Raw genomic sequence first — 484,795 nt, 5'->3', positions numbered from 1 at the left:
TGGCCTTGCTTGGAGAGTCCTGAGGTGGTGCAGGACATTGTCCAGTGACAGGGACTGCACACGTGTGTGCATGTGCTCTGGTGTCTGTCCCTTCTCTTATAAAACCACCAGGGTTCAGTCATAGGGACTGCTTCCTGGGGCTTCGCCCCCGACCCTAATCACTTGCCATAGGCCATCCTCTAACATCTCGGTCAGAGGAACCTTCTCTCCTCTCAGTACCTTACCCTAAGCACTAAATTCCAGCCTGAGTTCCTTTTATGGGGGAGGGGATCAAACTATACAAGAGCCACAGCTGATGCAGCACCTGGTCAGGGCTGGCTCACCACTGTGCTGTCCTTCCCTTGCTCACCCTGGTGCCCCTGGTCATGCCTGTGCCCACACATCCAACCCAGCCATGAACATGTGGAGCACCCACAAACCTCCTGCTGTGCTACCTCAAAATACCCCCAGTCTAATGACAATCAGAGTTACTAACCAGTGCAGTGGCTTTTTCTCAGTACTAGGGTTGGACCCAGGGCCTTGGCACTGACCTACATATCCAGCCCTTTTTATTTTTCATTTTGAGACAGGGCCTCACTAAAGCACCCAGTTGCTGAGGCTGGATTTGGATTTGCAGTCCTCTTGCCTGGGCTTCTCAGAGTGCTGGGGTTATAGGTATGTCATCCAGCCTGGCTCCGTGGGGGCTTTTTATGTACCAACCTCTTTGCAAACTATCCATTGTCTCATTGAATTTTCACAAGAATCTCATGAGATGCTATTTTTAACTTCTACATTATAAAATAAAAAATAAAGAAGTACAAAACATGCTGTTCAATGAATGAACATAAAGCAAAACTCACATAACACCAAGAAGCAAAACATTTATTATCTAGCACCCAGAGCTCACTCCTGACTTTCCGAAGGGAACCGACAGTTGTGAGTGTGAATGTGTGTGTGTGCAAGTGTGCAGGAGTGCACATTAAGGATCAAATCTAGGACCTCACACATGCTAAGCACATTTTCCACCTCTCAGCTACACCCTAAAGACCTTGCGCTCATGATTTTAATGATAATTGCTTCTTCTTTGTCTTTGTCTTTTAATATTCTTACTTAAGCATCACCTCTAGGACTCTAGCTTAGCGTTTCCTGCTTTGGGACCCTACCCACACGGAATCAATCAGGAAGTATTCTCTATTCTTTAGCTCCCACTTCACGCTCTTGCTCATAGCCTTTGCCAAAAATCATTTCCGTGTTTTCGTACAATTAAACCTCACTATTCCCTTCATGGAGGGGTTTCTGTGTCTTATTTTTTAAAAATCACTTCTCATCTCAAGGTTGTAAAGAAAACATCCATATTATTTTTAGATGCTTTATTGTCTTGCCTATTACATTTAGAGCTGCAATTCACTTAAAATTGTCTTTGGGGTTTTGTATAGAAGCCTAGTTTCATTTTCCCACCATATTGATGACTAATTTTTCCAAAACTATTGAAGAACTTGCCTTTCTTCGCTGTGCTAGTGCCTCTCTTCAAATCTTTGCAGCATGATTTTAGCCTGGCTGTTGCCACTGGCAACCAGTTTCACCCAGGTGTGTGCTAATTCTCAGGTGCACAATCTTGCCTGACGCCCTGGGGCCTATTTGATACTCGCACATGGGCAGATCTGGAATTGCAGAGGAGTTTGTGTCACCTGTGGCAATGCCTAACCAACTGTGACAGGATTTGGTGGCTAATTGCTTCTCTCTCCTTCTCCCTGTCGGTCTTCCTTTTCATCCCTTTGGGATTGCTGCCCAAAATAAATGACTCATCCTTCTGGAAGGAACTCAGACACCGTGCTGGAAGTGGCTGAGGAAAGCGGCCCTAGCTGGGTGTGATGATGTGTGCCTATAATACCAGCAGTCTGGGAAGCTGAGGCAGGAGGATGGCAAGCTTAAACCCAGTCGGGGCAACTTAGTGACTTAGTGAGAGAGACCCTGTCTCAAACAATAAAAAGAGCTGGGGACTTGGCTTGGTGTGAAGGCCCCAGGTTCAAACCTCAGTTCATCCAGACAGAAAGAAAGGGATGGGGGAGAAAGAGAGAGGCCCCTGAGGACAGGATAAAGGAAATAGAACATGCACTAGCTAGGACACAACGAGGGCCCTCTGCTGCAGCTGAGTCGAATGTGGACAGCCATGGTGGCATGGGGCAGCCACGTGGTTATTAGTTCTCTCTCCTCCTGGCATGGCTGGGGTTGAGATGCAGTAGAAGGGGAAGCATCTGTGCCAACTGGCTGCCCTGGAAAGACCTGGAAGCCATGGAGGGTGAAGGACTGTGCTGCTGGCTGCTTCCTGTAAGCTGCTTGGAAGACTTGAGAGGAGCAAATGCAAGCTCAGGTGAACCCACCATCATGCAAAGCCAGCTCCCGAGGTGCCAAACTAGGTAGACCAGATGGCTGTTCTGTGGTCATGCAGCCTCACTCCTGAGTTATCCTGGATTGTACGGTTAGTCTATGAACTGCACAGCAGAGCTTCTCCTCAGTGAGGCTGGTGTTTTTACTGCAGCTGCTGAAGGCACGACCTTACTGACCCTTGATAGAGCACTGTCCTATTCCCGGAGGCCAGGCAGCCTCTTGGAGGCAGGTTGATTGCATTGGTGCCTCTCCTGCAGCTGCATTGATCTCTTACTGGAGCTGATACCTACCACATACGGGCTACCCTTCTCTCTCGCCCCTGCAGACAGCATTGCTTAAGGGCTGATTTACTGACTGGAGAGCCCACAATTTTCTCTTCAAACCAAGAGATCATTTTATGGCAAAGGAGAAGCAACATACCGAGAGGACTGTGCACCATGGTACCTAAACTCAGCTGAGAGGTATGGAGTAGATCCTCAGCCTCTTAGCTGAGGTGACCGCTGGGAGACAGGCGCTGAGAGGTGGGAGGGACATATATGCCCCGGGTGTGGAATGTGCCCTGCACTGCCTTAAACCTAGGCACAGCAGGATGAGAAATTCCGATTCGGGGGTGTAGGGAAACACCTCCCATCAGTGTGGAAGCCAGGGGACTTGAAGCAGAGATTCACTGAAGCTGCTCATTTTGGAGATTTTACTGCACTGAGACAAAGTTCAAGAAAGGGATGGGACTACTTGGCGCTGATGAGGAGGAGGAGCTAGATTGTTACTACGTGAGGTTCTGGGGGAATAAATTTAGAACCTGAGGGATTTATTTGGGACCAATTTTTATTTTGGTGGAATTGGTGTCTAAACACAGAAACTTTACATTAAGCTACCTCTCCAGGCCTTCTTCATTAATTAATTAGTAAATTTATTTATTTTGAGGATCTCACTAAGTTGCCCAGGTTGGGCTTGAACTTGTGATCCTTCTGCCTCAGCCTCCCAGAATGGTGGGACAGCAGGCATGAGCACTGGGGACCATTTCTTGATGCTTTTAAATCTAATGATAATTATAAGAGGAAAAATACAGCAAGTAGAGCCTCATATTGTGGGAAAAAAAGTCACAGATGTGACTTCTCAGGAATGAAAGTATGGGTCACTGCACATGTCAAGGACGAGAGAAAGGAGGACAGAGCAGGGAGATTATGTATCTCAGTAACACCCCTGGGACCAGTTAAAGCAGTGAGGACTTCCAGGCACAGTGTTGCACAACTGCAATCCGAGCACTCAGGAGGCTGAAGCAGGAGGATTGCCATGACCAGGCTGGACTATATAGTGAGACCTTGTCTCAAAAAAAAAAAAAAAAAAAGAGAGGTGCAGTCATTTCTTGCTTACTTGCTACCTTCTGCCTGCCATGATCTGCTTCTCCTCTGTAATCTTTATCTGCCATCCCACCCTACCTTGGAGTCAGCTGGCTATGGACTGAAACCTCCACAAACTGTGAGCTAACTAAACGTTTTACCCTTTAACTTTGGGTGCTGGGTATTTTGTCCCAAAAATGACAGAAAAATAACTAGAACAGTCTACTTCAGTTCTTCTGTCTCCGAACAGCTGCATAGATGATACCATGGCACATCTGGCCTCAGCATAGTTGCATGTGTCTTGTTTTCATCTTTGTAGCTTGCTTGGTGCTCCAACACTCACAAACCTGAACTGGAACTCTTAACCAGCACATGGGAAACTTTCTAAATAAAAATAAAAAATAAAAAAAACCTTTTTTGCAGTAATAGGAGTTGAACTTAGGGTCTTTGCAGTGTGTCACCAGCCCTTTTTCAATTTCAAGATATGCTCTTCCTAAGTCACTAATTTGCCCAGGTTGATCTTAAATTTTTATCCTTGGGCTTCAGCTTCTCGGAGTTGCAGGATTACAGGGCGGTATCACCACGCCTGGACTTGGCAATTCTTACGTAGCTGGGGTGAAGAAACAGTGGAAAAATATTCGCTTCCCGATTTCTGGGTGGACAGTTTTGAGGCACAGTCTACATTAGCTTCTCAGACCTTGATCTCAGTGAAGTCAAATCCAAAAACAATGATAACCAGCTCTATTTTGGCTTTCCCTACTTCCTTCCTTCAATATTCTCAAGTACACATCAGTTTCCTGGGTCCAGACTTAATCTAAAATACCCACATGTGCGCTCCTGTCTCTGCTCCGCCAGTGTCTAGGCTGAGACACTTGGTAATCTGGAGTTACATATTAAAAATTTCTTAATGTGTGGGGGTTTCCTATTTATAGCTTTTGTTGTTGTTATTGATTTCTAGCCTACTTGAATTGTGGTCAGAGAATAAAATCTGTTTCTCCAATCCTTCAAATATGTTAAGACTACTTTTTAGCCTAGCATATAATTTTTGTAAATGTTTCATGTGTACTTGGAAAGAACTTGCGATCTGCAATTAGATATGGTTTTTCATGAGCAGAGATATGCTTACAAATATTTAAGAACTGGCTTCCTGGGGAAAGGGAGGATATAAAACCCTGATTTGAAACTTTTGCCTACCACACTATAAATATTCCCATCACATATTTAATTTCAATTTACTAAGAATGTGTCAATTAGTTCAGAAAAATCTTAAAAATTTAAAAACTGCTTCTCATGAAAGGATTCAGGCCCGCACTAACATTTCACTGTGTTCATATCCAAAAGTTTAGATTGCTCAAATCTTTCATATCCTAATTATTTTCTACCTATCTTGTCAGTTCTATTGAAAAACATGATGAAATAGCCTACTGTCTTTTTTCTTATCGGTACCGGGGATCGAACTCATGACCGCCTGCTTGCAAGGCAGGTACTTATGCCGCTGAGCTAAATCCCCAGCCCCAGCCTACTGTCTTTTGATGCAACTATTTCTTCTTGAAGATCGGTCAAATTTGCTGTATTTATTTTAAAGTTTTGGTGCATAAAAATTTAGTCTATTGTTTTTACTGGATTTCTTCCATAGTATCTTGTCTCCTAGTATGCCTGGTTTTTGTGGTTGTGGGAAGCAAATCTGGGGCCTTGCTCATTCTGGCAAACCCTGTACCAATGAGCTGCACCCCTAATTCTGCTTGCTTATTTTTTAAGTGAGAATTTAGGATTAAGTTAGCTGCCTCTGAAGAGGATTTAAATTTTGTTTTGGCGGGGAACACATTGCTAAGGGTTTGAGAGTTCTAGAAGTCTATGACTACTTTCATTCCATTTGAAATGATTAGAAATTGGGCTTCAGCGCCCGTGAGGGCTGGTCTATTTCTGTTTCATTCTGACTACTAGGATATATTCCTTTATTCCACAGCATAAAGACTTTAGGGAGGTCCTGTTTTCAAATATTAGTTCCCTAACCCAGCAAGGCTGTCAAAACCCTTCTCAGCTTTTTAGACATTCATCCCCCTTGGATGGCAGACAACCCCAAGAAAAAAAGTCTGAAATGCTGAGCTCACCTTTCTGGATTTCTGCGTTTTCCCAGACCTCCGTGATTCTTCACTACCCCTTTCATATTCAATTGCCTTCAAACAGATTTTTTAAAATATTCTGACCAATTTTTCTTATTCAGTGGTGGGTTGGTTGGGTTATTAATGTGCCATCTCTGGGGATGAAAGTCTTAGTAGATGCTATTTCTTTTACTTCTATTTTTCAGATGAAGAAACAGGACTCCAAGAGGAAAAGTAATCTATCTGAAGTCACACAGCAGTAAGTGGCGAGACTGTTTTGCTGTTTGTTTGTCTGTTTTAAGTGCCGGAAAGTAAATCCAGGGCCTTGCATGTGCCACACAACTGCCGTGCCACTAAGCTACATCTCCAAACCAGGACTAGGATTCTAGTAGTGTCTGATTCTGAAGAATATCCTCTTTAATTACTGTGCTATCAGGTCACCAGGCAACCCAAATCCTTGGCTTAAAGTTTTTGGTTTTTTTGGATGGCAGACAACCCCAAGAAAACAAGTCTGAAATGTTTGTAGTACTACATTGTTTTTAGTACTGGGCTAGAACCTTGAGCAGTCACACTGAGTTGTGTGTCTGGCCCTTATAAAAGTTTTTATTTTGAGGCAGGGTCTCATCAAGTTACCCTGGAAGAGCCGGAACTTGCGATTCCCTTTGCTTCAGACTCCCAAGATGCTGAGATCACATGCATGCATGGCATGTTTATGCACTGGGCCCTGGTTCCTCCCTGCAGCTGGCCTCAACTGTCCCTTTTCTGTTACTCAGGGGCCTCACAGAACCTATCATATCTCTGGTCCTTGTGCAGGTCTCTCCCCAGGGGCAGAGCAGAACTGTGCAGAAAACAAAAGTCTAGGTGGGTGGGGACACAATGAGATGGGCAGGTGGGACTCGGCTTCCCCTTCCCCAGCTCGGGGTGCAGGAAGTTTGCATGCTCTTTATTTGGAAACCCTGCATGTCCTGCTGACTCCTGTGCAGCTTGAGCCAGCTGACTCCAGATTTTCCCCACTGTGAGGGGACCTCATGAGAGACCCAGCCATCTCCCCTGCTGAATTTCCTCCGTGGGCCACCTCCATCTCCCTGGTGGTCAGAACATCTTGGATAGGGCACGTGACTGATCAGTCCTTGGTCCGCAGTGGCCTCTGGTGGGAACAGCAAGGCCTGTCCTCATCCTGTTCCTCCATCCAGCTCCACAGGGCAAAGAGGCCAGTGGTCAGGAAGGCTGCACCTGCTGCTCCCTGTCCCGCCTCCAGAGGTTTTGCATTTTGCTCTCCTTCCTTCCTGTCTTGGAGTAACGGAAGGTGCGGTAAGTTTTGGAAACATAGCAACCTGGGTGAAAATCCTCTATCTGCCACTTGCCAGGGTTAATCGACCCTGGCTGAGTCATTAAGCTTTTGGAGGTCAAGTTTTTTTCTCTAAAATGTGGGCTCCAGGCTGGGTGTACTGGTGCATAAAGCCAGCTTAGGCTACACAGAGAGAACCTGTTCTAGAAAATTAAACTAAACAACACTAAACTAAACTAAAATCTAGGATCTAACCCAGGGCCTCATGCTAGGCAAATGCTCTACTTCTCAGCTGCACTCTGAGGCCTAAAATTGGAATATTTATACTCATCTCATGGAACCATCAGAGGAGCCAATGAAGATCAAATAGGCAAACCCACACTATATTTGGAAATTTTAGAACTTCTGCTTCAGCAATTAATCAATTATTATTTTTTGTTTTGTGGTACTGGGAATTGAACCCAGGGATTTCTCACTAAGCTATCTTCCCAGACTTATTTTATTTTTTATTTTGAGACAAGTTCTCCCTAAGTCACTAAGTTGTCCATGCTAGGCTTGAATTGACACCCTCTTGGCTCATCCTCCCAGAGTGCTGGGATGACTGGCATGTGCCATGCCCAGCTAGCATTTTTTAAAGAAAAGAACAAAGACTAATAAGAATACATAAGCAACCAATGTGATCTCATTGATGTTTAAAGGTCCAACAAGAGCAGAATATATTCTCTTCAAGTTTACACAAAACAGTCACCAAGACACATCAGATACACCAAGACACTTGGGCCGTAAGACAAATCCCAATTTCTTTGAAAAGAAGAAAATCAAGTCAGGTGTGGGTGGCACACATCTGCAGTCCTGGCACTCTGGGAGGCTGAGGCAGGAGGGTCAAAATTTTGAACCTGGGAAATTTAGCAACTTAGTAAAAACTAAATAAAAAAATAATAAAAAACAACTGGGGATGTAGCTCAGTGCAAAGGACTTTTTTTTTTTTTTTTTTTTTTTTTTTTTTTTTTTGTCTTTTTGAGACAAGGTTTCACTGTGCCGTTCAGGCTGATCTTGAACTCACAATGATCCTCCGGCCTCAGCTTCCCAACTGCTGGAATAACAGACATGTGTCACCATGCAAAGCACTTTTAAGTTAAACTCCAAGTGGTGACTGGGGCGAGCGGTGGGAATCATATCAAGCATCTTTTCTGACCACAGCAGACCAGGCATCTTCTGGTCCTGCCATTGGCCACCTTCCTGTAGTGCAAGCATCCCGATGGGAAAATCCTGTGCTAACCTGAACATCTGGACACCAATCACAGCTCAGGGCCATGTCTTTTTAGCTCCTCTCAGCTGTGATGGTTTCTCAGGCCTTCCTTGCTATCAATGACTTTGACAGTGTTGAGGGACTGGTCAGGGGTTTGTAGCATCTCCCCAAGGGGATTAGTCTGCTACTCTCAAGTACAGTGTCTGATGCTTTTAATTTATTGCTGTCATTCATCCTTTTTGAGGCTCAGATTGTTGCCCTTTTGACCAGCAGGAGCTCTTTTTTTTTGGTACTGGGGATCAAACTCAGGACCATGCGCTTGCAATGCAGGCACCAATGCCGCTGAGCTAAATCCTCAGCAGCAGGATCTATTTCAAATTAACTTCTTTGTCTTTTTTCTCCTTGTATAAAGAAAAGTTGTCTGTTGTGTTTATTTGGGACACCCAGGTCTAGAGATCTGACCCAGCCACGGCCTTCTTGCTGGCAGAGCTCCGGGTGATGCAGACCACAGTGTGGCAGGAGACAGGGTGCTCTAGTGCGACATCTTCTACGAAAGCCCTCCCTAGTACTCAGTTTGTCTGATTTCTGGCATGACTTGACCTTCTAGGCTCATGGGCTACATCTCTGCCACAAACCCATCCAGTCGTTTCTCCAGAGCCCTCAGCCTTCCACTGAGATATAGGCGGTGCTGAGGATTTGGGTATTTTTGCTTCAGAGTTGCTTATAGAGCTTGAGATTTTAATTTATTTATTGATTGATACTGGGGGCTAAATCTGGGGGCCTCATGCACAGCTTTGACTTTAGTTTTTTTTTTTGAGACAAGATTGCACTAAGCCATTAAATCTCCCCCAAGGGGATTTGTCTGCTACAGGGCTTGAACTTAAGATTCTCCTGCCTTAACATACTGAGATGAAAAAGTAAATGATTTAGAAAATGAAAAGCAAGACTTCCAGGAATATGGGGGAGTGGTGAACAACAGAGAAACAGCCTCTCTGAGATTTGGAGTCCAAACACTAGAATATAGCAACATGACAAGGAGAAGGAAGGTGGGTTCTTGGGACCTCAAAAGGATCTGAAGTGAGAACTGAAGCCCACAGGGAGAGCAAATAGAGAGACTTCAATGCAGAAGAAGGAGGTGGCAAGCAGTGCTTTCTCCCTGAGGCGCTGTGTGGGAGGAACAGCTTGAACCTGCAGACTCACAGTGACCCCTGCCAGCCCCAGAGGCTTCCAGAGAAGCACACAGTGGAACAGAGCGGTAGATGCAGTGGACTTCAGTTTTGGGAAAGGTATTTGGGTTCAGACGTCCTAAGGGAGAACGATTAGCCTATAGCCATCTTGGAGAGAGGCCGAGGTCAGACCTAAGAGCAGCTGCCAGCTGGCTCCATCTAGTGGCTCCCAGTGTCAGGGTGAAGTGGAACCAAGTTCAAGTCACCAGAACTGCAAGCCAACAGGAGACACATGGAGTGTTGAAGGCTCAGTAAACCGGGTTCCAGCCTCAGAACCTGAACTTCATTAGGACTAAAGGTGCAAGACTGCTGGGATCGTCCACTGCCCTGCTGTAAACCTAGCTGGTTTACTGGGACTAGTCAACATGGGTGTGGGCTCTGTCTGCCCATTCCGTCTACCAGTGACAGTAGAGGTATACCCTGAAGTGGACATTTTGTTCTTTTTCTCTTAGGTTTTTGTTTTGTTTTATGTTTTCTTGACTGTTTGTTTTTATATAAATGTGAGCATTGTTTCTAGTTTTTGTTGTTGTTCTGTTAGTGTTAGTGTTTTTTTCTTCTCTCTTTCCTCCTGTCTTCACCAGTTTACCAAAATTCATGTAATCTTCCTTTGTCTTCCAGACCTGCTTCTAATCTTTTCCTCTTCTTCTATTTCTCTATTTTTCCCCAAATGATTTTAAATTTTCTCCTGTGAGGGTAAAATTGTGATATCGAGGGCATATTCACTGTATACAATTTTCTGGTTCATTTTAGAACAGATAGAAGTTCATACAGTTAAAGGTGGCAAATTAATAGTTACCATGGTTTGCCATTTTATATGCCATGTTTAATGCTACTTTAATTTCCGATTGTACATAATTGTTCTAATCAGGTGTTCTTCCTGGTGCGCCAAGACTGAGATTGCCTAGGGGTCATGAGCAATACAATAGTGCAGTGCCAAACAGGGTCAGTCCATACAGGCAGCAGCTTCTCATCCCCAAGACATTTAAGAGGTATGACAGACTCAAAATTCAAGAGCCAGCTCCTCCTGGAAAACATCTCTGGGATGCACTCATTTCCTAAGGGTTCTCAGTACTAGCGATAAAGCTACCTGCCATAAGCAATTTGTAACCATCAACCCAGGAATTAAACTTAAAAAAAGGAGAAAAGAAACAGGAAGACACTTAAGCAAGATACAACCTCAGACATCCAACTCACATAAGGCAAACCCAAGGACCGGTGAGGTAGGACAATTTGAAAGCCATCCACCCGGACTCTCTGAAATGGTAATACCACAAGTAATAAAGCAGATAAATAAGACTAGAAGAACAGCAAGCCAGAAATAATTTCTCAGATAACTACAGAGCTGGCAACCATAATGAAAGACATGGTTAGTGATTTTAGAGCAGATACAGACAAAAAAAAAAATAGAAGACTTTAGGAAAATGATGCACGCTGTGAATGCCCAACATAGGAAAGAAATGGAATCCAAGAAACAGATCTCCAGGAGATGAAAGTATATGCAGCAGAATGAGCCTATGTGAGGACAGAATATCAGATCTAGAAGACAGGACTGCAAGTAGCAATCATGAAAAAAAGATTTTTTTTTCTTTGTCTTTTTGAGACAAGGTCTTGCCATGCAGGTTGGGCTGGCCTTAAGCTCACTTTGTAGCCCAGGCTGGTCTTGAACTCACAACAATCCTCCTGCCTCAGCCTCCCAAGTGCTAGGATTAAAGCCATGTGCCACATGCCTGGCTAAAAAAAAAAGATTTCTTAAAAATACCAAGGGACCATGAGAAATCAATCCAACAGCTGCAATGATGCAAAGAAGAATAACATAATATTGATTAGAATCAACAAAAACAAGAAAGCACAAATGGCATTAAAAAAAAAAAAACCTGTTCACAAAAGTAATGGCAGAAAACTTCCCAAGTACGAAAAAAGAATTTGATATACAGATAAGTAAGGCAAACAGAATTCCAATTAACCATAATAAAAAAATCTACACCAAGACATGTAAGATGTCAGAAATTAGACATAAGAACTAAATATTAAAAACTGTTACAGAAAAAAAAAAAAACCCAGGTCACATGTAAAGGGATCACAGCAGACCTCTCAACACAAAAGCTCAAGTCAAGTCAAGTCAAGTCAAGGAGAGTTTGGAGGTAAGTATTTTTTTTTTGTCTTTTTCCTTTTTATTGGTACCGGGGATCGAACTCACAACTGCTTGCAAGGCAGGCGCTTATGCCGCTGAGCTAAATCCCCAGCCCCTGGAGGTAAGTATTTCAAGCCCTAAAAGAAAGCAACCTCCAGCCCAAATTGATGTATCCTACAAAACTATCTTCCAAAAGTGATGGAGAAATAAGTTATTTCCATGACAGAGAATGTCTAAAGAAATTCAAGACCACCAAACCAGCCCTCCAAAATGTTCTGAATGACATTCTAGAAAGAGATATCAAGGACTGCAACTCCATGAACCCCAACAGAATGAATCTGTCAAGCAAGGCAAGTAATTAAACAAAGGGAAAAAAAGGGGAACCAACAACAGGAAAATAACATGACAAGGATATGTCCAATATATGTTAGTTATAACAATGAATGTAAATGGTCTCAACTCATCAATCACAGGAAACAGAGTTCCAGAATTGTTCCGGAAACAACATCCAACAATATGCTGCATACATGAAACACATTTAATTCAAAAAGAAATTCATAGACTGAAAGTCAAAGAATGGAAAACAATACTTCATTCAACAGGAACTGAGAAAAAAGCAGAGGTAGCTAGTCTATTTGCAGACAAAGTGGATTTCAAGATGACTGATTGAGAGACAAAGAATATCTCTATATGCCGTAAAGGGAACAATCCAAGAGGAAGTGATAACAATCATAAATATATGTGTACCAAATACCAGCACACATAACCATATCAAACAAATTAAATGACATGAAAAATCAAATAAGCACTAATGAGATTGTAATGGGGGATCTCAGTACCCCACTGTCACAAATAGATCAAGCAGACAAAAAATCAGGAAGAAATATCAGAACTGAACCAAACTTGTGACTGGATGGACTTAGGAGGTGTCTACAGAGTGTTCCACCCCACAACGTCAGAATACATATTCTTCTCAGCTGCGTATGGGACATTCTTAGAAACAGACCACTTCCTAGCCCATAGAATATGCTTAAGTAAATACAAAGGAATTGAAATCATCCCATGCATATTATCAAACCATAGTGAGATGAAATTAGAAATCAATGGCAAAAGAAACCACAAGAACTTCATAAACACCCTCCTGAACAACCAATGAGTCACAGATGAAATTAGAGAAAATGTTAGACAGTTTCTACAATTACATGATAACACTAATACAACATACCAGGACTTATGACATGCAATGAAAGCAGTCCTGTGAGGGAAATCTCTAGTGGTGAATTTCCATATCAGAAAAACAGAGCAAGCTCAAGGAAGAAAAAGCACAAGTCAAGCCCAAAGCTTATACAAGGGAGGAAAATATAAAGATTAGAGCAGAAATTAATGCAATGGAAACTAAGAAAACAATACAAACTTTAATCGCAGAACCAAAGAATTGGTACTTTGAAAGATTAAATAAAATTGACAAATGCTTAGCCAATCTTATCAAAAAGAAAGAAAAGACTTAAATCCTTGCAGTTAAGAATGAAAAGGGTACAATCACAGCAGATCCTGCAGAAATCCAAAAGGTCATCGTTGAGAACCTGTACTCTAATAAGATGGAAACTCCAGAAGAAATGGACAGATTCCTAGATGTATATGAGTGACCAAAGTTGGATCAAGAAATAAAAATTCTAAGTAAACCAGTATCAGTCAATGAAATTGAAGATGTAATTTAAAACTTACCAACAAACCTACCAATCCATGTCCTGATAGATTCACTGCTGAATTCTGTAAGAAATTTAGAGAGTATCTCGTGCCACTACTTCTCAAACTCTTTCATGAAATTGAAAGGGAATCATTACTCCCAAATCATTCCTGAAAGCAAGCATTACCCTGAGAAGGACCCAATTAAGAAAGAAAACTACAAACCCATTTCCCTGATGAATACAGATGCAAAAACTCTCAGTAAGATATTGGCAAACAGAATACAGCAAATCATCATAATTATACATCATGACTAAGTGAGATTCATATCAGAGATGCAGGGATGGTTCAACATACATAAATTAATAAATGTAATGTACCATGTTAACAGATCCAAGGACAAAAACATTTGATCATCTCAATAGATGCAGAAAAAGCTTTTGTCAATGTCTAGCACCCATTCGTGATAAAAAAAAACCCCACATAAAATTGGAATAGATGGACTTTATCTTAATCTGATAAAAGTCATCGCCTTACTTTTCTTTCATTGCTGGGACAAAATACCTGATGCCCAAAATTAAGGAAGGAAAGGTTCATTTTGCTCACAGTTTGTGGAAGTTCAGTCCATAATCTCCTGGGTTCAAGGCAGGGTGGCTCATGGCAGAGGCCGAGAGTTTATAGCAGTGGAAGACAGCAAAGGCAACAGGAGAAAAAGGGAAGAGCACGTGAAAGGAGACCCTTCCTGTCCCTTCCATTGTATGTAGACTATCCACCCTAGGGTGGGCGTAGCACTCATACGCATAAACCCAGCATTGGACCATGAATCAATCACAAACTCCAGAGGCCTCCCTCTATCTCTGCATGAGGCTTTGGGGAGACATCCAGACACAAACCATAACAGCTATCTCTGAAAAATCAACAGCCAATATCATAATAATGGGTCAAAAACTGAAGTCTTTCACTTAAAATCAGAAACAAGACAAAGATGTCCTCTATTACCTCTCTTATTCAACATAGTTCTGGAAATATTAGCCAGAGCAATTAGACAAGAGAAAGATATAAAAGGAATAAGGAGAGAAAGAAGTTAAATTATCACTATTTGTGAATGATGTAGAAACCCTCAAAAATTCCACCAAAATACTTCTAGATTTAATAGCCAAATCCAGTAGCATAGCTGGATACAATGTCATAAATCAATAGTCTTCCTGTACATGAGAGACAAACATTTTTTTTTTGTCTTTTTCCTTTTTATTGGTACTGGGGATCGAACTCAGGACTGTCTGCTTGCAAGACAGGCGCTTAGCCGCTGAGCTAAATCCCCAGCCCTGAGAAACAAATTTATTAAGAAAGAAATTAGGGAAACAACACTTTTCACACTAGCATCCCCAAAACATATAATGTCTAGGAATCTAGGGGCTGGGATGTGGCTCAGTGGCACAGTGCTTGCCTGGCAAGTGCAAGACCCTGAGTTCAATTCCCAGTGCCACATCAAAAACAAAAAACCCTAGGAATTGGGGCCGGGGATCTAGCTCCGCGGCATAAGCACCTGCCTTGCAAGCAGGCGGTCGTGAGTTTGATCCCTGGTACCGATTACAAAAAAACTCTAGGAATCAATCTAATGAAGGAAATAAAAACTTTTACACTGAAAACTACAGTACGCTGAAAAAGGAGATTGAAGAGAATATCAGAAAATGAAAAGCTATCCCTTGTTTTTGGGTAGGAAGAACCATTATGGTGGAAATGACCATACTTCCAAAACTGTTATACAGGTTTAATGCAATTCCAATCAAAATACCAACAGCCTATCTCATAGAATTAGAGAAAAGAATCCTAAAATTCATTTAGAATCAGAAGAGACCTAGAATAGCCAAAGCAATTCCGGGTAACAAAGGCCAGGCATGGGGCATTGCAATCTCTGACTTGAAATTATCCTACAAAGCTACTGTGTTAAAAACAGCATGGTACTGGCAAAAACAAAAACAACAACAACAACAGCAGTAGCAGCAACAACCAAACAGACCAGAGGATCAGTGGAACAGGTTAGAAGATGCACAAACAACTCCAAACGCACTCAACCACCTTATCTTTGACAAAGTAGCCAAACATCTTCACTGGAAGATATCCTCTTTAATAAATAGTGCTATAACACTGGCTTTCCACATGCTGAAGATTGAAACTAAGACCCATATCTTTTACCATACACTAAACTAAAATCAAAATGGGTTGAAAATCTAAATATGAATACCGAAACACTAAATCTATGAAAGATAGAATAGGTAGAACTCTTGAAGTCATTGTTGTGGGCAAAGATGTTATGAACAAAACCCCAATCTTACAGGAACTATCACAAAGACTCCACATCTGGGATCTCATCTTGTTAAAAAGGTTTTACACAGCAAGAGAGACCACCAACAGAAAGAAGAGACAGCCCACAGCGTGGGAAAAGTTTTGCCAGTTTTTTTGCCAGTCCTTAGGCAAAGGACTTATATCTAGAGTACATAAAGAACTCAAATGAGACCCCCAAACTTAAAGAAATGAAACCTAGTCTTTTATATCTTTTATAAGATACCTTTTATATCTTTCTCTTGTCTAATTGCTATAGCTAATGTTTCCAGAACTATATTGAATAAGAGAGGTAATAGAGGTCATCTTTGTCTTGTTCCTGATTTTAAAGTGAAAGATTTCAGTGTTTGACCAACCTGAAAATGGGCCCCTGAAATGAATAGACACTTTATAAAAAAGGAAAAAGGGCAAATAAATATATGAAAAAAGTGTCCAAAATCACTGGTCATTCGAGAGATGCCACTTAGAACTACATTGAGGATCTCACTCCAGAAGGAATGGTGATCATCAGGAAATCAACCAGCAGCAAATGCTGGGTGGGGGCCTACGGGCAAAAGGAAGCAGGAACTTGAGCAGACATTTGTACACCCAGAAGGAGATGCTTGGGCTTCTCCACTGTTGGAGGGGGAGTGGACTGATGCATATCCGCTGAGACGGGACTGCAGATTGGGACAACCACTGAGACCTTTTTCTGGTACTGGGAATGGACCCCAAGGCTCATTCTTTCCCCCACCTTTTTTGGGGGCGGGGGGAGAGCACACCAGGTATTGCTGAGTTGCCCAGATGGGGCTCAGACTTGCCCTCTTCCTGCTTTAGCATGCCAGAGTGCTGGCGTGGTAGGCACAGGCATGCACCCCATGCTGCAATTCTGAGTTTTAACAGAGAATTTTAATATCGCGTTACCCTCATTCTAACTTATTTATCCCTTTTAAGTCTGTTTCCCTTTCCTTGGCGAACCACAGGAAAGAAAACACCACAGGACAATTCCTAAAATGGACACCAAGATGACGCAAGCGGCCATACATGTCAGTTTGCACAATTAAGCACAGAAATAAATACCACATCTCTAGGGGACCCCAGGGCAGAAGAAATACAGAGAAATCTTAAACAGTGCTGATGATCATGTTGGACCCTGTGTTGGGATTTCATGCCTTTTTAAGGGTGCCTAGTGTCCCCTTATTTGCTGTTGTAAACTGCATTTTATGCATCCGTCCTCCTGGGGATGGATGCTTGGGCTGCTTCATTCTGGCTCCTGGGAAGAACATCGCTGTAACCGTGGGTGTGCAAATGTGTGTTTCAGTTCCCTTCCAGCTGTTAGACACACACCTAGGTGTGGCATCATCGGGTCATATGATAGCTCCATAGTTCTGTGTGTGGGTTTGTTTTATTTCTTGCATTTGTTTTGGTTATATTTTGCTTTTGGCTTTTTGAAACAGGGTTTTGCTCTGTGGTCTGGGCTGGCCTTAAACTCACAAGGATCTTCTTGCCTCAGCCTCACAAGAGCTGGGATGACATATGTCCCCCACCATGCCCAGTGAAGTTTATGTTTTTAAAGAGACAGAGTTTCACTAAATTGCTACATTGCTCAGGCTTGGTTCAAACTTGAGACTCTTGTCTCAGACGCTAGGGTTACAGGCAGGTGGCACCATACTCTACTGTCCTCTTGATTGCATCATTTTTGATGAAAACCCATTGTTATCTTTATTCCCGTGTACCTAATGTGTCTTTTGTCTCCATCTACTTTTTTTCTTTTTGCCTTTTTTTGCCTGGGTGTCAAACTCATGACTCTGAGTTCACCAGGCGGAAGCCCACACTGCTGAGCTAAATCTCCAGCTCTCCATCTGCTTTTAAGATTTTCTCTTTATTGCTGATTTTGTCACTTGATTATGATGTGGCTTGATTTAGTTTTCTTCATGTTTCCTGCACTTATCATTGGTTGAAGTTATTGGATCTGCATTGTTAGTTTTCATAAAAATTTGAAAAAATTTTAGTCAGTACTTCTTCTATGATCCAGCTGAAGCTCCTTCTCCTCTTTTGGGGACTCAAATTCCATACATATTTAGCTGCTTGTTGTTGTCCCATATGGTTCTCTGATGCTCTGTTTATTTTTTAAAGTACCTTACCTTTTATTATTTTTCTTATTGTAGCATAAAATTTGACATTTTAACACTTAAAAGTATGTAATAAAATGGAAATAGTGTCTGTAATCCAGTACTCTGGGAGGCTGAAGCAGGAGTGCTGCAAGTTCAAGCTCAGTCTGGGCAACTTAGTGACCCAGTGAGACCCTATTTTAAAGGAAAAACTTAAAAAGAGCTGGACTGTAGCTCAGTGTGAAAGCCCTAAGTTCACTGCACAGTAGCACACACACAGAGGAGTGTTCAGTAGCCCTCCCCTCATTTAGTTTCATTTAGTTTTCTGTGTTGATTACCTGTAGTCAACTGAAGCCCAAAAATAGTAATGGAAAATTCCACAAATAAAGAATTGTAAATTCTAAACTGCTGGTCTGAGTGGCATGATGAAACCCCATGCTGTCTCTCTGGGTCCCACACAGGATGGGAATTATCCGTATACTGCATGCAGTATCCATGCAGTATATGCTACCTGCCCTGTATCAGTTGAAAGAGACGACGGAGACTGCATTTACATAGCTTTTATTACTCTTCATTGTTATAATTTTCCTATTTTATTATTTTTCGTTAATCTCTTACTGTGCCTAATATAGAAGTTAAGTTTTATCATAATCTGTAGGCATAGGAACAAATACAGAGTACGTAGGGTCAGTATTAATTATCTGATGTCTCAGGCTTGTCCTGGGTGTCCCGGAACAGGGGGAGCTATGGTTCCACTCAGTGACATTAGTCATTTTCATGATGTTGCACAACAATCACACTATCCATTTCAAAAACCTTTTCATTTGCTCAAACAGAAACTCCGACCATTAAGCAATAACCCCTCATTCCCTCCTCTGCCCAGTGCTTTACAAGCTCTGACTTCTGTCTGCATTGGCCTTACACAGATATTTAAGAGAGTCACAGATGATGTGTCCTCTTTGTCTGTCTGTTCAGTCTTATTGTCTTTTTTTGGTCTGTTTCTCACTTTGGTTATTTCTATTGTTATGCCTCCAAGTTCACTAAATTCTTTACTCTTCTCAGGCTATTTTTTTTTTTCCCTGCACTTTGTATTTGAATTCTCAGGCTAATTTGCCACAATCCCATATTCTGAGTGCTTTTCTTGTGAGTTATTGTTTTTGGCTCAGAAGTTGATTTGGGCCTGTGTGTGTGTGTGGTACTGGAGATTGAACATGGGGCCTTCACACTGAGGTACTTCCTCAGTCATTTTAAAATGTTTTTTAAATTTTGAGACAGGGTCTCAGTCTCAGAGTCTCTAAGGCTGGGCTCAAACTTGCACTGCTCCTGCCTCCGCCTCCCAGAGTGCTGGGATTACAGGTGACTGCCACTGGGCCTGGCTGAGTTGGGTCTTTGTTATGTCTTCCATATTTCTTTTTTTTTATTTTTTATTTTTGTCTTTTTCGTTTTTATTGGTACCAGGGATCGAACTCACGACTGCCTACTTACAAGGCAGGTGCTTATGCCACTGACCTAAATCCCCGGCTTTCTCTACCTTCTTAACATGAGGTAAGTTTACCAACTGGGTTTCTCTTTTTTTTCCGCATGCTGGGGATTGAACGCAGGGCCTTCTGCAGGGTGTGCTCCACCACTGAACTACACCCCCAGCCCTACATCTATTGTTTCATTGTCCTGTCTGCAAGTCTAATATCTGTGCTATTTCTAGGTCAGTATTAGCTGATTGCTTTTCTCCTTATTATGATTGTAGTTTTCTCCTTCTTCATGGGCCTGACAATTTTCAATTAGTTGCTGGAGTCTGTGACTCTTTGTGGGTTTTTTTTTTTCAGTGTAGAAGAACAAACCCAGGGTGTCACTTGTGCTAGGCAAGCACTTTACTACTGAGTTACACCCTCAGCCCTGCCCCCGCCCCTTCAGAGCCAGGGTCCGAAGATTATGGGATACTCCTGGTTTCCTCTAAAAGTTTTTTGAGTTTCCTTTTGGCATTCGATGTAGTTCCTGAAAACAATTTGTTCTGACCTTGCTTTTGAACTTTGTTAAGTGGAGGAGATTTTTTTTCTCTCAATTTCGGGGTTTTCCACTGTGGCTGTGGAAAGCATGCATTACAGTGACCTGTGTGGACGCCAGGACAGGTCCCTCGAGCCCTCAGGACAGACTTGCCACTGGTCAGAGTATTTCTTCACATGCTTCTGGTGATGAACAGTCCACTGGGGACCCTCTCTAAACCTCCAGGATTCCCTGGAAGTGCCTCTTGCCTGGTACTTGTCTGGAAAAGTCAGGCCACTTGGCCTTCCTGGACTTTTGGCTCAACTAGAAAAGGCTGAACTAGAAGAGGCTGCGGGGCTTTTCCTGGTCCTTCAACTCTGTATCACAGCCAGGAGCTTTCCAGGAAGTAAACTGGGGTGACTGGAGCGCTGACCTCATTTGTTTCTTGTCCCCAACTCCCCTCCCCTCGCTGATATTGGGGATAGAAACCAGGGCCTTTGCACTGAACTACGTCCCAGCCTTTTTTATTTTTGAGACAGAGTCTTGCTGAGTCACTAAGTTGCCTAGATTGGGCTCGGAATGGAGATCTTCCTGCCTCAGCTGCCCAGAGTGCCAGGATCATGGGTATGTGCCGCCATACCCTGCTGCTTCTTGATTTTGAGCCTATACTATACTTCACTGCCAGATGTCCAATATCCTGACCAGCAATATTTTAGGGCAGAAGGATACTTGGGGTTCTGTCACTGCTCTTGGCTAGAAGCAAGACCCTATTACCTGTAACTCAGTCTTTTCATGAATCTATTTCAATTTTAAAAATTTTAAGAATTAGTGTGGAGCTGGGCATGGTGGTATGTGTCTGTAACCCTAACACCTGGGAGGCTGAGGCAGTAGGATCACTGCAAGTTTGAGACCAGCCTGGGCTACACAGTAAGTTCTGATCCAACCTGAGCTATACAGTCAGACCTTGCCTCAAAAAACCAAAGTGGGGAGGGAAAAAAAACCAAAGTGGGGGGAAGAATGAGTGTGATTTTCTAGTATTTAACTTGAACAGATATTATGCATATGTTGTGTGTGTTATGAATTTTGTTTTCAAACTAAATATTCTAGAATACGATTTATAGCACACTGGTCTAAAAGCCTGTTATTTCAAAAGCTCAAGAAATTCTAATCTTCCTCTCAGGACGCAGGAAAATCAGAAGGTACAAAACTAAAATGACACGGGTGGGGGAGACTGTGCACAGGATCCCCAGCTGTTTCCATCCTGTGGTGGCAGTGTTACTGCTGTTGCAATGAGACGTGTGTGTGCCTGTGTGTGTGTAATAAAGAATAAAGCAGATGAGTAAATAAAAAATAAAACTAAAATGAGATTATACTCGTATCTAATAGGATGGATATTGTCAAAAAATGTTTGTAAGGATGAAGAGATATTGGAACCATAATTTGTGTGTGGGAATGCAGACTGTTGCAGTCACATTGGTAAGCAGTCTCTCCCTCTCTCCCGCAGGTGGCCATCTGGGTTTTTCTGGGGTTTTGCAATGGAAATAGAGCCCTTGGCAGCTTGTATTCCCCTGAGCATCTTCTGGACAGGTGGCTTTTTGCAGGGCTGGGTGAAACCCCACCTCTGAGCTGTCCCAACCCACCTCTTCACTTTAACCTCTAACTGGAAAGCACATGCCAGTATTAGCTTTACAGGCTACTTGAAGCCAGGGATGTCATCACAGCACAGTTTGGAGGTCGCTGTAGAAACTCTTCAAGTATCATTTGCAACCCCAGCATACTTTGAAATTACTGTGATTATGAGAACCACAACTTGGTATTTAGGGTGTTAAAAAAAGAACCATGTATACTACTGTATCACAAATTTTAAAACTATTTTAATTACTTTTTTATTGTATCTAATATTTTAAATGGACTTGCACTATAACTGGTTTCCTTTGCAAGGCTATTTAATTTCATAAATGGTAAATATTCTTTTTGGCTGGGCATGGTGGTGCATGCCTGTAATCCAGCACTGAGGAGGCTGAGGCAGGAGGATTGCTGTGAATGTGAGGCCAGTCTGAGTGGTGTAGTTAAAGGTCACCCTGAACTGCATATTGAGGCCTTGTCTCAAAAACAAAAACAAACAACAACAACAACAACAATCCCCTCCCCCCAAAAAAAGAAGAAGAAGAAGAAGAAAAGAAAAAAGCAAAAGATTCTTCTGAGCACTACAGGTTTCACCAGACTATTAAGGTGCCTGAGGCACAAGAGTTTAGTTCTGGATCTGTAATCTCAGCATTCTGGGAGGCCAAGACAGGAGGATCACAATTTCAAATCCAGCCTGGATAATTTAAGAGAGTTAATGAGGTCCTGTCTCAAAATAAGGAAACAAAAAGAGCTGGGATTGTAGCTCAGAAGGTGCTGGGGTCATCTCCAGTGCTGGGAAAAGGCGGGGGATGAGGGGAGATTAGAAACCCCTGGTCTAGAGGCTTGCGGGCGGAAAGGGCTCTGCAGATGACTTCCCACCCACAGAATGGCAGTGCTGGCTAGATGCGTTTTTTTAAATAAAGGGATTTTAGGAGAACGATTGAGATTCATCGCTCAAAATTCCCATCAATACTCTGCTTCACTTTTTTTTTTTTTTTGTCTTTTTCCTCTTTATCGGTACCAGGCATCGAACTCACGACTGCCTGCAAGGAAGGCGCTTATGCCGCTGAGCTAAATCCCCAGCCCCCTCTGCTTAACTCTTAATGTCAGCCATGTCAGAGCCTCCCTGGGCCCCAGGAAGTTTATTTTTGTTCCAAAGGGGCTCCAGTTTTCATACATTAGAAATAACCAGCACGGGGAACCCTTTATTTCAATCACGCCTGGTATGCCAAGTCCATTTCCTTAGGAACTTTCTGCCTTCTAGGCCATAAGTGTGCCTTCCCTGCTGACCGGCAGGCACAGGTGTGGCTTCTCCCCTCCCCCAGATGCACGTCGGTTCCCATGGGAACCATCTGCTGGAAGCAAGTTTATAGGGCATTTCCCCACTTCCGATCTGGCTGGGGGGTTGCCGAGGAAAGAAAAACTCACTCCTTGCGGTCAGGCCTGGGAGCCTTGGAAGGCAAACCTTGCACTGCTGGATCACTACGGAGCACTCTGAGAACAGGTCGCCTTCAGGCAAACCCCAAGAACCCAGCAAAGTCTGGACCCAGGCCCCGACGAGTGCAGTGTTGGCCTCGCACTTTCCGCAGCTAAAATGACCGTCTGCGTCTGGTGTGGGGAGACCCCCAACGCCACCTCTTAGGAGGAAGCGGAGAGCAGGGCAGTCGGTTTTGAGATGTGCCCTGAGCTGGACAAAGGACTCCTGCCCCTGGGAGCCCCCTGCTGGGCCGTCCAAGTTCCTCCTCTTCTCCCCAGCCGCAGAGATCGCCTTCCGGGTTCCCCTCCCTGCAGGCGCCGGTGGGTGGAGCTATCTGCCTGGGTCCTGCAGGCCTGGTCGCTCCACCCAGCAAGACCTGCACACTGCTGCTGACCTTTCTTGTAGGGCTGTTCTCCTCCCTTGCCCTGGCCCCTCACTCCTCACTCGTACTTAACTTCGGGCTCCAGGTCCCCTGGATTCATCTGACCTCCCCATTCCCAGGGCTCCAGGGCGATCTGGGCTCCCATTTCCAACTACTGCTGGCTTCCTAAGCAAACTCCTTGCCTGGTTTTCAAGGCCCTCTCCACCTTGCTACCCCTGGCATCCGCTCTCCTCCCCATCCTCCTACATAGCCAGAACCCTGGCTTTTTTTTTTTTTTTTTTTTTTTTTTTGAGACAGGGTCTTGCTATGTAGGTCAGGTTGGCTTCAAACTCGTGGTGATTCTGCCTCAACCTTCTGAGTGCTACGATTACAGGTCTGTGCCACTATGGCCAGCCCTCCTGGTTTCTTGTGCCTATCACATAGCCATAGGCCTGCCTGGCCACCTCTCTAGTTACCCAATGTGCTGGCCCTGGCACAGAGCAACATCTGAAGTGCTTCTTGGAGAGCAAATGAAACCACACTGGAAATGCTGCTGCCAGGTGTGCAACCACTGTGATTTTCCCCGAGGAGTTTTCTGGAAGCAGCACACTGAGTGACAGGCTGGAGGGGCTCATCTAGGGGCCACACTGGGGAAGAAAGAGGTCCCTTCCATTTGACCTCTTGCTGTATCCCTTGGGAGGGCCCAGGGTTACCTTATCATCTTCCAAGCCCCCTGATTTCACTTCAGCGTAGGAGCATGGAGGAACACTGCCTGACTGCCATGCTTAGGGTACACAAAAACACGACTGAATGTTCTCCTCTGAGTCCCCACTTTGTTGTCTTTTTGAGACAAGGTTTCACTGTGCAGTACAGGCTGGCCTTGAACTCACTTTGTAGCCCAGCCTGCCCTCAAAGTTGGCAGAATTCCCCTGCCTTCCCGCCTCCCCACTACTGGGATTACAGATGTGTGCCACCACAACTGGCTGTGATCTCCTAATTTTAAATGTGACTGCCATCAGTTCCTTTTGCCTGTTTCTGTTTTCTGTTCCATTCTGAGTGCTAACCATGCAAGTGACCTCTGCAGTGGCCGACTGTATCTGAGGGAGGAGCAGGAAGCTGCAGGTTGGCACATCCTGTGTTCAAGTCTTCATGTCATCCTGGAGGCCATCTTGGGATACTTGTGGAGGTCACATCCTCCGAGGGAGTGGGAGAAAAGCTCAGCCTTCTCCCCAGCTGGCTGAGAAGCAGGTGGCATACAGATATGCCTTACTAGCCTGGCCTCCTCCTGTGCCCGCTGCTCCTGAACAGGTATGATGGGGACTGGCACAGACCTCAAACCATTAGGGCTCCAGCCAGGCAGGGGGCCCCAGCCCAAGGTGCTTATGCCTCCCTTGTGGGTGTCTCAGCTGCAGTCCTTGAGGTTTAGCTGCCTGGGGGTCTGTGGTACACACCACTGGCCTGGTCCTTTGAGGCCATTCCTGAGCAGAGGGGATTATGAATCTGTAGCCCCAGGCTGGGGGACAGTTTGGAGTAGGGGAGGGATGTGGGCTCTGGCCCTGCAGGAGTAGGCCCGTTCTGGGAAGACCATGGCCTGAGGCCTGAATACTAGGTGCAGCTGGGGATATGGAGCTGAGCAGGCACTGGATGTACCCATGAAGGGTGGGAAGGTCCTCACCCCTTCTAGGTAGAGCTGGGAAATCCAACCGTTCCCATTGCCCAACCCCCTGCCTTGCCACCCTTCCACGCTGCCAGGCCCACACTGACCTGCAGGAGGACACCTTATTCTCCCAGCCAGGGCCAGCTCCTCACCCTAGCATTCAAGGCCTCTGTGACCTGAACCCTCCCCATCATTCACTGCCTCCCACCTCTCTCGCTCTCAGTTCCGCTAAAGCCGCCTGCCCTGGACAAACTCCCTGAGCCCACCTCTTTATCTCTGTTGACTTCCTTACAACAGAACTCAGCCAGGACAGGGCAGGCACTAGGTCCCAGTGGGCTAGACTGGGCCTGTGTGGGGATCTCTGGCTGTCCTTGAATGGAAGGAGTCACTCTCACGGTGGCAAAGCCAGCGAAGTCAAAAAGGACGACAGGAGAGCCGGGTGCAGTCCCTAAAACAGGCTCTTTAATAACATTTATGTCTTCACTGAAGAGCTTCGCTTTTCCCCCAGCGGGGGCTGGGCTGGTGGGCGGGGCCGCGCCGGTGGGCGGGGCCTGCGTGCCTCTCCCCTCCCCGCGGCCGGCGGCGCCCCGCTAGTAGAAGGAGTACTGGTTCTCCACGGCGCGGGTGCGCCCTGGCGCCGCCTCCGCGCTTTCTTCTACCGAGCCGGCCGCGGCCTCCAGCAGGCGCTCGGCGCTGTTGCTGCGGCTGCGCGCGCTGAGTGGGCCCTCGGGGACGCGCGGGGGCGCGGGTACGGACGCGGCCGAAGACGACGAGGCGGAGGAGGACGAGGCGCCTGCGGCGTCCGAGGGCGAGGCGGGAGGAGGGCAGGCGGCCGCGGCCAGGCTGGAGAAGTAGGGCTGGGTGGCGGGCTCGGCCCAGCAGGCGGACGCCGCGGGCGCGGCGCTGGGCGAAGGTCCCGGGTCTGCAACGTGAGGCCGCGCGGCGTCAGTATCGCAGCACAGGACCGCGCCAGACGCCAGGCCCCAGTGGGGGGTACCGTCTGGGTGAGCCCACCTCCTGAGATGGCACACAGCGCCCCACCAGCCTAGTAGGCTGAACCCTTTATGCACCCTGCCAGTTCTTCCGGGGCTGACCCATAGCTGTGCTGGGCTCCAGGGAACCCTCCTGTGTCACCGTGGGCCCCTTTGCCCTGCCAAGGATCACTGGGACGTAGGTGTCCAGTTGGCACCTTCTCCATTCCCTACCCCTCTCCGGAGATCACAGTCCCTGTCCCTAGGGGAAAGGGGCACCCTCGGTTCTGGTCAGGGATCTTGGTGCTTAGCATCTTCTCCCCCATCCATGCTGCGTGGCTGCCTGTCCAGGGCTATCGCTGGGGCCAAGTGGAGACATCTTACCAGATGGGGGGCCCTGGGCCCGCACATAGCTTCGGAGGGTGATGTCGGCGGAGCCCCCTGACTCCAGGGGTATGGGATGTGTGTGGAAGTGTCGAAGCATGTCCAGCACAGACTGGAACCACAGGTGTTGCACGTGGCACTGGCCGTGGCCATTCAGGGAGAGGCGCAGGTGCTGTGGACACAGGCAGGCCAGTCAGTAGTGGGTTCCTGGCTTGGCCATCTGCCAGGCAAGTGCCTTTCATGAGCCCTACCTGGGAGTGGGGGCCACACGTGGGGGTGGGTGGGGGTGGGGAATGCAGGTGCAAGATCCAGGCTGGGACAGAGGGCAAAGGTATTGCCCCCACCCTAGCAGCAGCAGCTGTGTGCCTGTGCCCTTGTCTGTCACTCCCTCCCCCCAGGAAGACCCAGGAGGGTCTCCCTCCCCCATACTAGAGATGTAGGAGAGTGACTTGCCCCATATTCAAAGAGCATTGTGCTGGGACAGGAACTCATTCTGTGTGATCCTGACAGCCTAGCAGGCCAGGGCTGCTACTGTCCCTACAGTGAGAAAGCCAGGGGGGTGGACTGCCTGCCTGGCTCCTCAGCTGTGCTGCAGTGGGAACAGCTGGACGACGTGGGGCCAGTTTCTCTGTGGGTCCCCAGAGCCCACATGAAGTGGGCAACTCGCTGAGAAGCCACGGGCCTGTGGTCTCCAGTGGGGGCCATGTGTCTCTCATTGCCATTCTCTTTGTCTAGCATGTATCCCACAGGAGGAAGAGTGGCTGTAGGGTATGCAAGGCAGGAAAGGAGGTGCAGATGGAGTTCCCAGGGTGTGTGTGTGGCCCAAAGTCCAGGAAGGGGAGCTGGCCTAGGAGCCTACACAGAGGGCAGAGAAGCCCTTGGGGTGCCCTTGTAGGAGCAAGTTCTGCCACTCGGTGGGGCCAGGAACAGTGTGAGCAAACCCTGGGAAAATTAATAGCAGGCCAGGGCTGGGACCCAGCTTGGAGGAACATCATAGGAGGTCCCACTGTGGCTATAGGTCTGGGCAGGGCCTTTGGGGGCAGAGGCCCAGGGCAGAGCTGGGCTGCCAGGGCAGGAGGAAGCAAGGCCAATGATTTGGATTTGGAAAACCTTCCAGACTTTTGTTACCTGAAGGTTGAAAAAGCTGCTGCTTCTGGAAGAAGTGATCTCCCTTCCCAAAAGGGTGTGGCAGCAGGGTACTGGGGCGATGCTATACTGCACCCCTAAGTTACCCCTAAATTAAGGGGCAGGGAGCTGAGAGCAGCAGCTGAGTGAGGGGGGAAGGCCACATCCAAGGCTGTCTCTTCCTGGCTCTGCTTACCCCTCCACACTCCTCGGCAAACTGGGAATCATTTCCGCCCCTGGCTTGGGTATTAGTCAGATCCAGGCCCTCTGGGGAGGCAGCACTGGCCAAGAAGCAAACCGCCATCCGCCCAGGATGGTGCTGAGCGCCTGGTTGTTGGAGGAGCTGCTAAGGATGGCTGCCTTCCAAGGAGGTGTCACCTCCTCCATGGTGGGCCAGCACTGCCATGGAGAGGCCTGGGAGCCACTGCAGGGCCAGCTCAGAGCTTGCAGACGGCCGCTGACTCCTCGCTGCCGGCCTAGAGCAGGAATCCTAGGGTGTCCCCTCCTGCAGGGGCCACTGGGAACTTGGGTCCCAGAAAGAGCCAGCACCTGGTCTGTTTCCTTATTGGAATCCTGGGGATGGCGCGTGGGTGCTGCCCACTCGGGCCACATGCTGTCACACCCAATAGTCCCCTGACTTTTCTGTCATCTTTTCCTTTGCCCCGTAGGTCATTATGGCCTGTGACTCCTTTGGCACCCAGCTGTGCTCATGGCCCTGCTTGGGTCACCCTCCCCACCTGTCTCCGTATCAGCAGTTCTTCCCCTGAACATCGCAGACCAGGGTCCCTGCTGGTTCTGTCCCCAAGATCCTGTGTGGCCCTCTTGTTTCACTACAGGACCTGCGTGTGTCTCTGGAGATGGGTGTATTCCTGTCCTTGTCCCTTGTCTAAGCACAAGGGGCTAGAGAGTGGCCAGGCGAGGGAACCAGAAGGGACTGTCCTGAGGTGTGGCCCTTAGGGCCTCAGCTGACCTCAGCCAGTAGCCACATGGCTCTGGGCGGGGACCCCTGGAAACCCCAAGTGCCACAGATCCTCAATTCATAAGGACCAAAAGGACCCACCAAGTTCGGTTCTCAGAAGGACCTGGCCTTGGGTGAGCCTGGCCACCAGCACGAGGCTCCCCTACGGCTGGCACAGGCCTGGCCTATGGGAAGTCCCACCACACCAAAGCTGCGGGACCAAGGCCACCTCAGCCTGCCCCCCAGGGCTGGCTGTTCCACTTTGTGCGCCTCCCCGTCCCCCACACTTGCCTTGGCTTTGCCCTGGAAGTTGAAGGTCAGCACGTACTCTCCCGGCCGAGTCTCACTCTGGCGGATCACGAAGAGGCCGTGGCTCCGGGGCCCTCCTGCCAGCACCAGCTGCGCTGCCTTGACCCGTGAGAGTGTCCCGTGGAACCAGGGGTAGTCAGAGAGTTCCAGCTTGGATTCTGCCTCAGGATCTGGCTCAGCACCCTCTTCTGGGGGGAAGGTAACAACATAAGGGAAATGTTGGGTAACATTTTGTTGGTTATTCAGTTTCATTTTAGGAGTAGGCATGGAGTTGACCCTCCGATGACCATGCATGGGCAGTAGACTGACCACAGGAGGGAAAGGGTGACGAGGGAATCACCCTGCAAGTCAGCAACCAACTGAGAACACATCAAGTCTCCCGGGTTTGCCTGTGGTTCCCACCTCTGCACCCTTTTCTATAAGTGTGTTTTATGGGAACCGGCCTGATGAGAGGGTTAGGCTAGACTGGCAACAAAATACTGACTCAAGCTGGGTACACTGGCACAGGCCTATATCACTGTACCCTGGGAGGCTGAGGCAGGAAGCTGGAAAGCTCCACCCCAGTTTAATGATGTTGCAAGATCCTACCTCAAAAATAGAAAAGTAAAAATAAAACAATATAATATATACGAATGGCCGAGGATGTAGCTCAACGGGAAGGTCCTGGGTTTTGAGTATTTTTTTTTGTACCATGAATGGAACTCAGGACCTTGTGCTTGCCCGGCAGGTTCCCGGGCCCCTGAGCTATAAGCCCGGCACTGTTCCTGGTTTTAATCTCCAGTACTGCCAAAAAACAACAGTGTAGCACACTTTGATGTGTGTGTGGGAAGTCACCCCATCTGGGGCCCAGCAAGGGTTCTGGAGGGCACTTGGGGGTCTCTGGCTGGGGTACAGGGACCCAGGAGAGGAGGGGCATGGAAAGCCAGCTGCCCACTGGTACCTGCATTATTGCTGTCACCACCACTGGTGCTTGGGGACTCCAGGGTCTGAAGGAAGGTCTCTAAAGGGACGTGTGGCAGGGACTCTCCAGGCGTGTCTCGTGTACGGCTGTGTGGGGCTGTCACCACGGTCCCCACAGTTGCTGATGTCTCTGGGGGCCGGGGGAGGTCTGCTGTCAGGGAAGTGGCATGTGAGAAACATGTCCCTCTATCTATGTATTCCAGTGTCCACCTTCTCCAACCCTGTCCCCTCCCAGCTCTGTCCCCACCTACCGTCTGTCAGGAGCTCACAGCTACAGGAGGCCACGCGGCTGGCCAGACAGCTTCCCTGGGCACAGGACAGCTCAGCATCTTCCTCGCTGTCACTATGAGGTGGAGAAAGGACAGCCATGTCCTCTCATGGGACTGGCCTTGGCCCTGGGCTGCTTCCAGAGGCTGGACATTGGCTGGCTGACCCACTGATCAGTAAACCTGGGGTGCCTCAGCCTCACCCTCAGGTAGCTCTGTGACCACTTAAGTAACCAGAGAGGCTACCACCAGGTAGGGAAGGTGTCCCCTACGGCTGCATGACAGCTACTTGTTAACCTGAGAGACCTTCAGATAGGGGCGGGCATGGTGGTAGGTGGGGCCTTTGTCTCCCAATCTGTGCCTCGAGTGATAGCTCTCACATTCTCTAGAGCCAAGTTCACCCTTGTGGGCCAGGACAAGTTTGCAGAGCGGGTGGTGGGCTGGGTGGCAGAGGAGGGGTAAGGAGCACTTTGGGGAGTGGGGCCAGGGAGGTACTCAGGACTTTAATTGTGCCTCCTCAAATGAAGCTGTTAATTACAAGGTGCAGCCCCTCCCTGAGGCCAGCTCACCCCATTAGCTTGAGAGCTGCTGCCAAGAGCTGGGCTGCAGGCCCACCGGCCGCCTTCTGCCTTGTGCTCTCTGCACACAGCTCAGGGAGCTGCCCTCCGCTTACTGGCCACTGGCTCCCACTGCCCTGGGCCCTCCAGCTTCCCAGACTCCCATTCCACCCCCCCTTATCAGCTACCTCGAGGCCTCTGCATCCTCTCGGGCCCCAGGCTCTGGTACACCCCACACCTTTGCTGGGCTCTTCTTTACTCCTGCCTTCTGGCCACTTCAGTGTGGTCTTTTTTGTTTGTTTGTTTGTTTGATTTTTTTCCTTTACATACTGGGGATTGAATCCAAGACCTCTGCACTGAGCTACATTCCCAGATCTTTTTTAAAATTTATTTTGAGTCAGGGTCTTGCCAAGTCACTAAGTTGCCCAGGCTGGGCTTAAACTTGTGGTTCTCCTGCCTCAGGCACCCAGAGTGCTAGGAGTATAGGGCTGTACCTGGGTAAGGCCCACTTGATTAGGTGGGCATGGTTACAGCAGGCTTTCCCTGGGTGGGGGCTGAGTTAGGGGCCCAGCCCCATCCCAGTCTCCTCCCTGTCATCTGAGGCTTCCTGGAGTGAAGACAGGAAGGGGTTCCCACGGCCTGGCCCTGTAGAACAGGCCTCTCAGAGTCAGCTGAGGGTGAGAGGGGGGCTGGGGCTCGGCAGTCCTGGTGGACACCAGCCAGACGGGACCAGTCCATGATTGCCCCGAGGGCAGGACAGAGGACCTCCCAGCTGCATCCCCACCCTGGGCCACATGGCACTCACCCAGGGTCCACGCAGCCCTGGATGTCAGCCACCCACGAGTGCTTCTGCAGCGAGTCGATGGTCTCCAGGATGTACTCCGCTCCGTTCTCTACCTGGTGGGGGTTTGGGTGTCCAGACCTTGGTCATGCTCCAGGCCCCAGAGCCCAGGATGAGAGTCCCAGTGGCTCCTATGGCCCCTCCCTCCCTCTCTGTTAAAGCTCAAGGATGGAGACTAGGGTCACCATCAGGCATTACCCAGCACCCAGCCTGAGTCCCAGGGGAGTGGCCTGTACCCCACACTGCAGAAGCCAGCCCCACAGACCCCGGGTCCTCATGCACTGGAGCTAAAGCTTGGAGAGGCCACGCTGGCGGGGGGATATGAGGTCCAGCATCCCCTGCCAGAACCCTGGCACCTAGAGATGGAGTCCAAGTCAAAATGGGAAGCCAACTGGCTCAGCACACAGAGCACCTGAACTCTAACATGACGCCAAGTCTCTCCAGCCAGCCTTGGGAGCTGGTGATCTGCTGACCCTGTTTTATAGATCAGAAGATTGAGGTTCAGGGAGGCCAAATAACCTGCTGAAAGTCACGCAGTAGCTAGTGACAGGGCTGGAACCTGAACCCAAGTCTGCAGGGTGCTTGGGCTATATGCCGTCAGCTTTCCATCCCGTGCCTCCGTCCAAATGTAGCGCTAGGCTGCGAGGGTCCTCAAGACCCCTCCGGATCCCCTCTCCGAAGAGATGGGTACATTGAGATCTGCAGTGGGGCTGGCAAACTCATCCCTGTGTCTCAAGCCTCTCAAGCATAACCAGCAACACTGGGGTCATCCTGGGGATGGAGTGACATGTGGGCAGCACCTGTGGCCTCAGCCACCTGCCTGGGGTACTCAGGGCCCAGCGCTGGCAAACCTCTGCCCAATGAGTCAGTGAGTTCATGCCAAAATGAAAAGGGACGGGTGAGACTGTAGCCTGGAGAGGAGGGTGGGGAGTTTGTGCCGTTTCCATTGGGGACGCTGCCCTCAGACACTGGCTGATTCTTCCAGGAGACACAAGGACCTTGGCCCTGGTGGCCAGGAGCTGCGTCCTCACTGACCCTTGCAGGCCACCTTACTCAGGGCCTGGGAAAGGACAGGCTGTGCTTGGGTGGGACAGGCAGGCTCCCACACCCTAGCACGCTGCTGCAGGGCCAGCCCTGCCACAGGGCCATTTGCATAACCGCTCCTGGCTGCCAGCTCTGGCCCCTGTGGTGGGTGCACGCTGGCTCCTGTGGGGAAGGGAAGGGAGGAAGTGAAACTCTAATGGGCTTCGTGGGACAGGAGGAAATGGGAACAGGGCCCTAGATAGCCATGGACGCCCAGGGTACATGGTTCCGCACCCAGACCCAGATTCAGATGCTAGCCATGTGCCAGTCATCTGCTGGGGGATCCTGGGAGTCTCTGCACCTGCAGGTGCTTGTGTCCCACTTCCCCTGGGTGACCTCTAGCTGAGCTACCTATGAGGGATGTGGCCAACCCTGGCAGACACAGGACCTCAGGGCCAGCATGTGGTTCACCTTGAGCACAAATGTGTTGTCCTTCTCCGGCATCTCCAGGGGCATGGTTGTGCGAACCTCGATGATGGCCGACAGGGGGATGCTGACCTTGGGTCTGGAGGCCTGCGGGCCAGAGGAAGAGAGAGCAAGAGGGTCACCCTGTGGCCTGCGGGGGTCACAGCAGTCCCCAGGACAGGTTCCAGGACCTCCCTAGCAGAGCATGGGAAGTTGAAGAGACCGGCCGGGGAGCATCTCCCATGGTCACACAGCATCAGGGACCAAGCTGGAATGGACCCACAAGTCCCGATTACTGAGCCTGTGGGGTGAGCTCAGCCAGGCTGCCCTCTGCCCAGTGCGGCCCCCAGCCCTGCAGGTTGCTTTTTCTTTCTTTTCGTTTTCCTTGTAGTATGGACCCTTTGCATGGAGCTACAGCCCTGGCTCTTTTCTATTTTTTATTTTGAAACAGGGTCTTGCTAAGTTTCCCAGGCTGGGCTCCAACTTTCCATCCTCCTCCCTCAATTTTCCAGAGGGCTGGGGTGACAGAGTACACCCCAACACCCTCCTTGGCTTTCCCATTTTTGATCTGGACCCATAGTAAGAAACATATGTAGCTGAGATTGAGCCCAGTGTGTACCCACATAGGTAAAAATATCTGAAACGAATGTTTCACCGGGCAATATTTACCCTCACCGTGTGTGATGGAGTGTGATACTTTCTATTCTGTTCTAGATCATTAAAAAAGAAACAAATGCTGGCTTCCTGCTTCAGACTAGACTTTCCGGACACAGCGCAGCTCCTGACTCAGAATGGGACTTCAGGTTTAGCAAGGCCTTGGCCCAGGTGTGGGTAAAAGGAACTAGTGACCCCAGAGAGACTTCAAGGCTGAAGCAGGGTGAGCTGGCCAGGTGCCACTCGGTGCCCACCCTGTGTGCCTGCCCCAGAGCTCCCAGCCATGGCCTGAGGTCCCCTGGGACTGGGATTCCTGGCAGCACTTGGGCTCTGGGACAGGGACTTTCTTAGAGGAAAGGGAAGAGACATACATTTGGTGGGCAGGCGCATGGGAGTTCCTGGCAGCCGGGGCCACTGTCCAGCAGGCACGGGGCTAGGCTTGGGGCAGTGACCTAGGAGCCTGGCTGAGCTGGTGGGAGACTGTCACAGCAGCCTGAGGGGCTGAGGCCCATGGGTGCAGCAGAGCTCCACACTGCAGGCCTGGCCTGGGCTCTTCTGCTGGGCTCTTGTGGGCTGGAGGTGCTGTGGTCCCTCGGGCTGGCGTCTGAGGCTACACACCCTGGTCTCCTCTGTCCCTGCCACCACTCTGAATCTACTTCCAATTACTAAACACGAAACCCAAGCTCCCCCTCCTTGGGACCCCAGGAGCTCCACCTACTCAGGTTTGCAACTTGTCCTGCAAATGTGGATTTCCTGGTGGCTCCCCAAGTGACAGGGGCCAGCTCTGTTACTCCTTGGGGCTTGGGGGGGGGTTACTTGTTAGGAGCAGGAGATTAGAAGGCAGGAAGGCGAGAACTCACTGAGACTGATACACAAAGGGCTGTGGAGAGGAGGCATAAAACCCTGGGTGTGCCCCTACACTCCTGACTGCCCCAAGGGGATGGGGCCTGTGGGGGGATGAACAGGTGGCGGGGTGACTGGCAAGCTGCTCTGGGGGCCCCATCCCCCTGGAGGCCAGGCCTTTGGGACATCTGGGAACTCTTCCTGACTCCTTACTACGAGTGATGGCTGGGACAATCAAGGGCCCATGTTGGGGAGGTCTGGTCCCCAGTTTGGCAGCATTCAGAGGTGGTGGGACCCTTAGGAGGTGGGGCTTCGTGGAGAGCAGGTGGTCACTGGGGCGCTGGCCTGGTAAAAGGTTAATGTGGTCCGCAGAGAACTGGGTTAGTAGTTTTGGGGGTGGGTTTTTATAAGTGAGGTTACTCCTCTGCACCTTTGCACATGTCTGTCCTTTCCCTTCCTTTTCTGCTGTGCTGTGACAGGTCCAGAAGACCCTGTCAGACACAGAAGACTTGGAGCTCTCTGACCTTGGCCTTTCAGCCTCTTAAACTATGAACTAAACAAATCAAGATATAAAATCCAGCCTCAGGTATTTGGTTATAGTGACAGAAAACACACCAATCAATAAATACATCACTGCATGACCCACCCTTTCATGAGGACCATTCTGAATACCAAGATGTACTCCAATATCTGCATGAAAATACAGAGGGCTTGAAGCCAGGGTGGGTTAGGAACCCACCTGCCTTCCTCAGAGGGTGGGGGAGGGTACCGTCGGCCCGGGAACCCTGCCTTCTGCCAGCAGTGAAGTTGGTGGGCTCCGGAGGGACCAATTGAGAGGGCACCAGCTGCTGTGTCCCTTCTCCCAGGGCAGCAAATGCAGCTATTTAGAGACTGGCAGCTGGGACTGTCACTCAGGGCTGGAGGTGGCCTCTGTCCCTGCCCTCTGGGTGACCCTGGGGAAGCCCCGCCTCTCCCCAGGCCTTGGTCTCTGTCTATCCAGAAGCAGATTTGAGGGTCTACAGTTTCTCTTAGGGAACCAAGCATGGTGTCTGGAGAGGCAGAGAGCCCTTAGGAAGTCTTGGGGTACAGGGCTCCGGGAGAAAGCTGTTCAGAGCACTTCCCCCAGGAAGCCACTGTTCTAGGGCCCATGGAAATCACAGGCACCAGCTTTGGAAAGCCCACACCCCTACATCTCTAGGATGGGAAGGGAGGGGGCCAGTAAGATCCCAAAAGACAGGTCAAGTCTAGGAAGGCATGGCGGTGGGAGGGGCTAGGTTGTCCCTGGAGGCCTGCACAGCTGTGGCATCTCAGTCCCTCCCTCCTCCCCTGCACCAGAGGCTGGTGCATTTCATCAGCCAGCTGTGCAGCGTGAGTGGCCTGCGTACCCTTGTCCAAGTACCTGATGACCTGGGTTCCACGTGCCTACTTTGCTCAGGTACTGAGGGGACAGCTTGCATGTGCAGGTCACCCGGCTGACGCAGGACATGCTCTTGGAAAGTGACCACTAGTGGGACACTTATTCCCACTTCCCAACAAGGCAGCTTTGCTTCCTGGAGAAAGTGGAAAGCTGCCCAGGGCTCTGTGGGCTCGTGCCCAGGAGGCTGAGCAGGCAAAGGGCCACGGGAGCAGCTGCGCGGGGGCAGCGTCTCATGGAGTCAGGCACAGACCTCGGAGGGACCCCTCTCTCAGTGGGCTTGGTCACTACCACCCCTCAGCCCACAGACCTCAGCCCTAAGAGGTGCCTGCCCTGGCGCAAGGGAAGCGGGGTGGGACAGCCGGTGGTGGGTTCTCATGACCAAGTACAGCACCCAGGCCACCTCTGTGTAGAGGGCCCCTCCCCCTGCTACCCACCCTCCTGCACTGAGTTACATTTCGGGCCCTTTTTTGAAACAGGTTCTCATAAGTTGACAAGGCACCCAGACCTGACTGGAGCTCGTGATCCTCCTGCCTCAGCCTCCCAGAATGCTGAGATTACAGACCTGTGACACCACACCTGGCTCCCCTCTCCGACTTCAGGTAAAAGAACCCAGCCTGAAGGGATGACTTGCTAGCCGCAGGCCCAGTGGCCTGCCACACACCCTTCTGTCCCCCAGATAGGGGCCACACTCACCTTGGGTGGCACAAAGAACTCCAGGCGGAATCGCTCGCCGGCGACGGCTCTCCGCAGGAGCAGGCGACACTTCTGCCACTGCGCCGCGCCCCCGGGCCCCGTGGCCGCGTCGTCGGCCACCATGAAGCGCAGCGCGCCCTCGCGCTGGATGTCCACCAGCTCCACCTTGGCTGCCAGGGTCCGCGACAGCCGCAGGCGCCGGGTCCACTTGTCTCGCGGCTCCGCCGGAGGCTCCGCGGCCCGCGGGGCGGCGCTGGCGTCGGGCTCGGGGGAGGCGCGCCGGTGCCACATGTCGCGCACGCCGTCCACCACGCACAGGCTCATGTTGCGCAGCGAGAAGCCCTTGCGGGCGCGGGCCTTGGCGGCCGAGCCGGACACGTCCTCCGAGCTGCGCGAGTGGCCGCAGGCGGCCGCCCTGAGGGCTGGGGACGCCGCCGCCGCCGCCCCTGGCTCCATGGCTTCGTGCTCCGCTGGCCCCCGCGACGCCGATGATGCCGGCGCGGCCACCAGCACGCGACGCACCTCCTCGCCGAAGGCGTCCAGGAAGTTGGCGGCGAAGTGGCGCGAGAAGGAGGCCCCGGCGTCCGGGGTGTCGTAGGCCGGGTTGTCCCGCAGGAAGCGACAGAACTTGTGCGCGAAGTCCACGGCGGCCACCTGAGCGTGCAGCTCGCAGAACTGCCGCCAGTCGGGGACCGGGGCGGCGGGGGCGGCGCTAGGGCCGGCGGCGGCACCATTCATGGCTCCCGTCCCATCGCAGCCCCCTGCGGCTGTGGGAGAGCAGCGGGTGACTTTGGGACCTCAGCCTGGGGCTGGCGCGGCATGGTGGGGCAGCTTGGGTGGGGGGAGATAAAGAACAGAGGCGCTGTCTGCAGGGAGCCCCCCCCCCCTAGTTCCAGGGAGCCCCAGGGCCATTCCTGTAGCTGGACAGGAGGCTGCAATGGCAGAGGTCTTCAAATGGGGTCCCTGGTAGTCTCCAGTGGCATGACTCCCTCTCTGACCTCTTGTGAGGACCCTCAAAACCCAGTAGAAGCCGGGCATAGTGGCTCAGGCCTGTAATCTTTGCATTCTGGGAGGCTGAGGCAGGAGGACTGCAAGTTCAAACTCAGTCTAGGCAATCTAGCATGACCCTGTCTAAAACGGGTGGGTGTGGGGAGAGGTCTGAAGATGTAGCTGCTTAGTGCAAAAGTCCTCCTTGGGTTTGATCTCCAGTAAGAGGTGGGGGGACAGGGAGAAGTCCTGTGCAGTCTGGTAGGCCCAGCCCTCTCCCACCCCATCTTTTGCCGGCATGGTTTCACAGCTGTTTCACCCGGACCCCTCATCTTGACCTCAGCCCTCCAAAGTCTGCTTTCCACGAAGGAGCCCAGTTGCCACTTCTCAGTTACAGGCAGATCAGCACTCTCCCCTCAGAATCGTGCAGCTGTTCCCATTACTCTCAGAGTAGGAGTCAGAGTCTTGCTGGTGCCCTGGATGACCCAGTGTTACCAGTAACCATTTACCTCTTGAGCTGCTCTCTCCTGCCATCATTCCTAGCTGCACTCACTTTCTTGCTAATTTGGAGCCTGGCAAGCTGGACTCCCACCCCAGGGCCTTTGCACATGCTTGGAATGTTCTTTCCCTTACCTCTTTGGGGTTTTGCTCAGATGCATAGCCTTTCCCCACTGATCTGTTGAGGCTAGTTAATTCTCCCACTCCCCCTGCATCGGGGACTCTTGGTATCCCCACACCTGCTCACTTTTCTCCACCATGCTCGTTGTCATCTGACTTACATCTACTGGCTTGGTGTGTCCTCCTCCACTCTCTTCCTTGAAAACCCAGTGGGAACTGTGCTAGTCCTGTGTCGAGTGTAGCTGTGTTCCCAGCGCTGGGCACGTGGCAGGTGCTCAGTAAACACTGACAGAATGGACAAATGAATGTGTTCAGCACACCAGGTGCATCACAGCTGTCACGGCCTCAATCCTCACACTGGGCCTGAGGACACACAGCTTTCTAATGACAAGCCTAGGATTCTCACCAAAGTCAAGTATGCCCCCCACCTTTTAGTGTTTTGGGGGACTGAACTCAGGGCATTTGCACTAAGCTACACCATCCTCAGTACTTGTTTGAGACAGCACCTTGCTAAGTTGTTACATTGCACAGCTGGGCTTAAACTGGTGATCCTCCTGCCTCAGCCTCCTCGTGTGCTAGGATTACAGGCATGTGCCACCGTGCCCAGCAGTTACCAATGTTTTGCACCAGTGCTGAAGACTCTGGGTCCCCAGGACTTACTTCCATCATAGCTGCTGTTGCCAGGCACCCCTTCCTTTGGCCCCGCGGATGAGAAAACTACATGGTGTGCGTCCTGCCTGGCACTTGGCAACTTTCTCCCTTGGGGAGAAAGCTTCAACCTTGGGGCACACCAGCCAGGGTGAAATGCAGCAGAGAATAAGTGGGGAGATGTGGCCCTGTGCTGGGCCCATTGGGGGGCCAGGCATGTCGGGAGACAGGACTGATCTGGAGGGCTGTGGCTGCACCCACCCTCCTGGGTCCCTTGCTCCCCAGGTGCCCCTCTCTCTCCTCCTGAGTGCTCCAGGATCTCAGCCCTGTAATTAAACGCCAGGTAAAAATAGCTGCCCCACTTCCCCGAGATCCTCCTCCAAGCACTGTGGGAATGCCCTCCTTGGGACTGTTGTGACCTTAGGACTGACGGGGCCACCTGAGGAGTAAGTGCCCCCAGCTTTCATGCAACCAGGTGTCTTCAAAGACCCCTGTCAGGGCAGCAGCAGGGGAGAGGAGTCCTCCAGGGAGTAGGGCCTGCTAAGAAGACAGAGGTCCCCAACCCACCGTAGGCTAAGCAAGGACTAGGGCAGGGCTTCTCAGGACACTGGGAGCTAGGGGGTGGTATCCAGAGTCCACTAAAGTGGAGAACTTGGGGAGCTATCTCCCTCCTCCGGCCCTGCAGTTCCCTCCCTCACCTGACAAAGTCCTACCCAGCCTTCCATGGTGAATCCATGAGTCGCTTCCTCCAGGAAGGCTTCCCAGACTCGCCCGGTCCCCTGCCAGGCTGGCACAAGCATCTGCACTGAGCCCCTCCAGTCCTCCGTGTATCCCTCCAGCAAGCTTCGAGCTGCAAAGTGCCCCAGGTGTTGGGCTTCCAGGGTTGTGTCCCCAGCTGGCACAGGCAGTCCTGGTGGGTGGAGGGAGGCTCTGGCAATTGTTCCTTTGCCCAGAGGTGCAAGTGGGAACACACCTACCACCACCACCACCGTGGCCTTCTGGGAAGGTGGAGAGCCCAGGTCCAGGCCTCGCCTCATCCACAGGGTGACATTTCCTGGGGAGTGCAAGGCCCGGCCACTCACCCAGCAGGGCGCTGTTTCTGCCTATGCCACTGGGACCATCAGGGGTGAAAGCGGTGGCCACCCCCTTGTGAAACAATTCTGGGGAAGGCAGGAAGTGAGCCCGTTCCCGGGGTCTTTCCCTGTCCCTTCTGCTCTTCCTGATGCTGATACTGCTGGGAAAAGCCCTCACAGAGGGAAGGGCGGGAGTCCCAGACCAGGCCTGGCAGGCTCTCCTGGTGGCGAAGGCATGAGGGAGGGCGGTTTTCCAGCTGGCCCAAGGTGGGCTTGGGACTGGGAGAGGACTGGCAGGTGGGGGCCCACTCAGACACTGACCTGGGCTGACAGAAGTGGGGCTGCACTGACCTGCCCTCACCATCTCGCTGCCCACAGGGAGTGGCCAGGAAGAAGCAGGGGTTGCACAGCCAGCGGTAAAAGTCACCAAGTCGAGCTAGTCATAGTGGGACATGCCTGGACCTCCCGAATTCTGAGAGGCTGAGGCAGGAGGAGGACAAGTTTGAACCCAGCCTGGGCAACTCTGTGATTTAGCTAGAACCTGCCTCAAAATTTAAAAGGAAAGGAAAGAGGAAGCAGTCACGGTGGTTGGATATTGAACAGGGGACCAGCGGCAGGCGAGGGTGGCATCTCACCTGCAGAGGCTTCCTTCTTGAGGACTAGCATGGGGGACAAAGGAAGCCTGTTCTGTGCAGAGTGCTGGGCCCCCAGGGACCACGGGGTGGGCCACCCCTGCCCCTGCCATCACTCCCGGGCTTTCCTCACCCAGGCCTGCCTTCTGATCCCACCGCAGGAGCCCAGATGGAGACCCTCGCCCACAGGGGAGGAGACAGCGGCGGCTTTCCTCCCTCCGGTGGTAAAAATAGCACTGACAATTGGAAAAGAAAACAAAGGGGCCGGGCTTCAGCCCCGCCGCCCGCGTGCAGATCCGGACCCCAAGGCCCGTTCATCCTTAAAATATTGATGAGGTGGCTTCGCAGCTGCCCCCACTAATGGGCCTGCACCAATCGATTCAGGGCGCAAGCGGGCGGGCAGGGTCTGGGGCGGCTCTGCCCCCTCTCCCTGCCGCGGTTTGGGTTTGGGGAGCCCCAGTTCCAGCAACAGTGGCCTCCCCTCTGGGCCATCTGTCTCCACCGGAGAGGAAAGCAAAGCCCCTCGGACTGTAGAGACAGCCTGCGCCCCGCAGTGTGAACTGGCCACCCAGGACCCTGCGCCAGGATGCCAGGGTGTGTGCCTCCTCCTTTCTCTGGCTCCCTTGCGGAGGAACACCCCACCTGACTAGCATGCAGTGTCCCCCAACTTAGGGTCCTCTACTCTAGGCTGCCCAGTGTCCCCTCCAGTGAACCAGTCACACGGGGAAACAGGCCTTTTCTGGGTGTCCCCAACAAGGAGAAGAGGCAAGGCCTCACACTGTTTTTCCTTCACCACCCTTGGGGGCACTAGCCCCAAAGGGCACCTCATGGCACCTAGCCAGCGGGTGACAATGGAGGCTTTTCTTCCTGGTGGTCCACTAGCTGCCCCAGGCCTCTGGCAGTTGCTTCTACCCCTGACACAGACACCCATATCTCCAGTCTGGATCGCCAGGGAAAGACACATAGGCACTGGTTCTCCAGGTGCCACACCCCTCACCTTTCCAGGCCCTTTGCGCCCCAGGCCCTGTACGCCCCAGGCCTGTGCTGGAGTATGGACATTTCCCAGCTCTTCCCACCCCAAGAATCTTGCTCACCTCATTTTCCCAGCAGAGGGCAAAGTGGGCATGAGCCTGTGTCTGCTGGCCACTGGGGGACGGCTCTGCCCTGAATGGGTGAGTGGCAGCCTAGAAATGACTTTCTAGCACAAGGCCTGCTGGGAGGGGTCAAGCCTGTGCCTCTCACCCCCTAACTTTTACTGACACCCTGATCTAGGCGAGCCCTGATGGCTCTGGAGCCTGAAGACCCTGGTTCCTGGGGGCCACACGGCTGAATCGTACAGTTACTTCCCACAAGGATCCCACTGCCCAGGCGTCTCCCTGGTCATTTGATGCATAGGGACAGAGGAGGAGCCCCAGCCCCAGCCCCAGCGATAGTAGCGCCCCTGTTAGAAGTCTGACATCTGGAGCTGGTTTCTGCTTGACTCTCAGCTCTGTTCCTTCCTAGCTGTGATCCCCAGGCCTCTTGGGTCCTCGGTTTCCCCATCAGTTAATATGGAAGGTCAGAGTAGCACCAACTCCCTGAGGCTGTTAGGATTAAGTAAGCAGTTTGTTTAAAAGCTGAAGCTGAAGCTGGACACCGCGGCACATGCCGATCAGCACTCTCAGAGGCTGAGGCAGGAGAATTACAAGTTTCAGCCCAGCCTGGGTAACTCAGTGAGACTCTGTCTCAAAATAAATAAATAAATTAAAAAATAGGGTTGGGGGCTGTGGATGTAGCTCAGTTCAAAGGCCCTGAGTATGATTCTCAGTAACATAAAAACAAACAAACAAACAATAAAAAACCAAACTCCCATTTTTGCTTCCTAAATATCTACTTTACATCCCCCCTCCCACTTTTCCTGCAGCAGCTGGGGGCAGACAGCTGCCTCTGTCCTCCCTGGGCTATTTCCTGCTGTCCCCACCCACAAATCCAGGCTCCCCAGTGTGAAAAGATCTGCTTTCCAGGACCCCTTCTGACTGGATCATGCCCCGACTCCTTTCACATCTTCCCTCCGGGAAAGGGGTTCTCTCATGGCACCCATGGAGAATAGGATTCTGGAAGGGAGGTGACCAGCTCCTCACTTGCTGGATCTCCAGGCTCCCATTGCATGCCAGGCGCCACTCAGGCAAGTCCAGGGTCACAGAATGGGCAACAGTGGAGCAGAGCTCGCACTGCTCTGAGCAGGGACCTGTTCCTGGGGAGGACCCCCCCCCCCCAATTTAGGGCACAGCAGGGAACCTCAGTCCTTGCTTTGGAGGATAAAAGGGAGCACCTGGAGATGCTGAGAGGCAAGGAAACCCACAAGTAGGGCCCTCAAGAAGTGTGGGGTCACAGCAGCAGGAGTGGGAAACCAGGACAAGCTAAGCCCAGGCCTGGGGTCTCAAAAGTAGGTGGCCTATGTTCCTTCAGCAGCACCCTGTGCTGGACAGTTCCCCAGTGGGTCCTGCTGGTGGAGAGCAGGCCTGGCTGGCACCAGCTGCAGTTGTCCTGCTGTGTCCTCTCTACCCTGCCCTCCTGAGGCTGAAGAGCAGAGGGGTCCCCTCTCTAGTGCTGGCTGGAGTCTCAAAGCCTCTCCTTTGCTAGGTGTCATGGACCTTCCTTGGGCCCTATCCTGACCCCTAGACCTATGCAATACGCTTCTTAGTCACTGTCAGTCGTCTGTCAGTCTGTCTTCTAGCCTTTTGATGACACATACCAGTGATGCCTGAGACCTCTGTGTTCCCTCAGTTCTGGTCGCCCAGGAGCTTAATGAGCTGCAGGTGCTAGTTAAGGTTCTATGCTTCTTTCCCTGAATTCCTCAGCACCCGGACTACTCCCCCCCCCGCCCCCCCGTGGCTGGCAGGTCCCTGCTTACAGAGGCCAGGAATGCCCCTTGGCCTGTCCGGCCTCCACCCTTTCCTCTCCACAATGCCACCTGGCTTGAGGCCTGTCTCCTCCACCAGACTGGATGCCTAGGTGGGTCCTGTCCTCAGAGGGTCAGACGTTTCTAAGAATGGAATACAAACCCTGTTCACCCAGAAGAGGCAAATGATGCCACACTCCGACACAGTGTGCCCTGCCCTGCTCTGTCCAAATAGAGTGGGCTGTGACCTTGTATCGAGATCACATCTGCTGTCTCCAGGGACTGAGCAGAGTCATAAAAACAGCCTCAAGCAGGTAAGGGGCAGAGAAATCTCCCCAGGCCCAAGAACACTTGAGTGTCCTGCGGCCCCACTGGGAGAGTAGAATCAGGCCACGAGGGGGCTCCCCTTGTTCTGGAGGCCCTCATTCCCTAACCCCCTCCAATCTCTGCAATGAGGGCTGCAGGTAATGGAAGAAATTGGGAGTAGGTCTGGGCTCTTGTCAGAGAAAAGGGGCTTTCTGAAGACCTGGTCTATGACTTTGGGCAGGTAATTTCATCTCCATTAAACCTACTCCTGCTCTGTAAAACAGGGATGACAGCAGGTCTGAACCCACAAGGTAATAATAGCACTGATGCCCTTAACCTGGCACAAGTCAGATCAAAACCAGAAGCAGAGCCCTGGGTGGCCTGAGCTCCACCTGGGTGGACATGCCACCTCCAGCACTCCAAGGGAAGCTGGCCCCCTAACTCTGTGCTCCAGAGTACTCCCTGGGAGACCTGGAGTACAGGTAGGGAAGAGGGGCTGGAAACTTCAGACAGACTTTTCACAGTAAGGTATAAAAAGCATGTGCCTTCATTATCAAGAACCAATCAACTGAGTGGCGAGTGGGGTTCCCAGAGGTTGGGGAGAGACATCCAAGGACGGGCGATGGGAAACTTCTCTCCAGACCCTCATCCTAACAGGATCGCTGTGGTACCCTTCCCAAACTTACTGCAGCTGCAAAGTTCTAAGTGGAATCCCAGCCAGTGGTTTCCTGGATGGGGCAGAGAGGCCAGGAGGGAAAAGATTTGTTCTAGAGTATAGAGCTTCAGATTGTCCCAACAGCCTCCTGGGGAAACCTGGCCCCTGGACCCCCTCCTAGATGTGGGGCTCAGCCTGGCCCTCTGCTGTGTTAGAAGGGGACGACTCCCACTGGTCACCCGGCAGGAGGCAGGAAACACCACCTCACTTTGCAGGGTGGATCATGCTGGCTGGAGGGAGGGTTCACTCCAGGTCGGCCAGCCCACCCTGCTGCTCTCCTTGGCACCACCTCCGTGCCAACGGAGATTCTGGCTTATTCATCTTCACCGATACTCCTGAGACTCCTCGGTCTGCACTGCGTGGCTGCGCAGAGGCCCCGGTCACTGCTGACTTGTTCCCCTAAGGATCCTACTTTTAGGGCTGCTGGGGGCCTGGGTGCGTCCTGCCCCAGCTCAGCCTCGTCCGCTGAGCCGGCGCGGATCTGGCCCGCGAAGCCTGCAGGTTTCTCAATGGCCGAGGCCGAAGGGCCTGAATGGAGGGCACGAACCCGCCCCTTCTTAAAGGCACCCGCCTCTCGAGGCACCCCAGGCGATGCACCCCACTAATGGGGGCTGCCCCGGCGCTTCAGAGAGGTCGATAATTTGGACCGTGGGAAAGGGGTTCTAGGCCCAATGGAGGGCGTGCCGGCTGGGAGACTGGGGCCTGTGACCCCCCCGCCCCGCCCTCCCTATGGCCTTAAGAGACCTGAGGGGCCCCTCCCCCCAGCCAGAGACCCCTCCTCTTCCTTCAAGGGGACAGCGGCGCTCGCCTCACCACCCAGCCGGGTCGTAGCAGGGGGCGGGGACGCAGCTGCTCCAGAGGCAACTTGGCCCCTCCCGCCACTCCCCGTCCGGCCCTGGATGGGGGTCGCCAGTCGATCCCAGCGGGGGCGCATCCCCTCCCTCGCGCGTCCTCCTCCTCCTCCCACCCGCGCACACAAAGGCGACACGCTCGGACAGGGGCGCGTGCGGCGGCGGCGCTCTCCTAGCAGCGGCGCGCACACGGGCGCAGCCCTGGGGACACTGGGGTCTGGGGTTGAAGGCCCGGAGCCGGGGACAGGGAGGCCGTACCTACGAGCGCGCAGCAGCGGCCGCGCGGGCCAGGGCGCCGGGGGAGTGCTGCTCGGACCGCGGCTGGGCTGGCGGAGCCGGGGGACTCATGGCTGGGGCAGCCTGGGCTCTTTCCTGGCGGGCGGCAGCTGGCGGCGGCGGCTCCTTCCTCCCGGGTCCGCAGCCTCCGAGGCTCGCGCGTTCGCTGCCGTCCTGGCGCGGCCCCCGCGCGGCTCTACGGGCTGCCGAGCCCCGCGCGCTCCGAACCCAGCTCCGCGCTGCGCGCGCCCCGCCCGCTCCTCTCGCGCCCCCCGCCCGCGCGGTGCGCGTCTCTGGGCCCCGCCCCTAGTGTGCCCCGCCCCCAGACCAGGCCCCACCCCCGCCCGGCCTTGCGACGCCTGGGCCCGCCCCCTTTTCCCCCCGCCCTCCGCCGAGCCGGATCTTCGCGCGCTAGGTCTGCTGTCCCAGGGGTCAGACATCTGTGGGTTCTGGGGATACAGCGGGTTGGAACTGGCTCAGAGTCGCCCCATCAAGAGCTGGGGTCTCCGTGTCGCGGAGCCGGCCCCAGCCTTGGTGCCAGGATCCCTCCCGGTTCAAGGGGTCTTCTGGAGCCCGGGGGGTGGGGCGGGGTGAGTGTCCTGCAGGGAAACGTGGATCAGGCCCCAGGTTGACAAGCCAGGCCGGGGCGGACGCTGTGGCGAGGCCCTACGCTGCGGGGACAATTGAAGCCTCGAAGAGGCCCAGATGTCGCAACGGAGGAAGTCTGTCTGGTTCTCATAAACCGGAGGGCGGGCACCACGCCCCCTCCCTCAACCCATCAAGCGCGGGAAATCGCCCCCGGACCACAGGGTGCAGGCTTCCTGAGCACACCCCAATTTCTGCGTGGCGGGGAGACTGGTGCCTCTGGGATATGTGTTGGAGGCCGTGTGTGCACAGGGGGGCCACACCCCTGGTTCCTCACCTCATCTGGCTTCAGAAATCGGCCCCTGTTTAGGCAGAGAGAAACCGGCTACGGGCTAAGGAATCATCCCGAAGGGTTTCACCTGCGTTTATGATCTGAATCTGGGGTGCTGGGGCCTCCACCAAACCTTGAACCGGTGCAGGGGAAAATGGGTAGGCAGAGGTGAGGGCCCTCCCTGGGTGCCTTCTCTCCTGTCCCTCCTTGCTCCTTGCCCAGGCCCTCAGTCCCCAGTGTCCTCTGGCAGTGTCCTCTGTTATATGCTGTTGGCTCCCTCATGGCGGGAGTGCCTCCATCTGCTGCCTTCCCCGACCTGACCTCTGACCTTTTCCAAAGCTTTTTAACCTCTCCCAGAGCCTTCTTATCTCCTTCAAGGGAGCAGGACCCGCAGGAACGAGATGGAAAGGGTAATTCCTGGAGGGGTCCTGTGGTCTGGTGACACTGGACCCCTCACCTGCTGCCACCACCATCCCTGGTACTGCCTTCCAAAGGGGCACTGAAGCCACCTAGTCCTTGACTGAGGCTCTGTACCAGCTGCCTCCTCAGAGGAGCTAGCCAGCAAACACTTAATGAAAGCTCAGGCGATGGTCCAGTCATTGATCCCAGCAGCACACAGCCTGGATGCCTGCCTGGGAAGCAGGACACCCATGAATGAGGCTGGGCAGGGAGGGGTGTACTGGGGGCTAACTGCCAGGAGGAAGAGGAAGAGCAAGAGAGACTCCTTTAACCTGCCTGGGGCAGCCTGGTGGACCCCACCCTCCTGGGAGAGGGGCAGTCTTCCCAGCAGTGGACTGACCTGCTTCCCAGATGTGCCCCAAGCTTGCTGGTTTGTGGCCAGAGAGGGTCCTGGGATGGGGAAACCAGGCAAGACAATGGCTCTGATTCCTGATTCTCCAGGAGGAGGAAGTGAGGAGGGGCTGTCTGCCTGGTGAGTCTGGCCCACAAGGAGGAACTGATGGGAGGTGTGGAAAGGGGGTGGTGAGGGACTATGATTGGCCAAGAGCCTTGGGGACAGGAACCTGGGTTAGGGAGGACAGGTCTGTCCTGGAGTCCCTGAAGGCAGGAGGCTCCTGAGGAAGTTCTGAGGGGGCAGACAGTGAAGGGTACTGGTGGTGGGACCCCAAAGAGGATGCCCCATTTCCAGAGAGTTCAGGATGAAACCCAAGACAGAGATGGTTCAGAGGGCTCTGGCTTGCTGGACCACAGGGCCAAGCAGATTTGCAGACAGCCTCGTGGGACACTGTGATGGGGGATGGTGCCAACTATAGCCTAAAAGAATGGACTGGGTTGGGCTGTGGTAGCCCAGAATCAGTGGCCTCATGCAGTCCCCAAGCAAGGCTGCCACCAGGGCCTTGGTGGATGTGTGCTTGGCACAGGGAAAAGGGCAGGACACAGACACAGCTTTGGAGGGTACAAAAAGGGAAGGCACTGACATGGATCTGCTGAAACATGTCATGTTCCCAGCCACAGCCAGTCGCATTATGTTTGAAGAAGGGAACAGGTTTCCCCTTCCGATGGGGTTGCCTGCCTGCTTAAGAGTCAGCTAGTGCAGGCTTGGCTTTTGGCCAAGCTCTGGATGCGCTCACAGAAATCTTGGAGATAGGAAGATGGGAGAGATGTATGCCAGGGCCATGCCCCAAATCACCGGGCCAACCCAGTTCCCTGGCCTCCAGACCCCCATGTTCCAGAGTTTAGGGGTCACAGAGCACGGGACACTAGTGTGGCTGTAACTGTGGTTTATTTATTCTGAATTTGCAAAGCTGAACGTGCAAGCACAAATCTAATTTAGGAAGACCTGGCCTGGCCTAAAGAGGTGGCCACACCAGGATGGCCCAGGCCTGCCTTGGACCTGTCCTTGGAACTGAAGGCTCCAGGACTGAAATGCTTCCTCATCTAGAAACCAGACCTTGCTAAAGAAGAAAGCAGAAATGATGTGACAAGAACAGGGAGGGGTGCTAGAAACTGTCCCATTCTGGGGGCTCCCCTGTGGTGGCAGTGAGCAGATTAGGTCTTGCCTAACCCATGCTCTCAGGGTGGGACTGATGACCAAGGCAGGTACAATGGACTCAATGCAAAGCCTGCTGGCCTGGAAGGAAGGGACACCTTGCTTTTGGGGTGTGGGGTATCCAATGCCCCAGTGCTGCCAGGATCAGTGGTGTCACAGCCAGGGCCCACTGCCACCAGGGCTAGAGGTCTGGCTGTGGGTAGAGTCCAGGCTAGGTCCCCAGCCTAAGACCAGGGCGATGGTTCAGCCTGGCTGGGCCCTGGGGCTGTCTGGACTTACGGGGCCTGATGTGGTGGTGACATTCTTCCAAGGGGCCCAGGACCTCTGGTGGCTGTTGGGCTGAGGATGAGGACAGTTTCCACGTGGGGGTGGGTTCTGGAAAAGTCTTTAGAAGCAGTTGCTCAAGCAGGGGTGGGGAACACAGCCATGACTGTCGTGGGGAGGCCTCCAGGGTCACTGCCACAAGTCACCAGCCCCTGCCCCGTTGTCATTCTCATGGAACTTGTGCAGATGATCAGCGAACCTGGGGACACAGAAACTGTTGCTGAGGCTAAGGGTAAAGAGGGGTCATGGGGCTGGGGTGGGGGAGGGAGGCTGGTGCTGGGGTACACTGGCATGAGGGTGGAACAGGGATCATATTGGGGAGCCTGAGGTTGCAGAGGGTGCGGGGGGGGGCTTGGCTTGGGGTTGTAGGGCTGGGGATCCTCACTTCTTGGCACAGGTGGCAGTGCAGTCCCTCTCCATGCTCTCGCTCCAGGCCAGCTTGTAGAGCACCTGGTAGAACAGGGACACTGTGAACTGGCTGCACATGGCCTGGTCTGCTGCCAACTCCCCCACGGTGGACCCAGAGGCATTGCCAGGCCCCTTCTTGGCCTCAGCTTGTGACCATGCCCCTGTGCACCTCGGGACAGCCAGGCCACTTCCCCAGAGTGACCAGGCTGTGTCCCAGCCAAGGGACACCTCCTTGTCCTCAGGGCAGGTTGAAGCCCTTGCAAGGGAGAGCCATGGCCCAGGGCTGAGGGTGTTGCTGGGTGGAGCGGGGCAGTGGGGTGATACCCCGGGTGGCCACTCACCAGGAACACCAGGCAGTGCAGGAAGAGCATGTAGAAGAAGCTGATGGTGCGAGCCACCTTGTTGGAGAGAACCAGACGGCCCTGGGAACAAACAAGTGTAGGGTGGGGGTGGGGCCCAAGGCCTAGGAGGCCTGACAGGCCTGGCACCGGGCTGTAAGATGGCTAAGAAAGGGCGCCTCTTGCAGCTCCATCCCAGAACCTGCAGAGAAAACTCCTCCAGAGCCGCTGGGAGGGGAGAGACCTTGTTCAGGTCACTCTTGGCAGGGAATGGGAAGCACCGAGTGGTCCCTGGGGCTTCTCCAGGAGTGGCTAAGGGGCAGATGCCCAGGTTCCAGAGAGGAAGCTCTGGTCTGTCCTGGGTAGGCTCAGGGGCAGGAACCCACCATGCTGAGTGTGGCCTTGTCCCACGGGCTCAGGCTCAGGTATTTCCTCTGCCGCTCCTGTGGGGAGGGGGACAATGAAGAAAGGACCCCAAAAAGCCCATGCAGACAGGGGCACTGCCCATGTACAGGCTGCTCTTCCTGCAGAGGCTGGGACCCCCCAGGAACTCCTCGAGTTCAGTGCCAGTGTGTGACACTTGAGAGCTCCCCGCCCCATCTACTCGGACAGAGTAGGGCAAAGTTCACTGCTGGCCATTTGACACTGGGTGCTAGACCCCTGTGCTAGTCTACTGTCCCCAAAGCACACCCTGGTGTCCCCTGCGGTGCCCTCAGTTTGACACGGACACCAGTGTTCTTGGGGAGGCCCAGGGCCCCCATGGCACTGTGTATCTTTACGGCGCTGTCTGCCCTGCCCATCTGCCGGCCTCACAGGTGAGCTGGAAGTGGGCAGGTCCACACAGTGTCTACACAGCCTGTGACCGTCCCCTCCCGGCCTGGAGGCTGGGCTCTCGAACCCGCTTGCTGAAGGATGAGAAGGGGTCCAGGCGCTCCTCATACTGGGACGAATACCGCAGCTCTGTGTCGTCACTGCTGCCGCCCTGTGCAGGGGAAGGAGGGGGAGGGACTCATTTGCTTGAGGTGAAATGGGAAGGGCCAGGGTCTAAGGGAAGGCAGGAGACAGAACCACAGCACAGACACAGTTTTCTCATCTGCAACGCGAAGGTGGGACGGGGCGGCGGTATGGCTGGTGACTAGTGTCACAGGGGCATGGCTCAGGGCCAGAGTTCTTTGCTCAGGGCCAGGCCCACCTCACCTCTGGGCACCTCCAAGGAACTAAGGCCCAGCTGGGCTGGAAGGTACAAGCCAGCTGAGATGGGGTCTGTTCTTTTTTGTTTTTGAGTTGAAATCTCACTGTGTTGTCCAGGCTGGCCTGAAACTTTTGGACACAAATGATTCTCCTGCCTCAGCCTCCTGTATAGACAGGATTGTGGGTGGGCAGGGGTTCGGGTGGAGGCAGGCACTGGGGAGAGACCTTCACCAAGTTAACAAGAGCAGCTGGGCAAGGCAGCACATGCCTGTGATCTCAGCACTCAGAGGAGACTGAGGCAGGTGGATTGCCAAGAGTTCAAGGCCCAGCCTGGACTATATAGTGAGCTCAAGACCATCCTAAGCTACAGCGTGAGACCTTATGTTTTTGTTTTTGTCTTTTTCCTTTTTATCGGTACCAGGGATCGAACTCACGACTGCCTGCTTGCAAGGCAGGCGCTTATGCCACTGAGCTAAACCCCCAGCCTCCTTATTTTTTTTTTAATTTTTTAAAATTTTTTTTTAAAAAATAGTAATAAATACCAAAACAGCGCTAGTTTGCGGAGTCCGGGCGCCCTCTGGTGGCCAACAGTGCTCCAGCGCCAATGGTGGGATACAAGGCTGGGATGCAGGGCTGGGATCCCAGGAGGCCCAGGGGCCACAAGGGTCTTAGCTCACTCTTTACCACCCACGAGGTCTCCCCTCAATCACGGAATGGTTTCCATGCACATACTGGTCCCTGGGAAGGCCAGGGACTTAGAAGCTAGGGACAGCATGGGAAACAGGGCACAGATTCTGGGGTGGACTACTGGATCACCTCTACTTCACAGGGCAGCTGTTCAGGCTGGTGGCCCCTGGGGTGGCCCCTGCCTCTTGCTGTGACTTGGCACCTCCTGGCTGACTTTGGTAAAAATATTTTTATAGGGTTCCACTCTGAGGAGCGGAAGCAGGGATGGGGCTCCAGGCCCAGCACTGGCAGCAGATCACTGCCTCTGACCCTGCAGTCTCTCCCTCGCCCCTGTGCTGGGTTGGTGCTCACCCGGCCAGGGTAGCTCTGCAGGAACTTGATCTTCTCAAAGAGCTTGATGTTGTCTGCTCGAAGGCTGTCCAGCTCGCCCTGCAGGGCCTGGATGGTGTGCTGGGCCAGGCGGCTCTCCTGTGGGCGGGAGGTGGGCACATGGGCACAAGGCTGGGTACTGCTGGCCTCTCCCTGGTCCCCTCTGCCTTTGCCTGCATGTGGACCTGCCAGAATTGGGAGAACTATCTCTTCCCCTGCCCCAGGCAGCTCTCCTACAGGGCTTCTTCAAAGTTTGTTTTGGATGTTATTAACCTGCTAACGATTATTATTATTTTGCAGAGCCTGGCACACAGTAGGCAAATACTTTCACAGAATTGCAGCTCCGGCTTCCCTAAAAATTATTATTGAGACATTATTCATATAACACAAAGGTCACATCCTGAAGTGTACAGTGCAGTCATCTTTAGTGTATTCACAGTGGTTTTTTTTGCTTCCCAGTCCTATGGATTGAACCCAAAGTCTTGTGCATGTACTCTACTATTGAGGCAAGTGCTTACTATTGAGCCATATTTGTAGTCATTTTTAATTCAATTAATTACTTTTTATGGTACTGGGAATTGAACCCAAGGCCTTCACACTGAGCTATAGATCTATCTCCCCCGCCCTTTAAATTTTGAAACAGGGTCTCTCTGAATTGTTGAGTTGCTCAGGCTGGGCTTGAATTTGCCATCCTCCTGCCTCAGCCTCCTAGATAGCTGGGATTACATGGGTGTGCCCATGCCCACTATTTAACTCCAACACATCACCCCAATAAGAAGCCCCAAACCTGTTAGCAGTCACTCCCCATTGCTCCCCCACCCTCTCCTGGCAACCACTTGTCTCTTTCCCGTCTCCAGGCTTTGCCTGTTCTGGGTATTTCATATGAATGGAATCAGACTCTGCATGGTTTTAGGGTTTGCAGTGTAAGGGAAGGTGAAATGGAATCATTCAGATGTTTGAAGGAACTTTCCCCTAATGCCACTCAGAACTGAAGCAGTACAAAAAGGTAGAAGGCAGTATGGCAGTTCCTTGAAGAATCAAACAAAGAATTACCATATGATCTGGCAACTCCACTTCTCGAATATATCGGCAGGAGCAGAAAGACAAGGTCTTGAAAGAATATTTGTACACCTGGCATTATTCACAATCGCTTAAACCTAGAAGCCACGCCAGGATCTGATACATGAATGGATAAACAAAATGTGGATGGCTGTGTGTGGTGGTGTAAACCCAGAATCCCAGCACTCTGGGCGGCAGAGGCAGGAAGACCATAAGTCAGAGCCCAGTTTGGGGAACTCAGCAATTTAGCGAGACCCTCCTTCAAAACAAAGGGCTGGGGATGTAGCTCAGTGGGAAGGCTTGGGTTCAGTCCCCAGTACTAAAAAAGATAGTGACGTTCACCTGCAGTGGACTGATATTTAGCCTCTAAGAGGAAGGATCTCTGACCCTGTTACGACCTGGACAAACCAGAGGACATGATGCTAAGTGAGATGAACCAGTCACCAAAGGACACCTCCTATACAGCGCAGTCACCTGCGCTCCCAGTTCAGTCAAGGCAGAGACAAAGAAGTGGAACAGCGGTTCCCGCGGGCGGGGGAGAAGGGAGGTGGGGAGTCCCTGTTCATGGGCGGGGTTTCCTCAGGGGAAGGCTCAGGGGTGGGGGGTGGCGGTGGCTGGACAGTGCGCATGGACCACCCTGTATCTGGTGTGTTTTGTCTTCTGTTAGCCTGTTTTAGCACAAAGTTTAAAAAGGACTTGGACAAAGATTAGGTTTGGAAAACAAAAGCTGGGACACTACACATACTTTTTCCTCCTCTGATAGCCCTTCCAGAATGGGCTGCAGAGTATTCCACAGCACAGTGTCCCCAGTCCCCAGGCCTCGCGGCCCCTCCTGTAGAGCAGCTTGCTCCGGAGCTTGGGTCCCACCCACCCTGCCATGGCACAGGCCTGGCCTGTGGGCTGTCCAGTTCTGTTCCCACTGATCGTTGGTCAGGCTCCCCGGGCATGTGGGCAGGCCCCCTCCTTATGCCCCTTCTGGAAGGGACTGGCTGGGCCCGTGGCAGCAGCGCACTTTTGGGGCTCCTTGCTCTCCTGAACCCGTGCAGCTCACCTACTCCCAGCCAGCCGTCTGTCCTGCACTGGATCCCTGAGAGCCTCCACTCTTACAGCAACACTCCCATGCATCAAGCCTTCACGGGTGTCCCAGCTTGGCAGGGGGGAGCCCACCTGCAGCTCTGTCTTGCGTCTTGTGCCTTCTCTCTGCACCCTGTGGTCAGTCCTGTGTCCTTGAGTACTTGCTTCTTTCAAGCCCCACCATGGCATGGCCTCCTCCAGGAAGCCTTCTCTGACTGCACACAGTAATTCTAACCCCATAGTAGTTTAGGGGCTGTGATAGTTTTATCCCCCAAGCCTGTGTCTTTCCCTTCTGTGTTCTCATGTCTAAGGCATATAGTGGACAGAGGGACAGAGGGACGTCACTCACGGCCTCTAGCTCCTGATTCCGGGCCCGGAAGCGCTCCCGCTGGCTGGAGATGATGGAGAGCAGCGAATCGACCTGGCCCTCAGGGAGGGAGCCACTGGCTGGTGCCACTGGTCCTAGGAGGTACCGAAGAGTAGTGAGGGATGACAGGGTGCGTGGAGCCCAGTGGGAAGCACCAGGGAGCATGGCCCAGTGCTGAGGGATCCCTGTCCCAAGGCTATGAGGCAGAGGCTGGTGCAGGTTGGGGAAGCCGAAGGGACAGGCAGAGAGGGCTGAGAGCTAAGAATGAGGCCCAGGGACCCCAGAGCTCCCTTTCCCATTGCTGATCTGTGCTTGGATTGAGGCCCCTGAATCCATCAGACAGGGCCTGGGCCTTGCTGAAGCAAAAGGAACCCAGAGGGACTTGAGAGGTTCCCCGCATGCCCTGGCTCAGCAGCCTTGGGCTCTAGCCTCAGCACCCACAGAGGCTGCTTCCCCTCCACTGCTGGGCCACCGGCAGGGTTAGGGGTCAGTGGGGTAAGCCTGCTGTGTTGTAAGGCCGCTGCTGCACTGTGGGGGTGGGGCCCTGTTCACATTCTTTGGGATCTGGGGCCCCCCGCTCCCCATTCCTTGCTTACCATAGAACAGGGCCGTCGCCTCCTTGATGGGCTCCGGGATCTTTTCAGCAGCGCCCTGCCGGTGAGAGGAAAGGGGCACTGCGTCACCCTTCAGGGAGGGCAGGGAGCAGGTGGTGGGCCTGGCCGAAGGAGGAGCCTGCGTCAGGACCCCAAAGCAGACAAGGCCGGGCCAGCATGAGCCCAGAGGCATGGCCAGCAGCACCTCTCAGTCAGCCCAGACCCCTCTGGTCTTGGGGCCTTGCCCTTGAGATCCGGGATGTGATCCTGGCTGTGCTTTTGCTCAGAGTCCCAGGGCAAGGGACACACCTGTGCCTGGGGACAGGGCATAATGTGCCAGTCGGAGGGATCCCTGGAGTCGGTGTCGCCAGCTGGAAATGGTCAACTACATGGGGTAAGCAGGGAAAGTGGAAAATGTGGGAGCAGCCCCTAGGCTTGGGGAACAGCTGCTGCCCTTGCTGCCTGGAAAGTGGGAGTCAATCTGGGAGGCTGCACAGACACTGGGAGGTAGGGAGGGAACAGCGGGGCTCACCTCGGCGTCCGGCCGCTGGATGGACTGGATGGTGCTGAGGTCCTGCTCCAGCCGGGCGATCAGCTCCCTCTGCTCCGTGGTTGTGGCCATGGCCTCGGTGACGTGGACCTGTAGCTCCGCGCAACGCCCTGCGACCAGAGGGAGACGCGGCATCAGAGGAGCCTGATGGGACCCTTGGTGCCCTCCAGCCCCATCCCAAGCAGGGGTGCCCCTGTTAAAGGGCCTAAAAGGCCACTGTTAGGCACCGAGCAGTGGGGTCTCCAGTGCCGAGCACCCTCCGATCCTGAAATCCCCAGTGAATGGAAGGAGAAGCAGGAGCACCCTGGCTCTCCAAGACTGTCTGGGTGACTCCGAGGGCCCCTCCCCTCCCTGGGCTTTGTTTTGTCTCTGTAAACTGGGCAAGGAGCCCCATTTCTCCCAGTGAGCCCCAGGTTTCTCCCAGCGCTGACACTCTGAGATAATGACCAGGGTATCTGGGGGTAGGAGGGGATGAGGAAGGTGGAGACATGCAGTGGGAGTGCAGAGGGAGGGGGTCCCTCCCTGAAAGAGGCACCAGATACAAAGGAGGAGACGACGGCCCCTGGGACCCCCTGACCCACAGCCCTGCCCTCTCTCCCCATCCAGGAGCCAGCAGCTGTCTTAGCAACCGGGCAAATTCAGACTGTCTGGACTTTCTTGTTCTTCAGCAGGGTGGGCAGGGTGGGAAGGTTGTCAAGGCTGGGTTTGTGGTGCCACCAGTGGCCACAGTCACTCAGCTGTGTGGCAGCCAGGTGGGCCAAAGAGTGGAGTTTGGCTCCACTCCACTGAATCTGGGTAGCTGGACCACCCTCTCTGATCCTCTGTAAAATGGCCACAGCCATCTTTGGTCAGGGTGAGCTATGAGGGTCACTGAGAATAACAGACCCAGGCTCAGAGCCTTGTATTTTGGAAAGGGCTTCATGCCCACCAGGGGGCACTGTAGTCTCAGAAATGCCCAAAGGATCTGCGCTCCAAGCGCCAAGTGCCAAGAACTAGCCTAGGTTCCTGTCCCCCACACAGGATGGTGTGCACACAGTGTCTGACCGGGGGCAGCTCAGCCTCACCCCACTCCATCTCCTGGTGGCCACTGACCACCAAGCACTTCCCTCCCACACCTCCTAACAGTGGAGTCAGTGGGAAGCGGTGGTCCCCATGTTACAGGTGAAGAACTGGGGTGTCCCCATGTGGGACCGGACCCAAGGGAATCCCTGCCCCAGCCTTTTCCACACACTCTCACTGCTCAGGCTCCACGTGGGCTTCTTTTTCTTGTACTTGGCTAGACCAGGTCACAGAGTGAGACCTGTTGGTGACACACAGGGCTTTAATAGCCCTTAGTGGGTAAAAAACACAATGCATGGCCTGCTGGCCTGGCCACCTTGCTGTGCTGGGCATGCTGAGGAGGGCAGGTGGACAAGAGTCACGGTGAAATGCAGGTGAGGGACAAGCAGGAAGCTAGGGGACCTCCAGGTAATGGTTACACAGGTGAAGAGCCTGGGCTGAGGGAGGGCGCCAATCAGTTCCTGGCACTGGTTGTCAGCAGGAGAGGTGCAAGCAGGAGTGATCTTGTGGGTGGGGAGACAGTGCCCTGGATGAGCCCTGATGAAGCCCATGGAGGGACAGGACTGGATGTGGGGACTATCACCTTTGCAGAGGGAATGCTAGTTCCTGTAGTCAGTCTGCTCCTTGCACCTGCCAATCTGTGGCCGCCCGGCATGGCCATCCAGGGAGCACACAGGTCTGCCGTGGGATGGTGGCACGGCCCCTGCCTGTGCACATAGGGGACAGTGTGCGCATGTGCAAAGACTGGAGACCAGTCCCTCCGTCCTATGTGGCCCTGCTCATCTTGGTGATGGCCTGTGGGCCTACAGCAGCCAACACTGACAAACCTGGGGCACAGCTAAGAAGATCCCCAGTGCACAGCTGATGTTTGGGGAGCTGTCCCTGAAGAGGGGGCTCTGCAGAATACTGAGGGCTGGCGGGTATACGTGTGCAGCAGAAATGGGAGAGATTAGCTGTGTGTGGTGATGCACACCTGATATTCCAACACTCTGAGAAGCTGAGGTAGGAGGATTGCAAGGTTGAGCTTGGCCTGGGCAATTTAGTGGCTTATGGAGAGACCCTGTGTCAAAATAAAATTGAGAAAGGTCTGGGATGTAGCTCAGTGTGAAGGCTCTGGGTTTCCTCCTCCATGGTGGGGCCTGCACACTGTCCCAGAGCCCAGTGGCCCAGGCTGTGCTTGGGATTCATCACCCTGCACTGGCCAGGGCCTCACTACAGACCTTATTGCAGAAGACATGGGCCTTCCCAGCCTCCTCTGCTGCAGGACAGGACATTGCAGGCCAGGCTGTGGTCACATCTCTGGGTGGCTGTGTGACATCAAAGGAGGGTCCTGAGCTGCACACTTCCAGAGCTGAGCTGGATTCCGGGGCTGACCTCTAGGAAGTTCATGAATATCCCATTGGACCTGGGGAGCACAACCTGGGTGACAGAGGGACCCCATTGTTGTGCAGAAGCCCGGAGGGGAGGTACAAAGTGGGCAAGAGGGGACAGCCGTTGAGTTGGCCTTGAATACATAAAGTGTCAGGGGACAGTTGAGGGGACATGTGTGACGGGGACATGAACTTGGGGCCTGAGGCTGGAGAGACCCAGGCTCAGGAGTGACTGAGGTCCTAGCAGCAGACAAGAAGTCCGAAGTGTTACAGTGACTGTGGCCGGAAGCTTAGGGGGTGATTCCCGGAAGAGATGGCAGGACTTGGGGGAAGAGTCAGGAGTTAGCAGGTCAGACTCCCAGGGGAATGGGGACTTGGGGGTGAGTGATGAGATCACTGCCAGAGTGGTCCAGGGGGTGGGGAGTACAGTGCAACAGCCATGTTGAGGCTGGGTGCCCCCTCTGACAGGTCTACACTGAGACACACGGAGCCACTGAGCTACATCCCCAGCACGACCCTCCCTTTTTTTTGCCAACTTTTTGAGACAGTTTCATGATTGCCCAGGCTGGGGCTGAACTTGTAATTCTGCCACCTCAGCCTCTCAGAGTGCTGGGACGCCTGATGCACACTGCTGCACCCTGCCAAGAGAGGGGTTTTGAGAAGCATGAAGCATGGGGATGGATGAGGACAGCCTGCTATCAGGAAAGGGGGGGCAGGCTGGCCCTGCCTCTGACAGGTGAGGGAGTCACCTTCCTCCGTGGAGGTTTATGGGACCCTGTCCTTCTGGAAGACGCTGGAACGGCTTTCTAGAGGATACACTTCATGGAGGGAAAAAGCAATTAGAACAACACTGAGCTCAAGGCTTACGGTGCTTGCTATATTCTGCTACTTTAAGTCAAGGCATAAGGGTGACAGTGGATGAGGGTCAGGTGGCACAGCCTGGGGTGCTGTGCCCCTGGCTTTCCTGAACAGGGAGCCTGTCATATTAGATCAGCCACCTGCAGGCTGGGTGGGATGGTAGACTTGACACCCACTCCTCTGTGCATGGCCCATTCCCACAGTGTCTGGAGATGCTTATGGGGCCTGTGCCACTCCTCTCCTTGGGGCCCTGTGCACCTCTTTGCAAGGCGTCTTCAGCCAATTTCCCTTCTCCTGTGGCAGCACCTCTTGGCTCCTCTTTTGCCCTAGCATAAAAGCATAGTGTCCACGCTTGCTGGCCCAGCTAACTCGACAAGTCCATGATGTTCTGCCATGCATCTCCCACTTACACCCCTCCTTACCCTCATCTTTCCCTTCCTGTCTATCTGGCATCTCAACCTTAGCGAGCCTAAACCAAAGCCTGACCTAAGTCAGCCTCCTCCCAAGAAACCTGTTGTCTAGGGGCCCAGGCAAGGCTGCTGCCAGTGGTTCAGACCAAAGCTCGGGACTTATCTGCAGTTCCATCACTTCACTGCACTGCTCTGCACTTCTGGCTGCACCTTCCAAACAGACCCAAATTCTAGCCCCTTTCTACCACGGCCACCACCTGGTCTCCATTACAGCTGCCTCTTGTCCCAGAGATGGCAACAGACTGGTGCTACCCATGGTCTAGTCCTGGAGCAGCAGGCAGAGGGAGAGAGGCTTAGACCAAGTGTGGCCAGACATCCTCGGCTAAGCCTTCCAGTGGCTCCCTTGTACAGGGTGAAAGCCAGAGCTCTGCAGGGCCTACGGGGCCACGGAACTCTGCCTTTCCCTCAGCTCTCTGCCCATCCTTGCTCACACTGCTGCAGCCATACTGGCTTCCTTCCAGACACGCTGGCACCATGGGACCTTTGCCCTGCTGGGATGCTTCTTCCTTTGGCACCTGTGTGGCCTGCTCCCTCCCCTCTGTTGAGGCTGTGCTGATGCTAGGTTCTTAGACTGCTGACCCTGACTGAAGTTTTATGCCTCACCTGCTCTTCCTTCTCTCCTTGCCTTATTTTTCTCCCACAACACAGATCACCTTCTAAGCCACCCTGAGCCTCACTTATTTATTACGTCTTTTGTCTATCTTCTCCTACTGGAAGGTGAGTTCCTGGTTTGTCCCCAAAGGACAGGGCAGTGGCACACAGTGCAGCGGATTCTAACAGCAGGGGCATCTGTCTCCTCTAGCTAGAAAGCAGAGGGTTCCCAGGACTTTAGGGTCTCTGGAGTGGGGGCAGAGCTGGCCAGGAACAGGCATCTGGGGCCTGGTATGGAGACACTACCACCTGGTAAGCACTTGATCCACATTTGGCCCTGCCCAGGTCAGACCTCAGATCTGCCAGTGCCACAGCCCAGGGTCACTCTGTACCCACGCCAATAAGTGCACACCTCACCCCAAGCCTGGCTGTGGATGGTCAATTACACAAGAATCCTAGATGTCACACAGAAGGAACAATTTCACCTAGCATACCTGCCCTCCAGATCCAAATCCCCCCCCCGGAGATTGGGCCTTCATTCTGAACTACATCCCTAGTTACTAAGTTGCCCAGGTTTGGCTTGAACTTCAGATCCTCCTGCCTCAGTCTCCCAGAGTGCTAGGATAACTGATATGCAACACCACGCCTGGCTCTACTCTGCTGCTCTTATCAGTCACACAGTGGAGGCAGTGAGACGTCTTACTCCTCCTTCTCTGGCACACTGCTTGTTCCCAGCATGCAGTTCTGTGGCGGACTGTGCTACTCAAACTTGTGGCCATGTCAGGCCCTAGCATTGGCTCTCTAGGTAAGCTGAGAAGTGCCTGGTTTGGAGGGTAGATTCCAGAAGATCCAGGGGGACTTCCTGCACTGGCACTCTCCACCTGAAGGAGCTGCTCTAGCGACCAAAAGACAATGAAATGACACTTATCAACTGCAACCAACATGCATGGAGACACTGCTCAGCAGTTTCTAGGTGTGTCCCTCAGTTCTCCCCTAAGCGCTTGTTAATCTTTCCTTTGCACAGAGATAGGGATTAAACCCAGGGCCTTGCAGGTGCTAGGCAAGTACTCAGCCACTGAGTGAGAGCACAGCGCTGGCTTGGCATTCTTACAGTCCCCATTACAGATGGAGACTCCAAGGCCAGGAAAAGATGTCCTGAGTGTCAGCTGAGACTTGTCCAAGGTGATCAGCTGGTAGGAGACCACTGGGTTTCCTAAGCAGCACCTCATGACCACAGGCCTGACTTCAGTGCCTCCCTGCACAAGAAGTGGTCTTCAGACCTCATTCTCTGTGGCACCCACCATGGCCCCCAAGAGAGCAGCTCTGCTATGACTTGTTTGTACATTTTTTGTTTGGTTTGGTTATTTTGTACTAGGTCACACTGAACTATACCCCTAGCCCTTTAAAAAAAATTTTTTTTAAAAAAAATTTATGACAGGATTTCACTAGGTTGCTAAGTTGCCCAAGTTGGCTGAACTTGTGATCCCCTTGCCTCAGCCTCCTAGAGTACTGGGATTATGCCACCTTGCTGTGTCCAGTTTTACTTGTGGGATACAAGGCTCTTCCTGTTGACATTCTAAGAGTCTGAGCTATTTGGAAAAGGCAGAAATTCAGCAATGCTTGGTCAAGGCCAGTGCAGGTTATGTCTCCCACTCTGGTACAGCAAACTGCTCCACACTGGGTGGTCAGGCTGGAATCAATGGCCTGCAGGCGGGGTCACTGCTATGTTCCAACAGTTTCTAGAGTTTCCAAGCTCCCTGGGTGGCTGGGCAAGTCAAGGGCCAGGCCTCTGCCATCTTGTGGGAACCAGTGGCAAGTGCTGGGGGACCAATGGGGACCAGCAGGCTGCATGCACCCTAAGCTGAAGTGCTATAGGACCATGGAGGAGCCACAGCCCAAGGGGACAGTGGAGGTCCTGGGGGGCACAGGCAGACAGAATGCTTGCAGGGAGCTCCTGGGTTCCAGCATGCCACACTGTCACACAGCCACCTGCTAAACTGCAACTGTGTCTCCTTGGAGCACTGAAGTTCACAATTTTTGCAGAATCACTTAGCAGTGGGGAAGGCAGAAGGCCCCGGGCCCGGAGACTGAGCAACTGGCCTGGTGTAGGGCGCCCTCCAGTGATAGACACAGGGTGAATTCTGTTTCCTTTCTCTGCTAGCCCTGGTTTCCAGATCATTGCTTCCATCTGAAGGGCTGGTACTGGGAGATAGCCCTAGCAATACCCACATCCCAGAGTGGTTGTCTCAGTCTCGTGCTGAGTCTTCCTGGAGGCAGGAGTGAACTAGCTTCATCCAGAGAGGGCTCACAATTATGTATCACACAAGGGAGCTTCACATTCTAAAATCTCCAAATTATCACACAACCAAATAACCCACCCAGAATAGTTGCACATCACATGGGTAGCGATTCCTTTTTTACCCAGTACATCACAAGAACCATCCCGAATCACACACATGTGCAGAGCCTCACAGCCAGCTCTGCAGGGCTTTGGTACCTCTCCCCCAGCACCAGCCAGAGAGAGGGCCCACCTCAGAAGCCCCATCATTGCAGAAACCCGCAGCCATCATCCCTCCTTCCTCTTCCCACTCCCTTGCCAGTGTTAGTTGGCACTCTTGGCTTTACTTCCTTCACATCAGCAGACAGGGACAAAGCTAGACATTCCTGCAATAGGTGAGGCCAGGCTCCCGACCAGGTCCCGCAAGCCCCAGTTCCTGGGCAGCTACCATCACCCCAGTACTAAAGTCAGCCAGGCAGGCCACCATTCCTAGTCCTCACAGCACGTTAAAGGACAGGTAACGATATCTACATTCGACAGACAAGGAAGCAGATGCCAATAAGGGGAAGTGCACAAGTTCAAGGGCACACGGACAGTTAGGGTGACAACAGCAAGCGGGAAAGCAGGCCCTTAGGGAAGGCTTCCGAGGACAGAGACCCGAGGAGGACAGGCAGCCAGCGCCCACACTCCTGTATCCTGTGCTTTTGCCAACACCTGCCCAGAAGCCACACGCTAGAGGTAAGTACGGGGGAGAACAGCCATTCTTGAGGTGCCCCTGAGACCCAAATGAAAGTGTTTGCTGCTTTTCCTCAGGCCAGAGTACTTTATTTTTGTTTTTTATCGGTACGGGGATCGAACTTATGACTGTGCGCTTGCAAGGCAGGCACTTATGCTGCTGAGCTAAATCCCCAGCCCCCAGAGTACTTTAAATAAAAACAACCCACACATTATTGTGTTTGTATAAAAGATATTTACTTCAATTATCACACCTAGGGTGCTAGTGAATAATAATAATACATGGTGTGAGTTTCAGTGATATTGCTTCTCCATATCATATAGGGACCGTTGTACAGTGCTGAGAACAAACATCGTATGGCTAACCAAAGACAGAAGGGACGACGCTGAGGGGCCGACGGGTGTCTTCCCCACCCCCACGCCAGCCAGATCAACTTTGACTCTGAATGTGGAAAACAAGTAGCAAGAACTAAAATGTTATCAGAGATGAGTCACAGCGACAGAGGCTTCTCAAAGCTATTTGTACAAAAATGACGCCTTTTATTTCCTCTCTCTTCTTTTTTGGTCAATTGGGTCTTTGTGAGGATTAAGGGGAAAAAATCTGTGATTGTATTAACAAACAAGTTCTAGAAAACATCTAAGACTTAGTGCGTTACAGAAAATATAAAATACTGCTAAAATGTAAGACACCACAAAGCACTGCGAGCTGAGCTTATGAAGGGCCGTCTGCAGAGGTCACCGCTTGGTGACAGAGTCTTGTGCTGTGTGTTAGTAGTCTGGACAGGAGCGTGGCGCTACCCGCTCTCACCGCAAGTAGTTATTGCACAAATGCAAAGAGCTAGGTCTCTTACTCCATGGGAAGGGATGTGGGGGAAACCATCTTGTCTTTTTCCTCACTTCTTTTTTTAATAACAAACTATTCTCAAATGCTTTAAGAATTTTGAATGAATTCTCACGTCTCCAAAATGCACAGCATTTTCTGAAAGGTCTTAAGGGGTGGGAACATGAGATGCCTGTTAAAAGGCAGAAAATGGGGGTGTGAGGGAGGAAGGGAAGGAAAGAGAAATGCATAGACTAATAAGAAAAAAATGAAAACCCTTTGGGGAGATGGAAGAATCACCTCAATGGAAGGCTTTTTCCCCCCAAAGAGATAGGAACATAATTGGGACCCCAAAGATTTCTGACAAGGGGACAAGTCACAGCAGGGAGGAAATGCTCTGCCATATGGGTCTGGGGTAGGTGACCCTTTTGGGGCAGAGGCAGTAGTCCAGCCTGCCTTGGGGTGGGCAGGGCCCCCAGGGAGGTGGAAACTCCTCACCCCATGCCTGGGGAGCAAGCAACTGGGTGTTTTTGATGGCTGTGCTTCTAACCACAGTTAAGTTCTTTTGCCGTATCCAGGCTTCTTCCGTGTTTCCCTCGCATTGGAGGGAAAGGGGCTCAGGCTCGTGATTTCCCAGCTGAGCCCTCTAGCCACTGACAGCGCTAAAAAACACCTGTCACTTCACAGGATGCTTTTGACCAACTTTGTGTGCCAGGACAAGGACAACAGAAACCAACTAAAATATAGCAACCCGTGCAGACCTGGCAAGAAACCATATTCCTGCTCAGAGGTGATGGTCTCGGTTCGACCGCTGTACTTCTCTGACCAGGGCTCACTGAACCTTCATGAACCCAGAAGTCTTAACAGAGGCTCTAGGAGGCTTTGGGGAACTGAACTTGGCTTTCCTGTTTCCTCTGCAGCTCCTCGTGAGCAATCTGCTCCTTGGCACTTCCTGCCCGTGGTAGCTTTTCATTCACCAACTCTCATTTAAACAGTTGAGACCACCAGTTTTTGAGTGGCTACTCAGGAGACAGGTGTTTGACTCTGCTGGAGAGCCCCTCCTCCTACTGCCCCTCCCCCATGCAAATCCGCAGGTTAACTTTTTTGGGGGGGGGCGGAGCAGAGGACAGTAACCACTGGAGTGAAAGCAAAAAGCATTCACAATGACAGCAATACAAAACAACACACTCCTGATAAGTACTTAAATGATTAACCTAACAATAAATAGAAGAGGATAGACATTTTTTTTTCTTTTCTTTTTTTTTTTTTTTTTTTAAAAGGAAACAACCTTTTATAACCATCCTCACACACACTGTTGGGTCAGTAGCAGTCAATCCGTCTCAACAAGACAAGGTTAAGTGCTGGAAGGAATGGTTGTGGTCTCAGATACTCAGGAAGGCTCGCAGCTGCTCAGTTACAGGCGTCCTGACCTTGCTGCACCCAGGCTGGCACATTCTGGCCAGAGCCCATGGGCTCTGTATGCTCAGCTCAGCAGGGGCAGCTGGGCCACTATAGGGGCCGCCAGCCCTGTTTTCCCTTCAGTTCACGAACACACGGAGCTACAGTGAACACAACTCAGCCACAACCTGAATCATCCTGGTCTAAAGCTTACTTTGAGTTCATTTGGTGTGCAATGCGCTATCTTTCAAAAATGAACAAACATTATTTCTATTGCACAGAGCTTTTACACATAGTCATCTATTTAAGTGCTTTCTGTTTAAAGCAAACTACAAAATAAAAAATTGGGGAGGGGAGGAAGGAATTCTAAAACGAAAAACAGCCCCTTGCCACCTCAGTGCGTCTTGCTGTATTGTTTTGCTAATGGAAGTCCCAATGCTTCCGTACACTGTGCTTCTGATTATTTTCCATAGGGATAGGACTGTGACATTGGGATTTAAGGCACCTTTCCTTTCTGATCTCAGAAAGCTTGATACATAGCATACAGCATATTTTGTGGTAAAAATTAAAGCCCAAACACTAAAGAAATTACAGTAACACAGACTACCAACTCCTTAACATTATGAGGAAATGAAAATGATCCATTAAAGGCATTTAAAAAGTTGAGTAACAGGGAAGGGGAAGTGTACATTTATGCATAGCCTAACGTCTTTTTCTCCCTAGCTTTTCTTCAGGATTCTTTGCCTATGCCGAACTTTAAAAGTTAGCATTCTGGAGGAGACCAGGCGCTTTGGAAATGTCTTGTTAAAGCTAAATGTCACTTCATCCAAAAATGAAAATTTGAGGTGCCACTGATGGCGTGGACATGGGATCTTTGGAGAGGTGATGGCAGAGGAAGGGTGGTGGGTGCAGAGTGGGTGGGGGTAGGTCTCAGGAGTCAGGTAGTTGGGAGGAAATAGCTTTTTCTTTTACTTCCCCGATTAGGCACACAGACTGCCAGGGCTTTTGGGCCCAGGAGTCATTTTATGGTGGCTTGTTGCTCCCTCCTCTTCTTGCATCTTGATTGATCCCCCTGGGTCTTGGCCCTTAGCTTTCAGCTCATCTCAAAGGATTTATAGACTGGATCTTTTTTGGAATTTTACTTGGAAATGTTTTCCTGGTAGTTTTCATCTACAAAAAAGGCAAAATTGATGGGAATGAAAATGACTGTCAAATTGGACCTCTCTCTCAGCATGCAAGTATGCTAGCCAGACTGGCTGAATGCCCACTGGGAGATACAGCTGAACCATGTTAGAACTCTGGGTCACCACTTGGCCAGGTAGGACAGGAGTTTTGCCTTGGTGGTCATTAGGCTTAATATCAAGGTCCCAGTGAAACCACAGCAGAAGCACTACAGGGATATCCAAGTGAGCTTCTCCTGGTAGGTGCCCAGTAAATGAGGACAACACAAATCCTTAGCACGGTCCCACTGCCTATCATAACACTCTGGCCACCATAGTGGGTGGACTCATCTCCAACTAGCAGCCCTAGGAGCTGGTTGTTTTTGACACTGAACAGAAACTAGAAAATTCTTTTAGGAAGAAAAGAAGACCTGACTGGCAGGCTGCAGAGAGCCCTATGTCCTCTTCTGTCCTTAAGATATTTGATGCCTGCCAGAGAGTTCTGAGGCCCAAGTCATGATCCCAGCATGAGACAACAGACACGGAAGCTACAGAGTTGCTGGGGAAGCATGATCATGTGGCTGTCTGGGACAGCCCAGGACAACAGGGAAGGCTGAGACAGACCTCAACAGCTGTGCAGAAATGTGCAGGACACAAAGGCAGACCAAAGACAAGACCAAAGACAAGGCCTGAGATCACCCCTGCCTACAAAGAGAACAGCTGCAGGAACTTAGGAGAATAGTGCCAAGAAAAGCCATGTCTTACAGGGCCAGGCGTTTGGTCATATCACGCTCACAAGGGACAAAGCCTACCAGGCTGAGAGGCTCGTGTCTGCTATTCTTCAAGCTCTTTTACCTCCTAGCCCACTTGGCCTTGAGAAGTGACATCAAACAGACCACAGGTGAGGTAGAAGGGGACAAATGAGGAGTGTGAAGATGAGAGGGGACATCCAGGAAGGGACAGGAGCATGCCAGCAGTGAGAATATGTCCAGCCTAAAGTACTGTAGCTAAGAGCCCAGCAAGCTCACTATGTATCTTTAGCCTCTTGTGTTGCTCTTTCTCCTGCATAGCCGGTTTGAAGGAGGCTAGCCTTAGAATGACTAAGGGCAGATGCTTGTTTCTGTAGGTACCTGTTAAGGCAAAGGCTCATGCTGTGGTCGGTGACTAACTCCATTTCATTTTGTGTTAATCCCAGATGGGCATGTGTAGATCCCTGTGGCTCCTCTGCTATTTTCCAGGTAGATTTATTTTTCTAAAAGCAGAGGAATAAAAGCCATTGCACAGACTGTCCAGAGCTCATTGATCACCCTGGCATGAAAAGATGTGAATTCCAGAGGAACACAGACATCCAAGTCCAGCTGCAGCAGGAAAGGAACCTGCCTACAGCTGGGCTTGCTGGTAACTTTAGTTCTCATGTGAGGGCAGGCCTGTGGCAGTCCAGAGCTTCTCCTCCATGTCACATACAACCTACTCTCTGCTTGGTTTGCTCATGAGCAGCACTATGATCTTAGCCCTGGCCAGGAGGCAGACATGGTATAAGTATGGGCCATGTGGATCTGCGGAGTGCTGGGGGTCAGGGAGGGTCTCTCTTGGCCACGACAGGAGCAAGGAAGAACACCAATCCCTAAATTTGCAATGTGCCTGTACCACCAACCAGAGCCACATCTGATAATTTTTTACATGGGGGGGAAGTACAGAGGCCAATAGAAAGGAAGTTGGGCAGGAAGGTGTTTGTGCTTCAGAGGCACAAGGAGCTGTTCTAGGGAGGCTGAGAGCTGTCATCTTTTGTCTTGATTGCTTTCCCAGAGCAGCATGCTTTGCAGTAGTCCTATGAGTCATGATCTTGGCATTTCTTGGAGATTTCTAAACCTATGTCCCAGGGCACCTGCCCCAGGATGGACACAGAAGCCACCTCATGTCATAAGGCTCCATAGGCAGGCTGCCAAGAATAAGCAAGTTAAGTGGCTATGCAACCCTTTCTAAAGAAGGTAAATCTAGTGGATAAAATCAGACATGCTGACTGATCAAGAAGTTCCAGAAAGGAGGTAAACCAGGGAGCTAGGCTGGGCCAAAAGTGAGGAGATAGGGGTCTAGGACAGAACCACACATCTCAGATATCACAAGAGGACTTGGGCAGGAAGCAAGGGTCAAGAGGCCAGATGCAAACACCAATTTGATACTGGGCCCCCATTTAGCTAAGTAATGGCAGAAACCTCCAGTTATAGATGATGTCTCCAATTATCAAAAAGGAAGCTGTTTAAAATGGTATAATGGAGCTTGGAATAATTAAATGTTAGTGTTTTATATGGAACTGTTTCCCCTGGGGAGAGGTACAAATCAGCTTTTTAAGCTGACCGAGGATAAAGAGGAGGGGATTGGCTGCCTGTGGAGCTGCTGCTTGGATGGCCAGCCAGTGGAAGGTAACCACTTGGAGGGGGTGCTGTTCAAGGCACTTGAATATTGCTTATCAAGGATGAAAGATGAACCCTTGTACTCAAACTGAGGGGCCCAATGAGGAGGGGGCTGCTCCCCCTCCACAGGTTTCTGTGTTACTTAGTGACAGATCTTAGAAGTACTACAGATAGTGCTAGCTTAACACAAAAGATCATAAGGTTGGGATCTCAATAAAAACAAATAAATAATAAAAAATATAAAACAGATCCGTTCACAAGCAAAATCTAACCCACTGATTGTATCGAGCACTCAGATGTAAGTCTGGCATAAAAGACAGAATGAGGATGAAGTCAACAATAACCCAGTTCAAAAGCAAAGAAGCACAAAATGAAAAACAAATCAATTGCTTGGAAGAGCCAAAGTGGCTGTGGTAGACTGCTACCATTTGGCTACGAGGATAGACAGATCTAGATTTTTCCAATTGCCTCAGATTTAACACCTTGGTAAGTAACAGTCATGTCTTTGAAAGTAAAATACTAGCCTAACAGTTAACTCCCTGCTTCTCATTCTAATGAAAATTAGGTATTCAGAGGTTCATCACACATGATGACAAAGTTCCCTTGAGGTTTTTGTGGAGACGACACCACAGTACCATCAGTGGCTCTGCCCTTCACTGTCCTAAGGGTCTCTGGTGTGAACTCACTCTTCGCAGGGCACCTGCAGCCAGCCAGATGTTAATCCGCTTCCCCTTAAGCGCCTCCATTGTGGATTCTCTTCTCACTGAACCGAGATGTCAAGTTCAGATATAATGCAACCATCCAAAGACAAACAAAGGGTCTGCCTCCCAGCCTCCTAGAGCCTCCTGAGAACTTCTTATTCATGAAAAGGCATTGTCTTTAGTGTAGTGACTCTTAAATTTGTGAAAACTTGAACTAAGTGCTGCAGTTGCAGGTTAAAAAGACTGTAAATGAAATACATAATTTCTAAAACATCATGCAAGAAATGTGGTTTCACATCTTACAGTCAAAGTCCTACAAGTTAAGTAATAACAAGCACACTGAGGTGTAATAGTGGGAGCATACCTTTAAAATTAGAACTCCCTCCCACCCCCCCAATCAAAAAAGTAATATTAATTAAACTTAAGAAATAATGAATGCACCATTAAAATGTCATCCAAAGATGTTGACCTAAGACAAAGGTTTCAATGATACACAATACGGTCAAAAAGTTTCAATCAGTAATATACAGTATGACAACTACATCTTGTAAATTATACCCAATACTGCCGGCAGTCTATCCCTCTAAAGAATATTTTGCCCCTTTCATCCCTTCCTAACAATCAGATAATAAAATACAGCACCTATAAATAAGCAAAAAAAAAATATATATATATACCGAAATCATCTATTGTTAGTTTAAAGATATGGCAATAAAGGAGTCTAAATTAGCAAACTTGTAGAAGCCATAACTGATAAAACAGCTTATTGAAAAAGGTGGCAGTAATGCACTCTATGTGTGCACAGGTACTTAAGAAAATACACAGACTTATAAAATTGCACACACGCACGCACGCACACTCTCATCCACCTCTGTTCTCACGCATATACACATAGACAACAGGAGGAATCAGAGACAAGTTAGACTTCTGATTGGTACTTAGACTGCCCTAAACTGTGCATAAAAGAACTTCCCAAGAGGTGAAATGAATGAAGGGCCAATGGTCTGGTCTGGAAGTGAAGAGTGGTCAACGTTTTGGTGAGTTTGGGCCATCTCTGCAGGGTGGGAGCGGGGCCCAGACTGTCACGTCCTCTCTTCTGCAGGGAAGGAAGCTTCCCACGAGTTCAACAGGATCATCAGTGCTTGTGGTGGGAAGAAGGGGAAGAGGGAGTGCGCGTGTGCACCAGCCCTGCCCAGGCCCAGGGAGCATCTTCCCCGGGGGGCTCAGTCCATCAGATGCCCAGGAAGAGTGGTGTGAGGTGAGGTGCCTTCTGTGCCAAGGAAAGATAGGGTGGGGCCGCTGTGCCCCAGGACTGCTTGCCGTGACCTTGCTGGCCTACTCTTTCCTGCCTTTTAATGCTCGCACATGCGCGGACGCACGAACACACACGGAGACACCATAAATTAAACAAAATGACGGGTGGGTACATGCTACAGTTCTAACTTGTCTCCTAAACCTCCGAGATATGAGGTCTGATCAGCGTGCTCTGCGGTTAGAGGTTAAAAAGCAGATTATAAAATACCTAGATTCGGATCTTTTCTTTTTGTCCTGATTTGGCCTAGAATGGAGTGTATTAAACAAACCCTGGGCAGCAAAAGCCCCGGGTCAGTTAAAGCTATGGATCAATGTGCACTACATGTCAGGATTCTATTCACGTACAAGAAAACACTACATCAGCTACCACAAAAATCAGATAAGTTTCCTGATGTGACTTTGTTTTGTTAAAAAATATGTGGAGTAAATGCGTTCTTATTTTAATTCAAAGTTTCAAACAAGAAGATTCTTTTCTTGAAAATATTTAGGAATCCAAACTAGTGTGTTTAGAGTCGGTTTGACTGTGCAATCTCTTAGTGGCAACTGAACAGCTACAAAAACTTTCTTTTTTAATTTTTTTTTCTGAAAAATCCCCCTCCCCCCTTTTCCTGGTTTAAGAAGATAATAGTGTATTATCGCTCTGAAGCCATTAGATGGCAGATAAAAAGCCCCCTTTTAATATGTGGGTTTGATTTCTTTTCTTTTCTTTTCTTTTTTAGCCCACACGAAAGAGGAGGGCACAAGGCAAAAGCTGTAAGACTTATTCCAGAACCTGTGGAAATCACTTTAGGGCAATTAAAAAAAAAAAAACACTTTAGGGTACAAAAAAGCTGGACTACACATTTTCCGTTTTCTTCCTTGAAAACACGACATAGATTGGGCTTAATGCTCCTTTGTTTTCTATATGCACCTTGGCCTATGGCGATTTTGCCCTGTGGCCCGCAGGGCTAAGTGCGCAATGCGGGGCTCTGGCCTCGGCCCACGGCGGCCCACGGGGCTGGCCTGGACCGACCCAACCAGACCCGACCCGGTGCTCTTGCCGGCCCAGCCCGCGCCCTCAGAACTCCCATTCGATGGGCTCCTCGCGGCTGGCAGCCTTCTCCAGGCGGTGGATGATGCTGTTCAAGTTGGCGGCCTTCTTCTTACGCACAGGGTTGTCGTGCGGGTCCCGGGCACCCGCTGCCTCAGGCAGGCCGAAGAGGCTCTGCAGCGAGCGGGGCCTGCGCGCGGCCGCGGGCGCGCTCCCGCCAGTGCTCGTGCCCGTGCTCGTGCCCGGCGAGGCAGGGCTCCCGGCGGCGGCTGAGGTAGCGGCGTCCTCCCCGGCTGCTGCGGTGGCGGCGGGCGCGACAGGCGCGGCCGGGTTTGGCACGGGCGCCAGGCGCTCCGCTGGACTTTCAAGGGGCAGTGGAGGCGGCGGCGGCTCCGCCCGGCCCGCGTCCTCGGCAGCGCCGGTGTCGTCCGGGCCCGGCGTCCCCGCTGGCGGTGGCCCTTCCTCGCGCTCCGCCGCGCCCGGCCCTCCCTGAGACTTAGTGGCGGCTGCGGGGCCGCCTGGCTCTTCTGCGTCGGCGGTGGCGGTGGCGGTGGCGGTGGCGCCTGGGCCCTCGGCAGCCTCCACGCCGTCGCAACTGTCGCCCTCTGAGCTGGGTGCGGCGCGGCCACTCCGCGCCGATGGTGAGTCGCTGGCGGCGGCCTGGCCCTGGCTTCCAGCCTGAATTTCCTCAATGAACAGTTCTCTGCGGATCCGAGACCTGCAGGTGACAGAGGCGGGACAGGTATAAGGCCCTCGCGTGCATGGCCAGGCTCTCCCGTGCCCGCTGCCTGGCTCCGTCTCCTGGGTACCGGGCATCCAGTCTCTGGGTTCCTGTCTACCACCATCGGCCGCGCTAGTTAGTATTGGGATATTTGCAACATCCTCCTCTCCACCATGCACAAGGTGTCATCAAAAAATATGGTGAATGTGTAAGTTAAGAAAGTAATGATTACAGTAAAAGACACTGCTGTAGGTCCCTTCTTCCCTTGTTTTGAACACACTTACCCCACTGTCATTGGCACTTTCTGAAGCAGTTCTGGATGGTCTTTCATGTCTCTTAGTTGTGCTATCGTCGCTGCCTCTATATCCAGAATTGATTCAAAGTGAAAACTAAATTGATCTTTTATTTCTATGGTCGTTTTGACTTTGGGCAAGAGCCAGAAGTCCACCATGCCAGATCCAGTGAATAAGGTTGATAAGGATGCACTGTAATGCTTTCTGATGGACGGCAGCAGCATTTACCATAGTTTTGATTATACCTCCTAGACTCATGAAAGAGGACTTCCAGAACGGCTTCAGAAGGTGGCAAGCATAATGGGATAAATATTTTTGAACCGAGGGGAGTGTTTCGAGGGGAAACAATGGCAACAATAATTTTTTTAAAAATTCACCATATATTTTGATTATACCATATATTTACTGAATATCATGTCTTTCATCACTACCTCCCTATACCCCCAACTAGACTGTGCAGGTAAGGTGACTTTTATACTGTTTACCTGGCCTGGTGCTTAGCATACAGTATCATACATGTTGGCTGAATTAATAAATAGATCTGTGTGGTAATCACTGGGTCCTCATCAGGAGTACCCCCAAGAAAATCAACTTGGCCAGTGTCCAAGGTGGAAATCTTTCATTTCCAACTCTAAGCCATGGAGGGCTGGGAGGCTTCTAGTAGGATTCCACCAAATTGTACATTCTTTTGACTCATTCCTTCCTCCAGCGAAGAAGGGTCACTGGATCAAGCAGGAAGGAAACCAGTACATGTTCCAATACATCAAGCTGATTTTAACTGTGCTGTGTCCAACTTACAGTGGGAAGTGCTCTGAAATATTTTGCAGAGACACTGCTATCTATTGCACTCTCCCTTTTAAGAAAGGAAACTGCCTTACCAGGCCCTGGCCTTCCAGCTCATAGTACCAGGCCCAAACACTTCTCCAGGTATTGCGTTCCAAGGGCTGAGAGAGCCTCTGATAATGTGCACACATCCCCTGGTGGAAAAGCATCTTTGGGCAAATTAGCACCAAGCTTGGCACAAAGCCTTAGGGATAGGTATGCATGAGAATGTTGTCTGAGGGGCATCTCATCAATAAATGGAATGCTTTTCAAAAGCCTTCTGTAAATCAGGTTGTGTGCTGGCCGTGGGCTCTGTGTGGAGCTAGGGAAAAGACAGTTGTGGTTTGGTCTAGGTCCTCAGAACTCGAGGTGGCTGTTAATATGTTTCATAGATATTTCTCGCACAGAGTAAGCTTACAACCTTGTCCTGAAGATATCTTTTTCTTTTTGTCTTTGAGACAGGGTCTGGTTATGCAGTTTAGGCTGGACTTTGTAGCCCAGGCTGGTCTCAAACTCACAAGATCCTCTTGCCTCAGTCTCTTAAGTACTGGGATTATAGGTGTGCACCATCATGCCTGGCTTTTGTCCTGAAGATTTCTGAGTTTTGGTTCAGAAAGAGAATCCTAATCAAAGTTCCCAGGGATAACAAGACTTTACTCCCTCCCTGGGGTGACCTTGGGAAATGGCAACTCCTATGACCATTCTCTGGTGTTGTGCTAGAAGGGTAGTCCTGCTTTTGACCAGCTTCCAATCCTCTAGCAATGAGGATGCCAGTGGGGGAGGTGCACCCCCCCCCCCCCCGCCCCAAGATACATAGGTCCCAGCTGGGTTCAAACAGACCACGGGCATTTGGGGGCAAGGTGAGTTTGGGTCTATAATCTGACTTTGCCACCTTACTAGCTATGCAACTTGGACAAATTAACTTGACCTTTTGAACTTGAAGTGTCTTGTCTGAAAAACATGGAAGACAGTGTCTTTCTTGCAGAAATATTATAAAGATTAAATATTAAATGTGCAATATTGGGCACAAAGTGGAGAAGAGTAAGTCACTACCTTTAGCCTCAGCTCCTTTCTGAATGAGAGAAGCTAGCTCCAAGCACTTGATAGGGGTGAAAGCTGGGCCTGGGGCACTGGACCTGGGGTTCTGCCCACCCCTTTCTGTAAAACAGGATGCACACTGTTTGAGTGCTGGCTGGAGGATTAAGTGAGCTGCTACAGCTGTAAAACTTGTGGCCCAGTGTCTGGCACATAAGATGTGCTCAGCAGATAGTAAACTTATCCTTTTTAGCCTGGACTTGTCTTCATGTTAACGAGGAATATTCTCTTCTCTCTAGCAGGATGAGGTTCTAGAGAGTGGTTCTGGTTATTTTTTAAATTAACTAGTTTATTTATTTGGGTGCTGGGGATCAAAGTCAGGACCTTACCAGGAGCTAAGCATGCTCCCTACCACTGAGTAACACCTGAATGACCCAATACACGCTTCTCATTTGCCCTGCTTTGTTGCTTGTCAAGTTCATCTCTAGTTCAGTTCTCCTTTTCAGCCCTGCTCATCTCACCCCTAACCCTTGACAATTTTTCAATCCCTGCAGCCAAGGGTTATTCTGCCATTTGACTTGGCCCAGCCAGCTTTGCTGTGATTAGGAATGGAAGACCCACCCTTGGCTCATCTGCTTGGTGTGGAGGTCCTACTGCTATTTGTCCTCCCTTTCCTCCCCTCTGTGTGTTTTTTTTAAATTATTTTTATTTTTTTGCAGGGGTAGAAAGTTGAATTTGCTTGTGCTAAATGTACAAGCGGCAGCTCCATAATGATGGGCTAGCCACTAGGCAGTGGGTTTTACTGTGGTTGTCAGAGATAAGCAAGACAAAGGACAGCCACTGGGAAATGCAAGGGAGGGTGCCCTAGTCAGGAGGCAGTGGGGTACCTGGGAGAAGGTGCCCTGGCAGGGGAGGGGAATGGTTTGGAGATGGTCTGTGGAATCAGCAGCCTCGGTCCAGATCTAGAGCTCTAGAGCTCCACATGCTTCTAAGTGAGAGTCATACTACTTTCCTGAAGGGACACAAACAATTTACAGCACATATTCTAACACATTTTGTCACTAGAATGTGACAAAGGGACTGCCTAATGCCTGGCCTCCATTGCTGTGTATTCTCCTTCATTTCACTTCCCACTCTGATATGTCCTTCTGGGGACAGGGACTCTGGCTCTGACTGCTGATACGGGATAAACGAGCTGATGTGTCCAGCTCCTGCATCCTTTTTGTCCTTGAAGGAGCAAAGTTCCTAAGTGCTAATGCTGCCTTGATGGAACACTTTGCCCAGTGCCAGGTCCCCTTGTACTGAGCTGCTGTCAATTAACTCAGCCTCTCTGAGGAGAAGGGCTCTCATCTAACATTGAAGAATATCCCCATTTTAGAACCTAGGGAGCCCCACCAGAACTTCTCAATGAGAAGAGTACAGTCATAGATACAGGATCCTTAATTATCTGTGGTCCTCTGTGACACTTATCAGAGGTGAGCAATGGCCAAGGCCTCTACCTGCAGTGGCCAAAAGGGTGCCACCTGTGATTAACCAGGAGCACCTACCCCCATTTTAATTTGGCAGCAATTTGGGAAATTACCACTGTAGGGCTATTGGGATTCTTGGTTGTGAAAGCAGGAAGTCTGGCTGCAGCTGAGATTGATTCGGCACCCGTTACCCTTCAGGATTCTCTTTGTCTCTTCCAAATGTTTCCTCCCAGCCTACTCTACTCTACCGGGAGGGCACCTGGCCTTGCCCTGTGTAGGAGAGCACTCAAGCCCTCTGTGTTTTGTGTTTTCCCTACAGGATAAAGATGCTACTGTGTCCCTGATGCAAATGGTGAAGAGCAGAGTGTTGTGAAGTTGGTTAAAACAATCTGGTGGATGTTCAATGAATCTTTGTTAACTCATGAATTTTTCTAGAAGAAAGGCTCTTAAATGATTTAATTACAAACTAATCAGCTGGGCGTGGTGGTGGACACCTGTAATCCCAGCACTTGGAGGCTGAGGCCGGAGGATCACTTTGAGTTTGAGGCTAGCCTGGGCTACCAAGTGAGTTCAAGGCCAGCCTGAGTTGCATAATGAAACCCTGTCTCAAAACAAAAACAAAAACAGAAACAAAAACAAAACAAAAACAAACCAAAGTAATCAAACTACTTTAGAACACAAATAACTATAAAAGACTCGGAGAATATATCACAAAATCACTGCGTAGTAAGTCCTGGGCTACAGATGTCTCTATGCCCCCTGATTAAACTGTAGCTGAGACATGATTTTTGGATTGGATTGGTGTGGCAGATATGGACTGCTTGCTGCTAACTACTGGATGCTGACAGAGCAGATGTGGCCTTACATCTCTGCAGACAGAAACTAACTGGCCACATGTGGGCTCTCAGTTGCCCCAAGTGCTAGGACCAAATCTAGAATACTGTTCCCAAATACTGTGTATGGCCACTGTCCCTGGTGTGGCCCAGCCTGCTCCTAGGGCAGGGGGCTCCAGATGGTGGCAGGGTCGCACCTGTAGTTATGGAACCAGTTGATGACGGTGCTGGTCTTCAAGTTGAGTTGAGTGGCGAGCTCCTCGATGGTTTTGGGGGATGGGTATGGCTTCTGCTGATAGGCTCGTTTCAGGGCTTCTTTCTCCTCGGGTGCCAGCACCACTCGGGGTTTCTTCAGCTGGTGTTGTGGCTGTGGGCTGGCGCCCTGGCTATAGTCGATGCCCACAGATGGGGGCTCACAGGGCTGGCTGTCGCTGACCGAGCTGTGCCTCCGCTTCATGTAGGCTGTGGAGGGGAGAGGGCAGGCTGAGGTCAGTACTATGCTGGGAAGTGCCACAAATCCCCTGGTGCCTGCAAGCACAATAGTGTTTTGGTGGCCTGCAGTTATTCTTTTTCTCTCTTTTTGCAGTACTGGGATTGAATGCAGAGCCTTTGCGCCAAGCTACGTATCTCCAGTCTTTCTTCTTTCCTTATTTTAAAACAGGGTCTTACCAAATCACTGAGCTGCGCAGGCTGGGCTTGAACTTGTGAGCCTTATTCCTCAGCCTCCTGGACTGCTGGGATTATAGGTATGTGCCACCATGCCTGGCTGTAAAGTTACATTTGCATCTCAAAATATTTGCACGTAGACACATGTGGTGGTGTATGCCTGTAGTTCCAGCCTTGGGAAGTGGAGGGACGAGGGCCAACAGTTCAAGGCCAGCAAGACCCTATCTTAAAAAGTCTCCTACAATGAAACCAAACACCTGCACTAGAACCGTTGTCCCAAGTGTATATACACTGAGGTCCTGCCCTTTTATAGTTATTTGTGTTCTAAAGTAGTTTGATTACTTTGGTTTCTTTGTTTTTGTTTTGTTTTTGTTTCTGTTTTTGTTTTTGTTTTGAGACACCTGTCAAACGAGGTGTCTGCTGTCCCTGCACAGCTTGACATTCAGTAGGGGGTACAGATGCGCAAGCACAGTGTTGTGCCATGGAGAGGCAGATGTGGGGTACAGTGGAAGGACCCTGGGGAAGAGCCAGGACACTAGGGTGGAGCCTGCGGGGGCTTCCAGGAAGAGAAGATGTGTAGAGTACATCTTTGCAGAGAGAGGAGTTAATCAGGAAACAGGCCATGAGGCAGAAGAGGGCAAGGGCTGCTCACTTGGACTGTGACATGTGTAGAAAGACACATATCTGTGTGCATGCATACACAGAGGATGGGCGGGTGGGAGAACCTATGGGACATGAAACTTGACCTTGACCCTGTGAGCTACAGGTGGAAATAAAAAAAGCTTGACCAAGGAGCTCAGAAGAATGGTCTGGGCCAGAAAGAGGAATTGGGAGGCACAAGAACAGAAAGTGTAACCATAGTCTTGACACAGATGAGAAGAAGGGCCACAATGAAATATGAGGATGCTTCCTGGGAGAAACCTTGAAAGCCACAGAGAGACAGGAGCAAAGCCAGGGGACAGTGATATTCCAATGGCCCGGGGCACCCCGCTGACCTTTAGGATCATGACCAGGGAAGAACTGAAGACTTGGGGATCTTGGTGAGCGGATTGTGGCATTATAGGAGCAAAAGCTGAATGGTTTACAGGGGCATGAATGACACTGAGTGGCCAGATCATTAAAGAATAGCAAGGGACAGGATGGCTTCTGGGGGTGGAGTGGAATCCAGGGCTAAGCACAGTATTTTTTGTTTTGTTTTTTCTTTTTTGTAGTATTGGGGATTGAACCCAGGGCCTCTACACTAAGCTACATTTCCAATCCTTTTTAAAGTTTATTTTTATTTTGAGGCAGGATCTAAGTTGCTAAGTCACCCAGGCTGGGCTCAAACTTGCAATCCTCCTGCCTCAGCTTCCCAGAGTGCTGGGATTACAGATGGGTGCCACCATTCCTACCTAAGTGTGGGTATTTAAAGGTGAGAGTGGGCAGAGACTGTTTCTAGGCTGAGGGGAGAGATGGCAGAGAAAGGGCTGGTGATGCTGGTGTACAAGCTGGTTCATAGAAAGAATGTGAGGATAGATCCTGAATGGGAATGGGGCAGGAGGATGGAGCCAGGGCTACCACCTCCCTGTCTTTTTTTTTTTTGTATTTTTGTATTTTTACCGGTACCAGGGATCGAACTCATGACTGCCTGCTTGCAAGGCAGGCGCTTATGCCGCTGAGCTAAATGCCCAGCCCCTCACCTCCCTGTCTTTATGACACAGGAAGGTGGGAATAACAAATCTGAGGAGAGGAGTCTTGGAGTCTAAGGGGAGGGCAGGTCAGGACTGGGGAACAGTACCAGGGCTCTGCAGAAGCTGGAGGTACCAAATGGAGGCAGCATCGAGCCAGGCAGTGTGGGAAATTGCCCAGCAGGACCAAGGAGTCCAAGAAGATGGGTAAAGAATGGTCAGGGCATGGATCTGGCTGGGGCATGCCTGGAAGGATGGGAAGGTGTGGGAGGGAGCAACATGTCCAGAGGATACACGTGTGGGTGTGGCGGGGGAAGGTGCCAAGGCAAGGACATATGGGCAGAGAGGGCAGGCAGGGTTAAGGCATGTGGACCAGGGTCTGCTGAGGTCTGGACACCATTAAGGGCCTAGGGTTGTCTTGGGAAGGTGGAATGAAGAGAGAGGCCAAGGCAGTACAGACAGGGAGCTGGTCACCTGAGTTTAGATCTGGGTGGTAGAGCAGTTTGAGACGTTAGACAGGTTCTGAGAGTACAACTCAGGGACTAGGGACTAGATAGTTCTGTCAAGTCTTCTGGGTGGGCAGAGGCAGGGGTTGATATGGGGGAAGTGGTTCTTGGCAATGCTATTGAGAAAGTGGAGAGGAGCAGGGGGCTGGCGGATGATGGAGGTGGGAAGGGGACATGATGAAGTTGAGCCTGCTGGGGACCACTTCCACACCAGGAGTAGTGGCAGGGTGGGGGTGGGGGTGGGTCCTGGCCTGTGGGAGACATGGTCTGCTTGGAGGTAAAGGAGGGACTGTAGGGGAAGACCTATGGCTCACCTGCCTTTTTCCTGTAGTCAGGGGTGGGCAGAGGTGGTAGACAAGGCTCACAGATGTAGGGGCTGTGACAAGGCTCACAGATGTAGGGGCTGGAAGAGTGCTGCTGCTTGGGGACCTAAGGACACAGGCAGACACTGTGGGTAGGGACTGCTGGAGCTCTGGTTCTAGGGTACACTACTGCTGCCCATCAGGCTTCAAGTCTAAAGCCATGGGCTGCTTTCACAGAGGAATGTTCCTCACTGCAATTCCTGATGGACTGAGCTGGGAATATGGTCTGAAATTCCTTACCAGCTCTTCTGAGAGATGGAAGATATGACACAGTGTGCTTAAATTCAAGGGGTACGAGGCACAAAGAACCACTAATGTCACTGCCAGCAGTTGCAGCCAATGCTAATCATCTAGTCCCGAGTCATGCTCTGGGAGGCTCTGGGCTATTATCCCAGAGGCTTTGTTAGGGGTCATGCAGTAGATAGATGAGTAGCTAGAGCTGCTGCCCTACTGATGGTGGTCAAGCCCCATCCTGATCATGTAAGCCACAGCATGAGAGTAGCTCTTGTCAGTGTCTTTGGGAGCCACAGAGAGCTGGTGGACACACATCTGGGTCCCTAATCAATGTCAGGGAGTAGACTAGACTGTGAGAGCCAATCCAGGGCTGCCAAGGCAAAGTATGGTGTGAGCGTGCACGGACATGTGCTGTTGAATGCACAGACAGATTGGTTCAAGGATCACATCATGATAGGAACCAAAAAACAGGTGGTAGAGTAGAGAAAAAGAGAAAGGAAAAGAGAAGGAAAAAAGTTTAGAGTTCACAGGAGAAATTGAAGTTTTATGGAAGAAAAGCATATACATCAGCCTGGATTTCCCCTTAGGGTTAGACTAGGGGCATGACTTATTTTGAAAAAAATAAAATTATTAAGTCTTATAGAGCTCTTATTAGACTGAGGATATTTTTTCTAATCCTTATGACCTGGAGAAGTTAGCATTTTTAATTCTTTTTCAGGTTAGCAGTTTTTTCTTTTTTTATCTTCAAGGGCGGGAATTTAGGCTACAGAATTACTTAACTCACTTGCCATTTTATTCTTAGGACTAAGAAATAGTTGAGAAGCTGAATCTCCCCAAGAGGAGGTCACCTGGGTTAGAGGGGACCTTGGAGGCTTGGCCCTGCAGAGACAGTGACTCTTTGTGACACAAGATGGCGCCCTGAACCCACGTGGGAGGAAGTGCAGAGGCTTGGAAGTCTCAGCAGATCTGTCTGGGGGACAGGAGTTCTCTTTTAATGGTCTAGGATATCAGAAGGGACGGGGCCACTCAGGAGGGGCTGGGGGCTCCCTGGCATTGAGAGCAGCCACCTCAAGTACACTGTGGCGGACACTGTCTGCCTAGGGGACTGTGATACTGTTTGAAACTCAGCAATAGATAGACTGGGTTCTTGGTGTCATTCTCTCTACTTCTGTTTATCCTTGAAACTTCCCATGATCTGTAGAAAAGTTAGGGAGTGACAAGGTACAAAGCCTCTGAAGCTCGTGACGCTTGCACAGAGCAGTCTAAGAAGCTTTAGTCTGTGTCAGGGCCTCAGTGCACTCATCTGGGACAGGCCAGAGCTGAACAGAGGACCTGGGATGGGTGGAAGCCTGGATCTATCACATGTGGGCAGCAGTGGTGCCCAAGGCCCAGTGTGGCAGGCCCTCAGCATATGTAAGAGCACTGCTTGGTGTCAGGCAGCCCTGTAGGGAATGCCTGCATCTATGCTAGCTATAGCAATGTGGATTAAGTGAGGTACTGACACAGTGCCTGGTAAATAGGAAGCTGGGCCAGCCATTCGAGTCTCTTATAAAAGGCTCAGGTCAGAGAGTAGGCAGTGGGGACTCCAGCTCTGAGGCACTGGCCCTTTCCATGCTTGAGTGAGAACAGTGTGCTTGGTTAGAGACACTCCCAGTGAATGAGGGGTCCATAAGCTGAGCTCTGACACACCAGCTCAGGTGTCCTGGGTTGGGGATAGGCAGGGCCTGCAGCCCACCTCTGATGGCCACTGTGCATTAGATGCTCTGAATGAACTGCTCAGGAAGGGTGGTCATGGCTGGCACCGAGCCTCTGCACCTAAGGGATTCAGTTGCCTGTAGGCTCACAGCATTGTGGGTGATGGGGGGACCAGAGGACCTGTGGGTGAACCAGCACTCAGGAACTATAAATCACGTGACCTAGCAATGTGGCTGTCCTCCACCAAGTGGCTTCCCCTTTGGACTTGTTTTTTTAAGACAGGGTCTCCTTACAGTCAGGCTGGGCTTGAATGTGCTTAGGTGGTCTCAAGCTCATAGTGATCCTTCTGCCTCAGCCTCTCTTGGATTACATGTGTACACCACTGTACCTGGCTACTCTTTTGGATTTTTTCCTGTGCTGTGGCTGACAGGGTATGGGGAGGACATCAGTTACATTTAAGACCACCATCTAGGTGTCTGTAGCTTCTCCCCCAACAAAACTGGCTCCCTAGAGACCAGAAACTAAAGGGAAGGGTGATCCCTTCTGGCAGCAATATGCTCTGCTGTTTTCCAGGCTGGGTGACCTTTGGTGTAGCCTCTAACCTCTCTGAACCCAAGTTTCCTGATCTGCTAAATGCATCTCTGTCTCTCTATTTTTGGTTTTTTTGAGACAAGGTCTCAACTATGTAGTCCAGCTGGCCTTAAACTTGAGGTCATCCTCTGGCCTCAGCCTCCTGAGTGCTTGGATTACAGGTATGCCACCATGCCTGGCTAACTGGATTTCTTTCATATGTACCTGTGCAATAGATGCTATGACACCCCATCCACCTGGCAGAGGATGACAAGCAAGTGAACCACCCAGCTATGCCTTCAGTACTAAGAGATCTTTCTGACCAGGAAGTGATAAATCTTCCCAGACCTCTAAGGTCCATGTCAGCTGATGACTGTGTGAGACCCTTTGTCCACCGCACAGTGCCGTGGTCAGGGATCAGTGTCCTTGCTGGCCTCGTGTGGAAGATATAAGGAAATGGCTGGTCTGTGAGCTTGGAGACACGATGCTGGCCGGAGGGTGGGCACTAACCTTTCTTTTCCATTCGCTTCATGTCCATCAGCTTCTCCACATTGTTGGGATCATTGAGCCACACCTGCATCCGGACAAAGGGCTCCCGGCCCTTCAGGCTGAGCTTATGCCAGGGCTTTGGGCGGGCAAGGAGGTCAGACACAGAGCCTTGGGTCAGCCCTAGGATTGTCTCCCCAAACAAACGCTGACCTGGGGGGGATACAGAATGGAGAAACAGTCACTGAGAAGCAGGGATCTGAGAAGGTAAATGCATGTCAAAGTTAAAAATTAGACACAGGTCTGTAGCCTGAGCACTCTGGGAGACTGAGACAGGAGGATCCCATGTTTGAGCCTTGTCTGAGCAACTCAGTTGCTTAGGAAGACCCTGTCGCCTAAACAAACAACCCAAACAAGAAACAAAATGCAATCATACATAGGACTGGAATGGCCCAGCATATGGCCAGTGAGAGCCTGTCTCAGAACAAACCTTTTGTAGAAAAAAAACTGTTTTTTTTTTCAGAGCTGGGAAATGAACCCAGGCCTCCTGCATGCTAGCCAGATACTCTTACCACTGAGCCATATCCCAGCTCTGAAATACTTCTTTAGCTGGACTTTCAGCTGCTCCACTGGTGAGGCAGGTGGCATTACATTCATGTCCTACATACACAAAACACAGGACCCTTTTGTTAGAAAAGCCTCCAGGCGCTGGCACTACCCTGCCTTGATACCACCTGCAGGTTTTCTCAGAGGCAGTTCCATCCCTAAGTGCAAGCCCAGAGCTAAAGAACGCATGGAGACCTTGCTGGGCAGCCCCTAACCAGAGGCTGTCTGTAGTCCTTTCATGATTAGCAAGGTTGCAGGTCTTGCTGGGAAAACGGGGCACCTGACCCAGGTACACAGCGGGAAAGAGCAGGCGACAGCTTCCCACGCTGTGGTTGAAAGGAGGCCATTTCTAATTCGAGCTGCTCCTGTAATCTACGCTGACTTTGCTGAGTGCAGCTCAGAGTGGATCAAACCCCTTTCGTGCGTACCCTTTCTTCTCCCAGGCAGGGCGAGCAGTCTGCTTCCTGGGCTGATGAGAGGTGGCACTGGGCTGTGAGGGGCACAGTAGTAGTGTCTGTAATGCTCATCAGGGGCTTAAAAGAAAGCCTCAATTCTCTGAGAGCCACTGTGCTGCAGGTGAAGAGGGCCATTGCTTTTAAAGCTGTAAGTTGGAATCTGTGGACCAAAAGACCTGAGAGACTTATTAAGTGGAGACAGAGACTGAGACCTGGAGGCCAGTGTTCGGGCCTCTGATGCATCCATAACATAGTGTCCTAAGGCACAGAGTGCCCACTTCCTGCAGAGCAGGGACCCTGTGGTCACTCCCTCCATGTGTGAATAAAAACATCCACCTGGTCTCTAAGAGAGAGAGCATATAGAAGAAAATATAAAATGTTGGCCTTTTAAGTCAAAGTTTACTTCATGGGGAGTTTATTTGTCTCCAATTTGAGACACTAATTTTTTTAGTAAGTTATTTTAACTTAAATTTACTGGGGCTGGGTGTGTAGCTCAGTGATCGGGTGCTTGCCTGCTGTGTGTAGGGCCCTGGTTCCTTCCTCAAGGTCAAAAAAAGAATTTAGTGATTTTGTAAATGTGTGGTTTCTTCATTTTTTATACTTTTAGTTTAGACTCTAAATGTCCCAAGTTCATTTCTGGTATTTTGTTATAGCTATTTCAAATAAATTCTGCCAATTCTAATTGGGCAAACTAGTCTCTTTTGATCCCAAAGAGCTTACTTTTTCAGGAGAGCTATGTGGATGAAGAGCTAGTTACTTTCTGGTGTCCCTGGTTGTGTGGAGAAAAAAGACAAAATCAAGTGGTTAATGTTGGAAAAGTACTTGTATTACTGAATACAAGTTTCCTAGCTACAGCTCTCAACTGTTTTTGGATCACTGATGTTTAAAAACCTGAAGAAAAGTATAGATCTTTAGCTCATAAAATTGGCACATACAGACTCTGCAGGTCATCACAAGGGACAGATCCACACACTCTCCACGAAGGTTGCAAGACCGCAGGTGGAGTGGGGAGGAAGCCTCGGCCTTGGCTCAACGTCATTCCTGCTACTTCAGTTGGGAGGCGGCCTTTCAATGCCCAGAACTCCACTATGGCCCTGTCCTACCTGCATAGTAAAGTCCATTTAGAGCAATCACAGGGCTTGCTTCCGACTGTTACGTTTGGGTGATCTGCCGTGGGGCTTTCCTACAAGTTCCTGCTCCACAAGGAGGCAATTGTTTGATGAGAAAAATCTTATGCTTGGACTGATTTGTACTTTATAGTGTCTAAAAATTCCACCGGCCAGGGACTGTGGCATTAGTTGTACATAACCAATACAAGACTCCAATTTGAGATACTACAAAGATGGCCATGCTGAGGAGGAGGTTTTAGTGTTTATCTACAATCTCATAACTGCAAACCTACAATGTAGGAGTTTTAAAATGAGAATTTCCTTCAGCTGGTTCTCAGTGTTGACATGAAATGATATTTCTTATCTGGGAGTGGGCAGCGTACTGTCTGTACCGGGCCTACTTCCTTGGACTCAAGCTGTGAGGCAGGGATGACCTGAGTCTAGGAATCCCTGCACATTTCAATAACATATGTCATTTGGGGTCATATTCCACAGTAACAACTACATTTTGAACATATGGCATTTGGGGTCATGTTCTACAGTAACAACTACATTTTCTTTCTTTTGTGTCTGTATGTGTGTGTGTCCCGGGGACTGAGCCCAGAGCCTTTGCACTGAGCTATATCCTCAGCCCCTTTTTAATTTTGAGACAGGGTCTTGCTAAATTGCCCAAACTGGACTCAAATTGAAATTCTCCTGCCTCAGTTTCCCAGAGTACTGGGATTATAAGTGTATGCAACCACATAATTTTCATTTTATGAATTAAAAATGTTCTCAGTTGATGCTGTTCATTGTGTGCTGATTTGGACAGTGGGCTACATGAAGTATACAGAAGGCAGGACTCAACCAGATTAAGTGGGCCAGACCCAGGCAGGCTGTGCGTCATCAGACAAACTTTGGGAACTCAGTTGTTCCCTTGTTGCTTCCTGGGAAGGACAACAGACACATCAGGCCCCCCGGAAGAGCTCCGGGTAATCCTCTCCACTCTGCAGGTGTCAGCATGTCTTGCAGCTGAGAATGCTGCTCCTCATGTTCATGTGTTCACTTTGGAAATAAACACATGAGGACTCGGGGACTGGCTGCTTTCCTTTGTTGTGTTCTGCCCAGGCTAGCCCTGTACTGCCAACACAGAACTGCAGGGATCACAGTGGTATGAAATGACAAAACACCACAATACTCCTAGAGCCACAACTGTTGTCTAGTGGCAACATAGTACATGTCAAGCAAATAGCCTGCTGTGACACTGTGGGAGGGTGACACACTGTTCTCTAGGGCTGCCCCGTCTTCATGAGGTGGATGGTCACCAGCTGCTAGAACTGCTGCTACTCACCACTCTGCCACAGGCATCATCACTCCAGCCTCCCAAAGGGGCTCAGAAGTACAAGCAATGGGCCTCACAGCTAGACATCGTAAGCAGAGCCAAGCTGTCCTGCCCAATGCTAGTACCCCCATGGGTCTAGGGTTCTGCTGTGTGTGTGTTGATACAGACAGTCTGCATGGGCCCCTGGTCTACTCTGGTCCACAGGCTATCTTCATGGGGGTCCCAAGCAGGGGCATGCACAGGTGTGGAGGGGCTGGGATGGACCTGCAGGGCTGTGGCTCCCTTATGGACCCTCAGTGTTCAGAACTGTAGGATGTTTCAATCTTTCTTTCTTTTCTTTTTTTTTTTTTTTTTGGTGCTGGGGATACAATCAGGGCCTTTTACATGCTCAACAAATGCTCTGTTGAGCTGCAGCCCAGTCCCAGGTGTGTTTTTTTGTAGTACTGAGGGTTAAAACCAGGGTCTTCTATTGAGCTACTGTATCCCTCAGTCCATCTTTTATTTTAAGACAGATATTTCACTAAGTCACTAAGTTGCCCAGACTGGGCTTGAACTTCTGATATTCTTATCTCAGGTTCCCAGACTGCTGGGATTATAGGCATGTACCAACACATCTTGGATATAAGAAGGGTCTGAAATGAGCTTACAAGAAGCCTGAAATGAGCAGGTGAATCCAACCTGTGGCCCATAGGTTCAACATGACAGTTTCAATAAAAAATACAAATAATAATGGAAGTTTTATTACTTTTACATATTAACTATGTCATATATTTTATCTGTGGCCTAACACAGTTCCCCTTCACTCAATGTGACCTAGGCAAGCCAGGTGTGTCCAATATGTGACCCATAGGATGGACGTGCCTGGAACTATTTTATTTTATTTTTTGGGGGAGTGGCATTGGGATTGAACTTGGGACCTCCACACTAAGCTATGTGCCAGTTTTTTAATTTTTTGTTTTGAGACAAGGTCTTCCTAAATTGCTCAGGCTGGGTTTGAACTTACGATCCTCTTGCCTCAGCCTCCCAAAGGAATTACAGGCATGTACCACCATGCCTGGCTTGGCTAGAACTTTAAACCTTTTGGCTGGCTCTGCCTGAAGCCTTTTATCGTGAAATCTCAAACAGGAAATGAGTTGCTGGCCTCTAATTTGGCAGGTGAGATGTACCTACCTAGGTTATTGTCCGTCAGCACCTCCTTGACCCTCTTGGTTATGCCATAAGTGTCCAGCTCCGGAGACATGGCTACAAGTTCTTGTATGCTGAGGGCTGAGTGTCCGGAGAGAGGCAGTGGGGTTGTGGGCTGAGAGTCCAAAGTTGGTGGGTCGCTGGGTTCTGGTGGCTTGCCATCCTTACCGGTCTCGATTGGGGGACAGGGCTGCTGGACCAACTCAGTCAAACTCTTTACAGATTCACTGGAACTCATTGGGGACTCGGGGGCAGGGCTGCAGCTGGCGGAGGTCTTTGGAGTGCTTTCTGTAATTAAACACATGAAAGTAGTTATCTTTTACCATGTACATCAACTCTCCTTCTTTAGGAAATACTAATTAAACAGCCTGTACCAAAGGAGACTGTGTGGTCTTCTATGGATCTTCATGCATTGTTTTATGGGTTTTTGACTGAGAGTAACCTCTAATTTTCTATGTTAAATGAGCAAAAATAACACCAACAGGAAGAAAAAAACCAACTAGAGACTTAAATAAAAGGTTTCTGGAGGCTTAATATCGGGGCACTCTACTAAAAAAAAATCTGTCATATTAATCATGTATTATCAATGTCATGATTTTATCTAAGGAAACTCTGTAATTCTAATAACTCACAAGGACCATGTCTATATTATAGCTTGAGTAATTATTTTGTTCCTATTTCCCAGAACAGAAAGAACAGGCAGATAATTTTCAGTGAGAGCTGATGTGTAGTCACTATAGTCATGAACCTGGAGCCTGAGCTGCTGCCCCAAGGGTGGCCTAGTGAGACTCAGGAGTCAGGGACCAGGATTGATTTCCACTGTGATGCCGCAAAGGTCCCCAGCACCCAATCCCAGCTGAAGATGAGGGAACCAAAAAGAAGGTGGATGCTTTCTCTGTACTGAGTCCTAGGGCTTGCTAGCACTGCTGATTTGGGATAGACAAGCTCTTTTTTCATCTATACTTTACTGTAAATGACACTGGAAGTGACTGACTAGTTGGGCCACCAGGTGTCCAGTAGGCTCCTTGTTTCAGAAGTACCTTTGCTTGCTGGGGTCACTGCAGGTGCACAGTAGGAAATGTCACCCTGTTTTCTGTTGGTGAGCATTACTTGTCCAGTCTTCAGCATCCTTACAGAACCATAAGATACCCTTAAGTCTGGTTTTGAGGTATTTCTGACTATTTCTTCATTGCCAGTACTAGAGAAAGACTGTCCAGGAGGATAATGTGTAGTGACCTGTTGCTGAGTTCTCATCCACAAGACCAGTGTGCCTGTGATTCAGCTCAGAGCCAGGCACAATCTCTTCCTGTTCCCACTGAGGCTGACATGTGGTGAGACCTCACAAGCCATGCATGAGGGTCAGGTGTGGTAATGTGGGTTCCCGAGAGCTAGGTTCTACCTGCATAGGGATGACAAGTCACAGAGGGCTGGGCCTTTGGGGTTATCTCTTGCTTGCTTCTCCCTCATATCCTGGCGGGTTCCAATTGGTACACTAGTAGGTGCTCCAAAATACTGTTACCCAGCTAAAGGGAAAAATGTAACAGTAGAGAAGAATTTAATTTCCATTTCATATGTATCCAAGTGTGCTTTACTGGCAGTTTCAGACTCAGGCTAAACCTATTCTGAACCACAAACTGTGGGAGATATATTCCAAATACAAGAAATATTTTGTATGAACAATGAGAAAGAGCAAAAACCCAAATAAAACCACTGCAGTTCAACTACTCAATAAACCCATTTATTGTCTTGCACTGGTACAAAGTCCCACCATTGCACAGAGCTGTGTCCTCAGCTTGGAAAATCAGGTTAAAAAAAACCAGCCAGACTGGTGTACAAGAGATGTAAAAGAGACAGACATGAAAGGCAGAAATGGTCCGTATCAATCTTTAAGGCAATATGAATCCTACAAATCGGATTTCTTCTCTCTGCTCACCCCCAGGTCAACAGACAACTGGATATAAAACCCAGCAAATGTTGTTTTTGTATCTGAAGCAGCAAAGGAATTATACTGTAAATTTGCCCTGATTCACCCATGCGAGGGACCAATTTGGCAGCTCATCCATCTTGCTCACCATCTACTGTCAAGGATGACATGAATTCCCCACAAGATAAACAGATTTCTTCTCAGGTTTGTGTCCTTTAACCCACAACAAGGTCAAAATCATGGCTGCCTGGCTAATAAACCACATGGTGCCGGCTGCTTTTTTGCCTCCCTGTTTCATTCTGCATGCCCGTGTGAGCAGATCTCACCAAACAGCAGACTGGCTACAAGTCTTGTCTCCCAGGCATTGTGTGCCCACTTCTCATATGTCTTTTAGTTATGAAGAGCTGGGGGAGAACTTACTAGAGGAGCCCCCAACTGTGACCACAGACAAAGAGAAAACCTAGACGATTAAAACCCTGTCTCGGCCCTGAACTGTCTAGGAAGCGTTGAAGTGACACACTGTGGCAAGTTGCTGGGGCAGCCTAGTGTCTGGGTGCTTCCTAGGAGGCAGTGTATTAATGGATCGACGCAGGGACACAGAGATGCTGCCCTGATCTCAGGTCCAGTGTGCAGAATCACCTGTGCTTTTGGGCTAGGCACAGACATATGACTTGGCAAAGGGACCTAATGAAAGTACAGTGAATCCAGTACTTGGGACATGGCACTGGAGACAGTTCTTTAAAGAGAACTAGGGGTGGATGTGGGTATGCACGCCCATAATCTCAACACTCTGGGAGGCTGAGGCAGGAGGACTGCAACTATGAGCCCAGCCTGGGCAACTTAGTGACTTACTGGGACCCTATCCCAAACTATATAAAAGAACTGAGATTATGCTCGGTGTGAAGCCCAGCGCTCAATCCCTTTTACCCCAAAAGAAAAGAGCTTTCCAGGAACCACTGCAGCCCTGGCGGTAGGATTACCATGATCAAACCACACCTGTCAGGAAGTCCTGTCCAGGGCAGGGAGGACAATACTGGCCTACATGACTCTTGACAAATAAGAAATGTAGTAGTCAACAAGAGGAAGCATTATATTTGCTTTCCTGAAAAAAGCAGGTGGTGCCCTCTGATCAAAGCAATTCATGTAACTGAAAATACTAATTACAAACAAAAAACCAGGGAGTTATCTGGAGAAGGGGACACCTCCATTAGCCTGCAGCACTAACTTCAATGACTGCAGGCTTCCTGGATCACCTGGTCTCAAGTGACAGCTGTGGACAGGCTCACCATGAGGAGCCAATCTGCCACGTGGCTGCCGCTAAGTAAACAGTGCGAATTTAATTTTTTCTTTATTTTTGAGTAGGTATTAAATTGCATTGAGAAGTACTGAATGTATTGTTTAATAGAAAGATCTCCACTCCACAAAAATACCTTGTGATTTCTTGCTATTTTGTCCACAGTATCCAACATGTGAGTGAGACATTGGCCATAGACTCCACACACCACAACTTTCAGGTACATTTTATGCAATGTAGAAAGGCTAAGACTGGGGGGACAGAAGGTACCAGTGGTTGCCAAGCATAAACCACAGAGACGGTCAACAAAGTAGCATGAGGGAATACTTGAGGGATGATGGAATTACTCTATCACGACCAAAATTCATGTAACACAATATTTTATTGCCGTTATTTTTGAGACAGAGTCTTGTTACCTAGTTCTGGTTGCTCTGAACTTACTATGTAGCCCAGGATGTACTCAAATTTGTGGCAATCCTCCTGCATGCTGGGATTACAGGTGTACCCCACTCCACCCAATGCTTAACACAATTTTTGAAAAAAGATGGAAGCTGGGTGTGGTAGTATACCCCTCCTAGAATGCCTGGAGGCTGAAGCAAAATTGCAAGTTTAAACCCTGCCTGGGCAACTTTGTTGGGACTTTTTTCCAGACAGGGTCTCACTATGTAGTTCAGGCTGGCCTTGAATTCTCAGTGATCCTCTTGCCTCAGCCTACCAAGTGCTGGGATTACAGCTGTGTGCCACCATGGGTGGCATAGGACTCTTTCAAAATACAAAAAGGCTGGAGATGTAGCTTGGTGTAAAGGTCCTAGGTTCAATTCCCAGTACTGAAAAAAGAAATGAATGAATGGATAAAAGAAAGAGGAAGAGCCAGTCAGCCAGCCTTGGGGTGAGGCGGTGGGGTGAGGCGGTATATGGTAGATTTGCAACATGAATGAAACATCATCGGGGGAGTAACCCAGGGGGAGGCTGTAGGGCCTTGGAATTGGCTCTAAGGAGCCCGTGTTTGGATCCTGGTGCTGGGAGAGTTGGGCACAGGTCCATCTGAAGAGGTGATGCCTTCACCCTGGTATTGCTTCTATCCTATAGACTGCTGGGCATACAGTGTTTATCGAGGCCCTGTCTAAAATAGTAAAAAATGGCAAATGGTGTCCATTCCTGGAAGATGGGGGATCCAAACTGTGGCATGTTCACTGAACAGCCACATGCTATCAACAACAGCAAGAATATGAGAACCAGAGGTATCTGTGTCAGCATCAAAGGCAGAGAGGAGCCCAAAAAGCAAGGTATATTCAGCAGTGGGCAGGCTTGCGCACACTAGTGTGCATGTGGCTGCTCAGGTAAGTGGTAAAGTTAGCAGGTCAGCACAGAAGCAAAAAGTAGCCAATTCAAGACAGACAGTAGTTTACTTCTAATAGGACTGAAGTTAGAGGGGGCACAAACTCTACCTTTTTTTTTGGTGGTGCTGGGGATTGAACCCAGGAGTTCTTTACCTCTAAGATGTATCCTCATCACTTTTTATTTTTCATTTTGAGACAAGGTCTCAGTAAGTGGCCCATGGTGGCTTTAAGCTTGTGATCCTCTTGCCTCAGCCTCCCAAATAACTCATTACAGGTATAACCCACCTCACTCAGCTCAACTCTATCTTTGATAAATGCCTTATTTTTTTTAAAAGTATAGTCATGACCCAAAGTTAAAGTTAAAGCTGGGTGACAGGGATGTGGATACTTAGTGCATTATCCTACCATTTGTATTAGGTTTCAAGTATTATAGACCTCACTTTCAACAGTAAGAGGCTGAGTAGAAGGATCACAAGTTCAAGTCCAGCATGGGCAACTTAGTGAGACTCTCTCTCAAGATAAAAAATAAAAACAGCTCAGTGTGAAGGGCCTGAGTTCAACTCTCAGGATTGGAAAAAAAAAAAAAAAGCCAGCAGTAAGAAAAGTTCACTGTTCCATTAGGACAGAACATTATTAATATGGCAGCAGGTGTTGAAGGGGCTATTGCAGAGTCCAAGTGAGAGGTAGTGGGGAACTGGGAGAGGACAGGGGACCACAATGATGAGAGATCCGGGTTTGACTGCAATTTAGGAGAAGCTATGAGGGGCCAAGAGGATGGGAAGAGAGGCCTGGGGGTGGGCACATGTGTGTCATTCATGCTGCACAATGCTGTGGGGTGAGGAGGGAGACAATGAGGAGAAACTTACTTTATCTTCATCCCTAACACAGCCACCATGAATGTTGACGTTTATTGGGCGCCTGCTGCATGAAGGAGTGTGCTAAGGCTTTCAGGAGGAAATGTGGGCACTCGTCACCATGTGTACCAGGCACAGCCTGGCCCTTATCTTACACAGAAGAGACACGAGTGCCCAGAGGGACACAGCCAGGAACAGTCCAGACATTCTACATCCTAGAGAGCCACCTGGCTGGCTGGATGGTGCCTGCACTGCACAGAGCGACAGGCCTGCCTTCAGGACAGTTTTTCTGCAATCTACGTGTCAACATGCACAAACCTCAAAAACAACAGTGAGTCACAGAAGTGCACAGCGGGATCAGGGAGGAAGCCAACATAGGTTTCCTACTACTCATGGGAAGGATGCTGAGCTGAGGGCACTGTGCAATGGCAGCCAATCTCCCACAGCTTGGGGGAAGGTACGCCCCACATAAAGAAACCAGGCAGCGGGGGCTGGGGATTTAGCTCAGGGGGCTGGGGATTTAGCTCAGTGGCATAAGCGCCTGCCTTGCAAGCAGGCAGTCGTGAGTTCAATCCCTGGTACCGATAAAAAGGAAAAAGACAAAAAAAAAAAAAAAAAAAAAAAAAAGAAACCAGGCAGCTCAATAGGCTCCAAGTTCCTTAGTCGGAGCGAATGGGAACTAGAGCAGGAACACGAAGCCACCATGTTCTTACTTGCCCTGCTGTCTGCTTGCAACCTGGACAGGTTGTTGCCTTCCTTTACTTCTTCACACTATTTCTCTTGTCCCACTTTCCTCTCTCCTTTCTTTCAAGGTACAGGGATTAAACCCAGGGCCTTCATATTGAGCTACATCCCTACCGTATGTTTTAACTTTTAATTTTGAGACAGGATCTTATACAAAGTGGTTAATTTGCGCAGGCTGAGTTGGAACTTTTGAGCTTCCTGCTTCAGCCTCCCACAGTGCTGGTATTAGAGGCATGTACCACCACACTTAGCTTTATTCTCACATTTTTAAAGTGCTGTGTGCTGTGCACTCTATTAAACATTGAGGACAAGAAAAAAGTTAGCAGCCTTCAGACCTGGGATAATTAAAACAGGGAATGTGCACATTTTAAAAGCCCAACACAACTGGATCTGTGTGGCTTAATTTTTCTGCATGCGTTGAGTCCTGCATAAGAGCAGTTTAGTCAGCATGTACAGAGAGCAGAGATGGTGACTCAAGGCCCTTGGAGATATACAAAGCATTCAGGACCCATGAAAGGATTATGAAAAATATCATATTTCAAAAACAGCAGGCAAACAACTGCCATAAGTTTTCAATCGAAACCAACTAAAAATCCGTATTCGCCACAATTTTCCAAGACAAATCTCTCTATGGTCTATCCAATGCTCTGCTGAAATTTCCATACCCAGCCCTCCATCACAGTAATAATAACCCAAATTCCATTTAGTGTTCATTTGAGCAGTCAGGATAAAGTCGTTTCTTATTATCTCCCCACTGTGTAAGAAACAGCTTGAAGGTAGGAAGTCAGCAAGCATTTCCACCAAAAAGTAATTATTGTAAGTGACATTTTTACTGCTGGCATGCCATAAGGCAAACTGCGCATGCAGAAGGACAAGTTGCTGAAACAAAATGACAGGGTACTCCGTGACATTCTGACAAGAACCCAAACATTATTTAACTGGCGGCTGGTCTGATGTACCACTTTTCGTTACGTCCAGAGTTTAGACTTTGAGTGCACACCAAGCCAGGAAATTCCAAGTAACTTTAAAGATCAACACAGGCACACAGGTGGGAGAAGGTTCTGGAGAGAGGAGGGCAAGGACGGCCTGGAGAAAGGAGAAAGGGGAGCCCAGAGAAGGGACAGGAGCCCTGGTAATTGTAGGCAGCACCATGGTCTAAAGATATGCAGTGAGTTCTCAGTGTCCAGTTTGACAGTCCTGGGTCCGGCAGAGTGCCAGCAGCCCTGAAGGGCCCTGAGGGCCTTTCCAGTAGACAGCACTGACAGCTTCAGAAGCCACAAGAGCCTGACTGCCACCCGAGGGCTTCCCAGCTAAGTGCAGATGGGCAGAAGGTGCTGTAGACACCAAAGCTGTCTGGGTGTTTGCAGCCCTCTGAGGAGGGCCCTCCCCACCCTCGGGGTTATAATCAAATAGTCTCTTCAGATAGACCGAGCCTCTGTGGCATTCATGAGCAGCAATGCTCCTGTGATCTCCTGTGGTTTATTCCCACAGGGCAAGGTCTATACCACATGGTAACATGGGACTATTTCATGACTGGCTCCAAAGTTCCTGGATATCACGTCTGTACTTGGCAACTGTGATGCTGAGGGGCTCTGAACCTGAGCCCTGCCCTTGTGTGTGTGTGTGTGATATTTTTGAATTTTCTTTCTTTTCTTCTTTTGTTCTTTTTTGTTTTTTAAAGTACTGGGAACTGAACCCATGGCCTTCACACTGAACTACAGAGTCTTTTTTTTTTTTTTTTTTTTTTTGAGATAGGATCTCACTATGTAGCATAGGTTAGCCTTGAACTCACTATGTAGCCTAGGATCAAACTTGTGGTGATCTTCCTGCGTCAACCTCCGAAGTGCTGAGATTACAAGCATGTACCACTATGCTCAGCTATACCGTGTCTTAAGTCACTATGTTGTCCAGGCCGGGTTTGAATTTCCAATCCTCCCACCTCAGCTTGCCAACGTGCTGGGATCATGGATGTATGCCCACCACGTTAGCTCAAATATTGCCTCTGAATTAGCTGTAGACACATCACCTTGGTCTTGCCCACCTTATTTCCAATAGGAAATTGCCTATAGGACACAACAGACAGAAAACACAGGAGTTTCTCTTTTTAAGTATGAGTTCTATTTTGACTGCTTTGAAGGAGCTTGAGCCAAAACACATGGCTACTCTGATAGACATCACTGAGACTCTGGGTACTCACTGCAGACCAGAGTGATTTCCCGTCAGTCCCAAAGTTTCAGTAAACCTACAAATCACTCTCTTTGCAATCATGCAAAGGATGGGGTGAAAAGGTTGGGTGGGGTGGAGCAGGTGTGGTCAGTGGGAAGGTATGCCCAAGGGTCTGTGTGCCTCAGGAATGAATGATGCCACCTGTTGGCACCATGCAATAAAAGAGCATATGATTTTTAAAGTCTGCCTAAGAAACTCTTATTATACAGGAGTCAAAATACTATAAACAAACATTATATAAGCCAGGTGTTGTGTTCATGCCTGTAAATCCCAGTACTGTGGAAGGAGAATCACAAGTTGGAGCCCACCCTGGGCACCTTAGCCTGGTGAAAAGACCTCATCTCAAAAATAAAAACGCACTCAATGCAAAAGTCCTGGGCCCTTATACAAAGTTGTTGAGTCAGAGCAAGAACTTGTGTTCTTTTTTTTTTTTTTTTTTTGTCTTTTTTAATTGGTACCAGGGATCGAACTCAGGATTGCCTGCTTTCAAGGCAGGCGCTTATGCTGCTGAGCTAAACTCCCAGCCGCAAGAACTTGTGTTCTTTATATCTAACCTCCCCAACTTGACTTTGAAGGGGACTGTGCTGCTCATCCAGTAATGATGCCCTTGGTGCCTGGGCAGGTGCTAGGCAAGTGGGTGTGCATGTGAGCAATGTAGACCTGTGTCACAAGACTTGGAGGAAAGGGTTAAACTGATGTTAAGTAGGCCATGGTAACAAAAACCCTGGGGCGAGGGCCAGGATGGGGAACATGGGCACCTATTACCTTGAAGCTGAGGCCAGGCATGGGAGAGGACAAGAGAACAGGGGTGCTAAGGGTGAGCAGGAAGGATGGAGAAGGTAGCTGAAGAGGCTGGGAACATTCTGGGCAGGTGGGAACTAAACCCACAGGGAAACTGTGGAGACGGGGCCGGCCTGAGTGCAGAACGGTAAGTCAGAAGCTGGGATAGGTAGCAGGCTAGATATCCTGGGACTGCAGAGTAGAGAGAAATCTGGAAATAAAACTGCTGTGTGCGTGTGTACATGTGTGTGAGACAAGAAGTCACATGAGAAGAGGCATTGCTCTCCAAGAGAAAAAGCCAAGTGCAAAGTGAATGTGGGGGGTCGGGAGGTGGATGGGTGGTCACTGCCTGCCAAATCTCTGCCAGTCAGCTGGCCACAGCACAGGCTGCACGGTGTCTGCTGCCCTATCCCTGCTCAGAAGCCACCTCCACAGTGCCTGGCTCTGCACGGCTGGCACTTCCTTCTCCTTCCTCTTTCTTCCTCTCCATACTGTGAGAAGAGGCACCGTTAGAATTCTGGGTTGACTTGTGATGTACTGGGGAGCTGTGGAGGTGACCTGGTGCAGTGGCTGGCTCTGGTGTGAGGGATGTTGCAAGGGATTTGGGGTGTCAGCCTGCTTTCCCTTGGGGCTCTTTTTTCCTGTGAATCCTTTAGCTCTTAAGAAAACATGGACATCAAAAGCAAAGTTGGATAATGTTAAAGATTAAGTATCTTACTGAAATGCCGATTCAAGTTCAGATGGGAAATCACAGTCTGGCATGACTGTTGGAGGCACAGTGAGGAACAATGTTTAATTTGGTCCTATTTCAGAGGCTCTGGGCCTGCCTTGTTCTGGCTTCTCTACAGATGCAACCTGATTTAGGAATAATGCTTTCAAATTACCGCCAATAACTCGATTACCAAGCCAGCTGTGTGTATGAACACTTATCAGTGCGTCCCTGTACATTAAGAGAAAACGTATGTCACACAAACATTCTAAATATATATTACTCAGATGGGAAAAAACAAACCCTCTAGTTAAATTGCTTTTCTGTAATCAAAGATTAATCACTGTGTAGAGTGTGTTTGTGTGCGTGCGTGCTCTCTTCCAGAGCTCATTTCTGGCTTTGGGCAAACCTGCCCAAGTCATTACCCAAGTGGCAGTCACCCTAGTATTCTGACAGTAGGATTAACCCCCTAAGCCCCACTGATTTCTGAGAGCTGAGGGAGCTAAAAGTGAGGCTCCTAGGCCTGCAACTCAGAAACTCCTTTCCCTCGAGCATGTGGGAGGCAGCTGGCTTCAGAGTGCCCATCTGTGTAGGGGATAAGCTTGTGTCCTGTAGCTGCCTGTCCCCTTTCATGTGCTGCTCACCAGCCAGCACGTGGGTAACAAAGTTTGGGCTGTGATGGAACGTTCCTTAGAGGACCTGGGCCTGGCTGAGGCCGGTGGCACACACTAGTGTGGTGGGCAGCTTTGCATCTTTTGCACAGTGTGCAGGTAAGCAGGCTACTATGGCCCTACAAGGAGCCAGGTGACATTTTCATTATGTGTGCAATTATTAGAGAGGCCATTAAGGTACATTATTTTACACATCCTCCTAATCTCTCCATACTGCTTTACTTAATTTGTGATGAAATTGTTGAGAAAGGATACTTAATGTAGGACAGTCAGTAAAAGTAATTTATCATCTCCCTGCTCCAGTGCTCCCGTTATCAGCGAACTCATTTTCTGCATTCATCATGCAATCAGCCTATTATTTGCATATTAATCAGGCAGTGGACCATGAAAGAACTGCATCCCAGCCAAATGCTGTGCTATCTCAGGAGAAACACTCAGTAATTATCATACATCAGTGTTATGATGTGGTAATTGATTATAACATCTTTCTGCAGTCCCTGGGGAGTCTCTTCACCAACCCATCTCCAGGCACGCTGGGTGGGTTTTTCTTTTTCTGCAAAAATCTGAGTCACCTTTGCTATTCTTGCTGAGTATTATTTCCAGGGAGTATTGATTCTCCTTTCCATTTTCATGAGGTATTCTCACCCAGGTAAGACAAGTCTGACCTTAACTCAGAAAGGCAAAGGTTTAATCATGAGGAGTGTCCCTTCCAAACTTTATGAGGCCTTGCTCTTTGGCCACCTGGCTTCAGAGCTGTGACCCCTGTTTTTGTATGAGTTTCCTTGTCAAACAAAATGCTGCAACTTCAGCCTCTTCTAATTGCAAAGTTGGTACAAAGGCAGTTTGGCTGCTTTATTTAGGTGCCAAATGACAGACTAATTTTGGCCCTTATGTAAAGGACAAACCTAACATCTGCCAATTCCAAGTTGGGCTATATTTAGGAACCCAGCTCCAAAGGGAAGAACAAATGCAACATCAAGATGAGGCCAGGGATGGACACTCCTGGTTATGTCTAGTCCCAGCCAGGAGAGTGCTTCGGGGGACACCTCACTCCTCGAAGGACACCTGAGCATGGTATGATGGCCATCAGTATATGGGGCAAGGATGACATGACAGCTGATGGGCCGGCCTGTCTGTAGCAAAAAAGGACCTCAGGTCACTGTATATTTTCACTAAATATAGAGAAGGGGTTTCAAAGAAGCATGACTCTTTCATCATAGCCCATATACATTCTAGGCTTCCCACAGCCAAATTTCATAAAGTCTGATGTCACTGATTTGCTGATGGTCGTTTCTCTTTGTTGTTTAGCTCCTTAGCTACTGCTCACAGGGTATTCTCCCACCCCCTTTTTGTGTAGTGCAGGAAACTGAACTGAGGACCTCATGTATGCTAAGCAAGCCCTCTGCTACTGGGTTATATCCCCAGGCCCCTACATGGGATATATCTCTAGACACACTTCTTTTTCCTTATTGATTGCTTTTGTCATGGATATGATTTTTTATTTTGTCCATTTATGATCTGAATCCAATTTTGTTCTTTATTCTGGGAGACCCTGGCACTTGCTCCTGTGGACAATTTTGTGGCCACAAGGAACCCAAGATCATTTAAGCTTTCTCCACGACCTTGATGGGGGGGGCAGATCTTCTCCCATCTGAGGCTTGCTTTTCTTAATCTGTAATACCTTATCAAGTAAGGATTAAAGACATCAGTATTGTATGTGGTACATAAAAGATGCAAACACGTGCATTTCTCCCTTTTATTCCCACTGCCTTTCTAAAATTACCTGAGGATTTTTAAGCCTTTCAGCTTTTTCATACTTCCCTACAACAGCACCACTGAAAGCTGAAGTCCTCATTTGCTCTTATGACCTACTTCTGCCTTTTGCACTGAATGCCCAGTGCACTGTAAATTCAGCTTTCCACAATAGGCCTATGGGGGAGAGAGAGTGGCCACTGGCTGAGCTCAGGTCCCCTGGGCTTTGGCCAAAGTAGAGATGGGCAGGGCCAGTATAGGGGTCCTGGCAAAGCAACCAAAATCATGGGTGGCTGTCACTTCTTACCTTGCCATTAGTCACCTGTTTCAGACTAGTTTGCTTTTCCAGGCCTGAGTGATGACCCATGAGCTATACTGTCTTACTCTTCTCTTTTGCATGTGTGTGGTAGGGATGAAGGGTGGAAGAGTGTGGCTGGGGATGGAACTTAGGGCCTCTGGTGTACAGGCAATGGCTCTACCATGGAGCCCTGCCCACAGTCTCACTTTAAAGCTAGAGCTTTTGGGTCAACTTTAAGGAAAATGAATGGACAAGTAACTTCCAGAGATGGAATGGTATTACTTCCTAGAAACTAAACCTCTGGATAACTGCTCTGAGATCACCCTGCAGCACACTGCAGCCATCGGCAATACTTCAAATTGAGGACCTACACTAGAGGAGCCTGCAGGTAACCAGACAAATTTGTTTTAAAAACTGGATGTCTAACATTTCATGGGTACACTTATGTTAGTCTAAGCTATCAGCACAAAAACAAGTGAAGGCTATACTGTTTAGTGCCAGAAAAGCCAACATTTAAGAGGTGCTTACTCTGTGGTAACACACTATTCTGGAAGCTTCTATCAGTGAACTATTTAAACCCCCTTACAGCCTCTTCTCTTTTTATAAAAAAAACTAAGGTACAGAGAGATTGACTTGCTTGCCCATGGCCACAGAAGCAGAGGTACTGATTCTCAGTCAACTGTGTCTCCTGCTGCTCCTAGATGGGCCTTAGAAATCAATGCCTAAAAAAATCAGCCTAAGTCTCACTTAGTGGTGATGGCCTACATAAAGTATGGAGTGGCCAGAGAAGGACTCTCCCATAGCTATAAAGAGATTCATCATGTAAGCAAAGTCTTTGTGATCTATAGCATTATGCAAAGGGCAAAGAACATTATCTTGAGTCCTTCATGTTCAGAGCACGAATGTCTTTTATGACACATGAGGAACTGGGAACAGTGCCTCTGGGAAGGGTGATCAGAGGATTAGCTGGCTGGCCTCCTGTGTGTGTGTGTGTGTGTGTGTGTGTGTGTGTGTGTGTGTGTGTGTGTGGTACTGGGGTCTGAATCCAATGCTTTCACATTGAGCTACATCCTCAGCCCTTTCTGACACAGGGTCTTGCTACATTGCTAAGCTGCCCAGGCTAGGCTTGAACACATAGTCCTCTTGTATCAGTCTCCCAGAGTGTTGGGACTGGAGGTGCGTGCTACCATGCCCAGTTCTGATTTCTTAAAAAGAGTGCATGCTGGGCATGGTGGTACACATCTACAATTCTAGCACTCAGGAGGTAGAGGGAAAAGGATTGCCATGAGTTGTAGGCCAGCCTGAGCTACATAGTGAGTACAAGGCCAGTGAGAGCCTGTCTCCAACCAACCAACCAACCAACCAACCAACCAACCAACCAACCATGTGTAAACTGTAACTATAGTACATTTTACTTATTCAAAGTCCTAAAAAATCATAATTAAAAGATAGAAGCAGTAAACAAGGAGTGACTCTGGGTTACTGCTTCTGTCTCCCCTGGTAGGGTCAATGACATATCCTACTCTAGGAGCAGAGGCATTGGGCTAACCTGTATGCCAGGGGTAGGAGTATAGGAAGATCCAGGATACCTGCATAGCTTTAGAAACCTGCATAATGCCTCCTCTTACTTCTCTCTATGTGGGGACTCCCCACATCTCTGCACCCTCATATAACTGATGAGGGTAGGTAGGTTGTGCCTGAACCCAAATATGTGACTTTTCTGGCCTTAGAGTGGAAAATTCATTTAATATATCACTCCTGATAAAATGAAATGGCCCCATTATGTTACCACCAGAAAGGAAAGAAACAAACATGCTATTACATTCAAGGTCAGTGTCTCTGTAGGCTGATGTTCCAGATAGAGTAATACAGTCACCATCTGCTGTCTACTTACAACTTGCCATCTTTCTTGTGTACATGTGTGTGTGTGCTGACTACACTGTAGATTTAATCCAGGGCTTTTGCATGGAGCTACATGCCCAGTTCTTTTTCTTTTTAAAGTTTTTAAAATTTTAAGACAGAGTCTCACTATATTGCTAACTTGCCTAGGCTGGGCTTGAATTTTCAGTCTTTTTGTCTCAGCCTCCCAAAGTGCTGGGAATATAGGTGTTTGCCAATACCCTGGTATCTGTTCTGCACTTGATCTATTGTTTCTGGCTATCTGTGAGCTGGTTATATACAAGTAAACTACTCTAACAGGCGTTAGGAACATTATGTGTGGAGAGAATCAAGTTTCTTTCACTGATTTAGTTTTATCAAAAAGAAGAGAAAAACAAAAACCCAGGCTAAGTCCCTCAGTGAAGAGTTCTGCCAGCTCTAACCAGCACCATAAGATTTTCATGGGTGGGGCCACCTCAGACCACCCACAGCAGGGCTGCCTACAACAGCTGTCTTCTCCAAGGGGCAGCTGGCCCTCTGTTGATGGACAATGGCAACATGGAACGGTGGAATTCTTCATGGTGGATGAGACTTGGCACCCATGGCTCTTGACTAGGGTGCTGGGAAAGAGCTAGATGTCTATTGCCTAATTCACCATCCTTTGTGTGTGTAGCTCACAGGGATGCATGGGAAGCTGGTACGAAAGCTGAAGGCTCAACAGCTTGTTCCCTACAGTCACACAAGGCTGCCATACTAACGAGTTTCTGAGCAGAGGATGTGGGTAACTCTTCTCTATTAGTTCTCCATAGCAAAACAACTAACGTGGCATCCAGGAGGATCTTTCTCCTGCCCTTCTCTCCTTCTACAATTGTCTTTAATCTTCTTTCTGTGGGGCCAAAGGATTAATCATCCCAAGGAACTATGAATGGAAATGAATTTTAGGGAATGAAAAGAATAAAAGATTATGGCCAACAGATCCTGTCTACCTACCTGAGTACCTGATCTCTCCCTTACACACATAGATGCACACTTTCATTACAGCTCATGATTTGTTTTAAATTTTCTGGGCTGGGGATTTAGCTCAACGGCTCAAGTACTTGCCTGGTAAACACAAGGTTGTGAGTTCAATTCCTGGCACACACACACTAAATTCTTAGCTAGATGTAGTAACATCTGGGAGGCTGAGGCATGAAATCATAAGTTCAAGCCAAGCCTAGGCAACTTAGAAAGACCCTGTCTCAAAAATCAAAAACAAAAACGGGGTGGGGATGTAGCACCAAGGCCCTGGATTCAAGTCTCAGTACCATGACAAAGCGAAATGCAAAACAAAACAAAAAAATAAAACCTAACAGATAAGCAAGCCACATCCTGGGAAGAACAGTATAATAGCTCCCTTTTTCTCCTGTGCTACCTTTTCTGTCCCTGGGTACTAGAACTGCTAAGCAGGGGAGGTCAGGTATGAGGGAGGCATGGGAATGTGAGACACAGAGGGGGCTCAGAGTCTCTGTACCTGAGAGGCACCTTGGACATGTCCAAGTGGAATTCTCTTTTTGGATCAAAGACTATCCTGTTGCACACATTTCCCATCCCTGCAAGTGATAGAAGCTTTTTTTTTTCTTTTAATTTGAGACAGTCTCGCTATACAGTTCAGACTGGTCTCTAACTCACTTTGTAGCCCAGGCTGGTCTCGAACTTGCAACAATCCTCCTGCCTTAGCCTCCTGAATGCCGGGACAACAGGAGTGTACCACCACGCCTGGCTTGGAAGCTTTTAAAGAAACCAATGTGATAATGTTTGCAGAAAACTATGATTCCCAGGAAATATACTGACAGGTATCTGATCTGAAGATTTGTTACCCCCGTTCCCCTGTAAAGTTTCTCTCTCGTATGGTGGACATGAACCCACTGTTCACCTTCCTCTTCAGTGAGGCCTTGACAACATTCCACAGGTGCGTAGTGATGCTGGTGGCTGAAAATGGCATAAGATCTCCTTGATGTCCAAGGCCATTATCTCATCCCTGATGCTCAGAGGATGCCCGAGTTATCAGAGAAATGTTCTGCAATAATCATACCCGCTGCAAGGAAACAAGTGAGGATGCACCATGACTCAGGCTTTCAGCTCCTGATTTGACTGGCAAGGCTGACACAGGCATCACAAAGGAGCACGAGAACCTGAGGAACAGTAGAACTGGACTGAGGAAAGCAGGAGTTCTTTAGTGAGGAACTGGTTCCCAAGTCAGCAGTCTGCCTTTAGGTAAGTGAGGTTGCCATGGCAACAAAGCCCTCCCATAATGTCTTAAGAGCTTTGCTGAGACCAGGGCCCTCTCTGAGGGTGCAGCTGGCTGAAGGGACATAAACAGGCCTTCTAAAGTCCTTGCAAATCCAGGAGGGCCTGGATCCTCAGGCTCTGAGTGTGTCCCAACACTGCCTAGGATTAGCCTTGGCTGATGTTGGAATCACCATCCTGCAGCCCTCAAGTCTACCTTGCTGAGGGTTCCGGGCAGCCTTGAAGGAGCCAATGCCAGGTACAGATGAGCTTTCTAAGTCCAGGGGTCACAGTAAGAAACACAGGGAATTGGAATCTCATGGGAATCACCAAGGCTTTCTCCTTTGCTTTCTAGGGAAGCAATGCTGAAAGCTCCTTTTTTTTTAGGTTGTCAAGGACAGTTCTGGAACCTCCTATAGTCATTCATCCTAAGAATTTACTAACAGCACCATAACAAAACAAAACAAAACAATTCTTTGCAGTACCAGGGAACTGAACCCAGGCAGGTCTTTGCAATGAGCCAACTCTTTATATTTTGAGACAAGGTCTTGCTCGGTTGCCCAGGGAGGGCTCAATCTTATGATCTTCTTGCCTCAGCCTTCCAGAGTACAGGGATTATAGACAAGAGCCAGCATGCCTGGCACTAATTCTACTTTTTGGAATCTAAATTTCATACCTGTAAACATAGTTACTTTAAGAAATTCTCTTAAAAAGATAACTGATAAGAGCTGGGGATTTAGCTCAGTGGCTTAAGTGTCTCCCTGGCAGGTGTGATGTGAGTTCAATCCCTGGTACCAACACCAAAAAAACAAAAACAAACTGATAAAGAAATTTTTAACAAGAAAAACTACCACTCTTAATCTTGCTACCACAGTATTCTTCCACTATTACAAGTACCTTCTAGTCTTCCTAGTCTAGAGGCATATTTCTGCTTAGCTACCATCATATCATATATACCTACACACACACACACACACACACACACACACACACACACACACACACACACACCTTATCTTCCTGCAATATAAGAAATATTTCCCTCTAGCTGCCATAACTCCTGCTCTGCCAGGGTCTCCCTACTACAGATAGGCAGTGGAATGTTGGAACTTCCAGTTGGGCTTTCTGCTTGGGGTGACACAGGGTGGGTCCCACATGCTTGCTTCTTCACGGAACCTAGGGGCTGTTTTCTGCCAAGGTTTTCTGTCTCCTTCTCTCCAATCTGCAGGTGCCTCCAGAGTTTTAAATGACTTTGTTCTATAAAGTAATACAGTATTTTACAAATACCATTTGTGAAGCACATGCTACAGCCCCTGCCATTTAAGTATCAATTGCATTCGTTTTCCCCAGGTGAGAAATATAATTCTCATATGAACAGTCTAACATAGTGGTGGGGATCTACTGTGATAAAACAAAGCCATTCTTTGAGGCTGTGTTAGACTGTGGAGAGGGATTTGACATGGATTGAAAGAAACCTGGAACTGAAGGAGACTGTATTTTACCCTTGGGACCAGGAGGTTTTGATGTAGAAAGTGTCTGGTCTGTTTTGCCAAACTTGGTCCTGCCTCTGACAGGGCAGTAAATACTCTCAGGAATGTGAAAGGGCCCAATTTCTCATGAGAGGGGGAGGAAAGGCTATTTTTTCACAAAAATATACACAAAATAGCACAATCAACCAAGTTGGTTATTTCCCTTCCTGGATCTGGAGGGTGAACATGTGCTGCAGAGGTCTCTGAACTCGATGGTTAAACTGGCTGATCCGGACTGGGATTTAGCTTATCGGCGTAAGTGCCTGCCTTGCAAGCACACAGTTGTGAGTTCAATCCCCAGTACCAAAAAAAAAAAAAAAAACCACACAAAAACAAAACAAACAAACAAACAACAAAAAACTGGCTGACCCAGAGATGAAGTAGGCAGATATTACACTGACCCTGTAGGTAGCTGGCCACTGCACTTGGCTGCCTAGATCCAGGCAGGTATGGTCTTCTGTCCCATTCTAGACAAAACCAAATAGGAACATCCAAAACCCACAAAAACCTCATTTGGATGCTGTGATGCCACCACCATGTTCTGGCTGCATCTGTGTGTGTTTAGGATTTTGGAACGGCAGCAGCCGCTGCCACTGCCACAGCCGACCAGCTGTTCCCCTAAGCACGTGTGTCCCCTTGTAAACCTTCTAGCAAGCTGGCAGGCTTTGCGCTCCTCACTTAGCTTTGTTTGTGTTTTCAATGAATCAATGGGATGTGGAGACTAATCAACATGTTTAGAAAAATAAAGAAAGGAAAAAAGAAGAAGGCTCATGATGCTGGCTGTTCCAGAAAAGCTCTATTACAACTGTGGGCTGAGAGCAGTGGGAGCAGGCAGAGAGATGTGAGGCATACGGTGGGGGGAACTCCAGGAGCAGTGGCCATAACCAGTGTGGCCAGGAGTCTTGGGCAGACATAACAGGCCAGATGGGAGATCTCTGAAGCCGTGGGTTCTCTGGAACTAACAGGCAATGGCCAAGCTTTTCAGCCTCATCACAGCTGGCCTCTCCTACCTGTACCCAGGTTCCATCTCAACCTTGGCCCCTCTCCTCCAATGACTGGGTCTCCATAAAATACACTGGCAGTATTCCTAGGGTTTTTTCCTCCACTTCTCATTCTCCTGCCTCTCTCATCTTCTTGCCTCTTCCATCCTCTCGCTCAAAACAGGACTTCCAGATGGATGACACACCTCCCACCACAATCCGACTAGGCCTCGTCCCTGCCCTATGAGAACAGACGCCCTTGTGCATGAAGTCCAACCTTAATTCAATTCCTAGCCCCAAACTCAGGATTCTGCACCTAGAAGCCAACTGATCAATAATGGGAGCCAATGATCACATGAATGACAGACATAGCAAACTCCCCACTCAGCTATGGATTCTCTTGATCACCATTAAAAGGGAAGTCCATGAAGGATCCAGTTTGCCATCAGCATACCTTCTTTCTTTTTACTGTTTATAGAAATTTTGTTTGTAATAACCAAGATTGAGAAATAGCCGCAATGCCTATCAGTAAGTGAAAAGCAGTATGAACAGTGGTACCTCTCTACCATGCGATGCTCTGCAGTCATGCAAAGGAGCAAACTTGCTACATGCAATAATTTGAATGGACCTCAATGACATTATCCCACAAGGAAAAAGCCAATCTCGGAAGGTTATTTTTATATGATTCCATTTATACGACACTCTCAAAATAAAGCACAGTAGGGATGGTGGTCAAGGTTAGGACATGTGAGCTTACTTCCAGCTTATCCAGCTCAAAGGATGCCTCAGTCTCCTGGTCTAGACCCGAAGAAGGGAGCCATGAAAAGCAGTGAGATATTTCACACAAGCCAGCAAGTGGGCTACTTACCTGAGCTTACACAGCCCTGCTGTAGGGAGTCCTGCAGCGATGTCACTGAATGGAGGACTAGAGAAGAAAAAGACACAGTTAAATGAAGAAGCAGCCCAGGGCTCAGGTGTTTCTAACTAAATGAGGTACAAAAATGAGGCACAGTGGACAGCCACAAAGGCTGGAGGGAGGTAAGGAAGGAGGAGGCTTCCTGCTGCTCATGGGCAGGCCAGGACCATTATGGGATGAGGTCATCCAGGCCTGGAAGAGGCTGCCCTTAGAGGCCTGGACTGACAGCAGGTAGAAACCACAGCCTGTGACACTTTCATTTCTGTCCTTGCCTGGCTTTCCTTCCTGATTCCTTGATTTAGCTACTTGATTTTTACCTATATTTATGTATAAACAGTATTTTCTTAATTGGTAACTCATTTTCTGCTGCTTATAGAATTAGCTAGGCACAATCTTCTTGATCTTAAAAACTAAAGTCATTCCCATTGTGACAGGTTGTGGAAGGAGGGGGCGGTTCTCAGCTTCCTGGGGTGGCCAGCAGCTAGAGGAGGTTGCCCCTTCCTGACCAGACTCCTCCTCCCTCTCTGAAGCAGCTGGGGGAGGGCAGAGGTGGCCTCACCTGGCCCTTGTGGCTGTCCCTGCACAGGCAGCACTCCCTGGCCCAGCTCGCCGTTTAGCCAAAGCTGCATTCGGATGAAGGGCTCTCGACCTTTCTGGGTTAGCTTGCTCCATGGCTTTGGTCGGGATAGCATGTCACTGACGCTGCCCTGGGACAGGCCCAGCACCTAAAAGTGGTACCCAGAGAAACATAGTCAGCACCCATGTATTAGCATGATGTCACAAGGTACCTTAGTGATGCACAAATGGCTATGTGGGGGTATGGAAGGGATGAGGGGACATAGGGATCCTGGGAAACCACATCTTGGGGGACTGTGAAGTTTAGGCAGGAATAAGCTTTACCAGGTAACTGATGGGGTCTCGGGCAAGTCATTGTTATAGTCTCAATTTCCAGCTCCCAGGGGAGAGGTGGGGTTTGTTCCCAGGATCTGGATCCTGCCATAGCTGTGGAGCTGTCATCCTAACAGCTGAGGAGGAAGCAATAGGAATCGTCTTGCTCTTTCCCTAGGGGTACCAGTAAAGGCTGGGGTGCTGGGCCTAGAATTCCTCAAGACACAAGAGTAGGGGATCTCTGAGGGACATGGGAAGCTGGGTTCTTTGCTGACAAGCCATGTGACTTTAGAAAGGTTTGCTTTCTCTAATCCCATGTAACCCAGAGGTGATCTGGTAGGGACCAGGAGCCAGTCTGGGAGTAATATTCAGCTGGAGATGATCGACAAGTTGCATGCACACCCCCAAGGCTTCTGACGCTCGCATATGGCCATACATATGTATAGGCACACACACCCCACCCAGGACACAGATGCAGCCCAGAGATATTTAGGGGCTGCATCCCATCACTCTTTTGAGACGTTCTCAAGTTCCAGAATAAACTGCACTCATGGGCCAAACAAGTGCAATGTTATTAAGTCTCTGCTAAATTTAAGGCATGAGCACAAATGTCTATTTAAATGTTCTCAAATGATATTTTTACAATGCTGAACTAGAAATCTCAAGGGACTTTAAATTCCCACCCTCGCTTATAGTACCTCTATCACCTTTTGCAAAATAAAGACAGAGGGTTCACAAAAAACCCTAAGGTTGCTGGCTGGGTGCATGGCAAGCACTGAGCTGAAAGCTGGGCAGGGAAGGGGGTTGAAGGTGCCATAAGGGTTTCTGGGGACACTGTGGACCCAACCATATGTCCTCTGGGAAGGTTACCTCCCAGGTACTGGTGCACTTTTCATAATGTTCAGCAATTCATTACCCAATCTAAAAGGATACTAGGGTATTATGTGTTTTTTAGGTTTTACAGGTGTGGCAAATTCCCATTATTCAGAATCTGACATCAAGGAAGTGCCAAGAACAGAAAGGTCTAGAAGCTAATCCAAGAACTATCATACTTTCAAGAGCTGGTGAAAGGATGACATGGAAATGCAGCTCTTACCAGGTGTGTGTGCTGGGCTGTTGCTTTGCCTGGCTGGAAAATATCCAATTGCTTTTTGAGTTTTAGTGGGAAAGAACAGTTAGGTTTGGGGTAGCTTTTCTACCAAGTCCACTTTGGTTCTCTGTAGGCTGGTTCTCTCTTTATATCATCAGATCAGACCTTTTATGGCCAAAATAGCCTTGGGGGGAGGCTCTCAGTTTCACTTGGCAGCAGAGGCTAGAAAGAGTCACCTGCCAGGCTAAGGCAAGCAGTTAACTTCCTTGAGCCTTGGTTCCTTATCTGTCATGTGGTCACTTTATGAAGCATCCCCCAATATAGCTGAGAGATCCAAAGGAGGGCAGAAGGGGGACACCCGTGCCCAGAACCTGCTTGCCAGGTGGCCCAGCAAGTGGGACCAAGAGCTGCTGGCCTTCTATGGAGTTGGGAATCAATGACACATCATGTGTTTGGGTCAATTAAAATGGGTGACGGTCAAGTCTCCTAGGATGGATACTCAGTCCTAAACCATGAAAAGAAATGCTTATGGAAGCCCTGAACCAAAGCCCTTACCTTTTCCCCAAAGATCCTCTGGCAAATGCCGTTCTTGGCCAGCTTCTCTTTAACCTGCCGAGTAAGCTCGATGGTGTCCACATCCTGGTACATGTAGATCTCATACTGTTCGGGGGTCAGTGGAGGGACGGAGGGCTTCGTGGGCTTTGCCATGGGTAAGATTGGGGAGGAAGGTAGAGGGCTGTTCTGGGGTGTCTCACTGCGGCTGGCTCCAGTCAGGCTCAGCTCTGAGCTCTGTGAGTATGGAGACTCAGCATTGGGCCACTCTTTCCAGTACTCTGATGAGGGTCCCTGGAGCTGGCTGCGCTCGGCCCGCGGATGGTTGCTACCACCACCCTTTTCTTTCCCACCTGTGGCTTCTTCACCCTTTGTCTCTTCAGAGGAGGTGGGGTTTCTCCTCTCGGGCTGTGCAGGACTCCACCAGTGGTCCTTCCATCCACCTCCACGGCCCAGCTCGCTCTTCACATGCCTCAAGACTCCTTGTGCAGTGTCCATAGTGCCTTGTGGGTCCAGGGTGGGCATGTCCTGGGCCTCTTTTTTGAGGGCTGGGGTGTTAGGCAGGGCTGAGGCACTCGCCTCGGAGGCTGATGGTGTTTTCTTCAGGGAGATGGCAAGAGGAGAGTAACTAGATACAGTGGGCATAGGCGAGGCAGACAGGAGCTTGGGTGTCAGAAGGGCGAGGTCAGGCTGGGCCAGTGGGGCTGGTTTTAAGGCAGGGTCAAGGGCAGCCTGCTGGGCTTCCATTTCCCGGCGGGCTTGCTGCAGGATGGAGCGGATGGCATCATCGGAGTTCCCACTGCTGGATGCAGAAGATAGCTGTGCCGGCTCTGTTGCATGGAGCAAACATTGGGGGTAGTTGAAGCAGGACTGTACTTTATTCTACTTTGCCCCACCATATAGCATAGGTCATTTAGGAGAATCACTTTGTGCTATTTTCTCAGCCTTTCCCCATCACTGAAACATGTGTGCATCCTGTCTGAGCAGTAAGCACACAGGACTGAGGCTCCTATCTGATGGTCCACTGGGCTATTCCACACCTGCTGGATTTCTTATCATGGAGTATAACCAAGGTGAGAGGCAAGGAAACACTCAGGGATTCTGCCCCCAAGGCTTCCTTTGTGGAGACTGGTAAACTTGACATTAAATCTCCTGTGATATTTCAAACTATTCTTATGGTTCTGTCAAATGCAATAAGAGGTCAGCACCTTCTAGGGATCAGTGGCCATTACTGAGGCACTCAATGTTCTGTGTACACTAGTGGTATAGCCAGCAGGAGTGGGCCTCACTGGCAGGGGCAAAGGGGAATGATAATGTGGTTCAGGAGAAGCTCCTAGCCCAGGAACCTAGGGCTATGTAATTCAAGAAAGTCATAGATACTGCTGGGCCTCAGTTTTCTACCTACAAAAGGGAGATGGATGATGGACCAGATCAAAGATTAACCAGGCCGTGGTCTGCATGTCTGCTTGAGAAGGAGATGTGGAGCTGGCTGGCTCCTGCATTTTCTACTAGTTCCTGGTGACCATGGAGTGTGTCTGTAACTGAGAGACCCACTCTGTGGAGTGTCCTGGATCTGACATTTGGGAAGTCTATAGGTTCTCTGGTTCTGCACCTTGTTCCCCAAATCATATACTTTCATGTCTGGGAAGGGAAGTCCTACCCAAATTGGCTTGTTAATCTGCTTTAAAGGATGCCTAAACATACTGCAAACAACAGAAACGTGTACATTGCTTAAGTAGCTTTCTATGTATGACAGAGCCCATCCTATAGCTCAACAGCCCTCACAGTTTGTTAGACAAAGGAACCAGAGTTCAGCTAGGAAGTGGCCCATGAAGAGTGTCTTACCTCTGTGGGCTTTTCCTCTCAGTTCCTGCCAGGGGTTCCTTGCTAACTAAGAGTTCTGGATGTTTTGACACACAGGACAAGTGGATTCAATTTTAACTGGTCAAGGAGAACAAGAACTCTTAACACTGAGTCTTGCCTCACACCATCAAGATGATGTCCTACCACCCTGGAACCTTTAAAACAAAGCAGATTGCATCACACAGGAGGAAGTGCTGGCACTGGAGATAGGAGGCCATCTAATGGGTCTGGGAAAAATATTTTAAAATTGAGGCTGAGTTGGATAGTCAGAAATAACAGGTGACCAAACCTATCTTCTGGGATATGAGGACGCAGTTTGAGCTCAGGCCTGGTCCCCTAAAAGAAGTATGAACTCACCTACTGGATGTGTGCTGTGCTAGAAGGAGATCGAGCAACCAAGTGAGTAGCTGGCTGGTGGCCCGTGCTTAGCTGTCACAGCTGCTGGCTGTAGGCCTAGCAGCTCCTTGTGACTAGATCTGTTGGGGAAGTCTCTGCAGAGCAGTGCTTCATGGGCATGGGGCAGGCTAAATACCCAGGAGGAGTTATCCTTAGACTCCTCTCTTGCAGAAGGGTCAGATCTTCCTGGTGTTCTTCCTAAGGCTCAGCCAGAGAAAAGGCGAAGCATAGGCTCTATCCTCTGAAAAATGTGGCTCTCAGGAAGCTCTGGTTCCACAGGCAGGCTGCAGAGGTGGACATCTGTCCACATAGGCTGCCTGCTTCCTAGTTGCATTATATGTTTCCATCATGTACCTGGTAAGGGCTTAGTTTTTGCCCATTCTTTTTTAGCTACATTTAGTCAAGTATGATAATAACTAAAAAACAAAAGCCTGCATTGTATTTTAAAAAGGATATTTGACATATACTACCTGCTAATTTAAGGAGATTCTAAGGCCTGGGTAACATTCTTAAATTGTTGCTGGGGAATGACATTACAAGTTGTAACTAGTAATAGTAAGACAGATTATACAAATGTGCTCTCCTCTGCATGTACCTAAATGCTCACTGCTGTTTAAACTTTAACCACTGTTGACCAGAATGCTCGTGACAATTATTTTAATTAAGCTTGGAAGACAGTGGTTGAAGAAATATAAGTCATACCAGTTTTCTGAACTTGAAGCTCCCTCTTGGCTTGTTCCAGGATGGACTTGATTGCTTCATCAGAACCCGTCTCTGAGGCTCGGATCCGTGTGGTAATGTTACCTGTGGGGAAAAGTCATAGCGATGATCTCAAACCAAACTTTGGCTAACAAAATCAATGTCATACAAAGACATCATTTTGATAAATGGCCCCGAGCTGAGGCTGGTGGTATAAGGAGGTAGGTGTGGCCTCCCATAGGCCAGCACTTTCATAGCAGGTACTTAAAACACCATGCAGGAGGCTTCCTGCTGAACTTGCCTCACAGTCAATGTTACTTGGCCAGCAGGACTGGCTTGCACATTCACCTGAGCCGGCTACTGCTTGTGGGTTAGTACTGAGAGGAAATGAACCATTCAATGCAGTACAGAAAAGGGCAGATTCAAAGGCCATGTTTTTCATGAGTCATTTAGAAGTATCTTCAGCAACTGCTTTGGCTCAGGACTATATTCAGGCTCTGTACATTTATTTTTCCCAATCATAAAAATGGAAGGAAGGCAAAGGGCTGAGGCTGATCCTTGATTAATCATCTGGATATAGCAGGTCACGAGGCATAAGGCTGAACTTAACTTTTTTGGGATCTATGACCATATATTCTGTTTTTGAAATTTATAAACAAGAAGAGAAGCCTGCAGGGATCCCTACAGAACCAGAACCCATTCTTAGGTTCACCTGATGGTGTTCTGCAGAGCAGCCACATGTGCAGACACCCTGAAGCTACAAAGGCTCAGGGGCTGGCCCCAGTTCTTTCTGGAAACTGTCCAGATATTTTAATTTTTCATTACCTTAATAGGAAGTGCCATGTGAAACTGTTTAAATAAGGAAACTACTGAGATGAAGCCCCATTAGAGATGAAACTCCAAGGAGTGTGGTAGGGGCTGGCCTGCTAAGGACAATAAGGGAGCTGACTGAATTTGTAAATCTAGCCACTTGTGGGAATGTTACATATTTTAGAGTTAAAAGTTGGAGGAAGCAGCAGCATCTGGTTTAACTTGACAACTTGATTTTTCTCAGAGCAGTAACAGTCATTCTTTCACCTGCTTCTGAGAAAACAGGGATAGTGTAATTGGAATGGTGTCTGTGCTTAGGGACTAATCTCAGGGACACGTTCTTGTGCATGGTCCACACTCGAGGAGTATAGGCAGCTCAGGGTAGAGGCTGGGCATCCTTGAACCCGTGTTTTGTTTTATACTTACTAGCTCTGTTTTTCCATCAGGTTCCAGGCCAGAATTATACTGCACAGTTTTAACCCAAAAAACACAGCTAATGACATGCTGCTTCCTAGGTTACTGACTGCAAAGAAAAACACCTGCCTGCAACATACCTTCAGACCCATTTCTTCGTTTCGGTACTTCCTGAAATAGTCTGTTCAGGCTCTGGCCTGGATTCTCTGTTGAAAAACAAGTGTGGTAAGAACAAAACAATCAGGGGAATGGTGGCGTCAACGATATGGGCTGGGTGACATGAAATCTGAGCCGCCTGATGCTAAAGAAAGGGCTCAGGGCTTCCTGTGCAACTTGGAGCTCCTAGAAACTTCAGAGAGGCCCTTCCCTGGCTGGCTGGCCTGCAGAGGCCATGGCTCGACTGCAAGAAGAGACTGGACAAACCTAAACAGTGGCCTGCCGCCACTGCTGCCAAGAGGGTCGCAGGGAGGGACAGCTGTCTCAAAGCAAACATCCGCCAGCCCCCAGAACAAAGCTCCCATTAATCATCCAAAGACATTCAATTTCAGTTAACATCACCATAAAACGCTCTGCGTTCTTCTTGGTGCAAATTGATGCCATTTGGAACATTGAAAGTCTCCCTTCTCTGTCTGAGTCAAACTTCAAATGTATGTTTGAAATGTGGCTGACAAAATTTCCTCTCTAAATCACTGCTGATTTAGCATATGGGTCCTCTGTTCCTAAAGAGGGCGGGAATTCTTTATATTGTGGATATGGCTGACTTTTGATCTTTTTATGGAGGGTGGAGTAGGAAGGGTGTTTGAATAGAATTTTCATATATTTTACTGAGTGGCAGGTGTGTTTTGCTCATAGTGCTAAAGAAAAGAAATCACTGATGGAACATAAATGAGTTAAGGTGACCACAAGATATCTCTGAGAGGTCAGAGGAGGAGAAGAGGAAGCTTTAAAAGGCTCACCCTGCAGAGCCAGTGCTATGTGAGGATGGAGCCCAGTCAATGCTATGGGGCTAGATGGCACCTGAGGGCCACTCCCAACATGAGGCCAACACTCAGGCCAGTTGGTATCAAGGATCTTAAACATGCCAGAATGCTGTACCTAAAGCAATTTCTTCTAATTCAACACATAGCAGAGATCTTGAGTTCCCTAAATGCAAGGAACAGAACATGTTCCAAGGCCAGCTCCCCTAAATCTAAAGACTGCAGCTCATGCTGCTTGACCCTTAAGCTCTAGAAATGGTACAACCAAAGAGAATTTTACCTGATATGATGTACAGATGTTTTGTCACACATGTGCTTGAGCACACACACACACACACACACACACACACAGCCTCACGATGCGTTCACACGCTGGCATCAACCTGAGGTGTTTCTTACCTCTCTGTCTGCCTTGGATGCTGCGCAGGGCCAAGATGTTCTGTTCGTCTGACAGGAACTGCTTCATCTTGTGGAATGGCTCTTTACCACGAACGGTCAGTTTATTCCAGGGCTTTGGCCGGGCCAGGATCTCACTCACAGATCCTTGTGACAGTCCCAAGACATAATGTCCGAAAATGCGCTGTCCAATATTGTGCTTGATCAGCTGCTCTTTGACCTGCCGGGCAATTTCTGCAGTGTCTATCTCCTCGCCCTCAGAGATGCTCCCAGCACTTTCAGACTGGCTGGGAGATGGGGCCATGCCATTTACATCTGGGCTTTGTTGTAATGGAGTTGGGGAAGATATGGAATTTGTGCTGTAGGGACCTGTTGAAAAAATCATGCTTGTGCTTCCTGCTTCCTGCATGGCCTTGGAGTAGAAGGAGTGCATTAGCTGTCGCTGGAGGAGAGAGTTTAGTGCAAATTTTCCTGTAGAAGCCAGGGGTAGGCTGGGGCTTGTCAGGGATGAGCTGAAAAAGTCTTGACTTAACCCCGCTGGTGAGAACTGGTGTGTACCATTAGTATTGGAAGCCTGCTCCCCCGTGTTGCGAGGCAACTGAGGAGGAGGAGAGGCCGGCAAGGGTCCAGGGCGCCGACTCTCAGGCTGGTCTTTCCCTTTTCTCCTGGCTGACCCTACAAGGAAGGGCAAACAGAATGCATTATGGGGGATTCCAAAGGGGAAAAAATATCAAGACCAGAATGCAAAGTAAGTTTGCCCCACAAAAGGGAAAAAATAAAAGTGCAGATTTTATAAGGGCCAATGAGGTAGGTTGGTTTGTTTTTCGATTGAATTTGTCAATCAGCCAAACAAGGCCCCCCAAAACAAGCCACATGCATTCGTGTTTGCACCTTTCTTGTATGTTGCAGCCTGGAGAATCCCCTTTGACAAAGGTTCAAACTACTAGTGACAAGGATCTGGTAACACACACAGGGAAGAGTTGACAGGTCGTGGGCTTTGTGTGGGTCCTCTAGCATTTGAGCTATCATCAGAGGGCCCTGCCTGAGGAGCAGCAAACACTGACATTGGGGACCGGTGGGGATGCTCTCCCAACGTGCCCTGAGGCGAAGGTACCGCACGAGTCCACGCGATTGAAGGCGCGCACATTTTAGAAATGCAATTATCATCGGAGCCCACACACGGTTAACGCACTTTATCAGCTGCCAGACCAGAAGCAGTCAGTGATACCACCATTTTGGGATGAGCAAAGAAAGGCTAAGGATGGGGGACACATCCCCAAGGAAAATCTGACAAAGGAAGAAAAGCACCCTGAACCTGGGTTGGCAGGCAACCCCTGTAAGCAGCCCCCAGAGACACTCGCGAGAAGAGCCAGGCTGACTTCTGTCCTTGGCCTGTTCGCAGCACAACTACAAAAAGACCAGAAAGCCAACATCCTCAGGTTTTCCCTCCTAGAACCTCTGCAGACACACTGCAGGGTGCGCGCATCTTGTCACAGGGCGGGTGGGGCAGAACAGTGAGGGGTCACCAAACACTCAAGGTTAGTCACGGTCCTCACCAACCGGCGGTGCTCCCGCCATGCATGAGCCCAAACTCACATGTCACCCTCCTCTTCCTCAACCCTTGGAAGCGAACCAAGCATGGCACATGACACCTGTCCACCTACCGCTCAGGTCGCTGTTGGATATGCGCAGTGCAGCATTCTCAGACTGCAGGGAGCGGTTCTTCTCCAGCAGCAGCACCTCCAGGGGCTTGGCCGCATCCTAGATGGGGTAGAGGGGGACTCACCACAGGCTCATCATGGTGGGGCGGGCCATCACCCGCTCCTGGGGTCCCTTACCTGCCACACCTTCCTGTCTGCCTGCCTTCCTGCCTCACCTTTCAGTCACAAAGAGCACATTTCCCCAAGGATTCCCCCCCCCCACCCCCCGCCACAAGGATTTTTAATGGGCCCTCAGAAAACATTCAAATTTCTTTGAAAAAGAACAGTTGAGATATTTTTTTCCTTGCTCTTAAGACTTGTATGGCTTCTAGACAATTAATTATTATCTATTCTGTCCCCAAATTTCAACAGTCTAAGTTTGGGCCTTATTTGGCAACATGATAGGCTGTCAAGCTACCACCAACCTGTGTCAGAAAATAATTGTAGATCTTCAATTTTTTTTTTTCTCCAGCAAGAAGATGTCAGTTGCTGTTTGGGGGTTGGAAGTGAGTTTCCACCAGTGATGTAAATGTCAATTTAAAAAAAATTTTTTTAAAATAAGAAGTTAAAGGGCTTCCTTTGAACTCTTGGGTTCACATGATTCTCCTGCCTCAGCCTCCCAAGTACCTAGGGCTATAGGTGCATATTTTTATGCCTGGCTTTAGGATATAATCAAACTGGCCATCTATGCTTTTCAACACAGGAGGTGTACAATTAATGTTCCTAAGCCTATCTACTTTTTGATCTTAAAACATAACCTGAATTTTAGTTTTTTGGAGCTGCAGTTGAAGCCAGGGTACACGCTAAGTATGTGCTCTACTGCTGAACTGCACCCCCAACCCCTGAAGTTCTTTATCCATGTTGTAGTGTCTGTCCAAGTGAAATGACAATGTAACTGAGTTAACAGTTTGGAAAACTTTTCCCTTTTTGTCTGTTAATTACAAATTATTTGCTTCTGCTTAGGTAAAATTTGTCACAGAAGACAGACTCAAAAGAGCAAGAGACAGGTCCCATATAAAGATGGAGATAGGAAAGCAGGCCCTGGGGACCAGCACTGCTATTGCCACTGCCCCGAGAACACAGTGCAAGAGTGTACCTGCGTCCCTGTTCCTTCTGATGGTGCAAACTCCATGGACTTCAGGATACTGAAAGAGCAAGACAGAGCAGTGATTTTCTACTTATACCTATGATAGCAGCCATGCTAATACGCATTAATGTTACAATTTCCTGCTCTGCAGGAGCCGAGGAACTGACAACTTTAACAACTTCCCTGGCAGGAGCTTTAATCTGATAATGTCTTTAGAATAACTAGTATTCAACTAGAAGTTGGCTAGCAAAAGATTTTTTTGCCCAGCATGTAAATCATTCCATATGGAATCACACCAGGTCTGTTCAGAGTATAATTTTAAAGTTTAATACAGAAATCACATTGTTGTAAGTGGAATGTATCTGTGAAGCTTAAAGGGAATGAAAAAGTTCTCCCAGGGATGCCAGAGAGAGGGCAATTCTCTACTACAGCTATGTACTGCTCACTCAGTAATCAGCACCCATTCAGGGTCCAGGGGAAAGAGAAAAAAGAGCATGCCACATAGAAATGGCTTGAAGGCCAGGCAGGCAGACTGTGCAGCCCCAGCTCTGGCAAGAAGTTCTAAAGACCGAGGAGAGTTGAACACCTTCCCCCACTGTTTCTGTAAGTGCGGGCATGGGCTACAGCCCAGGCACTCCAGGCTCTGAGAGGTCTGAACAGCCAGTAGTTGGGTGAGGTCAGGCTTCTGGAACTACTGTTTCTCATATTCTTCTTGCTGGCTATGATCCTTTCTGCCAGCACTATAGAGAACAGGGAAAATGAGTCTGTAGGGTCTGAAGGAGGTGCCCAATGCTCCTTATTATCTCATGCAGGGAACAATGGAGCTCAGGTGTGCTGTGTCCAGAGGGATGTTTACAATTTGTAGGCAGAAAGTCACATGGACCCTCCCAGCATTTCTGTAGCTGAGATTGCAGACCTTTAAGCCCATGAGATGATGCATTAAGATTCCCCACAGCTGCTGGGCTAGCTCAGTTAAGGACAAGGACTGGCCACTTCAGTTTTTCTACATCTTTGCATCCTGTCTGTTGTGTCAGACAACAAAAACAGGGCCAAGGTGTAACTAATATGAGTAAAACATATGAGCGCCTTCAGTTTTTCATATTACACTGGAGAGGCCATGAGCTCTCTGGACAAACTTATCTTTTTACTTTTTAATTCTGAATAATCCACATTGTTAGAAACTATACTCTTGTTCCTTATTTGGAATCTTCTTTAGGATGACACAACTGAGGCTGAGTGAGTGTAGCGGTTAAGCATCCGAAATCCAAAGACCAAACCTTCTTGAGTGCCAGTGCGATCCACAAAAAATTCCATACTGTGAAACTGTCCTTCATGTACAAAATTATTAAAAATACTGCATAAAATTATCTTTCAGGTTATGTGCAGAAGACACATATATAACATAAATCAATTTTGTGTCTAGATTTGAGTCCCATCCCCAAGATATCACATTACATATATGAAATATTCCAAAACAAAGACAAGAAAACTCCAAAACCCAAAATCCAAAATATTTCTGGTTTCCTAGAGGTGAAGTCCAAGACCAGGAGTGGCTCCAGGCAAGGCAGAAGTTGCATGAGTCGGTCCCTCTAGGTGCAGTGGAGAGTAAAGGACAGAAGAGGTCATGAAAGACCTCCTCCTGGAAGAGTGTGGGACCCAGGCTCCTGCAGGGTCTGGGGACAGATTGCTGGGTGATCTGGGAAGGGAAGGTGGAACCAAGGGGAGGCCTGGCTTGGGCTGTGTGTGGGAGGTGTGAGTGTCAAGTGTGATGGGCTTGGAGGTGATGAGAGTGAGGGGAAAAGTCAAAGGTTAAGAGGTCAGGAAGCAGTTAGGGCCAGAAGAGGGAACTTCTAAGCATGAGAAAGTAGTACCAGCCTTGGAGGATGACCAGCTTTCAGCTGTGGCCTCATGAAGGGGGAATGAGTCTGGGAAAGCAGAATGTAAATGTAGAGGGCTCTGTTTCTCTTTGGGATTTTTAAACAACTGAAAAACAGGCACTCAGCAGTCCACAGCACTGCAGAGGCAGAGCTCCAGGGCTTCAGGCTGCCCTGACACTGCTTGGTGTCTGCTTGCTGATGACTGTTCCAGCATTTGAAGGGCCAGAGGCATCTCTAGACTTACTTCAGCTCTTTCTTCACCTCTTCATAGTCAGCCTGGCCTTTGAGTTTTTCTTCCAGTTGCTAAAAACAGAGAAGAATGTTAGTGGTCACGTCTGAAAGTAGGTTGATGGACTTTGTTGACCCACGTTCCTTGTATAACACCTGGTCATCATTGAGTGAGGAAACTGGCAATGTGGGTGCACCTTTTGCCTCCTTCTTCTGACCTAGTCCATGAGTAAGGCTGCACCCTGAGCAACCAAGATTTAAATGTAAAACACAACAAAAGTAGAAAGGAAAAGCTTCACAAAAGTGGCAAACAGAATAAGGGAAATTCCACTTTGTGTGAAATACCAGAAAACAGCAACTTAAAACAGAGATGTATACTTGGAATTTAGACGCAATGTATAGTATTTCAAAAACGATCTCAAGGCTTGCTGATTATACCTTCTGGGAGACCCTTACTAAAGACAGACATAAGCCCTTGGCTGTTGTGTGTTGGTATCAAATAGGCATCAAGAAAAATATATTTGGTTACTGGTATTTGAGGAGTGCCCAGCATGACAGGGACTTCTAGTTCCCATGGTCCTCTCAGACAGTGGCAACACTTTCCCAAAGTGTCATGATGTTTGCAGGTAGTGCAGAATAGTCTGAGCTTGCTGGGAATTTCTGGTTGCCAAAAGTAGCTGGTATAGAGCATTAGTTGAGCTGTATCCTAAAAAGGTGCTTTTGGACTGTTTCGCTTCTGACCTTCCGCAAAGTGAGTTCCTTGAATTGAACAAGGCCATTTGATGTAAACTGCGAGGACAGGGCAGGGTTTCTAAGCTCAAGCTGAATAAATTCATGGCTTGAGCTGTCAGCTTCTTTCTGTCTACGGGGTTTCCAAGGGTCGTTTTATATTCTGCTTGCCCAGCTATGTCTAAGACCACAGTTTAAGATGCTTGAGACCATTCCGGTGTAGGCAGGAGATATTCAGTGTCTGTCAGTCTTGATGTTCTTCTATCTCTGACCCTATTTACTGTTTTGAGAATGCAAGTGCTTTGTAAATGACACTGGCCCAGCTACTTACTGCTGCCTGTGTTGGCAATTTCATGTGTGTGTATTTTTCACGGTATAAAATTGTTCTGCCTTATTCTATTCTAAGATCTCTTGCCAACTTTATATAATAGTTTTCTCAGTCATAATCAAATGGGGGGGGTAGTAAGTACTCATTTTCCCACAAAAGATTCTCAGAAGGTGATCCTAAATAAGTGATTATTTCATTCTCTTCCCTATAGTCAACTAGTGGGAAGCTCAAATATGCCTGCCTCCCTCCCTCATAGAACATTATCTGCAGTACAGCTGGGAGACTAAACATCAGTAGGGCACAGTGATGCAAGCCTGTCATCTCAGCAATCCAAGAGGCAGAGGTGGGAGGACCTCAAGTTCAAGCCCATTCTGAGTGATTTAGTAAGATCTTGCCTCAAAACTTAGTAGCTTAGAGATGTTGAAGTCCCTGGGTTCAGTTCCAGTATGGGTGTGTGTGTGTGTGTGTGTGTGTGTGTGTGTGTGTGTCTACACAGTCAAGAAGCCCCCAGCATTGTGTGTGTGTGTGTGTGTGTGTGTGTGTGTCTACACAGTCAAGAAGCCCCCAGCATTGTGTGTGTGTGTGTGTGTGTGTGTGTGTCTACACAGTCAAGAAGCCCCCAGCATTGTGTGTGTGTGTGTGTGTGTGTGTGTGTGTGTGTGTGTGTCTACACAGTCAAGAAGCCCCCAGCATCTCTTTTGTGACTGACACTTTGTAACAGTTCTTGTCTTGCACAAACAGGCTACAGGGAAGCTTGGTGGATGATGCCCATAATGCTTGTCCTGACTTGCATAGCACTTCAATCTGGCTCCAAGGTAGTATCCTTGAAAGTGACCTACTGTGGATGCCACATCTCAAAGCTGCACTGGAGGCAGAAGGGGGCACAGGAACCTCCCTCCATGTGTTGCTGCAAGTCTTGTGGCGTTGGAGTGCAGTGGACTCATATAGGCACTGCTCCTGCTGATAAGATGTTGGTGGGCAGTAAAAGCACCTAGGGCTAATGCCAAAGAAACAGAATCTGGGAATTAGGTTATCTTCCCAAAAAAATGCACAGACAGCCCCTGCTTTCTGCAATTAAATTCAATAATGTGAAAGAAATGCTCCTCAAGTAGAAACTGTGCACTGAATTTTGAATTTGGCCTTCGTGGGTTAGTAATCTACTAGAGCCTTCCTTCCATCCAGTGCAAGGCAGTGGCGGCAGCAGTAAGTCACAGCCCCATCACTGCTGCAGTCACTGATACATACCATGTGTTGTGTTGCTGAGCTGTGATATATGAGAGGTTAGGTGTCTTAGATGCAGTTTTCAGAGATAGATATATGTGAGCATGGGTGATAGCAGGCAAGTTCTCCTGTGGTTTTGAGAACCTAGAAGGTATTCAGGTACTTTCTCACTGCTAGAGAAACTGTCTCTTTGAAATCTTAAAATCTCAACTAAAACTTATGTTATGGTTTGTGTTTGAATGTTCCCCAAAGGCTCATGAGGTCACAGGAGATGGGCCTTTTGAAGGTGGTCACATCTAGCATTTCTGATTGGTTCACTGTCTAGTGCTGGGATTGTGGCAGTGTGAGTGCTGCACCTGCCCAGGGTGGTAGCTGACATACAATATAAAAGAGGGAAAGTAGCTTGCTCCCCTCACTTTTGCTTTGGTTGCTTTTGCTGGTTGCTGCCTTTAAGTGTTGCCTCAGTGCCATACTGCCCTGCTTTGGAGCCAGCTGAATATGGACTGAAACCTCCACAAACTGTGAGCTAACTAAGCCTTTTCTTTCTTCATTTGGGGTGCCGGGCATTTTGTCCCAGCAATGAGCAAAAGTAACCGAGATAGCTTAAATTGGAGGTAAATTGGAAAATATGGTCCTTGGTGCTTGAAGGCTAACAAGCAATGACACCTCTGGCATGTTTAGACAATGCCAGCATCTGTGGAAAGGCTACATTCTGGGAGCCACCGTCAGGTGAGGTGGAGTCTGCAATACAGAAGGGCAGGATTGACTTTCACAGTGCCATCAAAGACCCGATAGTTCAGGCTGAGGTGTTGAGGTGGATCCCTTGACCTCCCTGGATCCCTGCTTGGCCCTGGTTGATGTTGACTTTGGGGTCCAGGCCTAGGAAGCTTGTACCTCTTTATCTATGAATGAGGAAACTCGCCCAATAAGTACATCTATCTCACGGTTCCTTGGGGGAGAGGCAGCAATCATGTAAATTTGGGATCTGCTGCTGATGGGCTTGGGGAAAGAACCCAGGGATACTCTGGTACCTAGACAGTGAGGAAGTCGCAATTCTGGATCACTGAAACACTGTGGTGGGCATTCTACGTGTAATATATGGATGCTGAGAACACAGGGTGGAAAGAGAGACCCCCCAAGGCCAAAGGGTGAGGGTTATACTGGAGGATCTCTTCTTTTCCATGCAGTGGGGGTCCTACTGCCTAAACAGACTGAAGCTAGAGCAGACAGAGTGGCAGGGCTAGCAACGTTGGCTCTGGCAGCAAACAAGACACAAGTTGCCTCCACTTTCCAGGAGCTGTGCCCTAGACACTGGGTTGACAAGAGTCAACTCTTTGGAGAATAGAATAATCATAGACACCAGAAGAGGTCTGATTTAATATTCAGGTCACCTACACATGGCAGATAATGAGGGGATGGTGTGAACTTTTCAGATTCACTGAATGAATGGGTCTAGTATGTCTCTCCGAGAGGATTCACAATAGATGTCCATGCACAATTAGCTCCTTTAAAGCACTGTCAGTGATGCCAAATGATTTACAGGGATTTTACCGGACCTTGTTTATGACCTCCTCCAGCCAACCAAAGGACACCTTATTTCTCACTCTCACTCACTCTACCAAGTACAGTGACTTCTGCTTCCCACTTGGGGGCCATGCTGGACTTTCTTCTTGCTCCTTTTTCTCTTGGACCTATTCATGTTGTCTATAAGGCTCAACCAGAATAAGGCTCAACCAGAACAATGCTATTACTAGAGCTGTGTTCCTGGGCTCTGTATGACACTGGATGCCTAATGTTACAACTTACATGGGCCATTCTGGAGGTCAGATCCCTTTTCCATCTGTCTTCTGGCTCACAGTGACAACAGAGTGTGTGGAACAAATAGAGGTCAGAGCCTCCGACCAGGGCTGTGTCTCCTGCTATAGCTACTGGCTGGACACTTCTGGGACTGATGTCGCCAGAGATGATGATGATCACCCTGGCCACTCACAGAGCAAGTGTCACTGAAGCTTTATAAGCTGTGCCTGCTGGTTAGGACCTCATGGTGGATAGCCTAAGCACAAAGTGACAGCAGGCCTTAGAGCCATACTGTTGAGAGATGGAGATTATGGGATCTAGAGGTGGGGTCTCGGGGCACATGGAACCCATCTGGAATTCAAGGGCCTACAGGAGGCTAAGAAGTGGTTATCAAGTTTTTTTCCTGGCCTTATACCTAAGGGACACAGCAAATTCCCACAGTAGCTTACTGGGATTTATCAGAGCCTCAGAGGGGGAAGGGGCAGCAGGTAGAACCAAGTGAGTTTGGAAAAAGACCCTCAGGTGATTCTAACACACTTGCCTACTTGCCCAGTGGGAAGTACTAATCTTTCACACATCTTTAGAAAATGTAATTTTTCTCTATGGGAGACTGGCATTCTTTTAGCTAGCCTTTCTTATAAATACCCATTTTAAATTGAAGCTATTGGTAGCATTATTTTCTATGCCATAGTGAGTACAATGCAGGTGACTGCCTAATTATACTGCCTCTATATTCAAGTGTTACGACAGAAAACCATGCAACAGAGAGTTATCAAAAATAGCAGCCCTGTCATTGCAGTTGGGTTATTTCATTAATTACAAACATAGAATTATCCTCCACGAATGGCACTGTGCTTGAGCACTTGTCACATTAGGCAGAAAGAAACGTCTCCACTTGGAAGCTTGTCTCCCTGTCTATTTAAAGGTTAGAGGATGCAGCAAGAGATGTGGATAGTGTTGTGCTGACTGTGAACTTTGCTTGAAAGAAAGGAACCCCTGCCAGGAAAGACTGGCAATTGTGTAACAACCAGAATGATAGGTCCATTGTCCAGGTGAAAGGAAAACAGACAGTTTCAACTAGGCTAGGGGCAGAAAACCAATTAATCAGTTTCCCAGTTATACACAATGCCACCAAAGGGTATTAGTAGAGAAAACCCAATCATCTCAAAACTCAAGATTTCTACCAATGAAGCCTTTGCCTGTGGAATACATGCACTGCCCAAGTGACTATTACCAAACACATGGGCATCTGTCACAAAGATTGAGGACTGCTAGGTATGGTGCTCATGCCTACCATCCAGCTATTTGGCAGGCTAAGGCAGGAGAAGCATGAGCTCAAGCATATCCTGGGCAACTTAGTGAGACTATTTCAAAATCAAAACATAAAAAAGAAAAGTCTCTAGTGCTGAAAGCAACAACAACAACAGCAGCAGCAGCAGCAGCAGTAACAACAGCAGCAGCAACAACGGACCCACTGTCAAATTCTCATGGCAAAATCACCCACAATTGCAAAGAGCTGAGAGCTGAATAGAAAGGTGTCAAACAGCACCTCAGTTTCATTTCCCAGTATGTTTCCTGCAGACCCCAAATGTGGAAAATGTGGTTCATAAAAGGAGGAAAAAACAAAACAAAACAAAACAAACAAACAAACAAACAAAAAGGAGGGGCATAAAGGAAAGGAGGACGGGAAGAGGAAGAGGCAAAGTTAAGATAAGCCCTAACTTGCTTCTCGCTGCTTCCCTTGTAGCTACCACCATGGAGTCAGTTCTTCCCTGCAAAGGCATCACGTTGCTGATGTGACAGATCTTATTCACACAACAGTTCCCTAAAAACTGTATCCCTGCTTAGTTTACATGTGGACAATCAGTTATACACATTGGAACAAGACAAAGGCCCTAAGAAGGTAACTCATTCAATTAACCTTATTCCTTTGGGGTGTGGGAGGCAGACTTGCTTGTTTGGGGGAATCTAGGGCCTTTTGTGAGTACATTTGCTATCAGAGAAATCTTTACTCCTAGCGACAAGGGGTTAAGATAATTAAAATCAGAGAAGTCTTGTTACTAGAGGATATGTTTTGATTATTAGATCAGATGAAGATAAGGGAGCAATGATTTTGGAAGAAGTATTGCTGAATTGTTTCATTAAGTGCACAGTATTAAAGAATTCCCCTAAGATACAGATAAAGAACATTAATTTGTGAAACTGCGTTTCATTTTTTGTGAAGGCAAACATCAAAACCTTAACTGATTTACAAGAAATTGTTCCATAATGAAAAATGGAAGGTCTACATCCCCACTCGCATGTAGCCAAATACAGGATGGTATTTGAGTCATGCACTTTAACTGTGACGAAGGGGAGAAAGGCAGATTATCTAATAATAATGCCATTGCAATGGTCAGAAATGGCTATAACATGAGAAAATTAGGTTTAATCTAGGGATGAAAAATGAGTCCTGGTACTCACTGGGCAAGGTGATGAGAAAAGAAATGCATAGGAGAAACAGTAGCCATGGTTAATGGGGAATGTGATGAGTTTCTTACCATCTTCCCAAAGCTACAGGACTTTCTCCTCAGAGGGACATGGGCACCCAGCAATTTTTGTGACAGTGGATAAAATTCATCCCAAGGAAGCCAAGAGAAAACTAGAAGGGAAGGCTGCAAGTGACACTGCTGTTTCAGGCTTGCTGAAAACTTACTTCTAGATTTGTTTGCACATGTATTGAGAAGAAAATTTCCATTAAAAAAATGAAAATGGGCTTACATTTTAAAATTTTATATAAGAAAAAGTTTCTTTTTTCTTATTTTGCAATGAGATCTTTGCTATATTGCTCAGGTTGCCCTTAAACTCTCAGGATCCAGGAATCCTCCAATCTTAGTCTCCCTAGTAGCTGAGGTTATAGGTACACATTACTGCTCCTGGGTTCTTTACCTTTTACAATTAATCTACTTAGTGTACATGAGTTCATTTATGCATGGAAGTAATTCATTTGTACATGGAAGGCGCTATGGGGCAGGAACAAGAATGGCCCTGGATGAGCACCCCTTGGTCTGAGCTGGAGACTCCTAATTCCCTTGCTGACCCTGCATTATCTGCCAAAGAAGATACCTCCCAGGAGCCTTCATAGTGCTGACACCCAGCAATCCAGGGTTCCACAACTGTCTTCAAATTACATTTGATTTGAAGGACTGCAAGTACTTCCAAATATAATTACTATTATTTAGTATATGGAAAGGCTCTGGTTTCTGCTAGGCTGCCTAGCCAGTCTGTCTGGGAGGGGATAGTTGGGACACAGGACATGGGAATATCTTTTACCTCAGGGACTCAAGACAGGGTCTTAGGGCTTTGTGTAGCTCAGGTATAGGACAAGGCAAGGTTTCTGTGTACTGGGTCTTCTCATCCACAGATAGCCAGGAAGGCCTGCAGAGCTGACTAAACATATATCTACACTGATGGTCTGGCTGAGACACACACAAAGCTCCACTCAGAATAGCAGGCGCACCAGACGTTGCCTCTGGCATTCATAGGTGGTAAGACAGGCAGGTATATACATGTGGGGACTTTAGTGCTGCGGGAAAACGGGGGTCATAAAGGGGAAATGGTGTCTACACCAGAGCCAGTAGTGGGTTCAGCTCCAGTCTCCCACCCTAGGCTCTGGATGTCTGCTCGGCAGAGGAATTTGCTGTCAATTCTCAGAAGGCAGAGGGTATGCATGTGGATGTGCACCATGCCCTGGTGGTGTCCTTACTTTGAGCGTGCTGTTCTTGGCGTTCAGCTGCTGCTCGAGTTGGGAGATCTGGCTGGCTGAGTTCTCACGCAGCTTTGTGAGGCTGGTCTGGAGCCTCTGCACGTCCTCCACCAGCTGGGCAATTTCCCGCTCTTTGGCAGCTAACTCAACTTCCAGGCTGGAACGGGTCAGCACCTCTATGGCCTGCTCCTGGGGAAGACAAGAGAAATGACAAAACTGTACTGGCTTTGTGGGGCAGGGGTTCAGGGCTCTCTATGAAGGCAATGGAGGCAGAAACCATGGAGATCTCAGGATGTACATGGTAAGCTGAGGGTGAGCCAGGACTTTCTGCCTTTGCCTGGACACAACCTGCTGTGTGCTCTCCCCACATCACCTTCCCTTTCACATGGTTAGTTGCCACCTGGGCTTGTTTGTTGGACTTTCTGAGTACCCACTGAGTCCCAGGCACATAGCAAAAGCCCAGTCTTCATGGGCCTCACAGTCCAGCAGAGACTGGGACTGGGCAGGTGAGGTCCGTTAAACAGCTTCAATGATAATGAGAAGGGTGGTTAGATGGTGGCAGTGCTATAAAAAAAAAAAAAAAAAAAAAAAAGCAAAACAAGGAGGGCAGAAGAATCAGAGCTGGGTGAGGCCTGAGGCTTTAATGAGGGATGGGAGATATGTGAGCAGAGTTCTGAAGGAGCTGTCGGTAGGTGGAGAAGAGTACTGTAGCTAGGGAATGGCGAGTGAAGTGCCTCAGAGGAAGGCACCTAGAATAAACACTCAAATTTTCTACCCCAGGGTGGGAGTCAATATCCTTTAGATTCATTACTAAATTATTCAGAAGCTGAGGTCCTAGCTTAACAAATGGATCCTTAGAATTTAGTGTTGCTCCCAAAGAGTTAGAAGACATTGGAATACGTATATTTTGATTCCTTTATGTAGAAACTAGCTATGATAATTGAGTTTTTAAATAAAAAATTTATTTAATGCTTAGTGTGGAAAATTTGCATCACAGAGAAAAACGGTACTGTAAAAAAAGGGCAAATCTCTAATTCTGCTTTCCAAGACTCAAGCAGTACTTTTGTCAAGCTTTAGAATCACAGTTCTGGTATGATCCTGGAAGGTTTTCTGTAGGGCAGATGTGCTTCTGGGTGTGACTGACAGGGACAGAGGGCTCAGGCTTCATGGCTTCTGGGCTGGCAGAGACCTAAGAACTGGCTCATGGTGTAGCATGGAATATCACCAGCCTTGTCTGTGGTCCTCGGTGAAGTGTGCTGCTTCCTGCCTTGGTTTTGCCTGTGCCCGGGTGGAAGCAGGTGGCAGTCACTGTGCTGCTGGCTATACACCCAAGTACCCAGGAAAATGATCTTTCACATCTTCCTCCTGGGAAATGTATGCCTTTACTATCTGAGTCAGGAAAGTTCTCTGTGCCAAGGAATGACCCTTTTCTCTTTCTTGGATCTGTACTGTAAAATAGATTGCTCTTTTTCCTGGCCTCTGGTGGATGGATATGTGGCTCTGAGGCCCTGAGCATCCCTTGTTGGTTTATTTACAAGGCACAGCCTGTCCAGGCTATCCTGTCCGGCATGTGTCCTAGGGCTGCTGCCAAGCCACCAACATGCCAGTGCACAGTGAGGCAAGAACAAGAATGGAGAGCTGCTATGAGAAACCCCAGAACCATTCAAAATTTTGGTGACATTTTTATAGCCTTTTATAAAACTATCAGTCTGCAATAGAATAGAAATTTTAAAAAACAAAAAAGGTTTTCAACCTGGAGTTTAGAAAGCACCATTCTAGATGACACTGGTCTGCCTACCCTGGCCCCTATGAGGTTCTGAAGCAGAAGGAGACATAATGGAAATGATACCGGGGGAGATCAGTCTGAAGGTGGATGCAGACTGACTCTAGTCATCTAATAGAACAAGTTTCATCAATCTTTTACCTTGAGGACACCAGCCACCAATAGTGCTTCAAGGGCTCTTAAGCAGTCTATAAAACCGTCCCAATGATGAGCTTTGCAATGGTCAAGTTCAAGTTCAAGTATCAGGACTAAGTGGCTCAAATAACATGGCTAAAAACACCAGCTCTCAGTACTGGTCTTGGACTCAGGGTAATGACATAAGAGTAGGCCATTCTCTGAGGGCCATTTGCTCCATTCCTAAGGCCCAGTTTGGCTTAGCCACAGGACTGCAGGCTCATCATCTGATTCATGAACTTGAGCCATAAATTCCTCCTTTCTAATGCAGCAAAAAGTACTTCTGAGATAATATATCCAAATCAACTTAGGGAGCACATAAACAACAAAAACCCCATCCTACTCCAATGATGGCTCACCTCCGTCTCACACACACCTGGTGGTCTTGTCCTAAGGACACAATGGACAGCTAAGAAAGAAATGAAGGATCCACGCAATGGTCACGAAATGAAGGATCCACTGCAGTGGAGGGAGTGGCCTGAACTGAGGTGACAAAGCAGTCCAGAGCAGGCAGGCTGGGAGGGATATCGTCATCACCTATGTGGCAGTGTGGACAGTGAGAGGAAAACACAGCCTCCGAAACTTTAGTGGGTGGGTGTCAAGCAGTTAAGGTATCACTGGACTTGTGATTGAGAAGTACTGTCTCTCATCTGTCCCAGGCTCTACCTGGTGGCATCAGAATCCTATGGGACTCTAGAAGACAGCCAGGTTCTGGGCCTCATCCTGAGGCAGGGACTGAGTGGGGGATGGGGACTGAAGGAGTAGTGATGGGGCTGACAGGATGATAGTTGGGGCGTACGTGTGATGTAACAACAGAGCCCTGTGGTACCACCATGGGGAAGATGATTTTCCAGTCTGTCCGGCATGGAAATCTCCAAGCTCCAGGCTTCTACATGCCCTGTGGGCCCTGGTGGCTCAGAAATTGGAAAAGGACATGTAAAAATGATTAGCAGAGTTTAAAAACATTGTAGGGGGTTCAGGTGGTGGAGTGAGCACCTGAAAGGAAAGTCCCTGATGTCACGTTCTGCCATGTTTGGTCCCTTTGAGCTCACTTGCCTACCTGTCTCCTTAGGATCCCTGCAGAGACCACATCACAGACCCCCACCACCACGTAAGTGAATCATCTGGTGTCCCACAATCACTTCAGGTTAATCATGAATGAGAGGCCAAGGAATTCCAGTCACAACATGCTGGTGACAGTGAGCCGGAACCTGGCTGAGGAAGAGATTAGCTGGAGTCTGGTGCTTTTCCAGTTTTATTTCCTGAATTGAGGGTGAGATGACAGAGTGGGAACTTGGCCTTATTTCTCTTCCTTACATCTCTGTTCTTCCCCAATCACTGGCACAGTGGTGTTTCCTGGTGTTATGGTTGGTTGGGTTGCAAAGGGGGCAGGGCCAGTGGACCAGAGCCCTGAGTTGGTCTCCTCCGCACACACCCATGAGGACTTTTGCAGACCCTGATTTACTGGCTGCTTTGGAAGAGTGGTGGGGTGAGGGGGATGAGGGGTCTATGGAGCAGACAAGCTGAGGTTCACAACCTGATTTGATGGGTTTCTAGCTGTGTGACCTATGGCAAGTTACTCAGCTCTTTCGGAGCCTTGGTTTTACAGGTAACTGTGAAATAATAAAATATCCCTGTAATGACTGTGCTGCTGGAGGCAGAAATGGACTCAGCAAGGAAAGCTCTGCACAGCTGTACCCTGAGCAGGAGCTTGCTGGGTGCTCGCTTGCCTTCTAGAATTGAGGTTCCACTGAGACACCCAGTGGAAGGGCTGTTGCTTTACTAGATCTATAGACTCTACTGTGCCTCGGCTGAGTTCTTCCAGCCAAGCCCAACAGCCTACTTTTCTGCTGGCCCAGTTTCTCTGCTGGTGGGAGCTGGCACTTGCAGTTATGTGGGGAGGCACAGCCAGAGAGCCCGGCAGGCAGCTATGGAAGACGGAAGTGGTGCCGGGCAAACACGGCACTTAGTCCCTGATGAAGTGTGTAACCTCGCAGGACCTGCAACTGACTCTACCTGCAAAAACACTCATTTCCTGCTAAAATGTTTGGGTTGTTGCAGGCCAGGATGGGGCCAGAATTCTTTTCAATCCAAACATTTAGCTCAGGAGCCCTGTTACATTGCATTAGAATGGATGGCTTCCTCTCCAAGATCCCAGAGAGGCAGAGACTGCTGCTAGCCCTAGCTCTGGGGCTTCCCCTGATCCTGGCTCTGTATCCAGGGTGTCTAAGCTTAGATGAGGGGGCAAGAACAGAGCTGAAGGGTCCTTTTAGTTAAAAGTATTGAGAGCACTGAGTACAAAAAGGGTGCTTTAGCCATTTAAATAGAAACCTGTTTTCTCTATCTGAAACATTTAAACCCTACACTTAATGTTAAAGAAAGAAAACTAAAATCTATTCTTCTTGATTTTTTCAGATAGGGTCTTTCTGTATAGCCCAGGCTGGGCTACTCTCAATCCTCTTGCCTCACCCTCCTGTGTGCTAAGACTACAGGTAGTATGTACCACACTTGGCTAAAATCCATTCTTTTATGGGGTTTTATCACAGATACTTGGCTCCATGTTCACATGTGGCAATCACTTAAAAGTCCTGGGCTGCAGGATCTGCGGCCCCAGCTTAGTTCGAATTGGCCACTGTTTGCCTGTACTCTGGGCCAGGTGCTCACATTCATGGGCTGTCTCCTCATCTGCATAAAGAAATAATAATACCTGTTCCAGAGACAAGGTAGATGAATGGCTGTTAAAGTAACAGATGAACCTTATCACTGCAGTAAATTTTTCTGATGAGATGCTCTGATCAGGGCCTTGTGTTGTTTCTTGTTGCCCTCATTTACCCTACAAGCCAGGCCTGCAGCAGAGGGCCTGTTAGAGCTAAAGTGACCTTAGTTAGGCTCATTTAATCTTTATTTTATACATTAAAGACCTTAGTTTGCAGGGAGATGGTGCCAGCCACAGCAAGGGGAGCTGCTATTTGTTATGTACCAGGCTTGTGCTACATGCCTTGGTCATAACTTCCTGAACCTCCGTGAAACTCCTCCTATAGATGGAGGATCTGTGACCCAGGAAGATGAGTTACTTGCTCTAGCTGACACAAGTAGAGTTGGATCTGAACCCTTGTAACTGCCCACGGCCTTGGCTACCATGTTGTTCCATGTGACAGCACAGCACTGAGGGGCTCTGGGAACTGGTTGTTCAAAGCCTGATGAATTGGAAGCTTTGGCTATGAGCTGTTATTGTTAACTTCAGAAAGTCAGGTGGCAAAAGTCTTTGTTCTTTCAGGATGCTCATACTAGAGCTGGTTCCAGCAATGCTGGCTGTTGTTGTGTGATCTGTGTGTTCCTAGCTCACTGCAGACTGCTCTTCTCCTCCAAGAGGACACATCCAGAAGAAAAACACATGCTTTACTTTCTTGTAGAATTCTGGGGAAGCTCCTGTTTCAGACCTTCTCCTCCCAACTAATCATCATCTCCAGGCCAGGCTAAGAAAGTGTCCTCTGTGTATGAAGGTGTTCTCTGTGTGTCTCCCCAGCCTCCATCTTGGCAAAAATCCTCCTTTCACTCTACTATGTTGCAGCCCCAAGTTGGTGAAAGCACTCCCCATGGGTTAAAATGGCATTCCAGAAAGGAACATCAAAGTCCTAAAGCAGAAAACGGCAGTAACTTGAGGGTACAGAGGCCCTGCAGGCCCGGGCTACCCACCACATCCGGGGCCTTCTGGATCTGTGAGGCCAGCTGGAGGGAGTGGTTGGCTGATGAAAGCTGCTCCCTTAAGGTCTCCGCCTCTCTCTGTGCCACCTCTGCCCTCTGAAGGAAATGAAAAGGGGTGAAGAAAGTACATTTGGTTTAACAACTGACAATTATTACAAGAACATTCATCAATTCATGCCTGACTGACTATAATTGATTTTCCTAAACACTCAACCTAATAAATGCTTGAAAAAAAAAACATAGAATGTGATGGATTTTTATTTTAAACAGTACAAGGAAGAAATAATTGAGCGATTATGACAGTAATTTAACGCTAGGAGCAAGGAATCCCCTGCTGATACTAATGCTCTGGCCCACTGAATTTCCCAGACTGAATAAATACCAGTGGAAATAGAGTCTTCTGATTCAATTTCTTTCTATTCTCATAGACCGAGAAGATTTTATTGCAGGATTACTCTTGGGAGTAATTCTCACGGGTAAACAGTGAATTAAAGACACTTTGGCCATTCTCTCCCTAAAAACGGGCACAATGTTGTGGTTGTTTTCCTTCAGCAACATTTCCATAAACGGATGGGGTGTAAATGCCACTTTCTTTTGTAAGGGCCAGGCTTATTTCAGCACGGTTAACCCTTCCCCAGACATTTTTGAATGCTGGCACTGTCATGTTCCATTGAACAGGCCAATCTGTGGCTAAGGTATGTGGGTGACCCAGGCCAGCTCAGGGGGCTAAGCAGAAGTAACTACAGTCTTTCACCATCTGTCTGTAATTTCTGGATGACGAAGCTGCAGCCGCTTCAAATCCAGACTTCCCACTGGATAAAGACAGTCACTCCAGTGCCTACAATTTGAAAGGGCATCTGGAAACAAGAGAAACCAGGACAGGTACCTAAACTTATTGCACCTTCATCTACCCATCTGTAAAATGGGAACAATGTCCTTCTCAGAGGCCTAGTAAGAATGCATACTCATAGAGTTTCACAGTACACACAACTTGTGCCTGGATGTCTGTCAAAGGGCCTTGTCCTGTTTTTACAATTATGACTGGAATGGAACTCTAAGGCAGGTAGGAAATGGCAGCAAATGACATTGGGCACATGGATGAAGAGTAACATGCTATTTCTTTGTATATTTTTAAAATTGCAATCTGCTCACAGAAAAGATTAATGAGAATACCCTGACAGGACAAAGCTGTTTGTTTTTTTTTTTAATTTTGTGGTGTAACAGCTGGTGTCTACTAACTGCTAAAAAGAACTCACAGAGAGAAACAAGAAGGTAGTTTGCCCTAGTACTCACTGACCAATCGTATGAGGAAGGAGTTTTGCCAGCTTTAAGTGATTTGGTGGCAGATACATTAAATCTGTTTGCTGTGCACATAGACAAATTAGGATCTCCTGGAGGACAGCTGGGCCTGCCTAAGGTGGAGCTGGTGGCCACATGCCCTGCTTCTTGGGAGCTCTGGTATGTCACTACACCTAATTCACAAGTTGCCTGGCCAGCTCATGTATTTGTAAGCAGCTTGTCCCACAGACTCTACTCCAAATGGAATCTAGAACCAGCCGTCAGGAAGGCTGGCAATGAGAACAGTGTGGTGAGGATGGCAAGGGTAATTTCTGGTTCATGCTAATTGCTAACTATTATGGTTATAGAAAAAAATTTCTCTGACAAGACTAATTTATTTTCAAGTTTTTCTGATAATCATGACAAATGACTGAAACGTTATTCTCTTGCTGGTCGACTAAACCCCAGGTACAACAATCTCCCCAAAACTTTGGCAGGAACGAGGTATATTGTGACATATTTCCTAGTCTCTCTGACTATTAGAGAAGCTGTCATGGTAGTAGCCAACAGATGGCATCACCACTCTGATGTGTCACTCTGGCTCTGAAGTATTTTAGAACTACCAGGGCTGAGGTGGCAAGTTCATGAGGTGTTCCCAGGAGCCGTAGGGATCTTGTTGGGGAGTGGGGGCGTAGAAATGGGAGAGTGCAGTCTTATCAAAGACAGAGGGCTCTCAGAATAGAGCTCTATCTCAACATCCTCAGCGGGTACTGGCATTCAGACTCCAAGTTCATGTATAGAGTTGCTTTTGACTTATCCCTTGGTAGTAACTGCCTTTTATTACATGTGGCTTGACTTGGTTACTTTAGTGCAACTTTTTGGTATTTATTTAGGATTTATAGCTGGGGTTTAAAAAAAAAAAAAAAAACAACAACCCATCAACAAACAACTGAGTTGGTTTGTGCAGTTAACAGGCATAAACCAGGAGAATATTCAAAATAAGAGCAGCTGAAAAAAAAGGAGAGATGGGTGTGGTGAGCATGCCTGTAATTGCAGCACTTTAGAGGCTGAGGCAGGAGGATGCTATGTTTCAGGAAGGCCTGGGCTACAAAGTGAGTTCAAGGTCAGCCTGAACTGCATAGCAAGACCCTGTCTCAAACAGACAAGAAGGAGATGGAGAAGGAGAAGGAGAACAAGAGCAAGAACAGCTGGGGATTTAGCTCACCGGCATAAGTACCTGCCTTGCAAGAAGGCGGTTGTGAGTTTGATCCCCCGTACCAATTAAAAAAAAAAATTAAAAACAAAACAAAACAAACAAAAACAGAAATGAAGAGCAAGAACAACAACAAAAACAACAACAACAAGAACGACAAGAAGGAGAACGATGACGATGATGATGACAGAGACCAGAGACTGGAGACCAGAGGACAGAGACGGAGATGGAGATGAAGCAGCAGCAGCCGGAGGGGACAGGGAAATAGTGCTATGCAGCTGGGATGAATGTGCTTCTGTAGCTGATAACTAAATTTAGCTTACTGTTGGCAGCTGGGGCAGAAAGAGGGTTGCTCGGCCAGGTTGGCCCGACCTATTTAGAGGTCACAGCCTTATCAGAGCTGCTGCCTATGCTGCCAAGGACCTGTAGACACTACAGGTTGGGACTAAAACAATGGTCCCTACAAACCCTGCTGGTTACATACCGAGATGCATGTTTGGGAAAGCAGGATGAGCGGTTTTCCTACCTCTGCCTGCCACAAAAATCCTCCATGTGGGGCCAGGGATTTAGCTCAGCGGCATAAGCGCCTGCCTGGCAAGCACGCGGTCATGATTTTGATCCCTAAAATCCCCCATGTGTGGCCTGAGACTGCAGTAGCCTAGGGTTCTAGACGGTCTAAGAAGCAACCCATCCTGTGGGAATGGCCCTGGACTCAGCCTGAAGCTAGCATGTTCTCAGCTGAGTAGATGCCCCAAAATTCTTGGTGGATGGACAAGGCTTGACAGCAGCTCTGCCCTTGTGCTGTAGATGGGCACTTGGAGGTCAGGGATTTGCTGAGCCTATGTGGTTGTAAATACCTTAAATTGGGATTCCAGCTTTATGGTCCCAACTCCCTATTGGCACATAAAAACCGTGGCCTAATAACCCACACATGGGTGGGCACCTCTAGCAAGTCTTTGTGTTTCTTTCTGTGCTAAGTTCCTTCTCCTTGGTGAGGTTAAATTGTGGTTTCCAACCCCAACATCAACCTAAAGGTCTCACACCATAAAAATCAGGGAGGCTAACAGGAGGACAGCGAGCTGAAATGACTTCTGTGTCACAGGTCTTCCTGTGAAATGACTTCTGTGTCACATGTCTTCCTGTGAAATGACTTCTGTGTGAGGTCTTCCTGACCTCAGTGTCACAGCACTGGGCAACTCAATTCAGTGCTGGTGGAAGGGCTGAAGAGACAGGGAAGCCTCTGAGCATGGTTCTGCATGGCTTCTTTTTGTCACCAAGTCTCAAAAGTTCTGGGCACTTATGGTCACCAATATGGTAAATATTAATGAAAGTATCTCGAGGCTGACCAAACAGGTGCCAAGGCTTTCCCTGTCCTGTTACCACAGCTGCTTATGCCACTCAGGTTTAGCCACAGTGATCCCCTCAGATCACAAATCTGAGGTCTTGCTCTTACCCACAGTCCTCACAATGCTCTCAGGCTGTGGTCTCTCTCCTAACCTGCCAGACTTGCCTGTCTATCCACAGGCCAAGATGTTCTCTTATACAAGTGGGTTCACCTACATTCTCTAAAATCCTAGACTTCATGGTCAGAAGAAACAAGTTGCATTATATAGTCAATTCCTATTGTCCACTCCTTGCCTTATTCCCCAGTTTATACTGTCTTGAGGGTTGACTCAAACCATCTGGCATAACTGAGGATAGGGAGCTTATTCCCTCCAGAGTAGCAACTTCAGAGGAAACTAGGCTGAAGAGGAGCCTTCTCACACTGGGAGAATGCTTCCACCTGCTAGGCTCTGTGCCTGGCCATGGTCTTCATGTGACTCAACAAAAGCCTGGCCCTGTCTTCTCATTGGCCTTGAGGACTACAAGGACAGAAATCACAAGATCCCCACCAAAAACTGTCCCCTTTCCCAACCTTTTAGCATTCCATGTTGCTGAAAAAACAACTACCACAAGGTTGTTTTACACAGGGTCTTGCTACATAGTCCAGGCTAGCCTCAAACTCATAGTGATCCTTCTGCCTCAGCTTCCCAAGTCCTGAGACTATAACTGTATACCACGATGCCTGGCTGAAATTACTCTTGTGCTGCCATTTCACTCTCCTTTCCAAAGACCAGCAACAGCCCCCAGCCTCTAGTTTGTGTCAGGTCCCTTCTCTGTCTTGGCTTTGGCCTCTGAATGTACTCTAGGAAACTCTTTTCTTTATGTTGTGGCTTTCATCCTAAAATGGAACTTTCTGGCATAGACTGCTGCAGGACAGCAGAATCACTACCTCCTCCTTCATGGTAGAAATATTATTTCTCACAATGCAGCCACATGAGGCAATTAATGGAGGTTCAGTGGTTGGTAAGAATGTCACCCACCTCCGAACAGCCAGTGTTTCCTCAGGGCTGCCCTCCACAAGCCTCCCCATTACAAATCTGTCCTGTAGCAGACTAACATGTATTTATGGAGTTACCCAAGCAGTTTTATCTCTAGTCCTCAAAGCACCCTGCAAAGGTAATACTAGCTACCACCCCTTCCCTTTCTTCCTTGCAGAAAATATTTAAACAGAACATCTTAGCAATAGCTATGTGTACAGTTTAGTAATGTCAAGTCCAGCCACACTACAGTGTAACATTTTATCCTGTAGAAATGAACATCTACACTCATTTAACACCTTTTGCTCCTCCTCCCCTGGCCTTGGCAGCCTTTGCTGGACTCCAAGCTTCCAATAAGCTGACTCCTCTGGATGCTGTATCTAAGGGCAGGTGTGTGTGCGTGTGTGTGTGTGTGTGTGTCACACAGCATGTCTTTTTGTGGCTGCTCTAGCTCTATTAGCAAAATGTACTCAAGCTTTGCGTTTCTTTTTTATTTATATTTAAGATTAAGAAATTTAAGAGGTTAACAGACTGGTCAAGGCTAAACAGTCAGGAAATCTGCATTAGGACCTGAACTGTGTCACTCTGGAGTAAGTACTTTCTCTATGTCTGATCCACCAGAATGATCTCAGCCCTGAGAAGGGACATCAACTCTGCGAACATCTTAGAAACCAAATGACTCCCCCTAAGACCTGGGAGTTGTTTCCTGATGAGGTACTTGCATTCAAAAGGCCCAGGCTACCTGCTGAACAGACCTAGGCTTGCCCAGAAAGTGCCAGCAGAGGGGGCACATGCCCACCACTGGCCTGGGGGATGCAAATGAAATCAGGTGACAAAAGTTCAGTCCTTCCAGTACCCACTTGTGACTCAAGTTTCTGTGAGGTAGAGCAGAGCAGACTGAGTGAAAGCAGAGTGGCTACTGCACATCAGTTTAGAAAACTGCCTTTAGAAAACTGGGAAAACAACCACTTGAGAACCTTGGCTGGAGCTGTGCTTCCTGGCAGTGAGGTGTGACTGCTGCAATAAGGAAACAAGGCACTGTGAAAGAGAGGCCACTAGACAGGTTTTCTGTGTCTTTGCTTTGGGCTGTGGTGGCTGTGTTCCTGCCTTTGTACCCGACCAACCCTGACCTCAGTTTCCTCTTCTGTAACATGGGAATTCTAACTACATTGACCTCAATGGACTGCTATGAAGATTGGATTCAGATCACAGGAACAAGGTCAGCACTCAAGAGCTGTCAGCCACTGACTGGCACTTGGGTAACTAACATGAGACTTTGGGCAGGGCAGGTAAACCGTGTCTACTGAGGACCCCTTCCAAGCCAGTCCAGGACCTTGGGGTCAGGTCTGAGATCCAACACTGACCATGAAGCTCTGTTGAAGGAAAAGACAGCCTCCCTTTCACAGTAATTCCCATGCATGGCTGACTTTCTTGCTTCCAACTCTGGGTGGGTGTTATCAGGCCAGGACAGACATAGACACTCAGATCTAGGTGAACAGTGTCCCCAAAAGAGAGGACTTATGGAATTCTGGCAAACTGGCAGGCAGAGACTACAGAGATTGGGAAGGATTTTCCTTCCAGCAGAGGCTGTACTCATTTGTAATTCCTAGTACCCATGGCTACCAGTTATAAAACTGTGTGGGCAGAGGTAACACTCTGGCTGCTTCTCCAGGCAAATAAAACATAAGGGGAGACCATTTGTTTCTCAAGATGGCAGTGTCATGTGCTAAAGCAAAATCCTTTCCTGAGTGTTTAGATATCAAAATCCCATCATGTACCTGCTTGTGCTGGACACTGGCTGAGTTATTTCCTGAAACCTACGTCTGGCCACTAAGCGAGACATGAAAGGACCCCTCAGGTGGGAGCCTTCTCAGAGTGAGTGGCTACAACCAGTGGGAGGTGGAGATCAAGAACTCTGCTAGGCACCTCCACAGTATGATGGATGCCACAGCAGAGGGTTAGGACGACAAAAGCAGTCCCTTCAAGTGATGCCCACCATGAGATGTCTGCAATGCTGTGGCCACATCAAAGACTTCACCAAGGAAATAGTGCCAGGACTTTTACATTGTACCATTAAAAGCACTGATGTTGACGGTTGTTAAATAAAACATCCCAAGAGTAATTGGCCTCCTGCCTTATAGTGAGTGTCTTCTGTGACAGCAAAGTAGGCATGCTGTGGCAGTTTTACACCTAAAGGTCTCGGAATGTCCTACCTGGTTTGCTCTTTCAAGGTCGGTCATGATCATTTCAATCTCGTCGGCCCTGGGAAAGTGAGAGGGAGAGAGCAGGTTAGTTTATAGCAAGGAAGGCTTGTGGAGGGGACAGGTGGACAGGCTTTCTGGCACAGGAGGAGGCAAAATGACCACATTCATAGGGATTAGGTCAGGTACCCAAGGTGAGTGGGAGAAGGGCCATGCAGAGGGGTAAAGGAGTCACTGATGCCCCACTGCCCTTGAGCTGGGGAAGGCAATATATCTGTTGGTCTTGTTCAGGCTGCGTTTGGAGAGCACGATGGCCTGCCTCGGGGGCCTCCTAATCTTGCTGGGAAGCAGAGCCAAAACAAGATAATATACAGTATCCTGCCAAGGGCTTGAGTGGCACTCTGAACAGAGGGCTCTGGTAAAGTAGAGGAAGGCGAGATGATTTTCCTTAGGAGAGGAAGTCAGGAAAGGCTTCGGGGGAAGTAAGGGATAATTTGGATGTTGAAGGATGAACAGAAGTTTGCCAGGTTGGGATTAAGAAAAGAAGTCGAAGAAAGGCTACATATGGAAAAAGGTCTTACAGTGAGGGCCTTGCCAGGACAGAGGGAAGTTGAAGCAGGTGGTTGGCTGGAAGGATGAGGGCAGGCAGGGATAGACATGCCAGCTGGGGCTCTGCTATCTGCAGTGTGAATGGCTAAGGTCACTGCTACAACTTTGGTCTGCTCATAGAAGTGGAGCCTGCAGGTCCCTATTTACTTGTCACTTTCGAAAATACTTCTTTGAGGAGTTAGAAGGCAAACACATGGTTCCAGCAGATGCATCACTGCAGAAGAGCAGGGTACTACTGAAAAGGGCCTGCCAGCACCAAACTTTGTGTAGGCCACAACAAGCTTCTGGGGAGTCACCACCCCACCTGTGTGTCCCAGATCCTGGTAGTTGCCCCTACCAGGCTGCAGGCTTCCCCAGGAAGTTTCCAGTGTGCCCACAGGACCTGGCTGGGGCTCAGGGCTGGCTGGCTGTGCCCCCCCCCCCCCCCCGGCACCCAACTGTTCCCTCTGGCCCTCTCCACTGCTTAGGTCCACAATCTTGTGACCAATGACCACCAGAGGTGGAATTTAAACTACCCAGGCCCCACCTTGCGCCTGGCAGTGATGCTCCCTGGCCCTTCTCTCCTGTGGCTATGTCTCAGGGATCCACGCAGTGCCTTTGTTCTCTCTGGAAGATTTCAGTTTCCACTTGATGCTCCACTCACAATAAGTTCTCTGAGGGCCAGCTGCATCTCCCTGGCCCTCCATCTGCAGGACTGGAGGCTTCCTGACCCTCCATCTGCACTGGGCTGGAGGTCATAGTCCCCAACATGCCCTATCTTACCAGTGACAGACCTGCTCCCTAGAACAGTCCAGGGCACATGGACAAGTTGACTATGAGAACTCTGTCCCCTGATTCTTGCTTCATGGGCCCTGCAACATGAGAAATATAGGGGCCACCTCCCAATACCAAACACCAAGAGGGAGACTTGAGGTGCTCAGGTCCTTAAGTGGTCAGCTCTGTTGCCTGGGCTTTTCTAGCCTTAGCTGCCTGCTGAGGTATGGGCGGTGTTGGTACCTCCAGAAACCTGTCTGGGGTGATAGGTACAGCAAGTTCAATGTTCACTGTATCTGTCTGAAATAGTAGTTGACTTCCAGACTGGTCTGAAAAAGGTCTGAACCGGCCCATCCCATGGCCTAGTTAAATGAGGCTATTTTTAGGAGGGTTTCATGGGGAAGGCAGTGTCTCTAACATAAAACCCAGTGGGTCCCTTGCTGTGAAGTACTGGGTTTTGAGGGTATAGGGTGTGGTACTTTAAATTACCAACATTCCATGGTATCATCTGAAGCAAACAATGCCACATCTTAGAAACTGCAGTGCAAAGATAGTCTGACAACCACAAAGGGTTAAAAAACATTAAAAAGGTTTCCCCCACCCTATTTAGTACTGGGATTGAACTGGGGTGCTTTGCATCGAGCTACATCTCAGCACTCCCCCCCCCCTTTTTAAATTTTGAAACAGAGTCTAAGTTGGTAAGCTATCTAGGCTGGACTTGAACTTAGAATCCGCATGCCTCTGCCTCATAGAGTGCAGGGATTACAGGTGTGTACCACCATAGCCAGCTAGGGTTGAGATTCTTAAATTCAGTGAGAAAAGGCATCAGTCTCCACAAAAGGATGTTGGCTTGAAACTATGGATGAAGGATGTAGTACGGACTCCACTGGGTACAAAACAAAACAGAAACCAGAACAGAAAATTCACAAACTTGTCTTAGGGCAAATCAGGAGTTTTAAACAGTGTTGAATGTTCACCAGGCAATTCATCTTGCATTTGACAATGTCTCCATACCCACAGTGAACTTCAGGGCTCTGACATTGTTCATTTTCACTAACTTTATCCTGGACTGTGCCTGACATCTAGTAAGTTTTCTGGTGCTGGCTATATAGATGTGGACATGCTTTGTGGTACAACAGACTTAGAGATCTGCAGAGAAAAGGATACTGATGATCCCACTCTCTCAGGTGCATCTGCAGGGCTGGCTGCAAAGTCAGGAGGTGAGTAGTGATTGGCCCAGACCAGGAGAGGACAGTGATTGTTAATGAGCTCTTCCATCTTGCTTAAATTCTGCCTAAATAACTTTTCTTCATGCAAATATTTCATCTGTTCTCTCTGGAACTCCTGTTATCTGGATGTTGTTGCCATACTCACTTCTGTGCACTACATATCGGTGAATGTTTCTTATATATTCTGTTGGTTATCTTTTCCCACTCCTTTCTGGAAGGTTCTTTAACTTGATGTGATTAGTCTTTAGCAGCACCTACAATGCAACTTATCTTTTTTTTGGTTCCTTAGTTTAATGAACTTTCTACACCTGTTATTTCTACTTGCTTCATTTTTATATTATCCCTAGTTTTTATTTTACTTGGCTAATATTTTCCCTTGTTTCTGTGAGTCTGTTCCTCAGGCTTGTATTCACAACTCATTTGTCCACTGCAGATCATAGACACTGTTGTATTTGGGGGATATGCCCTTTAGACAGGCTGTTCTCCTCTGGGGCCAGCTGTTTATTCATGTGCTTAGTTGCTTACCTGGGGAGGGGGGACCAGCTATTCAACTTGGTAATTGATATAGGGGAGGTTGGAGAAGCCAGCCCTGGTGTGTGCTTCAATATGGATGGAAAAGAAAGGCTCACAGTTGGTGTTTACCAGGTTTTGCTGAATGAAGGGTTCCTCTACTCCCTCATGATATTCCTTCCACTGCACCTTCATCAAGGGAGACCGAGCTCTGCATACCAGAGTTCGGCCTTGCACTTCTAGGGAGAAGCAGCAGCAGGAGGAAGAGGCTCCCTGGGGTACCACTACCTCTTCTCTGTGCCCATCCATGCCTTACTCCTTGCCTGGCACAGTAGGGGTCAGACATAACAGCTCTAGGAAAAGAGAAGGCACCTGAGGCTGCGGGGAGGCAGTGCTAGGATCCTGGAGCTGGAGAGGTTGTTCCCAGGTATCTTGGACACCTTCCTGCATGGCCAGACTCTTTCAAGTTTCTTCTCACAAAAATGAATGGCTTTGGATATTCAGGAAATAATGCCTCATCTCCAAAAGATTTCAAGTCACTTACAAAAAAAAATTAGTCACATTTAAACAGGAAGGTGTCTTCTGAGCTGTTTGAAGCAATCCCTGGAAATGAACTTTAAGTTCCATATATGGGTCAGTTTAACTTTGGTTTCTAAGCAACCACTGAGCAGACCAAAATATTGAATGTGATAACAACCACAGCAGTACTTACCTTTCATCATGAAAGCAACTCTTGTCTTTCTCAAGCTTAGAAAGGACAATGACAACACTGAGCTCTGCTGTTGCAGGGTGGGGTTATTCAATGCCAGCTATGGTGGTGACAGCTGGGCCCAGAAAGGCTGCAGTTCCCCACCACAGAAAGGGCCCAAAGCTATAAGCAGGGACACTGGAAGGAGCCAGTGATGCCACTAGCAAAGAGAAGTTCAGATTATTATTTTATTTTTTTTGTGGTACTGGGGATTCAACCAAGGGTCTATATGCTGAACTGCATCTCCAGACCTTTTTAGATCTTGTTCAATTCTCCAAGTGGGCCTAGAACTTGTAGTGCTTCTGTCTCAGCCTCCCAGAGTGCCAGGAGTATTGATGTGTATATATGGCTAGATTATTATTTAAAAATCTGTGGGCTTGCCGTTTTCTGGAGTTTTTTTTAAAGTCAAAGTCACTGAACTACTTATAATTCGCTGGAAATTTGAATTGCAGCCATGGGCATCAGCAAAGCTGGACTGAGATGACTCGTGCCACCTTGGAACATCCCTCTGGATCTTTATAATTCATTCTCCTACCACGCTGCTGCCCACACCCCTCCAGCAAAATCAATCCTACCACACGAACTATGAAAGTGCCCAGAGGTTAATGTCACAGCCATGCATGCTTCTTTACAAGGGCGATGTATTAAACTTATACATGTTCTTATAGTGTGCATATTAACAATTTTCCAAAAGTTTCTCATTCTTTTCATTGTGAAAGTTCACTACCACTTGGTATCCAGAGTCTGGCATTAGTCTAAAATCATTTATTTTCTGAAGTCTGTTATAACTGCACATATTGTTTGCTCAGCAGAACGATTTATTATAAAAATTTAGTTCCCTCGTCTTTTACAAGCTGACAAAAGAGCCTCCATTGATCTATTAACCTGCACTGTATTATGTTCTGCTCTGACTTCAAACAGCGGATAATTTCAGTTTGACCTAGAATATATAGTTCAATCTATTCCCTACAGATCATTTCAGGGTATTCTCTGGGCTAACGCACAATTTTTATGAGGAACTTCAAAGGACATGGTCAAGGTTGATAGGAAGGAAATTATACGCATGCTAGAAACAGTATCTCCTTTCACATGAGCCTTCTAAGTGCTAGTGTCCAGCACCAGGACAAGGTTGGTGCATATTTCAATACCCAAGCAACCACACTGACAATGGGAGCTGTTAAGACAGAGGACAATCAGCCCTCTTTATCTGCAGGTTCTGTATTTGTGAATTCAACTAATCTCGGATCAAAAATATTTGGAAAAAAATTTCATCTGCATTGTACACACAGATCTTTTCTTGTCAAAATTCTCTAAACAATACACTATGACAATTATTTACTCAGCATTTACACTGAATTAGATATAAGATGACAGAATTTATAGGAGGACATTCTATGTGAATACTATACCATTTTAAATAAAGCACTTAACAGTCCTTATACTTTGGAAGGTGAGGTAGGAGGGTTTTGAGTTGAAGTCTAGAAGATACAGTTCAATCTATTCTCTACAGATCATTTCAGGGTATTCTCTGGTCTAACACACAATTTTTATGAGGAACTTCAAATGACATGGTCAAGGTCGATAGAAAGGAAATTATACATATGCTAGAAATTGTGACTTTGTGATGCTCTACCTCAAAATATAAAGAAAAATAGAACTGGGGATACAGCTCATTGAAAAGGCCCTGGGTTCAGTCCACAGCATGTGCAGTGTGGATGGAGTGACTGTATGTGCACAGGGCAGCTGCAAAAGGTATAGGGTGGGCTTTGCAGGTCAGCATCTTCTTAGACTTGGACTCAGGTCAAGTCAGTATCTCAGTACCACACTTTAAAGTTCTCTGACATCAGAAAGAGAGAAACATCTAAAGATGAATCCTTCCTACTATAAAGGAAGAAGCTCTGCCCACAGGACTAATAGACTCTACTCCACTCAGCTGTTCGGGGCATGGCCAGTCTGTTGCAGGTAGTTGGTTGGCCTGATAGGCTGTATGCCGGCTGAGCTTGCTGGACTGGGTTCAGACAGCACAGAGAGGATGATGGGGCTGGAATCACTTTCATGGGAAGAGGCCCTTCTCCCATCTAAGCACAGTCTCCTCACTATGGAAGAGCTGGACAGGGGCAGGACAAGCTTTTAGGAAAAGAGGACAGGACACAGAAGCACAGATGTCACTGGGGCAAAGGACTGGTTTGACAGATTATATTCACAAAGGTACAAACCAAACCCTGATCCTGTATGTCACTAAGCCTCCTTCATGCTGTGAATCAAGGAGGGTGGAAAGGCGGATCAGTTATGCCTGCTGAGGGCCAGTGTGCACCAGAGTAGGGAGACACGAACATCCCAAAGGCTGAATCTGCAATAGCCTAGGCCTTAGGTGCCTTCCAGCTAGCACAAAGGGTAGTAGAGAGGGAGGCCCTGCATTTCCTAGGAGCTCAAATGATGTACACTGCATGCACGAATACGGTCAGGGACCCTGCTCCTGCTGATTCACTGGCAGGTACAAAAGACACACTGACTCAGCACAGTGACACCTCACAAAGTGGGACAAAGGGCTCTGCAGGCATAAACATATGTTCTGTGTCCTGGAGGAGTTTGCTGGCCAGAGAACAGTGGAGCAGAGGAAGGTTCTGGTGGGGGCTGTTGGGTCCTGTGACAGCTTCTTATGGTTTTTGTGGTACCCTAGATCCCATTGCATGTAAGGACAACAGAAAAACAATCTAACCCACCACGTGCCTCTGATCCCTTTTTCCTGGAAAACTGTATCTACTCGGACACAAGGGCCAAAGCGGAGACCCTTGTCTGGTGCTTGACTTTGAGTATATTATACCCAATACTGTATCTCAACATCTCTCACATTGCTGATTTTTGGCTTTATTTTTGCTAATGAAATATCCAACTGTTTCTGTTCTATTATAAATTTTTAATAAAAGATGAATACTGATTTCAAGTACCTTTAAAGCATTTACGGAGCTAATGAAATAGATTTTTCTCCTGACTTGCTAAAACGGTAAATTATACTGGCAGTTATCTGCTCCTACTTGGTTGTGTTGTTATGTGTTTAATAAGTTCCACTTGCCAATATTTTATTTAGTATTTTTTCATAAAAATATATAAGCTTTGTCTTTTGTTTTTTATTGTCTTATCTTGGTCAAATAAAGTACTTGGTCAAATAAATAAATTTTTTATTGTCTTGTCTTGGTCAAATAAAAGTATTTTTAAAGCATTTCTCTCTGTAGACAAAGGGAGCTGTTGATGATGGTTTGACATTGTTCTAGGGAAACTTAGATCCTTACCCACTTGTGCATTCTGGACACTGTCACCTATAGAATTCGTTTACTGACAAGTTTATAGCTAAATGTGATGTTGGGAGGTAACGCCTGTTGGGAGGTGACACCTGCTGGGAGGAGGTGGGTTGTTGGGGGCCCGGCCTGAAAGAGTCTCTCCTACCCTCTTCTCCTACCCTCTTCCTGTCACCATGCCACAAGCCATTTCTCCTTTGCCATGCCACCCTGTCTTGATGACAGGAGACTATGCAGTAAAACCTCTACAATCTGAGAGCCAAAAAGAACCTCTCCTCTTCAGGTTGTGGGTATTCAGTCTCAGAAGTAAGAAAGTAACCAAGAAAGGCCTTGTGCTCTGCCTTCTGCAAGGCTGTCTTCCTTCTGTCATTGCTCTGAGGGCCTGCTCACATTCAGGTGTTTGGGATCTTTGCCTGTACTGTGTTTCCTCAGCTGCACGCTATCCCCAGCCAACTGGCTACCTGCTGGCATAACCTGGTTAGCTGATTCAATTAGTTTCTCTCGCTCCTCTCAGGGAAACTCTATATTTTAGGGCCTTGAATGATGTTGGACTCGGTCCTGTAGGTCCAACCCTACAGGGATGGGTGATGGATTACCCTCCACAAACACCTCAGCTCCTTTTCTGAAATTATTTTCCACTTTTCAAACAATATCTTATCTTATAAACAAAGGAGCCTAAGTACAGAAGGGTTTCCTCATCAGGGCCACAGTGTGAGTGGACTGTTTCGTGCAGGGTGACTTTGTTGTTATTGTGTTTTGTTTTTGAGATAGGGTCTCAAGATGTAACCCCGGCTGGCCTTGAATTTGAAGATATTCTACTGCCTCAGCCTCCCAAGTGCTGGGATTACAGCTGTGTGACACTACATGCAGCTGTTGTGTTTTGGTTTTTCACAATCTCCTAGTAACACCTATGCTACGTAAATTTCTTTGGTAGCTCAATCAACTAACAGACCCAGTTTCTTTAGGCCTATTCTGTCTTGAAACTTCTTTGCTTATCCTTGCTTTTGGGCCTTTGCAGCATGGGCTACTGAGATCTCCATAGGTAGTCTTTGCCATCACTGAGTCTCAGCCGAGTGTCTTTCCTCTGAAAGACCCTACTGCATTTGCTCTGTCTGAAAGTATTTGGTTCCGGTATTGATGACTTGCTTATTCACTGTCATAATTCCACAAACCACAGCAAGTGCTAAAGCACTGGTTGAGTGAATACATAAGTCAACATGCAAATTACTAACTAAATATGCAAAACAATCAGTGCTACCTGAAGTCTATTCTACTCTTAGGAAGCAACAATTCACTGGCTAGCATTTGTTGAGAGCAAGAACACATGGGTATCTTGCAAAACTGTAAATAGGGCTTTTATAGAAAGAGTTTACTCCTTTTGTAGTCTTTGAAAGACATGGTACCCACAGTGAAACTTCCTTGTGTCCTCTGCACTGAGAATGCCCTACTTATTTTGTATCCAACAAGGATGGAATACAGCTGATGGGGGAGGAGAGAGGAAAAGTGTTTGGAGAAATGTTTTCTTGACAACTTTCACTCATAAGATTAGCCTCATCTTTGGTTTTCTGCCTGAGGTTAAACCACCTCTGCTTTGGCAGCAGTGGAGGGGAAAGTGAAGTCATCTGGTGGCCTCCAAGACCATGGCCACGTGTGTCACTTTGGAGAGGTCTCACTTGTCAAGGGTCTGGGGAGGGAGTTGGTTAGAGCTTGACCACCGGGGGCTGATAACCTTCTTGAGATAGTGATTTTAATTTTTGTTGGAAATGAAACCAAGTTGAGGGATAGTTAAGTGGCCAGAATGTCACCTCTGCCTGCTCAGACATTAGCCACAATTAATCTTTTAATGACCATTATATTAAACGATATAATAGTATGATCAAAAGTAATTTTAGTTAAGCTTCGTCTTTCCAATCCCAAACAAGGAGAAAAACGTCTCTTCCTGTCCCAGTATCTAGTTGACCGGCAGACAAGAAACAATTTAAATAAAATATGCTGGTAGATCCATCTGAGTCTAGCTATTGGTTGAGGTGGCCCTTGGCAGCCATGCTGCCCACTGCTGCCAAACCAATAGGACAGTCCAAGCCCTCAGTGTGGCCAGAAAGTCTCTGACTGTCATTCAAGCTTCAGTTATCTCCTAAGAGGGGTCATGGCAGCTACAGCCCTGAGTACTAGGTGATGATGATGCATATTCATTCTGCTTCTCCTCCTGAGAACATGCAGAGGCCTGGGGATAAGTATCAGGATTAATTTTCCTCCTGCTTCTCCAGAGTTCTAGTGGAAGCAACGGACCATCTCAGTCTGCCAAAGGCAACAGAGAGCAGGTTGGATACTTTTCTTAAACACTAAGGAGTCATAAGTGTGATGAAGTTACAGAGGGACAATGAGGAAAAGTGAGGAGGTGGCCAGTAGAACAGACAAGTTCGAATCTATTTCCCTGCCTTTCAGTCACTGGATGTCAGTGGGGTACAGTCACCTGCCCAGGAGAAATCCACTGCTTTCTTGAAGATGAAAATGAAAACACTGACAGAGCAGAAAAGGGCTTTATAAAACACAAACGCCTGTACATATAATCTTTATTGTCATGCATGGAAAAAGATCTTTCTCTTCTGGGAAGAGCTAATAAACTAAGACCATTAGAATAATCAGAACTACCTGTGAAGTGATTTTACCAAAAAGTTTTAGTCTGAATCGAATTAGGCCTGTATATTCAGGTACAAATTTATAGGGAAGAGCAAAGACAGGAAAATGAGATAAAGCTATATCTGGAGATACAAGCAGGAAATGCTTCTGGATAAATGATCCTGTTTTTTGGACAAGTAAACTGCATGGAAAGGAAAAAATGGTGAAGGATGTGTGAATATATCTGTGCAATGAACAAAACTTAAAGGCATGCCAGCCAATTGCAAAGTATGGCTCTTGGCTTCTAATTCAAACAACTTTAGAAATAAAACCATATATGATTTTTTGAGACTACTAGAAATTTCAGCATTAACTGATATATCTAAAAATATTAAGAAATTACTTTCTGGTGTGATGACATTGTGGTTATATTTTAAAAGCATAGTCCTTATTGTAGGGGCATATGTGTTAAAAACACAGAAACCAAAGGATTTGGGAAGGTGCTTCAAGAGAAAACAGGAAAGCTGCTGGTATGATAGGCTGGGCCACAACTAGGAGATGATGGATGGCCTAATAGGCAAACAGGGGCCCATGGCCTCTTTTGAATGTTAGAAACTTAACATATGAAAAGTAAACACAAAACTCTTATAGGATAATGAAAAGCAAAGACTATCACAATAGTTTTGTGTTCCTCCATTGCCACTTTTAACTGTAATGGATCTATTCCAATGTTTACATTAGAAACAAAGTGATAGGCAACACAGGAAAAACATTTGGACACAAGTTCAAAAGTGTCTACAGGGACACTGTAGTCTGGCCCTGGAAAGTACACAGATTAAGAGATACTTCCCAGTGGGGGACACCCAGGTCTGCCTGAGGCTATGTTTTGCCAACTTTGCCAGGACAGTGACCCTCTCTGATTCTGAACTCACTTACTGGTTCAAGGGGAGAAAAATGTACATGAAAAGCACATCTCTATAAATGATTAAAAAACCACATATGTAATTTTCTCTGATACAGAAAAGACTGTTAAGAAGAGAATGGGAAGAAAATGAATTCTGGAAGGGGCACCTATGTCCCAAGCTTCATCCAATTCAAGAAAGAGGTTGTCACAGTGAGCTGGCTCCACTAAGGAATGGAAAACTGAGGATACAATTTTTATTTCCTGTTCCTTTTTACCCCATGCATCCCTTCCTTCCATTGAGATCTGGTCACGGGGACAAGTACTGAGATGCAGGCTATTTGAGGCTGGACCAACCCATGTCAGGACTCATGGGCAGACAGCAGCATTGGCAAGATAAGAGATCAGGCTGTTGCTTGTTTAGTTTCAGATTTTAAAAAGATGCTTTGGAAGGACTGATCTTCTGTCCTCTGCAGCCATCACTATTAACAGTCTCCTTCCCACATCCTTCCCACATGTGGTGCTGGCTCTCCCATTTTGGCAAGGGTCCCTGGCAGGGCTGTCTGCCTATGCTGTCCTTTGGGGCTGTCAGGTTTTATCCGTTCTCCATGTCCTTAAGCTGTGATAGTCTGCTGGCAGCCACTAGGTACCGGCCAGTACCGGCTGAGAACTCATGTGACTGGTGGCCTGGCCCCTCCTTACTCACCTGTCTCTGGTGCCACATATGGGAGGTGCCACAGACCTACTCAGACAGGGCAGGAAACTGAGGCCAAGGTTGAGGAGGGACTAACAATTCAAGGACATGGGGAGTGGCTTTTACTTTCAAATCCTAGGACCTCTAATTACCTCCTTTCTCTCCTAAGTATTAGTTGGTAGGAACTTTTAAGAAAAGGTTAGGTGGCACAAGCTAAAACTAAGTATAAAAAAAAAGTCTCCAGTTTCATACTAGTTATTACCCTCAACTTTCTCTCCTTCCTTACCCAAAGCTCAAGACCAAGTTGACTTCCTGGGACTATTTTCCAGGCTCTGACCACCCCTACCCCCTGGGAGCTTGTGGCTCCACAGGTCCTTCCAAACCTGCCTTAACCTGGTCTTTCTCCCACAAATTAAATGCTCAGTTCTCTTGTGGCTTCAGAGTCATTCACTGCATCTGCCAACAGTCCCCTCTCTTGCAATCCCCCCCACTTAGGTCTGCTATGGCCCAGTAGGGCTGGGAAGTGAAACTGTACAAGCAGGCAGGCCACGCAGGCAGCAGAATATGAGTTGGAAAAAAAAGTATCCTTCCTCTTCCTCTTGCTGGCACCAAAAGTCTGCATTTCGGCAGTGTAAGTGGCTTTTTTAGGGCGATGTGAAAATGAATAATTCAGCGGTTCCTATTCTACTTGTGAAGTGTTAGACAAACAATTCAGACGGGGCCAGACTTGCTGGCCCCATGCAGACCGTCCCTTCCCTTCATTCTGACCTCATCGGATTTGGCCACACAGCTTTAAGAATGCTCTCCATCCTGTCTAATCACTAAAATACCACAAAGGAAGTCCATAATCCTTAGATGTAGGGAAAAAAATAGAAAGGTTAATTGCAACATAAAGTTTTCCCTCATAGTCAAGCAAACAGTATATCTGGGTATCATAGCAACACTGAGCCCTTAAAAATCATATAGAAGGAAATGTCTTAGTCACATCAGGTTATTGAATAATTGAGCTTTTTATTCAAATCCAAGATTTAGAAGTTATCTTCCCCACTGAATTCTATCCCGTTAACTCCCAGACTGAAGTCTAAGAGCCTTATTGATTCTGTGTCTTGTCTTAAAGCTACTTCAAATACTTTATGGAGGAAGGCATGGTGAGAATTTTAAGCAAAAAAACAAAGCAAAAGAAAATAACCTTCCTGGCTTTGTTATAGGGTTCTTTTTGGAAGGGATTTTTATTAGACAAGTCAAACCCTCTTTCCCATGTTTATGACTGGATAACTTTAGTTGATATAATCTCTCCATCAGGAAGACACAAATGTCACATAACTGGCTTATAGTCTGTGCTTTTGATCCCGGGTGCACAATGTCATTGTGATTTGGGACAGGAAATTGCATTTGGTCATTTTTCAAATGACAGTGCTTCTCAGGGTTAACTTACAGAGAGACCCTTGATAAATGTCTGAGTTTCGTAAAAATGAAAAAGGCAGCTAGCATGTTTAAATTATAATGATAAGAATGTTTTTGTCTATGTAGGTCACCTCCTGGGATCTACCTGGCAAACCTCAAGTTTGTGAAAACTATGCACCATATGCCAGCGAATAAAGGGTTCTTATCACTAGGTGATAATCCTGCCAAACATTACATGAGTTTTGAAGGCAGTAGAAAGTTGCTGGAAAATCTTGGTAATTTCAAAGAATTCATAAGCAGGAACCCATAGGTTCAGAGTTGTTTAGAAGAGATTAGGGTCTCACTACAAAGAGAAGGCTAATATAATGAAATATAATTTGTTGCTATATTAGACAGAAGAATGTAGTAACATTATTGCATGGTAAGAACATTCACCAATGCAGCTTTTAAAAGGTTTCCAAAGGCTCGAGGGTTCTGCACCTGAATACAAACTTATTAAGAGGAGACATATTGCTGGGCTGCTGAGAAGGCACTAGACATTTACAAAGAATTAATTCAGTAAGTATATTTTAAAAATAAGACCATTTTATGATAGAGAGACTGTGAATTAGAAAACAAACACTGATAATAAAGAAAACGCAAGCTAAGAGGAGAGTTATATCAGTAAATGTAAGCAGGTCACAATCACCAATAAAAATAGAAACAGGTATCTGAAGCTGGGTGTAGTAAGTAGCATGTGCCTGTAATCCTAGCACTTGGGAGGCTGAGGCAGGAAGATCATGAGTTTGGGTACACAGTGAGTTCAAGGCAAAGCTGGACTACATAGTGAGACTGTTAAAAAAAAAAAAAAAGAAATAAAATTACCCCTAAATTTGGACTAAAAAAAGGCAAGATTGACCTGATTTCTTTAAAAAGCTGGGTCTGATTTCTTTAAAAAGCTGGGTCAGTTTTAAAGCCTAACCAGTACTATGTGCAGATAAGAAGTTTAAGTACTGCTGAAAGGTAAACAAAAACATAAGCCTGAACTTATAAATAATAAGGCAAAAAAAGCTAAGGCATATATAAAATATATATATATTTTGGTACTGGGAATCGAACTCACAAACTTGTGCTTGCCAAGCAGGTGCTTATAAAATATATAAAATAAAAACAGAATGAAATGTAATAGGACACTTGCTTAAATCCAGGAGCCCAACTGTTTCCCACAGAAACAAAGATGCTCCTTTAAAAAACAGGGATGAAAGAAGAGAATCCAATGTTCCTGCTATCACAAAAGGGTACAATGTTGTTAACTGTAGATAATATGGTTACACACTCACAAAACACAAGGAATTCACTTTAGCAAATGGATAGAGATAACTGTGAGTACAGCAAAGTCCCATGTTTTTCTGGTAAAGACAAGAAAACAATCAACTTTCATATACCAGCCATAAATATCTGGAAAATGAAATAAATAATCTATCTCATCTACAATAGGGATATAAATATTAAACATGTGGGAATTAAAATAACATGGTATAAATTCCATCTATAGAAAATCAAATTACAAAATGCTGGTGGCAAAGAAAGCTAATGATGACATTTCTTATTTGCAGGTGCATTAAATATAAATCAGGTTAAATTTATCTCCCACGTTAATTTATAAAACTTGGTAAAAATGACAAGATGCATACAGAAAAACCAGATAAGCAAAATGCTAGAAGCACTTAAAAAAAAAAAACAAGAAAACAACAACAGCAAATGAATTGTGCCAGATATGAAAACAGAAAACAGAGATGTTATCAAAATTGTACAGTAATAATTGGAATGAAAAGTTAAGCTGAGATAATGAAATTATAGACACCAGATTTTTACATGCACTAAATCATATATATAAATGATATATATTTATGTATATATAACTTACGTCTGACTTGTCAGATCAGTAAATGTAAGCAGGCCACAGTCACCACAGGTATCTGAAGCTGGGTATAGTAGCATGTGCCTATAATCCTAGCACTTGGGAGGCTGAGGCAGGATTGTCAGACGTGAAATACCGGAGGAAGGAATTATCAAAACTACTGGGCAAGCTGGGTGTTAATGTGAAGAATGATAAGTAGACACATAAACTATCCCATATGCTATAATAAACTCCAGACCAGTTAAAGACACAGTAAGTCATTAAAAAAATGGCAAGAAAATGGATTGGGAAAAAAGACCATTTTCTATTATCAGAGCTGTATTAGAAATGATTAATGATAAAACTGGCAAGACCTGTCTTATTTATAGATACAGTGGCCACTGGTATCTGTAGGGGATTGGGTCTAAGAACCCTGCAGATAGCAAACTCCACAGAGGTGCAAATCCTGTGTGTAAAACTGGGCAGTATCTGCATAGAACCCACACATATCCTCTGAAGACTTTAAATGAACTCTAGATTACTTACAATACCTAATACAATGTAAATACTATGTATTTGCTCTACTGTATTGTTTAGGGAGTAATGACAAAGGGGAAAAAGACTGTAGGTTTTTTTTTTTTTTACACTTTTTTTCTTTTTATTGGTACCGAGGATTGAACTCACGACCGCTGCCTGCTTGCAAGGCAGGCGCTTATGCCGCTGAGCTAAATCCCCAGCCCCGACTGTGGTAGTTTTTATTCAGAAACAATTCTTTTCTGGAGTCTTTTTGATTTATAGTTGATAGAAGTCATGGATGAAGAACCCAAGGATACATAGGACTAGACTGTCTATGATTCTTCTGGGCAATAAAAACCACAAAAACTCAAGTGAAAAGAAAAACAACTAATAGCTGGAAGTAATTATAACCATAAGTAGCTACAATCTAGAATACAAGTAGAATTATCATTGGTTCCCACCATACCCATGTATGAAGCCACAGTACATAAACAGGCAGGAAAACGGTGAGCTTTGCATTAACAAGTCCCTGAGGTTGAAGCTGTGTGAAGTTCACCCAGCTAAGCAGAACAGGCAGGTTGCTTAGGTTGTCTGCATCTTTTGGGTCTGGCACTAGCAGCCCAAATCAAGATGTGTGCCCAGATCCCAGCAAGCTCTGGGATGCCACTTTTGTACTGTAGGGCAAGGAATAGTCTTTAATCCTCACTGCTACTACAGTGAAAGGGGTCATCCCTTTGTGGGACATTATGCGAAAGAGCTTGAGACAGCACCTTTTTGGCTTCAACAATCTCTTTCTGAAAAGTATTTTCATAATTTTTGTAAAATTCATCATGGAAGGGGCTGGAGATTTAGCTCAGCGGCATAAGCGCCTGCCTTGCAAGCAGGTAGTCGTGACTTTGATCCCCGGTACCGATAAAAAGGAAAAAGACAAAAAAAAAAAAAAAAAAGAAAAAAAAATTAATCATGGAAACCCTGAAGTGACTGAAGTGCTCACAGCTCAAGAATGGTAACCTAACCTCCAGTTCATCCAGAGAACAAAACAAACTTTCACCATCAAAATGGCAAGCTAGCGGATGAGCAGGTATTGTCCAAACTGAAATAATGGCAAGGGACATCAGAAGTACCAATGGGTGACTCTCCTGTACACATCTAGTCACATGCTATGGGACAAGTATACAAGACGTTTGTATGCAGAGCTGTGCTCATCTGGAATACTTTTATGTTCTAGAAGGAAGAGATATATTACATAATGACAAAAGTCACAAATTAATATGTTAATACCAAGAACCAGTCCCAACAGAATCCATGCAGGCATCCTGGCAGCTCCTAGATCCAACTAGGAGACAGAGGAGAGCATGTCTGAGATACAAATAGGGATGATGGCTGATATTGGATGAGTGAATTCTGGGCTCGTGACCATGGTGCACATGACACCATTAACTCCTAGACATTCACAGGAAGGTGCGCACACCTGCAGAGAGCATGCCCGGGGGGAGGGGGAGGGGGGCAGGTGTGGCAGCCCTTCTGAATGACTGCACTAAGAGGGAAGGTGAAACCAGGAGGCAAGACTCAGCCCTGGCATGCAGTAGCCTTTCTTGGGATATACAGGTATATTTAACCATAACTTGCACACACAAGTACCATTATTTAAAAGACCTATATACACATTTAAGAAGTGGTCACAGTAGTGCTTTTTTTGGTTTTCTCTTTTAAAGCTCTTACAACTTTGAGCTAGACAGACATGAGAAATTTTAACACTAGTGATTGTGCTGTGCTCTGGGGGATGACAATGTCATGGGGCAGGCACTACACAGGGTGCCTGTGCAGAGGACGGCAGAAGTCCAGCCAGTGATCAGTCTCACGCAGGTGTCTGATCTTCTTATGCTATGGTTCCCTCTGTTGTCTAGTCAACATGGACCTCTGGGCAGGGGGCAGACTATATTGGAAGTTGAATCTAGGACCTTCACACTGAACTACATCTCCAGCCCTTTTTATTTTAATTTTGAGACAGAGTATCTCTACGTTGTTAAGTTGTTCAGGCTGGGCTGGGACTTGTACCTTCCTGCTTCAGTCTCCCAGAGTGCTGTGCTGTGATTATAGGTATCCTCTTCTGTGCCTGACTAGTAACATTTTAAACATACACATTTACTACAGAAGACGATTATTCCAAAGTCCAGTTGTTACCAATATTTAAAGAGCCTCAAGTTCATGATGCAGTAACAATTGTCTTTTATTGAGCACTCACATAACTAGTGGCAATCCTGGGTCTACGCACAGCTGACATCTGAAGTAGTGATGAATGCAAGCAGCATTTGTGATACCCGTGATAAGTGTAATGTGATGTGAAGATGTATGATTTCTATGTGCAACGCCATTTTAGGCCTGCAATTACCCTGTTTTGGTGACTTCTCTTACAATGGATGCAAACTGCTGCACCATAGTTAGACATTAGTGAAAATAAGTACCTTTTTTCTGAGTTCATACTCAGGACCTGTAAGAATTCTGTCTGTGGACTGGACTTTGAGTTCCTGGAATAGAGAAAAGGATAGCTTCTCCTCTACATCACAGAGCTCCTTGTGCAGGTATGTGGGGAAGGGAAGGTGGGGATGTGCCTGTAAAAGGAAGAGGGCCTGGGCTTGGGGAAGGAGAGGAGTCTCAAGCAGGGCAGATCTGAATAGGATCAGATTCATACTACTTTAGAAGGATATTTTTAGCATATCCTAGGAGAGTGGATAAAGTTGATAAGATATTGAAAAAGTGAGGCCGAGATACGAAAAAGAGCCAACATGTTGGCAGTGAGGCTGCAAATAAAGATGTGAGGAATGCAGTCTTATGAAGGTAAAACTAAAATTGTGTTGACAGAAGGGATAAGAAAGGAGTCCAGGGGCTGGGGATTTAGCTCAGTGGCATAAGCTCCTGCCTTGCAAGCAGGCAGTTGTGAGTTCGATCCCTGGTAAAACCTATAAAAACGATAAAAACGAAAAAGACAAAAAAAAAAAAAAAAAAAAAAAAAAAAAAAAAAAAAAAAAAAGAAAGGAGTCCAAAAGGACTCTCAAGTTTCTGAAATGAAGGAAGATCATGTATGACTAAGAGAAGGGAAAACACTCCTGATGGATGCTGTCTGTAGAGCCGAGGGTAGTGATGGGAGCCTGTGACTTATCGTGCTTGGGATGCCAAAGATAGGAGTAGCTAGAAAGGGACTGAAAACGACAGCTTTCTGTACTAGGGTACTTTTCTTATTACTTTGTAAGGCCTCTTTACATATACAGTAACCCTTCCTCTCTCATAGACATTGTGAATATTTTTGTTCACCCCTCCTTCTATTTCCAGACAGCTTTGCATCTCCCTTTGTGATTTCTACTTCTGGCATCATGCTTTAAAAGACCTTCTTCACCCCCTCATTATATAAATACCCACCTAAAATTTCCTCCCAGTATTTTTATGGAGTTTTACATGTAAGTATTTAAAACATTTGGCTTTAATTTGCATAGGGCTTAGCTCTGACTATTATTTTTGGTGTATTTAGCCATTTATTCTATTGCTTGAAGACTCCATCCTTCTCCAACTTATTTAAGTGCAAGTAATTTTTAAACACAACTTTTTCCTCTTAATTTTGAAACCTTCAAAAATACAGACAGCTACCGGAGAAAATAACAATCAGCCATATGCCCATGAACAGAATTAGCTGCTTCATACAACTGGTCCCTCTTTCATTGTCAATGGCAAATTCTGAATTTCTAATTATGTTTGGGCTTTCCATGGAAACTGAAGAACATCCAGTCATTTATATATTCTGTGGATCTTACAAATCATAAGTCTTTTTATAAAGGGTGGAAAGATCACAGAAATGTATCCAAGTAAAAAATAGTCATGCTTTAAAAAAATAAGTGAAAGGTAAAAATATACATTGGCCAAAAACCTCCAAGAATATGCTCTGCTTTTGTGCTCCAGGCTATTTTGAGAGTGTTCCAAACACCACATAATTTTAACTTTTTCTCCCAAGTCCTGAGGGTTACTTTTCGGGAAATTAAAGGGCACAAGCACGGCTGTTTGGGGGTTAATTTTCACTGATGTTGAAAGCCCCCAGTCCTCTCTCTGCTCATCAGAGCATTAAATCTGGAGGCTCAGGAGAGCAATGCAGCTAGGCTGCAAGAGTGATGCCATAAAGTTCTGCATTAAAAATTCATACGGCAGGCAGCCTGGAATTGGGGTCTGGTGGAAAGGAGGGCTGGAGGGGAAATATGAGATACCCCACTGTCTTTCTGGCAATTGGAGGCATTCTTCAGCAAACAGCACCTCAGGAAGAGAATGAAAGGGCAAACAAGCCATGAAAAGGAAATCAATGGGTTCAATTATCTGGCTTACTTCCACTTTCCTACAGGAAACTCCTCATTCTTTAGGCTGGTAGCCTGGTTCCAAAAAGTTTTTGAACATTTATTCCTGAAACAGGGACCTAGACAGTCTTGCTGGTGCCCAGCTATTAGACACTGCCTTTGATTTTTGCACACCAGTGCAGAAAGGTCCAAATTCTACCAGCTTGATGAAGTCAGAGCTCTTCTGGACCTACATACAGTGTCTTTCCCACATGTGGTTGTCACGGTCAGCTGAGAAGAGACCTCATACTGAATGGCTTAGTCTCACTTTTGAAAACATGGGCCCTGCAAAAATGTGGTATTTCTATTTTAAAAGACTAATACAGAGGGTTAGAGGTGTCTAGAGTTGATTTTGAGGGACACATTTTTATTTTTGATGGTACCAAGGACTGAACACAAGGCCTTCATAGTGAGTTATATCTCTAAGTCCTTTTTAATTTTTTTTGAGACAACATTTCATTAAGTTGCTAAATTGCTCAGGATGGGGTCAAACTTGGGATCCTCCTGCCTTAGCCTCCCAGAGTACCAAGATTACAGGCCCGTGCCACCAGGCCCAGTATTGATATTCTGAATGGCATGAACTTAGCTTTTGGCCTTGTCTTAGCAGTAACTAAATCACAACTAAAATCTTAAACTTCAGAGTCTCTTAGGAATATGAAAAGACCCAGAAACAGTGCACTATGTGGCACACCCACAGCTGCAGTACACCTGTGTAGATAATAAGGCTGCAACCTGGACACTGACTTTGCAAGTTCAAGGTGGCAGAGCAGTTGGATTCCTCTGAGTGGGAGGGAACCTTAAGCAGGAGGAAGGCAACTGGCATTTTCTACATGTGTCAGAGAAGACGAGTGTCTTATAGACCACAGCAGCAATAACAGCCACCATATGTGGAGGACATGTGGACCCAGGCCTTTGGGTAGCACCAGTTGTCCCACAAGGAAGCTAGGGTTTCCGGTAAGGAAACCTAGACTCTTGCTCCCAGTTACTCAACTCAGGGAGTCAGAAAGCAGAACTCTGTGATGCTGAAGCCTAGGCTCAGGCTACCACAGCTCCTGCTATTCCCCTACACCCCAGAGAGACTCTTCCCTGAAGGCCATTTCATAGCACCCTGCCAGAAGTCAGTATTTGAGTCTCTAGGAAGCAATGGGGTGATCAATGGAACAGGCTGGAAAGGAGTGGCTCTTCCTTCCTTCCCTTTGGTCAGCCCAAATGTCTTGATTTACTAATGAGGATGGTGCTACTGCCCAGGGAGGGAACTCTGTTACCCTTGCGACACAGCGGGGACCAGCACGAGGGTCTCCCAACGCCAGGCCATGCGCACCTTTTGCTGTCCGTTGACTTTCATCAGAAAAGTCTATAAACGTCACACAGGAGCAGGCTGGTAATGCTGGCCTCGTAGCGGTGCTGCTGCGGGCCTTGGCGAGTCCTGGGCTTCTACACTCCTGATCTGATGATGGCATAGGAAAGCGACCTCAAGAGGCCACAGCCACTGGCAGAATGGGAAGGCATAAAAAGAGTAAGCACAAAGCATTTAATTTAACATCTGTAAGGTAATGGTAGTAGTGTTACCAATTGAGTTAATAGGTACCAGTAACAAAGGAAGGGCATCCCAATTTGGTGGGGGGTTGTGTAGCCTGCATTATTTCTGAAGACTACCAACGATGCAGAAGAAATACAACATGTTGAACAAAAAAATTCCCCACAAACTACCTATCAGTTTGAAACCATTTGTTAAAAAGCAAAATCAAAAACCAAAAACCAAACCAAAACAAAACAAAAAAAACCTACCAGGATGCACATTTATAATCCTAGTTGCTCAGGAGGCTGAGGCAGGAGAATCCCAAGTTTGTGGCTAGTCTGGGCAATTTAGTAAGAACCTGTCTCAAAATAAGAGCCAGCAATGTAGCTCAGCAGTAAGAGTACTTGCCTAGAGTATGTAAGGCCCTGGGTTCATTCCCCAGCACTGCAAACAAAACAAAACAAAAGACAAAGCAAAGCACTATAGAGAGAGGAGACAGGAAGGAAATATGCCAAACTTGTAACACTGAGCTCTTTGCTGTGGAATTATAGGTGGCAATCTGTTTTATTTTTAAAACCTTTCATAATTTTGTAAATTTCAAGTAATAAGAATATGCAACTTTTGCAGTGAAAAATAATGAGTGTTGTAGAACAAGGGGGAATCCATCCCATTGCTTTGGGAGCATTTCACAGGGAGGCTGTTTCATATCCGCCAGCCTCTTCTTGGGCCTTTACAAGGGTCCTGGGCAAGGCTGGGGCAATGTGAGGTGAGTCTTCTCTGTTGGTTGTGGAGCAGAGGTATACTGTTACCACAAGTGCTGTGGCCAGAGCCCTCTCTGCCGTAGCTGGGACTCCCTGTGATGAATCAGAACTCAATTTTTTTTTTTTTTTTTTTTTTGGTCTTTTTCATTTTTATCGGTACCGGGGATCGAACTCACGACCGCCTGCTTGCAAGGCAGGTGCTTATGCCACTGAGCTAAATCCCCAGCCCCAGAACTCAATTTTAAAGAATTTGACTGGGGACAGAAAGTGGCAAAAGTGCTCCAGGCCTCAACAGGTATAATAGTACATGCCAGTGACCCAGGACTTTGGCAAAGGGATTACAAGTTTATCCTGGGCAATACAGTGATTTAATGAGACCTTAGCTTTAAAAAGAAAAAGCCAAAACCAGGTGACTATCAATGAACAATGGTTTCATCTTATAGAATTCTCTCAAGCATACTGGGTATAACAACTTATGTTACATATAATCACGAATGTTAAATACAAACACAGTACATATACATACATATATACTATCTATGCACAGGTTTCTGTGTGCAATGTGTCAGCTTTGTGTGTATATGCATGTCATGTCTGGTATTTGAAAACTGGCTACTTCTACTCTAGTCACAGTGCGTGTTTTTTCTTCCTTTTTTTTTTCGATACTAGGAATTAAACCCAAGACCTCAACACTGAGCTATATTTGAGGCAGGGTCTTGTGGTTCTTCTGCCTCAACCTCCAAGAGGACTGAGATTATACACTTGTGCCTGACTTCAGCACTTGCTATTTTACTGGAGGTCTAAAGTACAGATTAGCTGGAATGAGGGCAAAAGGCAGCCAGTTCTCATGGGTGCTTTATAATTCCTAGAGAACAGACAAATGATCCTTGGCACCCAGAGGAATTTCAACCTGGGTTTAGACATATAAAGCTACCTTTTCCTTTCTGCAGATCAGGGCATGCCAGCCCAGGGGGACAGAACAGTTGCTGTAGGTACAAAAGTCAGGAAAAACCTTTCAGGGTTTATGCAGGCATTAGATTTTGGGTGTGAAGTGAAATACTTGTACAGGGATGGAAAATCCCAGGAATTCTATTACATGCAGACTCCTGGAGATAAGTCACAAGGAAGAAAGCTGCCAGCTGTCCCCTCCTTGTCTGACTTAGTGCTCTCTGTGGTTTTGGGGACAGTAGGTTCTTTATTGGAGTGCACAATCTCAAAATCGTAAAAGTAACTGCTTCTCTATTTTTAGGGAAATTAATCCAAGCAGGATAATTACAGCAATCCTTACTGGAAACTGATGATTCATCAAAAAGACAGGAAATAGAAAATGTTACATTCTTAAAGGTACAGGAGGAAGACTGTATCTGGACACTTAGGTTGCTCTTTTCCAACTCTACCAGAGGAAATATTTATCTAGTATGACGATAAAAACAATTGTGTGATTCCCAGGCTCAGTCAGCTGGGTTCTCCCTGGCCCAGTTTTGGGAGTTTTTCCTGTGGAACTATAAGAAAATTAGAAGAGCCAAGGGCTGTATGTGTAGGGAAGGGACTGAGCCCTTCTGGAAAACCTGCCATCTCCTGGTTACTATCACAAGTAATACTGCCCCAATACAAAGACAGCCCCAAACAGGGCCTTTATTATTTATTTTTCTAGTGCTGGGGATGCAACCCAAGTGTTACATCCTCAGTCCCAGAGAGGGACTGCACAGATCACCATGGTCTTGTGCAAAGAGCCCAAAGGATGGGGTGCCCCAGCTGCCTCTTCTTGGGATGTTCGTTCCTGCAGAGGATATAGGAGGAACTGCTCAGTGGCTGTTGCAGAGAGCAAAGCATTTACACAGGTTGTAGCCAGCCAAACCATCTGTATGGGGGCACCCATGACAGCTATGCTTACAAGTGTGTTGGCCCCTCTTCCCATGTGTGTCCTAAGCTGACAGACTCTTTGTTAAATCCTCTCTCCTATTCTCTGTGGGGACATGGCAGTCCTATCCCTGTGCTGCTGAGTATAGGCTCCCTGAAATGTTACCAATAAAGCCCCTAGCCGAGCTAGCTGAGGGGACATCTTCTCTTTCCCGGAGCCCATGGCAGTGGGTAATAAACACTGGTCACACATATGATACAAAGCAAATACTCTAAAATCAACCCAAGTGAGGTTCCTCATAAATGTCTCTTTTGTAGTGCGCTATGAAAGTATGTGTATATACAGTGTTGTTCTTTGAAAAAAGCAGAGAGGTGAAGGAATACAACACAGAACCTTAAAGAAATACGAAATTTACCGGCAGGAAAGGTTTGGGAGGCAAATTCTCCTAAGAGTACCACAAGCTATAAAAAATGTAGTATTTCAGTGTAATTCAGTATTTTCTTTCATCAAGGCTCAGAGTCCCAGCCCACATGTTTGGAGGAATGTCAGAGGCTGACTGTATATGTTCAACTGATGTTCCCTGTCCATCCCAGATCAGAGGGACAGAGCAAAGAGGTGGCTGTGGACTACAACAAAAATGGGAATTAGCTGAGCTGGTGGTACATGCCTGTAATACCAGCACTTTGGGAGGCGGAGGCTGAGGCTGAGGCATGAGAACAGAAAGTTCAAGCTTAGCGCACAGTGGGACTATCTCAAAATATAAAATAAAAAGGGCTTAGGATATGGGTCAGTGCAAAGGCTCTCAGTTTAATTCTTACTACTGAAAACAAACAAACAAGTGAACAAACACACACAACAGGAATTCCTGCACTTGTGCCTAGAACCCCAATCTGTCAGCTGGGAGGGCAACTCTGCTGATGCATGCACAAGCAACTTAAACCCAAGGGTGAGTGAAGAGCTGTGTGATATGCACACGAGGACATGGGCAACAAGAGTAGTCCAAGTTTCTTTTGGGGTAGCTGCTACCTGCTGAAAGAAACTGGCCCACCTGTGCACCTCCCAGGCTACCTAGGGAACTGTATAAATGTCAAAATCCACACCTATGGGATCTGTGGGACTCAGTTCAAGTTCTCTAGGGTGCTACATCTTCACATGCTAAAAGAGATGGAGAAGATGGACACAGGGTGACCATCTGAGGAGGTGGGGCATTTTCACTAAAAAAGAAAAAAAATGCAACAGAAATAATTCATTTATTTAACCCAGAAACAGTTCTAATCTGCAACCCTGCAATCCGCTTACACAACAACTGTTTTGGCAAGCCCCCCGATGTTCCAACAAATATGAAACTGTGCTTGCCATTTATCTAAGGAATCCTGCATTAATAAACATGAAGAGGAACACTTTTACCTCCCACTCTCAATGACAGGACAAAACAAAGACCAGCTGTGTTCATCAATGAGGCCTTGTTCTGCGCATAAAGGCTAATTACATTTTGCTTCAAGCCTACACAGAAAACTTTACTGCTGCTGTCCCCATCCCAGTCAGCCCATGTCCCAGCTGACGCATGGTGATGACTGTGCACCATCAATGGGTCCCGGCCAGCCTGGGTGCGGCTGACCTGTAGGCTTCTTCCCAATATGGGGAATGGGAATATAGGCATGTAGTGTGTGTCCCTCAAGGCCATGAGAAGATGATACCACCTGGGCCAAGCACACAGAGTCAGCAGGAGCACGTGTGGATAGTTCTTTGGCTCTTACTATGATGGGTGCTGCATACAATGCACCCTTCATGGCTATTCTCAACTACCCAATGCGCAGCTGGAGTTATTCCCATCATACAGGCGAGCTGCAGAGATCATGACCTGGCCAAAACATACACCAGTAGGAGGGTAATGGGTCCAGACTGTTTCTCACTGAGTTCACATCAGTGAGTACCACTTCTTGTGTGATGCCAATAGGCCAAGTTCACTGAGTGATCTACAGACCAGCAGGACCAGCCTCTGGGGTCCTGGATTGACTAAACTCATACATATAGACACCATCTCCAAAGTCCACCTTCTACTCTGCCCCAACTCCCTCCCTATATTCGCAGTCACCAGAGTAGAGAATTCCTTTTGTCAGAGAGAAGATAATGTCCTGAAATGTTTTAAGATCATTTATGATTGGACACATTAGGTCCAATTAAACATACATAGGTTACAATTGAGATAGATAGCTAAAGTGACTAACCTTTCAGAAAAAATAAGGGCAGAGCCATGTGCAAGGGGTACTTATATGGGCTCACTAATACTGAGACCTCTGCTTTCCCAGTTAAGAAAGCAACCCCAACCCCACCACCATAGGCCATTTTCTACACTTTCTATGAGTTAATAGGCTGGGGAATACACAGTTAGTCTTGTTAGCATCCAAACCTTTTCTGATAAGGGAGGTGCCAGCTAGGGTCAAGCCAAAGCCCTGTCCTGTCATACCTGTCAACCTGCTCACCCTGGTGGGCCCATCCTTCAGAGCCGTGGGCAGGTTCTCTTAAAGACCAGCCTGTCTTGGCTCTTCCATAAACTCTCTGCAACATGACCATAACTCATCTTCCTGTTCCAAGACCCATTTGGGTGTGATGGCCTGCACCTGTAGTTGTAGCTACTTAGGAGGCTGAGGCAGGGGGATGGCTCGACCCCAGAAGTTTAAGACAAGCCTGGGCAACACAATGAGATCCTAATGCAAAAGACAACAAAAAAGCTCCCAAGTCCTTTGTCACCATCTCTGAGGAAGTATCCTTGATGATTCTCTTCCTTCCCATTCTCTAGGGAGTCCAGGTGCAGACAGGGTAAGGCATGGAGTTACAGCTCCTCATAAAAGCCTTCATCTTCTGGGTTCTAGTTGGGGTATGGGCCAGTCCTGCTAGCACTGGCCACTGTGCTGCACTTCACAGCTTCCCTCCTTCCTCCTGCACCTCAGGATACTGACCAGCTTCTGTACGTCCCCTTGGGAATGCTGCTTGTCTCCTGCAAAGACCTTGCCAGACTCTGTGCCCTGTTCCCTGGATCCCAATAGCAATCACACAGAGCTACAATGACCTTCTCCCTGCTGAGCCAGAAAAACTCAGGATCCAGAATCTGGTGCATGAGATGGTCTCTGGGGATGTCTGCCATTTCTGAGCCTTGCCTGCTACTTTCCCAAGCCAACCTCTTGCTCCACGTGATCTGCTCACCACCACTCTCACAGCTAGGCAGGACACGAGAGGCCACAATCCTGTCAGTGGTCAGGGGACAAAAGCTGTCCCCATACAAAGACATCTTTGCAAAACAAAATAATTGCCCCTTCCCCCACATTTCTGGACTCCAGTTCCCATTTACTGTAGGTTTATGAAACAAGAAAGCAATGCGTCAGTTTTCATCTATTTGGGTTTTGGGGAAAAGTCTCTTTGGGGTTAACATACACCAGTAGGAGGGTAATGGGTCCAGACCATTTCTCACTGAGTTCACGTCAGTGAGTACCACTTCTTGCGTGATGCCAATAGGCCAAGTTCACTGAGTGATCTACAGACCAGAAGAACCAGCCTCTGGGGTCCTGGATTGATTAAACTCATTCCCAGGACAGCTTTCAGATTTAATGTTCTTAGTGTCATTTTAATCATGCAGAATTTGTCTTATTCATTTAGCATGTCCTCCAGATTCATCCATGTTCCTGCAAATGATAGAACTGTCTTCTTTTTGAAGGCCAAATAGTATTCCACTGTATATAAACACCTCAATCTCTATATCCATTCATTCACCAGTGGACACTAAGGGTGTTCCAGATCTTAACCACTGTGAATAATGCTGCACTGAACAGGGGAACGCCTTCATTTATATGACACACTCATCCCACTTTCTTGGGCTACATAGCAGACTATAGGAAGTGGGAATACAGGATCATATGGTAGTTCTATGTTTAGTTTTATGAGGACTCTTCCTACTATTTTCCATGATAGCTGTGCTAATTTACATTCTTATCCACAAGGTACAAGAGTTCCTTTTTCTCTGCATCTTTGCCAATACTTGAAACATGAAAGTGTTTTTAAGATGCATAGGAGAGCAAACTGGTCAATTATGGAGACACAAAATTAGATATGTAAGTTGTATTGATGCCTTTTAGCAAAAGGTATGGTTTAATGGAAGTAATGAAAGCTAGTAGTATGATCAAATCTACTGCCATATAGAAATATATCAGCCAGTAAAATGATGTGGAGAAGAAATAATTGCCGAAACACTAACTAATGAGTCATATACTAATCAAATTATTTTAGAAAAAACATGGTACAGGTAGAATAAAGACTACACAGAAATAACTGAGGGGGAAAAAAAAGCTGTGTGTGGTGGGGGTACAGGAACTAAGAGGCTTGTCAAGATGACTGAATTTCACTGCAGCAATTGGTGTGGTTTCTGCTGCGGTTACAGCTTGAGGTGTGTGTGTGTGTGTGTGTGTGTGTGTGGCAAGGGTGCCTTCAATCAGCCAATGGTGGCTGTGTTCTCAAATAGCACTGCCCCAGTAACACAAGGAGTTAATATGCACAACATTTCAAAGCAAAATTTTAACCTCTACCCTCCCTAAGACCCAGGTCATTCTGCATACAGAAAGTTCTATTTTGGCATGTAGAGCAAGGCGCTTAAATGATTTGTGGCTCCCACAAGGCTTAGATATTTCAGGGGCACAAGCAGTCTGGCAAGTCAGCCAGGGACTGACCAGGATGCTTTTGTCTCTGTGCAGAAGTTTTATGTCTGTGGGCAAAATGGGTGTAGCGGGGCTCTCAAGGCCTTGGGTTACTGCATGACCCGAGAGGAAAGGGTCAGGAGCACACCTACTCAGTATCCTGAGGGCAGTAGATGGGCAGCAGCCTCAAAGCCCAAGAGCAAATGTGTTGGGGTACTGAAACGCTGAGCACCAGCACCTCTGCCTGCAGAGGAGCTCCAGTTGGGGAGTGGGAGGGCTACTCAGAACTACCCTCACTAGTGCCCACTGGGCACCCAGAACACCATTGCTGTCGGGCACACAGATTTCTGGGAGAGAAGAGCCTTCCAGCATAGGAAAAAGCATTTCAAACACCGGTCTGGTACTGCTTGCCTGGTCATTAGCAAAAGAGACTAGGAGTGATCTTCGTCATCTTCTCATGACTTATGGCAAAATCATGTCCTCTCTCTGGTATGTGCCACAAAGTATATTCATAATGAGTTATGTGGAATTCTCTTAACAGGAGTCAGACAGGAAGCAAGCCTTGAGTGACCATCTACCCAAAAATATGTCCCCACACAGGTTCACTTCTTAGGGGTCACAGGAACCAGTCCAACTGCACGGGAATATGCTTAATATTGTTTAGGGGCCCTGAGGGAAAGGGAGGCCCAGGTAAAAGTTGAGTGATTTGCCCAGACCAAGCTCTGTAAACAAATGGCCCAAATGCTGTATCTGTTCTAAGCTGACTCTTCCCCAAACTTCCCACAGAAAAAAGAGAGGCATCAAGTAGGCTCATAATAATGAAGGAAAGAAGAAGTACTGGCTTGCTTGCCGTCATACCTGGGGGACTGATCTGATGGGACTGATTCCCTGAAATGACACCAAGTCATTATGGTGGCACTGAAGCCAGGCACCTCTCAAACCAGCCAGGCCAATCTCTCATGGATTAGCAGAAGCAGGGATGACATGAATATAACAGCAGGAACTTACTTTGCAGTAGTTTCTTCATCATATTTGGTTTTCAGGTCAAATAATTCTGTTCGAGTTTTTTCCAGGGCTAAAAGGCAAGAATAGAAAACCATGATATAAAATACTAATTATTTCAATTAAATTTAAAAAGTAAAAGTATAAAAGTAATATGTCCCCATTTCAAAACAGGCAAAAGTGACAGACATGGTAAGTCATGTCTGAGATCCCAGAATTCTGAGAGGCTAAGGCAGGACTGCAGTGTGGGCAATTTGGCAAGACCCAATCCCAAAATAAAAAAGGCCTGGATGTAGTCCTTTGTTCAATTCCCAGCACTGCAAAAAACAAGCCAATAACAAAACAAAAAGAAAAAACCACAATGATCACCACAAACACACACAAAACCCCAAAGCAGGTAAAGATGATCAAAGTACCATGAATGGAACAGAAAGTTCCTCTCATTTCTATCTCATTTCAATCCAAGTATCTCCAAAGAGAATTATTGTTCATGGTTTACTGCACAGATTTCCTACTTTTCAACATTTTCTTATCATTTAAAAATATTTCCATAAGTAACTGCACATAGAGTAACACCCTGTATAACAATGTTCCTGTCAATGGCAGACCGCATATAAGAAGGCAATTTTGTAAGATGAGAATGGTGGTGGACAACTCCCATTTACCAAGGCTGTCCTAATCATTTTCACATCACAGCACCAGGCACTAGTCTTGTGTTTGTGTGGACGCTAGTGCAACAAACCTGTGGCACTGCCAGCTGCGCAAACATACAACATGTATAATTATTTACAGGGCCCAATACTTGATCATGGTAATGTATGACTATGTTACTGGTTTACACATTTACTAGATTGTACATTTCATTTATTTATTTATTTGACCTTTTTGAGACAAGGTTTCACTATGCAGTTCTGGTTGGCCTTAAACTTGCTGCAATCCTTCTGCCTCAGTCTCCTGAGCACTGGAATTTCAGGTGTGCGCTGCTATGCCAAACCATCACTATTTTAGAAGGTACTGGGGTTTTGTTTGTTTGTTTTGGCATGGTGATACTGGGATTGAACCCACAATTTTCAATGAATCACAGCCCCTTGCCTTTGTTTGTTTTTTGAGATGGGGTCTTGCTAAACTGCTAAGTTTTGTAGACTGAGCTTGATTTATGGTCCTCCTGCCTCAGCCTCCCAGAGTACTGGGATTACAGGTGTGTAAAGTAATGCCCATCAAATATACTCCTAGTTACCCCCCTACCCCCAAATTTACTGGGACAGCATGCCGGGTCACATCAGGCACAGGCTTATCTATCTTGTGTTTATGGTGTCAAGAGGCTGTGACAAGTAACTGGCCTACTCTGTCACTGAAGTATGTGAGTGCATCTGATATCTGCACCAGTACAAAATCCCTCAGTGGGACTTATCTCAGAACACATCTCTGCACAACTATGTGGCCCCTGCCACCAATAAGGTAGGATGTTAGTAATATTTTTAGAGACTTGCCTTCACCCTTGGTGTAGGGCACAGAAATCTCTCCATGTGAAGACACATGCAATATGAGTAAAAAAATGAGCCCCCTTTCAGGATAACTAGAAGTGCAGCTGGCTAAAGCACTGAGTATTCAAACTTTCCATGAATACCGTTCACTAGGTTTCCTAAGAGATAATTTGTATTCCCATGTGCATCATAAGTGAGGAACATTTTCCTTTACTCTCATCAACCCTTGGATACTATCAATTGAAAAAAAAAAAAAAATCCAGAGCTTGGTGTGGTGGTGCACACCTGTAATCCTAGCACTCTGAGAAGGTAAGGAAAGGGGATTGATCCTAAGTTCAAGTCCAGCCTAGGCAATTTAGTAAGACCCTGGGTTAAAACAAAAGCAGAGAGCAGGGGAATGTGCTCTGTAAAGGCCCTGGGTTCGATCCCCAGTACTACATTCATATGTATGTAAAATCTAATTGCCTGGTAGCTAAAATAATACTTCACTGGTGTAATTTTCCTTACGTGTATTAGCTATTTATATTTACTCTATGAACTACTTATTTCTATGTTTTGCCCCTTATTCTACAGGGCTTTTTATTTTCAGTTTTCTCCGGTGCTGGGGATGAAACTCAGGGCATTCTACATGCTAGTCAAGCACCACAGAGCTACACCCCTAGACTGGCCCTTAAGTCATGGATATAATTCATCCGTTTAACTGATTCTCTCTTCCTTTGTCATTTGTGTTTTAACTTGGATTATGACATATTCTAACTTTTTCTCTCATTGAAATTAAAGATACAGTACTTTTCCCTTTCGGGGGAGAAAAATAGAAGAAAAAGAAAAAAGTTTAAAGAAACTTCAGCATAACCTTTTTTGGTTAACTTAAATTTTAAAGGTTCTGCTATTACTGTTCTCTTTAACTTCACTCAGGGTAGAAATAAAGTTTTTTTCCCCTCTTTTCTATCTTCTATTATTGTTCCAAATGAAATGTCACTCCTTGACAGTTTGGTGATTTAGATATGTTTGTTGAAGAGCAGGAAGAGAGGATGGCAGTGGAAGGGATGGAAATGGCATGCAGAGATCCTCCCACCTCCACATTAACAACTCAGTGCCATGACTAATGGAATCAGGTGCAGCAGCCAGGTGGGCTGGAGAACAGTTCTGCAGCGTGGGCTCCCTTTCCTCTGCAACAGGTAGCAAAGGGGACCTTGACAGGCCAGGAAACTGACCACGAGCCCCCAGTTCAGGTGGTCAACTTGACTAGGATGAAGAGCATCAAACCTGTTTGCAGAGTCTGAAGTTTATGCTCGGCCTCTTCCAACTTTGAGGTGGTTGACATTTGTGTCTCCTGTAGCTTTCTGGAAAGAAAGAACAGGAAGCCAGATTAGTTCCTGTTTTCATCAATGGAGCTGCACTGAGTACCTTAGAGCTCTTCTCATTTCCTCTCTTTTCTGGGAGGCCGGCTGGTGGCAGGCACACAATTGGCTGTAGCTCCCAATCCCCTATACGCCTTGGGGTCTGCTCGTAATCTCCTGCACCCTAATGTTGTAACCTCACATTATGTAATCTAAAGTGTGTATCCTGTAGGTCTTGATATACATGGAACGGAAGGTTATCTTAAATGTCACTTGTTCTTGAGATGCCAGATATTAAAAAGAAAAAATACCATCATTACGTACTCATTGTTTTCTGAAGTTAGCCTGAGAAGAATGATACATTTACATTCTGCTGACACAAAGAAGGAATTTGTTGGAATAAAGGATGTACTAAAGAGATGTGACAGCTGTCCCAGCTCTGTTATAATGGAATGCAAATGCAAGTGCAGAACCAAAGGGGGAGATTCTGGGTGTCTCCAACTACATTCCACATATTTATATTTCTCACGATCTCCAAATGAATTCCTGGGTCAGTAAATAGCACAGCTTTCTCCTAATCTGCAGAAAACCTCTAAATATAAGTTTATTGTTTTTATATCACATGAATATAACATATGCTCTCAACATAATAAACCTGGAAATACAGAAAAGGAGAAATGATACAACTAAAAAGTCACCCTAATTTCCATTATCCGTAGAAAAAGCAATGCTAGTATTTTCATGTATTTCAAATATAAAACTAATAGATGCTCAGAATTTTACAAAAATCAAAATTTATAAGCACTTGGAAAACTCCTTGGCTTCATTTCTACTCAGTTCTTTTGTATCTTTCTAAAATGTTTCTGTATGTACAGAAATACGATATAGTAAGTAATGTAGCATAATATAAACAAATATGTAATGCACTACAGTCCAATGTAAACTAATATGTAAGATATCATAGGAAATATAAACTAACATGTAATATACTACAGCAGTAATATAAACAAATGTAAAGCACCAGGGTGAAATATAAACTAACATATAACATATTACAGTATAATATATACTAATATGTAATATATTACAATGTAATAAGCTCCTACTCACTTTTGATACAAAGGAGATCATAACACACACCATTCTAAAGTTTTACACTTGTTTCCAATTTTGGAAATGTTCTATTTTAGCACATATAGTTATCCTTTACTCTTACTGAAGAACTAACTTAAACCTTTGTGGACACAAATTTTTAAAGTTTCTTTCTGCTAAACATTTCCTTAATGGTCATTATGGAGATATTGCTGCATAATTTTGAGAGTAAATCTGTTAGATAGAATCCTAAAAGAGGAATTACAATGGTCAAAGGCTCTGTCCAATTCTTTTTTGTTTTTATAGATCCTTAGTTAATTCCCAGCAAAAAGCCTAATTTAAACGCCACCAACAACATGTTAAGAGTGTTTTGTATACCCTGCCAACACTGATAAAATCAACCTTAATATTTTGCTGCTGAGTAAAGCTCAACTTTTCTCTTTGTAGGAAATGCTTGCTTATTGCCTTTCCCTACTTTTGGTAGAGTTGCCTTTTTTCTTATCAATTTTTAAGAGCTCTTTACATATACAGAAAATTGGTTCTTTGTCTTTAGGTGGTGCAAATATTCCTTCCCAGTTTGTTGATGTTTTAAAACTTTATTTTTATTTGTTTTTAAATATGGCTTTAGTCTTACTTATATCACTTTCTTGTATGCTTATACTTCTCTACTCTAAAATTATTAAAAACAAAGTATGAACCCAAGATTTTTCAGTATGTATGTGACTTAAATATTATCATTATTGTTATTATTTTGCATTGATGGAGACTAAACTCAGGGTCTTGCACATGTTTGGCCAGCAGTACCACTCAGCTATAATCTTTACCTTTAGTTGTTAATATTTAAATTCAATGTCCAATGCCATTTTTAGAATTAAGAATGAAAAAAAAAAGGAATTAAGAATGAAATAATAAACTTAACTTTATCTTTTCTTCCTAATAGTCATTCCATCTTTTGTTTATTTTTTGTGGCACAGGAACCCAGGCCTTGCAGTAATTTATATCCATAGGGTCTTATTCTGAGACAAAGTCTCGCTTAATTGCCAAGGCTGATCTCAGCCTTCTCAGTAGCTGACATTGCAAGTATGTGCCTCTTTGCCTGGCTTTTATACCTTTTCATATAATCACTCTTATCTAATTTGAAAAGTCAACTGAATAATATTGAGTCCCCAAATAAGTTTATTTCCACACTTTTGTGACACATGAATTTGCTGTGGGCAGATCACTGCATATAATGCTGCTTTCTGAATTTTCCACTTGATATTATGTTCAATACTTTTCTCTGGTTACTTTGAATTCCACACAACTATGATTTTCATGGATGCATAACATTCTAGTTAGGGATTGTCTTTCACTTACCCATTTCTTGTTGGTAGGACATTAAATTGCTTGTATTTTTCTCTAGTTATCAATAACGTGAAGAAAAATCTCTTTAAGAAATATTTTCTTAAGAAGCATTTACTTAGGACCAATTCCCCATCAGCTGTGCCAAGGGGGTCACCATCTTCAGAGCTCCAGTTGTGTTGCTCACTCTTCTCTTGGGGGTGTACCCTGCCACATTCTCCTGGTAGAGGTGGTGTCAGCCTCTACCAGAAGCATGGCGTGCATTAAAGACTGATGTTGGTGCTGCAGTGAGGCCATGATGACTGAAGCAGCAGCTGCAGTGGCTGGGCGGGCCTGGTTTGGAGTCACACAGTCCTGCTGCAGCCCGGATTACTAGCGGCAAAAGCTTAGCAAGTACCTAGCCTATGACTTATTTTTCTTTCTGTAAAATGAGATGGTGTAGATCCATCCTGGTTGCTCAGTGAGACAATGTATTAAGTGGCTGGCAACGTTCTGATGCCAAGTAGACTTTGGATGAATGGAACCTAGTATCCCCCTCCTGCTTTTAAACCATACAGGTACTCCCAAGAGATCTTATGAGATACCTGAATTGTGTTGGTAGTGGTGGTGGTGCTGCTGCTGCTAGGCTAGGGATTATTCTCAGGGCACTGAAGATGCTACATACTCAGCCCCACTTCCTGAGATCTCTGTGGAGCTCACCTTACAGAAGTCCAAGTGATGTGCTAAGTCACAGTAAAACTCCATGTTACTCATGCTCAAACCTATTCTTTTACTCCTAACTATAAATTTAGTGCCTCCTGTTAATGTAAATATGAATTTCTTCATGCTAGGGCTAAAACTGAATATCTTAAATTAACTCAGGAGTTTTTTTTTTCTTTCTAAAAATCCAAAGTAACAGAGTTGGAATTGGCAAGCTCAAGAGTCCTCACAGTCCTTACAAGAAATCTTTCATAAAATTATCACACCAGTAAAAAAACCAGCTCATCTGTGGGAGAAGTTTTGGATAAAGTAAGGCATTTGAAATAAACTGCATCAGTTCACTTAGTTTACTAATATGGGCTGAGTACCCCTTATACGAAATACTGGAGAGACCCACCAGTGTTCTAGACTTTGGAGTTTACTGGGTTTTGGGGTATTTACACACAATTTACTATTTGAACATTCCTAATCCAAAAGTGCAAATTATGAAATGTTCCAAATATTCTTAATATTTATGTATGTGTGTGCTGGGAATAGAACATGCTAAGTTCTTGGCCTTATATGTGCTAAGCACATGCTGTACCATTGAACTAAACCTCCAGATTCTAAATCCTTTTGGAATATTTTAGACTTTTGAACTGGAGATGCCCAGTTGGCATGGATTTCTTGATATATGAAGTGCTATGAGGTAATGAAAAAAGGCAAAATAGAAAACTAAGATTTTGAGTATATATGATAAGAATATCAGAATTCACTGAAAGTGGCAAAGTTGTATGTGCCCAGAGCTTCCCTACAGCAGAACTGTGTTTGGAGAACCTGTCTGCTCTCATCTCAGATGAAGTAGATTAACTCTATAGCTCTGCACTAACCTCTGGACCTGTGGGGCTTCGACAGACACCCTCTGCTCCCTGACTGCCAGACACTATCAGCCAACAAAGAAAGACCAGTTCACTGCACTCAGTGCATCCTCACTGATAAATTGAAGATCAAGGGACATTTTCATATTTCAACCAAAATTTTGCCTAGAGCCATATGGGCATTTGTGTATATCTGGTTGATTCTCAGGAATATTTTCAAACTTTCTTGTAACTATCTTGTCAAGTTCAGAGGGAAAATGTCACATTGCTCTGGGATTACCAGGACCCATGCTTACCTCTCCTTCTCTGCAAAATCATTTTGCAACTTTTGTTCCTTCTCGAGAGCAATAGTTTCTGCTTGGCTCTTCAGAGTCTGTTCATATTCTCGGATTTTCTCTTTAAGTGCTTTTATTGTAACCTCTGCAGGAAGAAATAGAGAAAACTTGACAGTAAGAAGCACAGGTCAGTGTGATAGTCTGCATCAGGCTCTCGGAACCAGGGAGGAGCTGCATGGTTTAAACTTGAGCTCCTCCACACTGGCACAAAATCAATGATTACATGTCCTTTCAGAGAACTGTTACTTCCTAAATGTTAAATTGAACTTGCAATGTTTAGGCTGAGGAGGGTCAATGGATTTTGCTGCAAAGGAAGGCGTGGGTTATTCTAGCACATTTTAAAAAGGAGGCAGGGTATTCAATGATAACACATAATAACATCTCATTGGTCTTCAATTAGTTCTCTATTGAGGGAAGATTAATAAAGTTTCAGTGTGGGTTTAATTTCTTCCTCACAAAGAAAAAAGTTCTTCATCATGTAGACTTTATGGAAGCAGAGGAAGGTAAATCTACAGGTTCCTCTGGCCCAGGCACATTTTGCAGTTTCACAAAGGATTGAGAATGTGAGGACCACGTGGTTAGAGAGCTATCTCATCAGCTGAGGGATTCACCCTGGAACTTGGGTGCTGGGGGGACCCTTTGCTAGAGACTTTGGCAGATGTGGGCTGTGTGAACACACAGATGATGAGGGCTTGGGCAGAGATACTCAGGTAACTGGGAGGAGGCTGGGACGTGTCCTGGAGCCAGTTGTGAAAACTGCGGATTCAGGTGCCTGGTGCTCCACAGACGAGGTCCTTGAGCAGGTAGTAAAATCTGGGTTCCCACGGCTCCTCTTGCCCTGCAAGTCTTTCTCTTGCCCTGCATGGTAATAGCAGGCACTTCAACTGCCTAAACCACGAATGTCCAAGCAAAAGCAATGTATAGGTTGTCTCTGATCTATAGGTGCCCGAGGGCAGGACACCTACTGTGCATCTTCCCACCGACATTCCTCCTTGCCCTTTGAGTACTGTGGCCCTTGCCCTGAAAGTAGTACTTTGGAGGACCATTTCCTGGTGTTTATGGACCCATCTCTAAGGAAGCTGGGATGTTTATTTTTGCATTCCCAGCAACTAGTAAAGATGGGTCAGGAAGATCTGGGTCATGAATGAAACAAGGAGGCAGGACCTGACCAGGATCACACTGTGAGGCTCCACTGGCGGGAGTATTCCATCTGGGTGTTACACAGGTGTTTCCATGCCATAGTTGTGCATACAGCACAAGTGCTGCTTGCCTTCACTATCATACAGACCTGGACTAGGAAGGAGGAAACAGGTGCTTTCAGGAAGAGCTGGCTGGCATTCTGGAAGTGTCCTGATCTTGCCTAAAACTTTGACTCTAGAGTACAGCCTGAACTATGGAACTCACAGAACATTTCTCATCGGTTCCACTGGGCATACTAGTAGGCCTGTTTCTTCCTTAAATGCCTGAGGAAGCAGAGGATTTTAATTATGTCTTCTCTCTCTAAGGAGTGTGCTCTGGGCTCTACCGAATGCCAAAGGTAGTGTCTTCTCTTAAAGGAGCCTTTACCTTTTACTCATCAGGCTGCATGGTGTCCTAGGCCTATGGGACAGAATCACACCTAGACCCCAAGTGCCTGTGGAAATGAACATGACATATATATCTGGCACCAATGTTATTGCAGGAGCTGAAACCCTGATGCAATAGGCTTGGCATGGTTCCAGTGAGGCCCAGAGGTGTGACACACTTGGGATCCTTCCAAGAAGCATGTTGTCTGTGCCTGCTGAAGTCTTTTGCTGCTAGGGGCTGCTCACTGCTGGCAGTGTCCAAGCCCATAGCCCTTCTCTGTTGACCAGATCTGCATCCAGGACATTCCCTGTGTCCCTGTGAGCCATATGTAGGAGGCTGTGGTACAGCAGAAGACACTGACATACTGGCATTTGTTTGCTGTATCTAGAGCCCAAATTTACTCATCTTCAATGGGGGGTCTATGCACATGACTCAGAAGCTCTTTTCCTGCTCTTACTCCTAGACCATCTTCATGGTTGCTGTAACTATGGAAACAAGTGAACATACCTTCTGCCCTTCCAAATTGTGACTGGATTATGCTAGGACAAGGAGGAGAAAAAAAATGACATTTTTCTGGAGATTGGGAAAACTGGTAATCAATAAAGAAATGTGAATTTCTGACAAAGCAACAGTGCTCAGGAAGCAGCTGAGCTAAGTATAGTGATGCACACCTGTAATCCCAGCGCTTAGAAGACTGAGGCAGGAAGACTGCTGGACTGCTGCCAGTTTGAGGCCAACCTAAGCTATATAGCAAGACAGGCTAAAAAAAAAAAAAAAAAGCTAAAATTTCTTGAGTGTTGAGGGCTACATATACCACTCTCACTTCATCCCATAGGGAGCTCACTAGAAAGTAGAAAAATGCTCCCAAGACACAGGGCATTTAACAACCAAGATTGCTCAAGACCACGTGGTAAGGTGGTGGCCACCAACGGACTCAAATCGTCTGTTTCCTTTCAAGGGTTTGTTCCTGAATCAGGATTAAGTGTTCATTTATAAAGTACACGCTAGAGCCTCTTGGGAGGAAACAATCCCCACCACTTTGGTGGGTTCCTAGTCAGTGCTGGCCATGGAGGCACTGGCCAGGAAGGGTGAGGGGAGACAAAATCTCACACAACCCTGTGGCTGTAAACTCCAACACACAACAAGCTCAATAAACATCAAGGGTAGGCTGTCAAAACTAGACATCCAAAGGAACAAATACAAAGGACATTTTCTTTATATAGTGTCTCTGTGCAAACCACATGTGCACATTTACAGGTTACCTGTCACCTGGGTACTGTGATGAAGCTGACTAGGAAGAATTCCTACTGGGAAAGGCAATGCCTTTTTTCAGAAGGATCACAGTTTAGTAAGCCCAATGTCTTGCTTTTAAGCAAGACAAATGCTGTGCCTTCAGGACCCAAAAGCTCACCAGGCTCTCTGTAGAGCCAGACTGGTAGGGACTGGGCTGGTTTGGCTCCCCTAATTTCCTGTCCCCCATGTTCCTCAGCTCCAGCAAGTTCCTGCCATCCTCACCTGAAGGCTTTAGCACATCATCCATTGCCTGAGGGAGTAAACATACTCAGAGAACCCTGAGAAAAGGGTCCTGGGAACTGCTGCCTTCATAGCCTGGTACCTTCTGGCACTTCCCACATCACCTCAGTCTCTCTGGATCTTCCATGGCCACTCTCTCCTCCCAACTCTGCTTCCAACATTCTCAAAGCCAAAGGACCACACAATCTACAATCAGTACCTTGTAGCTCTCTAAGCCTATTAAATAGAAAGTCACACAGAGGACCAGCCAAGTGGCTGCCTCCCCTTTCCTTACCCATATCCCCACATGAAAACTCACAGGCTGTTCTGAGATGGAGAGTTGGCTGAAGAACTTGCTGGTGTGGTCAAAGAGCCTGAGATTTTTTTTGACACAGGAAGCTAGGAGGCTTTGGGATTTGGAAAACATCTGGGTTTTAGGTGAAGGAGGAACTTCTTTGTTCCTCCCTGACAGAAGAAGCCAGGCCACTTTTGCCTTCTCTGTCTTGTTGATGCTGGCAACCACAAGAAGAGGTTTTTTTTTTTTTTTCATGAGACACCTAATGAATAGGTAAGGCCAACAGGGAAAGAGCAGTAAGAGCACAGCCTGTGAGGATGTGTCTAGTCTGGAGCCTTAATGGATCAGCAGCAATTACTAAATGACTTACTGTATGTGACCCTTTGATCATGAGCTGGCTGTCTGACAGGTGTTGCCCAGAGGCAACACATCAGTCTTTTAAAAGGCAGATCCTATCACATGATGATACAGGAGATTTTCAAAGACTCTTGATCAGTCCTGTCTGACGGCAATAAAATCATACATAGTCATTGTGTAGAGGAAAACTGTGACTTCGAAATAGCTAAGTATTATCATTCTTTCTCTTTAAAGAATCTTCATCTTGCTCCACCCTGGCTTCATGATGTGGGTAACAACTCGAGCTAGTCCCAACAGTATAGGGAAAACAATTAAGGAAAAAAACAAAAAACAAAACAAAACAAAAAATAGGGAGAAAGAAAAGCAAGGGACATGCTTTCCACCAACCTTGATTTTTAACTTCGGCAAATTCCTTGTTGTATTCTTCGAGAGTTTCCCTAAGTTTCTGGTTTTCTGTCTCGATGTCATGCAGGCGCTGCACTTTGAGCTGCAGTTGCTGCCCCAGATCCAAGGCTGGCACAGGGTCTACACAACAGGAGAGCACACATCAGCCCACTTTGGACCCCACCCTTAGGGAGAAAAGGCTGAAAGTGGCTTTCTGGGTGCTCAGGAAGCCACCTCCTGTAGGCTCCTGTGGGGTCTCACCTCCTCCTATAGAGCTCTGAGATCCCTGGCCAGCTGGGGGCTTCACTGCTGCTTGACAAAGGAAAGACCCATGCCAGGATCCTCAATGTGTGAAAATTGGGTGGAAGTGGCCTTGGGAGTTACTGGGAGCTCTCTCAGTATGGAGCAATGCTTTAATGATTTTTATGGGCTGCAAGGAGGAAAGCACCCTGGGAAAAATCCCTGACTGCCTAGAGCTGTGCTTAGACAGGGGCCTGCAAGCTTAAAGTCTCTAGTCATTACGTGACGCTGAAAGTAACAACTAGCCCTGTGGAAGCAGCAATGTTCACAGAACATCTGGGTGGTAGAGATAGGACGGAAAAGAAACCGAAGCTCTGGGAAGTGGAGGGATTGGCCCAAGGCTGCCTGGCTAGTTTGTGGGCACAGAAAAGGTGAACCCAAGTCAGTTAGCCCCAAATGACTACTCTATGACACAGCAGGACAGCTGCTAAGGACAGGAAAGAAACCCTCAGGCTTTAGAAAAGGCCACCAATTTCAGGATGCGATCACTTTTCACTGTCACCCTTCTTTAGTGATGACAGATGCTGAGAACAGTCAGGAGTGGGCAGCTGCCTTGTCTGGCCAGACAGGTCACCAAGCTTCTGATTATAATACAAAGAGCAGGACAGCAACCAAGCCATTCTGTGAGGTCTTGTGACCAACTGAATATGGTATCTGCCATCAGAGTTCCTTAACAGCAGATTTTAATCTGAAGTTGGAGACTGCAGACATGCAATTTACAGGGCTGACTCTTGGTCTCTGGCTTTACCTTCATTCAGCAGAAGACAGACAGACATTAAATGTTCTTCTGTATCAGTTCAATCTTTATTTTTTTCTTCTGCTTCCTAGTAAGCAATTATAATCCACCTGCTGGGCACTGGTGGAGTACTTCCTAGGAATTCTTAGGTTCCAGCAGAGCAGAATACTCAGTTCTGTTGGGCTTGGAAAGACTGTTGAATATATTTCTGGCATGGGCGCCAGCCTCACTTGTGAGATGGCTGTGGAGATTTAGTCTCCTATTGTGGAATGCTAAACACCATGCACGGTGGATCAACAAGGGTATATATTCAAGAGCTCACTTAATTTTCCGATGCCAGAGCCATTAATTTTTCAGACCACCCTTGCTTTCTGGAAGTGAGATCTGGGCCCCAGTAGGAGCCAGGCACTCTCTGCGATGCCAGTGTCTCTGTAGAGTTTACATGAGGCGGCACTGGGCTGCGTTGGCTCGAGTCAGCAGAGTTGAGTGCCGTTTTGATGCCAACATGGTCCATCATGAAAAAGCCCTACTCACTAGCCAATTCTTCTGTGCCTGTATATAGTCTCTGACTGTATCGCTTTCTCATTTATGGCTTTTCATTACTATTTTAATTAGCATTAAAATATTTATATTAAATTAGATTTCAAAAGCAATTTTGGGAGTTGATTCTAGGGAGCAGTAATAATAGGAAAAATGGAATTGATAGAACATTTCAGGTGCAGTTACTTTTTTGTTGGTGTTGTTGGTTTTGGATCTGAATTTCAGTATCTTCCCAGGAAACCTTTCTGTGCCTCTTCCTCTACCTCCATGGCCTCGTGCTAGGCAAATGGCCTGAAGGAAATGAGCTGTATTGCCCACAGCTGGTCCATCTACAACTATGATTTGAACTTTGAGAATTTTATTAACATTCACCCATGTCTGCTTTCCCACACAACTGCTATTACCAATTACAGTTTTAAAGAACTAAGCTGGTATACTGCACTCCATCCCTAAAATTCTTGTCAATATAGCCAGCACATTCCTTTTAAAAGGCCACCACTCTGTCTACTTGGATGAGAAAATAGCTTCCTTTTTTTGATTCTATAAGGAATTCTATAAGGAACATAAAAATTACATGCACATTATCAAGTGAACTAGACATATGGAGAAATTTCCAGAATGTTATACTGTAAATGAAAATTCCAGCAATCTCCTAATTACTCATTACAACATCTATATTTAATTGAACATGATTAAAGGTCAATGCCGAAGTATCAAAACTGATCACAGAACAAGGAAGGGACTGAATACTCAAATATCTCTATACATTAAGCTTCCAACTTTACTGTATGCAGTTGAATGACTTTAAATGCCTACAGCATTTGAATATTGTTTTGGGATATGTAAAAAGCATTGCTAAAGTACCTCTTAGGCTTAATTTTTATTACTTGTATTAAAGGAACAGCTAATTACCACATGACAATATAATGACTCTAGCATGTTTGGGCTGGAGACCAAAACAATGAATTTCAGCAAGCCAAATCCCGACCTGCATGCTAATCTGGGGAAATCATAGCTTTTTGTCTTGTTAATGATTTTCAATGCCATTTAAACCCCCAACAAGTATTGTTAGGTCTTATGCTGCATGTCAGAAAGCTCCGATCTCAGCAGCTCAATTAGGGAGTTGTCTAGGGGAGGCAAGAGAACACTCCCATATGTAAAAGAGAAACACAAAATTCCTGTAACCCCTGTCTCCCCAATCTCTTCTAATTCAACAGGCTTTACTACTAGCTCCATGACAAACCTGCAGTGTTTTATAATCATCTAACAGTTAATTCCTAAAACATTCTCTGAGGTATTACTGTAGCTCATTATACAACCCAGGACTCAAAAGAACATAATTATAACAAACAACAATACTGTCACCTGTATTTATTCAGCACCTTTTTCTAAGTGCATGTAACATTATCTCATTAATTCTAGCCATCACAGAGAGGTGGGGGAGGGTGCTACAATGTGTCAGGCCCTGGCATCTCACCCAGGGACAAGGAGAGAAAGGACAATGGCCAGGCAAATAGGTATGCAAAACTCTATAATTAAGAATTTTCCTTGCCCAACCAGCAGGCAATTCTGTCTCTTCAAATACTAATTTAACAAGTATTTCCTAAGTGGCTGTGTGTTCTGGTAGAAGCATGGATTAGGCTAAGATGGACACAACACTTGGTAAAATTAGCAGTAACCAGTCTCACAGGTGAGGTAAACCAGGTACATAAAATAACAAAGGTAAAGCAAGAGAGGTCACGCTAAAGACCAAATGGATGTTGAGACAGATAAACCAGGCAAAGTAGTGCCCTGAGGAAATACTCAGTGGTTTCGCTAGTGGATAAGTAAAATTTGGACTGACAGAGACTGTGAGGAGTCAGTTATGGCCCAAAGAATTGTTCAGCTGGAGGCTGATGTGCACATTCTATGACATCAGGGCCATTCCAGGTACCAATAGGAGTGGGCAGAACAAAATCTTTGCTGGCAAAGGCTTGTCATGGGCTAGGGGTATAGCTCTATAAAAGCTTTAATGAAGTGAGAGAGATAGACAGGAAGCAAATATCAACATCGACAATCTTTGAGTACTGCTGTGAGGGTAGAGAGAAAGCAGGGTGCACAGACTCAAGAATCCCAGGAAGAAGGGGTAGTTCCTTGAGACAGGTTGATAGGGAGGGTTCTGCAGGTAGCCTGGGACAGGAAGCTGGCTGGTAAGCAGTCATTTGCTCTATGAAGTGGCAGCAGCCAGTGCAAAGGGCTCAAGCTGAGTGTGAACATGGCTTGTTCAAGGCACAGAAGGCAGGTGGCTGCAGTGAAGGAAAAGGAGAGTGGTACAGGAAAAGTGGTCACAGAGAAGGCCTGACCTCCAGGATTTAAAGAACAACATGCCTGGGTGAGATGCCAGGGCCTGCATGGTGGCACATGCCTATAATCCCAGCACTCTGGGAAGCTGAGGCAGAAGGGTCCAAGTTTGAAGCCAGTCTGGGTTACTTGGTGAGACCCTGTCTCAAGATAAAAGCACAAATGAGAAAAGGGCTAGGGATATGATTCAGTGTGAAAGCCCTCAACTTGATATTAATATTTGAAGAAAAGAACATGAACATAATAAGGAGAGAAGCAGAATGGGTAAAGGAAAACTGAATTTGAATTTTAGAGCTGAAAACACAATGTCTGAAATGGACCAAGCCTTGGGAAACTGTCAGAAGCACAGGGCTCTCTTACACGATAGGTCACTAAGGCACAAGAAGAAACTACAATACTTCAAACCACAAGACCGTTTGTTGGTTTTCTATTAGCCAAGATGTTAAAGAGTTTTAAACTTACTGATGAGCTCTACAATTTTCTTTAATAAAAGATAAGCGTTCCAAATTAGCCACCTTGTTCTTTGACTGCAAATGGTTGTCATATCAATGATCTGCTGTCCAACAGACATTTAACAAAAAATAAACACGTCATCTTTGCCTTGAAAGAAATGTGATACTTTAATACATAGGAAAAAACCACTTCTTTTTAAAAATAAAAAAAAGCTCATTGCATGGTAACAGATTTTAAAAATGGGGGCTGGGGATTTAGTTCAGTGGCATAAGCGCCTGCCTTGCAAGCAGGCAGTCGTGAGTTTGATCCCTGGGACAGATAAAAATGAGAAAGACCAAAAAAAAAAAAAAAAAAAAAAAAGGGTATGTGGAAATACTTCCATCAACATATATATGTATGGGAAAAGACAAAAGTCTCTATTGAACTATCTCAGTGCCTCACATCATAAAGGGAAAATTGAGAGTGTGGGCCAGACTGCATGGGTTCAAATCCCAATGCTTCCACTTATTGGTTGCACAAACCTTGAAAAATCACTTATCTTCTCTGTACCTCAGTATCATCTTCTGTAAATTTGGTATAATATTTGCACCAGTATCATGAGGATGTTATGAGGATTAACTTAGAAAATTGCTAGGCACAGAGTTAATTCTCAGTAAACCATTCATCAACTCAAGTTTCAAACCATTTGTTAATGCAGTAATTTATGACTAGTTAGCAAGAAAAACTAAATACCAGAAAAAATGAAAGTTTACCATTTGAGTTTCAATAAATATCTTATCCTACCTGCTATACAGGTTTTGAAACTATGAATCTAGTTTTTGTAAAGAGAGCCACTAACGTACTTCTTTGGTTCAGATCTATTTATCTTCATGAGTTATCTTTTCTAGCCTATTTCCGCCTTTTCGTGGTACTGGGGACTGAACCCAAGGCTTTCACATTTGGCTATATCTCCAGCCCTTTTTAAATTTTGAGACAAGATCTCACTAAGTTGTTAAACTGCCTGAGCTGGGCTCAAACTTGTGATCTCCTACCTCAGCCTTCCAGAGTGCCGGCATTATAGATGTGTGCCACTGCACTTGGCTTCTAGTCGTCTATAATGATAATGAAAACCAAGCATCAAAATTGACAGAGCATGGAGACTTCTGTTTTGCCTAAGACAAGTATGCTGATACTAGACTTGCTCTCTGACCATAAACAAGTAAACCATAAACCAGACAAAACATATGAAACAATGGTTTACAGACACTGAAAAATTGGCAGAGCAGGACTTGATCCCTGACCAAGGAGAAACAAACTTGGGAAACCATCAGATCATCTAACTTTGTGCTAGGAAGCACTTTCTGGACAGATACATACAGAAGGGGAAACAAACAGAACATCAAATGAACTTCCCAGATGAGCCAACAGAGATCAGATGACTGGGAGCCACAACACTGGAATTTGCAAGACAAAATCCTGAAAAGGAGGGACATGTATAGCCAAAAAGCTACAGAAATATATAGGAGAGTAATCTAGACTTTGCAGTGATGAGCTGTATTGCATATGCCAAAGGTTAAAAAGGTTAAACTCCACAACGCTGCAAAAGAACTATAGTACAGAGAAGGTCAAAGCTGAGCAACTCCCAGAATTGGAGGGCTGAAAGACTGCTGTGTTCCAACTAGCCAAGGAGGACAGTCTTACTACAGAGCAGAGACACTGAGTAGAGACACAAGAGGGCCCACATAGGGTTGAGGCCTGGTAGTCCAGAATCATCACAAAGTTAAAAATATGCCTCAGATGATCATGCTGATCATTTAATTGCCTACCCAAACAAACTTCAACATTCTTAAAGAAAGACAACAAAATCCATACAGGTAATATTCACAATGTTCAAACATCCTATCAAAAATTACTAGATATGTAGAGTAGTAGAAAAGTTGTGGGGTGGGAGAAATGATCAGTTAATAAAAACAGAACCATAAGCGACAAGAAAGAATGGAATTAGTAGATCAACACTAAAACACGGATTTAAATAAAATAATCCTCATGGATTTAAATAAAAATATGAACATTGTAAGGACAGAAAGAGGACAAAGAGGGCTGGGGATTTAGTTCAATGGCATAAGTGCCTGCTGGGCAAGCATGAGTTTGTAAGTTCGATCCCCGATACCAAAAAAAAAAAAAAAAAAAAAAAAAAAAAGAAAGAAAAAAGAAATAGGACAAAGAAGAGTAAAATGGAATTTCAAGACTTAAAATACAAAATCTAAAATGAAATCACTAAATTGGCTTACTGGAATAGGTATAGAAGAAGAAGACAAAGATGAAGATTAAGATGAAGATGACAATGATCAATGACTTCAAAGTCAGGCATAAAAATTGTCTGAACAGAAGCATGAAAAAATTGAACACCAATAAGCATATCAACTTGCTGAAAATAAGAACAAAAACTTGGTATTGTAAAAGGTAGAGAAAAAAGATTAATTGCATGGGGGGGGGTGTGCCAAGATGACTGGAGATTTGTTAGAAGCAGACCTGAGACAAAAATATCAAAAATCATCTGGAACTTGATATCCAATAAAAATATCCTATCTTAAAAAAAAAAAAAAAAGGGCCAGAGATTTAGCTCAGTGGCATAAACACCTGCCTGGCAAGTGCTAGGTCATAAGTTCAATCCCCATACCAAAAAAAAAAAAAAAAAAGGCAAGATAATTTTTCTCAGCTGCACGAACACCAATAAAATTCATGCTAGTACATTGTTAGACAATAAAAATTGTTAAAGAAAACTATAGAATCAGAGAAAATGATGCCTAGAAACTTGATCCACATAAAGATATAAACAATATTGGAAAAAGTGAACATATGGGTAAAAAATATATATTATTTTCTTTTTTGATTTTCTTAAAAGATAGTGGACTAAAGTACTGTAGTAACAAGTATTGGGGAGATTGTTACACATGTAGTAACATGAATAAATATAGGCAAGGAGAACACAAAACAAATATATTGTATGTAAGATGTAAACTATTATTTGAAGAAATACAGTAAGTTAAAGATGCCTACTTTACATCCCAAAGTAGAAAATAATGTTAGCATTATAGCTAATAAGGTAATTGGGGAGACAAAATAAAAAGTATTCAATCAAAAGAAAACAGGGAAGCTATAACAGCAAAAACAAGTGAGACAATTAGAAACAGTGAGATGACAGATTTAAGCAGTAAGATTTAAAGCAGATTTAAACCCAACTTTATCTATAATAACATTAAATGTAAATGATCTAACATTCCAGTTAAGGGCCACACTCTCAGACTGGATTAAAAAGGCAGGACATGCCTATTTACAAGAAACACAACCTAAAGCCAGGTTAATAGTAAAAGGATAGAGAAAGATGTAACATGAAAATACTAATCAAAAGAAAGCAACAGCCTAAAATAAAATCAGACAAAAGAAACTTTAGGTCATACATCAGGAATGAAAATCACTGTATAAACCTAAAATCCCCATATCACTGAGAAGATATAACAACTCTAATGGCATTTATACCCTCAGACAAGGCTTCACAGTACAAGAATCAAAAACAAACTGAACAGGACTAGGGATTTAGCTCAGTGGCACAAGCTCCTGCCTGACAAGTGCAAGGTTGTGAGTTCAATCCTTGGTACAAAAAAAAAAAAAAAAAAAAAAAAAAAGTCTGAACCAAAAAATCCCCCACAATAATGGTTAAGGATTTTGAAACTCTCTTCTCATGAATTAATAGCACAATTACATATAAAATCATTATGGATACAAAATACATGAATACTGCTGACCAACCTGACCTGACTTTAAAGAACACCTCACCCAAGAACCACACAGCACACAGGGATTATTCACCTACAATTCCCACCCAGTGCACAGGGATTATTCACCTACAAAGAACATACACAGAATCATTAAACACATATTAGTAAATTTAAAAGAACAACAGGCATACAAAGCATATTCTCTGATCTTAGAATATGTAATATCCTGAACTTCACTTTAAGAAAGCAAAAAAGGAGCATATTAAACCCAAGGTAAGTAGAAATTAGCAAATAGGAACAGAAAGCAATAAAACTGAAAACAGAAAGGAGGAGAAAAATCAGTGCAAAGAAAGGAAGATTCCAAAAATCAAAATCACTGAAATTGAATAGCCTCTAGTCAAAATGGACAAAAACAAAACAAAACAAAACAAAAAACAAAACCTAAAAGACCAAATCCACCCAACTGTATTGACTAAAATACAAAACTTTAAATGACAACCAACTGGAAGAATATAATCAATGAATATATTTGACAGTTTTGTAGGCAGAATGTATTAAAAAATTTCAACTGAATAAGAAGACAAGTCATTTAAAAAAAGTGGAGATGTTATAAATGAAGACCTATGAATGTCCAAAAAGCACATGAAAAACATTCAATATTACTGACTTTTAGGAAAATGCAAATTAAAATCAAAATGAAATAAATGATATTCACTAGAATGTCTGAAAGTATGTAATACCAAATGATGGAGAGGACATAAAGTATGGAAAGGATATAAAACAATTGGAACTTTCCAGTTTCTAGTGGAGGGATAAACTGATATAACTATTTTGGAAATGGCATGGCATTTCTTACCAAGTTAAATGTGCAGCTTTTTTCCTGATGCAGCAATCCTAGTCTTACATATTTGCCTAAAAGATATGAAAACTACATCCATATAACAACTGTCAGAATGTCTAATGTTTATTCTTCATAACCACAAATTTGAAACAAAAGTCCAATCAGGTGGTGAATGGGTAAGAAAACTGTTACATATCCAGACAGTGGAATACCATTCAACAAGCAAGAATGACAGACAGACCATGGACACCAGCAACACACATGAATATGCAAGCAGTGTGTGGAGTGAAAGGAAGTTGTATGCGAGAGCAGAGCCCTGGCTCACAATAGTTCAATCTACTTTATTTTCTTACTGTACAATGATACGAATACATTTAATAGAAACTGTACTTCAAAAAAAATTTTTTTTGTCTTTTTCTTTTTTATTGGTACCGGGGATCGAACTCACGACTTGCCTGTTTGCAAGGCAGGCGCTTATGCCGCTGAGCTAAATCCTCAGCCCCCTCAAATTTTGAATTTTAATCTTTTTCTGGCTAATGTTGTTCAGTGAGACCCCCTCCTGTGATCCTGGGTAGCAGTTGCAGGTCACAGAACCAGGTGATGGGCATGCAATGTAAGACTCCGGCACACTGTTACTGCGCTCTAATGCTTGCTCAGTAGCTTAGGTGTATTCAATGCATTCTCAACTTAACAAAATTTCAACTTTTGATTGGTTTATTGGGATGTGACCCATTGTGAGTTGAGGAGCACTGATACATACCAAGCAATCTCATTTATGTGAAACTGCAGAAATGACAAATTCCCCCTACAGTAACGAAAAATGATGATTGGTTGTGCTGGGGTTTAGGATTGTAAGGGAACTTGAAGGCGACACAATTGCTGTATATATTGACTGTGAGGATGGCCACCTTATCAACCTTTACACTGAAAAGGATTATGTTTTATTGCACATTAATTTATATATCAACATAGTTAACTTTAAATATAATTTTGGGGACCTAGAGCATAGTTCAGTAGCAGAGTGCTTGATTAGCATGCTTGAGGTCTTGTCCCTAGCACTGTTATCCCATTGTGCATGCATAATTTTTAGGAAACCAAAGTTTTCTTATATTGCTAATGAAATAAAATTTATTTTTAGTCATCACTAGCTTTCATTCTATTTTTGGACTGTGATGAACAATTACTTAACACACTACTATAATTACATATACATATCATATAGAGAAATAAGAACATACTGGGATTACAAATTCAAAAGTGTTCTTGCTGGAGTACTGTAGGGAACATTGATATGGACAGTACTGTTTAGCTGCCAGGCGAAGGGTGTGGGTGAGGGAGGTAGTAACAGGTATAAGCCCAGCCATAACAGCTGTATGACAAGGGCAGTGGCAGCTGAAGCAATGTAGGATGCCTTCTGGAGGTTGGGTCACCAGAGACTTGTTGACAGATTGCCTCTCAGGTGTGAGAGAAGAAAGAAATCCAGGCTGACACCTATAAATGTGGCCTAAGCAGCTGTATGAATGGTGACACTCTGGACTGTCCCAGCAGGAGTCAGGGACACATATCAACTCTTCTCCTGTAGTCAAGAGTTTTGGAAGTCACCTAAGGGAGAATGTAAGTAGAGACAAGACAAAGGCTGAGCACTGGCAGGGAAAGAGGCCTCTGACAACATGGAGGTACAGCATGGAGTCAGCAGGCAGGGCCACCCCTCTAGGGAGTTTCACTTACTCTGGAGAGGATAGGGGCAGGCACTGGAAGATGCCATATGTGTACTTCCTCAGTGATACTGGAGGCTCCTTAGAGATCAGGGTAGGAAGCAGGTGTGACACAGTATACATGTAAGGCACAGTGGGATGTAAGTTTGGGACTAGCCTCAGGCTGTCTTGCACTGTTCTAGAACTTACTCTGGGGAATGTCACACATACAGATTTGGTATTAAATCACTTGACAGGAAGAGTTGGCATGCCTGGTGAAAGCACAAAGGTCTTGCTGCGGGGAGGTCCTAGAAGAGACCAGAGCTGGACTTCTACATGCTGGGTTTCTGGGAGTATTAACGAGGGTGACAACCCACTCTCAGATATGGCTGGGCCTGGGTGTGCAATGTAGGAGAGTAGCAGGCAGGCTTGTGGTGACTGGCTCTGCCTCATATTGGTAGGTCTGAAAGCCCCATCTTAATAAACCCAAGGCCCATGTTTGAACAGAGAGCTCTGTGGGCAACCGGGCTGTCCCTTGCCACCAGCCCTGGGATGAATGTGCCCCTTGTGAGCATCCAGGCAATGACATCACAGCATGGCAGACACTACTTTTCGCCAGGGCACTCTAGGCTAATGTAATCATACGATTACATAATTAACCCAGCTGTCTCATTAAGAAAATCAACTGGAATTCAGGGCATAATTAGTCATACAGCAATTAGCATGCTGATGAGCGACTGATGAAAAGCTGTCTAGATACCCAGCGTGCCAGGACCACCCTGGTCATGGCAAAGGGGAATGAGGCTACACACCTCCACATGCAAGTGAGCACTCAGGGAAGAAATCCCAAAGTCACAGGCAGGGAGTTCTCACATTCCAGTGCCCCAGGGTTGGAGCATCAGGGATTGGGAGGAAAGACTCCGACAATGAAAGCAGCACACAGAAGCTGGTGGCAGGGGACACAATGCCCACTTTCTTGCTTTCATGTTTACAATTGGTTCCACACCTTTGAACAAGGTATGCACAAGATGGAGCCTCCTGCCTGGTTTCAGTTCCCCAAGTGTTGGCTCAAGCAAAACCTGTCCCTTGCTGCCTGAAGTAGCTTCAGGACTAGTGCCAGGCCAGAGAATCCCTGAGAGGCAGGAGTTAGCCCAGAATTTATCTGTCATACAGAGGGCTGTCCTGTTCTGGTGCCTGTGGTGGATTATTAATAATGTGAATTAGAACAACTTATGAAGGCAAACTAGGTATTTGTAGAGGGGTGCCTGCTGTCTCAGGCCACTCAAGTCACAGAGAGCTCTCTGGAAGGGCCTGGGCACTGGTCTGACACTAGGATACCTGGAATACATGGACTGGAATAGCCTTTCAGGATCAGGCTGGATTGGCCTTTGACAATGCTACCAAGTAGTATACTGATCAAAATCTGCATGAAAACCAAAGGGCATTTGTAACCAAATCCTAAGATTCATCACCTTTTCCTAGGAATCATACTATGGGATCCTGAGGATGGAGCAGACAGGGAAGAAAAAGAATGGATGGAATGGGGTTTTCTAATTTTAACCTGTAATGTGTCCTTGCCAGAAAGCAACAGATACAAAGGACCAGATTGCTGTTTTATTCTTGTGGAAGAGTAGCAAAAAAGAGTTCTGAAAAAGAACAACATTCCACTTTGCTTCCAGATCCCTAAATGCTGGGCTGATGGGTATATTTCCAGGGAAGAATGTTTCCTAAATTCATACGAAACCTCTGCGTGGGGCACCTGGGAACAGAGGCATCTTGGGACAGTTCTAAAAACAGAATGGCCCACAAGTGGACTCTTCAGCTGGTTCTCTCTTAGGGTGTCTGAAAAATCTATGAACACCTACTTTCCATAGTCACAGCACAGGCCATTCTCCAGTAGATATCAAGCGAGACAAGTCAGTGATGACACCCTGAGTTTGAGCTGTGTTTCATGAGTCAATGAATATTTTATATCACTGGTAATATGCTTCCTAAGACTTAAACCTTAAAATCAACCCTTCCACACACTGCTTCTATCTGAAGGGTCTGTGTCTACAGGAATTAAATCACATCTGAGCAAAGAATAAAACATAATTCCTACAAGGGACCACAGGTCAAGGAATGAAGAAGTAACAACTTGCAAAGAGATTCTCCCAAGGAACTTTGCAACCCAAGCAGGCAAGTTCTGTAGCACCAATGTGCGGGTGATGGCTCTGTCAATGTGATATCTTTTTCTCCCATCTAGAGACTCTTTAAAAAAAAAAATAGTGCTACTGAGCTGCTTCTGGGACAAAAATGTCAGAGTCTGCTTTATACAAATTTATAAGTACCCCACAAAAAGTCAAATGACTATGTCCTTATCTGTATGTAATATATTAATAAAGGCTATTCAGAAGCTTAGATTGCAAGTTGATTATTTTACTGATTTATGCAGCCCCTTCTCTCAATTGTAGAAATAAATACATACTCATTGTAAAATATCTGAAAATATCAAGAAGCAAGAGCAAGTCACCCACGCAAGGTTAATGACTAGCAGATTATGCATACCATCATAATTTTTCTCAGAACCCAGTAAAATTCCAGCTTTTCAAGAGCCTTTAAAAAGAGGTCATTTCAAGATATTTCTAGCTATCTGAGAGTCATACTTTAAGAGTACAGACATTTATTTCTTACGACAGGAAGGATATTGTGGAATATTTTCTTAAAAGTACTGCGTACTTTCTCTTGCCACGGGACAGGAAGGTGTGACACAGTATGCACATGGGGCATAAGGCTGGGTTTACTCAACAGGAGACAAGTCTTATTTGTACTGGTACCCTTTGGGTGTGTGGCCTATGGCAGAAATGGTGAATCTTATAGAGACCCACTGCTCAAACTACAGCCCAAAATCCACTTATTTATTGCAAAGTACCAACATTGCAATGAAACCTGAGTTCTGAGGTTTTACTTTAGGAAAAAATAACTCATACATTAACATCTTTTGTCTTAAGAGAAAAACACAGTAATAGAGCTTGCTTTCTTTTTGTACTGGGGGATTGAACTCACGACCTCATGCCTGTCAGACAGGCGCTTATGTTGCTGAGCTATATCCCTGGCCCAATAACAGAGCTTTCAATGATACAAGCAGCCTTCTGTGGCAAGTGTGCCATAGATTGGCCACCACTGGGGCTGGCATATTACACACTGCCACTTATTAGATGGCACAGGCCAGACACTTCTCTGCAACACTCAAGGTCATTGGCATTGACAGTCACTAAGCTTTGCCCTCACCTACTGACAGACCCCAGGGCATAAGGTCACTGGCTTCCTGATCAGTGAGGCTGCTGCAGGTGATATTCTGTCTGGGGGTCTCTCCATACCCAGCGATCCTATCTGGTCATGATGTGTGCAGATAGTTAAAATGTTTTACTTCACTGAGCTAACCATTAGGAAATCAATAAATATAAATATCAATTAGAAGTGCATTAAAATAAAAATAAGTATGGGCAAGTTTGAGATAATCCTTTTGTATTGACTATACACATTATGATATAAATTCTGCTTGCAACAAAATGGACAGATGAAGCCATCTAAATTCTCTGCACAAAACTGTAACTCACTTGTGAATCTAAATGGAGAACTACCCCTTTAGCAGCTATCATGTAGGCAGGGACGGCCAAGTCCATGTTCAACCTACATGATGAGAGATGAGAATAGAAACAGGTATGGGAGGCTTATTCTCCCAACTGTTGTTGGTTTTCCCTTCAATTTTGTTAACAAGGTAGAACTGGGCAAACACTGGGCAAAACCACTGTTTCCAGAGGAGATAATGATACTGTTTTAGTAGAGTCCTAAGATAGTCTTTCCAGTCTTTAACTTCCTTGTCCCACCCAAGTCAAGTCTCTTACCCTCCTAAACACAGCTGAGATCCACCTACTTCCCTTCAACTTTACTTCTGTCATCTATACCAAGTGCCTTATCTCTGCCTCCCTGCTGAGCCCTCTGTTATTTTATTTTTTAATTTTTTTAAAATTTTAAGGAGAAAAAGAAAAAAAAACAGAAAAAGGGTACAAGTTATACAGAATTTCAGAAAAAATAAACAGTAGGAAATCACAGGTTAATAGATTACATATTGTTATCTTAGAAATAGTTGTTCAAGTTACAAAATTAAAGCATATAAAGTGGACTTTCAAACAGTGAAACTGCAAACAGTTCTGTTCAATGATCCAACAAAACTCAGTAATATGGTTATCTATCTTATACACTTAAATATACATGCAGTTATATCCTTTATAGCACTTTCTTTTCCTTTCTTTTGTACAATGACAGTTACACATTTTGGGTTTTATTACTCCCACAGTTCTTATTACTTTTTTTGAAGAGAGTAAAACCAAATGTGATATAACAGAACAGAGTCAGTCAAATCAAAAGGATGGATATAATACATAATGTAAAAACAAAATACAAGGTGATCAATTAGACTCCCTTTAAATCTCTCGCCCAAAGTGTAGCTGTATAACCTTCTAACACATCGATTGGTTCACACCATGTCTGTGTTTAAAATAGTGACAGGTTTCTCTCTTAGGAAATGTCCAGAAATACCCAAGTAATTGAACAGGCCCCTACCTAGCCTGGCAACAAGACAGTCCTCTGTCTGGTACAGACCTCTTACTCAGCATGATTACTAATAGTGTGATGAGTACCACTGTTTGAATGCTGTGGGACCTGGTCACCTCAGGGTCCTCTCCTGTTGTCTCAGGCTGGTCCTGTCTGGGCACAGACCTGCCTCCTATGTGTGCACCCTACCTCAGTGAGCTCCTACCTTAGGGTAGCTGTTCTTGGCCCTGCACAATCGTCCTCATTTTCTGCATGCTCACCACCTGGGTCACATTTATCATACTTTGAATTCAGTACTTATGTGTATAATGATCTGATAATGCTCATATGCCCATCAGATGAAGGCTCATGAAGGCAGGAACCCAGCAGGATATAGCCCCATTCTCGATACATAGCAGGGGTGTGTGTGGGTCTCACCAGTGAATTGCAACATCAAGGAAATGAAGGTCACAGCAGATTGGAAGAATATGTTAGGGCTCAAGGAGAATCCAAAGCGAAAATACTTTCGAAACTGACTAAGGAATGAGGAGTAATGTAGTGGCAAGTGACAATGGTCAGAAGTATGAGGTCTTAACTACATGTATTCAAATGTGTAGTCACTATCTCTGACATGAAGATGATTTTGGAAATTCTGGGATTTGAGATGTGGAAGATGAACACGGAGGAACCAGCATGGCTCACCTGGATCAGCCAAATTAGAGCAAGGAAGAAATGATGGGAGTAGATGGGCCATGGCAGAGAGAGATCCCACACTCAGGCCCAAGACAGCTATTAAACCAAGCACAGATGCTGGATGGATGTAAAGTGCTAGCCCCAAAAGTGAAGGCTGCAAAAGTGTGTGTGCTAGTTGGACAGACCCTGCATGCTAAGTGCCATGTAAATGCCTATGCAGGCATGTAAATCTTTATGGAGTGACACCAAAGCAAAATGAGAGTTCAGAGAGCTATTAAACTGCTACAACGCAATGAAAGATAATTCTGTTCTCTTGCAACTGACACTGTCTAATGCTCCTAATGCTCTAAAGTGCTCACTCTCAATGGGATGGGTCAATCTCAGGTGTGCAGTTCCATGTGAACAATTAAAGACCAAACCAAAGAAACTCAGAGCATGTTTGGAAGAAATAATTTAATCTGTTAATTTAGACATCCATCTGACAAATACATATGGCCTTTCTCTATATGGTAGGAACTGGGGCAGACACTAGAAACAGATTAAGGACAGTTTTTCTCTCTTAGAAAGAACAGAGTTACCAAATACAGTTACTCATCTACTCTAGGTATCCTGAGAAATGTGTTTTCAGTGGCTATATACATCATAGAGCATGTATACACAAACTAAGACAGGTAAGACATCACCAAGAGACAGATCACTGTTAGATATGTGGTCTGTCAACCAAATACTGTGTTATAGAGCATGACCGTAGTTGTAACAGAGGTACTAGGCTTGGAGTGTATGCCTGTGTGTGTATAAGAGATGGACAGACACAGAGAGAGACAGAGAGAGAGACAGAGAGAGAGAGAGCGAGAGAGAGAGAGAGACAGAGAGAGAGAGAGAGAGACAGAGAGAGACAGAGAGAGACAGAGAAGAGAGAGACCAACTGACTGAATAATATGGAAGCCAGGGCATATCTTGTCAGATATGGCAAGAAATAGTGTCCTTAATACAGGAGGTGTAAGAAGAAATCAGCTGAATGGCAGTCTGGCTTCCTGCAGCATGGGGGAGGGTGTGTGCTGGACAGCAGGAAGACTTGTATGTTTTCCTCAGCTGTGGAATGGAGGGCGGGAGCCAGGATGGAAAAAAGTAGAATGGAGGCACATGCACAAGGTGGGATGGCTAGTTCTTGGTGACCACATGCCCTGGTAGACAGATGGTACTGCTTGCTAAAAGCAGGGATGCAGGGAGAGACAGTTTCTATGAGACACCATCAATAATCCCAGCAGCAGAGTATTGGGAGCAGCTGAACATGCAAACTGGCTCCTGGGAATGAGAACCAGAGCACAGAGAAAGCCGTCAGTCTGCAAGGTAACCCTTTAGAATGCTGATTCTGTGGACTTAGGAAGTGGAGACTTTGGGTCAATGATTGGTTCAGTCATTCAGCACATCACACTTGCCATGCGCTGGGCGTAGAGCAATAAGGCAAAGCACTGTCTTTGAGGAGTGTGTTCTGCAGCAGAATCGATAGACAAGAAAGAAGATTATGCAAGCGTAAATGAAATCTCAGGAAACCATGGTGTGTGGGGCAGGTTCAGTCAGGTTTCTGTGATTTTAGTCTCTGTGGGACACATCTCCACCTCTTCTGGGGGTGGCTGCCTGCTCCCTGCTCCCTGAGCTCTTGGAGCTGAGCCATGTGGTACATAACTGGAATATCTTCTGGCTTCCTCCAGCTTCCAGAGATGGTGTGAGTTGCTATCTCTTGCAACTAGGAGCCCTTAACACACACAAGAGTACTTCTGGATTTCTCAGGATTAAAGGCGGAAGCACAGACAGTGTAGGCACCCCTGTGCCCAGCTGTGTGGTTGTCAGTAAATACAGAGATATTGACTAGAGCCTTTCTGTAAGCCTCTACCACAAGATTATTTCATCTAAGCAATAATCAGACTTTAAAACACAGGTAGAGTGCTTAGAGCACCCTTCCTGCTTTTTAAGTTACTTGTTATATCTGCCAGATCACAGCATTTGTAAGAAATACCTGGGAGGTAACACATAGATGTCATTTATGTGGAATACAGATGTGTTTTCATTGACTATTATTATAGAAAACATTAAATCTTATTTACTTGCACGATCTTAAATTTAAATCAATTTTTAATTCTCCAGCCCAGAATGACTCATCAAGACAAGATAAATGCTATGGTAAAACGTTAAGTAAAAAAAGCAAAATATAAACATATACCCATGTTATGATCAAAATTCTGTAAAATTTGTCCATGTATGAACAAGGCTTGCTCAAATAAGAACATTCATAAGGAAAACTGTCTCTTTGCATTCTATAGAAAATTAGGACAGAAAAATAACTACAGAAAAGGAAACCTAACAGCTTATCAAACGGTTACCCAGTTAAGAAAGTTCATGCAGGAAAAACCCTGGTATGAACTTGACTTTTTGAAAAGAAAGTACTTGTTGGCAGGAAGTGCTAGAAACAGATGAGGTAGAACCTTCCCAAAAGAATGAGCAAACATAAAAGAACAAACTCTCTCAAAATAGAGTTGTACTTATCAAAATCCAGGTTATACTTTCCCTGTAAACTTTCATGCCTTGAATCAGTATAGATATGACATAGCTCAGAAACAAAATTCTCAGATACTGTCTCACATGTAAGAAAGAGTGGTGTCTACCAAGCTTCTGACAGCTGAGAAACACTATCCTGTGTATCAAGTTTACATCAAAGGAGCCTCTCTGTGAGCCCTGGCCAGTCTTCAGGAAACCACTAGCCAGAAACAAACTCTTGGGAAAAAAAAAAAAATCCTAAAGCTAGAATTCAGAACCAAGAGCTGGAAAAGCTCTTAAGACAACCATTCTGCACTTATTTGGGCCATTCCTCTACTCTGTTCCATTTTATAGATGAGGAAACAGATCCAAAAGAAGCAGGAAGATGATTAAAGACTTCATTCAAGCACATGGCCAAAGACATTGAATCTCTCCACTGTGTGAAGTATTTTCTCTTGGCCCTGGCTTGGTGCAGCATCTATGAATCTCAGTTCCAAGAAGGCTCAGCAAAGCCCATTATGGATTTAAATTAGAGAATAGAGAGGAGACCTGTTCCTGTTTGCTAAGGTAGTAGTATCAGTGATGTTCAGAGATTTATTGACATGGGTAAACATGCAATTTCAACTGGTGGGGATGGGAGGGTGATAGTAGTTTGGTTTCATTGCCAACAAAGGAAGACATCTACATACCTTCTTAATTTTCTGATCAGAGTTTCTCCAGAACTGAGGTGGGCTCAGGTGACCATGTCTGTCACCTTTTATGAATTCTACATCATTTGGGAGCAGAAGAATGACAAACAGGATCAGTGGGCTCAGGTATTCTAAAATCTGTTCCACTTTTCTAAAGTAAGGACTTGGAAGTTATGTCTCCTGGGTTGCTTTATTTCCATTTCTTAAGTTTTAACTTTTTTGTTCCTTTAAAAGAGAAAACAGCCCTCATGCTTAGCTATAGCTAAAACAACTATCAGTTTTATCCCTTAACTGAAAGTCTTGTCTCGAAGTCACTAATCCTGGATAAGCCAAGATGGGAGCGAGGCAGTCCAGGTGTCCTACTAGTGACATGCCTAAAACCTTGCCGGTGACATCAACAGCCTAAGAGTGCTTTGCACAGTGATATCTATACATCTACTCTGCTGTGTGTAGTACTTTGCAATGTACCTTGGGAGATTGTTTCTGTATTTACAAAGCACCAATTAGAGATCTTGTGATTGCTCTTAATAGATACAATGAATTCCAAACCTAAAAGTCTAGATTTTGGAGAATCTGTGTTCCCAGGATTTTCTGGTTTCTTCAAGGAAGCTGTTCTGAGCGCCCATGTCCCTAAGGAAAGCTGAGAAGAACAAGCTCAAGCCCCAGTATCTCAGCAGACATGATGCCCTGCAGGTGGGCTTACAAGGGCCCCTGCTTACCTGGAACATCAATCAATCTCTTGTAGACATTCAAGAAAGCTGCTTCAGCTTCTTTGCTTCTTTTACTGAGTGCATCAATCTGAAAAGAAGAGAAAAAGAAAAACAGCTCAAAATTTGTGGAGAGGTAATCTAAAAAATCATTATATATGGTATCTAGTGAGTTCCCACAGCAAATACAAGTATGATCTTCCATGTAGATACTTGACAACTGGGCTGCCAACCTCTTAGAAGTGTCTGCCAATCCACTACAGGGACAGGAAGTGGGAGCCTGGGTACTAGTAAGGAACTGTTAGTGAGGCAATGGTAGTACTTACAGGTTGTGAAAGGATCACTGTTTGGTCTTTTCACAGTGAACCCTTCCTGGTCTCTATTTTTTTGGTCCAAGTGCCGAATCAGAGCCAACCAGGTGCCAGGTAGAGCTGCGGTGTGGCAGGGAGACACAGTACCTATCCAGGAGCTCTGGTTTGGTGGGGAAAATGGCTATTAAATCTTATCTGGGAGTATCTTAGGTAGGTTGTACCACAGAAGCATGGAAGAAGAGATATGAAGGGAGGCTGGGGACCTCTGAACAGAGTGAGTCCCTAAGAGCAGTTCACTAGGATGTCAAGTAAGACGCTGCTTATGAAAGACAAAGCCTAGAGCAAAGTTCTTAAGTCTGGGAGTTTGGTGAGCCTCTTTAAGAATTCTGTAAATGCCAAGGACCCCACTCCTAGGTCTATCTATCTCTCCTTATATTCTATTTTAAGACCCTCACATATCCACTTATGTACCATATGTGAACCTCATGTTAATAACCCAGATGGGGCTACAACATACCATCAAATATAGGGGATCAGTAAGAGTCTGATGGAAGGAACATAGATACACAAGCAAGAGTTATGGAGTCAAGACAGGATAGGTGAGATGGGTCAGATCATACAAGGCCATCAGTGTACATGAAGAAAATCAATCATCTGGGAATTGGGCACATGAATGGTGCCCAGAAGCACATGGCTCAGATGGCGTTGGCCTTGTCTAGGTGGGCACTGTGAAAGGAAGGGGCTATTCAGAGAATCTTGGAATGCTTGAGCCAATGTGTGGCACAGATAAGTTGAGAACTTGCCTGGTTTTCCATCCTGCACAAAAAGTGAGATGTGTGATGGTGGCCAGGGCCTGTTTGTCCCATAAACTGGGCCAGCTCGTTTCCCCCTATATAGATGTTCCCTCCTCAAGGAAAAGTAAATCCCCAAAGCAAACTGGACACATGTCCACAGAGTCTCCAGTTTTGGGTTCCTTCATTCCAGGATTTAGCTTACATCACACAACACCTAAGACAACAGATCACTTTTTCCATCTGCAGTGTGCAAGATTTTACATGCACCTGGTTCATACTGGCTCAGGAAAAGGACACTAAATTATATATTTCTTCAGCCCCCTTGTAGAATTATGCTCTCAGTCTCCAATGTTATTAAAGAGGCAAAGGATGTGGCTTAATTATAGGGCTTCTCACCTGAGCCACCCCACAATTTATTAAGGGCTGAGAAGCCATATGACCAAGTAGAGGAATCACCTAGGAGAGGAAGTCATCAGGGAGGAGCTGCGGAAGGCCGATTTTTAATGAATTGGGTTCTAAAACTCTAGTCTGAAGTCAGCTGTTTAGAATTTAGATACCGCCCCCCCCAATAGAAAAAGACTGTCATTTAAGAGGGAGGAGAGTGTGTTTAGAATAACCTGCAAGGCTATTAACACAAGACAGTTCTGTCTTTTATTTTAAAAACACCTCCTTTCCCCTCCGCCATCATTAACATCCATGTTCACTGCATAATTAGAAAAGTATCAAACGTTTAGAAAAGAAAATTAAATTTGTAATTCTGCCATTCATGAGGGCAAGTAATACTGTCTGGTCTGTATTTCTCTTCAATTTTTTTTCTAATTAAAAAATATAGTTGAAAGCACATAGGAAAATTAAGAGATAAAATATTTAGGGTTAGGTGGGAAATGAGGGGATGGTTGGAGGAGGCTAAGGGGTATATGGGATTCTTTTTTGGATGATGAATATGTCTTGTATTGGTTGTGGTGAAGGTTGCACCGCATAGTGAACATACAGAAATCCAAAAACTGTAGACTTCAAGTGGGTGAATTTCATGGTATGTGAATTCTCTCTCAATAGAGCTATTTAAAACATGTGCACATATATTTGAAGTCAAACTATACAGAAAACTTTACCTTGTGGTTTCTTTCACTAAGATAGGTATCTTTTTCAATAGCTATCACAAATTTTGAGAAATGTCTTATTAACATTATTTTAACTGTATTTAACCACCATAAACATAGAGGGCTGGGGTAACAGGACTTGGGAGTTGCCTCTTAGATGTCTAGAATATTTCTAAGTGCAACTGGCTACTGTCAAGCTGCCAGGCACCACCTAAAGGCTTTCTGATTTGCTCAGGACTGACCTATGAAGGGTCTTTACACTTCTCAGGTGGCCTTCTGAGGGCACAAAGGTGGCTGCCTCTCTGGTGGGCCTGGAGGCTCCCCACACTGTCCTCACTCCTGTCTGGGTTGCTCATAGGCACATGGGGATGGTGGCTGATCATTTACATATTCACTGGCCAAGGGGACATTATGAGTTGAAATGTGTCTTGCAAAAGATACTGCAGTCTTAACCTTCATCAGCTGTGAACATGACCTTTTTAAAAGATAAGGTCTTGGGGGTGATCAAATTAGCATGAGGTCATTACTAGGGGCCTTAATCCATCATGACCATACAAAAAGGGGAAATTAGGACAGAGAGAGAAAGACATTTACATAGGGAGAATGTCATGGCAAAAAGGAAAGTAGAGATCAGGTGATACATCTATATGCCAAGGAACCTGCACCAGCACCACCAGACGCTAAGAAAGGGCCCTAGGACAGATTCTCCCTCACAAGCCACAGAAGTACAGGATCTGGTGCTGCTTACATCTTAACTTGGCTTTCCAGTTGCCAGGATTTGAGACAATCATTTCTGGTCTTCAAACCATCTAGGTTGTGGTATTTTGTTCTGATGGCCCCAGGGAAACCAATTGAGGGACCATGATCCTGAACCCTCTTTCCTTCCCCCTTTGAAACAAATGCAAGGAAGTTCAGAATCAATCCAGAGAGTATAAAAGATAAGACACTGAGTTTAATTAACTTGTGAAGCAATTGCACTGTGAAGTGTCTTTCTTCTCTCTCTTTTTTTTTTTTTTTTGGAGACAGTGTCTACTATGTAGTACAGGCTGTCCTTGAGTCTGCAGGGATCCTCTGATCTCAGATTCCTAAGTGCAGGGATTACAGAGTTTGCTACGCCCAACAAAGTTTCTTAAGAGATGCTGATTATTCATTCTATGTGTGGCCAAGTTTTCACCTTTCCACCTCTTTATAAGATTTTCAAAAAGATCTGGTAGAATCTGACTTCTGGAAATTTTGACATGTGGCTCCTCCCCATAGCTACAGGACAGTCCTGGGAGTGCCTTCTGATCTTTTTCCCAGCTCATCTTTCCTGTGGTAGCTTTTCTCTTTCTGGTGACATATCATGATTCCCTGTTATAGTCTGTGACTCCCTATTTTTTTAGCTTCTGAATACTTGGAGTAGCATTTGGGGCCATCTCAGATAAGTGCAAGGTCCATTTCCCTAGACCTAGCACCGGGTTCCCTCAAGGCTAGCAGGGTCCCAGGATGGGAGGGAATACCCAGACATAGGAGCTACCTAGCTGGCCCTCAATCTCAGTTCCATGAGGTGACAGAACCTTCTTGCCAGGGCTGGGTGAGCAGATGAGCTAACACAAGGGAGTGCTCAACACCTAGCACAAGGAGTTTCCACCTGACATTGACTTTGCCCTCTGGGAGAGCTTTCCTCAAGTTGTCGATGTCCACCACCCAGCAAGAGGACATGACTCTCCTGTGTGTGCCCCTCAGCATTCTCAGAGGCACGTGTGAGAGACTTCTCACCATGCCTGACTCCACAGTATTGGGCTCATCTGTTGTGTTCCAAGGGTGGCCAGGGTGGAAGTTCCTCACAGGATAAGGTTGGTGGAGAAGGGTTAAAACAAGGTCTGAAGACAGAATGTGGAATGAGTATACACACAGTGGCTCCTTCACAAGTGAACCTAGGGTAGAGATTTTTCCTCTAGTCCCTGGGAGAAGTGCCAAGGACAGAGATGCTGTCATGGTGGCCACTCGGGCATGCCAAGGGGAAAACCCATTCTGTACTAAGAGACTGGCTTCCTTTTCAGGCTTGCCTCCTGACACGCCCCCCACTCAGGCCACACCCAGTCACTCCCTGTTCTCTGAATGCTGGAGCAATTTCCACTCAGTCTGGAAGGCGCCTCCTTGGAATGTTCCCTGATCCTGGGGCTCAGCAGAGATCCACCTCCTAGCTGCAGCCACTCCCCTCCACCCTGGGGGATTGTCCCCAGAGTGCCTGGACTTCAGACAGGGGCCCTCCCCTCAGGAGATCCAAAATTCCTTGAAAGTCTAAAGCATACTGGAGGATCCACTGCCTTCCTTCCCAGGCGCTTGTACACAATAGATACTAACATACCCTAAATGTGTGAACAAAACCCCACCTCTGTTGGTCAACTTTTATCTGCAAAAGTGAGCCAAGAGTCAAGGAGTCCAGTATCAAATCTTTATGCAAATGTGTAATATGCAAAGTGCTCTCTATGTCATAAGCATTTGTTTTGTGTGCTGTGACATGATGACAGCCACATGGCTGGCCAAAACCATCAGGAACAGTCTTTCCCACCACACACCCCCGTGCTCTTACAGCATCTTCCTGCAGTGAGTTGCTCACTTGGTTTCTCGCCACTGAGATGCCCAGCGTATTCTACTGCACAGTCATCAAATTTGACATCTCTTTCATAATGCTGAGTTTGGTATTTTATGCAATAAAAATTACACTTAAAGACAAATGTATATATGAAGGTATTTTATTCAAAATCTCAATCTTTGCTTATAGTACTATAAATGGTTGGAGTCCAGGGTTGCAGAGCAAGTTCACATAACTCTGTGAAAGAACCCTGAGGTTTAGAAGGACAGAGAAGGTGCTATTGCTTCCAGGCACTGTCCATCCTCCCTTCCATCAAACATCTGTGCCATGGGCACAAGGTTGGGTACAGCACCAGTTTTGGTGCTGGAAGTGTATAGCACATCCAGGTGGGTGATTCACCCCCTCACTGACATCTAGTGTGGCCACATGAGTTCTGACCAACAGCAAAGGTGACAGCACTGTCAGACCCATTGGCCATGTCCAAGCATGGATTTAAGAGGCACAACACACATTGAGCTTGTCCCCTCTGCTTCAAGAACAGCATGATCTAGCAGAAGTGGCTTTAATATGGACGTGGGGATGAGACTACATGTGTTGCTGGGGCAAGTCACTGTCAATACACAGCCAGCAGAGGATGAACAAGAGACAATGTTTAGCTGCCATGGGTCATGGAGACCTGGAGTTGATACTATAGCATAATACACTGAGAGCTGATTGTCATGGGTCCCAACTCTATACAGGTCTTTTTTTTTTTTTTTTTTTTTGCAGTGCTGGGGATTGAACTCACAACCTTGTGCTTGCCAGGCAGGCACTTACACCACTGAGCTAAATCCCCAGCCCTTTACAGGTCATATTTTTATGATGATAGTGCAAAGTAAAAAACAAGGACTAGACAACCAATGCATTGAGGGACAAAATATTTTCATTTGCTTGTTTATTCTAAAGCTTGGTTGGTAATTTCTGTCAGAGCAGGGCAGGGAGGGGAGAAGATGGTGCGATAAAATAAAGGACACTGGTTTGAGAATCAGAGGACCTTATTTTGCTCCAACATGCACGGTCGATTTGTGAGCCTGCTGCAGAGTCTGTGCTATTGTGATTTTACTGTCCATGTCTAGGAGAATGAGCAGTAAAGATCTGCCATGGGGGAACTCTTGGGACATGGGATGGGGCAGAAGACAGAAATGTGCAATGATCTGCAAGTGGCTCTCATAGTTGGAATCATCAGGAACTCGCAATGTGTTTAGAAAAACAATGCTGTTCATGAAAGATGAGCTCATAAGCTAAAAGCAGTGGTTACTGTACTAAAGAAATCACCAAAGACTCTCTTAAACAGCATTTATAATGGGCTGCTACAATGCTTTGGGGCATGCTTGTGTCTTAAAATGACATCCCTACAAAAGTTCCTGAACCATCTGTCATTGAAATTGACTTCAGAATGATCATCTCTTTTCTCCTTTGATGTTTCAGCCTTACAAGAAGCCTCTGTACAGCATCCCAGCATGGATGCTACAGACCAATGCCCAGGGGACCACTTTAATAGACAGTCCCCTGCCATTGACTGTGACATGTCCTCTACAATGGCCACCTTGCCTTAATGGCTACTCCTGTCCTCAGTCTACAGTTCATAGTTCTTAGGTTCCAAGCAGAATCCTAGCCTAAACCTGCCACCAAATCCCACACTGGGCACACAGCAAGCCAGGTTTCAGGCCTCTCAACACATCATACCTCTGCATGCTTCCAGGTCTTCCCAGGCTAGTTCTTCTGTCAGAAATGTCCGTAAGCCAAGTCACCGAGTTCCAGGTCTCCCTTCTTAAGCTGGTCAAGGCAGTACCTTCTCTATGGAGACTTTTTGCCTTTCCCTGGCACTGTTGGTCACTGAGTCCTTTTACTCCCTGAGCACTATGTAAATCCCTCTATTCATTTTCCACACCATGCCACGAGACTCCTGAGGTCCCTCCAGGACCTGAGGTCTGTTATGGGCCGGGACAGTAGCACCTTCCCCTCTCTGATTCAGCACCTGGCAAGGCTTCACATACACAACATGGCTTGTGGGGTGGGTCCGCTGAGTGCAGAGAAGGAGCTCAGGGGAGAGGCCTGGACTCCCTCAGACATACTCCTAAACTCTAAGACACAGAGGAGCAGGGTGGGAGAGGTCATCCTGTAATTAAAAGCTTTTGTCAGTCACAAGTGTAGCCCAAAAAGACCTGACTACAATGTCACCCAGGAGAGAGGAAATGCCCTGGTCAGATTGAGAAAGCTGTGCTCAGGCAGGTGGATAACTAAACAAAGAGCATAAAAGGCTCTAGCCAAGTGACATCATGTCTGCAAAGGAAAAGGGAGGACTTCAAGGTCCTTCATCAGCTCTGCTGTCATGGTGGTGACCCCAAACCTCACATGGTGTGTGGGGACTGTGTGTCACAACCATCAGTATCAGCTCATAGTGAAAAGAGAACACTAGTGAATAATGGGTACTGCAGGAGCTCCATGAACCTCACAATAGGCCATCCTGGCCCACCTGGTGTGAGGCATAGACAGAGGCAATGATGTAGGCTATTACAAGGGTTCCAGGACCCCCCAAAACCTGAGGGGCCAACCAGTAGGCACTCGAAAGAGGTTGTGGCTATGGCTTCAGAGGTAAAATGCCTCAGGTTGGAATGGGAGCCTCTTCCGGGGGTCCTCAGGCCTTTCAAGGTACAGGCATGGGGCAGGCAATGGTGGGGAGGGCTGGTCCTCACACAGCTATACCATTTGAGCCCCTGAACCATCTTCTTGGGCCTAGCTTCTTTATATGCTGGGTGGGATGGACAGATCTTAGTATCATAAAGAACAAAGTCACAGTAGCAGTTAGTAAACAAGATGGGGAGCTGCCATATTAGCAGCTCCTCATTTTTGATATAGAAAGGCACAGTTACTCAGAGTCAGGCCCTTAAGGGTCCCCTGATATGATGACATTCCAGCACTGTGCACAGAATATGGGGCTTGGGGCATATAATGGCCAGAGACTGTACCCTGCAGGGAAGACAGACTTGGCTTTGGTCCCAGCTATGGGGCATGCTTGTGGGTGACTTGGGGGTGGGTTAGTGAAGCTAGCTATGCTTGGTCCTGTCACCTGCCAATTAAGGGCAATGACTCCTTCTTATAGCTATGACAATGAAATGTGAGATCATCCATATCAGGTATCTGGTACAGTCAAACCCAAACTCAGCACTTGTTTCCCACTATACTGTCTGTGTCTGCAAGAGCTCTCTTAAATTTTTGGGGGGGGGAGGGGAAGAATAATGAGGGAATGAAAAAATAAAGAACAAATAAAAAACAGAAAGCTGGGGTCAGGTGGAGCCTTTTCTCCAAATAGGAGGAAGACACTGCTCAACCACAGCAATGCATGTATTTATACATTTGTTCTATGAAACTCCTTTACTTAACTAGCTTGCTTTTTATGCCCCATGTTCTCAGGGCTGAAACATCTGTTTACTTCCAGCAGTCTATGCCCTCAGGGAGATTTTTAGGCACTCTGTGCCCCTGGGGCACACCTGTTTGGGCATTTGTGCTCTTGGGTCTGCAAATGTGAAAGATCTAGCTCAATGGCTCTTAACACTGTACCATGGGCTTTTCCCCTCCACTGTCAACACAAGCAGAAGGCCAAGATTCTTAAAAGTCCTGGGGGACCTGGACACTTAACCCTTGAGACACCATAGTGATAATGACATGCTCAGGAATAATTCTATGTCCTAGGAGTTTACAGGCTAACAACTTAGAAATAAAGACAGACCATTATAAGAACTGTCATGTCAGTGTGCTCTATTAAGTGACAGGCCACAGAGATCAGTGGGCACAGGACAATAGTTCTGTACTCTCTGTCTGGCTGTAGTGCCTTTTCAAGGGTAAAACGCAGTCCATACAGTCACACTGCACATAGATGTCAGCTCAGATGATCCAGTTTCTACCCCAAACAGACATGTAAACAGGCTAAAGCAGCAGAGTTTTAATTTTATCTGATCACAGCCAGGTAAAAGGACACACATTTTTCTGAAAAAAGATAAAGGTAGCTAAGAGCCTGGTAATTTTTCCTTAAAATATGTTCATTTTGTGTCTGGCTGAGGCCCAATCCTGCTACTGGCACAAGAGTTTTTCAGGCAGATGAGGGAAGACTTGGGTATGGGAGGTTGCCCCCGTCCTAGGATACTGACCATCTCTGTGGTGACAAGGGGAAAGGAGAAAAATTGGAGATGAGTGTGGGTCCAGCTGCCGCCACCAGCTTGGTTTCTCAAGGCCATCCTTCTTTCTGTTTCCAGCACCTGGAGAGTACTTGGGGAGGCTGAATCCTGTCCACATGATGCTGTTATAGAGCACTTCTTTGAGTACAAAGAAAGGAGATAAATTTCTCAGGGTCATTTTGTTTATAAAGATGAAGCCTGGCAAATATGGGTAATGTCGCAAAACTACTTCTAGTAGAAACAGATAGGAAGTATTCCTTACTCTCTCTGTATCCCGTCAAATTCCTAAGAGATGAAATGTAGGGAAGCCCAGAAATAAGACAATGTTGAAAAAAATGGGACATAGGGAGGGACCAGGGCTTAAGGCAAAAGAGAATAGATGTGTGGCAGAGGACAGAAGAACAGTACAGATAATAAAAGTTATAACCAGCACCTTGTTCCTAGTGTATGATTTACAGAGCCTCCACTACAACTGACATGCCACTGTCAACAAGACTTCAAGGGCTGCCGTGGGGAGGCATTAGCTATCTCCTCTCTCTCTCTGGAGTTCAGGCAGAGCCAGCAGGTGGGAGCTATAGTGCAGCAGATCATAGCACCAACAGCAGGAACTTGTGCATGTAGCAGGGCTTTGCAGAGGTAAAGGGCGGGCTGATGGCTCACTCACTAGCTCATTCATGCTTTCACTTGGCAGTGAGGTCTTACAAGGAGTGCTGAAATTCTGCAGGTGGTGTCCTGTTCTGTCCTGGGGGCCCATGGCCTCCTACTTCTATTCCCAAAGGAATAGGATGAGGTAGTAGCCTCCCTCTCAGTATCTTACATTTGCAGATAATGCAAAGTGGAGTTGTGGGAGAAGGCTTCTGAAGAGGAAAGCCTGCCTAAGATTTTAAAGCATTGCTTTTGTAACAAATAATGGCTGTAGAGTAAAAAATATTTAAAGGTATGCAAACAGTATTCATCAAGGTTGCACAAGATGAATCGATATGCAAAAGTCAATTGTTTTTCTATATACTAAGAATAAAGTGAAATTAAGAAAAGCAGTATTATTTATAGTAGAAACAAAAGAGTAAAATACTTAGAAATAAATTTAGCAAAACGATACATAAAACTTGTATTCTGAAAACTATAAAACACCATTTAGGGCAACTAAATTAAAATGAAGTTTTTCCTGAATTGAAGATTTACTATTGTAGTAACAGTCATCAAGTTAACTTACAGATTGTGTGACGTCCACCAAAGTCCCTGCTGGAGCAGAGGCAGGACGGATCTCAAGTTTGAGAGTCACCTGGGCAACTTAGCAAGACCCTGACCTCAAAATAAAAACTACAAAATAAAAATGGCTGGGGATCTAGCTCAGTGGGAACAGGGCCCCTCAGTCTGTCTGATCCTCCATGCTAAGAGAAAAAATAAATGCCAGGTGGTTTTGCTGTATAAATATACAAACTGATCCTGAGATTCATAAAGAAACTCAAGGGACCCCCCCCCACCAAACCAACAAAACAAGCAAACAAAAAAAGCTTGTAAAGGAAAAGGCTAGGACTCACGTTTCCTAGTTGCTACAAGTTACATTTACCAAGACTATGGCAGTTATGTAAGGATAAATATACAAACCAATGGAAAAAATGAAAACCCCAGAAGAAAACTTTACGTCATGATCAAATGTTTTTGACAAGAATGACAAGAGAGTAAAATTGCAAAAGAATACTCTTAACAACTGGATATCCACAAGCAAAGGGTCAAAGTTGAATCCTTACTTTATCCTTAGCACACAAAATTAACTTGAACTGAATCAAAGGCCCAAATGTAAAAACTAAAACTATAAACCACTTAGAAGAAAACATATATAAGTCTTCATGACCTTAGTTTCAGCAATGATTTCTTGGATAGGACACTATGAAACACAGACAAAAGAAGAAAGAGAGATCAGTTAGATCTCACAAAATTTAAATATTTTGCCCTTCAAAGGGGCACTATCAAGAAAGGGAAAATCAACCCACAGAAAGGGAGAAAAGTTTTGCAAATCATCTACTTGAAAATAAATTTTTATTCAAATATATAAAGGACGTTTATAGTTCAATGGTAAAAAGATAATTAGCTGAATTTAAAAATGGGCAATGAATCTGAATAGACATTTCCCTGAAGAAAATATACAAATGACCAAAAACACATGAAAAGATACCCAATATCAATAGACATTAGAGAAATGCAAATCACAACTACAGTGAGATATCACTTTACCCTAGTGGGGAGCTATAATCAAAAAGATGAGAATTATTAAGGAGGATTAGAGAAACTGAGACCCTCCCATATTGGTGATGGAAATGTAAAATGGTACAGCCAGTGGGAAATATTTTGGCAGTTCTTCAAAATGTTAAATAAAGTTAGCATGTATTTAACAATTCTACACCAAGGTACATATCCCAGAAAAATATAAATGCATATATATAAAAAAACTTGTACATGTTCATAACATTATTCAGAATATCCAAAAGGTGAAATAAAATCCAAACAGCTATCAACTAATAAGTGGATAAATAAAGCATGGCATGTCCAACAAAATAAATTATTACTCAACTATAAAAAGGAATGAAGTAATGATACATGTTACAACATGGATGAATCTCAAATCCATGCTAAGGGACCGCAGGATGTGACTGTGGGTGGTGGCTTCATGCTGCAAAGTCCTGGGTACCTGATGTCAATCAGAGAGTGACATGAAGGTATCACTCTTGCCAGGCACAGTGGGGGTATACCTATAATGCCAGCACCCTAAGGCAGGAGGACTGTAAGTTCAAATTCCAGTCTGGGCCACTTCGCAAAATCCTGTTTTAAAACAGAATTAAAGTGGCGTTGGGGGTGTAGCTCACTTATGAAGGCCCTAGGTTCAAAGTTCACTCCCCAATCAGCCCACCACCACCACCAAAGGATCACTCTGGATAGGAGGGAAACTCTACCGGAGGTGGGGAAACTCTACCAGCTCTGGAGGACATGGTATTCAGTGGTACAGGCTGATATCCCTTATTTGAAATGTGTGGTATCAGAAGTATTTCAGATTTCAAAGTGTTTCAGATTTAGGAATAAATGCAAAAAATTTAATGGTTGAGATCCTTATTTAAAAAAATCAAAATCTGAAATCCTCCAAAATATGAAACTTTTAGGAGTGACACAGTTTTCGAATTGGGAGCATTTGGGATTTGAAATGCTCACCTTGTGACAGTGTTGGAGGGAGGCAGAGATGACTGGGTTTCAAGATAACCAAAGAGGGAGCTCCAGAGAGGCCTGGAGTAAGAGGTGCCCTGCTCAGAAATAGACTAAGATAATCAATCCTGATGGCCCAGACGCAGTAACTTGGGACAGATACACAGGCAGAGTCCTGAAGGTGGGGCTGAATCCCCATAGCACCAGATTTGAGAGGCCAAAAGATCTAGTGGATTCTATGAGCAATACCTTGAGCTACCAGCATCTAGCACTATTTTTATGCCATGATCACTGAATATTTTCCCATAACACTTTTGCTATATAAGGGAGATTTTTCACTCCATGGATGAGACAGAAATTGAGAGGATTCAGTCAAGGTTACCACGCTAAATGATGATGTCAGATTTGAGTTCAGATCTGTCTGACTCTGGTGTCTGTGATCTGTTCTTTGGGTTCTCTGTTATTCTCAGCAGGAACTCAGGAGGGAAATAGGAGTGTGAAGGAATGGTGTCCACTCTGCAGAAGGTGCTTAGTCTATGGTGGTAACGCCATGGCAGGGACATTAAGGGAAGATCACAGATGGACCTGAGCCCAACTATCTGCTTCCCCGTGCCTGTGGCAGGACATCTGTGTTTCTAAGAGACAGCACTTGCCTGTCAGTTTTCAATGGACACACACTCAGACATTTGCTCTGGGAGGACAACAGGCCCCATGACTGTAGATCAGAGTTGCCTCCTAGGTCCCCAAATACCAGTGGTCCCAGGCCTGGGGATAACTAGGCAGGGGCGGGGATGTGGCAGATGCAGTAGTGTTGAAAGGGAAGGCTCTTTGCTGAAGAGAGGTCTGTCCCAGCATCCTTTAGTCCAGGAACACTTGCTGGGGTGGTGAGTAAGCAGACTGAAGGGTAGCATTTGAATGAGCACAGTAAGGCTTGAGAGACAAGCAGATGAAGGGTAGGGGGTGGGGAGGAAAAGGAGGAAAAGGGGAGCCCAGAATGGGGATACCACTGGTACCTGCTTGACCCTCTCATTCTTCACTGCCTTGTGCTTGTACACCAGTCACAAGTGTATCCAGAGCACAGGGTGGTGGGCAGGCCATGTGATCATGGCACTGGTGCACTGTAGGGCACTACAAGGCACAGACTGGAGTGGACATGGAGAGCTGGGAAGTACAGAATGTTTTGGTCCTCAACCGTGATCAAGCAACATCTACATGCTCCCTTCTCAGATCCACAAGGTCCTGAGTTTGGTCATCTGGTCCTTGGTATCAGTTTCATTTAAGGAATTACTATATTAAATTAATGAAACATTAGTAAAACCTAATTAATTTCCAGACTGAGTTTTTCCAAGAGAAAAGAGATTTGAAGAAAACAAATATAGATGTCTCAGCATCTCTTGGGAGGATGACCATATGCAATATAGCGAATATGGAGGATTTCCTTCTATCTTCTGTTTGAAGGCAAAGGTTGTTTTCACTGTTTTGTTTTGTTATGTTTCTTTTGCATTCTTCAATACTCTCAATTGGTTTCATAATATTCTGTTATTGGTTTGATTCTGCTATACCTAATTGACTGGACAACTATTGTGAAGATAACAAGATATACCATAGTACCTATTACTACCATCCCAGTATCCTGCTGTGAAATTCTGTACCAATTTCACTGCATTGCCTCAACTGGCTTTGTTCTGTCTTGTCCTGTTGTATTTTTACTACCTGCAAAATAAAATTTTTAAAAAACCATAATAATTTAAATTACATGATTTTCAAGTAAGTACTGTGTTTTTAGATAATTTTAGCTCATGAAAACAATGAACTATTAAAGTCTATTGATTCTTACATTAATACTAACTCTAATCTTCATACAAATCCATTTCCTCAACCCCTCAGATGAAGTAACAGAGGCACTGAGAGGCTAGCTGATCTGTGAAGGTCAAAGCCAGGACAAGTCAGGGCTCCAATCATGTAACTGGAGGTAAGTGTTCTTAACCTGCATATCTCTGAACTGGGATAGGGATGGAAGCAGATAGAACACAAAACCTTTTCTAAAGAAATCAACATGGAATGCTTTTGATTTATACAGCAGGAGTGGTAACTCTATCCATCCTCAGCTCTATCCAGTCCATTTACTCATCCTTACTCAGCTCTATCCATCCAATCATCCATCCCATTCCCCACTTATTATTCATACATACATTTCATTCATTCATTTCATAATTTGCCAATCCAAATACTTATCCATCTACCTACCTAACCTTTCATATCCTTCCACCTACCCACCTAATCAACCAATCGTTCAACCAGCCATTCTTCCATCTGCTACCCACTCTTTCAGCTATTCATCATTTAGTGAGGGCCACAAGGGGACACACACCCTGCTAAATTTTTAAGTCTCTGTTAAAGTAGAGTCTGCATTCATTTAGCCAGCATCACATACTCAGGCCTAGTTCAGGTCTAGCCAGGTACATAGATATTTAGTAAAGTATTACTGAGCAAAGAATGAACATATAGACCCTATCCTTGAGAAATTCATGGTCGAGAAGAACAGACTAATAAAAAGATAAAATCCGGGCTAGGAGTATAGCTCAGCACCACAACGGCTGTCTGGTAAAGTGCAAGGTTGTGAGTTCAATTCTGAGTACAAACAAACAAGCAAACTTAAAATTCAGTGTTATGGGGTCATGGCCCTACTCAGGTGGCAGCAGAGTCACCTGGATGGTGAAAAGGCTGAGTTTCCCATGCTGTCAAGGAATGAAATGAAGCATGCAAATCTTGGGGCTCCCTGGGGTACCAGGTCTATCCCAGTCCCTGCTTAACTATGCCTCTGGTCTCTGTAGCCTCAGATTTCAAGTCAGCTTTGCTAATACATCATTGTCTTCACTCATTCTAAAGCTTTCTAAACTCTCCTTTGCCTATTTCAACTAGTTTCAGCTAAATTCAATAAACATTTCTCAAGTACCTCCTATGTGGTAGGCACCAGGTGACCCTTGAAATTCTACATGCCTCCCTCAGGAGCAGGGGTAGCCACTGACCCCACTGCAGGTGGCCAGCCAGGCAATGGGGCGCCTGCCTGCCGGTTCTCAGGCCATGAGGCTGAACAATAGCTGGGAAAGCCTACCCCATTTGGTGCATGCTGTAAACATCTAAGAAAACCACTGACGGTTACCAAGAGGATGTTAAAAATAATTATCCACTGAAAATATTAGATTTGCTCTGGATTGTTCATTACATACAATGGTTTAATAGGACTTTTATTGAATAGCTGCAGAGCTCTGGGCCGAAATCAATTTGCCGTACACACAGAATTTTGATGTCTGCTGTTGACTTCCTCAACACAGAGCAATTTGTAATAGCTTTGGCTCGCTGTTGTTTTCAAAGCTCCTGCTACATCACAAGCATTTATTTCTGACCACAAAATTACATTTATTCAACAGAAAGCAGCTCCGGGTCTTTAAGAGGTTAACTTCTGGAGTGCTTGGCTGCTCTCCAGCCCTGCTGAGGAGTAGAGAAGTGCGCGGGCTCAGTGGCCCCCAGTGCGCAGGGCAGCAGCGCCAGGCGGGCGGCCGTGATTAATAGACTGCTGAGTGCGCGCCTTTCCACATGCGCGCCGCTCCTGCCCCGGCTCCCATAGATCATGGGCTCGGCCTCAACATATCTGACTGAAATTGAATTTGGCTTCTCTCTCAACCGTTCATTTCCTATGTTATGCAAGGTTATATCCTTTTCTGCATGAGCAGAACCAAACCAGCTGCAGCTTTGGAGGAGAAAATGTGCTTTCAATTAGGAAGCTGGCCTGTGTGCGGCACCACAGTCCTACTGCTCTTCTAATTGAGCCATCAGTAAGCCAGCCTACAGTAAGCTTGTACTTTGAGGCCTTGGGACTATCTTCCAAGACAATTAAAATGCATTACTCAATTGCCATGGTGATCACTGTAGCTGCCACTACTGTTATATCCATTACTGAGGAAGGCCCCACAGCCTAAGGATGACCTGATGGGCAAAATGAAAATTCCCTCAGTCTGGGCCAGGATAGTAGGCTACTTGGATTCTAGTGATGCTTCCCTGTCCTGCAGCAAGAGCTGGTCAGTCTGGCCTTAAAAGGTTAGGGACCCTAAGCCCCAAAGTTGCAGATGGCTCCTAACATCCCTGGGCATCAAACTTTATTATTATCTGGTGTGTGTGTGTGTGTGTGTGTGTGTGTGTGCATGTGTGTGTGCGTGTGTGTTTCTCTCTAAGAACTAGCACTCAGTAAAGACCTTCATAATGGGTGAGAACCAAGAAGGCGGCTGAGATTCCAAGTAAGACAAGACACAAATTCCCTAACCGTGAGTGAAATCTGATAGAAGAGCAGGCCACAAAGAGAAGAAAGGTTAAAAACTCAGTAATGACAAAGCAAACAGTTCAATTCAAAAATGGGTAAAAGACCCAACTAGACATTTTCTAAAAGGCACACAAATGGCCAACAGGTAGGTGCATGAAAAAATGCTCAATGTCACTAATTGTCATGGGAAACGCAAATCAAAACCATGATGAACTATTAGCTCAAACCTGGTAGGATGGGTATAATAAAAAAGACAAGTGCTGGCAAGGGTGTACCCACCTTTGGTGGCCTATAATGGTACAGCCATTAGGGAAAACAGCTCTGAAGCTGGTCCAAAACTTAAAAATAGAACTATACGACCTGGTAGTTCCACTCCTGGGTATATAGCTCAGGATTGGAAATCATTATCTTGGACTCCCATGTTTGCTGCAGCATTATTCACAACAGCTAAGGTATGGAAACAAAGTTAAATGTCCTGGGAAAAAGGGACAGATAAAGAACATGTGGCATATACACAAAATAGAATATTAAAAGGAAATCATGTCATTTTTAATAGTATGGATGAGCTTAAAGGACATACCAAGGAAAATAAGCCAGGTATAGAAAGACAAATACTGTATGATTTCATTTATACGTGAAAAAACTCCTAGAAGTAGAGAGCGTAATGGTGGATGCTAAGGGCTGAGGCAGGAGTGGGAATATTTGCTCACAGTACAAAGTTTTAACTATAAAAGATGAATAGTGTTGGGGGTTTCAGGTACAGTGTTATGACTACAGTTAATGTATCATGTACAAACACTTGCTAAGAGGATAGATACTAAATGTTATCACACACAAAAAATAATAGTGTGAGAGAATGGGTATGCTACTTAGCTTGGTTTTAAGAATCATTATATTATGTAATGCCTATCAAAACATCACACTGTCTACAGCAGATATATAAATTTTTGTCAATAATGGCTCAATAAAGCAAGAAGACAAAAGAGGAAAAAGGGCTAAAATAGAATGAAAGAGGGCAGACTTTCAGGTAGGCCTTTAAGGATGGAAGTGACTTGTATAGATGGAGCAGAGGCCAGGGTCAGAAACAGAACCAGAAGGTATGTTTGAGTTATGTAAAGAGATGACTTTGGCCAGAACAGAATGAGGAACTTTAAACACTAGAAATGTACTTTAGCTGGCCCCCTGTCCCACTTCCCAGTTTTACTTTGAGACAGTCTCACTGTGCAGGCCAGGCTGCCCTCAAACTCACAGTGATCCTCCTGCCTCAAGCTCCCAATGGTTGGGACTACAGGCATGCATTACCATGCCCAGCGGGAAAGGCACTTTCAAAGCAATTTATGAGCACCTCATACCCCAATCTGAGGCAAGTGAGCAAGTACAACATCACAGACTACACTTGAGGAAGAGGCTTTTGAGGGCACCTAGCCTGAATAACACGTGAGAATCCAAGATAAAATTCAGATTCTGAGGTCCCATTCCAAGTCTGCTCCCTCAGAAACTTGGAGGGTGGGGTGGGGGTGGGGAGGTTGGAAACTGTATTTCCAGAAAGAAAACAGGCAAGTTTTATGCAGCCTGAACAACACTGGTCTGAGGTCCAGAGTTAGTAACCAAGCAATCTACTCTTGCTCATCTAGTCTATGATATAGTTAATGGAGTCCTTGCTATGCCCATGTGCAGTGGGGACATAAGTACACAAACACACAGAGATGCAGACAGAGACACATAGAAACACACACAGGGTTCCTACTCTCTAGATTTCAGAATCATAAGACTGAGTATAAAGCAAGTTAAACTTTATCCAAATAAGTAAAATACAAGAGCACAGACCTCTAGGTTCAAAATCAAGACAGCTACAAATGGGGTAAGGAAGAATGGGATGACATGAAGAGGGAGTATAAACTGACAGAGGTTGCTGGGGCCCTTGTTTGAACTCCTACTAACAGAGCTCCCTACCTGTAAAAGAGCAGGTCTAAACTGCTGGAAAACATCCCCTTCTGTTGTGCAGGTGATAAGTCATCCCAGGATCTTACCCACTGCCGCATTCTGGACCTCAGAGCTAGGGCTACTCACCTTAACGGTAAGGCAGGCAAGTGTAGGCTTGGGAAGGTCACAGAAATAGGGGACAGTAGCACTTGGACAGGCTCCTAGGTCAAGGGACTCTTTGTGAAATGCTCTTGGAATACAGCATTCAGACACCTGGCTTTATTTAGGATTGGCTACTTAAATATGGCATTTTTATTTATTTATGTTTTTGGAGATGCTATGTAAATTCAGGCTAGCTTGAACTATGTAGCCGAGGTTGGCCTTGAACTCCTGGTCCATCTATCTTTCTGCCTCTTAAATATGGTAGAGCTTAACAGATTTGGACCAAAGAATAAACTTAGTCATTTTTAACTAATTCATAGAATATCCACCCAACTTTTTCTATTGCATCTGTTATTTGATAAAAATCTGCCCAAAGATACTGCAAATGTGTAAGAGTCTAAGCTTTTCCTGCACACAGACTTCTCTAAGCCTTTCCAAAGCAATGTGCCATTTCAGCCTGCTTGACCTGCATCTGGCCCTGCTGTCTGCTCCAGCCCCTATCACTTGACTCTCCCTGCTCTCTCCAGCTCTGAACATGTCTGGGCCTCTCATCATTGAAGACTTCTCTCAGCTTTCCCCTCCTTCAGCCTTCCATGATGACATCTGATGAGCCACCCTCTTCCCCTGCTGTGCCCCTAAGGCTGGCTGAGTCAAACACACAGAGACAAATGCAGCAAAGTATTTGGAGCCAAAAGAACAAGGGGCTATAGAGAACCACAGAGCCCTTTACTTAGGTGAGTAGTCCAAGAGCTCTTCAAGAACATGGCAATGGAACCAAGTCCCAGAGGATGAAGAAGGAGAGGATTGGACAGGGAGCTGAAGGAGGAGGGTCAGCAGGGGAAACCAATTTGGGAGCTGTCAGAGCACCTAAACAGGGCTGGCAGCAGGAAGGATGCTGGGCTGCAAGGCAGGTTAGAGACCGTGGGAGGCCTCAGTTAAGGTTCTGTGTTTGTCTTTGGGACATTAGAGAGCCACTGGAAGGCTCTAAGCAAGGATGTGACCAGTCTGCCTGCTGTATGAACAAAAGGGAGGGGTGGTTCAGGGAGGAGCCAAAATGGAGAGACCAGTGAGGAACCATGCAAGAGTTTCAGGGTCACAGAATGGTGGCTTCAGATCAGGGTGGTAGTGGGAGAATGGGAAGGATTGGATGGATCTAAGATGCACATGAAGGCAGGATAGCGAAAAATGGTGTATCAAGGAAAGTGTCCTGGGTTTCCAGAATAAGTGACTAGGTGGACTAGAAATGACTTCCCTAGAAGGAGAAAAATGAAGAAGCAGAGGATGTAGGCAGTGAGGAGGCAGGGGTAAGGGACATGGTAGCAGGTGACAAGCTCTACTCTGGATTGTCCAAGAGATAGCATTAAACAGATAACCTCATGATGAGCCTGGGACTCAAAAGAACAACAACAATAACAAAAAAGTCAGGGTCAGGCATCTTAGGGTAATCATCTTGTAGGCTCACATTGAATGCCACTTACCAAAGAATACCACTTACTAAGAGGTCTAGTAAAGGAAGGAATTGTCTGAGAAGTCCAATCAATGGGCAGGGAAGGAAAGGAAGCCCAGGGCAGGGCATCATGGTGTGTGCAGGGACCAGCAGGGCTAAAGAGGGTGTACGCCAGGCTAGTGTAGGCTAAGAAGAACAAGTACGTGATGGTGGAGACAGCTCTGAAGCCAGAGGCTGGCAGACAGAGGTTTTTCTCTTGTGGTGGGACATACTAAAGCTTGTAGAATGCTGATGAAAACAATCCAGAAAATGCCAAGGATTGAAGATAAAGAAGGGGGGATACAAGAACACCATGGCTCCTGACAAAGCACGAGGCTCCAGAGCACTAGTTGGGGACTAGTGGGACAGGGAAGGGGCACTTTCTCCCCCAGCTTTGGAGATCTGGTGATGGGAAGACAACAGCAAAAGCAACTTTTCAAAACTGTGTTTGGGTGAGTGTGTGCTTGAAATGTAGCTAGTGTCTGTCAGGATTCAGGATATACTATCCCTAAATATGGCACCTTGGATTTAAGGAACAGCAGAAGCAGGCAGGTATCTCTGACCTGCTCTCTCCCCTACAGACCCTCAAGGCACAAATGTAATAGGAGGCAAGGAATGTCACCTAGTAATGCAGGGAACCCTCTGGACAAACTGGTTGGGCTAGGTTCCCTCAGTGTACTGCATCAGATCAGTCTCTCTGTCTTCCAATCATGCTTCTGCACAACTGTCCCATGAAAATACAGCTTTCTCGTTTCTTTAGATTTTTGTTTCTGAATAAAAACTTTTATTAAATACATTTGCATATATTTTTTTTCTTGTTAGTCTGTTGCTTAGTGTAGGGGCCTCAGCCATGAATCCTGCCACGGAATGGGAAAAGATGCCACCAGGCCCACGTAGGGTGGAATTGTCTGAGAAGTCCGATCAATGGGCAGGGAAGGAAAGGGTGTGTCATTTCAGGATGTTGCTAGGAATGTGCTTTCCCAGCAACTGCCTAAGCACCTGGCCTTGTCTGAGGTGCCCAAGTACCTGGCAATTAAAACTGAGTACATGTGAAATGCAAACCAAAAGGAGACAAAAAAATATTTGGTTTCCGATGTATACAGCAGTATCATAAAGCTATTGTCCTATAAGCACATTTATTTCTTTTTGAAGTATTTCACATATATAAGAATGAAGTGTAAGTAACAGAAGAAACAGGTGTGACTGAGACTATTCCCAAGACTCTTTACTCCACTATGAAAACTTTATCTTTTCTTGCCTCTTTTTAGGGTCTGATGATGCCTGTCTCCCTACACAGCATCCACTGGGGTCTGCACACTCTTCAGTTTCACTAGCTTTTCACTGCTATGTCACACTTCATCCTATGAGTATCTTGCTACTTTATTTCTGAACTCACAGGAAATTTGTATTAACTAAATTTACATACTATAGCTATTTCAGTCCTGTATAGGGGTAATAAAAAAAAAGTTACAGTATTTTTTTCTACTATTGATAGATGCCTGGCTTGTGGCCACTTTTTTTTTTTTTTCTAAATTCCCTGTTTTCTAAATTTCCGAGCTAGTTTTCTGAGGCAAACAAATTTAAGCTTTTCTTGGACACATACTTAGGAGTTAGAACTGCTATGCTGGGGTCTATGCCAAGTTGGTCTTCTAAAAAGTTAAACCAATTTATACTGTAAACTTCTTAATTTTGGCCAACCTGGTAGGTATGATTAATTGGCATGTGAATTATTTTAATGATCATTTTTCTAGATATTACTGAGTCTTTGTATCTTATCTTTTCAGATACATATTAACTATTGTAATTTTCTTTTCTGAAGTTGTTAACGACTGTTCTTCTTATCATTGGGGTGCTTTTTCTTATTTTTGCAGTACTGGGAATTAAACTATACACTGAGCTACAACTCCAGCCCTTATTTTTTTATTTTGAGTCAAGGTGTTACGAAGTTGCTAAGGTGCCCAGGCTGGGCTTGAAACTGGGATCCTTCTGCCTCAGCCTCCCAGAGTGCTGGGTTACATTTGTAAGCCACCAAACCTGGCATGCAGTATTTGGGGTTTTTTTCTATTAATATTCAAGAGTTTTTAGTATTTTGTGAATATTAGCCTTTTGTTAATGATGGGTATGGGTATCACCTCTTCCTGGTTTGCAACTTGTGGCCAAGACTATCACACATTCAGCTATGCACCATACAATTCAGGAGGCACCATAGGTAACTGGACCTTTACCAGGACAGACATTGATATACCTGAATTTTAATGATGCTGCATTTTCTTAGATGACATAAAATGTCCTGAGGAAGATAGAACCTTTTCCTGGCTCACAGGAAGTCACATTGGTACCACCTCATCTTTTCTGTTTCCTTAGGGTATCTTTCCATGAAAAGACTTTTACCTTAAAAGGCTAATGTAACTGACTGCAACAGTCTCTTCTGGTTAAGAAATCCTCCAACGCAAAGCCATCACTTTCTGTATACTCATCTGTAAGACTTAACATTTTGCTTTGCCTTAACTCTTTACCTATAATTTGTGTTTATATATGGCATGAGGTAGGAAATATATTTAATTCCATATTGATTAACTGTCAAGGACCTGTATACTAGAAAGTTCTCTTTTCCTTCCTGATTTAAAATGTAATCTGCAAATATTTGCCATGTTTATAACTCCTCCTCCCCTCTTTTTTTTAATTGACCATTTGCTCTTGGATATATGTATATAGAAAATCTGGAATCACCTTTTCCTGTTTTATAAAAATCCTACTGAGATTCTGATTGGAACTACAATGACTACCCTGATCAACTTGGAGAAAATTGACCTTTTATAAAATTTTGGTTATTTTGTTTTGAGACAGGGTCTCACTATGTAGCCCAGGCTGGCCTTGAACTCATGGCAATCCTCCTGTGCCAGCCTTCCAAGTGCTAGGATTACAGACGTGTCACCATGCTTGGCTGACCTTTAATCTTAATATCCTTCAATATAAATGCTTTATGTTTCTACAGAAATAGTTCTGTATACTATTACATTTATTTCTAGGTATAATTTCTGGTTTTTGTTGCTATCTCCAGTGGTATCCTTTTTTTTCCCCCTTGATCTTTTTCTTTTTTATTGGTACGAGGGATCGAACTCATGACTACACACTTGCCAGGCAGGTGCTTATGCCGCTGAGCTAAACCCCCAGCCCCTCTAGTGGTATCTTTTTCAAACATTACATTTTTGGTTGTTGCTGATGTAGAGATACACAATTGTATTTGTACACTGATTATGTATCTAGTAACCTTATTAAATAATTGAGGCTCACTTAGAAAATGACTAAGTTTTATTTCTTCTGTTGAAAACACCTATACTAGGCCGGGGATATAGCTCAGAGGCACAGTGTCTGCCTGGCAAGTGTGAGGTCCTGAGTTCAATCCCCAGTACAAAAAAATTCCTATGTTTTATTTTTTTCTCTTGGCATATATGATAGATTTTCCAATTCAATAAAATTAGGAGTAAATAGGCATTTTTTTTCTTGTCCCTAGTAGTAAAGAAGATATTTTTAACATCAGTGGGTCTGAGAATTGAACAGATGTATGATAAATACCTTTTACCAGGCTACTAAAATCTCTCACTTTTCCTGGTTTGTGGGTAGTATTTTTCATAGACAGATTTTATCAAATTCTTTTCCTATAACTATTGAAGTGACATTTTTTTCTTTAATCTGCTTAATGATATGAATTAACATTAATAAATTTTCTTAATGCTAAACCAAACAGCATTCTTGGGAAATATAGAGGTTGGTGAATTCAACTTGCCTTTTTAAGGTTTCCTGAACACCTATCCATAAATAAGACTGACTTTTATTTTTCTTTCTTGTTCTTGTCTAGTTTTGGCATCATGGTTACACAAGCCTCATAAAATGAGTTAGGAAATGTTCTCCTTTTCTATTTTCTAAAGGAGTTTGCAAAAGATTAGAACTATCTGTTCCATGAGTGGTTGATAGAACTCTCCCAGAAAGCTGTCTAAATCTTGTGGGAATGTTTCTGTAATAGTTATAAGGCTATTTAATTTTTCTACTTCTTCTTTAGTCAGATTTGGAGATTACAGTATTCTAGGAATTGAACTGTTTTGTCTAAATTTAATTTGGAATAAATCTGCTTGTAGCAGTCCCTTATTATCTTTTTACTCTGTTGTAATTGTAATGCTACTTTTGCTTTTTTATACTTTTATCCTAAAAGTATTTTTTTTTTTTAAAGTAAAGTGGTTTGTCAGTTGTATAAATCCCCTCAAAGAACCAACTTTTAGTATGCTTTTCTCTTGGACCTCCTCCTTTTCGTTCTTTCCTATTCTGTTCTTATATCTATTATTATATAATGTAATTACATTGAATATTTCCTTATTCCTGTTTGAAGTTATTCTGTTTTACTTTTCTCAAGCTGTTGTTTAGCTCAGGATTTTGGTCTTTTGGTTCCCCTCCAATGTAAGTGCTTGAATCATTTTCTAAAAGCATTTTCTGTCTTGAGGACCCTTAAACACCCAGACCCCCCACCAGAGCCACCTAAATCAGCACTCTGCCCCTCAACCTTCTAGAGCAGGACTCTTCTTGGGGAGAAAATTTCACAGACTCAGCATTCTCCTAGACAGACTTTACTCAAGGGACTGTTTACATCATTGTTGAACTACAATATGATTCAACTAAAGTGACATTTAGATTATTTCCCTCTCTGTTAACTGGCTGGGTTTGAGAAACAGAAAATTAAGGGTAACAATCAATCAATTAAATTTCTGTGGTAGATTCAATGACTTTGCTACAATAACTAAATATAATCATTATGATTATAACATTTCAAACAATTCAGCCAAGGACCACAGTTACTTACTGGCTTCTAAAAGTACTCCTAGGCATAACTTTGAGATTCTTAACACTAACACCTCACGCATGTTAAATGGAATCTTGCCTGACTCAGCCTGTTATTGGAGGTGATGAGGACACACCCACCCCCCACACACACACCCGCGCACAAGAAGAGATGCCCAGGCAGAAGTGGGCTGGGTAGCGGGCAAGGTGGGAAGGGTTGTTCAGGATCAAGTTAGTTTATATAAAAGCTTGGAGGTGGGTGAGAATAGCCTCAGGGGCCACTAGGAGTTCCAGCTAGTATGTGCGAAGTGACAGATGAGCTGCTGTCCATCAGGCAGGCAGGGTCTCCAGGGCACAGGGAAAGGTGGCTGGACCTTATATCAAAAACCACAGAAATAAAACAGAGAAATACAAGAGGCACCCTAGCAGGTTCAGGCTCCCCTTCACATTATTGCACACTCTGTGCATGTGTTCTTGCAGGAACCCTAAAGTTTAGGGAAATTTTTTTGCTGCCTGAAAACATCTTCTGTTTCTGTTTTGTGTTTTCTTTTGAAGGACTCTAGGGAGGAAGTAATCTATACAAATTCTGAGACAGGACTAGGGCTGAGGTCCAGTGGCAGACTGCTGCTTGCTTAGCGCTGCAAGGCCCTGGGGCTTTGACGTTTAGCACAACAAAAACAAAACAAAACAAAATTCTGGGCAAATGAGATATTTTTCACTAACGATATATCTTTGCAGCAGGACTTTAAGTGCCTTGGGATGAACTTCAAGAATCTTGCCAAGAAAGAAAACCACATTCAGCAGATGCTCTTAAGAGAGGGAGCTTCTGATCTGAACAGGTGGCTCTAAAACACCTGTGATGGGCCCTGCCCCATACAGGCAATAACCACAGCCTCTAGCTCACTGGGAGGAAAACTGGCCTACATAAGTCTCTCCTGTCCCCACCTTCCGCCCTGCACATCCATCCTTCCACAAGTGGGACAGTACCTCTTCTACTAAAATAATTAACAAGAACATTATTCATTTAATGTTATTAAAGCAATTCAGGAAGAAGAAGGACAAGTGGACTTGTAGGTCAAAAGAGAAATTAGCAAGTATATATGATGGGCAGGTCTGGAGAGCTAAGGTATTACATGAGGGCTGTAATTAATAAAATCTTACTGCACTGTATTAGGGATTTTTTGCTAGAGAAAACTTTAGCTGCTCTTTCCACAAACTATTGTGATGATGGGTATTTTAGTTGCTTCATTATACATTATACATTTTACAATCTGTATGTATCCCATAATATCACAGTGCATATACATAGATATAACATTTATTTTGTTAAATATAGCAAATTAGCAGAGGTTTGATTATATATCAATTAACAGTGCTGAAGTATTTTATCTTTCAAGCAGGTTTTAAAAAACAGGCCAATGGGAAGGCTAGATGTCTCTCAGGCATTTTGAATTTGATCTACCCAGAAGCAAGCCCATTATCCCACACAGAATGTGGGATAATCTATCTATAATATAACTGACTTAGCCCCCTCCCCAAGTCAATGCATTAAAAAACAAAAACAAAGGTAAGGGGAATGGAGAGGATACTTGACATTAAAATAGATTAAAGATATATAGACACACACAATACCTGCATTACATCAAATGCAATATGAAAACATGATTGATCTCATGTGTCAGGAGAGATGGGGGCAGTCACAAGAGCCATCTTGAAACAATTAGAGAAATTTCACTGCATATGAATTATTAAATAGTATAGCCTTTTTTTTCCTTTCTTCTTTTTTTTAGGGGATGGGTGGTATGGGGATTGAACTCAGGGCCTTACACATGCTAGGCAAGCACTCTACTACTGAGCTACCTCCTCAGCACTAGGTAGTCTAGCCTTGAATTACTGCTACTTTCCTAAGCATGAGATCGGCTACTAGGTGGTAATGTTGAGGTATCTTACTGCAGTTCTAACTTTAGGAGACACACAGCTCACAGTGCCAAGATGTAACCAATCTACCTTCCAACACTTAGAAAAGGCTGGAAAGCAAAAGCGGGTTGGTGAAGTGTATAGGTGTCTACTGTACTAAACTCTCTACTTCCATGTAGCTTTTGAAAGTTTCCCAGACAAAAGAAAAACAAGTGATCACACAAAAAAGCCACTGTGCCCTTTCAGGGAGAAAAACCCTTAGACAGAGGGCCTTTCCAAAGCTATGGCATGGGCAGGAGGACAGTTAGGATTCAAGTGCAGGCATATGTCAGATGACAGCTTTGCTCTTCCAGTGAGAGTGGAGACACAGATGCTGAGGAAAGCGCTACTCTAGTCCATCAGAGACCCAGTAAGGGTATGCCTGGCACCTCACCAAGCCAAGGACACTGGGGCTTCATGAGGCTGGGCACTGTCAACTAAAATAAGCATACTGATCCACCTGCTAAGTCCTCAGTGTCCGCCCACAGCCACCACTGCACCACTGCACTGCACCCTGGAACCACGTTCCTACCTCAAATCACCTGTCCCCTGAGGGAGAGGGTAGCCAGGCAACCCAACCACTTAACGTCAGGAATCCAGTCTTCCTCAGACATGTGTCTGCCCACGGTGTCTGTTCTGGGTGTTTGCATCCCAAGCCCAGGGTCTTGTTTTACCCAATCCTGCCCTTTCTCCATAATCTGGATCCTCCATAACTTGGGTAGAAGTCTCCATCAGGATAAATGCCTTCTGTTAATGGCAATTATTGATTGTGAGTAAAAAGGAAGACTGAGAATATGAAGGTGGCTCGAGTACAGAGTGAAGATAAAGGCTTACCTCCCCCTGGAAGCTCTTCAGCAGCGGTGCTACCTGCTTGCGCAAATCCTGGAGCAGGAGAGCAGGTCAGCAAACGGCCGTTGGAGGAAGAAAGAGAAGGGAAACACTGGTTAGGGCTTCCTAAGAATTGCTTGGGGTTTTGTGCTAATTATCGCTGCATAACCAATCTGGCCCCTTCTGACCTTCACTCCTAAAAGAATCAATAGTGTTGACTTCAGAATTTATACTGGTTTATGTAACAGTGCTAGATTTTATTTCTGCTAAATCTTGGTCGGAAAGACTGAAGTTCTGCTGTTGGTCTATGTGAGAATACTGATTTAGAATAAAATGTAATGTAATGTAATGTAGGTTTGATGCTGTTTCTATCTGAGATGGATTTGGGCTATGGTAGTGAATTTTAGTAGCTATTTTGTGCACTGTCAGTGGGAGATCTAGCTTGTTTGAATCCATGTCTGATGCAATCAGTCACTAGAAATTTTATCCTAAGCCACTAGTACTATACTCATTTTGTAACATGGAGTCATCTAGTAGGTACATCTTTATCTCTTTCAGAGTATTTTACTTATAACCAAGTGATTGAGAAAGTACTTGAAGAGGCCAACTTCTTTACTAACAGTTCGACATAAAAACCACATTTTTGAGCATAATCTATGTGTGGGATCAAAGTCACTGGGTTTGGGACTAGGACCAGGCAATAACAATTGTTTAAACTCCAAAGCTCACGTTGATGTACATGCCCAAGTGAAACTGATTAGCGCTGATAAAGACAAACACATCAATCAATCTGTGACAGGGGACAAAATAAAAGTATTATTCCAGAAAAACAAACCCAATGCTATAGGAAGACATTACAAAAAAGATAAATTTGAATCAAGGCACGGTCTCATAAGACAGACCGAAAGCCCCTTAACTTCTTGGGTCACGAGGCTTTCTGAGAAGCCAAGGAAAACCTACTGTCTTGCCCTCAGGGACAGAACTACAAATGAATCCACTGGGGCCTTGTAAGGCCTACTAGAGCCTAGTTGGGGAGACCTGCTTTAGCCTTATGTTGTCCCACACAGGGCCATCAAGAACATATGGATATTTGTAACTAACTGTAACTTAATTGAAATGGGATAAACTTGACGAATTTTGTCACACTAGCCTTATCTCAACTGCTTAATGGCCCCATGAGGCCAGTAGATCTTGAACATCTCCATCATTGCAGGAACCTATTCATTGGACAAGGTTGTCTCATGAGCTTCTGTCAAATCTAACTACCACATGTTATTTCATGTCACAATCCAGTAAAAATATTTCATCACAGAAGATCAGTAAGGGCTGAGGTAAAGCTCAGTGGTAGACCACTGTAGCTAAAGCTACCACCTAGCATATGCATTACTCTGGGTTCCATCCTCAGTAAAATATACAACACACACACACACACACACACACACATATCTATTCTTTTCATTTTTCTAAAGAATGTATTCTTAAATGTGATACCATTATTTCCTTGGAGAAGCCAACAATTTTTCTTCTACTGGATGATTTTCTGTATCTCTACACCAAGTTTAAGGACAAAAAATAAGACTCATTTCAAAAAAATAACATTCCCTAAATATGTCTCTGTTACAATGCCTGAAACCTGTGAATAAGTTAGGAATGGATTTTGTGGGTAAGAAAGACTAAATTAGGAACTGTGAGTCTGGGAGATGATCTAGGCTCATCCAGTTGGGTGCCATGTCATCACAGTGTCCTCACAGGGAGCAGAAAGCATGGCCAGAGTCAGGAGGGAGATTTGAAAATGGAAGCCGAAGTGGGAATGATGTTGGGACACTGGCCAAAGAATGTGGGTCACCACCAGAGGCTGGAAACGACAGAGACAGATCCCCCCAGAGTTTCTAAAAGTACAAGTCTGCTGGCATCTTTGCGTTAGTCAATGGATCCCACTTTGGATCTCTGATCTCCAGCATTGTCCATGATGGATTTCTGTCATTTGAAGCCACTGGGATTCTGGTAAATTGCTACAGCTGCAATAAGAAAGCAAAACTTTCCTTGGTTTATTTAGCCCATTATACTCTAGAAAGACAGGCCCAAACATAACACCAAAAAGGCAATGAGGGGAAAGAGGGTGTGAAGAGTGAAGAATGATAGAAGCAAGACTGATCTTAGTTAGGGTCTGTGGCAAAGCCTACACTTTAATCAGAAGGAATAAAGGGATTGCTTTGCAAGGGACTTGATTGCTACAGACAATGATGTAGGAGGTATAAACACAGGTGGGTGTATTATGTGTACTTTGAGTGCCTTCTGCCCTACAAAGGGGCAGGCAGGACAAAAAGGAACTGTGCTCATGGGGGTGGCCCAGGACCTTGCTTTGCTGCATTGATAGCAGGTGGCCTCTGATGGCTCATCAGTTACTTCAAGAGGAACCCTAGGATCTAAGGTGCCTGGATCTGGATAGGATAGAAATGGGAAGCAGCCAGGACTCACTGCCTTGGTATATGCTTCTGGCATTTCAGTATGAGCTCTATAATCAGGCTGGGGCAATAGGAGTGCATTGCCTCCTCTCCAGTCTGGGGCTATGGAAGGGCCAGAAATGGGCTTTATCTATAGCATCCAACCAAGGGCTGGACAATACTTCTCTGAGGACACCTGGGCACAAGAAAGTTTACAACTCAAGAAGATTGGAAGCTGTTTTTATTCCACACCAGGCCCCATGTTCCTTTGCCCAATTGTTTCTAGCTCATCCCACCCCACACTAGTCACAGCACCACACTGTACCATGGGGGAGGCTGCAGATATGGCCAGCACTCGGAGCAGGGTACTTTGTAATATGTGAACTGGGGTAGTCTGGAAAGCAAAAAGACCAGCCCAAGCCTTCAGGCTGGAACTCTTGCCCAAGGTGCCAGTGAGTCTAGGCTTAACTTCATGGAGCATTTTTCTGTGTTCTCCATGTCTACAGTGGGGCCTGGCACACAGGGGGACTTAATGAGCACAGAATCAATGAATAAACAAGTAGATGAACAAACAACCCTTCAAAGAGAATTGAGAACCAGGAGAACCAGGGCCATCAGCCCACCTGCAGAAGAGCCCTCAGGGCAGGGTTCCTGGTTCCAAAACAGCTCTGTCCAACAAAAACAACACCGGCCACAAACGTGTATTTCTAGTAACTATATTTTAAAGATGCAAACAGATGTATATTAATTAAATTTTAATTTCATTTTATCCCCATACATCCCAAACACTATCTTTTCACAATAATTAATAAGGTATGTGTGGCCACCATCTTGGGTAGTTCATGGCTAAGAGATGCCTTTGCAAATCAGAGTTCTCTTGAGAGCAGCAGAGATGGTGACCCATTGCTGTGACATGAGTTACAGGAGAGGAAAGAACAGGCATTGAGAGAGATAGAAGAGAGCAGAAATATGGGCTAGGCACAGGAGAGTTTGTTAGGGAGGGGGTCTTTGGGTCCAATGGTGGCCATGGAAGGGAATAGCAGGTTCAGAACTAGATTTAGCCTCTGGGGAGCCACTAGCAACTCTGAGCAGCTTTAGTAGGGTGAGGAGATAAGAGCCCCTGTATCAAGTATGCAGAAGATTTGGAGAAACTGAAGCCATAAAAAAGAGAGAGAAGGTAAACAGGGTCCAGGAATGCCAAATGAGTGCTGCCAAATGAATGCTGCTCAGCACAGATCCATTTTTTTTCCCACAACGTCCCACGCCACATGAAGGATTGGTCCATTACAGAGATAAGGACAATCAAGACTTGGAAAGGAAAAGCAACTTGTCTAAGGTGATACAGGGAAAGTTAAGATTTGAACCCAGCTCTCTCACCATGATCTGTGCCACAGCCAGATAGCCATCTGGATAGCTAGCTATGTGGTGATATGTGAACAGACCTCTGTTACCACTCTAGAGGCTCAAAACAGGGCCCAAATTCAGAGAAATGGTCAAGTGGGATGGAGTCTTAGAACAACAAAGGCAAGAAAGGATGGACAAAGAGCTTGATGGAGATGTCTAGGTCAAAGGCAAGATGGGCAGTCAACAGTGCCTCCTACCAGGCCTCTCCAACCCTGTTGGCCTGGCACTGGGCCAGCATCATGACAGCACCAGCTGAGAAGTACTGGCTCTGAGGTGACAAAATTATTTCTATATCCTATGTCAGAATTCCAGGAAGGCCAAAGAGCTGTACTTCTTATGTTCTTAAAGCAAGCAAACTCCTTTTAACTATTCACTGTCATTGATTTGAGCGTCTGCATGTCACAGTGGACCTACTGAAGCAAGCTTTTTGGTATTAAAGCAGGATGTGTCTGCACACATATGCACATGCACACACACATATTTGAAGATCGTTGAGGAGAAAGAAATCACTATATATTCACACATCACACACAAACTAACACATATGTGCTTCAAGTTGCCAGCTAAAAGTCACTCATTCTAATTTTACTTTTGGCAGTTTGAGAAATTCCTTATCCAATTCTGCTGTCTGCAAATATTATCTGGGTTTGTGCTAAACTAAAGAAAGAGATCCAAAGATGCTCAATTTTGACCCATGGGACTTATGCAATTGGTTAGCAAAGGCATGATGTGATGCATTATTTTTGCGGAGTACAGTGCCCCTGGCTGTCTAGTGACCCAGGAAGCAGACTGCCACTGCTTCTGGTAGTGTCCACCCACATGCTCTTCACTATGGTCACCAGCTGAAGAAAGCAGGGTTCATTGGGCTGATGAAACCATACCAGAACAGGTGATAATTAGGTGACTAACACATTTGAAATCCTAACAATACTTGAGGGTTATATCCTTAATTCAGTTATAGTTTTTCACTGATAGTAATTTTCTTCAACTTTGTACCATCTGTTAAGTGAAAGCAACAAACATCTTAATGCGTAGAAAGTGATGTCCATGAAATTATTAATATCAGATGTCTGTTGGCAAAAGCCAAAATAGCTCATTTCAACTTCTCCCTTGAGTATGTAGCAAATAATAAGTATTGTTTATACAGAGGCGTCTCTATGTGAAAAAGATTTTCATTATTCTCAAAACTGCTGATTTACTACACAGATTTTAGATCAGAAAACTCAGCAGCAAAATGCTATTAAGGTATTTCATAGGTAATGAGAATTGGTAGAGAAAATCACTGATTGAAAAGCAAAATAGATGAAAACCACAGTTGCTACGTAGTGCTCAGCAGCGCCTGTGGAGTAACAGGTGGGAGACACACACACCCTCCCTGGATGCTCAGAATGTGAATTTTGGCTTTCTGTCCACTGTGGATACCTGGGTGGTCTCTGAAAGGCTTTGTCTTCTCTCTGGACCCTAGGTTCCTGTGGCAGGCAAAACGGTGAGACGTGAGTCCCAGAGCCGTGTGCCACAAGCAGAGCTGGTAACTACCACAGCTATAGCACTGAGATCTCCTCTCACAGGGACAGTGACTATGGGACTGTCTGTATTTGGAGCTCAAGGGGATCAGCATAGCACTGCATGTAAACAAGATGTAACTCTGTGATACAAATACATCTTTGGAGTCATAAAATGAACCTACTTCACAGAGGACACCTCTGCTGTGTTCAAGACCTGCTGTGCTCTTGGTGTACTTAACTTCTCTGGTGGTAGCCTGTCTAAGGAGTTCTACCTCTTTTCTTTCCCTGGACTCAGTTCACATTTTCTTTATGTTTGGATAGTGCAGAGTTGGGTGGGGGTAAAACCAGGCAAAAGTGTAAAACAGATTTGCATTAAAAACCAAGGAGGTAACACATCACACACCCACCCAGGATGGGAAATATCTCACTGAGTTTACTAACTTACCCTCAGGTTTCCCTACTTATCCAGGCCTCAAAGCAAGAAGATTCTGACTTGGAAATGTCACTCTCTAGCATATTTCATTAAATCTGATACCATCAAATGTAAGCTGTACCATTATTTTATGCTATGCAAAGAAAAACATTAGAATGTTCCTGATTATTATACTCACCATGATTTTGAAGATGGCAAAACATGTAAAAACATTAAGTATAATAGCTAACAAAACATGGTATACCATAAAGTGAAATAAAGTTAGAATAATAGGTCCCAGGTATTTTTAAAAATTACAGTAGTCTATATTTCAGGTACTGTAGTCTTGTTTTTTTTTTTTTAAGAGGCCTTGTCTCTCTAAGATGCATACTAAAATATTTACGAAATACGATTTTTACATCAAACTGATTTATAGGAAGGGGTAAGAAGTGGGAAGAGGGGGAGAAGAAGGCGGTGACAGTTGTTACAAATGGATGAGAAGACCTGGGGAATACCATACTATTTACCTTGTCTTCTATGCATTTGAAAAAATACACTTTTTCAAAGTGCTTTTATTCTGAGACACACTGAGCCTCCAGCTGAGCAATCAAACAGAACAGGGAGACAGAAGTAGAAGTATGGTGTTAGAGATGTCCTCTCTGGACTCACAACCCATGACCTGGTCAACTGAAACTGGAAACAATAAGGTCATTTGGTGCAATCTCCTACTCAAGTGTCCTGGGTATTAGACTGGGGCTTACTGTGGGATCAATATTATTCACTATGCTGGGGAACACAGATAGTTGGGAGGAAGCTGTTCTGTCATGGGTGCAGTTACAGTAACAGTTGGTGAAGAGTTTACTTCAAAGAAGAATGAGTCAGGGGGACTCCTGTGGTCATGTAATTCTCCTTACTTGCTTTTTTTTTTTTTTTAAGGAGAAAAAGGAAAAAAACAGAAAAAGGGTACAAGTAATACAAAATCTAAAAAATAAACAGTAAGAAATCACTAGTTAATAGATTACATATTCTCATCTTAGAAATAGTTGTTCAAGTTAAATTATTGAAGCATATAAAATGGACTTTCAAACAGTGAGAGTACAAACAGTTTTGTTCAATGATCCAAAAAACACTCAGTAATATGGTTATCTGTCTTATACACTTAAACATATACGCAGTTATAACCTTTAGAGCACTTTCTTTTCTTTTCTTTTCTTTGTACAATGACAATTACACATTTGGGTTTTATTACTCCCACAGTTCTTATTACTTTTTTTGAAGAGAGTAAAACCAAATGCAACATATCAGAACAGAGTCAGTCAAATCAAAAGGATGGACATAATAGATAATGTAAAAACAAAATATAAGGTGATCAACAATGGTTACCATACTGCCTCTTGCTATTTTAAGAAGAATTGGCAGTTATAATAAAATTGAACTAAACAGTAAAGAATAAAACCAAAGCATTGGAGACATTACAGGATTTTAAAAGAAAATAATAGTCAACCGGAATGGGCGTCATAATGATTCTTATTGTCTTCACAATTATGCCTATACTTTCGAACTTGGTACTAGCAAGCAAAGCAGAATAGAGGAAAATCCGTCAAAACAAGATGGTGAGGGCAATACAGGATTTCAAATCAAGTTAACAGGAAATCAAAGTAGGTTACTATAATATACCCTGCTGTTTTTTATTTTTCCCTTAATTAAAAAAATAAAAATAATAAAGTAAGTAATTCAAAAAAAGGGGATTGAGATAAAAGAGGGCATAACAACAGAACAGCGCAGGTCAAATCATAACCATGTGAGCAAAATAGTGTTTTACCACAAGATATCCTGACATAAAAATAGTTACCATAGTGTCTCTTTCCTTGAAATCTTTGAGTATAACTTCGTATACTGTAGCACCAAACATATCAAGACACTATAAAACCATGCAAGAGAATTACATGGTATTTAGGACCAATTAACAGAAAATGAACAATGGTTTCTATATAAACTCCTTGTCTATAAAAGTTTTTGCTTATATTATCATATATAATAAAATCCAATAAGACATAACCTTTTAAGACCGATGGAGACAGAAGAATACAAGTTTGATGGGACTTCAAAACAAGATGATACTAAATCAGCACTAGCTATTATAATGTCTTGTTTTCTCCAAAATAGCTATTCCTACCTTCTGATCTTCTCTGTCTCATTTCTGTTGAGCTCTTTTTCTGTCGTTTGTTGTCAGTTTGTCTTCTTCATTTAGTTTTCTGTTCCATTCATTGTGGCCTCTCTGCCACTGTTTCTGGAATTTTGGTATTTTCCTTTTTTAGACTATCCTGCAGTATTCTCTGTAGAGTTGAATTAGTGGTTGCAAATTCCCCTAGTTCCTCTTTATCCTGGAAGCACTTTGTTTTTCTATCAATTTCTAGGGACAGTTGTGCAGGATATATCAATCTTGGCTGGAGGTTATTATCTTTCAAAGCTTGAATTATTTCCCCCCACGCTCTTCGTGATTTGATGGTTTGTGCCGAGAAATCTGCTGTAATTCTGATGGGTGTTCCCTTGTAAGTGATCTGTTTCTTGTCTCTGACAGCTTTTAATATTCTGTTCTTATATTGGATTTCTGGAATTTTGATTATTATATGCCTGGGTGTAGCTCTGTTTGGGTTGTAGGTGGCTGGAGTCCTGTATGCCTCATGTATCTGAATATCTTTACCATTTGCTAAATTAGGGAAATTCTCTTGGATTATTTCTGTGAATAGCTTTTGTAGTCCATTTGTTTGTGTCCCCACTTCTTCTCTTATGTTCTTAATTCTTAAGTTATAGATCCTCTTATCATCATCTAGCTTTTGTATTGTTGCTATTTGGTTTTTTTTTTTTTTTGTTATTTTTAAGAAGTTTTTCATTTCATGCTCTCATATTACAAATCTGCCCTCCAGTTCAGATAATCTATCCTTAGTTTCTTTCGAGCTGTTATGCCAGTTTTCGATAGAGTTTTTAGTTTCCTGGTAATCTCTTTGAACCTGCTTCACGTATTCTATGCTTTCTCTATTTTCTCCATCAAACAATTCTCCCCTTTTTTTCTGTTCTTCCATTCCACCATCTGTTTTTTTCCTGGGCAGTGCTTAGCATTTCTCTAACTATTCTGCTTATGTCTTGCTTCAGGTCATTAATAACTTCATTGCTGAACTTGTCTATGAGGCTCTGGAGATAGCACTTTATGTCTATTGGTGCTGTGTCTGCTATTGCATGTTTCTCAGGATTGGGGGCCGAGGACCCTTTCTTGTTGCTCCCTCTTCCCATATTCTTTGTTCCTTATATATAAGCGTATATAGGAGGCCCAGCTTCCTTCCCTGTTTGAACTGCGCTGGTTAGGTGTTCCCGCCCACCGCAACACACCAGGGAGACACAGACCTGGACAGCCTATGCCGGGCCCACCCCTCCAGGTCAACCTACCGAAGGCTTCACCACTAGGGTGCACCTCCAGGCGCTGGGACCTAAGTTGGGCTAGCGTACTGGATCTCAGCCAGCGGCATCTCGCAGGCCAGGCACTCCCCACCAATCCCGCTTGAGAGGGGGATATGTGACTGAAGCCATTACAGCATCTCGTTCTGGGAAGTCTGCCCGGTCCGAGTATGTCCTCTGCTGAAGCCTCCTTCTCTATGGAAGGGTCCCGATCTGCTCACTCACCACAGGTCAATGCAGGGCACCTGGCCATCCCCACTCCCAACTCCATTCAATGCTTCCCACTCTCCAAGCTTTCGCACCTCTCTCCCCGCTGTGCCAACCAGGAAGCAACAGTGGCTGCAGGAAATTCAGATCACAGTTTCCAGTGGGGTGAGGTCCAGCTTCCGTGCTGAGACCTTATCTGTTCCTGCTGTATCACTGGGATTGCGTTTCTAGTTGGTTCCTCTTAATTTATTTCGTTTCTGGGTCAGCAAAGAATATCCCCCCTTGCCTAGGACTTCCTCCCCAGCACAATTCCTGGATTTCAAGTGCAGTTTCTCAGAGAGCCTCCAAGGCTGCTGCTATCTATCCACCATGTTCTTCCGGACCTCTCCTTACTTGCTTTTACAGGGTGTCTTTTTCAATGGGAAACCAAGTAAACAGCTCCTCACATCCTCGGCTCTGTCCTAGGGACAAGCTGTCCCCAAGAACAAGGAAGCCTGGAATAGCCAAAGAATCTGCCACTGGGCCCTACACATCTTCTAAGGGTGGCTGGATGCTGGTGCTTGGTTCTTACCACAGCCCTTTACATGGCTGCTCTGCCCACTCCCATGGGGCCTTCTTGGCGAGGCCCTGGCTCCTGGCCTCCTTTGGGGACTCTCTCAGTGGCACATGTCTGGCAGTTGTTCTCAGCCTTCATCAGCATCTCTAAGGTCTTCAGAAGTGCAAACTACAAATATTCAGAATCTAGATTATTCCAAATGTTAGGCAGGAGCAATTTAAATGGAATACCATACTTGGAAACCAAGACATTCCTATAAAGATTTTTTTTTTTTTTTTTGTCTTTTTCTTTTTTATCAGTACCGGGGATCGAACTCACGACTGCCTGCTTGCAAGGCAGGCGCTTATGCCGCTGAGCTAAACCTCCAGCCCCTATAAAGATATTTTTAAAGAAAAAATGCAAAAAAAAGAGTTCAATTTGAGAAACTGACTTCTCCATGTACAAAAATAAGGAAACAAAATACGACATTCAAGTAGATTATAAGTATAGCAGTTTTACAAAGTTATGGACTTCTTGCCAGTGGTTTAGCTCAGCAGTGTAAGTACCTGCTTGGCAAACGTGAGGTCATGAGTTCAATCCCTGATTTCAAAAAAATGAAAAATAAAAAATTACAACTTCTCTAAAAAGTTATAGCAAGCCAGGCATGATGGTACATGATTATGAACACAGCACTCTGGGAAGTTGATACAGGAGGAATTCAAGTTCAAGCCCATTCTGGACAAGTTGGTGAGATCTTGTCTCGGTGGGGGAGAGGGGGGGTGTGGCTTAATACAAATACCTTGGGTTCAATCCCAAGGACTGGTGGTGGTGGTAGTATAGTGATGGGACAGAATGGGACAAAATGTTGATTTCTTTTCAACCAGGCTATTTAATCTAATAAATTAAGAGGGGAATCCTTTTCCACAATTGAAGCCAAAATCCTGAAGGCACAGTGTACACAGTGTATCTAGCTATTGACTCTTCATTTTCATGTCTGCAGCATCCTGTTGATAGTCAAATCTTTTTTATTAATAAAGAAAAATGTTCACAGTGGACAGTATCTACACTTTTACTGACTATAATGAGCAATCTGCCTTCTTATTAAGCCATTAAGATAATAATTTCTATGAATATATTTCCAGCCTATGAAGGTCCTGGGAGGGCCAATGAGAGAAATCACAATTATTCATGAAGGACAAATTGTTCTTAGTACTTATTCCCTGCATGTCCTTAAGATAGCTGGATTTCAAAGGTGGGTAAGATAGTGCACACATGTAACCACAGGTACTTGGGAAGCTTAGGCCAGCGGATTAAAAAAGCTCAAGGTCAGTATGGGAAAGAGACTGAGACTGTTTCAAAAAATAAAATAAAAAGGGCTGGGGAATGCTAGGGAGTTTCTGGGTTCAAACCCCAGCATGGAGAGGGTGTAGGTGGGCACCTGTAATGTTTCCTTGTTAATGCACATAAGAGCTCAAGTTAAGTCAGAAATTTTCAAAGCAGGACAGTATGTTATGCCCAACTACAGAATTCAAGCTAAAATATAGTTCAGTGGAAAGCGAAGTTTCTCTTTGTTCCAGGACACTGGAACCTTCATCTTCTATCACATCATCCAAAGATGGCTCAGGCAGCCATCAATGGGGCTCTGGGCCTTTGGCTGCTTTTACAGATCAACACAGACTCCTTCCAGTCTCTGGGATAAGAAAGGGTAATTGTAAATGGCATTTAAACTCAAGTGTTAAATAAAAAATATCTTTCTAAACAACAGCAGACAGTAGGTCCTGGCAATTTCTTAAAGATCTGAATTCACAGATTTGAGAAAATTCCATTAGCTTTAATTATTTATCAGCAGTCAATTTAGATTGCTATTCTTGACCTATTTTCACAGTGTATGGGCCACCCAGCAATAGAATAAATGAATAGTCTTTTTTCTGCTATGGTTGATTTTCTGAAATAATAAAATATAGTATAAAAAAGCAATGAGATACCAAACATGTAATTAACACAGTATAGAACCTGCCATGCTGCCTTTTGTAGCAGGATAAAACGCACATCTTTGTGAGTTTTTTGGTTATTAAATAAGATTACCTTGAAAGGGATAAACTCACTCATGCTATAATTTCTTCCCATTTAAATTTCTTTGCTTCATTTAAAACATGTTTTGTGTCCTGGCAGAAAGTCTCCAAAGCTGATGGATGTGCCTTTAGCACTGTCCTAATAAAGCTGAGTGATGGGAGGATGAGCTTTGTGGAACTTGAGGGTGTTGGGAGGAGATCCCAGGCTTATGCAGGGCCTAGGTACGGAGAAGGCCAGCAAGGAGCACCAAGAACAGAGGCCCCTGGGTTTCTAAGCAAGAGCAAGTATGGAGGATCCATTAACTGGTGAATGGTAGCACATGTATCATATCAGATTAACACCAAATTTGAATAGAAGGTGAAAGAGGCTTGTGATGGTATGAAGGACATGAGGAAGGACAGATGTGCAATGTGTAGTGGCCACAATATGAAGGCAGTTCAAATGCTGGGTGCCACTGTCTTCAGGTGGGGCCTGGAGACTTCTGGCTCCCTAAGACCCTGTCAAGTGTCCATTGGACCCAAACTACTTGTTCTTGAGCCAGAAAGGTTTCTTTCTTTTCTTTTTTTTTTTTTTTTTTCTTTTCTTTTCCTTTCATTCTTCTGCCCTTCCTCCCCCACCCCTCTCTTTTGGTTTTGAGAATCAAACTTAGGACCTTGTACTTGCCAGAAGGCATTGTGCCACTGAGATATATCCCTGGCCCAAACCACTTGTTACTTGCCTTTCTGATGCATTTACTAGCAGCTTTGTCACCTATAATGACATCTTCATTCACATAATGTACAAAAACTTTTTATTTTTTACATGGTCAATACTGATAGATACAACATGCGTATGCACACACTGGGGTAAGAGCTCTCAATGTTGAGATGCTGAAATGGTTTCTAAACAAATTAAATCCCATGTATTTACATCTGGCTTCCCTCTTTTGACAAAATCATAGTAGTATTTTTCAAACTGTTTCAGAAATGGCTGCTCTAGGGAGTATAGTTCTGGAGCCGAGAATTGCTGATTGTCAGGAGGTCAGGGCTGTATGTCCACTCTAAGGACAGCCCAGACGGGACAGATGGTGGCCTCAAGGGTATCCACAGGCTTGATGTTCCCTCCTGGGAGGGCATGGAGGTGCTTTCAGCCCCCAGTGTCAACTTCCTTGGACCAGGGGCCTCCTGCAGGACAGTTGGTGGCCAGAGTGCCAGTTTTGGTAAAGGGGAGGAGGCAATCTCTTGCTTCTTTAAGCAATTCTCTAAGTCTGATCCGTCTTTAAGTCTAATTTAAAAATATTCTTCTGGGTTGCTTTTTGAATAAATGCTTATGTCTAAATCTCTAGTTTTTTTTCAGAATTCTGAAAATACTGTTATGATTTTGTCAAAAGAGGGGAAGTACATGTTAGTGAGATTTAATTTGCTCAGAAACCATTTCAGCATTTACTACATGCCCCAAATAAAGAGTCACAGTCCCTGCCCTTATGGAGTTCATGTCTTGGTGACAGTAGTGACCCAGATCTAAGTTCCTAAGAGACAGTGGGTGGTGCTGCATCCAGATCAGCCACTCCGTACTAGTGGCATGAATAAATAACAAACTTGGTGCCTGTCTTCTGGGCACCAAGTTAACCATTCCTGGAAAGGGGACCAAATAAGGGATGGGCTTCAAGGGCCTGGGACTCTGAAACCAGAAAGTGTGGTTCCTACTCTCTCAGACATACCCACTGCATAATTTATTTGAGAACCTAGGCCCTGCTCACATTCAGACAAATGGCTATATAAAATTAGAATGCAGAGTAATCCCTCTGCTTAGTACTTTTACTTTCTAATAATCTATCCACTGGAATAACCAAAGATGGAGGCAGTGATTTTTGTATAAGCATGTTCAGCACGTTTAGGATAGTAAAAAAATCAGAATCTTCAAAAAGGGATTACTTATTGAAGAAATTTCAGTAAAGCAATACAATGGCATATTAGGTAGTTGGTGAAGGGCATTAGTAACACTGTGGAATAATGCACATGATTTCCATTTACCCAGCAAACATTTGCTGGGGACTTTTGTGTGCCCTCCGTCGTTGACATAGTGCTCCTTTGATTGTGAGCAAAGCCAACAGGTTTTTGTATCTCCTGGGCTTTTGGCAGATATGGTAAGCTACAGGTCAAATCACCACCCACAGAAAGTGTCAACAAGAGGAGGCAGGTCTGTCCCAGAGAGTAAGGACGGGGCACCTATGCCACATCTGGAGGTTGAATTAGATGGGGAGGGCACCACAAAATGCAAAGCACAAAAACACGTTTGCAATCCACCCTCAAAGCCGTGATTAAACATATACAGAAGTTCAGCAACTCTAATCTAAATATCCGAATTCTAAAACACTCTCAAGCCTAAAACTTTTTGAACACAACTCATTTTGGATTTCAGATTAGGGATTCAACAGGTGAAAATACCCTCAAATCTGAAAAACTTCGAAATCTGAACTACTTCCAGTCTCAAATATTTTAGATAAGGGATGCTCAGCCTGAACAAGGTTTTGTAATGAGTGACCAGAACAACAGGGTTAAATGATATTAAGTATCTAAATGGATGGAATTACAGCTTGCTTTTCATTCCTTTGTCTTTAAATAAAATGTATCATTTTAATATTGAAACTTTAGACTGGGTATCAGGTGACATTTCTAAAAAGAGTTTTTAATATTTAGAGAACTACTGAGTTATCTGCCTGGCAGTTGCTCAATGATGCAATCTCCAGACATTGGCATCCATATGGCTGACCACGGCATTGCTCAGGCTATGCACAACCCACAAAGAAAGTAATGTTAGGCTTGCTAAGACACAGCTATACTTCTCCAAGGGACAGTTATTTTATAAATATACACACTTCTCTAAGGGATAGTTATTTTATAAGTATAATAGGTATCAGCAGAAAAACTACTAGTCCATCATATGGTCTACATTTTCCTCACTTATAAAAAATGCTATGGTTGATGGTGAGGGGAGACCCCATGCTACAATAGAGCATAATCCTATCTGCTTTAAAATATATAATGGTGGGGATGTGGCTCCCTGGGAGAGTGCTTGCATAGCATGCACAAAGCCCTGGGTTCAACCCTAACATGAGGTGGAGAAGGAGTAAAATTTATAAAAGAAATAAGATGAGAAAGATCTAAAGCAATATGCTAGCCTTCAATGTCTAGGGCTGAACATGATTTATTACCTTCTCTATGCTATGTGCTTTATGTGATATGCAAATTTCAATAATGAACATCTACATGTTCTACCATCAGACGACCAAGTCACAAATCTTAGGAATACTGAGACTTAAAATCTCATCTCAACTCAAACCAAAACCTTAGAGACTCCACACAGGTCTCCATACATGTCTCTTTGACCCCTAGACAGGAGATGTCGGTACCTGACTAGGCAAATCATGCAGTAAGAACAGATCATGCAAAGAGATATATAACACCTAAAATTAGATCTTAAACACACCTTTGCTCAGTTTGGAGTCAATTTCCTTTGCAACCTCTCTTGAATGCCTTACTTCAAGTTCATTCATCATTTGTGTGCAACTAGCTTCCCTAAAACTAAGCAGGCAGAAAAGCATCCTTTTGTCTTAGCTTCATTATAAGCACATACTGTTTATTAATATTTACTAGCTTCACAGAGCTGCCCACAGGAATAATTAATAATAAAGGACGATGGGTAAATCTATTTGCAGACACAAAGCACACTGCAAATGTTCTCTCAAGACACCCACTCAAGACACATGCATGGAATTGAGGTAGGATTTACACAGGGTACCAAGTGGCCCACCTGCAGCCAGAAAGTTCATGTGTATGGGGTCTAATGGCATTCTGGTGATACTCACATGCTTTTATTTTCTTCTAGAAAATACTACAGAGCCAATAGCATAAGAATCATTTCCAAATGGGGTTATTTATTCTATACAGATGGTCTAATAGATATGACTGAGTAGGACAGGTAAGCCTTTGAAACAGCTTTTATCTTTAATGATGCTCAGAGGTCTCCTATTGGGTTACTTCCACCTAGCAAGTGAGGAGAAACAAAGTGTTCCAGAGAAAGACATTCTGACCCTACTCTGTATCAGCCTCTTGAAGATAGACCAGAAAGGGACTCAGCTCATCCTACCAAAAAGCTACCTGAGAAGTCCCCTGGCAGTTCCAGATAGTGTTTGCCAACAACTTTCAACAGTCAGAGACCAGGAAGCTGAGGTTTATGATGCCACGCACAGGGAGGAAGCAAAAGTGCATTCTAGAGCATGTTGATTATGTTCAAGGTCCAAGAATTTTCAGATTCACTTTTCACTCTTGTTGGTCTTTGAAGCTCAAAGAATACAGTTTGTCCCTTGGTACTGGCAGAGGAACGGTTCTAGCCCCCGACCCGAACCATGCTGATAAATAAATCCTTGGGTGCTCAAGTCTGTGTTTTATAGAATCTATGCAAATCTCCCCATATAATTTGAATCATCTCTAGATGACTTATTTGACACAATGTAAATGCTATGTTAGTAAGAACTAATGACAAGGAAATAGTATGGACAAATGTTCAGTACAGATGCAATTTCCTACCAAAATATTTTCAACCCACAGTTGGCTGAAATTCATAGATGCAGAACTAGTAGGTATGGGGGCAATTACATGGAACCCTCACCAAGAAATATGACAAGTTTAATTCTCTAACAGAAGAAAGCTCTGTGTTTTCAACTCTTTTCAAGGTAGCCACCTTGAACTTAAGCTCACTCATTATCCTTTGGATCTTCCTTCCCAGTTTTTTACTGCCCCTTGACGTATACATGCCAGGGAGCAGGATGGCTAAACCAGACAAAGTCAGAAGCTGCTGGATTTGAAAGATTTGAAAGAAACATATGATTGGGTGCTTCTCCATCACTCTGCTATAGAAATGAAGCCACAAATTATACCCAAGCTCTGAAACACAAAAACGAGGAACACTCTATCTGAGGTGTGTCAGTCAGAAAGCACAGGCTTCAATCCTTCCGATTAGGAAGAAGAGTGATCAGCCACTTGGTATCCATGAACCCAGGTCTACACAAAATTGCTAATGCTCAGAGAATTATGGGCTTTGGTGGAAAAAAATGTCTTGAAAATACTTTTGAAATTCTTCTTGCAATCTTTCGCAGGTCTGTTACCAATCGAGCCCTGGGATTTTCTTTTGAATACACAGAAGGGCTTCCTCATAGTAAAATGATTTAGGAAAGAAACACAGTTGAAGACATTCTATATCTCTTGGCTTGAGCCACTGGCCCTGCTAGATGAATCACAGAGAAGTCCATAAATGTCGAGAGCATTTGCCCAGACTTTTCTTTTATTACCATATATGGCAAATATAGATCTATTTATCTGTAACCATTATGACTTCAGCTTTAGTGATTTTCATACCTTACTGCCTTTCTTGAAAATTTCTCTTGACCTACAACTCAGATACACAAGCCAGCGTACCCAAGGACAATCCTGATATTCAGTCCTGGCTGGGTGTGGTATGACAGCAGAATGTTTACCTTGGTTAGGTATCTGAGATAGATCAAAGTCCTGAGATTTATGTCCTCAGTGCATCTAGCTGAACAACACAGAGCAATGACGATTTCCATAGCACTTCACCTGAACTAGTTTCCTCCTTGTAGGACCGTGTTTCTTACCATTTCCTTAGGACTGACTAAAAAGCTGGCTGCTTCTAAAAGCTGACAGCTCACATCCTTGATGGGCTAAGGTACAGCTTAAAAATTCTCTGGAGACTATTTACTGCATTCTTTCATTCATTAATTCATTCAGTAAATTTGTACTGAGGGTCAATCTTACAAGATACAAAGATAAACAGCCTCAGACTTACCCTAGCTTCCCCCAGGACGCAGAACACATAGGGTCATGCATGGATAGAAGCTGTGTCTTGACTCTAGGCTGTATCACGTGGGAGTCCAGCCACGTGATAGAGGCTGCAGAGAAACTATCTTTTGCTTTTACTTTCATACCCACCCATGTGACAAGTGCAAATTCTTCAGCTATAACTTTTAAAAGATAAATGAAAACTGGCTGTATGGTAAGTACATAGTCCAAACATTCAGTCGTCCAACCTGAGATGTAAACCCAGAGATGCATATACAACTTAAGACACGAAATTCTATCAGGGGACTAAGACTCTGTGTAGAAAGCTCTGCTGGCAATGTCCATACATATAATGTGGACAGACCACTGAAAGGTCTGTTTATAAAAGCAGATGATATAAGATCAACCAACTACACTGACAAATATCTGGTAAAATTATTTTACAATATTCTTAGATGAATTCTTTCTACAGTGTAAAATTATCTAGGCCAGGGCTGAAAGGAAGTATGTATATACATACATATATACACACATAAACACATATGCACACACACATACATAAATAAAAAATGATGTATGAAAAATAATGACTCCCTTAAAAAAGAGAGGAATAAATCTCAGTGAGGTGCCACCTGTGAGGTGCCAACTCTACCTGGTAGTTCACTTATACAGAGAGAGTTAACAACAAAATACAAAAAAAGGCCATCTCTGTCTCCAAAATCCCATCACCAGCCTAAGAGAACAACAAACCTAATCAGGAAGGCATTTCTGGGCAGTGTTGGAAAAATGGCCTATCAGAATGTGCCCTTCTATACAAGAGAATGCACTGCTTCTCCTCTTAAAAATTTGGTATGCATACTATTAGAGGAGAGGGGCAGTTCAGCTGTGCTACAAGATGATATATCCTGAGAGGGCTTCTAAACAGAAAGACCTTCTGAGGGGGTCAGAGAAATAGTCTAGTAAGTGAAAATAAGCTTTGGACTGAGTTGCATATGTTGGGGTGGTCCTTAGGCCACCTAACTGCCCCATGGAGCTCCACCAGGAATTCCTACCTCTTCGCCATGTGAATCTGCCTGGTGGACAACTTGCATGTCAACAGACACAGAGACACTCAGTACATGCACACAGAAATGCACAGATAGCTCCATCTCTACTTGTTCCCCTCTACTTCCTCCTATAGTTAGTATATTTACATGTAAGTATAGACAACATCTGTGTATGGTCTGACACAAAACAGATGCTCTATACTCTATATGATATAGGTTTTATTTAAAAGATGTTATGCACTGGGCAGGATGGCACATGCCTGTAATTTCAGCACCTTAGGAGGCTGAGGCAAGAGGATCAGAAGTCATATCTTAGTCTGGGCAACTCAGCAACTTAGTGAGACCCTATCTCAAAATAAAAAGAGGTGAGGATATAACTTAGTGAGAAGGCTCTGGGTCCAATCTCTAGTACTGGGGTGGAATGGGCTGAGACACTACACAATGTTCAGTCACCCTACAGATCTAACTTTCCTGTGTAGGCACACATACAAGTCATTCTTATAGAAGAATCCAAAATATACTGAATTTGAATCTTAGTTCTGTTTGTTTAGCAGCTGTGAGAATTTAGTTTAATACAGTTTCACCTTTTTGGATCTCAGTTTTCTTTCCTCCTAGCACTGATGCCGCTTGCTCTATCAGGCCCTTTTCTAATGTGACTCAGTAGATGTGTATACATCATAGGCACTATGTAAACACTTTTGAATGAATTAAAAAACAGGACAGGTACTTAGTGATGACAGTGATGGTGACAATGACATTATTCCCTTCCTACAGGTACAATACTCAGAGTCCCCTAATCCTGAAAGTCTTCTACCTGGCCTACACAGTGCAATGAAGAGGTTTTCAGGTGATCTAACTGCTGGGGGAATTTGTGAGTTAAGACCCAGGCCTCCTTCCCAGGTGTTCTGTTGATGGCCCAGCACTGCCCTGGTGCCAAAACCTGCTGACTTCTGGATAGCCAGTAGACTCCAGTTAACCTGCTCTTTCAAGCTTTGCCTTGCTGGTCCTTTTGGCTGCTTATCACAGAGCAGAGGGCTTTTCACACACAGAAATTTTCAGAAGTGCTCTCCTATGTTAGTTTGTGACTGGGGAAGGCAGATTCTAATGTCATTGAGGACCCTGAGCTTGTCTTTTCCTATCAGCTGAGCCACATCACACTGACTCCAAATGCCTGTCTTACAGCTCCTGTGTGCCTATCAGGGAATATGGAACTGGTAGCAGCGGGGGCCCACTCACCTCATTTTTGTTTTTTTAAGAAGTCTCCTGGCCTCAGGCAGGAGCACAGGGATCCCACATGTTCTGGAGATGCTATGTGTTTTAACATGTACTACAGAGAGATTAAGTTAAGGGAGGCATGCTGTCTACCAAGGCTCACTGAAATGATGCCTGCTAATCTTTTAAATAGCAAGAATATTATGCAACACAAAAGGAATCTTAGTAATTCTAAAGCTTTTACTCAATAGAGGAAATTTAAATTCACAGAAATACATACTAAGGATAAAGAAGTTCAAGGCAGTTGGTCAATGTCTGTGCTACCCTGCTTGAGAAGCAGAGGATCCTCTGGGAGGGAGAAGGCACAGAGGACAGAGCCAGAGTTTGAGACCTAGTTCAGTCCTCTTGCACTTCATATTGGTACACAGAAGCTCAGGGGCTCCTTGGATGCCCAGAGCGACTTCTCCAGCCTTCTGAGAACTGATGCCTCATAGAAGGTTTCTGCAGCACACACATTAGGGTGCTGCCCAGGTCAGTGTGCCCAGCCTAGGTGATAGGTGAGGCATGGCCACATGCTGCAGTAAGATGGTAAGAGTACCATCTATGTGGCTGGCATCACATTCCAGTATGAGGGATAGCAGAGCTCTGGAAGATTGTATCTTTTGCCTGAGGCCACTTGGTGATAGTGTAAACTGAGGGCCTGTTGGCGCTAACACTGCTACACCACGCTGTCTCCTAAGCCATATTCTCTTTAAAGGTGCCACAGCTAGCAAACTAGGCCAAGCCTCAGAATGCTCTGATTCAAGTTAATCACTGGGATCTGCCAGAGCATGTGTGTTACTGTCATTAGCCACTGTCTGTCCCCAGATGAATAAACTTCATGCCAGGTGAGCCTGGACTGTTGAGTGATCTGCAAGAGCTCTTTGGTAAGCTATACTATCGTGTGCACCAAGAAACACATAAATCCTGACAAAGGATGGCTATGTCATGTTCCAGTTCACCAAATTACATTTTGTCTCTCCTGCCAAAGAGATTTTGTTCACCTTAAATACACAGTTGGATGATTGGTAAACATTTTAAGCCCCCATATATATGTGTACTATTCAAGGGAAGAGAATGGAGGATCACGGCCCTAGCCATGGATGTTCACAGGACAGCAAGAGAGGGTAGGACTATCATTTCAACAGGGCCCAAGCACTGGTCACATTCTGATACCTAAAGAGTAGGGTTGGGGAGTGGCACAACGTATGATTACAAAATATGATTTATATTTAATAGGATAATGAACAGTAGGATAACTGTTTGAAGTGAGGAGGCATATTTTGAAGGGAACTCATAACAATGTATTTTTTTACTATAAGAAAAAATTTTTACTTAAATGCATACTGTATCTTGTGATCAACCCCTTGTATGCTGCCCCTTCAAAGCTCACACAAAGAGAATAAAATGCACACAATTTGTGATATGAGGAGGGATGGGAAACATGCACATAAAAAGGTACCACAGTCCAACATGACAGACCAGGACCTGAACTAGGGAAGATTTGGACCAAAAGGGTAAGCAAGCTGAGGCACATCCAAAGAAAAACTGGAATACAGGATAGTAGGCCTGAGGGTCCAGGGCCTACATATATGCACATGTGTATAGCAGAGAAGTTGTGCTTGGTGACACTAGTCAGTCTTTGAAAAGGACAAGTAAAAGATTTAAAATGCGTATCTAGGGTTTTTTTTCTGAAATTTCTTTCTGATTCTGCTGGAAGCAAAGTGCCTGTGACACTACTATGACTCTAAGTACTTTGCTCAGAAGCCTCTGGCAGGAGAGCAAATGAAGGGACAAAATCTGCAGAATCCTGCCTGTGACTGACAGCAGAGGACCCCTCCCAGGGTCTGCAAGCCCTGGCTAGGCCAGCCAAGTGCAGCCAGCTGCTGGTATTTTTATGGTCCATGAATTAAGAATGGTTTTTGCACTTTTAAATGGTTACGTTTTAAAAGATTATGTATGTGCCTATGTAATATTCTGGCTTTATCTTTGGCTGGGCCAGGCCTAAAATACTTAGTATCAGATCCTTTATGATCCAGCTTATGGACCCAATCAATTCCCTCGTTTTTTCCTCTCTGTACTTGTCTCATGTTCCTGCAGGAGGCAGAAGGATAGCTGCAAGAAGGATTCACACAAGGAAATCAGGCCTTGTAGAAGGAGCCAGGCTTTGGGGCCAGGATGCCAGAGCCTGTGCCTCATGCTATCTCACTCTCTACTTGTATAACTTGGGCAGGAGTAACCCATGAGCCTCAGTTTCCCATCTAGGAATGCTTTTAACTTACAGTGTTAATGTAAACATCAAATCAGGTGGGGGGCATGAATATATTTGTGAAAACTCAGAAACATGTGGAATGAAAACGTATTGTTATCTGTGGTTGTTTATGAGTTGATATATGATCATGATCTAAGTTCTCTTCTTACACATGTTGAAGCCTGACATCTTTTTGAATTCACATAATGTAGCTGGTAGGGAGGACAGGGTGGGAATGGGCTCCACTGCCAAAGACACAGTCTGAGCCTCTGTCCACTCCATACATCTGTGATCCAGTTTATCACCAGGGCAAAGTCATCTTCTCGTCCTGGGTAGTCCATTGCTCTACCCATGTGCATGGGAACAGGAGCAGCCTCAACCTCCTGTGAGAACCAGCACCCTATAAAGACAGCTTACTAGTCCACCTCTTGCCACTGGCAACATCTTTCCGAATGCAGCCCATTGTGAATCAAGGGAGACAAAGGAATAAGCTGTATGTTTTAGGAAGCCTAGAATAACTAAATTTTGTCTAACACAAAACAAGCTAGGAACTTGGATTTCTACATTGGGGCGGCAAATTAAGATTCACTGAAGTGACATGGTGGACATTCCATAAATCCACTTCATTTACCTCAGTCTGCAAGGTGGTTAAACTCACGCCACTGAAAAAGAAAAGTCCAGGCTAGCCTGAGAAAGTAGGGGTTTGAACCAGGCACTAGAATGCAAAGAGGGTCCAGGCTCTGTCCCCTCTGCAAAATCCTCTTTCTCCACCAACTCAAATTGCATCCAGACTCCTCCCCATTCCAAGCAGGTTTCAATTAAGTGAAGCTGTCACCCAATACCTGCTGGGACAGCTTTATGGGTGGCTGAGAAGTGGCCCCCATTAATGTGATGCTGCTTATACAACAGGAAACAAAACAACTCTTAGACTCCCTGAGCCTCTGAAACCTGCAGTGTGCCTGAAGCAGTTGGGCGCATGTGACAGCTGACTGTCTGTGTTCTCTGCTTCAACAGTGGACTTCGTGGGGTGGGTTAGAGAGGGACAGAGATGATCCCCCAAACTTTAGAATCAAAGTCCCTCTACAGAGGGTTTTTTGGTATACAGCAGCAGCTAACGTTCTTCTTCCAACTGGGGAAAGACTTCTTTTCACTACACAAACACCACGCTGGACATGGAGGGTGATGGGTAGCCCAGCATCGCCCTTGAACCTGCAGAGCATGCTCCTTTCCAAGATGGCCTGGAATGGAAATATGCTGAGGTGACCTAGAACCTGATCCAAGATGCCCAAGCAGACTCCCAGTGTTGCTTACAATCAAATGGACAGCAGAGTTGAGCTTATAGGAGACTGTGACCCAGCAGCAGTATGCTTGCACAGTGGTGCTCCTGCTGCTGGGGCAGTGGGGATCTAGCTCCTCGGACTCTGCTCTGTGCTACTTTGAGCCACACGAGACTGAGAAGCCCCAATTCCTACAGACAGTCCAGGGAAGCAAAACCTGGGAGATGATATGGGCCGAAAAGAATTGACCGAAATCCCATGGCTACTGTGAGAGAAGGAAGGATCTGAACCTAATTCCTCTCCCCTGCCTGGAACTCCAGCAGCATGCCACCATTGCAACCACTGGACTTATTTTACTTATAGTTCTCTGCATACCTTTAGTGGAACTGTTACAAATCAATCACATGTTCCCAATGACACAACTAAAGGATGAGCAGAGATGGCTCAAACTTTGGCACCTTGGGCAAACGCAATAGCACATAAGCACTTCAAAGTAGAGCCAAACCAGTACCTGCTGCTCCAAGTAAACCTTGATCAATCTTTCTGAAAACAAGGAAGGAAGGAAGGAAGGAAGGATGGAAGGAAGGAAGGAAGGAAGGAAGGAAAGGAAGGGAACTGATGTTTTGCTTAGTATAAACTTACTGAGTGTCTGCTTTGTGCTCTGGACATGCATGGCCAGGGAAATGGTTGACAGCAACACAGCATGAAGGAGACAGAATGGGAGCATGTGTGGGACATACACAGAAAAGGGCAGGCTTCAGGATACCTGGGGATGCTCTAGATCTTCAACTGCCGCATCACTTCTGCATAAAACCCACCCACCTCTCACCCCACAAGCAGAATCCACTGTTCAGCCCTCGTACCCTCTGCACATAGCACAAACTTCACCTATCACCCCAGACTATGCTTATCAATCTAAAAGTCTTGGGGGCTGGGCCTGGCCAGAATGAGGTTTATATTCCTAGCACAGCACAGGATAAATAGGACATATTTGATATAAATGTTTACCAAATGAACTTAAGGGTGGAGAAAGATTATTTCCACTACCCATCTCTATCCCCCATGCACAGTTAAATAAACAAGAGCTTCTCTTTTAAAAGACAAGGAATACAAACATTAAACATGACTGTCCAAGACAGAGGAACCATCAGTCAGCCTGGGCTAGTGGGAGTTTCTGAGAACACTCCTAGATGAATTAACTAATGGCATGGTGGGCTCCTCCAGCCCAAATCTGGAGGATGGGTGAACTCAGTCATTTTTAGAAGGCCTTGAGCTATTTAGTGAGTTCTGAGTGAAGGGATGTGGTATAGGACACTGGACAATAGCAAATGTTTAAAAATATCTTTCTTGAAATACTAACACTTACCCAGCCCATCAGTATTATAGGGAATGGCACATATCCAAAAAAAGAATGAGTTTGCTTAAGAACCAGCAAATGTATAAAGGAGAAAATCATGTATGTGTAAAGCAACATTACATACTTTGCTGTGGCCCTTATATGCCCACAGACTGGTTATTTCTGGAAGAGTCTACCACAGCACTTGGGTGTTGATTATATAAGAAGGTTCTCAAGTTTCAGAGGACACAGAAGATGTGTTGCTTTCCAGGTATGCAAGTGTTCAAAAGTCATTAGAACCAAAAATGCTATCTTCAACCCAAGACAGATAAGAAAGATGCTTGGGTCAAAGAAATACACTTGGAAAACATTTGGAAGTGCTTTTCTTGACAAGTTGCCAGTGAGAGATGCTGCCGACAGAGTCCAGTTTCTATTTTAGTGCTAACATTAGGAAACAAGCTTAAGACACATGTGTCTCAATTCAGGGCAGCTGCTCTTCCAAACAGCTCAAAATAGGGACTCTCTAAAACACACACGCACACACATGCACACGTGTATGGTTGCCACTGACAAAACCAGCAGGCCATAGTTAGGCAGAAAGAATTTCAATTTCTTACTAAGCCTAAAAACCTCAAAACCTGTATACTGTTAAACCAGATCCAATTCAACACATTTTTCAATGATCCTAAACCAAGCAGCCAGCGACTCTGTGTAGGGCAGATGCAGGCCGCCTGGGGAAAGTTTAATCTTGGAGGCAATTGGGCCACAAGTGGCCCTGCTGCAGATGAAAACATCATATGCTGTCAGGGGGTCTTCCCAGGCAATTTGTCACTGGCCTCAGCACAGCAGAAACCACACTCTAACACTCGCCTTGTGGGGTGCTCTCAAGAAGCAGTGGCAATCCTGCTTCCCAGATGTGGCCGGCATAAATCAAAGAGAGGTCGCTCCACTGAGTGGATTATTTGTGGGTACATTTGCCAGAGAACTGAGCTTTCAAAGTAATCTCCCAGCACTCCTTGTCAATAAAGTTCAAAGGGCTGTGTTCTGGCATGGCAGACAGGCTGGTAGAGAAGACAGGGATTCTGCAGGAGAGAGGAGCAGTCAGGCAATGGATGGTCACCAGGGGCCACCCCTCCACACTTGTCCAGAACCAGAGTGCCTGTTCAAGCAGATGCTCCAGGATACAGGGCAAGGTCAGATCTGGTGACTGAAGGAGGTGCAGGGGTCTTTCCTGGCAGGCAGGAGGTACCCTGTGGCGGGGTAACTGGGGGCCCAGAGGAAACACACTTCAAAGCCCAGCTGTGAACCTGGGACGTCAGCAGCCTCTTTCTCTCTCATGTTCTTGACATACGAACTCCCCTCAACTAAGAAAGGGAGGAACAAATCTATAAGGGAGCAGCGTCCTGGGAAGCAGGCCCTCCACCTTGCCAGCACCTTGCTCTTGCACCAGGGGCTAAGGCTGCTTTCCTGCCCCAAAGCCCACGCTGAAGCCCCCCCCCACTTCTTTCCTCCCCCCACTTTCACATTTCCATCTGAGTGGGGGATAGGAAAACCTCTTCTCCCTAAACAGGTAATTCAGGCCAGGACATAAACAGCAGGGGTAAGTACTTGTGAGGGAATGACGTCCCAGGCTTTGGCAAGTTGCACACCTTCCCCCAGGGCAAAAATTGGCCTCGCCATCTGTGCCTCAGGTAGTACTGCTCTGCAGTCTGCACTGTGGATCTTGGGTGGTCTTTACCGAGCTTATCAGTACCTTGCTCTGTGCTGTGCTAGGGGAAGAGTGGGGACAGCCCCAAGCTGGACTCCAGCTAAAGGTACACAGTTTAGGTCATCCTCAGATTGAGGAAGTGACCACCACTGAAAGAGATGGACTGTAGCTTTGTTAAAGCCAGGGGATTCAAAGAAGGTCAGGTGACCTTGAGTCCATGGTCCCTAACACACAGCAACCTTTCATCTGTCCCCTTGCCTGGTACCAACCTGGAGCAGAAGATCCACAGTCACTTTCTAGCCTTGTTACACAATCGACCTCCTGGCACCAACACGGTGGTGAGAGACGCAGTTCTCCCCACAGCTGCAGGTAGGTCAGAGAGCACCACAGTATGAAACCAGCAGATGGCCCACGATTCTCAGAGAAAATTAGTATGACCTGCCAGGCTTCCTGCAAATGACCACCAATCCACCGAGTACCCTAGAGCAGCATCTCTGTGCTTACCATTATCAAGGTGCCTCATAATCTTGACTAGGGGATATGGCCCAGTCCAGCAAATGCTTCTAAACATTAGGAGGAGCTTCATCCCAGTCTAAAATTTTTGGCAACTACCATTTTGAGCCATACTGTTACAGCCTGCAGGGTGTTCTTTGTACTTGTTTTTCTGTTTTCTGTTCAAAATTATTTCCAAAGTAAACTGTTAAGTGTTCAGGCAATGTATATTACAAATGACTCTTACCTCAGAGATGTTTGGCTCAGGTTATACAACCCAAAGGTGTAAAAGCTGAGCAGATTAGGTGGCTATGTTGTATAAAGGCAAGAGATTGATGGAGTTTTAAAACAAGACATGCATATAGTACGTGCTCTGGATTGGGCCACAGTTCCCATGAGCTTAATGTTTTCTGGAGTACATGTAGCAGGAATAAACAAGCCGAAGTACTTGTAGGGATCCTAGTCCACTGAAGGTGAGAAGGGGCCTCAAGTAATCCAGGCAAAATGGGGTGGCAGGAAGGCCTCAATCCCGACAGATCCCAAGAATTGTCTGCAGTCAGGGTTCAAAAGCACATATATCTTGAAGTTCTCAAATGCCTTCTGAAAGTATTTTTGGATTTGAGGCCAGTGGATAGGGCTGGGGAGATAGTAAGCAGGGTGAAAACAAAGGGCACCCCTGTCCAGTTAGCTCAGAGAGGTTAAAAAAATCTATGTGGGTGATACAGGGGAGAGGAAAAACTGCTCCTAAGCTACCTGGGGTGTGCACAAGGATGAATAGATGATTCTTTTTTAAAAAAGGCAATTGTGCTGAGAGGCAATTTGCTTCCTTTTCACTCAGTAGTTCTTTGGAGCACTATTCAATCAATGGGACGAAGGGCTCCCTGAAGTCCTCAGAGCCACCCTACAGAATCTAAAACTCTGTCCTTCCCATAAGTCACCTGTATCATCCTATCTTGTCCAAACTGTTCTCTTGAGATCTGTCATTGAAACGAATCAGAGAATGTCAGACAGGTAAGGACTCAACAAGTCCTTCTTTTTATAAAGTACAAGTTGAAGCCCACAAAGGTTAAACTCTCTTCCCCAGGCCATTCAGCCACGCACCCGAGCTGGCCAAACTGGCAAAGTGAATCAGAGACTTGGGACCCTGATCTAAAGACTGTAGGTATTACATATTTGTCATTCTCTATTGCAAACAGAAGTATAAGTATCTCTCAGTACCAGACACGGTGGTTCCAGGACCCCAAAAGATAACAAAATCTACAGATGTTCAAGACTCATACCCCAAATTTAGCCCCTGTGAACAGTTTGATGTATCATCTTGCAGAAACAACCATGACAGTTATACTTTGTTCACACACATCTGAGTTCATCTCTATATCCAGTTAAAGTGAAATCTACTAAGTCAATGTTATTGCCTGGACAAACATAAACTGAAGCCCCCTTGCTGGACACTGAGTACCTAACCCTCTCAGAATTCAACCAGCTCTGAGTAGGTATGTGGTAAATAGAGAGTGGATCTATTTTCCAGATTTAAAAAAAAAAGAGGTTGAAGTTTAAGGTAGTGCCCCCCCCCCGTTTTTTATTGTTGTTGTTGTTATTTGCTTGTTTGTTTTTGGTGCCAGTGACAAAACCCAGGGTTTTCACACTGAGTTACATTTCTGCACCTTTTTATTTTGAAGCAGGGTTTTGCTAAATCACAAAATTGTCCAGGCTGGGCTTTATCTTGTGATCCTCCTGCCTCACCCTTTTAGAGCACTGGGATCATGAATATGCGCCACCACATTTAGTGTAAGGCAGTGATTTTCAAACTTTTCTCAGTATTTTTAGTTGGGGAAGACTACTTTCAAATAACTTCACTTGGATGAGCAATAGTATAGGACAGATAAAATCAGGGTGGCCCTGGCTGAAAGCAAGTGGAATGGATTTGAGCAGCTGTCCTCCCCACTTTCTCCAAGCTTCAAGGAACTAGCAGGAAAGCTCTGGCTAGAGATACCAGACTGCAGGTCTCTTTGCATCTGACCTTCTAAGGTTATAGCTACATAGGCCAGAATAAGTGACTTCTGCCACCTGACCCAAAAAACCAAGTGTGGAATAACTAGTATGTTAAAAAGATGCAGGAAAAAAATAAATAAATAAAAATAAAAAGAAGCAGAAATAGCCAAAATAAAAAATGTAATAGATTGACTCCATACCTCTGAATTCTAGCAAAATTTGGTCCAAAAAAATTCAGATTTTCACTTGAATTCTACAAAGACACAGTAGTCTTCACTGTACCCTACTTTCTTTGAGGCCCAAACTTCCACTTGGAATTGCAGAACATTTCAACCACCTTCCTACGACAGTGGCACGCAACATACAACATCTTATTTCAAACAGTGTTCATGGTTTGACGACCTTTATCTTTTGTGCTGTTTTTAATGAAATAAAACTAGAGTTCTTGTGTCCTAGGGGCACACAGCAGAAATGCTTCCTTCTGAAACTGAGTGTGCAACTCAGCTGTACCTGGGTAGTCTGAAAAGCCACCTGTGTCCAAGGAAATGGGTGACATCTCAGGGGAGGTTTATGCAGTGTTGACTCAGTGAAGATAAAAAACATATATTGGAGAGGAAAAGAATTTCAAAGTCCTCTGCGTGCAGTCTTCATCCTATCAGCTGGCCACATTGTGCCTGGACACTTCACCACCAAAGCACTGTGGCCCTGCCAGGTGCCACATGGGAGCAATTCAACCAAGTGGAACTGCTTGGCTGTAGAAGGGATTGAACGGAATCCTGGCCTTTTTTGTTTTGCTTTTTTGTTGAGACAAGGTCTGACTGTGTAGTTTAGGCTGGCCTTGAATTCACGTCGATCCTCCTGCCTTGGTCTCTTGAGTGCTGGGATTACAGCCTGAGCTATTATACCTGGTCAAATCCTGGTTCTTGATACTCATGTTTAATAGCAACAGCACTTACTTGGCCTGGGCTCAAGATCATCTTCTCTGTGTACCCACTGACTCTTATTTGCATGCAAGTGTGATTCTGATACAAAATGTTTCGGTAAAACACCTCTATTTAGGGGAAGAAAAAGAGCCTAGGAACCTGTTAGCTAGAATCGATGCATAAAGAACTTAGGTTCCTTTGTCTTCATATCTGGATATACTATAGGACTAAGGTCGCAGGAATCTGAAATGCAGATGCTGTCTCGCTGCCTCTCCTAGCCAAGTTTTATCTCCTATCTAGTGAGGACACCACTTTGTTTAAAGTCACTCCTCAGAGCATAAGAAGCACCCACATAAGCATTACAGCCTCAGAAAGCAAGTGGTAAAAGATAGGCATTTCAAGCATCTTCTGTCAGGATATTCACTAACAGCGTGTGCCTTTCTACCGGCCCCCAGCACATATACCTGGTCTGGGCCATGGGAACCACAGAATGTAGGGCACAAATCCGAACAGGTAGACTGATGATACATGTTTGTTCTCCAACACTGCACTATCTCCCTGCAAGAATGTGGGTGTGTGCCTTGCCTGTCTTAGCTCCCACCAAACCACAGGGCAAGCTTCACAACACCCAAAGTGACTTTGAGCCCTTAAATGCCAAGATCTTTAGTTACAGTTAACACAAAGCAGCACCACAGTGAAAAGCTCCAGAAGTAGTCCAAACTCCAACTCTTAGACCTTCACAGGGAGTAGGAAGACTTTTCTTACAGTGCCTCACAACCCTGGATGCCAGAAAGTGAGATGAGAAAGTGTGGGCACAAAGCCCTCTGTTTCTGCTTCTACTATTTAGAGGTCATCATTACCACTGTAGTCAAGTCAAGGTTCAAGGGAGGTGCCGGTGGGGACAGTGCACAGAATTGCACACCACCTGCAGCTGGTTCTGTATGTGGAGACTAGAGTCTGTGTGCCCTGTGGTAAGACAGGACTGGGGAGAGGGCAAGGGAAGAGGAGTGAAACAAGGACCTAAGCTGAGCCTCGAAAGCCGTAGGAGCTGATGGCAGAAAGAGAAAGATAAGCAAGTGCCAAGGCCTAGCATGAGGAAGTCTGGTTTGCAGTGGGCACCATGTCCCCTGACTACAGATGCACCTACCTGGTACCAGGGTGTGGGGCCCCGTCATAAGGATTCTGGGAGTTTAAGTCCAGGTGTGGAGGGTTCATACCAGATGTCCTGGAATCTGGGAAGATTCCTAAGGACATTAACAACAAAGAGAATGGCCAGGCTATGTCCTGGCATCCAACAGATCACTAGAGATCAGCAGGAGAGGCCAAAAGATGGGAAGCTAGCTAGGGCTATAGGACTGGGAACAAAGGAAAAGAGCCGAGGAACCTGAGGGCTGGAGGTACCCAGGAGAAACTGGTAATAGACACCATTGAAGGAAACTTTTCAGCTAAGTTCATAGCCACCAAGATGTGGGCAGCATACAGAAGCTTGGGGTTTCTCATCCACTGCTCCGGCCCCTAAGTGAGCTGACAGGAGCTGTGAACATTCATCTGGGGACATTATCAGGTACCAGGGCTGACATACCCAGGATAGCTTCCTTCAGAAAAGTTCCAAAATTGTGATCTTTTTTCACCTTGGCTTTTTTTTGTCAATAGTTTATTGAGCCTTATTCCAAGGGTAAACTGTAGCACGTACTTGTTTTTAATCTGTGTAAAGAGTAATATGGAGCCAGAGAAATTCCAGTAATTTGCTGTTTTCAGTCAGACCAGTACTCCACTGTCCCTGAAACAGCCCTCCAACCACTTGAGGTCACTGATGTGCCTACAGTGCCAGGGCACCACAGAAGATACTGTTGCTGCCCTTCTACAGAAGACAAATGTGCAGTACTCCATGTAGTCATGGAGCCAGTGGGCTTTTACAGGTCTCCACTGTCATGTGGGGTAACCAGCATAAAAGCCCCCAATAGTCAATTTAGCATAAAATTTCTTAATTAAAAAAATTAAGCTTTGAAACATAACCAATCCATAATATATTTCAAAACAAGCATTGTTCCTGGGATCCCTGTATCTTTCATGCTCATGAAGTATCTGAGCCCTACTAAGCAACACCAATGTGGACCTCACCAGCTACTCCAGTACTTCGGGAGCAGGATGAGGAGGCCCCTCTCTGTGCTTACCAGCATACAACCTCCACAGGTACTTACGCACACATTCATTGCACCCTGGTTGGCACCTACAATGGAGCTAATCTCCGAGTTAGGATGAGGTATGGGCCAGGGGTAAGGTTTGTGGCAGAGCATCTGCCTAGCTTGCAAGAGCCCCTGGGTTCTATGCCCAACACTGAAAAAACAAAGAAGGTGTGTGTGTGTAATAGACACCTGATAAGGACCTCACCCATGGCTACGGCATTTTGAGAAAGGGTATCCTGCAGCTGGGAAAAAGCCAGGGCTCCATGATACTTAAGAATGAAGGAAGCACACTGCAGGCAGGGCGGGGGAGCACAGGACAGGTGCAAGGGAAGCCCAGAGACTTAAAGAGTTTTATGGAGGTCAAAAAGGCAGGACACAGGGTGAGGTCAGAGCACCATGGCTCCCAGGAAGGAGCAGGATTGTCCTCAAGGCCACAGGCAGACACTGAAGGCTCAGAGGCTGATCCCTGACAGATCTGCCAGTGCTGGAGAAGCAATACTCTAATATTCAGTGGCTTCCCTACTGATGGGAAAGGCTCCAGAGTCAGCTGGCTTCTCCCACCTGGTCAGCTTTCTCTGAGCGCTAAACAACCACCAGTCAGCAGTGGAATCTGTGCTAGTGCTGGAAACCATGCTGAAGGCAGGCTCCAGGGACAAGGAACCCATAAATGTTGGGCTTAGAACTCATCCTAGGATCCTTTACAGAGACACATGATGCCAACAAGGGTAGAACTGTGGTAGTTACGATAGTCCTGGGCAAGGGTTTCATTCATACTTCTCTTCGCCAGACTAAGGAAAGGATTCAGAGCAGCACGTGCCAGGTATTGGGAAAGGATGCCTCCTTTCTTCCAGATGAGTCAGGAGATGGACAGGCTTTTTATTCAGCTAAGAACTCACTTTATATTCTCATTTTCACTCTCTGTCTCTGTCTCTCCATCTCTCTCCATCTTTCTCTTTCTCTGTGTCTGTCTGTCTGTCTGTCTTTCTCTCTCTCAGGTACTGGGAATTGAACCTAGTCTACGCATTAAGCTACATCCCCAACCCATTGTAATTCTAAGACTGGATCTCAGTAAGTCAGTAGGTTGTCAAGGCTGAGCTTAAACTTGAAAGCCTTCTGCCTTAGACTGCCAGAGTGCTGGGATTCCAGATACACACCACATCTGGCTCAAGGAGTTAGCTGTTATAACACTTTCCTTCCTTATATAAAAGAACTTTATACTCTTGAATTAAGAGAAACACTAGATTGAACACTCATCTTACAGAAGAAAGAACTGCCCATCTTCACTGATGAAATACTAAGATCTAATACCCATGCATCATCACCAACTCTGTCACCATTGTCACTTGTGAAAAGTGCACATTTGAACTAGGCCCACTATGTCCTGTCTCTGTGTGTCATCCCTGAGTCATCCGCCAGGGATCTTTTATGCAGACACGTGATACTACCAGCATATCACCTCCTGGTTCAGCCCATCTCTACAGGAAGGAGGGGACCAACCCAACAGAGACACCTCGAAGTGGTGCCAGAGAAGGTGCCAGAGAAGTCCTGTTTCTTTAAAAGGTTCTGGAAAGATTTCTACAACCTCAATGCATTGCTGTTCAGAGAGTTCTCAGGGGAACTCCCTAGGAACAACAAGGAAGTCTTTATAATGTTAGCAATTGAGGCTCATCCATCTGCTGTGCACTCTCTGAGCCCTCCCGCATGACATACTGGACAAAGCCTAGACCCAGCACATGCTGCATGTTGTTCAATGGGGACTCTCTCACTCAGTTCTCTTAAAAAGGAGGCAGCCTTTGCCCTCTTTCATGTCTTTTGATGAGGAAACCCAGATGGGGAAATTCAGGGAACACTGCCACCTGGCTTGTTCCAAACCCAAACTCTTAAGCTTTCTGCTCTGCTGTGCATCTGTAAAACATAGTAACATGTCTCCATTGCATCCTGCACTGATATGGGAAGATGTGAGGTATGCACAGTGCCATGCCAGCCTCACAGATGCCACCACGACCTTGAACAGAACACTCCTTTGGCCTCAGTTCCTGACACTGGAGCTCCACGCAGGTACTGGCTGCTTTAGAGGATCAGCCTGGCCACATGGCTGCACCTCTCCACTTTCAACCTCACCACAACTGGCCCCCTGAGAACCCCCTCCCCATCCCACCCCTTCCCCAACAGGAATCCCCTTCCCAGAGGGGCTGCGTCTTCCTCTGGTCAGGCAACAGTGGGTCAGCTCAGAACTGAAGGTGAACATATCTGAAAGCCAAGACTATAGACTGTATACACATAGCAATTTGTTACTGTGAAAAACCATCTGTTTCTTGGTATTACAATCCTCAGAGGGCAAATTATAGCTAGCGTTCAACATAAAACATCAATTTAAACCATCAACTATTCATAATTTCAATTCTTTATTGGAAACCAAGGACATAAATGTCAGGGAATGAAGCAATATTTCTTTTATTAACTGTTCCATTCATCTGGCTATTAAATAAAACCAGGGCTCCAATAAATGGCAGGAGTCCTTGCCTGACAGCCACACCAAATAGCTCTATAATTCTCAGCAGCTCTAAAAAAACGAAAATGGCATTATTTGAAAAGTTAGAAACTTTAATACATAATAAAATTAAGATTAATGTGACCTTAATACCTTAGGAGACTGCTGTGGCATCCTCATATTCAAATAGGTTTCATCTTGCATGTTTGCTTTATTTTTAACAGCAATCATTTTAGACAGAGAACATGCTGGTTTTACAAGCAGGTTCTGTGGATGCCAACCACCTCCAGCATTTTTCACTGACATCTAGCTTTCCCAAGCTGAAGCCACCTCACTGCAGCTTACTTGAGCCTGTGCCAAAGGGATGCCATTTGGGAAGAGCAGCGCCAGAGGGAAATGTGACCTTCAGAACAGGTTGACAAACTGTAGGGCAGGCTCTTATTTTCAGCAACAGCTCCCCACCACCCTAGAACAACCTAAGCATGAGAAAATGAAACCCACAAAACTGTGGAAGAGTACATTTATAGTGTCCTCTTATACCAGGACACAGGCAGAGATCCCCCCCTTCAATGGATACTGAACCTAGGACTTTTACACTGAGTTACATCTCTGAGCCTGTTTTTATTTTTGTTTGAAGATCTTACTAAGTTGCCAAGTTATCCAGATTGGGCTTGAACTTGCAATCCTCCTGCCTCAGCCTCCCAGAGTGCAAGGGTTATAGGTGCTAGGCAGGGGTTTTTCTATACCTAGTTTCACAGCTATTCTGCAGGGTGGGTAGATTTCATAGATTAGGAAGAGGACTGGGAAGGTAAATTTCCTACTTGCCACTTCATATAAGGTATACCAATGTGTTAGTCAACAAGGACTTGAATAAAAACAAGATGCAGAGCCCATATCCAATGCCTTAAACTCTAATGGTTGTGACTGGTACATAAACAGTTCATTGCAATCAGCTGCAGCAGGCCCAGGGTTTCACAGGGTGGATGGTAGAGAGGAAAACGACATAGCTTCTCACCCTCCCATCCGAGCAGGGGTGACAGGTGGATGGAGTGTCAGAAAGGCTCCAGGGGGAGGACACTGCACTTGGGCCATGTAAATACTTGCTACTATGGCTTGAATGTCCCCAAAGTCTGTTATGGGTTTGGTCTCCAGCTGCGCATTACTGGGAGGTGCTGGGACCTTTATGAAGTAGGTGCAATATGTGTGTGTATAGAGGGGCCTTGAAGCAGACAAGGGGGATGGAAGTCTCTTTCTGGCTATAAAGTGAATAGTTTTCTCCACCACAAGCTCCTACCATGATATGCTACCCTGCCACTGGCCTGAAGCCACCCATTGTGGACTGGAAACTCTGAGACAGTGAGCCAAAATAAACCGTTCCTCTCTCAATGCCGATTATTTCAGATACTTGTTCCAATGCTGAGAAGGTGCCTACACTTTTGTTTTTTATCCCTTTCTTTTCCAAGGTTTAATTTCTAGGACAGAGGTTGTCACCCAAAGAAGGATAGCTTAAAGGAAGACAAATATAACAACATTTAAGGATTTTTCTATATAAAACACCTCCTATCATCCCACGTCCTTCCACAGAGCTTTTTGCACACACAGTCCTTGATCTCACACTGACAATGCAAACACCTCCAGGCTTCTGAAGAGTATGCATAATTTTTGTTGTTAGTGGCCCTGTGATGGTCTTCCTTGTTAAGGGGGGGCTGTCAGTAACTGCTGGTCCAGTGAACGAATGCACTGGTTGACAAGTGTTTTATGACAAGTGTCACGGGTGCAGCATGCTGCCTTCCACAAAGCACCTGGCCCACACCCTATTACCACCCAGGGAGGGGGTCATCACTGTTTCTGCTGGGCAGGCGAGGAAGCTTAAGACATTGTGTGAGTCTGATTGACAAGACTGCTGATTTCTGCTCTCAGTGTCCTCCACTAGGCCATGATGCTTCAGTGACGCAAAAGGAGGCAGCCAGCCTTTCCTGCTTATTGGGAAAGTGCCAGCTTTCACAGTTATGGGGAGTGAGAGCGCACATGAAGGATTAAAGCCTTTTTATTACTGGTGTAATATTGGCCAGAGCCTTGCCATTACTTTTTAGCCAGAAATACAAGTAGAGAGGAACTCTAGCAATCAAGAGGCAAGAAAATACCTCCTAAGATATACCTGAACAACCTCACAGGTTCGCTTTTCTTTGGCTTCTTTCCTATCTCAGGCCATCTTGGTGAATAAAGGAAAAAAAATCTGGTAACTTTTCTTCTTGCTTCTGCAACAAAGTAAAACAAACCTCCCTGGTTTTGTTAGAAACTTCAGAAACTCTGGTATTTGTATTTGCCATTTAAATTCTTCAACCATAATTCTAATAAACATCTACCTGTAAAATGGAACAACTGCCCCACTCCCACTCCCAGAAATGGCTCGCCATCATTGTTTGGTCCACTAGTAGGCTATTTCATGTGGCCGAGCACATTTCGTGCTTGGAATTCATCTTCATCATCTATTACATAAACCTTTCAGTTCCTGCTACTTGTCAGCCACTACCTCACTCACAGAAAATTAAAAAGAAGATAATGAAGAAGAAACAAATTTTAGCCTTCAGAGTATCTAATTCCCAAAGGGAAAAGCTATATAGCACAGGAATCTACAGATGGGAAATATTAGGGGATGGAAAGTGATGTCAGAAGAGATGGGAAGTGCAGGAGGAAAAACCCAGCAAGGGAAGAAGGATGGGAGGAGACAAGGATGTATACTATGTTCAGATTCATAAAGAGAAGAGGGGATCTATTCTTGCTCAGCTACCATGTTAAAAAGGTGGTGTTTGTGCAGCTCCCTAGGCCACACATGGCTAATACTGTATCTGATTCTGAAATACCCAAGTGATATAGTATATAATAGGTCACTAAAGAAAATGAAACCTCTAGAATGTTGAATGCAAATCCTGAACTAAAGTCAGTGTGGAGTGAAATGGTGGATGTGCTGTCTTTGGGGAAAGTACTACAGACATTAGGGACTGATGAGTCCAAGTAGACCCATGGGGCTAGTGCTTGCTTTCTGGGACCTGAGGGGACCCCTTCTGCAGGCTAACACAGGGACATGGAGGAACTGACTAGAGTGGAGACTATAAGCATCCGGAGCTGACTAAGGTTCTTACCCCTGCAGCAACTAACTGGATCTGAATTAGGGATAAATCTGTTTCTAGGCACTACTTGGGAATGAACCTGCCTTTTATTTTCTGCAGTTGTCTCTTGGTTTCAAGTCACACCCACCATGCTGACACCAAACTCTGCAGATGCTAAAGTCCCTTAAATAAAATGCTATTTCGTACAGAATCCAAGCATATCCTCCTGTAGACTTTAAATCATCTCTAGGTGACTTACAATACCTAACACAAGGTAAGTGCTATGTATACAACTGTTGGACTGTAGAGTGTAAGGAGTAATATGAAAAAAAATGTTCACACATGTTCAGTGCAGATGCAACTTCTTTTAATGTTTTTGATCTAGGAGTTGAATCAATCAGTGGATGTACAACCCATGGATATGGAGAGCTGACTATATTGTCATTTTCCATTCAAATGCCAGATAGGGACTTGGTCCGATTTGTTAACACAAAGGCTCTTCTGTAAAATCTTGCTCTGGAGAGCCAACATCCCTGCCCTGGGAAGCGCTCTGTTAGCCACACTGCAGTCATGCCCTGCCTCCTTAGCTTAGGGGCGCATGAAAAGCCTTCTGCCTAACAACTCCCTGGATCACCCTAGGCCCTACGCTGGGCCTGCAACCAGTCCACACAGAATACTTGTGAAGAGAAGAATGGAAAAAACCAAAACCTGAGTACTAGGAACGGGGCTCTCATTTCCAAACTCACAGACTGATCAAGGGCAACAGGCTGCCAATCCCATTGTCCCTTCCTTTGGCATGTTTCTGTAGTACTATTACATCTATGTGGAAGATCCTAGAAGAGATTCCTTCAATACAATGTGCGACTTATAGCATTATACTGATAATTAATTATATGGTTTATCTAACTGCAGCTGCCATTCAACATCTAATAACACCAATCTTTCACATTATTTAACTTGGGGTTTTGCCAGAAAGTCAAACTTTTAGCTGTACAAAATTCAAACATAGCTGCTCCACCTATTGTGTGGTCCATGGGCCTCCCATGGTCCTAAGGAGGTCTCTCTTCTGTCCAGGTGCTTCTTAGTTCCTAAAGAGCTTCTCTTCTAGGCCAAATCCATTTCCTAGCCCCAGGATCATGTTAGTCTCCTCCCAGTCATCTCTCGAAACACTCTGAATAGCAAAAATGTTCCCCGAAAGCTTGCAGCTATATGGCCGGTCAAGGAGTCCTGTGCCTCACGCATGTGCCTTCTTGGGCAAGGGGTGGGGGGAGCAGCTGGCAAAATCAAGTAGCCCTTTGTTAATTGTGACAGTTTGTTTGGTGCACTGCCCCCACAATAAGCAGCCAGTTAGCAGATACCTACTGAGTACCATGCTAGAGGGATGCTATGAAATGACTAAAAAGGATCCCTGTCCTCATTGGACTGATATCCCCATAAGATGGACAGACAGATGGGGCTGGGGATTTAGCTCAGCGGCATAAGCACCTGCCTTGCAAGTGTGTGGTTGTGAGTTTGATCCCTGGAACTGATAAAAAAGAAAAAGACAAAAAAAAAAAAAAAAGGTGGACAGATAGACAAAGAAAAACTATAAACCAGACAATGTATAATAGAAGCAGGTGGGGCTGCAAGCAAAAGGAATCACAGGGCACAGAGTGAGGACAGGACTAGCTGGGTAAGTTCAAGGAATGGTGGCAGAGCTGGGCAGCTGTCATTCAGTAAGGATGGTATGGGCCCTAGAAAACTCAGAAGGTCATGCATTGGGAGACTGCGGGATTCGAACTGCATTAATAAAAAAGCAAACAACAACAAAAACACCTGAGCACTCTCTCTACAAGGCTGAGGATCAAAAGTCTGAGCCCAGTCTGGGCAACTTGTGGCTTAGTAAGAATTTGTCTCAAAAAATAAAAAAAGGGTTGGCATGGTGGTGCATACCTATAATCCAGCACTGGGGAGGTTGATGCAGGAGGATCACTGTGAGTTCAAGGTCAGTCTGGACTACATAGTGAGTTCAAAGTTAACCTGAACTACATAATGAGACCCTATCTCTAAGACGGGGGCAGGTGTCAGGAATGTAGTCCATACATAGGTGCTATGTTCAATCTCCAGTATCATGAAAAAGCAAACAACTGAAGTCACTGAGTGAGGAGAGATGCTGAGCACGCAAATGGGTGGAGTCAATCACTTAGGCTAGGCCCTGTGGCAGCAGTGGAGGGGAGAATGGACAGGAATGGGGTATGTCCAGGAGTCGGACAGCTTGCTGGTCGTGTGTACGTGTGTGCAGGGTTAGCTTCAGTGGGTGGTCACATCATTTCTTGGAGTAATGGTTGTCCTGGCTGGTGGTGGGGAAATCAGTGTTTCTCTTTTGAAGCTGTGTCAAGTTTGAAGTATCTTTTGAAGTACAGATGTTGCCTATGGCAGGTTAATCTTGCTTACAGATGCCATCTTTCTCTGGAGTATTTTAAAGCCAGAGTAGCTGGGGTCCCTTAGGGACCGCCTAAAGACATTGAAGAACAGGACCTCAGGACTTGTGGGTAGTCTACAGCAGAGGTTGCGCCGGGACAGGCCCAGGCTCAGTGGGGTACACTCAGAGAGTCTGGCATTCAGAGAACTAACTGTGCTCTGAGGAGGAAGTGGCCAAATAAGAGCTCACTGGTCACTGCCCTGTGCCTTTCACACAGTCACCCAGCAGCCCCTGCACACAATCATGCTGGGAAGGCAAGATTTAGCCTGAGATTCTTAGAAGAGACATTTCTTGTCTACTTTAAAATAACAATATTTCTTCAACAGTTAGTTTCCATTCGAACCAGACCATTTTCACAGACTGAGCAGAACAGAAGGTGGGAAAACAGAGAGGTTTTGAAAAGGAGTGAAAAGGGGCTCCTTCCTTGTGGACTAGTTTCTTTGGGAGTAGAAAGATAAAAGAAATTTTAAAAAGCAGAAAAGGAAAAGATTTTCAAATTCTGGTTTCACTATCAACTAGATGGAAGGAAGGCAGGTTTAAATATTTCTCTGTTGGTTAGAGTTACTTTTATTCCCACTGCATTGTGATGGAGCAGGACAACCGTACAGAGAGACATGTACAATTTTTAACACCTCCAGTATAATGAGACACAGTAGATCAACGGATGTAAATTTAGAGTTTTTCAATATGTGCAATTATGCTACCATCCTAAATGCCAAAATGCTGCCGCATTCACACTAGTCATTGGAACTTTAATGGCTGCTCAAAAAAGGGAAAGAGGAAGGGCTGATGGTAGAAACATCCAATTAGAGCTCTTCGGAAAGCCCTTGGGCTATCTTGGCTATGAGGTTTGGCTTTTAGGAAAAATTCACTTCAAACCCTAACCCTGTCTAAGTTTTTAAATAAAAGGCTGCTTGGGCATATTTTGGGTTCACATTCTGATATCTCTGAGACATTTTTTAAATTCTCTTTAGAGTATTTAAAAGAATACTGCCTTGGGGAAATTAGCCATCTATGGGAGCAGAGGTGTGATCCCTATGCCTCACACTATACACAAAAAACTACTGTTGGATTCAGAAACCAAATGAAAAACTCTACAATTACTATCAGAAAGTTTTTGTTTTTGTTTTTGTCTTTTTCCTTTTTATCAGTACCGGGGATCGAACTCATGACTGCCTGCTTGCAAGGCAGGCGCTTATGCCGCTGAACTAAATCCCCAGCCCCTATCAGAAAGTTTTAAAAGACATGTTTATATTTGTAAGACAAATGTAGAGTTGGGGAAAATAACTAAAATATGCGACAGAAAAAGAATAATATATTCTAAAAAAGTAGGTAAAAACCAGTAAGACAAGGCAAGCAACTCACCAGGAAAAACAGGCAAAGGCTATAAAAAACACTTTACACAAGGGATATTGTTGGCTAAGAAACATACTGGAAGATGGCCAGCATCACTGTTGATTGAAATGTGTATTTCAAGCAGCATTTGGGGAAGGGGGATCAGCAGACAATTTACAGCAATGGACATTATTCTGTGCTAGTGAGACTGTGTCCATACCCATTGGTTAGGGGTAACAAATGAGGCAGTCACTTGTGATGACACATTGGCAGATATAGCCATAAGAGAGCAGGACCTACCCTCTGGGCCAGCAAACAAACCTCTCCCTCTGTACACACACTACTACGGCCTTCCCACCAAAACCCTCCTATGGGGTGCCTTTCTTCCTGTCCTTTTGACTAATTTATTATGCATATAGTATCCACATGGATTCTTATTATAAAACTGAAGGATATAAAGATAAGGAATCAAAGGGAATACCCCTCTTGCCTAAGCCCTTTCCTTTCTCATTTGTCACCAGGACAAGCTGCTCTCTTCTCTGTCATACAAAAGACACTTTTTACAATGATACTCTACCCAGCGGAAAAGGTCAACCTGATAGATGACAGACAGATAGACAGAAAGATACATACATATATATATATATATATATATATATATATATATATATAGAGAGAGAGAGAGAGAGAGAGAGAGAGAGAGAGAGAGAGAGATTTAGGTTATAGAATTAAATCTCAATTTAGTGGGCTTTCATTTCTTATTGTGTGGTGTTTCCCAAGGCTGCCTGAATTAATTTCCTACTCATCAGAATTTCCCGTAAGCTAGGATTAAAAGTGCTCACATCCTAGTTTCTTTTCTCTATTCATCATTTCATGATACTTCAAATTGATTAAGAACTTTTGAAAATATTAATAAGGTACACTATCTCATTTTCCAACAAACTATGGAGAGAATAAAACAACTTATATGAAAGTGTGCTGAATGGAGACTTTAGGACAGGTAGGGACCTCCAGAATTTGCAGCTGTGGCACTGGTCAAGCATTTGTCCTTTGGGGGTCTGGTTACCAACTTTTAAAGTGAAGATCTGGTCCAAGCAAAGTACCACAAGCACTAAAATTATCACATGTTTTTCTCCCTCCCTTCCTTTAAGATTCCCTCAAATTCAGGTGACTTGCAGGGCTGCCGAGGATGCTGGTGACATGGGTGCAAAAGTTGACAATGAAGAGTAAATTCTCCTACATGCAATTTAAATGATCAAAACAACACTACAACTTATTCCCTCCAGAATCCTCAATTTTATCAACAGACTGCACCCTGGTACAAGTTTCCTAAAAAGGGTTGAGATAAAAGATGAATCCCTTGCTTCCTGGGGACCACATTGAGAGGAAATGACATGAGATGGAAATGAGTCCAGCTGGAGTCGTGGAGCCATAGGATGAGCGTCAGTGTTACCAAGAGGGCCATGGCATTGAGAGATGAGCACTTAGAGGCAAGTTTAGGCTACCTGGAAAACCCCAGCCTTTTTGGAGAAAGCAGGACTGGTTTGCTTGAACCCCTTGTGTGCCTGGACAAAGATAAAGAGCAGTGACTTGGTTTTTCTTTCTTGAAACATACCAGACAGTGCAAGCTGCCTGAAAAACAACCTCTAAAACCCAAGTATCACTTTTAGAATAGAACATAGGAAGGCAAGAGACTGGCTGAGCTGGAGAGTAATAAAATCTAAAGCTTTGCACCTTAAGTTAATGGTTAAAACCCTATCTGGAGCAGTGGTGGCAGAAGGTCATGCCTCCCTGGCAGGCATGGCTATATCCCTGAACGTGGAAAAGGGTCTTCACACAATGAGCCTAATGCCCCTCCTCACACTCATAGACACCTCTGCAAACAGTACGTGGGGTGAGCTTCAGCAGATGGGCACAACCAACACCTGAGACCTGTGTTGGGCCCACAGTCCCCCCTGACACACCAGAACTAGGATTAAGGCTCAAGAAGCCATGCTGTCTCTCTTTGGGTGGCTGAACCAAGAACATGAACCTCCCGGAGATAGCAAGGGCTTGTTCTGCCATGCAATCACTGCAGCAACAGCTGGGCCAAGCAAAAGACAAATCAGAGAGTGGATATGCTTCATGGAACCAGACCCTCTCTTCAAGGTCTCTCACCGAGACCTGCACAACTTAAGCACCATCCTCCCTCCAACAGATCTCCCCTCGGCCTAAATGGAAATTCTTAAGAGGCCTCCCTATCCCCAAAAAGCATATACTCAGAGGGAACCACACAGATCTAAAAGAAAGAGACTTGGTTCTACTGATTGCCACTTACAATACTACATTTGCTTTGTACTTGAAATAAAGGTGTGTCACCCACATCCCATAAATCCAGACAAGATGCTTCCCTCTCTGTAGAAACGGAACATTCCCAACACTGGGCCTGCAGTTCTCTTTTCTTCTTTCAAATCAGTGTAATGCTACCTCTTACCGACCTATAAGACACACATATGTGCCAGAAACTTATAACCAACAATGGGACTGAGCCGTCTTTATGAGAATCTTGGGGGGAAATTTCCACCAACACTTACAGAGCCGTGATTCTTTCCAACAAGTGCCCTGTTTATGGCTCATGAATGATGTGAGTCACAGTCCTCTTTGCAGTGGTTGCTGAGAAGTTCACAGTCAAGCCTGTGCCTCACCTTTATTAAGTATGCAGGCTCTGTCAAGATCACTCCACATACTTTATCAAGCATGCATACAAAGGAATACCCTTTGGACAGCCACCCAATTCTGGATCTACTTGCCCTTCCCTCCTTTCATTTCCTTTTATTTCTCACTACCTTGCTTGTGATCTTAAGGCAGCTGTGCCTTGGCAAACCACTGGACATCTTTTCTGGAAGATGGTTGAACATAGCAAATCAAAGGGTAGCTATGGCCCAGTGGAAAGACACGGCATCGGGGTCAGATAAACCTAGACTCAAAATTAAGTCCATCTCTTGGGGCAACACAAACCTGGGCAGACCAGAGACTTCTTAGGGCCTCAGTCTCCTCAAATAGAGACTGGAACAGTGTCTTTCCTGGGCTGTTTTTAGGATTTAGTTAAAGGATGTGGGCTGGAGATTTAGCTCAGCAACAAAACCATCTCCCTGGCAAGCGCGAGGTTGTGAGTTCGATCCCCAGTACCCCTCCACAAATTTTTTTTTGTGACTACACTCAGCTTGGTGCTTTGCACGAAGTAGGTGCTTAGGATAAATTACTTATTTCCATCTTCTTCCACTGTAGGCAAAACTAGCAGAAACCTCACCCAGAGTCCAAACAGCTAGTTCCAGCATCTCTACACCCCAAGGAGGTCAACTGACACAAGAGTCAGCCCCAACCAGGAACACAAAGTTCCAAGATGATTAGCAGCACACTGGAGAGATCCCATCTCCTCCTAGAGATTAGGCCCCGAAATCCTGGGAGTATGGTTTCTGCTGATACCCACAATCCTACCTGGGTGGGGCCTGTGTAGCCCATAGGGTACCCGACAAGGAGATCTGTCTCACAAGTGTCTGGCATGGAAATACCCAAAGTCAAGTCTGACAACTTCTCTGTGAATGATCTGTTGCAAGTTTTCTATCCCAGGCTGCCCACACCTCTATCACTCAAAGAGATTTTGAGGCCCTTTCTACAACTGTCACTCAAAGATTGCTAGGGAGTGAAGCCTCATTTGAATGTTAACAAGCACTGCAATTAGAAAGGCCGATCTGCTGCACACAGGATCCTATAGCACATTTGAAACCCAAATACAAACATTTCAGATCACGCCCCATGTAGGAATATCCATTTTAAGTTCTGACATGTAAACTGAAAGTTCTGCTCTATGTCTTTTCAACTTGGGGTTTCAAAGTTGTAACTTCTTTTGTACTGTAACTAACTCCAGCAAGAAATCAGAGATGAATTCAAAAGGAAAGGGAGGAGGCTCTCTCTGTACTGTGGAATCTTGACTCTGGCTGGAGGACGATCAAGGGCAGAAAGAGTTACTTAAGTTATTACTGCAGGCCAAATGTCTCATTTTTCAAGGTAAATGCTAATTTCTATGGGCGCATTTAAGCAGGTTCCAGAAGCATATATTGTACACATTTTCAACTAAAGATAGAAACTGTGCTTAAAAAGCTAATTTGGTATTTTTAGAAGTTTGGGTTTCTTTGATCTGACCAGAAGAGGCTTAAAATTCAGCTTCAAACTATTTTAGGCTATGCTTCCCAATGCTGAAATAAGTGCTGCATCTTAAGTTCCTTCAGCCCCTGGAAGTATATGATTCTATAAACCCACACTCTGGAAAAGATGGCAACACATGGCTCAGCTGGACATCCATCAGAGTTCTTTTTATGAGGGGGAAATCAGTTTTGTAAAAAGGAGGTAAATTTCAGAAAGTATAATCCTGTTTTGTTTGTAGTTGGGTTGGATTTGCTAAACTCCTTGTCTTGAAGACCCAGGAAAGTCTGGGTGTCTGTGTGCTCAGCTCAATCCATGGAGGTCAATGACAGCTACCAGTCCACTGTAATTACTATATAACAGACCACTGGCCCCTAGATCAGTGAGGGCTCAAGAAGCTCAGTGCTCAATCCAAGGTCACACTGCTGACAAGCAGAAGGGCTCCTCTAAGCACACACTCCTCTGCATGAAAAGGCCAAAGAATTCTAGATTCTTCCTGGGCTTCACCATACATACTCAAGATTTCTCACTTTAAAAGCAAATGTAAAGCTAGGTGAGGATGGAGCACACCTGTGATTCCAGCATGCAAGATGGTGATGTGGGACAATAGGGAGTTGGAGGTCAGCATGGCTACACAGTGAGTCCAGGCAAGAATGGACTAATAATGAGACTCTGACATGCATCTGCTATGGGAATACCTTACCTTTTCATTTTTATGGGAAAGCAGAGGAAGCAACAATAGACAAAGCTCTAAGGGACATTCTGATTAGTCCAAAAAAGACAACCTAAAATAATATCTCACTCCCAGAATCTTGAGACCATCCCAGGCCCACTACTGCCTCACGGTCCAGATGAGGGAACAGATCTGGAGAGAGGAAATGACTTGTCTAGGATAAATTTTGATTATTTGTTTCTGGGGACCCTTTACAGATCTTTTCAGAGAGTATGGCACGTGTATGGTCCCTTCATACAATGCAGATCGTTTGGTTTAATTAAATGATCCAGTTCATAGAATGTGTTTGTAGTTTTCCACCATTGACAGACACATACCCAGTCTGAGCAAATGAGTTTATGTCTTTAAAGCAGCTGCAGACCCTTATTTGCAAAATAACTTGTGTTCAATGAACATCACACAAACAAGTGGCTTTTAAAAGCTTCTAAAACCTGTAGTTTTGAATCTTCCCCAGAGGAGAAGGAATCCAAATCATCTGCCACTTGCAGGTCTATTGCGGTGTTGCAGAAGCTGTTAGGGCTTTATTAGTCACTGAAAGAGATGCTTAGCTAAGTCACAACCATGCTAAATGGCACAAGATTTCAATAATCCCTTTCCAAACGCAGCTAGGACCATGAGCCTGTGTGGCAGAGGCCCCTCTGCTTGTTATCCTGGCAGTTCCCCACAGCCCAGAACATCACTGCACCACAGGTCAGCCAGCATCAACAGCTCAGAGGTGTTACGGAGTAGCAAACCAGAATGCAACGGCCAGTAAGGAAGGCACTTCCAGACACAACCTACCAACTCTCCTTCAGTGACCCCATCTGTTATGGCGGTGTTTTCTGTGTTTCTCTTGTCTTTCCCTTCTGGTGGCCATACACACACCTGCCACCTGGGTCAAACAGACCCCTGTACAGCTCCAGCATCCTGGAGGGACCTGTAGTCACCATACCTTTCAAATTTTCCAGAAAAACCAGAAAGCTGAGTTTTTGTATGAAATATAAGCACACTGAAAATTTCAAAAACAAGACCAAGTCAACCAACCAGTAAAACCAGCTTCTGTGCGCCTGCTACCTTCTTTTAATGAAGGTCAATTCTCAGCCAGTCTGTTCTCACTTCTAACCTTTCTGCTTGTACTCTGCCTCTCACAGTAAGTAATCTTTGCTATTATACCACAGTAAGTAATCTTTGCTATTATATATAGATTTCAGTGTGCATCTCTAAAAGACACAGAGCCTTTAAAAATTAATTCTAAGTATTAAGACAATAATTCTTCAATATCAACAAATCTCCTGAGCTCCAGCATTCCAGTATCTCCAGTTATTTTATAAACTCACCCATCCTTCTTGGTGTGTTTCAAATCTATGCCCGTGCCAGGCTGTATACTGCCCCTAGAAGCTTGCCTCTTCAGTCTCTCCCTGCAGGCAGATCCTTGTTTTTAAATGTTAGTAACTCATTCCCTTTTCTTGGAAAGATGTAGTAGTCAACAGTCCTGGGGGAAAAGTCCAGGCCACAGCTTTTGAAGACATTAGGCTACTCCTGCCATTACTACCAGTCTGAAAACTAAGTGCCTAATTTTGGCACCTTCTCCAGCTAGTCTCTCTCTAGGATCATGGAGGAGGCCTGATTTTGGAACAAGATGCCTGGGTGCCACTGCCAGCACTGGCATGAAGCTGAGGTAGGACATATTCTGCAAGAAGTCTTGCATACATCTAATTCCCACTGAAGGCTTGCTGCAGGCTTAATACTAGTCAGGATCTACAAAAACACTCCTAAACTAGGTGTGCTTCTGAGTGTCCCCAACGCCACTGCCTTTATCTGGTGTCAGCATTTGACCTCTTAACAGGAATCTATATGCAGAGTTAGAACACTGTCTTGTCACATTGAGAAAACCAGGCTCACCCAGGGTCGAGAGAGAAGACAGCAAAATCCGTATGATTTCTAAGCTTGCTTGACAGAAAACAACTGAAGGAGAAAAAATGACCCTTCCCAGCACATGGCTCCTGATGCCAATGACGCACCAAGAAGGTGTCTCCTGAGGTGAAGAGAGTGGAAGGGCAGGAGAGTCGCTATCACCCAGGGATTCAGGAGCTTTTTATGTGGGCACCCACTCAACCAGGGCAGTTACAGAATATCACTGTGCCTTTCCTTCTCATCTGTGCCTCCGTGGGGCTTTGGGAAACAAGAACTAGAACTCTAATTGGCACTGAGGGGCCCTGGAAAGATGACAAGACAGACGGGGGTTCAGTCAGCCAGGCCTTGTCTGCTGCCAGCTGTATGACATCATGAAAGGCCTTGGCCACTTGGCTGAGTGTCTCTTCCTCCCCCTCTCTGTAGCAAGGTCAGCAGGGCCTTTCTGGAACATTGACGTAACCATGTCACCACCACATATGACAGAAAGACCAGGCCCTCATCTCAAGGCCCTCATAGCTACACAGAGCAGTCCCTGAAGATGAAGACATGCTGAAATAGAGCCCAAGACATCTCCTAGGTGCATAATGTCTCTGAGTACAACTGTAAGAATGGCTGTCAGGACAAAGCACCCATAAACCAAGCACAGGTGGCCCTCCCCTTTCATGTCTTCTTTCTCATTCTCCCACAGACACAGACTTTGCGAGATGACACAAGCCACCTGGGCAGGGGCACTGGCAAATGGGACAAGGGTGGGGCCTTGCTCATCCCCACAATCATCCCATAAAAGCCTTCCCTCCCTACTCACACCGCCCTGTACACCTCCCCCAACTGGTCTCTTTCCCCTCCCTCCATAATAAGGGGTTTAGCATACATTACATCACAGATTCCCAAAGTCCCAGAAATCCAACAACACACACAACAGTTCACCTCTCCTGAAAACCATTTCCCTTTCAAAAATGTTTCTCACTGTCAATACCAGCCAATAAAATAAGAGGACAAAAATAAGTGGCTGCAAAACATGGCAAGTAACTTATCCTTATGCTCTAAAAGAAATAAAACAAAAACAAAACAAACTATGCTAACAGGAATGAGACTAGCCACTCACAAAAAAGACCCACCTTAGGACAAAATAAGACTGAGTGGCCAAAAAATCTCTCAAATCCTGAGGACCAGCTCCCCAGAAGCAGGTTGAAGGTCCAGTTGATCATACTGGGTTCTAGAAGCAAGTGACAGCAAAAAGTGGGACAGCTCTGGGGTTATCAGGGAGGTGACCCTCTCTGTGGTGGTCCTAGCTCCATATCTCCCACACTCAGGCCCAGAAAAGGTCCCCTCTGAGTCTAGACAGGTCAGGTCTACTCTTAAGTACTGCAGGCAACAGTAGGTAGGAAAAAACATTACTTCTTGGTCATTATCTACAGATAATCCCCACTCCAGGCCAGGGAAACACTGTTCAGTGGGGTATCTAACCCAAAAGCCTTAAGACACAAATACTGCCTTCTCAGGTTGCGTGGCTGAAATTCACCTCTCATTTTGGGGCTTGGAGCCCATTCTGCCACTCATTACATTACAATGGCATTTACTGGAACTATGTTATAATTAACATAATAACAAAGTGCTTGCTCTAAAAGCTATTTTCAGGCTTGTCCCTGCCCAGCATGGGGGGCACCTCAGGAAGAGACCTGTTTGGACCACAGCTCATGGTGTCTGGCGGAGAATATAATCGTCAGGAAGAGACCTGTTTGGACCCAGAGCTCATGGTGTCTGGCAGAGACTATAATCATCTGCAAAGCAAATCCACATGGACTTCTGAAACACATGTCTGCCAGCTCCTGGCTCATTCCAATTCCCCAACGGCAACTGGGTGTTTCCCATCACATCTATCCTCCTCTCAGCAACAAGAGAGTGTGGTAGTTAAGCCAGAGTTGGATGAAATCACCAGTGCTTACCTGCTCTCGAACAGTTGGCCCCATTTTTCAAATAAAAACACACGGCACAATGAATTGCTCAAAATCAGTATGAGTGAAAGTGTAGGATCCAAGGTACACACCCAGGCAGCAGGAAATGTGACCATCATTGGTCTGCAAATGTCAGGTCTATGTTCCTCTTCAGCATCTAGAACATTCCATAAAGGCTAAATACCTGACAATCTTCCTCCCTGAACCCCAAAGGTCAGGAATGGATCCTCCTTCAAGACATCAGAAAGATACTGTTGAAATAAATGACCCCAGTTGTAAGCAAGCTGAAAACAAAGATGACTGTGGATCTTGACTGCTTTGGAAAATGAGAAGATAGCCTCCTTCCTGTGACCTGAGGCTACCCTAGGGAAGCCAGCAGTGTGATTAAACGTCTAATTTTCATTAGGGCCAACAGATTTGTTTCAGACAGACCATGTTATGATGCAGTAAAATCATATTCATGAGAGACCCAGTTAATAACTGACAGTTCATCTGGTCCCTGTCTAATAAGAGTGAATGGAAGACAGATGCCCACGTGTATAAACCTGGAACAAGACTTGACTATGTTAGGCTCCAGCAGAGGTATGGTGGAGGCTACATATCTGCAAGTTAGGATGTTTTGGCAAAACCCATAAGGCTGTGCTGGGAAAGCACCACACCCCACAGGCAATTCCTCACATTCAGATCTGCCATTTCTGAGGATATGCAGGTCAAAAACATGGGTGATTGGTCCTTCTGGCTAGAAGTAGGTTCAGTATTGTCAGATGCTCTCAAGTCAGGCCTAATACAGACCAAAGGTATGATGGGAAAGGTGGTGAGAGCTCTGTTAACATCTGCCCTCCCCATAACACTCCCACCCAATACATAAACACAGTCTCACTCAATCAATGCTCTTAACAAGCTAGTGTTGGGAAGGGTAAGGCTTGGTATCTTCTGTGAACATGAACTAGGCTCTGGGATTTGGTAGGACCCGTTGTACAGTCTTTCTATGTCACTGCTAGGCTTGTGGAGACCTCACCCTGTTCTGCTCCAATGGAAAGCATCCTCCAGGTGACGCCTGGAATGGGCAAGGCAGGTAGCCTGACAATGGTCACCCTTTCAACTAACAGAACAATCTTGTAGCCACCGAAGTTGTTCTGCAGGCACTGAGCTTTGCTTATCGGACTGTCAATTTGTGCAAACTCCCTGCCACACTCTGCTACTTAAATTGAGACACTCAAAGGGTGTCTACAAGAACTGTGGTTTCCTGGGAATAGGCAGTGGGTTGAAATCAAATAACAATTACAAAAGAGAATGGGAGATTGAACCAATAGTTAGCTTGCTTTCCTTCTGACTTCTCAGAATGTGTGTGTGTTTTGCACATCATTATATCTTCTGACCAAGTAAAAGTGATAACAATGACAGCAATAATAATCAACAAGAAAGCTCTTACCAAGTTTTCAGGAACTATTGTGAGTACTTTATTTATACTGTCATCTAACTTTCATTTAAAATCCAATGATTTTAATGCTTTTGTTTTGCTTTATGTATGTATATAAGGATACATGTACATACTGAAATAGCCGGAGACACTGAGCAGTGAAGGGGCTTGCGTAACATAGGGTAAATGCAGCTACAACCTACCCTGGCTGGTCTGACTCCCCACTGTGTAGCCTTAAACTGAGCATTGCCTCCAGTGTGTTGAGGAAGTTGTGCTGAATGGATGAGTATGTCCCAGAAACTCAGACACAGAGTTTTCTAAAGTTAACTGGTAACCAGACCTTTTCCTGAATAGAATACTTTTTGCACCCTGCACTCTTTGCAATATGTTTTGTGAAATGATCACTCAAGACAACCTGCTGTTGTGTGTGATGAAAGGGGAAAAAAATGTTTAAAGCACATATCAAGTAATGTCTTCAAGCTTTGATACCAACTCACGTCACAGGCATACTGAGAAGTTGAGGTTACACTGTGTAGGCTGAAGGCCTGTTAAGATCCTGCTAATGGGTAATAAGTAACTGGTAGCCTGGTCCCATTATCATCTGTTTTCAGCTGGGGAAAAGGGCCAAGACTTGGGTCTGCCCCTTTTTCCTCTGAACTTTGGCTTCTTTTTACCATCCCTATCCCACATCCCCTACTTCTGCTTCCACTCCACTACACAGGAAGAGTGACTTCTCTGAATGGGAGAAAATGTAAATCTGGGGATGATCTGTGAGGTCCACAACAAGGGCAGAATCTCCACACGGGCACTAATATAATGGTCCAGTTGTGGATATGCGTTGAATAAATGATGTCCATGAAGGCTGGGTGAGCAACTAACCAGGTGGTTCCTTTCCAACTGCATCAGCAGAAAAGACAGCACATTTTCTGGTCCGAAAACTGGTGGTAGCGGTGAAAGGTATCCAAGTAATCTTCCTAGAAGTGAGGGAATTTTTTTTGGTGGTGGGGAGGATATAGGGGATGATACTGGAGACTGAACCCAGGGCCTTTGCACTGAGCTACATCCCCAAACCTTTGAATTTTTACTTTGAGACAGGGTTTTAGTAAGTTACTAAGTAGTCCAGGCTGGCCTGGAATTTTTAATCCTACTACCTTAGCCTCTCAGTGTGCTGGGATTACAGGCATGTGCCACGAGCTAGAGATGGAAATGGCTTTAGAGAAAAGTGGTAGGTGGCACCTAAGAGGCACTGGTAGGGAGAACCAGAAAATGCAGGTGGCACTAGCCAAGGCAGGGCCAAGAGTCATAGATGGAGAAGACGAGGTGACAGCAAAAGCAGAGAAGTGGCACAAACAATTGCGATCACCTTAATAGTAAGTCTTTAAGTCAAATTAGAAACCTGAGATTGGTAAAATGTGAAAGATGGCCAATTACACCTCAGAATTAAAGAGAGGAGCTAAGAACAATCAAAGCCCAGGACTGGTGTGCTTAGGAGTAAATCTATTTACATATGCTATAAATCAGCATCTATGGTACACATGGGCAAAAGTGATGGTAAGCAGCAATTCATTATCTCTTGGATCTACAGACACCAAAAACAATCATTTCACAGGAAAGTTAGATTAATATACAACAACAATCATTGAAATCAAGATTGAATTTCATGATTAAAAAAAATAGGGGCTGGGGATTTAGCTCATCGGCATAAGCGCCTTCTTACACGCGGGCAGTTGTGAGTTCAATCGCCGGTACTGATAAAAAAGAAAAAGACAAAAAAAAAAAAATTTAAATAGGGGCCAGGCATACAGCTCAATGGCATGGTGCCTGCCTGGCAAGTGTGAGATCATGAGTTTGATCCCCAGTACCAAAAGAAAAATTTTTTAAATAGGAAATCCCAAAAGGGCAGGACAATTTGAGATTCCACCTAGGGATATTTTGGTTTTGTTCATAAAGTTTCTGCAGTCAGATTTACATTTCTACTGCCAGGTGCAAAATAGTGCTTGAGGCAAAATGAACTGCAGGAAAATGTTAAAAATCTGAATCAGTTTTTCAACTACTAATTCCCACCTGTGCTTGGTATGCGAGGTGGCAGTGTCATTTTTTTCTCCTGGTGACCGAAGTAATATATGCCATACTAGAGTGAATTTAAAGCAGGGCAGAACATAAAAAAGAAGAAAAACTATTTCAAGTCCTACTCCCCAAGGTACCCACAATATTCTGGCATGGTTCCTTCCAGTTTTTTTTAAAAAATCTATTTCTTTGGTAATTATAATAATATTCTCATATACTTCCTAAGTTTGCTTTTTTTGTTTTTAAGTCTGCCACCTGCACTACAAACTCTTTATGCAAACATAATTTTTAATAGTTGCATATTATTTCAAAGCATGGCTGCTCTTGGCTGCCTTTTAAAATATACTACTTCGGCTGTTTCAACACTAATCAATACTGTGACTGATGGAACAAACAGATAGTAACAAGCACTGAAAGTCTCCATATGGGGCTGCAGTGTGCTGGGCCTCCCAAAGGGTTATGGCCAAATACTTTTTAACATAAGATTGATGACAACAACCGTAACTAATATTTATAGCTAATATGGAGTTTACAAAGTGTTTTCATGTGCATTAAGTTCACTCAATCCTCACAGCAGCCCTATACAGTGGGTCTTAACATGTCTACTTTACAGACAGAGGAAACCAAAGTCTGGAGGTTAAACAATTTTCTCATAAAAACACTCTGCCAGAGACGACAGGAACACATGGATAGGACCTGTGTTCATGTCAGCAGCTCCTCAATCTATACCCAATCAACATCATTTTCTTTGGGCTAGCCTGTATCTCACCAGTATCTCAAGCACTGCAGATATTAAATCTCATTCTTTACCAGAAGCCCCCACCCCAAATCCCATATGGATTCCCATTATGGTACTACTACAACAAGTCAAGCCAGAGGCTGACCCTCTTTCTCCTGCCCTGTCATCCCTTGCTCTCTACCTGCAGCAATCCCAAGGCTCCATTGCCATTACACCAAGAAGCCCTGGTCAGCTCACTTTCTAACCTGGACATGGTGTCCAACCTAGCAGAGAGCTGTAATAGACATTCACAGGGAAGGGGTGGGGGGTGTTTCTTGACTCTACACACACACTGCTCTGTATAACAGCACACTGCGCTATCACAGAAAGCCGTGAGAGATACATGGCTAGAAATCTTCCATCGCACCAAATTCTCTTTACATGACTTGCTCTGGAAGGATCATAACTAAAAATACCTATTAAAGACTCCTGATGAGTTTCAGCTAAAGCTACCACTTCCTCAGTGTTTCCTGGTAAGAATAAGAATCTCACAATTAGTGGTTCAATTAATTTTCAATTCTTCTCTACATGTGAACCCATTAGTGAAACCCAGAATGGAGCAAGATAAACATGGTAAACCTCCCTAAAAGCTATCTGGAGATTCCAGAGAAATTTCAGAGCAATGAAATTGAAAAGAACATTTGGGTAAACAGTCACTGATGCAGGTTTGGGGTGGAGGAAGAATGTAACAGAGGCAGTCCTGAATAACTGGGTAGCCACAAGATGCATTTTAAGGGACTATGCTATTACGAAGCATTTGTGCTAACCTAAGGCGTCCTGATGTATTAAAGTCTTATTAAAACAACAAACCTATTCTTTTAAAATGAACAATGGCATTCTGAAAAGCATTGCAAAATTAATCTAGTTATTGCCCTATAAAGAGGCAAGCACATAACCACGTTTAAAAGGGTCCACAGGTTGTACCATGTTCAAACAGAATACACATTCACGATGAAATCCTAGAGAACATGTTCCCATTAATTAAGCAATGAAAACACAGCCTCCCAAATCAAGCAGGAACAAACAGGACAGAAAAGAATATACTTCTTGTGAGAGGGGAAAAGAGGCAGCACAAGGAAATCAGAGTAATATACTCCACCCTTGGTATTATCGGTTTCAACAGAAATAATTAGAGATCAGTCTTGGGTTTCTCTGGCTTCTTCAACAGAAGGCTCAAGAAATCTTTCAAGAAGGGCCTCCTGGTTGGCACCCAGGAGGAATCTCCTGGGCCACTGTATCCCAAACTCAATGGATGCCCATTTTAGGAGGGTTTCTCTTTGGCCAACATTATAATGACCAGAAAAAAAAGAGAAAAAAACCCAAATCACTGCACTTGGGAGAATAAGATAAAATTCTTTTAATGTAGAATGAAAACAGGAACATCACACTACAGGGAGGGTAGGGGTGCTAAAAAAAAAGAGAGACAGAGACAGGGATGCGAAACTAAGAAATGATGATGGTAACTCAGTAAGTTCCAGGTGCTTACCTGTTCCCTACACATACACACAGCGACAGCAAGAGAGCACCAGAGCGCTTAGAGAAGCAAGCCCCTGGGGAAAGTTAGTCTTTTCCTAAAATGAAGGTACCACCTCATAGTGATGTAAATAGATCTGTCTCAGGTAAATGCACCAGTTAAAGACCGCCTCAGTGGCACCACATAGCCCTTCTCGGTCACTCTGTCTGCCTGCTCAGTCAGCTTCTCCAGATCCTTCTATCTCCTAAATACTGTGAAATCTTGTAGTTGCTATAGTGTCAGACAGGACCTTCACCCTGGCCCGCAGTGTGAGACCCAATTCACACAACACCCCTACTCTCACCCTTCACATGCCCTCTGGAGCTTTGGCTCACACGACTTTACTTACAACCCAGCACCTATCCAACTTCAATGCTGTCATCTTTGTCATGCTCTGTGCCCCCTCCCACCTCCTGGAGAGGACCCTATTTTTACACATTCCTTGCACCATGTAGTCTGGCACACAGTCGACAGCACACTCCTTAATAAGAGCAAGTATTCCAGAAGTGTGTCAAAGCAAAGGGTTCCTCATCACTTTTGACCCCTATAAGGCAGGTGTGAAGTGTGCCCATTTCACAGACTGGACAATAGGATTCAGGGGACTTTCAATCTAGTTACTGGGAGGAGAGACTATCAGGATTGTTATGTCCCTATGTCTTGTCATAGAGAGGAAACTTGCTAAAATGAAGAAGCAAGAATGTGAACATGTTTAAAATGGTCTACAGGTACAGCAAGCACAACCTTTAAACAGCACAGTAGGGTTTCAATCTGGTCTTCACAGCTCTTGTTTCAAAGCACTATTTCTCACTTAAGAATGCTGGGTGAATGAGTGAATAAATATGCGTCTTTCTAGCTGGGTGGTGCGTACGATAACTCCAGCACTGTGAGAGGCTAAGGCACAAAGAATGCAAGTTCAAGCCCAGCCTAGGCAATTTGACCAATTAGGGAGACCCTGCTGCAAAAAAAGGTCTGAGGGTGTAGTTTGTAGTCCAGTGTAAAGGCCAAAGTACTAAGTTCAACCCAAAGTACTAAGAACAAAAAAAAAAAAAAATCACCCAAACTTTATTTTGCAAAGTTGAACATTTTCTCAGTTGTTCTACAGATTAAGGAGTAACACTTTTGGTAGAGAATAGTTGGAAAATATAAAAACATATAACAAAGAAATGTTAAATAATCTTGAACCATCTAGAAATAAGCCCTGATAAGACTGGATGCTTTTTCCCCAGTCTTTTCCATGTCTTGTGACCAATTTTGTATAATTTTGCTATACATGTATCTATGTGTGTTCACTCTATGTGCAGCCATGCTGTCTCTGTATTTTTTTTTAGTAAAGCTAGGGTGACACATCTGAAATTCTTGAGTGGTAAGTCTAAAATACCATGGCAATTTTACACATACAAGTGAGATACATATATATTGTATTTATTATATATTTTATATATATGTATATGTATATTATATTCCCCCCCAATGAGGTAGCCCAGGCTAGCTTTGAACTCACAGCAAACCTCCTGCCTCAGCCTCCCAAGTGCTGGGATTATAGGTATGCACCACCACACCCCACTTACATTGATTTCAACGAATTAATTTTATCATTTACCGATATGGGACACTAGATTATTCTCTTTTTCTTTTTTAGTAGTATAAATAATACTATGACCAAAATGCTTGTCAATAAAGCACTGATCACATTTCTAACTTTTTTCTAAATTACAAAAAAAAAAAAAAGTGGAACTGCTGGAAAGCCCTACAAGGGACAGTTCATCGAAGGGTCTGAAGTGAAATTCCTATTATACCTGTCCACCCTTAAAAAACTCTGTGGAGGGAAAAATTGACTCTGTATGCCATGTGATTTAAAAAAAAAAAAAAAAAAAAAAAACTGACCTGCTTTTACCAAGTCACAAACTAAAAATCCTTTCATGAGTCAGATCACAACCTCGCACACTTGGTGTCACCGACTCATAAATTGGCTGATGGTAAATATAACCAGTCTATCTCTGAGGCTGAGTTTCATGCAGAAATGGAAATGACCTCAACCTGGCATCAGTGGAGGTCACAGTTTCTCCACAGCCTTGTGAGCCTCAGTTTGTGTGTATATGTGTGCACATGTATATGTGTACGCATGCACATGCCTGAGATACCTTCTGTGTAGTACATGGGATGAAATTGATGGTCTTCCCTCCTGGTGGCCTCTTTCCTTTTTGACCTCAAAAACTCTGGCTTTAAAAGGTGAGACTCCTAGATCTACTCCAAGTCACCCTAAGGGAACTAGCTACTTAGGTTCAAAGCCTTCTCTTTAGTGGTTAGTATCAAAGACTCAGTCCCTGGTGATGGAGCTGGTTTTGGGACACAAACTGGATCTAAACAGAACTCAAACTAATAAAGTGGTACCTGGTGGAACACCAGCTCTATCATTCATCAAATCCATGAAATTGACCTGATTTTATGCCTTCCTCATAGAGTTGTAAAGACTGAATAAGAGAAAAAAGTGCCAGACGATCAGCACAGCAAAAGCAAACAGCATATGGAGAAGAAAGAAGAGCTCCTTCTCTGGTGCTCAGATTTCCAGCTTCACAGCACAGCCCAACCTAAAGAAGATGGACTATAGTGCAAGTGCAGAACAGACCACAGATCACACTCTGGTTCCTAGTCCAGTTGCTTCCAAGTTCAAACATTTCTATGCAACACACCTTTTGCTCAGTTTGACTCCAATCTTTAGCACCAGGAGTGTGGACCTAGTCACTGTAGGCAGCCTACACAGTGGACAGTCCCAGATGTGTGTCACCTGTGCATAGCAAGTGATTTCAAAGTCTGCGTGAACCACAGCTTGCTGTTCTCTCAGTGGAGACAGAGTGGTGCCTGCACTATGCAGGTGCTTTGTACACTGAAAGGTAATGACACATAAAGGCATATAAACATGCTAAACAGTAGGCCTAGCAAATAATAAGGACACCAACAACCTAATAATGACAGCGGCCCTTCCTGTGAATTATGGTTTAAAAAGATACCGGTTTTATTTGTAAGGTTTCCACAACCAAGAGCCTAAAACATTTAGGACATACTGAGCATAAAGAGAATTCAAAGGCAATATCAACCTCCAAGCTACAGTTCCAACAGTAGAGTGATACATAAACCAGGGCCTTTTTCTAGATTTCCCAAAAGGAGACCATTAACAGCAAAGGCAGGGCATCCACATCAGCCCTCAGTGTCATAAGACAAAACAGGCATCCCACACTCGACTATGTCCTGGCACCATTGTGAGCCTCAGGCCTGGAGTCCAGCTGATCTGGCCTTATCTATATTTGGTACATGATGTAAACCTAGAACATCTTATTCTTTCAAATTTAATAAACCAGCTTAAGACATCATTACTCACTACCCAGCAAACTCATTTTGAAACTCAGAGGTAGAGAGAGCCCTCCTCATATTTCTTACAAAAACTGAAGTTGCTGGACTCTCCACTTGGGTAACATACAATGCCACAAATGAAAAGAGGAAGGGGTAAATTCACACACTGACTGACTTCGTCATTTTATAAACTTGAAGAATGAACACAGATATGCAGGATAGTTTCCTTCTAATAAAGACCTTTCTATAAGAAGCCACCAATTACAAAAACCAGAAGTGCAGCTAAAGACTCCTTGTGCATGAAGCGGAATGTCAGCTGCCTTTATTTATTACATATTTGGATGGGAGGGAAAAGGGGGAGAAGAAAATTTCCTGTTCCTTCTCTAACAGATGAGTCACAATTTCCAAACATCAATCAATCAGTGAGTCAGAGTGGGGAGAAGAGGAAACGCCTGGGAGGCCTCCCACTGCAGGCACTTCCGAGAATCAGGAAAAGCACGAACCCCTGAGGCACTGACTCGACCTCCCCAGTCCTCACTTGTGCAGCTAGAACCAGCCTCTGGGCTCATGACTGGTTACTCTGCTTATTCACTGAACTGTCTAGCATGCAGTTTTGGAGTGCCAAAATGCAGAGGTGGGTAAAGTGGTCTTGCCTGACGAGCCCACTGCTGAGGAGAATGCTGACAGTCCCAGCAGGACACACATGCAGGTACTGTGCCCAGATGAGTACAGACCGTTGCAGGGGCATAGCCCTGAGCAGAAGCTGAGACCAATACAAGTCAGGGAGGGGAAGGCCACACCAGAAGGAAGTCCTTCGACAGGACTGTGCATTCCTTTGTTGCACAGGGAGAAAAAGGGACAGCACATTCTAGAACCCCCACAAGTCTGTCCTTAGCATGGTATCTCCCAAGTGCAGCAGGGATGCTGACCAGAGACCAGATAACAAAATGCCTTCAATTCCTCCTGAGGCTGATGTTCAGGAAGGGAGTCTGGGTCCTAGAGGAGGGACTTGCAACCTGATCATAGGGCTGGTGGAGGCATCGACTGCTGGTCTGGCCCTGAGGGTGTGTGTTTGTTTTTGAGAAAGGGTTTCTCTATGTAGTTAAGACTGGCCTTGAACTCACTATAAAGCCCAGGCTGGCCTCAGACTCAGGGTGATTTTCCTGCCTTAGCCTCCTGCATACTGGAATTACAGCATGCACTACCATGCCTGGCTTGGGCCCTAAGTTTCTAACTCAGGAGGTATGAAACAGACCCAAGAACTTGTATTTCTTATAAGTTTCCCAGTGATGCAATGCTGACAGTTGGGAAGTACATCTTGAGAACCAGTGTTATAGTTCAGCAGTTAGTAAACCACAGCCCATAGGTCAAGTAAAGCCTGTGGTCTACTAGTACTTTTTTTAAAATAAAATTTTATTGGAACACAACCTACTCTTGGCATTTATATTTTGTCCACTACTTTATAGCAGATTACAGCAAAGGAGATAATATGCTCGGCAAAGTCTTCAATATTTCACCATCTATCCCTTTATAATAAAAGTTTGCTAAACTCTACTGTAGGATATGAATAGGTGATTAGAAAGGAAAAAACAAAGACTTTTGTGGTCATTGAATTTGGGAAAGACTGATTAATGTTTGGCAGTATTCAGAATACTAGTTAACTAGTATTCTGGGACTAAGGTTCCAGGAACATGGTAGAGAATACTACATTAGTCTATGGGATGTCACCAATGGATTTTGGAGGTAATCAATCAGAACTACAGTTTAGAAAAACTACTGTGGGGCAGACAGGCTGAAAAGGGCAGTGGCTTCAGTTAACTGATCGCTATGGTAACCATACATGTAGTGAGGAGAGTGTGCAGCAAGATGGGTCAGCAAACTTTTCTTGGAAAGGGTCAGGAAATAAATGTGAGTCTCTACACGTCACACAGCATCTGTTCCAACCACTCCACTCTGCCACTGTGATACAGAAGTAGCCGCAGCCAATAGAAAAGCAAATGAGCATAAGTATGTTCCAATAATATTTTGTTAACTGTGTCTCAGCATCGGATAATGAAAACATTCTGGAGATAGATGGTGATGACGGTCAAACAACAGTGTGAATACACTTAATGCCACTGAATTACATACACTTAAAAATCTTTAGAACAGAAAATTTTATGTCAGATATATTTTATTACCAAAAAACCTCCATGGGCACTAAAATATGAATGTCATGTAATTTTCAGGCATCACAAAGTAGTAGTATTTCTTTTGTTTTCCATGATCTGTTTTAAAATGCAAATGCCATTCTTACCACCTAGCCACAGGACCATAGGCTGTGGGGTGACAGAACCCTGCTCCAGGCAATGGGGACAAAGAAGAGGGAGTGGATACAAGAGCTGATTGAAAGGGCTCTGATTTGGGGCAGTTATTTCCTATCTAGATATAGGAATCCTGGAGGGATCAGGTAGGTGGGGCAGGTCCAGAAGACCAGGTAGCACTGGAAAAGAAAAGTCCGGGAGTCCCAGAGAAGCCAGTAGGGAAACTGTCAGATTCTGCTGGGCTATAATCAGCCTTCCTGCCATCTTGCTCAGGACATACCAGGGCCCCTAGGAGGCCCAGGCTTTGCAGCTGCCAGCCACCAAAAGGCATGGCTTCTCAAAAGGGCTCCTGTCTGTCTTGGGGAATGCTGGGGAGCTCGTGTTTTCCTTCAGAAGCCCCTTCCTCAGGAGCTATGCTGGTAGATCACTGCTTGGCAGAAAAAGACAACACCTTGCCTTGTCCAAAATAAATTAGTACTGTGAAACTCAAGCAAAACAGGAGATCAGATAACACTGTATGACCAATGCTCCCTAAACTTTCTGTGGAGAACTCTTATGGATTTTTAAACTGCCAATCTGCTGCAGACTAAGATTTTTATAAAATATAATAAAAATGCCATTTGGATGTCACTGGAATGTCAGACTGCTATAAAAGTTTCTTGATGCCTCCTCTCAGTTTCTACACTTATCTAGCTGTACCTAGGCTGCTGGTTTCAGAGTGGCATGATGGCACTATCTTGAAAACATGGTGGCCTAGATTAGGCCTCTACAAGTTTTCCTGCTGAAAAGGAAACAAAATATATAATCCCATCAACCCAGCAAGCCCCATGAGAGGGGCTTGGGCAAGTAGCTCTTTCACACCAGAAAGGTTAAGAGTTAACAATGGTCAGAGAAAAGACTCTAGAACTCTGGCCACTAATCAAAAGTCCCTAGAGGTTTGGCTATTGCACAGCAATGAAGATGAGCGGCTCAGCCAAATAACCAGAAGCTTGGGCCCAGGGAACTGAGAGACAGAGGAACAGGGACATACTGCCACTCTTATAAAGCAATCAGACAACTTGAACATTGAAAAACTGCAAAACAGGCAGCACTCAAAAGCCACCCTTTATTGTAAATGTCTTCTTTACTGTAAAATCCCAACACAGGGCTCCCCATGAAAGCTATCCTACCATGTCCTTGGGGCACTGAAGGAAGGTATGGCTTACTCTGTCACAGCAGACATGAATTTTCTGTTCAAAAGATGTAATTGCAAATCATTTTAGAAAATGCTCAACAACTAATTGTCCTTATAATACCAAGTTTACATAGCCCAAATAATGGACAAATATCACCATGTAATAGAACAGCACAAAAATGGTAATTTTACTATGGAAAGTTGGAACTTGCCATTTCAAATTAGCAGAAGCTGTGAAGTGGGCATTACTGACAATGTGAATATAGTAATTGGGGCTGATTTCTTGGCGCCTGGCCGAATCTGGCTGCCTGGCGTCCTGCGAGTTAATTATAGCTCTGTTAACAGAGCAAGAACAGGGAACACAGTGATGCAGAGATACAACCCGGCTCAGGTCTCTGCTGCTGGTGTGAGGATACTGGCTAGAGATCAGATATAAGAAAAATAATTCCCAATGAATATCTAAAGCAATGACCCAAAGAAACTACTATATGTACTGCTAGGGGTCAACAATCAACCACAGGAGCCAAACTCACAGAAGGTGTCCTGCTAACTCACTAGTGCTTTGCAGTGGAATGGCTCAGGAAAGCATTCTGGGCTATATCCAAAGATATTCTGCTTACCGGTTAAGTTTCCTTTTAAAAAGTTCAGAAATCAAAATATGTGATCCCATCCAAATTGGTTCTCCATGAAGACTGAATCAATTATTTCACTGAGGTTTAAAAAAAAATAAATGTCTTTTCATTAATTTGGGAGGTATGATTATGCACTTCAAAAATCTGAGACTGCACTTCCTGCATCCTGCCCCTGGCTAAGTCACCATCTGACCGATCAGCAGCATGCCCCTCACTCCCAGGTCCTTTCTCCTTAAACCGGTAAGACCTGCCCTATACCCACTTAGGGTTGGACAGGGGAGACAGTCAAATTAGGGTTATTATGCCTAGGGCAGTAAGAGTATTCTGGAATGAAGTAATAAAGTTTTAAGTATGGCACCAAATATTTTAAACACGCGTTAGAAACTGATTCTTGTCTGTCAGAACCACTCCCTTTTACCTTTCTGACTTAGCACGGTTCCCCTAGCTGAAACCGTGAGGCATTCCGGAGTTCTCTTCACCCTACATATTCTTTACACCACCAAGCTTGCCCCCATCATGGACATCATCTTTCCATTCTATCCTTTTCCAAATCCTCTGACCTCCCTCCAAGCCTTACCTTCCTGGCTATAGGCCAACAGGAAACATTTGTAAGTCGTTCTTTAAATGCACCAATGCCTCATTTGGACTTGTGAACCAGAACCTGGGCCAAGTCTGACAAAGCCAATACTTTTCCTGTTACCTACACTCAGCTGAAAGGGAGAATGAGGGATACACGTTCCAGTGTAACTTCCCAAGTCAGGACCATACTTCCCTGCAATCCACTCATCTCCCTAGCCTGGTCTGGCCTACAACTCTGACTCTTCTCTCCCAGCTTGCAGTCTTGTGGCTTCTGTCCCTGTTCTTCTCCTTAGGAATCACCATCCTGGCCTTGACCCTAATCAGGCCATCCTTATGCTCTGCTGGGGACTTACTCTACACTCTTATTCAGAATAGCAGCTGTATAAGTACAGCACAGTGACCTGAACCCCATTAGCTCACACAATACCTGGCACAGAAGAGACACTGGTTTAACATGCAGGCTCCAGAGGTCTTGTGTAGTTGTAACTATCGATAAACTAACTCCCAAGTAAAACTTCAAAGATGCAAGAGAGAATCTACTCACAACCTAATAAAAGTATTAGTAACTTTTTTAACTTCCTGGCAAAAATCTCCACAGAAAGTGTGGAGTATTATTCAGCAGTATTATGCTTTGTACTGAAATGACAATAGACAAGATGAAAACAAATATACTCTGTGACTAAATGCATGGAACCCTAGCAGCTGGGGCGTCAGTGGGCTGTAGTCCAAGGCCGTAGGGGAGACCCTTACCCATTCACCACTCCCACACACCTACACATACATGCCACTGTCTTGCTGGCTTCTGGGCAGCTGAGGCTCAGAGAAAAATCCCAAAGGGAGACTGGGGAGGAGTCAGCAGCCTAGAGTCCAGACTTTCGGGGGGAAGGGTGGTGCTGTCTTGCTATCCCTGGGGGGCACTGGTCTTGAATGTCAGGCAGGGCAAGTGGAAAGAAATTCCTCTCTCTTCCCAGGCTGAAGGGGAGGGGACAGACTATTCAGTGCCTGGTCTAGATCACAGTGGAGCTATGGCAGGCCCAGGCTGCGCAGGGAGAATGTCAATGGTGTCAATGGCTCTCCCAAGAAGTGAACTAGGCACCTCCCTGCCCTCTGGTGGCCCAAGCTATCTGCTGTGGGTCCATGGGACCCTTGAAGGGTAAGCACAGCAACCAAGGCAGAGGGTTTAGAAAACAAAAGTAGGGTCTCTCACAGGCAGACACATGTGCTCATGACATTGACAGGCCAGAGAGGATAAACCAGGGCCTCGGGGCAGAAGCTCAGTGGAAAGATCCAGGGCCTGAGCACCTAGTTTCTACTTGCAATGTGACTATGTATAGGTCTGTGGGTCTCTCACTAGGTTGCTGGTCTTCCAAAGGGGCTCACAGAATGCCTTTTGGCCACAAGTAGTCTCGAAACTCCCCTTCTGCAATCTACCTGTGCAGTCACCTACCTCCCTTAAACTATTGGAGAGTGAGTCCCCAGACTGTCACACTCAATGCTGCCTAAAGACCTTGGTGGGCTTGTGTAGCCACACTGAGACCACTGGAGCAAATCGCATCTGCTCAATGCTGCCCCACATATTCGTTGACAACCTCTGGGGTATAGCAGTTATGCTCCATCACGCTGGAAATAATATCTGGAGCCATGCAAGCATTGTGGGGTTCTCAGCTCTTCCTACTCACCCTGGCCACTGCCCCAATGCCATACCCCCTTTCTGGGCAGGGCACTGGGATAGCCCCTCAGTGTGGGGCTAGAGCTCCTTCCCACACCTCCAGTAGGTCAGTAACCTGCTTTCCAGGACCAGCTCACTCATACCTGGGACATCCTTAATTTCTTGCCTTAAGGCCCTAACCAAGCATTGGCAGGCACCCAGCTCAAGCTGTCCTGTTGTTTGACTGGAGACAGTTTATTCAAAATTATAATCAACCTAAATCACTACCAATGGGGATTGGTTAACCGCAAGCCTGCCATACTGCCATTAACAGAACAGGTTGGGTTGACACAGACTTACTGAAAAAATGTCCCCAGTAAACAAGCTTACCAAAGAGCATGATGTCTATATCACTGATACAGATATAGACATTTTCCTATTATAAAATGTCAAGTCTTAAGTTATCTTGAGATAGCAGAATTTGGGGTGACTCCTTGTTTCTTCATTAATTGGATTCACCTACATTATCTTAATAATTTGAAAAGCCTTTGTTATCTTCATTATGAGAAAAGTCCCCCCGCACTATAAGAAGGCGAAGGGGTATCCTATACAGACACATTTCATATATCTTGTGCAGGACAGAACAATATTTTCTAAGTTTTGATATAATCGACAAAAAAATTCCCATTATATCTGTTTCTAAGAATGTAGAAGCATCTACTATATTGTCATATATTATTAATTTGTTTGTTTAGTGACACTTGTTAGGAGCCCATATGGCAGGTACTGGCAATGATGAAAATCACATTCTAAAAGCCAAACAGTTTCATTAAAACACCTACTTGGTACCATTTTTTAAACTTTGTACTCTGAAGAAACACTGTGGTTACCCTATTTTGGGCTGCATAACTCCTTCACCTTTGGGTGGCTCTGAGTCTGGGTCTCCCCTCTGTATATGCACACAACACATGAAGCTGGGTAAAGCTGGCCCAGAGGATACCTGGGGCTAGTGCATTGTCACACGAAGGCAGCTACTTGCTAGTCAGAGCTGTAGATGAGTTGCTAAATTTTTTTTCCACGAAGTGTGCAACACTACCAAGAATGGTAGTGGGGGAGTGTGAAAGATTCCACCAGTCTCCTGTATACAGGGTATGAAGATGTGATCTTAATTATTCATCAGTCAATACAGGAAGAACAGATTCCCAATCGAGTTGACTGGAGGCACAGGAAGTTACATGATATACCAATAGCCAATGGAATCAAACTGTGCACCCCTGTCAATAGGATTACAAAGCTTCCACTGCTCCCTCCCACCCTTCCAGGCACTAAGGGCTGGAAGATGCACATGGGAAAAGTGGATGGTGGAGTGTGAGGTGCCCTTATAACATGAAAAGCCACCCTTAACTTTTGGGTGGCCATGTGGAGACTGGTCTACACTGTCCTTGCTCTCTAAGGGTCAGGGGCATTATGGACTGCTAACGGGCCAAAAAGAAACAAAACAGAAACAGAAAATCTGGGCAAGTTGGTCTAGTAGGGAGACACACTGCTCACTTTCTGCCCAAAGACAAGCAGTTGGCAGAGGATCCAGTGACAAAACGTCTCCCTTTTGTAGGCAGCTAGTTGGTATGAAGCCAATTATTTCAAGCAAAATGAACATCGTTTGAAATAACACTGATACGAAGTGAGATCGAAAGACACACCTGCAGAAACTCGGCCTCCTGGAATGAGAATTCAAAAGAAGTTTTGTTCTATTTCACTAATTCTGTGAAAGCAAATCTATGATCCAGTGTGTCTGAATTACAGACAGGCAGCCTCCCTGCTGGGAATTTTCCTGTCCTGGCCATGACACTCCACCCTGTTAGCTTTGGGAGTAGTCTTTTTCTCCCTGAGTCATACTTTTCTGGAAGCCCTCCAGCCCTTGAGTGGAACCTGCAATACCCTAAAAAGGTAGGTGAGTAGTGCTTCTAGGATTTAAGCATCTTTCTCCACCTACTGGAATAGAAGTTGGTACGTTTCTATACAAGCGAATGCAAAAACAGACCTGGGAGACAATGTGTACTGGCATGCTTGATAATTGTGCAGTTACACCCCTGACTTAAAAATGGGGAGAGAGGAGAAAACCCTTTCCCTGGTCTGCAGTTTAACAACGGATTCTTAGCATTTTCTGCTCTTTTAAGGTTTGCGATCAACTCTATTCAGCGATACAAAATGCCCCTCAGAAGTCATATATGTCCAGAGGTTTAAGTAGGATAATTAAAAGCATAGAATTCCTCAAATAATGTATCTGTCAACTAGTTAAGATAATAAAGGCTTCATTACTGAGCTGTGATTACAGTATAAAATGAAGCAGACCAAGTCCAAGAGTGCCAAGACACTAAAACTACTGGGCAAGAGGGAAGACAAATCTACTCACATGCTCAATTATCATGCTGCAACTGCCAAACAGCAGTCTCAGCAAGAAAAAGAGTCCACCAGCTTGAGGAAATTGATTTTAAGGAACAGCGCCCATTGACATGTTTATTTTTTGAAAGAGTTTGCTTCTAGCACAAAAACAAGATGCTAGATCTTCTATTTTCGTCTTTCAGATTCCCTAGAAAGAGGGAGGAAAGTGAGATACCCTGTCCACCTCTGAGCAGGGACGCAGTGCAGGAAGAAAGGCACCCCCCATGCAAGATCTGGGGCAAAAGTAGGCTGGGACCAGCAATTCTCTGACTTTAACCTCCCAGGGCAAGAGTAAAGAGGAAGGAGACTGGCAGGGTTCTAAGATTCCCCTCCCGCAAGCAAGGGAGTTGGCCAGCTCCTAGAGACTGTCAGAGGCTGCAGCTCAGCTAGGGTGAGAGGAACAAGCTGCCCCAATGGCTGCTTCCATGGAAACGAGGTCAGCTCAGCAACAACAAGCCCCAGCTTTAAGACAGCCACCTGCCTCCAGGAAGCACAGCCTGCTGCCCTCTCCTTTCTGACTTCACATTTACAGCATGAAAACAAAATGTACAGAACTACTGATCACAGTGGAAAAGCAGACCCTTCTAATGGATTGCTGTATGACTCCTGGTAAGCCACTGTGCCTATCTAGGCCTGAATCTTCTCTGAAATGAGACAGAACTGCTTGCTGATTGGTAAGAGATAGCTGTGATAACAGCACTTCTCTGAAGTATCCTTGGATCAGGGAGGGACCTCAATCAGTCAGGGAATATCTTCAATGCAACAAGTACTGACTACGGTATACAGTGTAATTTGCCCAACCAAGAACTCAGGCAGGTCCCAGAACTTACAAGTTTGGTGGAGACACATTTGAATGGTGTATAGGAAGAGCGAGGAATCAGCAATACATGGAAAAGCAAGAAAAGCGTACTTTGATAATTCTGAGCAGTACTGGTCTCACTGCAAAGCTGATGCCCCAGGGACCCAAACTTCATGCAACTTGCAGTGGGTGTACTCTTCTCACCAACAATACTTACCTTTCCCCTCTCCTAAGACTAGAAACTGGGCAGGCCTTGCCAACCCTAAACCACTCCCCTAGGAAGGCTGCCCCATTCAGAGTGAGGGTCAGCAGGCAGTGCAAGCTAAGGAGTGCTCACAGCATAGTGACCAATGGTTCTTAGCAAGTACAGAAAGGAGGGGTCCAGCCATCCATGATAGCCACCAAGGCATCAGCAGGGTGAGGCTTTAAACATCTCCACGATCCTGAGCAGTCTTACAAGTCTCTCTCCTACTTCCATACAAAGAAACACTGCAGGCTGTTAAATAGCAATATTCAACCATGCAGCAGACTTCTGAATGCACTGTGTATAAGCAGGAAATCAGACCCCAGGTGCACAGGACATACTTCCTACTACTACATTTCACTGACACTGAGGGTCTGCAGCAGTCCAGCACCACCTCAGCAAGCCTCTCATGGCAGGACTCCTAACTCAAGTGATCGTCAACCATTCTTTAGTAATAGCATATTTTAAATTCAAGTATGTACATCATTTTTAAAAAATTTTTATTTGTTTTTCAGTGGGGAGACAGGGTCTCACTATGTAGTCCAGACTAGCCTTGAATTTGCTTATGTGGCCCAGGCTGGCCTCAAATTCACGATGATCCTCCTGCCTCAGCCTCCTGAGTGCTGGGGTTACAGGCATGTGGTACCACACCCAGCTACATTATCTTTTTAGATCAATGCCGGCACTCACCTAATAGACTACAGTGTAGTGTTACTGTAATTTTTTTCTGGTCTTAGGGACAGAATTCAGGTTTCATACATGCTAAATAATCACTCTACCACTCTTCCGAGCTAACTTTGATCCCTTAAATACAACTTTTTATCATAATCTTTTTTATTTTTATATATTTATTTGTAGTACTGGGGATTGAATGTAAGATCTTTGCACTGAGCTCTATCCTTTTTTAAGTTGTCCAGGCTAAACTGGAACTTGAGACTCTCCTGCCTCAGCCTCCCAAAGTGTTGAGACTACAAATATAACTTTTATATATCCTGAGAAACCAAAAAAAAATTCATGTGATCTACTTCATTTTGATATTTGCTTCAATGCAGCAGTCTGCAGATGAACCTACAATACTTTCAGTGACTGTACTATAAGAGCATTTATATGACAACCTGGGAAATACAGAACTACGGGTATGAAGAAGAGCTCAGTGGTTGTCATGGGTTGGAATAGCAGAAGGTTGACGACTAAGGGGCAAAGAAGAACTTGAGTAGACAGCTATGCTAAAAGTTCTTCTGTGCTATGAACTGTGGCAGAGGCACCTGAAATTATATGGTGGCTAGAATTCAGAGCAGCAGACACGTAAAGGGAGCGCAAATTTCTCTTTTTAAAAAGCCTTTCCGTACAGGAAAAACTGGTTTTATACTACTATCTCCACAGCACTTCTAGAAAAGGAATCAGAATGCAACCAAGACAGACCCAAGAATCCTCACTGACTGACATCATCAGAGGCACTAGATCAGGACATTCACTACCACAGTTCACTTACTCGCCCTTCTCACAGTTGTTTTTTGTTTTCCCCTAATGAGGGGAGGTAAGTGCGTGGGCAGAGAGGAGTGAACACCCTTATCTGAAGACTGTCTCCTGCCATTCACACAAACCACTGGTATCCTCTGCACTCGAACCTGCTAGGAAGTACTAGTGAAGAGGAAGTGAGGTACGCAGAAAGCGACTGATATTATTAATGAAAAATCAGGAGCTCCGCTTGACTCAGGGTACATGGGTCATACCACAGGAGGCAGAGTAGAGAAAAAGAACAGACCTGGCTCTGTGCTGCCAGCAAGGATCTCAGTCAAGGCACACCTCCTTCTCCTGCTCTTCAAGACGGGGACGGTGAGGCTGCTGAGAACATGTGTACACAAAAGGCACATGCAAAGCATGTTCCCATGGTACCCTGTACACAGAAGCTCCGAGTGTGCGTGTTTATGATTATCATAACCACACGTTCTGCGTGTAATACTGCTTTAATTCACACAGAAACGAACACACACACACATCACTGCCACTGCAAGCAAAAGGTAATACAACTTGATTTCCCCTTCCCTGTTCTCTGAAAGCAGCTGTGGATCACCTTCTCTCCATAACTTACTCAGAGACAGGCAGCAGATCAGCTGGGGAAGGGTACCATGCCACCAGCACCTCCATGACCAGACTTTGGACATTTGAACAATCTTGGCTTAAGCTACAGCTTAAACAAGATGCGCCCAAAAAATAATACAATACCTGCTCAGTGTCATCTCTGTCCAGTGTTGTTGCTTCAAGCAAGTCATAGACCTTCATTTCCTTGTGTGTAAGATGCAGCTAACCTGAAGAATGCTTTCAGGTCTACAATGACCACAGCATTCTTTCCACAGGGTTTCTTGGGCCCTGAGGATGGTTCCCAGTGCCCTTCAGGAAGGACAGTACCAACATCATTCGCAGGGGCTTTCTCTCTGCTCAATGCAGTCTGTCCCAACCATCCTGCTGAAGGTCATGGCCACCCAGGTCTCAGGTGACCTCTCAGCACACACCTAGAGATTGCAGTTAGTGGGAGAGACATAGAAATGTAGAATTCTTAGGCCAAGTCTATTGCTGGAAAATAAACCTCCTATGGCTCCTAAGGGGGCCATAGGAGGAAGGACTGCAAATACCACTGCATGAATCTGGGTACCCCCAATTGTATCAGAGTAAAAATTTAAGGCACTGGCATAAAATGCAGGTCCCCTGGCCATTACCAGGGACTCATGTCTCAACACATCTTAGGTGAGGCCCAGGGACAGTGTTTTTTAAGCACACGCCCAGGAGTCTGATGATTAGTGAAATAAGGGGCCACTTGCAGGCTGGCTCTTACACAACTGGGAACAATAGTGACTTCACCACCACAGCAATTCTGAGAGCTATGAACCTGGAATCTGTAACTTCTAAGTAACTGGTGATGTAAGATTCTAGAAGCACCTAACCAAGGGAAGGAGGTAAACTGACAAGGGGCTCAAGGAGGTAAAGTGAGCAACATTCTCATGCAAGGAGACCAGCAGGCACTGCAGGGCTGGTCCCTGTGCAACCTCCTTACCTTTTCAAGATGAACACTGGCTGCCTTCCACTGTCCCCACTAGCAGTGCTCCCTCCTGTCCACTGCCCTCACACTGAGCCCCTGCTCACCCTAAAGGACATCCTTTCCTCCTGCTTCTCCAGGAAAACTCAGGACATAATTGGAAGTTACCTGACCTTCTGGCCCTAACCCTAACCTGAGCTCACCTTGCTAGCCAGCCTGGATCCCATCATCTCCCTCACTCTGTTACCTTGGTCTTTCTCCAGAATTACATGCTTGCTTCTCTTGGGAATTTCTTTATTTCTTCTTAGATTCAAGTTCCAGGATTCCCCAACCAGGGCAGGGAAACCCACCTTCTCAAACAGTGTTTCTTCTGGGGCTGCCACCCTGTCTTTTCCCCATCCTTTTCAGACAAGTGTTTCCAAAATTCACTGTTTCTACATCCCAACTCCATAGTCAGAATTCCACGCCTGCATCTCCTGAACCGAACTTCACTTTGTGGTTTCTGTCTGCCTCCATCAACAGAAGGTAAGTACCGTGACGGCACAGATCCAGTGTCATGCTCACTATGCAGCTAAGAGCTAGAACAGAGCCTGGCATGCAGGACATGGAGGCATCTGTGCATGGATAAGATATAACTACCATTTTGTCATTTCCAGAGTGCATCACTTCTTATCCAGTCTTTACAACTGTGCTCCAGCTATTAGGCTCTACTTGTTCCCCAAATATCTATCCCCCATACCGCAGTATGAGTAGCAGTGATTGAAACCCTAAACTGACCATGCCATTCCTGAACATGTAACCTGTGCCACTTTAGCAAGGCCTCAGAGTAAAGTCCAAGTTCTTTGGCTTCACTCTCTAACAGGAGCCTGAACCTCTAGATTGTCCTCTAACCCCTTTGAACTTTTCACCAGGCCTAAGGTCCTATATAACCCCCAAAGTCTTTCTCTTCTCAATATTCACTGGGCATTATCCTCTCCATGTTTTTTTTCTGCCCATGTTGTGGTATCATCCAGTCCACCCTGACTTGAAGCCAACATCCTGACTGCACGACACAAGACTGCAAAGGGCTTGTGGAATGCAAGCTTTGTCTGTTCATGCTCTGGGATCTCCAGGTCATTTAGGCACCCTCCACAGTGACCCACTCCTTCTCCTACCTTCTTTCTGCTCCCCTTCCTTCCTGTACTGTTTTCCCCATCTCCTCCCCTTCCTCCCACTAGGTGAAGCTGCTGGCAGACTCTGTTGTACTTTGTTTGGCCAAGATTGAATTGAGGCAAACCCATGAGTTTGCTTTGGAAAGGAGTTAATTATGAAAACTGGAAGGCATTTTTGGGACAATAAACACCTCCTTTTTCCCTTCTCCAGTCTCTGGCACAGCACCTTCCTCTGGTGGAAGTGCTTTCTGGGACACAAGCTGAGTTTCAGGGCCACAGGGTAGCGGGCTAGGACAGGAAAGGACAGGTAAGTGCATGGAGCAGGCAAAGATGACTTTATAAAGTGCCATGAAATGTGTCTCTGATCCTCTGAAAGCTGCAACAGAGCTTCTTAATATGCTGGGAGCTGAGCCTTGTAAAGCAGGACAGACTCTTGACACCCATACCTTGCTAAGGAATAAATAATCCTCCCCCCAAAGTTTCTAGAAACAAATACAGAGGCATGTTTTCAATCCAAACAAAATGGTCTGTAATCGTAGAGAGTTACCAGGATAATAGAGCCAGGATAAACATCAGTGATAATGAAATAATAATGAAAATAAAACTTTTAAAAAAAATCTTAAAAGAAAATGTCAGCAAGGGCAAGGCTTTAGGTTTGATTCCCAGCACCATAAAGCAAAACAGTCAAATAAGCTATCTTTAAAATAAGTAAAAACTAAACTATCCCTACCATTCTGGAAAGCTGCGGCAGGAGGATCACAAGTTCAAACTCAGTCTGGGTAATTTAGCAAGACCTTATTTCAAAAGATAAAAAAAGGGGCTAGGAATGCAGTTCAGTTCAATTCCCAGTACAACAACAATAATAATAAATTAAAAACCTGTCATTACTTTAAATCCCTAACTTAGGTGAGAGGAAGACAGATTTTTGTACTTACACTGCACAGCTTGACTTACAGACACAGACAATGTGTTAAATTCTAAGAGTGTCTGACACCCCAACAACCTTGAAACAGTAATGTGCATCCAATTTCGCAAAAGCTAAGAGGCCGCAGACTTTGACAACTACAGGATGCTCCTTGGGATGAACAATTCTCTTCTGATTGGCTGAAGCTATTTCAAGGGCTGATATAGACTCAATACTGAAATGCTACTACCCATGGGAGAGGAGGAAAGAGGAAGGGCCAAATACAGCGAACTTCCTCTGCAACCTCTCAATGATGTGGTTGGCTTTTTAGCGACTCTACAGTCATTTTTTAAAAATGTTTAACAACAAAAAACAGAAGTGATTTTCTTCTAAATCATTTCAAAGTAGTCATGTTCTAAAAGTTTTTCTAACTTAGGGCTAGGAGACATAGTGGTTATTTTCAAATGTCTGGTTAAAAATCAGAGAAGGCCTCAAGGGTAAGCCACAAGTATGTGAGTGAATCTTGAACATTTCTATTTCTGTTCAAGAACCCAAGTGGAGTGAATGAATGAATATATTCAACTTTGCTTTGTAAGTAAAGCAGTCAACTGCAGGTAAAAAATTTAAAAATTACTAACATAAACTTTTATTGCTCTATGTAATGTGAAACCTACTGAAAATATATAAAAATTAGTATGATCTTAATATCAGAATAATTTGCTTCTTCCAGTTTTAATTAAAAAAAAAGAAAAACCATAAAGTTTATTAGGAAATCAATGATAGTTGATAATGTAAGAATATGGACTTAACACTGTTTGCCTAAGGAAACTGTAAATAGCCAGCTCCAAATTCCTTTTTAAAAATCCAGTTCATTATTTTAAAAAAACCCTAAAATGTCTACTTAAGTATAAATACTAACAAAGGCTCGGTATTTTTTTAAAGCCCCTCAGAACCCCTGGAATAATGCCTGCCAACTAAAACACCTACTATGAATTTAGTAATGGGTTATGCAAACATAAATTACAAGGCCAGACATTTTAAAAGGAAAAAAAGGTGATTTATTGACGCACTGGAGACACGGCAGGATAGAACCACTATTTCAATTTTCCATATATTCCTTAACACTGCAGATGTGTTAATGCAAAAAGAATTTTAGAGTAAAATGGGCTCAGAGCTTTGCTGGTTCTACTATATCAGTTCCTTTACTTAAAAAGGTTTACCAATGAGTTCATTTCCCACACTTCAAATTAAGAACACTAATATGTAAATGTTTTATCTAGATTCAAGTAAGAATGGATTTATTCACATGAAGGTGTATCTCAAAATCTTATTTCAGAATAAATATACTTGTGCATAAATACCACATTCCTGTATCGTATAGTAGGAGAGTTAAACCACGAGTTGTATTCTTTACTAGTCCAATATACATAATTTTTAATTTCTTAATCTCTGTACATATTCACTCACCACTTCTTGTCTATTTCACTATCAGAACTAATCCTGTATTGTGGCAAGCAATTATTTAAAAAGCAAACTACTTTTCATGGGTTGTTTCTATACAAATAAAAATATATTGTCCTAGACTTTTAATTCAAGGAAAGAAACCATCACCTTTTTCTTATTATGTCATGAGAACGGAATGGGCTGATGGAAATCCCTGACCACATATCCATAAAGCAAGAATCTTCATTTTTCTTCATTTTCCTTCACTAACGGTCATTTTCAAAGCACAGACAACTGGCTGAACAAGTGTATCTCCAAAGTGAGTTCGAAAACACTTTACTAAGAAAGGAGGCAAAATTTCAAATGCAAATGTGCAAGAAGCTGATTCCTGCATTCCTGGCACTGCAAATTTCTCCCCATCGGAGGCTAATGTGAACACACACACACACTATGAGTGCCTGGCACTTTTGATTATGTGAACACACCTGACCCCAGGGAAATAGACTGAGACCAGCCCCATATTTCAGACAAACCAAACAGCCAATAGACAGTAATGGCTTCAAGCTACTGATGACCTGGGCCAAACATGAAGCAGCACTTAATCTTCTGAGGGAAACTGTCAATGTTAGGAGGCCCCGAGCTGACCTTTCGCCCAATCTTAATCACAGCCACCTATGATAACAGAGTGGGGTTTATTTTTATGCCTGGCTCCAGACTAAAATGATCAATCCTTCAATTTTGACTGTTTTGTCTCTACACAATGAGCCAGAGTAAGTGGATTCTACACGGAGTATTCACAGAGGGAATAAAATGCACCAGAGAATCAGATCTAAAATAATTCCATCAAAACTCAATGCTTCATCAAGCTTCTCAAAAACTACAAATTCAATAAATTCCACTAAAATGTATTTTAAAGTTTCATTTAAAAAATAAGAATTTTCAAAGTGGAAGTGAATGAAGGATTCTGAAAGTCACATGGAAGACTAGACGAAGTGCCCAGCACAGTCTAGATGAGAAACATGAGTACAGGGCCTGTCCCTACCAGAGACTCAAAACAGCAGAGTAATATTCAGGCCAGGGATTTAGCTCAGTGGCATAAGCAGCTGCCTGGCAAGCACAAGGGCATGAGTTTGATCCCTGGTACAAAAAAAAAAATCATATTCAGAACTGTGGGGATCACACTAGCAGTCTAGAAGCAAAAGGTAGTAGAGTAGCTAACAGTTGCTGAGAGGTACTGAGAGTGACAGGAACGGTAGACTGCATGATGAATGGTTCCAGGAGGGACCAGGGGCTCAATGGAAAAGGACAAAGTTGGCACTCTACCCATCACCATCTACAAAATGCATCATAGGTCCCACATGGAGAGCAAAACCAAGCACTGGGGAAAGTAGCTTAGGAAGGTGTCAGTAACCTCCGCACAGCAAAGACTTTTGAAAGAGAGCAAAAAGAATGACCCATGCATGAAGAAAACTGGGGTTGGGGATGGGAGTATTCCACCTTCATGAAAATAAACATGTTCCCTGTGACCAACTGTCAGCATAAACACGGGGAAAAGATAAGGAGTACCCTAGGAGGTGATGTCCATAGATTCAGAATGTTAGGAAGGTACAATAGGGTAAGAAGGCAGCAAATGGCCCAAGAGGAGAGTACACAAAAGCTGTAAATAAGAAATACACAAAAGAGGAAGCTATACACAAGCTGGTCTCTGCCCAGAAGATGCTCACCCACAGCCGAAAAATAGAAATAGGAAGTAAATGAGACTCACTTCACACCTCTTTAACAAGCAAAGGCTAACTAACCCAGAGTTCCAGCAAGGTCATGGCCAGAACTGATTGGGGAGACAGGAGTGGGGGGCAGCACTCAGGGGAGAATGGCATTCAGCTGCACTGGAGAGCAACAAGCTGGGGACACCATGGCATGCTGACATCACAAGTACCCTGTGACCAGCAATGGCACTTCTGGTGTTTATTCCAGGAAAGCCCTTAGGCCCCTCCCCAGGATGCATCCAGCAATAGAGTCGTAACCATCCAGTCTCTTTTGCCATCTTAGCCAGCTGCTATTTATGCACACAACAGGACACCATGTTGCAGTTTAAATGAATCCACTAGATGCACACCCTTGCAGCTCAATCACTAGGAGGAGATGCTGGATAAAAATAGCCAAAAATATATATTATTGTAACAGCATATTTTATGACTGCATAAACATTGTTATGAATGCACAAAGCATATAGAAATGAAACATCAATTTTAAGATGGTGGTTAGATCTGAGGAGGAAGTGGGCAAGGTGGGATGGAAATGAGTTTAGCAGGACATGTAACATTTTACGTTGATTAGAAGAAAATCAGGCATCAGAAGCAAATAGCCAAAATATTAGTCTACCCAATTTACAACAAAAGCATAAAAATTTTTTTCTACATTTTTCAGTATGCTAGAAATATTTCATATGAAAAATTAAACTTCAGTACATGGTGTTGCATATAAAGAAACTGCTCACAGATGTAATCACACTGCTCCCAGTGTGGTCTCACATGGGCCCGTGGCTCATGAGCACAGGTAGCTGTACACCCCATCGCCCTGATCTCCCTACCTGTGCCACAGCTCCCTGAGACAAGTTTTGGGAAGAAACATATGCAGGGCATGTTGGGTGTACAACTTTTTTAGAATGGAAATGTATCTTGCAACTTATGCGCACAACATTCCCATGGTACAACACAGGCTGGTACAAGAAATGTGGCTCCCCTGCCACTACAAAAATTGGGTCCCCCCAGTAATAGCTGAGCTGTCAAGTTGGGGATATTGGTGCAGGCCTTTTTTTATAGCATTCCAAGAGCAGTCTGTGAATGGATGAATTCGTACAGGGTCACACTGGGGCTTCAGCTAGCCTGTTGGCCTATATCGAGGATCTCTCAAATGTGAGGTGGGAGCTGCAGCTTGACACTGCCTCCTCTAGATATATTCTGCCTACTTGAGAAGCAGTCTGAATTCTTGTTCTCCTCTAAATGCACTGTCTGTTGGGAAGCCAGGCAGGGGAGGGTAGCAGTGGCGTATGGCCAGGACCCCTCTATAGCAACAGGCAGCTCTGGAAATCCATCCTGCACAGCAGCCAGCTCTGCATGTCAGAAGGCAGCTGTGGCTTCAAGACTCTGTAAACACTCCCAAGGGACCTGCTCTGGCACAGACCTGTGGTCAGTCTGTCTAGATCTAAAACCTCCTGCCAAGCCTATATACATAGGCCTATAATCCAAACACTCTGGAGACTGAGTCAGAAACATCGTGAGTTCAAATCCAACCCAGGCAACTTAGTGACTTAGCAAGATCTTTTCTCAAAATATAAAATAAAAAGAAGCTCAGGATGTAGAGCTCAATGTGAAAACCCTGCGTTCTATCCCCAGTGCTGAAAACCAAACCAAACCAAACCAAAAACTACTGCCAACCTTACCTCTTCTTAGCTGTGACACCTATAGCTACATGTCCTCTCTGGTCCTATTTTCTTTCTGAGGCAAAAATAAACAATGTACCTATTGCAGAGAGATGTCATAAATTACATTAACTCAGTTAAAGTACTAGAGTGTTGGGAATAGTGTAACCATGTTTACCATGTGTAAGTCCTGCATAGATGTCAGCTGTTGTAAATTGCGTCTGTCTCGTCCCTGCAGCTGCTGCAAGGCCCTCAGAACAAACTTTCCTGGATCACCACTGCCTCATGAAAGATTCTTGCTAGGAAAACCTCGAGATGCAGAGGAGGCCAGGCCCGTTTCAGCAAAAAGCTGTGCTTGGGTTATGGGTTCACAGGAAGACCAACAGGGAGCTCTGGTTCCAGGGGCCATGGGGTTCCTGCCCATATCTAGCTGGCACTCACACTTCTCAGATCAGAAAGCAGAGGTAACATGGCTGGCTCAGTTGAGCTGGCAGGGACAAAGCCAGCCAGAGCCAGACATTTAAGTGTTCTGACTCCCAGTTAAATCCTTCTTCAACCAGGTTTTTGTGGTATAACACTGGGCCACAAACAAAATCATTGCACTAACTTACTTTTTATGCAATTCATGCTGGCAACTTAAAGCCAAAAGCCAGTGCTACTCAATAACCAATGGTCCATAAAAACTCCCCTGCCAGCCCCATCCCTGGCCTCCTGGCCACAGAAAGACAAAGACAGCAGACCTCTGAGCAAATGAAATCCACTATCCAATGGTCTTTTTCTTGACTGACATAATCTCAAAACGAATGGAGAGATTTTCCTGGTGTTTGGTTTATAATAAATCTTGAAAGTTAAAAAGGGTTCTTGGGCTACTGTCAAACTTTAGTCTATACAAAGTGTTCCTCCCTGGGTATACTCATAAAATACATCTCTACATTCACACACTCTTAAATGTGTGCTACTTCAAAGCAATGTGCAAAAGCATTTTATTTTGTAAACTAATAGAAGAACTGTTTACAATCCAGTAAGCTAATCGGTCATCTGGTACCTGAAACAGCTGGTTCAGTGGTTACAGTATAGCCTTGGGAGTCTGGCTGCTGGGTGAAATACTGGGAGAAGCTGGGTGTTGATGGCAGACACCTCTAATTCCAACACGTGGGAAGCTGAGGCAAGGCTATCACCAGCCTGGGTTATAAGGCCTGGGTTCAATGCCAGCCTGGGTTACAAAATGAGTTCAGGGCCCACCTGAACTGCATAGCAAAACCCTTAAACTAAATAAACCAACCAACCAACAAATACATATCAAATCCTGGAAGACAAGTGACTTAGGCTCTGTTAAATGGCACTACTGACTGCACCTCCTTCAGTGACCTAGAGACTCAGGGAAATGGTTATAATGTACTTAGTGTGACAGCTGGTTCCTAGTTAAGTAATAAATACCAATAAGCAGTACACTACAATTTCAAACAAATCTTATGGCTTTCACACTTTGTCATTATGCCTTAAAAATTGTACTCAATGAGGATTTTTATATTTTCCCTCTTGCAGCACTGGGGAATGAACTCAAGACATGTACAATAAGCTGCACCCGCCAATCTTCTAATTTTTAATTTTGAAATAGGGTCCCACTTAGTCACTAATGTTGCCCAGGCTGAGCTTGAACTTGTGATCCTCCTGCCTCAGCCTCCAAGAATGCTGGAATCACAGGCATGTGCAAACATACCCAGCTTCAATGAGGATATTTATGGAGAAGCAGAGATCTCTTCTATACTTGAGTTATTATTACCTCCTAGAGAATGATGTTCTCCAATCAAAATGCAATTCAGTTTAGGCTAGACCTAAAGACAAGTTACAGCTACTTTCAAACAACAGCTACAAAGAGAGGGTCCAGCAGCAAATATTTCCATTCTATGAACAGTTAAAGTAATAAAAAGGATAAAAAAGGCAATCTAGAAACATATGGAAGGCAAAGATTTTCATTTTACTAAATCTATTTAAATCTTTGGTAGACACTAGGGTCTATTTGATCCTTGGGGATATTTTTTTGTTTTTTCAGTGTTCATATACAGCTTTAAAATCAATTCATGGACACAACTTCTCCTTCCAAAAGAGGCATTTTTTTCTAACACACACATGTCATTCATTTATTGAGTTTCTATGACTTACCACACCATTTTGGAAATCCTGTAGCAGTTCATCTGACTCATGGTGCCAAGGGAACTGTCATCACTCCCATTTTTTGGATGAGAAAACAAAGGCTCAGAGAGGTTGCGTAGCTCAGCAAGGTCTCCACTGAAACTCCATCCCATAGGAGTCTAATTAAATCCTTTCCTCCTGACAGCTACTGAGCTCTCAGATAATTTGTCTGATGCTTAAAATAGTGCATTAGAAACTGCGAGACACATGGAGGAAGTGACACACAGCTCAGGAAGGAAAGGGAACGCCAGCTGTTTGAACGGCTCAGCACAAGGCTTCAGGGGCCATAAAGCAGTGCTCACAAAGACCACAGGTCACAGGGTGGCCCTGCTGTCTGTGGTCCAAGACCCACCCACATGTGGTTCCGACTGCTGCCAGTAACACAGAGCAGAGAGACAGAGAGACTGGCTCTTTGCCTATTACCTACACATTCTCCCTTAAACTCCAATTCAGTCCATGAACTAAGCCTTCGAATATGCAAACTCAAGGCATTCCTGCTTTTAGAACAGAGAGAAAGAGAGAGAGAGGGAGAGAGAGAGAAAGAGAGAGAGACAGAGAGACAAAGAGACAAAGAGAAACAGAATATGAATCTGACATCTAAAAGTAACTGTCATTGGCCTTTTGGTTGAAGAGGTCTGGGGACCCTACCACTACACATTTCTCCAAATTTGTCAACAAGGGTTACAAAACTACACAGAAGGGGGTGTGGGTATGTTTGGGGTAGGGAGATTATAAAGGACGTCTTCCATTCTCAGATTCAAGCACCTCCTGAGTCCTTGAAGTACCCTTCTGCCTATCCATTCATTATCACATGACTGCTTCACTGCTTATCTCCATCTGAAACTAGTCTGTGTGTCTTCTGTCTGCCTGGTCAATGTCTGCTCACATCTGCTGTGAGAGCAGCTCTAAACACCAGAACCTTTTATTCCTGTTACCTCTCATTACTTCAGATTGTCTCTGGTCTTTAGAATGGGCTCAGCACTGCTTGTACAAGGAAAAAAGTAACAGAAGACAGAAGAAAGGAATAAAAGTAGTTACTAAGTACCTACTATATGCTTCATAGTCTTGAATTAATTCATCCTAACAGCCAATATCACACACTTGAATTTCCCTAATCTGAAATGTCAAAGTCCAAAATGTTCCAAGATGTTCAAAAAGTTTTGGAATTTGGGGCTGGGGATATGGTCAGTGACATAGTGTCTGCCTAGCAAGTGCGAGGTCCTGAGTTTGATTCCTACCACCAAAAAGAAGAAAAGAAAAATCTAAATATTTTAGCTGGGTGTTGTGGCATGTGCCTGTAATCACAGCACTCAGGAAGCTGAGGCCTGCAATTGTGAGACCCTGTCTCAAAAAGACCAAAAAAAAAAAAAAAAAAAAAAAAAAAAAAAGTTTTAGAATTTGGATTGTTCAATTGTTAAAGTCTACAGAAATATTGCCAAATCCCAAAAAATTCTAAAAGCTTCTCAACATTTCTGGTCTAAAGCATTATGGATAAGGGACACTTAACCTATATTGACCCTTTCTACTTAAAATAAAGAGATAGAAATCAAACATGGCAGTGCATGTCTGTAATCCCAGCTATTTTAGAAGCTAAGGCAGGAGGAATGGAAGTATATGAGTCCAGCCTGGGCAACTTAGTGAGACCTGTCTCAAAATAAAATGGGTTGGATTGCAGCTCAGTACAAAGGCCCTGAGTTCAATCCTGGTACTGTAAAAAGCAGGCAGGAGGTCCAAGTCTCAATAGTTAAGTAACCCTGCCAGGGTCACCTGGCCTGAACATCCATGCCATCGGCCTGGGACTGGACATACACCTTCCTGGACCTTTTGAAACCTGTTGCAGAGTGTGTGTTGTTGCAGATGAAAGACCTGAGGACAAGCTTCTGTCCTAATGCAACTGAGATAACAGAGGAGCTAGGATTTGATGAGTCCTTGATATCAAATTTGCCTGCTCTTCAGGCCTCTGTAGCACCCTCTCAGGCCTGCAGGAGGTCCTTCTAGAATGTGGGGGAAAACACAGCCACCCTGCCACTTCTGATGGGAGCTGAATTAGGCTAGACCTATGTTCGTTATTCTGTTACACTTAAGGCAGCTTCTCCCCCTAGGGACTTATAAGAACCAAGAAAATAACTTCTTAGGTGGATAAATTGGCTCACCATGTTTAATTGGTAACTATTAAAAGTTTACTTTTAATTTTAAACTATTTTCTAGTTAAAGTCTTATTGTAACTTAACAGTGAGTGATTGCAGAATGATTAAACAGCCAAGTTTATTATGTGAACTTTTATAATTTTGCTGATTCTCAGTGGCCTTTTGTCAAGTAGGCCACCACTGCAAAAGTGAAAATTCACAAGATACTCTCCAGTGAGGAAAGTCTTTGGAGCAGACAAGAAAACAATAGAATAAAAAAGCTGCCCAGGAATTCCTGATATCCCAGCAAAAACAGATTTCTAAAAGATAACAGCTTAAGGAATGACTTACATGCCTTACGAGCACCCTTTTAAAGTGCTCAATTCAGTGGTAGTATTTAGCAGGTATTCGAATATGTGCAACTATGATCACCATCTTATTCTACAACATTTTTTGTCATTCACATGAGAAACCATATACCCACTATTAATCACTCCTCCCTACCCTTCCCCAGCCCCTGGCAATAGTAATCTATTTCCTGTTTCTGTGGGTTTGCTATCTTAGACAGAGAGAGTGAATCGTGACATTTTGTCTTGTTTCTTTCACTTAGCAAAATATTTTTAAACTTCATCTATGTTGCAGCATGACTCAAGCACATTATTCCTTTTTCTGGCTGAATAATACTCTATGGTATGGTTCAGATACATTTTGCTTTTTAGTTCATCTGCTAATGGGAATCTGAACTGCTTCTACATTCTGGCTTTTCTGAACCATGCTCCTGTGGGTATATTCATGTTTTGAGTAGTGTTTTTATATACATAGGAGTGGAATTGCTGAACCATAGAGTAATTCTATATATAGCTACCTGAGGAATTACCAAAGCAAGGCAGTTCTTCAGTGCCTTCAATTTTTTAAATTTTGCACAAAAATTAAATAAAATTAGAGTATCAAATAAAATTTCATCTGCCTGCTTGGGAAGTTAATCTTGTAGAATGATGCAATTAACATTTTAAAAATTTTCTTCTGTTTTGAAAGAAAGACTCCTATGTGAATGCTATTAACAGGACAGGATGTCTTCTGCTCCAGTGACTCACTGCCCATGTGTTTGAAGGTACAAAACAGCTCTTTAAGGTTGAGAAGTGGGAGATAGTGACTGCCAGAGCTGATGAATCAGCAGAGGGGCTGTACCAGCTTCTCCATCCCCAGATAGGCAGTCTGCTTATGGCAGAAGGTATGCGAATCTCTGGCTTGACCACTGTGCCTCTGGTCTGCCAGCTTGAAGATTCCCTGGCCACTCGCTGTCCTTGTCAAGGAGCCATGTTTGTCAGGACCTGACTAGCTGGTTTTCCTCCCTAAAACCCACGGTCTGTCAAATTGGTGCCATGGAACTTGAATGCAGCTAGCTCAATGTGCACAACGTGATCCAGGAAAATGATGCTAGTATGTGTACTAGGTTGCACATTGTGGTTTGGAACTGAAACAAACACGAACCCTGAATGGCAAACTCAAGTCATATAGGACCTTGTAGCCTGACAATTTGTTGAAAACAAAAGAAATACTGAGAGTTCAGCAGTGCATACATGAACATGTACATACATGTACAAACATACCAAGGAATCACCAACAGTATGTATATGCTTTTGGGAGTTTGAAAAGCATCAGGGTGGTATGTGGCCTCCCTGACTTGCCACTCAACCCCCAGTGTAACTGGAACCTTCTCCTGAATATATGCCTCAGGCAGGGTCCCTGCAGGCCCTGGACACCACTCAGGTACCACTCAGCCAGCCCCATAGCCTATGTGACATGTCCACTGGAGTGGCCACTTTATTTTATGTGACTTTCTTTTTCCAGACTGAGTTACTCCTGCAGCATCTATAAAAGTCTACCAAGGAGTGGGACTGGGGATTTAGCTCAGCGGCATAAGCACCTGCCTTGCAAGCAGGCAGTCCTCAGTTCAATCCCCGGTACTGATAAAAAGGAAAAAGACAAAAAAAAGTCTACCAAGGAGTGACTAAATGCCCTTGGGTCCCAGCTACAGCTATATATTACTGTTTCCACTGCCTCCTCTTCCTCTCTTTTTCTTAAGGAATGAGAGACACATCCTGAAGTCCAGTGTCTTCCAGCTCTTCATCTTCTTCACCTCCACAAAAACTGGCTGCGAAGGAGACAACAGTGGGTCCTTCGCTTTATGCCTGATCTGGCAAACATTTCATACCAATCATAAAGAGCAGAGGCCCTTTCTGATGCCACCTACCAGAGCCCAGAAGACACTGGCAGATACAGACTCTGTGACGATGGTGCAAGATGCCATTCCAAGCCTGACTTTTTACAACTGTTGCCCAAGCACTAAAATCAGAAAAACACTTCATGCCTGAGGTAGAGAAAACGAGGTAAGACTTGGTACTCAAAAATAAAGCCATGAGGGGCTGGGGATTTAGCTCAGCGGCATAAGCACCTGCCTTGCAAGCAGGCAGTTGTGAGTTCAATCCCCGGTACCGGAAAAAAAGAAAAAAAAAAGAGGTTAAAAAAGCCATGGAGTGACTAGTTATGTCAGTGCCATGAAAAACATTAAAGTGGGCACTCATGGGCCTGCAAATGGCATCACACCACCCCTGGGAGAGACATGGAGGAGAAAGAGGGTGTGCCCCCCTACCAGGCAGCTGGGCCCCACACAGTCAGGGTTGGAGTTGACCTCTGCTGCTGACTCCAGGAGTAAGGGAAGTAAAGTGAGAACGTCACATGCTCTCGATTAGGACACATGCAAGAAGCACAGACACAGACTGCAAGCTCCGTAGATCAGGCATCAGTAGATTCATGGTCCAATGAGCAAGAGACATTTAGGCAAAAATACACCAGGAAAAAATGATCAAGGAATACCCTGCCAGGCGGCCGGGCTTTCTGCACAGCAGCAGCGTGCCATACTGCCAGAGAAACAAAAACTACCCAAGAAACCCTTAGAAACAAATATCCCAGAAATAATCTGGGGCAGAGATGAACAAGCTGACATGACCAAGACATGTGCCAGGATGGCCTGCTGGTGAAATCCCTGTCCCTCAGAATGCTATTTTCTCTCTTCTTTCTTCAGCAAAGAATAGTTCTCCTTGAACAGCACAGAAGCAAACCAAAGTGAAAAGGATGCCCAGGTATTTTTGGTCTTGTGCAAAGACCATTTGTGTGGTAGTCCAGCATCACTCTCCAACAACACAATTCCAAATCAAGGCACTCGTCACTATACTAGTAGGACATACAACCAGGGGCACTCAGTCCTCAACCTCACTTGCCATTCTGCCCCATGTAATTCCCTGTGCAGGGCCAGTGTCTGAGACTTCACTCTAAGGACTCTGCTGCACATAGCCATATGTTTGTTCATCTCACCAGAGAGTACTAAGAACACAGGCTCAGCAGCCAGACTCCCTAAGTTCAAGTCCCAGGCCAGCCAAGAAGCAGGAATAGAACCAAACTTTGATCTCAAAAGCAAATGTCAACCACAACCAAATGGAAAAGCAAGAAAAAAGCAATTCCTAGGTAAAAAAACGAAACCCTGATACCAGTTGAGAAGTAACTCAAGGTTTCACGTGCTGTGGTCTTGCCCATCCACAGGTGCCCAAGACCAAGAGGCCACTGGAATCATGCTGGTAGGAACAGGAGCTTAACCAGTATTTTGGTCAAACGAACAGAAAAGCAGCTGCGTGTAGAAGGCTGAGAAACTGTCTTATAGAGTGGAAGCCAGGCTTTTGGTTTGGACTGCAATATATAATTCCTTTCTTTCTCTCTCTCTTTTCTCTCCCTCTGTCCCCTTGGGACTGAGAATTGAACTCAGGGTCTTTATACTGAGCTACATCCCCAACTCTTTTTATTATTTTGAGACAGGGTCTTAATTAAGTCATGAAGCTGCCCAGCCCAGGCTCAAAATTTCGGTCCTCCTGCCTCAACTTCCCCTAGTACACACACACACACACACACACACACACACACACACACACACACACACACGCGCGTGCGTGTGCACACACATGCACATATACCCATGTCACACACAAACACACTCTTACACTAGCAGGCTTCCAGAAAACTGTTGCTTGTACCTATAGTCAAGCCACAGAGTCACTGGTCACAGTAGAAGTGGCCCCATCCCTCTAATCCATCTCCTGCTCCTTAGTACACAGGCCTAAATTAAGGGCTCAGCTTCTCGGCCCAGCAGCTCGACCTTGATGTATCTCTGTCACCCACCCTAGAGTTCTGGAATCCCTATCGCCTCCCCTGTTTGTCTTCTCCCTCCCTGAGTACAAGGAGGTAAGTGATGAATGACACAGGGTGGAGGAGGTGGGGGAAAAGAAAGAGAAGAAGGAGGAAGAAGAGAAAAAAGAAGACAGGCTCAGAAAGCAGAACTAACACAAATGCAATTGTGCATGCCTGTAATTCCAGCTACTTGGGAGGCTGAGGCAGGAGGACCACAAATTCCAGGAGCCAGCCTGGGCAAGTAGGCAATACCTTGTTTCAATAATAAAAAATAAAAAGTCAGAGATGCAGCTTGGTGGTAGCTACATTTCTAGAAACAACAACAAAAAGAGAGAACAGTTTATCTATACAGAGGGTGACTGAGCCATCTGTGGTTTCTCCAGAGAACATTCTCACCACGGTCATAAGTGTTCTGAGGGGAAAACACGCAGTCAGAAGATGCCAGCTATGCGATCCCAGCACTCAGTATGCGGCATCGCCCTGTTCCACTGCCTGGTGAGAAAGATAAGAAACTTTTAAGAAGAAGGATAGGATTTTCTCCCCAGGGCTGAACCATCTGGCACACGGAAGGTGTTCCATAAATATTTGTAAAACGATTAACTGTTTTTATAAACCAATTCTACGAATACTTTAAGCTGAAACTACCTATGCTTGTTCTAGCTTTTTTCAAAGTCCCTGAACTGGCTCTGTAAAAATCAACTGCCTCTAACACCTTACATAGTAAGTGTTTGAAGTTAATACTAATAATAAATACTTACAGGCTCTAGGTGCCAGGCCTACACATAAGTGTTCATATGCACATACATGTGGGCACATATGCCCAAATGTACACACATGTATGTACATGGTTGTACATACAGCAACACTGTGAGCTGGGCCCTGGCATTATATTTTTTATAGATGACAAAACTAAAACTTTGCCCAAAAACATGCAGCTAATAAGCTACCTGCAGTAAAACACAGGAAACGCAATAGACCCAAGAAATGCTTCACCATCTATTAGGTTCCACTAGTGATTATTAATTCAATAAGGAAGGAATGTTTAGTCAAAAAATATTTAAATGATTTTTTCTTTGAAAGGGACACTTGCGGATTCAAAGAAAATGCACAAAACTTTATTTGTAGAGTAACTAAAATCTGTTTCTAATTAACCACAATTTTTAAATTTAAAAAGACACAAGCATAAAACCAAAACTTAAAACATTCATTCTAAACAAAAAATCTTTAAGACTCCAATAATCTCAGAACCACCACCACAATCCCCCCCACCCCCCACCCGGCCTTCTGAATGCCTGGGGCTCCTGGTGCCTGTCAGAGTCTTGGTTAGCCACATGATATCCCAGCTACACAGTCTTTCCATGGTTTTCAAGGTCCCCTTTCTGCCCCTCCCCATCTGCCCATCTGAACAAGCTTTTCCCTCCTGGAGGTCTTCCCGGTCACCCTTAAGAAGGGTCAATGTAGGAAAACATAAACTTTGCTTAGGGACTAAGTCTTACTCCTTTCTGAAATTCTTAGGGTACCTAAACCTGCATATAGAAATTCCACAGATGCTGCATAGAAAATTTCCTCTCTTCCAGATCAAAAATGGATAGAGATGTTTTCATCAGGAATTAGCATACACGGCACAATACCAGCAAAAAGACAACCAGATTGGCCTGCCCTACAGGCTGCCCTGGGGCAAATGCCTGATCCTCAGTGGGCCAGGGCAGGAGAGGACCATGCTATGGCCTCAGGAAAGGGATGCCTTCTCTCTTGATAAACCAATTTTTTTACCCCATAAACAAAGTTCTAAGCAATATTCATTTTCAAACACCCAAAGTCTAGAAGTACCAGCCATGCGGCAGGAGCCTGTAAGTGGCTTCCTTAAAGCTTCCTGGACACTCCACCACAGTACTCTCCCCACAGCGGAGGATGCCAAGTGGGTGCCAGCCTTGACATCAGCACAGGCTGGGCCAGTAAAAAATAGATGATAGCTTCATTCTTTCTAGGTTCATAATGGTCCCTTTCTTCACAGAAGGTGGGATCAGAAAAGAAATGGCATTTACCAGTTGGCTGCTTCCCACTCAAGCTTCTTCTGTCTCCTGGGATTAGAAGAAGGCAAAGGTGCAAAGTGCAAGACTAAGTTGTCTTGAGTAACTGGCATGGCCTTCAATACAAGTCATGTAAGCCAGTCCCTAATTTCTGCAGAACAAGACCTGCTTAGGTGCCACTATAGGGAAAGGGCTCAGTTCTGTCAACACCTGTCAAACCAGCAGCAGGGGTTAGCCAGGATGGATAGCTAGCTGAGAATGCACCTCATCGTTACCAGCCATGGACTCTCGACTCTGAGGAAGTGCAGGAAGCCAGCTCTCTGCTCCATCACTTTTGTAGTAAGCATGACAGACTGCTTCTTTATCTTCTGTCTCGGGTCCTTCTAGTTTGCTATGGAAATCCCTGGACATAAGGTCACGAAGGGAACGATGATGAGAAAACACAATAGCCAGCTAACGGGATGGTACTCAAGGCTGAGTTGTCCACAAGATGGACATAAAAGGAGTTGACTAGGAAAACAGGGTCAAGGCTGAGAGCCAAGGAAACCACCACTCTCTCCAGCAGGCTTACTCTGAAGCAGGCTGAGACTCCAGGCAATCGGAAGGGAGGTTCTGTCATGGTTCCTAGGTTTTTCCTGTCTTTACTCATGGCAAAGCCATCCTCCAAAAGCTGCACAAAGGACAGCCGCCATAAGACTCAATGACTCCTGTCTGCATTTTGTTGTCTAATAAAACTTTTCAAGAATATTATTTTAGGGGCTGGGGATTTAGCTCAGCGGCATAAGCACCTGCCTTGCGAGCAGGCAGTCATGAGTTCGATCCCCGGTACCGATTTAAAAAAGAATATTATATTACAAGTTACAGGCAACTGCTTCCAGAAAGTGGCTTTCCTTGCACAGCTGTTCCATTGTCTTACCTGAAAGAATTGAGAGTCATACTTAAGTGGCCTGTGGCAGCTGCGACCCACTCATGTCCCAGTGAGATGGGTGGGAGCCCCAGGGCACAAGATCCTGGCAGACCAAATCAGCAGTACCCCCAGAGAGCAATTCCTTCATCTGCATACCTCTCTGGTGCCCTTTGGGTTCCTTACATTTCTTAGTAAATCTATAACAAGGACTAAAGGAAACGAGGGACCCCAAAGATAGACTAAAAGAATGCTGTTCTAGCCACTCTAAGCACTGGCCTCCCTACATATATAAGAAAAACCAAGAGCAATAAAGAGCACATTCCCAGTGCCCTTTACAGCATATTTCAAGAAACAGAGGCATTTAAAAGGCCAAAGCAAATGAAATGTCTGTTCTATAAGAAATACTGGCAAGATATCAACCTTGGACATGTGTATCTCAGACACTCTGCTACCCAAAGCTGGCCCGAAGATGCCAGGGCCCACATTGTCCCTTAAAGTCTAAAAGGCCACTAGGTGGGATGAGTCTGAGGGTCTAACATACCTGCAAACGTGGCTATATGCTCTTATATACTCAGCTTGCTCTCTACTTGTGGAATTAGCTGGTGCTTTGAAATTTCTGGACAACCTATCAACCATGATGTCTCCACAGCCTATGTGGGGACATGCAATCTGCTCTGATGAGGGTGGTACGAGAGAAGAAAGAAGCAGGCAATCTGCCCTGCCTTTGTCTAATGAAACAAAATGCTTACAACACGTGATCTGAATATGCCCTAGGACGCCAAGACCCCTCTGAGAGCTTGCCGCAGAGCTCTACCTCACCTCTGGAGTGTTCTTCTTGAACTCTCGGCTCTGCTCAATAAGCCGCTTTCTGGACTGCTCACTTTCATCTTGCCGGTTTGCCAATACTGTTGCGGTGGCATCAAGTTCTCTCTGTGAAGAGACACAAAAAGGATAAACAAGATTGTAATTGTGCACTCTGCCAGGGGGATCATGTGTGCATTTGAGCAGAATGCTGCAGAGACCCCTGGAACCCCAGAGGTTAATAAACTTGGGAAGAGTGGGGCTGGGGACAATGACAAGGGCAGCAAGCCTAATTCACTCACTCTACACACAACCCACAAGCACTAGCCAGAAAAGCCAAACTTGCTCAGCTAGCTACATTATACACTGTATACACTATACAAATGACTGCCTATAACACAAATGCAGAAACATGTGCCTCCTAAAACCAAGGTCTGGCCACTGCCCCCATGATGTCCTCCCTTACTCTGTATCTGCTCTTGGCAGTGTCTCTCAGCCATTCTACTAGTTATGGTTCCCTGTATAATTTGAGCATTCTATCCTACCAGAATGTGGGCCTGGGACTTTAGACAGTAGCAAATATTCACTGCAACCTCACCTTAGGTCAGGCATCATGCTCAGGACCATTAACCTGTTATTATTAGTTTGTAAGAGAGACCTTTAAAAAGCAAATACCAAAGAATAATTGTTTCCAGTATTTTGTAAATCTTTTGGAAGCATAACACCTGGCAGAGTGGTCCTTCTCAAAAACATGTAACTTGGGGCTGGGCATTTAGTTCAGCAGCATAAGCACCTGCCTTGAAAGCAGGCAGTCGTGAGTTCGATTTCCAGTACCGATAAAAATAAAAAAAAAAAAAAAAAAGACAAATACAAAAACACCTAACATGCCCTGGACTCTGAGGACTACCAGGGCTGGGTACTAAAAGAGGACCTGCCAGAGTAGCAGGTTCTGGACTCTGCTGTACCTGGTAACCGACCCTCTTAGTAGCCTCAGATTCTTGAAGGAGCTGCCAGGAGTCGTTCCAAAGTAGCCTGTGGCAGATGGGCCCAGGATGATACTCCACACTTGTGGCAAGAGCACAGGCCACGTGGCTGTCACCACCCACAGGGGATTTAGCTCAGCGGCATAAGCACCTGCCTTGAAAGCAGGTGGTCGTGAGTTCGATTTCCGGTACCAATAAAAATTTAAAAAATTTTTTAAAAAAAGACAAATAAAAAAACACCTAACTTGCCCTGGACTCTGAGGACTAGGCCTGATATCTCACTGAGTGGCTTTATTACTGAGAACAGCAGCTTATTGCACTTAGGACTCAGGATGGCTGCTCCATGTTGGCCCAACATCCTGCAGCTGAGCAGAGCAAAGGCCTAGTAAATAGAGGCTGAAAAGCCAGAGAGGTCATCCATTGACACTCAGGGTACCAGTTGGAATCTTTCCCTACCCACCTCCTGAAGTGACACTGGCTTTCTTTTGTGGTGCAAACAACCCAATGGGCCTAACAGCCCTCCTGGGAAATGATTCACTGGTACCACTTTGGGGTGGCCCACAGCCAGACAAGATGACAGAGAGCTGGAACAAACATCCAGTGTGCTGTCAACTTAAAAATCATAGACAGTTTAAAATGGGGGTGGGGGCAAGGGACTGGAGGGGAAGAGATACCACCATGCCACACTCTTTTAGTATTTCTGTCATAAAAGCAAATCTTGTGCAAACAAGTCCAAAAGAGTAACTTGGGCTAGCATTCAAGAACAGATGTCAAAGCTATTGCAGAAAAGAGGGAAACACTGAACATTTTGATAGACCATATTTGAAACACATCCCAGTTAAGAGAAGGCAAGGGAAAAAGAGCAACCACTACCCATGTGGGATAGAGAGAGAGAAGAAGGAGCAGCCACAGATAAGCAGAAGGCTTTTAAAAATATAAACAATCTGGTAAGGAGGAGGACTTAGACATCTATATTTAAGCAGCAGAAGAAGAAGTTATAAAAGGAGGCTTCAAGAAGGAAGGAAAGAAGCCAATATTGAAATATGACAAAAACAAAAAAAAAAAGTTGATGTTTCATTCCAAGCACACACAGACACAGAGAACCCTGAGAAAAACAAAATGGGCACTGACAGCTTTCAATGAGGATCCTGCTGCCTCCACCATTCCAGAGGCCTAGGTCAGGACCACCAACCAGTGGCATCTGCTGGCTTCTTGAAGCAAGTGAAACACTGGATGTTGGGATCCCAAAGTGATATGGGGAAAGGGTCTAAGACTTTCTACCCAGCAAAGGAAGCAGTGGAAAGATTTTCAGGGACGTCACAAAAACACAAGGTCTGCAGGACCCTCCATTACCCCTGGCTCCCTATCTTGCCCTCTGGCTCTGAGGTCTGTCCTACACAGATGGATCAGGAAGTCTGAGCTGAACAGGTGGCCTGGTGGAGACATAAACCCACCTTGATCATGGCACCACACAGCCAACACACCTGAGGCCACCTGCTGCTGGCAGTCGGAGACTCCGCAGGGGTCTACTGTGCTCCATGCCCCATGCTTGCAGACATATGTGAGCCGACATGAGGAGCCAATGGGGGTCTCCAAATTTAACACTATACTGCCACCCGCCACCTCAGAAACAGATTGGCACAGCGAGGAAGAGAGACTGAGCTTCCAGTGATCTATTGTGCTGACACTATCCCAGATGGAGAGGGTCAGATTTAAGGCTCAAACTCTGATTAAGTCCTTTAAAAGCAAAACCGCCACCAAATCCTTTTGAAAGAAACCAAGGAGCTCCTTTCTAAGGTTGTATGCAGTGTAGAGAAGGAGATGGCTGCTAAATATAAACCAAATACTATCTTATCATCTACAAAGCCTACCTGTACTCAAGAGTATGAAATACAATGATACATTAACAAAGGAATCTAATGTATCTGAATGAAATACAGAATCCACAGCCTATGAGTCATGGGTCACATATAAATAGGTACATAAATAGTTCCCACATCTGAAAGGTATTAAGTCACAAAAAGTAAAAAGCTAGAACCAAACTAAAATGTCCAGCAAATAGCGTATGTGACATGGCTACTCATGGGTCATTCTGCAATGGTTAAAAGAATACACGTATTATATGGGACAAGCTAGTCACTGAGATCTACGTATGCAAAAATGAAGCACCCAGGGAAACTTAGCAAGATCCTGTCTCAAAATAACGGGGCTGTAGGCTCAGTGCTAGAACACCCTTGGGTTCAATCCCCAGTACTACAAAAACAAAACAATACAAACAACAACAGAAAGAAAGAGTAAGTACCAGATAATGTTAGCACAGCTCAAAAGGCTCCATGATCTCCAGAGATCAAGAAAACTATAACTATGCATCCTTGGGGCTGGGGATTTAGCTCAGCGGCATAAGCGCCTGCCTTGCAAGCAGGCAGTAGTGAGTTCGATCCCTGGTACCGATAAAAAAAGGAAAAAGACAAAAAAAACAAACAAAACTATGCATCCTCCTCAAGAGGAACACAGAGAAAGTAACTTACTCTGCAGTATGAGTCTTTTGACTATTTTTGCTACAAACGCATTATTATCTAGTTTGAAAAATGACTATATATATATATTAATTTTAAAATCCTGCTAGCTTGATGTGGTAGCATATACCTATAGTTCCAGCTACCTAAGAGGCTAAGGCAGGAGGATCGCTTGAGACCAGTAACTGGAGGTTAACCTGGATAACATAAACAAAGCAAGATGCTGTTTTAAAAACATAAAAACATGGGGCAGCTGTGGGGAGAGTCAGATGCCACCCTTTTCCCATGAGTCAGCACAACTCTTGGACTGTGGGGAAAGAGAACAAAAAATTACCAAGAAGCAAGCCCTCCCTGTGGATCTGCAGCATGCACAGGGCACTGCGTGGAAAGCCAGATGCCACTCCCTTCCAGCACACGTGATGGGAAACAAGAAGAACCACCACCACCAACCCCTAACCTCCACCACAAGTGACAGGCTGATTCAGAGAAACACAGGCTGCAATGAAAGCTACTGAGGTAAAATACAATTTAATGCTTGTAGTGTTTAGTGTTTCACTGACCTTGCAGGCCTCAAGCTGGTAGTCTAATCATCTGTTCAGAGGATAACACTATGCAATGTAGCATCTATGGGGATCTCCTTCTGAAGGTAGTAGCCATTATTAATTCCTTACCATCTTGTAAGTCCTGTATCATTTTCATTGTTTTGTTGAGTTGGGGTTTATTCTGTTTTGTTTGTCTTATTTTATTATATCCAAAGGCATGGGCAGCTATTTCAAAGATAATAAGATATATTATGGTAGCTATTTTGGATTTACTCTTATCTTGTTTTGAAGTCCTTTATTCTATTCATTGTTTTGTTTTTATTGGTTCTACTCTGTTCTGTTTTGTTGGATTTTTACCATGTCTGAAGGTATGTGCAGCTATTTTAAACAAGAGGCATTATGGCAACCATTGTTGATTTCCTATTGTTTTGAAGTCCTGTGTCACTTACCCTGGTCTGTTTTGATTGGCTTTACTGTTTTATTTTGCTTGGTTTTATTTTCACTAAAATAAAAATTTTAAAAAGCATAAAAACATGAGGCAGGAAGATTATCATGAGTTTGAGGCCAACCTGGGATATATAGTGAGTTCAAGGCCACCCTGAACTATACAGTGAGACTCTGTCTCAAAAAAATTAATTATTTTTAGGAAAAAAAATCTCTGCCATTGTGAAAGAACACATACACATGTATCTATAGAAATATACTTTACATGATATGTCCAAGACACAAGCCTCTTTTGGTCCTGGTCTTAAGGTCTATTTGCAGAGGGCAGAGAGGTCTGGAGTGGGCAGTCTCTTGATTCTGGTGACTCAAAAAGTGGGGTGTGGGCTGCAGCGTAGCTCACTGGCAGAGTGTTTGCCTGGCATGTGCAAGGCCTTGGGCTCCATCCCACACATAGAAAAAAAAGTGAAGTGAGCACATATTATATCAAAACAACAGCTGTTTCTTGTCCAATGTCCTGCCCACTGGCCAGCCTTGGGTTCTGGGGTAGCGTGAGGTGGGGGGTGGGAGGTGGGGAATCAGTGATCATAGCCAGTCAGAGAAACACCACTAGGCCTAGTCAAAATCTTCCAGGGCAAAGCAAGTGGACCCCAGACTCCACAGCCCAGGTCACAGCAAGGTAGCAAGGCTGGCAACATACCTACTAACTCTGAATCTGGCATTTCCAACAAGGTTAAAAGAGCTGGAAAAGTTACAGAGAAAGTATCTGACTAGGACAGGCTCCTAATACAGAAAGGGTGGATTTTGGTTCAGTGTAGTCACTGAATGGTTGATTTCAGGCGGAAAGCCAAGGTCTAGCAGAGAACTTTGGCTCTGAAACCACAGGGCCCGTGGGCAGTTCTATGGCTGGGTCCATCACACACACCAGTACTTGCTGGCTACACTGGCCCAAGTGTGGATTCCACCAATGTTGCTCTCTTATACCTTAAGGTTGCCCCACCAACTGGAGCTCCAGAAAAGCTTCTGGATCTGACAAAGGCTCAGGACCATCCACAAGAGGAGCAGGCCCAGCCTTCATGAAGTGGGAGGGCTGCTGACATCTGCCCTCCTCTAAGAAGCTGAGAGCCACAGCACCTGGGCCTTGCTTATGCTGTGCAACTAGGGCATGGTGGATGACTGCCTCACTGATTAGAATCTCTACAGTGCCTCGGGGCTGGGGATTTAGCTCAGTGGCATAAGCGCCTGCTTTGTAAGCAGGCAGTCGTGAGTTCGATCCCTGGTACCATTAAAAACGAAAAAGACAAAAAAAAAAAAAAAAAAAAACTTCCTACAATCTCTACAGTGCCTCTTCTCCATTTCTGACAGATTTCAAAGTGCCCAGGTCCTACTAGTCTATGTGTCCCTCTCCAGCCTCTCAGCCAAACATCAATGATGCATTCAAACAAGATAAGTCAAAAACTACCATATGACAAGCTATTTAAAATAAATTGGGGGAACTATCTTTAAAATTAGTTCCCTAATGTCAATAATCAGTCTATAATTGGTAACCTTAAAACCACATATGTCAGATATGTGTCGTAAACAGGGTAACCTGAGGGTACCCCACTCCACCCACCCATCCCCACACACACTTCTACTGAAACTCTTCCTCTTGGCCAAGCCAGGCCTTTGAGTGTTCTCTCAAGCTACAGGTCAGGTTCTGACAGGGTAGGTCTTCCCTAACTTGCAAAAGAGACTCCCCACTCCATTACCACCTCTAGGCCAGGACAAAAATACTCTGGCTACTTTTAATTCAAAGACTTTGCACATCTGATATTCCTTTAGGGACTGTATGTCAACTCATCAAATGGCACAGCCCATAGAGGAATTTTAAGTGACTTTATTAATGAAAACTAAGATGATCTGTGCACACAAGAAAGGCTGACAGGGCTTCTGCATGGACAGTCCTTGGGGCATTTTTGTTGTTTCCACCAGTCTCCTATCATCCAGCCTCCGCTCAAAAGATCTGGGGTTGGAGGTATGGCTTGGTGGTAAAGTCTTTTATCAAGCAATCAGAAAATGCTGTATATCCCTACTATAGCCTGTTGGTTGTGGTCAAAAGATGTCCCTCTCTGGAGATAATTAAGATAATGCATCTTAATTCATGGTATGGTAAATGCTACATCAAGGTTAATTTTTTTGTACTATCAGAGCCACACACAGCCTCAACCCCAAATTCATTCTGCCAGCATCTCTGTCAACCACAGTGGGAACTCTGGGAATACTCAGATGAACTGGAAGCTGACCCTGACCAACAGATACACATGGTCCAGCAGAGGAGGTGGCAGGTATGAGAGATCAGCAAGGACAGAAGGAACCAGACTGGTAGAATTAAAACAGAAAAAGGAGGGGGAAAAAAATCCCTCCTATAGAAAAGGACTCTTAAAGTTTTTGTGAAGGGCACTCATCTTCACTGGGGTCTGTGGACCAACAGGTTCAGTCCCCATTATCTACTACAAGGGAAGATAAACGATAAGGAGCTTTGCCACAGCTGCCCAGACAGACAGTGGGGACACAACAAGTGCAATCTGGAGCAGAAGCCAGCCTGGCTTTGAAATAGTAGACAGGAACTAAAAAGCCTCTGAACAGGTAGGCAGGAGGGGAAGCTGTGCTCCATCAGAAATGAAAAATAACCTCACAGAAGTAGGTCCACCCACAGTGACAAAGCTACCCATTGCCAATGTATAGACACAGACAAAAGAGTTCTCTGAAGGCTTCACAAGCATCCAATCTCTTATCCTGCAAAAGGAACGGGGGACAGTCTCTTGGGAGTATGGAGGGTCTTCCATATCTGTACTGTGAGCACATAAATGTATTGCCTACTCCTAAAAAGTAAACACTTCTCTTAAAATCTCCCTTTCCTACAAGAACAGACAAGAAGATGCTGGACCAGGGTATACTGAATGTGCACAAGGAACTTAATGGGAGTTGGACCAGGAAGAAGTCTCTTTGCTCCTTCAAGGGCATATAGTGTGGGGCTGAAAAGTGATCTAGACACAACAACCCTCCAAGAAAGGGATTATATCTTACCAACCCACCCCAAAACTTGTCATTCCCTGCTCTAGAGCCCTCAGTAGTGTCTCTGGGGGTCTCAATAAGACTATCCAGGGCCTTCAGCCTTGTTCTGACATGCTGGCCTCCACTATTTCTCCAGACACTAGCTTCCCTGCTTCCCCCAAGCTCCTGCATTTTGCCAACAATGAGATCCCAGTCCTTCACAGGGGAATGGCACAAATCACAGGTAGGAGGAAGTATCTGATAAATAAAAGAAGCTAAAAGTGGGGAAAGGTGAGATAAAATATACTAACTGCTGTAATAGAAGTCCAGAAAATGTGCAAAATGGGTTTGGAGGCAAAATAATTATGTTTGCTTGGCAGAAAATAAGAAACAGCTTCATGGGGACAAAAGCATGCAAGGAAAAGGGCTGGGTGGGGAAGTAACTAGGTAGGGGGACCCATGGAAGGGAAATGGGACAAATTCAAGGATGGGCAAGGCTTCCCATGAGGAAGAGAGACAGCTGCAGGAAAACAGCACCCAAGTCGGAGGCTGTGTGTGGGTGCAGAGAAGTCTGGAATGACGCAGTAGGCTGCGCTGAGCAGAAAGGAGATAGGGTGACAAAATCAGCTTTATAAGGTCTCAGGTGAGGCAAGAGGTGATGGAGAACAGGAATAGACTAGAGATCTAGTCTTCTCTAGCTTAGCCTCACAGAGCCTCAGAATAGTGCTACGTGTTAAGAATCAGGACAGTAAGGTCCCACCTCCAGCCACAATGGCCAGAGTTTCATCAGGGCTCCACCATATACAAAGGGGCAAGGAAAAAACAATGGGGTTGGGAAAGTGAACTCCAGCAGGGCAGACATGCCCTGCTAGATGGGCTTTCATCTACTCCATTCTATACCCCAGCATCCCTGAGAAGGCTGACTCTAGTGTGACTCTGGGAGGAAATGCCAACTGTCCTCCCCTGGGCAGAACAGGGAAGCCTGGTTCCTGACCACACCCATTCAGAGCCTTGTACCTCATACATGCTCAGTGAACACTGGCTTAGTTAGTAGGAGGGCAGTAGGCTGCTGGTTTAGTCTCTCTCTGAGATTTCCGATCCAGGGAACAAAAACACAGGCAAGAGCATTATGTAAACAAATTAATTGGTCTTGATCCATTTTCTAGTGATCTGGTGGTAGAAAGGGGTGTTAAATAAGAAACACTATGCCCTTCAACCCTTGCTGAGCCATCTTCTCCTTTCCTTGGAGAGAAAGGCTCAATGACTAAGTGGCCCCTCCTGGCCTGATATAGGCTGTTTGTATACATTTTAGTATGGTACTCCTACCTCAAGGGACACTGTCCCCCAGCACCCCAGAGAAAAATGTCCTGGGTCCAGAAGCGTAAGGGGCAGCAGCAAAGTGGTGGACAGGGAAGGGCACTGAACTTCTGCTCAGAGTGACCAGGATGAATGTAGACACCCAGAGCCCATTAGTGCATGGCCTTCAACAAGACACTTCACCTGTGTGATAGGTGCAAAGGCTACCTGCCCCAGTAAGGATCTGGAAAAAAGGCACACAGAAACCCAGTGGGTATCTGTTACAGTTGTCATCCTTGTTCCCTTGGCCCCACAGACATCTTCAGGGGAACAATGGCTCCTCCAGTAGACAAGAGTGGGTACCACCTAGAAGCTGCTTCTAAGCATAAACCCAAGTACACTGCTTTTTTCCCACAAGTCAGACCGAAGAAAAGACCTGTTTTGTTCCAAATTACAAGTTTCAGGCCATGCTTGGCTTTTGCTCTCCTATCGGGGACAAATGATCAGGAAGACTCAGTCTTGGGTAGTCTCAGGGCCCTCACCACTCAGAGCTCTTGTGACCAGGGTCAGCTAAGGTGGAGACACACTGATACATAAAGGCCCAGTCTGGGACAGATCTGGGCAGTTTCTCTTTTCCTTGTGCTGAACCCACCAGGCATAAAGGTTATTTCTGGCACTTCTTTCATTCTTAAAACAGTATTGTATGTCTGCTATGTACACATTATTTCTTCATTCGAGGAGATGACCTTGTAATAATTCGTAATCTCAGCAGTTCAAGAGAAACAACTGAATCCAGTTTATACTTAATGTCTGGAGACAAAGGCCACATGACTGAAGTCACTAACCACAACAGGGAAACTGATGTCAGTGCTTAGAGTGATTGTGAGGCAGAATAGAGACACAGGAATATGATGAAAAGGAACAGGGACAGAATGGAAAGGAATAGAGGATAAAATAGAAAAAGACAAGAAGTGGGAGCAAGATTTTTCAGTGTGTGTAACACAAGTAAAGCTGTTATTTTACCCCATCAAAAACCCAACTATGCAAAGATAAAAATGCCAGCTGTATCCACCAAGCCTTGCACTACATATAATACTCGCTAGACTTCCATTTAAACAGTGAGACATGAGAGACAGTGTCTTGGGATGCATAATGAAATATACAAGGATCAGGCAGAGAGACGGCATGGGTAGCCAGAAAGAACGAGAGAAGGAAGGAGCATGATGCCTTTCAACTCCATGAGAGGACTTTGCTTTACCAATTAACTGGACCATATGAAATTCCTGATAGGGGACCATTTATGAGCAATAAAAGAGCCTACTTCATAAGCATTATTCTTCACTGCTGCCTCCTGACTACATCTCATGAATGCTGCCAGCAGGCTCGGTCTTACAGATTCCCAGGGCTCCAAACGGCAGGAGCTCATCCAGCTCTGATCTTTGGTTTCCTCAAGGAGCCCCAGGACCCTCCTCTACTCATAAGCTCACAGCTGTGCCATTTGGGGTCTGTTCTTGTTGTCTCACATCTGTACTTGCCTGAGTTTTCTTCTTAGCTTTCTCTTGTTCCTGGGTTGCAGAGGAATTCTTCTGTTTCCAGTGTCCCCGGGCCACATCACCCACCTCCCCATGCAGGACCCACACTGAGGAATGGAGAAGAGCTCACTGTTGCCACTATCTTTCTCGGGGGCCTCAGGATGAACCTGGGTGGCCACAGGAGTTTCACTGCTGTGGTCTCATAACAAGGAAACTGAGAACCCACACACATGTGACCTCCCCCTGCTATAAATGCCCAATTGATAGCTTCCCTGATGTCATGGTTTTTACTATAACTTTTTCACTATGTAAAGACAAATTTTACACATTATACACATTTATATATATTGATATAATACACACTTTGTACACATTATCTACTGTCATATACATTATAAGAACAACAGGAACTTACTAAAATTAAGGAATATCCTTGGTTGGTCATAATGGTGTAAGCCTGTAATCCCAGCACTCAGGAGGCTGAGGCAGGAGGATCACAAGCTCAGGGCCAGCTCAGGTTATATACAGAGTTCAAGATCACAGCAAGACTGTCTCGAAACAGGGGCTAGGGATGAGGGAGGAAGGAAAGGAAAGGACAGGACGGAACCAGTCCTTAAAGATTATTTGAGGGTTCAGGACTGAAACATCTATTATCCTACCTACCTCAAAGAAGGACTCCTTCTTATACCTCTACTCTGCATCCAAGGCCAAGCTAGATGTCAGACAGGACACATAAACCCAAACTACTCTGCAGCTACATCAGAATGAAGAAAGCCACAGACCTGAGAGAGCTCTAGTGACCCGGCAACCAATTATTGAAGAACTCAAATGTGGTGCACATAAAGGAGCCGTGGTACTCAAAATACAAGCCCTGGCTCCAGGGGGCTGGGTGAATATAAATGAAATAACAAGCCCAGTTTCTCAGATGTAACAGCCAAACTTAAAGGGTCAACAGTCACACGTGGCCAGTGGCAACTGTGTCCAATGACACAGATGGAGATGGTCCCATCAGCACAGGGAGCTCTAGTGGACATTGCTAATCTAGTGACCCTCAGGGTCTTGAGGGTAACAGCAGTAGCCAGTGCCAAGCAGACACTGCCACACCATTTCACAGACAGGAAACTGAGCATTAGGTGGGTGTCTGATTTTGCTCAAATCACCCAGGATGGGGTGAGGCTGAGATCTGAGCCCAGATCTGGGTGACTCCACAGGAAACCACCCACCACCTCTTCCCCACGCTCCATATGAATACACCTTCCCATCTCCAAGAAATGGGGTGATGGAGAAACATCGGTTTAAAAAATGAGGCAAAGACAGAAAAGCCATTGTGTTTTAATCTCAAAATAATTATGCCACTGCCAAAAGGAATAACCCTGATCTCATCTACACTGGTAAAAATGTTTTCCTCCTAAAGAATTTGTTTCAGAAATAAGCCTTTAATTTGAACACTTTAGGAGCCAAAATTTCTGTCTGCTGAAAATATTTATCTCCATTGTTTGGCAAGAATCAATTTGTTAGGGCACCAACCACTCTGGCAAAGGTTCCCTTCCATTTCTCTGGGAAAATGCTGGCGGCAAAGCCACCCTGCAGTGCTCTTTCTCTTCTCTCTCTCTCTCTCTCTCTCTTTCTCTTCTCTTCTCTTCTCTTCTCTTCTCTTCTCTTTTCTTCTCTTCTCTCTCTCCCCCCCCTCTCTGCTTCTTCCTCCCCCCTCACCCCCCCCCACTTTCTATCTCTCTCTGTCTCTGTCTGTCTGTCTCTGGCTACATCCTAGCAACAAAACTCTGCTAACTCAGACCTGGGCTGGCCTCCTGATCAGTGTGTGTGTACTAGGACAGAGATGTTGAGGGAGTCCTTATGAATATATAACTGGGCTTCATAGACTATTGGCTGCTGCTGATTTTAGAATGAGAACAGATTGTACACAATTATTTTGCAAATGGTAGGAAACTGTAATTAATATTTTTTTCACATGGCCACCATGTCTTAGGAAGTTAGGTGCGTCCTGTCCAGGCCATTAGTGAAGTCTATGAAGCAGCCAGGGCACGTCAGGCTCAAGCAGCCCAGGCTCTATTCTGGACTAGGCTCCTGCTCACTATGGGATTTGGGCAGGCCACCAGTATCCATAAACCTCTGTTTTCTTGTCTGTAAAACACACTCCCTACCTAATCTCCATGGTCACTGGAAAATAACATGACACAAAGTTGCTTTTATCAGTTAGAAAAGTTGCACAGCAGTAGTGCTTATCTTCCTGGCTTAGGTACCATCTATCTTGCATGCTTGGCTCCCTTTTTCTGGGTAATGTAGGGGTGTGGGGTGCTTAAGAAACAGATCATGAAAGTTAAAAGCGATCACAGTTTGAGGTGAAGTGCTAATAACTTCATTTTGAAACTGTCAGGCTGGTTTTTTTTTTTTAAATCACAGCTGTGGCTTGCACCAGAACTCTACCTGTAGCTGTGTTCCTTTCTCACATTTTAATTAGCAAATAAAAACTCCAAAAAGCTCTCAAAATGATTTTACCTGAAATTTATAAGTAAAAGATGCCAAATAGCTCCTAGGGAAAACCAAACAGATGTCTGTAACAGACATCTATCAATGCAGAGTGAGTTTAGCAGGAGAGCTTTTGCTCAGCCAAGAAATACCATCTCTGAGCCAGCTTTGATTTTATTTTTTACAGTTAATTTTTGAGATTTTCTGGGCTGTGTTCAGTGAGTGAGGTTTACAATATCCTGCCATTGGTTGGGAGCTGCTGCAGCCAGAGAGCTCCACAGAATGACACTCATAGGACACAGAACTGAGTGCCCCCAGTGATTCCTCTACTCTCACCTACACTAGCTTTACTGGCTGCTATCAGGAACCTGGGTTCTAGGCAGCAACATGTCATGTTATATGAGGAGTCCCAGCACCAGAGATAAGGTTTTAAAGGGACCATTTAAATCCTCAGATTGTTACTATACCTTTTCTAGATGCTAGGGATGCCCAAGGAGGCAAATGCTGCTCCAAGAGCTGCCCCAGAGGTGCTGCTATTGCCTATTTGCCCACTGTGGATCCCAGAACTATAACTCCATTCTGTCCTGAGCTTTCTAAACAATAGTCAGTGGGACTCTTCAGTTCAGGCTTTAAAGAGCTAGCTAACAAGCCACTGCTAACTATCTAAGCTGTGCTGAAAGGCCAGGGCAAACACCAAGTACAACTACAAGCCACACTGCCACACAATGGAACTGTGGTATTACTTCAGGCCTGGTATACCAGCCACTGCAGTGCCCAGCAGAGAGTCTCCCCTTACTCTTGGGGGTCTCTTCTGAAGTCAGGGATGGCTCTTTGAGGCAGGAGATGATGCCAATTATAAAGCACTCCTAATCTCTCTATGACTACTCCAAGATCAAGTTCTCATCACCTGCTTTTCTCTAGCTCTAGATGTCAGTTCTTAATTATACACAAATACCAAGGAGATTTTCTTCTTATTTAACTCAACAAAGTGACCTTGCTTGTTCTGGTTCAGGGACAACACTGCTCTGTGTCCTTCATCTAACTGTGTCTCATGACTTCTTGAGGGGTATAGACAGAGGAGAGGATCCTTATCTGGTTTGAGGGGAAAAAGGTGGCTCCCAGTCATGTATTACAGAAGAGGATCCTGCCATCCTGTCCCATCACCACCTATGCAGGAAAAACATAGAGATTAGACATGAGATGGCATCCTGTGGTACTGGGAAGACACAGAACCGAGCAGCCTCACTAGTCTCCAGCTGTGATATGTAAGCCACAGTTCATGGAGGCACAGTGCTTTCTGAGCTGGTGAGCACTGTGTCCTACAAGGCAATGTCGACGGAAAAGAAATATGCCACAAGTCCAAAATGATCAGTCAATCTTCAAAAGAATCAATTACGTTTAGTGTGCTATACTCACTAATTCTAGAATAGACATCAATGTATTTACTATGACTCCCTGGTTTCCTTCTAGTATGCTCTATTCCTAAGAAGTCTGCTTAATAGCTCTCACTCTCGATTTCCAAACACCTGCACCAGAATGAAGGAACTACATGTGACTGGCAAGAGAAAAGACTTGGTCTGCACAGGGGAAGACTTGACATGGGAAGGTCTCATCTTTTTGTGAAGATTCACACACAGAAAAAAAAATGCTCTGGGTTTCAAGAGGCGCTTTAGATGGAGTTTATAAAGGTGCACATGTGAAAAGAAGTTCCATGAAGCCAGAACATCACCCCTTAGGGAGAAGTCTTTAGCCCAAATGCTCCACGAAACTGCCCACACTTGCGCCCACTTACTGTCCACTGACCAACCACTCCTGTTATCTAACTGGACACTTTGTAGGGGACAGAAGAACAGGGGATAAAAGGCCTACAAACTGCCCTGGTGCCCAGAGTTAATGCTTTACACAATGCTAGGACAACTGTAAGGGAGAACAAAAAAGGTACAAAGACTACATGGGAGTGAGACAGAGAGCTGAATTCCTCTGTAGGAGGCTCAGGAAAGACGTCATAAGAGATTTCGTGTGGAGGAAGGAGGGAAAATTCCAGAAGACACAGAATGGGTAGGGATAATAAAAATAACTGTAGTGCCAGTTTATCGACCCATCCTTTACATTTCTTGTGGTTTTTAACCACCATAAGATACTACTGCATCCACTCCCTCAAAGGCTCTGACGTCACACACTGAGATCACAGAACTCCCAAACCTGAAACTGCTCCTTCGACTGCAGCTGAATCTCTCAGAGTTGCAGTGAGTATGTGGCTGATAGGTGGACCGCAGGCTGCAGTGCACAAGAAGGCAAAGACTGGAGGGTCCTGCTTCTAAGGTTTAGGCTGTGCCTTTCTTCCCTGTGAAACAGATAAGTCTGTCTTTGGTTCCCCAGGCTCTCCCTGTGTGCTTTCCTTTCACACCCACTGATAGGGCAGCTGCCTCCAGTTGCTGGTGCCCATCTGCTTTTTTTTTTTTTTTTTTTGTCTTTTTCATTTTTATTGGTACCAGGGATCGAACTCACGACCGCCTGCTTGCAAGGCAGGTGTTTATGCCGCTGAGCTAAATCCCCAGCCCTGCCCATCTGCTTTTAACAAGGCAAGCCCCTTACTTATAACCTCAGGCCAAAGTCACAAAGCTATACTAGAGGTGGACCCAGGGAGACAGGAAGGGGTACGTCATCAGAGACCTGGAACATAGGCCTGACCCTGATGACAACTGTGGCATAGGCTTTGATCATCACTGCTATGCTTTGGAAAGACCATGCTGGGAGAAAGAATGGATTAGAGAGAGGAGGGCAGCAAGTAGACCACTGTAGCTCAGCCAGAACAGGACAGGACAGGACAGGACAGGACAGGACAGGACAGAGAACAGTCATAAAGGGTACAGACTTCCAGACTTCCCTCCTAATGAACAGGCAGCCACCAAGTAAAATTTAAAATAAAAGAGCTTCAAGGAATCAAGTAAATACAGGAAGCAGCACCAAGAGGAAAAAACTGGATCCACTAAAATGGAATTAAGGGCTGGCATGGACAGGCAGCCGAGATTTCCCCATCCCTGCTCTCATCCTCCCCCACCTCAAACGCTGCTGAGGATCCCAGAGCCAGTAGGCAGCTGACCTGTCAAATCTGACTTCTGGAATAAAAATGGAAAGGCCGAGTGGCAGCCGTAACATGGAATTTCCTTGTTTTTATTAGTTTAAGGCTCTTAAAGAGTAACTTTTACATTGGGGAAAACTTCTCAAATATGTACTACTTGAAACTGAGCTCCGGTTACGTCTCATATGTTTTCAATCACTCTGCTTGCCAATTTCACTAGTTATCAAAAGGCATTTGTGGTTTAAAGAAGGGGAAGGGCTCCCCCTCCAAGGGCATCTGCCCTTCCCATAGTGACCTCACCCCCTGCATCCCTGACCTCTTGGGGCTCCCAGGAAGGCCTGATGGACAGGCTGGAGTATGCTACCGATCCTCACTGGCAAGCTTAATGGAGGTAGGAGAGCAGCGCATTCCACTCCAAATACTGTTGCTACAACAACACTGGGGTAAGGAGCTGGGGGGTTGGGTTTTATCTGTTAAATAAAACTACTGTAAGAGTCAGAGACACAGCTTAGTGGGAGAGTACTTCCCTAGCATGTGTGAAGCCCAGGTTCCATCCCCAGTACTGCAAACACACAATTATGCATACACACACACCACTATCATCACCACCACTGATAAACTCTAGCTTTCTAGAGTTTATCTAAAGCAGCTTTCTGCTTTACTATTGTGACTTTCTGAGTCCTGCAATACAGATTCCTTTTGAAACACATACAAGATCTCCACACTAGAAGTCAATTTGGATACTCAATTTTCTGGTTTTTTTTTTTTTTTTTTTATCTTTTTCATTTTTATCGGTACTAGGGATCGAACTCACGACCGCCTGCTTGTAAGGCAGGCGCTTATGCCACTGAGCTAAATCCCCAGCCCTGGATACTCAATTTTCAACTCCTAATTCTAAACTGACGAGACTGGAAATGTCACGTTACATTCTGGAACTTACTCAACACTGACACTGGGCATGAAAATAGTAAGGCATTTACTAAACTGCAACAGCAGCAAAGCCTAACTCATTCTTTGCTGTTGAAAATCTCCTCATTAACTCAGCACAGAGGCTCTGAGCTCCAAATCAAGCCCCTTGTTCTTTTCTCACTTTATAAATGTAAAGCCGCCAGGGGTGCCAAGACTTTGAGGGTATCCAAACCTCATGACATCTAACATAGTGATGTGAAACTCTGCCATCATTTGGAGGACAGAAATGGCAAAAGTGGTTTGCAAACTCATTTAAAACGAAATGAAACAAACTTCTGGCTCCACATACATGTCCTAAGAGGTCTGCTTGATACAAATTCAGAGAAAGGTCTAACAAGAAAGAGTGGGTTGCATGCTGGCTGGAGGGAGGCTGTACTTCAAGACAGCCATCTTTTTGTGGCTCTCCTGCTGTCAAAGTGGCACAGGGGGTCCTGGGGGGCTAGGACTGCCCTTATTTTCCACAGAGATCGACTGCTGCTTGAGGCAGAATGAACAATGCTGACTGCTCCTACCATGAGCAGAAAGTCTGTAAGTTGGTATGAATTTGTTCTTTCCCCACAAACACAAAAAGGCACACAGATCCTCTAAAACACAAGCTTCACACTGAGTTTCTTAGGGACACACAGCTCCAAATTTCCCAGCAAAAACATTTTACTTTTTAATCAAGCTAATTTTTTCATTTGAAATCTGTTAATTCCATGACTGAGAATTCATCAAGTTTCAGGCTGGAATTAATTTTAGCAAATGTTTTATCCCAAAAATATTAATAGATGTGGCCTTGCTTCACACACTGTCACTGCGGAGTCTGAATGTGTGTATGTCCCTTCATACACGACAGGGCAAGCTGACAAAGACAGTTCTGGGCGAGCTCACAGGGCCTCCCTGAGGAACACAGCTGTCGAAAGCAATGGCAGCAACTGTCCACATAGAGCTGACTATGGCTTTCCTGTGTTGCCTCCCAACATTCCCTCCACAAATGCTGACTGGTGACACACCTACTGTGTGTGGCCACCATCACCACTGTGCCTGGCATTTCTTTACTCTTGTACCTCCTCCCATGCTACCTGCTTGTTAGGCTCCATCCAGCATGGACCAGTCTGCCCACCGCCTGCAAGCTGATGGCCAGGGATACCTACTAGCAGTCTGCCCCTGAAGACCTAGATTCCTCTTCACGGTACTGGTGACACAAAAAAACTGATGCCCAAATCATCAGCAGTTCATCTCCAGTGCTACATAAGCTGGGAAGTCTATGTTTGACATATATCTCCAGCAGTACAGGATCTGACTAGTGGACCACTGTAAGCAACCACCAGAATTCCACCTTGTAGGGCTCAGAATGTCAGCAGCTCTCTTAGTCTTCCTTTCCTTGGAATTCTTAAAGATTGTAGGTTGTGTTGGATATAATGGTGTATACCTGAAATCAAAATACCCTAGGAGGCTGAGACAGAAAGATCACAAGTTTAAGCTAAGCCTGGCCAACTGAACAAGATTCTGTCTCAACAAACAAACATGATTGGAATATAGCTCAGTGTGAAGGCCCTGGGTTGAATTTCCAGCACTGAGGGAAAAAATAAAGGGTGTAGATTGCTCCTTTTGCTCCTGGGAAGCCAAACTGAGCCCTTCTACAGGACAGCAAGCCAGCAAAGCTCACTGACTCATCCCCAGGGACAGTCTCCACTATCCAGGTCAAACACCCCTGGCACACTGACTTCAATGCCTCAGGCCCCTTTTATTCCCTATATTATCCAAGCCATGCACTCCAACCAGTGATTTTGCTCCCTATTATTTCAATCTGCAGAGAAGTCACTGAAGGAATTCAACCAATACCATCCTGATCAGAACCCTCTGAACCACACTCTTCCCCAACAGCTGTATCTGGGGACTCATAGCACTATCAGCCCTGCTACTGATAGTATAGCCTCTACTCCCTGTGCTTTCCCAAGCCCCATCCTTGGGCAGTCCTGACCACTTGTGCTCTCTCAAGCCTTGTTCTTTGCAAGAGGTCGCTACCCCTTCTCACTGAACTCCCCTCTCCCCATGACCCTACAAAAAACCTCATAGCCTGTATAAGAGCAGCTGGGCTGGTCTCTAAGTGCCACAGCAGTCCCTTCTGAGATCTGTTCCACAATAAACCTATCCTGTTGAGTTCATACCTCTGTTTCTTCTTTTTCTTTTTCCTAACAGCCAGTATGCCAGGCCTGGCTCACCAAATCAACCAATGCGCAGTTATAATGAGGCAGCCTAGCTGACCAGTTCTACCTTTCTAAGCATCTGCAAACCTCTAGGAAAAGGACTTTCCAGATAATTTCTGGTATTTCCAGTATGTGAATATAAGAAACCACCTGGCACTCAGAGAGGCAGACTGCTTACAGGTCAAGGCTCAACAAGCCCACCCTCCAGCATCCAGTGGCCAGCATCACCCCAGGTATAGATTATACCTGGGGTGAGGTATAATCGACAGGAGGACCCATTCTAGGGAAGCAAAAACTGTGCTTCAAACTCAACAATCAAACCAGACACACACCTTCAAGGCTGTTAGCTCTGAGACATCTTTCAGGAGTCCCCAAGATACTCAGTTGGTTCCTTTCCCCAGCAGCACTATCCTGACCACAAGATTTATTCCAGGAGAGTTTAAGACCAGCATTAAAGCATACCATTATGAATATGAGAGGCTGCAAAAGTCTAAGAATTGCTTTGCATTTGCTTTTGTATTACCAAAGCCCCTCTATTCTTCAAAATTTGGGCCATAATTCAAGTCAACAGATTTGAATGAAATTCTGGTCACACCTTGACTAACTTTTTGAGGAATTATAATACTACCACACTTGTAAGATAATCTATTTGTTTTTTCCTAAAAGAGCAACACAGTTCCATATCAGATGTGTCTTCTCTAGCAACCCACCACAGTGATGTAAGTCCCTATGCCTTCTTCTGAGTGCCCTGGAGAGCAGCACTGGCTTGAAGCAAAGTCTTCACTTATTTACAACACCTCTGAGGCATTTCCGGTTCTAACTTCAATATATATTTCACACAGTACCAAAACTTTTAAATATCCACAAGAAGATTTCATTTTTATAGGCAATAAACATTAAATTTAAAGGACTGGAACATAAAAAGTACTTTAATACCATATAAATTACCTTTCCCGAGACAGACTAAATCTCCGAAGGTTTTAAGGACCGCAATATAAATTTTTATGGCAATTATCTACATAGAAATTATCTGCATGAGATGCACTTGCACTTCTCCTGCTCATCTGCATATTGCTGACAATCTTTCCAATCACAATGGCTAATCTGATTTGGGAACACACATGCAGAGAAGAACACAAGAGCTTGGGTTCTGCAGAGATGTTCTTCCTTATCACTGATGCAACTCATTCTGTCCATCATGTACTTGACAAAAGGCTCCACCCAAAAGAGAGGGTGGCTGCTCAGAGGATGCAAACAGTTCTTACAAGCTTCTCTTGGGCCCCTGGCCTGCCAGCCTCATTCCACAGCCCTGGAACTGCTGTTCTCAGAACTTTCCATCCACAAGGCAAATATTTCACACATGGTTTTATTTTCTAGATTAAAATTTACAAAGAACTACCAAAGAAAGTATAAATTAGTATTGCTCTATTAAAATGCAAAATATGATGTCAATCAACATTTATTAGTGAGTTATGAAATTAACTACCCCCCCAAATTACAAAGAGACTAAAGCATTTTTGTTCCCTCTCAGAGCTATCTTTTAGTAATAGAACAAGAAAAACTAACACACATGTCTGCCTTCAGATCTGCAATTAATCTAAGTCAATTGTATGAAGAAGTAAAAAAAGATAAGGATTCCTGAAAATGTTGTCCCTACTGGTTTTACTTACATAAAAGTATTAAAGTTAATTTTTGTGCCTTTTATCTAAAATAGTTTTAGGCCTCTTAATGATCTAAAAATTTAAATACAGCTCTCCTTCATTTTCTTATAGGGCCTAATTAAACAAAAAATAGATCTAGCATCATGAAACTCTGCACTGAAATAAAAAGGCATACTTTGGCAAAGGGACACTAATTTTAACTGACTCTAGCTTGGATCTATAACCATTAACAACACACTGATAGGATGGGAAAACACATTTTAACAACATTTTTCAATTAAACAGTCACATTCTTCCGAAATAAAAATCCACATAGATTTTTAGGTTGCATGTAACAGTAATCATAAACCCATTTCCTCCGGCTTATTACAAAATTTTCTTATTGAACTGGCAATTTTTGTCCTGGACTCTAAATGAGGGTAATTAAAAGCCCACAATAAGTTCTGGAAAATGGAACAACCAGAAGACATTGGATTATGGTGCCAGAAACACTCTGTTTTGCAAATGAAGACGGTAACATTTTCTCTCCATATTAAAAAACACTTGATGCCAACTAACAGCAGCTTGTGTAATCTTATTTAAAATGTGCTAAAGCATTACACCACTTCACCAAATGGGAGGAAAAGGAGTGATACTAAAACTAAAATTAAAAGAACTGGACCTGCATTTTGCTTCAATGCATGGTTTTCTTTACAAATTGATCTGTGTTTGGTTTCCCCATCAGTCAGCACAAAAAGGAGCATAGAACACAGGCAAACTCCATTTAAACTCCAAAAAGATTCTCCCTGGATCTGGCTCATTCAACAAGCATTTAGAGGCCTTCACTTCCCACAAGCTGATGTGCAGACACAAAAGCTATCACTGGCACCCTCCTACCCACACAGGGGCTGTAGTCTAGTCCATGTGAAATAAAACCTGGCAAACCAGATGAAGACCATTAACAGCAACCACAGAGGCTTGCAAATAATTCAACTTGACATTTATTGACAGTAGACAATGGATTAAACAATTTTAAAAAATGAACAGGCATTTCTATAAAGAAAGCCAACACCCACATCAAATGATTTTTAAGTCATTTCTTTGAATTTGGGGGGAAGAATCAAAACAAAGGACTGCTGTCTCCAAATTTATATTTGAGGCTTATACCTCCGAATTTGTAATTCAAATGCTACTGTCTCCATGAAGCACCCCTAGCCTGCAGTCTCTGGGGAATGTGTCACAACCCATGTGGCATTTGGTCATCATCTTGTTGGCCCAAATGTCATCTTATAGTTCGATTCCTTGCCACACCAGGTACAGGTTAAGACACCCCAATCTCAGAGTTTGATCTGGCCCCAGGCCCCAAACAGCTGACTTCCCTAGTCTGAAGTCCCAAACACAATAATTAAAGAAAATGTTTTGGGTATTTACATCAAATAATTAAATATCTCTAAGAAAAGAGTTACAGGGTCCATAAAATTCTCAAAGATAACCACCATAGGAAGTATTCAAAATGTGATACAAAAATCATTTTCAAAAAACTTCTGCTAAATGATCTAACACTAAATAAGAAAATTAAGACATCTTACTTAAGTGACAAAAGAGAAGTTAAAAATAAGAAGCAAGCAACAGCCTAAACAATGCTAAACCACACTTCAGAAATAAAAAAGATCTCATGCTAGTGTACAAATTGAGAAGCAGGAGACGGTGATAGTCACGACCATGAGAAGTTCAAGGTTAACCTAATTTGTTAAGTATATAATGATCAAATAATAGGATAACTACAATATAGAAAACGGGAAAGTAGAATTATCCACTATTGTTGAGTGAAAGCTATCCACAAACTAGAAATAAGTGGCTTTATTCCCCCCTCCAGTAATGGGGACTACACGGAGGTCCTTCACACTGACGTACATCCCCAGACTTTTATTTTTAAACTTTTTTTTAAAATTTGAGATAGGGTCTAAACCACTAAGGTGCCCAGGCAGAGCTTGAACTTGGCAACCCTCCTGCCTCAGCCTCCCAGAATGTTGGGGTACAGGTGTGTACCCCCAATGCAAGCTGCTATTTTTGAACCAGCCTTTATGTATGTTCTACCAAAGACTCACAAATCTGCCTCATTACCTGCAAAAGCAGCTGGTTAAAAACTGTAAAACATGTGTTTCACTTTGATCCCAAGAACAAATCTAAGGCAAGGCCCTGCCAGATGCTTGACTCTCACTCAGAGGTACAGAGAATAGGAAGCTCCTCCTACTGGAGGGCTCTGACTCCCCAAGCTCTAATGTTCCCATTTGGATCATCCTCTGAGGTTCTGATACCTCAAAAACAAACATTCTCCCCTTCTCTGATCCATCCCCGTTACAGTGCTGAGCTGGGGCTGCTGTTCCAAACAGACAGGCACCCAGCAACCCTCAAGATCAATGAACATCTGCCAGGATGCTGGATGGTCCCTTCCTTGGCCTCCCTGGAACTCCCCTCCTTCAGGCTATCCAGCCTCTGGCCTCTACCCTCTGTGAGTCCTTTGGCAATGACCCCAAGGCAATGGTAGATGTTTATGCCATAGGTAGCTTGGGAAGACGCCTAATCACACACCAACAGCAATGGTTCAACTTTCAGGGCAACTGTGTCCCTGGAACCCCCTCTAGCCCCAGGGAAGGTGGAAACCCTTGATTTCCAGAAAACAAAGCAGGAGAGGAGAGCTTCATTACCCTGCAGGCAACCAACAAGACTACTTGCAACCACAGAGTTCCTTCAGCATTACTCCCTAAGCAGTCCACATGCACAGGTGTTCTGTGACAAATAACTAGTTTACTCTTCCCAAGGCTGTTGCAAAAATCCCTTAAAGTTTGATATAACTAAAAACCTCACAGGAAGGGAAAACCAAAGGCCCATGTGTAGACAAAGCTATAAAACAGGATTAGGTGGTTTTTCTACAAACTATCAGAGGACTTTTTGAGGAAACATGTTCTTCCTCTCATTGTCAATTTTCTAACCTGTACAAGAGGTGAAACCAGCTTGGTTTAAGAACTGACTGATCCAGCAAACTTAACTGACCATATGCTATGGGTCAGATCCTAGACAGGAAGGATCATTCATTCATTCACTTGTGCAAACTCAGGCACTGAAGTTTCCAGTGAGCAGGGGGCAGACAAGGAAGAACAAATAAAGCAGTGTGTATTAGTTAGACTTACAAGTAAACTACAATATACAGACATGTCTCAATCTAGGAACAAATCTGAGTTTGTCTTCTAGCAAAATTAAACGAAATAAATTATTACAGCAGGTACCAGAAAGAGTCCTAATAATGGGTACATAACTCACAGACCCACGAAGAGCCTGATCCTGAAAATTCTGTTGTTAATTTTAACATACCACAGGTTCCTTGATCTTGGATGTGTTCCTTCCAGTGAGCATGCAACAGAACCCAAGATTGCTGACCTGCATTTCAACCAAAACAGACAGAAGCAGCAGCGATTATCTGAACAAAATGAGGATCACAGTTGTAACCTGACATGGTCATAGAACCTGGTTTTTCATTCTAGTGAACTAATGGGAAGGAATGTCACCTAAGAACAAACCCCAGAGGACCGACAGTATTCTCCTGCCATATTGTATAATGTAGTCATGAGTGCTTCCCTGTCTACCACACCTTTCCTCCAACGGGGCCCATCAGCACAGGGGAAGGGGGACAGTAGTCTCGAGGTTATGCAAATGACCCCAAGGCAATGGTAGATGTTTATGCCATAGGTAGCTGATCCCAAGGTGACTGCAGGTACTTATGCTATGAGTAGCTAGTACCTTCTGTGAGTTCTCAACTTACAAAGAGTAAGGTGAGGAGGGGTTTAATAGAGGAGCAGGTTCTGCCATATCTGCAAGAGGGAGGAAACAGCACCAGTATCTGGTCACCTTGTTCAATGGCCACCCCCCAGAAACTTTCCCCACTAGCAAAACCCCTTTCAAAATTCAATCCAAAAATGTCCCACCAGTTTAGAGCTCAACGACACCCAAAAGGGTCCCTCCATCACCTTATTCCCAGAACTTAAGTTCCTGGACCTTGCCTCATCTGTTGTAAGGACAATGGCATATGTTTTTCATGCCAGGGGGGATAGGGCATGTTGATGACTGCACAGTGATAAACACCAGGACTCCTCTGTCCTCAAGAGCAGCATTTACCCTTCAGCATGCCTCAAGTTTAAACAAAGAAAATGGGGCAAGCTCTCAAAGTGCTCCAGTCACAAGGCCAACATACCCTGAGTCAACAGGAATACAGAGGAGCAGAAAGCTATGCAGGTCTTCTCAAAAGGCCAGGGGCCACTGCACAGCTGAGATGCCCAGGGTCTATTCTCTTCACTTTTCTGTGACAGATTCAGGAACAAACATCCAACAGTAGTTAGGCTGGTGTGGGGACAGGTAAAAAGTAGGATCTCAGAATGTGTGTTTTACATGCACATAAGGAACTCACATGGGACCTGGGGCTGCAGCAGATGTGGATGCCAGCCATGTTTGTTCCCCAGAACTGTGTGCAGTATTATGTCAGGAAAACACTGACCATTGACACTGGGTAAGCCTTGCAGAGTTAGCAGACACTCCAATACCCCTGGAAGGTAGGTAATTACCCACATCCAGGTCCACCAGGAGATCCAGAATGACCTGAGGAACTCATTCATCACCCACACGTATTCACCCAAGGAGAATGCGGGAGGGAGGCAGAGGTCACAGACTCTGGACCAGGTCACGCTGGCAGGAATTCAGACATGCCACTGCTCATGGGAACCAACCACGAATCCTCCCAGCCTCAATTTCCTTCCTTGGAATGGTGGTGGCAATAGCATCTGCCCTGTGAGCTTAAGAGGAGCTCCTGTTGGATGCAGACAGCTCAGACAGTCCCTGGCACAAAGGAGATGTTCCTGAAGTATAAGCCTGTGTTGTTACTCCTTTGAGCCAACAGCTCATCAGGAAATGCCTAGCAAAATGTCTTTGGAAAACATTAATATTTACAGGCTCATTGTTGGGATACAAAGAGGAAATCCTTCTGTGCCCATAACTGTTCTGAGCTTGGGGAGCTGAGTTGGGCCTTCAGGATACAGGGACCCTAAAAAAGGCTAGAGTTTCCTGGATCTATTCCTTTCACCTTCAGCTTTTCTCTTCCTTCCTTCAGTTCCCATCCTGCAGAGAAATTTGCTGCTCCAACTCCAACAAACTTCTTGTTGGACTTGCACAGTGGACAAGTCACACTTGACCTGACTCAAACACCACAGAAGGATTGATTGGCCCTCCTGGCTGGAAATCCTCCCAGCCCTGATGGGGACAGCCCTGCCCTGAAGCTACTGAAACTTCAGAGTAAACTGGAAGATGCCCCCAGCCTCCAGCCAAAGCAAACAGATCACTAGGTGTTGGCAACATCCGCAGCTAGTGTGTAAAAATAATTCAGTGCAACAAATATTTCTGCTACATGCAAATCACAGAAGTAGGTACTGCTGAGGACATGGGGAGTGGAGAGGAGATGCCTGTCACCAGCAAAGAAGGGTGAGGAATCCAAGTGATCAAGAGGAGGCCAGCAAAAGCATGCTGGCCAACAAGATTGATAATCCACACCTCCCAAACCAGGCAGAACAGGAGCCCAGGATTCCAGAAGGCAGTGGGGGCAACAGCCTCAAGTCACTGAAGAGCTCATTAAAACAAATCCCCTGTTTATCCAACATTTGTGGTGTCACTGTGTAAATATCCATTAAGGTGCCAAGCCAAGTATTAAGCACTTTTTATACTAAAGTCAATGTTCTAAAATGCACAGGACTTTGCAAAAAGAAAAAAATAAAAAGGGACATTAAAAAGAATTATCTGCAATCCATGAAATTGACAATCACATGTGTGTTGGCCTCAGTGCAGCACCATTAGCTACTACAGTCTGGGGAGAAGCCAGCTTTTTGAATACCCGTGGGGTAGGATGGGGGTGGGGCAGGTTTAGTTATCCAAACATCACTGAGTCTTTGAGAAGAGGCCCCTAAAGGGTAAAAGGCCTTCCCTAGTCCACATAAAAGCTAATGTACTAGTTCCCCTTTATCTGAAGTTTCACTTTCCATAGTTTTAGTTGTTCGTGGTAGAATGAAACTGAAAAAATTCAATGAAGAATTCCAGAAATAAGCAATTTTTTATGAGATTGAGGTACATCCTTACACTGAGGTACATCCCTGACCTTTTTCTTTCCTTTTTTTTTTTTTGAGACAAAGTCTCCCTAAGTCACTAAGTTGCCCAGGCTGGGATCAAAACTGTGATCCTGGGGCTGGGGATTTAGCTCAGCGGCATAAGCACCTGCCTTGTAAGCAGGCGGTCGTGAGTTCGATACCTGGTACCGATAAAAATGAAAAAGACAAAAAAAAAAAAAAAAAAAGAAAACTGTGATCCTCCTGACTCAGCCTACCACAGTGCTGGCATTATAGGTATGAGACACCATACCCAGCAACAAATAAATAATTCTTAAGTCTATAGTACACATCATTCTGTGTAGCATGAAATACACCTTTCAGAGCAGCCACCTCACCTGTGACACCACAGACATGAATTATCTCTTAGTCCAGCAGCTCTGTGCTGTACTCATCCATTAGCTTTTTAGTATCCATCTCTGTTATCAGATTGATTGGCATGGTATCTTTTTGCTTCTCTTTTATTATCAGTAATTATATCTAATTTATAAATTAAATTTTAGCATAGCTATGTACGTACAGCAAAGCACATGGATTTATATGGTTCAAGATTATGTTTGCTTTCCTGCATATCCTGGGGATCTTGGAACATAAATACCACAAATAAAGCTGCAATTACTGGAAAGAAAAGTACAAATCTGTTAATGAGGGAGGAAAGCAGAGCTCCAGAATCAGGTATTCCTGGGACTCTATCAGAAGGACACTGAAAAAACTAAAGAAAAGAAATTGCAAACCCAAAACAGGGACTCCACCCTGCCCCTACATGCCTTAATAGCCCCTGGCATGCTTCAGGAGCTCAGTAACATTAGCTAATAAAAGCACAACAATAAATAAAAATCGCTTGACAAACTAAAGCTAATTTTGGTCTGTATGTACGTATTATAAAAATCTCAACCAAGTTGACAATTTCCATCTCATGCTAGTTTCATCTAGTATCATCGCTAGAGTTCTACTGTAAACAGAAATTACTGGCCGCATTCTGATTAAAAGGGTGGCAACATTTCCGCATCCAGACTGTGTGACAGACTTGCCCTACAATATAAATAACTTGATTTAAGAAAAAAAATAATCATCAGGGTAATGAACACCACTCCTACATACAAAAAACTGGTAAGATATGAAAACGATAGAATGAGCAATCAGCCCCTTCACAGCCTAAAATTTTAAAATGGAGCAAACAATGTTAGAGTTTGTAATGAGTCACAAATCTGGACTCTAAACCAGTCCCAGTAACTCAAGGCTTTACATAAATTAAACAACAAAGATGCCACAACACACAGAGGTGCTGTTACTTAGAATATGCACACCCAGCAGGGCTTCAAAAACCTTGAAAAGGCTTATCACTAATTTTCAAGTCCCAGGCTATCTAAGTGAGCAAGGCGACAAGGTCAGTGGGACAGTTTGGGAGTACCAGCCTTTGGGGACTCCAGATGTCACCAGTAATTAGGAAGGAAAGATTCCATTCCATGCCTACAGAGAGGGCTAGGTTTCGAAGTTGGGCACACACACAGTTCTGCCCATTCATGGTTCCACTGCTGTGCCAGGCATTGCTATGCCAGGCAGAAGATGACAAGAGAAGTCACAAAGTAGAGTGGCTTGAAATGCCATGTAATTCACTGAAGTCACCAAGAATAGTAAAGAATTGCTGGCTTTACTTTAATAGATGTTTTAATGGACAACTTCCTTTGTGTTTTAATTCTACAATTAAAACACTAACAGTATCTGATAATCATCACAGACTTTTATTTTAATTCCAGAAAAATAGGCTGGGGGGGGGGGGACACTTCAGTCAACCAGGCTAAAACAGATGTGCTGTGTGCAGCAGCTCCAAAGTGCTCTTGGGAGATGGCTGACCCCATCACACCAGGGACTACTGGTCTCTCCAGCTAATTCAACCAAGGAAGGTTTATGCTTCTTTATTCACCATCCTTATCTCCATTAGTACACACTTCCTTATTTTTTTCTGATTAACTGTGATATTGAGGATCAAACCAAGGGCTTTCACATTAAGCTACATCTCCAGCCCTTTAAAATTATTTTTCTTTTATTTTGAGACAGGGTCTAACTAAGTCACTAAACTGCCAAGAGTAGGCTTGAGCCAGTGATCCCATCTCAGCCTCTCAAGAGTGCTGGGACTACAGGCATGCGCCATCATGCTGGCTCCTTAAAAACAAAACAAAACCAAAAGAACCTATGCTTAACAAACCCACAGTTCTAGACAACCTGGACCCCAACCATAGCTCTAATGATTCTCTCCTCAGGGAAACCTCAATGTCCCATGTGGTCACTGTACTCACTCAGGTCAAAGGAACAGCTTTGAGAGGCTAAATGCTAGGTGATGTGCCCCACAACTAGACCCAGCTTGACCAGGATAGGAGTCAACCATCCATTTTAATCAATTGCCTCTTCTGAGGGCAGGAAGGAACAGTGCCATATGAGATACTGGTGTGGACTTGGTGACCTCTACCCTACGCTTCCCCATGTCCTGCCGAGGTGAAGGCATGTACTACATCCATCTCTTCCTCCCCATCATGGGAGGCCGCCTCACCCCCTAGCACAGGGTCTGGTTCCAAGGGGATCAATACACACAGCTGCATAGCTGGGGGAGGGGAAGCCAGGATACCATAAAGCTATGGTCCTTTCTTTAATAGATGTAGTATCTGGGGGTAAAGGTTCTGGGCTGCATCCCTTGGCACTGAATTTCAATATTCAGATTAGGATTCCATCTTAATATGACAAAATGGCTCAGCTGTTCTGTAAATGTGTAGGAACAAACCAGTTCGTCATTCCACCCGCTCTTTCCCCAAAAATCACCACTGTGTAGGAGGTTTGTGGATGTCCAAGTGACAAAGAATTGCTGGTTCCCTTCTCTTTGCAGGCAAAACACCCAACCATAGGATTCTGTGGCCCAACAGGTTCCATCAAATCCTTGAAATGGTGGAAGAAATTCCTGACAAATCTGCAGCGTCAGAAAAATCAATTCCCAAATGCCATGTAGTTTACTGACAAGCCCACCGGAGCATTCATATTGAATGAGGCTGGATTTCTTTCCTTAAAAAGGACCAAGATAAGAGCAAAAAGTATATTTACACTTTGTCTGCAGATCTGAGCTCCCAAGCAGCCAGGGAGCAGGAGTAATGGGAGCCGAGAGTCACAAAGCAGCCCAGCCCTGGCAGCAATGAAATTAATGGGAAGGTGAAGCGCCTCGATCCATGTTTGGAAGAGCTCCAGCAAAAACTGGTCTGTACATGGGAACACGGTGTCAGACTAAGAGAGAATCAGCTTGTCTGACTTGTGGTTTTCTTGACAACATTCATCTTCTCTTGGCCTGATACAGGGCAATTAGTGCTTGTCAGCTGAATCATGTGTTATTAAGATCATTCAGGCATTTTTTAATTACGGTGAGCAAGACAGACAGTAATGAGATCCCCAGCAACTTTAACTTTCCACTTCCTTTTTAGATAACTCTTAGGCTGCTTCCCCCTTCCCCTACTGATGTTTCAAAACAATTGTTTATTCCTGCAGGTAGGTACTTGAAATTCAGCCCATGGGCTCCTCACTACCACACAATTGCTAGGGGGCTTCCCCAAAATCAATCAGACAAAAAGACCTTTCTGTAAGTCTGCTTGCTCCAGGCAGACATGGCACACACATCTTGTGCTTTAAGAACTGCTCAGAATAGCTGTATACTGCATGGCTAAGGCAGGAGAACCACTCAAGCCCAGCTTGAGTATTTCTAACTTGGGAAGACCCTGTCTCCAAAATTTTTTTTAAAAAAAAATTGTTTTGAAGAAGGGCTAGGTTTGAAACTCAGTGTAAGGGCCGTGGGTTTAAACCCCAGTACCACCAATGTTCAGAGTATTCTGTCCTAGAGGCACTGCTGCTGGGTCCACACAGCTGCCAACCTAGGGCCTGGCTGCATGTCTCCCCAGTTCCTGAAAGACTGTGGCTTGTTTCAGCAAGCTAAGTCCCATTCTCCTTCCCAAATCTCTTTTCTCCATTAACTCTTCTTATCACATAACACAAAAAACCAAGAGCATAAAAATGATTTAATTCACTGTCATAGCATATATTTCATTCTATTTGCTTTTAAATTAACAATTCTCTAAAAGGTTAAGGCACAGTATCTGGTTCAACCTGAATCTAGTTCACAATTTTTGTCTTTTTTAATGCTCCCCTTACATCAATATTTCATTGAGGGAATAATTTTCCTTTCCTGGGAGACTGCATTTTTATGGGCCTAGTCCTTTCTCTTTATACAGCCAGGAGCCCCATGATTTTTGCACTGTCCCTGCTGTGCCATCTGTCTCCTTATGAGGTCAGTGAGAGGGATCTGGGGAATGTGCGATAAGGAGGAAAGTCCCAATGGCTTGCTCTTGCCAGGGATGCCCCCCTCTCCAAACTGCTGTGAGCCCCGAGTCCCAAGACAGCCCTGCTACAAAATATGGATTCTGCATGTTTGCAGCAACCTTCAACCAACAGCCAGCTTGTGGAATGGAACTTTCTGAAGACAAGTTCTCCTTAGTCTACATGCTTTTCCTACAAGCATTTGTATAAAAGCAATTTCTCAAAATCCTTCTCCTGAAGTTGTTCAAAATATGCCTTTCAACAGGGCATGTTATATAATGCACCATGGAGATGCTGTGCTCTGTTTTGAGCTGCATGTGCTTTTAGCTGCAAAGACAGCCTTTCCCTGTAGGCTTCACAGCACTCCGGACAGCAGGACCACTGTGGTTCCAACACACCCTTCCCCTGCCCACAGCAGTCTTCTTGCACTTCCACATACAGGTTAACTCCTACTTACCTCCACCCACCACCCAGTTGGGAAGTGAGAGTGACCAGAGCATAATCCTGCCATTTCTGCACCTCAGTGAAGAACCAGGCTATTTGTGTGCTTAGCGACACCCAGTTGAACAGCTGACACTGGCCCTTCAATCTCTGGGTAACAGGTGAACCTACGGACAAATCCATGTGCACACATGGAACACTACCACAGATCTTGCAAGCAGCCCACAAAGCACCCAGACCACACCAGATCTCAGGACAAAGCAAACAAGGCCACTGGCAGCCAGGTAAGGCCACCATGGGGGACCCCTGCTGGCTGAACCCCAGGAATCAGTCCTCCAGGGTAGGGGCAGTGCAGCTGAGAAGAGTAGAGACCTTGGAGTTAAGACAGGTCTCATATAGAAAGAAGGGCTCAAACTCCTGAAAAAAATACTTTGTCCAACTCACATTTACTTAGCAAAACATCACATTATCTTAAAGAGTTATAAACCAAAATTAACTGGAAGGATCTATCCTAATTTCAAAGTGATTTTTACAAAAGATTGCACTTACACAAGGGCTAGTTAATACAGGCTTTTATGTTAAAGCTATCTGAAAGGGACAGAGGAGAAAACATGGGGTCAAAGTCACCTAAAAGCATCAAGTGGGTGCTCTATACCCCTTGTACATGCACAGCAGTCCCAAGAGATTCCTGGCCTCAACACAAGGGCTTAGGTCAGTGAATGGGCACAGTCCCCAAGACTAGTTGGAAAAAATGCTTTGAAATTCAACAATTCCAGGTCCTTGTGTATATTAGTCTACATGACTGCAAAAAAATGAACACGGCCAGATGGAGCTATCACAGTACAAAAACAGGCTTCTCACACTAACAGACTTCTTATAGAGAAAACAGTTCCTTCTACTTAAGGAATTAGCAAGCTTCAGCAAATTTTTTCTCTTTATTAACAGATTTTTTAAAAAATCATCTTGTATTGCATAGGATCCACTGGTTTGGGGGCCTGAAAATTCATACTGTTTAGAACAAAACTATACAGGGGTGAATTTCTCTAGGCTACTCAAGTCCTGGCTAGAGGAATGGCCACTATAACTCTTCTGGCCACTGCCAGACTTCGCAATGCCAGACTGCTCACTGCAGGCTTAGCTAAAGCAGTCATGGTGGCCAGGACTTTTCTGTGTGGCCTTACCCACAAGCTGCCAGCCCTACAGCAATGATTTAGGTTCCTCAAACTTTTCACTGCCAGAATCATTATTTCAAATGCCACTCAGCCAACCTGTGGCCTACTGCTTGCTAGTTTTGAGGTCAGGCTGTTAAAGGACTCCCTGCTTCTCTAATCGCATCAGTGGCATGGTTAGTAAGGTCTGTAAGGAGGGGAAGAGGGAGGAACCCACAGGTTGGGGAATGTGTAGCCCTCTATAACCCATCCAAGTCTCCTTTCTGGGCCCTTGATACATTGTACAGTACCACACAAGCTACCAAGACAAGGCATTATTCATTTTGTGGTTTTTTTTTTTCATTCCTGATGTGCATATCACAGTGATCCCAAAAGAATTGCAATGTCAGGACTGGGGAAGACAAGGTTCCCTCCAGTAGTGCTGGGTGTGTGAAGGTTGAATGGCAGAGTTATTTACAAGTGCATCTGCCCATGGACTCCAGCATTCTCTTGCTGGACACATCTTGCAAATACATGTGCCTTGTCTATGGTGACGTTTGTGCAGAGTTCCTCAAGGCAGTGTTGTCTGCAAAAGCAAGGACAGGAAGTAAATCAACAAGCAAGCAAAGATCTATCAATGAGGAACTGAGTACATAAAATATGATTATGTCATGAAACACAAAGCAACTTTTGCACACAGGAGGCAACTGAAGAACTTCAAGCTTTCCACCACTGACTCTGAAAGTCAAAGGAATATTATTAATTTTTAAAACTATAAAACTATTAAAAAAAATAAGGTGCAAAAGAGTACTCATAGCATGCTAGACTATACACAAGGGAGCAATAAAATTCACATCATTTCTATGTTTATTAAGAACCTTCTATTTAAGACTTTGAGACTATGTTATTACTTGCTCAAACAATAAATATTACCAAGAATTTAGTGCAGTTGCTGCTATGAATCAACACATTTTCTCTGGAAAGTAATGTAATAATATGTACTTAGAATCTTAAAATGTACATACACTGTTCACTCATACTTTTCCTTTTAGAAATACATATAATCTAAGGAAATTATCAGAAATTAAAAAATAATCACAGTGCATGGCATAGTGGTACATGTATCTGACCCTAGCTATTCAAAAGGAAGAAGCAAGAGGATCACAAATTTAAGGACACCTGACAACTCAGCAAGACCTATTTTAAAAACTGTGAAGGGTATAGCTAAGCATCAGAGCTCTTGCCTAGCACACACAAAGCCCTGGGCTCAATCTGTGGTATCATAAAAATAATCATCATCGTGGAAAACATACATGGTTGTACAAGGATGTTCAGGCCTGTGTGGTGCTAAAGTGTTAGAAGTATGTACAATGAGAAGCTGAAAAGCTGACCACTCTATGAGATACTACAGGAAAACATGCAATGGAATCCCATGTGGCATGTCATTTCAACATACAGTGTAATATGTGTATTTTTAATACTAACATTGCAAAATATTTTTAATAGTCACAGTGAGCTCTAGGCTAGGGTACAAAACTGCTACAGAACAAAAAAGAAGTGATTCTACTCAAGGAGTCTGATATTTGTATCAGCCCCCCCACAGCAGAAAAAATGTCTGCAGAAACCTATACCAAAACATATCCTGAGTAGGAGTGATTTTTATTTCCTTCACTGTACTTTATTGTAACCTTTTAATGTTTACTAGTACTTCTTACTTTTTGAAATCAGAGATACAGTTATTTCCATGGAGGGGGAGAGAGGTATGGACAAATAGTTGGTTTCCTTTACTATGAAAATGTAAAGTTTACCTAAAAAAAAGAGCAAACTAATCCACGGAACCAGAGAAAAAGGAGCTCTCCAATAAAGCACGGATCCCAGGTATGGTAGGGAATCTCCCTCTCAGGTCCTGCCCAGCCTCTTAGATAATGTTTTTTCTGTAAAAGGGAGATGCAGTAAACAGAAACCAGAACCAAAATAGCAAACTGAGACCCACTGCTCCAATAGGGAGTTGAAAGAGCAGAACGGTTTTTACTCTGCCCTTTCCCCCTCCCCCTCCTCTTTGCCTTCCCTTCACTTCCCTTCTGTGTTTGGCATAAACACTTCTTTGGCTTATTATAGGGCAGTGTGACAAAAATACATTCTAACGGTAATTAAACACGATGTCTAACAGCCAAGTGTTTTCAGTTAATAAAGAGCTCTGCTTATGATAAGAGAAGCCATTGTCTAATTCAAAGCAGCTGCAATCTAAAGCCCTCAGCCCTCATGGGTGATCAGCAATATTTTTTAAAAACAACAAAAACATCATCACATCAAAGCATGACATATGGTTCATGGGACCTAAATACTTTAAACTCTATGACCAACAAGGTGTGGGTCTGAATCCAGCTCTGCCCCTTTCTGGATAAGGCAATCTTCCTAACCCTTGCTATATACCAGGCCCTATACAAGAGACTGGGTCACAGCAGCAGAGGAGACAGGAGGTCCCCATTCATCTCATTTGCCTTTTTGACCCTTCCTTGCCATCAACTAGAGTTAGAATTAACAGGCCCCAGCAGTAGGCAACACAGAGCAGGCCCATCCCAGTGACAATGAAATAGATCACAGCTCTTACAAAAGGCAGCAGTTGTCCTTGAGGCTCTGGGGCCAGCAGCCCTGACAAAAAGAATGAGGTCAGGGGTCTGCAACTGGGCTCAGTGCTGTCAAACCATATCATTTGGGTGAAACTGTCTCCAATGGTATCAACCACAAGGTGGCCACGCCAACTGACTTTGAGCTTTTGCACTAAATTTTCCGATTCTTCATCAAATGCAACAGACCAAACTAGTCTATGCCAATCACAGACTGAAAGCACAGCCTAGGCCAAAGAATGCTGGGTCAACTGGGCCAGGCCCAAGCCCACCATGACTTGAGCTGGTCTATGATTCAACACCTCCACGAAAACCCAGAATCTATCCCCATCCAGAATTGTTCCAAAAATTCAAAGATCACAATCCTAAGGGCTCAGTGACTGGCATACAAGCAACACACAATATTTCCTTCCTCCTTGCCTGTGTCTTGTCCATCAGCTACAGGTGCAGTTTAAAGAAAAGTCCCAGGGCCTTTTTAAGTAAAATGCAGCTAAGACGAACAGCCTTCTTGTCAGGATGTGGTAAGGATTAACTGAATGGGGCATATTAAGCCCTTATTTCCTCAGAGAGACACCCAGTAAACACATGATATTATTCTATCACCAGCCTGCTTTCAGATCATCCTCTACAACAGGCATGTGAGGAATGTGCTGTCCACCCCCACCTCGCCTGCAAAAATACAAATTCAATTAAGCCAAAAATTTCACTGGGAGCACCACTTCTTTCTTCAAGGACAGCAAGACTCCTGGCCAGGGTTAACAGGAAATATAACTTGAAAGCAGTCCAGTTTTTTGAAAGTATCCTAAGGTCTACCGACTCCAGGGGATGCAGAGTGTAGGCTTCAGTCCTGTTTTCTGGAGAGAATCTGATGATACTCCCAAGCAAGCTCCTATGCTCCTATCCAAACATAGAGCCCAAAGGAGAAAATACACCATAAAGCTGTCTTCTTAAAATGCAGAGGACCTAACATATTTCGTCTGCCTTCCAGTATTTAAAATAAGAGTACAGAAATTCTTCAATAAAACATAAAGCCACTATAATTTTAGTATTCTATAAGGGAGCAGGAAGAGAGATAAATGTGTCCATCATGAAAAGCTGAAGCTAGAAGTGCAAACAAACCTAAAGCCCTGTTCTAATACATGTGGACTATACATATAGATGTAGTACACACTGATACATTATTATTTTTCCTGACATATTTCAAGCACACAGGGAAGCATATATTCCTACATATCTATCACCCTACTTGATTAATATTTAACATTTTGCCATATTTGGTACTTCTTTTTTATTTTTTATTTTTTTATTTTTTTTGTCTTTTTCCTTTTTATCGGTACCAGGGATCGAACTCACGACTGCCTGCTTGCAAGGCAGGCACTTATGCCGCTGAGCTAAATCCCCAGCCCCCATATTTGGTACTTCTAAAGGAATAAAGCACAGTAGCTTAAGCCCCTATCACACCTCTCCTGCTCTATTTTCTCACCTCCTACAAAATAATCACTTTCCAAGAATTTGGAATTAACCTCCCCAAAAACTTTTTATATTTACTAGATCTTTATGGCTCCATCTGCAACACATAATTACTGATTTGCATATTTAGCTCCTTGTCCACAGGCTCACACCATGCATTCCTCCCAGCTGCCCTTTTTTGCTATGTTGCCAAGGTCACTCACATAGGTGGCCTGTATTGCCAGTGCCCTACTCCCACCAAGAATTCCATTCAAGGATGGCCACTGCTCCCTCAAGGACATTCCCACATCTCTCACTATGTATTCTGGCAGCTTTTTTTTTGTTTGTTTTGGTTTTAATTAGACAGGGTCTTGATAGGCAAGTGAAGCTGTCCTCGCTATGCATCCCAAGCTGACCTCAAATTCATGGTGATCCTGCTGCCTCAGCCTCCAGAGGTCTGAGGTTAAAGACATGTACCACCACATTCAACTTTTTGTTGTGTACTCTCATACATGGCAATGAATGTTCTTGTACATGTCTCCTGTACACATGCCCCAGAGTGTCTCTTAGATGCCCATTTCATCCAAGAAGGAGACTGATCCATGTGCCATGGCTACCCTCCACAAACTGTTCTCAAGTAGCCCTTTTAGCTTGTTCTTCCATCAAAACAGAGCTGACAGCCTGCCTAACATCCTGGCCAAACACCCCTACACTGAATTTAAAAACTCTACTACTACGACAGACTTCAAAAAAAAAAAGAAGGTCCTGAGTTTAATTCTCAGCACCCAAACAAAAAGAAAATAAATAAATACAATAAAATAAAGACTACCATGGAACTGGTATCATTACCTCAGTCCTCCCTGTGAGTCCAAAGTCAACAGAGTGAGCCCATCTGTTCTGATGGGCTCCATCTCTGAACAGCACAAGCAAGTTAGGGAGACACAGCCACTATAGCCACACAATCTCCTGATCCATTGATATGAGGGTCAGTCAGCCCTTAGCATCCACAGGTTCCAAATCTATGGTTCCACATCATCTGATTCAACTAATTGTGGACTGAAAATATTCAGAGCAAAAATCTGTATCTCTACTGAATATACACAGACTGTTTTTGCCTGTAACTATTCCCCAAACACTAAGCTATAATAACTACTTATACATCTACATCACACTGGGTAAAAGTCATTTAGAGATAATTTAAAGTTTACAGGAAGATGTGCATAGGATCTATGCAAGTACTACATCATCTTATATAAGGGACATATTTTTAAAAAGTGCCTTATATAAAAGTCCTGGAACTAATCCTCCAAAGGCCTAGGAACACTAAAATTCATGAAAAGAATGGTATGAAAACCTGCTAGAATCATGACTTGCTGCAGGTTCTAGACAAGAAAATGTCAGAGAACCGCAGTGTCACTCCTGCTTTGAGTGACACCTGCTACCCTACTCCACCAGCTACAGTCCCTACTGCCTAGTCTCACCAAGCACAGACAGGTGAGTTCAGCTTCAGGAAGTATTTATAAAACTGACATGTACACGCCACTGGGAAGGGCCTGTTTTACTATTTATTTAGGCTTCATAAACATCTACCAGGGGGTAGGAAAAGCGAAGGCTATGGTTCCATCCCCAGCACTTGGTGGGGGGACCTCTAGACTATACTGTCCTCACAGCTTTATCTGATCAACTTTAAAAAGGGAAAAAGGAAAACTCTACCACAGAGTTGGAAAAATCTTGTGGAACCAGCTCTGCCACTTCAGCTATGTATTTCCCTGTCTATAGGCCATTATCAAGAGAGCTCTAGTATTTCCCTTTTAAATCATGTTACCAGGGTCAGTAGCTTTCAGATGAGAGTGCTGTGGAAGGCAGGAAAGGACACCCCCCTGACTGGACTCTCACTGATCCCAACACCAGGACGCTGGTACATAGCTGCCAGGTCTATAAAACCAACCAGTGGAGCCCTGCAGCTGCCCTGAGCAGGGGGGCCCCAGGAGATACCCACAAAAAGCAAAGGGACAAGAATCCAGGAGTGAAATACAACAAGAAACCCAAAGGTGGCCATGGGCCAAGAAGGTAGGAGACAAACCCACAGCTAGCAGCAGTCTTAGGAGGGGTCAGGGGGATGTCTGGGCCAGGGCCCAATAAGCCAGAAAGCAAGGAGACCTGCTTTCCAGACAGTGATGGACCTACCAAGAAGGGAGAATGTGAGTTTGCAGATGATGTGGGAGAAGGTATATTACAGACAGCTAAGTTAGGTAGAAATGTTACAGGCAATCAGACAGGGAAGGCTAGGTCCTCGAGAGTCATGCAGAGGATGAAAACATATTATAACTTTGGCTGGAGGCACATCCATTACAAGCCAGGCCTAGAGACAAAGATGAAAGAACCAGACCTACATGCCTCCCCAAGGGATAAGCAATATACTCTAACTGGTATCAGCTGGTCCATTATAAAGTCTAGACAGACATCAGTCACCCAGGTGGGTGACTAGGACCTCCTGACTCTACTCTTCCAAGAAATGTCCTTGTTCTTTTCTAGTGCTCTTCTATGTGACTTGCTTCCCCACTGAATCAACATTACCTAAGTGGCGATACTTGTAATCTTGATTGAGCATTGTTTTATCCCACATTGTACTCTCTGTAAAACTTCCTTTGAGAAGTAGGCTCAAAGCACTCTCCTGTCTCTCAGGAGCTATCTCTCCCAACACTTTCCCTACTCTGTATTTCCTTAGAATTCATTCCTCAATTTTGGGAAACACAAACTCGGCATATCTGACATCTAGCAGGCTGGGCATTATAATACTTCCCTTATGTCATTTGGAAGTCCTTTATCAGATGAACAGACCAACTGCTGGCCACAAAGCAGTGTTCTGGAAAACAGGCCCACAAAGGAGGACTAGGGGGTCTAAGGAAGAGAGCTGAGGCTGACAGAAGATAGCCAGAGGCTGGAACAAGGTTCATACTCCTGAGAAAAGTGAAACCTTACAGCTCCCAATCTACCCGCCTGGCCTGCTAAATGTAATTACCCATCAACCTCCTCTAGTCCAGGTTGGAGGCCCTCTATCCCTCACCCACCAAGGCAGGAGAAGTCCTCATACTCACCGTACCACTTCCCTACAGTGCACTACTGCAACCTTTCTGACTCCCATGGGTTTCCAGCTTCTCTCCCCGTCATGCCTTTCAAAGCTGCCATGACACCCTTAAAGGCATTGAGGACACTGGCAGTTCCTCTCTAAGCGAGGGTTCCTATTCTCTCTAGAAATGGCCTCTATCCTTTAACCCCACTTCAGAGGTTCCTCCTTCTTGAAGCCTTTCTCAGTCATTCCAGATAATGGCCTCTCCCTGCAGATCCCTAAAGCACCTGGCTCTCCACTAATACACACTTAATTCCAACCCAGTCCCAAACTGAGAATTTCCCCCACAAACATTCCATCACCACATGCAGGGTTCCTCAAAGTGGGGGCAGGTGCACAGTCCAGCAGTAGGTGTCCGGTACGTGCTCCAAAGGTATCAACTTGTGCATCCATAGTGTAAGAAATGGAGGCAGAGGGGTATCTGATGCAGAAACACTGTCTGGCACCAGGAAGGGCCTACAGTCTCAGAGTAAGAGTACAATTGGAGAAAAGGCTGTGTGCAAGACTCTGCTCCCAAAGCACCAGCAGGACACAGAAGCCAAATGTGTACCAGGGGAGACACCAACCTATGACAGGAACAAGGTCTCTAGGGACAGAGCAAGTAAAGGACAAAAGCCAGCTTCACTACAGACGGTGTGGCTCTGCAAAAGGATGACAAGAAGGACAAGATCACATTTTATGCCAGTGACAAAATCTGAGCCATCATATGACTGGCCTTTGGACTCAACTTGGGGGCAACAGTGGAAGTGAATCATTTGAGAGAGGTTGACTTAGGAAAGAGAAAAGCATGTTATCAGAAGCGTGGGCTCTATGGAAAGGTCCAGAAGAGGGAAGAATACTTTCCCGACAAGCTCAACTCTGCCCTAGATGCCAGGGGAGGCCGCACACTGTGCTAGCAGCTCAGCATTGTGCTAGCAGCTCACCAGTGTTCCATGCATAGCCTGGCATCTCTATACCTCCCTGTGACAATTCATGACAGCTGCCAGCTGCACACAAGCACCTGAGCATGTGGTATGACTTCAGACTCACTGTTTAGCAGCCACACTTAATAAACAATCAGCCATTAAAACTGCATGGAGAGTGAGCCCTCCAAATGACCAGGCCACCACACATGTCCTAGAAGGTACCTTGAGGGAAGAACCAATGACATTTCATCTATTGCTGCATACAGAAGAAGGTAGAAGTAAAACACTGTGTTGATAAAGAATGCATTAATTATCACCAACTCCCTGGAAGTATATACTTGCATGAAACTTTCAGTCCCTTCTTGTTCATAACTATATGGCTATTCACTCAAGACCCTCCTGGTATCTTCTTTGTTGACCTTGAAGTCAACCAAACACTCACAGGGCAAAGTAGAACCACCTTTAAGTCTGTATTTTATGGCTGATGCTATTTAGACTGTCTCAAGATTGAAATTCTCCTGATTTCAATTGTTACCAACAATTTAATGAGTTGTTCATTCTATCAACCATGAACGATTGTCAAACAATGATGCCTGCTCATTTATCTACGCTGATTTAATTTGAAACCTTGAAATAAATGTTCCCATCTACAATAAAGAGTTGGGATATGATTCTTTCTCCTGGAGACTGTAAAACAAGCATTCTAAGTATCACTTCTTTAGTAAATGTCAAGGTCACCTGCCTTGTCAAGATCTCTCAAAAATAAGTTCTGCTTGCCCCTGAATCATCTAAAATCCAAGTCTCATGAGGACGCGATACAGTCATTCTTCAGCACTAATCCCCAGTACCTACAACTGTGCATGGTTTTTACCAAACAATAAAAAATTAGATTAATGAATGAGTAAAAACTGCCATCTGGACCAAAGCAAATGGGATGCAACATATGTATGCATCCGTACAGTACGTACACACACTCATACATGTGTGAACATTCTGTGCTTAGAGACTATGTACAGATGTATAAATAGGTGCTGGTTGTCCCTTCCAACACAGACTACCTGACCACTCTCTGCCAAAAGGCTTTTCTGTCATCTGAAAATAATATACTAAATCACACTGTACTTCCAATAAACATTTAACAGCATGAGCAACACGGTAACTTTACCAAGTGAAATTATTAAAGGAGCAGCCAGGCGATTTGGCCAAAAGAATAAAGAATTAACTTAGCTAATCTTCATGACATCAGTGCCTCCATGGCATCCAGAAATATGTTCTCAAAAGGTCATGTGCATAAACATCCACTGTAAAGAATAAAAACAGTTGTTCTGGGATCCCTGACAAATAAGAATAATATTCTATAACAAGAGCAACTGCTGGTGGGTATCTGCAGCCAGACAAATAGGGCTTTGTGTACCTGGCCTCCCCTTAAAGGAACACAGGGTTCTGGAAATGGGATAGGGGTAGCCGGCCAGGCAGAGGAACCTGGAGCTGAACCTACTCACACTTCGCAGGTCCCAGGAAAACCTCAGTTCCTCTGGGTTTTGTATTCTCCCTGATAAACTGGGAAAATCTGTCTAATTTTTTTTTTTTGTCTTTTTCCTTTTTATCGGTACCGGGATCGAACTCACGACTGCCTGCTTGCAAGGCAGGTGCTTATGCCGCTGAGCTAAATCCCCAGCCCCTTTCTGTCTAATTTTTTTAGTTCGACAAAAATTTCAAAAACTTACATTGTAAGTACAATATGGTTAGTATTTCTCCCTTTAAAAAAAATAACTAAGGTGACTCGCTAAATATATTCCCCATCTGGAAGCACAGCTAGTTGAAAAGTAAGCTGAAATAAGTATTAAAAATAACCACTATAAGGGGCTGGGATTTAGCTCAGTGGCATAAGCGACCGCCTAGCAAGCACGATGTGGCCGTGAGTTTGATCCCTGGTACCAAAAAAAAAAAAAGTGTGTGTGTGTGTGTGTGTGTGTGTGTGTGCGTATACATATACCATATGACCTACTAATCTCACTTCTGGGTATACAGTATTCTCAAATGAACTGAAGAAGAAGAGTCTAAAGACAAGTGCATTTCCGTGTTCACAGCTGCATTATTTGTAACAGCAAAAGTCCACTGGTGGATGAATGGTAAAAAAAAAATGTGGCACATATATACAGTGGAATATTACTTGGCCTTTAAAAGGTATTCCTTCCACTCCCTGCCATCATGCAGACTCGAGATGGAGTCAAGCTACACTGCCTACACAAGTCTCCAACTCCTGGACTCATGCTACTCTCCTTCCTCAGCCTTCCAATAACTGGGACTACAAGAGTATGCCACTGTGCTTGGCTTTGAAGGGCATTCTGACACACGCTACATGCATGAATCTGTGAGAATGCTATGCTAAATGAAATAAGCCAAGGATAAAATAGCGTACAACTTCACTTTCATAAAGTCCCTAATGAGTCAAATTTACACAGACAAAAGGGATGATGGCTGCCAGGGGCTGGGGGAAGGGGGATGAGAAATTGTTTAATGCAGAAAGAGTTTCAATTTTGCATCAAAAAGATTCTGTGGATGGATGGTCCACATCAAAATGAATATACTTAACACTTATGAATTCAAAAAATGTGAGACAGTAAATTTTATGCTATTAAAAAATTAAAGAGAACAAAACAAAATAGCATGACATAGACATTATGTAACTCTTGACACTGAGACACACACACACACACACACACACAGAAACACATACCATCATCTAGGAAAGGGTCTTGGGAAAAGTTCTGATAGTCTTCAGATTCGGAAATAAGTGGGAGGTTCTAAATCAGACCTATGAACAGTCACACAGAACCTCACTGGGATTCTGCGTCAAAAAGTTATTTAAAATTGTAACATTTATTGGAAAATGAAAAGTTGAACACTAAATGGACATTTGATATTAATGATTTGGGGAATGAGTGATTAATAGTTTTGTGGTTGTATTCTCTTTTGGAGATATACACCAAAATGAACATGGAAGAAATGAGACATGATATCCAGGAACTGACTCAAAACTAAACTGGGATAAGGATGAGAAAATATGCATAAAACAAGGCTGATCATGAGTAAATCAATCCTGAAGATAGCAGTAGGCACAAAAAGATTCATTATACTCTGCTGGCTGGGTATATATTTGAAATCTTTTATAATAAGACGTAAAAAAATTATAATAAATTTAAAAAACAAGTTGGGCACAGTGGTACACTCTGGGAGGCTGAGACAGGAGGATCATAAATTCCACCTCAGCCTGATCCGCCTGATTGACTCAGTCAAACCCTGTCTCAAAATTGCAAAAACTAAAAAGGCTCAGGGGTATAGCTCAGTACAAAGAACATGAGTTAGTCCAATCCCCAGTATCAGAAAGAAACAAAGAAAGCGAAAGTAAGAGCAAGATGGAGAGCAGAAGCAGCAGCAGCAGCAGCTGCAGCAGCAGAACAACAACAACAACAAGAAATCGTTACAGTGGGGAAAAAAATCTGGAGCCAAATTTCCAAGTAAACTCAACAATAAGAGGGTCTTTACTCTTTCTGGGTATTTCTTACTCTAAGGAAACCAATAGGTGTGCCCCTTCCACAAGGCTGGTGATGGACAAACCCGGCCTGCTTGGGTTACTATCAGTCCAGGATAAAACCCATCCCTTAATGTAAATTGGGTCACTGTAACAACTCAAGCAGAGAAATGCCACCTCTTCACAAGCAAGGGGAAGGGAAGGGGGACTATTGTGAGGCACCTAAGCTGAAGAGCTTAGCTTTCTCTAAGAACTTGCTGGCCCTGCCTTGGGCCTGAGGACTGGACTTGGGCAGATCATATAGTACAGACAGCTGTTCTCTGTCAAACTGAAGGGCAACCAATGGCTGGAGGGGCAAGAGGGTGATTCCTCCTCAGATGCCCTGGCGTTCTGTGCAAAGCAAACAACGAATACAAAATTCACCTACTATAGAGCACAATTTACATCAATGTACCAGGATATTAGCCACTTAAGAGCAAGGGTTATCTTGACCTTCCTTGTCAGGCACCCCAGAACCAAGAAGAGCTGGACTAGCTGCTCAATAGATGTCTCATGAATTTACATAAATAGCTATCATAAATCTACAGTCAGACAAAAATGCAAAGGAAATGAATCACGTTAACAGTGATTACTACTCTGGTAGTGGGATTACCAGTGATTGACATACAGCTATCAGCCAGCCTGGGAATGTAAAACATCTCACCTGTGCTTCAAGGTGCAACTGTACCATTACCACCTAATCACATCGAGGCTTGTTCTCTACCCTGCTCCACCCTGCCCTTACAGCACTGAGTCCCTAGTCTTCCACCTACCCAGCCCCCGCGCCACCAGACAGAGGTTCCTGGGGGTACAGAGGCACCAGAACAGCTCTGAGCAAGCTGGGTAGTTTATCAAGCCCAAATAACTTCAGGGTTTCAGTTCCAAAAAATTGGGGCAAAAGGGGTTACAAGTCTGACACCTGTTGCTGACTCTTCACAGCCAGCAGCCAAATGTGGACACAGATCTTCCCCTTAACAGACTCCATTCTTTTAAAGAAGCCACTGTCACACAGTATTTCAGATGACCAATGTGGGCCACAAAAGAAACTTCGGGACATGTGACACCACTCAAAGGGACCAAAAGTATGACTAGAACACATTTTCAAATACAGAGATGGATGCAGCCAAAGGGAAACATCTCAAGTTCCACAACCAGCAAGGATGGGTGGATCCAGACACCACTGCCTGCCTCACAAAGCCAGGTGAATACAGTCAGAACTACTGTGAGTCAGAACCTCACTCAAAAGAATTGATGGCAATTCTCTGGGCTTTCAAATGGAGAGACTGGGGCTGCTAACAGAGCAGCAGCTACCCTAGCCCCAGGGCAGGCAAAGGAGAAAGCAGCACCGGGCCCAGCTTGTCTTCCCTGCAGAAACTCAAGAATTTGTGTACCAAGTTACATCTGCAGAATGATAAAGGCACTATGGATTAAAAAAAAAAAAATACCTTTTAAACATACGTATTAAAATATTTATGGATGAAATAAAGTGATCTCCTTTTCCAAATCCCAAAAATGGGTGGAGGAAGACATGCAACTAGATTGGCTATAACCTGGTAACTGATGAAACTGGGGGACTGGCACATGGGGAGTTCATTACTTTCCTCTTGTGATGTTTAAAAATTTTCCAAAAGGAAAAATGTTCTTAAGTGTCCTGCAGGATATCAAACAGTAGTAATGCCCTCTTCAAGGAAGGTCTCTGTTATTAATCTAGGCCTTCCAAAAAAGAATGAAGAAAAAGAAGGGAGAGGAAAAAGAAAGAAGGTGGGAGAGCAGGGACAGTGAGAAGGGGAGGGGAGGGGACAGGGAGGAGGGATAAAGAAAGGGCAAAAGAACCTACTAATCCTGCCCAGCGCCCAAAAAAACCTTATGGGGGGGGAGGGTGAGGAGGATCTGCTGCTCAGTAAGAGGGAGCTTATTCAACAAGTTATCAAATCAACAGAGAAACAAGCCATGTCAGTATTAGATCATTAAATCAGCATTCTGGCAAAAAGCACTATTTCCAAATGCTCTGATGACAGCTGGATCAAACCTGCCAATACTTGACAGTAATAAATACAGTTATTTGGGAAGAAAACTAGGGAGTGACCTTACAGCTCCACTAAAATATGCCAAATAAGGAGAGCTTGAAGCAGTAGGAAATGGAAAAGAACAGCTAATATTTGGCAAGCTGCCTTTATGATCAACAAATTAAAATGTTAAGGAAGCAATTTGTTGAGAAAAGATATTTTTAAAAGGAGCTGAATCATTCAGGTTCAGCCCCGGATATGGTCAATTGGTAATTTTAAATCATTTTTTAAAAGTTAATGCTTTCAGCCTCCAGAAATGGCATTTAAGACATCAAGTTAATCATGAATCTACCTCCCTTCTGCTCAGGTGGAGGAAGGGCTCTTCCTCGGTCTCCCTGCTGCTGAGGGTTTTGTAGCACACACATTAATGACAAGAGCATAAACAAAAACATAGCCTGAAGTCCAAGTTCAGCTTCCAAAGAAACCCTAGTCGCCAATCCACTTTCAATCATTAGCCATATGATCTTCTTTTAATATAGCGAGTTGAATGGTATGGGATTTTTTTCAACTACAAAAAGGCTAAGAGCCTTAGTTTTCAGGATGCATGAATGGGAAACCATTCTTGTGATTAAAAAGCCATTCCAAGGGACAAAGTATACCTTTCTTACGTTGTGCAGCTCATGACCAGTTATTCAACAAAGTATGTACCACGCGCCTACTGTTGTGAGTGCTGAGAACAAAGTCCTCATTTGCAGGGTTCATGTGTTCAGGGTTGGGAAGGGGAGGAGACAGGTTTTATAAATAGTGGGTTACTGTGATGATCAGTCATTGGAGAAAAAAAGCAAAGAGGAAGAGGGGAGTCCCATCTCATGGGGGGTGACCAGGGATACTCTCTAAGAAGGGAACATCTAAGCAGAGAGCTGAAAGAAGCCACAAACACAAAGTCAGCATCTGCCATGAAACCCTTACTACTCCCAGAAACTAGGAACCAAAATGCCTGCAGCTGGGTATTTATTGGTGCATCCACTTGGTTACCTGCTGTTTCAGCTCTGTTGTAACCTTCAGGAATCTAGAGACTGTATTTTTATAATCAGGCTTGATAATGGACTCTACTCCGTAACAACTGAAATACAGTGTTCTGGGATTTTCGTTTTTGTTTTTTGCAGGCAGGGGATTGAACCCAGAGCTTTGTGCATGCTAGGCAAGCTCTCTACCACTCTCAGCCTGCAGAAACTATTTTAGCATTAAAACTGCACTGAGTGGAGTGCTTAAGTGTTGTGTTTTTCAGCTTTAAACTGTATGCCAGACTGGGCCTAGGACATGGCATGTGACTCAGTATCAGACCACATACTATCTGATGGTCCCTGGGTGGCTCTACTGTGAGATTCAGCTCCTGCAAGAACAGCCCATGCAAAGTGATCGTGGAAGACAAAGCAGTGAGAGTAGGGTCATCTCTTCCAAATCTAACCAGAAAAAAACATGTAGGAGCCAACTGGTCTGGCTATACTGCTACCCCTCAATTCATTACAAGTCAGTCACCAGCCAAAGCCTCATCTTGTTCCCAGCCAAGATGCCCCCAATTGATGATTTATTAAATAGCCCAAGAAAATCATTACCACTTTTGGAGTTAAGACTCTGGGGACCCACAGCACCACAGAGACAGATGTCAGCTCAGTGAGTCTTGCAGGGACTCAGTGGATTTGTTTCCTATTTAGTTGCATTAATCAGTTTTCATCTGGCTAGCTGAGCATACTGTCTCTGTACAAAGTCGGCTGCTGGCAGGCAGCTGGGGGCTGCTGGATGCAGAACACACAAATCATGTGCAGCAAGCAGGGGGCAGACCGACAGAGTTAGGGCCCATCACACAATGTAGAATGACACAGGCCCACACAACCAACCTAAATGGCCAGACCTCATGCTACCTGGCCTAAGAGTACTTACTGTTAAGTATGCATGACACAGCTGATCTCCACAAACCACCAGGAAGATCAAAGAAAATCTTACAATTTCTTTGGTATTACACAAAGCAATAGAAGAGCTAGGTCAACATAGTGTGGGTGACAACCTCATCTCAGCCAGACAAGCTCTGTCCTTCCTTTTCTTGCCTCATTCATTATGGAAATACAGTTCTGAGTTTAAAAGAGTCCAGCAAATTAATCCTCCAACAATTAAATCCCATCTACTCACTCCACCTGATTCAAATCTCAGTATGCTTTATTTAATTCAAAACAGCTGATTTCAGATGTAACCGTTCTCATTTTCATGAGTCTCTAGCATGCCCAAAGTTATATAAGAGCAAAGGCCCTTCTGTTGAAAACATCCTTTCTGTGTTGAAGAGTAAATGATAGTCATGCACTTGACTTCTGAAGAAAAAAAGTGATTTCTTCTACAGATATTTCAAAAGTATGACATTTACTGAATTTTATCCCTATGATATGCAAGGCCCTGTGGAAGGTGCTAGGGCTCCAGAGTCAAGTGCCAACCCTACTGAGATAAGTCGGCCACCTGGAAGAGAGACAAAACCAAAGCCCAGATGATTGTAACATTAGGTGGTGTAAGGGAAGAGATATTGGGCAGACCCTCCATGACCGAGTGTTTGGAGGAGGTCACAGACCATCTGCTGAACTGAATCCAAAGGTCCAAATAGAACCAGGAACATGGACTGGGCAAAACTGCAGGGCTGAAGGATGGGGAGGGAGAATGCACCAGGGACAAGGACCAAGAGAATGAATTCCTATCAATGGGCTATGTAATTTACATGCGTGGGAGGGGTGCAAAGGCCACAGCAAATAATAGAGCAGGGAGATACTACAGTGTCAGGAGGGCAAGGCTGGGAAGTGACTCCAGAAGCAATCTGGCTCCCAGAAGGCAGTTTCAGTGCAAGGATGCAGAGGCAACAGAGGAAACCCATAAACGCTGGGGGAGTCAGCAGGTTTCTCCACAGACAGCTGTAGAACAGTGAACAGACAGTAGAACAGTGGCACAAGAAGCTGTTGTGAAGGGAGAGAATTCCTAATGTAGCCATTTGGCAGCCACTAGCCCCAAGGAGGAAGACCTTGGTCTGGGGCTGCAGGAAGCAGATTGGCTGCTGACTGTGGGACTGGAAGCACAGCCACCACCCAACGGTTTCCTAGCTACTGGGCGAGAAACTCATCAGCTCTTGTCAAAGTCACTTCTCTTTCTGTCCACAGACTTCTTGATAGGACCACTTTAGAGCCCTGAGTTACAAGTGGAGACACCAATATGGATAAACAAAAAGATTAGAGAGGAAAGGGGGTGAGGACAGACTCTAAGGAGCTGTGACAGTGGAATCCTACTTTAGCCACTCTGTGCCATCATTAGGACCTGCATTAACCCTGCACACTGCCTAATGACCTGAGTTGCTTTTTCAACATGTGGGGAACAGAGAAAGTACCACACTGAATGCTAACTTCACAATTAAAATACCTACAAAACCAGTAAGAACTTAGCCCTTTACAATCTGTGAACTCAATGGGCTGTGCCTCACTCAGCCTGCCTATTATCAACCTGGAAAGAATGAGGACCAGGTGCATGCTGAGCCCCCATGACTATGGAAATACAGACTGCCCTTAAGGCAGCGTCCCTTGCCTCAAGATTACCGCCAGCAGGCAAAAGCACCAGGCCAACAGGCAAAACTCAGTGACCCAATGGGGCACGGGGAAAGGGTTGTGGGGTTTTGGAGAAGTCAGAGAGAGAAGAATGAAGGAATGAAGAAAGGGTCTGGCTGGTTGGCAGGGCCTGAGCTAGGGTTCCCAGGGCACAAGATCTATCGGGGCACAGAGAGACTTCTGTCAAGCACCAGAACTCGCTACAACCGGAAGTGACAAGTCCACATGCAGGGGAAGATTATAAGCAGAAAGGCAGGAGATGAATGAGCAGAGAGGAAAGCATATAACCACTATTGTGAGGCATGGTGATCAAAGCAGAGTCCATTTTAGTCCTTTTGCATGTGTGCATACATGTGAATATAAACAGGTAGAAGCTGGGGATGCAGCTGAGTGGCAGAGTGCTTGTATGTGGCCCTGGGTACCATCCCCAGCACTGAAGGGAAAGTGGGGCAGATGCACAGCTACTGAGATGAGGAGTCATGAAAATGTGAAATGCAGCTGGGGATTCAGTTCAACAGCATAAGCGTCTGCTTTGCAAGTGCACGGTTCATGAGTTTGATCCCCGGTACCAAAAAAAAAAAAAAAAAAATTTGAAACGGATGTGATTCCCTAGTCCAGCACATAAGCTACATTTGCCAGGTTGTTACCTTCAGCATCTCATTTTAGAGGGTGCCCTTCCAATAAGACACCTGATTTAACAAATCAGTGAGGGACAGCCAACCACTACAGAGCAAAGGCAGAATCTGAACTCAAAAGTCTACTACTACACTTACCCTTCACCTTCAAATAGGCTAGGCAAAGTTTTCCAAAAGCAGTGCCCAAACATTTAAGCACTGTGGATCATACATGGCAGGCTAGCTTGAAAAGCTTCCAAAGAATCACTTCAAGAAGACAGAACCAATGTTTCCACCAAAACTGCTGGCATTATATACAGCCATCCCCCTCACACAAGTCAGAAGAGTTGTGACTTCCAGTTTAACATGGCAGGTTGACACCCCTAAGCAATCCCTGCTCTTTCCAGAAGAGTAAGGTATAAACTCACAAGGTATAAACTCAATAGACCAAGCAAGGTAAGAAAGAGTAAACAGAGAATCTTGAATCTCCAGCTGTAGAGCTACTGAACAAGCCACATGGCCTACAAGAGCAGATTCCTTCCCAACTATGGGGAGCCCCAGGGTTTCTCATGGCCACGAGCAGGGACCTGAAGGGATGCCCCCAGTTAGGTTCCTAGTAGAAGGGCAGCCAACCATCATCCCCATCCCAGCAGAGATTGAGGGCTCTGCAGTGCAGAAACAGGTTCACCTCGGAGGAAAAACTGCAGGTATTAACACCTGGATGATACCTCCAATAAGACATGCGAGTGAGATTGACAGAGTCCCCCACACTGGCATGCAATACCATATCCCACATATGAACAATGAAGTGTCACCGGACTTGTGAGGAAACCTCTAATTGGGACCAAAACAAAGACAGAAAATAAGCAACAGAGAAACTGAAGGTAGAGTAAACAAATCGGAGTCCAGTTAAAGACTGGAAGGTTGAAAATTTCTTGCAGAAAACACATTAATCCAGGAAGAAGGAAAGGAAAGGAAAGGAAAGGAAAGGAAAGGAAAGGAAAGGAAAGGAAAGGAAGAAAGAAAAGTTAGCAGACTGTTCAATAGGTAATTACCTGAATCGTAAGAATTCCAGGTAATAGAATACAAAATGACTCTGCCCTATAATCCCAATATTCTGGAAGGCTGAGGCAGGAAGATGGTTAACTCAAGCTTAGCCTGGGCAACTTAATGACTTAGCAATACTCTAATAAAAGAACTGGGGATGTAGCTCAGCGCAAAGGTCCAGGGTTCAACCTCAGTGCCAACAAGAGAGACAGAAAGAAGAAAAAAAAGATTGTGAGGTGCTGTAGAGAAACTGCAAGGGAAGAGAGTTTAGCAGCACTTAAGTAAGGCAAACTGGACACCCTGAGAAGCACAGCCCTGTCCTGCCAACCTCAAGGGAAGTACTTTACAACCCAGAAACAGAATAAGGACCTTGTGGATGGATTTAGGGACACCTCTGTAAGAAAACTACTAGAGAAAGGTCACCCACATGCCAACATCCAGGAAACATGAAGCTACAGAGTTCAGGAGACCCAGAGAGGGAACGTGAGAGGGAACAGGAGTCCCAAGATGATGGGGAGGGGAGAGCAGAGGGCAGCTGGCCAGCCTTCTTCCCAGGCTGGAGCCAGAGGGGTGTCAGCAGGACAAAGTTCACCCCATCAACCTTCAAATGTATTTTCATGTTTTAAGAGCTATGCTGCTGGAGGAGAGTTTAGGCATATGTTAGGGAATGTATATATAAAACTAATATTTATGCTATTTTCAAACACTGAATATCTGAAAATCAATTAAGCCAACAAAAGAACTGTGACTATTTTGGGAAGGAGGAGGAGGGGAGCTTTTTGAAGTCTAAATCCTCAAGCATATCTCACACACCCCCTCAGTAAGTATACACTGGCACTGAACCACAGAGGAAGGATGGAGGGAAACAAACTGCTTTGGGGATAGTAAATGAGGATGGAAGAGAAGGAACAGAGGCTGGCTATGTTTTAGCAACTATAATGTTTTATAAAAGGACATTAAATAAGATGTTTTGAAAGACAAAATACAAGTACAATGGGTACTTTTAGATAATTTATTTTAAGATGAAATACATTCAGGAAGCAGGTGCGGAACTTTTTAAAATTGCTTTTTGTTGAACAATCCCAAACTGTGGTAACAATATGGATTACGTGGAAAAGCACTGCTTCTATCATGTTTTTACTTTCAGGCCTCTTTCAATCAGCTATACTTGGATTGCCCTAATCTGGGATCAAAATGTCAAGTAAAGGAAGCTCTAGCCTCAGGCCTCCAAAAAGGCTGCCTGGAACAGCAGGACTGAAAATTCTAGTCAGGAGGCCGGACACACCTAAGCCAACCGTGCCCTCTGTCTCCTCAATCTCTGGCTTGCCAGGGACTTGGACACACCTGTACTGCAGGGAACCACCCGTCCCTTACTGGCAACTGTGTTCTTTTTCATCTTTAAATCAAAGGTTATTTACCAAAGAACTTCCTTACATTGCTTCTAAAATCATCTTGATTCATGTCCATCCAGTATTCTATCATTTCCTCCAAATTTCATATTTATCTAAAAGTCAGCTCAACATGTGCTTCACATGAATCTCCTATGTTTGCAATTCAATTCCACTTGAAATCCCGTGGCACAAAAAGAGACATTAATATTACCTACTCAGTCCCCTCTCCCAATCCCCAACTCAACATTGATTCAGGAAGGATGAGTTGAATATACAACACTCTGAACCTGCTATCAAGTACGAAACACCTACTCAGAAACCATCTCTAAAACAACAAAACTCAGATATGTAAGTCCCATGACTCCAAAGCTGTATTCTGCTCACTGTAGTCAGCAACCGTAAGAGCGCAAACCCCAGCTAGGCTGAGCTGCAGTGTCCTGCAAATGCTATGGCCAGCTACATACTCCTTTGTCTTCTACTAGATATGCTTGTACAAAGCAACCAGAAATGGTCCTTAACTTTATAGTTAAGCACAGTCCATAAATAGAGCCTCACTCTGCACAAAAGTGGTAAATGCTGACCTAAATTTGGCCCCCATGGAGACTTCACAAGAGGAGAAAATACTGATTACTAGTCCCAATCATCATGAAGAATCAAGATCCTTCCTCTGAAGAATTTTTTTCTCCATCTGGATCGAAGGATTTCCACTTCAAAAATTCCTCTTCTGTTTGGGAAATCTGCCTCCAAATATTAAAAGCCCCAAGGTGCCAGTGTTACATTGTTATAAGAATGATATAGGTGGGGCTGGGGATTTAGCTCAGCAACATAAGTGCCTGCCTTGCAAGCAGGCAGTTGTGAGTTCGATCCCCGGTACCGATAAAAAAGAAAACAACAACAACAACAAAAAAGAGAATGATATAGGAACTCCAAATGATGTAAGGGAAATAACTTGCTAAATATCAGATACACTGAGTTTTGTTCCCCAAAACTGAAGAATGAATTTAAGGAACAACTGAGGTTAAGAGTAGAAAATATTTATTTAAGGAAAGACAGCTCCTGCCTAAGAGAGACAGGAGGGGACCCTAAAAGTTGGCTGCCCATGAGCCCACTTCTCAAAGGAAGTTTTACAGAAGAAAATCACAAATGGGTACAAAAATCTTGGAGTAGGTACAAAATGGAACAAAACTACAGGCAAATCAGATTATCAGTATAGTCACAATATTATAGATAATATTGATCCAATGAGAAAGCAAGTCACACAGCAAACAGCAAACACACACACACAAACACAAACACACAGCAAACAGAAAGAACAAAGACCATTCCTGGAAGGGGTGGATCAAGAATATCTTGGTCCCTCACCCAGGTGCCTATTTAGAGTATCAAGGGCCAGAAATATAGTTCAGTGGAAAAACTGCCTGTCTGGTAAGAGCTAGGTCCTGAATTCGATTCCCAGTACCAAAAAATACATAGAGAAAGTATTGATCATTATTGTTTATCCCTCAGAGAAATATGTAGGTGTATTCATTCTTTATCTTGAAGCCTGGCCTTCAATAAATGCGCCTCCACCCACAGTTGTAATGTGTTATCTTCTGCACTGACTTCTCTGAGGACCTAGCCCTGTCTGACTGCCTATAATATATCTACTTAACTTAGCCATCTATAATAACATGAGTCACATTTTTCATTTTCTCACTGGAGGTAGAAGCTGCTTACACCCAGGAAGCTGTCTTAGACCTTCAAAATCCATTCTATAAACCAAGCTGGTGTCACATGTAAGCAGATTTTTAAATCACACAAGGAGAAAAAAATATCTGGGAAAAAACACAAAAGAAACAAAAATAATAAAGCACATCAGTTCATACCCAGCAACAGGGATTACAAGGTCTCAGTACTAACACTGATGTCTTGGGCTGGGTCATGACCTGTACTATTCTTTTAATGTAGGGCAGTCTCTGTTGGTGAGCTGCCAATGTCACAATACTTAACACTGTTCATTTTGAAACTAAAAAACTGAGAATGTACATAAGGCTCTGCACTCAGTGGAATCTTACTGAAGTGGGTAGTTTTATCGCCACCTTTAAAAAGGAAACAGGCTATAGTCACACAACTAACAAGATAGATAGGGGAGCAAATTCCAAACCAGGCCAGGAACCCCAGACCATGAGCTCCCAACCACTACCCAATGCAGCTAGGCACTTGAGTACATCCAAGGCAGGCTACCTGAAAAACCACATGTTCTTATGTAGCATGATCTGCTGTATCCTGGTGTGTATGTACCACAATTACAGAAAGAGAGGTTTCCCAAAGGTAATTTTCCAAATAAGTGTTAGTCTTTGGTCTTGGACTTGCTTGACACACAGCTACAGCCCTGGTGAAAACACACCTTCACCACTACTGGAGCCCCGTCTCATCATACAGGAGGCTGAGCTCTGCACGCAGATAACCCCTCATTCCTCAAAAGCCTGCCCTAGAGAATATACCTCCCCATCAGGCTGGTCCAGCCTACAATTCTTTGACTCTTTCTGGTCTCTTCTTCCTGCCAAGCTAACAAGTGGTCCCAATTCCAACTGTCCCTGGCCTGCCACTAGCAAGCACTTCCTTGATCTGCTTCCAGTTTGCTGTTTGAATACCTAATCACCTTGGAAAGCAGATGACTGATACTTATCAGAACTGTGTGGTAAAAAGGAGCTGACTTAAAACAGGCTTGGTAGAGGGTACAGGAATTTCCCCTGCAAGGCACAGACTACATACCACACCCCTAGAAGCCAATCTTCCCCATTCTAGAAAGTTAAATTTAGAAGAGAGGAATCACTTTAATGAAACATGAATTGAATAAAGCCAATCGTTCCCTTTAAACTACCTAAAGCAGGTTTATCAAACTTGAGTGTGCCTGTGAATCATCTGGTGGTCCCATAAAATGCAGATTCTGAGTCAGAAGGTCTGGGCAGAGATGCTGCCACTTCTAATTATGAGCTCAGGGATAACCATGTTGCTGCTTCATGAATCCCTCTGACCCTGGGGTTGAGAACAGAACAGTGCTGTGGAAAAGGAATACAATCTATGTCACATAAACCACCTTCAATGTTCTGGAAGCAGGAATATCCAAGCAGGCTCCCCTCTCCTAACCTTGACCATCATCATGCGGTATTTCAGATGGACACAAACAGCATAATGAACCCCTCAAATCCCTCTACTCCTAGTGGTCTATATTCCAACCATCCCATTCTTTTCAAGAATGAGGAAAAGAGATTTAGCTCAGTGGCACAAGTGCAAGGTTGTGAGTTCAATCCACGGTACAAAAAAAAGGAAAAGATTAACAAATATGGACAACAAAAGTATAAGAGCCAACATCAGTATAGTAGGAATCCTACAAATTAAGTAAAAGAAACAGAAAATACTTGGAGAGGTAAATGTGTAAAAATCCCCAAACACTGAAGAAAAGATAAGGCATTAAAATGAAGGCATCTATAAAAAAAATCAAAACAAAGATAAGGATAAAAGAAAAATCAGAATCAATCACAATCACTATAGTTCTTAACTGCAACCTCTATGCAAAAAGGAAATTCAGAATAAACTCAGTGTCTCTGATCTAGCATTTTATATACAGTTAAATTATCACTTAAATATGAGGGAAACATAAATTTATTCTCATACTTTAAAGTCTCAGAAAAAAATTTTTTTAATTTAAATGGTTAAGCCAGCACTTGTTTTATTTTGTTGTGGTCTTTTTGAGACAAGGTCTCACTATGTAGTTCAGGCTCGCCTAGAGCTTAAAGGTTGGTCTCAAATTTGCAACAATCCTCCTGCCATAGCCTCCCAAGTGATGGGATTACAGGGGTGCACCACCATGCCCAGCAGTCTCAGCAAATTTATCACAGGATTTCCTTAACATACCAACATTACTAATACTCTAGCAAGGACAGAAATATTAATATTAAAAGTCCAAAAGGAAATATGTGAACAGTTAAGAAATACCTGGGGACAGCTTATTATTGCTTGGTAAATCACAAGAAAAACTAAACACTGAAAACAGATAATACAAAAAAACACAAGATAAAGACTAAAATAAAAATTTTTTTCCTTCAGTACTGGGGATTGAACCCAGGGTCTTCACACTGAGCTACATTCCCAGCCCTTTTCATTTTTTTCATTTTGAGACAGGGTCTCACTAAATAAATTTGCCTAGACTGGGCTCAAACTCGGCCTCCTAGAGTGTTGGGATGATAGCTATGTACCACTATGCCCAGCCAAGATAAAAAATTTTAACCAGTAGTGCTCAAGCATTTATATATTTGATCAGCTCTTAGAGGATTTGATGAAACATAAATTACGTACTCCACCACCACTGGGAATTTCTGGAGACACCAATTCTGCTTGCCATGGACCACAGTTCTTGACAATACTATTATTCCAGACAGTAGATGACACTTAAAAGACAGAAGAAGGGAAAGATGATTTAACACTTAAAGTGTGTGACAAATACCATTAGCCCTAGAAACTGATAAGGATACCTATGCCCGAGAAACAAACAAATAAAGAAAAAAATCAGTTCTATTCTAAAAGGAGAAAGGGGGCTGAGGAGGTGGGGGAGGATTTCAGCTCAATTATTGAGTGCTTGCCTAGCATTCTTAAGGCTCTGGATTCTAACCCTAGCACTTCCAAAAAAGAAAAGAAGCTAGTTAAAAAAATAAATAAACACATGAATAAACCTTAATAATTTCAGGAATAATCTAGATTTTAAATTCCGGAAAATAAAACATACTACAATATTAAAATCCAGCACAGGAAAATCTAATTTTAAAAAGTATTCCAAAAAAGATTAAAGTAATGGTAAACAGAAAACACAAAATAAAATGGCTTAAATTCTAACATAACCACAATTCCACATATATATGCCAGTTAAAATTCACTAATCAAAGACAGACTCTCAACCTGGGCTTGAAAACCAAGATCCTGCATCATAGATAGATAGATAGATAGATAGATATAGATATAGATATAGATATATATGGACACATTTAAAGCAAAATGACATGCAAAGTTTGGAAATAATACAAAAGAAAAAGTCATTATCAGATAAGCCAAAGAAAAAACAGGATAATCTCTATAACAAAACAAACAGAATTTTAGGTAAACAAAATGTGAAAATCAGAGAGACTGTGTATGTGTGTGTGTGTGTGTGTGTGTGTGTGTGTGTGTGTGTATGTTCTGCCAGAAAATGTGTTCAGGAAAAGAAAAATTCGTATAAATATTCTAATACTAAATTTATTAATACAAGTTACCTCTGACCTCTATAATTATGAGGTGCTCAAAGTGGTAGCCATTAGCTTCCAGACAGTTATTAGTACAGCAAATGCTGTTTAGGTAACCTTGGTCAAAGTATCAATCAAGACTACTACCCGTGCATTTTCAATTTTTTCTCTAAAGGCTGGCAGTGGGTTTTCTGAAATATATTACATCCTGTAGGGTCCCTCACAGATAGAACTCTGCAGGTATTAAATCAAAAGAACCTGAACATTATACAAGTTTTTCTTTTCCCAAAATGCATATAGATTTTTGGTGGAATACATACATACACACACAAACAGTATATGGTATAGAGAAACGGCAGGCCAGAAAAATATAAAGATTATAATCATATACACATCTAACAATACAGTCTCTTAATATAATGTACCAACTGTCAAAACTAGAAGAAAAAAATTATCAGACACAGAAGAACTAAGTAACATACATAACATTATATATATTGAATGAACTGTATGCATTATAAAAGCACATTTTATGTGTATATTATATATTGAAAAGTTTTCAAACCATAAACACATCCCTTTTGAGCACATATGGAACGTTCATAAAATCTAACATCTACAATAAACCAAAAAGATCTCAGATGTTCCAAAGTTCTACCAGGGTCGTGTAGACTGTTCTCTAGCCATAATAAAAATACACATCAATAACACTAAGAGAATCCACTAAAGAAAAATGTCAAGAATCTAAAAGATACATACTATTAAATAACCCTCAGTTTAAAGAGGAAATTATAGAGAAATTACAAAATGAATAAAACTGAAAATACTACATGTCAAAATTTAAAGAATACAACAAAGAAGAAATTTTATGGCTTTGAATATATTTTTCAGAAAACAAGAATTCAGACTGAAAAACCTGAATATTCAAAGAAGGTTAGGAAAAGGGGATAAACTCAAATAGAATGCAGTGAAATAAAAGTGAAAAAAGCAGGCACATTACAAAAACCAAAGACAATGAGAAGATTATTAAGATCAAAGGCTAATTTCTGATTATTGATACAACTCAGAAATATCTTAAAAACAATGAAAACCATGGGAAATGGATCCAACAGCTGCCAGATGACACGAAGAAGTCTAACCTAAAATAAGATTTAGAAAAAGTCAGAAGATGGCATCAATCACATAAAAAAATCTTTTTATAAAAATCATAGCAGAAAACCTTCCAAACATGAGGAAAAAATGTAACATACAAGTAAGCAAGACATGACTTCCAGGAGAACATGGTGGATAGATAACAGCAGCTATGGAGGCTTTCTGAGATAGCCAGCTTAGAATCCAGGAATGGTGTGGTGTGAGGAGTCCTAAGCAAGGGAAGATATATCCTGCCACTGAGAGAAACCAACTGGAAATGCAATCCCGGTGCTATAACTGGAACAGATAAAATCTCAGCACAGAAGCTGGAACTCGCGCCTCTGGAAACCATGATTTGAATTTCCTGCCGCTGCTGCTGTGTCTGAATTGGCACAGCAGGGACAGAACGCAAAAGCTCTAAGAGTAGAAATCGGCCAACGGAGTTGAGTGCAAGACTGGCGGGGAGCCCTGCATCGACCTGCGGTGAGTAAGAGGAACGGGGACCCTTCCATAGACTAGAAAGCTCCAACAGAGGACATTTGGGACTGAGCAGATTAGCCAGAACAAGACGCTGCAGTGATTTTAGTCGCATATTCCCCTCTCAAGCGGGATTGATGGGGAGCGCTTGGCCTGGGTGACACCGTGGACTAAGACCCAATAGGCTAGCCCAAACTAGGTCCCAGCACTTGGCGGTGTACCCTAGCAGTGAAGCCTTCAGTAGGTTGACCTGGAGGGGTGGGCCCAGCAGAGGCTGCCCAGGTCTGTGTCTCCCTAGTATACTGCAGTGAGCGGGAACACCTAGCCGGCGGATTCAAACAAACTGTTACCGACAAAGAAAGAAACTGGGCCTCCTATATACACCTGTATGGAAGGAACACAAAGTATGGGAAGAAGGAGCAACAAGAAAGGGTCCTCAGTCCCCAATCCTGAGAACACTGATCCAGGAAAGGTTAATGCAAAGGAGCATGAGGACAAAAAACATGCAATATCAGACACAGCACCAATAGACATAAAGCGGTATCTCCGGAGCCTCGTAGATGAGTTCAAAAGTGAAGTATTTAACAAAGTAAAGCAAGATATAAGTAGAAATAGTTAGAGAAATGCTAAGCACCACCCAAGAAAAAACAGATGGTGGAATGGAAGAACAGAAAAAAAAGGGGAGAATTGTTTGATGGAGAAAATAGAGGAAACATAGAATACGTGAAGCAGGTTCAAAGAGATTACCAGGAAACTAAAAACTCTATTAAAAGCTGTCATAACAGCCTGAAAGAAGCTAAGGATAGATTATCTGAACTGGAGGACAGATTTGTAATGTGGGAGCATGAAAAGAAAAACTTCTTAAAAATAACAAGGAAACAAACAGCAATAATACAAAGGCTAGAAGATGATAGGAGGATCTATAACTTAAGAATTAAGAACGTAAAAGAAGAAGTAGGGACACAAACAAATGAACTACAAAGGCTATTCACAGAAATAATCCAGGAGAATTTCCCTAATTTAGCAAAAGGTAAAGATACTTGGATGTATGAGGCATACAGGACCCCAGCCACTTACAACCCAAACAGAACTACACCCAGGCATATAATAATCAAAATTCCAGAAATCCAATATAAGAACAGAATATTAAAAGCCATCAGACAAGAAACAGATCACTTACAAGGGAATACCCATCAGAATTACAGCAGACTTCTCGGCACAAATCACAAAGAGCGTAGGGGGAAATAATTCAAGCTTTGAAAGATAACAACCTCCAGCCAAGATTGATATATCCTGCACAACTGTTCCTAGAAATTGATGGAAAAACAAGGTGCTTCCAGGATAAAGAGGAACTAGGGGAATTTGCAACCACCAATTCAACTCTACAGAAAATACTACAGGACATTCCAAAAAAGAAAAATTCCAAGATTCCAGAAACAGTGGCAGAGAGGCCACAATGAATGGAGCAGAAAGCAAAATGAAGAAGACAAACTGACAACTAATGACAGAAAAAGAGCTCAACAGAAATGAGGCAGAGAAGGTTGGATGGTACAAACAGCTATTTTGGAGAAAACTAGACATCATAATAGCTAGTGCTGATTTAATATCATCTTGTTTTGAAGTCCATCAAGCTTTTGTTCTTCTGTCTCCATTGGTCTTAACACACTGTATCTTATTGGATTTTATTATATGTGATAATATAAACAAAAAAACTTTTATAGACAAGATTATACAGAAACCATTGTTCATTTTCTGTTAGTTGATTCTAAATACCCTGTAATATTGTCATTCTCTTGAATGGTTTTACATTGTCTTGATATGTGCTACAGTATTCAAAGTTATACTCGAAGATTTCAAGGAAAGAGACACTACGGTAACTACTTTTATGTCGGGATATCTTGTGGTGAAACACTATTTTGCTTAAATGGTTATGTTTTGACCTGTGCTGTTTTGTTGTTATGTCCTCTTTTATCTCAATCTCTTTTTTTTATTTTATCTTTTTAATTAAGGGAAAAATAAATTAAAAATAGCAGGATATATTATAGTAACCCATTTTGATTTCCTATTAACTTGATTTGAAACCCTGTATTGCTCTCACCATCTTGTTTTGACTGATTTTCCTCTATTCTGTTTTGCTTAATAGTACCAAGTTAGAGAGTATACGCAACAACTGTGAAGACAATAAGATTCATTATGACACCCATTCTGGTTTGACTATTATCTTCTTTTGAAGTCCTGTAATGTTTCCAATGTTTTGGTTTTATTGGTTTTGTTCTTCCCTGTTTTGTTCAATTTTATCGTAACTGATGATATAGGCAATTCTTTTTAAGATAGCAAGAGGCATTATGGTAACCACTGTTGATCACCTTGTATTTTGTTTTTACATTATGTTTTATGTCCATCCTTTTGATTTGACTGACTCTGTTTTGTTATATCACATTTGGTTTTATTCTCTTCAAAAAAAAGTAATAAGAACTGTGGGAGTAATAAAACCCAAAATGTGTAACTGGCATTGTACAAAAGAGAGGAAAAGAAACTGCTATAAAGGATATAACTGCATGTATATTTAAGTGTGTAAGATAGATAACCATATTACTGAGTTTTGCTGGATCACTGAACAGAACTGTTTGCAGTCTCACTGTTTCAATGTCTACTTTATATGCTTTAATTTTGTAACTTGAACAACTATTTCTAAGATGACAATATGTAATCTATTAACTAGTGATTTCCTACTGTTTATTTCTTCTGAAATTCTGTATAACTTGTACCCTTTTTCTATTTTTCTTTTTCTCCTTAAATAAAATTTTTTTAAAAAGTAAGCAAGACATATAAATCCCCAACTTGCCATGATCAAAAAATAAGATACATCATAGTCAAAAACTCAGAAGTCTAACAAAATAGAATTTTAAAAGCTGTTAGAGAAAAACAACAAATCACCTATAAAAATAAACCCAATAAAATTACTGCAAATATTTCAACACAAACTTTAAAGGCTAGAAGAACTTGGAGGGACATTCTTAAAACCTAAAAGAAAACAACTTTCAACTCAGATTAATATATCCTGTAAAATTATCTTTCAAAATTGATAGAGAAATTAAGACTTTCCACTACAAAGAGCATGCCAAATTTATGACTATCAAACCAGCATTTAAAGAAATACTCAAGGATATCTTAGAGGCAATAAAGATATCAAAGACAAAGGGTCTACTGGAATGAGTATAGCAAGCAGAGTGAGCAACTAAGCAAAAGGGAAAAATAAAGGAATCCACAACAGAAAAAACACATGACAGGAATCAGTACCTTTCACTAATAACTTACAATGTAAATGATCTCAACTCCCTAATCAAAAGACACACATTAGCAGATCAATGAAAAAACAAACCTCAATGGTATGCTACATACAAGAGGCACATTTAACCCAAAAAGAAATTAAATACACAGCCTGGAATGGTAGCATGCATCTGTAATCCTAGCCCACAGGAAGCTAAAGCAGGAGGACTGCCGTGAGTTCAAGGCCAGCCTGGGCTACCTAGTGATTCTGGGCCAGTCTGGGCTAGATAGCAAGATCCAGTTTCAAGACACCAGGAAGAAGAAAAAAATCTTTAATGAATAAAAATCAAAAGATGGAAAACAATATTCCATGTAGCAGTATGGCCCAAAAGAAAGCACAAGTAACTATACCATTTTTCAAACAAAGTGAACTTCAAGCCAAAATTGATCCAAAGAGACAAAGAAAGTCACTATAATTCAACAGGAAGAGGTAACAACTGTAAAAATATATAGATCAAACATTAGCACATCCACTTCATAAAACAAACACTTCAGGACATAAAAGATCAGATAAACAATGACACAATCACAAGAGAGACCTCAATACCCCACTGTCACAAGTATATAACCTAGAAAAAAAAGTTAACAAAGAAATATCAGAGTTGCACCATACCTCAAAACAATGGACTTAATATTTACACTGTTCCACCCAACAACACATTCTTACTAAGCAACACACAGAACTTGCTACAAAACAGAATATATACCAGGCCATAAATACAAGGGATCATAAATTACCCCATGCACATTATCAGATTTTACAGCAATGAAACTAGAAATCAATCGCAAAATAAATCAAAGACAAAAATTATGCAAACACATGAAGATTAAACAATATGTTCTGAAATAATCAATGGGTCACAGAAGAAATTAGACAGCTCCTACGCTCAAACAATAATGCTAACACAACCTACCAGAACCTGTAAGACACAATGAAGGCAGTCCTAAGAAAGAAACTGATAGTGTGGATGCCCACACCAAAAAAACACATGGAGCCCAAATAAATAACTTAATGATATACTTCAAGGTCCTAGAAAAACAAGAATGATCCAAATCCAAAGCTAGTACAAGGAAAGAAATTATAAAGATCAGAGCTGAAACACATGAAACTGATACAAAAAATACAATCCATGAATTAAAAAAAAAAGAAAACAGATGATCCTTTATCCAAATTTACCAAAAAGAAAAAGAACCATATCAATCCAAGTAGAAATGAAAACAGTGAAATCATAACGGACAATAAACAAAATTCAGATTATTAGTACCTTTATAAGCCTATTCCCTTAATAAATGGGAAAATCTAGAAGAAATTCCTAGATATATATGAGCTACCAAAACTGAATTAAAAAGATATAAAACTCCTAAACAGTCCAAAAACAGGTATTAAAATTGAAACAATAATAATAATATTTTTGAAAACTACCAACAAAACCTCAAGACTCAAATACATTTACTGCTGAATTCTACATGAATTTCAGGGAAAATCTAATGCCAATATTTCTCAAACTCTTTAAGGAAAAAGTACTGCCAAATTCATTCCTGAACGGTAGCATTACCTTGATTCTAAAACCTAATAAGGACTCAACAAAACAAAAGCAAAACTACAAGTGATCTCTTAAATGAACACAGTGGAAAAATCCTCAACAAGATACTGGCAAACAGAATGAAGAAATCATTAAAAATATCATATATCGTGACTAAGTAGGCTTCATTCCAGAAACGCAAGGATGGTTCAATATACTCAAATCCATAAACGTAATACACTACATAAAGAAAAGTGAAGACAAAAAAATCACAGGAACATGTTGGCAGATTTGGAAAAAGCCTCTGACAAAAATCCAACATTCAATCATGATTTTAAAGAAGAAAGAAAAAAGCAAACCCTGCTAGCCGTGACAGCACAAACCTTCAATCCCAGCACTCAGGAGGCTAAGGCACGAGGATACAAAGTGAACTTTGAGTTACATAGTGAGTTCAGGACTAGCCTGCACTACATATTGAGGCTCTGGCTCAAAAAAAAAAAAAAAAAAAAAAAAAAGACAACCTGAAGAAAATAGTTTTTGTAGGCCCTTCTCTCAATCTAATAAAAGCCTTTTATGACAAACCTACTACCAACATCATACTAAATGGCGGTAATAATGAACACTTCATCTACAATCAGGAAGTCAACAATGTTTACTATCACCATTTCTGTACCACAGAGTACTCAAAACTTTAGCCAGACCAATTAAGCCAGTCAAGAAAAAATAAAAGAGACACATATTGGAAACTTTTGAAGTCAAACTATCTTTGTTCCTACATGACATAATCCTTTACTCGGGAACGACCTAAAAAATTCCACCAAAAGATTCACAGAACTAATAAAACAGTAGCAGGACAGAGTCAACACACAAAAATCAATAGTGATCCAGTACAATAATAATCAACCTACTGAGAAAGAAATTAGGAAAATAATACCTTTAATTATAGCATCAAACAATAAATACCTTGGAATTAACGTAACCAAGGATATCAAAGACCTTTAAAACACATGTAGATATTAAAACAGAAACATTTAATGTGTTGGAATACAAAAGGTAGAACTCTTAGGCATAGGCAAGAACTTTCTGAACACAGTCCCAATTATAGAAGAAATAACATTAAGAGAAAACAAATGGGATTACATCAAATTAAAAAGCTTCTGCACAGCAAAAGAAACAACCAATAGAGCAAAGAGACTATCTACAAAATAGGAAAAAACCTTTTGTGAGCTATTCTTTGGAAAGAGGACTAATATCTAGAATACATCTTTAAAGCTCAAAAAGATAGTACCCTAAAAATAAAAACGTAATAAATGAGCAACTGAAATGAATAGGCACTTCTCATAAAAGGTACAAATGGCCAATAAATACATTAAAAAAAAAATTCAACATTTGTGGCATTAAAGAAATGTAAAACAACTGAGATTCCATCTTACTATAGAAAGAATAGCTAGCATTAAGAAACCAAACTATAAATGCTGCTGAGACTGCCGAGAAAAAGGAATGTAAACTAGTATAACCACTATGGAAATCAGTGTGGAGATTCCTCAGGAAACTAAAACTGGAAAATTCCATTCAGCTCACTTATTTCCCTTCTAGGTATCCTGCAGAAAGAGTTAAAGATATCATGCTACAGTTATACACACCTACCAATGTTTTTAGCAGCACAATTCAATAGTAGCTAAATCTTGGAAATGGCCCATATATCCACAAATAGATGAATGAAAAAAATGTGGTGTGTATCAATGGAATATTATTCAACCATAAAGGATAAATGAGTCATTTGTAAGAACATGGAGGTACCAGAACCCACAATGTTCAGTGAAATAAATCAAACACATAACCTTAAATATCAAATGGTTTCTCTTACATGAGAAATCCAAAGTATAAATTATATTAAAAACAACATAAAAGATAATAATAGGAAGATAGATCTTTTACAAATGGTAAGGAGAGCAAGGAGGGAGGAGTAAGCAGAGAAGAGGAAGTAAAAGCAACTAAGATGTGTTATGTACATGTTACACCCCACAGTGAATGTCATCATTATGTACAGAAAACATACACTAAAAATAAAAAATAGGGGCTGGGGATTTAGCTCAGCAGCATAAGCGCCTGCCTTGCAAGCGCATGGTCATGAGTTTGATCCCTGGTACCAATAAAAAAATAAAAATAAAAAATAAAAAAAGAGGCCCAGGGATTTGGCTCAACAGCATAGCACCTGCCTAGCAAGTACAAGGTCCAGAGTTCAATTCCCAGTATGAAAAAAAACTCATACACACACAAAGAAATAAAGATTGATAAGGTAAACAAAAACATAAAACACTTGAACATAAAGAGAAAACCTGTAAATGAATTCAGAAAGAGACTGCAGAAAGAAAACAGAAAATGGCTAGAACAGATTTATAAAAATAAAAATATGAACCATCACACAACAAATCTTAAAACCTATATGAAATGGATATATTTCTAGAAAATTATAAAATACTCAAATTAAAATAATAGAAATCTTGAATGCTATACACCAATAACAAAAAATCTCAGATCCCAATGGTTCTGCCAGTGAACCCTACCAAATTTAAGATGCGGCTAGTCTTTATATTACCACTAATCACTCTAAAGTAATTTTAGTTCATTGAATAAAACTAATACTATCAATCCCAACTAAGTAAGAATAGGAAACATAGGTTAGCTTCATTTACTAACACACACAAGAAAAAAAAATGTTTAAGGAAGCAATAAATGATTCAACATCAGATCATTAATCAATGTAATTCACTATATCCACAGGCTAATAAAAATTGCAACAACATGAATAGATTTTTTAACAAAGAGTATTTGCTACACTCAACACCCAAGTATGATTTTAGGACCTAAATAAATAAATAAATAAATAAAAACTCTTCGAAACCTGGGGAACAAGGCCAGGCATGGTGGCTCATGCCTATAATCCCAGCAATTGGGAGGCTGAGGCAGAAGGACTGCCATGAGTTCACGATCACCGTAGTTCTACATGGTGAGACCTGTCTCAAACATCAAAAATGCCAAGTGTGGTAACACACACCTGTAACCCCAGCACTTGAGAAGCTGAGGCAGGAAGATGACAAGTTTGAGATCAGCCTGGTATATATAATAAATTCAAAGTCAGCCTGAACTACATAGAAAGATCCTGTCTCAAAAAAACCAAAACAAACCGGGTATAGTGGTGCACACCTGTAATCCCAGCATTTGGGAGGCTGAGGCAGGAGGATCCTTGCAAGTTTGAGACCAGGGTAGGCTACAAAGGTAGCATATGGCCAGCCTAAACTACATAATGAGACCCTGTCTCAAAAAAAAATAAAACTTGAGGGACAGCGTGTTAAGGTAGCCCCTTCACTAGGTTAGAATCTTTTGCCAAAAATGGCACATTCTTTTTAAGACCAAGAATAAGCAGAGCAATCACCTTTGCTATACCACTGAGTTCCTGAGATTCTGGCCAACAAAACAAGTTACTCTAAGAACAAGGAGTGGAAGGAAGGGGGAAAATAACACTGTCATCATCTTTTTTGCATCTGACATCATCTGCAGAGAAAATGCAAGTTAACTAGCAAAAAAATTAAGAGCAAGTCTACCAGTTTCAAAATCAATAAACAAAACTCAACTGTTTTTCCCTCTATATACAAATCAATTAGAATATTTTTTAAAAGATCCTGTTCAAAATATCTATAAAGATTGCAAAGAACTAGGAACTAATCTCATAAAAAATGTATAAAGCCTTCATGGAGAAACAAGTTCTAAATGAAAAAATATCCTCACTTACAGATGAAATGGCTTAATTATTAATTCCCCCCAAAATTAACCTGCATATTTAATGCAAATCCAACAGACAGTCCTAAAGAATTTAATTGGGGGGGGGGGGGACCTGGGGATTTAGCTCAGCGGCATAAGCGCCTGCCTTGCAAGCAGGCAGTCGTGAGTTCAATTCCTGGTACCGAAAAAGACAAAAAAAAAAAAAAAAAAAAAAAAGAATAAAAAAAAAGAATTTAATTAGGGGGAACACAATAAAAAAGTGTTAGAAAGAGCAATGACCCTTCAATGCTAAAATACTGAGCAAAAGAACAGATTATCCAGTCAGAAATTAGAACTGGTAGAAAGTCATAGTAACTAAAAGGTTGTATCAATCCAAAAAGAAACAGGGTAGAGGGAACACACAAGAATGACTCCAGAGGGCCAGGGATATAGCTCTGTGGCACGGCACCTGCCTGGCAAGCACGAGGTCCTGAGTTCCACTCCCAGTACCAAAAAAAAAGACCCCAAAAACACTGCTGCAGTTTAGAGGGTTTGTTCTCTAAAGGTTACTATTAGAAGCGCGATCCTCAGAGAGGTGTGGGACCTTTAAGAGGTGGAGCCTGGTGGAAAGTCACTAGGTCTTCTTAGTCAGTGGTCCAGGGAAGGAATTAAATTCCCTGGGAAGGGAAGTTGGCCATGTCCCTCCCAGCTCACTAGTTTCCTATTTCACCATTTGTCCTCTCCCTCACACATAATTCCACTTTGATGTCATCCACTATGAGGAGACACAGCCATGAGTCCTTGACAGAGCTGGCACCATGCTCTTTGGACCTTCACCCCAAAACTGGAGTGAAATAATTTTTTTGGTAAAGCCCCCCGTTTTGGTATTTCATTGTAGTAATAGAAAATAGACTAATACACAAATATAAAGACTTGGCGTACCACTGGGGCAACTTACCAAATCAGGGGACAGAATTTTCTTCCGGAAGAAATCAATACTGACATAAATTATTGATCTAAATGTGAAAGACACAGCTATTTTACTATAGAAACATGAACACTTTATGAGCTTGGGTGGGAAAAAAACTTCTTAAAATGACTGAAATAAACTGAAGCATGAGGCTAACAAAAGAATAGATGTGACTTCACAAAATTAGGTTTTTCTACTTACTGAAGGATACTATAATCAATAAACAAATGAGAAACTGGGAGAAGATATTGATTGCCCCAATGAAAATGGACAAAATGCTAACACATAGAACAGATAAAGAACTCTTCCAAAGCAACAAAAGGATGTAACTCAGTATAAAAAAAAAAAAATACAATATATCTGACCAAGCAATATTTAAAAGGAGAAAGCTGAAAAGCTAACAAGTATAAAAATGAAGATTTTAACAATATAAACCTTACTGGTAGTCAGAGAAAAAAACGATATAGCAGAAGTATCACTTTAAAACTATAAGCATGGGAAAAAAACAAGAAAACTTCTCTATTAAGATGCTGAGAATGTAGGGACAAGAAAGAATCCCTCACACAGCAAGCTAGAGAGCAAAAGAATACAGCCACTCTGGAGCAATCTGGTGGCACTCAGTGAAATTAACAACACTCTTGCCCCATAGACTGGTCAAGGGATATGCCATGAGATGGTCACAGCAGCTCCTTATGGTGCTGGGATGTCAGAAACCACCAAGAGGCCAACCACAGGGAAGCAGACACATAATCGGGTGCTATCGACTGAAACTTGCCCCTTCCTAAGACTTGCCCATTAAAGCCCTAGCCTCTAATCTGATGATACTTGAAGTTGAGGACTTTGAGGGGTGCCTAGAATCACAAGACAGGTCAGTGTCCTTTTAAGAAAAGATCGCAAAGAACTTACATGTCTTTCTCTTTTATGTAAGTATACAGCAAAAAGGTGGCTATCAGCAAGCTACAAGAATTACACTCACCAAGAACCGAATCAGCTAGCACCTCAATCTTGGACTTCTTGGCCTCCAGAACTGAGAAAAATAAATGTTATTGTTTGAGTGACCCATGCAGTTGCATTATGGCAACCCAAATGGACAAACATAGATGGATTCTTAAGCAAGATTCCAACATAGGAATCCTGAATAACAAATGAAATTTACAAAGAACAAAAGACAAACCTCAAAACATATGATGAACACAAAGCAAGAAAAAAGAGATACACAGCATAAAGCCTCATTTGGGAATTAAAACTACCTGTGCACACAACACAATCCACATATTTTAAAAGGACAGTCATATAAAGGATATTAACCTCAAGATGAAGAGTAAGGGGACTAGAAATAGGACTGGGACTCAAAATAGAAAAAAATAATAAAATGAATAACTATGTGCTATAAAACTAAGGCATGATTAACCTAAGTAGGGTGAGACATCTGTATATGAGTACAACATGCACATGAGCACACATACACTCTGAAAGCATGAACAAAACAGACATTTGGGCTGATGTGGTAGCACACAACTATGATCCCAGCACTTACGAAGGATTGCCAGAAGTTCAAAGCTAGCCCAACCTACACCGTGAGTTTAAGGCTAGCCTAATTTATATAGCCTGTCTCAAAAAAAAAATTTTTTTTTTTTGCTTTTCTTGCCCATGTACTGGGAATTGGGAATGTTAACAGTACTGGGAATGTTAAGAGCAATGTTTTTATTTTGTTTTTGGTACCAGGGATCAAACTCACGACTTCATGCTTGCGAGGCAGGTGCTTATGCTGCTGAGCTAAATCCCCAGCCCAGTACTGGGAATGTTAAAACTTTCACAATTTGACTTAAAAATCTAGTATTTTTAACATAGGAAAATAACTGGTGAGATGACCTTAAAACTTTTAAATCATAGCAAACTTAGTATCAATAGCCCCTGATTTCTATTCCACAAACGAGGTGAAATGATACACCTATATGAAATGACAGCTACACAGATACACATACACAACTAAAACCAGATTTGGTATTTTGCTGCAACTTACGGAGCCTGCCAATTTCATTCATAATTTACACCAGCTTCTAATCATACTTAACTGAATATTAACTGTTTTAATTGCTTAATGTTTTAGTGGCTGAAGCTGAAGTATTGAGGGACATCTGGTTTGGCAAATGGAATTCTGCTTGCCATTAGAAAAGAGAGCTGAGGGCACACATGTCCCCCTCACACTCAAACTGACCTCACTTAGGACACATGTATCTCAAATATACTCCTTTACATCCACGCCAAGCCACACCTACCCATAGCAGTCCTCCAAGATCTGTGTTTTACTGTTGTTATTGTTTTGTTTTTTTTAATGAAGTCTATGTCACCCAGACTAGACTTAAACTCCTGGCCTCAAGCAATATTGCTTCAAGTCTCCAGAGGAGATTTCAGGTACACATGATCACATACAGCCAGGATTTGGATCTGAATTGTGACATCTTATTTCAGAATGCTTTTCTAGTAACTGAAGACCCAACTATGAATGACAAGGAAATTCTGCTTTCTCCCATCTCAGGTAACTGCAAGTCTAGCTTATTCAGAAGCTCAGCGCCACTAAAAGGCCCAGGCACCTTGTACCATCTTGCTCCACATGACTGTCATTTTGGCTTGGGGCCTCCAACCCCACTCTGTAATGCTAAGACAGTAGTGGTAGGTCTGGGCAGTTCTGTCTCACACAACCACATCCGCAGGCAGCAAATGGCTTTCCCAGAACAACTGTACTAGACAGACCCAGGTTCCCCAGCCAAGTTAAAAACCACCACACCTGAATCAATGTCATCAGGGAACAAGGTCACATACAGTATTTGTTAGATAAGCTTCAAGGCTCAGCCCCATTAGGGGGAGACTCTGGTATTAAGGAAGGCAGGAGGGGAGCACAGTTGGGACAAATATGTTCCCATTCCAAACTGCTCCTAATCCATTCCCATAAAATCTAGTTGTAAAGTGCTGTTCCAAGGAGAATAACAGCACATGAGCAATCAGAGAGGGGGTCAGCAAGAAGACTAAGGCAGAAGACTATAGAAGAGAATCAGCCTGGGGACTACAACAAACACTGTGGAAAGCAGGGAGTTATATATAAGAGGCGAAGAAAGAAACAAAACACCAGACTAAAAAGTTGTCAGGTGCCAAAATGCACAACTGTAATCCCGCATCCTGAGGGGGTTGAGACAGGAGTACTGCAAATTCAAGCCCCTGGCAACTTAGCAAGACCCTATCTCAACATAAAAAATAAAAAAGGGCTTAAATCACTCTTCAATTACTCCTATACCAGTATGGCATTCTCAGGGAGGAGGGGTTGCCTAGTGAAAGACCCTGGAATCAATCCTCATTACTACCAAATTTTAAAAAAGGTGGGGGAGTACTGCTATGTGAGTGATTCATCCTAGATGAACCTTGGAAACATGATGTGAAGGGAAAGAAGCCACATATTGTGTGATTCCACTTATACATGAAATACCCATTACAAGCAAACCCAGAGTCAGAAAATAACCTGATGGTTACATGGAGCAAGGGAGAAGACAAGACAAAGAGTGACCAGGAAAGGTACAGGATTCCTGGAGTGCCAGACATGTTCTGACATAGACGTGGTGTTAGCTGCAAAACACTATGAATATCCTAAAAACCAATGAATTGTAAACTTAAAAAATATGAATTTTATGTGATGTGAATTTTACCTAAAAAAGGAAAGTAACAGCTCAGAGGGACTGTGACAGAACCACAGATGCCCAAGGTCAACAAGTATTGTATTCAAAATGGAAACTTTCCCCCTCAATAGCTTTCTGGGCCATCTCCCCCAAAAGATAACTTTTTAAAAGTAATATCAGGGGTATACCCTGATATTTTCCAACTCCACTCTCTCTTCAAAAACAAAACCCATCAGCCACTTAGGTGTGCTAATAGGCCTCACCCAAACACCAGCAGGCTCCTCATGTCCCTGTCCTCCACATGGATCAGGGTGTGAGCAGACCGAGTGGTCACTGGTACCAAGAATACCTTCTAGTGTGACACATTAAAGAACAGAAGAGTAGGCATCAAGTACCACCCCCAGGCACTGCTGTGTGGCAGCGAAAGGTACCTCAGGAGAACAGAAAAGCTGGTGGCTAACAAAGACAGCTGTCAACTGCTCCATCCTCCACAAACACAGTACGCTCCCATCCCAGGACAGCTCCACACCTGTGCCCCATCAGAGGAAGAGGTCTAGAGTCTGGCTTTAGAGGGAAGAGTCAATGAAGGGGAACGTTTCTGAGCAAGACTTCCTAATACCAAATAAAACTGCTTCTAGCAGCACTAGTGAACTTTCTGAGAAGTCTGCAAGCTCAGAGCTCTGGTTCAGGGACTAATCGTTTGGTTTACAGATCCCAGAACCCTGCACCTTGGCCTCAGGGAGATACTAGCCCATTTTTAAACTTCACTTCCATCTTTCCCTCCACCATAGCTGTCTGTCCAATGCCTGAACCCTCATGGTCACTTGCCTGTACCTCCCTTGCTTCCCAAGAAAACAGAACTCCTAACCACTCTAACTTTACACAAAGCAGCCCTTCCCTGCCCACCATCACCTCCCCGTTCCCTCCCTGCATGCCTACATGGACAGCTGATCCTAGAAGAGAGGGACTGGAGGCACCTTGAGCAGCCAGAAGGCAGCCAGGCTCCCCTGGGTGGGGCTACCACAAAGCCTGACAGCATGGGACTGTCCTAATACCTAGCAGGCACAAATCCCCCACCACTACCTACCTGTCTTGCCACCAGGTATCACTAAAATTAGTCACTGTAACTGAAGCTGAACATAATTAATTACATAATTTTGAAGTGTTCAAGTTTAATTCCATTAGAATTACATCATGAAACCAGGGAATTACAAAGGATTACCGACCAAAGGCAAATAGAGATGAATAAAGAAACTCCAAGCTGCCTCCTCACATGGTGAGTCACATCCAAAGTTGAAGCTCGGGTCCCATCACTCCACCTGTTTTTTACACACCTGTGCAGTTCAGCCAGGTGGATATCTGCAGTGGTCACCTCTAGAAGTTCCAGTACCCTGCACCCCAGGTGCCAGACACACTAACCCACTGGTTGCTGAGTGTCAAGAAGATCACACCCTGCCAGTTTGTTCCCTGTTCCTCCCACGGCTGCTATTCCCCAGTTTCTCAGGCCCCAGTGGTGGTGAGTTAAAATGCCATTCACCTGCTCCCATCTCTGCTATGGTCAGTCTGCTCCCAAATGCCAGGGCAGAGCCTAGTCAGTCATCACGACCACTGATTGGCATCCTCTGTCCCAGCCCTATACACCTCTCACAGGAACTGTGATTGCACACCCTCCTGGTTCCATTCTTTACTCCCATCTCCTCACTCTGGTCTGTTCTTCACATGGGGATTCTGGAAAGTCAATCCACCCTCTCCAGAAGTACATCTGAGCCCTATGCTGCCTGCTTTAATTTAGAAACCAGTTACTTCTCAGGGCCTCTGAAGAGACAGACATGAGTCCATAGGGCTTTGCACACAGGTTTCCTTTGCTTGTTCCCAGGTACTAGACACTCACATGTTACTCAATGCTCATCTGTTTTCTGCCTCCCATGTAACAAAATAAGTTCCTTAAGGGGCAGAGACTCCCTGCTTCTCTGGCACACAGCCCTACCCTATGCCCAGGAGATGATAAACAGAATAAACAAGAGCTTGGAGCAAGAGGCCTTGCCTGCCCTGCCACACATCAGACATACCTAGCCACGTCCAGCCTGACCACTCCACATGCCCTATGCCGAGTTCTCCAACCAGCAGGCGGGGGCTTATTCCTCTTGGAATAAGGGTGTCAACAGACTCCCACATGAATCAGGCACTATGCCACATACAGTCAATAGATGAACGTATGAATGGCCCCACCAGTCTATGAAAGAGACCTCCCCACAAAACAAGATAGCAAACAATTTTACCCAAATATGCTACATTATTTCCAGGACCAGTGCATATGTTTTTTCTTTAAATTTATAATTTCAAACAAGGCAAACCACGTCCTCACAAAAATATCTGGCATGCACACACAATAATATCATCTGAATTCAAAGTCACCAAAAAGCTATTTTCCAATGGTAATTCCCTGAGAAAAACAAGCTAAGATCTAAGGAGTGTCACTGTGATCAGGCTGAGGACAAATGTCCACCCACATACCTCTCATACAGTCAGTCTCTCACTGAACATGGCAGCTCCATGGAGGCTAAATACAGTGCTTCTGTAGGGTGTGCCATCCTGATCACATTAGCCGATCTGCAAAGAGCTGAGTCCTTATTACAATGAGGACTTAACGAACTCCACTCCCAGGGGCTTGGAGAGTAGGGCTCCAGTCTCTGCCATTACAGGGTTAAATACAAACAGCAGTACCTAGAAGCCACTAGCTCCCCAACACCCAGCCCTGCATCCTACATCCTGCTAAAATCCTGCTAGAACCTGTCTCTACTGGATAGTGCAGTTCCCACCATCAGCCCTCTCTCCCGCCTCACAGTTCCCCAATATTCTTTCAGCATCTGAGGACACAGGCAAGGTGGCAAGGAGGGCTCCTTTAAGCCCATTTCCATCACTGTACTGGAGCACTGGATAAATGCCCTCTGCTGCCATGCTCATAGGTCCTAAGGATACAACTGTAGTGCCTCTCAGTTTGGCTATGGTTCAGGTCACAGAGGTAACCAGGCTTCACCCTGAAGTTTTTCCCACAGGTCCTCCCACCTGGGCCAACTCAATCCAGAGACTCAGTCCTACCCCAACCTCATCTTGGGCAGCCTCTCGATAAGGGAGTTTGGGAGCCCCCATCTGAATGTCCCTATGGCCTCCCCACAGTGACCCTTCTGCCTCATCTGAGACTCCAGTTCATACACAGCAGTGACCACTAACCCTCCACTGGACTCAGTGTGTGTGTGTGTGCGCACGCGCATGCGTGTGCGTGCACACACACACACACACACACACACGCACGCACAGGATATCAACTGAGAATCTAAACTAGTACCAATGACCCATGCCCAAGGAAATGAAAGCTGGTAGTAGACAAAAACATTAACATTAAAAGCTCCTTTGCTACACAGGGGCTCAAGGGCAGCCTAAACTCCACAGTGAGACCTAGCTCAAAAAAAAAAAAAAAGCTCCTGTCCTTTCACCAGTGGACATAAACAGCCACCACTTGTAGATCCAGCTCTGGAAGCAGTACGTTCCTTTCACCTTCCTTTTACCCAGCATCACAGAAGCCCTAGCTCCAGGATAGAAAAGTGAAGACCAGGGTGGAAATCCAGTTAAAAGTAAATTTTCATCCTATTCCACCTCCAAAAATTCAGAATTCCAGAGCACACACAAAATCTCCAAAAGAACCCTCTGCAGAGTCAGTCTCAACTCATCTTCTCAACCTTAGTACCAATCTCTCTACCAAGTTCAACCTTCCTGCCCAGGGGTTCAACCCCAGGAATCCCTTCTGTCCCCCAAATCCCTTCTGTTCCCAAACAAGTGCATCCTCTTTCCTGCCTGGAGTGGCTCCTCTCCCTCCACCCTTTCCCTGAAGGTACAGGCCCTACCCCGTACAGGAACATCCTGGTTCTTCCACTTCCCTTCAGAGGTCCCCAGCAGCCAATGATGGGACCACCACCAAAATATCCTCATTACTTCCAAGGGCTAAATGAAGCAGCAGCAAAACAGGCAGGCTATAAAGACCACTGTTCTAAAATAGCCGGCCACATACCACAGGGAAAACTTTTGGGGGACAGATGGATGTGAGACATTCCATCAATGCTAACACCCAAACCTGACTGCTTGCTCCTGGCCTTTCTCTTACATTTGTTAGATTCTGAAAACCACACTAAAGTGCTTTCCCTGTGAGTCTCCATTCAGACTCAAAGAATGGATCCCTGTCAATGATGTTCGGCCCAATGCTATCTTTAAAAATGTGGATTTTTGTTTTATGTGCCACAAATAAAATTATGTGTATCTTAGCCACTGCTATGCAAAGAAAGAATTTAACAAATGGGAGTAAAAATGAAACACATTATCTGTCAATAGTTTTCCAAATGCTGTGATTTCAATATAATTGAGCTATCTTTCAAAACATTATAAAGAATCAAGTTTGGGCTGAGGATGTAGCTTAGTGATAGCATACTTGCCTAGCACATGTAGGGCTCCAAGTTTGATTAAAGCACCACAAAAAAACAAAAAAATAAAGAAAAAAAGCTAGCTAGCTAGCCAGCTGAGGCTGTGGATCAGTGGTAGAGTTCTAGCCTTGCATGCACAAGACTCTGGGTTCAATCCCCAACACCACAAAAACAAGCAAACAACAAAAGAGAGGGGAAAAAAATCAAGTTTCTATTCTTAAATTAATTATTTGTGACCGTCCTCAGTAAGAACACTGAGACGCCACAGTGCTCAGGTCCAAGCAGCAGTTACCAATTGTGGGAGCCCCTGCCCTCAGGGCAGACAGAGCAGGACAGCAGATGCACAACAGCTGGAAGGTACTGTTGGTGTTGCAATGGGTGCCAAATGGGTAATCAGAGGTACTACAGGAGGGAGCCAGCATTTAGAAGGAAGCCGCCAAGGTCCCCAGCCATGCTACATCCTTTTTCTTTAAATTGGAAAAGCCCTCTCCCATATTTGGCCAAGTGCACAGAGCTGGGCTCAACTTTCCTTCCTCTTCAGGTCTCCTCCAGCCCACTCCAAATCTCTCATATCCCCAAAGAAGCACAGCTTTTTCCCTGCCTAGGCAACTGAAAGGTAGGTCAATTATATTAAAATGGCAGTGTGTGAAAAACCACTAATAGGTATGCTTTACTTTTACTCCCATTTATTAAATTCTTTCTTTGCATACACTGATTAAAATACACATAATTGTATTTACGTCACATAAAACAAAAGTCCATGCCTGATTTCCAAACCTTTTCTGCAGCCTCCATAGTGCCTCAGGCACATAGCTCTGCGCTGGCCACGTCACCCACTCCTCCAGATAATGAACACAGGGGTAAAGGAAGAATGAAATACATGAAATCAGGCTGGATGCTCAGATGTAGAGGGAGTATGAAAGAGTTTCCTAAAATGAGCAGGACTCTGAGATCATTCCTGCTGGGACCAAAGGTTGAGGTAAAGTAGAGACACCCACCAAGAGCAGTCTGGCAGCCTAAGGAATGTGTTCTCCAGCAGGTGCCAAAGTGAGCCATTGTGGGTATTTAAGAAAAGGCATGACATGACAAAATCAATGGTTTGGGAAGATTAATGTGGCAGCCACATCTATAATGAATTGTGACCTGCTTTGAATGGTCAATTTTCAAACAAAGACTACACACTTGGATTGTGTTGCATTAGAAAACACTTTCAATAAGCAGTCCCAAAACTGACTGCATACATGTGAAAAAAATGTCTCATTAAACTATCTGCACATTATGACAGCACAATTACATACCAACACAGAGCCACATTAAACAATCACAAACCACTTCTAACTCTCCTGACAATGACCTTCCACCATAATTGGCAACATCCTTCCTTTCCTACTCGCACATCAATGCTGACAAACTGGTACCAGGGCTGAGGACTGGGTGGAGAAAAAGGATGACTGAGCTTGCCTTCTGGGATAGCCAGCTCCAGGGGCCAGCTTTACGATTCCACAGCCCAGCTTGCCAAAGTATGGGGCCACCTCATGGTCCCTGTGTTCACTCAAGACTGTTAGGTCTGTGGCCAACCCAATCACCTGGAAGGGGCACCCTGCAGCGGCGCAAACTTCCTGTCTGGCTCTGTGATCTCATACATGCCTCCAGAGCAGAAACATGACTCCCAACCTGAACTTGTCTCCTACTTGGCTAAATGATGTGATGGCATACACTGCTGCAAAAGCGAGGAGCTGAGGTGCAGTTGTAATAAGCAAGTCCAGTAAATTAACATTTCCACACTTGCTTAAATGAATGCTCCCAAGCTCACAATTTTCTATTTCAAAGCTATACAGCTTGTAACCTCTCTGCTGTGTGAACAGAATGGAATCTGACTTTAGAGCTCTAGTCATAATTTTAGTTGCATGCTGTGGACTCAGAGCCTTTCCCTTTGAAATGTCTGTTCCACAGGCTGTTGCCATCCTCTCTCTTGGCAAGGCTAGAGCAGAACAATATAACACCAGAGTACACGGGTTCAAGTTCTAAGTCAGCTACCATGTGGAACAAAACCCAAATGTGTTTCGTCATTACCTGCACACCTTTTAAAATGATACAAAAACTGGTGGTAGAAAAGTCCCTATTCCCAAGGGGAACATAAAAGTCTTCTGTACACTTCATTAAAAATTAAATGTACAGGAAGGCTGGGCATTTAGCTCAGTGACACAGCACCTGCCTGGCAAGCATGAGGTCCTGAGTTTGATTCCTAGTACTCCACCCCCCAAATTAAAAGTACAATTCCATCCACCAAGAATTTAAATTTTCATTTACATTATAGCTTTCTTCTGAGAAATCTCAAAATAACGGAGCTCCACAAATACCTATGGCAAAAAGGGGAGAAAAAATTGTCACATGTAAGAGAGGACAGGTGTGGCAGGGCAGAAGCAGGGCAAGAAACGACAGGCAGAAGTGACAGTAGGAGCTTCAGGCTGGCACTTGGCAGCTGAGGGCGGCTCCGCAGCAGCCCTGCCTTAACCACCAGCCCTGGGGCCTTGCTAATGTTCACGGCTGCAGACTGTTCAAGAGAATGGTTTACTTTTGGTGTCATGTACAAACTCTTATCAAATCATTTTTATCTAAATAGTAATTTTCCAGGTATAGGAGGGAAAGTGGCAATAAATCAAAGAACCTCACAGGTACAAAAGAACAAGTGAGCAAAGGAAGCTAAAATGAATTCACAATTCTTTTGGTCTTGGAATATAAAACTGTTAGAAAAATGAAATAGTCACAGTTTATTAGGGGGAAAAGACCTCATCTAAGAAAGACTGTCTTACTGGAGGAGAAAAATGGGAAGACGCTTTTGAGCTATGGTTAGTTTTATTTTGTTTTCTTTCCCCCATATGCTAGGTGGACAGGATCTTCCATTTAGCAAAGAGCTGTCAACGCCCAGATAAGTTTTTAATGACAGTAAGAATGACATTCTATTTCTCACAATTTCGCAATATTTGTTTAAGAAAGAGCTAGTTTGTCCATTTGTTTTCCCCTTCAACGAACTCAAAACACCTCACAACTATAGATAACTTTTTAAATGTTAAATGCACTAACTTAAAAAAAAGTAAGTACAGCCAAGTAGAGCTGTCTGGAAGAGAACAGGCCTTGTGTTGGTACAGACAAGAAAATGCTAAGAAAGAGCACGCTATTTCCCTGGTGCTTCAGAGTTTAAGCTCTGGTAATTTCCTCCTACATGAATTGCATAAATCACCAACGGTCAAACAGATCCACAATTGCAAGCGTCAGCTGAAGGAGGTTGCCTTATAGAAGACCTGGTGGACACCAGTCTTACAAAGGTGTGGCCAGATGCCTAGGCATTCCCTACTGAGTTTCACAAACACTTTAATAGAAGGAAGCAGGACCTACTCAGTTTTGTGTACTGTGCATCTCTTACAGGTTGGGTTGCTCTTTAGTGGCAGTAAACTCCTGGCAGGAGTACTTCTATCCTCCTTCCTCTCAACCTCCTGCCAGATAGGATTCCTGGCATAGGAAGACCCCCTGTGGGTTGAACTTTACCAGTGTCCCTCGGGGCTCAGGCAACCCTGTGGCCACAGAAATTCCTGGGATTCCTGGGGTCCAGGGCTCTATTAAACACAAATTCTACCAACAGCCTGGGGCCTCCTACAGTAAGGAAAAACTTTCAGACTAACATGAAGAAACTGACAGCCTGTATTTTATGTATTAACATCATTCTATTGGAATTTAATTACAGTAAGAATGAGAATTATTTTTATCAAAGAGCTGTTTGCTTTTTAAAGGAAAAATTCTTAAAGTTTGCAACAAATTAGATGTCTTTCAGAGTTGTTCACTCTCTTTTTTAACTATCATATTATGCACACAGGATACAGCACACTTTTTAAAAATCTGTAAGTCGGGGCTGGGGATTTAGCTCAGCGGCCTAAGTGCCTGCCTTGCAAGCAGGCAGTCGTGAATTCAATCCCAGTACCAATAAAAAGGAAAAAGACCAAAAAAAGGAAAAATCTGTAAGTCAAGGGCCAGGGATTTAGCTCAGTGGCATTAAGTGCCTGTCTGTCAAGCGCGCAGTTGAGAGTTTGATCCCTGATACCACAAAAAAAAAATCTGTGAGTCATAACACAGGTGCTTCAAAGCTGCTCTAGGCATGACACAAATGAGGTTCTCCCTAGTTCTCCCTCAGTTCCAGTTCACTTTCTGCAGGGACACCTTCTTCCTGCAGGGGAGTGCTCTCTTCCACCAGCTTTCTCAGCACCTTGCTGGAAACCAAGACCCAGGGCAGTTCAGCAAACCCAAAATTGCAACAGTATCAGCAGCTCAAAAGCAAATCTCAGTTATCCTCCAGAAACCTGTAACACCTACACACAAATCAAAACTGGCTTCTGAAACACAGAGAAAAAAAAAACAGGGCTATGGAGGAGCTTTCAGGAACACATTTTGAAAACTAGAACAGTAAAAACAATAGACAATTTGAAGGGGCCCATCATTAGTATTTTATTGAAACGATGCCTCAAACCAAGTTAATATTTTTTGGCTGCAATTAAAGCTTGTACCTCTAAACACAGAACTAGTATCTTCTCTTTCAATTCTAAACCACTGTCAGGACATAATAAAATGCATCTACACATGCAGGTTAATATATGTTCACTAAATCAGAAGTCACAAACTCACAATTTCTTTGCTATAAAAGTTATACAAGACAGGTAATAAATCATTTAGTAATGCCAGTAGAATTCCTTTTTCACTCTATTATTTGCAAACACAATTTTCTCAGAGTCTTAACATTCATAGGCATCAGGTCCCACAATGCTCAGCGTTACTGGAACGTCCAGGTAAATAGCTGTGGGCTATAATGAGAGGCTTTGGAGCTGGCCCCTCTACAAATAGTGTCCACAAAATGAGTAGCAACAAGTAAAAGTGTCCCCATGCTTGGCTATAGTAAGACTCAAATACAAGATTCCAGGAATTCCACCTGTTTCCAATTAGATACCAGAATTGCTTGAGTGTTTAAACTACGTGTTCACTTGCTACTTACACAAAACAATTCTTCCGGGTTTCTTGAAAACTTTTAAATGTTAAAATAAGATTAAGGGCCTGGTTTAAACAACCAGAGGCAGGGATATTTCAGTTGAAATTAAAACTATTTCTGCAGTGATAACTCAGAGCTTCAGACAAAACAAAAGTACTAGGTAGACACATTTCTGTCTTTAACGATTATTAATAAAAATCAAGACTGCATGGGGAGAGCAGTTATATTTTTAAGTTATGTATTAAATAATAGCAATTTATGAACCCATATGTTTGAATAAGTTTTATAGTAATTGCGTATACCATTTGTACTATAACACAAAAGATATGTCAACACAGAAGATATAACACAGAAGATACATCAAATACTGTATGTGAAATTTACATGAACCAAATGTGTGTCCTATATAAAACAGGAACATGGGTTAGAATTGAGCCTAGCTCTGTAGGATTTTTCATACAATGGATTTTTCCTTTAAAAATTTACAAATTTTCCCCTAACAAATTTGTCCTTCTTTCATTCTTCTACAGAACTGAAACAAAAATGGATTTTCTACTTCAAGCCTTGTTACTAAGACAGACTGTGGTCTCATCGAGTACACACTACTGTGTCTTCACAGTTCCCACACAAACTCTGGTAGATTTTTTTTTTTTATTTGACAGCAACAGAGTCATTAAAGGTCGTGGGCTCAAGGAGGTCACTATTCGACATTTTTAAGGTTAGCTCTGGGGATGAGAGAAGAATAATTCTAGAGAGGAGCAGGTTTTTTCAAACTTTCCTAAGTTAGCTGATTACTGACACATACATGAAACTGGAGACACAAGCAAAAGGGTCCCTATGCACCCAGCTCAACTGGAGGTGCCCTGGTTAACTTTATCTTTTCAATGACTTACCTTTTTAAAACTCCGAGGTAAAAATTTCAAGCAAATAATAATGAACCCCTCATACCCCCAATCTCCAACACAAAAAGAGGAGCGGCGACAGTGTCATTTGTTTATTCATTATTCTATTAAAGACACTACACATGATACCTTAATTAAAAGATTTATTATAGGGAACAGTGTTGACAGCTGGTAACATACACACTTCCATGACAGGAAAAAAACAAAAGGAGCCAGAAAACAGACTTTGGACAAAACTTAAATTGCTTTCTCATACTGAAAAAGAGGACACCTTTTAAAGTTCACTGTGGCAGGGGACCCCTAAAGGGGAAAATGGGTCCCCATGCAAGGACAATGCTGCAAAGAGAACCAGGGCCGGCAGGCTCCATTCCAAAAAATTCAGAACTCCACAATCACATAACAGAATTACAAATGCGCTTGTTTTAGAAAGTGTCCTCTTTTCAGATGTGTATTTAAAAGATAAATTTATACAATGGTGTTTTTCTTACTTAAAAAAAAAAAGTCTGGTTTTTACAAGTCTGGGATAGGATAAAAACTTGTCCAACTAGTCTTAGCAAGGACAAAGCACCGAAACTTCCATAGCGATAATCTTTGGGACTAAAAAGGAAACCATGTAGAGCACCATTTCCAGATGCCCTCTTCCTAGGCTTTCACTCCAAGTCCCCACAGTGGCTTCAAAACTCAAGAAGCAGAGGGAAAAGAACGTAACCATGACTCACTGGGGCGCTGAAGAGATATGGAACTGCCAGATCTTATCCAGACCCACCGAAGTCTCTTAACTTGGTGAGTCTAGCTGAACCCTGCCTCCTTGCCTTCAGGTGGCAATGCTACAGCAGACACTGGACTTGCAGGCACCCTCATCTCAGTGTTAGAGTCTGGAGAGAGAAGAGACTGAAGCCAATGAACTCGTGATCAAACTGCAGTTTCAGTGGCTCACTTACTGTCTATGGGAACAGAGCGGATGCTCAGCCAGACACCAACTCAAAGACCTCCCCAGGACCCAAAGAAAGGACCAGTCCGACTTTACACATAAACTTCGACATTTCGTGTCCAAAATGACATCTTCAAACATGCAGCTGAGCAGCCACAGGAAATCATCTAAGGCCAAATTGTTATCTGCTCACCAAAAGGCAATAGATGTTTGGTAAAAAGAATGCAGCTTACAGAAAAGATTTTGTATAATGTTGCTGCGTTTTCCAGAACATAAAATTCAGTTAAGTAAACTGCCAGGGAAGCTTAATCAAATCCTACAGCTACATAGTTAAATGTCCTCATGATTCCCCAAAAAAGTAGCTAATCAATGGGTAAGGGATTTTTCTGTATTGGACTGTATTTATATACAGCCCATAAAATCTAGTAACTCTCTAGAAACCAAATCCATTTCCCAGGCAGCTCAGCCCGGATGCTTAAAAAAAAACAACTTCACTGATGTTAAGCTAGGATGTCACATTTAGGAAGACAGGAGGTGGGGGGAATATTAAGGTTTGTCTCTTAAAACTCCAGAACGGGTTTTACAGTAAGCACAAGAATTAAATTATGGTAAAAGGGAGCTATTTTTACTAAAACAGGGTAGACCAATTTATCAAAAATGCCATTCGGCTGTGTTCATTACACTCAGGAATCTAATTTACACAATAGACACTTTGGAGTAATCTATTTTAGTCAATAAATACTCAAACTCCTTTAAGTTCTAATCTTATCGGAAATACATAGTTCACATACTCTTCTTCCTACTTAGAGAAATCTGAGGAAATTTCATAACGACTATGAGTCTGCTCTATCGTTTTAAAATAGGAATGGGAGGAAAACAAGGGCATACAATTAAAGTTGCCAGACTCAACTTACATATGTTTTAATCCAATCCACTTCATTTCTTAAAATCCTGCATGTGTAGTCAGTTGTCTGCTTTACTACCACAGGTGCTGCCGGTGACTATCATCATTCCCCCCGGTTAGAAAAGTTCAGCCAAGTTCACCTCTGTGCACACCTTACAGGCCGGAGCAGCAAGGGCTCCCCAGGGACGCTGCGAGGACCCCGAGAGCGCCAAGCTGCCCTGGGTTCTTTCAAGCCACGACTGTCTCCCTCCCGGGCCCCCAGTGTTCAAAGAGCTTCTGGCCCACGAGCCGCTCACCTTCAACTTGGCTCCGGCTACACACAACATCCACCTGGCAGCGTCCCGGGGCTGTCCGGCCGCCGCGAGCGCGGAGCAGGCACTTGCGGGGCGGACCCTCAAGACGCGCCTGTCCTCTGGGTGGGGGGTGCCAGGCAAGAGCGCACCCCTTGAGCACGGCGACAGCTCGGGCTCCGGATAGCGTTCCTGGGGCTCGGCGCCAGGACCACTTTCCCGCACGCCAGAGTCTATGGGGGGACCCGCGGCTTTGCTTTCGAGAACCCGGGCCGAGAAGGAATCTCGGAGCGGAGGCACCGTGCGCTCCATAGCGCCTGCTGACCCTGCAGAGAGGACAAGACCCCCCCCCCCGCCCCGTTCCCGGTCACCCGGAGGAAGGAGCCGGAATGGAGCGCGCGGCGGATCACTCCGGGCCGCGGGAGTCCCCGCGCGCGCAGCGAGGGCCGCACTGTCTGACCCGCGGCAGTGAGGAAGCGCGCCCCCCGCGCGGGCAGCCGCTCGGGGAAAGTTGCAGCCTTCTCCCGGTCCCGGACGCCGCGACCCACGGCAACGCGTGCGGGACGTCCCAGCCGCCCCTTGTCAAGTTTCCCCGAAGCGCCCCCGCGGGGTCCCTAGGGCGCGGACAGGCAGCACCGCGTCACTCGCGCAGGCACACAAAAGAGCGGGGCGGCTGCGGGTAGCCCCCGGGGCGCTCTCGGGACGTAAACAAACCGGGTGTCTGCGCCGGGTGCCCGAGTAGCGCCGGCGGCCGGAGGCCGGCTGACAGTGGCACTGAGAGGGGCCCGGGGCCCGGGCCGGCCCGGGCAGTGAGCGCGGGCGCCCGCCGGCCAACCGCCCGCCTGGCCGGAGCCGGGCCGCGCCGCCGCCGCCACTGCTGCCGGTGGCCGCTGTGACCCTCCCCCGAGCCGGCGGCACCACAGCGCCACCAGCCCCAGCTCCGCCGCGCCGGCGGCTCCTCCTGGAGAGGCAGGCGCTTCACCCCCCACAGCAACTCCCCACAAACTTTCCCCGGGAATACGGCGGGCCGGGGGCGCGGGCGCGCGGGCGGGAGTCGCCGCCGCCGCCGGGCCGCAGTCCCCTCCCGCCGCCCGCTGCCCGCGCCCCCTCGCGCGCGCGCCTCGCGGGGCTACCGGGCCGCCCCCTCTCCGGTCCCGCGGCGACGGCAGCGGAGGCGCAGGCAGCGGCGGCGCAGGGCGGGGGGGAGCCCGGAGTGGGGGCAGACACCGGGGGCAGCGGTGGTGGCGGCGACGGCTCCCGGCGCCATCTTGGGCTGATCGATGAATTGAACAAAGAGGATCAATTTCTGATCAAGCGAGTTATCAATGGGGGCCCAGGGAGCGAGGGGGACTTGTGCCCGACTCGGCCCCGCTCTCCCCGGCACCCCCTCCTCCCCGCCGCCGCGGCCCCCCGGCGTCCGAGCAGCCTGGGGTCCCTGGGGGAGGCCGCGACCGCCCGCAGCCCCCACCCCCAGGCGCGAGGCCGAGCGCGGAGAAGCCTGACCTGCAGCTGCTGTAAATCAAAGCGCTTCCAATATTGAAACATCGATCCCACATTGGCCGCCATCTTGAGACATATTGAGACGGAGTGAGAGGCTGATAGAGAGGGGGCTGGAGTTCAGGAGCCGCCAGGAGGCAGCAGGCGGGCGGCGCCAAAACCCGGCCTGGAGCCGGCCTCCACCGCCGCCAAGGCGGACGCGGACTCTTCTTCACGGCGCCGTCGCCTCAGCTGCCATGGCGAGCCTGAGTCGGAGTCGGAGTCGGAGTCCTCAGGCGCGGCGGCCGCCAGCCGGCCTGGCGCGCGCCGCCCTGCGCACTCCCCGCGCGGCGACCGCTGGGCCCGCGACCCCCACCCCTGTCTGCACCCCTATCCCCAGTCGTGGCGACCGCGCGCCCAACCCCGAGGGGGCGCTACGGGTCGCGGTAAGGGCTTCGGCCCCCACCGAGGCCCCGGGCCCAGCTTACCTGGGGCGCGCTCGGTCTCGGGGGTCGTGGGCGGCGGCGGAGCGTAGCCCTCCCGGTGCCCCAGCTTGGAAGGTCTGAGGCGGACGTCAGGACAGCGCCCCTTTCCCTCGCTCTGGCCCCGCGACCACTTGCCTGAGACCAGACCCCTCGTGCCCCGGGCCCACTGCAGCAGTGCTTGTGCGAGCGCGCTGGCTGCGGGCGACCTCCGTCCCGCTGCACCCAAGCGGGAACTCACTCGGAGCGCGCCGCGGCCGGGAACCGCGTTTCATGCTGGGGAGCGGATCGGGGGCTGAAGAGCTCTGATTCTCAGGTCGCAGGGGACGTTCATGTCCCACATCGCGCCGGCGACAGTCCCCGCGTCGCACCAGGACGCACTACAGCGGCGATGGCGCGGGGGTCCCCGCGATCTCCCTTCGACCAAACCACTCTGGCTTAGGCCACGACAGAAAAGTCTTGTAGCTCAATTCTGTGTCCCCTCGCGGTTCTTTTTTTTTCCCTCGGCACAAACCCTGAAACTTTTTTGCAGTTCAGGCGTCTCGCTTTCTACTCTTTCTGGTGCATAAAGTTGGAAAGCGTGGGTGCACTCGCTTGAAACAAATGTGGCCCCAAGTTTACAGAAATGCTAAAATGTAAACCAAAAAATGAATTCTCTTTTGATTTCCTTCTTTGCAGAAACCTAATCAAATCACCCGTTTTGTGATCGTCATCTTTAATTGATTACACACACGTGCAAGTTTTAGTTTTCTAGTAGGAATTCTGTACGTTTACTCTCTCGCATTTCATTTAACGTGTAATTAGTTAAAACAAATCCCCAAATTCCTTGATCTTGAAAATTATATGTAAATAAAATGTATGCAATACAAAATGAAAAACGTAAGTGGAAAATAATTGCTTTTCAGCTGAAATCAAGGGTTTAACACTAATCACTGCAGTGAATTTCAGCATTTCTAAGGGAAAGGACTGGAAATGAAAGTCCCCTAAGATTCAGAAAATATATAGGCTCCCAGGTTTTGCACTAGGGCTCGGGGCCTCCCAGTCAACAAGGAGAAATTCCCGAGGTCCGGAAAGGGATCGCTTTGCGTCCCCATCCCAGCCTTTGACTCTGGGAGGCACAGGAAGCAAGTGGGTGGGAGCGCTCGGACGTCTGACCAAGGCGCGTAGCCAGCTGCACGCCGGCACCCGGCTGGACACTGCAAACTTCGAGTGGCAGAAAGCTGCCTTAGTGTGGGGCTTCTGAGCCCGCGCTCGCCGACGAGCGGCGGCAGCTCGGACAGTGCCGCCCGGTAGAGGGCAGCGGCGCCCTGACACAGGGGTCCTTGGGTCCGGGCGCACGTGCCCACCGGCGCGCAGGGCCCCATGCCTGGCCACGCCCTGTCCTGGAGCCAGATTCCTGGAGGGACGAGGGAATGCCACCTTGAGCCATTCCTGTCCCGACGAAATGCCACTTCTAACCATTATTCCCCAGCCTACACTGGGGCCAGCCTGCCCTCCCCTCCTATTTGTGCGGTGGCAGGCAGGCAGGCAGGACCAAGGAACTGCCCTAACAGTGGCTAGACAAATCAAATGTTCAGAAGTTTAAAAAAATTTCTCCCGTGGGGAAGGATCAGGGAAATAGTTTGGATTTGGTACAGATGTTCTCAATCTAATTATCGTGTCGATCCCCTGGGTTTGAACCAAAAAAGTGAAATATATATGACCTGTGTAATACTGCAGAACTACATCTGGTTGGAATTCAGGGTTCTCAATCCACTGCAATATTTTAGAAATAAAGTTGATGAGTATTAAATACTCTTGTTACATCGCTAGTTATATTTAATATTATTTACATGTTAACCTGACTTAGTAAAGAAATACCACACTGGATGACCCAGAGGTCAACCTCTCTTTAAATAATGTTTAGATTTCTTGTACTAGAGTTTTGGGTTATCCAAGCCTTATTGCTCTCTCCAAAGGGGAAAAAAGTTTAGGATAACTTCCAAAAATACAAAACGTGACCATTTTAAAGGGAAATTATTCAAGACAAACTACTGATCAAAAATCATTTTGGCTGACTGAAGCAATCTGCAAATAACTTTTTAAAAGCCCCTTTAAACATACGTTTTTTCTTAAGCAAATCTAGACACAGTAAAAGAGCAAATTGTATCTATTTCTAAAGATTGTTTTCTTCTTTCAGGTTGTCTTCAGTTTCATCATTGTAAAAGTTCAGGGGGACTTTCTGGCATCCAAAAAGAGTGGATTTATAAGCTGTGTTCTGTGTAAAATATTTAGAAAATGTGAAAGCTTTAGGACCTAGCTCTTCACTGATAACCCACAAGGATAGTGTAATAATGTATGTGACCTCCTAGAACATAGTGTGAGGAAAGGGTGGATTAGCAAGATGACTGGCCCAGTACCAAAAAGCACCTTGACGTGTAATGATAGTACTTAGAATGAAGCATAAGAAAAACAATCCAGAGGCATTTGGTCACTTTTGAATATTTAAGCTCTCCCTTTAGGGGAAGAAAGCTCAGAGTTCCCAGTATATGACTAATTAACCACCCCCAGCTTTCAAAATTAAGCCCCCAGTAATCAGATGGGATGGTTGACCAAAATGGTATTTGCTCCTGCCACTTTCTGTAAAATACAATTTATTACCAAATAAGGCAACTACATAACTAATACAGAAGCCCACTGATTACAAATTTCATTTGTTGACCCATGTTATTTTGTCTTAAAGAACCTGATTGGTCACACTAAGATTGTGAAAATGTTAACATACTGTACAGAAAATCATAAAGCATCTTGCAAAGTTCTCTCTTCCTTATCTTTCTTGCACTGGTGAATTTTCCTCTCCCTGACATCTAATGTAGCTTATTAAATATGTTAAGGTGAAAACTGGCAAATTCTCCAAAATATCATATGGGTTGATTTTTAGTAAATTGATCTTCCTTTGGTAGCCCCTTCACATGAAAATATGTTGTATTGTTTCCTAAAGATTCAAATTTAGTCACTGTTCTGATACATTTAACCTAATTCTTTAAGAGAATTAACTATCAAAAAATTTTTCCAAGTTAAAAAATATACTGTAGGATATTATAAAAGAAATTGCCATATTCTTTATCCCTCATTTTAAAAAAAGTGTTTATGTTCTAATTTGTTATGGACTTATAATGTTAAATTTCACCTAGAAACTATCTGAAGGAAGAGTTGAGGAATAAACTATAGTTTTTAACCAAACTACAAAGAAAGGAAGAAAGAAAGAAAAGGGAAAAAGACAAAAAGAAAGAAAATAAGTCAAGAATTTCCTACCCTATATGATATGCTTCAAAGGAAAAATTGAGAGATTCATCCTAAAACCTTAATTAACTTCCTGAACAGTTTTTGCCTCCAAATTAGAACTGGTTTCAAATAGTTTTCAACAAGAAATATTTCAGGTAAGCAAAAATAATATATAATGCTAAATGCTTACATCATGATTTATTCACCAATAACCATACAGACATAGCTATATATGATAAATACAAACTCATACTTTTAATAAGTCATGTGAAGAATCTCAATATTACAAATATAGAAGTTCAAAATCATATAATGTATTCTTTCAACACAACTGAATTTGTAAATATTTTAGATTTAGAAATCTTTAAAGTCAGACAGAAATTTCGAGACACTTTAAATTTGAAAAGGGCCTTTCCTTAAATCAAAGATTATAAATAAACAAAAAAATTATCCTCCCTTTTGTCTTTGACGTCTGTTTTCCAAAATGGTTGGACATCAACTACTGAGATAAATAAAAGGAAGATTCCAGATTCTTGTATTTTTTTGGAGCTCAAGAAACCAAACTACTTTTAATTGTTTTGTTTTTTAAATAATACTTTATGTTAATTATTTCTAAGTACACTATTCACTGTACTATGTAAATACCCTGCAAATAAAAGTACACATTTTGCTACATGTAATTACACGCATAGTACATAATTCATCTCTGTACGCCAAATGTATGTGTAGTTATATAATTGTACCAAGAACCTGCCAAACTTGTAAGAAGCAACTATAATGATTTCTAAGTAGTAGACTCTTCTGTTCACCACCCTCCCGGCCTGTCTCTGGCAAAAACATTTCTTAGTTTCCAAGACCCTCTATGCAATCTTCAAAGACTTCACTTCTGGCACATGCCTTCACCCTGCCTTCCACTTCTGGACCACATAAGTTGATGACTCTCTAGGTATCTTTCTACACCTCTAATGATTCCTTTCTGTGCTCCCACCACCACCAACTGATCTTAAACAAGAAAGCTTGTAGCTTGGTCTTTTGGCTGTGAGTGACTTATACTTGAACATGCATCTGACTAAATGGACTGAACTTAGTGTGTCTTTGGGACTTCCACGTTCCTTGGAGGGAACCTGGAATTTCTCATAACCACACAAGCTTCCAAACCTGCCTTGCCAGTCACTAATCCAGTTTCTTTTACCCAACTTATATTGCAATATAAATGTGTCTGATATTTGGAGTTTATTAGAAAATCACATCTCAAATATAAACTCCTCCTTATGACATGCCCAATATATTTCCTGTATGCTACTGAAATAAATGCCATTCTATATGACTCCATGATGTCACTACTGAATCACGAGAAATTAATAGTGTACATAGTAGTCTGAAAGGGCTTGAAATATGTAAAGCATTATATAGATATCATTATTACCTTGCTCAATGTAAAGTCCAAGTTCTGTGCTAAGACCTTATATTAATTCATTTTCTTTCCACCCAGGACATTTGAGTCACGCGCATTCTATTTATATTGAATTTTCATTATTAATATTACTTTAATAATATCAGCTTGTCATCCAGTATTTTTAATGTACAGTTATGTTTCTGGTGCCACAACATATAGAGACAAGAGCTGAAACATGAGGACTTTTTTTTAGTTGTATTCGCAACACAAAGCAAAGTATTGTTCCCTTTCTCTACAAGCTCCTTTATGACACATCTCTGCAGTTCAATGGTTGGGATTGAATGAAGATTTGTTTTCATGAAATGTAATTAGATTTTCTTTTGTCATAAGCACTGTCAGATTGTATATTATTTTTTCCTGGATAAGTGTGGTTTGTAAGATTTTGAAAGCTTGTTCCAATGGAAAATAGGAATACTGATATTTGTAACAGTGAATAGAAAACTTTTTCCATTCTCCCAAGCTCCATTCACATTAAATATTTGATCTAGTGTCAGTTTTTGAGAATCTGTGTCATATTATCTTTAGCGGTTTAAGGAGCTAGCTTTAACCCAGGCCAAATTACAAAAGATGTCAACATTTTGGTTTTTTGTGCAAGAGAGAGGGGTGACAGGAAAAGTCACAAAAATGGACCTCTAACTTAGCAACTATTTTTCCTTATTAAAATATGTACATACACCCACATGCTGAATAATCCAAAAAGCATACATATTTAAAAATGTAAATCTCAACACAAATGTATTTCTTTCTGGTAACAAAGCAAACATACTAAAAAAAACATGAAATGACCTAAATGGACAATATTATTTGAATCATTTAAATAAGTGGTAAAATGTTATGTGAACATTAAAGATCACCTATGTAATGACATACAGAAATGCTTACTATGTAGTAAAAAGGAATCAGGATATAGCCTGAGTCCAACTACAAAGAGCAGGATGTCTCCGTACATACAGAATGTTGAAAGAAAGCAGGTTAAATAAAATGCTAATGGTTGGCTGGGCATGGTGGAGCAGACTTGTAATCCCAGCACTCTGGGAGGCTGAGATCACAAGTATGAGCTCAACCTAAATAAATTAGTGAGACCTTGATTCAAAAGGAGAAATAACACAGGGCTGGGGATGTAGACTACTGTGAAGGCCTTGGTCCACTGCCCCCCCCCAAAAGCCAATGGAGGATACCCATGGATTATAAACTTATAAATGACTTTTATCATCTTTTCTATATTTTCCACCTTAGCATATACTGAAATGCAGGCAGGAAGATAGCAAGCATGTTTTAAAATAAGAGTACACTAGAGCCCAAGATGTCATTTCTTTAAAACAATAATTTAACTTGAACCCAACAGGGTTAACAATCTAGTAGACAATTGAAAACAGAGAGGAAAAACCATGTCCTAATTTTGCCACTGAGTCACTGTTTGACTTTGCCTAGGTTTCCTGCCTGTAAAATGGGAATAATTAACACTTTCTTGTAAAATGCTTTTGAGGTGTCCAACGAAAGACCCAATAAAGGTGTAAAGTGTAGCTCTATTGGTGTTAATTGAAATGAATATAAAATACAAAGGCATTTGAGAGAAATAGAAGTCATTATGGTCAAGGGCAGCAAGGCACAGCAGGTACAAAGCCAAAGACACAGTGGCTGTGGGGTATCTCTGTGTTTTTTACCAATTTTGGGGGAGCAAATAAGAATGACATCAAGAATGCTGGGAAGTGTGGTGTCCAACTGCCCAACACTGGGAGCCAGAGATGTAGCTCAGTAGCACAGTGACTGCCTGGCAAGTGCAAGGTCCTGAGTTTGATTCCCAGTAGTAGAAAAAAGAAGAAAGAAAGAAAGAGAGGTAAAAAAGAAAAAAGTCACAATTGCCCAGCATTATCTGTTGAGCAAAGTGCTATGTCACACACTATATAGAAACAGAGAAGCAACAGACAAGGTCTCTGCCCTTAGAAGCTTGCAATTTAATTGGGTAGTAGGATAGGGCAATAACATGAAAAATAATAATTTTACCTTAAGCACAAGACAAACAATATCCAGAAAGGAGCTGCTGAAATGCTAGCGTTTGCCTGAGCATTAGCATTGATCTGAGCAGTGCGCTGAGAATCATTCTTGATTTGGATAAGCAAAAGATATCAGAAATGATGGGCTCTTAGACAAGGCAGGCAGAGAAAGGTGCAAGATATCTGGGGTTCGTGAAGGCATGCACCATGCAGAACCAGGAGAGGAGAGACACAGAGCTGTTTGCCGAGCTGGGAGCTGGGAGGAGCCCAGGCTGGCCAGGTAGCACAAGAGCCTGGTGGTGTCTCCGAAGCACTAAGGAGGACACAATGTGCCCCTACGTGTGTCCCAACACTATGTACTTTCAGGAATGACCCATTTCTAACTCTGCATCATTAAGAACCCTTGCCTTGTCCCTTCAGTCAGGGAGGGACACACAGCAGAGCTAAGGAGAGGTGCTTTACACACATCTGCCTAGACAATTTGGGAAAAGAGTTCTTTTACGTTAGGTTAGCACAATCTCTGACTTCCCTGAATCTCAGTTTCCACACCAGGCATGCACACACCCCATATACAGGGAAGATTAGACAAGAAAATTCCATACAAAGTGCTTAGTTCTTTTCCTGCATATAGTAAGCAGCCCATAAAAGTAAACTGTTCCCATTTAATCTCATTTAACTGCATTACATACTCATTTCCTAATTTTGCTTCTCTGTACCCACACTGATTTTTTTTTTTTTTTACTTTGAGTTGTTGGAGTTTTATTTTTTTGTTTTTTGTTTTTTGATACTGGGACTCAAACTTAGGACTTTGTACTTAACGGGCAGGTGCTTGTGCCACTCACTGAGTTGTATCCCCAGCCCCTGTACTGACATTTTAGTCCCATTTTATAGGCAAATAAACTGAGACCTAGAGCACCCAAAAATCAGACTGGACTTCTCAGCAGGCTCCCAGGAACCTGCTGAATTTTCTAGCCACCTTTTAATGGCACGATCTCAGCTGGCCTCTGCCAAAACCTTTCTCAAGAAACTGACAAATTTTAAAAATTATTTCTCCAACCACTATTTAGTGAGGGCTTGCTGTATGCCAGGTCTGCAGCCTGTGCTGGGTTCCTGATTCCCCGTTTTCTGTCCCTTCTGCATTGAAAGGGTCTCCAAGGGGAGGGAGGACTCTCTACCATCTCCTCACCCTGTGGCATATCACTGCTGGTTACAAAACGCCTTTATGTCCCCCACATGCCATGCTGCATTATAATCCTTCAACCTTCTTTGTTTCTGGCCACATAACCACTTACCAGAATGAAACTGTGTCATGGGTAGTACTGACCTTGGCAAGAGCTGGTCTGATATCCAGCATCAAGATCTGTGTACCCAGGACCTTTCATTTCAGAAAGCAAGGTGGAAAACACAACCATATACAGTTTTCTGCTTTCTCAAATGTGATATGAAATGAAGTCAACTCAAATCAAAAACTACTGTAAAACTTATGTCAAGCTGGCCAAGGTGGGGTATATAACGTATAGGTACATGTATGCACAAGCACACGTGTGTCTTCGGGCAGGCAGGAAGGCAAGGTGACAGGAGTGTGCACAAGGCCACAAGAAATGCAGTAATAGCTCCTATTCTGGAGAGAGCTTAAAATCTGACTGGGAAGACATTAGAAACATATTTGAAGTTATTTAATTTGCCCAAGAGACAAATCAATGGAGGCCAAGGCCCCCAAAGCCCAGTTCCACACATATATGTAGCTGGGCAAGCAGGTACTGCTTGGAAATTTCAGGGGCTGGGACCCCAGCTCCGTGCTCACTTAGCCATGCACCCCTCTTAGTTTCTTTCTCCACTGGGGGTTTCTGAAGTCAGGCCTCCCCCAAACAAAATGTTCATAGACTCTCTTGGCAGAGTATTGAGAAAAGAACCATGTGGACGTCATTGTTATCTACTGACCTCCTGAGGTCGGAATGTCCAGATGGGAGGTGACAGGCCTAGAAGAGTCATCTTTGCCTGTAAAACCACCTCATCACAGCACGTATTACACACAGGCTTTACACAACAGGTTTCCCAGGCAGGAAATACTATGTCTCTTTTATGTACAAGAACATTCAGACTTGAGGAGACAAAGGCATTTCTCCAATGGGACTTACTTGTAAGCCCAAATCAGGGCTTTTTGTACCAATCCGAACCTAACACAGCATCTCTGTTGTGCCTGGGTCATGCCCCTGAGCCTCGATCTGCTCAGAGCCTGCCTGGATCTCCAAAGGGAGTCTCTCTATAACCCTGTCAGATGGTCCTGGGTGTTGTCTGCCCAGTATCCATCTCTCTGTCTTACCTTACAGCAACCTGCTTGCCAGCAGTCCTTGGTGGTTGAGGTTTTGTCTGCAGACATCTCTCTGTGGCAGTGGAGGCTCCAGACACCCTGGTCCAGGGCATCTATAGTAAAGATTGATAACTTGACCTAGGTCTTGAATGAGACATCGATTGCAAATGAGAGAGTCAAAAGTCCCCCTTAAGTACAGCAAGACCGGCTGTTTGGCAATCTAAGCCGCTGGAAGAGGGTGTGTTTTCCTAGTCATCATTGGGAATCTACTTGCTAATTGCTGAGAGTTCTTACTTCTTCACTTTAGGGGAGTCTGGTTTAATGGACTGTCTGGGGAAGTATCTGATTAACAATCACACTCTGGCTTCCACCGCGGGAAGGGAGGGGTCCTGGATATGCTATTAGAGTCCAAGGCGGGAAGTTTAGTAAAGCAATTGCAACCAATTCCAAGTCCCTATCTTAACCTCTCTCATTCCTAAATTTAATACTGACTTGTGAGTGGGAGGTGGGATTAGTTTACACAAGCTCCGTTTATCCGATAGCGTTTTATTACCAAGTCAGACCAGGTGGTGAGGGTTAGTTTTGTTGTCTTTTGGAACTGCTCTTCGTCTTGCTGTTGAACCCACCCCAACCTTTGAATGCTGTTTTTTCCTCAAGAATGTATTCTTTTAGGATTAAAAAAAAAAAGTGACCCTCTACCCCCTCCCCACTTGGCGGCTTCGTAGCCTGATCTATTCAAGATCAGCTCTCTTCAAACAAACACTGCCCCACTTTCCCCCGGGTCGCCCCTTTCTTGGTGTCCTCCTCTTTGCACATTTGACACCAGCTCAAGAATCTTGTAGCTTCTCGCCTTTCCACTCCCAGAGGAATTTGTTATTCAGCACTTCAAAGCGAGGACTTGTTTGCACCTCTTGTTTCAAACAATAGACTAAATTTCCTGTCACTGCTTCTCTTTAAACTGCTTCTCCAGTGCTTCAGGAGCAATAAAGCTAAATCCTTACCCACTTTGCTTCTCAGAGGAGACAGCGCCACGGGCCAGAAAAGGTCACCCACGGACAGCAGACAGACAGATCTCCGTGTATGCCGCTGCCGCCGTAGGCTCGGTACGGAGCTTTTGGCTGGGTAGCTTTGAGAGTGTTAGTTAACCTCTCTGAATCACTTCGATCCTTCCACAATAGTAACCGAACCATAGCTAAGGCATCCCGCAAGGGCTCCAGCGAAAATGAGATTAAATGATGAGGGTTAGGAACAGCTCTGGAGCCAGGCTGCCGGCATTCAAATCCTGGCTCCAGCACGCTTTGGTCTGCTCTGCGTCCCCAGCTTGCAGTCCTCAAACACTGGGCTTGCTCTTCCTTATCTGTAAATTAGGACAATTATAGAACAGACCTTGCAGGATCTTTGTTACAATTAAATGAATTAATATACAGAAAGTATTAGGCCAGACATGGGTATCATTGAGCGATGGTTTTATTTTCCTTTCTTATTATTTCTCATTTCAGAAGGGATCTTGGGGCCACATTTTTGTTCACTAGCCCAGTTCTATATCTACCATGTTCAAATCCTACTGAGTAGCTGACGTTACAGGTGTGTGCCACCAAGCCTGGCTATTTGTAGCCCATTGGTTTTGGGTTTTGTTCGTTTGTTTGTTCATTTTCCAGTACCAGGAATTGAACTCAAGATGTTATGCTTGCCAGGCAGGTGCTTGTGCTGCCAAGCTATATCCCCAGCTTCTTTGTAGCTTATTGGAAGTATATTTATTTTTACTTTCTTGTCCCTGGAGTATCATTTGTGTGTGTGGGATTGAACCTAGGGGTACTATATCACTGAGCTATATCATAACCCTTTCCATTTTGAATTTTGAGATAGGGTCTTACTAAGTTACTAAATTGCCTGAGGTGGATTAGAACTTTCTATTCTCCTGCTTCAGCCTTTCAAGTGCTGGGTTATAGGTAAGTACCACCCTGCTGGGTTAGAGTAACACTTTTTTTTTTTGTCTTTTTCCTTTTTCTGGGTACCGGGGATCGAACTCACGACTGCCTGCTTGCAAGGCAGGCGCTTATGCTGCTGAGCTAAATCCCCAGCCCCTAGAGTAACACTTTTTGCTTAACAGTGATAAAAATTCCTGAGGATTGGGTCCATAGCATTGCAGCTTCAGTGCAGGGAAACTTATGAATGAAACTATAATGGTAGGTACATAACATGGTGTGTTTTCAAAACTCATAGAACCATACAACAAAGAGAAAATGCAAACTATGGACATTAATGCAACCCAAATGCAAACTATGGACATTAATGAATAACCATGTTGTATCGATAGATTTCATTAATTGTATGACATATGCCATGCTAATGCAAGTCATTAGTGATAGGGGGAAACTATGTGCAGAGAGGGAGGTATTTGGGAATTCACTGTACATCTCAATTTTTCGGTAGATCTGAAACTATTAAAAAAAATAAAGCTTCGGTTGGAGGTATGCCTTTGCCTAGCATGTATGAGACCCTGAGTTCCATGTCCAGCACTGGAAAGAAAGAAAGAAAGAAAGAAAGAAAGAAAGAAAGAAAGAAAGAAAGAAAGAAAGAAAAAAGAAAGAAAGAAAGAAAGAAAGAGCTATACATGATGGCTTATGGCTACAATGACAGTACTCTGGGAAGCTGAAGCAGGAGGATCACAAATTCAAGCCCAGCCTGACTTAGCAACTTAGTGAGACTCTATCTCAAAATAAAACATAAAAAAAGAAAGCAAAAAGGATCAAGGGAAAGAGCTCAGTGTGAAGGCCCTGAGATCATCCCCAGAAGTGGAAAATGAAGTATAAAGTTTATTAATTAAAAAAAAAAAAAAACTGCCTCCAGAGTAAAACTAGGCTCTTGTGTGTCCTTGCTTTCCCCAACCATGTGCAAATAGTGACCGGCAGCCAGAAAGTAACCAAACACATGTCTTCTTGGATTATGCTGAAATTAACAACTGTCCATCATCCTGGCCTCAGGGGATGCTGGTGACCCACAGCGAGCCAGCTTTGTCCCTGGAGCTAGCAAAACACACAAAGAAGTATTTTCAGCTCATACTTAACTTTTGGTCTGGCCAGGGGCCTCTGGACTGACGTCCCTTCAGTATCTCCTAACTTCTGAGTAAGTAGTGTTGGGAGCAAGGGAGCATCCCTGGTGCCCTTATCTCCTGGTCTGTGAGTTTTTGTCTGTTACCCCAAACCCCACCCCAAACACACACACACACAGCCTTTAAATTCTGGCCTCTGGGGAGCCATGGCAATGGATTTGCTTTTCTCAGACTGTGCTTCTACCTTCTACCTTTATTTCAGTCTCTCTCTTTATCCTCACTTGCTAGAAATGGTGATCCAGTGATTCACCAAAGTTTCTTCCTGTGCCCAAAGGCCCTGGAGCCTAATAAAACAGCCTCCCACCCACCTCCAGCCCCACCAAGCAAGTGAGGTCTTATGTTTGGTGTCCTGAGGCCAAGATTGCAATAACCACTGAGTATAAGGCAACCACAACAGGGCCGCAGAAACTTCAGAAACATACTTTAAACACTGCCGACTGAAATGTCTCGGGCTCAAGCTGCCTGGCCGTCTCGTCACTGAACTAACTCTTCCTCTGTCAGGTTACATTTCTGTGGCATGTCACTGATGAATAAAACCATCAATTCAGATATCCTCCCAGAGTGTGTCCCAAGTGAGACTGGCCTCATTGCTGGCAACAGGAATGAAGAGTGCTAATGATCCAACAGATACAAAACCATAAGGCTGTGGAATTTGATGTGAACAGTAGTATGGGGAATCACAGGGGATGATTATTACCCGTTGCCTTAGCAGTGTGATTTAGTGGAAAGAGCCCAAAATGGTGAAGTCAAACTGTGGTTTTAGAGAGGCCTGGCTGGTTACTGATGGCACAGCCTTGTGAAGCCTCTTTTCCCCATAGAGCCAGTCATATTTGCCTCATAGACTTGGAAGTAGTAATTGCAATAATGTATGTCCTAGCAGAGGTACAGCGGGTTTCCTAGCCAGATGTAGTGTCCCAAGACTGCTAACCTAGCACGCTGGGGAGGCCAAGGCAAGATGTTAAAAATTCGAGTCCAGCTTGGGCAACTTAGTGGGATCCTGTCTCAAAACTTAAAAAGATAAAATAAAAAAGGGTTGGGGATACAGCTCGGTGGAAAGGCCCTGGATTCAATCTCTAGTACAAAAAAAAAAAGCTCATTTCCTTCCTTCAAACATGACTATAAACTTTACGATGTTTCTTTAAAATTTGCCCAAGCCTAAGAAGACGTAGTACGTGAAAAATAAACATAAAACAATGCACATAACTTTGTCTATTTTGCTTTGTGTCTCCAAGCTTCTGATGTAAATAATTTACAGTGTTAAAAATGAGTTAACAGCAGGTCTCGGAGGAACCACAAGAAAATTCATTCCAGAATGAAGGATGGTCTTCATGAGGGCCTGTGGAGTGCAGAGAAATTTAGAATTAAGACAAGCATCTTTTACATAGTTATTAATCCAGTTGGATAGGATTTTTAATAATTAAATAGTATTACTGCAATATAAGTGATATTTTATTAAGCTTAAATGAAATGTACATTTAGGAACTTAATTTGAAGCATTGCCTGCTTGGTTCTTCTATTTTTCATAATTGTGTATGTTTGGAAAGTCTGTTTTCCTTTCTATATTGCATTATCTGCCTACATTCTTAGCCTTTTGCTTTATTTATGGGAATGGTATTTTATGTTTTAAGGAAATTGATATGATTGCTCTAAATGACGAACTCTAAAGATGGCGTCAAAAATTTCTGATTAATCGCTAATGAAATCGCTGTAATAGATGAGGAAGAAAGCATAAATTGCAGGGAAAACATAACTTCATTTCATAAACGCCTTGTGTTTGTTTGACAGCTTCTGAAATTTTCTTTGTCATTTCGAAAATCAATACAAAATACAACTAAACACCAGACTTAGCTGCTTAGCCCGAGACAAAATAAAAGATTGAAAGCTCCCGAATCACCAGCTGTCGATTGCTGAAGATCATATTGCTTAATGCAATTACTTTTTTCCCTTCGTCCAAACATTACTCAGCCTCCATGATCTCTCACTAAGACCCAGATGCACATACATTATGTCTATGAATTCACAGCACAAAGGGATGGTACAGCTGGCAGTTATCGGTTTGGATGATCAATATAGACAGGACGGTGATGAACGCCTAGAACCACCCTCCACCCTCTCCTAAATTGAGAGTAAATTGTGTACTCTGGTTACCTAAAAAGCACCAATTAACTACCTACATTTCTTTCTTCTTCTCCTCTACCTTCTCACAGACATTGAACTTGGAGGGATGATACTACCCTGCCCCTGGGTAGAAAGCTTCCCAAGGGCAGAGACTGTTCTGTATTTTTTCGTTCTTTAGTTCTGCAGTGCTCATGGTTACTGTCTTTTGTCTGCCCCACCCCTACATTCACTCTTCACCCTCGGAGGCCACACTGACATCTGGATTCTCTTCCCTTTAGCTTCCTGGTGTTTGTTTGTAGGAGGTGTTGCCTGACACTGGCAGATGGGAGGATGAGAGGTTAAGACTCAGTTTCCCCAATCACCCTTGCTTTGCCCTACCCCCACTCTGGAGTGTGATCAGTAGCTGTACATTCCACCAACTCCAGATCTGTTACTGGTTGGGTCTGGGCTGCCCCATATATTAAAGGCTTTTTCTCCAAAGGAGCTCTTTTGGGAAGTGCTGGACCCTCTAAGAGGTAAGGCCTCATGAGAGCGCTTTAGATCATGGGGGTGTGCATTTAAGGACACTGTGGGACCCTGGTCCCTTCCCCTTCCTCTCCTATGGCTGCTTGTGTTTTTGCTTCACCCTGCCCTTCCACCATGATGTGTTACCTCACAAGGGGGCCAGCCCGTGTGCACTGAAACAACAGCCTGTGAGCCAAAATAAACCTTTCCTTTTCATCGGTTGCCTTATCTCAGGTATGTGTTCCAGTGACGGAAAGCTGACTAACCGGCTCCTACCAGGCCACCCTCTCTGGGGGCTGCAGCTGTCATTTCCTCCTCTGCCTCTTCAGAGCGCTCACAGCATCCTGCTGGGGCTGGTTTCAGGGACCCACAGTTTGGCTCCCTCAGTTGGTCCATATTTTGTACCTAGTCCCTCCTATTTTTTTCCCCCAGTTCTAGCAGGGATGGAACTCAGGGCCTTCCATTGAACTATATTCCCAGCACTTCTTTCATTTTTGATTTTGAGGCAGGGTCTCATGAAGTCTCTAAATTGCCCCGATAGAACTTAAACTTGCCATCTTCCTACTTTAGCCTCCCAGAGTGCTGGGATTACAGAAGTGTGACCCCAAAGCCCCTTCTGAACTTCTCCTGATCGCCTTTGATTCTGTTTCCTGCTAGTCCCCTGACTGATACAGGAGGGATTTAAAAATATAACTTTAATGTATACATAAGTGAATGAAAATGAATACAGAAAAACATGTATGCAACTTAGCAGGATGGAATCCAGTGAGGAGCTGGTTGCTTTTCCCTGTTGCATCATTCCAAGCTTGGAACACCTCCCAGTTTGCTCCTCTTCCCAGCCAGCCCCTGAGCAAGCAAGGCAGGGACCAGATCTCTTCTGCTCCTTCTCCTTGTCTTGTCTCCAGAGCCTGGTGCTGTCAGTAGCAATGTATTGCATGAATGAAGGCATTCACGGCTGAACCTATTCAATGATGCCCCTCACAGGGCTCGGCAACCCTCCTTGCCTGTTATGATTTAGCGCTAAGGATTAAGGAGAGACCACTAAGGCAGTTTTGACCCCAGGGTGGAACAGCTTGACCCCTGTTTCCTGCAGCACAGAGAGTAGTGAAGGGTGCTTGAAGAGGACACACTATCTTGCAAATGGCTCACGAGGTGTGCTCTGGGAAACCTCATCAGGAGATTGTGGTTTGTGGCCTGCGTGATAATTGGGAAAGGTACTTTTGCAGAACAGAGGCTATGGCTGTGGACCAGCAGAAGTCCAGGCCTGAAAGCCTGATCTTCCCCCATTGTCTGGGCGCTGTGACCATGAGAGAAGGCAACCAGAAACCAGCTGGGTGATCTTGGGCTTTTCCATGATATTTAATAGTAACACATGGTTTTGAAGCACAGATCCGAAGACAAGGTACGTGAGAGCCCCCAGTTCATGGAAGGAACTTACTCTAAGTGCAATTTTTAAAAATTTATTTGGTGGGGCTGGGGAAAACATAGTAACTCTGAGCTTTAAGGATTCCATGTTCCTTAAATCTTATACATCAATATCTCTTAAGTATGGTCACCTCCAAAAAGACAGGGCAGGGCAGTGAAAGCAGTCCATGCTTCAGAGCAGAACAGGATGGAGTTTGAGTCCTGGCTCTGTTGCTATCTAACATATTTCCCTGAGTGTCAGTTTGCTCATCTGTAAAGTGGCCATATTCTGTATTTCTTCGGTACTGATGAGGAACGTTTGTGAGTTCCTGAGATCAACCCAAAAGGTCTGGGTTAACTTGCAGTTTTACCAATGCCAATATGTAAAATGTGGTAATTTGGTAACTGTCTGAGCTACCTCATTACCACATGTCCACTGAGAGGGTGGACCTACGCTAGGTCCCGTGTGCTCTGTGACTTCATGATTTGGAGGAAGAACTAACTTAAAACTGTGTGTGTGTGGGGGGGGGGGAGGATGAATTAGGTAACGTATGCACAGTGTCTGAATGTCATGTATAATTACCCAGATGCTCCTTCTTGGAGGCTGGGACTTATCACTCGTTCCACTTTGATGTTATCAACCTGTCTCTGATAGGCTGAGATCACCTCAAGTCCTCTGGCCACTCCAAGGAGGACAGGCTCAGATTCACCCATGGGAAAGGTGGTCCCCACAGGTCAGGGTAATTGTAGCTCCTAGGCTCAGAAGCCCTCACTTGAGTCCTTTTGGGTGGGCTGAAAAAAAGGGAATTAGAAAGAAAATGATGGGGCTGGGGGTTTAACTCAGTGGCATAAGCGCCTGCCTTGCAAGCAGGCGGTCGTGAGTTTGATCCCTGGTGCCGATAAAAACGAAAAAGACAAAAAAAAAAAGAAGAAGAAAAGAAAGAAAATGATACAGAAATCAAGTTTACATGGCTTCATTCCTGCTTTGATAGCTTCTAGCTCTTGGATGGTGTTAACATAATGGAATTAGATATTGAGGGACTAGCCTTTGGATGTGCATCACTAAAAGAGGAAGACTGAGGGTAATGATCTTGACTCTGGTGTCCCTTCCTTTTCTCTGCAGTCTGTTGTAAAGATTCTATCCTAGAATCCAACCTCACCCTCATCTGTCACAGATGTTAGGGGATCAGGGGCCTCATCATAGTTCAGTTACCCTCCATTTCCTTATTCTCTTTGCATCGCCATCACCAGCAGTCCTGGCATATGCCAGGGGTTTTAATAAGTGTTTGATGAATTCAAGAAGGAAGAAAGAGCCAGGCATGGTGTGCATTTCTTTAATCCCAGTACTCAGGAGGCTGAGGCAGGAGGATCATTTCAAGTTCAAGACCAGCTTAGGCTACAAAGTGAGCTCAAGGCTAACCTGAACTGCATAGTGAGACTCTGTCTCAAAATGACAAAGAAGAAGAAGGAGGAGGAGGAGGAGGCGGAAGGAAGCAAGGACCCAGGTTCATTTCTCACCAGAGTCAAATCTCTAGGATCATGAGGTCAAAGTCAATCCTTCTGAGCTGTTTATGCTCAAGGTCTCTCTCTCTCTTTGTATTTAAGCATGGGCCTGCAATCCCAGTACTCTGTGAGGCTCAGGCAGGAGGATTACATGTTCAAACCCATCTCAGGGCAATTTAGCAACTCAGTGAGACCCAGTCTCCAAATTAAAAAATAAAAAGGACTGAGAATATAGTTCAGTTTGAAAGCCTTGGGTTCAATTCCCAGTACCAGGAAAAATAAAGTAGAACGAAATAGTAGTGACAGCCAGTGTGGAGGTGAGTGATCAGACTAGCTCTGATTTTCCACAATTTCCAGAGTGTTTTTCAAACTTCTGGCGCCAGTGTAAAGATCTGGGTGAGGCCTGGAGCCAGTATTAGGCCATCAGCAAGCTGTGAACCTGATAAAATCCTAACAGTCCCAGAAGCCAAGCTGGACCGAGGCGTGAGATCATTGGATGCCTCAGATACTTGAATCAACTTGTTCGCAGCTTTCCCCATACTGTTTTTCATAATTCATGATTCACATGAGATTTTTAACAACAAAAACATTCAGATTAAATTTTTATATGAGATGTTTTTCACTCCTTATACAAGCCTTATCAACTATTTTGATCACGAAGAAACCTCTGCCCACTTCTGTAATTATTTAAGGACTTTTTTTTAAACTTGTTTTTCTACTTAATTTGATTCAGAGATAGGAACTCTGGGTATTGGAAGGTGGCATTAAACTGTGGCTTATCAGGTGACTCAGCTAACTTGATGATCCAATTTGCTTTCATTGGTAGGACAGAACATTATGTATTATGTTTTTAAAAGTTGCAGCAATTCCTGAAGTCAATTTACCCTCCTAGCTGCTGAAAGAATGTTCAAAGGAATAGCCCATGCCTTTTGATTTCACACCCATGGTTTTCAGCAGTGTGAGGGATGTATCATAATTTTGGTGAGAATGCCATGTCCTTGAACAGAGTGACTTCACCAATTCCCCAGTTAGTAGCAAGACAGCACCTCACTGTAATTATTCTTGTCATTGTAAAGCTTGCCATTGATCTTTATGTCTCTATTGTCAGTTACTGCTGCTTCAAGAGTGAAGCTTATACCTAAACATCTTCAAATGAGAGAGAGAGAGAGAGAGAATTTAAAAATCAGGAGGACTTGGTTTTATGTTAGGTGGATTTTTATCTCAATTTTTCAAACTTTTTGAAAAGAGAGAAAACTCAAAGATTGTCTTTGTTCTTCTTGTGACAGAGATGTCCAATAATGCAGGTATTTTAAAACATAAAGCTTATCCCTGGGGCCGGGAATGTAGCTCACTGGCAGAATGTTTGCTTGCCTAGCATTCATGAGGCCCCAGATCCTAGATTCAATCCTCAGTGCTGAAGAATGAAAGGAAGGAAGGAAGAAAGGAAGGAAGGAAGGAAGAAAGAAAGAAAGAAAGAAAGAAAGAAAGAAAGAAAGGCAGTACATTGATGGCCAACAGAGTTGAGTTCTTTTCCAGGGAAGGCTCTTCCCCAACTTAATCATGCCTTGCCCTGAGGACAGTCAATACCTCAAAGGCTGGTCAAGGTAGGGAATCTAAAGACCCAACTCCCAGGGCGGGAATATAGCTCAGTGGAACAACGCCTGCCTGGTAAGCATGAGGTCCTGAGTTTGATTCCTGGTACAAATAAATAAATGCCCAACTCCCATGTCCCAAGACAATTCTGATGGGTGACCCCATTTCCATGGATGACCCCATGAGATTGGGCAAGGGCTTTTTGTGTGACTTCACAGAAGCTAAATCTTTCCCCACTCAAGCCTGTTCCCCCTCCCTTTAAAAGTATTGGCCCTGAAGTACTAATCCATCCCCAGTAAGCAGCCTGCGCCCGACCCTCTGTCTGAATCTACTTCTTGCAGAACCTGAGCCAAAATCCGTATTTCCCAAGGTCCCCTGTTGACTTAGGTGCCCAGGGAAACCTAAGAATTGCTTCCACATAGCCCCTGACTGATGGCCACCAGGCCTCGGCCCTCAGTCCTCCAAGGTTTCCAGAAAACTCTCCTCTCAAAGGAGCTGAGATTGAATTCATGACAGCATCCATGTACGGGCCCTCTATGGACCGTGGATTCCCTTATGATGCATTCAGTATCTCCCCGGGCCCCCAGCACCGCAATGTAGAACGGGGTGTCCTGCCATCTCTTACGTGAACTACAAAGACGATTGCCAAAAGACTACAGACTTTCTTGCAGCACTAGTGTTACATGGTGTCCGGAGGCTTCCGAAGTGTTGAGGCATAGAGAATTATGGGACGAGCCCCAGAATGGCAGGTGTCTGTTTAGATCCAGTCAAGGTGCTGCTGGCTGTTTGAACACAGGTGAACTCTTTTGCTGGTGAGTTCAGTCTCACACAGGATCTGGGAAGAAAGCTACAAATACTCAGCCTTCCCACCCCAAGGGCTGTCAGAAATGCATACACACAATGTTCACACAATGTGAAAAAAGCATCATTATATTTCTTTTTTTTTTTTTTTTTTTGAGACAGGGTCTCACTATGTAGTTGAGGCTGGCCTTGAACTCACATTGTAGCCCAGGCTAGCCTTGGACTCACAGTGATCCTCCTGCTGTAGCCTTCTAAGTGCTGGGATTACAAGTGTGCAGCACCATGCCTACCTATTATACCCATTTTGCAGATTGGTAAAAGACATTTACCAATTTACAGAGAGACTGATGTCCTACTCAGAGGTGGTGGAGCTTGAATCAGGCCCTGGAATCTGGGCCTCTCTATCTCAGGCTTTGGCCGTAGGGAGAGGGAGCAATCACTCAGCCTTGAGCAGCTCCAGGCTGCACACAAGATGGAAATAGAGATGGAGTGGGAGCGTATACCACACTTTGCCTACAAGAAATGCAACACATTTTCATAGTTGAAATTTACATAGTTCTTTATTCATGAAATGATGAACAGCTGCTATTTTGCTGCATTCCCAAGAAGAGTTGAAAAGGCAGAAAGGAAGAGAACAGACACGTTAAGCAAACTCCATCTGCCCCTCGTGTCTAACACTTTTTTCCCTGCAGATAGCAGACAATGGGGTTACCAGATGTCATTGCCTGCTCAGGAAGGACCCAGAAATGTGTGTGACCCACCGTGAGGCAGCCAGTGTCAACCAACACCTCTTTTTATTTACGTATTTTCTCCAAATGCATTCACTCCTGATCACTTCCGGGGCATCCTGAGGCAGAGGCTTGCTCCTGTGGATTGCAAGTACCTGTGGGTTCTCAGATGTCATCATGGTCTAGAGTAACACCCACCCTCAGGACTGCCTCTGGACTTGCTAAGGGGACTGATGGGCCTTGCAGGGTACTGAGGGGACAGTTGTTAGATCTTATTAAGCGGCGGTGAAGCCAGAGGTCACCAAGCCAGTCAGGTCAGGTGTGGCCTCTTTGCCATCACTTTGTGCCCTTGGAATGTGGCCATAGGCTAAGTACTCTGAGAAGTTCCTCCAGCCCTCCTTGCTATTTTGAAGCCCCTTTTCTAATCGTGGGTACCCCAAATGGCATCGATCAGCCATGAAAGGAGGTGGGGATGGGACCCACTCTGGCTTTTTGTATGAGAGTCAAGATTTCTTGGCAGGAGTACCTGTACCTCTGTACCTCTGTCTCATGTTCTTGCAGTAAACACCCAATGCACATGGGTGTGCCTGCTTCTCCTGAGGCCACTCGAGTCACCTGGGTCAGGAGGGGCTCTTTCTCCTATCACAAAGGGATTGAATGGCAGAGATACAACCACCTGTTCCCTGTCCCAAGCCACGGTCATCTTTTCCTTGCCATGGACTTGACTGTGAATCTTTATTCTAAGGTCACACCATGGCTTCTCGAGGTCACTCCAGACAGCACATTACAGAAAACCATCCCAACCCACTTTTTCCTGCAGCGGGGAGCTGGGGTAGATCCATTTGAAATGATTCTTGGACAGCCCAGGGACCCTGATAGGAGTAAGAAAGACCAGAATCATCAATACCCAAGTTAACGGAAGGACATTTTCTTTTTTTATTCGAGCAGCCTGCTTTCCACACCTGAGGCTGAAATTAAAGCAGGGAGGGGCACATTCTGAAGGATGTCGTAAGATAGATCAGTTACCCCATTTTCTTTGCCAATGCAAGCACTGGGCCGCCATGTCTGGACATCAAAATACCAGGATGGTGACAGAAAGGTATTGTCTTATCTCCTTGTAGATGTTTGTGCTCCGAGCCTCAGTGTTTTCTGCGTTTTTTTCTTTTCTTTTTTTTAAGAGAAACATGACAAAAGCCAGGCTTGGTGGGTGATGCATCCTTGCAATCCCAGCACTCTGGGAAGCTAAAGAAGGAGGACCACAAGTCTGGCTCAGCCTGGGCAAGTTAACGATTTAGCAAGACCCTGTCTCCAAATGAAAAACAAAATGGACTGGGAATGGAGCTCAGCGGGAAGGCTCCGGGTTCAGTCCCCACAACTGAAAAAAAAAAAAAAAAAAAAGAAGAGAGAGACGGGGATTAAAAGAGAAAGAGCAGTGAACTGCTAAGTCCTGTCTGTCTCTTACTGAGCCAGAGACCCCAATCCTCGACCAGGTGGGCTGGCGATTTGTTGGTGATCTTTGACCTGACTTTGGTGACTTCAAAGCAAGAAAAGAAACTTAGACACTATTTTGTCTCAGTATCAGGTTCTGGAATGCCAGGCAATTTGGAGACTAAGAGAAACTATTTTCTGATAGGGAAGAGTATGCACCCAGACAGCACCCACTGGGGAAAAAATGCATGGGACCCATTCTCTGGAGTTTAGCATGAGCACCAAGATTTCCAGACTTGGCGTTTTCTGGTAAGAGAGAAAGACCAGGAGCCAGGGATCCGGGGAGCTCTAAGTTCTACCCGTCACCCACCAGCCATGTGACCTTAGGCTAGTCATTTTAATTCTCCAGTCCTCAGTTTCCTCTAACACAAGGTGACAGTCAGACACACCCTCCTGTCATGATTGCTCATCATAATTGAGGCAATGAGTATAAAAGCATTTTGCAAACTGTCTGGGTGTAGCTTGGAGCCTCCTCAGGAGTAGGAGGGTGGTGGGTTAATTTCTTTCTTTAAGAGGCTTGGACTCCCTGTTATTCTTCTGTAGGCACCGGGCAGGTCTGGTCAGCAGTTTGCAGTCTCTGTCTCGTGCCATCAATTAACAAAGAGGAGCTGAGCAGAGTGGTGGATCCCTACAATCCCAGCACTCTGGGAGGCTAAATTTGAACTCAGCCTGGAGAACTTTAGTGACTTATCAAAACTCTGTCTCAAAATAGGAAATAAAAAGGGCAAAGGATGTGACTCACTGTAAAGGCCCTAAGTTCTATTCCTACTACTGCAAAAAGTGTAAATAAAACCAGAAACAAATAGGACTGCTGTACTGAGCTAGCCATCAGGATGGACTGGAGCGCTGCCAGTGGACAAAATGAATAGTGGCTCCCAGGTCCCCACCAGCCTGACTACCTTTCACTGCTACATGGTAAGATCTCATCACCTTCGAGAGAGACTTGCTTAGCCGTGGACAAGAAAACCCAGGGCCCAGCAACAGCCCCGCGGGAATAGTCCTTCTTGGTTGCTAGCAGTTGTGTGGAAAGGGGCAGTGCCGCAGTCACTACCTGGGTCCTGGCTTTTTACCACCATTGCCAGACTAGGAGGGACTCCAATCTGATGGTGGAGGGCCGGACCCAGGCTTGAAACTGCAAGGGGGCAGTTCAGGTTCCCCCATTCTTTATGTTCACGTGGCCTGATGAACAAATCTGCGGCAAAGCCCTCCTCCACAGGCCCTACTGCTGTGCCAACATCCTTGGTGTCACCCTTCAGAATCGTGCCTAGAGGGATTGGTTCAAAGCCCACTGTCCTCTTCTCATAGGTACATAATATCAAAGCCAATCACAGTACTCCATCCCATCCCACCCCCACCCCAGTACTTAGGCAACTGAACCCAGGGCCTCCTTACACAGCTACATTCCCAACCCTTTTTATTCTTTTTAATCTTGAGACAAGGTCTCACCAAGTTACCCAGGCTAGGCTCACATTTGCAATCCTCCTGCCTCAGCCTCCCAGAGCATTGAGATTTATTGGTGTGCCACCATGCCCAGGTAAAACACAGTATTTTTTATTATTATTTATCTCAGCATGGGCCAGTAGCTATTTGAAAGGCTGGCTTACTTCTTCAAAACCATTCAGAGTGCCTAGCACATCACTGCCTACAGCCTATCATATCACATGTGACCTGGGGAATCACACCAGGGCCCTTCACAGCCCCCAGTTGTCAAGCTCCACACTGTAAGGGCCATGGCCACTCCTAGAAGTGGGGTCCAGAAAGGGGAGCTGGCCCCAGAGAGCAGGACCCCATGTGCCCTAAAAACATGAACACTCTTTGAAGGAGTACTTGCTTTTCAGATGGGGTCACAGGGGAGGCTGTAACATCTAGACCACTGCCAGGGCACTCTGCTCTTGGTCCCCATAGAAATGACAAGAATGTGCCATGATGGGCCATGAGGCATGGACTGGATGGCTTGACTTCCTGCCAGGACCTGAGGGGGGGGGGAGCTGGGGTGGCTTTCTCATCCTTGTCCTCTTTCCACCTCCTGAGACCCATCTGCTACTTTAAGGTAGGAGGAAAGGAAATGAGTGGGGAGAGACAGAGAGGAGCCGAGAGGAGATGCTTCAGGAGGCCCGAGGGAGAGGACTGCTGCTTGATCTTGCTCCTTGGCACCCAAGGCTCCCTCTGCCAAAGCTACCAGCCCTTCTGAGGACCGATCCTGCATCCTGGCCAAGCCCCCAGCTTTGTGACAGCCTTTTCCTCATTCTGCTTTTTTCCGAAGGTTCCATTCAACGCTTTGCCACAGATGCCTCATGCATCAGTCCAACGCTAAAAAGACACAGGGAGTGAAATTCCTGCCATATGTTAATACACATGTTTGAGTTTCCATAAATGCTCAATGTGGTTTTTATGATACTCGGAACGGTGGTGTTTATACCGTTTTGAGGGGCTTTGAATTCAAATGCGCAAATGATTTTTTACAAGATGTGATTCAAGGACGAGCCACAGTTAGGATTGCCTGCCAACCAGATGGAGAAGACTCTCGGCTGCTTGAAGTAAAGCCCTTCCATCCCCAGCCTCCTCGTCCTCTTTCTGGCCCTGGTGCTGTATGAACCAGATCTGGTCAGGACCAGGCACTTTGGGGGCCAGAGTGTGTGTGGCTGGAAGAAGGCCATCCAGGCCTTCACAGGCCATTTGTGGTCACATGAACTGGCAGGATGGGAAGTGGGGAGGGCATCGCTGAGGAAAGGTCTGGATGGGGCTGAGCCAGAAAAAGGAAAAGAAGATAGGGCAAGGAAGTGTAGGGGGACCAAGGGGATTCCAGGGGTGGGGTACACTGGGGGCAGGCTCAGGTGAGGAGAGGAGGGATGTTAACGCAGGCCCAGGGGAGGCCCCTGTTGGGAAGCACCTAAGCCGCTGAGCTAAATCCCCAGCCCCCCTACTGATCTTTCAAACTCCAGCTCTTGCTGTCTCTGACTGGTGTCCCTGCCTCCCGGTGTCCTGTCCCTGGGTCACGCTCCATGGGCTGTGGACATCTCTCTTGGATGTCCTGCTTGTCCTTTGCTGCTGCCCCCTGAGCCTGGCCCAGAGTGGAGGAAGGCAGAGAGGGTGGCTGTTCACTTCCAGCACCCGTTGGAGAACCTGGGTGTGTGCTGCAGGGATATTTCCTTGTCCTCCCCCTGACTTTCTATCTCATCAGGCCCAGGGGTCCCCCAGTGACTCTGCTGAGCTCAGCAGCTCTTAGCTGGCTCCTTTTCACCAGCCAAGGGGCCAGGAAGGTCCTCAGCCCATCCTGGTCAGGTTCACAGTGCAGGATGCCATAGGCTATGGGTGTGGCCAGGTTGCTGCTGCACCCACATCTCTGAGGTGGTCACTTGTCCTTTATAGGGGTCCTGTAGAGCCCAAGGGGTTCCAGGTACCCAGGCTGACCAGCCCAGTCCTAGGGCTTCCTCCTGCTCCATGGACTATATTGGCAACCTCCCCTGGAGCCTGGGTGCCAGGCACCTACTCTTGGTCTCCCCCAAGTTTACCTTCGCTTGTTTGAGTCTGTTCCTGACAACATCTTGGGCTTTGTGTGCGCTGTGGGGGAGCTCATCATTCTAGGGGAGCCTGGGGGCGGTGTGCATGAGGGTGAGAGGGACCATCTCTGTTGTTTTAAATCAGCGTCTGTGATATTTGGAAATTGGTAACCTCTCCCTCTCAGAAGGGCTTTTTCCCAAGGGACCAAGGGGCCAGGGGACGTCATCTTAGATCACCAATTTCCTTCAGGGAGATTCATGTATATGTTGCCTGTAATTATGGTTCGATAATGATATAATTTATAGCATGTATATCATCATCTGTGAGTGACTGGACAGGCTGGCAGGCGAGAAGGGCTCGGCCATGTCATAAGCTTGTAAAAAGGTAATTATATTTCTTTCTGATGTAGCTTTCGCCTACCTGGTCGGATCGGAGTGTTGTGAAATGGGTGAGGAGGGACGAGCGCCAGGATCGTTGGAGCTCTGTGAGTGGGGAGGGAAACTGCCTTCGGAGGCCACGCCATCTTTTGGGGGATCTGGAAGCAGAATCTGAGTGGGGACCAGTGAAATTATGGGAAGGGACCCTGCAAGCATCCCAGTTTAACATAGATACAGAACACCCCAAAACAGAGCCTGGCCAGACCACCTGCATAGGACTGGCTTGGGGGTGAAGTTAGAATGGTTCTTGATTCCCAGAGCCCCCCAAGACTGTTGCTCTCAGGAGGAGACCTGAAGTCAGTGTTTCTCATCGCCTCTCTGCCCCCTCGGGGAGTTTGGGGCTGGAGAGATGCCTGTCACGTCCCCTGGCCTGATGGAATCTCCTGGAGTGCGGATCTGGGCAGAGTTGGGTGGAGCTGGAGCGATGCTTGGGGAGATTGGGTTTATCTGCCTGCCATCGCCCATTCTCAGTAATAAGCGAAGCTGCAGAAAACCCTTGGCCTGAGATATAATGGTGTAATGTAATTATGGTAATGATACTTTGTAGTTTTCTACAGCCTTTCATCTGTGGAGCCCCAAGTCCTTTATAAACAGTAATTAATTCCCATAACTCGGCGATGAGGTAGGTAAGCATCATCATCCCCATTTTACAGATGAGAAAGCCAAGACACAAAGTGGTGGGCGATTAGCTCCCAGCCCCCCCAGGAGAAGCACTGCAGCAGCCTCATCCACAGAGGAAGGGTGTCCAGTCCCAGGCTGGGCCCTGCTGTGCAAAGAGCTCCGCGTGTTTCCGGATGTACCTCACAGGGCGCCCAGGGCCATTTCTCTGCTCTACCCCCCATGGTGGCCCTCACTGGAGCGCTGTGTGCCAGAGAGATCTGAGAAACCCTTTGGATCTCCAGTAGCTCCTGGCAGCTTGGCCTTGGAGGAGACTCTCAGAACGTGAGCTCAAAGCGTAGTGGTGCAGATCTGTAATTCCAGCATTCTGGGAGGTTGAGGCAGGAGAATCACAATTTCAGTCCAACCTGGATGACTTTGACTTAATGAGACCTTTTTTCAGAAAAGAGCTGGGGATGTAGCTCAGTTCAAAGACCCAAGGTTCAATTCTCAATATTGAAGAAAAAATAAAGCCCACCCTGTATCAGAGAGAATCCCTTCTTCAGTCTCCTCTTGCTCCTCTCCACCCGTCACAGTGCCCCTGTCACACTTAACCATTTCCTCACCTCACTGAAAGCACAATTACTCCCCAGGTCCCATCATTCCTTTACATTATGCCCCCTTATTGCCACCAAGCTAAGCCAAATAGCACCTCAAATAAGTGACCCAGGTGCCTCTTCTAGAAAGGATGCTAGGGCAGGCAATTTAAAGACACAAGAAGATCCAGTTCTGGTCCAAGGTGATGCCCTGTGACACTGGGTGTGTTACTTTCCCTCTCTGGGGCCCCATTCTCTCACCTGTGGGTGGGGTGGAGGTGCCATTCTATAATTTCTCCCCTCTGCTTGTGTCTCCTTCCACCCATCCTACTATCCATCCATCAACTTTCTGAACCATGGGCCCCCCTGTCACTTTGCTAACACACTTCAGCCATTTCTCCAGCTTGGGGCAAGCCCAGTTTTCTGAACCTATCACTTAAGGCTTTGCAGGATCTGTCTCAGCTTCCTTGTTCAACCTAGGACTCTCCTAGGCCACTGTTCTTCCTGACTTCCCAATATTGGCCACAACCTGCTCCCTCCTCAAGCGCTCTCCTCTCTGATTATGCTCTGTGTAAAGACCAATGATTCATGGATTAAAATCCTATCCTTTTTCAAAGCTCAGCGACTCCTCTCAAGTGCTAGGAGATGGCTGTGGAGTTAGGCCACATTATGAGAGGTCCAATGTCCATAAAAAGGGAGATGACAGTTTTGTTAAGTGTTGTTAGACAGCGGGCTGGTGAGGGAGCCTCCTCATGTGCAGAGTGGTAAGGAGACTTGGGGCTGGGGATTTAGCTCAGCAGCATAAGCACCTGCCTTGCAAGCAGGCGGTCATGAGTTCGATCCCCGGTACAGATAAAAAAAAAAAAAAAAAAGAATGGTAAGGAGACTCGAGATCTTTACACAGGGAAGAGACTCAGAGGACACGAGCCCTTCCATTGGGTGAAGAGGGGTCATCGTGGGAGGTCACAAAGGACCACACATGTAGTGTCCAAGGAGGCATTATGAAGCATAAAAGATATCAGGATGCAAATGGAGTACAAGGAACACTTTTCCATCAGAGCTGCTGGGAAATGATTGAGTTGCCTGTTACCACTTACTGTGGCGGAGGCCGAGGACAGGCAGGGGGGCTGTCCTCTTCCAGCCTCGGGATCTGTGGCTGGGCTGCGTCCTGCTCGGGTGGCCGGGTCAAGTTACTGACCTGGTGCCCTCTGCTTCTGACCTTGATAATCATCTATAAAGCCCAGTGTGGCCTCCTGGGCTTGCTGTGGGTCCCTGAGCTTCCCTGGGTGTTCTGAAGGTAGAGACTAAAGACCAAGGGTTGCCCAACCTGTTGGACAACATTCCTGGAGAACAGACTCCAGATCAGAGCCTGAACCGTCTGGGATCGCAGCCTCTCTGTGCGCTAACGACTGGCTAGGCACTGCTTGCCTATGACGTGGATAGTTTTCTCCATGGACCCACCGAGGACTGCATAGAACAGAGAAAATGAGAGAACTCTGAATCAGGAGGCTGCGGTTTGAGTCTCTGCATTGACCCTCATTAGCCGTATGGCCTTGGGGAAGTTATTTAACCTTCCAGAGCCCCTGGGGTTCAGGGTTCTGAATGTCATGATGTCTGCCTCAGTGAATGGCTGGCTGGGATACTTAAGTAGGAAGGAGACAGAATTACAAGCAGTCCCCTTGCACCTGGGAGGTAAGAGCGACCTTCTAGGATGAATCCTTAGAAGGAGCTGTGCTCAGGCTGGATAGGGAAGGGAAAGACCTCACTACTTCTGAAAAATGGATTCAATTCATTCATGAATGCATTCATTCACTGGATAAATGTTTAGCTGAGCATTTCTTTCGTGTTTTATTTTGGGGGAATTTTTTGGGAAAGGCTGTTGTTTTTGTTTTTCCAGTGATGAATCCAGAGCATCCAGAAAACTAGGCTCAAACCTGACCACTGCACTCCCAGCTCTACACAAGCAGCGTGCAGATGTCAAGCTTTGTTCCAGACACCGAAGACAATGAATGAAACAAAGTCACTGCTACCCTAGCTTTTTTATTCACAGAGGGAAGAGAGAGAGTAAACAAAATACCACAATTAGCACAAAACTTGTTCTCTGGGAATGGGCAGCGCTGGGAAGAGGAACAGAGCAGTGCAAGAGGGATGGGGAAGAGCCTACTTGTGAGCAGGGACTTGTGTGTATGAAGAAAATGTCTTGGAGGCTCAGAGAGGATCGGTCTTGCAGGCAGAGGCAGCAACATGTGCAAAGGTTCTATGGTGGGCACTTGGGCAAGGTTACTCTCTGTTGGGGTCCACAGTGGGCATGCAGGATGAAGCCTAGAGAAGGGAAAACGCAAGTGCCTGGCCACGTCTGTCAGTGGATTGCCTTCTTTCTTCTTCTCTGGACATCTCTCTCTCTCACAAAGAGTTAACCTGAGCTCCAAGGGTGGCTGGTTTGCGGAGGCAGCCCCGGGCCTGTGGTGTAGGGCTGGGAGCAGGAAACCAGAGACTGGACATCCTTTCCTGCCGGTCAGCACTGGAGAGGTGGGGGTAGCTCATGTAGATGTGGCCCCTTGCTCTCCCTGATCCCAGCTGCTGCAAGGACAGCCCTCAAAGTGGACACCGGCTGGTGCAAAGTCCTCTTTGATTCCCTAGTGTGCAAGACTCCCCTATCTCTTGGGTGAGACAGGGAGCTGCCCCAGGATTCCTGGAAATCCAGCAAGTCAGGACTCGTTCCTGGGTTGCCCCAAACCAGGGTGGCTCCTGCTTCTCAAAGAGCTTATGATATCTAATGAAAACCATCAAGCCTGCCCTCCCAGGCCCACTGAGGTGGACTTTCAGACCAGAATGTGAGGCCACCTGCCTGGGCAGCTGAGGAGGTCTCAACACTCCAAGTGGATGCTTCTTGTGGAGAATGAATAAGGGCCTGTTGTGATCCTGCAGGATTCTAGGGATTAAAAATCAGACTCACATAAACATGATGACGAGAAAGTGCTGGTGATCACATAGTGCCATGACCACGATTTGGGGTTTTGTTCTATTTTTCAATAGTAAGGATTAAACCCAGGACTGCTGTACTGAACTACATCCCCAGTTGTTTTGTATTTTTTATTTTGAGACAGGATCTTGCTAATAAGTCAGTAAGTTACCCAAGCCTGGCTAGAACTTGTGATTGTCCTGTCTCAGCCTCCCAGTGCTGGGATTGCAGGTGTGAGCCAACACACCCACTGTCGGGGTTGGAGTCTGCTGGAAAAATTACCAGGATAAAATTGGGGCTCTGGTGCCTTACTTTGTCTTGTCTATGGTCTTCAGTCTCCTGAGCTCTGTGTGTTTCACTTCCAGAACCATCTTGGCCTTTTTGATCAGTAGATCTCAAACTTTTAAGTTTTGGGAATCTTAGAAATGTGCTCAGGCTTCTTGAGTAGGTCTGGGATCTAAGAACCTGCGTTTCTAACAAACTCTGACATTAAAGAAAAAACGAATATCCCCAGCCCTTTTTATGTTACTAGACAGATTCACAATAGGGTTGCTAAGTTGTCCAGGCTGTGCTTGAACTTGGGATCGTCTGCCTCAGCCTCCTAAGAGGCTGGTCGCTAAGTGAGGTAGAAATATTACAGGCAGTTAATGCCGAAGACAGCTGTGACTGGAGGGGCATTCAGCAAAGGCCAGGCTTGAGAGAAAGGGGAACCAGTCATGCTACACTTTCCCGTGGGACCAAAGGCAGTGACGATACTCTGAAGACCTAAGCAACTATACTGACAATCTTATTGATTGATTACAGTTCTGCCCCACCTGAGACTGCCTCATCTGGCTTGCTCAGTAAGCACCCTTGAGAAGCAGGCTTGATGAGCACCCCACTGTCCAGCCCCTTTCTAGACAGACGCTTTCTTTCAATACATTCTTCCTAATCCTAACCTCCAGTGCTCCTACAGTTCATTCCTGGATTTTGGAGAACACGAGCTCGGCATTTCGGACATCTAGCAGGCTCCCTTACGGGGTACTCCCCCAACCCTGGCTGAGTTCTGGGACTTTCTGCCCCTCCCCAGTACAGCGTCTCCAGCCCTTTACCCCAGCTCTCTTCTGCCACCTCCTATTCTTGCTGCCTGTTGACCTGCAGGGCCTGCTGGCCTGGGTTTCGTTTCCAGCGCAGCACGCCACGCACGCCATGCTGGCCACCCCTCCACACACGGCCAAGAAGCGCGTGTCGGAGGAGCGCAGGATCCGCGTTCCCCGCAGCTGCGACTTTCCTGTTGATTTTGCATTGTTAACGAGAGAGATGATTATCTATTTTGAGCCTGATCATCCAGTTGTTTCCATAGATACCTGATCATAAGGACTAATTAAACAAAAAAGGTTTTCTATTTTATTATCTCTTTGATATGAGGGGAAAAAAGTCCAACGTTTTATTCAGTTCAAATGTTCTTTTCTGGAAACGTTAATAGTCTTTTATGGTTCCCAAAAAGATCACATAAAGAGAAACTGTTTTTTCTTATAATATGGTTTTGTATTTATTCCCAAAGATGGTAATAGGTGAAATTCTTGACTAGCACTCTGTCTGAAAGTTTGTTTATGCATTCATCAAATAGGCCCAGTGGCCCCTGGGGAAGGGTGAAGAAGACAGGATCCCGTTGAAGACATAGGGGAGACTCAGTGTGATATGTGCCAGGATGGAAGTAGCCCAGGAGGTGGAGGGAACACAAAGGAACCATAGAAGTCTCTGCAGCTGGACTTTGGTTTTGTTTTGTGGGATGAACAGGAGTTCGAAAATGAGAAAAGGGGATAGTATATGGGTAGAAGAGACAGTAAGAGCAAAGATACCAAATCATCAATAAGACTGACTAAACATTTATTAACTGCTTACTATGTACTAGGCTAAGTTCCAGGTCTTTTAAGTTTTATTTTTTATTTTTTTATTTTTTTGTCTTTTTCATTTTTATCGGTACCGGGGATCGAACTCACGACCGCCTGCTTGCAAGGCAGGTGCTTATGCCGCTGAGCTAAATCCCCAGGCCCCAGGTCTTTTAAGTTTTAAATCTCAACCCTCACAACAGGACATGAGGTTCATATTTTAATTACCCTAATTTTTTTCAGCCATGGAAATAGAAGCATAGTGAATTTAAGCAACTTGGTCCAATTGACTGGCATTTCCAGGATCTGGGCCCGAGCAGTCTGGCTGCAGAGCCAGAGCCCCTAACCATTGTGCTATGCTGCAGTAGGACAGCCTCAGCATGATGTGGTGATGGAGCAGGAACATAGGTAGACTAGACAGAGATGGGGTCTGGAGACAGACAGACTTTTGGAATCCTGAATGGTCTCTGCTGCAGGAGGTGGCACGTGTCTGTAATCCCAGCACTCTGGGAGGCTAAGGCAGGAGGACTGCAAGTTTGAGCCCAGCCTGAGGCTGAGGCAAGAGGACTGCCAGTTTGAGCTTAGCCTGGGCAAGTTAAGAAAGACCCTGTCGGGGGCTGGGGATTTAGCTCAGCGGCATAAGCACCTGCCTTGCAAGCAGGCAGTCGTGAGTTCGATCCCTAGTACCGATAAAAACGAAAAAGACAAAAAAAAAAAAAAAAAAGAAAGACCCTGTCACAACTGGGCATGGTGGCGCATCCCTGTAATCCCAGCATCTGGGAGGTTGAAGCAGCAGGATTGCCACAAGTTGAAGTCCAGCCTGAGCTACATTGTGAGTTCAAGGCTGTCCTGAACTACATTATACGGTAAGGCCCTGTCTCAACCTCCATCCGCCACCAGCAAAAAAAAAAGATCTCTTCTCAAGAAATAAAAAGGGACTGGGGATGCAGCTTAGTGCAAACATATTGGGTTCAATTCCCAGTGCTAAAAAACAAAAGCAAAAAACAAACCCACATGATAGCATGCATCTGTGATTTTAGCTACCTTATGAAGACCAGCCTGAACAACTTAGCAAGCATCTGTCTCAAAACTTACCTTACAGGTTCAGTCCTAAGCACTGAAAAAAAAAAAAAAAAGTGCCAGAGAAGACAAAAAAAAAAAGTGCCAGAGAAGACAAAAAGACATAAGCTGGACATGGTAGTATGTGCCTGTAGTCCCCCACCCCGGGAGGTTGAGGCAAGAAGATGGTTTGAGCCCAGACGTTTCCTGGGAAACAGCCAGACCTTGTTTCAAAAATGACCACTGTCCATACTAAGGAGACACTTCCTGCTTCTCTGTTTGCTGCATTGAAGTGGAAATGAAATCTGATACCACATGCATGGTAGCAGAACCCATCTACCCGGTTCGACACATCCTCAGCCCGCTCAGCCTGAGCCCCTGCTCCGCTGGATGAGGTGCACCTTGGCATTGCTGGGAAGACAGATGTCTTTCTTGCCTGCAGTCATTGGATATATTGGTCATGGTCAGCTATGGTTTTTTCTTTGTAAGTGGGATTATTGGAAAAATATGTGGGAACCAAAGCCTATGTTCATATTTCTACAGTTTCTGCTCAGCACGTCTAAAAATCTTACCCGCAGTGGCAATATGGGAGGATTCTGAGTTCAGAGCAGTCTGACCCTTAGGATATTGGCCCCATGATCAAGAATACCAAAAATGTTTCTTTGTTTGTTTTTTGTTTGATGGATGGACAAATGAATGGATGCAGGTACTGGGAGCTGAACCCAGGGCCTTTGCATAGAGCTACATCCCCAGCTCTTTTTTGTGTGTTTGTTTGTATATTTTGAGACATGGCCTCACTATATAGCCCAGGCCAGCCTTAAACTTGCTTTTATGTACGAGATGATTGTACAACAATCACCCTACATTGGTTTTCCAAGTGCCGAGATTACAGGTGTGCATCACCACACCCAGCTCCTTTTGTTTTATTTTAAAACAGAGTTTCACAAATTTGTCCAGGCTGGGTTCAAACTTGGGATCCTTCTGCCTCAGCCTCCTGAGTAGCTAGGATTACAGGTATGCACCACCATACCTGGTTAAATTTATTTTTACCCTATGAAGAGTTAAAAAGCATATCTGAACATGTTGAAGATTCTTGGTGTTAGATTTGCAAGGGGAAGAAAAGGGATAAAGAAGCTTGTTCCATTCATTATTTGAGCTGAGGTTTTAAAGACAAGAATCATCCATATAGCAGAAGAAGTTTCTATTTCAGAGGAGGGGAAGTCCCTGTAAAAATTCTGAAAACTCTAAGGAGGTAAAACACATCTGAAATCATTGCCATTTGGGGGAGAATATTGATTTCCTAGTGAAACTGTCACTTACAAATTATCTGCTCACTCATAACAGCTAGAGGAAATGGGAACATACCTGAAATTCAGAGTTAAACATATTTTATTTCTTGGAAAACAGTGTTTATCGTTAAGAAATCATGACAAGTATATTTCATCTGTGAATGAAGGCAATTTGGAAGGTGTTACTGAAAGACACAAAGGAGAGGTGATTCTAACTTATGAATCTGTTGATGTCTATAGAAGTTAGCAAATTCAAAATGAGATCATCAGAAATATAAAACCTCAGCCATTGCAGAGCACGAAAGATGAAATCAGTGCTCGCTGATGCAGTAACACGGGACAGGAGAGTTGGGCAGTGAAAGAATCTCTGGTCTGAGCAAGAAAATCTCAATCGCTATCTCAGTTATTTATATTCTTGGATTTTGCTGGTCGTGAAAAACACAAAGATCCATTTATACAGTGTAGAAACTTCACTGCCGCAAATCAAAGTGGAATCTGCCCCACAGTAGCCAGATCTGTAAATGCAGGCTGGACAAACGGAGGCAGATTTGGGGGGTTGGGGGTTCCGGTGAGAGAGCGGAGCGACCCAGGTGGATCATTTACACTTCGTGATGTGGAGTCCTGTGTAGAAATATGAAAAATCTGCGCTGTACTTAGCGGCATTCAATTCTTTGTTCTGTGCTATCCATTCATCTGTGAAAAGCCTGGCGATGTCCCAAAACATGTGTAACAGGAGTGGCGGAGCAAGGCGCAGGACGCTGCTACACAAGCGGCTCCAAACTCGTCGGGCCATACATCACCCGGCCTTTTCTGCCGTGTTGAGCGGCTTTCAGCTGCGATTGAAACTTCGGAAGGAGAATTAAATGATCATCAGACACACAGGTGGCTTATGAATGGAGAATTCCTTCACACATGCTAAGTGTTACAGGGAAGGGTTTTCTCTCTTTCTGATGTGCTTCAAAGTGAAAACATAGACGTGTCTTTCTTGCTTTCAAAAGTACAAGCAATCTTTCACTGCTCATCATCTTGCAGAAATGATGACTATTTCAAAAACCATTTGGCAGAAAGCAAAGGAAACATACTTTTTAGTAATCTTGGGGATTCCAAGTAACAACAAAATACCAACAACAGAAACTTTCCCTTCAGAGGAGAAAACTTCTGCGTGGGGCAGGTGGTGCGTGTCACAGTCTGGGAGGAGATGATTATGGAAATTCGGATGGTGAATTTTTCCCTACTTCTTAGACCAACACCCAACAATACTTAGCCAGAGAAGGTTTAGCATTATTAAATGTAAATGCACATCAGGTCTGCAAATGATTATAGCAAAACCAAGTACCGTGATTTCCCCTTATTTATGGGGACATGGTTCCAAAGGTATTCAGTGGGTGTCCACAAGCTCAGAAAGTACTGAATCCTAGACACTGTACTTTTGATGTTTAATTATAAATTAAGCACAATAAGTAATTAATAATTAATAAGAGAATAACTATAAAAATATATTGTAATAAAAGCTATTTATAAATTAAGCTGGGCATTGTGGTACATACCTGTAATTCCAGAATCTAGGAGGCTGAAGCAGGAGGATCTTAAGTTAAAGCCAAGCCCAAGCAACTTGAGACTCTGTCTCAAAATAAATAGAAAAAGGTTCTGGGTTTAATCTCTAGTAGCTGAAGAAAAAAAGAATTTCTGTTTAGTATTTTTGGGCCATGGTTGACCACAAGTGGCTGAAACCATGGGAACCAAGCCCATGGAGAAGGGGGAACTACTGAATATTTAGAAATCACTGTTTAGGCTTAGAAGATACAGGGCTAGAGCATTTTCCTGGCGTGCCCTGAGTTTATTCCCTAGCACTTAGGGAAAAGTGGGGGCGGGAATCACTGTTTGACCGCAGACATAGAGCAATAGTCAGGTGTACGGGATAAACCTGCTGATCTTAGTCAGAAAGGCCCTACAACTCGCATTTTCTCAAGCTGCCCTGAGCTAGGTCTCTGCGGGTATCACTGGGCTTGGCTGGCGGTTCAAGGCCACCGTGGTCCTGTGCTACCTCTCGGCTCGGCACTTGGCCCAGACTTGGCCAAGCCTGGTGGCAGATCAGGAGGCTCCCGTCTGACCTTGTGTCACACCTGGCAGCCGACACTGAGAACAACTAGGCCAGCACTGACATGAAAGCCAGGGAAATGGAGCAGCTCAGGGCGCTTGGAGACCTGTGGAGCACTTCTGAGGAGCTGGTCTTGTGGGGGGACCCGAGTTCCATATTTTACCTTCAATCCTGAGCTCCAAGGTCCCCAAAGTGGCTGCCCCAGTTTCAAGAGAATGAGGTGTGATCATGACAATGACATAGTAGAAATAATCTATTATTTTGTGAAAACATTTGGGGGTTATTTAAAAAAGAGGTAGAGTTTTTGGAAGATCAATTCACTGGAAACACCTTGCCTTCTTTTAGGTCTCTCCTAAGAGAGGGTAGTCATCATCCCATGTGGCGATAAGCATTTGCCCTCTGCTTCTTAAACAGATTTGATTCTGCTGCATTAAAAAAAATGAACAGGTGAATGAATAAAGGCAAGTTTCCAGGAGGCTGCAGGCAGCAGGACCGGTCAGCCAGATACCAAAGGTGACCAAAACCTGACTGGGACCTGCTGGCATCTCTGGCAGAAGCTCCATAGTTTGGGTCTCCACCTTCTAGCATGATCCTTTGCCCACCTGCCTCCCTCATCAGGAACCAGGTGGCCAGATTTGAGGACCTGGGGGCTCAAATGCAAAGGGAAAATATGGAACCTAGGCCAGCTTCTCAGAGGTGAGAAGGGATTTGTGAAGCTTGTTCACCTTTCAGCAATAATTGTCAAATTTAGCAAACAAAATACAGATGACCCATGTGGTAGTCCACATCTGTGATTCTAGCACTCCAGGAGACTGAGGCAGGACAATTGCAAGTTCAAGTCTAGCCTACGCAATTTAGTAAGACACTGTCAAATAAAAAAATAAGAAATGGGTTGGGGATGTAGTCCAGTGTGAAGGATCTGGGTTCAATCTACGATACCACAGAACAAAATAATGAGGCTACTTAAACTGAATTGTGGATAAACAACTAACTTTTTAGTACGTGTCCCATGCAATATTTGGGACATAATTATACTAAAAATTTATTCTGCATTTTGATGGGCAACTTTGTGTAAGACTGGGGAAATGAAGTTTCAGGAAAGGAAGGTTGTTGGAAGTTACGATCCAGGTTAGAACTTCTGATAATAAAGTCCCACATTTGTGCTGTGGCTTTCAACCTGTGACCCTATTAAGAGGTGCTCTCACCCCTCCCAGGACAGTACAGTCATATGTGACATATCAGTATTTTAGCCTTGATTGCATTGAATATGTGACAGGAGATTGTAAGAGATTGGAATTTCCTATCATTTAGTGATGTCATAGCTGTGGTGACCTTGCAGTGCTGTATAAGGTGTGTTTGACAACGCATGTAATTGTCTAATGAAGCATTTCAAAAATGTGTGCCTGCCATGAATTGCTGCATGACTGTGTTATTTTATTCCCATTTTAGAGCTAAAGAAATGGAGGCTCAGTGAGGTCCAAGCTGTGTGTGGGAAGAGGTGTGAGAAGACTCAGCCAACAGACCTGGTCCTTGGGTCGTGCCTCTCTTGGAGACCTCTGCCAATCCTAAGTGTAAACGAAAAACCCACAGCCCCCTGCTCAGGCTCCCTGGTCTCCCTCAGTGGGGTCCCCAGAGGTTTACTCACCTTCCCTTCAGGTAGGGAGAGGCCGCAGGGCACTGGGCTTAGGGATGGAGTAGAGCCAGAAAACAAGACACCCCCAGCCCTGTGGGATCAGCCTGCTGCTAAGAGGGTGGGTGGGGGTTCGCTTTGCCTGGGGCCAAGGGCAGCCCCGGTCCTCTATGCAACTATTAAAAACTATTTTTTCTGGCATTCATTGTGAAGCATTTAGGGGAGGGTATATCATTGCCTGCAATTTACTTTAAAATGCATTATAAAACATAAAATGGATTTATGGCTGGATAGATGGATGGATATGTGATGATGTGTAATAAAATGTTAGTGGTAGAACCTAGAGAGAGGTATATAGTTATTCATTGCAGCATTATTTCTAACTCAGCTGTACGTTTAGAAATTTTCATAATAAATAATTGGGAGCTGGGCATGGTGGCACATGCCTGTAATACCAGAACTCTGGAAGGCTAAGCAGGAGGACTGCAAATTCAAGCCCAGCCTGGACAACTTAGTGACTTAGCAAGAACCTATTTTAAAAAAATTTTTTTAAAAAGCTGAGTATGAAGGCTTCACTCCTCAGTACTGAATTTTTTTCACTAATGTAAAAACAGTGACACGGCAAGTCTCCGATAACATCACAGCGCAGTGATGTTGCGTTGTATTTCCTTGCTGTATTTTTCATGCATTTGTTGTTGCTAACAAATTCAGAATCATTATGTAATGGATAGTTCTCATCTCTGCTTTTGTCACACACCAGTCAGTTTCCAGTTTTTGAGTGTTTATAATGTGCTGTGATAAACCCTTCATGTAAGCGAGTTACCTTGCCTAATCCCCATATCATCCTGACAGCATGTCCTCTGTGTCAGTGACACAAATCCACAAGCATTGTGTCATGGCTCCACGATATCCCATGGCAACAAGCTACATCCCTAACCCTTTTTATTGGGACAAGATTCTATTAAGTTACTGAGTTGCCCAGGTTGGGGTCAAACTCAAGATCCTCCTGCTTCAGCCTCCCAGAGAGGTAGAATTATAGGCATTCAGTTGGTGCTACATTGGGTAATTTAACGACTTAAGGAGACCCTGTCTCTAAATAAATAAACACATAAGTATTAAATTTTTTTTTTCTTTTTTTTTTTTTTTTTTGTCTTTTTCGTTTTTATCGGTACCGGGGACCGAACTCACGACTGCCTGCTTGCAAGGCAGGTGCTTATGCCGCTGAGCTAAATCCCCAGCCCCAAGTATTAAATTTAAAAGGGGCTAGGGATGTAAGTCAGTGCAAAGACCCTGAGTTCAATTCTCAATACTGATTTTTTGGTTGTCATTTTAAGAATAGTGCCTAGGGCTTCACAAATGCTAAGCAAGCACTTTACCACTGAGCTACACTCCAGTTCCCAAATTTATTCTTATTTATTTTATTTTCCTGAGACAAGGTCTTCTTATGTAGTTCCAGGTGGCCTTAAACCCATTATGTAGCCCAAACTGTTGCCTCAAATTTGTGGTAATCCTCCTGCCTCAGCTTTCCAAGTGCTGGGATTACATACAGGTGTGCACCACCACACCCAGCCCAAATTTGTTTTTATAGTTGAAGGTTTCATTTAAGATCCTTTTCTGCCTGTCAGGATCACCATTTCCCTTTGTTTTTCTCTGTGTTTTAAACCTGGTGTTTGAAATCATGCAGCCTCCTCTGCGGGAGGCTGGGGGTTATGTGAGGTTACAGAATCTTACCAGCTCAGCATCCCTTTACTCTGCCTTTCCAGAAGCCCTGGAGACCCCGAAAACAGCTGGAACCCCAATTCTGCCAGGTGGTCTGGGAGACGTTGGGCACACCAGTTCTCCTGGCTAAGCCTCTGTTTCCCCATCTGTGAAGCCGAGGCAATGTTTATTTCCCCTGGAGCACTGTGGCTGGTGAGACAGGGCCCAAGAAGAGGCACCATTGGGGCCAGACACCCAGCGGGCTCTTGCACAGGGAGTAGGGTTGGCCAGTGCTCCAGCCTCCTAGGGGAGGTCACGGGCCTCACAAACTTGGCCCTGTGCCATCTGCCCGCACTCTTCCCTGGAGCCCAGCGGAATGTTTCCTCTTCCCTCCTCCTCCTGTCTTCCTGTGAGTGTCGGTGCGACCCCTCCAGCACACCAGCTCCTGGGGCAGTCTGAACCCTCGCCTGGCCTGGCTCCTGCCCTGTGGCCCACTGGGCTGTTTCCAATCTGGACGCCATGCATCTTCTGCTCAGATCACGGCCGCCTCTTTGATGGAACTAATGAAGATCTAGGGCCCTGGAGTCCCGGACCGCCCCACACAGGGATAAATCCTGCTCGGCAGACAGGGGCCTCCAGCCTGCATCCATCCCTCCCCCAGGCTGTGGGGAGCCCCCCACCAGTGGCTGGGCCCAGGGAAGGGAAAGTTTCTCCCAGGCCCACAAGGTGTGTGTTGGGAAGTAGAAGGCTTGTAAAAGGACTATTTATAAGGATGCCATATCCTCTCAAGATCTAGGGCACCCGCTGGTGCTGGAGGGGACACCCGCTAGCAGCCACCGTTACCCAGGCCCAGTTCTGTGGATTGTGGCAGGAACTTGCAACCCTGGGGACAGAGGGAGGAACAAGACTCTGTGTGTGTGTGTGTGTGTGTGTGTGTGTGTGTGTGTGTGTGTGTACTGAGGCAGGGAGCCCAGGGGCTGTGGGAGGCAGGGCAGAGAGGACCTGACCCAGCCTGCACAGCCCAGAAGGCTTCTTGAAGGAAGCAGCCCTGACCTGGGCCTTGTGCAGGCCCCACATGAAACAGGTCATGTGCCCCAAACAGATAATCCGAAATAAAAGATGATGTTAAAACCTAAACCCTAAAATTTACATCTGCTAAAATTAAAACAGCTTTTTAGCTGGGTCCAGTGACACACACCTGTAGTCCCAGCTTCTTGGGAGGCTGAGGCAAAAAGCTTGAGTCTAAAGTCAGCCTGGACTCAGCGAGACCCAACAAAGGACTTTCTTCTCCCCAGCAAGATTCCTAGCAAACTACTTGTGGCTGAGTATCAGAAACAGATGTGACACACATCTGGGAGGCAGCAGCTCACCTGGGCTGGAGGACTCTAAATAGGATTTAGTGCTTATGACAGGAACTGGCACTGGGCCACCTGCTCAGGTGGCTTTGGAGATCTCTGCAGTCTGGGCTGGGGCCCTGGCTACCCCCACTTTGCCTGGCCCAGGTTAAGCCTTGTGGATCTAGGAGAGGCCCTGGCAGCCTCAATGCAGGCTGGCTATAAACTTACAGGGCCTCGACAACGAATAGGGATCGCAAGGGAGGGCAAAGGATAGGGATATTCTCCCTTTGGGAGGGGGGTGGGAATACAGTGAGTGCCTAATAAATGTTTGCAGTGTCAAGCGCTATGCTGGAAGTTTCTTCTCAATTCCCAGGGTCAGGGCCCTGCAGGGAACTTTTGGGGAGAGGAGTGCCCTGGATTAGAGAGAGGAGTGGGTGAGGCATTTTCATGCTCGTGGAAGGCCGCCCAAACCCCAGGGCCGCTCAACCAAAAAGGCGGCTCCATGCCCCTGGGCTGGGTCAGTGCGGGGCGGGGAGGAGTAGGAGGTGGCGTCTGCCGTCTGCACCCATCACCTGAGCTGCACCGGGCGGGGAGCATAACAATTATTGGGAGAGGTTTAAAAAAAAATCATTATCAAATAACTACAGCTTGAAAAAGTTGGCGGGCGGGAAGGAAAACGCGGGCTGGATCGCGCCGGGAAAGCGGCGCCGCGGAGCCGCCGAGCCCAGCCGCGGTAGCCGCGCTGGAAGTCAACGCATCTGCAACGCATTTGTGCGAGGGTCACCTGGGGACCCACGGCTGGCTGCGGGCGCGGAAGGAGGGGCGCTTTACGAGCTTTCCTGGGGGACCCCGGCCGGCGATCCGCGAGGCCCAGACAGCGGGGAAGGGCGCCCCCTGCCTGGTGCGCGCGGAACCGGAACGCCAGGAGATGCGGGGGGAAGCTCCCGGAGTCTCAGTTCCCCACTCGAACAACGACGTGAGCAGGGTTGAAGGAATCTTGTAGTGGGGGATGTTCTAAGAGTCTCTTCTGGTCACTCGAGATACCCTGATTTGGGGTGGGCATGCACATTGGTGAAGATGGGAGCGTTCCTGGTGTCCCCAGGGTGGCCGGACCTCTGTCCTTACATTCCCAGCCCCCTCTACCTACATTCCAGGGCCGTTCTTGGCCTCCAGCTGGGCGTTGGACTCCTGCACAAGGCAAACTGCACCTTCCTGGAGATCACTCCTCAGGGTTCCCACATCTGCTTTCCCTGGAGTTTCCTTGTCCAGTGCTCAGCATGTGGCCCCATCTTGTCAATGGACAGCTTCTCCCTCCCTTACCCCGTTACTTTAGTTTTTTAACAGGCCTGGAATCTTTTCACTGAGCTCCATCCCCGGGCCACGTTTAAATTCTGAGATGGGGTCTCACGAAGTCCCTAAACTCTCCAGGCTAAGCTCAAACTTTCTCTTCTGCCTCAGCCTCTCAGAGTGCTGGAATCACGGGCATGCGCCATGATGCCCAGCTCAATCGTTGCATCTTTAGCTGTTCCTCCCCTTTCCTGCAGCACCTCCTTCCAGGCCAACCTGACTGGCTGCACAGGGGCCTCTTGTGTTGCAGGCAGCCGAGTCAGTCAAAATATTATAGGCACTGGGAAAATGGAACCTAGACAGGGCTGGGTCCTCAAAGGAGCCAGTGCAGAAGCCCAGACAGTTTGCAACTGTGGGGGAGACAGACACTTCTGGCTGTAGGCCAGGCCTCAAGACAAAGGATCAAACAAACGCATCTGCATCCTAAAGACTGATATTCTAATTAGTTCCCTGTCACCCTGGAGTCACTACCCCATCCCTCTAGGGGAAAGGTCACAGCTCCAAGAATGCCCACTTCTTTTTTTTTTTTTTTTGGTCTTTTTCATTTTTATCGGTACCAGGGATCGAACTCACGACTGCCTGCTTGCAAGGCAGGCGCTTATGCCGCTGAGTTAAATCCCCAGCCCCAAATGCCCACTTCTTAAGTGACTTGCTTTCCCATTTGTCCCCAATTTAATCAGTTTTACCTGAACTATTAATCTTAAAGGCTAGTATAGTTATGTTTCACCTGCTTTGTGAGTTCCTAGTCTATACCCCACCCCCACCTTGGATCCATGGTTTTACTCTATAAAAGTCCCTAGAAAAGACAGTCTTGGGCAACCCGCTTGAGCCTCCTTCTGTCTCTCTCTCTCTCTGACAGAAGTTTTCTTTCTTTCAATAAATATATTCTGGTTTTCACTTCTGTTTTTCCTAAAATTCATTCTTCGATTTTAGAGAACACGAGCTCGTACTGGACATAGTAGGTGTGGGGTTTCATACCCCTATATCACTTGGATCTGCTCCTCACGCCTGTTGGTTTTCAGACCCCCTAATCCGCTTCAAGGCCATAACCGGAAGCAGTGTCTGAGAGCCTCCATGGACTCTCTTAAGTGCTCAGTTCCCTTCAGCTCCCCAAGTCCTGGGTCAGAAAGTTTCAGTGGGGTTGTTGGATTCCATTTGAATCACTCCTGAGTGCTTTACGGGCTCCCATAAAGCCAGGGAAGCTCAGGGCTGTTTCTGCACTTAGCTGTGGAAATCCTGCTTCTGGGAAGGGCTCTCTTTCCTTCTCTAGTCAGCCCCGCCTGTGGTTCTGTTTCCATCAAAGTTGCAGCGGGAGGAAGTCTCCTGTGGGACCCAAATGAGCCTAGGCCCTCTGTTCATTCCCTGCACCCATTCATTGCTAATATGGTTCAGACGCGGGAGGCAGGTGTCCCTCCCTCTGGTGGACAGGTGTCTGGGGCAGGAGGGAGCCTGACAAGGTGGGATGGGTGCATGCAGCTTTGGTCATTGACTGCTCAGGGCCCGTGTGTGTCTGAACTCTGCTGGCTGCAGAGCCCACCTGGTCTTGCTCTTCTCCATTTTCCAAAGAAGCCAGTTCTGGCACCAACTGTTACCAACTGGTAAACAGCCTCACACAAAAGCCCCTAAGAACAGTAAGATAAGAGACACCCCTGGGGGGAAGGAAGAAAACCCTAACAGGAAGCGCAGCGGGTAAACGGTTGCTTGCATGGTTGTAAGGGTTAGTCTTCTTTCCCAGGCAAGACAGACTGCCTTTGGCTCCCTGAGGTCAGCTGATGTCACAGTGGGGAGCTCTCTGTGTGCTTTGGGGATGGGGGAAGGACTGGGGGACCAAGTCCTGCCTCTGTGAGAGATTCTACCAGGAGCTTCTGGTTCCCATCTCTCTAAGTGGCTCCTTCTAAGGGGCCTCTTCTAAGGGGACAAAGAGGCCAGGAGCCAGACACTTAGGTCAAGCCAGCCCATCATTCAGTGAGTGCCCGTGTGAAGCCTTGGCCTTTAGAATCCACCTCTCAAACCATGAAACAAGGTGTGAAGTCCCCACAATGTGGCTGTTGTGAAGATTCCTGAGATAAAGCAAGGGGAGGGGGAGATACGGCCCTTGCCACATCATGAGTACACAAGAGATAGCACCTGCCATCATTTGCAGCCAGTCCAAGTCAGGTTTGGGGGCTGGGGCCAGCCAGGCTGCGTAGTATGTTTTGCAAATCTGAAACATGGTGAAGAAAAACACCTTTCGGGGGCTGGGGATTTAGCTCAGCGGCATAAGCGCCTGCCTTGCAAGCAGGCAGTCGTGAGTTCGATCCCTGGTATCGATAAAAAAGAAAAAGACAAAAAAAAAAAAAAACTTTTCACTACCCAGAGCTGGGTGGGTCTCCCAGAGAAGCCACCTGCCTCCTGCACCTCAGTGTTACCATTTTACAGACACTCCTGAATAGTTCAGGCTGGTCTTGAACTCATTATGTAGCCCAAGCTGGCCTTGAACTCACCTTAATCCTCCTGTCTCAGCCTCCTGAGTGCTGGGATTACAGGCCTACTCTGCCACACCTGGCAAGATTCTTGTTCTCATTGTCTGAGAAATATGAATTAAACATGTTCTAGTTCAGTCCACCCAGCACTGACTAAGCACCTAGTGTGGGCAGCATGAGATACTGGAAGTATGGCAGAGTTGCCTAGGACACCAACTCTGTCCTCAGACTGCTCACTGTCTGGGGAGAGGGGTGGAAATGGGTGACCCTAGTCCAGGCCGTGATGAGGGATGGAGACAGAGAGATCAAAGGAAGGAGGTGGCTGGGAGGGAGGCGGGGTGTCCAGACATGTGGGGAGCCTGGGTGTGCACAGAGGACAGGAAGGAGAGGAGGAAGGTTACCGGGGCTGGGCCTCATCACCTGGTTCCATACCTTGGTGCCTGTTGTACTCCCCAGGAGGCAGGGACAGGTAGGTCACTCTGTCCTCTGCCCAGCCCAGCCTGGACAGCTGTGCAAACGGGCCAAGGGAGGGGCTTCCAGGCCACATTTCAGTGTTCCCTGCTTCTTCCCTGGGGTCGCTCCTGGCTACTTCCTGCCTGTGCTTCTCCTCACTCAGAGCCTGAAATCATGGAATGCACTCTGCTGGCCTAGGACAGCCTCCCACCCTCCTTGGAAGGCTGCAGAACCTGGAAGAAGTGGGACGGGGCAGGGGAGGTCCCGGTCCATCCTGCCACAGGGATCAACTCCCTGGTCCTACACAGACCTATCTTTAGGCTCCGGAGATGGAACCCCCTCACCTGTCTGCCCTTCCTTCTATCCCCTTGATTCATTTGCCCTCCATAGACTGGCACCTTCTCTGAGCGCCAGGCCCAGGTACCTTGCTGCCCTGGTTCTTACACTGGTGTAACTCTAGGGTGTGCCCGAGTCCCCATGTCCCAAAGTCACCTCAGACTCTTTCTCATCTCAGGAAAACTCTCCACTCTACCCAGGCTGAAAGCTTGGAGGTCATTTTTGTCATTTCACTTTCCACACCCAATCTGACATCAAACTGTGTACATCCAGCCAGGCACTGTGGTGCAAGTCTGTAATCCTGGTACTCACTGAGACTGAGGTGGGAGGATTACAAGTTCTAGCCTCACCTGTGCAACTTAGCGAAACTGTCTCACAATAAAAATTCAAAGGGGTTGGGGATACATCCCAGCTCAGTGTGATGCTACCCAAAACTGTACAGCTCCTGACTCCAAAACAAATCCCTGGCCTCCAACTTCTCTGTGTCACTGCCTTGATACCCGCAGGGGCTTCTGAATTGGCTCCACCTCCCCTGCACTCTCCACACTGCAGTCAGGGGAACTGAACAAAACAAAACACCAGATGTCCATCTTACCATATTTCTTCCTGCTTAGAACTTTTGTTATGCTGTTGTTGTTTTGAGTGAGGTTCTCAAACTCAAGGTGGGCCACGAGCGCTGGGATTACAGATGTGTGACATCATGCCCAGCACTTTCTGCTTTGAACTATGTCTGTCTGTCTATCTATCTATCTATCTATCTATCTATCTATCTATCTGGATACTAGGAACTGAGCTCAAGACATTGTGGTTGCCAGGCAGTTGCTTACACCACTAAGCTATATCCCCAGCTGCTTTGTACTTTTTACTTTTTTTTTTTTTTTGTCTTTTTCATTTTTATCGGTACTGGGGATCGAACTCACGACTGCCTGCTTGCAAGGCAGGTGCTTATGCCGCTGAGCTAAACCCCCAACCCCTGCTTTGTACTTTTTAATGGCTTCCCATTAGACTTACATCCAAACTCCCTTCCAAGCCTCTACGACTTTGCATAATACACCTGTCCACGTTGTTTAATACCCTGACCCAGCAGCCTGCAAGCCCCAGGGGGCAAGGACAAGGGCCAGTCCCTAACGCCTGCTGTGTCTAGACCCTCAGCAGGTATGTTAGTTCTAGGTGATTTACTAACACGCTTCCTCTTCAATTACAATAATTGTGCCTCAGGTAAACCTCACTGGCTATGGTACTGCCACCATGAAAGCCAACTAACACACTCCCTTGCATGCTCCTCTCTCCCCATGGCCATTCATGCAGCTCCTTTGTGATGCCAGGTCATGCGCTGAGTTGAGGAAGCGCAGGGCCAGTCCTTATGCAGATCCCAGCTTGTGCTGGACTCCCTGGTCTGGGAGTGGAAAATGACCCTGAGCCCGCAGCCCAGAGTCACAGTGCTTTGCCCTTGCCCTTGCCCCTGCCCTCTGGAGCTTGCAATCACGATGCTTTGCCCTCCTTCCTCTCCTCTCCCACCAGCACTGATCTGGGTGAGGATCTGCGAGTGTTCACTAGGCTCCTGTGGGGTGGAGGAAGGAATCTCAACCCCTCACCCATGCCTTGGGCTTATGACAAAGAGTTTGCCCTGCCACCCTCCTCACTGGGCACTACTGATTTCACTGCTGACTTCACCAGTGGTGTGGATGAAGGAGCCAGGGTCTAGAGAGGCCCGGCAATTTATCCAAGGCCACACAGGCAAAAACTGTACTAGTGGACTGTATTGGGTATACACTATATGCCATCCCCAGACCTAATCATTTTATGTGTATTTTCTTTTTAAATTTTATTTACTTATTTTTTTTAATCGGTACCGGGGATCGAACTCACAACCGCCTGCTTGCAAGGCAGGCGCTTATGCCGCTGAGCTAAACCCCCAGCCCCACAATGTTATTTTCTATTTTTTTTTTTTTTGTCTTTTTCATTTTTATTGGTACCAGGCATCGAACTCACGACTGCCTGCTTGCAAGGCAGGTGCTTATGCCGCTGAGCTAAATCCCCAGCCCCCCCACAATGTTATTTTCAAGGACTCCCCTCTACTCCAATACCTTTGCATCGAGCTGCATTATTTTTAATTTTGAGACAGTCTTGCTAAATCTCTAAATTGTGCAGTGTGGGTATGAATTTGTGATTCTCTTGCATCAGCTTCTTAAAGTGCCGGGATTGCAGGCACAGGGCTATAGGCTTGGCTAGGAGTCTGTTTTTATTCGCAATTGAACACAGCATCTCATTTGGTCCTTTCTGATGATGAATTCTGTCCCATATCTGTTTCCCACCGCGAGCTTCTAGAAGGCAGCGGTGCCTTCTGATAACCTGCAAGTTCTGGTTGAGTCCTGATTTGATCCCTGGCCAGCTGGTTGGTCTCAGATCATGTAACCTCCATGTTTTTGTCTTTAAAGTGAGAACTAGAATGCTCCAATGACAGTGTTGTTGGTTAACTGTAATGATTCATGTTGATGGGGACTCTGGAAGGTCTCTTCTCCTTCTTCCTCCCCTTCCCAAATCCAGAACTCAAATGACAAAAAGATGTGCAGATGCTGGGTCTGCCAAGACAGGAAGGCTTCCTTGTTGTGCGCAGCCGCGGTGAACGGAGCATGCTCAGAAGGAACCAAAAGAAGCTTGATCACTTCCTTCTACCAAATTCACCAATCAGATGGGTCTGTCCTCCTCCCTGGGGAGGGGAGGCTGAGAGGTTACTCCCTGCACTCAGAGAAACATTGGGGTGGGATAAATGTTCCCCTAATCGAGCGATTCCAGCACTCAGTACATAGTAGCTCTTATAACCTATTTCACTTTTACGTTAATTTCCACCTGAGTGAATGACATTGTTGCTAAAACCCTTTCCCGTTCAATTGGGCAGGGTTTTGAGATTCTCATCTGAGCAACCTTCCTGCTTCCTCTGTGTGGATTTATGCTGAGATAGCTGCCCCCCAAAATGCCATTTCAGTCATGGTGAAATCGCTCAAAACAAACTTGAAATCCACTGTCTCTTTTCTCCCTTGAATCCTAGCAGAAATTAAATCCCCACTAAGTTTCCTTTGGTAGGAGCTGGGCACTGGGGGGCTGGGTTGGAGCAGGTGCGGGATCTACCTAGCTGTAACAATGGGAGAAACCTCTGGACACTTCAGTTTCCCAGCCAGAAACTGAACCCAGTACTTACACTCTCTTCCTGCCCTCCTTTCAAGAGCTGACTTGAGGCGTAAACCGAGTAACACGCACATGCAGAGTACATCAATTACTGTGCGCTGCCCCAGTTCCTTGCTGCATCAATTTTTCTGGCCTTTGTGATTGGTCCAAGGAGGTGGTCACATGGCACTGCCCTACCTATCACAGTGCTCCCAATGACCTTCTAATCTGGACAAGGAAGGCAAAGCCCTTTTTTGTTCTGGACATGATTTTGAAGCTCTCAGGACATATGTCCCCTGCCTCATGGACAGAGGGTTATGCTGCGAGAGCAAAGATAGCTCAACCAGAAGGAAAAGCGGAGCCCTGAGGCAGGCAGGACCGTGGCTCCTGGGGACTTGAGGGCCAGCTTCTCCCCACCTGATTGACGTTTGAGCTCTTTGGGTCAATGTGTCCCCCATTTCTGCTGAAGCTATTCCAGTTGTCACTTCTGTCACTTGCTTCTAGAATCCTAACAGTCACCCCTTGGAAGGTTGTATAAAGAGCCAGGGACGTTGAGAACAGGACTTTGCTTTGGCCCTCCTGTCCCTGAGTCTGTAACAGTGCTGAGCATATGTTAGGTGCTTAATAAATATATGAATGGTTTCCATAGCTGCCCATCTGAGTAAAATCCCAACCTCAAACCACGAATTATCTTCTTTCCTCTCTTTCCTTCTTTCCACTCTTTTCTCCCTCCCTCTCTCTCTCTGTCTCTTTGCTTTCCTTTCTTTTTAGATAGCCCCAGCCAGACTTTCAGGATGCAAAAGTCAGGCTAGAAGCTGGGTGTAGTGGTGCGTGCCTGTATTCCCAGCACCCTGGTAGGCTGAGGCAAAAGAATCTCAAATTCAAGCCCAACCTCGGCAACCTAGCAACTCAGCAAGATTCTTCCGGGGGGGAAAAAAAAAAGACTGAGGTTATAGTTCAAGGCAAAGGACATAGTTACAATTGTCACTACTGGTTAAAACAAAGAAGTGAGATGAGACTCAAATCTTGGATTTATACAGCTTGGGTGCAAGGTGGGCCAGGCCAGTGGGATAGAATTTATACCTTCATTATCTCTGCCCAAGAAGTCAGGTTGTGTAAGCATACTCAGAGCTGGTTATGAGGGCTAGGCTCAGAGAGAATATGAGAGCAAAGTCAATTTCTGGGCCTGTCTCTTCTGCTACGTGGGCTCAAATCCCTGCCTGGTGGACTCAGAGGGTTTCTGGTAACGGAGCAGGGTGGGCTGGGCTGGCTGGGGCGTATCTCCAGAGGAGGCTTTGTACAGATGGTGCGCTGCCCTCCTGGGGACCCCGAAGCTGACCTGTCATGCTGTGGCTGGCCTGTGACATCCCTCGTGAGGCTGTCCTGACTGTAGGTCTGTCCAGGAGAATTCAGGGAGCTCAGAAGGCGGAGCTGCAGTCACTGCCCAGCCCCTCAGCAGCTCTGCGCAGGGCCCCATTCTGGTCGTTCCAAACCCTGGCTGCTTTTGATTTATTAGCTGTGGGATTCTCAGATGGCGAAATGAAGGTTCCAGCATACTCGGGAGTTTCAGGAATTCATTTCACACTTGACTATTTTTTTTAACACCTACTACGGTCCTTCTGGTTGGGCCTGAAGTTCTGGGCAACAGAACTTCTCCCTTTTCACGGTGTTTCAGGGACGAGGTGTGCGAGGCAGGAAGTTTCTAGCTGTAGCCAAGCATGGGTCTGTAGCAGGTGAGCAAAGGGGGACACTCAGGGCCTGGGGGGGAGTCTGCATGGAGCGTGGAGGGGTGAGGAGGTCAGACTTCTTTCTTTGTTTCTTTCTCTTCTTTTTTTCTTCTCCTTCTTTTCTCCTCCTCCTTCTTCTTCTATCTTTTTGAGATAGATTCTCACTATGCATTCCAGGCTAGCCTTGAATTCAGTTCATCGCCCAGGTTGGTCTCAAATTTGCAAAGATCCTCCTGCTTCAGCTTCCCAAGTGCTGGGCCACCATATCCTCCTGCTGTGCTGCTGCTGCTGCCTTTTCCTCTTCCTCTTCTTCTTGGTTTTTTGAAGCAGGATCTCATTGTGGTATATAGTTCAGACTGCTCTTGAACTTACTGTGTAACTCAGACTGGCCTCTCATTCAAGTTAATCCTCCTGCCTCAGCCTCCCAAGTGCTGGGATTAAGGAGTACACACTGTGCCCTACTTTCCTGAAAACAGCACTGGATGGGAAGGCAGAGAATATGGTGCTCCTTAATCCAATTCTTCTTGTGGTACCCAGGATTGAACCCAGGGCTTTATACTGCGCTAAGTCCCCTTTTTTAATGAGTCAAGGTCTCACTAAGGTGCCCAGGCTAGGTTCACACTTATGGTCCTACTGCCTTCAGCTTCCCAGCATGCTGGATTATAGGTGTGCACATCATGCCCATCATGCTTTTTGAACTGTTGCGGCCATCCTTTGAGACAGCTCCACCTGGGAAATGGGCACGGTTAGTCCTCCCTCAAGGCTGTGGCGAGGCCAGATTAAATCACAGTGTGGGTCCTTAATGCCTGGGATAGTGGCGGGACCCAGACCGGGACCGGATGCGAGTGGCCAAATCTGTCTTCCATCCTCCCGAGAAACTGGCCCTGAAGGCTGTTTTCTGGGCCAAGGGTTCTCTGCCCACTTGACCCTCATTTCCTGTCCCTGTGTTTCTGTTGAAATCTGACAGTTCATAAGGATTTCTACTGCCTGGGTGGTCGTCAGGCAGACCCCGCTTTATCCTTCCTGACACCAGGTCCTGCTCCTGGCTCTTCTTTCCACTGTCAGGTAGCCCTCTACCTGGCCGGGAAGAAGAGGTACAGGAATGCGGGGTTCCCCAGAGAGGCAAGCCACAGAAGTCCTCCAGGCAGGCTGACCCCTGGCAGCCCTGGCTTTGGCTTTGCTCACATTTACTCATCCAAGAAGATGCAGAGACCTTGCCTTCCCCAAGAAGGGGGACAGGTGTGGGCTGGGGACAGGGAAAATGTGCAGAGGTTCTTTCTGTTTTGTCCTCGCCTCCATAAGCAGCGTCTCCCTTGTCCCCAGCAGCCCAGTCCAGTTCCTCCGGGGACCCTAGGAAGGGTCCCCGAGGTCCACCAACTTTGCAGAGGTCAGCTGACAGTGGGTATGTGGGGCCAGAACCCTGCACAAGCCCCAAGTCAGAGAGCCTGGCTTGTGGGGACTGCTTGAATTGCTACCCTGTGACCAAACAGGAAATGACTGTCTTCACTAGGTATAGGGGAGGGGTGACATGAAAGCCAGGCTGTGCCTGCCTTGTCCTAGATGGGTGACCTACGGGGTGATCATGAGGTCGTGTCCTCCCTCATCCAGACTCTAACTGACAGAAGATGAGTGGGGTGTCCTACTTGGGCAGTGGCCTGGCCAGGAACTGGGCAGGTGTGAGCAGCCCTTTTGGGATGTGGAGGTAAGGGGTGCAATGTTAGTAGCCAGTTGAATGAGAGTAAATCACCAAAATCTGCCTGATTTATTCTCACCCTATCCTATTCCTTTTTTTTTTTTTTTTTTTGGTGGTAGTGGGGATTAAACCCTTTTCATTGGGCTGTGTCTCCAACTCTTTTTATTTTTTATGTTGAGGCAGAGCTTGAATAAATTACTCAGTTGCCTAGGCTAAGCTTGAATTTGCAGTCCTCCTGCCTCAGTCTCCAAGAGCACAGAGATTACATCATGCGGTTGGCAGTTCTCAACGATGTCAGGGGTGAGACACGCCCCCTTGCTGGGGCAGCCGGAACTGCCCTGTGCCTCTTGCTATGTTCCAAGGGGTGAGGATTGTGAGCTGCGGGAAGGTCATATCGATGACGTGATCAGTTTCGGATCCAGGTGGCCCTGCCCTGGGTCAGATGAAAAAGAACTTGGAAGGGTCAAGGGGCATCAGAGGTTAAAGCGTTAGCCCAGCAGGGAACCTGCCACTCTGCTTAGAACCCTCCAAGGACTTCCTGCTGTGCTGCTGTAGGAGAGGGAGAGGGACAGGGACAGGGATGGCCCAAGGTCCTGTTGACTGCAGGAAGGATTTGGGTTTCATTACAGTCACAGCGGGGAGTTCTTGGCGGGTGATAGGCAGAGGATGGATGGGATCTGAATGATGCTTGGCCATGGCATTGCTCAAGAAGCTGAAGACAAGAGGGGCTCAAGTGAGGCTCCAGGATGCCACTCTGCCAATCCAACTGCCCCAGTTTCCTGCCTGTCCTGCGTCCCACTGTGCGGTGTCAGCAGGAGACGAGGTGCTCCTGCCTCCTGGTGCAGCAGGGCTCGGAGGAGGAAGAGGCAGAAAGCAGCCACTGGGCATCATGACCAGAGTCTGGGAGACTCAAGAGAGCCCAGGGGCCTCAGGGCTTGGTAGGGGTGACCCTTCCTCAAGCAAGGATGAGTGAGCTAATTAATGAAGAGCCAGGAAAATGGGGTGAGAAGGTCCAGAGCAAAGAGAGGTCTGGGGAGGAGCTGAAATGAGACTGGTGGGTCTGCAGCAAGGAGACCATGGTGGCCATGAGCAGCCGAGACCCTGGGGGCAGGGACCACATCAAGGCAAGTCCAAAATCATCTTTGCCCCTGAAAGGCACTGAAGGATTATAAGGGACCCTGATTAGAGGCGTGCGTGTGTGCGTGTGTGTTTTGTTTTGGTAGTAAGAATTAGATCAGGGCCTTTTCACTGAGCTACATTCCTAGCTTTTAAAAATATGTATTTTTAAAAATTTTGAGATTGAGCCTTGCATAAGTTTTCCAGATTAGCCTTAAACTTGCAGTCCTGTTCTGTCTCAGCCTCCCAGAGTGTGGGCTTACATGTATGCACCGTAACTCCCAGCTTGGAGCTGTGCTTTACAACATAAATTCAAGCAAACAAGCAGAAGCCAGAGGCCTTAGTATGGTCCTAGCTGGCCTGGCCTGCCCACTAGGAGGCCCAGACTCCTAGGCTCCAAGCCGCAGAGTCCCGGAGGGTTGTGGGAAGTGCACAACTCTGGGCGGTGAGTGGTGAGTCCAGCAGGATCCACAAGCTTCACCCCAGTGGGCATAGGGTGCGGCTCGGCCCTCTGGCATGAAGGCGCCATGAACTGTGAGCTGTTCCTTCCACACACAGTGACCGCATTTGGTCTTGATAAGTAGATTATGTTGACTCATGGCTTTGGACTTCAAGCCCCAAAACCACAGTCTGGCTCTGGGTATTTCATTGGGGAATAAAGAGATAGCTAGTCAAAGACAGGGATGCATCTTCCTGGCCTTGAGCAGGAGACTGGCAAGTGGGTGGTGTATTTGCTCAGCCTAGGAGAGTGCTGTTCTGCTTGGGGTCAGCTGAGCGCACAACATAGCTGCAGGCAGGAGCCCAGAGGATGGTGAGGCTGTCACAGGGCTTAGAAAGAGCTGTTGCTGGTTTTGCTTTTGTCCTTTGCAGTGCTGGGAAATCAAACCAAGGGCCTCATGCATGCTACCACTGTGCAACATACTCAGCCCTGTTTTTCTGGTTTTCAATAACAGTTTTATTGAGCTAGAATTTGCATATCGTGTAAGTCATCTATTTAAAGTCTTCCTGATTGTCTTGACCCAGCTCCTGATAATCACTAACCTACTTTCTGTCTCTATACATTTGCCTGTTCTGGACTTTTCATGTAAGTGACATCGTACAATAACTCGGGAGTCTCCAGCTTTTATGGCACTAGAGACCAATTCCGTGGAAGACAATTCTTCCATGGATGAGGGGCGGGAGGATGGTTTGGGGCATAGTTTAAAGCAGCACACAACCTAGATCTGTCACCTAAGCAGTTCATGGCCGGGGCCACACTCCCATGAGAATACAATGCTGCTGCTGATGTGACAGGAGGCGGGGCTTAGCTGGTGATGTGAGCAATGGGCGTGGCTGTACATACAGAGTTTAGGCCTTCTCACCTCCTGCTGCTGGGCCTTGTCTGTGGCCCCCAGGCCTTGGAGAGCCCTGCAATCAGTGCTAGTTTGTGTCTGGTTTCTTTCACTTACCATAAGGTTTTCCAGGTTTATCTATACTGTAGCTTTATTTCTTTTTATTGCTGACTATCATTCTATGGTATGGATATATCACATCTTATTAATCCATTTTTCACTTGATGGATATTGGGTTGCTTCCACTGTTTAGCTATTTAAAAAAAATTTTTTTTACACTTTTTTTTTCTTTTTTCTTTTTATCAGTACCGGGGATCGAACTCACAACCGCCTGCTTGCAAGGCAGGTGCTTATGCCACTGAGCTAAATCCCCAGCCCCCCCCCCCTTTTTTTAATTTAAATTTTATTTATTTTTTAGGTTTCTTGAGATGAGGTTTGGGTATGTAGTCCAGGCTGGCCTTGAATTCACTTTGTAACTCAGGCTAGCCTCAAACTGACAGGCAAAATCCTCTTGCCTCAGCCTTCTAAATTCATAGATTACAGATGTGTACCACCATGCCTGGCTGGTGTATGGCTATCAGTGTTGCTGTGAACATCTGTATACATTTTTTTTTTGCCACTGGAGATTCAGCCAGGAACCTCATGCATGCTAGGCAAATGTTTTACCATGAAGCTATATCCCCAGCCTGTTTAAAACAACTTTTATTTTGAGATAGAACCTCACTAAGTTACCCAGGCTGATGTTGAATTTTCCATCCTCCTGCATCCTATGTAGCTGAGATTATAGGCATACAGCACCACACTCATCGTTGTACAAGTCTTCGTGTGGACTTACACTTTCATATGTACCTAGCAGTGAAATTGCTGGGACATTTTGGGGTACTATGCCTAGCCTTTTGAGGAAAGGCCAGGCTGTTTTCCACAGGGGCTGCACCATTTTACATTCCTATTAGCAGGGTGTGAGGTTCCCATTTTTTCATATTCTCCCTAATACTTGTTATTTTCTCTTTTTTAAAATTATTGCCACCCCAAAGGGTACAAAGTGACATCACACTGTGGCTTTGGTTTTCATTTTCCCAGTGACTAATAATATTGAGCATCTTTTCGTGTGCTTCATGCTCATTGTAAAAAATTTTTTTTGCTTTTGCATTGCTAGGGATTGAAGCCAAGGTCTTGGATATGCTAGACAAGCATTCTACTGCTGAGCTACACCCCCAACTTTCTTGAGAAAGACCTATTTGGCCCCAGTACCAAAAAAAGAAAGAAGATCTCTTCAGATCCTTTGCCCACTTTTTAATTTCTTTTTCTTTTTTTTTTCTTTTTTTGGTGCTGGGGATCATATTTACAACTAAGTGCGCCCAGCGTTTATGCCACTAAGCTAAATCCCCAGCCCATGCCCACATTTTTAGTGGCATGTTTGTCTTATTATTACTGAGTTGTAAGTGCTTTCTATGTATGTAGTGTTGATACTAGTCCCTTATGAGGGATGCAATTTACAACATATAAAGGGGTGATTTTGGTCTCTGGAGAACATCCATTTTTCCTCTTCTTGCAGTAGATTTTCATCTACTGTATTGAATACAGAAGGAACGAATTTAAGAATTGCTGTTCTGCAAATGTCACAATAATCGTTGTTTGAGACAAGAGGGAAGAGGCAGTAATAAATGCTAAAATGTTAAAATTGGCAGGTAAAAATATATGAGAAACAGGTCACTTACATAGGCCCAAAGTATTTCCTTCATCGGATACTGAGGAGGAAAATGGCAACTTTACATGAGACAAAGCTGGCAGGCAGCATCCTAATCCAATAGTTAAAATTAGTAAATCCAGTACTGGGACCGCTAACATCATATGCCTTGGATGTGATGGACTGAGAAAGATGCAATTTCACTTTTGTAGTATTCTTATTCAAACTGCAATATGAATTTGTGAGGACACATTATACAAAGTCCCTCAGAGGCACCCTCTAGAAAATAACTTATCAGTCTTGCTCAAAGTACCAAGATCCAGCAGGTGAGGTGGCCCACACCTGTAATCCCAACACTCTAGGAGACTGAGGCAGGAGGATGGTAAGTTCAAGCCCAGCAGAGGCAAAGACCCTGACTCAAAAATAAATTAAAGGGGTCGGGATTGTAGTTCTGAGTGAAGGTTCTGAATTGAATCTCTAGTTCTAAAAAATTTTAAAAATAAATAGAAAAGCCTGGAGGTGTAGCATGTGTGAGGCCCTGGATTCAAGCTTCCATAGTGTATAAGTGCATACAACCTACGTATAGAACATACATACATATATAATATGTACATACATAAAAAGGTGTCAGTAACAAAGTCCAAAAACTTGCTCCAGATTAAAGAGAACTGAGGACCTTTCTCCTTCTCCTTTTCCTTCTTCTTCTTCTTCTTCTTTTTCAGCTCCTCTTCCCTCTTCACCCTTGTCCACTCCCTCTTTCTCCTTCTTCTTCAGTGCTAGGGTTTGAACCCAGGGCCTCCACACTAAGCCACATCCCCAGCCTTTTAAAAATTTTTTATTTTGAGGCAGGGTTACTAAATGCTAAGCTGAAGCCAGGCTAGGCTTGAATGTGTGATCTTTCTGCCTCAGCTTCCAGGGTGCTGGGTTTGCAGGTGTGCACCACATCTGACTGAACTAAACCTTAACAACTGAAAGCAAAGTGATTTTACATTGCATCCTGCACCAGAAAAGGGCCACAAAGGATCAACTGGATATATTCAAATAAGATTTGTAGATTAAAGAAAAATTTCCTGCTTTTGATTAATTATACTATGTAATATTTGAAAAAATCTACATAAAAGGTCCATTATTTGGGACTACTTTTTACATTTTTGCAGCATTTTGGAAAATTTGAAATCCAAAAAGAAAAATCAACAACAACGATGACAAAATCTTCTTTTCAAAGCTCCTTTGGTTTCCCATTGCCTAAGGAAAAGACCCGAATTCCTGAGCCAGCCATTCCTGAGCAAGGCTGTCACCAACCTCCTGGGTCCTGCTGCCACGCAGCAGCTGCTGCAGGTCCACAGTCCTGGAGCACATGGGGCAGGTCCGCCTGTCATCCTGCCGTGCTGGGGCTCTGGAGGGTTCGGTGGGGAGGGGCCAGGGTCAAGGCCACTGGGTCTGCGGAGGTGGATTTGATTGCACATAGAGAAGCCAGTTGGGAAATGACTGATTGTGTAAGGGAGAGATAATAAAGGCTTCAAGCAAGGAGAAGTGAGAGACTCCAGAAATGTTTGGGGAGGGAAATCAGCAGGACTCAAGGATAAAGAACAAATGGGACACACAGGCTGACTGTTAGGTGGTTGCCCCTGGAATGGTGGAGAGCAGATGCCACCCAAATGAGTGTTTTATGGGTATCCCACTAGCCATCATCTCTGTGTTTCCCCAGCCTGGGAGGCTGAGCTCTGCATTGCGTCCTCAGGGCTCTCTCTGCCCTCCAGGGATGTGCAGCCGTGTGTTATATGTGGCCTGCAGTGAGGAAAGGCTGGACTGTGTCTTAGTCCCATTTTGTAGCTGTAATGGGATTACCCGGGACTGGGTAATTTACAAAGACATGTTTATTTAGTTCACAGTTCTGGAAGCTGGAGCTCCACTCTTAGTGGCTGCATCAGGCGAGGACTTGTTCTGGATCCTAACATGGCAGAGAGGAGGAAGGGTGAGCAGGCCATGAGGAGAGAGAAAGCGTGAAATCAGGCTCAGCTCATAACACCCTGCTCCTGTGATGTCTGACCCGCTCCTGAGAGAACTAACCCAATCCAGGGAGAAAGGCACCAACCCAACTTACCCAGGAACAACCCAGTCCTCTCTTAAAGGCCCCATCTCCCAGCGCCACAGTGGCAATCACACTTCAGTGTGAATTTTGGAAGGGATAAAAAGCATGTGGCAGGGTTCCAGCTCCCCTAGTGCCTCCTTTCCCAAGTTTGGCAGGGGCTGCATTCATCCAACCAAGGCCGTGCTTAGCTGGGGAGCCCACGTGCCAGGGAAGATGGGGTGTAACAGCTAATATTTGGGTTCATTATTGCCCTTTACTGAGTCTGTTACCTTTGGAAATAGTTTCCTTGTAACCTTCCTCCCTCCTTTTCTTCCCTGCCTCTCTTCCTGCTTTCTTTTTCTCCTTTCTTTTTCTCTTCCTCCTGCCCTCACTCTCTCCCCGCTCTATTTTTTTGAGACACAGTCATACTAATTTGCTCAGGCTGTGCACAAACCAAAGATCCTCTTGCCTCAGCCTTCTCAGTGCTGGGGTTACAGCCATGCATCATAACATCTGGCTTAATGTTTCTTTTTTATCTTTTCTTTCTTTCTTTTTTTGTCTTTTTGAGACAGGGTCTTGCAGTTCAGTTTGACCTTGAGCTCACTTCATAGCCTAGGCTGGTCTCAAATTTGCAATGATTCTCCTGCCTCAGCCTCCAGAGTGCTGGGATTACAGCTGTACACCACACCCAGCAAATGGCTAAAAGTTTCTTTCATCATCTCTCTCTCTCTTTTTTTTTTTTTTGTCTTTTTCCTTTTTATCGGTACCGGGGATCAAACTCACAACTGCCTGCTTGCAAGGCAGGCACTTATGCCGCTGAGCTAAATCCCCAGCCCCTTCATCCTCTTTTTAAACCCAGTCTCTGTTTCTTTCTTACCAGATCCTCAACAAATATACCAGCTAACAACAACAAAGTCCTCTCTCATTGCTATTCTTCCAGTACTCCAGGTGGCTGGTCTCTGGGGGAAGAAAAGTTGTTGAGACCTGGCTTCACTCCACCATCTTAATGGGAAGTCGCTCTGTGCACCAGAAGTAGATCAGCTGTGCTAGGCGACCCCACCCCTAGCCTCCTGGATTGGTGTCAGATGGGTACCTGCGCAGTCTTATGCCAGACCTCTCAGATGATGGCACAGGATAGCCCGTTCAGGCATCGAGCAGCGATTGCTGCTCCCTTTGAAGGTGTACTGGGCACCTGCTGTGAGGCCCGGACTGCGAGAAGGGAGGCCCCAGGGAAGGTGCACAGGTCCTCTGTGTGTACTGCAGGACCTGGTACAGATGAGGGGACTCACGAGCTTGAAACAGTTATTAGACAACAAAGAGTGCCCTGTGTAATTGTCACATGCGTGCCGCCTACACTTATTGCTCGGCAAGTCCCAGGAATCCAAAGATTGAGGAGACAGGAAACTAACTCAGAATGATCCCACACAGCATTCAGTGCCTGGGCATCTGGCATGTTTTATATTTTATAGCCTCCATCTCCCTCTCTCCTGGAAGCCGTACAGGGGCAGGGCACAAGGTCTCTGCTCTAGGGTTAAGATTTCTTTTTTCTCCTTTTTTTTTTTTTTGTACCAGGGATTGAACTCACAACCTTGCGTTTGCCAAGCAGGCACTTATGCCGCTAAGCTAAACCCCCTAGGGGTAAGATTTCTTCCTAGCTAAGGCGAGATCTGGGTCCTTGTCAGAGGATAGCACTTGCTGTGGGAGTTTTGGGGAGTCTCAAATATTCCATGTATGAGCTGTTATTTGAAAACTACAGTGAAATTTTGAATTTAAAAATGTGTTAACATAAAAGAGACATTGCTATTAATCCCCCTCAAAATATTTCCTTGCTTCTAACACATCCCATCATCCCTGCCACTTTCTGAAGCAGTTCTGCAGTCCTCTTTCATGGGTGTCTTTCACTGTACTGTCATGGCTGCCTCCGTGTCCTGAATCAATTCAAAATGTTTGCTTTTCCTGGTCATTTTGACTTCAAGAGGAGCCAGAAGTCACATGGTGCCAGATCCAGTGAACAGGTAGATGAGGGCACAGTGTCATGTTTTATGAGCCTGCCTTTCTGTTGCATGACAGTTGGCAGCGGCATTCACCGAATTTTGGGTCATACCTTGTAAAAACACTTGAAATCCAGCCTGGGCGCTTCTTGTGTCTACCACAATGTTAGGGGTTCGTGGCTTCCAGGCATCCATGGATGCTGTGCTGTTGCTGCAGATTGAACCTGGCCTTCAACTGTTACCCTTCATCTCCTGGAGCTCCCTTTCTGCTGGTGGACCTGGACACAAAGCTAATGCTCATGGTGCTGCCTGAACAGTGCCTCACGGAGCAGAAGGGGTGGCTGACCACCTCCCAGCTGCCTTGTCCCCCCCTGAAGCCCCTTCCCATTTGGCTTTCCTTTCACTTTCTGGCTCTTCCAGGTGGCAGGAACTGCCCTTTCCTGTCTTGCCCAAGGCTTTGATATGCCCTCATCCCAGCAACTCCCCCCCTGCTGGGCTCTGGCCTTAGGGACCCTTTCCTTCTTTCTATCAGGCTTGGATCTGTGCTGTGTTCAGCTCTGGAATACCAGGGGCCTGGAACTGAGCTGGAAAGATGACTCTGACCCAGTGAAGAGGGATGAAAGCACATTATATTCAGAACTGGCATCAAATTCTGCTTAGAAGCGAATCCTCCTTGTTTAGGAGACTTGATCAGAGACTCCAGGGATGGAGGCAGGCCCAGGGAGGTTGGGATGCTCTGCCTGACTGCAGGCAGATTGGCAGGGCAGGAGGAGGCTAAGAGGGAGGACCAGGGCTGGGATGGCAGAGATGTCCCCAGAGAAGGGTTTTAAGAGGTTCCTGTAATTGCTAGGCAGATCCCTTGTGTCTCCAAGCATCAATGCACCCTCTGCCCACACAAATGCCTGATGTGAGTGGGTTTCTGGATGGAAAATAAGAAGAGGATTTCCACAGCTGGTGGCTGTGTTAGCAGGCTGACATGTCTCCAGGAGGAAGCTGAGATTACCCCAAAGCAAAATTCACTGGAAGCAGTGCTCTGGGTCCTGGTTAACAGTGAGACGTGACGAGTTCTTCCTCCATACCACGAGGTCACAGGCATCTTGGGAAAGGAATTCCCAGGCTTCCACCGTCTGTGGTGGGCCGTGTAAGCCTCTCAGATACAACTCAACTGTGGGATGAGGAGGCACAGACCAAAGCCAGCACCTCCAGATTTATTTCTCAGAGTGACAAATAGATCCCCAATTCCGATGCCAGGCAGAGAGACCTGGAGTCAACAGTAATATAGGGATGATTTTGCATCAGCCTCAAATTAGCTAGAGGAATGAAGGTCCATTGTTTGTACAGCAGTTGCCATGGCATATTTGGGAGGGCCAAGAATGGGGATGGATGGTGGGGCCGAGGCCAAGAGTAGGGGCTTTATAGAGGTGTCAGCTGTGGGCAAGGAAAGGAAGGGCAGATGTGCCAAGTTAAGGAAGTCAAGCAGATCAGAGGTGCACGGAGGGTGCCGCGCAGGGACAGAGGCTTTGTGGCCATGAGGCCCTGCTTCCCCTTTCCTGGGCGGAGCGCTGCATGAGCCCCTCCACCAAGGCCTTGGTGCTGACTTGGGAAGGAGTGGGGGAGAAGTCGCGTGTCCATCATGCAGAGAGACACAGAGAGATGGACTTCCTGCCATGTGCACCAGGTAGCCCTTGCTCCTGACTCATGTCCTGTACTCACCACAAGCCTCCACTACCTCTGGGCAAGGGGGAAACTGGGGAAGCTGTGAGCTGAGGCAGAAAATTGAGGAGGCAGGGGTCGGGGATTTAGCTCAGAGGCATAAGCACCTGCCTAGCAAGCATGAGCTTGTGAGCTCCATCCCTGGCACAAAAAAGAAAATGAAGGAGACTGAATCCTGGCATGACTTCTTCTTCTTCTTCTTCTTCTTCTTCTTCTTCTTCTTCTTCTTCTTCTTCGTCTTCGGCTTCGGCTTCGGCTTCGGCTTCGGCTTCGGCTTCGGCTTCGGCTTCGGCTTCTGCTTCTGCTTCTCCTCCTCCTCCTCCTTCCCCTCCTCCTTCTTCTTTTTGTGGTATTGGGAATTGAACACATGGCCTTTACACTAAGCCATATCTTGGTACTTTTCTATTTTTAATTTTGAGATGGAGTCTCAGTAAATCATTAAGTTTTCCAGGCTGGATTTGAACTTGTGATCCTCCTGCCACAGCCTCCCAGAGTGCTGGAGTCACAGGTGTGTGCCAACGCCCTTGGATCACTAGCTGTTTAACTGCAGGGAAGTCACAGTCCCTCTCCTGTTCCTTGTCCTCCTTAGAGGGTGAGTTGGGGGGAGGCAGGGGAAGGCCCCTCTGTAGACAGCCCAGGGCTGTACTTAAGCGTGAGGAGCAGCTGGATTCCAGGCAGAGCTCTGGGCCTGTGGGGATGTGACTGGGTGCAGTGAGCCTTGGCACCCCAACACCCTTGGTCACAGGGTCCCTCCTGCATGGTGATGTGGGAGGGAAGCAAGGGCCATCAGTTGGTCACAGTGATGTCCATGGGAGTCAGGGACCTGGTTCAAGCTGCCTATACGATTAACAGCTACAAAGAAACCTTCACTGGGAAAAAAGAATCAGAGACAGGAAGCCAAGCTGTGAGGACCTGTGGCCACTTTTCCCACTTCTGGGGTTGGCTTTGTGGGAGACACCTTGGACCCTGGCCCTGGTGCAGACTTGATCACAGTGACTGTTGTCTGTACATCACACTTCTTTCCTGAGATCCACCCAGGGAGCACCACACACACACACTCAGTCCCTTTGGGGTATGGGCACAGTGCTGCCCCTTCTTTCAGTCTATGTTATCTTCCTCCCAAGGATTAACTGAGGAGCATGGGGAGAAGACAGCCACCTGGTACCAGGAAGCTCCTGGCATCCGTGTGTCGTGGATGCTCAGGAAGTGAGGTCTCTGGGCACCCTTGTTCCCCATTAAGAACTACAAAGTTCCTTTGAGATTTTTGCACTTGTGACAAGGTGAAGAAAGAGGGGCCACAATGGAGGCCAGCAGGGTGTCCCCAGGCTCAGCATTCGTGGCTTTATTCTGTAGCAGGTTACAGAGTCCACAAGGACACCAGGGGCTGTAGGCTATGGGTTCCAAAAAGCACCTAGGGGAAACTGATCCTGGGACTGTCCCTTGCCCCCATTCCAGCCTCTTATTTGAGAACTTTTAATCTCTAAGGACACTCTTACTGCTGTCCCTGGCATGGAGCCCCCGAGTGTCCCTGTCCCTAGCATACCTATTGATGATCCCTCTTGGAATGAGCAAATTAAGGCCAGGAAGGTGTCCCATGGCTGCTCTAGCAGGTGTCCAATCCGGCTGTCTGTCTGTCTGTCTGTCTTTGTTGTTATAGTGACCGCTGTTGACCTGCCTTGGTGTCCAGGTGCTGTGTGTACCTGGAACTGCAGAGTCTGTGGAGGGTGAGCAGGCTTGCCAAAGGAGGACAGGAAGGAGAGTGGGCCACAGGTGGGCACCAGTAGGCGGCTCTGCATTGCCCCTATGCCTTCTTCTACTACCCGGGGAGACAGATCATCAGCCTCTTACTTTTCCTCCAAGGACTATGTGATTTGCCTCCTGCTACCCTTTCGAGCTTCGGGGTTCCCAGATGGAAAGTAGCAGCTTCCTCCTGGAGAGGTGCCCGTGTGGTCTGACTTAATTATTCCTGCTCACACTTTGCTCACTGCCTTCTGAGACTGGATTGAATGTTTTCTGTGGCTTTTCACAGAAATGGCTCTGCCCAGAGACTCTACTGACTCCCTCTCCAGAAGATGTATCTTCTTCCATTCTAGGCGTGAGATCTGGAGCAAAACCTTGGACTCCCAGGATGTGACTCTGGCCCTCAGCAGCTCTGTGGGTTTTGAGATGCCACCTGATATCCAGGAGCCTCAGTTTTCTATCTGTGTGATGCACCAAGGACACTTCTCACCTGGTAGTGCTGCGGGGGCCAGAGGGCCTTGTGGAGGAGGCCAGATGTAGATGGGTGCACTTCGGTGCTGGTGTCCCCAAGTCGCCTGCTCATGAGGACCCTGTGCTTCTGCCCCTGGAGAGCCTCACCTGCCCGTGTGGGCTCCCCTTGTTGGCTTACACACAGGTCCTCTCCCCAGAGCCTTCCTTGGTGAGATGGTGCTGTGTCTGTGGTCCCCTGGTGGGCACTCTGAGGTACCATCCCCAAGGGCATGGAGATGGGCTCTGTGGTTCCCTTCTGTTCCCCAAGAGAGCAGCCACCATTCTGCTTGCAAGCCAGAGGAGCTGGGAGCAGACGTGGAACGAAAATAGCTCTTTTCCATAAACAAAGCTGCTTCTCGTTGGGGGAATGTAAACAGGCAGATGCATTAGGAGACAGTGCCATCCGGCTGTGCTGTGCGGCGGGGGAGGCGACATCGGGAGGCCCTAGCCCTGTGCCACGCTGCGCTGCTGGCGTTTGCGCTGCCCCCGAGGGAGCAGGCAGCCGGGCATCGGAGTCTGGCCAGTCGCCTCTGTGGGCTTCCCTAGTCCCAGTCTGGCCTGTAGGCTCCATTCCGAGGGTCTGTGTGGTCCTCTCCTCCCGGGATATCCAGCCCCAGCAGCTGAGTGTGTCTCGGTGCCCCGTGTGGGCTGCTGACACCTTAGGAAATCCTGTCCTCCGTTCAGCCTCCTCCCTAGCCCCTAGAGGGGCTGCTTTCTCCATCTCTGCTGTCCCTCTCAGTTCTTTTTTTATGTGTATGTTTATTTTTATCTGTCAGGACTGGGGATTGAACCCAGGACCTTTGCATTAAGCTACAACTCCAGCATCTTTTTTTAATTTTTTAAATCTTGAGACAGCATCTTGCTAAATTGCTGTTTCCTGGGTTGGGCTCTAACTTACAATCTTCCTGCCTCAGCTCCGCAGAGTGCTGGGATTACAGATATGTGTCCACCAATGTGTGTCCACCACACTTGGCCCGTCTGAATTCTGGTGCCTTCTCTTTGTTCTGTTGTGGAATCTTGACTATGCCTTACCCAAGGAGGGGGCCAGGAAAGGGCAAAGAAGGGTCCTGGGCACGGCATTTTTGGAGTGGGGTCAAGTGAGAGAGAAGCTGGCCTGGCTCCATTCTAAAGGCAGCAACTTGCAGAGCCCCTGAGTGATGGCCCAGCTAAGACTGTTGAACTTCCTCAGAGGTCACTCCTCCTGGCTTCTCTGAGTTCATAGTGTGGCTCTGCTGGGACACAGACTTGATCTGGCCAGTGGTCAGTGACTCAGCCTCATGGGTAGAGCTGTGCTCGGTGGGGTTAGAGGCAGGATGGGCTTTCAAGGAACCACAGATGGTTCTGGCACAAGATAGGACTTTGCTGTCATACTGAGAATGTCACACAGTACCACATCACATCGCACCTCGCTGGGCCTGTGTCTGAAGGAGATGCTATTTGCCCCATTGAAGGATGAGCACACGAAGCTGAGTGTAGCAGTGCACACTTACAATCCTAGCACTCTGGGAGGCTGAGGAGGAAGGATGGCAGGTGTGAGGCTAGTCTGGGCAGTTTAACAAGACCCTGACTCTTTTTTTTTTTTTTTTTTTTTTTGGTCTTTTTGAAACAGAGTCTCACTATGCAGTTCAGGCTGGCCCTTGGGCTCATGTTGTAGCCCAGACTGGTCTTGAACTTGCAAATGATCCTCCTGCCTCAGCCTCCGGAGTGCTGGGATTACAGGAGTGCGCCACCACGCCCGGCAGACCCTGACTCTTAATTAAAAACCAAAAAGTCAGGGGTTATAGCTCAGAGCAAAGGTGCAATCCCCAGTATGGGACAGAACAAAGGAAGAGCACAAGAGAGCAAATGTGGTAAGAAAGGCCACACCAGGGGCAGTGCTGGCGCCTGATCCATAGCCCACCAAGCCCTCTGTCAGCTCTGACCAGAGCCGCAGAGGCCCAGCACAGTGACATCAATAACATCCTCCAGACACAGAGTTCATGACAGTGGGGCTGGGACTGGCCCCATGACTGCCTTCCCGAGTCCAGGGCCCCATCGGGTTCCAGCTGCTTCTCTGCGGCTCCAGGCAGTGCCTGGGAGGAAGCCACCCTCGAGCCCAGGTGATACCTGAGGGCTGCCCAGCCTGGGCGCAGAGAAGATCCTTCCTGACACCCCAGTGGCCCTATGTGGGAGGGAGGAGCAGGTGGGGCAGGTCAGGAGTCCCTTCATGGGTGGCACATGTCACCTGGCCAGAGGGGCCACGGAGGGAGGCTCAGGTCCCCTACCTAGCCTCTGTGTGTGAGGGGACAGCTGACCAGGCCTTTTCTTCTTGGAGGTGGTGACTTCCTGAGGAGGTGCCATGTGAGGAATACCCTGTGGCAGAGGGGCTGTGACTGCCCTGATACCATTTGAGAGTGGAGTTAAGTTCTGGGGACAGAAGCAAGGACCATGGGAAGCCCAAGCCTGGTTGGAAGGAGTCCGTATCCCCAAAGGTTCTGATCAAGTGGGGGATCACTGTTCTAGCACTGGAGAGTGTGAAGACCAGCCTGGGTTCCTGCCTGTCCTTCTTCGCTGCCTCTGCAGGGTCCCCTACTCCCAGCTTGGAACCTAGCTCTGGGGGTCTGCTCCTGAATGTCCTCAGGCCACCCCTCCTTCTCACACTAGCCATTGTCACCCCCAAGCCCTCCATACTCTGGCCGTACTCTGCACCCTGCTTCCCTGCCCCTAGAACTCTTCAGTTGCTGCTGCTGCATTGAGCTGAAGGAGGATCTCAAAGCACCATCAAGAGCTTATGACTCCAGTGCTCCAGTGCCTCTGTGGCTTCCCAGTGCCTGCCCAAGGGAGCTTTGCTTTTGGGCTTCTGCTGCTTCAGGGGCTGCCTGGCCTGTGTCTGTGTGTGATCACCTGGCCTGCATCGTGTCCCAGGCTCTGGGATGTCCACCTCTTCCTCTTTGCCCTTCCCTCTCATGGGGCGTTTTATCCAGGCAGAGGATCAGGAGGTGGGGTGTGGGTCCTTAGCCAACACGGGTTTAGCATGGGCCCAGTTGCCACTGGTCACTCACTGGTCACACTGGAATCCTTCTTGTGTGTCCCCATCCCAGGAGACTTGGAGACTTCATGTCTTTGCTGCTGCTCCTCTGCCCGGCCAGTGGGATCATCTTTGGCCAGGAGTCCCTGCTCCGCCCAACTCTGTCCAACCCTAGCCTTGCCAGCCCTGGGGCAAGTGGCAGGGAGCTCAGTATTGTCCTCAGGAAACACTGTCCGCATCCTTCCCTGCACCCTGCTCCTGGCTACCAAGGCCTCTGCCCCCCTCCAGTCTCCATTTAGCCTCCTCTAGGGTCTTCAGGTTTAGATCAAAGCTTGGGTCAGGGCTGAGCTTGAGATCAAGGATTTCAAGTCCAAGTCTGGACTCAAGCTTCCTGTAGAAAGGACAACAGTTCTAGGACCCGTGTGTCCCCCAGCTCGTTGGAGAGGACACCTTAATGGAAAGGTGACCAGCTATGGGCATGGCGGCTGTCCCTCTGGGCCGCCCCAGGAAAGCAGGAACCTGGGCTGGCGTGATTCACAGCTGCAGCTTCCATGAGGTCATCCACAGCCTCCTTCCCCATGGGGCTGGCTTGGCAGGGCTGGCACAGGGAGATGGCACAGGCTGGTCTCCTCTGCTCCCCTCTGGAGGCAGGAAGGCGGGCTATCTGTACCAGCATCTAATTACTCCCAGAGGTAATTGCTCTGGGTTCTCTCGGCCACCTTGCGATTTCTCTCCGGGCCTTGGGTGGTAGAGGAGCCAAGCTAACCCCAAGGGGGCCGAGCCCCTAGACAGACCGATTGCTAAACCCGACACCTCCCAACACCCCGCCGCGACGTGTCCGAGCTTCGAGACTGTGAGTTTATGACGGGCCCCATTATGTCTCTTGCACAAACAGAGTGTTGAAATACCCAACGGATGATGACAGTGTTGAAATAACCTGTCGTCTCAGCACTTTCTCCGTCATTAGCCAGATGTTCCAGCCCTCAGCGGCATTCGCAGCCTTGGCAGGAAGGGAGGGGGCTGCAGAGGCGGGCAAGGCTGGGCAGGAGGCTGGGCTGGGGCTTGGAGTCCCCAAGAGAGCCAGGCAGGAGGTGATTTAGAGGGGAACAAAGGTGTCAAGGCAGAAGGGAAGTGCATGTCTTTCCAACCCAGAGTCCCAGAATCCCAGAATTGCTGAGGAAGGGATAAAAAGCTGAAATATTTATTTATTTTTCAGTACCAGGGATTGAGCCCAGGGCCTTTGCACTGAACAATATTGCCAACTTTTTTTAAAAAATTGTCTATTTTGAAATAAAGTCTCACTAAGTTGGTCGACTGGGATCGAACTTTTAATCATCTTGCCTCAGCCTCCCAGAATGCTGGGATTATAAGCATGCAAGTGGAACTGTTTTTGAAGAGAATCAAAACCAAAAATCTGGGCTCTACTTGGCTCTGAGAGGTGCAGGGGTTTCCTGAGGTTCCACAGTGCATACCTAGCCCGGACCTTCAGAATCTCTCTGCCACTAACAGTCTGCTGGGGTAAGAGGAAGGTGTCACCCTCCTCTTCCTCGTCTTGGTACTTGAGACTGAGACTCATCCTAGCTGTGAACACTCAGGATGTGGGCAGGGGAGAGGGTGCAGGGCAGGGGAGGTCACTGGAGAACGCCAAGTAGAGCCCAGAATTTTGGTTTTGATTCTCTTCAAAAACAGTTCCACTTGCATGAGTGTTGGAGCCTGAGTCGCCCACCCAGACCTTACTTCTGGTTTCCGGGTCAGCTTTCCCGGGGACTCCAGGTGCTTGTGCAGCGTGGTATGTTGGGTGAGGAGCACCTGCCACCTGGGACACCAGGCCGTGGGCAGGAGGCGGCTTTCAGGAGACCCCACTGTGACCCAAAGGGAGGATTCTGGGGGCCCCAGGAACAGAACCCTCATGTCATCTGCCAAGAGTTCTCAAGAATGAGGTGCCCAGCCTGGGTTTGCACTTAGCTGCTTTCTCTCTGCGTGACCTTAGGCAGGGCCCTCTCATGCCTCAGTTTCCCTATCTATAAGGAAGAACCAGTAGGTCCACCTGCATTTATTTCCACTCTGTTGCCCCCTGTATGAGGGGACTTTCCGGTGGTCGTGTCTAACAACAGGATCCCCCTGGAGAACACAGGCCTTGTCACAAAAGGCGTCCACACTGGTAGCCGACAGCCACCCACTCTGGAGGTGACTTAATTGGAGTTTGGACCAGAGGCTGAATTCCTACATCTGTTGCTGATTTGGGGAATTAAGTGGAGGAGTTTGCAGCTAATAAATGAACCCCGAGGGACTCCCCCTGCCAAGAGGGTATAACTGGGAGGGGGCAAAGTTTTATTTTTAGTACCTTCACTTTCTCACTTCTGGAACCCAGTGTTCTGGTGTTCTCTCTTTCCCTCAGCAGAAGACTGGCCATTAGTCATTCACACCTTAGTGAGAATGGCTTTCCTGGGAATCTGGCCTCTGTGTGTGTGAGATATTGGAGGTTGAACCCAGCGCCTTCTGGCTGAGCTGCATCCTTAGCCCTTTCTTTGTTGTTGCTGTTATTATTAATTATTTCTATTTTGAGACAAGATCTCAACAAGTTGCCCGGGCTGGGCTTGAGCTTCTGATCCTCCCAGACTGCTGGGATTATCGGTGTGGGCCACCATACCTGGTTCCATTTATTTCTTTTTGAAGTCATGAGCACATGTACAACAACCTCACTTACTTATGTTACTCACCGGCCCCCTGAGCATCCCTGTGGTCTTGCATCACCAGGCACATAGCAGGTGCTCAGTCACAACTCCTGAATGCATGTAACTGATGCACCAATGTCTTCCCTGATCCTACTGTGAGCCGAGTAATTTTGATTTTGGTTTTTGGGGGAGTACCGGGAATCGAACTCAGTACCTTATGCTTACCAGGCAGGCATTGTGCCACTGAGCTATCTCCTTGGCTGCTTAGCTGAGTAATTTACACACGAGTTACAGAGCCCTGCTGCCATCAGTGTCGCCTGGAGAATTTAGTGATACCAAGCCTGGCCCCTCTCAGGAGGCCAGGTCCTGGGGCTGAGCTGCTCAGTCCCAGAAGTGGCTTTGACATCAGCATTAAAAAAAAAAAAATCTTGTTGATGGGGCTGGAGTATAGCCCGGCAGTAGAACACTTACCTACCAAGTGCATGGCCCTGGATTCAAACCCTAGCACCACCAACAATAACACCTAGTGATCAAAAGTGCGTCCCCACGTTGGAGAATCACAAACATGGTGCATTCCCCCTTTTTATTTTATTTTAAAATAATTTTAGGCTCACTGAAAAGCTGCAAGAAGACCGTTCCCATGTGTCCCACACCCGCCTTCCCTTCAAGTTAACATCTCAGCGTGGTGCTGTTACTCAAAGCAGGAAATGAACATCGGTGTGTGGCTGTTAAGCAACCCGCAGGGCCTGCCTGGATTTCACCACTTCGGTGTCAGGTTCGTGTCTACGTCCATGATCCTGTCCAGGGTCCCTGACTGCAGGAGCGGTAGCAGGGGCCTCCGGCAGTAGTGGCCTGTTTTTCCAACCTCACAACCCGGACTCAAGGGGAGAGCGTCCACCAACCACGTGGCCAACCATCCCTCCATTTGATTCATCCTGCTTAGAGCAAGCTAATGAAAGGGCGAAAGGCTCAGGTGACCCTCCTGCCTCAGTCTCCCTGCTAGCCGGGACCACAGGGGATGCCCGGCTCGTCCATTAATTTTGGCCCCGTCAGTGGTCATTGTTCACAACTGTCACTCGGTGTTTGTCTAAGGGTCCCTTTCTGTTACCTCCATGTATGAGTGGCATTTCACCTTACAGAAGAGCCGTCCTTCCCACCTCCACCCCATTTATTTATTTATCCAGTTATTTATTTTTGTCAGTGTGGTATGGTGCCTGTTTTAATCCCCAGGCCAGCGTAACACCTGTGTACCCCCGTGGCACTGCAGGGAGCTGGGAAAGGGGTGAAACGCCTGGGAGCTCAGTACTTCGGACCTCAGAACTGGTGCGCTCTGTAGCTTGGTGCAAAGAATCCTCGGGACCCAGCCTCCAGCATCATCCTTTCCGTGTCCCCTCCCTGCCCCTGGCTCCTCCTCCATCCTCCTTCTGCAGGCCTGTGACACCAGCTGTGCTCTTCTCAGCTCCCCACCTCTCCCCAAGCCCAGTGTCAGGACAACATAGAGCAGAGAAAGAAAGAGGGAGAGAGACAGACAGGCAGACAAGACAGAGAGACAGAGACAAAGACAGAGGCCGAGGCTGAGACAGAATAGAGCCTGGAGACTGGCCACCTAGAGCCTCCTGGGGACGGCATGGCCCTTGGACCTCCCTTAGAGCTGGTGTGTGTCGCCCATCTCCTTGAGACCTGTCACTGCTCTGGGTCTCCCCGTCCAGTGGGGCTGTGTGGTTCCCTGGGGCAGCGAGCCGGTCCCTGGGTCCCCTGCCCCTGGCACACAGTGCATCAGCACTCATGCGGTGGATGAAGTCGACTCCAAAGTCTTCTGCTGCCTTCTCTGTCTACTTCCCGCATGGCTGCGGGCCAGGGGCTGGTGCAAGTGACAGGGAGCTGCAGGCAGCAGAACAGCACCGCGGTGGTGAATTTGGCAGTGCCCGAGGTGAGGAAACAGTGGATGCTTTCCAGTCCCTGGTCTCCAACATCAGCCTACGGGTGTGGGAAAGGAGGAGGCTCAGAGAAGGGACGAGACTGGCCCAGGTTACACAGCTGGCTCACACCGCAGGCAAGATTTGAACCCAGGCCTGTGAGATGCCAGCGCCCAGGCCCCAGCCACCACCCCCACTGCCTCATCACACCCACTGGGGAGGCCAGCTCACATCCAGATCCGGAGACTTCGCGTGACTTTCCCCCGTGTTATTAATTGCACTCAGACCCAGCCTCTTTGGGTGTTTTTCTTCCAGTTAAAAGAGCAATAAAAGACAGCATAATTGGAAGACAAAGGCGACTGCCTGGCCAGCCCGCCCCAAGGAGCACAGTGCCGGTAACTTGGGTGTGATCCGACTTGTGATTCATGCAGCCAAATTACAGGCTTCTGCTCACAGGTGTGCACAGGCTGTGGGGGCGGGGCGCCAGCCAGTGCTCACCTCTGTGCATGGAAAGAGTCAGGGCTGCCACCCAGGGGGATGAGGCCAGTGCACAGCTCTCATGAGTTTGCACAGGGCTCCTGTGCCTGTGTCACATGCTGGGGTGGTGGTGGGGGGAGAGCCCTATTCAGGAAGGGCCTGGGGCAGTGGGTGCCCAGAACCAAAGGAGCCACGTCCTGGGCCCAAGACTTGGGGAAGGCAGCAGGGCAGGTTGTGGCCCCAAAAGCTGCTGAAGAGGTGTCCCACCATCCTGATGCCCCCAAAGGCTTTCTGTAGGAAGCAGGCTGTGAACTGTGATCCCTGTGTCCATCCACCCCTGCTTGTGCTGGGAAGAAGTCTTCATTTTGGAAGGGACATGAGGTACACTCACTGGTGCCTGCTGAGCAGCCACCTGCTGTGGTACCAGCTGAGGGGCTTGCTCTGGACCTGGGCTTGGAAACCAGCCCTCTGCTGGCCTCTGTTTCCATATTCAAGTCTCTGTCTTAGGCAGAACCAGACCTAGTCACTGAGCTGCCTTCAGGGTAGCTTGGACATTGAAGAGAGAGTACACCCAGCTCTGAGCCTCAAGCGGCTCCACAGTGGACCACAGCTGCCCCAGCAACCTGGCCCCAGCGCTGTGGCCACAGGTTCTCTTGGTCCCGAGCTCCGGCCACTGCTGCGGGCTTTCAGGAGTTTGCTAGAAGCCTGTTCAGTTTGGAACCCTCCTGTGACTGCCCATTATCTCTTTCCCCAAACTGGGGAGCAAATTCCCAAGGACCTACGACTTGGCATTTAGCCATAAACAAACCACCAGAGGACTACCTGATAAATATCCCTTTGTATTTCAGTGACACGGCAAGTCATTTGTTTTAATAGTACCTAGCAGTTTGAGTGTGTCTTGCGCTGACATGGCTTAAATCCAAACTGTCATAAAAAAAAAAGAGGCACCCATCAGAAATGCCCTCTCCACCTGTGTCCCAGGCCTCCCATCTCCCTGAGAAGTGCTTAATGAGTTTCTCACATACCGGCAGCAAGGTATATTTGCATACAGATATGCTGTTCTGTTCCTTGTATTTTCCCCTGATACTTGATGCAGGAGATCTTTCCAAATTAGTATATAGAACCCCTCCTTCTCCTCCTCCCTCCCTGATCGTCCAGATTCCTGTTCCCCCTCCCCCAGCAGCTGCATGGTATTCCACAGTGTGGGTGTACCCTGGTTTATTTCCCTTGTCTTTTTACATAGACTTGTAAGACAACCACACTGTCACCGTTTTTTTTTTTTTTTTGCTCCAGTGAATAAAGTTGTGCACACATCATCTCTCACAAGTTCAACGTGTATCTGCTGAGCAAGTTCCCAGCAGCAGAATTGCTGCGGGACAGACAGCACATCCGTCACCCTGATAAGCCTTTCAAGACCATTTTCCACTGGGCTTCGTGGTACCCCTTTGCATCCCCACCTGCATGCGCGCCAGCCCTCCTGCCGGGCTGGGCCCACACACTCCGGGACTCTTGCCCATCTGATAGCTAAGACACTGTCTACCGCTGTAGTTTGAATTCTTATTTTTCTTCATATAAAAGACGTTGAGCATTTTCCTCTGTGTAAAAGTAACTGGTCTTTCTTTTCCTTGCAACATTAATGTCAAATCTTTTGCTCATTTTTCTACTGGATGGTTGGACTTTCCCTCCTTTTCTCTAAGGGCTCTGCACAACAGGGAGATGGCCTTGGCTGGGACTTTGTCTATGGGATTGTCATGTAGATTATTATTTACTGTTGCTCAACTTCTCTGGCTTCCCAGTTTTGAGTTGTCATCGGAAGACTTCCCCGCCCCACAGCTATTAAAGGCTCCCATTCATCTTCCCTTCTGGTCCTCTTATGGTTTTACTCTTTCCATATGACTCGAGGGTTCACTGGAATTTGCCTGTGTCCTGGTGAAGAGCAGCTCCAGCTGCCCTGGCATCCAGATGGTTTCTTAGTTGTGGCAACAGCATTTATTACAGAGCCCACTGCGACCAGAGGGAGGCTGCCTCTGTCACACACGGAACCCCACTGCGTTTGAGAGTGCGCCCCTTGGCTTTCTTTTCTGTTCCACTGTCCTGTCCCCTCTTGTGTATGATCAGGAACTGGGAAACTTTCTTTTATGTGAAAACTAAAGAGGTATGGTGGAGCACAAGGCCAAAATTGCGTGCGTTTTCAAGATAAAACTCCAAGCTTCCAAGAGACTCTGAGCTGGTTGGTCTCTACTCTTTCCTCCCCTTAACCCCACCCCACTACAGAGCTGCCTCAGGGATGAATCACTGGGCATCAGGGCATTGCAGCCAGAGGCCCATCGGCAATCCGCTGAGTCCCGAGTTGTCCCCTCCTCTCGGAAGTCTTCCGGACATCTCCTTGCCCTTGGGCAGGGCTGGTGACTCGCTGGGCAGGCACCTGGCGCTGCCTCCTCTCCCAGCACCCATTAGTTACTGGGCGTTGTCACCTCTTGCCGACTTGTCTCGGGCTTGATTCCTCCTGGTCATGAATCAGTCAACGCACTGCTTACTCCTTTATAGGGCAATAATTTGGCTATAGCCAGGGTTGCCATGTGCAAAGCGCTTGATTCTTGTAAAGTGTCAATCACTCCATGGATGTAGCCGAGTTCCTTCCTGGGGCTTGGCCCTGAATCTATCTCCTCTTTCCTACTGCCCTCTCTCAGGCAGGCAGCCCTTGCCACAGGCCCGCACACTCCCCAGCTAGGCCTCCTCCTTGCAGAGTGGCTGAGGTCCTAACTTCTACTGAGACCGAAGTCCTGGGTTGCTGCCTTCAGGGCTTCCAGAACCCTGGCCACAGGATGCTCAGGACAGCCCACCAGGCCCACCTAGGATCCCGGGGGACCCCACCAGCCCATCTAGATCCTGGGAAGCTCCACAGGAAACAAGTCTTGAGGTACTGTTGCTCTGGTGGCCACTTGGAGTGCATAGGTGAGGATCTCACCTGGCCAGAGGACATAAATGGGGGTCTTGATATAGGACCTCCAAATGAGATAGGCGAAATATTATGACTTCCAACCTTCATGTTTCCTTAATTCAAAGCATGAATTTCAAGGAACAACTGAGGTAAAGAGTAGGAGAATTTATTGGGGAATAGGAATGGAGAATGATAATAGTCCCGAGAGACAGGAGGGGTCCCGAACTGGTT

The 484,795-nt window shown here is 45.4% G+C and overlaps 2 protein-coding genes across 26 annotated transcripts; both read right to left on the bottom strand.

The window, feature by feature from the left end:
- Positions 1-25,363: 25,363 nt before the first annotated feature.
- On the bottom strand, positions 25,364-47,208 carry Sh2b2 (SH2B adaptor protein 2). Of its 10 annotated transcripts, none has more exons than XM_063234271.1 (9): positions 47,092-47,208; positions 36,390-37,156; positions 32,789-32,890; positions 31,259-31,350; positions 29,882-29,973; positions 29,611-29,781; positions 28,653-28,858; positions 26,279-26,450; positions 25,364-25,845 (listed from the first exon to the last, which is right to left on the bottom strand). In XM_063234271.1, exons 2-9 carry the CDS (start codon positions 37,125-37,127, stop codon positions 25,514-25,516), a joined length of 1,905 nt encoding a protein of 634 aa, XP_063090341.1. In that variant the 5' UTR covers positions 37,128-37,156; positions 47,092-47,208; the 3' UTR covers positions 25,364-25,513. The 10 variants fall into 10 exon arrangements, with proteins under 10 accessions (XP_063090341.1, XP_063090340.1, XP_013008195.1 ...); XM_063234270.1 differs by lacking the exon at positions 47,092-47,208 and adding an exon at positions 45,359-45,638 and having other exon boundaries at positions 36,390-39,552; XM_013152741.3 differs by lacking the exon at positions 47,092-47,208 and adding an exon at positions 45,359-45,638.
- Positions 47,209-48,016: 808 nt separating this feature from the next.
- Cux1 (cut like homeobox 1) lies at positions 48,017-408,738 on the bottom strand. Of its 16 annotated transcripts, none has more exons than XM_063234256.1 (24): positions 408,401-408,738; positions 321,045-321,155; positions 229,345-229,392; positions 201,656-201,734; positions 181,786-181,923; positions 177,630-177,753; positions 173,271-173,347; positions 170,527-170,593; positions 141,174-141,222; positions 134,101-134,205; positions 128,448-128,630; positions 120,644-120,702; positions 118,532-118,580; positions 117,400-117,496; positions 115,739-116,410; positions 114,503-114,568; positions 113,142-113,243; positions 110,184-111,010; positions 108,210-108,375; positions 107,603-107,659; positions 87,476-87,778; positions 82,839-83,027; positions 76,826-77,090; positions 62,834-72,173 (listed from the first exon to the last, which is right to left on the bottom strand). In XM_063234256.1, exons 1-24 carry the CDS (start codon positions 408,461-408,463, stop codon positions 71,483-71,485), a joined length of 4,587 nt encoding a protein of 1,528 aa, XP_063090326.1. In that variant the 5' UTR covers positions 408,464-408,738; the 3' UTR covers positions 62,834-71,482. The 16 variants fall into 16 exon arrangements, with proteins under 16 accessions (XP_063090337.1, XP_063090336.1, XP_063090334.1 ...); XM_063234255.1 differs by having other exon boundaries at positions 128,448-128,636; positions 408,401-408,737; XM_063234261.1 differs by having other exon boundaries at positions 115,739-116,104; positions 408,401-408,736.
- Positions 408,739-484,795: the final 76,057 nt, after the last annotated feature.

The sequence above is a fragment of the Cavia porcellus genome, unplaced genomic scaffold (assembly GCF_034190915.1).
Source record: "Cavia porcellus strain 051 isolate PalLab524CR breed Dunkin Hartley unplaced genomic scaffold, mCavPor4.1 scaffold_23, whole genome shotgun sequence".
Taxonomy (NCBI): Eukaryota; Metazoa; Chordata; class Mammalia; order Rodentia; family Caviidae; genus Cavia; species Cavia porcellus.
Note: the sequence above shows the minus strand (reverse complement) of the source record. Positions and strands in the feature narration are given on the sequence as shown.

Bases quoted from the DNA above. Each gene is read 5' to 3' on its own strand.
- Sh2b2 (XM_005003677.4), bottom strand. From the start codon at position 40,079: ATGGTGAGGGCAGGTCAGTGCAGCCCCACTTCTGTCAGCCCAGGTCAG. The intron at 29,974-31,258 runs GTGAGTGCCATG...TCCACCTCATAG, and splicing joins CAGGGCTGCGTGGACCCTGG to TGACAGCGAGGAAGATGCTG. The intron at 29,782-29,881 runs GTAGGTGGGGAC...CTTCCCTGACAG, and splicing joins CTGTGAGCTCCTGACAGACG to CAGACCTCCCCCGGCCCCCA.
- Cux1 (XM_063234253.1), bottom strand. From the start codon at position 407,209: ATGGAGCGCACGGTGCCTCCGCTCCGAGATTCCTTCTCGGCCCGGGTT. The intron at 120,703-128,447 runs GTAAGGACACCA...CTCTGTTTTTAG, and splicing joins CCAAGAACAGCACGCTCAAA to CAACTGGAAGAAAAACTCAA. The intron at 107,660-108,209 runs GTGAGGCCACCT...TTTCTTCTCTAG, and splicing joins GGGACAGCCACAAGGGCCAG to TCCTCCATTCAGTGACATCG.